The sequence below is a fragment of the Antedon bifida genome, chromosome 4 (genome assembly GCF_963402885.1).
Source record: "Antedon bifida chromosome 4, ecAntBifi1.1, whole genome shotgun sequence".
Taxonomy (NCBI): Eukaryota; Metazoa; Echinodermata; class Crinoidea; order Comatulida; family Antedonidae; genus Antedon; species Antedon bifida.
The window spans coordinates 14510638-14943584 of NC_136229.1; the positions used below are offsets into that span (position 1 = coordinate 14510638).

General features: G+C 34.0%; 29 protein-coding genes and 2 long non-coding RNA genes across 45 annotated transcripts; 11 read left to right on the plus strand and 20 right to left on the minus strand.

Moving 5' to 3' along the window:
• Positions 1-53621: 53621 nt before the first annotated feature.
• LOC144841083 (uncharacterized) lies at positions 53622-64344 on the minus strand. Its single transcript, XM_078697265.1, has 13 exons — positions 64107-64344; positions 62796-62944; positions 61782-61850; positions 61072-61186; positions 59952-60633; positions 59334-59523; positions 58701-58905; positions 58043-58254; positions 57138-57360; positions 56525-56758; positions 56072-56224; positions 55454-55657; positions 53622-54740 (listed from the first exon to the last, which is right to left on the minus strand). Exons 1-13 carry the CDS (start codon positions 64342-64344, stop codon positions 54682-54684), a joined length of 2733 nt encoding a protein of 910 aa, XP_078553391.1. The 3' UTR covers positions 53622-54681.
• A 25739-nt stretch (positions 64345-90083) lies between these two features.
• LOC144841084 (uncharacterized) lies at positions 90084-92719 on the minus strand. The gene is made up of 6 exons (XM_078697266.1): positions 92686-92719; positions 92011-92222; positions 91614-91836; positions 91010-91243; positions 90557-90709; positions 90084-90121 (listed from the first exon to the last, which is right to left on the minus strand). The coding sequence occupies exons 1-6, from the start codon at positions 92717-92719 to the stop codon at positions 90084-90086; spliced, it is 894 nt and encodes a 297-aa protein (XP_078553392.1).
• Positions 92720-115979: 23260 nt separating this feature from the next.
• Positions 115980-137135, plus strand: LOC144840158 (uncharacterized). 3 transcript variants are annotated; one of them, XM_078695867.1, is made up of 13 exons: positions 115980-116200; positions 116471-116542; positions 118776-118847; positions 122804-122875; positions 123409-123480; positions 123820-123891; positions 127659-127730; positions 127911-128038; positions 128234-128606; positions 128791-128926; positions 130789-130907; positions 134583-134691; positions 136708-137135. In XM_078695867.1, the coding sequence occupies exons 1-13, from the start codon at positions 116001-116003 to the stop codon at positions 137029-137031; spliced, it is 1821 nt and encodes a 606-aa protein (XP_078551993.1). In that variant the 5' UTR covers positions 115980-116000; the 3' UTR covers positions 137032-137135. The 3 variants fall into 3 exon arrangements, with proteins under 3 accessions (XP_078551993.1, XP_078551994.1, XP_078551995.1); XM_078695868.1 differs by lacking the exon at positions 118776-118847; XM_078695869.1 differs by lacking the exons at positions 118776-118847; positions 122804-122875; positions 123409-123480.
• Positions 137136-141864: 4729 nt separating this feature from the next.
• LOC144840533 (uncharacterized) lies at positions 141865-143106 on the plus strand. Its single transcript, XR_013611933.1, has 3 exons — positions 141865-142318; positions 142557-142663; positions 143020-143106. It is a non-coding gene; the product is annotated as an uncharacterized LOC144840533 (long non-coding RNA).
• Positions 143107-150856: 7750 nt separating this feature from the next.
• On the plus strand, positions 150857-162061 carry LOC144839441 (biogenesis of lysosome-related organelles complex 1 subunit 1-like). Its single transcript, XM_078694799.1, has 5 exons — positions 150857-151016; positions 152669-152741; positions 159166-159298; positions 160394-160478; positions 161056-162061. Exons 1-5 carry the CDS (start codon positions 150956-150958, stop codon positions 161067-161069), a joined length of 366 nt encoding a protein of 121 aa, XP_078550925.1. The 5' UTR covers positions 150857-150955; the 3' UTR covers positions 161070-162061.
• A 1271-nt stretch (positions 162062-163332) lies between these two features.
• LOC144840150 (uncharacterized) lies at positions 163333-176422 on the minus strand. Of its 2 annotated transcripts, none has more exons than XM_078695851.1 (17): positions 176306-176422; positions 174919-175224; positions 174198-174315; positions 173872-173917; positions 172688-172781; positions 172109-172249; positions 171280-171401; positions 170080-170182; positions 169750-169938; positions 168766-168889; positions 168562-168674; positions 167200-167386; positions 166908-166984; positions 166769-166799; positions 166601-166650; positions 166291-166344; positions 163333-166111 (listed from the first exon to the last, which is right to left on the minus strand). In XM_078695851.1, exons 2-17 carry the CDS (start codon positions 175009-175011, stop codon positions 164573-164575), a joined length of 3081 nt encoding a protein of 1026 aa, XP_078551977.1. In that variant the 5' UTR covers positions 175012-175224; positions 176306-176422; the 3' UTR covers positions 163333-164572. The 2 variants fall into 2 exon arrangements, with proteins under 2 accessions (XP_078551977.1, XP_078551976.1); XM_078695850.1 differs by having other exon boundaries at positions 166908-166987.
• A 255-nt stretch (positions 176423-176677) lies between these two features.
• Positions 176678-177898, plus strand: LOC144840528 (uncharacterized). The gene is made up of 4 exons (XM_078696362.1): positions 176678-176833; positions 177152-177226; positions 177325-177402; positions 177565-177898. The coding sequence occupies exons 1-4, from the start codon at positions 176788-176790 to the stop codon at positions 177612-177614; spliced, it is 249 nt and encodes an 82-aa protein (XP_078552488.1). The 5' UTR covers positions 176678-176787; the 3' UTR covers positions 177615-177898.
• A 4561-nt stretch (positions 177899-182459) lies between these two features.
• Positions 182460-208782, minus strand: LOC144840146 (meiosis regulator and mRNA stability factor 1-like). Of its 2 annotated transcripts, none has more exons than XM_078695840.1 (23): positions 207427-208782; positions 206728-206942; positions 204395-204512; positions 203952-204118; positions 203631-203800; positions 201927-202129; positions 200900-201633; positions 200461-200636; positions 199333-199413; positions 198931-199119; positions 198655-198837; positions 198319-198479; positions 197820-198034; positions 196768-196875; positions 196394-196516; positions 190664-190709; positions 190023-190225; positions 188108-188335; positions 186436-186693; positions 186069-186339; positions 185780-185842; positions 185038-185406; positions 182460-184590 (listed from the first exon to the last, which is right to left on the minus strand). In XM_078695840.1, exons 1-23 carry the CDS (start codon positions 208760-208762, stop codon positions 184472-184474), a joined length of 5736 nt encoding a protein of 1911 aa, XP_078551966.1. In that variant the 5' UTR covers positions 208763-208782; the 3' UTR covers positions 182460-184471. The 2 variants fall into 2 exon arrangements, with proteins under 2 accessions (XP_078551966.1, XP_078551965.1); XM_078695839.1 differs by having other exon boundaries at positions 198319-198488.
• A 7178-nt stretch (positions 208783-215960) lies between these two features.
• On the minus strand, positions 215961-237219 carry LOC144839438 (uncharacterized). Of its 2 annotated transcripts, none has more exons than XM_078694795.1 (16): positions 236965-237219; positions 226395-226706; positions 225790-226020; positions 225365-225475; positions 224849-224954; positions 224376-224443; positions 223786-223856; positions 223512-223591; positions 223266-223343; positions 222914-223004; positions 221359-222826; positions 220848-220919; positions 220558-220722; positions 220239-220351; positions 219946-220041; positions 215961-218005 (listed from the first exon to the last, which is right to left on the minus strand). In XM_078694795.1, the coding sequence occupies exons 2-16, from the start codon at positions 226672-226674 to the stop codon at positions 217931-217933; spliced, it is 3105 nt and encodes a 1034-aa protein (XP_078550921.1). In that variant the 5' UTR covers positions 226675-226706; positions 236965-237219; the 3' UTR covers positions 215961-217930. The 2 variants fall into 2 exon arrangements, with proteins under 2 accessions (XP_078550921.1, XP_078550919.1); XM_078694793.1 differs by having other exon boundaries at positions 215961-218008; positions 236965-237218.
• A 410-nt stretch (positions 237220-237629) lies between these two features.
• LOC144840151 (VPS35 endosomal protein-sorting factor-like) lies at positions 237630-317090 on the minus strand. 2 transcript variants are annotated; one of them, XM_078695852.1, is made up of 31 exons: positions 317085-317090; positions 255843-255913; positions 251305-251395; positions 250803-251015; positions 249048-249164; positions 248857-248887; positions 248377-248459; positions 248015-248143; positions 247699-247783; positions 245789-245963; positions 245529-245576; positions 245335-245428; positions 244993-245070; positions 244550-244672; positions 244241-244287; positions 243583-243694; positions 243034-243150; positions 242858-242911; positions 242588-242668; positions 242242-242304; positions 242007-242092; positions 241755-241835; positions 241506-241569; positions 240740-240838; positions 240410-240487; positions 240029-240143; positions 239735-239874; positions 239315-239480; positions 239084-239202; positions 238830-238979; positions 237630-238603 (listed from the first exon to the last, which is right to left on the minus strand). In XM_078695852.1, exons 2-31 carry the CDS (start codon positions 255857-255859, stop codon positions 238505-238507), a joined length of 2955 nt encoding a protein of 984 aa, XP_078551978.1. In that variant the 5' UTR covers positions 255860-255913; positions 317085-317090; the 3' UTR covers positions 237630-238504. The 2 variants fall into 2 exon arrangements, with proteins under 2 accessions (XP_078551978.1, XP_078551979.1); XM_078695853.1 differs by lacking the exons at positions 250803-251015; positions 251305-251395; positions 317085-317090 and having other exon boundaries at positions 255843-255870.
• On the plus strand, positions 256057-261198 carry LOC144840169 (NAD-dependent protein deacetylase sirtuin-7-like). Its single transcript, XM_078695882.1, has 10 exons — positions 256057-256232; positions 257071-257208; positions 257535-257639; positions 257888-257958; positions 258220-258292; positions 259117-259215; positions 259330-259566; positions 260156-260236; positions 260602-260708; positions 260835-261198. Exons 1-10 carry the CDS (start codon positions 256113-256115, stop codon positions 261058-261060), a joined length of 1257 nt encoding a protein of 418 aa, XP_078552008.1. The 5' UTR covers positions 256057-256112; the 3' UTR covers positions 261061-261198.
• Positions 263673-271895, minus strand: LOC144840176 (enoyl-CoA delta isomerase 1, mitochondrial-like). 2 transcript variants are annotated; one of them, XM_078695903.1, is made up of 8 exons: positions 271770-271895; positions 269396-269548; positions 268650-268777; positions 268003-268149; positions 267623-267721; positions 265506-265587; positions 265190-265306; positions 263673-264203 (listed from the first exon to the last, which is right to left on the minus strand). In XM_078695903.1, exons 1-8 carry the CDS (start codon positions 271792-271794, stop codon positions 264043-264045), a joined length of 912 nt encoding a protein of 303 aa, XP_078552029.1. In that variant the 5' UTR covers positions 271795-271895; the 3' UTR covers positions 263673-264042. The 2 variants fall into 2 exon arrangements, with proteins under 2 accessions (XP_078552029.1, XP_078552031.1); XM_078695905.1 differs by having other exon boundaries at positions 271708-271780.
• LOC144840180 (alpha-2,8-sialyltransferase 8F-like) lies at positions 277746-299866 on the minus strand. Its single transcript, XM_078695912.1, has 2 exons — positions 299049-299866; positions 277746-278539 (listed from the first exon to the last, which is right to left on the minus strand). The coding sequence occupies exons 1-2, from the start codon at positions 299120-299122 to the stop codon at positions 278275-278277; spliced, it is 339 nt and encodes a 112-aa protein (XP_078552038.1). The 5' UTR covers positions 299123-299866; the 3' UTR covers positions 277746-278274.
• Positions 279318-286628, minus strand: LOC144841086 (uncharacterized). Its single transcript, XM_078697268.1, has 2 exons — positions 280201-286628; positions 279318-279438 (listed from the first exon to the last, which is right to left on the minus strand). Exon 1 carries the CDS (start codon positions 286626-286628, stop codon positions 281439-281441), a length of 5190 nt encoding a protein of 1729 aa, XP_078553394.1. The 3' UTR covers positions 279318-279438; positions 280201-281438.
• LOC144840174 (CMP-N-acetylneuraminate-poly-alpha-2,8-sialyltransferase-like) lies at positions 293981-298526 on the plus strand. 3 transcript variants are annotated; one of them, XM_078695897.1, is made up of 5 exons: positions 293981-294090; positions 294657-294825; positions 295142-295210; positions 295409-295993; positions 297892-298526. In XM_078695897.1, exons 2-5 carry the CDS (start codon positions 294698-294700, stop codon positions 298154-298156), a joined length of 1047 nt encoding a protein of 348 aa, XP_078552023.1. In that variant the 5' UTR covers positions 293981-294090; positions 294657-294697; the 3' UTR covers positions 298157-298526. The 3 variants fall into 3 exon arrangements, with proteins under 3 accessions (XP_078552023.1, XP_078552024.1, XP_078552025.1); XM_078695898.1 differs by having other exon boundaries at positions 294013-294090; positions 294683-294825; XM_078695899.1 differs by lacking the exon at positions 294657-294825 and having other exon boundaries at positions 294023-294090.
• Positions 313070-316759, minus strand: LOC144840558 (CMP-N-acetylneuraminate-poly-alpha-2,8-sialyltransferase-like). Its single transcript, XM_078696406.1, has 5 exons — positions 316628-316759; positions 316104-316231; positions 315809-315883; positions 314233-314817; positions 313070-313796 (listed from the first exon to the last, which is right to left on the minus strand). Exons 2-5 carry the CDS (start codon positions 316229-316231, stop codon positions 313529-313531), a joined length of 1056 nt encoding a protein of 351 aa, XP_078552532.1. The 5' UTR covers positions 316628-316759; the 3' UTR covers positions 313070-313528.
• A 4216-nt stretch (positions 317091-321306) lies between the features above and the next one.
• Positions 321307-326839, minus strand: LOC144840634 (CMP-N-acetylneuraminate-poly-alpha-2,8-sialyltransferase-like). The gene is made up of 6 exons (XM_078696523.1): positions 326725-326839; positions 326161-326202; positions 325920-326055; positions 325101-325190; positions 324109-324696; positions 321307-323609 (listed from the first exon to the last, which is right to left on the minus strand). The coding sequence occupies exons 2-6, from the start codon at positions 326183-326185 to the stop codon at positions 323348-323350; spliced, it is 1101 nt and encodes a 366-aa protein (XP_078552649.1). The 5' UTR covers positions 326186-326202; positions 326725-326839; the 3' UTR covers positions 321307-323347.
• A 28-nt stretch (positions 326840-326867) lies between these two features.
• Positions 326868-330562, plus strand: LOC144840633 (leucine-rich repeat-containing protein 14-like). 2 transcript variants are annotated; one of them, XM_078696520.1, is made up of 5 exons: positions 326868-327021; positions 328130-328463; positions 328561-328629; positions 328972-329144; positions 329322-330562. In XM_078696520.1, the coding sequence occupies exons 2-5, from the start codon at positions 328151-328153 to the stop codon at positions 330156-330158; spliced, it is 1392 nt and encodes a 463-aa protein (XP_078552646.1). In that variant the 5' UTR covers positions 326868-327021; positions 328130-328150; the 3' UTR covers positions 330159-330562. The 2 variants fall into 2 exon arrangements, with proteins under 2 accessions (XP_078552646.1, XP_078552645.1); XM_078696519.1 differs by having other exon boundaries at positions 326871-327039.
• A 110-nt stretch (positions 330563-330672) lies between these two features.
• Positions 330673-332417, minus strand: LOC144840640 (dynein axonemal light chain 4-like). Its single transcript, XM_078696530.1, has 3 exons — positions 332173-332417; positions 331637-331720; positions 330673-331406 (listed from the first exon to the last, which is right to left on the minus strand). The coding sequence occupies exons 1-3, from the start codon at positions 332248-332250 to the stop codon at positions 331242-331244; spliced, it is 327 nt and encodes a 108-aa protein (XP_078552656.1). The 5' UTR covers positions 332251-332417; the 3' UTR covers positions 330673-331241.
• Positions 332418-335260: 2843 nt separating this feature from the next.
• Positions 335261-338514, plus strand: LOC144840638 (endonuclease V-like). 2 transcript variants are annotated; one of them, XM_078696526.1, is made up of 8 exons: positions 335261-335322; positions 335492-335663; positions 335887-336021; positions 336255-336294; positions 336516-336628; positions 336849-336917; positions 337069-337197; positions 337388-338514. In XM_078696526.1, exons 1-8 carry the CDS (start codon positions 335273-335275, stop codon positions 337556-337558), a joined length of 879 nt encoding a protein of 292 aa, XP_078552652.1. In that variant the 5' UTR covers positions 335261-335272; the 3' UTR covers positions 337559-338514. The 2 variants fall into 2 exon arrangements, with proteins under 2 accessions (XP_078552652.1, XP_078552654.1); XM_078696528.1 differs by lacking the exon at positions 335492-335663 and having other exon boundaries at positions 337388-338513.
• Positions 338515-338588: 74 nt separating this feature from the next.
• On the minus strand, positions 338589-340826 carry LOC144840639 (large ribosomal subunit protein eL18-like). The gene is made up of 6 exons (XM_078696529.1): positions 340687-340826; positions 340365-340559; positions 339742-339840; positions 339348-339471; positions 338924-338993; positions 338589-338751 (listed from the first exon to the last, which is right to left on the minus strand). Exons 1-6 carry the CDS (start codon positions 340687-340689, stop codon positions 338676-338678), a joined length of 567 nt encoding a protein of 188 aa, XP_078552655.1. The 5' UTR covers positions 340690-340826; the 3' UTR covers positions 338589-338675.
• A 125-nt stretch (positions 340827-340951) lies between these two features.
• On the plus strand, positions 340952-361255 carry LOC144840636 (ribosome biogenesis regulatory protein homolog). Its single transcript, XM_078696524.1, has 11 exons — positions 340952-341140; positions 353506-353578; positions 353821-353859; positions 354110-354148; positions 354310-354411; positions 354865-354943; positions 355062-355169; positions 355500-355615; positions 359785-359826; positions 360229-360324; positions 360873-361255. The coding sequence occupies exons 1-11, from the start codon at positions 340986-340988 to the stop codon at positions 361023-361025; spliced, it is 1002 nt and encodes a 333-aa protein (XP_078552650.1). The 5' UTR covers positions 340952-340985; the 3' UTR covers positions 361026-361255.
• Positions 343473-346339, plus strand: LOC144840632 (uncharacterized). Its single transcript, XM_078696518.1, has 3 exons — positions 343473-344513; positions 344695-346009; positions 346094-346339. Exons 1-2 carry the CDS (start codon positions 343484-343486, stop codon positions 345975-345977), a joined length of 2313 nt encoding a protein of 770 aa, XP_078552644.1. The 5' UTR covers positions 343473-343483; the 3' UTR covers positions 345978-346009; positions 346094-346339.
• A 345-nt stretch (positions 361256-361600) lies between the features above and the next one.
• On the minus strand, positions 361601-363284 carry LOC144840637 (manganese-dependent ADP-ribose/CDP-alcohol diphosphatase-like). The gene is made up of 2 exons (XM_078696525.1): positions 362213-363284; positions 361601-361905 (listed from the first exon to the last, which is right to left on the minus strand). The coding sequence occupies exons 1-2, from the start codon at positions 362904-362906 to the stop codon at positions 361601-361603; spliced, it is 999 nt and encodes a 332-aa protein (XP_078552651.1). The 5' UTR covers positions 362907-363284.
• Positions 363285-363406: 122 nt separating this feature from the next.
• LOC144839721 (E3 ubiquitin-protein ligase MGRN1-like) lies at positions 363407-373265 on the plus strand. Of its 2 annotated transcripts, XM_078695187.1 has the most exons (16): positions 363407-363567; positions 364062-364180; positions 364690-364787; positions 364995-365132; positions 365538-365658; positions 366182-366248; positions 366382-366545; positions 366895-367012; positions 367398-367445; positions 367685-367755; positions 368267-368369; positions 368628-368676; positions 369865-370039; positions 370629-370661; positions 370954-371104; positions 371478-373265. In XM_078695187.1, the coding sequence occupies exons 1-16, from the start codon at positions 363477-363479 to the stop codon at positions 371681-371683; spliced, it is 1752 nt and encodes a 583-aa protein (XP_078551313.1). In that variant the 5' UTR covers positions 363407-363476; the 3' UTR covers positions 371684-373265. The 2 variants fall into 2 exon arrangements, with proteins under 2 accessions (XP_078551313.1, XP_078551314.1); XM_078695188.1 differs by lacking the exon at positions 370629-370661.
• Positions 373266-377230: 3965 nt separating this feature from the next.
• On the minus strand, positions 377231-378166 carry LOC144839198 (growth hormone secretagogue receptor type 1-like). Its single transcript, XM_078694513.1, has one exon. It carries the CDS (start codon positions 378164-378166, stop codon positions 377231-377233), a length of 936 nt encoding a protein of 311 aa, XP_078550639.1.
• Positions 378167-380684: 2518 nt separating this feature from the next.
• Positions 380685-387616, minus strand: LOC144839199 (medium-chain acyl-CoA ligase ACSF2, mitochondrial-like). The gene is made up of 15 exons (XM_078694514.1): positions 387588-387616; positions 386981-387034; positions 386778-386886; positions 386417-386509; positions 385953-386101; positions 385716-385807; positions 385523-385596; positions 385216-385311; positions 384978-385126; positions 384664-384718; positions 384357-384443; positions 384030-384082; positions 383832-383889; positions 383387-383455; positions 380685-380890 (listed from the first exon to the last, which is right to left on the minus strand). The coding sequence occupies exons 1-15, from the start codon at positions 387614-387616 to the stop codon at positions 380819-380821; spliced, it is 1239 nt and encodes a 412-aa protein (XP_078550640.1). The 3' UTR covers positions 380685-380818.
• A 425-nt stretch (positions 387617-388041) lies between these two features.
• On the minus strand, positions 388042-402591 carry LOC144839694 (medium-chain acyl-CoA ligase ACSF2, mitochondrial-like). Its single transcript, XM_078695158.1, has 18 exons — positions 402496-402591; positions 402256-402387; positions 401847-401900; positions 396096-396208; positions 395911-395958; positions 395716-395824; positions 395356-395448; positions 394897-395045; positions 394660-394751; positions 394467-394540; positions 392578-392673; positions 392340-392488; positions 392026-392080; positions 391719-391805; positions 391387-391439; positions 391189-391246; positions 390744-390812; positions 388042-388247 (listed from the first exon to the last, which is right to left on the minus strand). Exons 1-18 carry the CDS (start codon positions 402589-402591, stop codon positions 388176-388178), a joined length of 1599 nt encoding a protein of 532 aa, XP_078551284.1. The 3' UTR covers positions 388042-388175.
• LOC144839695 (uncharacterized) lies at positions 388233-388702 on the minus strand. The gene is made up of 3 exons (XR_013611778.1): positions 388589-388702; positions 388430-388473; positions 388233-388341 (listed from the first exon to the last, which is right to left on the minus strand). It is a non-coding gene; the product is annotated as an uncharacterized LOC144839695 (long non-coding RNA).
• An 8521-nt stretch (positions 402592-411112) lies between the features above and the next one.
• LOC144841087 (medium-chain acyl-CoA ligase ACSF2, mitochondrial-like) lies at positions 411113-413183 on the minus strand. Its single transcript, XM_078697269.1, has 6 exons — positions 413013-413183; positions 412550-412681; positions 412358-412411; positions 412052-412164; positions 411377-411424; positions 411113-411248 (listed from the first exon to the last, which is right to left on the minus strand). Exons 1-6 carry the CDS (start codon positions 413181-413183, stop codon positions 411113-411115), a joined length of 654 nt encoding a protein of 217 aa, XP_078553395.1.
• A 656-nt stretch (positions 413184-413839) lies between these two features.
• LOC144839693 (medium-chain acyl-CoA ligase ACSF2, mitochondrial-like) lies at positions 413840-430053 on the minus strand. Of its 3 annotated transcripts, XM_078695157.1 has the most exons (19): positions 429859-430053; positions 429464-429595; positions 429303-429356; positions 428864-428976; positions 428688-428735; positions 428455-428563; positions 428174-428266; positions 427838-427986; positions 427519-427610; positions 416306-416379; positions 416103-416204; positions 415857-416005; positions 415679-415733; positions 415409-415495; positions 415100-415152; positions 414391-414448; positions 414205-414273; positions 414021-414104; positions 413840-413980 (listed from the first exon to the last, which is right to left on the minus strand). In XM_078695157.1, the coding sequence occupies exons 1-18, from the start codon at positions 430027-430029 to the stop codon at positions 414033-414035; spliced, it is 1680 nt and encodes a 559-aa protein (XP_078551283.1). In that variant the 5' UTR covers positions 430030-430053; the 3' UTR covers positions 413840-413980; positions 414021-414032. The 3 variants fall into 3 exon arrangements, 2 of the variants coding, with proteins under 2 accessions (XP_078551283.1, XP_078551282.1); XM_078695156.1 differs by having other exon boundaries at positions 413840-414104; XR_013611777.1 differs by lacking the exons at positions 413840-413980; positions 414021-414104; positions 414205-414273 and having other exon boundaries at positions 415651-415733.
• Between the last annotated feature and the right edge of the window lie 2894 nt (positions 430054-432947).

Consider the following 432947-nt stretch of genomic DNA (forward strand, 5'->3'; position numbering starts at 1 on the left):
GACCGCGAAATTTTTGATTGCGCACCGTGAAAACATAACCACATCCTTTCCTGGCCATAATGAATATACTGTGAAAAATTGACTTAGCTAGATGAAAGTGATATCAAGACAAAGCCATATACAAGTTAGTGTTTACCGACCGACCGACATAGTGAACTGTAGAATCGCGTTGCACGCGACTAAAAAAGAAACTTCATCTCAAAAAAAATAAAATGTACTTAGAAGGGATTAGTTGGTACCAATAGTTTCACTTATAAAGAATATATTGTGTAACATCCATAGCTATGGCAAGCCTCAGCTGTCTGAAGTATTCAAAATATTATATTATTATATCATTTTTTTATTATATTATATATTGTATTGTAATGAATTATACGTTTTGCATTATATTACTTGGTTTTAGCATTATATTATATCTATTTCTAATATATTATGTGAAAAATGTAACAAATTATTGACTTTTTGTATTATATTATTCGGTTTTGGCATTATATTATGAACATTTACTATTATATTATTAATAAAATACATTATATTATAATATAATTGTATTATATTAAACCCATTTACCTTACTTTATAACATACAACATTATTATATTATACGGATTCGTTAGTTATATTATTATTTTGTATGATGTTTATTATACGTCACGGCTCATTTCAGTTCTTCTAACTCTTTCTCTCCCTCCCCCTGTTCACTAGCAATCAGCGGCAGAATCTGAATTGTGTGACTGTTGAAGAATAACTATACTACGTACTAGGCCTAGCCTAGGCCTACTAGGGGATCTAGCCTAGACGTAGCTAGTTAGACAAGTGACTAAGGACCACCGGACAGCTACAACTAATACTACAATACAATAATACTACTAATGCAATAACTACTACTGCTAATACTTAGGCCTAGCTAGTAGAGTACTAGGTAGGTTAGCTACTACTAGGCTCTAGGGGGGTTAGGGCGTATGTATGATGTTAACTACTAGGCCTAGGCCTACTAGTACTAGCCTAGGCTAGGCCTAGACTTAAGTTGTAGTAGGCTAGGGCCGGGCCTGCTGCCTTAGGCTAGGCTATAGGCTACTACTACTACTACTACTAGGCAGTCAGCCCATGATGGTTACGAGTAAGCCAAAATTTTGAATATATGTAAACCAAAATTTGGGTACGAGCGAGTTGGCATGGGTACGGGTTGACCTGTATCCTTCTTTCTAGCTAATCGTACTAGGCCTAGGCCTCAAGTAAGTCTACGCTACCCAGTCCGGCTACAATATGGTCTATTTTGTTTTATAGCTTTATTGATAGCTGGGTTCAAATCTGGGTTGGGACGGCTTTTTCTCATTCTAAAACAGAGTTCCTTATCATAATAAAATAATATATGAATTTATTTGTAATAGTACCTAGGCCCTAATTGCCATTGCATTTATTATTATTAATTATATATTATACGGTTACCCCTTAATTATACTATAGTATAATTTCCTTGTTATATTTTACAATATTTTCTTTATAATTCTACAATTTTGTCTTTCACAGCACAAATTTATCATACTGTATTTGTCCAAGCTACTCCAGCTACATGGTATTGCCTTGAGGCTAAACTACACGGTATACTGGCACTACCATCATTCCTGGCTCGTCAACCTGGACCACATAAGCACAGTTTCAGTTTCAGTTTATTTACCATTTCAATTTCTGAACATAAGAGATGAACAACTTATATGGATGGATAACCATAAGAGCGAAGCTCGTTTACCGGTCACCCGTTAGTGCAGTGACATTACGGACAACATAAAGACAGGACAAAGGTGCAATACATAACAAGACATGTGAACACTTGTGTTTGCAACCCCTTGGATAAAATAATATATTTATATAAAGGAGAAAGATAGATATTATAATATTTCTTTTTTATCATACAATACATAGTACCTATTGGTATTATATCTAAAAATACAAAGGCGGCTAACACAGATAGTTCCATATATACAGTACTCTCTTATAAATAGATGTATCTCTCCAATCTACCTAATCTAATAATAGTACTATTAGCATACTACTATACACTTTGTAGACAAGAAGTAAGTTGTATACACCTAGAGGACTTATGGTAGTACAGTCGAACGCCCTCTCACTGGCCCGGTCAACATAATCTATACCTAGATTATTACAGTAATTAAAGTACATTATTACAGAGATTTTTTTTGTTTTTTTTGCAGAAATCAAAGTTATGTGTATAGAAAGCAGTACTCGTATTAAAAACTAAGCAGGTTGTACTCTTGAACGCAAACTGGCAGGATATTTTGAATATTTTTTATTGTTGAAATGAATGGAATCCTAACTTCTTTGCAACAACTGGAGACGAAGACATATTATGACCCTTTTATTTAAATTTATTTGAATAGACCTTCATGTAAATTCATTAAAGGCTATATGTTTGTTTTATATTTTAATATGTGATAGTAGAAAATCATTGTGTATAATGAGGACTAAGAATCTGATATTCACTTGCATTCTCATCTTTTAAACATTTTATTTATAATGCTGGTAATGAGTTTAAAATTTAATTATATTGACTAGTTTTGATAATCATTATTTCTTTTGTGTAATATAGTTCATATAATTATGTATTGAATAAATTGGTAAGGCCCTATACTGTTATTATTTAAGGAAAGTTTATATACACTTATTTTATTCCTACTTAGTATTAATTGTTTATATAAATATTTTGTCTAATTGCCTTGATTTTTTGTATAGGCCAATGGCATCAATGTTTTTCTCAACGCAAATTAGCCTAATAATGCCACATTTAAACACATGATTCATTGATTTCTGATATTCTGTACTTGAGTAGGCATTACTAAAATAACCAAGTAGTTAATATATTTCATTTGTAATGTATGTATAAACAATAAGTTTTTTTTCACATTTTTAAATTTAAAAATTATTACAATACCTACCTTTCTGATATTGTTACTATTGTATAATATATTTTGAGGCAGCAATAAAAAAAAATTAAAACAATTAATTTGACTTATACTGTACTATGTTAGTTCAGGATATGAAATGTGTGTGGGCATCTGGTGTGTTGGAGGTTGGTGGTGTGAGGTGTATATTTGTCACTTTAAGACCTAAATTAGATGTTTTCTGAAGAAAAGAAGTAAGAGGATACGCTTTCAAACAATTCCAAGAAGATTCACACAAAAATAATTACTTTCCAATAAAATAGTATAACAGTGTATATTACAGTACATTGAATAAACTCGAGCGGAAAAATAACGCACATAAAAAAACACTCATATTCTTGTCGAAAAGTGCCCTCTATAGTTTTCTATTAATTTATTAATAATTATTATTAATTAATGAGTAATATGAACATATTTTTAACATTCAATGCTGGAAACTGGTTCTACTCCTAACAAAGTTTCATACCTCCAAATTTCATCAACGTATTCAAAGCACTTCAATATTAAATATCACATTTAACATAAAAAATTCGGGTTTTGGATAGAATTTTGCTTAAAAACATATACAAAAAACATCGATAAAAAATACTTTTCGTATTCAAAAACAGATGATACTTGGTATAAATGTTCACTATAGGTTGCTCTATTCACAGAAACAAAATTGCATTCATGAACGTTTTTTGTTGGTTGTTTTTTCAAAATAGTTATTAGCTTGAAAAAAATGAGTTGGAATTGTATAGTCTTTCATAAGTGTACATTTTGTAAAAACGTAAATTTAAAAAATCAGTGATATGGCTTGATAGTTATTTTTTTTTTGCAATATGGATGGAGCAACCTATATTGAACATTTATACCAAGTAGTATCAAATGTTTTTGAATACGAAAAGTATTTTTTATCGATGTTTTTTGTATATGTTTTTAAGCAAAATTCTATCAAAACCTGGATTTGTAATGTTAAATGATATTTATTTAAGTGCTTTGAATACGTTGATGAAATTTGGAGGTATGAAACTTTGTTAGGAGTAGAACCAGTTTCCAGCATTGAATGTTAAAAATATGTTCATATTACTCATTAATTAATAATAATTATTAATAAATTAATAGAAAACTAGAGAGGGCACCTTTCGACAAGAAAATGAATGTTTTTTTATGTGCGTTATTTTTCCGCTCGAGTTTATTCAATGTACTGTAATATACACTGTTATACTATTTTATTGGAAAGTAATTATTTTTGTGTGAATCTTCTTGGAGTTGTTTGAAAGCGTATCCTTTTACTTCTTTTCTTCAGAAAACATCTAATTTAGGTCTTAAAGTGACAAATATACACCTCACACCAGATTCTGCCCACACACACTTCATCTCCTGAACTAACATAGTACAGTATAAGTCAAAATAATTGTTTGTTAAAAATTTTTTTTATTGAAAACAATCTGCCTCAAAAAATATCATACAATAGTAACAATATCAGAAAGGTAGGTATTGTAATAATGTTTAAATTTAAAAATGTGAAAAAAAAATGAATGTTTATACATACATTACAAATGAAATATATTAACTACTAGGTTATTTTAGTAATGCATACACAAGTACAGAATCTCAGAAATCAATGAATCATGTGTCTAAATGTGGCATTATTAGGCTAATTTGCTTTGAGAAAAACATTGATGCCATTGGCCTATACAAAAAATCAAGGCAATTAGACAAAATATTTATATAAACAATTATACTAATATTGGTAGGCATAAAATAAGTGTATATAAACTTTCCTTAAATAATAACAGTACAGGGCCTTACCAATTTATTTAATACATAATATATGAACTATATTACACAAAAGAAATGTAAATGAATTTATAAGGACATAATTATTATCAAAACTAGTCAATATAATTAAATTTTAAACTCATTACCAGCATTATAAATAAAATTTTAAAAAGATGAGAATGCAAGTGAATATCAGATTCTTAGTCCTCATTATACACAATAATTTTCTACTATTAGTATCACATATTAAAATATAAAACAATCATGTAGCCTTTAATGAATTTACATGGAGGTCTATTCAAATAAATTTAAATAAAAGGGTCATAATATGTCTTCGTCTCCAGTTCGTAGAAAATGAAGTTAGGATTCCATTCATTTCAACAATAAAAAATATTCAAAATATCCTGCCAGTTTGCGTTCAAGAGTACAACCTGCTTAGTTTTTAATACGAGTACTGCTTTCTATACACATAACTTTGATTTCTGCAACAAAAAAAAAATCTCTGTAATAATGTACTTTAATTACTGCAATAATCTAGGTATAGATTATGTTGACCGGGCCAGTGAGAGGGCGTTCGACTGTACTACCATAAGTCCTCTAGGTGTATACAACTTACTTCTTGTCTACAAAGTGTATTGTAGTATGCTAATAGTACTATTATTAGATTAGGTAGTTGGGAGTAGATTGGAGAGATACATCTATTTATAAGAGAGTACTGTATATATGGAATTATCTGTGTTAGTTGCCTTTGTATTTTTAGTTATACTGTAATACCAATAGGTACTGTGTATTGGGATGCAATTCAACAGTTATGAATAAAAATAGTCCTATGTACTCTGTATGTTGGAGGAAATAAGCATAAGAGCAAGTCTTGACCACAGGGTGTAAGTCAGTCACTATTTTGAATCAGTAGTATGACTTCTTAGGATTTAATTAATTTTAAAATTATCATTGTATGATCGAAAAGAAATATTATAATATCTAACTTTCTCCTTTATATAAATATATTATTTTATCCAAGGGGTTGCAAACACAAGTGTTCACATGTATTGCACCTTTGTCCTGTCTTTATGTTGTCCGTAATGTTACTGCACTAACGGGTGACCGGTAAACGAGCTTCGCTCTTACGGTTATCCATCCATATAAGTTGTTCATCTCTTATGTTCAGAAATTGAAATGGTAAATAAACTGAAACTGAAACTGTGCTTATGTGGTCCAGGTTGACGAGCCAGGAATAATGGTAGTGCCAGTATACCGTGTAGTTTAGCCTCAAGGCAATACCATGTAGCTGGAGTAGCTTGGACAAATACAGTAGAAATTTATGAGACTTGGTGTGTGATGATTCAGTATGATAAATTTGTGCTGTGAAAGACAAAATTGTAGAATTATGAAGAAAATATTGTAAAATATAACAAGGAAATTATACTATAGTATAATTAAGGGGTAACCGTATAATATATAATAAATAATAATAAATGCAATGGCAATTACTTATATTATGTATACATTACAATATTACAAATAAATTCATATATTATTTTATTATGATAAGGAAATCTGTTTTTGAATGAGAAAAAGCCATCCCAACCCAGATTTGAACCCAGCTATCAATAAAGCTATAAAACAAAATAAACCATATTGTAGCCGGACTGGGTAGCGTAGACTTACTTGAGGCCTAGGCCTAGTACAATTAGCTAGAAGGATACAGGCCAACCCGTACCCATGCCAACTCGCTCGTACCCAAATTTTGGTTTACTTATCCAAAATTTTGGCTTACTCGTACCCATCATGGGCTGACTGCCTAGTAGTAGTAGTAGTAGTAGTAGTAGCCTAGCCTAAGGCAGCAGGCCCGGCCCTAGCCTACTACAACTTAAGTCTAGGACTAGCCTAGTACTAGTAGGCCTAGGCCTACTAGTAGTTAACATCGGTTATCAGACGATCGGGACCACGGACGATCGGGCCCAAGACGATCGGGCCCAGAAAACGTGGTCCCGATCGTCTTCAGCGTTGGGCCCGATCGTCTCATGCGTTGGCCCGATCGTCTCATGTTTTAGGAACCATTTTGGTCCCGATCGTCTCATTCGCTGGGCCCGATCGTCTTAGCGCAGGGCCCGATAGTCTTGTGTTTGATATGGTAAAGTCGATCGCCTTTTATTTTGGTTCCGATAATATCGGGTATCGGTATTCGGTATGAAGCGTTGCTGATACGCTTTTGCGGTTGTAATTGGTTCTGGTCAATATTTGTTAGGTATAACTATAAGTATAAGGGATAAATGTTTATTTAGGCCTAATAATGTATATAATGTTTGTTTTCAATTTATTTTACAGGTGGTTGCAAAACGTTGGTGGTGAATGTGTGCTCTTTGAAAATCATTGTAAAAAAATATCAGAAATTAATAGTTAAAATAGTTTATAATTAGTAATACTAAGAGTATTTTTTACCAATGAGACGTTCTATGCATACAAATACAAGTAGGCCTGTTGATTGAGGAATGAATATAGTACCGTAGCGTATCATGACAAGACACTATGGATAGAAGAATATAAATAAAAAGGTGGGATTTACCCACAAAAGTGTACCAACCAACGGCATTACCATTATGTATAATAAAGACACACTTTTTTTTATTTGCTTTTTATTTTACTGCAACTATTTTATGACAGAGAACATAATTTAAAAAGTGTCATAAATTCAAACTGTTTCCACTTTGGTAGGCAACTGTTACCGCTTTGATGTTTAGTTCGTAACACGCTACGTTTTATAAGGGGAATCCCCGGATTGTGGCATGATCAACAAAATCATGTGCTGAAGAACAACAGGGGAAGGTTACTCGTCTCATCTTCTACTACCACCACATGAAATTATTCGACCATTGACATTTATTATATTGATTAATAATTACATTTAAACATCAATTAGTATAATTATAAACAATCATATTTGGAAAAGCACATCGCCTCTCCTCCTCACCTGTAATAATAAAGTAAATGAAATATATAATTAGCATAATTAAATAAAAATACTCATCGTCTAAAAATATACAGACGGTAAAATAAATAATCTACAGTAGGCATACCTATAATATAAAAACGATCACGAATATTTAGTGGGCCAAAATATACAAAGAAAATAGCGCGATGCAATAAAACCCAATCGATTAAAAAAACACGACCGATAATATGATAAAAATTGCATAGCTAGAGTGGCGCGCGCCATAAAAAATTCCAACAGTTGGTTTAATTGCGACCAAAATAAAACGTGCCCGATCGTCTTATTTGTTGGGCCCGATCGTCTGGGCCCGATCGTCTCTGGTCCCGATCGTCTTAAAACCTTGTTGGGCCCGATCGTCTCCCGCTTTGGGCCCGATCGTCTTACAATGGGCCCGATCGTCTGGGCCCGATCGTCCGTGGTCCCGATCGTCTGTTCCCCGTTAACATCATACATACGCCCTAGAGCCTAGTAGTAGCTACCTAGTACTCTACTAGCTAGGCCTAGGTAGTAGCAGTATTAGTTATTGTAGCAGTATTAGTTATTGTAGTAGTATTATTGTATTGTAGTATTAGTTGTAGCTGTCCGGTGGTCCTTGGTCACTTGTCTAACTAGCTACGTCTAGGCTAGATCCCCTAGTAGGCCTAGGCCTAGTACGTAGTAAAGATAATTAGTTATTCTTCAACAGTCACACAATTCAGATTCTGCCGCTGATTGTTAGTGAGCAGGGGGAGGGAGAGAAAGAGTTAGAAGAACTGAAATAAGTCGTGACGTATAATAAACATCATACAAAATAATAATATAACTAACGAATCCGTATAATATAATAATGTTGTATGTTATAAAGTAAGGTAAATGCGTTTAATATAATACAATTATATTATAATATAATGTATTTTATTAATAATATAATAGTAAATGTTCATAATATAATGCCAAAACCGAATAATATAATACAAAAAGTCAATAATTTGTTACATTTTTCACATAATATATTAGAAATAGATATAATATAATGCTAAAACCAAGTAATATAATGCAAAACGTATAATTCATTACAATACAATATATAATATAATAAAAAAATGATATAATAATATAATATTTTGAATACTTCAGACAGCTGAGGCTTGCCATACATAGCACTTATCAACCACCGCCATGCCTAATTATTATAGGTACGTGGATGACAATATTTCCTTTAATTTTGCTGTTGTACCTTTTTATATCTGTATTTTATACTATTTTTTTATGTATCAGTAGTTTTATATGAATTTTTTACACTACATAATGTATATTTTTATATAACTTTTAAAACTTATTCTAAGATGCTGTTTTTGCCTTGAGGAAGAATTTCAAATTATAAATGTTTTGACAATAAAGTTATCTTGTATCTTGTATGTATAAATAGCATAAATATATATATGCATATATATATATATATATACATATATATATATATATATAAATATATATATGTATAGCATAAATATCAGCCACGATACTTAAAGCATAATTTTTGTTTTTCATTAAGCTCTGCAGGCTCAAAAGTTGGTACACATTTATTTTCTAGGTCTGACTATAGTCTACACAGTGACTCATGTTGCAGGTATAAGCAACGTAGCCCGAAATGTTGTCTATAGTAAGCGACTTTATGTACAGGCATCAACAATCAGCATTAGCTATAGTTAGTAATAGTCTACACATATTACATACGGTAGTACTATTATATAACTTACATGCATTCATGGTCATACAGTAACTTACCGGGAACTGATAAAACAAGTCCTGTTGCATATGGTACACTTGTTACTAACACGGTCCTTGTACTCAAGTCATTTAACTTCGCTCGCTCTATCTTACGGTTGCTTGTATCAGTCCAGTACAGGTATCTAAGTATAAGTATAATATATGTTACTACATTAACGTTCCGTTACAAGTAGTTCACATCCCTTCCACGGATAAAAAATTTATTGAAACTTACGAAATTACTGAAGCAGATAAGTGATTTACGAATATGTGAAAAGAAATGTTAACAAATCTTTATTACTTCCTTTATTGAGTGGTATTAATGTAATATTATTACGTTTTTGCTTACAAATCAAAAAGTAAGAATAAGAATGGAATGTGAAGTTCGAAGTTCATAGTTGATATTCCTCCAACGTGAAAAGAGGTTTACTGTGACATTACACGTTAGATATATCAAACATAACTAATAAGAATTGTTCTGTACGTTCCATCCAGATGTATTACTTTAATGCGGCCAGTCTTTTACTAATTTAAATTATGTTACAAGTGGCAGGAGCGGATGTAGAATTTTGATAAAGAGGGGACCCCCGGAAAAAAAATTTTCTAGACGCCCGGAGATAGCATATGAGGCGTTTTGGCCAGTCGATTCTTGTCCTATAATTATCTGAATATAGTGGGTTTTATAGACCATATTTAATATAGGCCTTTTTTTTTGCGCCAATAGCCTAAAGCCTGTTTTCCTGTCGACGAAGCGTTACGACTAGGACTTGCATTAAATTTTCAAATTGTTAAAGTTGAAAATAAATTAACGATAACGATGATCGAGCCGGACCGCAAATTTTTACGCGATCGTTAATGGTTTCTTGGATTTTCGATGTTGCTGTACACATGGACGTGAAGTTTTGCAAAGCCAAGGCCGTTCACGCGCAGCCAGCCGGGCCCGTGTGAAAATTGAAAATGTTACGGGTTTTGATGCTTCAACCCAACCGGCGCATAAGACATGATTTCGCTGATATATTAATCTCGGCTTTACACTAAGATAAACATTAAATTCAATTATTTTAATTATATTAAAATTTAGTTTTACACTTGTTATTTTGAAATATCAGACTTTAAAAGAGTACAAAAAACATCGTCGCCTTGTAAAAAATCAAGAATTGTCAGCGCGTACGTATTTTTTCACAAACTATGATGACGTAATTTATGAACTAGGCCTATTTGATCGGTCAGTCAGATTTATAGAATTGGCCTATACTGGACAGATTATATAGAAACTACTAAAGCTGAGGTATTATGAATGAAATTCAATCCATTGAATGTTTTAAACGTAAAGGCAATCATTCTTTTTTAAACAGTCTTATTATTAAATTTTAACGAATTTAAATGTATGGTTTAGATGCATTAATAATAATATACAGTTCAACCGCGATGTGATCACACAGTTCATCTCCTTTGGATGAGTAAAAAAAATAGATAGATGTACGTTAAGAGAGACAGACCCGTTAGCTGTATCTATCTCAATTGCATGTGGATATCTTAATCCTGTGTCAAACAGAATTGTTCTGTTTGTTCCATCCAGATTGATTACTTCAATTCGGTCTTCGCCAACATCTGTCCAATAAAGTTTTTTTCCAGCTCCATCAACGGCTAAATCACGCACACCTTAAATAATGATGACAATTAAACAATTACTGCAATCCCAACCTATGAAATTGACTTTATATGCTATAGACTAAAACTGTGTTAACACATTTCAATTGATGCTCAACCCTCTACTAGGGTTATGTATTATATTATACTAAACTTTTGCACGGCGACGAAAACGTTTACTTTAACGGATGACGTCAGCATTCTACTCATTTGTATAACAGTGTAGTTCATAATTCAGCGAACAGTTGCGTTTTAACGTACTTGTTTGTAAATTTGATTTGAACGCAACGCATGTGTCGCGCACGCAACATACGCCACTCGCATTAAAATAATTGCCTTGGGCCGACAAGAGCCCTACCTAGCTAGGCATTTTAACTTGCATATTATTAGCTGATAAATAGCATATTGCGATAAACAAATATTATTGTTTGACTTAATTATAAACATAAAACAATTTTTTTTTTATTAAAATAATTAAATTTACCATTTTGTTTTCTTAATTATTCTGCAGAAAAGTAATGATCTTCCATGTTTCGATACCTTTGGTTAACGTTTTTCACGTCGCTATTTTTCAGAAATAAGGTTCTCGACGCAATTAACTATATTTTTTCTTAATGCTTGCTCACGTAGACAGAAAAAAGTATGTTATATATATATATATATATATATATATATATATATATATATATATATATATATATATATATATATATAATTTAAGGCGTATCTTGAAAAAGCAAGGCAGTATAATAATTGATCCGTACGATATTATTTTTAAATGAAAAGGTGGACATTTTAATGAGGGGAACATTATAATTAGAAGTTGTGCGTTCGGTAGGCCTAAACAAATTTCTTTTATAATTATTGTAGTTCAACATCGTCAAGGCCGGTACTATTTTAGATTATAAATTTCAAGAATCTCTTTTGCAGATTTAGGTACTAACAAGTTTTAGTGGGATTCCTTAGATATTAGTGAGTGACATTGCAAGATATAGCTTGGGTTTTACAAGAACATTGATCCTATTGCAGTAAAGTAGAAATTATATTTCGTGGCAATTTATTTACAAAATAATTAGATAATGTCTTTATTTTTACAGAGCATGATATATTGATTGTTTTCCATGTTGTTTTTAGTCGCGTGGACGCGACTCTATAGTTCACTATGTCGGTCGGTCTGTCTGTCGGTCTGTCGGTCTGTCGGTCCGGTATCACTATGCGTTTTATCGCTTTTCTGTACTTTTTGAACTGTTTTGAAGGTTAATGAAATTCAAACAAATGCTCTAAAAATACATGATGCTTATTTTTCCTAATAAAACATGTAAAAATGAATAGAATATTACTAGCAGTTGATCCCAAAGATAAAAACACTTCATGTTGGTTAGTAACAAGTGAAAACCGTTCAATGGTGTCCTTGCTGAAATCAGACCAATACAGTGTTGTGTAGAGAGCGAAAGGTTGGGTTAATCCGACATTATGAATAATTGATGCTAAAATTAAAGTTGCGTTGTCACTCGAACTAATGTTTGTCATATATATTCCAGGAGGATTCTTGTTGACAACAAACATAACATCACCTGTATTATTAAAATATAAAAAAAAACCCCTTTAGTTGAATATCAAACCTAAATAAACAATAAGAATAACAAAATTATACATTAACGCCCTAATTATTATTCTATTAAACATTAATTATTGGGATAAAATTCTTTGCTGATTCACAAATAAACGCATGAACAAATACAATACCTATGCACAAAAACAATAGAGATTTTGCAAAGTTCCAGAGGACTAAAGCTGCTTCAAGAGGCGACTTACAGGTACCGAAAATAACATTGGAATGTTTCCGTCGTTCTTGTAGTTATTTTGCGACATATTTATATTATATATTACCATCTGTATTAAGAGTCTTTCAATATTAATTCCTTTAAATTTAAGTTTTAAAAATATATTGTATCGTATTTATTTAAATGAATGTTATATTGTATAGAGTTAAGTATAATAGATGTTTATATTATTTTAAAGGCCTCCGGATACTAGTTGGCCTGATGATTCAGCTAGAAGGGTTACCCTCTCTAACTAAAGTGAAAATATATAAATAAAAAAAAAACATCAAGGCCGATCTCTAGGAAATTATTAAAAGCATTTACGCCACAGTTATATTAATAAGTCTCTTTTAAGCATTATTCAGTTCCACTATCGCAATATTAAAATAACAGTAGTTACGCCTTTAGCGTCTTTCACACCTGAAAATTACCTCTCAAGTTTTCGTCTTCACGACGCGCCTTGCGCTGCTCGTGACGTGCCAATATTTCGATATGCGTACATGTGGTAGATTGCATAATGCCTTATGAAAATATATTTAATATCATATCTAGTTACCGATATAATTATTTGATTAATTTACAGTCACCAGTGTGTGAACGAATAACAAGAACCACAAGGAAAATTATAATTTCAATGTTGTAAATAAATTGTGATTATTAAAAATGTTTAATAATGTTATAATACTTAATCCCGCGAAAACATTGTTTAAAATAATAACAGTAACGAAGTAATTCATATTCAATTCGTACAATACACAGTACCTACTTTGAAGAGCATAAACTTCAATGTTATTTAGACCAAACGTCATTGTACTAACGTTTTGAAAATTCTTTTGGAAGTGTATTATAGCAACAACAAGGGAATTATTGAAAAATGGATGTAATGCGGAATACAAAGATTTGAAAATGTTACTGATGAAGTTTATCAACTTGTGATGACATTAGGAAATAACAAAAATTTGATAATGTTTTGTTGACATGAAAGATAATGAATATGCATAAAAGTGGTGTTTACGCCACAAAAGAGAAAAAATATTAAGTTTCTTCCTAAATGTAATAGCAGTTAGTCTTAGATACTATTTATATTTACAACATTGGTAAATAATATTATTAAATAACATACCTTTACTTAATTGTAGAAGTACATAAAGAAAAAAACAGACGAATTTCCAACAGGCCATTTTTTAAAACAATCTAACTTCACAGTCTGTTAATAAACAATGTTCAATTACGTCGTCAACAACGAATATGCTGTATATCACACGGTCGCAATATTATAACTAACGCTAATGTTGTTGCGATTTGTTTATTAATAACGCTATATTATACAAATAAATTTAATACATAATTAAGACTGACAATAAGTACTTTATATGCGCATAAGCACAATAAAACAGTAATTTTAAGACCAGATATTTTTGTTATTATTATTTAATTAATATATATGCATATTAATTTTCAGGAAAATCGATATATTTTTGTCAAGCATTAATTGTATGGCGTTCCCTCGACTAGGATACATCTTAAAATTCTTTAGTCATGGCAGTTTTTGAAGAAGAATAAAATATGTACGTGCATGTATGTCTGTGTACAATAGGAAAAAACGATTCGTGACTTGATTTTAAATTTCTAGGTTAAAAACAAGGCCACATACATGGCTGCACTCGCGTGCTCAATTTAGTGTTTACCGACCAACCGACCGACCAACATAGTGAGTCTTTGCACGCGACTAATAACGCTAGTTGTCCCCTACATTTTTAATTTTGTGTTAAATATGCTATTTTAATGTCACATAATAGATATTCACTTTGACAAAAAACTTGATCGAAAAAGATTCCTGAAAAAAAATGTAATTTAAAATTAACCGTTTCTTTTGTCTTTTCATTAGTGAAATAATTATTTTTGTTGATTTTTAACTTTATTAAAACTGTAAAATGGCCTTTTTCAAAGTCTGATTTTATTAGTCTTTATTTTTCAGGCTTTTGGGGGACAATACATCTTTAACAATATCCTTTTTGGACAGATTGTCCCATAAGGCTACAAGATCATGATGTTCTCTTCAACCAGTTCTTTTTCTAACTTTAGCTTTAGCTTCATTCCGTGATCTCCAGCACGATCTCTTTCTTTATCCACTGTGCGCCTCCACGTTGTTTTGTTACTCGAGAAATGACATTTTCGACCTCCGGATCAGTGGTCATGAGATGGTATTTCAAATCCACGCGTCGTCATTGGTCACATTATTTATTTCTTTGTGTCGCGTCGTATTGGGAACCTGGCTTTGTATATAAGTTATTTTGTTTGCAGCGTCCAGAAAGGGTTTTCTAGATAGGTATATACAAAAAAAGAACATGCATATTGATAGTCAGGGAAATCGATATATCGGTGACGTCATAAAAGCTTTTTATAATATTATTCTTAGTTATATTTATCTTCTTGGGCGAAATTATTAAACAACACGCCCTCAGTGTCGTTATCTGCAATGTTCCATGTAATAGTTTTATAGTGTTTGCTTACATAAACATCTACAGCTTCATGTTTTTATAGCCATGTCAGTTTTGTTGTTAAAGAATAAAATATGCACGCGCATGTATGTGTATTATGTATGTACATAATATGAAAATACGCCTACAATGACTGTTTTTCGACAACTTTATTTAGGCGTTAAATTAAGTTTACTTGTAACTAAGATACAGTTGAAATAAACAATTTTTTTGAGTTTGAGTCCATTACAAATTTTGCAGGAAACTTTGATCTAGATCCTGACCAAAATTTCTACAAAAACTGCACAAACCTTTCTAATTATTTTCTTTGTGATCAATTTGCATGTAAATTTAAAACAGTAGATACTCAAAAAAGTTTTTCTAGTATCCACTTTAATGCAAGAAGTCTCGTAAAAAATTTGGATGCTATCATGGAATTTATTGAAACTCTACATTTTCAGTTTGATATCATTGGTATCTCGGAGACATGGTGTAATGAAAATAGTCCACCGTTAAATATACCTAACTATACATTGTTATCTAAAAATCGAAACGGTAGAGTAGGTGGTGGGGTTCCTTTGTATGTAAGTAACTTAAGATCATATACTCAACGAAATGACATTTCCTTGACAAATATTTCATGTGATTCAATTTTTATTGAAATTAATCAAAATCATGGAAAGAATATTATTGTTGGTGTTGCTTATAAGCCACCAGATGTAAACAGTAACCACTTTGTGGACGATTTTGATAAAATACTCTATAGATAAAGAAAATAAGCTAAACTATATCATGGGTGACTTTAATTTAGACCTTTTACGATATACGAGTATAAACTCAACGCAAGACTTTTTAAATATATTATATAGTAATTTCTATTTACCCTTAATAAATAGACCGACTCGAATCACTAGTAATACTGCTACATTGATTGATAATATTATAACTAATTAACATGATCTACCTGTCACAAGTGGTATATTATACTGTGACATTGGCGATCATCTACCAATTTTTCAAATCACTTCATTTATAAATAATTCATTTCAAAATGACGTCCCTATTCAGTCGTATCGCCTAATAAATCCTCTAAATATTGAACATTTTAAACAAGATCTGGCTACAAATGGTTGGGATGATGTAATGTCTTTGTCTAACCCTGAAATTGCTTATGATTTGTTCCAATCCAAATTGACAACAGTATACCAAAACAATTTTCCATTGCATACTGTTAAAAACAACAATAAGAGAAAATTAAAACCATGGATGACTAATGGGATTTTACAGTCTATTAAGCATAAAAATAAACTGTATAAAAAGTTTCTTAAATATCCAACAGGCCCAAATGAGTTAAAGTATAAAACCTTTAGAAATAAATTGAATACTCTTGTAAAAACATCTAAATTAGCTTATTATAACGAACAATTTTCCAATACTAAATCGAACATAAAGAAAACATGGGATGTAATAAATAATTTATTAAACAGAAAAGTCAAATGTAAGGAAAATACTAATTTTACTTGTGATGGTCGATCTTTGGATCAACCGCAAGATATTGCAAATGCATTTAATGACTTTTTTACACAAATTGGTCCCTCACTTGATAGAAAAATTCCCTATGGAAACACTGATTATAATGATTATTTAAAACAACCAAACAACCATTCAATGTACTTTTTTCTAACGACCGAAGAAGAAATATGTGATATAATAAATAATTTTAAAAATAATAAAGCTGCTGGGTTTGACGGTTTATGTCCTAATGTGGTTAAAGCGGTAGCAGCCTTAATTAGCAAACCGCTCTGCCATATTTTTAACGCATCATTAGTTAAGGGTATTTTTCCCAGCCAACTAAAAATAGCTAAGATTACACCCGTTTACAAATCTGGAGACAAAGGAGACATTAGTAATTATAGACCAATTTCTATTTTATCATGCTTCTCCAAAATTTTAGAACGTATTGCCTTTGTTAGAACTGTTTCTTTTCTAGATAAGTACGATATTCTTCATAATGGTCAATATGGTTTTCGTAGCAAATTTTCTTCTTCAATGGCTCTGGTGGATCTTACAGATAGAATTATAAGTGCATTTGAGAACAAATCACATGCAATAGGTATTTTTTTGGATCTATCCAAAGCATTTGATACGATAAACCATAACATTTTATTATATAAGTTAAGTTATTATGGAATTCGTGGTGTTGCTTTACATTGGTTCAAAAGTTACCTTGAAAATCGATCCCAGTGTACAAAATATGAATCTTTGCTGTCGGAACTGAAAAATATAACATGTGGAGTACCACAAGGATCGCTATTTGGACCACTATTATTTATTTTATATGTTAATGACATTTTTAAGACATCGGATCTTTTTTCATTTATACTATATGCCGATGATACAAATATATTTTACAGTAATGATGACATCTATGAATTATATCGTACTGCAAACAACCTTACTACTAACTACAAACAAACTACATTATATTTGTGAATGGTTTAAGGCTAATAGATTATCATTAAATTCAAAGAAATGTAATTATATTATTTTTAGTAATAAGAAAAAGAAGGCTGATGATGTAGATAATTTAAAAATTGTACTTAACAATGATGACATTCAAAGAGTAGAACAAACAAAATTTCTCGGTGTCTTAATAGATGAGCAGTTGACTTGGAAATACCATATCAACGAATTAATGACTAAAATATCTAAAAGTATAGGAGTAATCAACATAATTAAACGTTTAGTTCCTGTAAATATCCTCCGTACCTTATATAATTCTCTTGTTCTTCCTTATTTTTCATATTGTAATGTGGTCTGGGGTAATACTTTTCAATCAAATCTTAATAAATTAACATTGCTCCAAAAAAAAATCATACGTATAATTTCAAAATCTTCTTTTACAGCTAATACGGGTCCTCTATTTAAGGAACTTAATATAATGACACTTAAAGATATAAATACTTATCAGCAATATGTTTTTGTTCATAACTGTTTTAATCATAATTATCCTCATAGATTTTACGATATGTTTAAATTTAATGTTAATTTCTATAACTACAACACTAGGTCATCCTCTTATATTCATCTCCCAAAACACAGGACTACCATATTTCACCAAAGTATTAGATACTCCGGTGCAAAACTTTGGAATGTTTTGCTTCTTTCGCTACAAAACATACAAAATGTAAATAGTTTCAAAAAGAACAAGCGACCGCCCTCAATATGTTTCTAATAATGTGAACTACTGTAGTGACGTTACTAAAATATACGCTGTACACTTTAATAGGCCTGTAGTGTTTAATCCGCATAATTCACATAGCCCATGTGTTGTTGACGTTCCTTAATAACAGGCAAATTGCCCTATTACAGGCTTAGTTTAGCCTTCAGCCAACTCAGAAAAGACCGAGTTTGACCTGTACTCGATCAAAGATATGCTTTATATCTACTATACGTAAGACTAAAGTATTCACTCAATTCAACCATACGATGGATTGTGCAAATTCTTACCGAACATCATAAGACATAACGTGAAATAAAATTTAAGCCATTTGCATGTTTATTTGCTTTGTTTAAGCAATTATATCAGGGCCCGACTGAACACATATCGGACGACGTATGCCTATCATGATTAAGAAGAATAAATTGAACATCATTGACGTGTTTTTACAAAGCGCTCTTCGCTAATAATTGATCTCCTGACCCCTGACCAATGTACGCAATAACTAGCAATGGTTTTTGAAGGTCAAGGATACAATCTGATACAGATACATATTACAGTTTGATACGCGCATGCGCAATAAGTGACTTTAATGTAGGAATGTGTATACGTAAGATAAATAACAATAGCTGTACTGTAATTATTACAATAATAATAAATATTAAGTATGTACAAAATCTAGCTACAAATATAAATATTCTTAATTGATATAATTCTTATTATTTTTACGCAGCGCCACCAGTGGCCCAGGCACTTTGTAACAAAATTTTATATGTATGAAACGTCATGCGTGACAAAAAAATATTATTTTATCATTATTAGGCCGAATCGCCATTAATTGTACTGTACTACACTAGGTCGAAACATTCAAAATATTTAAGAACAATAAAAAATGATTTACTCATGTGAAAACAAAATTGAATTTTGAAAATAATAATTAAACATGAATTGAAAATATTTTCTATATAAATTTCAAAGTTACATTTTCGATTGAATTTAAAAACCACAATAGGACGGAAATCTATAGTTGCATAATATTTGCGAAAGTTGAATATGACTTAGAATCGGGCCGCTGAAATTTAGCAGCAGTCCTTTTTCATTTTCAAAACTCCATTATACTTCAGGCCACTGTCATCATCTGTTGAAAAGATAGAAATGTGTTAAATGAGCAGAGTGGCATAAAACATTATCATCATTATCACAAAAGTACACTCTTGCCAGTTGATTAGTTGATTTCGTATGACGTAGAACTGGTTATTTCGTTCTATTCAATGGTCAGCCCATTTTAAACATTTAAGGCCCATTTACACTAGGCGATAACGATCGACGATAAATAGGTAAACATACATTTTTCTTTAATAAAACAAAAGAAATTAGGGTTTTCGTTCTAGAACTATAGGAAAAACATTTATGCTGTATTTGATAAAAACATTTTTTTTAAAATCTAATCAAATGACGTCATGATCAATAAAAACAATAAAATCGTTGTATTGTCACGATATTATTGCTCTTACTAATCATGACGTCATTTTATTGGACGTGTGGAAATATTATTGTCATCAAAGGCAGCATAGATGATAATCCTATAGTTCTAGGATGAAGACTTTTTAAAATTCTTTTGTTTTAGGTATAAAAAATGCATTTTTATCTTTTTCGTCGATCGTTATCACCTTAGTGTAAATGGGCCTTTAAGATCGTGGCACTTAAAAAACAAACAAAAAGTGTAAGCAAAGACGGGTAGCTAAAGTTTGACCAATCACAAGCGACAGTTCAGATGAGGCGTCAAATTACTCGCATTGGACGTACATGGCAGTGAGACCTTAATGGGAGCTAAATACCAATGTTCAATTACGTCGTCGAAAACGAATATGCTGTATATCACACGGTCGCAATATTATAACTAACGCTATCTTGTTGCGATTTGTTTATTAATAACGCTATATTATTCAAATTAATTAATAATTAAGACTGACATGTTAGGTACTTTGTATGCACATGATAAGCACAATAAAAAAGTAACATACACACCGATCTTTATTAATATGACTCTCTTAAACGAAGACATAATCAATAACTTAAAAGTGGATGAGTTTATTATTATCAGTATCTTTATCTTCGTGGACGGAAATATTTTAAATAACACGTCCTCTGTCGTTTCGCCAAGCATTAATTTTTATGGCGTTCACTCAACTCGGATGCATCTTTAACTTTTCTTAGCAATAACCGTTTTTATAAAGAATATAATATGTACGTGCATATGATAATGGATAATAACAATGAGTTATTAATTTATTTTTAATTAATTTCTAGGTTAAATTAGCAAGTATTAAAAATAATTTCATACACATTGGCCTGACTAATTAAATACGTTTTATGCACAGGCACAACAAAACCTGTACTTTTATTTAATAACACACACAAGTGAACGTTATAGTATTTTATTACCTTAAAGAAAAGACATAATCAATAACTTAATAAACCTACATTATACTGGATAAGTTTAGAACTTATTGATTAAATATGTATTATCCCACTGAAAAAATATCAGACTGTGTAAGCCATTTGAAAATGACAATACCAGACTGAATTTATGGAGTCACGCGACGACGGCCAACTGCTGGTTAATTATACTTTTAGCATTTTACTTAAAATTTTAGGAGAATGAAAAAAAAAGAAATATAAGATCTACAGTAGACGTCCCAATATCTAGTACCAGCAGTATCACTAGATTTGTGTATTTGTCTCGAAACACCAGTTCCTGCCCGGAAATTACCTTACTTAAAGATATATTGTCCCCTAAAAATGTTGGCTTTTCACGCTGCTGCTTTAGCCAGGTACGTCCCAAGAGGACTACTCATTCAGACATTATTATTATTATTTAGACATCATTTTTATTTAAATTATTAATTTAATAAGCACATCATCTTTTACAGATTCAGTATTTTTTGTTTTTCAATTGTACAATTATGACTTATCAAAGTATGAATTCTTGTTGTATTTTACTTCAAATACAAAAGTTATTCACTTCTGTAACAAAAAAATAATATTTATTCATGAAAACAGAAAAGAAACGTTTAATTAAAACCCCAAAACTTTTGTTGAAATTACATTTTTTTCAGGTAAATAATTGTTTGGTTAATGTGAATAACTATTATGTGACAATAAAATGGCACATTCAAAAACAAATTTGAAATAAAAAAATATTTTTTCAGGGGGACAATATATCTTTAAAACTGTTACGTTAACAAGCGAGCAGCGTTTTTTGTAAGAAATATTTCTTGTTTATATTTTTTGTTGAATATGCCATTTTAATGTCACATAATAGTTGACCAAACTGGATCGGAAAAGATATATATATTTTTCTGAATGTTATTAAACCAGATTGCTTTGTGTCGACTCGAAAACTTACTCGAGAAATGCAATTTTCGATCCCCAGATCAATGGTCAGAGTTGGTATTTCAAATCGGCGAATCGTCATTGGTCAAATTATTTGCATTACACTTAATTATATACAAACAGAACTGCATATTGATTGCCAGGAAAATCGATATATCGGTGACGTCATAAAAGCTTATTATAGTCATAAGCTCTATCAACACTATCAAACTAGTTTGACAACAAATTGTGATGTGCCCAAATTATTATAGTAGTGATATGCTCAATCAGTGACATGAGATTATCATGTCCATATTTGGGCACATCACCTTTTTTTTGTCACATCAAGTTAGATAGTGTAATGCGGATATATTAAATAACACGCCCTCTGTCGCTCTCTCTGCATGTTGTCAAGCAATACTTTTTATAACGTTATAATAAACATCTACAGCTTCATGTTTTATAGCCATGTCAGGTTTTTGTTAAAGAACAAAATATGTACGCGCATGTATGTGTATTATAATAATATGCACATATATTATGAAAATACGACTACAATGACTGTTTTTCGACAACTTTATTTGAACGTTAAATTACGTTTACATTGTAGTTAAGATGAAATTGAAATAAAATATATAAACAATTTCAGTTACCTAGATACAGTGCGTAATCAATAATCATCTCCTTCAATTCACTGCACCAATAACAACAATTAGCAAGAATAAAATATTCTTCTTCTCTCAAATTCTTACCGAACATTATAAAACATAACGTGAGGAAATTTAAGCCATTTGCATGTTATATTGTTTAAACAATTAAATCAGTGCCAGACTGAGCACATATCGGACGTATGCCTATCATGATTAAGAAGAATAAATTGAACATCATTGACGTTGAAAAGCACTCTTCGCTAAAAATTTATCTTCTTGCACCTGACCCCTGACCAACGTACGCGATAACTATCAATGGTGTACGTCAAGTGATACAGATACATATTACAGTTTAATACGCGCATGCGCAATAAGTGACTTTAACTATGTAGGAATGTGTAGATTATCTTGGTTTCTAGAATGAAAGTGCTTTGGTCTGCTACACTGATAACCATATTTCATTCGAATGATATACAATAATAAGAAAATTATAATTTAGTAAAAACAATTATGAAATACAATTTTAAATACATTTTTAAATTTTAAAAATACGAATTATTAAATGTCATTATACTTCAGATAAATAGCTGTACTGTAATTATCACAATAATAATAAATATTAAGCGCAGCCAGTGGCCCGGCATTTTATAACAAGATTTTATATACGTATAAAACGTCATGCGTTACAAAAAATATTATTTTATTATTATCAGGCCGAATCGCCATTAATAGTACTACACTAGGTCGAAACATTCAAAATATTAAAAAACAATCAAATATGATTTACTCATGTTAAAACAAAATTTAATTTTCAATAATTTATAGCAATACTTTCTGATACGCAATGCAAATACCAAACATATTACAATAAGCATGAATTTAAAATATTTTCTATGTAAATTTCAAAGTTACATTTTCGATTGAATTTAAAAACCACAATAGGACGGAAATCTACAATTCGAAAGTTGAATATGACTTAGAATCGGGCCGCTAAAATGTCATGATTTAGCAGCAGTCTTTTTTCATTTTCAAAACTCCATTATACTTCAGGCCACTGTCGTCATCTGTTGAAAAGATAGAAATATGTTAAATGAGCACAGTAGCATAAAACCTAATCATTATTAGTAGTATATTCTTGCCAGTTGATTTCGTATGACGTAGAACTGGTTATTTATTTCGTTTTATTCAATGGTCAGCACATTTTTAACATTTAAGATTGTGGCACTCAAAAAAAAATACATTGTAGTGTAATTATTTTAGTTTTCAAACACTGAAGCAAAGACAGGTAGCTCAAGTTTGACCAATCACAAGCGACATTTCAGATGAGGCGTCAAATTACTCGCATTGGACGTACATGACAGTGATTCCTTAGTGGGAGCTAAATAATGATATAAACTCACACAGCCAGTTGTTTTCACTAGTTCCAGCCGTCTTGAAGTCCGGCAAACTTTTTGTCAAAGAGTCCCAGGCGTCTTTACTGATAAACACCCACGTTGCACCATGATCTTTACTGCGCATGTAACTACGCATGTCCATGTGAATTCCATAGATAAGTCCTGTGAGCTGGTCAGATCCAATGACATTGTGCAGGTTCATTTGTAGAGCTATTGAAGAATATTTATATTTTTATACATATTATGATAATAGTATAGGGATAGATTTTTCATTTTGAAATAAGAAAAATATTTGTAAATTCAATGTTCCGTTTATGTGGAAAATAAGAGAAAGAAATTATTGTGTGGCCGCTAGGCATTCAAAGCAGGATGTATTGACAAAATATATCTAGGCATAGGCTTAACAATTCATTGCTGTCTGAAAATCCAAAGATCTCCAGGAGAAAGTGTCAGTGTTAGGCATATTACTTATTGATTTATAAAGTTAAAGATTCCTCTTGCTGTCCATCGATGTGTATGATGACCCGTGCTAGTTAGGCTCTAAGTATGGAAGGTTTTGATATATCAGCCATCCTCAGGTCAGTGCTATTCTTGGAGCGACATTACGAAAACAATCCTCATTTTTTTACCTTTCCAGCGTCCATCTGGTGGATTATCTTGTACATAGCAGGACGGAACAACCTTGTCTGATAGACGTCTAACTGAAGGGTTACAAGCAAAAATGACGTCGTTATCCGGATTGTCCAACTTCTTAGTTATGACAAAACCCCGGTCATAATAATCTGTCAAAATAATTTTTAAAAATCGATAAATTGTATTGTGTGAAAAATATTGTAAGTGTTGATTCTTCGACAAATTGCTAAAAGTCACACGGATAAAACCATGTTAAATAGGAACGAGTTGTGCTCGGGGATTGCTGGTAAAAGTGCGTCTCACATTTACTAGTTTCTTTTTGGGTTTTAAGGGATATTCGTTTAGACTAATTTAGATTTGTTGTATGTATTGTAGATTGAGAAGTATTATATATATTTAAGCTCTTAGAGTTTTCTAATGATGCGACGGAACGTCTTGTGCAATATTAGCTATACTATAGTCAATTCTTTTTTTCCAAACTTACCTGGAACTGGGCATTTACTAGGATCACTGACACACACAGTATGTTTTCCGTTTTCACACTTATGAGCCCCAGCCACGCAACCATCGCACTGGCTAGATCCCCCATCATAGTGGCAGACGCCTGTCTGAGATTCGGTCCATTTGCTGTACCTCATCACAGCTTCTTTTGCATATCTTAGTACTGAAGTTTCTGAAGAAAAACGATGTAATAAAACAATGGACAACCTTACTTATTTTGCTGAAACCCTCTTTGTAATAGACAATTTGTGCGTTTCTTTATTACAAAATTGCAGAGGTTATTTAGTGGTTTTCCATGGCGATCAAGTCTATGATAGTATATGTAGTAATTACCGAAAAACCAAGTGCCCAATAACAACGCAACAATTTGTCCTTAGGTCAAAGTTTAAAACATTATTGCATTTATCCGATAATTATCCGATTTGAATGAGATAATTATCGCTTAATTTTTCTGGAGCGGAATTAGTTAAACCCCGTTTCCACATGGACTTTATCGGTTAATTATCGGTTAAGATTATCGGTTAATGTTTGGCTGCAGAAAACCGGTCTTGTGCAGTACGTAAGAACCATGGATTTAGCGTACCGTATTCAAAATCTAACATATGATACTCGCAGATAGCTGGTAGGATAGCGGTGCAGTCCATTATGTCCCAGTCACCAAGATCAGTACTGACATCCCTTGTATCGTAGACATCTACAAAAGCCGCAGCTCCGCAGTCTTCAGTCACACTTGTTCCGGGTCTGTTTGGTAGCCATTTTGTAAAAGACGCCGATGACCCGTTTATCCACTTGAAAGTATCAGTGCCCTAGAACATATACATTGTCATAATTGAAAAGTTATAATGAGTATAATACACGGCATTTCATGTGATTGATCATAGACTTGCCCTGTCAAAGTTACGTCCCCCTTCTCGTGTAGTTAGCATGGCCAGTTCATTACGGCGATTATGAGTGACACGGGGTCTGATAGCCATACTCACCCCAACGTCTTTCAGCCCAATCCAGTATTTGTATGGCGAGAGTGCTGGAACGAGGTCGCGAAGAAATTGCTGTTCACACATATCTTCAATCATGACTAATTGCGCATTGTCTGCTTCACAGGCCGTCTTTGCTGCATTCCAAGTTTCTAGCGTGTCGTTGAACACTTTGTAACACGTTTCTTTGTAAGGTGTGTAACCAGACCGACATAAATCTAGAAGTACAGTGTAAGAGTTATAGAGTAATTTTCTTACATGGCTTCCCAACATACAAGTTTTTAATTGGAATTTTCTTTCCAATTGATCGATACTTTCTTGGGTTTTTTTGCCTCTTTCATTTTTTATATAACTGAATCATCTTTTTTTATACATTATGATTTACTGTATTATATCTCTATAAAAAAAATATTTATATATAAAATATCAGAAATTATAATGTTTTACTCAAACTTGAATATGAAAGAAATAAATGTTTATTTGATTGATTGATTGATTGATTCATGTTTCTAAGAATCATAGACACACTCTTAATTACAACGTAATATATCAGTCACATTTAAACTTGTATCAACGAAAGTTGGTTTGGTCGAGGAAGTCATCGTTATGATACACATGTGATCCTGTATCTACAACTTCTCTATGTTACAGGACAAATTGTCGATACTTTACCGATATTGCAATCATAATAAACATAATTCAGATTTGATAAGAATGGCTTAATGTTGTGAAAGAAACATTGTCAATTTTTTAGGGGCCTTATGTTTAAAAACAGCAGTTAAAATACGGCACATGCAATCCTCACAACCTGGTGAGATGCGCCTAATATTCATTTAAACATGGTTAGAATATATGCAGATATGCAATGTATAACTCTTTCAGATTAAACTGACACACTATCGTACACTTACCACCATCACCAACATCTGGTCTGTCCGAATACATAAATTGAAAAGATTTTGTGCAAGAAAGAACTTTAGCGCTATTAACAGTCGAGAACCACAACAAATCAGCCACGCCAACAAAGCGACGAGTGCCCGGAGCAGTTTTTCCGTTTTTGTCGATTCCTAGGCGTACACGGAAAGTTGGTTTTGCGGCAATCTGAATGGTTCCAAGCTGTGAGATACATGCGAAATGTTACTACGTCTGTCTTTGATTTCATTTAGAAAACCCCTGTCGACTTATATCATAAGTCATTAAAACAGAGAAAGTTAAACACACCACCCAGCGAAATAAAGGCTGTAATAATTGTAAACCTTTAATAACAAATCTAAAGACTGAAAAAATCGCACCCAGCCAAGATGGAATTTGTTATCCTGATGCAGACATACGTTACACTTCATTAATAGGTATATTAATGTATTCTGAACTTGTTACACTGAAGGTACTACACTGGCCATCCACCCGTTTCCTAATCTTTCAAAGTGTATCAGCGCTGTAGGTAAATACCTAACATACTTAAAAGTACTCTTCCAAACCTTATTAACCAAGCTGACCGTGGGCCCTACACATTGAATCTGGTTGATTGTAGAATAACTTACATTAAATCGAACAGGAGATGGTCCAGGCATGCTTGGGTTTACCGCTGGTGACTGCAACAGCTCTGTGTATTCTGATTCAAGTTTAATATATTGCACATTTTTCGACTTCAATATTGTGAAAGTTACATCTACTGCTTTTCCCGTTGAATCGTCATCGTGCCAAATACTAATCAGTATTATTACATCATCACTGAAAATAACAACCAACAAATACTATTATCGAAATCAAATTAGAGTGGTACCACAATCACTATATCCCAATACTTATAGGATGTCAAGAGTGATTATGTGCCGTACTTTGAGAAAAGGGCTTATCTACAAAAAGCTACTTTTGAGTAATTGACCAAAACGTGTTTTCTGTTTTTCATTACAAAAGTCCATGTAATATTTTATTTTCAAATGAATATATTTCAAAAGTACATTATTGAAAAATATCTGACATAATATTCAATTATTACTTTTTTTATTTTGGGGGTCAAATTGCAGATAAAGCCTTTTTCCAAATTATTTGTAATTAATAATTGCGGGGAATACTTCGAAAACAGGGCACTTTTGCAGTTTTTTTGTTTGATTTTTGATCAATATTTACCAAAACATTTAGTAACTTTACCAAACTTACCCTTTATAAAATGAATTAGTTTCGTATGTTATCTTGAACGACATCTTAGGCTTCGGAACTTCATTAATCAGCGTATAAACTGGTACTTCTCCAACCCAGATGTGAGCTCCGTCGCCAATCTGCATTCCAAGTCCTAACCAGTGCTCTGATCCATTAACCACCGCGTCTGTATCGTCTAGGACAACTTCAATTTCTAACGCCAAGATGTTATTGGAAGCATCTGGGTCGTTCACTTCAATAAATCCGTCGAACTGTGTCACCGACCAGTCTTTAGGGATGCCGAAATCATCATCGTTAGCAATGTACTGCGTCTGAGGAGCGTAGTAGCAGAACTCTGTCGAATACGTACAGGATAAGGAGTCACTGACATATGAAACGGACACTTTGTTGATACTCCACTGCTCGCTTGTCTTGTTAGTCGTTAAGTTGTATGGTAGTGTGACTTCAATTGTCGGATCAGCGGTACCTTTTGGAAACTCAACAATAAGGTTCATATGCACCTTTTGACCAACGTTAACATAAACATTACCATCTGCAGACTGCTCAGTAATGTTCATCACGAAATGCGGTAGTTTACTAAAAACTGCGTTTGACACTCCTTCTGCGGTGACTAAGCCATTAAATATGTCAGTTAATTCAGCAGTTATAGTTACACGTAAAATAACTCCAGGTTTTACATCGGCTACAAAGAAATTGATATAACGACAATAAATATAGATTATTTTTGTATATCTAAAATAATGCAAATTAGGAAGACATTAAAACTATAATGTTCACTTCAAAGACGTATTGGTGTTATATTTCTGCCAAATACATGCCATAAACTACGAAAGCATAGTGTTTGTTATCACTTGCTGACGTAATTATGATTTTGTACAACAAAGCAATGTATACGGTTAGGAACTGTTATAATGTGATATGGTTGGTTGGGGTCTGCACATTAATTAAAAAAAAAAAAACTTTTACAAAAGAATATCAATTTGATAATAAATATGATCTGATACGCTAACGACATTAGTTTTATATGAACAAGGATGTGGTAAAACTCATTTGGGTTCAACAGCTTACAGTGTAAATTATTAAAAAAAAACAAACAAAAGAATCGGTTAAAATACCATTAACAGTGGAATTGATGGTCCCTTCAAATTGAATGTCAGATGAAAATAAACTGTTATTACTAAAAGACAAAGTAATCTCTGATGCGGAGACCAGGGTGACCGTGAAGTTGCTCTGAAAAATACAATGAATCCGTAACAACATCTCATAGCAAATATGACTTAAAAACAAAACACAGCAGATCTGTCAAATGAAGAAGAACCCCAGAAATAGGTAAATATCTTAAGCGGTAATGTGAATAGAATCTCTGAGATTAAAGTTGGCAAAGTCGAATCTTCTACTTCATTTTTTCCGCACGCCCAACCAACATTTATATTATAGAGAAAAGACCTATATCTATTGTTTGACATATCATTACAGTTGTTGTGAAAGGGTCTCACGCTTGAATACTCTGTCCAGTTTGCTCATTTGCATGTAAATCAGCTGGTTGAAATGCATGGATGACCTAACCAGAATAGGCTAGTTAGGTGACTTGATGTGTGGAAACATGCTTGATGCATAGGAGTACCCTGTACTATAAACAGTATTTACTCTAGAGGAGTACTGGTACTGGACATTGGGTCTCTGTAGTGGTTGTAGTACTGCGGGACTGAATAAGGTGAGTGTATTTGCTTGCTTTAGTAGCCTAAAATCACAGCACAGTTATATTTAATTATTTCACTGCTAAAATCACACGTCACACTATTTATTAGGACCACAACATTACCCCGTTAACCAATATTTTGAAAAAATACAAATCAAAATTATACCGTCATGGTTGAGTCGGTATTTCCGTTTCCTGTTAAAGTCCATATAAAAGGATCTGCAGACAGGTCGAACTGAAAAAGATGTTACTATAATAAATAACTCCCGATTATCGGTGCTGTATCATAGAAATAGTGGCTAATACAACATCACATGTGTTTCACATGTTTCTCCTGGTATCATAGCATAACCAAATATTCCTGATACTTGGAAACTATATCTCGAAGATACAGCACTGAGAATCGAGTAATAATTACACCCAATCGGTATTTAGTACTATATACATTATGTTCCGCGTGTGTTATTTCTTTGATAAACTAACGTATACGTATATTTATCCATGTCTACATACGTATAACGAATATGTTTGAATTCGTAGCTTGTTTCATTTGGCCAAATTCATTTACGTCCGTCAGTAGGACAGACATGTGATCCATTGTTCGCAGTAGGCTTACGTTTGATTTTAGTTCTTTGTCGTTTTATTTAAACTTTTTTTTAAGAACTCAGAACTTCAGTGATGAAATATGATATAGAAATATATTTTGAACAATTGTAATTGTTAATTTTAATTTAAAAATCTCAAAGGTATAGTTAACGTGTAAAATGCAATCCATACAAAACGCATAGAAAATCCGGATCACGCGCGGAAATACCGTCTCGCTACTACACGTACACATGTGACGTATACGCGAATTTCACCCATTATGCGACTACGGAGTTTTCCCATTCTACTTTTTCTATAATAAACTCATAATACCCTTCATATGCATTCTCAACTGAGAATCATCGACGCACATGTCAACGACTGTGCAAATTTTGAAAGACTAATAATCGTTATTTCCGATGCTGTATGCAACTATTGCATGAATACAGTACCACCAAAAAAAACAACGAAGTGGAAAACATTACGGCCAAAAGATTATATATAGACATTTGATATATAAATTAGTGGCATGGTCAGAAACACTGTATATACAATATATGTGTTCCTTTTTAGTTAATTACCTCCATATTCTCAGCTGTAAGGGTGACTTTCAAGCCTGTTCCTGACCCAGTAGTGTTTACCAAGAAGTCTGTCTTTACTTCATCTCCAATTGCGTAGTAGGTTGTCGAATCTTCTACGGTTGCGCCCGCATCCACGCTGATGATGGGAGCTGAAAGTATAAGTTGCTGATATCAATAAACAATTAGATAATAACAATAAAAATAAGAACAATTATTATACAAATATTTAATGTTTATTCGTTGAAAAACTGACTGCATTATTTAACGAGGCATAATTGACCAATAAAATGGCAAGAATACAATCAGGTGTATTATAAATTTATCTATACGATGGTCTGCTATCACATTATTTAATTATTTATCAATTACATTTATATCGTTTTTTAATAGTTAAATGCCTCATCTAAAGGATATTGATTAATTTTGTTTGCATAATTATTTCGTTGTGTCCAACCTAATAGTTTGTTGGCAACAATGTGTAGGCCTAAATACAGTTGTTTGAATCTGAATCATATTGTTTTAAACAATTATTCATTATTAATTTAAAGCTTGGTTCCCATTATAAAAATACATCCTCTCGTTGTCTTTCATTTTTTGGCACAATCCATTACTACAGAATGGGGAAGATCCGGTAAATTTTTTACACAATCGTCTCTATTTTAGGTTTATTATTGAAGCAAAACGAAACAATCTTCGCACAATGCATGTCGGTATTCAAAGCTAGCCGCTTAAATTGTTATAATCGACTTCTTTTTTTCAGATTTTTACCCGTTTAAAGACAACAAAAATAATGACAATAATAGGCCCATTTATGGTTCATTAAAAAAAAAAAACCATACACAATATGTGGGGAATGCGTTTTTTATCAAAATGTACTCGATGGAACTCTTGTTCGCCCAAAAATTAAGCAACTTTCGCCCATTAGGCCTAATATTATAATCAGGTAAACATATCTTATTTCTATCAGGTCAAAGTTTAATATGTTACTCTCCAATCCTTCACTATGCTTATGAATCACAACACGAAAATATTTCGTCGATTTAAAATTATTTCGGGAACTGAGTGAACATCGCGTCCAATTTCGTCTTACCTTGTTTTGTTCTAAAGAGTGTTTTTACTAGCACATTTGACTTAATTGTGGATGTAGGTACTTAAAAAAGGTAAATCAAAAATGAGCTTTTTGACCACAAATATACTTTACTATTATACTATGCCTATACTGAAACAAGCAACGCTAATATAACGTGTGCCATTTGCATCTTTAACTAAAATTTGAGTTAGCAATTTCATTTGAATACTAAAATAGAATATTTACTTTTTAAAATATATAAGCCTCTTGGATCATTATGTCGACTATCGCTAATTTGTGGTGATGATACTCCAGTTGTTCTATCACCTCGATATATACCACCGTTCGTGTCTGTCCAGTACAGATAGTTTCCATAGATATCAATCCACATCGGGTAATTCAACCCAGTTTTAATCGTTCTTCTGTTTGTTCCATCAAGGTTAGCTTCCTCAATTAACTTACTGACATAGTCACACCAATACATCTTTCCATCTTGAGAATAGTGAAAAATAAGAGAGAGAGACGTATATGACTGAATACTTTTTAACAAAACGATAATTTCAAGCACGTGACCTTTTAGTAGGCGCGCAAAAACGGGTTATCATGCATTTAGTTCAAATTGAAAAAAGTTCTCAAGAAAATGAATCACAATGTGCAACGTAAACAAAATATAACTCATTGAGAAAAAGGAAAGTGTACTCAACTGTAAGCATAGCTTTGATTATCGGATCTGAGCAACATACTCTGTGCCTAACGAGTAAAAATGTCATTCTGCGCATGCTCATGTGTTTTCGGAACGTGCGCAGGATTGTCTTTTTACTCGAAAGACGCGTAGCGTGTCGTGTGAACGCAAAGTCGCTAATGTCAAGAAGTAAAGTAAGACGCCGACTTTACTACATGCAGTATTGACATGATTTTGTAGTATCATGCACGAGAAATACAAATGCTGAACCAGCACATGATCCGTACACATTTGGAGCGTGCACAAGGTTAGATTCCTCAATTTCGTCAGTACAATATGCATCATACTACATCTTTCAACACAGTAAGGAAAAGAGTATGAATTCAATTGAAAACTGTTGATAATATAGTTTGATCATATGTGTGCTTATCCTTATTATATTATAAGTTTTAACAAGTCAAATTATGTTAAAATGTACTTAGAAGGGATTAGTTGGTACCAATAGCTTCACTTATAAAGAATATATGTTGTAACATCCATAGACAACAGCCACCGTCATGCCTAATAGGTAGGTTTCTTGAATTTTGCTGTTGTACAATTTTATATCTGTATTTCATAGTATTTTTTATATATTTGTAGTTTTATATGAATTTTCTACACGACGTACTGTATATTTTTATATAACTTTTTTAACTTATTCTAAGATGCTGTTTGTTGCCTTGAGGAAGAATTTCAAATTATAAATTTTTGACAATAAAGTTATCTTGTATCTTGTATGTATAGCATAAATATCAGCCACGATACTTAAAGCATAATATGTTTTGTTTTTCATTAAGCTCTGCAGGCTCAAAAGTTGGTACACATTTATTTTCTAGGTCTGACTATAGCCTACACAGTCACTTATGTTGCCAGTATAAATAAGCGGCGTAGCCCGAAATGATCATGTTTTTTTGTAGTAAGCGATTTTATGTATAGGCATCAACAATCAGCATTGGAAATAGTTACTAATAGTATACATATATCACATACGATAGTACTATTGCTTACATGCATTTAACATGGTCATAGAGTAACTTACCGGGAACTGCTAAAACAAGTCCGTTTGCGTGTGGTACGCTTGTTACTAAGACGGTCCTTGTACTCAAGTCATTTACCTTCGTTCGCTCTATCCTATCTTTTCCTACATCAGTCCAGTACAGGTATCTAAGTATAAGTATAATCTATGTTACTACATTAACGTTTAAGTGGTCCCTACCACGGATAAAAATATATTGAAACTTACGAAATTACTGATGCAGATAAGTTATTAATGATTTACGAATATGTGAAAAGAAATGTTAATAAATCGTTATTACTTTCTTTATTGAGTGGTATTAATGCATTATTATTACGTTTTTGCTTAATAATCAAAAGGAAGAATCAAACGAATGGAAATGTGAAGTTCATATTTGATCTTCCTCCAACGTGACAAGAGGTTTACTGTGTATAGAAGATGACATTACCCGTTAGATATCAAACATAACTAATAAGAATTGTTCTGTACGTTCCATCCAGATTTATTACTTTAATACGGCCAGTCTTTTACTAATTTAAAGTATGTTACAAGTGGCAGGGCGGATGTAGGATTTTGATAAAGAGGGGACCCCGGAAATTTTTTTTTCTGGACGCCTGGAGATAGCATCTGAGGCGTTTTGGCCAGTGATTCTTGTTATAGGCCTATAGGCCTAATTATCTGAATATAGTGGGTTTTATAGACCATATTTAATATAGGCCTACGGAACTGTTTTTTTTTTTGCGCCAAACTACGACTGTTTAAAAAAAGGTATAATTTTTACAAATTTTTGAACTTTTTCATCAAAAACGCACGTAAGTTATCCAATTCAACGTGCCCGTATGACGTAATTTTAAGTCAAAAATGTTTAAAAGTTGGTAAAATTACTAGAAAAGGCTGAAAAAACAGAAATCACGCGAAATAACATGTTTTCAACACTACGTGCGCACCGCGCGCGTAAAAATATGACTTTATCCAAATTCCCTCACTTGCACTGATGAAGGGCTAGTGTTGCCCGAAAGCTCTGCTAACTTTTCTGGCTGTTTACTTTATCGTTTTGATTTAGCTTTTCGCTTTTTTTTTTGTATCTCCATTGAGATCCAGCCACTGATACCCACAGCATTGTCATTTTTTCAGTAATTTGCCTTTGGATTTATATATATATATATATTTATCGTTTCAAATTAATTAATTAAATTTCAGTATATCACCGGGCGGTTTAGAATTAATGTTCTTTGCCTGATTTGTTTATATATATAAAAGTATCTCTTCGGAGATCCCGCCTCGTGAATAAAAATACTGTAAGATGAGGGCGTATCAATTTGATCTCTGGTGCGCGTGCGTACAACTGAGGACTAGTGCTGTTCCGCCGTACCACGCCGAGAATGTTAAAGAGTCGCTATCCAATCGAGTTCGAACAATACCATGAAAGCCCCAGTGGTCTAATGGTTAGGACATCTGCATATCAAGCAGGCGGTCCGAGTTCGAGTCTCGGTTGGGGCGACTTTTTCTCATTCTCACAGATTTCCTCATCTTTATCGTTTCAAATTAATTAATTAAATTTCAGTATATCACCGGGCGGTTTAGAATTAATGTTCTTTGCCTGATTTGTTTGTATATATATATTTATATATATATATATATTATATTACAAAAGGTGGGGGCATGGTAAGTATAATCTGTAATACAGTGTAATATCTGTATAACATGTGACACCTGCATAAGCCTACCCTAACTTTAACCATAGCATAGTACAGACGCCATGTGAAACATGTGGCAATGTATTTATAGAATTGGCCTATACTGGACAGATTATATAGAAACTACTAAAGCTGAGATATTATGAATGAAATTCAATCCATTGAATGTTTTAAACGTAATGGCAATCATTCTTTTTTTAAACATTCTTATTATTAACTTTTAACGAATTTAAATGTATGGTTTAGATTCATTAATAATAATATACAGTTCAACCACGATGTGATCACACAGTTCATCTCCTTTGGATGAGTAAAAAAAATAGATAGATGTACGATAAGAGAGAGTGACATACCCGTTAGATGTATCTATCTCAATTGCATATGGCCACTTTAATCCTGTGTCAAACAAATCTGTTCTGCTTGTTCCATCCAGATTGATTACTTCGATTCGGACCTTTTTAATATCTGTCCAATAAAGTTTTTTTCCAGCTCCATCAACGGCTATACCACGCACATCTTAAATAATGATGAGCAATTAAACAATTACTGCAATCCCAACCAATGAAAATTACTTTATATTTGATTTGAACGCAACGCATGTATCGCGCACGCAACATACACCTCTCACATTAAAACAATTGCCTTGGGCCGCCAAGAGAATTAAACCTGTCTAGCTAGGCACTTTAACTTCCATATTATTAGCTAAGAAATAGCATAGCGATGAACAAATCTTATTGTTTGACATAACATAACTTTAAATTTACCATTTTGTTTTCTTAATTATTCTACAGAAATGTAATGATATTCCATGTTTCGATACCCTGTGGTCAACGTTTTTCACGTCGCTATTTTTCAGAAATTAGGTTCTCGACGAAATTAACTATATTTTTTCGTAATGTTTGCTCACGTAGACAGAAAAAAAAAGTATGTTATCATATATAAATTATTGTTAATTCTGACATAGGCGAGCACAATGGAAAAACTTCGGTACAAATCTCTGCCTTGGATACCTACCTGATCTATCTCAGATGTACCATGAAATGTAAATTTGATAACATTAGTTTTCACTATTACGATATTGTTCCAGATGTCTATCTTAGGAAGATATTATAAAGAGTTTTTTAACAAAATTATTGATTTCAACGGTAGATTTTCAATTCAATTTCAATTCTACGCGGTCAAAGTAATTTCTGGGTTCACCTTGAAACAACCCGGTTTCAACTAAGTTGGCCGTTAGTGGCTATAGCCAATTATAGTTGTTTATTTTAGGAAGGTACAGTAGTTATATAAAAATTATACTGCAAATTAATAAAGATTAAATTAAATATACGCCATAAAGCATCGGAATATATTGTGGGGAATAGTATTATAAAATTACATAGGGAGATTTGATGATAAGCATTTTGTTTAAAATCGAATGAAATCCCGATAGACGAGTTTTATTGAGTAAGCTAGCAGGAATAACTGTAAGCTATCTGTGTCCCGTTAGGAACGGGATATCTGCCCATGTTGCAAGTCGTAATGTCTTCTTTCTTGGGCCAAAACAGCCAACTCTGTCGCGGAAGTGAGTTTCAAAAGATGTTAAAATTAAATAATGTATTAATTATTAGGATGGTATTTATTTGAATAAATGCATCTCCAATAAAACATCACTTTGAATAATAACACCCCCCACCTCCCAACCAAACTATCTAACACACGTCCATCCACATTTAAAATAACACAATTATATACTATTTGTAGTAGAATTCATCTTACTGTTATCTACAATTTACCAAGCATTTGTTATTCTTTTTTACCACTTTTCATATCTATTAGAGGATTTCATTGATTATAAATGTTACCATATTATTAAAACTAAAAAAATAAACATATACCTCGAAAAAGCACCTCTCTCAAATGAACTCCGCCTCCCCACCTCCGCCCTATAAGGCCTTACACCAAGTAATAAACACTATACTTTAAAATATTATTAATCATCTAAGACACTGTGAAACAGAGTAGGCTTAGTTTTACGAATGTCAAGCATTTTCAATAATGGTAACCGACAAAAAACGTACAAGGAGAACGTCCTTATAAAACCTTTTTACCCGAGTCATCATTCCGAGAACCATCGTCTACACTTCCTATAGGAATTAATAATAGTATATATAATTTAAGGCGTACTTTAAAAAAGCAAGGAAGTATAATAAATGAACCGTACGATAATTTGTTTAATGAAAAGTTGGACATTTTAATGATGGGAACATTATATAAGTTGTGCGTTCGGAAGCCTAAAAAATGTCTTATAATTATTGTAGTTCAACATCGTTAAGGCCGGCACTATTTCAGATTATAAATTTCAAGAATCTCTTTTGCAGATTTAGGTACAAACACATTTTAGTGGGATTCCTTAGATATTAGTGACTGACATTGCAAGAGATAGCTTGGGTTTTACAAGAACATTGATCCTATTGCAGTAAAGTAGTAATTAGATTTCGTGGCAATTTATTTACAAAATAATTAGATAATGTCTTTATTTTGAGAGAGCATGATATATTGATTGTATTCTATGTTGTTTTTAGTCGCGTGGACGCGACTCTATAGTTCACTATGTCGGTCGGTCTGTCTGTCGGTCTGTCTGTCGGTCCGGTATCACTATGCGTTTTATCGCTTTCTGACCTTATCTTGATATCAGTTTAATCTAGCTAAGTCAATTTTTCACAGTATATTCCTTATGGCCAGGAATCGATGTGGTTATGTTTTCACGGTGCGCAATAAAAAATTACGCGGTCTACGCACGATTTAACGAAATCACGTTTGTAATCATATCTTCACAACCATGAATCACAATTAAATAAAATTTGGTACTCCTAAATTTCAGGGCATAAATCATCATATGGCAATACAATTACGTGCGTAGCGCATGTAACGCTTGCGTACGCGCGCTTAAAATTTTCAAAATTTATTTTCGATGAAATAAGAGTACGTTTCAGGAAATTTTAAGCGTTTACAAAATTGCCATGAGTGCGCAGATTTTTGCGTTAAATGTTATTGCGCACTCTTTTTGCCCGATTTCTGTTTTCTTGACTTACTTTTCAACTCGAAATTACGTTATACGAGCACGTCAAAAGTGACAGGCTACGCACGTGTAAATTAAAAAAATAAAAATGTTTTTAAACATTTCAACATTTTTAAACATTCAGAAATTTCTGTCAGTTGGTAGGTTGGTCGGTCTGTCCGTCGGTCTGTCTGTCGGTCCGGTATCACTATGCATTGTAGCACGCGACTTAATGGCTGTTGGCCTTGTTAATAGTTACTTACTGTTTTGAATTTGTTTGTAAAATTCTGTTTATGATATTCATAATAACCGTGATCGTAATTTTATTTCTGTAGGTTTTATTATTAATTATGTTCAGTGTTTTGATTTCTAGTGTTTATTGATTCTATTATACCCTTTATTATCCAAGGTTGTTTAGTTCTTGTATGCAGAGGAAACAACAAAAGAAAGAAATAGAAGAATAAATAAAAGATTGGCCTATACAAATTATAAATATGCTGTAAAATGGTTTAACTTCTGCTACGCATTTGGACTAGGCTCTATCTTTCCTAACCTATACATCTGTTATCAAAAATTCTAAGTCCGACCCCGTTATCTACAATTTCTGAAAAATCAGACGAATTGATAAATGGTGCTTATACCTATACCATCCTAAGCAAAAAGAGAATTTTCCGAAGCATATAGGAAAATAGTTTTGTGTCACTTAGCAGACAGGTATAATTGTAATTCCTGATAGAGGGTGTTTCATTTGCCAAGTCATGCATAACATATCGCCGGAGGGGCTTTATAAGCGGCGGCGCATGTGGTTTAATCCTCTCCTTTGTTTTAATTAAGACTCTCACAGTTGAGATCGCTGGTTCAAGTAAGATGCTTTTCGCATTGTCCCGATCCATCCGGACGACTATCATCTGTTAGGCTTCAGTTGGGAGGGTCTACTTTACTTTGACAAGTGTCTAGCAGATCCTGCCAAATATTTGAGTCATTTAGTCGGGCAATAATATGGATCATGGGGAACAAATTCTCATTCCAAAGGCGGAGGCGGGAAAATTCCGTATTATACAAGACCTGTCATACCCGCGGGGTGTCTCTGTAAACTCCGGTATCCCTTCCGAAGCTTCTGCGTCGCTCCTACAACGAATATCATCATTTACGGCATTGAAGTTGATTCAATCAACATGATATGTCGCTTGCCGGAGGCAAAAGTAACGAAAATAAAATCAATTCTAGATACATTCGTAACAAGGAAAAAAGTTACTTTAAGGGAACTACAATCGTTAATAGGGCTCTTGAGTTATGCTTGTTCAGTTGTCCTACCGGGTCGAACCTTTCTGCGAAGACTCATCAACCTCCTCTCTCTTGCAAAACACCCAAACCATTTCATTAGGATTAATTTAGAAGCCAAACAAGATCTGTACATGTGGCTTACCTTTATTAAACATTTCAATGGCAAAGCCCTCATTCTTCCGGAAAAATGGATCACCTCGGATACGATCCGATTATTTACCGACGCGGCGGGTTCAATCGGATGCGGGGCTATCTTAGGAAGTGATTGGTTTGCGTTTCCTTGGCCGTGTTCATTTTTAGGCAGGTCCATAGCTGTACTTGAATTGTTTCCAATTGTGATTGCGTTGGAAACTTGGGCACCCAGGCTCGCGAATAAGAGGATCCTATTTCGGTCTGACAACCAAGCAGTTTGCGAAATACTTAACAAAAAAACCGCGAAAGACGCTACCCTCCTGCGGCTTTTGCGACGCTTGGTGCTTTGTTGCCTAAATCACAACATTTTGTTCAAAGCAAAACACATTCCAGGCAAGGAAAATGTGTTGGCTGACCTACTGTCTAGGCTCCAAATCAACAAAGCATTGTCATTGGATAAGTCTCTTAGCGCTCATCCTACAGAAGTACAGCATGAGCTGCTTCACATTTAAATGGTCTGGGATCATTATGCAGTACGAAAAGTTCAGCTTGGGCTGCTTCTAAGTACTCAGTCACGAACGATGAAGTCCAGCTTGGGCTGCTTCTAAATTACTTTGCACAAAACATGAAGTCCAGCCGGGAGCTGCTTCAATAACTTACTTACGTTAAACAAGATTAATTTGTATAGTTTATTTTACAGGCTTCTCCATAGACCCACAGCAAGGAGCAGCCAATCCCGCTCTGACACCGACAGCGGTCTCCTTAATCGAATCCTCCCTTGCACCAGCCACCAGAAAGGCTTACAGACGTAGTCTGCAACTGTTGGCATCCTGGTCAGGAAAACAAGTATCCTTACCACTGGATGTAGGTACAATTTGTAATTTCCTGTCTCATTTATTTGACAAAGGTCTGGCACCAGGAACAATTTCCTCACATATGTCTGCAATCTCGTTCGTACACAAGTTAGTAGGCCTACCGGATCCTAGCGGGTTTTTCCTCGTTCAAAAAATTATCCGCGGAATTCATTCTAGGGCGGCAAAAGTGGACTCTCGGCTTCCCATAACAAAAGGGATCTTGATTAGGTTACTCGATGCATTGCAGTTTATAGAACCATTACTCCCCCATCGTTTGTTGCTTGAAGCATTATTTCTTACAGCGTTTCAGGGTTTTTTTCGGCTCGGAGAATTGGCATCAAAAGCCAAAGATTCGAACGTAATACAGCGCAACGATTTAACTCTGAACGAAACAGGGGCCTTAATCATAATACGACACCACAAAACTGGAGTTGGAAAACCACCCGTTTCGGTATCATTTGCACCATGGGTTAGAGAAAAGTACTGCCCAGTGGCCGCACTAACAAACTACCTCGCACATTGCCGACAGTCCACAGGTCCCTTGTTTCAGCACCTTGATGGCAAGGCGGGGGTGTGTAGAAAGCGACGACCTCGAATTGGACGACCCCAACGACCCGGGCGACCTCGAATTGGACGACCTAGAATTGGACGACCCATAAACACGAAACCGACGACCCCTATAGCCTAGCCTAGGCCTAAGTGTGGTATTAACATCCCGAAGCTGAACATAGCCAAAGATCTTTAAACCATACCTTATATAATACTCGCAAGCAAGCAATTGGTTGAAAAAATACAGAAATATCGCCATTTGATACTGAATGTGTCGACGACACGAACAAACGAACATATATGGAACGCCAAGAGTGCATCATTAAAACTGCATTTGACTCGATTGGCACACGAAATATCATAAACATGGCAAACCGGGTCAAAAAACGGCCCCTTTTTCAGCGGCGGGTAAGGTTTGCTCAGTGGATTGGACATCGCTAACCCAAATAATCAAATCAAATCAAATCACCTTACCCGCCGCTGAAAAAGGGGCCGTTTTGACCTGATTTCCAATGTTTATGATATTTTGTGTGCTAATCGAGTCGAATGCAGTTTTAATAATGCACTCTTGGTGTTCCATATCTGTTCGTTTGTTCGTGTCGACACATTCAGTATCAAATGGCGATATTTCTGTATTTTTTCAATCAATTGCTTGCTTACGAGTATTATATAAGGTATGGTTTAAAGATCTTTGGCTATGTTCGGCTTCGGGATGTTATACCACACTTAGGCCTAGGCTAGGCTAGGCTATAGGAGTCGTCGGTTTCGTGTTATGGGTCGTCCAATTCTAGGTCGTCCAATTCGAGGTCGCCCGGGTCGTTGGGGTCGTCCAATTCGAGGTCGTCGCTTTCTACACACCCGGCAAGGCGGTTACACAACAATTTGTGGCGTGCCGACTGAGAGCGGCAGTGTCGTTTATTGGGTTGAATCCGAGCCATTACAAGGGCCACAGTTTTCGTATTGGGGCAGCAACACATTCTGCGTCATTAGGCATGTCAGATAGCCTCATTCAACAATTTGGGAGATGGAAATCTTCTGTTTTCAAGAAATACATTCGTATTTCATCGTTCAGTTCTTAAGGGTCAGGTCCGTGGTCTTTTGTTTGGTCTGGGTGGGAACCCATCCAAGGCTGGGTTTTTGGCGCTGACACCCAGACTCATGTCTTATCTACAGCCAATTTCATATTTTATTGTATTTTAATCAGACTCAAGTAGATTTATAGATGTATATATTTGATGCTTAAGTCAAATTTGTTAACCTAATATTAAGTACTGTTTAGTAAGTAGAGTTTAATACTTTGATTTATACCTTGTTTAAATATTCTGATTACTGATATCCGTTATGCAGTATTTGATTTATGGTTTCAGATGACATAACCTATAGGGCGTAACCCCTTTTTATATTATGTAATATAATTAAGTTTTATACTAGAAGTGATATGTCATCTATGTTTTACCAATATACACGTTTAATATTCGTCATTTTAATAAATGACATTTCCATCCAATGATGGTTTATCTGTGTTTGTTTGTTGTCCTGTCCGGTCGCTAGCGTAACACAAAGAGAATTTTCCGAAGCATATAGGAAAATAGTTTTGTGTCACTTAGCAGACAGGTATAATTGTAATTCCTGATAGAGGGTGTTTCATTTGCCAAGTCATGCATAACATATCGCCGGAGGGGCTTTATAAGCGGCGGCGCATGTGGTTTAATCCTCTCCTTTGTTTTAATTAAGACTAAACCTACGTCCTGCGTCAAAACTCAATTTCCCTCCGACCACCCCATTCTTCCCCCGTTTTGCTTTGGCTGGGCGCTGACACCCAGACTCATGTCTTATCTACAGCCAATTTCATATTTTATTGTATTTTAATCAGACTCAAGTAGATTTATAGATGTATATATTTGATGCTTAAGTCAAATTTGTTAACCTAATATTAAGTACTGTTTAGTAAGTAGAGTTTAATACTTTGATTTATACCTTGTTTAAATATTCTGATTACTGATATCCGTTATGCAGTATTTGATTTATGGTTTCAGATGACATAACCTATAGGGCGTAACCCCTTTTTATATTATGTAATATAATTGAGTTTTATACTAGAAGTGATATGTCATCTATGTTTTACCAATATACACGTTTAATATTCGTCATTTTAATAAATGACATTTCCATCCAATGATGGTTTATCTGTGTTTGTTTGTTGTCCTGTCCGGTCGCTAGCGTAACACAAAGAGGTAAAACGTAAATGTCCTAACGACATTATGTTACTTTAGTATCTTCAAATGTTTAATTATGATTATTAAACAACAACGTTTAATTCAACCTTTTTTAAATAACTCTGAAGAGTTGGTCTATTTGGACTACATGATGAAGCTAGTGAAATTATGCAATTGCTACCAAATAATTAGGCCGATATTTAACAAATAAATTAACATAACAAAAATACATTTCTTTTGCATACATTTTGAATTAAAAGTTAATGAAATTCAAACAAATGCTCTAAAAAATATCATGATGCTTATTTTTTCTAATAAATGTAAAAATGAATAGAATATTACCAGCAGTTGATCCCAAAGATACAAACACATCATGTTGGTTAGTGACAAGTGAAAATCGTTCAATTGTGTGCTTGCTGAAATCAGACCAATACAGTGTTAATCTGCTAATTTCATAATCTAAAGCGTAGGGTTGAGTTAATCCGCCATTCTGAATAACTGATGCTAAAATTAAACCTATGTTGTCACTGGAACTAATGTTTGCCATATATATTCCAGGAGGATCATCGTTGACTACAAACAGAACATCACCTGTATTATTAAAAAATAAAAAAACGTTTACTTGAATACAGCACCTAAATAAACAATAAGAATAATAATATACATTTACAGACAAATTATTATTCTATTAAACATTAATTATTGGTATAAAATTCTTTACTGATTCATAAATAAATGCATGAGCAAATCAATTGTTATAATACCTATGCACAAAAACAAAGCGATTTTGTTCCAGAGGACAAAAGCTGCATCAAGAGGTGACTTACAGGTACCTAAAGTAACATTGGAATGTTTCCGTCGTTCTTGTAGTTTTTTTGCGACACATGTATGTTATGTATTACCATCTATTTAAAAAGAGTCTTTCTATATTAATACCTTTAAATTTAAGTTTTAAAAATATATTCTATCGTATTTTTCTTATATTGAATGTTATATAAAGAGTTTAACAAAGTTAGGTATAATAGATATATAATATAATATATTTTAAAGGCCTCTGGATACTAGCTGATCTGTGTGTGTTTAGCTAGAATGGTTACCCTCTCTAAATAAAGCAGAAATAAGTAAATAATAGACAACATCAAGGACGATCTCTAGGAAATTATTAAAAGCATTCGCTCCACAGTTATATTAACATGCTTCTTACAAGCATTGTTCAGTTCCACTATCACAGTATTAAAACAACTGTAGTTACGCCTTAAGTGTCTTTCACGCCTGAAAATCACCTTTCAATATTTCGTCTTCACGACGTGCCTTGCGCGGCTCGTGACGTGCCAATATTTTTACTCGATTTTTACTACATGTGGTAGATTGTGTAAATGCTTTAGGAAAAAATATTTAATATCATATTTAGTTACCGATATATTTAATTAATTTACCGTCACCAGTGTGTACGAATAACAAGAACCACAAGGAAAATTATAATTTCAATGTTGTAAATAAATTGTGATTATTAAAAATGTTTAATATTGTTATAATTGTCAATTCCGGAAAACATTGTTTAAAATAATAACAGTAACGAAGTAATTCATATGAAATTCGTACAATACATAGTAGCCTACTTTGAAGAGCATAAACATCAAGGTTATTTAGACCAAGCGTCTTTGTATTAACTTTTTTTAAATTCTGTTGTAAGTGTATTATAGCAAAACATAAGGCAATTGATGAAAAAAGGAGGTAATAAGGAATACAAGGATTTAAAAATGTTACTGATGAAGTTTATAAAATTGTGATGACATTAAGAATTAACAAAAATGTGATAAATAATTGTGATTTTATGTGATGACATGAAAGATAATATGAATATGAATAAAAGTTGTGTTTACGCCACAAAAGAAAACAAAAACATCAAGTTACTTCCTAAATGTAGAAGCAGTTAATCTGAGTTACTATTTACATTTACAGCATTGGTAAATAATATATTAATAACATACCTTTACTTAAGTGTAGAAGTACAGAAAGAAAAAAACAGACGAATTTCCAACAGGCCATTTTTTAAAACAATCTAACTTCACAGTGTGTTAATAAACAATGTTCAATTACGTCGTCAACAACGAATATGCTGTATATCACACGGTCGCAATATTATAACTAACGCTATCTTGTTGCGATTTGTTTATTAATAACGCTATATTATTCAAATTAATTTAATACATATTTAAGACTGACAATAATATACTTTATATTCACATAAACACAATAAAATTACTTTTATGAGGCAAGATTTTTTTTTATATTATTATTATTTAATACATATAGATACATACAGACCATTACTATTGCTTTTCATGAAAATCGATATATCGGTGACGTCATAAAAAAAATTATAATAGTCTTTCTTTCATTATCTTCGTGGAAGGAAATGTTTTGCCAAGAGTTAATTTTTATGGCGTTCACTCGACTCGGATGCATCTTCAACTTTTTTAGCCATAACAGTTATTATAAATAATAAAATATGTACGTGCATGTATGTGTGCATAATAGGAAAATAACAATGAGTTTTGAATTTATTTTTATTCATTTCTAGGTTTAAATAGCAATAACGCATTAATTTCATACACATTGGCGGACTAATTAAGTACTTTATATGCACATAAACACAACAAGATTGTACATTTGATGTTCACTTGACTCGGATGAATATTTAACTTTATTTAGCCATAATAGTTTTTATAAATAATAAAATATGTACGTGCATGAAACGGTGGAATAATAGGAAAATAACAATGAGTTATGAATTTATTTTTTATTCATTTCAAGGTACAAAATAGCAATAACACTAGTATTAAAATTAATTTCATATTGGCGGACTAAATAAGTACTTTATATGCACATAAACACAACCAAATTGTACTTGTATTTGATAACACACACAAGTAAACTTTATAGTATTTTATTGTCTTCAAAAAATACAGAATCAATAACTTAATAAACTTACATTATACTGGATAAGTTTAGAGCTTATTTATTAAAGATGTATTGTCTCCCGAAAAAATAATTCTTATAAAATTGTTTGTTGAATATTCCATTTTAATGTCACAATAGTTATTCACTTTGACCAAAAATTTGAGCAAAACAAAATTATTTACTTTAAAAAAAAATGTAATTTAAAGCCAACAAAAAATGGTCAAATTGGCTGCTAGCCAATTTTTGGTTGAATTTAACCATTTATTTTGTCATTTTATTAGTGAAAACATTACTTTTTGTTTTTTTTTCTACGAAAATGATCAACTTTATTGAAACTACAACTAACCTATTCAAAGTCGATTTAATTAATCTTCAGATCATTTTTCATGTTTTTGGGGGACAACAAATCGTTAAGCAGGCCGCTTTAAACACATTTTAGAAGACCAACAAAATATCCTACTGTGTATGTAAGCAATTTGAAAATCATTAGCTACGTTAACAAAATTCAATACCAGACTGAATTGAAGGGGTCACGCGACGACGGCCAACTGCTGGTCAATTATACTTTTAGAATTTTACTCAAAATTTTAGGAGAATGAAAAAAAAACACAAATAAACATATAGATCTAGACGTACCAATATCGAGTACCATCAATATCACTGGATTTGATCATTATTGTCCCCTAAAAATGTCGGTTTTTTAAAAATATTTTTTTTTGAGTATGCCATTTTAAAGGCCAGTTGCGGGCAAAACATTTCTACTGATCATACATTCCAATAATTATCGATCTATAGTTTCCCCTATGTTTCATAATTTTTGGGATTTTACTTGTGTTACACGAGCTTGTTGAAAATAAGCACTTTCTTATCAGTGGGGGGATAGTTCAAATTACACAGTAAAATCTCTATTCTTTTATACACACATTTTGTAAATAGAGAGGCATTTTAAAAAGCTATGAAAAATAAACGGTGTGATAAACAATGTTTTCAGATGACTAAATATAGGTTATATAACTTGAATTTTATATTTCTGGTATTTTTATTCAACTTCAGATATTTATTTTCATGCTATAGCAAAAATTATCCACCGTATATCCACCATCTTTTTTTACCTTCTAGGGAGTCAACAGACATGTTATTACATTAGGTTAAACTACCTAACTACTGAAAAAAAGTCTTCCTCATTTTTATGGCAGAATTTTGCCAAATTTTGTATTTGACCATATTAAGGGAAATTCATGTTTTTTCGTCTTGATTTCTGTTACAAATATTTCATATATGTACAATTAACCAGATATTATATTTAAAATTCATGCCTGCACCTGAGCTTTAATGGCATATAATAGTTGACCCAAACTGGATCGAAAAAGACATATTTTTCTGAATTTTATTAACAATTATTCGTTTCTTTTGTCTTTTTATAAGTGAAATATGTTTTTTTAATTGATTTATAACTTTATTAAAACTGTAAATTGGCCAATCCAAAGATTTCATTAGTCTTTTTTTCATGTTTTGAAGAGACAATACATCTTTAACAATATCCTTTTTGTACAGATTGTCCCGCCCATAAGGCTACAAGATTCTCTTCAACCAGTTCTTTTTTCTAGTTTTTGCTTTAGCTTCATTCCATGATACCCAGCCTAATCTCTTTCTTTCTCCACCGTGCGTGTCCAGATTGCTAGCTTTGTGTCAACTCGGAAACTTACTCGAGAAATACAATTTTCGATCCCCAGATCTATGGCGTGAGATGGTATTTCGAATCGACGCGTCGTCATTGGTCAAATAATTTGCATTGCACTTATATACAAACAAAACATTCATATTGATATATTACAAATCGATATATCGGTGACGTTAATATCTTATTATATCCATAAGCTCTGTCAACACTATCAAACTAGTTTGACAACATCACTTTTTTTGTCACGTAAATTTTGTTAGTTTAGGCCGGAAATATTAAATAACACGCCCTCTGTCACTCTCTCTGCATTTTGCCAATCAATACTTTTTACAACATCAGCTTACATAAACATCTACAACTTCATGTTGTATAGCCATGTCAGTTTTTTTGTTAAAGAATAAAATATGTACGCACATGTATGTGTATTATATATGTACATAATATGAAAATACGCCTACAATGTTTTCCGACAACGTTATTGTTTATTTTCAATAAAGTTGTCGTTTTAGGCGTATTAAAATATTTTTTATGGTGTTCGCTCACAAAAACATCTACAGCTTCAGGTTTTTATAGCCATGTCCGTTTTGTTGTTAAAGACTAAAATATGTACGCGCATGTGTGTGTATTATGTATGTACATAATATAAAACAACTGCCCCTACAATGCTTTTTCGACAACTTTATTTAAGCGTTAAATTAAGTTTACATTGTAACTAAGATACCGTTAAATAAACAATTTAAGTTACCTTAGATACAGTGCGTAATCAATAATCATCTCTTTCAATTCACTACATCATAACCAACAATGATGTTTGTACAAGCAGGGAAGAGTTAATTAATTAGTAATTTAACTCTTCCATGGTACAAGGATGCAGATTATGTTTGAAGCGCGAATGCGCAATAGGTGACTTTAACTATGTAGGAATGTGTGGATTATATTGTTTAGAATAAAAGTGTCTTGGTCTGTTACACGGATAACCATTTCATTCAATGTTATGTAATATTATACAATATTAAAAAATATATACTTTAGTAAAAACTATATAATGCAATTGCAACTGGAAAATACATTTCAGGATTTGAAAATACGAATTATTAAATCTCAGTATTGCAATTTTGCCTAAGCCTATATGTTTTTAATCACGTGTAAGTATGTAAATAATTTATCTATAAATATTCGTTATGGATATAACTAGATCTAGGGCGTGTCCACATATGGCTGGAATACACAGTAATTTCAGCGTATAAAAACTGGCGACTTCAAATGTACGTACCACCGGAATATGATACATTGTCGTTTTCAGAAAAAAATATATAGACGCGATGATGATAATGATTTATGTAGTCAACTAAAATTAGCACCCTTGAAATTAGGCCTACTTCCGAAAGAGAAACTTGTCATAAAATGAGTCCAAATTTTTGATTTGGACTCATACAAACCAAATGTGTGTTTTGTATGTAAGGGCCGTTGAGGGATGAGGAAGAGGATGGGTACAAAGAGGCACACTTTCTAAATATATTCTTTATCCACTAAGTAGCGAAATATTGTTTCAGGTTGTATAGGCTTATAAATAATATACCACTAAATACAGTAAAACATTTGCGATTTAATACTTTGTTAAAACTGTCACTGTCATAATCGATTGAAATAGTATGTATGTAACGATACACGAAACCACTACGACTTTTATATTTTTTATAATTATCAATTAATACAAACGTTTAGAAGCAAATTTTCGATTCAAATGACGACCAAAAATGGTTAATAGGTATTTACAGTATTATTATTATTATAGTATTGTCAAAGTATTGCAAGTTTATTCTCCAAGGGCCCATAAATTTACGTATGTGTTAAACTAAGGGCTCATAAACTTACCTACTTGTGTTAAATCAAACTGGCATTTTTTTATTGGAATATTCCAATCATCGCAAATCAATACATTTGTATGAACGTATATTAAATCTATCAAAATAGTATTTTAAAAAAAAAAATCGGTCTGTCTTCAACATTATGATGCTGTACTCGAGCTGTTCAACCGGTTTTCAGCTATTAAAAACAATTATCGTAGGAGGAGATAGGAAAATGTGAAGCATCCTCGTATTATTGTGTGTAGGTATTTTTCAAGATGGATATCCATTAGACAGTGTATACCACGATCGGAAAATACCCCTATTTGAGGCAAATCGTTGAAATTCATTTTAATCGTCAATAACTAATTATTTAACTCAATTTAATTAATAAACAGGGTTACATCAGGTTGTTAAAATCAGTACCGAAAGTACGAACCAACATCATATACCATCGAGTAAAAAAGGCGCGATTTAATGAATTTTGCCTTTACGTAAATTTATATTGATATAATTCATATTATGTTTAAGTAGCGCCACCAGTGGCTCGGGCATTTTGATTTTTCAAAACAAGCTAAGTTTGTGTATGTATGAAACGTCATGCGTGACAAAAACATATTTTATTATTATTAGGCCGAATCTCAATTAATGTTATATTACGGTAAGCCAAGACATTCAAACTATTTAAGAACATTCAATAATTGTTTACTCGCGGTTTTCTTGAAAAATTATTGAATTTTGACTGGGTCCGTAATTTTAATAATTGCAAAAAAAGAATTAAAAACTTTCTAAACAATGACAGAAAAATGTTACAATTAACTTCTGGAATGTTCTGTGCGCTACTAATATATCTACCAATTTTGGTTGTAGGCCTAATTGCGCACAGTGATAATAAATCGGATTTAGATTAGCACTGTGCCCTAGTATTGGCCTACCCATTTTGGTTGTACTTGAGCACAGTGATAATAAATAGGATTTAGATTAGCACTGTGCCCTAGTATTGGCCTACCCATTTTGGTTGTATTTGAGCACAGTGATAATAAATAGGATTTAGTTTAGCACTGTGCCCTAGTATCGGCCTACCCATTTTGGTTGTATTTGAGCACAGTGATAATAAATAGGATTTAGTTTAGCACTGTACGCAACTAAACCCATTCTGGTTGTAATTGAGGACAATGACAATTGACTGATGTGCGCTACTGTACCCATTTTGGTTGTACTTGGGCACAGTGATAATAAATAGGATTTGGTTTAGCACTGTGCGCTATACCCATTTTGGCTGTATTATACTAGTGCACATTGATAATGAATATGTTACGATTACATTAAATCAGCGATATGTTAACACTGTGAGCTACTATACCCAATTTGGCTGTATTATACTAGCTGGCGCACAGTGATAATGAATAGTATGCGATTAAAACCAGTTTAGCACTGTGAGCTACTATACCTATTTAAGGTAGCTTGGTAGAGATATAAACACTTTTGGAATGGAACTAAAAAAACAGCTTAAATGGTGGTTGATATTGAAACTTAAATGTTGGTAGTCAAAAGAATAATTTTAACGATCTTATGTTTTACCGAGCATGAACATAAGCACAACGAAACTGTACTTTTATTTAATCATATAGTCTATATAATCAATAACTTAATAAACCTACCATATACTGGAAAAGTTTAGAGCTAATTTATTAAAGATTATCCCCAGAAAAAATAATTCTTAAAAAATTGTTTTCTAAATATTCCATTTTAATAGTTATTTACTTTGACCAAAAATTGGAGCGAAAAGAGATCATTTACTTGAAAACAAAATGTAATTTAAAGTCAAAAAATGGTCAAATTGGCTGATAGCCAATTTTTTGGTTGAATGTACCTATTTATTTTGTCATTCTATTAGTAAAAACATTATTTTTTGTTCTGTTTTCTACGAAAATGATCAACTTTATTGAAATTACAAAATAACCTGATTTAATTAATCTTCATTTTCATGTTTTTTTTGGGAGACAACAAATCGTTAAGCAGTCCGCTTTAAACACATTTTAGAAGACCAACACAATATCATACTGTGTAAGCAATTTGAAAATAATTAGCTACGTTAACACAATTCAATACCAGACTGAATTGAAGGAGTCACGCGACGACGGCCAACTGCTGGTTAATTATACTTTTAGCATTTTACTAAAAAAGTTAGGAGAATGAAAAAAAACCAGAAATAAACATATAGATCTAGACGTCCCAATATCTAGTACCAGCAATATCACTGGATTTGTGTATTTGTCTCGAAACGCCAGTTCCTGCACGGAAATTACCTTACTTAAAGATATAATTATTGTCCCCTAAAAATGTTTTTTTAATATTTTTTGTTGAATATGCCATTTTAATGTCACATAATAGTTGACCAAACTGGATCGAAAAAAATATATATGTATATATATATATTTTTCTGAATGTTATTAAAAATTAACATTTTGTTGTTGATTTGTAACTTTATTAAAACTGTAAAATGGCCAATCCAACGATTGTATTAATTAATTAAATAATTTTACTTTATTTTTCAGGTTTTTGGGGGGACAATATATCTTTAATAATATCCTTTTTGGACAGATTATTCCATAAGGCTATAAGATGTTCTTTTCAACCAGTTTTTTTTTCCAGCTTTTGCTTTAGCTTCATTCCATGATATCCAGCCTAATCTCTTTCTTTCTCCACCGTGCGTCTCCAGATTGCTTTGTGTCGACTCGAAAACTTACTAGAGAAATACAATTTTCGATCCCCAGATCAATGGTCTGAGTTGGTATTTCGAATCCACGAGTCGTCATTGGTCACATTATTTGCATTACACTTATATACAAACAGAACTGCATTATTGATTGCCAGGAAAATCGATATATCGGTGACGTCATAAAAGCTTATTATAGTCATAAGCTCTATCAACACTATCAAACTAGTTTGACAACAAATTGTGATGTGCCCAAATTATTATAGTAGTGATATGCTCAATCGTTATAGTGACATGAGATTATGATGTCCATATTTGGGCACATCACCTTTTTTTTGTCACATAAATTTTGATAGTGTAGGGCGGATATATTAAATAACACGCCCTCTGTCGCTCTCTCTCTTCATTTTGCCAAGCAATACTTTTTATAACGTTATAATAAACATCTACAGCTTCATGTTTTATAGCCATGTCAGTTTTTTGTTAAAGAACAAAATATGTACGCGCATGTATGTGTATTATGTATGTACATATATTATGAAAATACGACTACAATGACTGTTTTTTCGACAACTTTATTTGAACATTAAATTACGTTTACATTGTAGTTAAGATACCGTTGAAATAAACAATTTCAGTTACCTAGATACAGTGCGTAATCAATAATCATCTCCTTCGATTTACTGCACCAATAACAACAATTAGCAAGAATAAAATATTCTTCTTCTCTCAAATTCTTACCGAACATTATAAAACATAACGTGAGGAAATTTAAGCCATTTGCATGTTATATTGTTTAAACAATTATATCAGTGTCAGACTGAGCACATATCGGACGTATGCCTATCATGATTAAGAAGAATAAATTGAACATCATTGACGTTGAAAAGCGCTCTTCGCTAAAAATGTATTTTCTTGCACCTGACCCCTGACCAAAGTACGCGATAACTATCAACGTCAAGTGATACAGATACGTATTACAGTTTGATACGCGCATGCGCAATAAGTGACTTTAACTATGTAGGAATGTGTAGATTATCGGGGTTTTTAGACTAAAAGTGCTTTGGTCTGCTACACTGATAACCATATTTCATTCGAATGATATACAATATTAAGAAAATTATAATTAGTAAAAACAATTATGCAATTACAATTATAAATACATTTTTTAACCATACGAATTATTAAATGTCATTATACGTAACATAAATAACAATAGCTGTACTGTAATTATCACAATTATAATAAATATTAAGTATGTACAAAATCTAGCTACAAATATAAATATTCTTAATTCATATAATTCTTATTATTTTTACGCAGCGCCACCAGTGGCCCGGGCATTTTGTAACAAGATTTTTATATATGTATGAAACGTCATGCGTGACAAAAAATATTATTTTATTATTATCAGGCCGAATCGCCATTAATAGTACTACACTAGGTTGAAACATTCAAAATATTTAAAAACAATAAAAAATGATTTACTCATGTCAAAACAAAATTGAATTTTGAATAATTTATAGCAATACTTTCTGATACGCAATGCAAACATATTACAATTAAACAATTAAGTATGAATTGAAAATATTTCAAAGTTACATTTTCGATTGAATTTAAAAACCACAATAGGACGGAAATCTATAGTTGCATAATATTTGCGAAAGTTGAATATGACTTAGAATCGGGCCGCTGAAATGTCATGATTTAGCAGCAGTCCTTTTTCATTTTCAAAACTCCATTATACTTCAGGCCACTGTCATCATCTGTTGAAAAGATAGAAATGTGTTAAATGAGCAGAGTGGCATAAAACATAATCATCATTATCACAAAAGTACACTCTTGCCAGTTGATTAGTTGATTTCGTATGACGTAGAACTGGTTATTTCGTTCTATTCAATGGTCAGCCCATTTTTAACATTTAAGGCCCATTTACACTAGGCGATAACGATCGACGATAAATAGGTAAACATACATTTTTCTTTAATAAAACAAAATAAATTAGGGTTTTCGTTCTAGAACTATAGGAAAAACATTTATGCTGTATTTGATAAAAACATTTTTTTTTAATCTAATCAAATGACGTCATGATCAATAAAAACAATAAAATCGTTGTATTGTAACGATATTATTGCTCTTACTAATCATGACGTCATTTTATTGGACGTGTGGAAATATTATTGTCATCAAAGGCAGCATAGATGATAATCCTATAGTTCTAGGATGAAGACTTTTTAAAAATTTTTTGTTTTAAGTATAAAAAATGCGTTTTTATCTTTTTCGTCGATCGTTATCACCTTAGTGTAAATGGGCCTTTAAGATCGTGGCACTTAAAAAACAAACAAAAAGTGTAAGCAAAGACGGGTAGCTCAAGTTTGACCAATCACAAGCGACAGTTCAGATGAGGCGTCAAATTACTCGCATTGGACGTACATGGCAGTGAGACCTTAATGGGAGCTAAATAATGATATAAACTCACACAGCCAGTTGCCCTCACTAGTTCCAGCCGTCTTGAAGTCCGGCAAACTTTTTGTCAAAGAGTCCCAGGCGTCTTTACTGATAAACACCCACGTTGCACCTTGATCTTTACTACGCATGTAACTGCGCATGTCCATGTGAATGCCATAAATAAGTCCTGTAAGCTCGTCAGATCCAATGACATTGTGTAGGTTCATTGGTAGAGCTATTGAAGAATATTTATATTTTTATACATATTATAATGATAATAGTATAGGGATATATTGTTCATTTTGACATAAGAAAAATATTAATATATGCAATGTTCTGTTTATGTGCCTTTTTTATAAATCGAACATTATTGTGTGGACGCTAAGCATTCAAGGTAGGATGTATTGACAAAAGAAATGATAGTTGTCTGCAAATCCAAAAATCTCCGGGAGAAAGTGTCAGTGTTAGGCCTATTACTTATTGATGTATCAAGTTAGAGATTCCTCCTGCTGTCCATATCGATGTGTATGATGACCCGTGGCATTTAGTCTCTAAGTATGCAAGTTCTAAGTGTTTTTTATATATCAGCCAGCCTCAGGTCAGTGCTATTCTTTGAGGGACATTACGAAAACAATCCTCATTGTTTTACCTTTCCAGCGTCCATCTGGTGGATTATCTTGTACATAGCACGACGGAACAATCTTGTCTGATAGACGTCCAACTGAAGGGTTACAAGCAAAAATGACGTCTTTATCCGGATCATCCAACTTCTTAGTTATGACAAAACCCTGGTCATAATAATCTGTCGGAATAATAATAAAAATACATCGATAAATTAAAAGCTAATGCAATCCACAAGGCCTTATTCACCGATTAATTACATTGTGTGGAAAATATCTTGTTGATATCGTGTTGCTAAAAATTGATAAAGTCACATGGATAGAAACCAAACCATGTTAAGATGATAAAATAGGAATGAGGAGTGTCTCTTTTTTATATAGGTTACGCGTCAGTGTGTTTACAATGTAATTTGAGTTCATAAGCAACGGAACTTCTTGTGATATATTAGCTATACCGTCAGGACTCTTTATTCCAAACTTACCCGGAACTGGGCATTTACTAGGATCACTGACACACACAGTATGCTTCCCGTTTTCGCACTTATGAGCACCAGCCACGCAAGCATCACACTGGCTAGATCCCCCATCATAATGGCAGACGTCAGTCTGAGATTTAGTCCATTTGCTGTACCTCATCACAGCTTCTTTTGCAGGTCCTAGTACTGGTTCTGGTGTACCCTCATCTGAAGAAAATACTGGTTCTGGTGTTCCCTCATCTGAAAAAAAAAGTATATAATAATGGAAATCCTTACTTATTTTGCTGAAACTCTTTTTCTAATAGACAATATTTGTGTGCTACTTTATTACAAAATTGCAGTTGTAACTACTCTAGAGGTTTATTGTGGCGATCAAGTTTATGATAGTATGTAGTCATTATGTTGTCCTTAGGTCAAAGTTTAAAACATTATTGCATTTATCCTATAATTATCCGATTTGAATGAGATAATTATCGGTTAATTTTTCTTGAGCGGAATCTGTTAAACCCCATTTACACATGAACTTTATCGGTTAATTATCGGTTAAGGTTTATCGGTTAATGTTTGGCGGCAGAAACACGGTCTTGTGCAGTACGTAAGAACCATGGAATTAGCGTACCGTGTTCAAAATCTAACATATGATACTCGCAGATAGCTGGTAGGATAGCGGTGCAGTCCATTATGTCCCAGTCACCAAGATCAGTACTGACATCCCTGGTATCGTAGACATCTACAAAAGCCGCAGCTCCGCAGTCTTCAGTCACACTTGTCCCGGGTCTGTTTGGTAGCCATTTTGTAAAAGACGCCGATGACCCGTTTGTCCACTTGAAAGTATCAGTACCCTAGAACATATACATTGTTATAATTGAAAAGTTATGAGTATAATAAACGGCATTTCATGTTATTAGAGAGGTTTCGCAATCTTACGAATACGATAACGAAAACAGATACGTCACGCACACGTATTCGTTTTCGTAAGCCAGTAAAAATCTGTTTCGCATGGCAACGAAATATTGAGAGCGCCGTCTAAAATATGACTGCGGTAAATTTGAGCGAAGCGCGGGTACGTGTTGCTTGGTGCTTGGCTGCCTAGGCCTAGCGTAACATCAAAGCGAGTGAGGACTTTAAAAACTGCTATTTATCAAAATTGACCTAGCATTTTAGTAAATTACTTTAGTAAATTACTTTCAATAAATCTATAATTATATTATAATCATGAATCGTTCCTGATTCAAATGCAAAATGTGCAAATAGATCAAAAACTATACTCGTTTTGTAGTTACGAATATGACTGGTGATATTCGTCAACACGAATACGCTTTACGAATATGAAATGGGGATCAGCTCAAAAGTTTCACAAATGTGTGACGTATCCGTTTTCGTTATCGTATTCGTAAGGTTGCGAAACCTCCCTATTAATCATAGACTTGCCCGGTCAAAGTTACGTCCCCCTTCTCGTGTAGTTAGCATGGCCAGTTCATTACGGCGATTACGAGTGACACAGGGTCTGATAGCCATACTCACCCCAACGTCTTTCAGCCCAATCCAGTATTTGTATGGCGAGAGTGCTGGAACGAGGTCGCGAAGAAATTGTTGTTCACACGTATCTTCAATCATGACTAATTGCGCATTATCTGTTTCACAGGCCGCCTTTGCTGCATCCCAAGTTTCTAGCGTGTCGTTGAACACTTTGTAACACGTTTCTTTGTAAGGTGTGTAACCAGACCGACATAAATCTAGAAGTACAGTGTAAGAATTATAGAGTAATTATAATCAGCCGAATCATGTTTGTAAGAATCATAGACACACTCTTAATTACAATGTAATATATCGATCACATGTAAACTTATATTAACGAAAGTCGAGGAAGTCATCGTTATGATACACATGTGATACTGTATCTACAACTTCTCTATGTTACAGAACAAATTGTCGATACTTTACCGATATTACAATCATAATAAACATAATTCAGATTTGATAAGAATGGCTTAATGTTGTGAAAGAAACATTGTCAATTTTGTAGGTGCCTTATGTTTAAAAACAGCAGTTACAATACGGCACATGCAATCCTTACAACCTGGTGAGATGCGCCTAATATTCATTTAAACATGGTTAGAATATATGCAGACAATGTATAACTCTTTCAGATTAAACTGACACATGACTACCGTACACTTACCACCACCACCAACATCTGGTCTGTCCGAATACATAAATTGAAAAGATTTTGTGCAAGAAAGAACTTTAGCGCTATTAACAGTCGAGAACCACAACAAATCAGCCACGCCAACAAAGCGACGAGTGCCCGGAGCAGTTTTTCCGTTTTTGTCGATTCCTAGGCGTACACGGAAAGTTGGTTTTGCGGCAATCTGAATGGTTCCAAGCTGTGAAATACATGAAAAGAGAAATGTGACTACGCTTGTCTTTGATTTCATTTAGAAAACCCCTGTCGACTTATATTATAAGTCATTAAAACAGAGAAAGTTAAACACACCACCCAGCGAAATAAAGGCTGTAATAATTGTAAACCTTTAATAACAAATCTAAAGACTGAAAAAATCGCACACAGCCAAGATGGAATTTGTTATCCTGATGCAGACATACGTTACACTTCATTAATAGGTATATTAATGTATTCTGAACTTGTTACTGAAGGTACTACACTGGCCATCCACCCGTTTCCTAATCTTTCAAAATGTATCAGCGCTGTAGGTAAATACCTAACATACTTAAAAGTACTCTTCCAAACCTTATTAACCAAGCTGACCGTGGGCCCTACACATTGAATCTGGTTGATTGTAGAATAACTTACATTAAATCGAACAGGAGATGGTCCAGGCATGCTTGGGTTTACCGCTGGTGACTGCAACAGCTCTGTGTATTCTGATTCAAGTTTAATATATTGCACATTTTTCGACTTCAATATTGTGAAATTTACATCTACTGCTTTTCCCGTTGAATCGTCATCGTGCCAAATACTAATCAGTATTATTACATCATCACTGAAAATAACAACCAACAAATACTATTATCGAAATCAAATTAGAGTGGTACCACAATCACTATATCCCAATACTTATAGGATGTCAAGAGTGATTATGTGCCGTACTTTGAGAAAAGGGCTTATCTACAAAAAGCTACTTTTGAGTAATTGACCAAAACGTGTTTTCTGTTTTTCATTACAAAAGTCCATGTAATATTTTATTTTCAAATGAATATATTTCAAAAGTACATTATTGAAAAATATCTGACATAATATTCAATTATTACTTTTTTATTTTGGGGGTCAAATTGCAGATAAAGCCTTTTTCCAAATTATTTGTAATTAATAATTGCGGGGAATACTTCGAAAACAGGGCACTTTTGCAGTTTTTTTGTTAGATTTTTGATCAATATTTACCAAAACATTTAGTAACTTTACCAAACTTACCCTTTATAAAATGAATTAGTTTCGTATGTTATCTTGAACGACATCTTAGGCTTCGGAACTTCATTAATCAGCGTATAAACTGGTACTTCTCCAACCCAGATGTGAGCTCCGTCGCCAATCTGCATTCCAAGTCCTAACCAGTGCTCTGATCCATTAACCACCGCGTCTGTATCGTCTAGGACAACTTCAATTTCTAACGCCAAGATGTTATTGGAAGCATCTGGGTCGTTCACTTCAATAAATCCGTCGAACTGTGTCACCGACCAGTCTTTAAGGATGCCGAAATCATCATCGTTAGCAATGTACTGCGTCTGAGGAGCGTAGTAGCAGAACTCTGTCGAATACGTACAGGATAAGGAGTCACTGACATATGAAACGGACACTTTGTTGATACTCCACTGCTCGCTTGTCTTGTTAGTCGTGAAGTTGTATGGTAGTGTGACTTCAATTGTCGGATCAGCGGTACCTTTTGGAAACTCAACAATAAGGTTCATATGCACCTTTTGACCAACGTTAACATAAACATTACCATCTGCAGACTGCTCAGTAATGTTCATCACGAAATGCGGTAATTTACTAAAAACTGCGTTTGAGACTCCTTCTGCGGTGACTAAGCCATTGAATATGTCAGTTAATTCAGCAGTTATAGTTACACGTAAAATAACTCCAGGTTTTACATCGGCTACAAAGAAATTGATATAACAACAATAAATATAGATTATTATTGTATATCTAAAATAATGCAAATTAGGAAGACATTAAAACTATAATGTTCACTTCAAAGATGTATTGGTGTTATATTTCTTGTCAAATACATGCCATAAACTACGAAAGCATAGTGTTTGTTTGCACTTGCTGACGTAATTATGATTTTCTACAACAAAGCAATGTATACGGTTAGGAACTGTTATAATGTGATATGGTTGGTTGGGGTCTGCACATTAATTCATAAAAAAAAATACTTTTACAAAAGAATATCAATTTGATAATAAATATGATACGCTAACGACATTAGTTTTATATGAACAAGGATGTGGTAAAACTCATTTGGGTTCAACAGCTTTCAGTGTAAATTATTATTTTGGCAAAAAAAAACAAACAAAAGAATCGGTTAAAATACCATTAACAGTGGAATTGATAGTCCCTTCAAATTGAATGTCCGATGAAAATAAACTGTTATTACTAAAAGACAAAGTAATCTCTGATGCGGAGACCAGGGTGACCGTGAAGTTGCTCTGAAAAATACAATGAATCCGTAACAACATCTCTTAGCAAATCTGACTTAAAAACAAAACACAGCAGATCTGTCAAATGAAGAAGAACCCCAGAAATAGGTAAATATCTTAAGCGGTAATGTGAATAGAATCTCTGAGATTAAAGTCGGCAAAATCGGATCTTCTACTTCATTTTTTCCGCACGCCCAACCAACATTTATGTTATAGAGAAAAGACCTAAGATCTATTGTTTGACATATCATTACAGTTGTTGTGAAAGTGGTCTGACGCTTGAATACTCTGTCCAGTTTGCTCATTTGCATGTAAATCAGCTGGTTGAAATGCATGGATGACCTAACCAGAATAGGCTAGTTAGGTGACTTGATGTGTGGAAACATGCTTGATGCATAGGAGTACCCTGTACTATAAACAGTATTTACTCTAGAGGAGTACTGGTACTGGACATTGGGTCTCTGTAGTGGTTTTAGTACTGCGGGACTGAATAAGGTGAGTGTATTTGCTTGCTTTAGTAGGCCATTTCAGTCACACTATTTATTAAGACCACAACATTACCCCGATAACCAATATTTTGAAAAAATACAAATCAAAATCATACCGTCATGGTTGAGTAGGTATTTCCGTTTCCTGTTAAAGTCCATATAAAAGGATCTGAAGACAGGTCGAACTGAAAAAGATGTTACTATAAGTACCAACCGATTATCGGTGATGTGTCTATATTTGCCCAGTATCATAGGAATAGTTGGTAATACAACATCACATGTGTTTCACATGTTTCTCCTGATATCATATCATAACCAAATATTCCTCTACTTTATACTTGAAAACTATATCTCGAAGATACAGCATTGAGAATTGGGTAATAATTACACCCAACTGGTATTTAGTACTGTTCCGCGTGTGTTATTTCTTGGATAAACTAACGTATACGTATATTGATCGAGTGTCGACACACGTATAACGGTTATGTATTTGAATTCGTAGCTTGTTTCATTTGGCCAAATTCATTTTGTGAATCAATTGTGAGCAGTAGGCTTACGGTGGATTTTATAGTCTGGCCAACATTTTGTTTAGTTCTTTGTCGTTTTATTTAAACTTTTGTTTAAGAACTCAGAACTTCACTGATGAAATATGATATAGAAATATATTTTCAACAATTGTAATTGTTAATTTTATTTTAAATCTCAAAGGTATAGTTAACGTGTAAAATGCAATCCATACAAAACGCATAGAAAATCAGGATCACGCGCGGAAATGCCGTCTCGCTACTACACGTACACATGTGACGTATACGCGAATTTCACCCATTATGCGACTACGGAGTTTTCCCATTCTACTTATTCTATAATAAACTCATAATACCCTTCATATGCATTCTCAACTGAGAATCATCGACGCACATGCAACGACTGTGCAAATTTTGAAAGACTAATAATCGTTATTTCTGATGCTGTATGCAAGTATTGCATGAATACAGTACCACCAAAAAAAAAACAACGAAGTGGAAAACATTACGGCCAAAAGATTATAATATATAGACATTTGATATATAAATTAATGGCATGGTCAGAAACACTGTATATACAATATGTGTTCCTTTTTAGTTAATTACCTCCATATTCTCAGCTGTAAGGGTGACTTTCAAGCCTGTTCCTGACCCAGTAGTGTTTACCAAGAAGTCTGTCTTTACTTCATCTCCAATTCCGTAGTAGGTTGTCGAATCTTCTACGGTTGCGCCCGCATCCACGCCGATGATGGGAGCTGAAAGTATAAGTTGCTGATATCAATAAACAATTAGATAATAACAATAAAAATAAGAACAATTATTATACAAATATTTAATGTTTATTCGTTGAAAAACTGACTGCATTATTTAACGAGGCATAATTGACCAATAAAATGACAAGAATACAATCAGGTGTATTATAAATTTATCTATACGATGGTCTGCTATCACATTATTTAATTATTTTACATTTATATCGTTTTTTAATAGTTAAATGCCTCATCTAAAGGATATTGATTAATTTTGTTTGCATAATTATTTCGTTGTGTCCAACCTAATAGTTTGTTGGCAATAATGTGTAGGCCTAAATACAGTTGTTTGAATCTGAATCATATTACAATTATTCATTATTAATTTAAAGCTTGGTTCCCATTATAAAAATACATCCTCTCGTTGTCTTTCATTTTTTGGCACAATCCATTACTACAGAATGGGGAAGATCCGGTAAATTTATTCACAATCGTCTCTATTTTGGGTTTATTATTGAAGCAAACGAAACAATCTGCGCGCAATGCATGTCGGTATTCAAAGCTAGCCGCTTAAATTGTTATAATCGACTTCTTTTTTTAAGATTTTTACCCGTTTAAAGACAACAAAAATAATGACAATAATAGGCCCATTTATGGTTCTTTAAAAAAAAAAAAACATACACAATATGTAGGGAATGCGTTTTTTATCAAAATGTACTCGATGGAACTCTTGTTCGCCCAACAATTAGGCAACTTTCGCTCATTAGGCCTAATATAATAATCAGGTAAACATATCTTATTTCTATCAGGTCAAAGTTTAATATGTTACTCTCCAATCCTTCACTATGCTTATGAATCACAACACGAAAATATTTCGTCGATTTAAAATTATTTCGGGAACTGAGTGAACATCGCGTCCAATTACGTCTTACCTTGTTTTGTTCTAAAGAGTGTTTTTACTAGCACATTTGACTTAATTGTGGATGTAGGTACTTTAAAAAAGGTAAATTAAAAATGAGCTTGTTGAGCACAAATATAGTTTACTATTATACTAGGCCTATACTGAAATACAAATATAAAAGCAACGCTAATGGAACGTGTGCCATTTGCATCTTTAACCACAATCTCAGTTAGCAATTTCATTTGAATATTAAAATAGAATATTTACTTTTCAAAATATATAATCCTCTTGGTTTATTAAGTCGACTATCGCTACTTTGTTGTGATGATACTCCAATTGTTCTATCCACTTGATATATACCACCCGATGTGTCTATCCAGTAAAGATAGTTTCCATGAATATCTATCCCCCTTGGTTGATTCAGTGCAGTTATAATCGTTCTTCTGTTAGTTCCGTTAAGGTTAGCTTCTTCAATTAACCTACTGTTGAAATCACACCAATACATCTTTCCATCTTGAGAATAGTGAAAAACAAAAATGAGAGTATACGATTGAATATAGTCTGGGCTCCAGACGGAGTTTTGTAAAAATATAAATATTTTTGCACATATGGCGTTTCATACGTGTATTACTTGAGTTTGGATACTCCGTCTGGGGAAACACGCATAAGTCACGTGGTTTGACACCAAGAATTCTTGGTGCATAAATTATCCAGTTGACTAGTTTCAGCCGCATGCCATTGGCTACTCACTCGTACGTCGTTTTAATATTCATATTTCAGACTTTCAAAGACTCAACATCTAAGACGATGCGCATGCGCTATGTGACGTTTAGACAATGTGTACTTGGTTGGGTACATTGATGAAAGTTTCTGAAGGCTAGAAATGATTTTATATGCCTAGTAGTCTGGTAAACATTTGATGAGATTTTTCCCAAGAACATGAAAACTCGTCTTGATATGATAGGCTAGCTTCTCCGCCAAATCAAACTTTGAATGGATCATTTATTATGCGGAGAAAATTTGATTTAATTCCCACCCAGACCCTGTCCTGTTCTGTGTGGTGGTGCAGCCCTGTTGTGTGCCGGTCGGTAGTGGTATGTACCTTATTGGCGTTTTATTTGGCAGGTCATACGTACGAGTTGAGTAGCCCTACGAAGGAGGCCTAGGCCAGGACTAAACAATTAATAAACAAAACAACTTGGCAACACGATTTTATATTTCAACAGTTGTTCAGTCTCGATCGTACATTCAGCACTGTACGTACGTACTCGATCTTTTTCATTTTGAAACAAAATGATCATTGGTTGATTCGAAATCCATATTTACATACCGCCCGCCCCATATAGCCAAATACGGTATGATAACCTACGTCATTCTTATCGGATGTTTGCGGTCTGCAAATCGATTTGTATACGTATTTCACAAGTCTGTATTTTCAGACAAAAATCGCGGTCGAAATAAAAACAAATAAATAAAAAAAAAGACAATAAATACAGACTTGGGGCAAGTCTAGATTGAATACTGTACTTGAATATGCGTATTAAGTTTTAACAAAACGAGATTTTCAAGTACGTGACTTTTTAGTAGGCACACAAAAATGGGTTAGCATGCATTTAGTTCAATTAAAAAAAAGTTCACAAGAAAATGAATCACTATATACAATTTCAATATAAAATGTAATGACAAAAAGAGAGATCGACGTTTCGGTACCATCATAGAACCATTTTCAAGATCAAGTGAATACAAAACAATAATAATTATGTGCACTAAGCACCAAAGTTGGTGACAGGAAATGCTAATTGAGGGCTAATTAAGTAATTAGCTCCTCCTACTGAGTTAGATAAACAATTTAGCTTTGATGGAATCCGATTGTTTATTGAGTGTAGGTTTTATCTCTTTGATCCACAACATCTCCTTAATTAGGCAATCAAACTTATTGTTACATTTAGATAAGACTCTAAAGTATTCTGAGATATCACCAGTTATGCCATGTTGTTTTAGGTGATCGCCTATAATACCTTTGTTATGTTTATTAATGCGTTTGTAAAGGTGTCGGCAAGTGTAACCGACATAGTTTGTATCACACAAACCACATTGAAATTTGTACACAACGCATTGTGAATTAATGATTCTGGGTTTCATTTCTTTAGGTTTTAAGGTGTCACCTATCTTACGACTAGTAAATACTGGTAAAATATCATTTTCAATCTTCGCACTAAGTTGTTTAAGTTGTTTAGTAACCGTGTTAGAACAAGTTTGATCCTTGTACGGTAGTACAATCCTAATAGGCTGGGGAGATTCATCAGTTAGCATATCTTCATTAGTATTACTAGGAGTCACACAAGTATTAATGGATTGGTTGAAAGCCTTAACAATATTACTAATAAGATCTAAAGGATAATTCAACTTTTGAAAAATCTTTGTTACATTATCAACCTCTGATAGGAAAATGTCATGCGTAGATGACAATTTGTAGGCCCTATTAAGCATTGTGTGAATTAGATTACGTTTATGTTTGATATCCACATGGCTATCATAATGTAATAATAAGCCTTTGTTAGTGGATTTCTTATATACTTTGGTTTCAAGAGATATATCGTTTTTTGAGATAGTCATACCTAAAAAATTTATTGAGTTATCTCTAGCAATTTCCATTGTAAAATCAACGGCATCGTGTGAATTGTTCAATATACAATGTAAACAAAATGTTATAACTCATTGAGAAAAAGGAAAGTGTACTCAACTGTAAGCATAGCTTTGATTATGGGGTCTGAGCAACATACTTTGTGCCTAACGAGTAAAAAGATCATTCTGCACATGCTCATGTGTTTCTGAACGTGCGCAAAATGTCCTCTTTACTCAAAAGACGCTTGGCGCGTCGTGTGAAAGCAAAGTCGCTAATGTCAAGAAGTAAAGTAAGACGCCGACTCTACACATTTTATTTATTTATATTTTTTTTATTTAACAACATATTTATATAGGATTATACACAATCAAGTAGAAATAGCAACAACAAATATAAACTGGAAGTTAAATGTTATAAAAGGAAATGAGATCTGTATCTAGCTTTAAAGGACATAATCGTGGGTGAATGTTTTATATCTGCTGGTAAGTCATTCCATATTTTTCAGCCTGCAACTTTAAAAGACGAATCCATTTTGCTACGGGTATAATGAGGTATAACAATATTTAAGTTTCCTACTCCACGCCGCGTTAAATGGGTGTGTACATTCCCAATTAGTTCAATTTCATTTGTCAATCTGGTTGGCGCAAGTTAAGGCCGTGGATACATTTATACATTAGACTAGTTAGATAAAAATCTCTTCTCTCTTCAAATGTTTTCCAGGAAAGATCCTTAATTATGTTATCACCCCTCACGTCAACAAAATCAAAATGTTGGGTAACAATGCGAGCCGCTCTACTATGAAGACGCTTCAAGATATTCTTGTTTTGCTCAGAGATATTTCCCCAAACAGTTATCGCATAGTCACTACAAGGTTGTATGGTACTCAAAAACAACGTTTCTAATAATGATTTATTTAGACATCCCGCCATTTTACTCAACATTGTAATTTTATACCCAATATATTTACTGATAGACTGGGTATTCTGTTTCCACGTTAACATTTCATCTATAATAACTCCCAGGTATCTTATACTATCAACTTGTTCAATGTTGGTGGGCCCAATTTTAATATCCAGTTGTTATTAGCTACTGAACGACTGTTTCTGAGTAACATGACCTTAGTTTTGTCTGTATTGTTTGGGAGGTGGTTTCTATTATACCATTCACTAACATTATTCATGATTATTTGTAGAGAATCGTTTACAGACTTAGTTGAATTACCAGTAGTATACAACAACATCATCAGCAAAAATGCTGCAAGTTCCTTTTTTCTTGCGAAATATCATTAATAGGCCTAAATAGAAGAAAAAGGATTGGCCCTAGGACACTTCCTTACGGAACACCAATGTTAATATCTCTCAGTTTAGATTTTCTATTGTTGCAGTATACAAACTGTTTTCTGTTTTTCAGATAATTTACAAACCAATTTAAAACATTTTCACTGAAACCGTATTTATCAAGTTTATATACAAGAATTGAGTGATCGATCGTATCAAAACATTTAGATATATCCAAGAAATAAGCGCCGATCAGTTCAGAATCATTAAAACTTTCCAACCAATCATCAACCACTCTGTGTAAGCACGTTACAGTGGAATGGTTTTTTAAAAACGAAAATTGGTCAACATCAATAATATTTGCAATAGGACCGACAACAGATTTTGGTCTGTAGTTTTTCATACTCTCTTTACTACCCTTTCCCTTATAGATTGGGGTCGTCCTTGCAACTTTCCAGTCACCTGGGATACGCCCAGACATAAGGGAAAGGTTTACAATGTAACATAATGGATATGAGATGGCGCCGTCAACCTCAAAAGCTTACTATCAAACTCTAATACATCGAGGTTTTTTTTAGGTAATTTGTACAATCTCATTTTGATAGTATTTACATCAATATTTGTAAAATTAAAAGAATATATACATGGTGGATTATTCCATCTAGATACACTTGGCATGTTATCAAATGAATTTGCCATTTCAACTCCGATGTTGGTAAAATACTCATTAAAGTTATTGCAATCAATATTAGTGCTTGTATTGCATTTCTTTTTCCCAGTTACTTTATTTAACTCGTTTCACCATTTTTAGGGATTATTTTTATATTTTATATTAACAGTGGTAAAGTAATTGTACTTGGCCTTTTTTATTTTAGTATTTACCAAGTTTCTGAGTCTTCTATATTCAGATTTTAATTCTGGATTCACATTTACCTTACTTTTAATATAATCTCTTTTGTACATTAACTTAATTATTTCTGGTGTCATCCAGGGAGAACATCATTTTTTACTCTGGTATTTGTTAAAGGCGCATGTTTATTACTTATATTTAAAAAAGAGTCGCGGAACATAACCCAAGCACTTTCTACATCATTTAAATTGTGAATATTGTATAGGTTCTGACAACTTGAAATGTATTAAATTCTTTATAATCTCTATAATCGTTTTGTGTTTTTTTTTCTTTTTCTGTAAATGTAATACAACTATATATCATAAATCATTAAACTACATGCAGTACATTCAATGCCAAAGTGATAACTGCACGTACATTTGACATGATTTTGTAGTACCATGCACGAGAATTACAATGCTGAGCCACGGATGCGCAAACATTGATTACATATGGAACGTGCACAAGGTTAGCTTCTTAAATTTCGTCAGTATATGCATCATACTACATATTTCCTTGCTTGAAAATAGTATTTCAACACAGTAAGGAAAAGAGTATGAATTAAATTTAAAACTTATATATAGTTTGATCATATGCGTGCTTATCCTTAATATAATTATACTTTTTAATTATGTTAAAATGTTAAAAGGATTATATATAGCTTCACGTGTAAAGAATATATTTTGTAACATCCATAGCACCTATCAACCACCGCCATGTCTAATCGGTATACGATTTTATAACGTACATGCATTCATGGTCATAGAGTAACTTACCGGGAACTGCTAAAACAAGTCCTTTTGCCTCTGGTACGCTTGTTACTAACACGGTCCTTGTACTCAAGTCATTTAACTTCGCTCGCTCTATCACATCGTTGATTCTATCAGTCCAGTACAGGTATCTAAGTATAATATAATATATGTTACTACATTAACATTCTGTTACAAGTAGTTCACATCCCTTCTACGGAAAAAAATATATTGAAACTTACGAAATGTTTTATTACTTCCTTTATTGAGTGGTTTTAATGCATTATTATTATTATTATTATTATTATTATTATTATTATTATTATTATTATTATTATTATTATTATTATTATTATTATTATTATTATTATTATTATTATTATTATTATTACGTTTTTGCTTACTAATCAAAAAGAAGAATCAAAAGAAGTTGATCTTCCTCCAACGTGATAAGAGGTTTACTGTGTATAGAAGGTGACATTACCCGTTAGATATATCAAACGTAACTAATAAGAATCCAGATTTATTACTTTATTACGGCCAGTCTTTTACTAATTTAGATTATGATACAGTACAAGTGGTTCAATACAGTGTTATATCTGTATCACATGTGACACCTGTATAAGCCTAACCTAACTTTAACCATAATGTAGTACAGGCGCCATGTGAAACATGCGGCAATGTATTAATAGAATTGGCCTATGCTGGACAGATTGTACGTATTACGAATGAAAAGTATAGAAACTTACAAAACTGCTTAAGTTGAGATGTTATTATTAAACGTAAAGGCAATCATTCCTTTTCTAAAATTCCTATTATTAAATTTGAACGAATTTAAATGTATGGTTTAAATGCATTGATAATATACAGTTATCCAAGATGTGGTCACACAGTTCATCTCCTTTGGATGAGTGAAAACAATAGATAGATGTACGATAAGAGAGAGTGACATACCCGTTAGCTGTATCTATCTCGATTGCAAATGGATTTCCTAATTCTGTGTCAAACAGAATTGTTCTGTTTGTTCCATCCAGATTGATTACTTCAATTAGTTTTTTGCCATAATCTGTCCAATAAAGTTTTTTTCCAGCTCCATCAACGGCTAAACCACGCATACCTTAAATAATGATGACAATTAAACAATTACTGCAATCTCAACCATCTAATTTACTTGATATGCTAAAGACTATTAACTGTGTTAACACATTTCAAATGATGCTCAACCCTCTACTAGGGTTATGTATTATATTTTACGAAACTTTAGCACGAGGACGAAAACGTTTACTTTAACGGATGACGTCAACATTCTACTAATTTGCGTAACAGTGTACGGTAGTTCATGATTCAAGAGTTGTGATACCCTTTGGTTAACGTTTTTCAAGTCGCTATTTTAACTATAGTTGTTCGTAATGCTTGCTCACGTAGAAAGAAAAAGGTATGTTATATAATACAATTTAAGGCGTATCTTAAAAAGCAAGGCAGTGTAATAATTGAACCGACGATTATTTATTTTATGAAAAGTTGGACATTTTATGATGGGAACATTATTTAAGTTATGCGTTCGGAGGCCTCTGTTGTTATGAAAGTGTGTGAAAGGATTGTCCTCAATAAGTTAAAGCCGTTAATCTCCCAATATTTAGACCCACTGCAATTCGCGTACAGAAGTTCACGAAATACTAAAATGCTATATTGCTTAAACTCAAAAAGATATACTCTCATCTTGAAGGCTAATTAATAAATTGTTTTGGAACTCCCGCGCTCACTAATATTCTTTATATATAATTTTCTAGTAAATCGTAGTCAATGTGTTAAGTTAAGTACAGGAGCCATCTCGGATTTAATTTGTACAAACACAGGCGCACCCCAGGGTTCGGTGTTGGCTCCATTTCTATTTTCAGTCTATACCACTGACTTTAGATCTAATGACCAAACCCCCTGTCCTCTATTAAATTCGCTGACGACACTGCTCTCATTGGGTTAATCAGGGGGGATGATGATTCTCAGTATATTTCAGAAATTAAACGATTTGTAGAATATTGTGATTTAAATTATTTGGAATTGAACGTCTCAAAAACCAAAGAGGTGGTGATAGATTTACGGACTAAAAAGAGGGTCGAGGCTAAAGACGTGCTAATAAAGAATGCTAAAGTAGAGAGGGTATCTAGTTTTAAGTATCTGGGATGGTTTTTGATGAATATCTGTCCTGGGGGGAACACATAGATCACATTATAAAGAAACTAAATTCACGCATGTACTGCCTACGTAAACTACGCTCATTTAATGTCGATAGCCACATCCTTCGTATGTTTTATTTGTCAGTGATTAGTTCTGTTTGGGGATATTGTCTGTTGGGTTGGGGTGGGAATGTTGGTAGGAGAGATAGGGATAGAATAGACAGGTTGGTGAGGAGGGCAGGGAGGATGGTTGAATGTGAATTACCTGTGGTGGACTCGGTCTATCATGAACGGTTGCGCAATATGTTTAGAGTGATATGGAATGATGTTAGTCATCCCCTTAACTCGGACATTGCCGACTGCCTTATGGAACGTAGTGGTAGACTGAGGCCGCCACGGGGATCCACTGAACGCCATCGTCTCTCCTTCCTCCCTAGGGGCATACGAGACTACAATGAAGATATCAAAGATAGAGGAATATTTTACGATACACTATTATTGTTATTATTATTATTATTATCACACTTATGTATTAGGCCTATCATTTCTCTTTTCTTTCCGGCATTGTTATAAGACAGCAACACAATTTCCCAAGTTGAGATGAATAAAGTTTCCTTGTATCCTTGTATTCTTGTAAAAAAGATTCAATTTCTTTTTGTTATTGTAGTTCAACATCGTCAAGACCGGCACTACTTTAGATTATAATTTTCAAGAATCTCTTTTGAAGATTTAGGTACAAACAAGTTTTAGTGGGATTCCTTAGATATTAGTGAGTGACATTGCAAGAGATAGCTTGGGTTTTACAAGAACATTAATCCTATTGCAGAGAAGTAGTAATTAAATTTCGTGGCAATTTATTTATAAAATAATTAGATAATGTCTTTATTTTTACAGAGCATGATATATTGATTGTATTCCATTTTGTTTTTAACAGTTACTTTTACTGTTTGGTTGAATTTTTTGTAAAATTCTGTTTATGATATTCATAATAATCTTGTACGTTTATTTCTGTAGGTTTTATTATTAATTATGTTCGGTGTTTTGATTCCTAGTGTTTATTGATTCTATTATACCCTTTATTATCCCAGGTTGTTTAGTTCTTCTATGCAGAGGAAACGACAAAAGAAAGATTTTTGTTTGCGAAAGCGGGATATAAAAGATTGGCCTATACAAATTACAAATTATAAATATGCTGTAAAATGGTTTAACTTCTGCTACTCTTTTGGACTAGGCGCTATCTTTCCTAACCTCACATCTGTCATCAACGCTTTGAAATCTTTCGATTCAGGAATCCTAAATCCGACCTCGTTATCTACAATTTCTGAAAAAATCAGAGGAATTGATAAATGGTGCTTATACTTATAACATCACCTATGCAAAAAGATGTAAAACTTAAATTCTTAACGACATTAGGCCTATTTAATTATGATTATTAAACAACATTGTTGTTTAGTTCAACAACGCTTGATTCAACCTTGAAATAACTCTGAAGAGCTGGTCTATTTAGGCGATGTAAATCCAACGAAATTATTTGATTTAAAAGTTAGCGAAACAAATGCTACAAAATATCATGATGCTTATTTTTCCTAATAAAACATGTAAAAATGAATAGAATATTACGAGAATTTGATTCCAAAGACACAAACACTTCATGTTGGTTAGTGACAAGTGAAAACCGTTCAATGGTGTACTTGCTGCCATCAGACCAATACAGTGTTAACCTGCTAATGTCATAATCTACAGTGTAGGGTTCAGTTAATCCGACATTCTGAATAACTGATGCTAAAATCAAACTTGCGTTGTCACTGTAACTAATGTTTGTCATATATATTCCAGGAGTATCCTCCTTGTTGACTACAAACATAACATCACCTGTATTATTAAAATATATAAAACAAACGTTTACTTGATTAATAGCACCTAAATAAACAATAAAGTATAACAAAATTAAACATTGACACACTAATTATTATTCTATTAAACATTCATTATTATAAAGATAAAATTCTTTGCTGGTTCATAAATAAACGCATGAACAAATCAAATACAATACCTATGCACAAAAACAAAAGCGATTTTGCAAAGTTCCAGAGGACTAAAGCTGCTTCAAGAGGCGACTTACATGTACCTAAAGTAACATTGGAATGCTTCCGTCGTTCTCTTAGTTATTTTGCGACACATTTATATTATGTATTACCATCTGTTTAAAAAGATAATAGATGTTTATATTTTAAAGGCCTCTGGGTACTAGTTGGCCTGAGGATTCAGCTAAAAGGGTTACCCTCTCTAAATAAAGTGGAAATAAGTTAATAAAAAGACAAAATCAAGGCCGATCTCCACCAAAAAATCACCTTTCATCTTTTCGTCTTCACGACGCGCCTTGCGCGGCAGCGTGGTTTCCATTACATCGCTGCACTGTCGCTACGACAAACGCTACGTCGTAACGCTGTTCCCGACGCAATCGGGAAGACTCCCCGTTTGATCGCAGTCAAATCGGCAAAATTCAACCAGGTTCAACCTTGCCGATTTGTCGGGGACGAATCGTAACTATTATCCAATCACACGCTGAATATCAGTCGACGTCACTCGTGGCGGGAATCTGATCGCTCGTTTTCATCATGATACACGATCCACAAACATCGCAATGATGATAGCAGCGACAAACAATTTTGACGTGCCTTTTCTTAATGAAGTCAGGGAATTTCGTTGAAAAGTAATACGAAAATAAATACGAATGAAAAGCAATGCCTGGAGTGAGGTGGCGGCCAAACTCGGTTGTACTGTTGAAAAATGCATTCAACGGTACCATAGTGTGTCCGGACCAAATTTTCCAGGTAGGCCTAGAACACTTCTCTACTACTAGCTTATAGCCTAGTTAAGGCCTACGATATATTCTCCATCTAGCCGAAAGTATCCCGTAGGCATTTCCAATCGTGCGGCTGGCCCTTGAAAGTCTGTAATTGTAAATGTTCTGTACTTCGGTCAATCTTTTGCCTTGGTATGGCTTCATCATCCATTTCTTCAATTGGAAGATTTCGTCGAATACTAAAACGTAGGAAAGTTTATACCCACTCACTTCTTCTACATAGGGCACTGACACTCCAATCCCTGGAACAGAACCGCATCGTTGTCCCTTCCGTATCCCCCGATGTCAACATAGGTGAATGTGTATTTAGCATCACAGATACCCATGATTACAATACTGAGGAAGTTCTTGTAGCTAGAACACCCATTACTGGGGCATTCTATGCACACATGTTTGCCATCCGCAGCTCCTAAAACATGCGGAAAATTCCATCGGTCAAAAATTTGGTCAGAAATGGTCTGTTAGTCTTCTTTAGTTGATGACATCCGCATGTAAACAGGCATTAATACACTCCAAATAGCTGAGAATTGATTGAAATATATATTTATACTGGGTAACCTCTTCAGTCAAAGACTGGTCTCCCAGAGGGCCCAGTTTGTGATCAGTGGCTGTGATGTACTAATACACCGGGGTAACCCCCTACTCGTCTCGAAAGATGTACTAGGTTCTTTAAAGTGCACACGAGCTAGTTGTGTACACTGGACCTACGGTTTATAGTCCTTATCCGAGAAGACTCGTTCTACCACCAGAACCATGGAGTGAGTGAGCCTCGAACTCCTGCCGATGTTATGGCTACGTAATTACGGTTCCACTGTCTTAACCGCTCGGCCACTCACTCACTAGAATGTTTCTATTACCACGTTGCTTATAGTGGATCTTCTAATTTTGAAATTGAACGCCTGCGAACTCTGAGAATCACCTGTTCCCAGATAGCTAATAGCTACAGTAAGGCGTTCTTCAGCACTGATAGAACTTCTGCTGTCGCATGGTCTTTTGGTGATTGTTGGCCCCACTAAGCCGAGGAGATTTTGAAATCTTTCTGGAGTCATTCGTATGTACCTTGAGTGGAAGAAAAAATATATCTTAATTACTTTAGAGTAAATTTGTAATTGTTACAGTATTACATTGTTTTCAGATCAAGAAAAAATAGATAGACAACTAAATTTAAATGACCTGTTGATATTGCCTTTATGGCAGAAGTTAGTAGGTACATAAACATACTCACAAACGATTACGGCAGACTGATACAGAACAAGCAGACCAGACTTTACAATATACTAAAGTATAAGAATAAATCAAGTAAGTAAATATTCCCTTAATCTTATTCAGGAACCAAATTCAGTGGCAGCTGCTAAACTGGCTAGTATAGATTAGAAAATAAAGAGGATGATGAAGAAACGCATTTCTCACGAACAATTGCAGCGAGATTGAAATCGTTTGAGCCCCACAAAAAAGCAATGGCTGAGATGAAAATAATACAATTGGTATAATATGAAATTGAGTTGGGAAGCAATTAATGTTTTAACAGTACATTCACATTTTGCCGCCACTTTACTCCATTACTTTTAATCCTTATATCTTTGTATTACTTCTGACTTTTGTCATAGAGACAACTAAATTCACATATTTCATTAAGAGACACATCGATATGATAATTTAAAAAAGATATTATTACAAGTTGAATAAATTAATCAACTAGATTTAAATGTTTGATATTTCATTTACCTATTAATAGTGCATTCATGCCAGAAATGAGTATATATGTATGATACAAAAGGATACGACAGACTGATACAGAACAAGCAGACCAGATATTAGTACCTTTACAATGCTTAATGCCCTTTCTTGCATCGTGCATGCCATTTCTGCATTAACAGCATCATCTTCGACAGGATTGGATTATAAACATTAATTGATGTTCGCTTACAATGATAAAATTATCGGATTCTGCTAATGTCTGCTTATATCCATGATATGAGACACGCACCTCACAAATATTTTACTCTCCACACAATTGTTATTTACAAGGCAACATTGATTTTGAGTGATTTAATTGGAATCCACTACCTTTGTTAACAACTATTGACTCGATATTGATTATATGATTTATATTTGCCTGGTAGAAATTAACATTTTTAACCATAATGGTTTGCCCATTTTTCGAAAACAATATTTCTGTACTACAGTACAGAGATTTCAAACGTGGCACTACAATATACAGTCAGTTATCTTGATAACATAGCATACTGTAAGTTGTAATACATAAACAATATTTTATATATGACACAGTAATTTATCTTGATAACATAATACCAATCATCATGCATAAACTATTTTACATGAAACATTATACTGTTAATGTAATAACTCATGATTACATAAACATCAGTGGACTATTACATAAAATAGTTATGATCGTTTTGTTTACATAATACAATCATTATTGTGATATAACACGAGGTGTACATAATAAACGAAATGATAAAATATCTGACAAAAAAAATATACATAAATATATATACAGCAGTGAGTAATAATACAGGATAAAACATATGTACTGTATATGACTGTCGGGTAATACATTTAATATCATTATTACAAGAAGTCATCATATTCATATATCCGGTGTAATAGGCCGGCTTTACTACAATATGCTCTGCTAGGCCAAGCAACTACTAATATAGTTACATAGTATAGTAGGATCTGGTCAGGCCCAGCAGGCTAGACCAAGTGCATAGTCCCCTAACATAGGCATAGTACTTTGTAGTATATAGTAAATACTCTTCTAGCCTTTCAGTAGTTAGGCGAGCTAGGCTTTATTTAATTAATATTTTAATAATAGTTGGCTATAGTAGGCTTATTTTTAGGGCCTACTAGCTACAGTAAGACTAGAGTATAGGCTATAGGACTGATGTTCTGATATGATAGGCCTCCATTATAGACTAGAATAGTTTAGCTCTAGCTAGGCCTAGGTCTACCTAGTGAGGAAGACTAGGCATAAACCTATGTAGAAGGCCGGTTGACTTTCTTAGCTACCTGTAAAATTACTCTCGGTCTTTTTTTATCCATATATCTTTTACCGTATCACAAGAAATATTTGTCGTAGAGTGTTACTTTTGGTGTCAGATTGTTTGGAACATATATTTCTATTTAAAGTCAACAAATTACAAAGTCTTTCAGTAAGTTTCCGTAATCAAATTTGGTTAATTAGACAAAGGCAATTGGCAAATACCTATGTACACGGCACATATACAGATTGTAAAAAACAAATGTTAAGAGAGCATTAAAGCATGTCGAAGTCAAGGTATTCAGACACAACGATCAACATTCCAATGCCTGATCATTATTTTTAAGCAGATATTGATGACAAACGCATTACAGTTTACATTTTGAAGTTGTTTTTTGTTATCGCGCCGCGGCCTTAGCCAGCTATATCCTCAGAGGACTACTCATTCAGAAGCTATATCAAGCGGAAAGCTTATTATCTACGGCTGACATTTTTTGGTACTTTGTAAACTCAACTAATTGATAGGTCCAAGAGAAAAAGAGAGTATATGAGGGCTCACGGTTGAACAATTTGGTTGAATTGACGCGAATCAACACAGTGTACTGAGGACTGCATGTCCAACACACGGGAAATTATTGTATTGAAACTTTTTGAATATTAGGTTAAATAAACACTCTTTCTTATTTAATAAACATGTAATATCATATTTGATTGAATTGTACAGTGTTGTTATACCAAATATATTACTAAAAACAGTAAAGTTCATACAATTGCTTACTGAGGGCGCAATTGTTTTACTTCGTTCGTAGCTAAAAACGATTTTTTCGGCAATGTTTTGGACCCTATATTTCGAAAACTACATAATTCTTTCTTTATTTTAATATTGATAGATATTTGAAGATATGAACCGACAATGTATGCTATTAACTTTTAATGTTGCATCGTTATCCCTAGCTAGGTAGTAGGCCTATATACATGGTCATTCCTTGTTTTAAATGTACGTTATATGGTTTGTTTATGATAAAAAAAAGAATGTATTTGGCAAGCATATATTTATTTTTCATATTTTTAACTGTTTAAAGACGACCAAATTCTCGCCATAGGCCCAAATAGAATTTATTTGTACGTCATTATCATCATCTAATTTTATTGTTAAATCACTTGAAAAATACCGACACCTTGCATATAAACGGGCAATCAGTTGCAGTTCTCTACCTCCAACTTAGCTAGTGCATTAAATATTTTGAGCAAACATGCAGCAACAACCAAACAATAATCGTAGATGACGATAATGATGGGAAAGAACAGCAACAAACACAAAGATGATGAATGCTGCTGATCAATGTTAAAGCAACTTAAAGACCCTTTATTTGCATATTTTCTTAAAGGTCACAACCTACATTTAATGTACAGATAATTCCTATATATGGGCATATGGCGATAATTTTGTTTGTCTTTAAACAGTTAAAATGTCTAGTTAGAGAATGCTCTTTTAAAACAAGGTTTCAAAATGCATAATTAAAAAAAATAAATGAAATTGTAAGTAAAAGGGTCCGGAGTATAATATATGCCGTATACATCTGTTTCCAATTGGGCATTTCTATGATAAATGGATATGACCTGAACATTTAATTCGCACAGTATCATATATAGTTGATACCTTTCCTGCATTACATACAAGTTATACTTCTATGAACAAAAATAATTATCGTAATTTCTATAATTTTTCTTAAAATATGAAGAAAAAACAACATGATTTTAAAAAAAGCACCAATTTACTCATGTAACGCCAGTTACCGACGAACAAAGTTTTTCTCCCAATGATTTTTTTTTATTTTTTTGGGTTAAAATGAAAAGACTTATAGTTTTCTCTAAAGTACAGTACTGCATTTTTAGTGGATGTTTAAAAAAGATTAATTAATCTTGTGAACAAATTGTCTCTATAATTTGATTTTATTATATCCTGGACATAATGTAATGGAAGTTACCAACTGTCGGTGATACAGTGTAGCGATGATGACACGTGCCAATATTTTTAACTCGATATGCGCACATGTGGTAGATTGTATAATGAAGGAAAAATATATAATACCATACCTAGTTACCGATATATTTGGTTAATATACCGTCACCAGTGTGTGAAAGAATAACAAGAACCACAAGGAAAATTGAAATTTTAATGTGTAAATAAATTTTGATTATTAAAAAGTTTAGTATTGTTAAAAAACTTTCCGGAAAACATTTTTTTAAATAATAAGTAATTTATATTGAATTCGTAAAATACACAGTAGCCTACTTTGAAGAGCATAAACATCCAAGTTTCTTTCTCAATTCAGAAGCAGTTAGTCGGAGATACCCTTTACATTTACAACATTGGTAAATACTAAAATAATATTAATAACGTACCTTTACTTAACTGTAGAAAGGTAGAAAGAAAAAAACAGACGAATTTCCAACAGGCCATATTTGGAAACAATCTAACTTCACAGTGTGTTAATAAACAATGTTCAATTATGTCGTCAAAAACGAATATGCTGTATATCACACGGTCGCAATATTATAACTAACACTATTGTCATGACGTCACTTGTTTTTTACTTTACGCGTACGATAGGCAGGCTGAGCAAAATCTATATTTGATGGTATCGTGTGAGATATTTATGCAGTTTTTATCATCTATAGGCCTATTGTTATTTGGAACCCTTAGGGTGTGTTTGAATTATAGTCAACAATTAATATGTTGTGCCGGGAGTCTGCGTGTGCAGTCCTTTTGTTGTTGCACCTTTTGAATTATATATATTGTTTGTTTAAGCAGTTACCTCAGGTATCGCTCGTTATCATGCCATTTGATTGAGTCGGCGTACGTGGTTTACGTCTTTCTACTATTATAAAGGGGGTATGTTGAGCCGTGAAATGTACAAACAACCACATTTGTGCAAACATGGCACCCTAAATGTGCAAATCTGTAAAAATATATAATCCACTAATGTGCAAACATCACGCCGTTAAATGTAAAAACTGTTCTACTTCTATTCTACGAATGTGCAAATCATTCTTTTCAACCTAAATCGTTTATTAAAAATGATACTTAATTGTACTACACGCTGAAATAATCTGTTTTGATGTCCGGGGATGCAGGACTGACACGTCTTTGCTGCTTGCTGGAGATGGAGACTTCTATACCATTAAAATCCCTTAAAGTTATCCTCTTATTTTAAAGGAAATTCAGAAAAAATAAGGAACTGAGTTCATTAGATTTTATATTATTTTATTTAAAACGTATTTCTGTTATGCGCGATTTGAACAATTTATGTAATTTTAAATTTTGGGGATTTTCTTGTGCAAATCATTTTCTTTAACAAAATTAATTAAAAGGAAAATAGTATAGATAAAGTAGTTATATGAACATGGTATAATCCTTAACCGAAGGATTGTGCATATTATACAGGTACAGCAATTAATTAGCCGTCATCGGCAATCTGTAAAACACCTTAGAAGGCTGTACAATTTACAAGGCGACGAAGGGTCAGGCACCACAGAGCTGCTATTAGGCCTATAGATTATGCTACAAATATCTTCTTGTCCCCTTATTTTAAGCAGCTCTCTTATCTCATTATCCCTCCAGTTCGACATTATTATTGTTAATTGAATTGAATCGGCGCCAAATGTCCCTCCTAGCCACATCCACCAAAAGAAACGCGCCAGACTGTCATTTCCATACATAGATAATTTGCACATGCATAGAAATTGGTTAACTTTCCAGCTAGGTTGACCCCTCTGGGCTCCTGCTCTATAATTATTTCACTTAAAATATAGAAAGACAAAAGAAACGTTTAATTTTAACAAAAAAACTTAAAAAAGGCGCAATATCTTGGTGAGCTACGGAAGTGTTCTTAGCCACACACAAATATTTTACTCTCCACACAATTGTTATTTACAAGGCAACATTGATTTTGAGTGATTTAATTGGAATACACTACCTTTGTCAACAACTATTGACTCGATATTGATAATATGATTTATATTTGCCTGGTAGAAATTAACATTTTTAACCATAATGGTTTGCCCATTTTTCGAAAACAATATTTCTTTACTATAGTACAGAGATTTCAAACGTGGCACTACAATATACAGTCAGTTATCTTGATAACATAGCATACTGTAAGTAGTAATACATAAACACTATTTTATATATGACACAGTCATTTATCTTGATAACATAATATCAATCATCATGCATAAACTATTTTACATGAAACATTATACTGTTAATGTAATAACTTATGATTACATAAACATCAGTGGACTATTACATAAAATAGTTATGATCATTTTGTTTACATAATACAATCATTATTGTGATATAACACGAGGTGTACATAATAAACAAAATGATAAAATATCTGACAAAAAAAATATACTTAAAGACCCCTTCCCTGCAATTTTGGACGTTTTTTGGAAAATAATACATATATATTACTTTAAAAACATTAAACCATGTCATTCCTTGTCTTAAATGTACGTTTTATGGTAAATTATGATAAAAAGTGAGAAACAATGCACTACCTAAGTAGCTCGCGGCGATCGACCTCTCGTGGACGGTCTTAGGCCTAGCCTAGCTAGGCTTAGTTTTGTAGGCCTAGCTGGTAAACATCGGTAACGTACGAACATCGTACGCTAGCTATATACCTAGCCTGACGTTGTATAGTTGCTGCATTAATTGTCTTTCTATTTTTGCCAGACTCCGTTGATACAAATTGGGGAAAACCCGGTATTTTCGCTGAAAAAGTCTTCCATTTGTTTTGGCCTCGCGATCGATCGAAAAGTGGGCGAATTACAGGTGAAAAACAAAAATATCAATCCGCGCGCAATGCTTTTATAGCGGGCCGCTATAATTATTAGAATCGACTTATTTTTCACATTTTAACCGTTTAAAGACGAAAAAAGTTATCGAAATAGGACCATATAGTATTATTTTTACATTAAATATAGTTTGTGATCTTTAAATAAAATTGGCTTTAAATATATATACAGCAGTAAGTAATAATATAGGATAAAACATATGTACTGTATATGACTGTCGGGTAATAAATTTAATATCATTATTACAAGAAGTCATCATATTCATATATCCGGTGTAATAGGCCGGCTGTACTACAATATGCTCTGCTAGGCCAAGCCACTATTAATATAGTTACATAGTCTAGTAGGATCTGGTCAGCCCCAGCAGGCTAGAACAAGTGCATAGCCCCCTAACATAGGCATAGTACTTTGTAGTATATAGTAAATACTCTTCTAGCCTTATAGTAGTTAGGCTAGCAAGGCTAGCTAGGACATAGGCCTAGTAATTATTATTAAAATATTAATTAAATAAAGCCTAGCTAGCCTAACTACTATATTGTTAGGGCCTACTAGGTACAGTTGGACTAGAGTATAGGCTATAGGACTGATGTCCTGATATGATAGGCCTCCATCATAGTAGGCTAGAATAGTTTAGCTCTAGCTAGGCCTAGGCCTACCTAGTGAAGATGACTAGGCATAAACATATGCTGAAGGCCAGTAATATATACTTACTGGTTTCTGAGGTTTACAATCAAGGAACTACATGTCAATATACTATCGAAACCAGAAGAAATGTTTTCACTATGTTGAAGGCCGGTTGACTTTCTTAGCTACCTGTAAAAGTACTCTCGGTCTTTTTTTATCCATATATCTTTTACCGTATCTCAAGAAATACTTGTCGTGTCAAATTGTTTGGAATATATATTTCTATTTAGTCTTTTACAACTGTTTGCCCTAAAATGCTTGGAAATAAGTTAATTTAAAAATAAAATAATCAAAGAGATGCAGGGGCGGAGTATATGATTTTAAATCTGCCATAAAACATGTTTAGAGGCATAGTACATTATCAGATAAAGTGAATTGTTACAAAAAGAAATATAAAATCAACAAATTACAAAGTCTGTCAGTAAGCTAATCAAAGTTGGTTAATTAGACAAAAGACAATTGGCAAATACCTATGTACACGGCACATATACAGATTGTAAAAAACAAATGTTAAGAGAGCATTAAAGCATGTCTAAGTCAAGGTGTTCAGACACAACGATCAACATTCCAATGCCTGATCGTTATTTCTAAGCAGATATCACAAACGCATTACAGTTTACATTGTAAAGTTGTTTTTTGTTATCGCGCCGCGGCTTTAGCCCGCTACATCCCCAGAGGAATACTCATTCAGAAGCTATATCAAGCGGAAAGCTTATTATCTACGGCTGACTTTTTTGGTATTTTGTAAACTCGACTAATTGATAGGTCCAAGCTGCTGGACCAAAAAAACATCTGGGAAAAGAGAGTCTATGAGGGCTCACGGTTGAACGATTTTGGTTGAATTGACGCGAATCAACACAGTGAAGTGTACTGAGGACTGCATGTCCAACACACGGGAAATTAGGTTAGATAAACACTCTTAATTTTTATTTAATAAACATGTAATATCATGTTTGATTGAATTGTACAGTGTTGATATACCAAATATATTACTAAAAACCGTAAAGTTCATACAATTGCTTACTGAGGTCGCAATTTTTTTACTTCGTTCGTGGCTAAAAACGATTTTTTCGGCAATGTTTTCGAAAACTACAAGTCAGATTTTCATAATTCTTTCTTTATTTTAATATTGATAGATATTTGAAGATATGAACCGACAATGTATGCTATTAACTTTTAATGTTGCATCGTTATCCCTAGCTAGGTAGTAGGCCTATATACATGGTCATTCCTTGTTTTAAATGTACGTTATATGGTTTGTTTATGATGAAAAAAAGAATGTATTTGGCAGGCATATATTTATTTTTCATATTTTTAACTGTTTAAAGACGACCAAATTATCGCCATAGGCCCAAATAGAATTTAATTTTATTGTTAAATCACTTGAAAAATACCGACACCTTGCATATAAACGGGCAATCAGTTGCAGTTCTCCAAGTTAAAATAAATCAGTTGGCAAGTCCACCTCCAACTTAGCTAGTGCATTAAATATTTTGAGCAAACATGCAGCAACAACCAAACAATAATCGTAGATGACGATAATGATGGGAAAGAACAGCAACAAACACAAAGATGATGAATGATGAATGCTGCTGATCAATGTTAAAGCAACTTAAAGACCCTTTATTTGCATATATTTCAGTATATCTTAAAGGTCACAACCTACATTTAATGTACAGATAATTCCTATATATGGGCATAAGGCGATAATTTTGTTTGTCTTTAAACAGTTAAAATGTCTAGGTAGAGAATGCTCTTAAAACAAGGTTTCAAAATGCATAATTAAAAAAAATAAATAAAAGTCTAAGTAAAAGGGTACGGAGTATAATATATGCCGTATACATATGTTGCCAATTGGGTATTTCTATGAGATGGATATGACCTGAACATTTAATTCGCACAGTATCATATATAGTTGATACCTTTCCTGCATTACATACAAGTTATACTTCTATGAACAAAAATAATTATCGTAATTTCTATAATTTTTCTTAAAATATGAAGAAAAAACAACATGATTTTAAAAAAAGCACCAATTTACTTATGTAACGCCAGTTACCGACGAACAAAGTTTTTCTCCCAATGATTTTTTTTATTTTTTGGGTTAAAATGAAAAGACTTATAGTTTTCTCTAAAGTACAGTACTGTATTTTTAGTGGATTTTTAAGAAAGATTAATTCATCTTGTGAACAAAATTTTCTCTATAATTTGATTTTATTATATCCTGGACATAATGTAATGGAAGTTAACTACTGTCGGCGATACAGTGTAGCGATTTAATGGAAAACAGGCTTCATGACGTGCCAATATTTTACTCGATATGCGTACATGTGGTAGATTGTATAATGCTTTAGGAAAAAATATTTAATATCATGCCTAGTTACCTATATATTTGATTAATTTACCGTCACCAGTGTATGAACGAATAACAAGAACCACAAGGAAAATTTAAATTTTAATGTGTAAATAAATTTTGATTATTAAAACGTTTAGTAAGGTTTAAAAATTAATTCCGGAAAAACAGTTTTTAAATAATAACGAAGTAATTCATATTGATTTCGTAAAATACACAGTAGCCTACTTTGAAGAGCATAAACATCCAAGTTTCTTTCTCAATTCAGAAGCAGTTAGTCGGAGATACCTAATACATTTACAACATTGGTAAATACTAAAATAATATTAATAACGTACCTTCACTTAACTGTAGAAAGGTAGAAAGAAAAAAACAGACGAATTTACAACAGGCCATTTTTAGAAACAATCTAACTTCACAGTCTGTGAACAAACAATGTTCAATTACGTCGTCAAAAACGAATATGCTGTATATCACACGGTCGCAATATTATAACTAACGCTATTGTCATGACGTCACTTGTTGTTCACTTTACGCGTTGCGCGTACGATAGGCAGGCTGAGCAAAATCTATATTTGATGGTATCGTGTGAGATATTTATGCAGTTTTTATCATCTATATTGTTATTTGGAACCCTTAGGGTGAGTTTCAATTATAGTCAACAATTAATATGTTGTGCCGGGAGTCTGCGTGTGCAGTTTTTTTGTTGTTGCACCTTTTGTTTAAGCAGTTTCATATCTCAAGGCATCGCTCGTTATCATGCCGTTTGATTCGAGTCGGCGTACGTGGTCTACTTCTTTCTACTATTATAGAGGGGGTAGTTCCAATATGTTTTTATATGGAGTGCCATGACTACTGTACATTATCTGATACATAATCCCGACTATAGAGGGGGTAATCTTATTATTTTTTATCATCAGATATTATGTATGTTTGGAAGTATTTGTTAAATACTATTTAGTGTAATTTTGTCTGTTCTTCTTTTTGAGATCCACACACAGTTGCACAATTATTAGAAATACATTGCAACAACGTGTATAATCTCAGATTCCACAACAGCTATCTTGTTGCGATTTGTTAATAATAACGCTATATTATTCCATAGTTTAGATTGACAATAAGTACTTTATATGCACATAAACACATATAAAACAGTAATTTCAAGACCAGATTTGTTTTTAAATTATTTAGTTAATATATATTATGATTTTATATTTGTCGTCGTGTTTGTTTAATTTGTTGATTTGTATTATATTTTGTAAAAAAGCTGTCCTAATCATTGGATTGGATTGGATAGCGACTCTTTAACATTCTCGGCGTGGTACGGCGGAACAGAACTAGTCCCTCAATTGTACACACGCGCACCAGAGATCAAATTGATACGCCCTCGTCTTTTTTTTGGTTTTGTTTCGAAACACGGAAATTACCTTACTTAAATATATGTTGTCCCCCTACACTTTTGTTTTTTAATTTTTTGTTGAATATGCCATTTTAATTTCACATTATCATCACATAGTTATTCACTTTGACAAAAGCTGGATCGAAAAAGATTTCTGAAAAAATGTAATTTAAAATTAACAGTTTCTTTTGTCTTTCCATCAGTTAACTTTATTAAAACTGCAAAATGGCATTTTAAAAGTCCGATGGTCCCATAAGGCTACAAGATGTTATTTTCAACGAGTTATTTTTCTAACTTTAGCTTTAGCTTCATTCCATGATTTCCAGCATCATCTCTTTCTTTCTCCACTGTGCGCCTCCAAAGTGCTTTGTTACTCGAGAAATAACAGTTTCGATGGTATTTCAAATCCACGCGTCGTCATTGGTCAAATTATTTATTTCTTTGTGTCGCGTCGTATTGGGAACCTGGCTTTGTATATAAGTTATTTTGTGTGCAGCGTCCAGAAAGGGTTTTCCAGATAGGTATATACAAAAAAAGAACATGCATATTGATTGTCAGGAAAATCGGTATATCGGTGACGTCATAAAAGCTTATTATATTCTTATTCTTAGTTATATTTATCTTCATGGGCGAAAATATTAAATAACACCGCCCTCAGTGTCGTTATCTGCAATTTGCCATGTATAATTTTATGGTGTTTGCTTACATAAACATCTTCAGCTTCATGTTTTTATAGCCATGTCTGTTTTGTTGTTAAAGACTAAAATATGTACGCGCATGTAAGTGTATAATGTAGCCTATGTACATAATAGGAAAAAACACCTACAATGACTGTTTTTTCGACAACTTTATTTAAGCGTTAAATTACGTTTACATGGTAACTAAGATACAGTTGAAATAAACAATTTAAGTTACCTAGATACAGTGCGTAATCAATAATCATCTCCTTCAATTCACTACACCATTTAATTAGCAATAATAAAATACTTATTTAAACACGGTAACTTTTTATGTTTTCGTGAACTCAAATTCGATGATTTAGAAGATGACATATAGGCCGTAGAACGTTAGGTCAAGGAACAAGCGACCGCCCTCAATATGTTTCTAATAAGTGAACTACTGTAGGGACGTTACTAAAATATACGCTGTACACTTTAATAGGCCTGTGATTTAATCCGCATAATTCACATAGCCCATATAGTGTTGTTGACGTTCCTCAATAACAGGCAAGTTGCACTATTACAGGCTTAGTTTAGCCTTCGTCCAACTCAGAAAGCACCGAGTTTGACCTGTACTTGATAAAAGATATGCTTTATATCTACTATACGTAAGTCTAAAGTATTCACTCAATTCAACCATACGCTGGATTGTGCAAATTCTTACCGAAAATCACAAGACATAACGTGAAATAAAATTTAAGCCATTTGCATGTTATATATCTTGTTTAAGCTATTATATCAGCACCAGAATGAACACATATCATATCATATCATGATTAAGAAGAATAAATTGAACATCATGAACGTTGAAAATATTTGTACAAAGCGCCCTTCGCTAATAATTGATCTCCTGACCCCTGACCAACGTACGCGATAACTAGCAATGGTGTTTGTACGTCAAGGATACAGTCTGATACAGATACATATTACAGTTTGATACGCGCATGCGCAATAAGTGACTTTAACTATGTAGGAATGTGTAGATTATCTGGGTTTTTAGAATAAAAGTGCTTTGGTCTGCTACACTGATAACCATATTTCATTCGCGAATGATATATAATATTAAGCAAATTATAATTATTTTAGTAAAAACAATTATGCAATTTGCAATTGTAGGCCTAATACATTTTTAGGATTTAAAAAAACGAATTATTAAATATCATTATACGTCAGATAAATAACAATAGCTGTACTGTAATTATTACAATAATAATAAATATTAAGTATGTACAAAATCTAGCTACAAATATAAATATTATTAATTGATATAATTCTTATTATTTTACGCAGCGCCACCAGTGGCCCGGGCATTGTAACAAGATTTAATATAATGTATGAAACGTCATGCGTGACAACAAATATTATTTTATTATTATTAGGCCGAATCTCCATTAATAGTACTACACTAGGTCGAAACATTCAACATATTTAAAAACAATCTAAAATGATTTACTCATGTGAAAAAAAAATAGAATTTTGAATAATTTATAGCAATACTTTCTGATACGCAATGCAAATACCAAACATATTACAATTAAAACAATTAAGTATGAATTGAAAATATTTTCTATGTAAATTTCGTTACATTTTCGATTAAATTTAAAAACTATAATAGGACGGAAATCTATAGGTCTAATTACATAATATTTGCGAAAGTTGAATATGACTTAGAATCGGGCCGCTGAAATGTCATGATTTAGCAGCAGTCCTTTTTCATTTTCAAAACTCCATTATACTTCAGGCCACTGTCATCATCTGTTGAAAAGATAGAAATGTGTTAAATGAGCAGAGTGGCATAAAACATAATCATCATTATCACAAAAGTACACTCTTGCCAGTTGATTTCGTATGACGTAGAACTGGTTAATTCGTTCTATTCAATGATCAGCCCATTTTTAACATTTAAGGCCCATTTACACTAGGGTGATAACGATCGACGATAAATAGGTAAACATACATTTTTCTTTAATAAAACAAAAGAAATTAGGGTTTTCGTTCTAGAACTATAAGATAATCATTTATGCTGTATTTGATAAAAAAATTTTTTATTAATCTTATCAAATGACGTCATCATCAATAAAAACAATAAAATCGTTTTTTAATCGTTATTTGTCACGATATTATTGCTCTTACTAATCATGACGTCATTTGATTGGACGTGTGGAAATATTATTTTAATCAAATGCAGCATAGATGATAATCCTATAATTCTAGGATGAAAACTTTTTAAAATTCTTTTGTTTTAGGTATGAAAAATGCTTATTTATCTTTTTCGTCGATCGTATCGCCTTAGCGTAAATGGGCCTTTAAGATTGTGGCACTTAAAAAAACACACTGTAGTGTAAAGCAAAGACGGGTAGCTCAAGTTTGACCAATCACAAGCGACAGTTCAGACGAGGCGTCAAATTACTCACATTGGACGTACATGACAGTGAGACCTTAGTGGGAGCTAAATAATGATATAAACTCACACAGCCAGTTGCCCTCACTAGTTCCAGCCGTCTTGAAGTCCGGCAAACTTTTTGTCAAAGAGTCCCAGGCGTCTTTACTAATAAACACCCATGTTGCACCTTGATCTTTACTGCGCATGTAACTGCGCATGTCCATGTGAATGCCATAGATAAGTCCTGTAAGCTGGTCAGATCCAATGACATTGTGTAGGTTCATTGGTAGAGCCTATTGAAGAATATTTATATTTTTATACATAAATGATAATAGTATAGGGATATATTGTTCATTTTGACATAAGAAAAATATTCATATATGCAATGTTCTGTTTATATGTGCCTTGTTTATAAATCGAACATTATTGTGTGGGCGCTAAGCATTCAAGGAAGGATGTATTGACAAAAGAAATTTAGGCACTACGCCTAACCATTCACTGATAGTTGTCTGCAAATCCAATCACCGGGAAAAAGTGTCAGTGTCAGGCCTATTACTTATTGATTTATCAAGTTAGAGATTCCTCTTGCTGTCCATATCGATGTGTACGATGACCCGTGGCATTTAGTCTCTAAGTATGCAAGTTCTAAGTGTTTTTTATATATCAGCCAGCCTCATGTCAGTGCTATTCTTTGAGGGAAATAATGAAAACAATCCTCATTGTTTTACCTTTCCAGCGTCCATCTGGTGGATTATCTTGTACATAGCACGACGGAACAATCTTGTCTGATAGACGTCCAACTGAAGGGTTACAAGCAAAAATGACGTCTTTATCCGGATCATCCAACTTCTTAGTTATGACAAAACCCTGGTCATAATAATCTGTCGGAATAATAATAAAAACACATCGATAAATTAAAAGCAAATGCAATCCACAAGGCCTTATTCACCGATTAATTACATTGTGTGGAAATTATCTTGTTGATGTCGTGTTGATAAAAATTGATAAAGTCACATGGATAGAAACCAAACCATGTTAAGATGATAAAATAGGAATGAGGAGTGTCTCTTTTTTATATAGGTTACGCGTCAGTGTGTTGACAATGTAATTTGAGTTCATAAGCAACAGAACTTCTTGTGATATATTAGCTATACCGTCAGGACTCTTTATTCCAAACTTACCCGGAACTGGGCATTTACTAGGATCACTGACACACACAGTATGCTTCCCGTTTTCACACTTATGAGCACCAGTCACGCAAGCATCACACTGGCTAGATCCCCCATCATAATGACAGACGTCTGTCTGAGATTGAGTCCATTTGCTGTACCTCATCACAGCTTCTTTTGCAGGTCCTAGTACTGGTTCTGGTGTACCCTCATCTGAATAAAATACTGGTTCTGGTGTTCCCTCATCTGAAGAAAAAAGTATATAATAATGGAAATTCTTACTTATTTTGCTGAAACTCTTTTTCTAATAGACAATATTGTTGTGCTACTTTATTACAAAATTGCAGTTGTACTCTAGAGGTTTATTGTGGCGATATATGATAGTATGTAGTCATTATATTGTCCTTAGGTCAAAGTTTAAAACATTATTGCATTTATCCCATAATTATCCAATTTGAATGAGATAATTATCGGTTAATTTTTCTTGAGCGGAATCTGTTAAACCCCATTTACACATGAACTTTATCGGTTAATTATCGGTTAAGGTTTATCGGTTAATGTTTGGCGGCAGAAACACGGTCTTGTGCAGTACGTAAGAACCATATATTTAGCGTACCGTGTTCAAAATCTAACATATGATACTCGCAGATAGCTGGCAGGATAGCGGTGCAGTCCATTATGTCCCAGTCACCAAGATCAGTACTGACATCCCTTGTATCGTAGACATCTACAAAAGCCGCAGCTCCGCAGTCTTCAGTCACACTTGTTCCGGGTCTGTTTGGTAGCCATTTTGTAAAAGACGCCGATGACCCGTTTATCCACTTGAAAGTATCAGTACCCTAGAACATATACATTGTTATAATTGAAAAGTTATAATGAGTATAATACACGGCATTTCATGTGATTGATCATAGACTTGCCCTGTCAAAGTTACGTCCCCCTTCTCGTGTAGTTAGCATGGCCAGTTCATTACGGCGATTATGAGTGACACGGGGTCTGATAGCCATACTCACCCCAACGTCTTTCAGCCCAATCCAGTATTTGTATGGCGAGAGTGCTGGAACGAGGTCGCGAAGAAATTGTTGTTCACACGTATCTTCAATCATGACTAATTGCGCATTATCTGTTTCACAGGCCGCCTTTGCTGCATCCCAAGTTTCTAGCGTGTCGTTGAACACTTTGTAACACGTTTCTTTGTAAGGCGTGTAACCAGACCGACATAAATCTAGAAGTACAGTGTAAGAGTTATAGAGTAATTTTAATCAGCCGATTCATGTTTCTAAGAATCATAGACACACTCTTTTTTATAACGTAATAATATATCAATCACATGTAAACTTGTATCAACGAAAGTTGGTTTGGTCGAGGAAGTCATCGTTATGATACACATGTGATCCTGTATCTACAACTTCTCTATGTTACAGGACAAATTGTTGATACTTTACCGATATTACAATCATAATAAACATAATTCAGATTTGATAACAATGGCTTAATGTTGTGAAAGAAACATTGTCAATTTTTTAGGTGCGTTATGTTTAAAAACAGCAGTTACAATAGGGGCCTACGGCACATGCAATCCTCACAACCTGGTGAGATGCGCCTAATATTCATTTAAACATGGTTAGAATATATGCAGACAATGTATAACTCTTTCAGATTAAACTGACACACTATCGTACACTTACCGCCACCACCAACATCTGGTCTGTCCGAATACATAAATTGAAAAGATTTTGTACAAGAAAGAACTTTAGCGCTATTAACAGTCGAGAACCACAACAAATCAGCCACGCCAACAAAGCGACGAGTGCCCGGAGCAGTTTTTCCGTTTTTGTCGATTCCTAGGCGTACACGGAAAGTTGGTTTTGCGGCAATCTGAATGGTTCCAAGCTGTGAAATACATGAGAAATGTGACTACGCTTGTCTTTGATTTCATTTAGAAAACCCCTGTCGACTTATATCATAAGTCATTAAAACAGAGAAAGTTAAACACACCACCCAGCGAAATAAAGGCTGTAATAATTGTAAACCTTTAATAACAAATCTAAAGACTGAAAAAATCGCACCCAGCCAAGATGGAATTTGTTATCCTGATGCAGACATACGTTACACTTCATTAATAGGTATATTAATGTATTCTGAACTTGTTACTGAAGGTACTACACTGGCCATCCACCCGTTTCCTAATCTTTCAAAGTGTATCAGCGCTGTAGGTAAATACCTAACATACTTAAAAGTACTCTTCCAAACCTTATTAACCAAGCTGACCGTGGGCCCTACACATTGAATCTGGTTGATTGTAGAATAACTTACATTAAATCGAACAGGAGATGGTCCAGGCATGCTTGGGTTTACCGCTGGTGACTGCAACAGCTCTGTGTATTCTGATTCAAGTTTAATATATTGCACATTTTTCGACTTCAATATTGTGAAATTTACATCTACTGCTTTTCCCGTTGAATCGTCATCGTGCCAAATACTAATCAGTATTATTACATCATCACTGAAAATAACAACCAACAAATACTATTATCGAAATCAAATTAGAGTGGTACCACAATCACTATATCCCAATACTTATAGGATGCCAAGAGTGATTATGTGCCGTACTTTGAGAAAAGGGCTTATCTACAAAAAGCTTTTCATTACAAAAGTTCATGTAATATTTTATTTTCAAATGAATATATTTCAAAAGTACATTATTGAAAAATATCTGACATAATATTCAATTATTTTGGGGGTCAAATTGCAGATAAAGCCTTTTTCCACATTATTTGTAATTAAGAATTGCGGAAAATACTTCGAAAACAGGGCACTTTTGCAGTTTCTTTCGTTTGGTTTTTGAAATTTACCAAAACATTTAGTAACTTTACCAAACTTACCCTTTATAAAATGAATTAGTTTCGTATGTTATCTTAAACGACATCTTAGGCTTCGGAACTTCATTAATCAGCGTGTAAACTGGTACTTCTCCAACCCAGATGTGAGCTCCGTCGCCAATCTGCATTCCAAGTCCTAACCAGTGCTCTGATCCATTAACCACCGCGTCTGTATCGTCTAGGACAACTTCAATTTCTAACGCCAAGATGTTATTGGAAGCATCTGGGCCGTTCACTTCAATAAATCCGTCGAACTGTGTCACCGACCAGTCTTTAAGGATGCCGAAATCATCATCGTTAGCAATGTACTGCGTCTGAGGAGCGTAGTAGCAGAACTCTGTCGAATACGTACAGGATAAGGAGTCACTGACATATGAAACGGACACTTTGTTGATACTCCACTGCTCGCTTGTCTTGTTAGTCGTGAAGTTGTATGGTAGTGTGACTTCAATTGTAGGATCAGCGGTTCCTTTTGGAAACTCAACAATAAGGTTCATATGCACCTTTTGACCAACGTTAACATAAACATTACCATCTGCAGACTGCTCTGTGATGTTCATCACGAAATGCGGTAGTTTACTGAAAACTGCGTTTGACACTCCTTCTGCGGTGACTACTAAGCCATTGAATATGTCAGTTAATTCAGCAGTTATAGTTACACGTAAAATAACTCCAGGTTTTACATCGGCTACAAAGAAATTGATATAACAACAATAAATATAGGTTATTATTGTATATCTAAAATAATGCAAATTAGGAAGACATTAAAACTATAATGTTCACTTCAAAGATGTATTGGTGTTATATTTCTTGTCAAATACATGCCTTAAACTACGAAAGCATAGTGTTTGTTAGCACTTGCTGACGTAATTACGATTTTGTACAACAAAGCAATGTATACGGTTACCGGAGAGATTTATAGGAACTGTTATAATGTTAGTTGGGGTCTGCACATTAATTCATAAAAAAAAATACTCTTACAAAAGATTATCAATTTGATGGAACAAGGATGTGGTAACACTCATTTGGGTTCAACAGCTTACAGTGTAAAGTATTATTTTGGTTAAAAATAAAAACCAAACAAAAGAATCGGTTAAAATACCATTAACAGTGGAATTGATGGTCCCTTCAAATTGAATGTCAGATGAAAATAAACTGTTATTACTAAAAGACAAAGTAATCTCTGATGCGGAGACCAGGGTGACCGTGAAGTTGCTCTGAAAAATACAATGAATCCGTAACAACATCTCTTAGCAAATCTGACTTAAAAACAAAACACAGCAGATCTGTCAAATGAAGAAGAACCCCAGAAATAGGTAAATATCTTAAGCGGTAATGTGAATAGAATCTCTGAGATTAAAGTCGACAAATTCGGATCTTCTACTTCATTTTTTTCCGCACGCCCAACCAACATTTATGTTATAGAGAAAAGACCTATATCTATTGTTTGACATATCATTACAGTTGTTGTGAAAGGGGTCTCACGCTTGAATACTCTGTCCAGTTTGCTCATTTGCATGTAAATCAGCTGGTTGAAATGCATGGATGACCTAACCAGAATAGGCTAGTTAGGTGACTTGATGTGTGGAAACATGCTTGATGCATAGGAGTACCCTGTACTATAAACAGTATTTACTCTAGAGGGTTCTAGGACACCTACCCCCTAGACAGTTACCCCCCGGATGTTTACCACCCGGACAACTACCCCCTTAGGACAACTACCCCCCGGACAACTACTCCCCGGACAACTACCCCCTTAGGACAACTACCCCCTTAGGATAACAACCCCCCGGACAACTACCCCCCGGACAACTACCCCCCGGACAACTACCCCCCGGACAACTACCCCCTTAGGACAACTACCCCCGGGGGGTAGTTGTCCAGGGGATAGTTGTCCTAAGGGGGTTGTTGTCCTAAGGGGGTAGTTGTCCGGGGGGTAGTTGTCCTAAAGGGGTAGTTGTCCTAAGGGGGTAGTTGTCCAGGTGGTGGTTGTCCGGGGGGTAGTTTTCCGGGGGGTAAATGTCCAGGGGGTGAATATCCTGATAAGCTCTAGAGGAGTACTGGTACTGGACATTGGGTCTCTGTAGTGGTTTTAGTACTGCGGGACTGAATAAGGTGAGTGTATTTGCTTGCTTTAGTAGGCCATTTCAGTGCTAGCCTAAAATCACAACACAGTTATATTTAGTGATTTCACTGCTAAAATCACACGTCACACTATTTATTATGACCACAACATTACCCCGTTAACCAATATTTTGAAAAAATACAAAACAAAATCATACCGTCATGGTTGAGTCGGTATTTCCGTTTCCTGTCCATATAAAAGGATCTGAAGACAGGTCTAACTGAAAAAGATAAGTACTATAAGTACCAACCGATTATCGGTGATGTGTCTATATTTGCCCAGTATCATAGGAATAGTTGGTAATAAAACATCACATGTGTTTCACATGTTTCTTCTGGTATCATATCATAACCAAATATTCCTCTACTTTATACTTGGAAACTATATCTCGAAGATACAGCATTGAGAATTGGGTAATAATTGCACCCAACTGGTATTTAGTACTGTTCCGCGTGTGTTATTTCTTGGATAAACTAACGTATACCTATATTGATCGAGTGTCGACACACGTATAACGGTTATGTGTTTGAATTCGTAGCTTGTTTCATTTGGCCAAATTCATTTTGTGAATCAATTGTGAGCAGTAGGCTTACGGTGGATTTTATAGTCTGGCCAACATTTTGTTTAGTTCTTTGTCGTTTTATTTAAACTTTTGTTTAAGAACTCAGAACTTCACTGATGAAATATGATATAGAAATATATTTTCAACAATTGTAATTGTTAATTTTAATTTAAATCTCAAAGGTATAGTTAACGTGTAAAATGCAATCCATACAAAACGCATAGAAAATCCGGATCACGCGCGGATATACCGTCTCGCTACTACACGTACACATGTGACGTATACGCGAATTTCACCCATTATGCAACTACGGAGTTTTCCCATTCTACTTATTCTATAACAAACTCATAATACCCTTCATATGCATTCTCAACTGAGAATCATCGACGCACATGCCAACGACTGTGCAAATTTTGAAAGACTAATAATCGTTATTTCCGATGCTGTATGCAAGTATTGCATGAATACAGTACCACCACAAAAACAACGAAGTGGAAAACATTACGGCCAAAAGATTATAATATATAGTATATGATCTTTATATATAATATATGATCTTTATGTGTTTGTGATCTTATGTTAACTTTGTGCAAGTACTTTTTCTTTTCATGTTTTGATGTGGAACCACTTTTTAACATTTTAACTGTACTGTTGGTGTTGGATTGAGATAATTTCCCTTTTTAACATTGTATCTGTACTGCTGTTGTTGGGGTGAGATAAGTTCTCAAATTTTAACGAAAAGGGATTTAATTCTTATCTTGGAATGATACACAAGCCACTGAGCAAGCCAAAATGACTCGTTATTCCAGACATGAGCTATTTTATATTGGATCAGCCTTCATTAAACGTCATAATAAGGTGCAATACCTACCTAAGGGAACCCTCACTAAGCTGAATAATCTTGGCATCTATCGTAAAAGTAGAGGTAGAAGAGGTGGTGTAAATATACGCAGAAAAATTCCCACTATTATCACTGTTACACGTGCTTCTGATTATATAGACAACAAGCGAGGGCGTTTTCTAAGTAGTTTATTCCCTAATTCACTTCGTAAAGTCAACTATACAAAGTTACAGCCATCACTCCCATCGATTTTCCTGACTAACCCGCGTTCTTTAATCTACCGTGTGGACGAACTAGAAACCCTTCTACTTCAAAATTGTATTGATTTAGCAGTTGTCACAGAGACTTGGCAAACACCGCAAATAACAGATGATGCACTGATGATTAACAACTTCAATATTTATACCTATCATAGAACGCATAAGAAGGGTGGTGGAGTGGCCGTATATGTTAATTCTGAATTTCTGTCGCGAAGAATACCTGAAATAGTAGTACCCGAAGAGCTAGAGTGTGTTTGGGTTTTTATAAGACCGAAGAGGCTCCCCAGAGCTGTATCCTCTATTATAGTTTGTGGAATATATATTCCACCTAATTCTTCTGACCAACAACTGCTTTTGGATCATATTATTAAATCTCTTGACAGTCTTAAACTTAAACACCCAGACGCTGGCTTCATTATTATGGGGGACCTGAACAGAACTGACCTAGCCCCACTATGCCGTGCACATAACCTAAAACAAATTGTGAAAGAACCAACGCGAGGGGATGCAATACTAGATATTATAGCCACCAATCTGAAGCAGTATTATTGCAATCCCCGAATTGTGTCGCCGATGGGTGCTAGCGATCATAATTGTGTTCTGTTGTCAGCAACTACAAGGACGAATAGCAACAAAATCGAAAAGCGTGTAATCAGACCAATGAAAGCGAGAAGTGTTGAAGAATTTGGCCGTTGGATAACTACCCATGACTGGAACGAGGTTATTAACGCGAGTAATACTGAACAGAAAACGCAATCATTTTATTTGTCATTGACTTCTGCTATCAACACTTTCTTCCCGGTTAAATCCATTAAGATACATCCAACTGATAAGCCATGGATTTCGCAACAAGCAAAGGATCTTATAATGAAACGTCAACACGCTTTTACTAATCATGGTAAATCGCTGCAATGGAAATTCTATAGGAATATGGTACAAAAAGTGATCAAGAAAGACAAAATGAACTTTTACAATGAACGTTTATTAAACTTAAAAGCTACTAATCCCCATAAATGGCACCAAGGCGTGCAGATGTTAGCTAATAAAACTAAACCCCAACCACTTATTAGTGTAGAGGATATTCCGCAGGATGACTATCATGGTATAAGTAATTTTGTAAACAACCATTTTGCTATAACTTCCCAAAGCAGACCTAGTATTGATTTATGTAAGCTTCCTACGTATTTACCTGCCAATAAACCCCCTAATGTAAAAGAATGGGAAATGTACAATCAATTAAGAAAAGTTAAAGTAAATAAGTCCCCGGGCCCTGATAATGTGCCTAACAGATTAATAAGAGATTTTGCATGCGAACTAAGCATCCCTATGACTAATATCTTAAATGCCTCCCTCAGTGAGGGTCATGTCCCAACTATGTGGAAGGATGCTATTGTTACTCCTGTTCCCAAAGAAAATGGTTGTACTAGGGTTGACAAATTTCGACCAATCTCGCTTACATGTATCCTAGCTAAGGTAGCTGAGGGCTTCATTAAAAAATGGCTCTTAACAGATATCGAGAAAAATCTTGATAACAACCAATATGGTTGCCGTAAACACTTTTCTACAACCCATAATTTGGTTGATCTACTAAATGTGTTCTATGAAGGTAGTAACATTCCCAAATCTGTTGGTCAGTTAGTTTTAACTGACTTTAGTAAAGCATTCGATTGTGTTGACCACACAATAGCAGTTTCTAAATTAGTAACACTTGGCTGTAGACCTGAAATTGTACCGTGGTTAATTAGCTTTTTGTCAAACAGAACCCAACAAGTACGCTATAAATCCACATTATCAATGAGTGTTAATCTAACATGTGGCGTCCCTCAAGGCACACTCCTTGGGCCTATGATCTTTCTTGCTCTAATTAATGATGCCATGCAAGACTCGCCATGTAAAACTTGGAAATATGTAGATGATTTGTGCATAGGACAGATAGTAAAAAAGGATGAAATTTCCTCAATTCAGAATGATGTTGCTTTACTGAATGTATGGTCTAATGAAAACAAACTAAAACTTAACCCAACTAAATGTAAAACTATGTATTTTAACTTTCAAAGAAATCAATATGAACATGAACCCCTTTTGATTGGTAATGCTACAATTGAAATCGTTAATGAAACTAAGTTACTAGGTTTATGGATACAAGCCAACCTCAAATGGGACCGTAATGTTAAAGAAATTGTATCGAAAGCCAGCAGACGTCTGCATATATTGTGTAGATTAAGAAAGTTCAATCTTCCGAAATTTGATCTTGTAGATGTATTTAAGAGTTACATAAGACCAAGTGTTGAATATGCTGTCCCAGTATGGCATTCTAGTCTCACTAAGAAACAAAGTGATATGATAGAATCTGTCCAAAAAAGGGCTTGCAGAATAATATTGTGTAATGACTACATATGTTATGACCAAGCACTCAATGATCTTTCTTTAGATACTTTATCTGATAGAAGGCGTAATCTATGCTATAAGTTTGCTCTGAATTGTTCAAAAAGTATTCATTTTGGAAAATGGTTTCCAGTGAAGAATGTAAGTAACATGAAACTAAGACGTGTAAAGTATCAACAACCCAAATGCAGAGTTGAAAGATATAGAAAAAGTGCAATACCATACCTTATCTCGCTTCTAAATGAATAATCATTATATATAACCCAGTACAGCTATGCAATTCTTATTGGTCCTCTTTGGTGTTTTTTTTTTTTTTTTCCTATTTTAATATTTTAATGCTTAACTTGTTGAATGTTCCTGTATTGTATTTCTTGTGTAAATTGCCTCCTTTTTTATATATAATTATCATTGGTTTTATACTTTTATACAAATTTTAATATTGAGAAAATGTAAATATCTTTGTAATTCAGCTAAGGCTGCGATGATGATAGTGAAATAAATGAAATGAAATGAAATGAAATAGACATTTGATATATAAATTAATGGCATGGTCAGAAACACTGTATATACAATATATGTGTTCCTTTTTAGTTAATTACCTCCATATTCTCAGCTGTAAGGGTGACTTTCAAGCCTGTTCCTGACCCAGTAGTGCTTACCAAGAAATCCGTCTTTACTTCATCTCCAATTCCGTAGTAGATTGTCGAATCTTCTACGGTTGCGCCCGCATCCATGATGGGAGCTGAAAGTATACGTAAATTAGATAATAACTATAAAATTAAAAACAATTATTATACATTAATGTTTATGCGTTGAAAAATTGACTGCACTATTTAACGAGGCAAAATTGACAAATAAAATTGCAAGAATACAATCCGGTGTATTATAAATTTATCTATACGATGGTCTGCTATTTAAGATTATTTTAATTATTTGCAATCAATTATATTTTATATCGTTTTTTAATAGTTAAATGCCTCATCTAAAGGATATTGATTAATTTTGTTTGCATAATTATTTCGTTGTGTCCAACCTAATAGTTTGTTGCCAACAATGTGTAAATACAGTTGTTTGAATCTTAATCATATTGTTTTAAACAATTATTCATTATTAATTTAAAGCTTGGTTCCCATTAGAAAAATACATCCTCGCGTTGTCGTTCATTTTTTAGCAGAATCCATTACTACAGAACGGGGAAGATCCGGTAAATTTATTCACAATCGCCTCTATTTTGGGTTTATCATTGAAAAGCAAAACGAAACAATCTGCGCGCAATGCATGCCGGTATTTAATGCTAGCCGCTTAAATTATTATATTCGACTTTTTTTCAGATTTCTACCCGTTTATAAACCAAAAATGATCGCAATATAGGCCCATTTAGGGTTCATTTTTACAAAAAAAAATGTAGTCTGTGATTTTAAAATAAACCATACACAATATATAGGGAATGCGTCTTTTATCAAAATGTACTCGATGGAACTCTTGTTCGCCAAAAATTAAACAACTTTCGTCCACTAATATTATAATAAGGTTAATAGATCTTTTATTTCTATCAGCTCATAGTTAAATATGTTACTCTCCAATCCTCACCTATGCTTTTGAATCACAACACGGAAATATTTCGTCGATTTAAAATTATTTCGGGAACTGAGTGAACATCGCGTCCAATTTCGTCTTACATTGTTTTGTTCTAAAGAGTGTTTTTAATAGCACATTTGACTAAAAATGGGCTTGTAGACCACAAATATACTTTACACTATTAACTAGGCCTATACTGAAATAGAAATATAAAGCAACGCTAATGGAACGTGTGCTATTTGCATCTTTAACTACAATTTGAGTTAGCAATTTCATTTTAATATTAAAATTGAATATTTACTTGTTAAAATATATAATCTTCCTGGTTTATTAAGTCGACTATCGCTACTTTCCTTTGATGACACTCCAGTTGTCCTATCACCTCTATATATACCACCGAGCCAGTCTGTCCAGTACAGATAGCTTCCATAGATATCAATACCAAACGGGCGATTCAGCCTAGTTATAATCGTTCTTCTGTTAGTTCCGTCGAGGTTAGCTTCCTCAATTAACCCACTGTTGTAATCACTCCAATACATCTTTCCATCTTGAGAATAGTGAAAAACAAAAATGAGAGAGAGAGAGAGACGTATACGATTGAATACTGTACTTGAATACGCCCTTAAGTTTTAACAAAACGATAATTTGAAGCACGTGACCTTTTAGTAGGCGCGCAAAAATGGGTTATCATGCATATAGTTCAAATGAAAAAAAGTTCTCAGGAGACTGTATCACAATGTACAACGTAAAAAAAAATGTTATAACTCGTTGAGAAAAAGGAAAGTGTATTCAACTGTAAGCATAGCTTTGATTATAGGGTCTGACCAACATACTTTGTGCATAACGAGTCAAAATATCATGTGTTTCTGAGCGTGCGCAGAATTGTCTTTTTACTCAAATGAAAGACACGTGGCGCGTCGTCGCAAATGTCAAAAAATAAAGTAAGACGCAGACTCTACTACATGCAGTACATTGACATAATGTTGTAGTATCATGCACGAGCAATACAAATGCTGAGCAAGCACATGTCACGGATGCGCAAAAATTGAGCGTTCAACAGTGTTAGGTTCCTCAATTTCGTCAGTACATGCATTATACTACATCTTTCAACACAGTAAGGAAAAGAGTATGAATTCAATGCTTATGAATCACAACACGAAAATATTTCGTCGATTTAAAATTATTTCGGGAACTGAGTGAACATCGCGTCCAATTTCGTCTTACCTTGTTTTGTTCTAAAGAGTGTTTTTACTAGCACATTTGACCTAATTGTGGATGTAGGTACTTTAAAAAGGTAAATTAAAAATGAGCTTGTTGAGCACAAATAAAGTTTACTATTATACTAGGCCTATACTGAAATAGAAATATAAAAGCAACGCTAATGGAACGTGTGCCATTTGCATCTTTAACTACAATTTCAGTTAGCAATTTCATTTGAATATTAAAATAGAATATTTACTTTTCAAAATATATAATCCTCTTGGTTTATTAAGTCGACTATCGCTACTTTGTGATGATACTCCAGTGGTTCTATCACCTCCATATATACCACTCGATGTGTCTATCCAGTAAAGATAGTTTCCATAAATATCTATCCCCCTTGGGCGATTCAGCACAGTTGTAATCGTTATTCTGTTAGTTCCGTTAAGGTTAGCTTCCTCAATTAACCTACTGCTGTAATCACACCAATACATCTTTCCATCTTGAGAATAGTGAAAAACAAAAATGAGAGTATACGATTGAATACTGTACTTGAATATGCGTATTAAGTTTTAACAAAACTATTTATTTATTTATTTATTTATTTATTATCTTGGCATCAGTTTCATCTAGCTAAGTCAATTTTTCAGAGTATATTCTTTATGGCCAGGAATCGATGTGGTTATGTTTTCACGGTGCGCAATCATAAATTACGCGGTCTACGCGCGATTTAATGAAATCACGTTTGTAATCATATCTTCACAAGCATGAATCACTTTTAAACAAAATTTGGTACTCATAAATTTAAGGTCATATTTCATCATATGGCAATATAATTACGTGCGTAGCGCATATAACGCATGCGTACGCGCGCTTAAAAGTTTTAAAATTGTCAAAATTTATTTTCGATGAAATTAGAGTACGTTTCAGGCAATTTTAAGCGTTTAAAAAATTGCCACGAGTGCGCAGAATTTTGCACGCGCACTGCGCGTTAAACGTTAATGCGCACTATTTTTGCCCGATTTCTGTTTTACAACCTTTCTTTAATAATATCATCATATTTGATTCACTTTTCAACTCGAAATTGCGTTATACAAGCACGTCAAAAGTGACAGGCTACGCACGTATAAGTTAACAAAATAGTGAAAATATGCTAAATTTTAAAATTAATATATATCGTCAGAATGCTGGGGAACACCTATTTTTTATTTCATTTTCTTGAAGTGTATGTATCATATGTATGAGTTATTATCAAATTAAGAGAACAAAAGTTGATTAAGTCATCATTAATTGCATATTGAATTAAAAAAAATTAATTTCGACAATCAAACAAATTTTGACATTTTCTTAGGCCGAAATAACAAACTTAACATTAACTTTCTTTCTTAAGGATTTCATATATTAAAGTTAAAAGTATATAGTTTGACAGTGCATCATTTTTTTTAATTTTTAAAGATGTCATCATAGTAATAAATTATAATTCATTGCGGTATGTAATAATCTATCTGCACCAAAGTGGCTACTGAATAGTAAATACACGGAGGAATCTTTCTACATGTTTTAGTAAGTTGTGTATGGCTCGGTGGTCTGTGCTCGTGTTTATGGCATTCAAGGTACCGAGATCGAGCCTCCCCTTGGGTAACGAAACAAAATAAGATTTTTTTTTATTATTTGTATTGTTTGTTCAATTTTATTTTTTAGTGTATAGATTATACACATGATTTATAATGAAATCTAGATAAAAAGAAACTTATGTCTTTATTATTATGTAACAAATGTGGTTTATGACATTATACGCAGAGGGATCTTTGATCGGATTGCGATACCGGCTATTGTATTTGCCTTAGCAAGATCCTAGCATATATTATAAATAATTAAAGATTCTGAGAAAATCAATCAATCAATATATCTTTTACAAATCAATTATCTTTATTTTAATCAAATGCATATAACCTATAATTCGTCATAGTGACGAATTAAATCTAGTTTAGGGATTATTTTTATATTTTATATTAACAGTGGTAAAATAATTGTACTTGGCCTTTTTTATTTTAGTGTTTACCAAGTTTCTGAGACTTCTATATTCAGATTTTAATTCTGGATTTACATTTACCTTACTTTTAATATAATCTCTTTTGTACATTAACTTAATTATTTCAGGTGTCATCCAGGGAGAACATCATTTTTTACTCTGGTATTTGTTAAAGGCGCATGTTTATTACTTATATTTAAAAAAGAGTCGCGGAACATAACCCAAGCACTTTAACAATAACAAGACCGCGTTTCTGCTCAATTTGTGCTCCGAAATAACCGGTTAAATCTATGGGTGGTCGTCGAGCAAAACGTCATCATTACCCAAAATGCAATACACTCAGACGGAAGTAGTAAGTTGGCTGTTTGTTTACTCCACGTACATTTGACATGATTTTGTAGTACCAGGCACGAGAATTACAATGCTGAGCCACGGACGCGCAAACATTGACTACATATGGAACGTGCACAAGGTTAGCTTCTTAAACTTCGTCAGTATATGCATCATACTACATATTTCCTTGCTTGAAAATAGTATTTCAACACAGTAAGGAAAAGAGTATGAATTCAATTTAAAACTTATATATAGTTTTTTTGTTATATACTTTTTAATTATGTTAAAATGTTAAAAGGATTATATATAGCTTCACGTGTAAAGAATATATTTTGTAACATCCATAGCACCTATCAACCACCGCCATGCCTAATCGGTATACGATTTTATAACGTACATGCATTCATGGTCATAGAGTAACTTACCGGGAACTGCTAAAACAAGTCCTTTTGCCTCTGGTACGCTTGTTACTAACACGGTCCTTGTACTCAAGTCATTTAACTTCGCTCGCTCTATCACATCGTTGATTCTATCAGTCCAGTACAGGTATCTAAGTATAAGATAATATATGTTACTACATTAACATTCTGTTACAAGTAGTTCACATCCCTTCTACGGAAAAACAATATATTGAAACTTACGAAATTACTGAAACAGATTAGTTATTAATGATTTACGAATATGTGAAAGAAATGTTTTATTACTTCCTTTATTGAGTGGTATTAATGCATTATTATTATTATTACATTTTTGCTTACTAATCAAATGGAAGAATCCAAAGAATGGAACTGTGAAGTTCATAGTTGATCTACCTCCAACGTATTAAGAGGTTTACTGTGTATAGAAGGTGACATTACCCGTTAGATATATCAAACGTAACTAATAAGAATCCAGATTTATTACTTTATTACGGCCAGTCTTTTACTAATTTAGATTATGATACAGTACAAGTGGTTCAATACAGTGTTATATTTGTATCACATGTGACACCTGTATAAGCCTAACCTAACTTTAACCATAATGTAGTAGAGGCGCCATGTGAAACATGCGGCAATGTATTAGAATTGGCCTATGCTGGACAGATTGTACGATACGGTGCAGAGAATCGGGTGTGAATGAAAAGTATAGAAACTTACAAAACTGCTTAAGTTGAGATGTTATTATTGAAATTCAATTCATTGAATGTTTTAAACGTAAAGGCAATCATTCCTTTTTTTAAATTCCTATTATTAAATTTGAACGAATTTAAATGTATGGTTTAAATGCATTGATAATATACAGTTATCCAAGATGTGGTCACACAGTTCATCTCCTTTGGATGAGTGAAAACAATAGATAGCTAGATGTACGTTAAGAGAGAGTGACATACCCGTTAGCTGTATCTATCTCAATTGCAAATGGAATGTCTAATCCTGTGTCAAACAGAATTGTTCTGTTTGTTCCATCCAGATTGATTACTTCAATTCGGTCTTCGCCAAAATCTGTCCAATAAAGTTTTTTTCCAGCTCCATCAACGGCTAAACCACGCACATCTTAAATAATGATGACAATTAAACAATTACTGCAATCTCAACCATCTAATTTACTTGATATGCTATAGACTATAACTGTTTTAACACATTTCAAATGATGCTCAACCCTCTACTAGGGTTATGTATTATATTTTATGAAACTTTAGCACGAGGACGAAAACGTTTACTTTAACGGATGACGTCAGCATTCTACTCATTTGCATAACAGTGTACGGTAGTTAATGATTCAGGAGTTGTGATATAATGTAGGCTGGTATGTCGTTTATATGAATGTCGTGTATATTTTTTGTTAAAAGCAAACTTTGACTTTATTTCATATCTTGATAATATAAGGAATGAAAAAAAATATGTTGCCATTTTTTCTAAAGAAATTTAAAGGACCAAATTCAAGATGGCCGCCAATACTCAAATAACCCTATTTAAAACCAGAATATCACCAATAACACAAATTATGAATGTGGAACAAGTCCGTTTTGATGATATTACACATTATACAATCTTAACTATGTATAGCGATAATCTGTCGGCCATCTTGGATTTCAAAATGGCCGCCACTAAAAAATAAATTTAAATAATTTTTGTTGTTTCAACACAATGTTCTAAAATAGTCACTTCTCATAGGATTGTCTAAATATAAGGCTGTCTAAAGTTGTCAATGTTCTCTATATAATAGATATATAATACCCCTACTATGACCCTTGAATTACCTAATCGTTCAAAGTTGGAGTTGCAAAAGTATGGAACAACTTACATTGATATCAAATATTCAGCAACAATTAATTCTAAATCTAAATTATAGATCTCATTTCTTTTCATAAAAGTGAAACTTGTATTTCAATGTTTGTATCTCAGACAGGACCACAATATAAAACAAGTGTATTTATACCTTACTGGCAATTATACCCGCCACAGGGCGGCTTTCTAAATTAGTTTAAAGCCTTCTCAGACCCCAGTGTCCCTATACCCGCCAACCTCCACCCCTCTTCAATAACATCCCACACTCATTTTTAAAAACAAATTCTTCCCAGGACAAATGTCAATTCAACTTTAGGGTTAGGGGTATACATAGCTATGATAGGCCTATGTTTTAAGTACGTTGTAAACTGTGTAAATGAATAGGTGTCATATTGGCTGATATATATAATTTAGATACTGCGGCCCCCAGCCTTCTTTCTCCTATCACTATCCCAGCCACAAAAACAAACTCCTCCCATGGACAGTTCAAATGTAGTAACTTTTCCTAGTACAATTCCAATCACGTTATACTTCATTACGCCAGTATTTCCGCCCCTCTTCCTCCCTCCCAACACATCCCAGATACTGGGTGATTGTGTTTAAGACGTTTCCAGTACAAATTATGTTAGCCATCACTACCAACTCATAATCCCTCAGTGCCTGTTTTCAGATGTAGTTTAAAACATTCCCAGTACAGTTTCGGTCTTGGTGACAGGCATACATCCCCACCCCCTTTCCAGGGCTAATTAAAATACTTTATAACAATTTCCTACCACACAGTTCTGGTCAATTTGATAGCTTACTACCCCTAGCCTAAGCAAAATTAAATTCCCGGTACAATTGCGGTCATTTTGATACCCCATATGCATGGTTACGTGCTGAAACAGAACTAACATCGAAAGTGAGGAAAAGTGGGCCATTTTGACCACATTTTGGCCCCTAATGCTTGGTTCCCACTAGAGACGCAACAAAACGACGTAACGCAACGTAAGGGATTTGACCAATCACAAGCGATGGATTTATTTGACGGTCGCTTGTCATTGGTCAACTGGTTTGCGTTGCGTCTACGTCCTTGCATTGCGTCCTAGTGGGAACCAAGCTTAACTTAGATCCTAGATGGCGGATGATGTTCAAATTAGAACTTTCCCGGTACAATTCTGGTCATTTTGATACCCAATATGTAAGGTTATGTGCAGTAACAAAAATTTGTATAACGAACAAACAAACAAACGTACAAACTCTCTAACTTATAATATAGATTGTGAAATCCTGTATAAATATGGTGTTCAATAATAAATGCGTTATTGCCATGTAATTCAATGTCTGAAACTTCAAGGCCATGGTCACCAGTATGGTTGGTAAGTTTTCAACCTGTCAACTTTTGGCAGAAGCTTGAAGAAAGATACAGCTCATTCACAAGCTTCATGGGCAGCATTAACTCCCACTTCTCATCTTCTACAATCTCAACCGATTTCATTAGATGTACCTTAAAGTTGACCACCATTATACACTGGTTTGATGAGTGCACATGGTTGTGGTATAAAAACTCATGTACTAGGGAAATACAAGATAATGCCTGGTGATGACTCTTGCCCGAGATGAGTGGAGGTGGACAGAGATGACATCAAGAAGCAATTATTTCGACCTGGTGAATTATATGGCTTTTAAACATGTAGCATTGTGAAAATAGTGTTGCGGCCAGTGCTTTTGTTGTATTGTATCACCTATACAACAGTGACACAAATATCTTAAAAACTCTGCTTTCTCTCTACAACTTCTGACACTTTTCTCGAAAAAATTCAGACAAAGAAAATGATTCTAAGTGACGTATCATTTTGTTTGAAAAACGCTGATCATAAAGATATTAACTTGAATACAGAGAGATGTGGTTAAACTATCCCTATATGTCAGAGACACAAGACAACGATATCTGCACACATGGAAAGTACACATGCTTTTATAAAATATTTCTTTGCTCATGACCACCTGAACTATGGCCGGTTACTTCAGCTGTATCACTTTCAACAGATTACTGATATTGGAGTTTATGAGACGACATGTATGTGTGACAAAGGGAATTGCTGGATTTACATCAATTGATGAAGGTCATTGAGCATGGTATCATTGGAATAACACAAATTAATAATTTCATCAGAGCTGGCAAATCTAGTTGATGAGTTTGAAAGCCAACATTTAAAGAGAGATGATATCTTGATTAATGAAGAATGCTGCAAATCCCACAGAGGTGTTTGTTGGCCATGGCATGATGACATTGGACAGAAAATGTTTGAGGCATTGGTAAAAGTTTTGTAGAAGGTAAACTATATGGGATCCTAAGAAAAGGATGAATATTGGCAAAAAATATATATGACGGTGAATACAGGTGACAAACTTATCAAAGTAAAAGCTGCCGATCAAGCAGATGGTCCGAGTTCGAGTCTCGGTTGGGGCGACTTTTTCTCATTCTCACAGATTTCTTCATCTTTATCGTTTCAAATTAATTAATTAAATTTCAGTAGCCTTGGTCACGCAAACGACGTGGACATCATTTTCTGTCATTCGTCATGGTTTGGTGAATTGCGCCATCTCTCGTCTGATGTTCAGCTTTCTGCTCCCATCCAGGGTGTGATCGTAGCCACAGGATCCTACAAAGAAATACAAGAGAAACCTTGTGGAAATCCTAAACAGATTACTAGAAGAAAAGAAAATAACATATGAATGGAAAACTAAACTCTTCCCCACTGCAGAATCATCCCACGATTCTACTGCACACCTAAAATCCACAAACAGAACAATCCATTACTCCCAATCGTAGACAATATTAACATAAATATATACTACGAAGTCTCCAAATTGCTCTCAAAATTATTATCACCTTTGGTTGGAAACACAGAATTCCATGTAGAAAATTCCAAGCAATTTGCAGCCGACATAAAGACACTGAACAACATAGACATAGAAAAACACACACTTGTATCCTTTGATGTTATATTGCTATTCACAAAGACACCTATAAAACCAACAATCTACATAACACACAATGCTTTACTGAAAGAAACCAAGATCCTGGAACAAGTTCAAAGGAAATTAAACACCAATTTGAAAACGGAGGACATTATCGAGCTGTTAAGCCTAGTTCTTAACAAAACATATTTCACATTTGATGGTGATATTTACAGACAAAAAGAGGGAATAGCAATGGGCAGTCCTGTCAGCCCCATAATGAAGAAAACAGCACCATCACATATTAAACCGATTTTCTGGGGCAGATATTTAGACGACGTCATGGCAATTGTACCAATTGGATTTGAAGAAGAACTCCTCCAACATTTAAACACCATTGACCAGACAGGCCAAATAAAATTCACCATGGAGAACATGCAAAACAACACCATCCCTTTGCTCGATACTCTGATCACTATCCAAGACAATGGTAACATCAAAACATCAGTGTACAGAAAATCGACACACACAGACCAATACCTGCACTTTCAATCAAACCACCTAATCGAACACAAACTTAGCGTAATCAACACTCTAGTGGATAGATGCGAATCCATCGTATCAACAGAAGAAGGAAAAAAACAAGAAATGAGTCATAATAAAAGCAGCTTTATCAACATGCGGATATTCAGACTGGAGTTTTAAGAGTTAAAAGGAAACGTAGAAAAGCAAAAAAAGACAAAGAAATAACAACAGATAAGGAAAAATCCAGAGTCAACATTGGTTTACCGTATGTCGAGGGAATGACTCAAAGGCTAAGAAGAACATTGAAACAGCACAACATAAACACATATATCACTCCCAAAAACAAATTAAGAGAAAGCCTCGTTCATCCCAAAGATCAACAGTGTGGTACAGTTTACCAAGTAGGTTGCCACAACTGCACGAAGGTATACATAGGGGAAACGGGCAGAGCATTAAAAACAAGAATAATAGAACACAAAACAGACGTAGAAGAAAATACTGTAGGGACACGAACTAGGAGCGCTCGCCATTCACAATCTAAAATACTACACAAATCAGCTATCACGGATCACGTTTATATATATATATATATATATATAAACACAGTAGGCTTTCATGGTATTGTTCGAACTCGATTGGATAGCGACTCTTTAACATTCTCGGCGTGGTACGGCGGAACAGCACTAGTCCTCAGTTGTACACACGCGCAACAGAGATCAAATTGATACGCCCTCATCTTACAGTATTTTTATTCACGAGGCGGGATCTCCGAAGAGATACTTTTATATATATAAACACAGTAGGCAAAGAACATTAATTCTAAACCGCCCGGTGATATACTGAAATTTAATTAATTAATTTGAAACGATAAAGATGAGGAAATCTGTGAGAATGAGAAAAAGTCGCCCCAACCGAGACTCGAACTCGGACCGCCTGCTTGATATGCAGATGTCCTAACCATTAGACCACTGGGGCTTTCATGGTATTGTTCGAACTCGATTGGATAGCGACTCTTTAACATTCTCGGCGTGGTACGGCGGAACAGCACTAGTCCTCAGTTGTACACACGCGCAACAGAGATCAAATTGATACGCCCTCATCTTACAGTATTTTTATTCACGAGGCGGGATCTCCGAAGAGATATTTTTATATATATAAACACAGTAGGCAAAGAACATTAATTCTAAACCGCCCGGTGATATACTGAAATTTAATTAATTAATTTGAAACGATAAAGATGAGGAAATCTGTGAGAATGAGAAAAAGTCGCCCCAACCGAGACTCGAACTCGGACCGCCTGCTTGATATGCAGATGTCCTAACCATTAGACCACTGGGGCTTTCATGGTATTGTTCGAACTCGATTGGATAGCGACTCTTTAACATTCTCGGCGTGGTACGGCGGAACAGCACTAGTCCTCAGTTGTACACACGCGCAACCGAGATCAAATTGATACGCCCTCATCTTACAGTATTTTTATTCACGAGGCGGGATCTCCGAAGAGATACTTATATATATATATGTTTTCTACTCTTATTCAGTCTCCACCCACTATTCAACACGCTGTTTCTATTGTTATATTTCTTTTATTCCTGTCCACCCAGGCAGCACTTGCCAACTCATGCTATGACTTTATCCAAATTCCCTCACTTGCACTGATGAAGGGCTAGTGTTGCCCGAAAGCTCTGCTAACTTTTCTGGCTGTTTACTTTATCGTTTTGATTTAGCTTTTCGCTTTTTTATTTGTATCTCCATTGAGATCCAGCCACTGATACCCACAGCATTGTCATTTTTTTCAGTAATTTGCCTTTGGATTTATACTGAAAAAAATGACAATGCTGTGGGTATCAGTGGCTGGATCTCAATGGAGATACAAATAAAAAAGCGAAAAGCTAAATCAAAACGATAAAGTAAACAGCCAGAAAAGTTAGCAGAGCTTTCGGGCAACACTAGCCCTTCATCAGTGCAAGTGAGGGAATTTGGATAAAGTCATAGCATATGAGTTGGCAAGTGCTGCCTGGGTGGACAGGAATAAAAGAAATATAACAATAGAAACAGCGTGTTGAATAGTGGATGGAGACTGAATAAGAGTAGAAAACAAAGAAGGTAGCTTGGTAGAGATATAAACAATTTTGGACTGGAACTAAAAAAAAACTAAAATGGTGGTTAATATTGAAACTTAAATTTTGGTAGTCAATGGAATAATTTTACCGATCTGGGAGTATGTTCCTAATGTTAAGTCCAAAAGGTTTTGTGGTTTTAAGTAGTAATTCCCAGTGGTTTTCTTTGTCTTTGCGAGTTTTGTCGCTCCATTTGACGTCGTGGTCTATTGCAATAACTCTGAAATTTGCAATCGAGTGACCAGCTGAATTAAAATGTTCAGCTACAGGTTGATCAAGCTTTAATGTTTTGATAGCTGATCTATGTTGTGTCATTCTCATACGGAGAGTGTTTTTTGTTTCTCCGACGTACTGTTTGCCACAAATATTGCAGTATATGAGATAAAATGACGTTTTTGGTTAGACAATTAATTGATTGTCTTATCCGAAAAATGCGGCCAGTTTGTTATATATTCTATTATAACAAAAAATAAATGCTCGGGCCTACATGCAAGTTATAGTGGGGAACCTAATGTAATTCCGTGAGATTTTAATGCTCAAGTTGAGTTCTTGGCAGTTTTGAAATCCTTAGGACCAGCAGAATTCATTGCAACTGGGGGCCAATTTTTCCCGACCCTATTTTGGCCGCCATCTTGGATTTCAAAATGGCCCCCATTTTTTACTCAAAACTGATAGTAGCTCCTATTTTAAACCACGTACGAACGTAATTTGTGTGATAAATCTTACAATATTATGATAAATCAGTCCGATGGTACAATTTATAATAATAGCATATGGCAGCCATATTGAATTTCAAGATGGCCGCCATTAAAAACGTATATAGTGTATGCATTTTATAGTCAGGGTCATTGTGTATTTCGTAGGATTTTAATGCCCAAAGTGAGATTTCACTTCTTTAATATGGTGCTAGGATACCAAAAATGCTAGGCAACAAATGTTCACGATCCCGTAACCATGGTAACAGCCCCAAGAACAAAATGACGCCCAATTGGCCCTATCTCCGTATCCCTTTGGTCTATCAACAAGATATTGGTATCAAAATACTCGGAGCGTATATATTTATATTCATTGTAATGGAACATTTTGACGAAATGTAATAGGAAATGCTATTTTTCTGCACTATTGACCTTTGACCTTGACTTGCATTGTATCTAAAAAACGGCTGGTCATTGAAATTTTAAAATGGTCTCAAATTGCTGAGACCATACATATTTATATTTATTGTAATGCAACATTTTGTTAGAAAATGACCGGAAGTAAAGTTATTGACCTTTGACCTAATAAACATGAACTTGATGTATACAATAATCAGTAATTATTTGTGGTAGGTATTAAACAATTAAATGGGTTTATACATATTATTATCATTTTAATAGCTAATTTCTAATTCACATAATGAACCAGCTTGGCTTGATGTAGATGATCAAATAACAAAGAATAAAAGAATGTACAGTAATTAATTTGAATGTAAAGAAAAAAAAATCTGTATTTAAATAGTGCTCTTTTCCCGGATCAGGCTCTAGAAGAACAGAAGGAACACAGTTAAAATGGGTTGGTGGTCTTGTTGGCGGCATTACTCAAAATGAGGAACTGGATTTCCCATCGAACTCACTCTTCAACACAAAACACACAAATCCTTCCAAGATTTTATCAAAATACATTCATAACAAAATCAACACTTTTTTTAACATTGTCTTAGTAATAATTTCAAATGAAGTCAAGAAATAGATCTTAAACAGAGATGATAAAAAAGAGTTGAAGCTTTTTGAAGTTTGTGAGCAAAGTCTGGTTGTGGACTCCTTTAGAAATTAGATATTCAAATGATAATAATATGTATAAACCCTTTGTTTAATACCTACCACAAATAATTACCGATACATGCTCAAATAGATAAATGCTTATTGTATACACCAAAGTTCATGTTTATTAGGTCAAAGGTCAATAACTTTACTTCCGGTCATTTTCTAACAAAATGTTGCATTACAATAAATATAAATATGTATGGTCTCAGCAATTTGAGACCATTTTTAAATTTCAATGAGCAGCCGTTTTTTAGATACAATGCAAGTCAAGGTCAAACGTCAATAGTGCAGAAAAATAGCATTTCCTATTACATTTCGTCAAAATGTTCCATTACAATGAATATAAATATATACGCTCCGAGTATTTTGATACCAATATCTTGTTGATAGACCAAAGGGATATGGAGATAGGGCCAATTGGGCGCCATTTTGTTCTTGGGACTGTTACCATGGTTACGGGATCGTGAACATTTGTTGCCTAGCATTTTTGGTATCCTAGCACCATATTAAAGAAGTGAAATCTCACTTTGAGCATTAAAATCCTACGGAAATACACGAGGACCCGACTATAAAATGCATACATTATATACGTTTTTAATGGCGGCCATCTTGAAATTCAATATGGCTGCCATATGCTATTATTATAAATTGTACCATCGGACTGATTTATAATAATATTGTAAGATTTATCACACAAATTATGTTTGTACGTGGTTTAAAATAGGAGCTACTATCAGTTTTGAGTAAAAAATGGGGGCCATTTTGAAATCCAAGATGGCGGCCAAAATAGGGTCGGGAAAAATTGGCCCCCAGTTGCAATGAATTCTGCTAGTCCTAAGGATTCCAAAACTGCCAAGAACTCAACTTGAGCATTAAAATCTCACGGAACTGATTTTTGGAACATTAGGTTCCCCACTATTAGGACACATCAAAGCGTGAACTAATACAAAAAACACACAGATTAACCCTTCAGCCGATAGTTCTAGTGTGCGCCGAGCTTAATCGGCATTTCCCGAGAAAATTTCACGCAGGCGCGCATCGTAGAACGTCCATAACACGCGCTAAACAAGCACGCTATTTATATTCGTAAATGCTAACAAATTCTTGAAAATCGTAAATGTTGTGCTTTTGTTTTTATTTTAATAATCATGTATATATCAACATTTTTTATGGCTGTATTTTCACTTACAAATGCTTTTGTTTTAAGTACAGAATTGTCGTCTCCTGAGTTTTGTCCGATAAATTGTATTTGTGCCTTCGATTTCAATATTAGTACAATTTCTTGCCACAAACTTATGAGGATTCCGTCAAATTTAGCTGATGTTGGACCACCATTTACTACTTCTATGTAAGTTATAGGCATATGATTATTTATAATATTACACAGGCTTAGCCTAGGCCTATATAGCCTAGGCCTAGCTAGGCAGTACCGGCGTATAATATTATGTCCAGATGTTACAAGAACTTTCTATGTTAGGCCTAGCCTAGACTATGTCTATAGACCAGCCTAGGCCGTTATCTTATACGCTAGGCTAGGTGTATCTCCTACTAGGCCTACTGACAACTAATTTTAACAGTATCCTTTTAACATACTTCTTGTCTTGTTTATACTATACAGAAATATGTCTTTTAATGAGGTCTCTGCAGTTAATCGGGGTGACTTCTCAGGACTGCACCAACTAAAATCATTGTAAGTTTCAATAATAAGCCTAGGCCTAGGCTAGTCAAAGTGTATACCGTATCCAGTGTGAATTTGGCAAAGTATAAAATAGGACTAATCAGGACGAAACCTGTGACCGGATTTATCAAACTTGCTTAGCAAAAAAATTGTCTTAAGGCCTGTTTACTAGGCCTACTATGACGATAACTATAACGATACACGCTTAAGTTAAAAACAATAGAACCGTTCACACCAGGACGAAAACTATACGATTCTATCGTGTACGATAAAAGATCGTTTTAAATACCGCTTGCATGACCGATATTTTTTTGGGAAGCAAACGATAAAAATATTTCAGCCAATCAGAGACCTTATTTATGGCAAGCGCAAAAACGATGATCGAGTCAATCGCGATGGAATCATCCATAGGCCTAGATGAAACGTTAATCCTAATTGTACAGGAAAATGCTGTACAATAAATCAGACGTGAATTACAAAAATGTAATTTAAAAAAAAAAGATATATAGGCCTAGAACTAATGCAATTGGATTAGAGATTGGTTTGGCAGGTAGGCATAACATATTTTGTTTTTACCGTTCGGGATTGGCCACCAGTCCTGAGAAGTAAGGAAGCTATAATAATGTAATAATTGAAATACTACTACTAGGCCCAGCCTACTATGCCTAGATAGAGGACCTACCTCTCGGCTAGGCCTAAAACTAATAGTTAATAATAGGCCTAGACTAGGCTAAGCCTACTACTAGGCCTATAGTAGGCTAGTGAGTGGGCTACCAAGGCTAGAGGCAAGCTAGCTACTAGTCTAGGCCTAAGTACCTAGGCCTAGTAGCTAAATCCCTAATAATAGCCGTTTACCGTTCGGGATTGGCCACCAGTCCTGAGAAGTAAGGAAGCTAGCCTAGCCTAGGTCTACTTCCCCTACTTATTACTACTAGGCCTATGCTAGATACTATACGTCGCCTGAGATACAAAGGCCTAGGCTAGTCTTCTATGTTTCTAGGCCTAGGCCTAGGTGCCTATCTAATGGGCATAAGACCTATGCTAGGCTAGATCTAATTGGGGCCTATCTAGGCCTATATAATAATGTAATTATTGAAATACTACTACTAGGCCCAGCCTAGGGCCTACTAGGCCTAGCCTAGATAGAGGCCCTACCTCTAGGCTAGGCCTAAAATTAATAGTTAATAATAGGCCTAGACTAGGCTAGGCCTACTACTAGGCCTATAGTAGGCGAGTGAGTGGGCTACCAAGGCTAGAGGCAAGCTAGGTACTTAGGCCTAGACTAGTAGCTAAATCCCTAATAATAGCCTAAGCAGTCGGAGAGCCGTGTTGGGAAATATGACCGTTAGCGCGAAATTTTCGACTTCGCATGACGTCATTAAGAAGCCCTCTCTCGGCACAGAAGCATCAAGCATCAAGTATAGGTCATTTTATAGCTGTTTAATAAACATTAATATTTTATTTTTTTTTTAAATAAAAAATTATATAACTATTCAGTATTTAAGAAAATGTTTTGGTCATATAGTGACAATTATTTAAATATTTCTTTACATTTCAGCTATTCATTTTCATTTCACGTTTTTTGTTGGTATCAAGACTCAACGATATTCTGTCTCGTTCTTCAATATATGAGGTTGGATGGTGGAAGCTGTAATGTCAATATCATTGCTGATAGTTTTTCATTTTATTCGCTAATATAACATATACATTCTTTTTCATTTCATTCATTTATTTATTTATTTAATAAATGAATGAAACATATTCATTCAAGTTTTAGAAGTGTTTCAGATCAGTAAATTTTATAAATGTTAGTAAATTAAGTTGCAATTGTTTGATTGATTTACTTTATTAACCACAGATACATACAATATAAACCTATAAAATAATCATAAAATCAGTACAACAGTATGACTCAAGTTAAAATGATATCCCAAAAAGTACATATGGTGGCATATTAAAAATGTTTATATACAGTAGTAGTATTTACTATTTATCAGTATTGTTTGAAAGATTTTTGCATTAAAAACTGCTTTTTCACATTCTGTAATCAGTAATCAGTAAATAATAATTTGATATTAAATGATTATGAACTCAAAATTATTTATTTTTCAGTTACATTATATATTTTCTGACATCAGGAAAGAACTTATTTTGTACTTAAACCTAACTAAAAGATACAAAAGTATAATTTATAGGTCAATGAATCAGTGAACAAAATAATAAATTGTGTTTTATTTTTGTATAGGGATCTTTCTCACAACCACTTATCTGTTTTACTTGCGGAAAGTTTCCAAGGCTTATGGCAGCTAATTATTCTGTAAGTAAATTTTAGTCAATATTAATCGGCCTACATATAGTTCGTTCATAAAATCAAAAACACATACTGTACAATTTGTCAAATTAGAATAAGAAAAATCTTCCAAACTATTTAGTTAATTTTACATTGTAGTAATTAGATTCTTCTGAAAATTTGCAATATCCACTTGACTACTGCCGTTTCTCAAAACCAAGTGGAATACCACTTCTTGGAAAAACCTGGCCAATGTCAATCTTTTTGGATAATTGGAATAGGAGTATTCTTAACAGGAACGACTCGATACTGCCTAAATATGTGCATAACCGAAACAACTGTTGCCAGAGCAAATCGCATACCACCAACATTTCTAGGCCCATGACCAAACGGAATCCAAGCCATTGGGTGGTGTGTTTCCTTGTTCTCCTTGCCAAATGCTAGGATTGTAACGATTACTCCAACAACTTTTTCAATTAAGATCACCACTCGTTCAGGTTGAGGTACAAATACTTTCTGTCGAATTGAAGGAGCAGATGGATACATCCTCAGAGTTTCCTTAATGATCTGGTCCAAATTTTCCATTTTAAATTAAAGCCTGTTCTCCAGTCGACGTAATGTTAGGGCGAGTTCCGTTGAATTTTCAAAACGTTAAAGTTGAAACGATAACGATGATCGCTAATATTAATTTTACACATTTTTACGCGATCGTTCATCATGGTTTTCTTGGTTTTATCGACCGATGCTGGGACACGCTCACGTGAAGTGTTGCAAACCAAAGTTTGACTACAGTACACGCATTTGAAAAAAAATCGTATTCTTGGGAATTCTTGAAAGTTAAAATAAAAAAATTCACTCGTAGATACTGTAAGAAAAAAAAAGAAGAAAAAAGAAATACCCAAACAAATAAATTACTTAATGAAGTTGATGAACTAACTAGTGAATTAAATGTTCTCTAGTTCCGAAAATACAGAACGAAAATTAGGAGATAAAATAAAACAGTAGATGACATCTACCTTTTAGAAGCACATGGTGCGAAAATAAGGTATAGAATTGAATGGTTCGAAAAAGGTGAAAAGAATAATACATTCTTTTTAGGATTAGAAAAAAATAACGCCAAAAAAAGCACATTAACGCTATATTAAAAAGCAATGGTAAATATACTTCGAATAAAGAAGAGATTTTGAAAGTAGAAGTTATATTCTATAAAACCTTTATTCTAATAAAGATATAACTGCAGATAAAATTAAAGAAATACCTAAACAATACACATTTTAAAATGTTATCTGAAGAAGAGAAAATAAAATGTGAAGGTCTTCTATCTGTAGATGAATGTACAAAAACGATTTTTAAAATGAAATTAAATGAAAATTCCAGGTATTGTATTGTATGATCCAAGTATTAAATCACAATGTTCTACTGTATTAGTGGTATATTATTTATAGGCCTATACAACATGACAAAATATTTCGTTACTGATTGGATAAAGAATATATTTAAAAATCGTACCAATCCTCTTCCTCATCCCTCAACCCTAATACATAGGGTTTGTTTAAATGAGTCCAAATCAAAAATTTTGATTTTTAAAAAAAATTGTTCGTCGCAATATGTAATGCTTTTATGCGAGCGGCGTTGCGTTCCCGTTAACGCAACTGATCGCTGAACTACTATGCAAATCAGTAGAATGTTGACGTCATCCATTACAGTAAACGTTTACGTGCTCGTATGAAAGCTCCCTACTAAGATTTTGCGTAATACTTACGCATTGCAGATTAATTTGTTACAAAGTGGGTGGAACTTGCATTTTGTGAAATAGCGTTAAATTAATGTTTACGTACTCATGCGCAAAAATTATTCCTAAAAAATTCTTAATTCTTGGTTTATTTCATTTTTTTAGAAACTACTGGTGTACCGCGTAAACCTAACTTTATTATTGTATTATTCTTATACGAAATCATAGACTCAAATGCAATTTCAAAACCGGACTTCGGAATAACCTGCCCAAGTTCATTGCATTGAATTGAATTAGGAGTTGTTACTATGGTTCTTTGTTGATGTGATGTGAACAGTAGCGTACCTAGCCGTTGTCATAGCAAAACGATGGCCAATACAGCCTCTCGGGCCATGTCCAAGTTACACGTCACTGACAACAAATCTTTTAAAAAGTTACAACCAGCTAAGTTTATGAAACCACATAAAAATGTGATATTTTTGGGAAAAAAATAAAGATTGAGGGCGCTGCTCACACAAGTAAAAATACACTTTTTTGCCTGTATCTAATTAAGTTTTAGCCATAATAATTTGAGAATGGTCTTATTTGATAGATAATTACATTTTCTTTATATCAAAATATAAAACTTTATATTAAACATTTTTTGACAAACTTTTCCATTAGAACGAATATTAATGTACTCCCAAATAATTTGACACTAAAATTATTTCATTTAATCTAAGCGTTACAAAGATATGACCATTTTGTTTTCAATGGGTCAAACATTCAAATTGAGGTCAGAGGTCAAAGATGAATTTTAGAAATTTGACAACATGGGTTTTTATAACCAGCATGATTCAAATATTCATAAAACACAATGTTTACACTTTCCCCATGATCTGCACACGAAAATACATAGGGATCTGGACTAATATTAGAAAGAGTCTCATATGACAGTGAATCATGTTGTTACAAAACCTCTTCAATATGATTTACAAGATTTTCTTGAATGTCTTGGTGTACAGCCATTAGATAATTATGATACACAGCTTAAAAGTGTACTGGTTGTATTATACCCAGCTATAATAAGGAATATAACTATAACTGTGCTATTTCATCAACTGAAAGTACCGTTTTTTTCAGATGTATCTTCGTTGTTATTAGTATTATATATATATATATATTGTTCTGTGCCTGATTTGTTTATATATATATATATATATATATATATATATATATATATATGTATATATATATATATATATATATATATATATATAAACACAAGAGGCAAAGAACATTAATTCTAAACCGCCCGGTGATATACTGAAATTTAATTAATTAATTTGAAACGATAAAGATGAGGAAATCTGTGAGAATGAGAAAAAGTCGCCCCAACCGAGACTCGAACATATATATATGTACATTTTGTATTATGTCCGTTTAATTTACTGGTGCACTTAAAAAAACACGCGAACACATAGAACTCAACAGACGGCTTAATGTTGGAAACATCATGAGAAATAATAAAAAGGTTACGTCCGCCTTTTAGAAACGTTTTTATGTGTTTAATGAAGAGGCACTCTGGAGTTTCCATATTCATCTATATCTACAGCTGTAGCTACAATATTCTCACCAAACACATATCCATACAGTTCTTTAACGTTTACTTCTTTTTTTTTACTGCTACTCTTTCTGATAGTTTTTTGTATTGTTTATTTTGTGTAACATTAACTTCAGTTTATTTACGCTGAACGTTGATGTCATTTTTTTACGAACATTCTTCCATTCCTGTCCTTTCAACTGAATAATTCCTTTATTTATTGGTTTGAAATTCTCAACATATACTCTATTATCATAAATGTCAATAAAGTATTTTATGTTGTAGTGTTTTCAAATCACCGACTGTGGTTCTCGTCTATTATGTATACCAACGATCGATCCATATTTTAGCTTTGATGAAATCCGTTTCTAAAAAAGCATATTGAATCCATTTCCGATAATTTGGTAAAGGTGTTGGGATGCCTCGATGTTTTCAATAGTTTAATGTGTGTTTACAGTATTTGTAAAAAACATTGAAACAATCGTGATCAAAAATAATATAGTTAACATGATGGTTGCACTGAATGAGTGTGTCGATGGAATCGGCTAATTTGTATGGAATTATTCATTTTAACAAGTTCGATTTTATTAACAAATAGAATTGTATAGGCCTAAGTCGTAGCTAGTCGTTAGCAGTAACGAATGCTTATTGGTTTTTCTATCTTTTCAGCAACATTAGTAACAATGGAATAGAATTCTTTCAAGACAATGTTTTTGATGGCCTTGTTAATTTAAGATATTTGTAAGTATGACATATCCTTACCCTTACTTCCTAGGTCATGTATTTTTTCTATCCAGATTTAACGTCGGTTTATACAATTGTTTTCTGAATTTTCATTTCATTTTATATACATCAGGAAAGAGTGAATAATTTCACTCTTTTATGTTTAAATTTGAACTGTTTGATGTCAGTTTTATATTATTATATTGTATTTTTAATGTTGTAATTTTATTGTGAAATCGATCGTCTTTTTATACATAACTTTTAACTTTTGATGTCATTTTTAGTCGCGTGCAACGCGACTCTACAGCTCACTATGTCGGTCGGTTGGTCGGTCGGTAAACACTAACTTGAGCACGCGACTGCAGTCATGTATATGGCCTTGTTATATTTAATATTGTAATTTTATTGTAGCAATTCAGCTTTTGGCTGCAAATGTATTTTTCTTTGTCACAAATAAAGATACCATGATATAGAATCCTCTTCCTGACTTTCTGGTTTAATTATACGCTTTAATAGCAATTTGTTCTCACGATTCATTTACTTGGTTTCAGAAATCTGTCATACAACAACATAACAAGTATTTTTGGAGGTATATTTCAACAAGTGACTCAATTAACAACATTGTGAGTAACAGAGTAGAATAAAATTAAAGTAGGCATTTTTCTTAAGACAGGCATACACGATCAATCTGTGTCTAATGAGTTTGATGTGTATGATTGATTAATTTGGATGCAAAGAATTATACTCTTTTCAATGCTATGATATTTTATTCTTAGATTAGAAAGGTAGAATATAAATTAATTACAATTAAATTGTTTGTTAAGGAGAAGAGGTGTATGCCTACAACTCTCAGTGAATAAGATTAACAGATGTGATTTCATTGCGTTTAAACAAAGGTTTTTCCAGATATACCACCCAAGTTGTATTGCGGAACGTAACAATTATTAAAAAATTACTTTCAGAAATTTGTCGCACAACTTTTTAAAAGTATTGATGAATGACGCATTTCTTGGTTTAAACGAACTAAAGACATTGTAAGTATTTGATCTGAGTAAGTGAACGAACAACAACAACGCACTAGTGTTTTACAAAATAGACTAGTCCAGATTTGAGAAAAATGAAATTCTGTAGTCTAAAACAATACAAAATAATTTCAATACATACTTGAATTTATTATTGTGACGTCAAAGAGATTAAAATAATCATAGTGATGTATATTTTATTAAATCTACACCAATCAACATTCAAATAGAACGTTGAATAAACATGGCTTGAGAGGGCTAATCGCACTTAAACAATGTGTATTGTGTTCGTATCAAATACTGAAAGTAAATTAGTGTACTCCTTTATAATTATTATAGTACAGCACACTAAATAATGTTAGTACTGTAGTATAATTATAAACGAGTACACTCATTTACTTTCAGTATTTGATACGAACACAAATACACATTGTTTAAGTGTGGTTGGCCCTCTCATGCCATAGGTGTTCCTGTTTGGGGTCTAGGACAACTACCCTCCTGGACAATTACCATACGGACAATTTCCACCCGGACAACTACCCGCCGGATAATCAACCTCTAGGACAACTACCCGCCGGATAATCACCCTCTAGGACAACTACCCACGGACTACTACCCCCTGGGACAACTACACCTCTAAGACACACTCACACCATATATGTATAATACCTTCCGAAACAAAATTGACACGGTTAGCCCTTCATGACCTGTCACAACTGTTCCGTTCTTAGGGGTGTAAAACCTTTAACTGATCACTACTTTGTAAATGTGGGAATATAGCAACGCAGTCTAGAATCTTTATCATGTACACGATATACAGCGGAATCATTCCGTTCGTCGGGTTCGATCAACGTTCTCCGCCCATCCTTCCATCGGGTTGTCAGATTCCCAATCACCAAATCAATATTCTAGTCCGGCAGCTAAGGGGTTTAACCGTGCAATGTTTTCTATAGTTTTTTTTTTTATAGATTTTGATTCTCGATTCTCGAATTTTTAGTCGCGTGCACGCGACTCTATAGTTCACTATGTCGGTCGGTCGGTCGGTCTGTCGGTCTGTCTGTCGGTCCGGTATCACTATGCGTTTTATCGCTTTCTGACCTTATCTTGATATCAGTTTAATCTAGCTAAGTCAATTTTTCACAGTATATTCCTTATGGCCAGGAATCGATGTGGTTATGTTTTCACGGTGCGCAATAAAAAATTACGCGGTCTACGCACGATTTAACGAAATCACGTTTGTAATCATATCTTCACAACCATGAATCACAATTAAATAAAATGTGGTACTCATAAATTTCAGGGCATAAATCATCATATGGCAATACAATTACGTGCGTAGCACTTGTAACGCATGCGTACGCGCGCTTAACATTTTCAAAATTTATTTTCGATGAAATAAGAGTACGTTTCAGGCAATTTTAAGCGTTTACAAAATTGCCATGAGTGCGCAGATTTTTGCACGCGCACTGTTGCTGTTTATATCGGATAATAGATAAAGGATGAAAATATAGAAGGTATGATGGTAGAAAGAAAAGTAAGTCAAGAAAACAGAAATCGGGCAAAAAGAGTGCGCAATAACATTATATCTCGCCATATCTAATTAACGGCTGGTCGGAGAGAATTAAAACTAGGTGTAAATTGTTCCCAATGTATATAATATATTTGAAACGATAAAGATGAGGAAATCTGTGAACAAAAAATCTACATAAATTAATAAATTTATTTTATATTATATATAATAATATAAATCAATATAAATAAATAAATAATAAATATTTGTCGGAAGCCAATTTTGGTGTCAAATTGTTCGCAATATATATATTTATACTTTTCATAGTGCAACATCTTTTCCAAAAGTGACCGGAACATGCATTTTTTTGGTGTATTAACATTTGACCCGCTTTTCTCATCTAAATAACGACATGGCTTAGAGAGTTGAAAATAGGCGTGTTTATATTAATAGATCTTATATATATCTTTGGTACTGTATGAAGAGCCCAAATCGAAAATAATTACCTATAAAGTTTGTCCGAATAATCTCACATGCCATATGGGATCCTTATGGGATCGGATTGTTTCTGTTCTCTATGAGCCATACCGGCTCTGTAAGTTGGAAATGGGTCACACATTTGGTCCCAAATAGGCTGGCCCATACAGGAAAAAGTACACACAGGATTCTAAAATAACCCATATGGATTTGCCCGAATGAACCCTCTAAGGACCCTTTTTGGGATCTCTATGTGGTGTGCTACATAAGACCCTGTATTAGAAATTAATATGGGGTAAATAGTTCATAGATTGAACTATATGGAATAAAACTAAATGTGCGCCCTTGATTTATGGATTTGCTCAAATGAACCAAAGGGCCGATCCTTCATAGACATTTCAGGGTTCTCTATGTGGAGCTACAAGAGACCCTAAACTGGAAATACTGTATGTGGGGTGAAAATGAGAGTTCATAGAGATATGTCCATGGAAAAAATCTCCCTGTATTAGAAAAAATCTCCCTGTATTAGAAAAATATCGGGTAACTGAAACTATGGGTTCCAAGATTAAGAAATGGGAAAAGCCTGTCTGTGCACCCTCGATCCTCAAGGAACCATATGGATTTTGCCTAAAATGAAACAACAGCAGGTCATCTATTTAGACCCTTCTGCGGTTCACTACTATGTTCAGTTCTACATTTGGCCCCTGTATCGGATCAATGCATTGGGCTAAATAAAGCCCTGTATTAGAAATATATCGGGTAACTGAAACTGTGGGTTTCAAGATTAAGCCATGGTAAAAGCCTGTCTGTGCACCCTCGATCCTTAAGGAACCCATATGGATTTGCCAAAATGAACCATGGGTAACTTCTGGATTCTCTATGAGCCATGCCTTTTTTTGAAGATACATGGATACCTGGATGAAACTGTTTGTCTTATATGGATTCACCCATATGGGAAAACACTAAGGAAATCTTAAAGAACTCATATCGATTTGCCTTAAATAAACCTTTTGGGTACTCTTGGCCTATAAATGGGCCTTGTATCGGATATCGATCGAACTGTGGATCCCTTGCATTGGTCCATGTGAGAAAAGTACTCAATAAATCTTTAAGTTGGTCTGCAGCCCAAATTTTGGTTGAGACATATTAACACTGTATTATGTTGTCCAATATAACTTCTGACCATTCTGCTTCCCTTTTTCTGAAAGACATTTTACTGTATAGTAGTAGTAATTGTATTCACCTTCCACACCTCTTTGAATTTAAATCCACCCCGATAGGCTCTTATGTACAGGATTTCAAAGCAATAATCACGCTTGTATTTTTTAAATAGTATAATCCATTAGACTGAATAAAAATATTATATACCTATTATAAACAATTTGCGCTTAGAAATCTCTATGTCATGTCGTTATTTAGATGAGAAACAGGTCAAAGGTTAAAATTACAGAAAAAATGGGTGTTTCAGTCACTTTTTAAAAAATGTTGCATTATGGCAAGTATGAACATATATATTGTGAACAATTTGACACCAAAATTGGCTTCCTACGACAAATATTTATTATTAATTTATATTATAATATATGTTATTCGGGTGGTAATTGTCCAGGGGTAGTTGTCCGGATACGAACGCTAATATCGATTGGCGCATAGCCACGTTGAGCGTTGTGAAAACTAAACATTGAGGTTCGATTTTTGTTTTCCGGAGCGCGACGGACGGGAGCACCTGTAAAATACGTTTTTAATTTACTTTTTTAAGTAAAATTATTGATTGATATTTTAATAATACTAGATATATACACAATAACAAGATTCGGTATATTGAAGGAGATACAGTTGATACTCTACCCAGTTTGAAAAGAGTGTAAGTTGAAATTGGCTTTCATATCAATTAGATTCATTGGAGCATTAATGTAATTCCGATAGAATGAAGAATGCAATATGGAATTGCATTAAACTATAATTCCAAACCCTTAGCAGCATGAAGTAATAATAATGGCGTACATAACGCCAATAATGATAAATAACTGATTTACTCATATAGATCAATAGGGGCAAACAGCGGTCATTGTGACTGTTCATGGATTCGTCTGACGTCAAGATTAGAATTCTATGATATAATTGTTATTGACCAAGATTTCTACTCTGGCTGCGAAAACGTGTCTTTGTGCAGTAAGTTGTAAAAGTGACCGTTGTAGTGAGATTAATTCCTTGCAAGTACTAGAACATAGACCCATACTCTTGTGAAATGTGACCTTGTTACTATATAATATTGAAACAAGCACCTTGATAATCTGTGTATGTATGTAAATCCCAAGTTAGTAAATTGTCCATCCATGACAATAAATTCATCTTTATTCTAAAAAGGAAAGTATGTTACGTCACAACATTCCTCGTTAATAACCTCGACGCTAGCGTCTGTGACAGGCCCTGACGACACCTTAACGGAAAGCAATGACGTTATCAAGATGAATGGCGATAAAGCAGCATTTTCAATATTATCCATGGTTCCTCTAGAGGTTAAAGATGGAATACTGTTTTGCAATGGGTCGTCGACATTGTTGACTATATCAAGCAGTGTAGCCCAAGAGTACATAATCCAGTATGACCGTGCCATTCGGAATCGAATAAATGAGATTAAAGACGAGAAGACACGAGGGATCATAGGTCGTGCGTTTCATCGTCAGATGAGTGCATTTATTAAAGCATACTTTGAAATTGAACCATCTTTTCCACCAAGGTAACAAGTCTATGTCTATATTTCCCACTATCCAGCTAAACGCAAGCACACACAAAATAAGCATTGACTGTAAGGAGATGAGATACAACAACTATTTCCTAGTTATTGATTGTTTTAAACATTTTGTAAAACAATATTATGCTAATCAAAAACATCTGTTTTTATACTTTTATATTAATGCCAGACCTACAAATTACACAGATGAAAGTGTTAATGCTACCGATTCTAGACAGCACATTGTCATCGAAGAAACCACTATGATAATCGTTGCGGCGTCTATCCCAATTATTGCTTTTATCGCCATTTACTTCACATTACAGGTACCGTAAAAGTCATTTAATTGGTTTCATAGTCCAAAAAATAATAATAATGTTGATGCAACGATGACGAAAGAGCATTAAATGAACGTGATGAATAATTACGGGTATGTTAATGTTAGTTATTATTATTATATCATGATCAAAATAGTGAGGCTGAATATGATAATTACCACCGAGTCGGATTTATTATGAATAAAATTATTATACAAGATACAAGATACAAGATACAAGATAAATTTATTGTCAAATAGTTCATCAACGAAAGATTTGAAATTGGTTTTTCTCATGGCAACTTAATATAAAAATACTAGATTATGATGAAAGTAAAGTGATGATAAGTGGAAGCCAAGCAGCGCATCCCACGCACACCTCTCCTACTATATCCTGAATTACCACAATTATCGAATTTGTTTAATAAAATACAATAGTGTTATTATACATATTTTCATTTTATAAATACACTCCCCTCATCGGACCCCCTACCCCATGTAAAATATTTGAATCCACTATGATTATTTTTTTCACATGGTAATGTTAAACCAAATACAATATAGGCCTATAATCAACATTAATTAATTTACGCCCGTATTCTTAAATCGAACTTTAGTTCGAGCTAAAACTTGACTTCATTTTAATTCTTAAACCGAACTTCAACATAATCTGTAACTAAATCAAGCCAACCTCGACTAAATCGAGACGGGTTTTGATTGATTTTCTAGAGCTCCTCACTATGTCGGTCGGTTGGTCGGCAAACACTAACTTGAGCACGCGACTGTGTTGTAGCCTAATTCGATATATATTTTACACAGTGCTACGCAATTGATTTACATATACACAGTATTATTTAAAAACCCGTTGCGTATTAAAGTTGGAATTTATTCTGACTAGTTAGGCCTCCATTGATTGTGAGGGCGTTTGTTGTATGAGAGAATGTATCTGGTGGGTGAAAATCTGTGATAATACCATATCGATCGGATAGCGACTCTTTAACATTCTCGGCGTGGTACGGCGGAACAGCACTAGTCCCTCAATTGTACGCACGCGCACCAGAGATAAAATTGATACGCCCTCATCTTTCAGTATTTTATTCACGAAGCAGGATCTCCGAAGAGATACTTTTATATATACAAACACAACAGGCAAAGAACTTTATCCCCAAATCATAAATACATTGTATGTTTTAAAAAAAGATGATAAATATGTTAACAACTACATTCGTTTTGTACTTACGAATACGGCTGCCTATTTTCGTTAAAACGAATACCCATCTACGAATATGACATGGGGATCAACCTAAAAGTTTAAAAATGATGACGTTTTTGTGACGTATCCGTTTTCGTAAGGTCGCGAAACCTCTCTATTATTAAAATTTACCAAATATAAAATTTATTAGTGGATTTATATAATTTAAGTTTTCTTCTTCCTAATACAACATTAAAACGTTTGGATTGCCACATTGAACATTTTGGACTTTTGGCACACTTTGAAATTGATTCTGGCTCACTGTGTGCCGGCCCGAGGCCCGCGATTGCCGGCACAAAGCCTACTCTAGAGTAGAATCAAAATTGCGGTTATTCCCAAAGTGTTTATATTACAATTTGTATACTGTTGGCTCGGAGCCGGCCTCGGAATCGCTAATACCTAAAGTGTAAAGTAGTCTCTGTTCGCACAAAATAAAATTTCGGTTTAAGAATACGGGCGTTCGGTTTAAGAATACGGTCGTTCGGTCTAAGAATACGGCGGTTAGACATATATTTATGGATTTAAGACAAAAATATGATGACTTTATTTTTATCTATTATTTTATTTTCATATTATTATTTTTGTATTGTTTTACATTGCGTATGTACGGTATACATTAGTATGTGCATGAGGTTCGCAAGGATACAGGTTACGTTGAAATTTCACCAGGAAAGAATTCAACACAAAATCAAGAAAATTGTAATAATTCCAGTTCTACCATGACATGTTGCTGCCTAAGGTACTGTATGTAAAATCATTTTTAAATATTAGAAATAAATGGTGATTTTACCCCTTAAAATATGTATTATAAACTATAAATTAATGCCAGACCTCTTTATGTATATAGTCCATAAAGATGGATAGGGTATTTGTTTTGGAATGGAACTAAAAAAAAACAGCTTAAATGGTGGTTAATATTGAAACTTAAATTTTGGTAGTCAATGGTATAATTTTACCGATCTGGGAGTATGTTCCTAATGTTAAGTCCAAAAGGTTTGGTGGTTTAAATAGTAATTCCCAGTAGTTTTCTTTGTCTTTGCGAGTTTTGTCGCTCCATTTGACATCGTGGTCTATTGCAATAACTCTGAAATTTGCAATCGAGTGACCAGCTGAATTAAAATGTTCGGCTACAGGTTGATCAAGCTTTAATGTTAGGAACATACTCCCAGATCGGTAAAATTATTCTATTGACTACCAAAATTTAAGTTTCAATATTAACCACCATTTTAGCTGTTTTTTTAGTTCCATTCCAAAATTGTTTATATCTCTACCAAGCTACCTTCTTTGTTTTCTACTCTTATTCAGTCTCCACCCACCATTCACCACCTTGTCTCTTTTGTCATATTTCTTTTATTCCTGTCCACCCAGGCAGCACTTGCCAGTTCTTATGCTATGACTTTTTCCAAATTCTTCACTTGCACTGATGAAGGGCTAGTGTTGCCCGAAAGCTCTGCTAACTTTTCTGGCTGTTTTACTTTATCGTTTTGATTTAGCTTTTCGCTTTTTTTTTTATCTCCATTGAGATCCAGCCACTGATACCCACAGCATTGTCATTTTTCAGTAATCTGCCTTTGGATTTATATATATACTGTAAATACATTGTTTTTTGTCATTCTCCTGGCACACCGTATTTTTTTCAATCATTCCATAATTTTACATTTGACTGTCATCTGTTTAGACAATATTCTAGACGATTATAATTTAATTTTCTCCATTTCTTTCTAGCTGCAAGATTATCAATTTCGTATTTAATTTTTCTTAACATTTTTATTTCTATAGTGAATAACAACCATGCATTTGCAATTTTATTTTCTGTTCGAAAAGAACACTTGCCTTGTAAATACAAAAAGTAAAAATTTAACAATAATATTTTATTATATTATTATTGGCTACATTATATATATAAAATATATATATATAAATAATATATTCAAAACAAGAACAATCAACAAACGCCTGATTTTTGTTGTTAGAGTTTAACATGTTGTTAAAATTATCCCAAAAGGACGCATTTTTTCACAGTTAATTAGCATGTGCCTTTCATCTTCTATTTCTATGTTATATCTGTCACACATATCTGAATCATAGATCTTCCATAACTTAAGTTTCTTTTTACAACATAAAAATTCTATGCAACAATTTAAATAAAATTGTGCAATTTTACTTATGTGTTTTATACAATGTACTTTTCTATGCCATATTGTATTCCAATCTAAAGATTTTAAATTAAGATATCTTTCCCATTTCGTTTGAACATTTGGTTCAGTGGATTTATTCACTAAAAATCCCTTGTAAAATGTTTTTACTGAAGCGTTTTTGCCATATAAATCATATTTTTTCACTTCTACTATCTGAATATTATCTTTAACATTAAAAAGTGTGTTTTTCCAATGTATGGGAATTGCTTGTTTTAAACAAGAATATTAAACAATCCAGTTCTTTGATGTCTTAAGTTTATCAACAATTTCTTGTGAAGGCTTAAAATTGTTGCCGTTAACAATATCACTAATTTGTGTCATTCCACAATCAATCCAGTTTTGATTATAATATAAAGATTTATTGTTTAGCACAATAGGCGTATATTTGTTACACCACAAAATCTGTTTATTAATTTCATCTGTACAGGTACCTTGTGGTTCAGTGTAAAAATAATTATTATAATAATTGTGTACAAATTGATATAATTTCTTTATAAAAAGTTGGAATATCAGTTGAAAAATTGTTTTTATTATCTATTTGCAACATTTTCGATAAGTATTTAGGAGGATGTAAAAAATATAGCGGAATACACTTCCACTTTCCTGGATTGGCGCTAAGTAACCGTTTTATCCAGTTTAATTTTAATGATGTTACAACTTAATTAAAATCAGTTAGTTTTATACTTCCGTGTCTAATTTCTTGAAACATAATATCTCTTTTTATTTTTTCTCCTTTTCCATTCCAAATGAACTTAAAAACAATACTGTTAACCTCATTTACAATATTTGTGGGTACCTCTATTATACTAGCATTATAGACTAGTTTGGAAAGTGCCAGTGTTTTTTCACCATTACTTTACCAAAAATACTTAAATTTCATTTTCCCATGTTTTTAACACATTTTTTAAAATTTTCAATCTTTTCAACCCAGTTTTTTTTTGTGGCATTTTGTTTTATTATAACCAACAAAAACACCTACGAATTTGATAGGCTCATCAACCCATTGTAACTCATTTCATCTCTAACAAAAATTATAGTATCGTCTGCTAACTGAGCAATTTTTAATTCCATCATTATACCCTTTTGAAGGCAATACCTTTACAATGAATATTGTTTCTTATATTGATAGCAATTGGCTCTACAGCTATTGAAAAAGTAATGCCGTAAGAGGGCATCCTTGTCTAATACCATTATTCATCTTAAAACTTTCCATCCATTATTTGTAGTAACTGACTCAGTATTGAAATAAAAAGTCTTGACCCATTGTATTAGGTCCTGACCAAAACCAAAACTTTTCAGTGATTTGATTAAAAATATTCTATTTTGTAAAACGCTTTAGCAAAATCTAGAAATATTATAGCACCTTTTTTATTTAAACTACTGGTGTATTCTAGTATTATATCTTCAACGTTTTATTTTCACCAGCAAACCTTCCTTTAATATAAACTTTTGATCAGTATCTGTTATGTCACCAACTACTAATTTTAGTCTATTAGCAATAACATTTGCCATAATCTTGTAATCTATATTTAAAAGAGTTAGTGGTCTCCAATTGTTTAAGTCTTCTCTTTTATCAGTTTTGTACAGTAAGGAGACTACTCCTCTTCTTTGAACATTTGACAGTTGTCTATTATTAAAAGAAAAATTTAAAGAATCACAAACTGCTGTTCTAACTATTGTTAATTGAAAGGCTGGTTACATAACCATTACACCTAATTCGCATACACATGGTTGTAGTGAAAGTTAGCACTGAACTTTGTGATTTGTAATTTTAAAACATGATTTGATTTAATGTACAGGTTTTTTATACGAGTAGTTTTAAAAAACCTATTTCTTTTCAAATTCACCCGTTTCTTTTTGGCGTTGCTGTTCTATTGTTAGTCAACTGAAACTATTGTTAGTTGAAAGGTTGGTTACATAACCATACACCATATTTGCATACACATGCTTGTAGTGAAATTAGCCACAGCATTAAGACAACTTTTTTTTTTCCGGTGAAATCTTATGTTGGAGAATTTTACAGTAGGCGTAGGTAGGTTCTAGTTTTGTAATTTGTTAATCTATTGTACCAGCCCGTAGACCAATAATCAGATTTGACTTTATTTTTAATTAATTTTAACTATTCGTTCATTCTAATATGACAATTATAATTTATAAATCTTATCTTTCTTATATTTACTTATATATATTTTATATGTTGTATCTCTTCAATAAAGTTGTCTTAACGCTATAACTACTAAGTTGGCAGTTAGAAAGAACTATGTGGAACAGACGGAAGATGATAATGGCGGCCGTTTCAGAAAAATCCACGAAGGAGCGAAAATTGTAAGACAATTATTTAATTATAAAACTAAGGCTACTGTAGTTTGATTTATTAAAATACTAGTAAGAATCATAGAAGACAGAATAAATAGCTGAGTAAAAGAATAAAACAAAATAATTTTACACTTGAAATATGTTTCTAGCTTCAGCTTATCGTCGCATTCAATTTTCACCTATAATTATAATGGCTCTGTGTTTTTGACACAAAATGCGCCGCCAACGTTATTAAATTACAGAGACTCGTTCATCATTTAATTTATAATAATTTGCCTTTCATTTTTCATACCCTTTTCAGTATATTAACAAATATATCCACGACAAATTATTATTTTATTTAGTCATCAAGCATGCATTATGAATTTAAAATAATACATAATTGTTATTAATAAGACGTAGTTATTGGATGTTTCGTTCAAAAATCAGTCAATCGCACTTTATAATGTACTAGCGCGCAATATTCTTTGCCGCAAGTACTTGTGTACGCTGTGCACATCGATATTTGACCGTCAAACATGTAATTACATTTTTAAAAATATAAGAAAGTTGAAAGTATTTTGTTGCTCCTATAGGCCTACTTTACATGCATTTTTTGATTTGCATATCACGTGACTTTAATCCAAAGTCGTAACTCTTTATAATATATGGCTCTGATAGATCCAGACTTCAGCTTGTGGAACTGTGGCCGTATTCACCAATCCCACTTAGGCTAAGGGAAATACTTACCATTACAATTTACACTTAAAGGGCATTCACAAATGAGTTAAGGGATTCACTTACCTAAGGAAAACACTTAATTTAAGAGTAAAAATATAATCATAAATAGTTAAGGAAACTTAAAAACTTAAAACTTAAAAGTTAGAGGGAAAATAGACCAAGTTAAGGATTTCACTTTCACTTACAACCTTTGTGAATACCACTTAAGCGGAAACCTTTTAAGAAAAAATTCTTAGGATTTAAGGGAAATATTTCACTTAAGTGTGATTGGTGAATACAGCCACTGGACTTTAGTTTAGTTAATATAGATTATGTTCAGTTATATTTAGAAAATATGTATTTTGTAATTTTATCTTTCCGATTTTTAGAGAAAATACAATTCCGATCCGATATTCCGATTGTCAGTAATTAACTCCTCTTTTCTATCTTTTCAATTGTTAAAATTATTTTTCCCCTCTCTATAAACAACAATACAATTCCAATCTATAACAAAAACAGAAGAAAATGGCATATTACATTACACTAGACAGATTTTTTTTATCTAAATGACAATACTAGAGGTAAAAATCAATTTTAATAAAGATGTATTGTCCCCAAAAAACATGAACAATTATGATTATTAAAACGCCATTTCGCGGTTTTAATAAAGCTATTTATTACAAAAGCGTTTTCTATTTTTTTTCAGGGGAAAATATATATTTAAAGATATATTGTTCATCTAAAACACGTCCCCCATCCCCATTTAAAAAAAATGAATAATATGCATTATTTGATTTTTTTTTTTTAATAAAAAATAGTCAAATTCACTGCCAGCCAATGGGGTTTTGGTTGAATAATATAACCGTTTATTTGTCATTTTATAATTTTTTTTTCTGCAGAAGTGATTAACTTTATAAAAACTACAAAATGGCCTATTCAATATCGGATTCTCTGTCAATATTTTTTCTATCTTATGATGAAATACAAGTAATTTCTTAAAACACTGTAGACTTGTGACATAATTTCTACTACTACTATTAAATACAATATTGTCTTAATAATTTATTAATACATAAACTTAACAGCAAATCAATATCCTCTTGGTAGTCTACCGAAATACTTTTTTGATACTGTAATCGTCCGTCGTAGTAGGCCTATCACTTATTATCTGTCTGTCGGTCCGGTATCACTATGCATTGTAGCACGCGACTTAATGGCTGTTGGCCTTTTTGATACTGTAATCGTCCGTCGTAGTATCACTTATTATATTAGTGGGTAGAAAAAGACCAATGTTTTGCTTAACACTCATTATTTCTCTTACCACAGGAAATAGATAAAAATAAAAGAGAGACGAAACTTATTCGAAAATTGAGTATGATATCATCGTTAAGAAAACTTTCATTTGCGCAAAAACGCAAAGAAGAAGAAGACAATTCAGAGGAAATATTGTATTCGTTAGCAGGAAACGACTCGGAGCCAGAGTACTGTAAGCCTATATCTAGGAGTGGTACAGTAATGTATAGCTCAGATGAAGCATCAGAGAGGAGCTGGGATGAAACTGTAATGCTAAATACGAATGCAAACCATTCATCAGCATGTAGTGATCCAAATGATACGTTCTTTGAAGAAATTGAACTATCAGATTACTAATTCATCACGTCATATGAATTGTTTTCTTTATTAAATTATGCCTTCAATTGAATTGAATATATAATTAGTGTAATAAAATTATGTTTTAAATAATAAATAAATTATGAGGAAAAAAGTACAAACTTTCTTAATCTTCAATGTCTATAACAGGAAGGCACACTGTACAGCAGGGATAATGAAATGAGACACAGGCAAACCTTATGTTGCTAAACATAACATTACTGGCCAATGTTTATGCATAGGTCAAAAGAAATAACATGCATGATTACATATTATTATATAACACCTAAATAAATTCCTGTCATTTAACTGGACGAATGTGGGTCACATGGCGTGCAATAGTACGCACTATTTAACGATCGTTTAATAGTACTTTTTTCCGTGTACGAAAAAAAAAATCTTTTCACGTTTGGAAAATATTTTGTCTTGCTTGCTTTTGACAGAGCCATATATAGAGAGAGTTACGACTTTGCGTTCACGGATTTTAGAAAGTCACGTGGTGTGCACGCCGGCCATGTTTGTGTCCAACTATACCTATGTAGCGTATGGAGTCGAGTCATTTGCTTAAAAAATGTATAACATTCACAAGGCTTTAAATATCGAATTTAATATCAAAACAATCAATTTGTTTTTGTTAAGATAATAACGAAATCATAAAGTTACTGCGAACATGATTTTAAACAACAAAATGTAAAAACAATGCATTACTATAGAGAATCGCTGTACAAACTAAACGCGCACGCGTAGAGCGTGCATGGAGCGCACAACCAGAGCCGTTCCGAAATTGCTATTTTTGTTGTTTTAAATCATGTTCGCAGTAACTTTATAATTTTTTTATTATTTTAACAAAAACCTTTAACTAAATTGATTGTTTTGATATTAAATTCGATAATTAAAGCCTTCTGAACGTTATACATTTTCAAAACAAAAGACTCAACTCTATACGCTACATAGGAATAGTTGGACACAAACACGGCTTCTAATCCATTCAATGTCGAAACTCTCTCTATATATGGCTCTGCATAATTACATATAACAGCGACCTCCATCACACACAGAAAAAAAACAGGATTGTACAAAAATGTCTTCAAAAAGTTTGGTTTACGGTTAGTAAAACTTTTAGTAGCCTCTTGTTAAAGATGTATTGTCCCTTGAAACACAAAAAAATGAAGGTCAAAATATTCTAAATTTAAATTGGCCATATCAAAATAATATTAAAGTTATTCACTTTAAGTCGAAAAATCAAGCCAAAAGCAACAAGTTTACGTAATTAACAGGTAAATTAGTTTGATTACATTTCGTCTGGAAAATCGTCGCGAGCGAAAGTAAACAAAGATTTCAAACCACGAGTACGCATTATGCATATGCTAATTAGGATTGTTTACAACTCGTCACGGTTGAGAAGGTATTTTCACACAGATCGTGAGGAAGTTTTATGATTATGCATATCCATACAGAGTAGCCAAACAAGCGCGTTTCATTATTATGGGATATGTTTTGATTTAGTTATTTTTTTAACAAAGAAACGTCTGTATTTCAGTTAAATGATTTTATTTTCGGCAAATTTTTGGTGATAGTTAATAACTATTATGATACTTCAAAATGACCCACCTTTTTTCGAAATCTGTTTTTTATTTTTTGGGAATTTTGGGAAGGGACAATATACATCTTTAACACCAAACTCCTATACCTAGCCAACCTTTAGTATACCTATAACCTAGCTTAGCTAATATAGGCTTAGCTAGTAGAAGTAAATTGATTAGTTTAGCCAGTTGTAAAATCTCCCTGGTTTAGCTAGGCTAGCGAACCCACCAAAATTGGGAGCCAGGCTAGGCGAGTAGGATTCCTACTAGACTAGCTAGGCTATAGATAGGCCTAGCTAGGTCTAACCAACAAGACAATCTAACAATGCCTTGGTCTAGCTAGCCAGTGTAGTAGTAGGTAGTCTTAGTTATATATGGCTCTGGCTTTTGACAGAGCCATATATATAAAGAGTTACGACATTGAAAATTAGAAGCCATTTTTGTGTCAAAGAATTCGCACGCTGAGGGCGCGCGCGTCTCTTTGTTTAGCGTTTTCCTATAGTTCATGCATTATTTTTATATTTTTTTGTCTATGAAATAACGCTTATATTCCGTTTTTATTTTAGTAATTAATTTTATTAATGGTATTAATTTGGTAACATTTATATATTGTGTCTATAATAACAAAAGAATAAATGCTAGGGCCTACATGCAAGTCAGGATACATCAAAGCATGAACCAATACAAAAAACACACAAATTCACCCCTCTTTTTATACAGTATATGGCTCTCTGTGTGTTTTTGACACAAACTTTCAGAGACTCGTTCATCATTTCATTTGTAATAATTTGCCTTTATTATTTTAATATTGTTCATACCCTATTCAATATATTACCAAATATATCCACGACACTTTATTATTTTATTTAGTCATCAAAGCATGCAATATGAATTGAAAATATTACATAATTGTTATTAATAGGACGTAGTTATGGGATGTTTCGTTCCAAAATCAATCAATCGAACTTTATAATGTACTAGCGCACGCGCGCGCAATATTCTTTGCCGCAAGTACTTCTGTACGCTGTGCACATCGATATTTCACCGTTAGATGTGCAATTACATTTTTTTAAATATAAGAAAAAGTTTAAAGTATTTTCTTGCTCCTACACTTTACATGCAATAACGGAGACAAGTTTGACACAAATTGATCTGCATATCACGTGACTATAATCCAATGTCGTAACTCTTTATATATATATATGGCTCTGGCTTTTGAAATACAACAGCGCCACCTATTTTGTACTTTCGCGGCGATTTGAATTTGATGACCGGTTTTTAGCGATAGAAATACATTTCTGGAGAGATATATGTACTATAGATCAAAAAGGCATTTACATTAGCTTTAGATCGTTTGTAGGATTTTTATTAATTAATGGGAACATCAGCTCTAGGCCTACAAGACGTGGAATCGTTAGCCTAGATGAGTTCCAATTGTCTGTCGAAGTTTTACCTTTTATTTTAGCCAAGCTAGTATAGTACACTAGGCTAGGTCTAGCCTAGGCCTAGGGCCTAGAGAGGCCTGTTAGTATTAGGCCTAGCCTAGGCGTTTTAGCCTTGCTAGGCCTATGATTGTTTGGTTGTTTGTTGACATAATTAACACTAAAGTAGGTGTGTTTATAAAATCCATCTAAATATAACATTTAATATAATATTAAAAACCAAATGTTACTGTTTTAATCAATGTTAATCAAATGTAGGCATTGGCTAGGCCAGCAGCGGTCTACCTTTTATTTGATTCAAATGACAGGAATCTATTTAGATTCCGGTATTTTTTTTGCAAAATTTGTTGTTGTTTTTAGTTTCAAGATTAGTATTCTTTTTCATGTGTCTTGAGCGCTTTATAAATCTTATAACAAATAATGAATGTTTTATATTCGTGTAATGGTACAAATAATAGAGAGGTTTACGCGCACGTATTCGTTTTCGTAAGCCAGTAAAAATCTGTTTCGCATGGCAATGAAATATTGAGGGCGCCGTCCAAAATATGACTGCGGTAAATTTGAGCGAAGCGCAGGTAGGTACCCCAGGTAGCAAGCCCATATGGGGCCCATATATAAATTACCTGGGCAAGTTTATGTGGGCTATGGAATATTCAACCCATATGGGGCCCAGGTGGGAAAACACACATATAACCTGCCCACATTTTACCCACATGGGGCCCATCTGTAAAAAATATGGGCAGATACATATGGGCTTGCCCATTTTTAACCCATATGGGATTCATAAACCAAACAGCTGGGAAAATGCATATGGGTTTGCCCACACCCAATATACATGGGGCCCATATGACATAAACCTGGGTTGTTACATATGGGTATGCCCATATACAATGTACATGGGGCCCATCTGTATAATATATGGGCAGATACATATGGGTTGCCCATTTGTGACCCATATGGGATTTGTAAGTTAAAAGCATGGGCAAATACATATGGGTTTTCCCATACAAAAAATACATGGGGCCCACATGCCATAAACATGGGCTGATACATATGGGTATGCCCATATACAATGTACATGGGGCCCATATATACAATTTATGGGCTGGTACATATGGGTCGCCCATTTTTTACCCATATTGGTATCGTAAGCTAAAAGCATGGGCAAATACATATGGGTTTTCCCACACACACAATACATGGGGCCCACATGCCATAAACATGGGCTGATACATATGGGTATGCCCATATACAACGTACATGGGGCCCACCTATACAATAGATGGGCAGGTACATATGGGTTGCCCATTTGTGACCCATATGGGATTCATAAGCTAAAAGCATGGGCAAATACATGGGTTTGCCCACACAAAAAATACACGGGGCCCATATGCCATAAACTTGGGCTGATACATATGGGTATGCCCATATACAACTTACATGGGCCCATCTGTACAATATATGGGCAAATACATAATGGGTTGCCCATTTGTGATCCATATGGGATTCGTAAGCGAAAAGCATGGGCAAATACATATGGGTATTCCCATTACAAATGCATTTTGGTACACCCACAACATACATGGGGTTCATCTGTAAAATATATGGGCATGCAATTGCCACATATGGGATAAGAAACGCCCTGATAAATTATTTGTTACCCACAAAACGTAAAAACGTATAAAACGTACATGAACCTACTATATGTAAACATTTCCATAAAGACGGTGTAACAGTACTGAAAAGATTTAAGATATACATTTCAATATTACAGACAGATAAAATTACTGAAGTATGGGAATGAAAAGTATTGAAGATTGGGTGGCACAGTATTAAACAATACAATACCTATCGACCAATATGAATTAAAACAAACTAAGTACTAAAATCAATGCATTCATAATGTTTTATATAGGCATGTACTGTATAATCATTGGGAATCTTTGACAATGAAACAATCCGAGGTCAACTTTCAAAGGCAAGTACAGTATTCCCTAGCTGAGCATTAACTGTTAAGGCACATTCCAATATGATGACCATAGTAAAATGACCATTGCCATTGGCCAATGGAACATAAACTGACCTGAATGTCAAGTTCTCCCACATTTGAAATACCTCAAACCTGAAATCAGTTTAATACTGTACCTTTTTAATACAGTACACTATACCACATAGTATTCATTACAGCGTTCTGTCAAATGAAATTGACTCAACAGCATAATTATGTCTTCAAAAGTAAACTATAGTGCAACAAGATGTAAGGTAAGTTATTAAGTTGAATACTCTATTTATTATTATATAATACGGCCGGTAATGTAACAATGGGAAGCTTTTAATTACAATATTATTTTAGGCATTAAATGCATGTGTGCAGCATGTATGTTTAAGAAGCAGGCTAGGCCATGGCTAGCAGATTATAAAATGTTAGAGGTCCATGTTTTGTGTATAATTATTATATAAAAATCATCTTAAGTTATATTTCTATTTAACACATTTTCAGATCATAGGCTCGTAATTATGTAGCCGAGATAGCCAGTAAAATAACATTGTAGTACTAGCTAGCAAAAATCAATTGGACTGGAAAGATGCCTGTATAATCTAACATCGGTAAGTGCGTTTAAATCACATTATATATTAGTCTTCTTTCAATTATTAGGGAACGTATTCACGTACACTTATAATACTATAATTCAAATTTCATAATTATTTCTTCTTTCAAAAGCAAGGTGGACATTGTTTTTCTAAATTATAGAAAATAATAAAACAATATTAACATATAAACATATTAACTTGTTAATAGGAGGGTAACATAAATAAATCTTGGAATAGATTTATTTTTTAAATCATTATTAAAAATATCATAATCGATCGAAATAAATCTGTCCTCAACAGTGTTTTGTTTACAAATTTAGCAATCTAAGATACGTAAATAATTGAGTTTACATTTTTGTTTCTTTTTTCAGGAACCCAAAATCAAATATTGTGGCAACAAATGACAAAGTGACAATTTTGTAGAAGGCAAAGAAGTACTAATGGGGCGCGATGGAAGGCTTGATAAGTCCGAAATAAAACCCGTAGATAAACTTTACTACGCTTAGTTTAAACGCTACAGATTCATGTTGAACATTGTCAAATTTTTCATTGTTTATAGATCATTTAGTATTTTTGTTGTTGTAAAGAATTTAACTTTCGATAAACCAATCATCAAGTACTCACTTCAGCTATTTCCAGTAGCCTTTGTCACGCAAATTATAAATAATAAATTCATAACAGTATTTATAATTGTCCTGTATGTGTAAGTTGTATGTGCATCTGTGCATTCTTTTACATTTCGATAGCCCATTGCAATTCCCATACGTTTCTGGATATGGGGCCCATGTGGGTTTTGTATGGGATGGGCTTCCTAAGATGGGACCCACATGGGTACTGGGAGCAAAACCAGAAGAATCCAATATTGGCAACCAATTATGATACCCATTTGTTTTCAGATATGGGCCCCATATGGGTTTTGTTTGGAATGGGCTTACCAAGATGGGACCCACATGGGGCTTGGGTGCAACACTGAACTGTTAAAATCCCATATGGGCAACACATAATTTGCCCATAAAGTCTTCGGATATGGGCCCCATGTGGGTTCTGTATGGGATAGGCTACTCAATATGGGACACACATGGGTATCGGGTGCAAAACAAGATGAATCCCATATGGTACCCATATTTTTTTCTGATATGGGTCCCATGTGGTTATATATGGGCTATGTGGGCCTTCCAATGTGGGACCCATATGGTTCTTGGGTGCAAAAATAGTTGAATCCCATATGGGAAACATAATATGATACCCATATGCTTTGAAATATGGGCCCCATATGGGTTATATATGGGCTATGTGGGCCTTCCTATGTGGGACCCATATGGTTCTTGGGTGCAAAAATAGTTGAATCCCATATGGGAAACATAATATGATACCCATATGCTTTGAAATATGGGCCCCATATGGGTTATATATGGGCTATGTGGGCCTTCCCATATGGGACCCACATGGTTCTTGGGTGCAAAAATAGTGGAATCCCATATGGGAAACCCATATGGTACCCATGTATGCTCTCATATGGGTCCCATATGGTTCCCATATGGGCTTGCTACCTGGGTACGTGTTGCTTGGTGCTTGGCTGCCTCAATGCGAGTGAGGACTTTAAAAAACTGCTATTTATAAAAATTGACCTGGCATTTTAGTAAATTACTTTAGTAAATTACTTTCAATAAATCTATAATTATATTATAATCATGAATCATTCCTGATTCAAATGCAAAATGTGCAAAATAGATCAAAAACTATACTCGTTTTGTAGTTACGAATATGACTGGTGATATTCGTCAACACGAATACGCTTTACGAATGGGGATCAGCTCAAAAGTTTCACAAATGCGTGACGTATCCGTTTTCGTTATCGTATTCGTAAGGTTGCGAAACCTCCCTAAATAATGGCATTTGGTGAATGATGAAAGGTTAAATATTAACTCGGCTCAACTTTGCCTCGTTGATATACTGTATAACCTTTCATCATTCACCTCATGCCATTATTTGTACCATTACACTCATACTTATTCCTTATTTGTATAATAATATCTTGGTTCATTATACAGATATTGACTGCTTAGAGGTTAAATATAAGATTTGACATCCCCGAGGGAATGATATTATGTTCGAGGGAATATATATTTCCCGAAGCGCCAGCTGAGGGAAATATATAATTCCCGAGAACTTAATATCATTCCCTAATCTTATATTTTACCGATATAAAAGGCGATATCTGTTATATTACATAGCCAACAACAAGTAGAATATCTGCTGGGTCGGGTAGCTAGGCTAGTCCTCCTTTTTGTATTGTATGTAAACAAGCTGCCCTTACCTTGCAAAGAATAATATACAGATAATTACTAATTAATGATTCCTTGGCAATAAAATATTCACTAGAGCCTGTCGTTTAAATAATAACAGAAGAATTTCCATCAATAAGCCTACATTAATAATAATAATTATTATTATCATCAGGTAGGCCGAATAAATAATAATTCGTCTTCTTCGATCGAGCCGAATCACCGGATGTTCAGTGCGTCGCGCGCGTACCGGTTACTACTGTGAGTATTAACCAATCACACACGGTCTTTCATCACATCTAAGGAGGAGCAAGTTCCGTAGCGCAGCGCATGAAGCGTTGTCTTGTGATGGAGTGACAATTGCATCGCGAGTTCAAGACCCAGTGGATGACTTTTGTTTATCTATCGGCAAACGCGAGCGTTGTCACACGAAAATTACACAGTCAATATCATCGTACTGGAGAATTTGCTGGATTTTATATGTTTAATGACACGATAATTACGCGAAAATTACTCAGTCAATATCATCGTTCTCGAGGATATATACGATTTACGATCCTCGCAGCGGTAGTCATGTGATGCAGTTTCAACCAATCACGTTCACGTATTTACATAGGCTATGTAATATATTAAAATATTGACCTCATATATCATCAAGGCGTGGATAAACAAATATATTTGAAATAATTTAATTATTAAAATTTAAATTAGGATTAGATATATGTAATTTTAATGATGAAATGTTGTCAGATTAGGCCTATTATGCCAGATAGGTAAATCGATTAACTGCAATACCTTACTGTAATATACTTTAGGTCTAATACACGTTTTTGTATTTATGTAATAATTTAAATCCGTATCCGGACAACTACCCCCTGGACAATTACCACCCGGACAACTACCACCCGGACAATGACCCCCCTAGTAGTAGTTGTCCTAGGGGGTAGTTGTCCTAAGAGGGTAGTTGTCCTAGGAGGGTGATTGTCCGGGTGGTAGTTGTCCGGGTGGTAGGTGTCCTAGACCCATTTAAATCCAATATATAGTACATAGCCATATGTAAATACGTGAACGTGATTGGTTGAAACTGCATCACATGACTACCGCAGCGAGGATCGTAAATCGTATATATCCTCGAGAACGATGATATTGACTAATATTGAGTAATTTTCGCGTAATTATCGTGTCCCTGTCATTAATCATATAAATTCTCGAGTTCGATGATATTGACTGTGTAATTTTCGTGTGGCAAAAGTCATCTACTGGATCTTGAACTCGCGATGGAATTGTCACTCCATCACAAGACAACGCTTCATGCGCTGCGCCACGGAACTTGCTTGAAGAAATTAATCAACTAAACTATTTAAACTATGCATACTTAGCGCCCTCATTTGTTATTAGTCTCTCCCTAGATGTGATGAAAGACCTTTTCGAAGACCATACGTCGTACTTTGAGAGCTCGGATTCTTTACTGTACGTTTCTTTTTTGAAAGATTTCTTGTGATTGTTAAACCTAGTTTTAAACTGCCCACCCGTCATACCGATATATGTCTTGGTTTCGTTATTGGTTATGACGTCGGCGGAGTAGACAACTTCGGATGTGAGGCATGAACCATTTAGGGGGCATTCGGGTTTGTTGCGGAAATTGCACGCACTTTCTCGTTCTGTATGAGAATTTTACATTTTTTACACATGGCATACAACTATAGCTTACTTTCACATTGTTTTTATTAAATATTTTATGTAATACGTTTAATTGTAAAAAAGTTCGTGCGACATTTGTCTTAATGTTCGTACTGAACCATATTATGTTCCTACCTCTGTTTCTTCTTTTGCCGGATGCGAAACAAAAACTCACCTAAATGAATAAGATTCAACATCAAAGTTACCAACTGCAGTTCTACTTAGTATTCTGCTAGCTATAGTTTTCGTGTTTTCTTCAAGATCGTCTCGCATCACTACTCGACTCTCTCTATGCATTGCTATCGTCGCGTTGTTGGCTGGTTGAGAGAACCATCATCCACACGATGTATCCATACAATATGAATATTTATGAGCTAACTCAGGTCAAGGGTTAAATTAAACCGGAACACGTTTGTCTTCCAGACAAATAGCTTCCGGTTGGTTAATTTTTGCTTTAAATTACGATTTTCTCGAGTAAATAATTTTTTTTTCGATCTAATTTGAGTTCAAAGTGAATAACTTTTATGTGCAATTAAAATGGCCTATTCAACAAAAATATTTTAAAAAAAAATTTTTTCAGGGGGACAATACATCTTTAATGTTTTTAAATTTAATTTTCAATCAAGTATACTGAGATGGAGAATCACTTTTTGAACTGCGGTAACATTGCAGTTTTCCATCTAGCCTTTGGCTATATAATATCATTGGCCGCATTTTTCGGATAAGACAATCAATTAATTGTCTAACCAAAAACGTCATTTATCTCATATACTGTAATATTTGTGGCAAACAGTACGTCGGAGAAACAAAAAACACTCTCCGTATGAGAATGACACAACACAGATCAGCTATCAAAACATTAAAGCTTGATCAACCTGTAGCCGAACATTTTAATTCAGCTGGTCACTCGATTGCAAATTTCAGAGTTACTGCAATAGACCACGACGTCAAATGGAGCGACAAAACTCGCAAAGACAAAGAAAACCACTGGGAATTACTACTTAAAACCACAAAACCTTTTGGACTTAACATTAGGAACATACTCCCAGATCGGTAAAATTATTCCACTGACTACCAAAATTTAAGTTTCAATATTAACCACCATTTTAGCTTTTTTTAGTTCCAGTCCAAAATTGTTTATATCTCTACCAAGCTACCTTCTTTGTTTTCTACTCTTATTCAGTCTCCACCCACTATTCAACACGCTGTTTCTATTGTTATATTTCTTTTATTCCTTTCCACCCAGGCAGCACTTGCCAACTCATATGCTATGACTTTATCCAAATTCCCTCACTTGCACTGATGAAGGGCTAGTGTTGCCCGAAAGCTCTGCTAACTTTTCTGGCTGTTTACTTTATCGTTTTGATTTAGCTTTTCGCTTTTTTTATTTGTATCTCCATTGAGATCCAGCCACTGATACCCACAGCATTGTCATTCAGTCGGAGAGCCGCGTTGGGAAATATGACCGTTATCGCTGAATTTTCGACTTCGCATGACGTCATAAATTTTAGAAGCCCTCTCTCGGCACAGAAGCATCAACGTTTCGCGCGAAAACATTAGCATAAAGTATACGTCATTTAATAGCTGTTTAATAAACATTAGTAGGCGAAAAATTAACCATATATGGTAAGATCAGTTCCTTATATGTTTAAGATGTCGCAGGTCACCTAATTTTCTGAATAATTTGTTGGATTTGTTGTCAGCGACAATTTCTTTCCAAAGTTCGTGTGCGTCCGTCAAAACTGAAGTTTTCTAACAGGTGTTTGTTTACAAATTTTCCATTAGTGGGATTTGCATCCCATACAGTGAATTACCAAAAAACCGACGTATATGGATAGAGTAAGTATCAATAGTCTGTTTTACGTTAAAATTGGCTTGAAACCCTATTTAAGCTTCCTATAGCGAACATTTTAAAAAAGGTCCTCATGTCATATATTGTTACGTCTCGCGGCACTAGTTCCGTCGTGTGTGGTGCATGGTGTGTTGATTGTGGTTGTTGTAGGTGAGTATATGCACGACCTGGTGGATCGTTGTCGTATTATATCGGCCTAGGCCTAGTAACATGTTCTGTTAATAATTTAAATACTTTAGTTACAATTTAGTATTATTAAAGTATCGTTACAATCCTACTCTATATTGAAGATGCATTGGGAAGTTTTAAAAAGATAATTAAGCAAATCGCAGCCTGATACAGGTATAGGCCTACCTATTCTATAGTTAAATATTTATTTATAGTAAAATTATTGACAACTGAGGGGTACAATTTATTTATAATATTAATAATTATTACAATAAACAGACATAAGGAAATTTTGTATTTGCTGCTTTTTCATGGTAGGCCTATATCTGAAAATGTTTTCAGGTTGTTGAATAATTATACTGTATAACGATGCAATGTTTTGTTCATATCATAGTGACAATTATTTAAATAGTTTCATTCATTACATTTCAGCTATTCATTTTCATTTTAGGTTTTTTATTGGTATCAAGACTCGACGATTTTCTGTCTCGTTCTTCAATATGAGGTTGGACGGTGGAAGCTGTAATGGTTTTCTCGATTTCAATATCATTGCTGCAGCTGATAGTTTTTCATTTTATTCGCTAATAATAATATAACATATACATTCATACGCATTCAAGTTTTAGAAGCGTTTGAGATCAGTCAATGATAAGATATAAATTAAGTTGCAATTGATTGATTGATTTACTTTATTAACCAGAGTCACACAGATACATACAATATAAACATATAAAACAATCATAAAATCAGTACAACCGTAAGACTCACGTAAGTTAATATGATATAGGCCTAGCTAGTTTGTTATGTTTGATGAACAAGGTGCTATTTAAATAAAAGCAAGTTTTTATATACAGTAGTAGTATTTACTATTTATATCAGTATTGTTTGAAAGATATTTGTATTAAAAACTGCTTTTTCACATTCTGTATACGTAAAAAAAAAATTGGTTGCTTGTGTGAAATGCAAGTTGTATCTAATAAAGTAATATTTATATACAAGTGTGACATTTACTGCCAGATACTGAAATACTGAGTACCAACCAATCACTGTAACAATACTCAAGTAAATGATGGACTTATATTTTTATATCTTGGTTTCAGCTGGGCCCATAATTATCTTTTTTAAAAACATGACCATATAAAAATACACGTTTGAGTCTCTGAAACAAACATGCCCGATTTTATAAAACATTCCCCATATATAATTATAAATTGGAAATGGGTTATTTTTGTTTGTTTTTCCATTTATTGTTTTTTTAACAGTTTTTTATTTGTTCTGGGCCTAGTTTCTCCTTCAGGCTTCTTCTTGCTTGGTATATGAGCAGAGCTGGGATAGACCTACCACCAGCCTAGACTATAGAATACCCAGCTACTATTATTAACACTCACTAGGGTAGGCCTACCTATCTAATATTAGTATTATATCAGAATTACTCAGCCTAGCTAGGCCTAGAAAATACTATTTTTAGGCCTAGCTAGGCTAGAAATCAAGTAAGTAATTATAGTAGGTAGCCTTTCCTAGCTCAGAAACCAAATAGAACAATAATCGGGGAGCAAATTGAAATCTTAGGCCTATGACGTAATACGCCTGCATGAAAACCGTATTGAACACAGACACGATTCGGTCCGGGACGATTCGTACCAGCTTCGTAAAACGTAAACAAAGTTTCAAAATGGCGATTTTTCGATCGAAACAGAACAGAAATGTAGTAGGTTTGGTTTGATTAGTGGGAGTTGCATCCCAAGAAAGCTTAAAATTAGATTTTTATTTTAATAGATAGCTTAATAGTTTATCTTGAAAGGATTTTAAATTCGCTTTGAAACCTTATCTAGAAAATATGAAATTTAATGATTTTTTACCATCATTTAAAAAAAAATTAAAGTAAAAAAGTTTATACATAAAATAATGATATTTCTTGAAACAAAAAATCTGTGGAATTTAGATCACAGTTTTTATCATTATTTACGCTTGTAGTTCAACTATTGAAATACGTTTATTGATTTCATTTAATATCAAAATTATACCATTTTCTAAGTGTACTAAAATAGCAAAAATTCCAACATTTTTCACGAAGCGCGCCCTCACAATGAATGAAATCAGTGATGCGTTACCAACGCGGCTTTCCGACTGCATTTTTTTCAGTAATTTGCCTTTGGATTAATATCATTGGTCGATATACGATGTTTGACCTCCAGTGTCATGTCATAGCAAAGGTCGCGGCTAACGGGTCTAACTACCCACTAGTACTACTAGACTAGTACTACTAGGCCTAGCTATCTGAGCATTTAGAGCTTAACCTATTCTATCCAAAGAATAACAATTATGTTGTCTGTTATGCTAAAAGAACACCAAGTAAAACTAGCAATGCGAAAAGATGCACAAGGTAAGTAAAAAGGTAAATAAATAATTATATATAGGCCTAGGCTAGCTAGTAGGCTACTAAGTAATAGGCCTAGGCTATTATTCGGCCTAGCTAACTAGGCTAGGCCCCTATGCCTAGTAGTAGTAGGTCTAGCTAGCATACTAGCTAGGCCCTAGCCTAGCTACTAGGCTAGGCTCTAGGCATGCATAGGCCTAGCTAGGTCTACCTACTAATAGCCTAGCTAGGCCTAGGCCTAGAAACAATTTTGAGTAGGCCTAGGCCTAATTTTAAAGTGTGGGTACGAAACTGCATTAGCGCCGCCTAGGCTAGGACCTGCATATATTTTTCAATTTATCTTTCAGCATTTGAATTCAGTTTGAAAGAGTATATAATCATAAGCATTTTAAACTTTAAATCAACAAAATTGATTGAGTATTTCGAAAGTTATGAATAAAATAAGGTGTAAAATTTGGCAACATCACTATGCAGTATGCTTTGTTTACATAGGAATCCCCACCCCGCGTTTGTGACCTTGTACACAAATAGTCACTGGGTGAAAATACTACTAAAACACATATAAATACATTTTATGAACATATTTTTAATTATGGTGACAAATATATATTGCATAGTATCACATTTTGTTTGAAAATTGTGTCAAAATCATAAAAATAAGATAGAAAGTACTTATTTATGTTTACCCTCTCCCCGGACTGCGCAAATGTCCCGGAGGAATACCCCCACCTCAGCCAGGCTGTGTGATGACGTCATCAGGCACTTCGCAGCCTAGAATTGCTTACTCACCTAGCATCAGGTGATTTAAAACCTTTTGCGATCCAATATAGGTGATATTTATGTAAAACCAAAGGTGTACACTGTTAAAATATATATCTAAAATATATAAGCAAAATCCCAAAATATTAGGCATGTTTTTGATTTTTTCTGATCTTATTAACATTGTAAAAAATGTACTCTAATTTCATCGAAAATAAATTTTGAAAATTGTAAGCACGTTATATGCGCTAAGCACGTAATTGTATTGCCATATGATGAAATATGACCTGAAAAGTACCAAATTTTGTTTAATTGTGATTCATGCTTGTGAAGCTATGATTAAAACGTGAGTAGATCACATCATTTTTGATTGCGCACCGTGAAAACATAACCACATCGATTCCTGGCCATAAGGAATATGCTCTGAAAAATTGACTCAGCAAGATGAAACTGATATCAAGATAATTGATAGTGCTAAGGGAAGAATAAATAATTAAAGAAATAAATAAATAAAGATTCTGACCATCTAGAACTGTCTTCTTCAGCAACTGCCCAACCCCCTATTTTATTCTGCTTAATGCCTGATCCATTGTACTGTATTTTTTAAATTTTTCATATTTTTATGTATTTTAATTTTTTATATAATTGTGGTTTTGTTTTTAATATTTTAAGAGTCTGTATTAAAAGGTTACATGCAATCTGGCCATTGGCCACAAGTTGTAAAGTAACTATATTGTTTTTTAATGAATTTTTGTATATAATAATAAAAGTACCTATAAGAGAAGAGTTAGCTCTTATTTATAACAGTACCTCCTCATTGCGTGCAGTACTTAATAACTTTAAAAAACCATGCGGGTAAATTTTTACTAATAAAAATGTTTTGTCCAATGCTATTATAGAAATACGGCGTAAAGAAGCAGTAGCAGCAGCAATGCTTGTCTCTGAAGTGCTTACTGAAAGACTTAATAGAGGGTAAGGGCTGATTTTTATTATCATGTACTTTGCATACATTTTAAAATGGATATGAAACAATATCAAAATATCAACAAAAATACTTTTGTATGAATTATATAAAATAACAACACACAAAAAAATAGGTTTAAATACCTTGTGAAACTTGAGAAATAAATACACATACACATACGATACACATACAAGTAATAACATTGTAGTATGTCATTTGATTAGACGATTGCATGTAAACATTGTGTTCAATATTGTTACAGTATTAAAGGATCAAGGATATTTTTTTCAATTTCTTTTTATGAGAAAAAAAAAAATTCTAGCATATAAAAAAAAAGACCAACTGTGAACCATGTTGAACCTACAGTTGAATTCTGAATCTGTGAACCATGGAGGACATTTTCTATTTCCTTCATGTGTGAACAATTAACCCACAATAGGGAGGTTTCGCAACCTTACGAATACGATAACGAAAACGGATACGTCACACATTTGTGAAACTTTTGAGCTGATCCCCATTTCATATTCGTAAAGCGTATTTGTGTTGACGAATATCACCAGTCATATTCGTAACTACAAAACGAGTATAGTTTTTGATCTATTTTGCACATTTTGCATTTGAATCATGAATGATTCATGATTATAATATAATTATAGATTTATTGAAAGTAATTTACTAAAGTAATTTACTAAAATGCCAGGTCAATTTTGATAAATAGCAGTTTTTAAAGTCCTCACTCGCTTTGATGTTACGCTAGGCCTAGGCAGCCAAGCACCAAGCAACACGTACCTGCGCTTCGCTCAAATTTACCGCAGTCATATTTTGGACGTGCCTCAATATTTCGTTGCCATGCGAAACTGATTTTTTTATGGCTTACGAAAACGAATACGTGTGCGTGACGTATCCGTTTTCGTTATCGTATTCGTAAGATTGCGAAACCTCTCTATTACTGCCTGTTTTGTGACCGCTTTGGATAACAAAAACAACATTAAAAATCACAAAATCTGTGTAATTTTCTCATCTCAACTAAGAAAAACAGGAATGTTCTTCCCAGAAATGTTTTTAAAACTGCTTCGAAATAAAGCTTATAAAGCACAATAAGTGTCAAAATTGTATTTCCTTTTTTCAATAAAAATTTTTCTGGTGGCTGCTTATGGGAGGTAATTTAGTATACAAAAAATCTAATTTTTAGTTTAAAAATAAGTGGCAGCGGCTGCTTACGGGAGATGGCTGCTTACGGGAGGTGGCCGCTTACGGGAGGTACCAGCTTACGGGAGGTACCAAATACACTAATTAGATAGGAAAAACAAATGGGCTTTTGAAAGTGCGGCCATTAAGGGAGGTGGCCACTCACTTTTCTGAGATCTGAGTTTTCTAAATAGAGTTTCTTGTTATTTACCTCCGCCAAGGAGTATATGTAGTCGATCGTGTGTGTCTGTTTGTTACTTGGCAAAATTTATAGTATTTACTTTGTTTGTATGTTTGTATGTTTGTTTGTTAGCACGATGATAGCGCCTACAATTGAATTCTGAATTTGTTGGTGTAGATAGGTATATATTCAGACCATGCCTATTGAAAATCAAGACAATTGGTGTATTAATAACTTCACAAATAACAAAAATTATATTATTTTCAGACCGGCTAGTGTTAAAAGATAGGAGACAATTTTCAAAAGCCGGCGAACAGTCTTAAAGTAACAAGTGTACTGAAATTGCATTTTCTCGAAAACTACTTGTCCAAAACATCATTTTTGTACAAGAGGCAAGAGTTATATTTAATGTTAGTTAATTATATTGTGATTTGTAATTTTCAAAACATAATTTAATTTATTGTACAGGTTTTTTGATTTGAGTAGTTTTAAAAAACCTATTCTTTTCAAATTTACCCGTTTGTTTTTCGCGTTGCTGTTCTATTGTTATTCAAATTAATCTATTGTTAGTTGATAATTATTTTTTTGGTACCAGCATTTGTCCTTCCTTATTTCATATTTCATAGGTAATACTTACAGAACATGGAAAATTGATATATTGGTCATGTCACAAAAGCTTATCTTCCGTACGATATAAAAATAGAACACAATCTGTCTTTCTTTTAAGATGGACATATTCTTTGATATGGACCAAAATATTAGTTGACTGGTCGAGCGGTTAAGCTTACTCCATGGGTTACAAATTGTAAACCCCAGCAGGATTTGAACCGTGTAAAGCTAATACCTAAAGCAAAAAACATGTATCATTCAACATGCTCCCTATCAGTGGATATATTTTGCCAAGTACTTCACTCAGTGCTTTCATTTGTTTGTTAGCAGGATTACTCAAAAAGTTATCGCAAGATCTTTACCAAATTGAAAATGCAGATAGATATGTGGTCAAGGACCACTCCATTAAATTTTGGAGCCAATCCGGACCACGGTTCCAATTCTGGACCACTTTTTAGTAGTATTTTCAGACCTAAGTAAGATAGAGAATTTTCAAAAGCAAGCAGTCTTAAAGTAACAAGTAAACTGAAATTGCATTTTCCCGAGAACTGCTTGTCCAAAAAACTAAATTTTTGTACAAGAGAGTTATAATTTGCTATTTGCAATTTTAAAACATAATTTTATTTAATGTACAGGTTTTTTGATACGAGTAGTTTTAAAAAACCTATTTCTTTTCAAATTCACCGTTTGTTTTTGGCGTTCCTGTTGCAGCACAATTGCCAGTTCTTATGCTATGACTTTATCCATATTCCTTCACATGCACTGATGAAGGGCTAGTGTTGCCCGAAAGCTCTGCTAACTTTTCTCGCTGTTTAACTATATCGTTTTGATAGCTTTTCGCTTTTTTTTTTGTATCTCCATTGAGATCCAGCCACTGATACCCACAGCATTGTCATTTTTCAGTAATTTGCCTTTGGATTAAAATTTATATATATATTTTTCCAGAGAATGTATGTAGTTGAATTTTACAGTGGGTGGAGGTATGCACTCTCTAACTAACTTGTAACTATGCACGCTTTTCTGAAATTCAAAACTAACGGCCCTTTTTAACTTATTATAAAAGCTAATGAGTTGTAGATGAATTCATGTGAAATGTAGACCGTAAGTATGTTATGACATCATCATATGGCCATCTTAATAAACGTTATCAATTTTCTTCCAATTTTCAATATGTTATTACTCAAACCATTCTTTTATTTTAATTTGAAAAGGTCATCATATTCAAACAATTGAATAAACGTGAGTGGTGTAAAATAAAAACTAACCATCATCTAAACCACTTACAATGCCAATACCGTCAAATGTTTTGATCGATGCTAAGCTGTTCGTACAATCGTTGTAGTGCAGCCTACTGTAGACTATAAAACCTAATAAACAGCATGTGCATGTTACGATGCATTGCACGATAGCCACTGTGACGAGTTGAAATCTAGTTTTCTTTTGTTATTCTTCAGTTGCTGAATTAAAAAAAACTAGGTGCCATTTTTTGACCAATCCTTCAACAACCACTTTGAATTTCAAAATGGCTGACCTTCTGCACTCTCAATGTGGTCATTCATGGTATCATCGGAAAATAAATGTAACACTGATCATTTTATTTCATTACACCCATATCAATAAATGCATACTGTAGTTAACATACAGTTAATTATTTAGCAATAACACAAGTCATGTGACCATTAAGGGTCAAAATGTCATAATTTTCCAATTACCTATACCGTATGTATTCGAATAAACGTTAAACCTCCCAGAGAAGATTTTTTTAATTAAACACCCCTCGAATAAACGCATACAGGTAACAGCATTTGCCTGGTTTGCGATGTGCAAGTAAAAGATAATAAGTTTAAACAACCACCATTGCTTTGCAGCTATGCTAAATTAAGTGCGAACAATGTTATCTCAGTTCAAAAAGTGATTTTCCATGGAGAGGGAACCAACAAGATGGCGGCTGCAATCGACCAATCAGATATGCCCTACGCAGTACGCACTGCTATTACGCCTGTGAGCCTGTCTGCATGACAACAATATGCAACGCAGCGTGTTAAGCGTATGAACGCGAACGCATTCTATATGATCCTCGTATACAAAAAATGCTAGATTACCAAGAAATTATTCATTCCATTGCAAGAATATGTGTTGTAATTTATGTGGTCTTAATAATGTATTATATTAGATTATTATTTTTTATATTAAATTTTTGAACACATTTACGGCCGCCATCTTGTTGGTTCCCCATCCTGTTGGAATCATTTTTCAATCTGGAGTATGCCCTCTAGCCTTCGGCTTATTTCACCTCGCTGGGTGCGAAGCAAAATTGTTGTTTGGAGGTAAAGTCATTGACTTTCAGTACCTTCATTCGAGCAAGTTGATACATAAAGTTATTCAGAATATAATGCTTGTTTACAAACAATAATATAATTCAAAAAAAATTATTTAAATTAAATAAAAACTACTAGAGCAGAAAGACATTTGTCTTATCTGCTGGTAGTAGTTTTCTTTATAAGTAGTATCCAGTGGTGACTATTTTGTTTTTTTCAAACATGGTTTTCTGCCAATACAGACAAATTATGGCTATAGTATTCAATTAATCCAAAAATTGTGTGGATTTGTTGTAAGCCTATATTTTCAAGACAATTACTGTGATTCTGAACATGAAATCCGCCACCTATTTTTAAATCTACAACATTGAAAACTTATATTTGTTGATATAAAGTTTACGATACACCACGTATATTAGTTCTGAAAAGAACTGTTTAGTTTCTCAACGTTTCGATCAATATGCTTTGAACGTCTTGTTTTTAACGTCTAAAAGTTCCCTTTGATTTTTAAGTATGGTTTGTGATTATCGCAATATAAATCCTAACTATACGTTGTTAGTATTAAAAGTCACATAGAATAATCAATCAAACTATACTTTGTTTGTGGTAACTTAACTTTAAGAACTTATCGGAAAGAAGGGAAACAATATCCGCTTTCCAGCAATATTCAAATTTGTTTGAGAAAAAACAAAATCTTTTTAATAGCATTCTACAACTACAGACAGCTTATAAATGCTGTGTATGTAACGATTTCAGTTATTGAATTCCCTTTTATAAATTTGTATTTTAATTTTGTTACTTTTACTGCATTTCTAAGTTATATATATCAAAATGGAGTGGTTTTTTTTTAAAGAGTGAAGTGCGACCGGCTTCGACCACACACCGGTAGGGGATGGAATCGGCTTTTCAGTCATCAGTGTGTTTTGAATTATTATTATTATTTTATTGTTCCCGGGCATGATCCCATTGTATCCGTTTGTTGTTCGTATTTGTATTCTTATGAGTATAACTATTAGCATATGCCACCGATTTAATTGTATATTTAATAAATTATGTTATCATCTGAAACGGTGGAAGATTATTCGACTAATTATATATACAGTATAGATGAGCTGTTTTCTATCCTGCCTTCATGGTCACACAAATATGCAATATATATAATAAGAATGTGTACATAAATTAATTTAAATAAGCGACAATTTTTTTATCGATTTACAACATGCAATCATGCTATTGGCAGAAAACCATGTTTGAAAAAACAACATAGACACCACTCCACTGGATATAGTTATAAATAAAACAACATTAACTAGCAGATAAGACAAATCTAGATTACTTTCCAAAGTTACATTTCTGCTTTTAGTAGTTGTATGAACTTGCTTGAATAAAAGGTACTAAAATCAATGACTTTACCTCCAAGATCAAACAACAAATTAACAACTAATTTACCTGCAATGGTGGTTTGATCTTATTTTTTACTTGCAATGCGAAAACCGGGCATATCGAGGATCTTGATAGTTAAACTTAACTTACACTAAAGTATTTTCACACACTGAAATTGTTATTATAACCAGATACAGTAAATGTTATCAACATTTGAATGAACTGTAAAACCGTATTTATCTTAATACGAAGGAGACCTTTTTCATTGTACATTTAAAAACAATTTATTTACATAATTGGAAAATTATGACAATAAACAAAGGAAAATCGAATAGATATTAGTAAAACTGTATTCAGAATAAAAAAGCTATCCTACGATACCAAACAGTAAAGTATTTGAGAAATTAAAATATTGACCTTTTGACCTTTATTGGCCATGTGACTTGTTTTATTGTTAAATAACTATGTAACTATGCATTTTTTGATATGGATGTAATGTAATAAAATGATCAGTATTATGATGATACCATGGATGACAAAGTTCAGTGTGGAATGTCTTTTTTAATTCAGCAACTCAAGAATAACAAAGTTGGACAATAAAATCTATTTTGTATCCTTTCATCATTCACCTAATGCCATTATTTGTACAATTCCACAAATAAACATTCATATTTGTAGACTGTATTACATTATTATGTACTATATTTATGTTGTTGAATATTACACTCTGTATTGATAAATTTTTTTTTTTAGTGTTTCTGAGGCATATGCAAATGAAAAAAAACTTGATACTGAAGCGAAGAAATTACAAAACAGCGCATCACAATTTAGTCGACAAACAATTCAGTGGTTACAGATTATTGATAACTTCAACCAGGCATTAAAGGTAATTAGCTAAATGCAGTAATTGAAACTTTGAATAATTTTCAAACTGCAAAAGATATTTACAATTTAAAACACATAGACATGGTTAATGTGAGCATTGAGGCATTCCATCTCAAAATCATGAATTTCGAGATACTAAAAATTCCTACTAATTTGCCGTTATTTGAGATTTCAATAAAAAAAACAATGCTATACAGTAAATACTTATCTTTAACATATCAAACTCTTGTTCACATGTCATGAAAATGACGCCCATCATTTTTAACAACCAAAGGGATTCTTTTTAATCTAGACAATAGAAATTGATTTTATTGTTTTCTACCAAGAGTTTGAACGTGATTGGCTATAAAGTTAAAATACACTCTCTGATTGGCTGATGCTTAAAATAGCATGCTTCCTCCATATATGTAATCATAATGATATCTTAACTAATTTGCCCTTATTGAGGAGAAAATGGTGAGTCTAGTTCGAGAGCTTTGTACAATGTGTTAATAATAATAATAATATCCTGAACATTATTACCCCAGTCATTTTTTCCTGATCAAACACCTATGGAAATATACTCCCATAATGCAGCTAGTAATCAGCGCAAAGTTGTGTCTTGATCTAACCGGGTTCCCATTTATACACCTGGGTGGAGAGAGGCAAACATAAGTAAAGTATGTTGCCCAAGGATACAAGCAATGCGGCGAGAGTTGGATTCGAACCTCGATCTCACGATCGGTAGTCGAACGTCCAACACACTGCGTCACACACCCTTACGTTTTGGTCAGCTGGATATGCTAGGCCCAGCTAAAACGGTTTCCCTTAACTAATATATTGTTGATTTCTCAAAACAAATATTTTCGGAGCTAGAAGGTGATTCTTATGTTTTCTCTTGCCAGAATTTAAAAACTTTAATCTATTATTAAAGGACCCCTCATTTTAAAGCTTATTAAATGCAGATTACAAAAAAAAATTATTTTTTAATTCCCTGACTAATTTCAGATTACGTAGTGTCAATTATTATAAAAAAATAGTATATACCAATTACTTATTATTAATACTGAACAATCATAGGTTTAATATTAACATTGTGTATTTTGTATCATTGCAGGAGATAGGAGATGTAGAAAATTGGGCAACAAGTATTGAAACAGATATGAGAACAATAGCAAGTGCTTTAGAGTATGCCTACAAAGGTAACGCATTCACAATATAGATAGTAACTAGAGGCCTGTCAAAAATGCTTCTGATCTGGCTCTGGCATGGAAAATAAATTCTCGTCCTGATGTTTTGTCTTTCTGATGCGGCAGCCAATTTTGAACTTGAAGTGCGCGTAGCTTTGTAGTGTGTCGTGACAACAAAAAGCCGCTATAGCTGGATGCACAATCTGAATCGAACTTGAGCTGAACAGGAGTAGTGTGAAAGTCCACTTGGAAGCTTTGACTTTCTCTAGCAATCTAGGTCAATTGGTAATGCACATATTTGACCATTACACAGTGAAACTGCCACAACTGGCAACAAGAAATAAATTACTAGCTATTGTAAAATTGTTGGTGGCCATACAGTTTGATGATGCCACAACATTTGATCTGCAAAACAAAAACTTTACATTAAAATTATAGTTTCCATAAATTCTATAGATATTGCCTGCTTATTTATTTGACGGCACATGCGAGTTGCCACTTGCAGTCAATATCTCTTTCAGATTTACATGATCAAAACACGGTCAATATCAATTTTGTAAATGTATGCTTTATTTATTTGTTTTTTCAGAGGCCGGAGAGTGATGCAATAATGATAATGTTGGATCTGGTTACAGATGTTGATTGCAATTACAAAAAGAAGTAATCAATCTAGGAAGCACAAGAGGAATTGAGATGGGGATAGTAAGATTAAAATTATATTTCATATGGCTGGAAGACTGAGCACTCTTAAAGTCATCTCGGTGAATCAATTCTTAAGTACAGTTGTCTGAAAGGATGCATATCACTGATTGTACAGGGACCAACAAGTAGCAGCAGGCCTAATACTGCACCATGTTGAACACTGAATGGCACAGATGCCTATTAATGGTCAAATAAAAGAAATGAAGATGAATGATGATGAAGACTAATAAAAAAAAATATCAAAATTAAAATTATTTTTATGAATTGCATTCATTGCCATTACGCTTCATTGTCGTTAGACATAGTGCGTTCTACTATTTTGTGCCATTTATTCCCGTCATGGGCCGAGTGTGTATCAAGTTGGCCAGTGTAAATTAATACTGTTTCCAAGTCATCCTGTATCATTTTTTTATTTTTAATCTGAATATTTTAAAAATAAATTTGTATGTTTGTAGAAATACTGTACCCTACCCAAAATTGTCAAATGGAATTTATTATTTTTTTAAATGTATTAAATACCATCACACCTTCTAAATGAGATTATAACTACAAGAACTATTTACTATCTAGATATGATGAATGTTAAATATATACTGTATTTCATAAGACCGGATAAAGTGAATAGAAATTGTAGCTTTGTTTCTTTTTTTTAGTTTATGTATTAAATCATTTTTTTTTCAGTTTATGTATTAAATCATTTTTTTTTCTTTCACATTTAATGTTATATATTGGGGTGGGTCGAACTTTCTGACTTATCATGACTCTCCCCTTTTTTTCGTTGTATTCATATGCAAGTTTATCTATAGTAACTAACTATTTTATCATGTTATTGTATAATAATAATTGTAATATATAAATATGTTATATTGTGGAAATAAATTGAAATTAATGGACCATTTGGGAATAATTGGTATGTTTGAACTGTAAGTGTGTGACTCAAGTAGTAATCTTGAACCTATTTACATATTGTTATTCTGCGGAGGCTGAGGTTCCTATTTTGTGAGAAGTTAATAATACAGGTTTGTTATATTATTGGATAAAAAGATTACACATTTTTATCGATTTCAACAATAAAGCTTGAGTCAAAGGTCATAAAATTCATCTAACTGGGTTATTGTTCTATTGAACATAGTCTCTGTATGCCAAAAATGTTTTGCAGTTGGTAAATTGTAAACGTTTTTAGATCGTACATAAATAAACCAATAGGTGTCGTCTTCCATTCCATGAAATAACAAGTGTTATTGATATGATTGTTGTGATATAGTATTCTGCTAATTACATTTTTTAGAGAGGGTGTTGGAGATTTGTTAATTGTTTGTCTTTTGTTCGCATGACTTCAACATTGCATTTGATATCTGCAATTGTGTTTTTGTTATCTTAATTTCCTTTTCTGCTTTATTTCTTTCTTTCGCTGAGCTGTGTTTGCGTTGGATAGTTTTGTATCATTTTCTGCCTTAATTCCTGTTTGAGCAGTTTTGTTTCTGTCTTTAGTTTTGTATTTTCAATGAGAATAACGTTTTTTTGTTTTAGTTCATTTCGTAGATATGTAATTTCTTCCTTTAGCAACTTATTTTCAGATATGAACTGTTCTTTTTGTATTTGTGCGATGCTATTGTCTGTGTATCGACTCAAATGAGTCGACTGCGGTACTGTTACTAATTTGGTTCTGTGCAATGCTACCAAGGTAACAGACAACAATGCTTAGCCCCAACAATAGACACTAATGGCATAACAAGGGCACAATCAAAACAGTTACTGTCCGCTAGAGTATTTTAGGTATTCCATGAAGTCGTGAGGTGAATTTGAATTCTTAACGTTAAAACTTGAACGGTAAAGATTATAATGATCCATCTTGTATCGTCATTGTATAGTCTACTAACTAGTTTAATTTGAGGACTGTCCTCGTTTTGATGTTCAAAGAATTATAAAGATCCATCTATCTTTATACTTCATGTATTTGTACACCACCTCATCTTGATTATCACAGAAATTCCATAAACATATACAGTAAATGTGTACAGTATAACTGAAATAGAAGAAATTCTATAAAATATACAGTACTTATATAACAGAAACAGAATAAATTCAATGCTATAAAAGTATACAGTACTTTTATAAAAAGAAATAGAAGAAATTCAATGCTATAAAATATTCAGTACATAAGTCTAGTCATTTTGCGTTTATTTTTGAAGAATTGTCATAAAACAATGCAATATTTAAAAGTGTTCATCAATTCAAAGATTAGATTATTTATCTGTATTAATGTAAGACCAAAACTAACTGTGTTATAAACCATTACGAAATAATCTACAGAAATCATAAGCACGAAATAAAAAAATATATATTGCAATTATTTAGTCCGCAAAATAAAGAGCTCGATCCTCGTAATTATTACAAAATTGGCAAATTCGTTTGATCAACTTTCCTAATTCAATACGAAATGCACAATCTATCGACGTTTTCACAACCCTGTTAAAAACCAATATTTTTTTCAAAAAATCTGTTCAATTTTTCTATTTTTAAAGCGCTTTGGAACAATATTTATTGTTAAAAGCGCTATATAAATTTGATAACATTACAATGTTTTTTTCCAGAAACAATGATGCATTGGTTTGCGTTTATATTTACACATGTATCGACACATGAATTCAAAATGTTACCGTTCTTAATTTATCTTTCAACAAACAAAATGAAAACCTTAAACATTATACTATATTAACACTTTACAATGTCTTTGTTTATGCAAACCATCACCTGGAGTGTTGCCTAAAAAAAAATCATATCATGTTTATACACGGTCGAATTCATAGCACTATTATTTCCGCAGAATTGAACAATCTAATAATTAATCAATAAAATACTGACTTTGAACGGCTGCGTGGACACCGTAAATTCTAATTGTCAATATGTCCTTGCTTTGAGTGACATAATACTAATGGAATTATGTAAAACAATCTATCATAATTGAGGCAACAACGTGAATCAATTATTTACATAATTTGATTTCAAACTACTGTAGTGATAATAATGAAAAGTTTCAGAATGATTTTTAATACCGTTCGAAAATGTGTGCGAGTATTTGAACTCATCAAATAAAAGCAAGATTTTTTTAAAAGCTTATTATTATAAAATTAAATATTTATAATTTGGTTACATATAGGAATATAAAATAGTATATGTTCACTTGCTTACGATCAGATTCCAAGTGTCTTTATATATTTGTAAAAATAGTTTGATAAAACATTTGGTACAGGGTGCTTGAACAATGAGAACATTCGACTGCACAATCTGCAAAACTCACAAAATTGGTTGGTTCCAAATTTGTTATCCAAAACAAATTCTGCATATCTAAACCATTCACAAATACATGACTGGTGTAAATTGACCAGAAAAAGAACTCTTGATCACATTTCTATCTTCTTTTTTTGTTCAACTCCATCTTCAACCATATCTTTAACATTTTTGGCATTTGCATTGTTGTCCACTACTGCCTTCTCCAGCAAAACATCATTCTCTTTTATATCTGGTTCACCAGCATTTCCATTTTTATTCTTTTGGTCATTTGCATGTTCAAGTTGCAGATATTCTGCAGCAGCTTTTCCTTTCTTCTCAAAAATTAGAGTCGATTTCTGGTTCTGTTCAATAATTCCATCTTTCGACTTTGATTCTATCTTTTGCGTTTTTTTAACAGAATTTTTGTTTACATCATTTTCGATCTTGACATGACTTTCTAGATTTTCCACGTCTCTTTCTTGTCGTTCCTTTACATTATCTAAACCAGTATCTTTGTGTTCCTGTTGATCAAATAATTTTTCATCAGCATTAACTGCCGCACCTTGGAATTCTGCTATGTTTGCCCGAGGATCTAAGCCGGGATCCTTTTGAAATTTCAAATTTGGTTGATCACGAACCTTTTGCAAATTTGCATTTACCTCTGGAACTTTCAAATTGTGTTGATCACCAATTGCCATTTCTTTTAAATTTGGATTTAGCTGTGGAACATTCTGAAATTGTGCATCTGGTTGAGCACCAAGTCCTAGTTGAGGTGGTGGATCTCCTTCTTGAAGAACCATTTTTGGTTGATCATCAAGTTGAAATCCTTCATTACCTAGACCATCAGGTTGGATGGCACCTACCTGCTCAACTTGTCTTCCTACGCCACCAGCTTGAACACCAGCAACAGGTTGGCCGATTCCAATAGGTTGCTGTCCTTGTCCAACCCCTTGATTTAAACCGTCAGCCTGATATCCTTGGTTGAATCGTCCATCAATTCCAGCAAGCGGAACATTTTGATTCCCTAAACCTCCTGGATTACCTGCGTGAACACCTAAGCCAACAACTCCTGGTTGGACGCCCGGGTCCATTGCCCCACCTAAACCAACACCTGGTTGAAGCCCCAGGTCCATTGGCCCACCTAAACCAGCACCTCCTGGTTGAATCCCATGGCCCACTGGTCCACCTAAGCCTACTTGCATTCCTTGGCCACCTGTATCACCAACACCCACAGGCTGAAGTCCCTGATCTAGTGGTAGTAAACCTTGTGCTACTGCATTGGCACCTTGTAATTGATCTAAAGGTGCTATAGGTTGAACAGGTTGTTGAGGAAGTCCTCCAAAGGCAGGATTGTCTTGCTGAACACCTATTCCAAGCTGTTGATCTCCAACTTGAGGAAGAACAGCCTTTAATACTGCAACCTGTTCAATCACTTCTTTGGCTTTTTCAATGATGGCAGCATCTTCCTTTTCTTTCACTTCTTTTACCGCCTCTTCATGTTCTTTCTGACGTTTCTCCTCCAGTTCTTTTCTTTCTCTTTCTTCTTTTTCTAAAATCTCCTGCTTTTCTTTTTCTTTTCTTTCTAATTCCTCTTCATCATGCTGCTTTTTTAGTAGCTCTATCTCTTCAGCTTGAGCCTCAATTTTTTTTTCTTGTTCTACTTGCTTCTCCTACATTAAATACAAATAAAAAGAAATGCTTGAATACTGACTATGTTCTTCTACACTTGGAATTTTAGATTCAAGGGAAAACCAACAACACAATATGTAAATCGAAAGCTCCCTATTATCTACAAGGGGAGTCAACATAAATAATAATCACTGCACAAGAACAACCACAAATACTGTACCTTGAGTTGCTCTATAACATTTTCTGCCATGCCTTCCTCTTTCTCTTGCGAGTCCTGTGAGAAAAGAAGAATAATTGGTTGATTTTCCTTTTTTGTATTCAAAATAAGCATTTTTATTATATTATTTATAATTATTAAAGAACCAAATGTACCATCATTTTGGACGTAAAATCATCTTGTTACATTTTACTGAGCAATTCGGCCTGAATTAAAACTTACTGTAGCCTGGGGCTTTATTTAAACAAAGTTACTGACTCATAATGGTGATCTATCGGCTTGTTGGTTAATCTTATAAAAAAAAGTTGCATACCTTGATTTTGTTCTCATCTTTGTTAACAACTTGTTCCTCCTTCTTTTGATCTACAAAGTATGAACAAGAAAATGATAAATAAAGTACTACATTTTGAGCAATTTTGTAGAGTCCTTTCCATAAGGGTTGTCATAATACTGTGTACTAAACAAATATGTTCCAACTTACTATCAACTACTGGTTGATCTTTTGGATTTATCTGAAAAATAAAAATATTTAATTAGCTTTCATTAAAATTTGATGCCCTACAGATGCATTCACATGCATTTGAAAGAGTAAGGTTTAAATAAATACTAAACTTCCTTACATTTTCAATTGTTTTTTCATTTTGTTTAACAGGTACATCAATTGGTGGGTGCGGGTTAGGCGGTTCCTTATGTACATCTTCTAGTAAAAACAAATCAAATGGTCTTTAATTGGTGGACGATATTGATAATAAAACAACATTCAACTCTCCCATAAATCAGTCATCCATAGACATGCCCAGAATGGTTGCTAACCAAGACCATCCTGTCAGAATTTAAGTTAAACAGTAGGAAGTAGAGCTTTTAATTCTGAGGAAAACCAGTTTACAGAGAATTGTCATAATATGATTGTACCTTTTATCTTATCTTCCGGCAATTTCATTCCAGGATCTATAACTTCAAACTTAACTGGTTCTTTAAAGTGTTGCGGTTGCGGGTTTTCAAAATTTGGTTCAAGAATCGCTGTGTCATCATTCGGTGTTGCTTGTAAATTATGATACAAGCCTATCACAGTTAATGAAAGCCCCATTACGAGAATAAACTGCAAAAAACAATTTATTTTTATGTGTTATTTATATACAGGTAAGTAATTTAAATTCTTTGTTTTGTGATAGAACATCTTTTTATTCAGATCTGTACTACAGTATATATAGTGTACTAGGTGGAAGAAAATTCTTTAAAATCTCAATTAGTTCAGATAAATACAATGAAATTATCTATATATAAATTATGCTTACTCTGGGAAAGGTATCCGCCTTGGATTTCTACCTCATCTATCTCAGATGTATCGCGAAAAGTAGATTTGATAACAGTAGTTTTCACTATTACGATATTGTTCCATTTGTCCTTTAGAATGAACAATCCAGAATTTCCAATCGAAATTCATGGATATCACAGGGTTATATTCACATATAATATTCAAGTTTTACAACTGGCTTCCTGCAAAATGGCCGCTGGTGGCGACATTCAATATTTTTAATCCTCGATAATTCCGAAAAATATGGATACACGGCACAATGAATAACTCATTGATATTAATTCTATATGAAATAGGGAGTGGCAGGACAAGGCTGAAATAACAGGCTTTTACTTTACGTGCTAATTACAATTTGATTTTAGTGATTCAACTAATTATTTATGTTATTTATTAATTACCTAATAGGAGGCCTGGTACCAGGATGAGGTGCGACACACCTTTAATTTATATTATCAATTATTTCAAACTTTAATGTTATAAATTGTATATAAGTACACAAGTTATTTGATCATTTTGTTCCAAAATTCCTCTGAGCTGTCATTTAACATTCTATACCTCAAGACATTAATGGGATTTCACAACAGTCCCACATAGAATACCAATGTTACCTCTGTTACCTTATAACTTTGCCCTACCACATAATCAAATTTGCTATATTACCTGGGCAGAGATATTTTTTCGTAAGTTAAAGGACCCCTCATAAAACATTACAAAATAAACATGCAGAACTCATCAGTTACATGCATAGGTGAGACCTGGGCCTGAGTTTCCGAGAACCATTCGGTTACACCCACTAGATGGTGCGCGAACAAACCCTCTAGTTAGCTACAATTAAAGAAAGGGCAATTTTTTTTTATAAATCTAAGTTTCATTTAGTCACAGATTATACTAACCACACAGAATCTACATGTTCTGGTCACTTTATCATTATACTGCAGTAACTGCAGCAAAATGCTTACCTTTGCTGTTCCTTTATTAGCTACTCCATGTGTCTTGATGTATATGATAGCTGGCAGAATAAAACAGATAAAACTACCAAGAGTAGCACCAGTCAATGCAAGTACCGTTTCAACTAAAAATAAATGGTAAATAATTATGTAAACTTTTACGACGACCTACTATATCTATGTTATAAGCATTAACCAACGACTTTGAATAGTTACCATTTTTAACTAAGATCCCCAGCGTAAGAGTAAGTGCAATAATCAACATTGTTATCGTATTGAACTTGCCGGGTGGAATGTATACACTTCCTCCGCTACCACCAGGATTCTCTATACTGTGTGACTGCAGAAATATAAATAAATAAAAAATTAATAAGGTTTATTAAAAAAAATATTAGTAATCGCCCTCAGTTCTGCCCTCTCATAACAGCCACAATGCAGCGCATTCCTTGGAAGATGATCCCTACTCTTTTCAATAGTAGATCTAGTGTATCTTTATCACGCATATGTACATTGTGTATGCAAGGGACTATCTGAAAAATAAGGCAATGAACGTACAATATCTTGCTTAAAGATGTATTGTTCCTTTGACTAATTCCAAACATTTTTTTTCAAATATATTTCGAAAAAAAGTGGGTCATGTTGAAGTATCATAATAGTTATTAACTTTCACCAAAAATTAGTGGAAAAAAAAATAATTTAACCGAAATACAGACATTTTTTGGTTTAAAAAATAACTTTGACTTCCAGTCAAAGTTTTCGATCAAAACATATCTCATAATGCAACACGCTTGTTTGGCTACTCTGTATGCATAATCATAAAACTTCCTCGCAATCTGTGTGAGAACACCTTCTCAACCGTGACGAGTTGTAAACAATCCTAATTAGCATCATGCATAATGCATACTCATGGTTTGAAATCTTTGTTTACTTTCGCTCGTAACGATTTTCCAGACGAAATGTAATCAAATAATTTACCTGTTAATTACGTAAACTTGTTGTTTTTGGCTTGAATTTTCGACTTAAAGTGAATAACTTTAATATTACTTTGATATGGCCAATTTAAATTTAGAATATTTTTTTTTTCATTTTTTGTGTTTCAAGGGACAATACATCTTTAATGATACAAGCAATATGGCACGGACAGATCCTTCTCACATCCTTCGATACCCATTACACCAAACTTTATAATAGAATTCTTACCATACTTTGTGAATAAAACATTGAATATAGACTACTCCTACAAGGAAATATGACCAATGGAAAACTAAGAGCAACTGAGAAAGTGAAACCCATCTGGAAAATGTCAGACAGCAAGGACGGCTTAAAATTGAGTAACACGTCTCCCTTAATTCCTTGTTTGTAGTACGTTACATAACCACATAAACCAACCTAAAAAATAAAAACATTTTTTATTAACAAATTGAAATGTGAATGATGAACAAATCAAATAAATGTTTATAACATAGAACTGATATGAAAACCAATTTTTAAATGTTATTTCCATAAAGTTGATAAAATACACAAACTTACAACAAAGTACATTGTAGTAACTAATGTAACGGAGTTCTTCACAACTTCTTGCATTTTTTTTATTGTTCTATCTGCCATTGATTCGTAAATTGTAAAAAGCACTCTGGCGGAAAAAGAAATTTCAAAGTAAATAACATTGTTTAGCACCAATTTAAAAGTCACATTTCGCAAAGGAGTATATTCATTTCAGCTCGTTAGATCTTGTGGTCATTCCAACTAGGAGATATTATGGTCGTTCCAACTGGGAGATATTATGGTTGTTACAACTGGGAGATATTATGGTCGTTCCAACTGGGAGATATTATGGTTGTTCCAACTGGGAGATATTATGGTCGTTCCAACTGGGAGATCTTGTGGTCATTCCAACTGGGAGATATTACGGTCGTTCCAACTGGGAGATATTACGGTCGTTCCAACTGGGAGATATTATGGTCGTTCCAACTGGGAGATATTATGGTCGTTCCAACTGGGAGATATTATGGTCGTTCCAACTGGGAGATATTATGGTTGTTACAACTGGGAGATATTACGGTCATTCCAACTGGGAGATATTACGGTCGTTCCAACTGGGAGATATTATGGTCGTTCCAACTGGGAGATATTACGGTCGTTCCAACTGGGAGATATTATGGTCGTTCCAACTGGGAGATATTATGGTTGTTACAACTGGGAGATATTACGGTCGTTCCAACTGGGAGATATTACGGTCGTTCCAACTGCGAGATATTACGGTCGTTCCAACTGGGAGATATTATGGTCGTTCCAACTGGGAGATATTACGGTCGTTCCAACTGGGAGATATTACGGTCGTTCCAACTGGGAGATATTATGGTCGTTCCAACTGGGAGATATTATGGTCGTTCCAACTGGGAGATATTATGGTCGTTCCAACTGGGAGATATTACGGTCGTTCCAACTGGGAGATATTACAGTCGTTCCAACTGGGAGATATTATGGTCGTTCCAACTGGGAGATATTATGGTCGTTCCAACTGGGAGATATGGTCATTCCAACTGGGAGATATTATGGTCGTTCCAACTGGGAGTAATTGTATTACTGTAGTTTTACCTAGAGGCACAGTCAAACTAACCAAGGGTAATAAAATCAACTATTGGGGGTGATACAATGCTTTCTCAGACTCGCAAACAAGTATAATTAACCCAATCCAAATGCAGTAATACAGTAACATACAGTACTTACGTCTGACAGCTAAATGCTATTGTCGTAATAGTGATACAAATAAAACCTCCTTTTGTGTCCCACAATTTACTTTCATGCGTCCATGTTCCTATTGATAAGTCATACAAACTATTAAAAAACATCTGAAACAAAGAAAATAGTACACCGCTGAAGTTATTATAATATAGTATAAGTATTTTTAAATATTAATCATTGATAACAAATGTAGACTTATTTAACGTATACTAATATATATCCTCTACTATAAAGCATAAGCTTCTGCGTGTTAACATATTTATTTTATTCATTTAGCCCAGGAGTCGCAATAGCAGGCAACACATTGTGGAGTGGAGTTGTGGCTTGGTGGTTATGATGCTTGTCTACTACTCCAAGGGTCCTGGGTTCAAGTCCCGTCACATGTCAGGATTTTTTCCAAATTACTCCACTCCCAAAGACTTGTAATAAGACTTTGTTTATGTAGAGCATCTTGTGTATATGTTTGTCTTGTGAACCTCTGAGGGTCCCTAATGATCAGCAATAGCTGGATGGATCACCCTCATTAAATATAGTTTAAAAAAAAAAAAAAAAAAAAAAAATTGTCGTCGGAAGGTTAGGGTAACAGTAGTTGGGTGACAGTGTGTACTAGTACCCCATACTCAAAAGATGTACTAGGTTCTTTTAAATACAAATAAGCCAGATGTGTACAGTTTATAGTCCTTATCCGAGAAAACTCTCTCATATACATATTATAAAATAAATATGGTATATTTTCAGGGTATACTGTAAGTAATGATAACACTTTTTAGGTAAAATGATATATAGATAAGTAAAAGTGGAACACACTACTTACATCGGCTGTAAAGCAAATATAAAATATCATAGAGAGGCCACTAACTGCTGCAAGACTCTCTACACTACGCTTTAATCCCAGCGGAAACACAACAGTTACTGCTAAAAACATTTGTAGTGACGCCCTCAATTTTGGTGTATTCTAAAAAAATAATCAAAGCAATAATTCATATCTAGAAAATAAAAATGCTTACAAAACTACTATGCAGAAAGTCAGTAGCCATTTTGCTAAGTGCCTTTTGAAACTAGAGACTAGCAGTGAAATAGAAAGTAAATATAGGCTTATTAAACTAGCCTCATGATGATGGAAAAAATAAACCCCTAAAAACCTTGTTATGTATATAATAACAGTCAATTAGTACAATTCGATAACTCCTTTTTCTCTAAATGTTTGAAATTAAAACTCAATTCAACAATTGAATTGTCAGTAAATAATGAAAGACAATTTTTGACGAGACAGATTTAGTTTGTTTTGAAATTGTCGTAATTATCATACTATAGTCTTTTTGGACGCACCTCTGTTTCATAAAGTGCCTGTCTGTAATCAAAATAGATAATAATTAATTAATGATTAACATACATCTAATGAGAGCCATTTTGAAATGATTGCTGGTCCCAAATCACCAATTATTATGAAGAATGACACACAGGAACAAAACAACAGGCCAATGATACTGTAAAGAGATTAAACACATTATTAGTTTATATTGTATTATTGAAAAACAAATCTATTTGTTCAATAAACAAAACATAAACTTATTCTGAATATTGTGACCAAATAGAATGTGATAATAAATGCAGTATCAAAACAGTTCTACGTATACTGAAACCACATAATATTTCATACTATTAATACAATTCCACATACTGTACATACTGCATATATGTAAACCTTTAAGCATATATAATTGATCATTGACATATTACTGACATAAATGAATGAAATTTGAAAAAAATGTGTCAATACCAATGACAATATACAAGAAATTAGACAAACAACTATATAATATAAATACTAAAAAAACATTTAGTTCCTATTTCTCTATCATGGCATTTTGCTAATTTAAAAAAAATTCAATTTTTAATTTAGTTAGCATAGTTTGCTGTGTACAGTAGTAGTATACAACATGTTTGTTTTGAGTATTTCTGAAAATAGAAATTATAATAATATATAAAAAACTAGAGGGTACTCCGAGAGTACAAACCTCCGCCTACTGTAAAATTCCCCTACATAAAATGTCCCCTGAAAATATATATATATTAAAAAAATTTTTTTTTTATTAGTTCTAAATGTAAATAGGCTAACTGCACACTACAAAGTTGTGGATGAGAGTTTGGTGTAATGGTTATGTATCCAGCCTCTCACAGTTGAGATCGCTGGTTCAAGTCCCGCTGAGGTTCTTTTTTTTTTTATTTCTTTTTTTTTTGTAGACCTTGATCTTTGACCCTGACCCTTCAAAATTTAACCACAATTATATGATGAGTCATTGATCATTGTGGCTAAGATTGGTGAGAATCGGATAAAAACTGTGGTCTCTAGGCAGTAAAATAGTTTTTTGTTAGTTGTGACCTTGACCTATGACCTTTTCCCCTCAAATTCGAACTCTTCCGAGCTTTTGAGGCGTAGATCATCAAATTTGGTGAGAATCGGATAAAAGCTGTGGCCTCCAGGCTGTTCACAGACACACACACACACAAACATACAGGGGTGAAAACTCCTTGGCGGAGGTAAAAATGCAAAAATCTGCAAGTTGCAATTCTTACCATAGCTCTACAGCCATCTTGCCTGTAGCACCTAATACATGATAGGCTGAAAAAAATAAATGAAATAAATAATAAATATTTCTTTAAATCTATTTTTCAAACATATGTTTTATTCATTTATTTATTATTTTTAAACGTGGCATTGAACCTGACACACAGGAAGTACCAACAGACAACAAACAGAGAAACACAGCCATCATAATTAGTTATAAATTATTGCCAAGATAGTTTCATAAAAAAGAAATTTATCATTAATGTATACTGAATTTTGAATGGTAATTTTAATTTAAACTTTTTATGTGTTTAAGAAAGTTGACAACATTTACCCAGGTTTTCATACGATGTACGTTTGGTTGCTTTGGCTGCCCGTAGTAACAGCATACAACTTGTGTAGGTAAGAAAGGCAGAAAATAATAATAAACAACACGCTAAAATGAAACCACACTGAAAGAAAGTAAAACATTTAAATTGAATTAAATATACTGTCATTGTACAGAATAACTACACCTTTGAAAATGACATTATTAGGTTGGCTGCTATGATAGTCGATATTATAACATGTTAATGTGGAGCATTTACACGAGTTGGGTAACATAATGTATATTATCTGACATTTAAAAAAAATAGCTATTCCACTTACTAAAATAAAGAGATAGAAAATGAGTGTCATCTCATTGAACTTCCTTCATGATCAAATTGAGGAATATTTTAATTACAATATTTAAATCAAGAATTTAATTTCAAAACATATAAGAAAAAAGAAATCATAAAAATTGGCATTAGTAGGAATGTGATCTGTAAACCCACATTTAGTTAAATTTTTAAAAATTATTTACTTGAAATAAACTGTAATTTAAAGCAAAAAATAGAAAGTGTCTGTAATTAGAATTTGAGTTTTTGGTAAAAATTATTGGTTTATTTTATTTTTTTTTAATAAGTGAAATCATTATGTTTGTTCGTTTTTTTCTGAAATGAAATTTTTTTGAAGTGAATTCTTCAAAATGAGGGCTATTCAAATTTCAAGACATCTTTAAAGGATTCCAGTACCTTATTAAAGCACCATGGCATTGCGAGTACACCCACGCCAATGATGCTGTTGGCAAGATTAATGATGGGCACCAACGGGGTTGTTCCTGCCATGGTGGGGTCTTCGTCGGTTACTTTACTGACAGGAGTCACTGTCACAGTTTCCGTCTAAAACTACAAGATTGGTCCTCTCCACTATCAATCAAGACTGGTCCTCTCCACTGTCAGTCAAGACTGGTCCTCTCCACTGTCAATCAAGACTAGTCCTCTCCACGATCAATTCCCTTTTATTGGTTGTCAGCTCATTGATATACAGCTATTGACAATCTAAAGAACAATTTTTGATATTAATAAAAAATATCTTGAATCTTCCATATAGCTGCAAAACAAAATGTAACATGTTAGCCTAGCCTACCTAGTTCATAGTTGGGTGCAGGTCAAGACTACACTGAAGATTGGCCTACCAATAGGCCTACCTAGGTCTATATCAATGTCGGCAAATTATAGAGTTTACTAGTAAGCCTAGAAGGCATGGGCCTAGTATTCTTGCTGATTTTGTAATGTAGGATGAGACAACAACTAGTTGTTGTCTCAGATGTAGGGCTACTACAGGTCATAACATGCTACTTTAAGGTCATAGAAACATTAGCTTAGATCAATCGCGGCAGATTTTGAACATGGCAAAATTAATGTTTTTTAAACACAAAGGGTACTACAATTTACAAACAATTTGTATTTAATCTTGTAATTATATTTATTAATAATCTTTTATATATATTCATATAAGAATAGAATATTTCTGGGAGATCGTTTAATTTGAATTCAGAAAAGTTATATTAAATTTGTCGCATAAAGTTTTGTTCGTCGCCATAGCAGCTAGCGCTAAAAATATAAAATATGCCACCAAGATAAGAGCGCGCGAAAGCATAGCCAACAAGGTTAAAGGTTGTTAAGCATGTGCAGTAAACAATATATTAGGCACGCGACCGTTTCGTGTGTGTGTTTATTTTGTAACATTGTGGGCGGTCTGCGTTCTGTAGGTTAGAGTCATGGAACCTTTGATCTCAAACTGATCCTTCTATTCCTTATCCATGATATAAGTAGGCGTAGCAAGTCAGGAATCCAGCAAGTCTACCACACGAAACGGCAGCAGGAGCCACCTCTCTACCTAGGCTCCTAGAGCGCCGAGCCTCTCTTGTTTTAGTAATAATGCATTATAAATAAATTATATACTTATACTTTATAGCCTACCTAGGCCTACTACTAGACTATAGAGGAGGCCTAGCTAGCGGTTTAGGCCACATAAATAAATATAAGCTAGCCTAGCCTAGCCTGCCTATAGGCCTAGCGAGCTAGGGATCTGCAAATATAGGAATAATAGCAGCGCAGTATTAATGAACATACGTACTTAACAAAGCAAAAATACATTTAACCCTGTACGAAGTCCGCCTGAATATAAAATAAGCAATATTATTATTTATTTATTACATCCAAATCCAAAATGTGTGCGCTACGACAAAATATTGTTGTGTGACACATCGCCTCCACCGACGTGGCAGACATATGTCACATAGTCTTCATGCACCAGCTGTTAAAATATTTTACATAATATAGGCCTAGTATAGTTAGGCCTATAGCTACCTGACATTGTGTGATATATTTTATATCTTTACTATTTATGTTATTGTTTTTGTTCATTCAACTACTTTTTCATACATGTTTCTGTTTGTTTCTCAAGTACAGTATTTACACACAAAAAAAACAGTATGGGAGTCTAGACTAAACGTTGAAATCGTCACGGGTCGTCAATCATCATAGGTCAATAATTAAATCGTTTTGAAATAAATATTACTTGTCTTATAAAATCTCTAGACTAGGCCTAATAAAAATATGACAACACGGGTGGTTGGACCTTTTAAGCAAGCTTGGAGGAAAGGTTATAATGATATTTATGCACCTTTAATAGTGTTCTAGGCCTAGGCTACTACTATAAATAATTATAGGCCTACCCTAGGTAGCTAGAGCCTAGGCTGGAGAACGCAGCAGCCGGTCGGGCAGTCCTACCGCTAAACCTAGGCCTAGCCCTCTAGTCTTAGTGTAAGGACATTCCGACTGGAAGGCCTAATTAGCCAACACCTATCTAGGCCTATGTATGTACTAGCTAGCTAGTAACTAATACGTTTAAAATAAATTATTATTATATAATTATGAATTATTATTTTAATCATTTGGATTTGCATATTTCTTTATTTAGGTGTGATTCCTTGGTTGAAACTCTCTTGGGACCGTGAACCAGTTCTTGTAGCAGCCGTGGGATTCGGCGTTGCAGGTATTCACTAGCCTAGGCCTACATATTGCGAAAATAGAAATCTAAATAGAACACAATCAAATCTTATTTGAAATGTTTGTAATTATTTTTTATTCCAGGTTTGCCACTGTGGGTTATCTCACCATGGAAACACCAAAACGCAATAGATGTTGCGGATATGCCAACACGATATCCGGGTTAGTGTCAACTCAGTAAAATTTAGATATTTAATGGGTTACATAATCAGATTATTAATAGAAGGGTATTGTGACATCACAGTTTTTGATCACTATTCTCCCCATACCCAAGATAATGCACCTTTTGACAACCATACTAATATTTGTATTTTGTCTTTTTAGTTCCTATTAGGTATGTTGAAGGAAAAACTGGGCCTCCGACATCTCTCTGACACAATGGAAATCATCTATATATGGACTAATTGAAAAACAGTTTACATATTCATGGTTTAAATGAATTCACTAAATTCAGAGACTTTGGAAAGCAGTGTTACCTAGCAGTAGATGTGATTGCCTTACAGATAGTATATACATCCTAGGCCTACACACCATTACTAATAATGAGTGACAATGCAGTTTGGCTAATTGTAATTATCAAAGTGTAAAAATATGTTAATCAAAATCAGTTTTTCTTTTTCTTAAAAAATGTTACATTAAAAGACTATATAAGTTTACACATCTGTGTTTTTATCAAATTTTTAAATACAAATTTGTAACTAATTTTCAAAATGAATTTGATCACTTAATTACAATTAAATAGGAAATACATAATATACACAATTATACTTGACTGAGTCATGTTCTTACCATCAACTCTTTTTCACCCTCTGAACATTGTACCATGAATGCAGTGCACATTAATTGCACACATTAATTAGATATCAAAACATGTAAAAAAGAATAAATAAGATATTTGATTTTTTTTTAATATTTTGTAAATACAGTAAATAATCAAGAATGTTTGCAATCATTTACATTTTGATAAAAAAATAAACATAATAATGTTCCACAAAATACGAATACAGTACTGTATTTCAATTTATATTCTAATTTCACTGTTTAGTTAGAAAATAAAAGTATTTCAAAATGGTCAAATTATGAGAATAAATTAACTAGCCATGTTTCTTGAACAATACCAGTGCATTTCTGAAATCTGCAGGGAAACCATAACAGATAATAGCAAAATTGTTTACAAACAGTCGATTTAAATTCAAGGATGTCCACGATATGTGCATATCATTAGGCCTACATCACGTCACAACAAGACCTTTTTTCTTCTCACTTTTGTGGTACATAAAACATAAACATTGTTGTTGTGCTATTTTGGCCGTAATTGTGACTAGCACTATCTAGCATAATTTTGTGCTGCCACCTAGCATAATTTAACTTCCATCGCTGGCCACACTGCTCCATATTCATATCATTTCTAGCATCGGCCGACAAATTACAATGTTGCATTTCAAGTTTCCACAGCTTGGGCGAAATGGTAAATAAAGAACGCAGTAAAGTGACATCAATATCACTGAATTTATTATCATTAATAAAGAGCATTTCTAATGCTAGTTTAACTTCCCTATTTGAACATTATCTGATTCATAACATACTGTAACCTGATGGATTACAATTATGCATGTAAAGCCCCCACAGCGTAGGAGACATAATCAACAAAGAACCCAGAAGTACCATCAATGTTGCGGAGATTATTACCGCTGATATCAACACTATTTAATACTAATACAACTTTCCTAATAGCCAGATTTCTGATCATATTCAATGCAAAACCTAAAAAATTCCAATTAGACATGCAAAATTCATCAAGATGCTTAGAAGAAATAAAGAACTAAGTAAAGTATCATCAGTGTTGCCAAGATTGTTTCCACGGCGGATAATACTAAACAACTGGTCTATTAGGCATGCTAATTAAACTCCTCTATCTGAACACTCTCTAACCATGATTCTTAGCGTCACCCGATAAAATTACGTATGAAAAAATGCTTTTGGGGAAATAATAATGAACCAAGTAATGTACCCTCAATGTTGCTGAAATTGATATTTAGCATCCCTAAAGGCAATTTATTTCCTTTTATTGCAAACTTCTATGATCATGTTTATTACGTCACCTGTTAATCTACAATTATGCAAACCAAGTTCACTCAAACTCGGAGACATAATCAATAAAGCACCCAGTTTAGTACCATCAATGTGGCTAAGATGATTATTACTGCTGATAATATTAATCACCCTTAATCCCATTTTACCCCCTACATTTGAACACTCTCACAAATTAAGAATAATATTAAATTTAGTACTTATTCCTAAAATATGCGCAATAACTTTTCCGTTGTGAGCTGTCATTACATCACAACATCTATATAAATCAGTAGGCCTACAGTGTATTTTAAGCAATGAAGTTTTCTACTAAGATGTATGAAATGTTCATTTTCATTTAGATGTTCATCTGGATTTATATGGAGAAGAAACATTCTTATAGAGCTCGATATATCTACCATATATTTTTCTATTTCTAAATTCTTGCCTACCATGTAATCAATTATTGTGTTTTCCACAATCACATCATGTTGTTTTTTGACATAGTTTATACAATACATTTGAGAGCGATATGCCGATAGATTATTTGTAATCCTATGTTTTAAAAATTTAACAAATTTAACCAAGAAAACTAAATAAAAACTCTCTTGCCATCTCTTATAACCTCCCATTCATTCTCATCCAAGGATGCAAGTAATAATTTTGTATCTTCTGGGCATTCACCCTCCGTAGCTTCACTGCCACTCAGCTTGTACAAATAAAACCATACCAATGACTCAACTGTCAACTTATGCGGAGTTAGATTTTGAAATCGGTGCATCTTTGTAAACAAATCCGAGTTTTAGGGCCATTTCAACCATATTTAGTTTACCTTTCAGGTCTCTAATTAGTTACTAGTTACATGCTCCAATGGAGTGTCTTCAAATTCAGAAATTTTTCGATATGTTTCTTGTTGTTTGTTAAAAGGTCGGCTTTATCATGTGGAAGAGTTTGCTTTTCTTCCCACATATATATTACAGACTGAGAGAAGCAATATTGGATTTTCGCACAATGAATATGCTTCTTGGTGGTTGCGTTTCCAAACATACTGATCAATTTCCAATTAAACAAACTAGGAAAGTATATTTCAATATACTTTCCTCAAATTCTCTTCATTAAACCCGTTAACTCTCATATGTAAGTTACACTCTTTTTAAAATTCATCAATGTTTTCTAAACGTGATGTAGTAGTACTGTTTTCAAATGTATTCCTTTTGAAACATCATCACAACTCTTTTTCTGCCTTATAGATGGTTATATACTTTGCATGGGCAAGTATAATAAAAGCGCACTCATGATATAAAAGTACTTTGACAAATTATTAAAATAAAAACAAATTGTATCAAGAATAAAATTCGGAACTAATTTATTGAAGGCCATTGATTTTATTATATTTCAATAATAAAAGTGGGAGGAACCCACACAAGACAAAAAAATAATCATTACTTCAAGTGATAGATAAACTACAAATGTGGTAAAGAAAAATGCACGGATAACACTACATATAAAATACCATGGAATACATACTATAGAAAACTGTCGGTCTTGGGAAGTACCGGTAGGCTTGGCCTGCTAAAGATAATTCCAAACACATATTTAAAGATGGTATAGTATTGGTTTTACAGAGAAGTTAACTAGTGGAAATATATATCTTGCAGACGAAATACAGAAACTAAAATGGCAATAACAAAAGACATAAAGCGAAGAAATATCATTGAACTGTTTGAAGTGATATCAACAAACGGCCTGTCTCTCCAAATGTTTTGACTGATCACAATCAATCACAAGAAATCAACTCAATATCTGACGGTAAGGACATATGTACCGGTATTTGTGATAATAATTAATTCACACAGCATAAAAACCCGAATGCTTAGTATACATGTATGCCTATTACACCAATGCAAGATACCAAACTTTACACCTAGAGGTAATGAAGAATTCAAAGTCAACCTTGGTTCGTGAGCATTTGTAGTAGGGCCTAATTACGAATGTTTGCGATGGGGCTTCTTTAGAAACACACCAAGTAGCAAGGGACAAAATAACTATCACTATATAGCAGATTACAATAGTAAGTACATTCCATGTGTAATGTATCTGTGCTTTACAGCCTAGTCCATCTGCATAGTTTAAACATAAATAGCGAAAAGGTTGTACGCTCGGCTGAATAGCTCAGTGTTAAAGTTTACAACCGAAATAACATCTTTCTTAACCATAGTTGTTCACCGGTGATGGGTTCTCCGTTATGTGTCATTGTCAGTATTTGCATATCACAAAAATCGATAATATAACAATTGTCGGTATACCTTGTCCAAGAACATAATCCTATCAATAGACAGATCCAAATCAAAATCACTAATTACATCTTGTCCATAAACATTTTCAAATACAATTAATACAATGACAAGACAACTTCAATATGATTCCAATTCCATCGTTTTTATTATTCGCCTGCTGAATATATGATTGAATTAAATTGTATTTGTGTGAACTAAATCATCCAAACGACTAAAATCATCTGAATAATAATCGCGTGACTATTAGATGATATACTTATTGATACGGTATAATACAGATGTGTCTATATTATACCGTTTTACTTCTACAGGTATTATAAAGTGAAGGAATATATTAAGATGCGGAGACTGCGGATAAAACTAATAAGCTATATCTGGCACAACCATGTATATTTGTAAATACACATTCAACCGTGTAAACTGCATGTCAAAAGAAATAATGTATAGGAGGTAATAGGTTTTTAATTCGAAGCGGTGTGATCCTAGTAGATCATATAATTCGGAATAAGTCTATAATACGCAATATATTTCTTTCCTGGTAATAAGATTGTTGCCTTGTGCATTATAAAAGGAAGTACTGTTACTTATTAACGGATACTATAGTCTGAAATATATGGAATTTATAAGTATTAGAGAAATTTAAGAAATATAACTGTGTTAATGTTTTGCAATACTGTACATAGTAGGACAAGAGAAGCTCCTGTTCCTTTGATTTTTATCAAACGAACGTCTTGCAAAGTAAACCGAACACGTCTTTGCATTATACAAACCACGATAACTAATTCACGTACGATGCAATTCAAATTATTTTAAAAATTTTAACAAAAACACTTATTTCATTTGTAAATAAAAGTCATTTTTATTTTAAATAGAAAATAAAATCCACAATAATATTTTGTAACAATAATAAATGATATCACTTATTTACACACAAAGACATCTCGAAAAATATAAATACACTGAAAAATAAATATTGTATGCTACTACACATATATATTTTTTTGTTTAATATTTTTGTATCTATAATAAATTTAATGAAAACATGAAACTTTTCTTTTATTGACAAACAAAAACAATGAACATAAAAAATTCTACTTTACTTTCAATTTGCTCAAACTATTTGTTGAATATTTTGTTTATATATCTGCACATGTATAGGTCATGACCCTAAACAACACTAGTGCATTTTCAAGAGTTTTAAATATTAAAATATTGATTGTAAATTAATATTCATTAAGTATTTATATCATATATTCTTTTTTTGCATAACATGCAAAGAATAATGAATATCCATACTTTATTCATTATAACCTCTTCTCCTTATGAATATTCATACTATATTTATTTGTTACATATTTTCATGAATATTCATTTAAAACCTCTTTGCCTTATGAATATTCATACTAATTATAACCTCTTAACATCTCCTTATGATTGAATATTTTATTTATTTCAATAATCTAAGAGGGTATAAATAAAAAAAGTATGTTTGCTCATTCATTCTTCATAATCTGTAATGTTAGTTATAAAGATGGGGAGGACAACCACGCTTCCTTATTTTTGTAACTTCATGCATACATTTCATCCTTAAGAAATCATAATAAGTATAAATATAAATGTTTAAGAAGGAAAATGAATGGCTAACGTTAACAATATTTCTTTCATTTTCTTTTCTTTTTAAATACAAATTGGAATGTTTTTTAAATTATTTAACAAAATATATCAACATGATTCCTTTCATGTATCTCATCATCATCATCATACACTAAATGACGCACACACACACATGTTATTTTATCCTGAATTTTGTTTTCTGTAAATATTTGGTCCTGTTTATTACTTGAGATAAGTGATGCACAATATGTACAGCAACAAATAGATACAACCATATAAATATATTGGTTAAACCAATATCACTTATAATTAGTAAACAATACAGTACTACTATAAGTATTGTAAACACAATATTTGTACAAATGTGAATTATATTGGGTAAATAAAGTTATACTATATTGAAATGAACTCTTATAGAGTTCTATTACAGAAAAATGAATTTTACAACTATTTATAATAAGGGGTTTTACTAATAGTGAAATGAACTTCTGATCACTCCAGTATATTGTATGAATTGGAAATTACCTACGCACCAAGTTTTATAGAGTTGTACTACAGTAAATTAACTCTTTTGTAGAGTTCTAACAAAACATAGCACACTCTTGTATTAAGAGAATGATAAAAACTGTAAAAAATTGCATTGTAGGGTTGCATTGAGTTGCACTATTGTGAAATGAACAAGAGTACAAACACACCACTTTAGAGGTATGTACTACACTGAAATGAATTAGGGCACTCTCTTTTACTGAGTTGTACAATAATCAATTAGAGCAGCACAAGTCATAATAGAGTTGTACTATAGTAAAACGTTTATATAGAGTTGAGTTATAATGAAATGAATTAACTATATAACACACTCTTGGAGTTGAGTTTTAATGAAATATAACACTCTCTTTAGTGTAGTACTGGTTATAATAACAACAGCATTATTTAATTCAGTCAAAAAATGGGAATATCTAACCTGATTTTGCAAATATTTTGTGCCTATAATAAGGACAATAGAGTAGGTTTGTAAAATTCCGGCATGGAATTTTTATAATAGGGCCCAGCTTTACTATATTTATTTATAGTAATTATATTTTAACGTTAGTTTTAATCAATGACAAAAATATATTTCAATATATTTCATTTAGTCAATAGGTTAATTGAAGTGTTTATCTTAGGAACATGGCTTCTGAACAAACAAGAATCAACAAAAATATTTCTGTCTGAATAATAAAAACTCATATTCTTCTTGGTAGAGTTGTCGGCTACATGTATGCTAGAGAGAAGTTGGCTGCAATCTTGCATTTTGTCCTCAGTCTGTAAGGACTTGACGGTAATGAACGTGTCATTGTCGTCACGTTTTCATTAGTATTGCTTGATAAAACTGAAATAAGAACACAAGAAACAGGATTTATAAAATGAATATTACCATGATAGTCCAATACACTACTCAAAGATGCAAGTTTGAAAAAAAAATCAACTGGAGAGGCTGAAGCTCTGTCTACACTATCAAACTAGTTTGACAAAAAAATTGTGATGTGCACAAATATGGACATCATCATGTCTATATATGGGCAAATTGCATTTTTTACATAGTGTAGACAGAGCTTAAGATAAATGAATGTAAGAAAAACTTTAGAAATCAATCAACCTAACTTGAACCAATTTCAAGAAATGTAACATTAGTATAAATACATGTATGCACTGTCATTAAACAATTTTATTAATTCTAATCCCAATTATGGATGTTTATTTAATCAGGTTCCAATAGTCCAGGAAAAAGATGCTGAATCAGCACAACTGAATATTATAATAAACACTCTTTACATACCTCTTTTAGCTGATGGAGATGAAAGGTCAATAAGGTCAACATTATTGTTGGAACTAGACACCAAGTCATGTCTTGAGGCTCTCTCCATTGATGAGGTTAAGTCAGACAATCTGCCATAACTTGAAGTCTGCTCAAGAGTTTGACATCTCTGTTCAGATGGTTGATTTTCCAATCTGGTGATTGCATCTAAACCCTCACCAGAATGTGCTGACGATTTGTCTGATGTCTCTGGCGCAATCTTTACAGAAGTGTTGTGGATCTGATCATCACTGGCGTTACCAGCTGGATAGGATCCAGTACCGGATGATGATGCAAAACCAGACTCCTGACCAAAACTAGTGCTTGGAGTTGGCACACTCATGTCAGAATCTACATTAAAATATGTAAACTCTCCATTTGCGTGTGACATTTTTTCTGTTCTTAATGGGCACATGCATATTATGTGAGATACAGAAAGCATCAAAATAATCAATTATTTGGCAGAGTATAACTTATGCTGAAATACATAACTTTATCCTCTAATTATGACTTACCTAGTCAGAAATAACAGATACTGACCTATGGTCAACTTTCGACTAATCAAGGCCTGGAAAATGAATCTGCTAAAACCAAATATATTGTATGATTCTACAACAGGTTTTGTTGGCCAGGAATTATATAAAAAAGTATAAATAATATCAAACAATGTGAATGCTTCTGTAAAGGATAAGGTAACAATTATCATAATTATATGCATTCATACCTGGATTTGGGCTGCTTGACACTCCTGGGTCTTCCGAGCTGCTTGGTGTTATAGAACGCACAACTATAGTACAAAATTGAATACACATTGTTAAGGATGTAACCTTTTAGTGGTTTAAATATGAGTGAAAGAAGTAAAAACAAATTAAACATAATAATAAATTTCTGCTATTATTACTATTACTATTTCTTACTATTTTTTGTCTCTATCCAACCTATAATCTAATACAACAAAACACTTATAAATATTTAGTCTGCTATGTCAGGCAAATAAGTTATCTCTTGTTTACCTTTCAAATCAGCATTAAGCACTACTGCTCTGCGCTGACCCCTGCCAATTAGGGTTAACACTCTGGGTACGGCAGACACCAAGGCTGCGACTGTCTCCTTCTCATAAACATGAGGAATGAAGGGTTCCTTGAAATACATTTCGTATAGCGTAGCAAAGTCTTGCAGGGCTATACAGTTCTGGTTTTTCAATAGAATAAGCCGGGCCTTACGGGCAAACTGGTAGCCTTGGGTTAATTCTATGTAACTTTCTGGAAGCCATTTCTTATAAATCTGTGAGGTAAGATTAAGATTATCAATAGAATTACAGATGACATGGTCACTCGTAGCTGTTTTAAAAATTAAAATTAATTACAAGTTACCCCTTACCTTAATAACATGCGGTATATCTGATAGTAATAAAACAAGTTGACTATAGCCATATTCAACATGTCTAAGCTTCATGTGATATCGCTGCTGGAAGACATCAGGCACATATTTGACCTCTAAACGACCTTCTGGCTGGTCTATCAGTAACACTAAAATCCATTGAGCTAACTGGCTTAAATGTTTTCGATTCACCAACACAATGCTTCTTTCGGTTTCTCTCGTATTAATTTGGACAGAATTCACAACAAGATCAGCTACCTATAGAAAGTTAATATTTTTAGCATGGGTGCAGAACATTTGTGGGAAAAAAAATAAAGGAAAATTTGTTGAGAGTGTATTATATAGAATCTCAGAAAAAAAATCCCCATCCCAGGGTGATTTAAATTAGCAGAGGCTTACTTTAATAACTCTTCTCATAGTAGTTGATGAATCAAGTCGATAATGATGACATCATGGAGATAAAATAATGTCAGAATCCAATATGGCATCCAATTTGCCGGAAAAAAACAATAGTAGAAAAAGTGTTTTTTTGTCCATACAATGTACAATACTATCTTAAAACAATATACACGAATCCACACGAATGTATATCTACTTACAGTCATTTTCTCCTTCCCCCACCTTTCCCAACATTAGGATGGCGGATTCAAGATTTTTTAATTAGGAGTTTTGGATCTCTCTCTGGATCAGTCTATGGATAATGCAGATTCACCTATACGCATTACATTCTCAGACGGAACATTTCATGGGTGTTGTTTGTTGGTATCCACCTCAAAATAGACAGCAAATTACCGATCAGGGTGTTAAGCTTATGGAAAGGATCAGTATATTAAGAGAAATCACTTTTCTTGCACAATACCAGAGATTGACCTGAATCCTATAGTGATTTAAACGGCATTTACTCTACATTGTCGTATGTACAAGACCAAGTTGTCTTTTGTTTCTTTGATCAACTGCTCTTCGTTAAAGCAACCAAACATGATGATGTTAGGAATAGATGAGTCCCATTATCTGATAGTTGGCCCTATTATATGCCATTATGTATATTGCCTGTCAAGGAAAGATTTCTGAACACTGACTGAGACGAATCGCTGATGAATGTGAAGTGTCTTGTAGATCTTGCAAGGTTTTTAATTTTTTCCAGCAAAATTGACGCCATATTAGATTCTGGCATGAGGATTCATCAACTACTATGAGAAGAGTTATTAAAGTAAGCCTCTGCTAATTTTAATAATTATAACACTCCAAGTGACATAAACTGTGACTTGGTCTTCCCTATCCCCTAATATAGGTATTTGTGTGTGTTATAGGTACAGTATTTGTGTGTGTTATAGTAGGCCTGCTGTAAACATTTTGACCAAGACCCTGGGATGGGGATTTCTATATGAAAAACCAAAAACAAGAATTTTAAAATGTCTTCCATTATGATTGCTATAACAATCAGTATTTAAAATTAAAAGCACATCAATTTTGGTACAGTTGTTTGATAGCAAGGTTGTGATATCACAATGGACTTGGCCTGTACATAATTATTTAGACTTTTTGTAGGTCTCTTAGATATATTTTTATGTTGCAATCTGCCAAAAGGGTGTTCTTCTGAAAGTGCTTCTCCACACCCATCTAATGTATCTTTTAAATTGGCTTAAAATTAAAGAGAGAGAAATAGATCTACCTCTACAACATGTGGCATTTTCTGAAAGACTTGTTCCACTGTCTTACACTGGTAATCAATTGGTTGTAAGTGATGTCCCTGCTCTCTCCTGTACAACTGCAGTAATTGACATAACGCCATTGACTTAAAGTGGCAGTGCCGTAAAAGGTTGATGACTATGATGGCCAAGATTGACAATCGCTCCACTAGAGTAAGCGTTAATCGACGGTCATTTCCTGTAATCTCAACCTGAAATTGAGAAGATCAAGTAATGGTATTAATCTTTGTATTGTTAAATTGCTCTAATGTTGGTATGAGAAACAGAGTTTTGTGATACGTTGGGGAAACTCTGTTTCAAATCCATTTACAGTATCCAATAGAGTTAGACAGGGTGGGGTTATGTCCCCTCTCCTTTATAACATATATATTAGTACAAATTGTAGACTAAGTGGTTTGTGTCAGGGTTGCCAATGTAGAAACATTTTCTTGAATCATCTTAGTTATGCGGATGATCTTGTTCTACTTGCCCCTTTAGTTGCTGGTCTCCAGCTATTGGTACATGTTTGTGAAGAGTTTTCGCAAGAGAATGTTTTATTTAATGATAAGAAATCTTTTTGTATGCGTTTCTGTCCTCGTACTTGCAAACTTGAAGGTAATTCTATTACTAAACTTTTTGGTAAAAAACTTGCTATGTTGAGAAAGGTACCTATCTTGGTCATATTCTTATGTGTGATTGCAGTGATGAGGCCGACATTCAAAGTCAGTACAGGTCTTTGTGTATTAGAAGCAACTCACTCAATCGTAAATTTATGAAATGCTCTACCAATGTTAAATGTTGTCTCTTTAGATCTTACTGTATTAATATGTATTGTGCAGCCCTTTGGTGTAACTATTGTATGAAGAATATTAGATCTCTTAATGTATGCTACAATAATGCTCTGCGCCGTATACTTAATGTCTCTAGAAGTAGTAGTGCCAGTGCAATGTTTATTGAACATGGTGTCCTTCCTTTAATGAGTACATGCGAAAATCTACCTATGGTTTCATGCAACGTATGTTGAATAGTGGTAACATCCTTGTTGCTTGTGTTTGCAAACATATGCTCCATAACTCCAAAATGTATTGTAGATGGAGAAGCATTCTATATACTTAAGTTTAGATTTTTCTTTTTCTGTTTATAAGTTTATTAATATGGATGATATTTCCGAAATAAGAAGAAATTGAATTGAATTGAATATGGTGAAATATTAAGTTCAAAGGTCAATCAGGTCCTCCTCCCATAAAAGACCGCTTTGGGATTTTAAATGGTAGATTCAATCTAGAGTATTTTGTAAATATTAGCAACCCAGCTCGATCATTGTCATTTTATTCTCAACTTAATGATTTGAAAACTCAACGCAACTCAATAGGGACTTTACAAAACAGGACGGAAAACCACAGGACGGTGCTCATGAATAATTTATGCATGAGCTTTAACAAAGTGGGCGGAGCTTAGTGTGAAAATGTTGTCATCTTAACTTTTTGAGGGTGATAAAGTTTCCATTTTCCCGTTTACGGAGAAGGTCTAGAAATAATGTACTTAACAAATGGCTGTGTTAAAAGCAATACATTTTGTGCAGCGCTTGAAGGCGAGGCCTCTAGCTAGGAAGGTAGGCCTATGCTGTATCACGAGAGCCAAGCGATACAGAATGGCCTCGCACCGGGAAGGAGAGAGATACCGAGAGTCGTCGTCTTCGCGCAAGGTGTGCGTAACTAATAAAACGGCTATGTCAACTGTATATGATTTTACGGTCTAGCGAACACAGGCTGTCCCTCGTCCTCCCCTAACCGTCCAGTTTCGTATTAAAGCCCCTAATGTCAACTTGAAAACATGCTTTAGGCAGCAGACATAATTCATCTGGATGTTGCAAATGTATTAGCATTTGAAATGTTTTACCTGAACAATTTCTGGTATTGCTTCAAACAACTCTAACAGTTTGTTTACTCCATAATCTGCTACTTTGCATTGCCTACCAAAATGATGATGATAGTCAGGTATGAACTGTTGAAATGGCATGCTGAAATTGGGCTTGTGAGACATGAGGTCAACGACCTCACGTCCAAACCGCTGCGTTCTCACAATCTCTTCTGGAGTTTGATCTATGAAAAGATTTTTTGTAAGCAACATTTTGTGGACATCATAGGCTTATTCCACTAGTCCATTTTTAGATTTATTTATGAGCAATGTGAATAGATCTTTTGCTAATAAGCAACCAATCGAATATGTCTAATAGTAAAATGCATTAAGAACATTGTGTTCAACATATCACACAAAGTTTTATACACAGGTATAAAGATCTTCATGTTTTTTATATTTTTAAGAGTTTGCTTTTCAAAATGGATTGTAATTAATACAGAATGATTTGGAATACAGCTGGTGGCATATTGAAGATAAAAAATGATTATGTGATGAGACTATATATTATATGCCAACCATTGTTAATGTTATGATATAATATTTTTGGTCAATAAATGTTTCTTGAATTGAATTGAATAGCAATGTCAAGCAAACTAAATTGTTATTAATCAGCAACTCACCTCTGTGAGGGATGGACAATGTTATATCATCTCCTACACCATCCACCTAAACACAACAAAGTATAATAAATCACAATTTATGTGTTATGCTAAATTTGCTAAACAACTATATTATTCAACAATATAACACAAACCATGGGCTGTATGTATTACTATACAGATATTGACTGCTTAGAGGTTAAATATAAGATTTGACATCCCCGAGGGAATGATATTATGTTCGAGGGAATATATATTTCCCGAAGCGCCAGCTGAGGGAAATATATATTCCCTGAGAACATAATATCATTCCCTCGGGGATGTCAAATCTTATATTTAACCGATATAAAAGGCGATATCTGTTATATTATATAGCCAAGTCTGCTGGGTTGGGTGAAGCTAGGCTAGGCCTATAGAGGCCTCCTATAGTATTTGTATTGTATGTAAACCGGTAGAAGCGTTGTCTTGCGATGGAGTGAAAATTCCACCCAGGTTCAAGATCCAGTAGATGACTTTTGTTTATTTATTGGCAAACGCGAGTGTTGCCACACGAAAATTACACAGTCAATATCATCGAACTCGAGAATGTATATGTTTAATGACAGGGGACACGATAATTACGCGAAAATTAATCGGTCAATATTATTGTTCTCGAGGATATATACGATTTACGATCCTCGCAGCGGTAGTCATGTGACGCAGTTTCAACCAATCACGTTCACGTATTTACATAGGCTATGTAATATAATGGATTAAGGAATAGAAGGATACGCATCGACGGTGACATCAAACGCGCTCGCCTATATTAAAGCACTGCTGGCAATCAAACAAACACGCTATTTGAACTCTGTGTCTCTAACCGCGGCCTTCTATAGGATTTGGAGAACAAACCGTAGCCATGTAAAAATCATATGCGGCAAAATGGATGTTTATTTAAACTCAAAGGGAACTAAAATTTACAAACAATTTGTATTCAATCTTGTAATTATATTATATTAATTATCTCGTAATATTTCTGGGAGATCGTTTAATTCAAATTCATAAAAGTTATAATTAAATTTAGCAGCTAGAGCTAAAATAATGAAATATTAATCATGCCACCAAGAGTGTGCGAAAGCATAGCCAACAAGGTTAAAGGTTGTTGCGCATGTGCAGTAAACAATATATTAGGCATGCGACCGTTTCGTTGTTAACGACAGTTAATTAAACTGTGTTTATTTTGTAACATTGTGGGTGGTCCGCGCTCTGTCAGTTAAGGTCATGGAAGCTTTGATCTCAAACTGATGCATATCCTTCTATTCCTTGATTTTATTTGATATTCATACATAAAAGTTAAAATATACAATGTATAAAAAGAATACCTGGATAACCCATTAAGTCGACAAAAAAGTAAACTTATTTCCAATGGGGTCCAATCCGTAATGACTGAAAAGTGAGTGGTTGGGCCTAGTACAATTATCGTTAAGTATGACTCAGTAAAAATGAAAAAACAAGAAAATACATACAAGACAAGAAAACATCAAAAAAACAATATTAAAAATAGCTTAATTAAACTGAAATACCAAGCTGTTCATTATTAAAAAATTCTTTAAGTTTTATTTTGAAGGTTGCATTATTTTGTATTGATTTGAGTGAATTGGGGAGCCTGTTCCAGTCACGGATACCTAAGAAATAAAAAGTCGTATCATTAACGCCAGTAGCCTTAGGAGTGACAAAATTAAATGTTGTACCCCTGGTGAAATGGTTGTGATGATCAGAAATTAACAAAAAGTTATCCTTAAGGAAAGAAGGCGTATTAAAGTTATAACGAATTTTGTGAACATAATTTAATCTTAAAAACTTATTTCTGAGGCTGACATTAAGAAACCCAAGATCGGAAAGCTCTTTGGCACCTATGTGAGACCTCGGACCAACATTTAAAATGAAACGTGCCATCTTGTTTTGGGCAGTTTGTAATTTATGTTTAAGATTCTTATTGACACCGCCGTACCATGCCGAGGCAGAATAGTCAAATGTACATTGTATTAAAGCAGTGCTTAATAGTTTACGACATTTTTTATTCAAGCACGAACTTTGCCTATGTAAAAACTTCAACCTTGACTTAACTTTACTGATAACACTAGTTGCAATGATATCACATGATACATATTGGTCTAAATCAATACCCAAATATTTAACTTGCTTAGTACTTTTGATTCTACGGCCCATTAATTCTACAGAAAACTCTTTTACTTTGTTAAGCTTCGCTCTGCTACCAAAGATAATACTTTCGGTTTTGCCAACATGTAAAGATAATTTGTTTTCAGTTAACCAGTCCTGGCACTTAGCTAGGACAGTACTTAATTTATGAGCGATTTTGGTGGCATCGTGATGAGAATACAGAATCGTAGAATCATCAGCATAAAGCAATAATTGAACATCAGAATCAATACAAGAAGCAATATCATTTAAATAACATAGAAAAAGAATAGGGCCCAAGATGCTACCTTGCGGTACACCATGAGTAACTATAAGAGGTTCAGAGCAGGTACCATTCACACTGACAACTTGTGTGCGGTTAGCGAGATAAGATTGAAACCAGTCAGTACACTTAAAACCCATGCATTTTAGCTTGTTAATTAAAATCACATGATCGACGGTATCGAAAGCTTTTTGTAAGTCAATTAGAACCATTCCAGTAAGAAGGCCTTTGGACTTATTGTTTTTTAAACCGTCGATGAGATTTATGAGGTTGCTTTCAGTTGAATGGGCCTGCCGAAAACCGGATTGATAGGCATAAAGTATATTATTTTTGGAAAGATACCTTTCAACTTGTATAGCTACAGATTTTTCAAGAATCTTAGATACCGTAGGCAGAATACTAATCGGCCGATAATTCTCAACATTTGTTCTAGTATTTTTCTTAAATAGAGGGGTAACTTTAGCAGTTTTAAGATCATGAGGAAAACAATTAGTTTTAAACGAAAGGTTAATGATATGAGCTATCGGTTCAGCCAATTATCTAGACCGACGCTTTTGTTTACATTTAGGCTTTCGAGTTGAGTTTTAACAAATTCTATGGTAACAGGCTCTAGCTTAAACATTTTTCCTTTTAATTTCACGTAGTATTTAAGAAGATCGTTAGTGGACATGGTGAAAAAACCTATGCATTTTGGGAGTTTTTTGACGAGTGTTGACGCAACATTCGTGAAAAACTCATTAAAACGAGAGGCAACGCCTTTTGGACAGAAAGTTTGTTTACCATTGTCATCGAGAACGATTTTAGTGTTTGTTTTACATTTCTTCTCGTATCCGAGCTGTTTGAGGGTTTTCCATAATTTTTTAGGGTTGTCTTTATTTTCATCAATCTTATTGAGAAAATAATTAGATTTAGCTTTTTTGATCAGCCGCTGAGCTTTGTTCCTAGAGGCACAATAATATTTGTATATATCTAGATTAGATTTATCTTTCTTGAATTGTTTTAAAAGTGTGTCTCTTACTTTGATTTCATCGGCAATTTCGGAGGTAAACCAGGGTGCTATGTTTTGTTTAAGTCTAACTTTTTTTATTGGCGCTATTGAGTCGATCACCTTAATGATGATATCTTTAAGAGTTAACCACGCGATATTTACATCGACATTATTAGTGACAACAGACCAATCGATATCGTTAAGTGTTTCAAGATAGTTATTTACATTATAGTTTTTTAAAGATCGTAATTTTGCGGAGTTGTGTTCATTTTTATGAACATGAGACTTAGGTATTTTTCTAGTGCAATAAATAAGAAAATGGTCACTAAGGCCAATGTTAATTACTCCAGATTGCTTCACATTATTTTGTACATTAGTAACAATGTGGTCCAAACATGAGCTTTTTTCTTTTCCTATTCTAGTTATATCCTTAATAACATTACTAAAACCATTTCTTATAAGGCAATCATTATATCTTTGCGATACTGGATTAATATTTAAAGTACATATGTTAAAGTCACCAAGAATATAAATTTCACTACTCTCTTTGATTTTTGATACAGTTTCTTCAAAGTTGTTCTGAAATAAAGTTACATTCTGTTTTGGTGGGCGGTAGCATGTACCAATCACAATTTCCTTTGAACGAGGCAGATATATATTTATCCAAATTGCTTCAAAATCGTCGATATCCAGATCATTTCTACGTGTGAAGGCGCGTTCATTTTTTACGTAGATACAAACTCCACCACCAGACCGGTTTCTGTCCTTCCTGAGCGCTGTATATCCATCAATTTTGATCTCGTTATCGGTGATGGATTCGTCCAGCCACGACTCGCTGATGGATATAACAGTAGCTTTGGTCTTCGATGCGATGTGCCTTAGTTCAGACATTTTATTAACTAATGACCGCGCATTAAGGTGAATAAAATGTAGGCCTTTGTTAAACACGTTGAATTCCTCGCTTAAATGCTCGTAAATGTCTTCTGTACATGTATGTCCATCTTGTTGGGTTTCATTCACATTATTTGTGTCGGCAATAAATTCGTCATGAATATTAATGTCACTGATGCATTCATCATTCGGAAGCTGATTGAAGAGGCATTCTTGACATAACCAATTATCTTTCGAGTTCCGTTGCTTATCATATACAATTTTATTTATTCTTCCGCACTTGATATGGTAGTTACATTTACATTCAGTGCATTTCATTGCCCTGTGCGTTTTCGCAATCGGTTTTTTACAAATTGAACATGGGTTTCTGATTGGTCCTGGGTTCGGAGAAACGTCTCCAGCGATAATAATAAGTACCATCAGGAAACTTGGGTTTTTTAAGTTTAAGCGGCAAACTGGATACGGTTTAGAAGATCCGTACAATGTCCATAAGGGAGACATTATATTCAGGTTATCCGTATGTATCTTCGGTTGAATTGCCCAGCTATCATATATGCTGGAGTTTAACGTAGAAAAAATGTCCGAGTTTAACGTTGGGCGGCAGGTAAAGTTAATTCTCACTAGAAGGCATAAAATAATAAGAACATTTGTAGTAATCGCTGCCATTATTAAGAGTGATTTAATTACCTTATCAGTGGTTGAATGTCATCCAGGAGCTTAGCAAAGTCAATCAAACAGGTAAACAAGTGTTGGTCAGCTGATTAAAACTTCCCGCCAAGCGCAACGAAGCAAATCAAATGTAAACAGGATAAAAACGGAATAAAAAAACACCAAAATACATCAAAAAACTGTACATATCCATATAAAACTTCTTTAAAAAGTATTTATGATGTCGTTGATACTTAGATCGAGGTGATCAATATTGCACTTAGGCTTAAAAACAGCAAAAAGTCGAGCTAGGCTTAGGATGAAATCACCGCCCAGACCGGGCACCTCTCCTTTGATCGTTGCCTGGGTCCGACTCGCCCTCGTCGTAGTATGGTCTTACGAGGATTAAAACTGGATAAAAACGATTAAAAATTTCAGATAAAATAGTTAAAATACAGGCTGAGCGTAGATCCAGATCTTACTGTTCCATATGTTGTTCAATTATTCTGGATCGGTGTCGATTTAAGTTGAAAAACACTGGCGAAAAACCAGTTCACGAGAGAGAGTAATCGAGACACGTCTTATCTGTACGCTGCCTACCTAGCAATATCCATGATATTACAAAAATCCTCTCATGTGTCCACCATCAGACTTATTACAACACAAGTAACACAACCACCATATTGCCAACAGAATTTTTAGTAAACCAACTGTATTAGTTATTATTAACCCATCGTCATAAGATTTTCAAATGTGTTCTTACCATGATCACAGTATTTGGAATATCAACAATGATGTCCTGAACCTCACACACTCCATACTCTACAATGTTGAATGGACGTGATAAACAACGCTGGAATGCTGCTGGCAAGTCTTCCAATGTAACCTAAATACATAATAATATATAAACTGATTATGAGCATCAAGAGGACAGTGATGGGTCAGTTTGTATTTTGGTCAGGAACACAGTGGAAAAACTGGGCTAAAAATTGTGGAAAAGACATATTCTTGGTAACTGTGGTTAAAGCAGACTGTGTACCATAAACTTGCCAACCAGTGTCTTTTCTGCACACAGTACTGTACCGTACCAGCATTGTTTTATTTTTAAAATGGTTAGGAAAATCAGTTATCATTTACCTGTTTGCTAGCCTGGGATCGGAGCACTTTCGTGACATCTTGAGCGAACCTTTTAATTTGAACTTGATGCGTCAATGTAAGGATCTGTTTATCACCTGCACCCAACAGCTAAACAACAATATCAAGTAAAATCACAATTTTATAAAATTGAAACCGAAAAATAGAAAACAATAAACAGCCCAGCAGTGATAATTTTGAAAAGATTACCTTTACAATCAAATACCAAGGATGATCAGGTATCTAGCTAAAGCTAATAATGAAGTTTAGTTAGTTTGATACATAAGATTGAGGTATTCCCCATGAAACAGCATATATTGCATTAAAGACACCTTCCCTACAATTTGTGACGTTTTGTAAAAATAATACATATATATTACTTTAAAAACATTAAACTAGGTCATTCCTTGTCTTAAATGTACGTTTTATGGTAAATTATGATAAAAAGTGAGAAACAATGCACTACCTAAGTAGCTCGCGGCGACTGACCTCTCGTGGACGGTCTTTAGGCCTAGCCTAGCTAGGCTTAGTTTTGTAGGCCTAGCTGGTAAACATCGGTAACGTACGAACATCGTACGCTAGCCATAGGCCTAGCCCGACGTTGTATAGTTGCTGCATTAATTGTCTTTCTATTTTTGCCAGACTCAGTTGATACAAATTGGGGAAACCCGGTATTTTCGCTGAAAAGTTAGGAGTCTTCCATTTGTTTTGGCCTCACGATCGATCAAAAAGTGGGTGAATTACAGTTGAAAAACATATGCATATGCATTTTGGGATTTATAGCGGGCCGCTATAATTATTAGAATCGACTTATTTTTCACATTTTTAACCATTTAAAGACAAAAAAAGTTATCGCAATAGGACCATATAGTATTATTTTTACATTAAATATAGTTTGTGATCTTAAAATAGATCTAAAAAACGTAGGGAAGGTGTCTTTAACATGTTCCAAGTTAACTTTTGACTATCTCTATTCTACTCTGGATTGCATCAAGCACTTTTGCCCAGATGACATGGTTTAGCCTACTACTGTATATGTCAAGATATACAATCACCTGAATAATATGAGGAATAGTTGAGAATATATCAGATAGTTTTGTATAACCATAGTCAATAAGGTGACACTGCTTCCCAAAGTGGTGGTTGTATGCCTGCAGGAAGAGATTTAACTCCAGTCGGCAGTAAGAACTATGTTTAAGAACTTCGGTTGCTTCCTTACTAAACTGGAAAAGGAGAGTCGGTAGGATTGGGCTGCTGGACCGTCCTAGATCTGCAATGAATATAAAAAAAAATTGAATTTAGATATTAGGACAGATCATTAAAACACTAGTATACAAGATCTCATAAAGCTCTGTCTACACTATCAAACTAGTTTGACAAAAAAAAGTGTGTGCCCAAATATGGTAGTGATATGCCCAAATATGGTAGTGATACGACATCATCATGTCCATATATGGGCACAATTTTTTGCCAAACTAGTTTGCTAGTGTAGACAGAGCTTTATATATTTGTATATATTAACAAGTGTATTAAGTAGTACTAATAGTAACTTACCATCTCCTAAAATGATCTTTCCCTTCCCAGAGAAGCAAACAATCTTGACCCCATTTGTATTCAAAGCAACCCTGACACCTGGAATGCACATCAACAGATGTTCAAGTGGTACTCCACCTTCTGGATTCTCTTCCAGTTTTTCAAACTCAGCAGCATAGCACCTGGTAAAGCTAAAGATGTCCGTTTTAAATTTAATGTACAAAATGATTGTATTAATGTTACAAGTTACAATACACCTCTTTCGATTTTCAACCAAATTATGCGTTCGGTTATTTGTCAAAGATGTTGCCTATCCCTATAAAATAAAAAGGTCCTTAAAAATGCTTTATCATTTACCTTATTAAAGGAATTCTCCCATGATGCAGTTGGAGTAACGTTTCAACTTGTGCTGAAAATATTCTCAATGAGACAGCTACGTTCTGATCTATTTCTGCTGCCCTCATTTGGTAATTTTTCACCACAATTCCAATATCATCATGCTGGTTGCAGAAAGGCTCACACGGAGGAATTGCTAGCTCTCTAGAATTACAAACACAAATTTTCAAATTATCCTAATTGACCTGAGGAATACATTTACCTAAAACAGATACTCAAAACTTTCCAATTGCTTACTTTGGTGGCTCGTAAGGCACGTTCCATGGTGACTGTCTGTATCCACTGGACGATGATGTCATAAAGGAACTTGGCGTGCTACGATGATGTTGAATGGTCAAGCAAACTAACTTAGTTGAGCCATTCTCTTTCACCAATACTGTATCAGAAATGTGGTATAGGTCCTCCTCAAACAGTTGCTGATTATACCTGAAATACACAATTAAAAAACTATTTGATTTTTAAAACTTTTTTCTGACCAATTACATAACTTTTGTTTTCTCTTTCGTAGGGGTAGCACTTCTCCTTTTAGCACTTCAGGATTTTCAACAACACATCAAGAAAGAGATTGAATTTATATGGTCCAACTATTCATTATGATAATTTTGTTATATTATGTTAACCAGTCTGACGTTAACTCACCTGCTTTCAAAGACTTCTTTAAACTTGTAATATGGCAAGCATTTTCCTGGCATTTCTTGAAGCATAGGTGTCACCATCAACCTTAAAAAAATAGTTATACAGTAAATTCCTCGAAACTCAAAATTTTGTCTGGTTTGCAGAAAGACTAATTCTTAAAGTAGGTGATAATTTCGGACAACTAACAGGGGTGGACGCAGGGGGGTTGCCCCAGTTGCCTGGGTAACACCCTTAATTTCATGCTAAAATGTTTTTTTCTGTCACTAAATTAAAATTTAGATCACATTTTATCATATATAATAACCATTAACGTTATAGAAGTCCAGTTTTGGAAGAGTCTATATGTAAATTGACAGACTATCAGCGTAAAATTAAAATTTACCGCTGGTTGTCAGCTTATTTTTTTGTGTGGATATATTTCTGAACATGCTCTGAATGATTTCTTATTCAACTTCACATTTTTTGTCTAACTTGTTTAAATTATTAATTGATAATAATAATTAATTTGTATTTATTGATTATAATTGCCAGAATTTATTAGCTTACCGGAAGTACATTCGTTGGGGACTTCCTCTGACGTTAAAAATGACGCATGTGTTTTACTGGCGGAAAAAATAGGCGGGATACGATGGTATTGCTGTTTGGTAACCCGATATAGAGTGATTTCCGGCGAACTATTAGGTGCCATTTATCATGAAATTTACGTGTGAGAGTACCATTTCCGGCCATCTAGGGGTCATTTAACAAAATTCGCTTCGATACAGGCCCCACCATGGGGGGCCTGTGTCGCAAAACCAGTCCTGGACTCGTGGGCAACCCCCTTAAAATAGTCCTGGACTCGTGGGCAACCCCCTTAAACCAGTCCTGGACTCGTGGGCAACCCCCTTAAACCAGTCCGGGACTCTTGGGCAACCCCCTTAAACCAGTCCTGGACTCGTGGGCAACCCCCTTAAAACAGTTCTGGACTCGTGGGCAACCCCCTTAAAACAGTTCTGCGACCGCCCCTGACTAAAGCAGTAGGAAAATGTCTGTTTTGGGAGTCTTTCTCTCATTTATTTATTATATTTTCACGTAAAAAAAAGGAGAAAACAATGTTGTTCAAAACGCAAAATATTTTGATGATGGACCCACCTGAGATGATCTGCACCCGATTTTGATCTTGGCAGCACTGCCAACTGCACCCTTCGCATGCCAATCTTTCTACCACCTATCTTAGCAAGAGCAAGCTGACCATCACAAACACGATTCACTTCCACTATAGCTTGGATATGACCTTGAGATGGAGCTTGGAGAGACAGATTCTCCATCTAAAAAAAAAAGATTGAAACTGAAAAACAATTACCAAAACATGAAGGTGTTCCAAAAGCCATAGGCCTGTCCCACCTACATTTCAACAATTTCAATGTAAAGATGGGACATCTTTTTTACAATTTTTAGGCACCTGGCCCCTTATTTCAAAAGCCCGGATCCGCAACTGAAAGATGATTTTTCAAATTTGCACCTAAAATACTGTAATCTGAACGTCAAAATAATTCACAATAAGTTATGGAAGTTTAATTTTTTAACTTACTCTAATGCAATTATCAGTAAAAGCTGTAATAAGTTGTCTTCTAAGTTCTTTTTTGCTAAGCATGGGATCAAGATTAGTCACCAGAACCTCTGCACCAGACGTCAGATCTTCTACACCTTGACGGTCATAGCTCATTAAGGATTCCATCTTACTTGAGGGCGCAACATACGTTCCAATCATCTGATCTGTTCTTTCAGTACAAGAAGAACCAGTAACAACTGGTATGTTTGATGATGTAGGGGATACTTCCTCTCTATGAGAAATTATATCTTCAGAAACACCTGTTGCAGCAGTCTCATTTGCTGGAAGATTACTTGGAAAATGCAACTCTACTGGTTTTTGTGGTTCTCTAGGATTCAAGATGATTGGTAGAATGTTCTGGAAACCCGACTGTGTAGATGTGGCTAGATGATTTGCTGCAATATAGGTCGGTTGATAAGCTGTATTATAGGTTGGATGATGAGTGGTGGTATGTGTCGGTTGCTCCACATAAGAACTCTGGCAGTTATGAATGTAATCTTTACCAACCTCTCGATTTGATAAATCCTTGGTTGTATTTGCTGGATTGACGATGGGGCTAAACGTTGCAGATAACTGAGTATACCTCGCAGATGAAGTGGATGATCTGGAAAACTCAGGAGTGGAGATGGTTGCCATTTGTTGTGGAGGGAACCAGACACCATCAACGACTCTTTGAACTTTTGGATGTATTGCTTTGCCTCTGATTGGGTTATCTGTGATATTAATAAACATTGTTTAAAATTCAATTTATAATTTACTATAGTAGTATTTTATTAGAATTATGAAAAGAAAAGAAAGGATCAGGATTGTGTTTATCTAATCCTCCAAGTCTAATTCACTACAGAAGGACCCCACCTGAAACAAGTCTAAGGACTTAATGAGGTATGTGTATGTGTGAGTGCCCGGTGACTGAAAAAATAGGGAATTCAGATGTGAAAGGGGTTTAAGTATAAAAAAAGAAATTAGAATGCCTGGATTTATAGGAAGATGTCTGCAAAAGTATTACCTGTTTCAGTCTCGGTGTGTTCTCTTTTACCATCATTTTCTTCTTCACGATTTTGAATTTTGGGTGACGCCTTATTTGATCTAAAACTATTGTTACTTGAATTTCCTGAGGAGCGCATTGGTGAGCCTTTGTAGGGCTTGGCATTCATTGTGACGGACACTTTACTGCCAAATACATCCTCACCATCTAACCGCTTTTTACCTCTGGTTGATACAAAAAGTATAACAATAATTCGAAAGTGATTATTTAATAACTATTGTGAAATAGCTTTGCATCAGGGAGCTAAGATAACTGGTTGTGCTACTCCAATGTAAATTGTACTTTAAAGGTGACCTGAAGTGAAAAATGTTATAGTTACATACTGTAACTAGATCTGAACTCGTCAATTTGACAGTTAGTTATCTGCAGGACAAACCATGTGCACATCATACGTTAGAATATTTCGCACAATAAAAAAGATTATGCCATTATGACCTGAAGAAAATAAAATGTTAGATGAGCTATGACGAAAGAAAAATCCTATATTTTTATATTCGGGTGGCCATATGACGTCATAACATCCGAAAGTTTGTGTGCGTAGGAATTTTTTACAAGCACAAAATGTCATGATTTGCGTAGAAAGCTGATTAGAAATTAATTTTGCGCATTTTAAAATTTTAAATGCATGTGCGCGTGTAACTTTGTGTGAAACATGCCATTTTTAATACACAGAAAGTTGACCCGTTATATGAATTAAATTTTCACCAAGTTTCAATACAAAATGAATTTTGGTTTTTAATCAATGATCAATCATTGAAATTCATAAAATCGTGCGCAATTCATGTTGCGCAACTCTGACGTTTTTCAAAAATAGGAGGTGCACAACTTCACGTAAATGTTTTAGTGAGATCCAACTTACCCACTATACTGTGTTGTGAGAGCATGCATTGGGTCCAAATATCATTAGTAGCTTCTTATACTTGGCTCCGTAATTATATACACATAATATATTCCGATACTATAGTTTCTTCTGTACATGTACAGGATACGCAAAGTTTCTTGAGTTAACAAACAACGGTAGTAAGTAAAACAAATACGTCCTGCTTGTTCGACGGTCGGTAGTTGAGAGAGAGAGCAGGACGTATTTGTTTTACTTACTACCGTTGTTTGTTAACTCAAGAAACTTTGCGTATCCTGTACATGTACAGAAGAAACTATAGTATCGGAATATATTATGTGTATATAATTACGGAGCCAAGTATAAGAAGCTACTAATGATATTTGGACCCAATGCATGCTCTCACAACACAGTATAGTGGGTAAGTTGGATCTCACTAAAGTGACAAAGTTACAAAATGCTATGTTTACACGTTTTAGAGAAACGCAACAGACAAAAACGGGAAAAGAAAGAAAAATAATACCGAAAAAAAAGTTGATGATGATCTCATACAATCACAAGGAGCTATCCGCCAAGGTGTGGATAACTAATGAATGAGATTTTTTTAAAAAAACCTAAATATTAGACTCAATTACACAGTAAACCGCCTAGTTACTAAGTTAGTGATGATGAAGAATCCTCGGTACATGAAATTTGTGATTCAGTTTAAGTTATCTTATAATTATAAACCTAAATATGTTCTAGGCCCTATGAAGAAGTCTTACAAACATCATGTTCCCACCATACCTTCTAACAGCAACATACAAACTGTTGAAATAAATACTAACCTTGCAGCATTTTCAGCATTCTGGAATTTTAAAATAGCCAGGTTGTCATTTATAAAGACAACTTTTCCTCCACAGTTGTCTGAGAGTTGCTTAAGTCTGTTGCGCACTTTGCTGATGTCAGATAATGGTGGAAGATTTCGAACCACTAACTGGTGATATTCAGAACACTCCTAGAATAGATGAAATAGACATCAAATTAAAAATGCCAATACAGTACTACATTGAAATAAAAACCATATTTCATCATAAGAATGAATGATTACAAATAGGTAGCAACCCACACACACAGATTTACACAATTTAATCCAAAATTCTACATACCTTAAGAGGAGATCTAAATGGAAGATCCACCAACAAGTCGTTAAATAATATTGTCTCATTAGCACATGTGGTCAAAGCATCACTGGAATCAGGTCTATGAATGAGAATGATCTTAAGACCATGCCGATGTCTAAGGTCAGACAGATCATTAGCAAAGTTAACATCACCTGCAACAGAATAGAAAGAGAGACAACTGTTATTATATAACAAAGACTCAAATGGAACACCTTTTTGATGATGTTTAAGGTTGACAGTTGCATTTTTATATTGAAAAACTTATTATGGTATTTATAGTTTTTGAGTGGTTCCATATGCAAACAGTCTGACAGAAAAGATGTAGAATAACATTTTTCTCTTCATATTAAAATTTACTTACTATACTTAGTTTGGTTTTCGTAAATAATAGAAGTACTAAAAGTGTGCAGTCTGATTTTAAGACTTACCTGAGATAAGGACAACAGTTGCCGGTTGTGTGTGTGTATCTGCAAATCTTCGCAAACTTTGCTTCAATTTGTCGTCAGCAGCATTTTTAGCAGTGGCATTTATGTGAGCAACAGTAACCTACAGAAAACAATACAATAGTTTATTTAATACTGCAATGACCTTGCAATCTACTCTGACAACCCTTTTTTTTGTGTGTTCAATTCTGTAGCCAGACACTACAGGATTATACCAAGTCAAATAAATGTCTGATTAGCGGCAACTCGAATCACAGCGTAGTTCAACTTCTCCCGATTTATATACAGCGCACAAAGAAGTTTAAACCTGTCAAAAAGGTTGTGAAGGTCTGGAGCAAGGAAGCGATTGAAAGTTTACAAGATTGCTATGAATGTACAAACTGGTCGGAACTTTTTTGTTGATGATGATGTTGAAGTTTCGGCTAATGTTATTAATGATTATATTATTTTCTGTCAAGACATGTTAGTAAGTAGTAAAACCATTAAGATATTTAATAATGAAAAACCTTGGATAACTAGAAAACTGAAGGGTTTGTTGAAAGACACACCAAAGGATTTTAATGATAATGATTGATGTCCAACTACGTAATATTAAAAGGTTAATTAAAACTGAGATAACTAACGCTAAATGTAATTATAAAAATAAGTTGGAAGACTCATTTAAAACAAATAATCCTAGAGATGCTTGGAAATGTACAAAAGGTCAATGGTGGTACTTTTCTTCAATCTCTTGATACTCCTGGAAAAGTATCTAATGATTTAAATAAAGTTTATGTCAGGTTTGAAGATGCAAATGTTAATGTCCCACCCAATGACTCATCTATTGCTCGTCATATAAACAAATATTTAGGTATTGGACAGGTCATTATTGATAAGCAGGATGTGCTTAAACAATTCAAGAGAGTTAACAAAAGGAAAGCTTGGGCGTATTATTATTCATGAATGTGCCAATCAACTTGCTATTCCATTTAGTAATTTATTTCAATTGTCTATGGACATGCATATGATTCCTACTGTAGGTGTTGAAAGTAATCCGTTATTGTACCCGTGGCTAAGAAGGCTAGGCCTTCTGAGCTAAATGACTTTCGCCCGGTTGCACTTACTGTACCTCTATTGTAATGAAGTGTTTAGAACGTATCGTCTGTAAATATTTATTATGTTCATTATCTCCAATTGTTGATCCATTGCAGTTTGCGTATCAGCCACTTAAATCTGCTGATGATGCCGTTTTAAGTTTAGTCAACTGATAAATTAAATTGTTATGCCCGTGCTACTTTTGTAGACTTTAAATCAGCGTTTAATACTATGCAACCGTCTATCTTAATTGAGAAACTGTATAAACTTGAGGTTAATCCATATTTAATTTCCTGGATTAGTATGTTTTTATATTTAAGGGAACAGCGTTTTAAGATATCTAACTGTTTATCTGATGTTATTACCACAATTGTTGGTTCTCCTCAAGGTTGTTGTTTATCACCTCTGTTGTATGTATACTATATACTAACGATTGTAAATCACATTGCCTGAATACCTATTTGCTTAAATAAGCAGATGACACAGTAATTGAAGGACTGGTGATAACGAAACTCACTATCGAGAATCCGTCGATAATTTTGTCAAGTGGTGTGATACCAATAAACTTGTTGTAAATGTAGGATCTGTTAAGATCCATGATGATGTAATTGTATCTAGTATCTTGGTTTTACTATTGATAACAAGCTTAATTGGGAAGAACACTGTAAAGGGCTTGTTGCTAAATGTCTTACACGACTGTATTTCCTTAGAAGGCTCAATCATTTTCATGTTGACCAAACAATCATGAAGCTTTTTATTCTTCCGTTGCTGAAAGTGCGATTCTTTTTTGTTCTATTGTATGGTTTAGTAGTTTAAGGAAATCGGATGTTGAAAACTTCAAGCAATTATTAATAAGGCCTGTCATATTATTAAGGAAAGTATGAAATTGATGTAACATGTACCGCAAAAATCCTAGAATAGACAAAGGGCATTATACTAAATGATAAACACCCATTACACCAAGATTGGTCAGTAAAGCGAACTACATAGCACACTATGTAGAACTAACAGATATCTAAATTAATTCGTCCCTTTTCCCATCCGTGCTTTCAATGACAAATACGGTTGAATCACCTTGTAGTTTATTTTGTATAGTGTATCATTATTACAGCTCTTCACTTGTTTTATACTTATTTTACTTATATATTTTGTATGTTATTGTAATATTATGTGAGCGATTGTGCCTGTCGTGACTTTCCGCAAGGACCAACTAAATCTGAAATATTGTAAGGTAACACACCAACCTGAGCATCATTCAGTTCTTGGATAACAGAATTATTCTCTTTATTGATGTCACAGACACACATGAATTCTGCTTCTCTGTGCCCTCCAAAGAACTGGTCACGAATCCTCTGAACCAACACTAGAGCAGATCGACCTCTTGGTACCGAACAATTCTCAATGTCCCAAAAGACACCAATTGGAGGTTTGTCAATTGTGGGTGTAGATTCATTTATACCTGTAATTTTAATCAAGGAATCATTGGCAAATTTGCACACAATGTGTGGGACAGTTATTGCACAATATGTCTTCCTCTCAGTTAATACAATGATTCATTTCACACCATGTGAAAGATTGCTAAAGTTTAGGGACAAAATGAAAACTAGGGATTCTGTGGGAAAGCTGTGTTAAAATGAGGCTAGAAAGCTCTGCCTAAACTATCAAACTAGTTAGACAAAAAAGTGTGATGTGCCCAAATATAGACGTCATCGTGTATATATGGGCACATCACATGTTGTTGTCACATAAGGTTTGATAGAGTAGACAGAGCTTTAGGATACAGAGTTGAAAGAAACCTCAATTGCATCCACAACTAAAAAATATATATGTTTGTAAACCATTAATTCAATCCCGCCACCACCAATGTTACACTCCTCCAGGTATTAGGTATTAGTACAGTATAATTATCCATGTTCTTGTTACAAGCCATAAAACTATCTTACCGTTTTCATCGGTGGTAGTGTTTTGCAGTGGATTGCACTTTCCCTCCAGGCCCAAAGGAACCACAGATGGCGGTTGAACTTGCCCAGAATGTCCGCAACGTGGTGATGATGAAGCCCCTCCACTACATTTCAGACAGTGGCAGTATGTACTAGGAGAGGTATGATGAACTGAATGTTGTGTCCGACATGTCGTTACGGAAGCTCCGACATCTGGTGTCGAAGTGTGTTGAAAGCTTTGGTCAAAGAGAGCAGTAATCTCGCTGGTGATGTTATGCCCTAAGGAATGGTTAGTACTGCTTCTCATAAAAGGTGGTGAAGAGGCTCCTTGTGGCAAGTTATCGCACATTCGTAAAGGGGTTTGAGGTGGAAATGTTTGAGGGTTACTACAAGAGGGTCTGTGAGGTAGTGGATGGAAACCTGAAGTGGCAAGGATACTTGGGTCTTGATATTGGGGTACTGAATACTTGTTGTGTACTGAATTTCCACTGTGGTTAGTGGCACAATCACTGCAATGAGTTTGACTCTGTTGGTGATACCTGTGTGTACAACACTGTTGGTGATCACTGACGCAGGAATGCTGTTGCTGCATACAGCAGGTTGTGTGGGAATCTTGAAGCGCTGCCATCATCAACTGGTGTGAAGAAGTGTGGGCAGCCTCATGGCTACTCTCTGGTTGCAGAAGTGCTTTTAGTTGAGTAGTTAAGTTAAAGACATGTTTTGGAGAACTATGATGGCATCCAGAACATGGCATGTGTCTGCCATGAGTTCCAGAATATTCAGGTGGTTGTGGTCTACTGGTGGATGTATCAAAATAGCCACATGTCTCGTTACCTCTATTACACTGTTGGAAGGCTGAAGCTTCACTGCAACAAGAACAGATTCCACATGTACTAGAGCTAGGCCTATGACTTGGTGCAGAGTATGCTACAGACAACTGGCTGGCAGTCCTCTCAAGGTCATGATTTGGTGAAACAAAGTTATCAGTTCGTTTAAAAGTGTTGTGTCGACCACTCTTTTTTTGGGTATAAAGATGGCTTCTCCTGTCTGGTTGGAAGTACATCTGTCGATCATCTTCAGAACTGGTGTCGCAACTTGCAAAACCCTGATAGTCATCTTCTGCATGGTCTACAGTGTCCATGTCACATGATACACATCTGTCATGATGTCTCAAGCAACTCCTTCTCTGAGATGAATGCCTCATTCTCTCCCTTCTGGGTAGACTACCACTTCTTGGTGCCAAAGAATGATGGTGACATTCCTCTGTACTGGGGTTACACCTTAGTGATGAATTATGTAAATGATTTCCATAGTAGTTACTCATGTCGTTTATTGACATCTATTTACTTCTAATTTTTATATCTGAAATAAAACCAAGATATACTTCATTATCATGAAATCAAATTTCTACAAACACTAAGCCATCTCTGGACCCATGCGATTTAAGATAAATTTAAAGTTTGCAACTGCTTGACATGTCATTAAGAAAATAAAATTGCTACAAAATTGCAGTGTCACGCACATGCATTTTAAAAAAAGTGAAAATAATAGGCCTAGGCCTCCTGGTCTTGTGCACAATAACTAGCACATGATTTTTGTGCTATGGAAGCCATCTTGCAAAGATGAAGGAACCAGCCGAGCGTAACCAACAAAAAATAACATAGCGGTTTCAGGGGACCATATTAATTTAAAAATTGTTAAGTTTTATTAACATGGTGTCCTGATGTGGATAAATTAAAGGAAATTAACAAAGAAAAAGGACAATTATTATTCATTTCATAGTATTCATAAATAATAGTAAACAAACAGCAACATACAGATAGAAAATCCAACCTTGAAACTCAGTCAGTCTATTTACCGAAAACAACCATAAACAACCAAAAAGCAACTGAAAAACAAACCGAAAAAAAAATTTAAAAAAGTAGTAGTAGTGATAACACTGTACATCTACTTACAGAATCTGTAAACATATTTTGATTTTAGTCTTTTGATCCAGAATCCAATGCATGTACTCATCACACATTAATTGTGAATACATTTACCATGATCAATTTAATTATAGATTTTCAAAAGATAATAATACAAAAATGATATTTTTAAGATTATTGATAATTAGGGACTATAAAGTATACTTAAAACAAGCTCACGATAAAATCTATTCAGTAAAATTACCGTAGTCAAGTTATAAAATATAATTTTATCCTAATCAGTTCAAAACGCGCACATAAGCAATGTTATAGGTAAAATCATGCTTTGTTTTTGAAAAGACTAAAAACGAAATGTGTTTATAGATTTTGTAAGTAAATGTAGTCTACGGTGTAAATCATTGAATTTTTACGATTTTGAGTACACTACCATTTCGCAAGGCTTTTGAGCGTGCGGTCTCTCTCTCCATGTTAGTCTTAGCTTTAGAAACCCCATCAATAGAGGGCAACATTTAAACAAATAATATTATACAAATTTGTTTTCGGTATTTAGATTTTTTTTATTTTGTTTTCGGTAATTAGACTTGCCCTTGAAACCAACAGAAACCACACCTCGCATGCAAGCAAGGTATAGGCCTAGTAGGAGGCTATCCTATATCATTATTGTTATTATAACTTACTTAGTTATTATTAGCTACCTCCCTGTCTAACTTTACTTGCATTGGTGGAGAATTTATGGATAGCCTAGTTTTAGAGGGTCTAGGCCTCCAAAGTATACAGGTTAGGCCTAGCTAGTATGTAGGTTAGTTATTAGAATAGTAGTAGTAGTAGTAGTAGTACCTACCCCACCACCTAGCGTCCCACCTAAGCTAGGCCTAGGCATAGTTAGTGGGTCCTAGCTAGCTAGAGACGAGTAGGTTACTCAGTAGCGCCCCGTAGCGTAGGCCTAGGTAAGCTACACCGCTACATTTACGAGCATAATAAATTTCAGATATTGCGAACACAAAACATTTGAGCAAAGAAGACTAAAATATTGGTGAAATTATAACATAAAACAAAATAAAACCCACATGTCGCACACATCACGCAGCTCGTTAACGAACTACTGTTGCATGCTGTCTGTACAAAAAAAAATAAATGACACAAAAAGTCAAAATTAAAAATAAGTCGACCTCCCTCTGTTGGTGGTGTGGTGGTGTGTTGGGTGGTGGCGTGTTGGTGGGGTGTGTTGCAGAGCCATATATAGAGAGAGTTACGACTTCGAATGGATTAGAAGCCATGTTTGTGTCCAACTATTCCTATGTAGCGTATGGAGTTGAGTCTTTTGTTTTGAAAATGTATAACTTTCAAAAGGCTTTAATTATCGAATTTAATATCAAAACAATCAATTTGATTAAAGGTTTTTGTTAAAATAATAAAAAAATTATAAAGTTACTGCGAACATGATTAAAAACAACAAAAATAGCAATTTCGGAACGGCTCTGGTTGTGCGCTCCATGCACGCTCTACGCGTGCGCGTTTAGTTTGTACAGCGATTCTCTATAGTAATGCATTGTTTTTACATTTTGTTGTTTAAAAATCATGTTCGCAGTAACTTTATGATTTCGTTATTATCTTAACAAAAACCTTTAAACAAATTGATTGTTTTGATATTAAATTCGATATTTAAAGCCTTGTGAATGTTATACATTTTTTAAGCAAAACTCGACTCCATACGCTACATAGGCATAGTTGGACACAAACATGGCCGGTGTGCACACCACGTGACTTTCTAAAATCCGTGAACGCAATGCCGTAACTCTCTCTATATATGGCTCTGGTGTGTTGGTGGTGGTGGTGTGTTGGTGGTGGGGTGGCGGAATCAACCAGTAATATACGATCACAAGTTAAGGGCTGATTCAAAATACCAGGATTGGACCAATTGGATCTGGAAGAACAAAAAAATCTTGCAATTTCGTACATATAGACCGGGCGCCACAAAAAAGCCACAAAAGGTCGGATGGGCTGATTATGTAGATATGGCTAAGATTCAATAATCAATATTGCTGCCGGGTCATATCCTGTAAATTTTCCCTGGGGACGCCAAATAAGAGGGGTAAAAATGGATTTAATCATGTGAAAAGCCACACGGATAAAAGTTGTTGGAAATTGTCCGCATATGTGTATAGAATGTTAAAACAGCAATGACAGCAACTTTATCCTGTAAGTTGCCCGAAACAGTAGCCCTAAGTGACCACTAAAAATTGGTGTTATTCAAGTCAGGAGCCACACGGCTAATTCCTTTTGCATTGTAATGTTACACATTGGGATGCACAAAAATACCATTGACAGCAATTATCCTGTACACTAAGTTGCCCCAGACGAGCCCAAAATGCCCGTTGGGCCATACAAGATTTAATCATGCGAAGAGCCACACGGATAATTTCTTTTGCATTATAACTGTTACACATTAGGATGCACAAAATACCATTTACAGCAACTTTACCCTGTAAGTTTCCCCAGACAGTAATCCAAAAATGCCCGTTGGCAATCATGCCAAGAGTCACACGGAAAATTCCTTTTACATTGTGACTTTTATCTTTTGGGATATACGAATACCGTTGACAGCAACTTTATCCTGTAAGTTGCCCCAGACAGTAGCCCAGAAATGCCCGTTGGCCATACAAGATTTAATCATGCAAAGAGCCACACGACTAATTTCTTTTGCATTGTAACTGTTACACATTGGGATGTACAAAAATACCATTGACAGAAACTTTATCCTGTAAGTTCCCCCATTATTATAGTAGGCCAACAATTTCCCATTCCGACCCCTAAGATTTAATAACTCGAAGAGCCACACGGCATATTGTTTAACTTTCCATTGCAGGGGATATACGAAAATACCATTGACGGCAACTTTATTCTGCATGTTGCCCAAGATAGTAACCTATAAATTCCCCAGCCACTACAATATTTAACCATACGGCTATTTTTTTTTGCATTGTAATTATTACCCTTGGGATATACGAAAATACCATTGAGATATAAACAATATTTTAACCCGCAAGGGTAATACTGTAGTTACAATGCAAAAGGACTAGCCATGTGACTCTTCGAGTTATTAAATCTTGTAGGGGCGAATCGGAAATTGTTGGCATAGTGTCTGGGGCAACTTACATGAAAAAGTTGCTGTCAATGGTATTTCCGTATATCCCAAAGGGTAATAGTTAACAATGTAAAAGGGATTTTATCGTGTGGCTTTTCGCATGATTAAATCTTGTAGGGGCCAACGGGCATTTTTGGGCTACTGTCTGGGGAAACTTACAGGATAAAGTTGCTGTCAATGGTATTTTTGTGCATCCAAATGTGTAACAATTATAATGCAAAAGGAATTAGCCGTGTGGCTCTTCACATGTTAACACCATTTTTGAGTGGTCACTTAGGGCTACTGTTTCGGGCAACTTACAGGATAAAGTTGCTGTCATTGCTGTTTTAACATTCTATACACATATGCGGACAATGTTCAACAACTTTTATCCGTGTGGCTTTTCACATGATTAAATCCTATTTGGCGTCCCCAGGGAAAATTTACAGGATATGACCCGGCAGCAATATTGATTATTGAATCTTAGCCATATATCTACATAATCAGCCCATCAAACCTTTTGTGGCTTTTCACATGAATAAATTCTCTGGGCGCCCGGTCTAACATGCACAGCTAACATTTACTGGACCGCTTAGGCCTAATATGCTGTTTACTATTCAACCGGGAACTAATTCAGTTATTCGATAATTATCGGTACTCCTCTCCTAATGTTTCGATTAATTATGTATTTGATTATTTTGCAGAGCACTATGAGTAAGCACCTTAACCCACTGGTCTGTTATTGGTTGGACGTGCAAATAAAAAGAGTTGTGTGGCAAAACAGTTTTGATAGACATTGTTCCGAACGATCCCTTAAGTTTTCTTCCATCCGGAGAACTTAAAAAACATGCCAAAAAAGAAATGAAACAGCTTGAGTTAATCGATGGTATTAAACCACAAATTAAAGAAGTAACGGAAGAATTTCGAAGTGTCTTTAATGAGTGGTCAAAATATCGCTTAGAAGTTATTGAGGAATTGACCAAGTTTATTGGTGAAGTCATAATCGTAAAGACTGGAAAAATGTAGTAAAAGACGGTACTACGATTACCAGTCATAATTGTTATTGGGGCACTTTTGCTTTGCCCCGTGACCGGAGGACTTTTGCTAAACGCTTTCGGACTTAACTTACTGGACAAATGTTTGTCAGTATCTGTGAATCATATGGTATTAAGCATGATATATTATTTAATCCCCAAAAGTCTTTATGTATGGTTTTTTCACCCAAAAAGATTACAGACAGAATACATAAATATTACTCTCTGTATATGTAGTAATGAGCTTAATGTTGTTGCTGAAACTAAGTAGGCCTACCTTGGTCATATGTTATCCTATGATCTAAATGATGCTCTTGATACCAGACGTCAGTACAGATCCACTTGCATACGTTATTTGGTATGCCGCAAATGAGGTTAAGTGTAATCTGTTTAAATCGTGTTGTAGCATGTATTGTAGTAGTCTATGGTCTAAATTCACTCTTTACTCAGGTTAATATTAGAGAGTTGCAGGTGTGTTATAATAATCCCTTCAGAAAATATATGGGTCTTCCTAGACACTGTAGTGCTAGTCAAATGTTTGTAACAAGTAATACTTCATCTTTCTATGAATATTATAGAAAAACTTGTTATGGATTTATGAATAGAGTTACGAATAGTAACAATTCTCTCGTAAAGGTTGTTGTACAATTTAGTATGTTTAGATCAGTTTATGCCACATGGATGAAGTACTTGAGCACTTGAGCACCTAATGTTTTAGTTTGTTTTCGTACTGCCCATTATTATATGATATTTATATATATATAGTTTGAATGTTTTGTTTACTTTTTATATGTACTGTATATGGAGAAATCTGAAATAAAGTTTAATATAAGTAGAATTAACGTAACCCTGGCACCCAGTGCAGTTCTTATAGAAGCAGAGATTACTTACATACGGTGCTTTCCAGAGCAAACGAGTATCAAGGTTGCTAGAAGAAGACCGTAAACTGACGGAACAAATGGAAACTGCTGTTGAATCCAAGATGACAACCAGTAAACTCTTCAATGGCCTGGAATAGATTACTTTGTGGAGGGATCTAATTAAATCTATAGGAGTACTCTTGTGCTGAATCAGTTATTGTTGATGTAGGAGAATCTCTTAAAGCAAAACCATTTGAAACGTCTTCAAAATTGACCCGTGGTATCTCTGGATTTCTAAACGGGATTTATGTAATTATGGATTCTAAAGATTTGATGAAAACTCTAAATGATTGTTAAAATGGATCTAAATCTGACCTACAAGAACATATTACGGCATTGGCAGCAGTACTGATAAAATGAGCATGACAATATATGACCGTTTCTAATAAAAGCAGCCTGATCTTGATACTGCGCGCACGTACGTACGCATAACAATGCAGTGTATAATATGGTTTATGAACATTACATTATGTTTGTTTATTTCCGCTCATAATGAAAAAAAACCCACAATAGATGCAACATTCTTTGGAAAAACAAACAAAAAATCCAAGAGAAAAACTCAAACAAAACAAGGCCAACAGCCATTAAGTCGCGTGCTACAATGCATAGTGATACCGGACCGACAGACAGACCGACCGACATAGTGAACTATAGAGTCGCTTCCACGCGACTAAAAACCCAAGAGTATGTCAACAAAAGGATTATCAAAGAAAAAATTATGACCTAGTTCTATTATAATATGGATGGGAACAAATGTCTCAATAGATTAATTTTGACTTTCTTCCCAAGCCCCACCACCGATGCCATTGGGAGACAGAAAAAACCACTATTTACACAAAACATGTTTGGTGTTCCTTTTGTAGTTGACGTAAGCTGATTTTGTTGCTGCGTCCAGACACACAAAAAGAAGGGTATATAAAGAACATGTGTGACTCGTCACATCTGCGTTGGATCGAGTGAGAAGGATAAGAAATGAAACGAATTTTAACTCTTGGAGTGATTTCTTAGCGCAACGAAAACAAAAAAAAATACTTTCAGAGATGTTACTCTTCGCCAATGAGATTGAAGTCAATCGCGATACAAGTGATCCGCGCAAACGGAATAGACGTCAACAAACTACCAATCTCTCTTCAGAAGTATGTTTACGAAGACGACGACGGCGGCGACGACGGAGAAGGGTTGCCAGATCAGAAGAGAACCTGGACTGCGATTTCAAGTGTCAATAGCTCGAGGCATCTCTGGATTTCTTATCGAGACTACACAAAATGAATCTAAATGTAACTTATATAAAAAACACTTTACGGAATTGAAAGTACCTGTAGTACCGATTAGTTAACACGTTTTCTTCACCTTTTTTTCGACCATGGTTTCTCAAGTTTAAAATAGATTTTATTAAATAATAAAACCTTGGCTAAATAACACATGATCGTAATTTTACATTGTCATCATAAATTAAAACATACAGTAGTTTGTGTCGCACGTCATCACACGGGTGTCAAAACTATTTGAAATTAACCGACGCCAGGCCTAATGATTTTAATCTCATTATTTATTTTACATATAGCAGATCTCAATTTCTTACCTCATCGACAATACTGTACATAATAGGTTTATGCACCATTATTTTAGTGATCACAAAATATTTACCTCAGTACACACGTTACCTAAACATGTCTAACAATACCTGGTGATTATTTTATGTTTTTAAACAAAGAGAAAAAAATAAAACAATTCGTGGATTCTTTAAAACCAGGGAAAATTAAAAACAGTTATGTATAACAGTCATGTCTACACTATACTGATGATTAAAACAATAAAAACAATACGTAGATTAAAACATTTTATAAAATAAAATGCAGCTGAAAATACTACACAGTTTAGCTGAACGTCTGGCACAATTTAGCTGAACGTCTGGCACAATTTAAAAACATAAGAATAAGAATATAATTTCAATTCATTTGATTAAAACAATAAAACTTATGTGAAAAGCGAGGAGCTGTAGTTATTATGCACGCTGTAAACATTGTTTAAAACAAATCTTTCCAAATTATGTTGTTGCCAATTAAAACAGCATATAAGAAATGTAAAACATTATACAATTATGTAAGACTTTACAAAAATTACTCAATAATTTGGCTGCTAAAATACAAGATCACGTTAAACAATGTATCAATACACTTAAAGCGATGACTAAATAAAAATGTTTACAACAAAATATTCAAAATAAAGTACAGATTGCTAAGATGTTTTAAATTAACCAAAATATAAATATTGGTTATCCACTGCAGTAATTCAATATTTCTGCAGCAACCTACTGCCATGTTATTGAAAACAACCCTGATACTTGTAACTTACAGAGTATTGTCTGCCTATTTATTATATGTGGTAACGGATCACAATATAACACTACATGATTGAACCATAGTTTTATCTTGGCGAGACAGTATATAAAAGCAATTTTATTGCTTTTGTAAATTGTACAATTTAACAATATACAGTACTTATTTCTTAATCAACAGGTTTTAGTAGGGCAACACAGCAAGTATCCGGTTTTTAGACAATAAAATAAATGAACATTAATTTTACAAAAAATTTAATTTAAGAAATTAAAAAACAAATGTTGTCTGAAAATGAAATCTATTCACTGCTTATAGTTCAATACAACATACACACCAACGCCATAAAGGTATAACATTTCCACTAATGACATTGACAGCCAAATAACAAATCCCCCAAAATCAAGTGAAACTTTTTTATAATTCAATATTTTTAGTGCATTCACATAAAATACTACTTACCTTTTAAGGACATTTTTCATATATAATTTGTTTAAAATATGAACACTTTGTTTTTAAATGTCAAACTAATATTCTGACTACCAATAAATATTTTATATTCAAAATATATACAATAATTTCTTCAGCTGAGCGACAAAGTAAATATCAAAATTTCCACATAATTATTTTCTTCTCTATTAAAACAATTGGTTTATGACAATTAAACCACTATTAGTTATCTATAAACTAAGAGGATAGATATAAAAAGAAAGGTAGTTGTAAATATTTACAATTTAGAAAATTACAAAGATTTTTTTATCATGCTCAGACAATACAGTATTATGATTATGTGGGATACTGTAACAGGCAGTGTGTTATTCATATTTGCCATCCATTGGAAATTTTCCACAGAATAACACCAGAATAGTTACAAATTTGTTCTGATAGTGATTGGAATTAATATGGACTGCAGCAATGGATGTCCATATATATACAAGTGAATTTTAACCCCATATTGGTACATTGCAATGCAATTGCAACTCACAATATTCATATATTGTTAACGTGCCATGTTTTGTTGCCATACCAACCATGATGCTGTTTGTATGGGTGGAATCTATTGTAACCGCTTTCATATATTGTTAACGTCGCCATGTTTTGTTGCCATACCAACCATGATGCTGTTTGTATGGGTGGAATCTATTGTAACCGGTTTCATATATTGTTAACGTCGCCATGTTTTGTTGCCATACCAACCATGATGTTGTTTGTATGGGTGGAATCTATTGTAACCTTGTTTCTGCTGTAAAGAAAAAAAAATAATAATAACTCTGACGTGGTTCACATGACACATGTTCAGCCGGTGGTACAGTCTTTTGTATCCAAGATACAATGCTTTTTTCAGTAAAAAATTTGAAATTTATTATTTAACATATTGTAATAATTAAAAATATATGTTAAAATATAAATTTTATATGTAACTCTCATATATAAAATTGATTTGAATTTATGCAAGTAGAGTATGACAAGGATGTGTTATGGTCATCGCATGCATGACTGATTCTGAAGCATGAAGACATAATTTATAAAATAATTAAAATACTGTAATAAGGTTTTCCACTGAGAGTAAAGTAAAAAGATTTACTTTATGTTGAAAAAAAAATTATAAAAACTGTTACATATTAAACATATGTATCAAAACAGTATATTTTTATTTTATGTTTATATTTGTATTAATATGATTGCCTATTGCAGAATATACTTTAAACAGACCCAGTAAGCCTACAATAACACCATGGTATTATTCTGCTTCAATCTTCATAAATAAACATTAAAACAACCAATTTTTTGCTGTTTACTGTCATTTTATGGCAGGTTTTCACTCAAAATAGTGGACTGATAATATGGATTAGTCAAATGATGTTTCTCACCAGAGCAAATTGAATACAGTACATTCTTACTAAAGAATTTATTCTCCCAAACTGTAAAGGGTATGCTTCCATTTAAACATTATAAACCAATTTACACAGACAAGCGGAAACGGTACGGGCAGCTTGTTCCATTCACACAGCGCACAGAATTTGTGAGCAGTGTTGTAGAAAGTAGGAGCTTGTAGGCCTCGAGGCTAATGCATGTTACAGCACTGCTGGCCTGGACTAGAATATATGACTGATCCCCTACTCTTCTGGTGTCTTTACTATGTGGATTTTGGCGAAACATTGATGTAAGATTTATGATTTATAAAATGTAATACATTTTTCGATAGTGATAACTTGTTTTTATAGGCTTATCGGTGCCGTGTAAGTAACTTTTTTGTTGTTTGTTGATCTCACCGGGCGATATTTTCATATTGTGATGTCTTGCACAAAATCGCGAATATCTTGAATTTCTTGCGCGAAACTACAAAAAACTTAAAAAGTGGGTTACTTTTATTTAACTATTACGATTTACATATTGCGATTTAAAAATCGTTCTTGGTATCATTGTAAAGCTAAAATCTTTATGATTATTTTAGTCTAAATTACACATAAATCAGATCACATACATAGTTTCAATCAGATTTAATAAAAACATCGAATTGGGTGGCAGTTTCTAACTGGAAAAACCTCTAGCAGTCAAAGTGTTAACCTGCACTATGTACACGTGATCAACGGCTTTACATCCCATCCGAAGGACAAGGCAATGAGAGTAAAGCATCTTGCCTAAGGATAGTTAATATGGTACAGATAGGCTTGAACCCATGCCTATCACATGCTAGTCCGATATTATCATTACACCATCACTCTCTGGTATATACAGCACCCGCCGCGATTCCAGACGGTCTCCCATCCAGAATGCAACCGAGCCAGCATTGCTGAACTTTGGTGATCTGACGAGAACCGGTGTTTCAATTCTGTATGGCCGTATACTAGGCAAAACTAGGCTAGGCCTACTAGGGCACTCATATTTATTGTCATCTTGGATTGGACGTACTCGCGCAAAAAAGTTGTTGCTAGATGCCGTCACATCAATCATGTCATTGATTGGCCAGAATCCACAATTACCACGCTGTGTTTTCACAAAATCGAATCTGTTTCTATCCTGAGCAGATTTCCGCTCAACTGCCCCACATTCTGTGTAAATGGTCATAATAAATTACATTCTATTCTATTTTTTGTTTGTTTTCTGTTTAACGTTACCGTTACCTGTGTAACGTGTAAATTGGCCTTACACCTGAATAAAGTAGTCAAATGTACTGACCTGAGGTGATGTGTTGCGATAATTTTGATAACGTTGAAAAGCGTTAGTTCCATGATGATGCCTCTCTCTGTAGTCATTTGATTTTACTTTCTTAACCTAAAAAAAATGCCACTATTTAAAATATGCACAGTACATTGCACAAAAATAAACTGACCAGACATCAAAAGGATAACATTCCATTTCCCGCTTATAATTGAGGATAACATGAAAAATAAACTTTCAAACATTACATACTCGATGCAATAACAGAATTTTTTGACATTTTTTTACAAATTAAAATTCATTCTTTATACCTTTCCTTGGTCCAGTTCTTCCTCATAGCTGTCACGCTTGGATTGTTTTTCCTGTCGCCATGAACGCTTTGCCTCTTTATCCAATTCAGAAGGTTCATCTTCCCAAGATTTTACTAAAAAAAAAAGGGAAAAAAAAGTTTACCAAATACATGTATAAAGAAATTAAATTACAACAATTTGACTGCTGTGACTGAAAAAATAAATTATGGATAAAACTTTTTTCTTTTTAAAACATTGATAATATTAACATTGCTTTTTGAAAAGAAATTTTGAATTAAATGTTAAAAATAGTATCTGGAGGTATGCAGTAACAGTGTACCTGACGATCCATAACTTCGCATAGATGTACTAGTAAGAATCTTGTTAACATCTTTTTGATTGCCACTATTATCTCTGCCATCCCAACTTGATTTGTTTGATGTGTACTTATGTGCTTTCCTGTGGTAGCCATCTTTAACATGGTGATCCCACGACTGAGTAGGTGCTAAAAAACAAACAAATCAAAATATAAGCTATTAAGATTAAAGAAAGAAAAGCAATAGAATCCAAAGTAATGAATTATACAGCCAATTTATTTTTAACAATTTAATTTTTGAAAATGAAACTCACCAGCAGAAGAAAAGGTTTTTGTTTTTTCTTCATCCGCAATGTTATCTTTTTCACTGTTTAGCGAACCGTTTTCTGTGGACATTTGACAAGGTAAAGAATAATATATACGTACCAGTGAATCTTCTCAAATCATTTCTTAAAATAATTTATGTCATCATCACCCTACAGTGACCATACGTCACCATAGCGTTGAAAGACATGAAATATAATATATACAGACAAAAATCAACAAAAATAACAAAAAGCCTTTTGAGGGGAACACAATCAACTTTAAACAGTGAGTGATACAACTTTGGTAGATGATAACAAAATCATTGTTAGTAATATTATTATATATTTTAGTATATTAATATAAAGCAGGATTACATAATTGATATTGTGGAACAGAAATAGGAAAGTATACTTCAAAATTACCATGAAAAATTGAGTTCATACATGAACAGTTGTTAAAAGTGGGGCTTTCCCCATTGCATGTCATGGGAAGTTCTTACGTAAATAATATTCCTCTCACCTGACTTGACTACATCTTGTTTTCTTGAACTACTTTCAATCTTAGATTTTTTATGTACAGACGTATCATCCAGATCATTCTTAATTTGACTATTGTTTGAAAAATCACGTTTCAGACTGTTACTCGTAGATGTATTACTTTTCTGGTTTTCATGTGTAGCACCATTAGATGATGTATGTCCATTTTGATATCCATTGCTGTATTTATCAGTGTTTTTAAAACTCTCGTGTTTAGGAATCTTCCATTTATTAGACGATGCATTAAATTTATTTGTTTGCACAGGTGATGGTGGCGGAGAGAGTATTTTACCTCCATTTGTAGCTGACAGTTCTTCTTTGAAACAGTATTTTGTCCCATCAGCCAATTTACTTGAGATTTCTGTAGAATTTGAGGTAGATGTTTTTGAATTGGAACTAGGTTTAGCACTGACAGTCCACCCAAGAAATTCAGCCTCACAGCTGCTCTCTTTTGGAAGTGGTGTCAGCATCTTTTTCTCTTGCACATTCCATTCAGAAGTAGAAGAAGCTGAAGTGTTACTAGCATCAGAAGCGACAGAGGGCGACTGTTGATCTGTATCGGAACTAACCTTCCACAATCCCGTAGACATCATCTTTGATACATTACAGTTTGTTGTTATAGCGAGTCTGAGAGGAGACTCTGTACTCCTCACAGCCATAAGATTTCTATGATTCGACAATGGTGATGTCTTTTCTTTATCTGGTGAGGTCTTTACTTTATCTGGCGATGCTGGAGTAGTTTTGGATTTTGCCTTCTCGAACGACTTTTCTGAAATCTTTTCTGCGATTGTATCATAATCTTCTGAGTCACTGGAATCACTACCATACGGTACGAGAGGTAGCACTTTTACCAAAGTACTTGGTTTAGAACGGCTCTCGGTATGATTCTTGGGTCTCACAAACGATTCAGCTGTACTTCGTGACAATGTGTTACCTGTATTTGATGTTTTATTTGCAACATTTGGTTTTTGACTGATATTATTTCCTTGAACACCCTTCCGATTGATGCTAAAGGAAAGCTTTGGTCGATCAGGAGGTAGAGAACTTGGCGTTGGAGATGGTGTTGACACTATTTTTGAGATGTTTGGTTTATTCTCTTCTCGTTGTTTTATACTGGTAACCTTCTGGGGTAAAGGTGAAAATTTTGTTTTTCCATTTGCGTAACTATGATTAAATTTTGGGCTTGCAGGTTCTACACGACCATTTAACTTTTGGCTTGGTGCTTGAATGCGACCATTTTCAGTCAAGTGATCAGTATCAACCGTGCGAACGTAGAAAAGAAGATAGGCCTCAGCATTCATAACGTGGTGCCGTCCTGCTCTGTCGGAGGCATGGTCGTTCATTTTGTACCAAAGATTGTTAGGTGCTCGCACGAACGTAAAATAGTGTCCATAACCACTGCCATTTCCTTCATGAGGTAGAACGCCATACAGTTTATATTTTACAGGTTTCTATAAAGAAAAACAAATTATTCATTTTAACAAGCTTTCTATTGGATTTAAGTATAACTTTAAAAAAAAAAGTTACAAAATACATACTTTTGCACCAGCCATAAAAGGTCGAAGGTCAAAGTATTCAGGATATTCAACAAACCTCCTGTTTTTTATGTTACGTCCAGAGGCATCATACCTAAATAAACAATATATAGTGTTTTGAAAACAAAGGGTTCATAATAGTTAAATTATTAATGATTAAACAGTAAATTTGAGTCTTGAGAATAAAATATGGTAGCAAAGTTCAACTATTATTTATGTTGCAGCAACCACTGCTTAATTGGGTTCGAATCTCAATAGTCACCAAGCAAAAGCAATCAAGGTTTGAATGTCTGTGGGGCACAAAGTAGTTGTGAACTGTGCATTATAATATAATGTGAAACCTTAATGTTCATACCTTTTTAAGACCACTGTTAAAACATTTGGTGGCTTCACTATACGAAACGTTTTACGTGCATCAACAAGTTTCCTGCATCTAAATACAAAAATAAACGTGTTAAAAATATGATACACATTTATAGCTAACAAGCCCTGCTGTGGTGCCAACTGGCAGAATGAGTTATCCCAAGGCCTGCTAAGCTTATGAGCATTTCGAGTTGTATTTCAGATTTGAACCAAACAGCTATTTCAAAAATAAACTAACCCTGAACATTTGTACTTGTTGTCTCCAAATAACATTTCTGGCTTGATCATAATACGCAAACACTGCTCTATACTCTTGCTCTGATAAAACAAAATGTAAGTAAACATTCATGGCAAATTTACTACAAAATTGAGATACAATAACAACAATGCTCTGGGTAACAGTGACTGGGTCATATTCATTCAGAAAGAAAATTGTGCATAATGTTTTCCTACTCATTGAAAGCCTTTAGTATAGATAACTGAGCTTTATAGTAGGATTAATGTTAGCTTACCTTGAGGTCAAGTGGAAGGTCAAGGAAGGTTTCAAACGTGTCTGATCTATACTTGCAGTTTGTGCAGCATACTGCAATACAAAGAAAGTATCAACATTCATTTCTCAATTTCATTAAACAATTATAGACTTCTCCATTGATGCTGCACAAAACTATGCTACTATCAATTCTAAGGCTCTGTCTACACTATCAAACTAGTTTTAAAAAGTGTATGTAACCAAATATGGTAGTGATATGACATCACTATGTCCATATATGGGCACATCACATTTTTTTGTCACATATAGTTTGATAGTGTAGATAGAGCTTAAAAAGACGTTTTGACTCAAATAATTTAAACAGTGTTTACATTTTAATGTCACATAATAGTTATTCACTTTGACAAAAAATTGAATAAAAAAAAAATTATTTACCTGGAAAAACAAGTGAAATTGGAAGTCAATGTGTTTTTGGTTGAATTTAACCGGTTTTTTTCCATGGAAGTGATTAACTGTCAAAACTATAAATGGCCTATTGAAAGTCTGATTTTATTAATCTTTAATTTTCATGTTTTTCGGCGACAATATATCTTTAAGGGAACACAGACTTACTTCTGTTCCTAATTTTACCGCCAAACACTTGATACACAGCAGACGTTTCTTCAGTTAAACGATCCAAACTGTAAATAATGAGAACACATCGACAATTGAACTACTGTATTTCATTTAAAACTATTAAATTGCACAAACTTTAAGACAACATAAGAAGGCTTAAACTATAGTTTGCTAATAAAGTTTATTGCAATAGCTTGATTTCACGAGGAACGTCATAGCACAATGCATGATGGGAAGGGTTTGGGAGCAAACTTCACGACGTGTGTGTATGAACAACAAATCACATACATATGCATCGGGTGCTCCCAAACCCTTACCATCATGTGTCAAGCACGTTATTTGCGATAAATCTAATGAAGCTGTCCTTCATTTGACACTGCAACTGTCCTCAGGATGTGTTGTAAAGACATATAGAAATAAATAAATACAAATTTGTTTCAACATTTATGGATGCACAGCATGATACTTACTCTTTACCAAATCCATACAAACAGCTCTTGTGCATTTCCTCCAAGAGAACTCTAAGAAATTCATGTACATCATGTTGCCTGCCAGTTTCCATTTGTTTCTGAATGCCTAAAAACAAGATAAATTAATGTGTTTTACAATGTTTAGACATGCACAATATTGCATTTTTATTAGTACCTAATGATGTTTTAGTTTCTGGGCAGCCCATCTCTGCATTCTGGGTTTTCGGTTTTCGTCTTCTTACAGCAATTGCAATGCTCGTATTAATTATTAATATTCTGTTTTTATCAAACTTAGACAAAAGTAAATGTTACTTTGAAAATCAATTGGAAAAAAGTGCACCTAATCTTTTTTACTTTTCATAAATATTTACACATTATTTCTTCTTTATTACTGGAGAGTAAAAAATTCGTCTTTTCTGTTCAACTTTATATATTTTAAGATACACTTGTAGATTATATACAACATTTTTGCACTTTTTCTCATCTTTATCATTTCTGGATTAATATAATACTTACTTCTAAACTTAGAAGTGAGTACGACGGGAGTGATGACGTGTATTGGTTGTTTCATGACCATGTGGATGTGATTGTCAATTGTGCACATGACACATAACCCAGGTCGCTTGCCTATGAAAGAAAGAAAAAACAGAAAAGTGTAAATTTATACAAGAACCATTCCAAGGATGCATATACTACAAGCTTTCTTGAAATTTTTTTTTTCGGTGATGATAAAATTCTAAGCTCTGTCTACACAATCAAACTAGTTTGACAAAAAAAGTGTGATGTACCGAAATATGGTAGTGATATAACATCATCATGTCCATATTTGGGCACATCACATTCAATAAAGTTTGACGGAGCTTAAGGATTTCAGTTAAAAGCACATGTATACTCTCCAACCAAAAAGGGTTGGATGTGTTGAGCTTCAATGTAATACTTACATGTTTGTTTATGATGTCCAGTTTGATAGTAGTTGTACAATGGTGGTGTGTAGGTTAGACACTGTAACACTGAATTCATAAAACAAGTATTGCCCTGATTAGCCAACGTGCATCCAATGCTTCGATTCACTTGCCAGTTTAATTTGATTTTGCTTGCTGGGTAGATAACGTGAGCCGGCTTAGGAATGTCTATTGTTGATTCCGAATCATCAGATTCACAATGACTGGGCACTACAAAGGGGGACAAAATCATTATTTTCAATAGTTACAATATCATCAATAAAATAATAAGCAAGTCCAATGGATTAATAATACTAATCAAATGTTAAGTTAAAAAATATAAGAAAATAATAAAAAAAGAGGATAAAATGAAGATGTATTAATTTTATTGCAATTGAATAAAGTTGCTGGTTTAACAAAAAGAAAAATGTTGTGTTGAGTGTACAGTACAATAATACAAACAAATTAAAAAAATATGAAAAATTGGGTATAAAAATGTATTACTACAAACCTGAATACAAAGTGGCTAAAAAAATAATTTTAATATAACAATAAGGCATGCTAATTAAGTATACTAAAGTAGCTAAGTATACTTGTGTACTTACATCTCTCGCGTTTCTTTATGCCATCTTTATCGTAGGCAGGTTTCTGATGTATCGCATCATTCTGCTGTGGATTCAACAACACATACTTATCCCGCAACAGTTGCATGTGATACTTCATTTGCGTCTTAGCGGGTTTGAACTCAATTTGCTTCATTAGGACTTGCTTAGATGAGCAGACTATCTGAAAATCAAGTTCTTTGTCTTTACGTTCACCATATTTTGCACCATTGTGAGACAGGTCTCGTCTTATGCTCTCTTCAATTGTCATTTCAAACGGCATTCAATGTATCACTTACTAGTGAGCTTAATGTGCTGTAATTTAAAATTATAAATATTAAGTTAGCCTAAAGCACTGTTAATAATGCAAATTAAAATCAATCTTTGAATTGAAAAATTGTCCATTAATTATACAGTTTACAGTATGTTTCTTTCAATTCAAATGTCCTTTCTTTCAGTACAGAACAGTATTAGAAAAAAACTGCTTACTGTAGCTAGGCTATCCGGCTATAAGTAGGGCTAAACATGCCAACCTAAAATATACTGTATATAGGTAGGCCTAGTTAAAATATCGATTCCTGTGTGGTCTAGCTGGACCACATTTTAGTATTATTTTCAGACCTGCTAGTGTTAAATTAAAAGATAGGACAGAATTTTCAAAAACTTCATTTTCGTACAAGAGGCACGAGTTATAATTTTAAAACATATTTGATTTAATGTACAGGTTTCTTGAAACGAGTAGTTTTTAAAAAACCTATTTCTTTTCAAATTCACCCGTTTGTTTTTGTCGTTCTTGTTCTATTGTTCGTCAACTGAAACTACAGTCGGAGAGCCGCGTTGGGAAATATGACCGTTATCGTGAAATTTTCGACTTTGCATGACGTCATCAATTTTAGACGCCCTCTCTCGTCACAGAACCGTCAATGGTTCGCGCGAAAACATTTGCATATAGTGTACGTCATTTAATTGCTGTTAAATAAACATTAGAGGGCAAGAGACATACCATATATGGTGATATCGATTCCTTATATATCTAAGATGTACCAGGTAACCACCTTTTCATGAATAATGCATTAGATTAGTTGTCAGGGAAAGTTTATTGAAATCTTCATGTGCGTCCACCGAAGCCAACATTTTTTGGATGGGTGTTTGTTTACAAAGTTTCCATTAGTGGGATTTGCATCCCAGACAGTAATTTTGTTTAAAAACGGTATATATGGATAGAGTAAGTATTAATGGTCTGTTTTATGTTGAAATTGGCTTGAAACCTTATTCAAGCTTCCTTTACCGAACATTTGAAAAAAGGTCCTCATGTCACATGTTGTATGCATCTGCAGCGGCGTTGACAGTGTACCGCACGCATGTGTCAACGACTGTTGAGTGTTAAACTTAGTGTTAGTGGGACCGGTGCATGATATATCAATCAAAATTACATACAATATCGAAACATTTACTTAATTGTTATAATATGATATAATAATTATACTTACATTTTAACCTACTAGGCCTAATTGTAATACTATTGGCAACAAGCTCACCCAGCCAGGGCCTCTAGATAGAATAACATAACAGGCCTGCTGGCAAGGCCTAGTTATGCAGTAGTCACAATATTAATCATGATGCCTATATTTTTAGTTCAGATGTCTTATATTTAATGTAGCCTAATGTATAGCCTTGTAGGACTAAATATTCTGCTCTGGAATTCTCTCTCAACTGTTCTATATAAATAAAACAGGATCAAAGATGTCTTTTTTTTAGTCATAAAATGTAGTTCATTTTGCCTATAGTTTTATATTTTTTGGGCAATTTGATAGAAATTTATTTATTTTGGTTTCTGTTGTTAATTACAGGCATACATTCATAGCTTTCATCTACTACTACTGTTACTGCAAGTGGTTATTTGTTCCTCAGTTTTAGGTAGGTATGCAGTAATTGGGAATCAGAATAGCATGGCTCCACCTAAGCAATGTCAAATTATACATCCATTCAAAGAAAGTGGACCATGTAAGTTGTGTGGTAAATCTGATAGTAAGGAAAAATATTGGCATATTAAGGCAAAGCAACCACAACATGAGGTTGCAGTTAAACATATAACAATGTATTGTAAAGATATTAGTGAGCTTGACTGTATATGTTGGAACTGTGTTCGAAAATGGAACTCAGATGAGCCACCTCCATTAAAAAAGCCTAAGCTTAATGCTTGTTTGAAACAGTGTATTTTACCTAATTGTAATTCCAAAGATACAAGTATACATAGTACACAAAAAGGGGACGAATCTTCTGTTAGGAATTGTTTTGGAATAGATTTTGAAGAGGGAACAATAGTTACAATGTCTGATGGTAATTTTAATTTTTGCAAAATCCATTACAATGAATATCATAGATTTTTAAATCCGCTTGTTAATTGTGATGCATGCAGTCGAATTTGTGACCACAGATATCGTAGTAATATTAAGGATACCTCTGCCCTAGAAGAATTTTTTCAGTACAAATCTCTTTTAACAGCAGCATTTGACTTTCAGAAAACAATTCTCTGTTTGAAATGCTATCTTGCATTTGAAAAGTTCTGTAAAGCAGATGAATTTTCCAACAGAGAGTATGGAAAGAAAGAATACTTAAAGAGGTTACTATCTGGTGTTATAGAGGAGGCAGACAGTAGAGATTGTATTAACAACTCTTTACAAAAAACTGTCGTCTTTTTAGGGGATGAACTTCTTTCCGATAAAGCTATTCTATTTGACACTGTTTATCGTTATTATTTACAGGTTTACAGTCAATTTGATGTAACTAATTGTGTTAACCATAATAATGATCATTTGATTTCAGAGAAAAATATCAAGGCCTTACTCAAAAGGCGGATAAATGCATTAATTGGCCAATGTATTATCACTTTTACTGGAAGTGATACTGGTAGAGAGCGCCTAGGAATGATTTATAGACGAAAGAACTCAAACATTGAACTTTGTCTTTTGGTTTCTTTGTTTGAATGTAGGAAAAGTATTAAGTCTCTAGAGGAACAATTAGAAAAGAGCAATAACAAATGTGAAGCTTTAGAAGAAAAGCTCAGAAAGAAGTCCTTAGATGCAATTGGTAACTTAAATGATTCTACTGTTGATAACTTGCGTGACAAATTATGGTTGATGGGAAAGTCTTTTACTAGTTGTTCAATAACCATTGACAAATTTAAGCCATTAGCATTAATTGAGATGTTTGATCCATTTATTTGGAATTTCCTTACTAGAATGACCCTAACTGATGTTGAAAAGACAGTGGTTTGTAAAGCAGGTATTAACTTCAACTGGGCAACACATTGTATGAAAACACATGAAAATGCTCAGATGAACCACACTAGACTGTTGAAAAGGATGAATATCATGTGTTGCCTTATGTTTTTAATGAATAATGAGGCTTACAAGCCATATCATCTTCTGATTTCTGATATCATTGACAGGTTCTCTCATTCTTCCACAGAATGTTTAACCGAATTGTCCCAATTTGGGATATGTACATCAAAGTCTACTACGCTCAGGTATCAAGTTGCTATTGCTGAAGCAGAGATAAGGTCTAAGGAGAAAATTGTTACAGAATCATTTCCAATTATTTCAATAGATAATGTAAATAAGCAAGCCAAGTATGCTGCTGTACGTGCTAATGATAAAGCCAGAGGTTTTAATGGAACATCTGTACAGGCTGTTGAGCCTCTTCCTTTCACAGCAAAGTTAACCAATGAAACAGTTTTGATTTCAGAATCTGAGAATGAAATACCCACAACCAGTACAGCTAAAGCGTCAAAAACCTACAGTAGGCATAGGAAACTTGAACCTGCATTAGTAGCAGACTATCATAGTTCAAATTACCAGCCAGGTGAGGTTCTCCCACAGCTTCCTAATAAATTGCCTCTTAACTTAGATGATTTTAAACCATCTATTACAGAAACTCAGGCACTTGAAAGGACAGGGGATTTCCTGTTTAGGTATGTTTTATCAAAGGTTATCAACAATAAATCACAGCCTGATATTTCTTTGCCAGGTATTAAGGGGACATCATATGCATCAAGTTCATCTAAATTAACAGAAATCTCAAAGTTTCACTTTGTCTCTGTCTCTGCTTTACCTGCAGACAATAAGGATACCATTTTTAATATTCTGTGGCAATTGTATGATAGGTTTGGTGTTGGTGACTCGTGTAAGTACCTTGTTGTTGCTGGCGATTTCAAGACTTGGGACATTGTATGGAACCTAAAGTTAATATATGGTGATGAACTGGCTTGGGTTCTCCCATACATTGGTGATTGGCATCTCCTCAAAAACTATCAGGCACCTCTGATGAAAGTTTACTTAGATGCTGGACTAAAAACTTTGTTAGAAAGGTGTGGCTATCAGGGAGCAAAGTTTGCATCGGTAGCTAATGCTACTGGTTTTGATGCAACCCACCAATTTCTGTTGCAAGTGTGGGAATGTTTTTATAGGTTTGAAGTTGCTCAATATCTGTTGACTTGTTCTGAAACCACCAGGCATACAATCGAAAGTTTTGTAACTAGTGTTACTTTTGATAATTTGCAGGACAATGCTACTGATTGTATATCTAACCATGATATTCATTTACTTAATTCCCATACAGCTATAGCAGAATTTCAGGAACAGTTTAAAAAATACACTGACAGACATTGTGCCAATAATGCTACTTATAGATTTTGGCACAATTTTATCCACAGGGACATGTTCCATTACATTTCTTTATATCTGTCACTACGTGGTCGTGATTTTGACTTAAGAAATGCTTCAGTTTTGCAAATGGCTCCAATGTTCCATGCACTAGACCGGCAGAATTATTTGCGAATAATACCTTTTCACATTGCAGATTTAAAGAGATTTCCAGCAGAGGTAGTAGACTTTTTTGGTAAAGGTGCTTTTGTTGCCAGTATAACAGGTACCAATTGGTCATGTGTTGGAGTTGACGAAGCACATGAGATGATCATTAACAAAAATATCAAGATGGCCATGACAAACTCTGATGAGGATTATTTATCAAAGCTTTTACACTATTTGCCTCATAGAACAAAAGCTATTGCTAATCTCAATTCTATTACAAACAGAAAGTCAACTTCTTCTAATGAACCGTTTTTATCATCATCAGTGATAAAATACCAAGAACAGAATGTCCAACTAATGCTATCTGAAATTAACAAAACATCTTCTCTAGTTTCAGGTAACAAAACAAACATTCAGCATTTATTTACAAACGAGTCAGCATCCTTGAAGGCAAACACAGATTTAACTTCCTTTTATGAGGTAGGAAAAGAAAGTTTTATTTCTTTTGTTAAATTTGTTGTTCTGTCACTGCCATCTTCAAAACGACCTGTCAGGAGAAGACATAACATCTGTACTTTTACTCCTCCAAAACAAACAGTGTCGAGGCAAAAAACAAAGCTAAAAGACACAGAACTTCAACTGAAAATAATGAAACTAAGGTTTGCCAATCTCTGTGCTTCAAATAATGAAGACAATGTACATAATCAGTGTGTTCCTCTCCCAAAGGCACTTTGCACAGAGGATGGTCTGCCGTTTAAATCTAACAAAGCCATGTCTTCTGCTGTATATCAGACTAAATATCCAGACTCATTTACTGATGTTTATCCTCAGAAAGATGACCAAACTGCATACATCGCAGAAGGAATGATTATCATCCATGAACACCGACCATTGCCAAATCATGATAAATTTATTGATTTCTACAACCATCTTTACAGACAATGGGTGCTCAAACCATTTAGAGATTATGGAGCTGCTGAAGTTCATATCATCTTTGATCATCCAGGAAGGCATGGGCTAAGCCCAAAAGATCTAGAAAGATCAAGAAGGGATGAAAAACACTGTAATAACAAATCAGTTTCAATTTCAGTTGATGTGAATTCCAAGATTCCAAAGCAGTGGGCATTATTTTTAGGTGATAGGACCAATAAACGCAAGTTAGTTAACACATTATCTTCATTTTTCCTTTCTAAAGCAAAGCAGGATTTGAAGATTGGACAATTACTTATCACAGCAGGTGGGTTTGATGATGATGCTACCGACAAAGCATTTATATCGCGTTTAGGTTCCACAGAAGAGGCTCCAAATTACAGATCAAATCATGAGGAAGGAGATTCCCGTGTTTGGTTCCATTGTCGTCAAACTTCTTGTGCTAATGTAATCATTTTTAGTCCTGACAGAGACATTATTCACATTGGGTTGCCTGTTATGAAACATATGCATGGGAAGAACGTCAGCATCCAACTACGGGCTAAAAGAGGTGACAATTTGTTTATGAATATTAATTCATTTTTATCACACCTACAGGTTGATGCTCAGTTGGATAAACTGAACAATTACAAAGACGAAATCCCTAATCTTTTACAGATGCTGTTTGTGTGCAGTGGTTGTGACTTTGTTTCCTTTTTCAGGTCTCATTCCAAAAAGACATTCATGAACGCCTTTTTTGAAAATTGTAAATTTATTACAGGTAGCTCTCTTACAGGTAAACTTAACCAGATAGCAACATGTGACAGGGATGAAGGTTATTTAGCTTTCTTAAGGCTGGTTGCTTGTGTGTATCACAAGAAACATCACAATGCATTTTATGGATGTACAGTAGAGCAGGTTTTTAATGAAGTCAAAGTTGAAGGATTAAAATCAGGTCTTTCTGATGTTAAAATTCATTCAGTGTTCATGAAGAGGTTACGTGATGCTATAGATTGTAGGGTCGGTCTGGAAGAGCTTATGATTCCTTCAGATGATGCTTTAAAATTTCACTGGTACCGTTCATGTTATGTGGTTCAGATGTGGTCTCAAGCAAGTAATGGTTTTGTTGAGCTTCTCAACATGAATGATTATGGATGGAGTACAGTTGATAATAAAGTAAACATTGTTTGGGATAGTGAGGATAATTTGAGAAAAGTCAGAGAAGAAGCAAAATTTCTGAAAAAGGGTTGTTCTTGTAAGTCAGGATGTAAAAGGAAACAATGTTCATGTTTGAAAGCAGGTAGAAATTGTGGTGTAAGTTGCAAATGTGTAGGCTGTCTAAATGTTCATGGTGCTAGTATCCAGGTAGATGAATGCTCTAAAGAGGTAGCAGATGTAGTAATTCAAAATAAGGATGAAAACAGTGATGTCGATTATGACATAGATGATGAATCTGATATAGAAATAGAGGAACTGGAAGAAATGTTCAGGATTGTAACAGAACGTTTTAGTCATGGTGACAATGATTGAAAATTGTTGTTCTTTTTCGTTTTCTTTGTATGTGATGGTTAGTTGTTTCTTGCACAGAAATTTTCTAGTCTTTCTTACATTTCCACAGATTGGAGCTTGTCTTTCTGGAGAGGAATACACATTTTTCTCGCAATTAATATATGTTGTAAATAATTGCTATTTATATCGGTTTACGGTGGTCTTTCAGTTTATGCAATAAAACAGTTATTGTAATTTGTATCTGCCGTTTCATTACTGCACTTCCTTTACACAAAACCCCTATATAATACAGGTATTCAGATTGAATCATTTCTTGAAGAGATAGGTTTTGTCACAGTGACAATGATTTAAAATATTTAAATTACTAGTATTCGCTCAATTTTCATTATTTAGTTTTGCTCCTTCGTTGTCACCCAAAACCATCCTGCCCATGACCGACCACAATGGTATCTTGCTAACATTCCTTCCCTAATATCATTGCTGTCAATTTTCCAAACCTTACTTTTTACATTCCACTTAAATTTCCATATTATGTCAAAATACTGTAAACATTTATATTTCTCAGCATACTATTTTATTTTAGGCAATAATACTGTAATTACAAAAATGTACAGTATATGTCTACAATATTGAATTTGATATTGTTTTGTCATGAAGTGCATATGATCTGTAAATCTAGGTTAAAGGAAAGAGTATTATTTGCTCATTGTAATTAATACATACATACACAGTATTTTGTGTTATAAGGTGTTTGTGTTTAATATTGATGCAGGTATTTTAATTGTTTTCTGAGGAGATATGTTTTGTTTTTGTTGACAATGATTTCAACTCTTTACTTAGTTCTTTACATCTCAGTTATTCGGTTTACAGTAACAATTAAATATCAAATTCTTATTTTTCAAGGTATATATTTATAATTATATCAAAGGAAATCATCTTGATGAAGGTTAAATAGATTGTATTATGATTTTTGCACTACACAGTACTTTGTGCAACATTTTTATATAGAAAATCATATTATGCAACTGGCATTTTTTATATAAGTAGTTGGTTAATTGTTTTTTTTTATGTTGGTTAATTCAGGTACATTTTGCTATTAAAAACAAATTATATAGTTATTTATGGAATTTTCTAGAGATATTATTTAATACTAAATAGTATTAATATTTATATTGACTCAGTGTTTTCACCTAACAAAGTACAAAAACAACTATTAATCCAGATGCATGGTGCTATAACAAAAACAAGTTTAACATAAAGTATTTAATATTGATATTGGTTGAATGCAATGTATACAGTACTTGTATATTAAAAATAATTATTATTTCCGATGCCTGCTATAAGAACCAAGTTACAGTATTTTATATGTGTATTCGTCACTGAACTCAAAGGTATAAAAGGTGCTATATCAAAAAGAGTAATTTTAGTGTAGGATAGTATTGGTTGAATGTACTCATTTAATACTTAGTAAAAATTGTTTTCCATTAACCATTTATAATTAATTTGTAAACATATTTACTTGCATTAAATGGTGGCATTTTTTATTAAGTAGTTTTTTTATGAAGTTGGTTAATTCAAGTACAAGAAGGTGTTATTAAAAACAAATTATTGTAGTTATAGTAGTTGTTTAATAGTTATTTATGGAATTTTCTAGAGATACTATTATTAGTAGGCCTAGTTGTTATAGTGTGTTAAAATAATATTTATATGGAAATGCAACTGGCTTTTTCACATTCAATGAAAAGTGCAAAATGTGCTATAAAAAACTGGTAAGTTATGCTAGAGTAACAGTATTATTTATTATGTGTGTGTATTTGTTATTGTAATTTAACTGAAAGGTATATAAGGTGCAGTAAGCCTGGCATATCATTCATAAGGTGCATTATAAAAAAAAAGAGACTAATAAGTTTGTTAAATGTGCTAATCTAATTATACTTAATTAAAATGTTTTCAAGTAATCATTTATAGTGATGATTAAGGTTACTGTAGTTATTTCAGATGGCCAAGGTGCTACAAAAAGAAATTTTGTATGTTACAGAATTTAAAATTGTTTGAATTTGAACTTTAATGATTGAGTGCAATGATTATTAAGTGCAAAAATATCAATAAAAATCAGAAAATGGCTCAGTATTTGTGTGTCTATTGTTGTGAATTGCAAATTGTATCTGATTCATTTGGCTACCCTACTAATACTCAGAGACAAAATATATAAATATAATAATAAACCAACTTTTTTTATATAGGCCTAGGCCTACGTTTTCATCGACAACCGGATTGAACCGATTTAACAGGGAGACGGTTCGGTTCGGGACGATTCGTACCAGGTTCGTAAAAACGTAAACAAAGATTCAAAATGGCGATTTTTCGATCGAAACAGAACAGAAATGTAGTAGGTTTGGTTTGATTAGTGGGAGTTGCATCCCAAGAAAGCTTAAAATTAGATATTTATTTTAATTGATAGTTTATTAGTTTATCTTGGAAAGATTTTAAATTCGCTTTGAAACCTTATCTAGAAAATATGAAATTTAATGATTTTTTACCATCATTTTAAAAAAAATATAAGTAAAAAAGTTTATACATAAAATAATGATATTTCTCGAAACAAAAAAAATGTGGAATTTAAATGACAGTTTTTATCATTATTTACGCTTGTAGTTCAACTATTGAAATACGTTTATTGATTTCATCTAATATCAAAATTATACCTTTTTTGAAGTGTACTAAAATGGCAAAAATTCCAACATTTTCCACGAAGCGCGCCCTCACAATGAATGAAATCAGTGATGCGTTACCAACGCGGCTTTCCGACTGCTATTGTTAGTTGAAAGGCTGGTTACATAACCTTTACACCAAGCTCGCCTTTTTTTAAAGACACAAAAATAAAAAAAATTAAATATATATATATTTTTTCTTATGTAGGAGAATTTTACAGTAGGCGGAGGTATGCACTCTCGGAGTGGCTTTCTAGTTCATTAATTAATGTAATTTATTATTTATTCACAACTTATTTATTTTTTATGTTAGTAGTACTTTTAATTAATATATTCTTTCAAAGTTGCAATCGTTTATTTTATAATTCCCTAAGCTATTTCATCGCTAGCCATCAAAACAATGTATGACATTCTAATACTAAATACAACAGCTGTATTAAATGCATTGTTGTCCATGCTAGGCCTAGGCTCCTCGGCTCGCTTTATACTTTCTCACGTGTGGTGGTGGTATCAGCAACAGACCAAACACATGTAAAATGCACGTCGTGTTGTTCCTCTTACCTATGTCAATCAAGCAAGGCTTATCATCTACATGATAACCTAACAAAAATAACAATAAATAGTAGTACTCACCGTTTTAACTATTTTCGAAATGATGGTAATAGTTTACAGTTATTACATGTTCTGTTTATTAGATAATATATCGAGACATTTGATTGCTTCCTTGAAAAATGGCAGTATTAAATGGGAAATTTTTCCGACAACACAAGAAAATAATTCACACAGAGCAAATGAATATAACGGAAGGTCATGTCGTCCTTGTCAAAAGGTCATTTTCTAAAATTAAATATAAACTATAATAAAATAAAGTATGATAGTTACACAAATTATAGAAAATAATTATTAAAATAAATTTTAGCGACAATTAATAAATTAAAAAAATTATAATTCAAAATTGTTGACGAAATAAAACACTTCACAAATATTCAAATTATACTAGGCTGCGTCGTCTGCTAACCGGTGACTCACGTTTCCTCTTTGACTAATCAAAAGCACATTTGTTTTTTTTCTAATATATCAGCGGCAAAACGTTTTGGCGTTGAATTGAGAATGCTTAGGCTTTTTATTTTATAAAGGAATTGCAAGTTTCCTAAAACTTTAATATAGCCTTTTTCGGCGAGAGAATGTCTAATTTTGAAGTAAACAAAATATTTACATGGTAGGCCTACTGGTATAATACAGTAAATCATTCAAAATAAAAAACATAGCATAAATAAAAACGCAGAATACACTGAGTATTCATTAATTTTGACAATATTTGTTTTTATTTTTTATTCATATGAACAATGTAGAAAATAAAAAGTGAATTAATTCATTGATTATTCTATAAACATGATGACAACACATTAGAACTGAATATAGGTATATTTGCAGTGTTATACAAATTTAACATGATTTGCACAGAATTAGTATTTTCTGTGATAGCACTTCCAATATCAACAAAATTAATTAATTATTATATCAATTATAAAATGTATATATTTATTTATTTTACATGTAGACTTTACACTTGGAACACAGAAATGGGTTATGAATTAAAAAAATGTTTGTTAGTACAGTTTTGCTTATTAAATAGTATTTGTTGTTGAATCATTCAAACCTAATATCATATGGAAGACAAGCACATATCTAATTAATAACTTTGTTTCTACCATTATAATTAATTTGTTACAATATTGTGTCTCAATCGAGTAAATACCGGTACCATATATAAATTCTTCTTTTCTTTGCTTTTGCATGTACAGTTCATATAGCATAATACAGTAAACTCTTCAAATACCGAACACCCTTAAGTTCTTGGTGGGCTGGTCTAATATGTCTGGGCATTCTGCTATTCTGGATGTGTCTTTAATGGTTAAAGAAAATTTGGACCTTTTGGACCTCAAGAAAAGTCTTGTTTTTGAAAGATTCTCATTTTCAGAAAGTTCAGTATTGTCTTTGATTTAATTACAGTATTTCAGATTACATATTTTAAAATAAACTTACTATTTGTGACAAATTAATTATTGTTTATACTTTTTATAATTTCTTTTATGATAATCATATATTTGTAATATTATAAATGTTGATTTCGTTCAGCCTCAGGCTAACTGTCTGCCACTGTACTACTGTATTATGTTCTTGTTTGCAGTGAAAGCTTGGACACTATTTCTTTGTATGCTTTTCCATTTGACTCTGCTCCTTTACGCTTTAAATAGTCCAATAAACGTACCTACAATAACAATAAATAGATAAAGATCAATTGCTTCAAGATTTAATGGATACCATGTTTCTATAGTGTAAGTAGAAATATATACTAATTAAATTATAGTTGATAGGTACCAGGCTGACAATACCTACTGTATACACAATGTAATAGCCATCTATTATGCTTTCAAAACTTTTTAATTGTATCAATGGAATATCCTAATAAAAAAAATTATGACAAAAACATTTACCATTAATTTGGTATCTCCATGTCCATGCTTCTTGGCAAGATTCCAGAGATTTGTTGCCAAGGTAGCTACCGGTTGCTTAGTGATATCGCCAAACACAACAATGTGATGAAAGAGATCGAGGGCAGCGGCAGCTTGTCGTTTCAACCCAGTCTGCAAATTAAAAAAAAATGTTAACATTTGTGTTTGTACTGTACTTGGTTATCCAGTCCATTTGGAATCACATGTTTATTAAATAACTAAAACGTAAACAGTACCTCTGATTGGTTTAGAGTTTTCAGATAATCCAATGTTTCACCAAGAATAGTGTTACAAATTCCATTAACCTCGGCCAAGAACTTTTTATCACTGCCATATAACGAGTCATTTGAATCAACTGTAGAGAAAAAAAACCCCATTTTTTTTGTGTATATACTGACAAACACTATCTTAAGAGTGGTCCTTAATTGGAGGCAGATCTGTGATTAAGGATTTATGAGTATACCTACCATTGGGTATATGATATGCATACATCTCTTGCGACTGTGCTGTCAGTAGACATAGTACACTCATGTATACTTGTATTTTAGCTGGTGAGCCTTGCTCCCATGTGTAGTCCTGAAGGATATTAAGTAAACCACGAACCAGATACAAACAAACTTGATCAGGATGGTCCTATAACAACAATAGTACAGAATAATAATTTGAGCTTAAGTTGAGAATGAATCAACTTGGTTTGGCAAGGCTTTTAATGTAGAAAACTATTCAACTTAAAATAACATATGAAAGCCCCAGTGCTATTAATGGTATTTGGTATGAGTAAGTTGACAAGAAACACAAAAGGGAACCGAATTGCTATTGCTAAGAACCTGTGTTTATTATTATAAGTATTTAGATTTTGCTTATTTACTGGAATAAAGGAAACTTACTGGAACAATGAGAAGAGTAGATAGGAACTGTTGAATGTAAGAGATGAGCAGGCCTTCAGTGGAACGTGTCTTCCTGTCTATAGTGATAACTCTTGGAACCTCAGGAATTATGCTAATAGCAGCTTTTAGAAAAGCATCACCTTGAAAAACAGATAAAAATCAGAACTAATAAAATATTTGTATGGCTGACTTCAGTTACAGATTACATAAAGTTACAGTTATAATGTAAATGCTATATAATACTGATAAATAAAATATATAAACTGTTTTAATCTGGTTTTTTTTGTGGCATACCTTGGGTAAGAGCTTGATTTAAAAATGCAACTTGTCCAGACACTAAGTACAAGTTTAAACGATGAAAAACGTTCAGAATTGATGGTATTGTGATGAAACAATACGCAGCGCATGCCTGAAAAAAACAACCCAGACAGACATTTAGCAGTTGCTGCAATACAAGGGAAAATAAACATAATATATGGTTGTCACACGAATGCTATGGATTCCTATGTATGTTACTACAACATTTTGTACTTTTAATTGTACATGCTCTAAAAATGATATCAACAGTCATGTCATGTATGTCTGACCTGCCTCTGATTAAAAATACAAATAGGGCAATGAAACTAAATATAAAAACAGGTAAACTAAAGTTTAAACAAAATTAGAGTATCATACCCTAACAAATGCAGCAGTTTTTCTAGAATGTTTGCCTTGCACTACAGCTCTGGTCTCCATAGCAAGTTGATTTACACACTGAAAAAAAAATGTAATCTATTTATTTATGAAAAAGATGATAAAAACCGGAAACTTCCAATTCAGTCAAATCTAGCAAGGGCTACATTGAAACTACATAAAACAGGCACAAATGTCAACTGTGCCAACCCTTCCTATTTCCATATATTATAATATTTTATAAACTGTAGCAATGTAACAAGGATTGTTAACACTGGTTTGTATTGTGGTTCCTCATAGAGAGAGGAACCTAAACAGGTAAACTCTTCTTACCTGAACCAGAGTGACAAGCATGTCATCCAAGTTGCTAAAGTAAGCACGTGTTTCAACATAGAAGCTTAATTGTTGCTCAAAGTCTCTTCCAAAAGACACCTTGAAATTGTAGTCATTAGTTTTAAAAGTGTGATTAAGGGGATATTGACATTGTGGACGTTGGGCTTGGCAGATAAATAAACATATTATATAACACCTAAATAAATTCCTGTCATTTGATTGGACGATTGTGGGTCACATGGCGTGCAATAGTATGCACTATTAAACGATCATACTTTTAAATCTTTAAAACTTTAAATCTGTTCACGTTTGGAAAATATTTATTCTATTGCTTTTGAAATACAACAGCGCCACCTATTTTGTACTTTCGCCTTGGCTAGGCCTATCTTTTATTTGATTCAAATGACAGAAATCTATTTAGATGTTATATAAAACAAATAATAAATGTTTTATATTCGTGTAATACTACAAATAATGGCATTTGGTGAATGATGAAAGGTTATATATCAACTCGGTTGTCGCCTCGTTCATATATAATCATCATAATATATAATTCATCATTCATCTCATGTCATTACTTGTACCATTACACTCATAAACATTTCTTATTTGTATACTTTATAATAGCCATCATAATAATAACAACTACTGTATATTGAAAAATCGAACCTTGGGGAAGACAGATAATTAAAATATACTTTTTATATGCCTAAAAATTACAATACAATAACAATTTTTGTAAAAGGAAACAAATCATAAAACTTACCTTTCTGATAAAACATGATATTAAGTGACTTATTTCTGAACGTTCATCTTCTAAAGTAAGAGCTCTAAATTAAAAAAAAGTTTTAATGCTTGTTAGCTCTGCATCTTTTTGGCACTTTTGAGTACTTTTTTCTTTCTTTGGTGGCTAATCTTAATAATGTGAATTAACTAATATTTATATTGTAGTTTCAGGTAATTTGTAAGTTACTTAATTCATGTATGAAACGCCACTCCCATTGTGTTTACTTACGTGACTGAATCATGCATGGTTCTACAAATGAACATGAGAGCATTTAGAATTACAGGATCGTTAGTTGGTTCCTTTTGGTGTCTGAGGAAACAAACAACATAAAGATAAGATAAGAAACGATAAATCTTTATTATCATGAACACAAAATGATGCTTAAAAATAGAAAATATAAACACAGAATAAAACAAAAATTTCAGTTGTAAATTAGTGAGGTCAATAACACTTGAATTTTTTACAGAATTAGCAACTTACTTTGCAAATGCTTCCATGATATTTTTACAAACTTCCACTTTGACAGATTCCTTCTGGAACATGTCTAGGAATGGCAAGAATTTATCCTAAAGTAAAACAAGGAAGATGTATGCATAAATTATTACATAGAATTTATCCTAAAGGAAAACAAGGAAGATTTATGCATAAATTATTACATAGAAGGTATGGGTTTAAGTCTTCTGTAATTGAAAATTGGATTGTTGAATACACTTACCATAGCAAATAAGATGGAGAAATCATGCATGTGAGCAAGGACTTTTGACATGACAGATTGAAGCTAGAAAATAAAAAAACAAAATTATTATCAATTATTCACTATCATTACGCTATCATTCTCAAAATTTAGATATCATCATACTGCATCATTCTTCTCATTGTTTTCATCTTTATCAAAGTTATTCTTAACAATCATTTCTCTTTTTATTTCTTCATCAATTCTTGTCATCATCCCTTTTATAATTTCATCTAAAAATTATATTGATTTCCCTCCCCATCTCTGCCATCTTTATAGCATTATTATGTTATGTTATGCCTATCATATGCCTTTCATTCTGCCTTACCTGTTGATAGCTATCTTCAAAGGCACGGTTTGGTGTCATGTGTTTAATGATGTCACCTAATATAGTGTTCACCTCTCTTTTCTACAAAAAATTGATATTTAAGGTTAAATAACACTAATTGTAGATATTTGGAGGGTTTTAAAGTTTATACATTTAGTATTGTATGAAATAATTAAAAACAAAGTAGTTCTTATTGGAGCAGTTTTTATGAAGTGGTTTTGGGAGAGATGACTATATTTATACAAAAGATACTGATGTGTGTTTACTCACAGTAAAATGCTTACAAGGATACTCCACCCACACCTCAGCACAGTTGATATACTCCTACAAATATAAAGCTACTGCCAATTAGGAAGTTCAATCATTTATGATACAAATAAAATTCAACATATATACATATATATATATATTACTTTAATAGTAAAATCCATGAATTTCTTTCTAACCTTTGGTACTTTTTGTTTCATAACCACTTTCCACACTTCATTGAGCACAGTAAGTCTTTGGTCTTCTGGTGGGTCAGCCAAAACAAGATTGGTTCCAAGTGAGGAATATAGATGATGCTGGGAAGATTTAAACAAATATTGTAATACACACTCTCAAGGAATGATACACAACGGGATTAAGACCATTTCGTTGAAAATCATTCATCATCATCAGGATATTTTATCATCACACTTTTTTTGTCAAACTAGTTTGATAGTGTAGATAGAGCTTTAGAAACATTTTTTGCTTTTGCTGTTGACCATTACTTATGCAGAAAATGTTCAATTCTTTGGGTTACAAGTGAATAAGTAAGGCAGCAATTGAACCTCATGAATGATCGGTACGAAGGACACAAATTCAAATAAACATTTAAGAGAAAGGTATCCACGTGTATAAACTGTAATTTCAATTCATTGTGAAGTTTGAAAGCCTTTAGTGCATAAACCCTAAAAAATTGTGCATTATATTATGATAGAGACACAAACTTTGAATACCACAATGGCAGTTACCTTTGGAAAGCCAGCTTCTTCACATTCTTTAATAAGCTCTGTGAATCCTAACGCCCTCTTGGAGATGAATTCAGGTTTGAATGCTGACATTATAGAGTTCAACAGCAATGCACTAAAAGTATGTAAAATAAAGTAAACTGATTTTAACACATTTTACAATTAACATTCAAATGTAAAATAAATTGTATCTTGTAGTAAATGTAATAATAACAGCTATGTGGCTATCTGGTCACTCCGGGAGACTTGTCTCCAAACTGTCATAAATAAAATAAATGTTGCTGATTAAAATTTTGCTTTTTAGTTTATTTCAGACAAGCTGTTTTTGTTGAATGGCTCTTTAATAAATGCTAATTTCCATTGAAAAAACCAAAACCTAATAGTTGGGGAGCCAGATGGGTTCACCTGCACCCTCTAGCAAACTATGTTAACAACATTTTTTTGCTTCCTTATATCAATACAAATCAATTTTTTTTTACCTTTTGGCCCCTGTACTGACCAAGCATCCCAATTTATTTCTGGCCAACAGCAAAAAATTGATTTGTATTGATATAAGGAAGAAACAAATGTTGTTAACATTATTTTCTAGAGGGTGCAGGTAAACCCTTTCTTACTCCCCGACTATACACAAAAAGATAATTGTATAAAGATGATAGTTTACCTATTGCACTGTTTCTTGCATTTGGCCAAAATTTCTGTCAGGGTTTCCTGCAGTAAAAAAAAATCGAAAATGTTACTATATATTTTTTTTAACATTACAGTACAATGGGACCATTTGAATTTTCTGCAAAAGAAGTAACACAATTCCAGAGACAATTCTGAGCAGTCTCTCTAGCTGCTGACCTTCAACATATTTCAATTCAATAATTAGTGCCTTAATCCAAGTATTTAAAGATTGGGTTCTTTTTTTTGGTCATAATTGTTCACTGTGAAACACAAACCCATTCCTCCTACAGCTGAGTATATTTACCTCAGATGCCTTGTGAGCAATACACTGTAGGATCCAATCCAATGCTGGTGAGTATAGTGATAAGTAGTTGACCATTTCCAGTCTTTGTATCGCCAGTATGTTCTGCACAGAGTCTTTTTGAAGCTGTGAATCATACAACAGAACCATGTGACAAATAGGGATTCTCATATCAAAAGCATGGTTGTAGAATTCTTTATTTTGTCAGTTAATTGTTTTTTAGTAATATACCACCCGGTTCACAGTATCTAGATTTCTTCGATATGACAAATATTTGGTAATACAACATCATGTATCTCCTAGTATCATATACCATAATGATGATGATACAGGCACAACATGTAATACAAATGAGATACTGTATTACCAAATATTTCTATGATACTGGGCAAATATTAAAGTATGTAGAGATACAGCACTGAGAATATACAGTAGTTTATACTCACTTGTGTATAAGTAGAGAGAAAATCAAAGAAGTTGTTGATAAGATGATCTTTTACATCAGGTGCTACTGCAACTCCAACCTAAATTGTTTAAATATAACTTTTATTATATTTATTAGTGTATTAATAGCAATTTATTTTATCATCTATGACAGGTTGAACAGATATATATATATAAATCCAAAGGCAAAATACTGAACAAAATGACAATGCTGTGGTATCAGTGGCTGGATCTCAATAGTGATACAAAAAAAAGTGAAAAGCTAAATCAAAACGATATATATATTAAATCTTTATATCTTTGAATTTCAAACAATAATTTGTTTTGAATAATTAAACACCTACCCGACATAGATAACCTCTTGCATATATGGCTACGAGTGGGTCACCGATACCTCGCATCTGATTGGTCAATCTTAAAAGAGCTTGAGAGTATTCTCTATAATGAAAAGTTGATGTGAATTTGTTAACAGTCTTGAATGATTATTTTTGCAGCAAAACTACACAATTCACAATTTTTCATTTAAATATATTCTTACCCAGTTGTTAAAAAGCCATAGCATTTCATAATTGCCACTTCAACATATCTTGAGGGAGAGTTGAGGAAACATTTACAGAAACTTTGGTAAAGCATATTTATTTATTTAACGTCTTACACAATATAAGGACTACATTATAATTATTGAAATTACATTCTTCCCCTTAGAGTAATCTTACAGTATATCACGTTTAGCAGTTCCAAAGATTACTATTGTTTTAAGAATAAAATTAATATAAAATAAGAACTATTGAAGGATACAATCTGGGTATGAGCTCTCTAATTGAGGCAATTTTAAAGAACCAATTACGACAAGTTTCTTTAGCTGAATCTGGCACTTGATCTGGTGTAAACTTCTCTGGCAACATCTGAGGAATACTGCTACCAGATGGCTGATAGGTAGACTTGCGGCGGATCCTATCGTATACAAGCTTGCCTTTTAAAAGTAAATTAAAATCTTTTAAATATGTGGTTAAGAAGATGCTTGTCAACTGAATTTAGGTTGTGAGTTCAAATCTGAAATAAACATTTTTTTTTTCACCAACATTCTAAAAAACTTTCGTATTGTTTATGTAGAGTAGAATATTTATCAGTGAATGGATTCAATTCAAAGAACGACCATATCAAACAGATCGATTTAGTAAATAGACAAAAGGTGATTTTTAATTTTCTTGGAGAATGAGTAGCGGGTGGCAGCACAAGGAATTGAGGGGGTAAATTGTTAAACATGAGTGGTCCAGAATATCTAATGCTGTGTTGAAAATAGTTTGTGTTGTGGTTGGGATATATATGTTATTTCTGGTTCTAGTGTCATATTTATGAACGGTATTATTGGGAGCGAATAGGTCATTAAGATGGCAAGGGAGAATGGAGTGAGTAGCCGAAAAAACAAAGACACCTTGCTGGGATAGGTTAATGTCCGAGAGTTTAAGAAGATTGAGTTTGGAAAATAAATGGGAGGAATGCAACAGTGCATGAGTGCCAGATATAGTCCTGATAGCTTTTTTTTGTAGAATAAAGAGTTTATTGATGTTTGTTGGGTAAGTGTTGGCCCAGACAATATTACCATAGCTTAAATAAGGAAGAATGAGAGTGCAATAAAGGGTTCTGAGAATATTAGTTGGGAGGAAGGAAGATAGCCTAGAAATGACGTTGTTGTTGTTGTTAGACACCTTGATCTCAGTTTCCTGGATATGGGGTTTCCATGAGAGGCAGTTGTCAATGGTAACGCCAAGAAATTTAATAGACTTAATAGAGGGGATTTCATGATTATCAATAAAGATTTTAAGTGGGGACACATCAATACCTCGTAGTCAACTGTGGGGTTCCAAAGAGGATGTAGCTACATTTTTTTATGATTGAGGGAGTCAAGTTTGTTAGCTGCAAAGTACTGGGACAAGGGGATAACGTTGGTATTAAAAGTGTCAAAAGAGAGAATATTTTTGTTGACATGAAAAACAGTAGTGTCATCAGCATATAGAAAAGGTTTAAGGTACGGTGGATATCATTAATGTAAAGGGTGATTTGGGGCAAGATTTGCAAATAGGGGTCCGCGCGCCAGCTTCAACCTACTTGGAAAAACACCTTTGCAGAGGACAAGATTAAAAATGTGACACAAGGGAAGGAAGATAAGTTGATAACATGTTTAATGGCTACAGTATGGAAATCATCAGTACCAGGAGCTTTATTGTTATCGAAGGAGATAATTTTTATGATCTCATCTTCTAGGACAGGGGTTAAGAAAATTGATTTCGGATTTGGTTGAGGAAGAAAGTCTTTGAAAGAAACATTGCTGGGGGGATTTTGTTAGCAAGGGAGGGTCCAATTTCTACAAAAAAATCATGAAATGCTTTAGAAATAATGATGAGGTTTTTAGTTGGTACTCCGTTACAGTTGATTGGAGTATTGCTTTTGTGTTGGCTTTGTTTTTTTTGGTTTAATAAAGATTTAATTGATTTCCAGGTTGCCTTAATATAATTTTTTTGCTTGGTGAAAATATCATGGAAGTGGATTCCTTTGGCATTTTTTTTTCATTTAAGTTTATTACGATATTATTTATACTTAATTTCATTGGCAGGAGAAGGGCGGTGAAGAAATTTAGCATAGAGTTTATGTCTATATTGTCACCTGTTAGAGGGCAGTATACTCTATTGGCAATAGTGGCTACCTACCAAAAGTATCTAAAATATCTGTAATCAGAACAAATTTGCTGGGATAAAATTGAATCACAGATGTGTCCGCTAGAAGCTTAGAGCACTGAAACACAAACAAACATTATATTACTGTTGTTAAAAAACTTTGAAATGAAATATTTTAATAGTTTTCTATTCACACTGATGATAACAGATTTTGTTGTTGTTTAATTGCCTGAGAAAATGCGCAGGCCAAATGAAAAGTTGAATGAAGGGCATTTTAAAACCATTATTAAATATAAGTACAGTATGTGAAGATTTTAAAATGTTAAAAGTTGTGATAAAAGAATATCACCTGAATAGCAATTTTGAGTGCCTTCACTTTCTGGTCTTGTTCCCACGATGTGATGAGGGCGTCATTAAGTTCATTAATACGGTTTACATAGTCTTGTTGACTCAGGTTCAACATCTCCTTAACTGACCCCTATAAAAAAAAAACTACTAAGATTAAATTGAGCCAACAAAGTGACCTTAACACACAAGAGAAGTGGAAACATTTTGGAAAATGCTGGCACCAGAAAGAATAGAATTCAAATCTTAATTAGACCGTTATACATTTTTGTCTATGACTGAATATTACATAAACTATTAACAAGGCAATTTGATATGGTTTAATTGATGAGGAATCAAACAAGCAAGGTTTGAACAGAAATGTACCTCTTCAAAATCATCAAGCTGCTCCAAGCGATTCTTCACTTTATCTGTAACTGTACCTTGTGCAATCTGTGACTTCATCACAACTAAAACATTTAAACAAAAAATAAGTTGCTTCTTTGTAACATTAATTTAAATACTGTACAGTAATTCAAATAATATATTTCTTTTTTTATAAATATCAGTTAGTCAGTATACTGAAAGGCATTTCCTTTGCTTTGCTTGTCCTTTTAAAATACCACTTGTAATAATGTATCTTCTGTTGCATCTGTCTATACGACACTAGGAATTTCAGTTTCTGTATTGTGTTATTCATATTTGTTATTTCAAAAGATTGAAACAAATATCTATTTCTATGTTTAATGGAACTTTTTAGCAAAGATCAGCTTGACAATGGTAGTTACTATTAGCTACAGTAAATGTACATACAGCTATGTAAAGAACAAATGTATTAAAGTTTACTTTTAACTTCTTTAGACTTACCCTTCTCTCTGTCTGACTGTGACAAGAAACTCTATAAAAATATTATAATATTTTAAATTGTTTTACAGTAAATGTAAAATGAAAAAATAAGTATAAATATGTGTAATTATATTTTATAATTACTGTATTGACATAGGTATGACATTTTAAAAATTATTAAATATTATTTTTTTTAAATGACTGTAACTCACTGTAGTGATTGAGAGCTTTTCAGATGTTGTATACTTGGTAAGAATATTGACTTTCTTGCTATTCCAAGACTCAAACGTATCACCTAAACTATCAGATCTTGATTTCACTGAATCTGTCTATAAACAAATATCAAACACTTTTTAATATCAAATCTGTCTGAATTTAAATGTTACTTTAATAAAATAACAAAAACATTTATTTCCACAATAATAGAGCAAAATACAGGGTAACATAATAAATATACAACTGATAATGAATATAAATAAAAGAAAAGAAATATATAAGTGGAAAAGGGACGCCACAGTAAGCAAGCTTTAAATTGGGCGCCCCTCTCAATGGCGAAACAACTAGAACTTCAACATTTTAAAATAATTATTAAATAAGTTATTAATAAAAACAACAATTGATAATTGAATTACAATTTTATGGCAATTGATTTTTCTTTTTCATAAAAAGTGAAACACATTTTTTATATAGGTCATAAACGGTACATATGATTCTTAAAGCCGTTTTTAGGAGTACTGAACATGGATACATTTCATGTTTTTGGCATCAGTAGTACCCCAAACTGCTATACAATATGATATATTTGGTAAGATCAATGAGTTGCTTAATAAGACTTTATAGGGAAGGATTTTTTTTAGAGGGAACCAATCATAATAGAAATGTTGGTGGCTATGTCATTTACATGATACGAGAACAACAGGAACTGGTCAATTTCAATACCAAGAAATCGTATGCTTTCTACACGTTCTATACACCATTGTTATTTTAAGTTTATTTAGGTAAATATCAATTGGTTTAGTTTTGCCTCTAAACAATATGTATTTTGTTTTCAATATCATCATGTTCTAAGAAAACAATTGTGTCATCTGCGAACATTATTGTTTCTGTTTGTGTACATATACCAGGCATATAATATCGAGCCCTGAGGCACTCCATGTGTTATCTCTGTGGAATCCGATTTACATCCTTTGATTTTTACATATCAGTGTTTCCTATTACTTTAATAGCTTACAAACCATTCTAGAGAAATGCTTCTTATACCATAATGCCTAATAGTTTATCAAGAAGTATTTCATGATTCATAGAGTCTAGGCACCCCTATTCCGAACTTTTTATTTATTTATTACTTTATTTATCAATTGCTTTGGTCAATGTGTCTATCGGTTGAGTGTCCCTCCCTAAACCCATATTGCGACTTGCTAAATACATTATATTTAAGTAAAAATGACATTGTCTGATCGTACACTACCCTCTCATAGATCTTACAATAAGATATCGGTCTGTAATTGCTAACCTCATCTTTATTGCCCTTTTTATACACAGGCACAGTTTTTGCTATTTTTAATTGATCTGGAAATATACCACTCTCAAGTGAGTTGTTGAGCAATTGGTTTTGTTTGTAAGTAATTGCTCATTCTGAAGTTATGTTATGTTGTCTAGTATGGTAGCTGATTGGTCTAAGTGATACATGTTGGTTTGTTTATTGAATGAATGAGTTGGATACAGTAGTAGGCTGTCGACATGTATTCTGACATTGATATTTGTTTCATATGAGTTTTCATCAAAGATTAGGTCCCTCATTAGGTAAGTTCCTTTCCCTTCATTTGTAAGTTTATGTGCAATCTCAACGATTTGTCTGTTACACAGTTGTACAGTAGTTTCTACATTGTCTAATCTATAAATGACCCCACATATAAAAATTTGCTAAAACAAAATTAAAAAAAAAAAAGAAAAATAGTAAAACTTACTGAATCTTTCCTTCCAGGTTTTACAATAGTCCCACTAGCAGCAGCTCTGGAAAGAGGATCAATGACAGAAGAAGCTGCCAGTTGAGAGAGGGGATCTGTGCCATCCAGGGCGCTAGAAAGAGGGTCTGCGGATATTGATGGTTTCTTCGCTAGAGGAGTAGACTTAGATTTGATGCTAGATTTAGTTGACTTCTTTACTTTTACTTCAGATACCTATACAAAGAAACTAATTTGTATTCTATAACTTTCTTTTATCACTGGATACAAAGAAGATCAAGGCTATTATTCTGTTTGTTACACACATTCTGCAAAACACATTAAAATTGGTAAAGAATATCAACACCTAACTTCTCTTTATTTTTCTCTTCATCTACGATGCTCTCCTTATTTGGAAAGGATATACATCTCAGGAGCTTTTGGTCTCTTGGAAAAGCGCTATAACTATAACGATAATAATAATCCACCCTGGAATTTCAATAATATCAAAAGAAGTTGTACTGACCGTTATCAATTTAAGAGGATGTTCAAATGTTGGTTCTGAGGCTAGTGCTGTTTGTTTTCGTTCCCTTTCATAGTTACGTGGTCTTGATGACCTGCAAATTATTGTGTACAAATTTTATACATAAAAATATAAAGAAATGCTGTATATATACTCAATTTTGAAATGGTTGCACAATAAAGTGAATAGAAATTTGAAACAATGTGTGTCGAGTAAAAACAGTAAAATAAATTTATACTAATTTTATTGTTTGTTTTTTTTCCTAAAACTAAAGTCTATAATATATTAGATGATTTATTATAAACTAGATGGTACACTCGCTTACCATCTACTGTAGGTTGTGCCCACAGATGGTTCTCGAATACATAATTTCAGCATAAAAAAGCTGGCAATTTTCAAATGTACGCAATGCATAGTTGGGTACCGCATGACTATATACCAGTTGTTCACAGGAACGAATAGACACAATGATTTAGTGTTGCACCCTGGGAATTACTTCCGAATAGTCAGGCAGCATTTGTATTTTACTTCATATATTTAGCCAAGTTTGATTTTTCACTTTTAAGTGATCAAGGACATCACAACGAACAACTTCCAACTTGTTGTCCAAATTCTAAACGCGTTTTTCATTCGCTGGGGGCGCTTTTTCAAAATGGCCGCTTATGCTATCAAGTACTTATATCTCGGCAACCACTAATCGTAGAGACTTGGTTTTAATCTTAAAATGTTCGTAAGGTACATATTTCTATTTACTCTAATGGAACATTTTGACATTTCTCACCATTTGACCTTTGACCTTCTATCATCATATCTCGGTAACTAATGGTCACACAGACTTGAAATTTGTTTCAAATTGTTCGCAGTATGCCTTTTTATATTTACTGTAATTAAATGTTTTGTTTTAAAGCAAACAGAAATGCCATATCTGACCTCTTGCCCTAATGCATGTAATATCCACAACTGAGAGACTATAGATTTGTCTAGTATTGTTTATAACTTGTACCGGTACTTGTGGTTTTGTTGATGATATCGCTTGTTCCAAAATCAATATTTCAAATCACCAATGGAACTGTTATAATAAATAAATACATACCATAAATATTGATGATAGTCAGATTACCCTCTCCAGTCAATAAAGTTCAGCTCTACATTCGTGTCCTTTGTATTCTCACATCCATCACCACACTCACATGCATCAGTACAGAGCAAGTTGTTTTTTTTACAACTACAGCGATTTGTTGAGCATGAACCATTGCAGGTACATCGACGAATTTCTAGAAGAGCTTCTGGTGCTGGTGGATTGTTGTAAAATACCGGCTTCAAGTGACCATCTTCTCGTTGCCAGGAGTAGTCAGTTGCTGGTGGAATAGATAGAGTTGGCTTGCATGATGAATTCCATACAATAGACATGTAGTATGTTCCCATGGTTGGAGGTAATTGTTGTCCTTCCTTGCCTTTCTGTGGAAATAACATCCATCTCAAGTCTGTGACATAATCTGCCTTGATCTTAGAAGTACTGATAATATGCAAAATATCTTTCCATTTGCCTGAAAATCCAATTTGGTATTTCAGAGGTCAGTCCATATACAGCAAATGCATCTAGTATTTCATCATCACATTTCATAAGTGCTTTGAAATGGGCGGACACTCCTTTTCCAGCAAATGTACCTGTGTTATCTGTACCTTTAAATGCGTACTATCCAATCAGTGCTGCTGATATTTGTTTTCCAAGTCGGTAATAGCATTCCCATATAGGTATTTTTCCCCTCTTTTCCTACAAAATGTGGTCATTGGAGGAAGTAGAGGATAGCTTCCTGTTAAAAGGATAAAGACATCAGTATCTACAGAAAATATGTCAACATTGGCACTTGGGTCTTTGTTCATACAATCAAAGGCATTCAATAAGACCAGTTGGTCCACTTCTTCCAATGTGTGTTGTCCGTGTCATCTCTGGCATCATGATAATTTCTGAGAGATTGCAGTTTGCCATCATGGACGTGTGATGTGTTACTAGGACCTTCTTTGTGTTGTTCTTGAAGTGATTAAGTATCTTCTCTGACAGGTATTTTGTAAGTTCAGCTTTGGTCTCTATGTGCGATAAAAATGTCTTAATGTTCTTAATCTCAGTGTTGTCATTGACATGGTAGTGAATGGTAGTTGTTTTCTGTGTTCTCTTATCTCGTGTAGATTCTTTTAAAGATCCTGATAGATATTGATCAAATAAAAGACGAACTTCATCATATGGTTTGCTCATACCAACAATCAGGTTCACAAATTCAGATGCAAAGTCAGAAGCATTGCACAAGACACCTTCTTTACCATATTGACGACACACATTCCATCAATAATTAGGATTGATGCTGCTTTTGTATCATCTTTCTGTACAGGCCTGCTGACATTATCTGGTAGAGGGAGTTCTGTTATTGACTGCAATACCTTGGATTTTCCAGAAAGCATTATCATTCTTCCATCTGGATGGAAATTTGATGGTGGAGTGCTATTGAACTCATAGTTGCCTATGACATCCTTTAGAGCGAACTCTGGCCTGCTCTTCGCCACAACTAACAATCTAGACAGCAGCTTTCTCTCTTGCTTAATTGAAATTAGTTGACCTTTAATTTTGGTTTTCACCACTGCTCCTACATCCTTGAAATAAGAGAAGTTGTTTTTCTTTTGAGGGTCCCAAAATTTTACGGTTTTTCAACCATTCATGAAGTCACAAATTTATCCAATGCTTCTTTTCCTAATTGGTCTCGCTTTTCATTCATTTGACTGAAATCATCGGAGGTTACCACAAAACACTTACCATTTAAACTCATGAAATCTAATCTGCTTGAACTTTCAGCCAATCACAGGCTAGGATTATGTATGGAGATAATGAGTGGCTTTTATTTATTTAAAAACTTTAATTTCCAAGCTTAAGTGAATGTTTTAAAGCATCAATAATTGAAAAATCAATAATGTGTTACAAATATGGATGTTCTGAGCAATCTGTCGAAAAATGTTATCTATAACCAACATGTTGTGGATATCACACAGGTTATGGTCAAAGGTCAGATATGGTTTTTCTGGCCATCTTGAAACAAACCTTTGCATTAAAGCAAATAGAAACATGTATTTTCTGAACAATTTGGGATAAAAATATCAACTCTTTCTGACCAATAGTTATTGAGATATGATAAGATCAGGTCAAAGGTCAAATGGTCAGAAATAGTATTTCCGGTCATTTTAGGGCAAAATGTTCCATTATAGTGAATAGAATTATGTACCTTACGAACATTTTAAGACTAAAACCAAGTCTCTACGATTAGTGGTTGCCGAGATATAAGTACTTGATAGCATAGGCGGCCATTTTGAAAAAGCGCCCCCAGCGAATGAAAAACGCGTTTAGAATTTGGACAACAAGTTGGAAGTTGTTTCTTGTGATGTCCTTGATCACTTAAAAGTGAAAAATCAAACTTGGCTAAATATATGAAGTAAAGTTAATATAGTGACAAATGCTGCCTGACTAGAAAGAGAAACTTGTCAGAAAATGAGTTTGAGTCATATTTAAAGAAACTCAATTTGTGTTTTATGTAACATTATGGTTGAATGAGGAGGATTTAAATATATTTCTTATTCATTCAGTAATAAAATTAAATTTGTTTTCATGTTTTATTAAATTTGCGATTTAATACTTTGTTGAAACTGTCAATGTCATAGTCGATTGAAATAGTAAAATAGCTTACAAGTATGTATTATTTATTTTGTCAACATTTGTTATACACTACTTATAACTATTGCAATACTGTTTATATCTACTACATTATTTAAGTAAATGTTGACCTAAAGGTTTTAAGTCTATCCCCCAAGGGCCATAAATTTACCTGCTTGTGTCATACAAAATAATTATGGTGACTGTGTGTGAGACGGGAATTGTTCCATTCATCGCCAAGCAATAGGTTTGTATAAACATATTTTAAATCGGTTAAATGATGTTTTACTCGAGCTGTTTAACCGGTTTAAAAACAATTATTGTAGTTCCGAAGGAGATAGGTAAATGCGTCCTCGTATTATTGTGTGTGGGTATTTTTCAGCATCGACATCCATCATTAGATTAGACAGGGTACCACGATCGGAAAACACATCTATTTGGGGTAAATCGTTGAATATCGAATATCGAATACCATACTCGAATTTGGAGCCGAAATGACCATTTGGCATTTGTAAAAGTACTTTACAGAACAGAGGTTCATTCAGCAGATACGGTCTGGGAGTCCTAGGCCTACAAGCCTAGAGGCATAGCCTTAGCTATAGGCCTAGCCTAATTCGTCTAGGCTACTAATACTAATAGACTAGGCTGGGCCAGGGCCTATAGTAGTACAGTAGTAATAGTAATACTAATAGGCCTTTTTAAGTCTAATAAATAAGGCCTAACTAGGCTAGGCTAGGCCCTAACTAATCGAGTTTTAATAAGGTTGGGAATGCCCCTATTTGTTTAACCTTTTAGCACGTTGAGAATTTTTTTTAAATTTATCATAAATGTTAATTTTTATTCTTACCATTCATAATTTGCCATCTTTTCTAAATTTTTATTGCGAGCAGAAAAAAAAACTGGTAGCCTGGGCCTTTTCTAAGCTTAAGCCTTAAAAATAATTCTCCCCGCTCCAGACGTTGTCACGTTGTGTGTACGATGACGTACGTATGTTAATTACTAAAACCTGGCAAGACGACAGAGGGAAGGAGGCTAATTTTGTGACTGATTTTTTTCCGATGTTTACAAATTAATTCCAAATTCTCGAGAAGACAGAAGAAACGGAGATCAGTTTTAAATGTCGAAAAACGAACAAACGTCTTCTTCTACTACTCGCCCACCCAGACGAAAATCGGCAGAAAATGCTGCTAAATCATGGGTTAAACTAAAGAGTGAATCTAAATTAAAAGAAAAACAGGTACAACTTTATTAATTATAAGCCTAGCTAGTCCAGTAGTAGGCCTAGCTAGTAGTAGACTATAGCCTACTAGCCTCTCGTCGTGCCGTGGCCGTTTCAGTGACACGCACCATGACATAGCTATAGGGCCCTACTAGGCCTAGGCCGTCTTTTTGTGTAGCTAGCAAGACCCGACCATATGGGCCTGGATTGGATTCGATGAAATGCTTTAATAAGATTAATGAAGGGCTAGTGTTGCCCGAAAGCTCTGCTAACTTCTCTGGCTGTTTACTTTATCGTTTTGATTTAGCTTTTCGCTTTTTTATTTGTATCTCCATTGAGATCCAGCCACTGATACCCACAGCATTGTCATTTTTTTCAGTAATTTGCCTTTGGATTTATATATATATATATATAAACAAATCAGGCAAAGAACATTAATTCTAAACCGCCCGGTAATATACTGAAATTTAATTAATTAATTTGAAACGATAAAGATGAGGAAATCTGTGAGAATGAGAAAAAGTCGCCCCAACCGAGACTCGAACTCGGACCGCCTGCTTGATATGCAGATGTCCTAACCATTAGACCACTGGGGCTTTCATGGTATTGTTCGAACTCGATTGGATATATATATATTCAATACCCATCTTACTAGTTTTTAGAAAAAGATGTCTCTAGACTAGGTAGGACTCGAGAGAGTGTTGTATAGAATTATATAGGCATAGGCTTAGCCTAGTAGGCTAGCTAGTAAGTATTATTAAATTATTTCTGTATTATCTTTTTGTTCCTGAATTGTGATTTAATTCATACATTGCGATTATTTTATAAGAAGTCTTTTTCTCATTGTATATTGTAGGTGATGCAAATAATGAAGAAAAAAGAATCTCAAAGAACAAAAACTGAAGAAAAGTTCCTCAAAGAGAATGATTTAATAGTCAATGAATTAGAAAAACGTGCTGTCCGTAGAAGTCTTGCCAAGCTTAAGAAAGAAGAGGTTTAAATTATTTGTCTTTTATATTATTAAGTCAATGATTTATTACCATTTGTTGACTTTGAATGGGGACAGGAAGCATCCACCATTTAACAACAATGAATCAGTAGGTAGAAGTAAGACTACGTACTACTGGTACCCAGTGTAAACATACAGTATGTATGCACTACTAGTGAGTGAGTCATTATTACCTTAAAAATATATCAAATTTCTCTAGAGACATTTTATTGTGAGAATTTTTGCAAACAACTAATTCAATATTTTTTTTAAATGCCCTTTCTTTCATCTTTAAATAAGTATCAACATTTTACTTATGATTTACTTTAAAGAAAGAAGATTCACCAGAAGAAATAATTACAAAAGCAGAGGAACTTGCAGATGCTATCAAATCATCCAAGAACTGTGTTGTGTACAGTGGTGCTGGAATAAGCACAGTGAGTTGTTTAGTACTGTACCATGTTTTTGCTGACCTACCATAAGGCAATAAATAAAGAATGTTATATGTTATACCAACACAAATTTGAATACACAATTACAAAAACAAAAGTTGACCCCCAAATTTTGGATCAGTTGTGGACTAATTGGGCAGCATAAATGTTTTGTTATGGTCTAATCTGTATTTCTTACAGGAAGTAGACTTGCATTTGTGAAAACTAAACATACTCTAGTTTCTTTATTTTAGGCAGCATCTATACCAGATTATAGAGGTCCAAATGGGGTGTGGACTTTACTTCAAAAAGGACAAATTGTGACGTAAGTTTTGGTTTTGAAAAGATTGATGGAGTTCATAACATGTTGTCAGTTATAAGATATTTAATACAAAATCCAATTTAATAGTGGTCGCATTAACTTTATAATGTTGATAGATAAAGACAATGGTCTTAGTGTTAATATTTCTCCTGCATTTATTATAACATTTCTTCCTCAATAAACCTTATCTTACACCAATAGTACAATATGTAGATTATTGATACAGTCAGTATGAATACTTTGTGTGAAAATAAATCCTTACAGGTCTAGTTCTTTGACTGATGCTGATCCAACATTCACACATATGAGCCTAGCTAGATTGTGTCAACAGGATATTGTAAGTTACCTTCTAACATTGTTTTAATAATAACCAAAAAGACAATCCGAGAGTGCATACCTCTGCCTACTGTAAAATTCTCCTACATAAGATTTCTCCGGAAAAATATAAATATTTTTTGGTGTGTGTCTTATTAAATGCTGTGTGTGATTTAGGCTAATTCACTACAAGCATGTGTATGCGAGTTTGGTGTAATAGTTATGTAACCAGCCTTTCAACTAACAATAGTTTCAGTTGACGAACAATAGAACAGGAATGTCAAAAACAAACGGGTGAATATGAAAAGAAATAGGTTTTTTAACTCATATCAAAAAACCTGTACATTAATTCAAATTATGTTTTAAATTTACAAATCACAAATTATAACTCTTGTCTCTTAAACAAACATTTTTTTGGGCAAGTACTTCTCGACAAAATGCAATTTCAGTTTACTTTTACTTTAAGACTGCTCGCCGGCTTTTAAAAATTCTCTCCTATCTTTTAACACTAGCAGGTTTGAAAATATTACTAATTGCCTCTAAAATTGAATGGAGTGGTCCTTGACCACATATCTATTTTTATTTTGGTAAAGATCTTGCAATAACTTTTTGAGTAATCCTGCTAACAAACCGACAAACAAACACACGCGATCCTTGGCAGAGGTAAATAATAATAACATTTATATAGTGGCATCAATTCCAAAATGATGATCAAAGTCGCATTGTATCCTAAAATTTTATAAAAATAATAAACCTACTACATTTGTTTATGTTCTTGATCTGGTTTTACAGTATATTGTAATCCTCTATTTAAGTACCTCTATTTAAGTATTGTTGTTTTTCTAGGTAAAACATGTTGTCTCCCAGAACTGTGATGGTTTACATCGTAGGAGTGGTGTTCCAAAACATCAGCTTTCAGAATTGCATGGGAATATGTATATTGAGGTATCAAATTTCATCCAAAAAAATTATATTTTCTTACCATTATAGTAAACAAAATGAAACTGTCTTTTCTAATTTTTTTTCTCCAATTTGTAAAACTTTTTTAATCCCCTGTAGGTTTGTTCAGAATGCGACGACGAACAAGAATACATCCGACTTTTTGACGTAACCGAAAAGACGTCTTTTAGAAGACACAAGACAGGGAGGTTATGTACAAAATGTTTATCACCTTTGCTGGATACCATTGTGCATTTTGGTGAGAAGGGAACGTTAGAATGGCCTCTGAATTGGCATGGGGCAATAGAAGCCGCCAACAAAGCTGACATGATACTTTGTATGGGCTCTAGTTTAAAGGTATTCATTTATTACAGCTTGGATGCAAATAATCAGGCAACTTTGTAGCTGGCAATTTGGTTTAATATTCGTTTTAAAGAAAAATATTTTTACTCAGAACATGTCATGACAATACTACAGTATAAAATAACTATCAAATTATTTGATAGTTATTTTATACTGTAGTATTAAATAACAATAAAATCAAAACACCCACTGGTAGCGTTACTTAAATTACAGCAATTAATTAGAGAGTTGTGGCAATTTCCACATTATTCTAAAAGTTTTAGAAGTTGTTTGAATGTATTTATGAAATTTGACTATAACAACTGTAAAGGCCAATTTACACAGATGAGAGGTAATGGTAATAAAAATGTAAAATCTATATTCTTTATGACCATTTACACAAAGCGCGAAGTGGACGGGCAGTTTCTGCCGAGGGTGGATACAGATTTTAATTTTCTGCTTACCGTTACCGCTTGTCTGTGTAAATTGGCCTTAAGGGATTAAACCGACAATGGGGGTTTTTAGTTCTAAAATTTGCAAACCAGCTACTTGCTACAAGTAACCTCTGAATAATATTATTGGCTTTCAATACATTTCTTTGCAGGTTTTAAAGAAATATCCATGTTTGTGGAGCACAAACCAAAACACAAAGAAGCGATCAAAACTTTACATAGTAAACCTGCAGGTAAGAAGTAATATGCTAAATTGGTTGATCTTTTATCTTATTTCTGTTACCACCATAGCCACTAATTATAACATATATAATCCCATACACGACCAAGATAATCCCATACACGACCAAGATAATCCCATACACGACTGAGATTCCCATTCCGTTATTGATGTAATACCCTGTAAATTTGGCCAAATTTCATACCCATGCCCTCTGCAGCTATTCTTGGTCATTTCACAGTAATATAAACAATTTTATTCGATCATAAAATATTTTTATTACAATATAGTACCTAGTTTTAACTATATGTCCATTATTTAAAGCACCAAAGAGTTTAATTGTGCATTGTATATAAATTATAATTATTATTTTTTTAGTGGACTCCTAAAGATCTGAAAGCGGATTTAAAAATCAATGCCAAGTGTGATGACATAATGAAGATTGTGATGAATCGACTTGATCTTGAAGTGAATGAATACAAAAGGTACATATAATAAATGTTATAAATGTATTTTCAGGGATTTAAAAAACTGGGAAAGTAATAATTACTGTATAAATTAAAATTAATGTTATTATTACCGACTAAACGTTTTTATAAATAACTTTACAGAGAAGAAGACCCACTGTTCAACATTGCTACTCCTTTACAATCAAAAGAAATGAAAACTTTCACCACAAAAATATTACAACTAAAGAAAGAGGAAGGAGCATTAGGAGATGACACCGAAAACAAGAAGACACCAGCAAATCCAGGATGGTTTGGAAAAGGATGCAGTCAACGCAAGTACCAAACCAGAAGACCAAGAAGAACAAGAACAGAGAAAACAGAACATTAAAACAGAACAAAGCCATGATGGTTTGGAAAAGGATGCAGTCAATGCAAGTACCAAACCAGAAGGTCAAGAAGAACAAGAACAGAGAAAACAGAACATTAAAACAGAACAAAGCCATGATGGTTTGGCAAAGGATGCAGTCAACACAAGTACCAAACCAGAAGGTCAAGAAGAACAAGAACAGAGAAAACAGAACATTAAAACAGAACAAAGCCATGATGGTTTGGCAAAGGATGCAGTCAATGCAAGTACCAAACCAGAAGGTCAAGAAGAACAAGAACAGAGAAAACAGAACATTAAAACAGAACAAAGCCATGATGGTTTGGAAAAGGATGCAGTCAACACAAGTACCAAACCAGAAGGCCAAGAAGAACAAGAACAGTGAAAACAGAACATTAAAACAGAACAAAGCCAGGATGGTTTGGCAAAGGATGCAGTCAACACAAGTACCAAACCAGAAGGCCAAGAAGAACAAGAACAGAGAAAACAGAACATTAAAACACCGGCAAAGCCAGGATGTTTTGGAAAAGGATGCAGTCAACACAAGTACCAAACCAGAAGGCCAAGAAGAACAAGAACAACAAGAACAGAGAAAACGGAACATTAAAACACTGGCAAAGCCATGATGTTTTGGAAAAGGATGCAGTCAACACAAGTACCAAACCAGAAGGCCAAGAAGAACAACAAGAACAGAGAAAACGGAACATTAAAACACTGGCAAAGCCATGATGTTTTGGAAAAGGATGCAGTCAACACAAGTACCAAACCAGAAGGCCAAGAAGAACAAGAACATTAAAACACTGGCAAAGCCATGATGTTTTGGAAAAGGATGCAGTCAACACAAGTACCAAACCAGAAGGCCAAGAAGAACAAGAACAGAGAAAACAGAACAAAGCCAAGATGGTTTGGCAAAGGATGCAGAAGGTCAAGAAGAACAGACAAAACAGAACATTAAAACACCGGCAAAGCCATGATGTTTGGCAAAGGATGCAGTCAACACAAGTATTAAACAGAACAAAAGGACAGTCAAAATAGAACATTAAAACAATTGGTTTTGAAATATATTTTTTTATAGGAAGCTGGTATAAAATAAAATTATCAAACATCTAGCTATGCAAAAAAAAAACAAAAGAATTTGTTATATTCTAAACAACAGTATTTATGTTTCAATTCTTACATTACATTACAGAAAAGTGAACAAATGGTGTGTTAGTGTTGATTCTGTATTTGCATGAAGAATAGGAGGTTGTCTTGTAATAAATGCCAATCCCAGTGACTGATTTATGACATTTGTTCATTTATTATTTTTATATCTAAGTAAGGTTCAGGTACACTAGTTTTTTAAAAGTTATTATATTAGTTATAATATCATACTTTATATGTATTTTTGTTAAAAAATATAAACAAAAACCAACAAGATCATTCAGTTGTGAGTATGTTAAACGTTTTCCTTTAAGGACAGTGCAGACTGTAGTAACGAAATTTATTCAAGATTAAAAATAGACAAACATTGACACGTGTATTTACCATTTATCGGTTATCCGCACTTGGCGGATAACCCCTTGATATTGTCAGGATCTTTTTTTTTTCGATCTCTTTCTTTCTTTCCCAGAATTTTGTTGTTCTCTAATTAATTTTTCAATGAAACTTTACTTGAACTTCATAATATTGAGGAATTTTGAACATAATAAAAATAGCATGCTACGCAAAAAAATTACGCGTATTTAAAATTTCAAAATTTCTAATCAATTTCATGTAAATTTCATGTTAGGTCATTTTGAGCATTTCAAACGATGCACGTGCATGTAAAACTTTAATAATCGTGTACTAAAAAATTGGTAATTCAATGGAAATTTGTGCAAAAATATACCTGTTTTTAATTGATTATAGGTGAACCCCATTTTTTAAACTTATTAATTATGGAAGTTGTAGATATAAATTCATGTCAAATTTGTACCTACCGGATGTTCTGACGTCACCACTCGAATATAGGATTTTTTTCTCTTTTGTACTTGTTAATCACATTTAATAGAGCACATCACGCTAATGCGTATCCCATTCTATCCTAGATTTTAATATGCTCTCTCTCAATTCTCTTTCACATGAGTTACAAACATTTTGATTTTTATTACGTCATCATAAAAAATGTTGAATAACGCAAGGTACTTAATTCGACTTAATTTCAATCTGTTATAGCTCCTCAGGAATGAAAAGTGACTAAATGAATAAAGTGATTAAATCTTATTATGGAAGCTGTTGAATTGTAGATATAAATTCATATAAAAATGTTGTCTATAGGATGTTGTGACGTCATACGGTCAGTTGAATTCAAAAAGTCAGATTTTCATCTCTTTCGTAAATGTTTGTCGCATTTAAAAGAGTGCGCATCTCACTTTTACGTGCCCAAAATTCTTCAAATTTTTATGAATGCAAATATTTAGATTCTAAAATCTTCTGAAATTGTTATCTTCATTATTTATATATTTTGATGACGTCATGTTAAAAATTGGAACAAAAGATGGGTCTTGTAATTTCTTCTATGATACACTGTATATAATGTATACAGTGTATTCTGTAAAAATACTGTATAATGTATGACAAAAAAATAGACACAATTCATTACTGTAAACATTTTTACTGTCATACATTTTCGGAGTTCATATTTTAACGTACTCACATGTTGAGTTTGCAAAGTGACGAGTTCAAATCTAGTCTTCAGTTAGTATTGCAGAAATAACAAAACTATCAAACAAGTTCATAAATATATTTTAGCAGACCATCAGTGTTTTCAAGGAGAAATAAAAAACATGAAATATGCTCACTACATTATTTATTGTGTATCATTGCCACTGTAGTAGGTCCTATAATTGGCTATAAGACTCTTCATGTTCCTGTATTACACATTGATTTGCAATAATTGTAAGCTGATGTAGATTGCTTGAAGTATACCTACTAATTGCAAAAATCTAGGATACAAAAATGTCTTTACTTTTTCTTCAAACTTTCAAGATATTTCCCTAGTGATAATTGGATTGAATCTTTCTGGATAAATTTCGTAAAGTATGCAATATCTTCCTCTTGTCTGCTTCGTAATTTATCAATTGTTTTCTTCCTCATCATCTGTTTGCTAATTTCTCTAGCATAGTCTGAAAGGGAAAAAAACATGTTTTTTATTCAGAGAAGTATGTTACATGATTACTCTAAATCTTGCAATGAAATATTTATACTGTTTTGCTACAGTTCTTAACTGTTTTTTTTTTCACTTTCTGACGGCAAACAGGAGCTTTTTTTGTGCTACTAGTGATTCTTTGCAATTTCTCCTCTCCCCCAACATTCAACATGGATATGCTTTAGGTGCAATTAATTGGCAAATAGTCAAAATTCATGTACTATTCAAAAGCCAAAAAACTAAACTAACTAAATTTAGTAAGCATATTAACGCATTCTAGACATTATTAATGATTATATTGACATTATACACACATTTTTTGGCAATGTTTTAATTGTTTTATGCACTAGTTATACAATTGTCATTTGTAATGAACATACAGTAGGTCCTATTATTACATAAACATAAAAAGGAAGTCACAGCAATTTACAGCCAGATCGCGCATCGATATCGTAAATCTCGCAAATAATGATTAAATTAATTATTTAATTATTAATACATGTTCAAAGTTGAAAGTAAAGCAGAATGAACTGTCCAGCAATTTTACTAAAATTGTGTCTCTACACAAACTTAATTTTAGCTTCAAAATGTTATCATTGTGCATTTCCTAAAGTATAAGATATTTGAAACATAGATTTATTTGTAACTGTAGTGCTGTAGAACCATTGTTTCATATGCCCCTATTCAACTAACCTGGTATTGTGAGCCATTGTTTCATATGCCCCTTAGCCACATCCAGCACCTCATACTCTTCAATGTATCTACAAGACCTATTCAACTAACCTGGTATTGTGAGCCATTGTTTCATATGCACCTTAGCCACATTCAGCACCTCATTCTCTTCAATGTATCTACAAGACCTATTCAACTAACCTGGTATTGTGAGCCATTGTTTCATATGCACCTTAGCCACATCCAGCACCTCATTCTCTTCAATGTATCTACAAGACCTATTCAACTAACCTGGTATTTTGAGCCATTGTTTCATATGCACCTTAGCCACATCCAGCACCTCATTCTCTTCAGCTAACATATCTACAAGACCTATTTTCAAGGCTTCATCTGACGAGTATAACTTGCCTAGAGTAAAAAATATTTAGTTTTTAGAACATTGTCATAAAAGAAAAAATAATTTGTTTGTTGACATTCCATATTATATAGATGGAGCACTTTCTTTATACACCAGAAAGTGCTTAAAAAACAATCCAGTCCTTCAACAACTAATGTTCTTAAGACAAGTGGAAATTACTATGCCATTGTTTGTAAATGTAATACTAACCTAACTGTAAAGAAATTTCTGTTTTTCTGTGTCCAATCGTGTTGGTCATTACATCCATAAACCAGAATGGTGCAACAATACCCTGCAAGATAAATGTTTATTATTTATAATGTACAGATAATGATTGCTTATAACAAATTTAAACACTGTCCAAGAAAGTGATGCAAGACATTAAAGATATCCACAAGATGTTCTGTTAACAGACAAAACTACAAAACTTTACAAATATTTAAAATGAAACTTTAGTTATAATTGTATTGTGTATCGCAAGAAACATATGGCACGATTATAATCAGCATAATCGTGCATATTCAATGCAATAGAATAGTTAAATGGAAAATAAATGGTTTTATAAACTCTACGCTCGCGCTAACCGCTCACCAATTCGCCAATGGCGACTGGAGTCTCCATTTGGCGAAAATAAATATTGCCTCGTTCGCAAATTGGCGAAAATACATTTCCAAGCCTAGGTCCTAGCCTGGTCGGCGTGACTTCTTATGGGAGCGAGAATTTGAGTCAGTGACCGTGACGGTCACTGACTCGGGTACACTTTTTACCACCACAGCATTTTATGTGACGACGTCATGATCGCCGCAATCATTTTTTTTAGTTCTGTTTACACATGCGCAGAGCGTGCGATGACGTTTTAATGACACAGTTAATGTGATTGGTTCGTGGCCGGCCGTCGACGTGATGATGAAGTCCCTATTCTTTCGACGTAGAAAATGAACTTCGAGAAGAAAATATAAACAGAAACATGTGGACGAATACTTCCGTAAACGTATAATCGGTTATGTTTTGTTGTTGGTGTATTTGAATCATTAGAAAAAGAGAAAGTAGGCCTAGTACATATATTTCAGGACCGAATAAACAACGAAAAGAGATGAGTTAATTGTTTTTATATATCAAGAAATATTAATTTGTGTCCTTGATTGTTCAGGTACAGTACAGAAAGAAAGTACTGAAACTTTACCTACGAAGTAGCTTCGTAGATAGAACGTAGGCTACGTTGTTGGCTTCGTAGGTTCCATTGTTTGGCTTTGTAACCTCAATAAACAACTTTCAATGAGCTACGTTCTGAACTTCGTAGGGAGTTCGTAACCTAAATAAACAACCCTACGATGTTCTTAGTGAAGTAAGGTGTGAAATTAATGTGTTAAATTTAACTGGCGGAGGACCAAGTTGTAAATTACTAAAAAATAAATACTATTTTTTAATCGTAATCTTTTCCTTCATGCGTGTTTACCTACTCAACGGCGAATATAAATATAAATTTTGCACGATGTAAACGTAGAGACACGATCCGACACAAGTGAACCTCAACGAACAGGCCAACTAATAAACATAATATAGCGAACGTCCAGTCCATCCAGAAACGATGCAGAGAAAAAAAGATCGTGGCAATTCATTCTAAATATAGTATCATCAGAACGTTCAACCGGTCGCTCAAAAAGACTGCCGACAGAAGACCGTAATTACAGACTTTTTTTAGTCACATGGCATGAAACGCGATACTCTCTGCTTTACCGCTATCTTTCACATGTACAAGAGGGTGGCTGCCGGTCTGACGACGATTAATAAGATCGTGTACCTGGATTTTGTGTCACATGACATGAAACATAATACTCTCTCTCTCTAAAACTCCTCACATTTTTTTTCCCCTCCAAATTATGGTCGGGCCTTTTTCTTTACACATGTCTTAATCATTTTAATATTTAATTAAAAATGTATATCTTAATATGGAATATATATTTATTTTGCATATATTTTGTTGGTGTCCTAGCCTAGGCCTAGGTGTCGTTGTTTTTATAATTCGTAGGTATTAAAGAATTTATAGTGTAGGCCGCCAAAAAAGGCTAGCCTCGACTCTCTCTACGTGAGCTGAGGTCCACCGGCCCGATGTCGTTTCGTCGGCGGATTTCCGTCCAAATTATATGAATGTAAAAGAAGTAAAATAACAAACAAATATATGCATTATTTATTTAATAAACATTTTTGCGAATATTTATGGTTTTTTAAAGTTGGCTAAAGGATTTTCAATTTGGCTAATGTTTCTCAAAACCTTTCGACATTTTGGCGAATGAAAATTTGACCTTAGCGCGAGCGTAGAAACTTACCAATAATGTTTCGTTAAGACCGATTGTGTAAGGCCCACTTGCCATAATTCTATAGTCACATGACATTGCCATAAGTGCTCCGCCGGCTGGACTATGACCCTAAAAAGAAAAGGTTGAAATGACTGTAGCTGTTAAAGGAATTGGAGTACAAAACAAAGCTGGTAAATTAAATCTATTAGATACAGGTAAAATTCATTTTAAAGTCAACATATTTTTTATTTTGTCAACCTTGGTCCTATGAATATTCTGTCATCAGTCATCCTCTGAATCACCTACAAATGTGTGTTACGTAATCAAGTCAGGTCTTAATGTCCCTGCATGCACAAAATGAATTAACAATAACAAATCGGACAATTTCTATATCTCAACCTCATACTTACATTTATAGCTGCAATAGTTATGAGACGTGACCCATATAATCGCAACCACATATTTTGAAGGCTACGCCAGAATGCATTTGTGTAATCAGGTGACTTTTGATACATCTCAAAAATATCGAGGCCAGCTGAAAATATCTTAGGAAAAGCCTAAAAATAAAAATTAGTTACTGTATGAGAAATATGGGACAACTGCTAAATATTGTTTACATGGGTGTTAATTCATACAATTATTTAAACAATGTATAAATTGTGTGTAGGATGAATGTTTAATAGAAAATGGATTTGCAAAAATGGGTAAATATTGTCAATTTAATTTTTTCATTACAGGATTCACTACTCAATACTAAATTAATACAGTATATCATTTTGTGTAGGGTTAATGTTTAGATGAAAATTAGCAAATAATTCCAACAGGGGTGATATTGGGCAAAAAAAATAGACAAGTGGACTGCATTTGAACACATTAAAGATGTGGCTCTAGAGAGCCATCATGTTTGTTTGTGTATACATCCTGCATGCAGTGAATTTGTTGTTATTTGATTTGGAGAAAGCTTACTTTATTTTCACAGAACCTTATTTTTTTTAACAGACTTTGTGAATGGCTACAACATTGAGTTTTACTAGAAAATGAAGAAATTCAAACTAACAGATGTCAATATTACACCACGGCATGTTGGATTGTTTTCTAGTTTCTCTAGCGCCATATCCAACTCAATCAAGAAATCCTTACTCAATCCATTTACTGGTTTGTTGTCAAACTTCAATAATGATACCCCTAAAAAAAAAAATACAATCCAAAATATTATCAATCTTTATTCTTAAAAGATCAAATGTCAGCAATTTCTGTAGAAAAATTATAATTTCATGACATGAAAATAAATTCCCATTAAATTAAAAAAAAAACCAGACAGATGGCGGTGATGGCACCAATGGGTTGCGGGTCATGGAACCAACAGGTGGCGGGTCATGGCATTAATGAGTGGCAGGTAATGGCACCAACGGGTGGCGGGCCATGGAACCAACAGGTGGCGGGTCATGGAATTAATGGGTGGCAGGTCATGGCACCAACGGGTGGCGGGTCATGGCACCATAAGGTGGATCTCAGTAAATATGATAACAAAATATAGAACATTATAGCTAAGAACTTCAGAACTTTAAAAAATCTTTCTTGGCATAAAATAGATAAAAAAATAAATTACAATAAAGCTTGTTCCCACTAGGACGTAATACAAGGACGTAGATCCAATACAAGATAGTTGACCAATGACAAGTGTGGAAGATTCAAATAATCCATCACTTGTGATTGGTCAAATCACACACTTGCATTACACTTAGGTCCCTGTGATGCATCCTAGTGGGAACCAATCATTATGCACCTACAGTACACACTGACCTTTCAACTGCTCATCATTCTCAACATGAATATAGTTTGCTCGCTCTGTGTATGACCTCTTAATTTGTGTAAATGATGTTGTGGTTGCTTGCCAGTTTCTGAATGGATTGCACATATGCCGACCACGACTCAACAACCTCCAGGCATACATACCTGAACAAAAAATATAGAAAATATACTGAACTGTGCGGTCATGCTGATCTTTGCCCGGTAGGGCCGATATCGCTTGGTAGGGTTTTATGATATAAAATGTCAAGTACAGTACATGTATTAAGATGCTTTAGTCATAAATTTAACTTAAGATATATTTTTAAAACTGGATTTGAAATTGTCACTATATACGAGTTAGGTTATCCTAATACCATATTAATAATAATAATAATATTATTTTATTAATAATATTAATACCATACATTAGAATATTGCGCACAGAAAAACGATTATGCCATTGTGTTGTGACCTGAAGAAAATAAAATGTTAGTGTGCCCTCTATTTTGTGTCTAAGTATATATACAGTATACACTATATACTGTATAAATTTTAAACATGATGACGTCATCAAAATGAAACACATACATAGCAATTTTGGAAGGGAATTATCTGAGCAAAAACATATTAACATGTTGGATAATAAATTTGGAGAATATGGATGCGCGCTCTTTTAATTGTCATGAACTATGACGCAAAATATGAAAATACAACTTTTATACAACATCCGATGCGCAAAATTTGTACATGAATTTGCATCTACAATTCAACAACTTCCAGGAAACGTTTTAATCATGAGTATCACTTTCATTGAAGAACTATAGCATATTGAAATTTACTTAAATGATGAAAATAAGTGACCATTTAATTCCCGCTTTTAAACATGGTGACAACATTTAAAAAATGGTAAATCATGCGAAAGGTAACTGGTTGACCTAGACAATACCAAAATCTGGGGGTAGAGATGCGGTCTATTAAATGTGATGAGCTATGACGAAAGAGACAGATATCTTATATTTCATATTCGAGTGGCCATACGATGATGTAACAATGTCCGGTTAGCCATATTGATGCATGATCCGATATCTACAACTCATCACCTTTCAGAATATGTAATAAAAATAAATAAATAAATTTCACCGTTTAGTTTAGAAACTATGAATGTTTAAAAAAAGACATAATTTTGACACATTTTGTAACTTTTTCATAAAAAACGTGCGCAAATTGTCTAATTTGATGTGCGCGTATGAAGTGATTTTAAGTTGAAATGGTTTAAAATTTGGCAAAATTACTAGATAGGGCTGGAAAATTGTTAACATGCGGAAATGTAACATGCACATACGTAAAAATATGAATGCCGACAATTATTATGCCATCCTATGACATGAATTAAATATGTTGTATGTAAAAATTATATACAGTGTAGCATAAAAGAAATGATGAGACCCATCTTTTATTCCAATTTTTAACACGATGACATCATCAAATGAAACATGAAGTTAATAATTTCAGAAGATAATTATGTAAATTGTATTGTATCCATCGGCATAGGAATTTTACAATTGAGAGTAATTGCAAATTTGTGCAAGCAACTAGCCTAGGCCTAGCTAGGTTCGAATGATCCATTCGAATTGTGCAAGAAAATGCTCACAAATAAATATCGCATCAAAAACGTCTAGGCCCCTTGTACCTCAACACAATAAAATTAGTATATATCCCTATGTACTTCAATTCGTTTTATATTTATAGAAAAATGTACATACAATTAGTATCACTTAGTAGGCCTCATTCAATTCATTTCTTTTATTTGTAAAAACTATACATTTGAATTTCAATCGTATTGTATTTTTTGTACCCTGAAATATCGGTATCTACGTAATTCTTCGTTTCTTATCTCATCATACCACCTAGCTACAAAATACATGTTCGTATTTTATTTTCATTATTAATTAATTAATTGCCAAGTTTGTCTGTGTCCGTGTTTTCCTGTGTAAAAACAAAAAACAAAAGTAAAACAAAATGAAATCGATAATCCTGTATTACATTGTCGTGTCTCATTGTTCCCCTATCAATGGCACTATGGGCGTTCCATAGATATGGTAGTATTATTGTCTGTGGCCGAAGTTGGCCTAATCCGCTAGGCCCTACCTAGGCCTAGTCTAGATAGGCCTAGCTAGAGGTAGGCTAGCAACTATTTGGCTCCTGCTTTTGGTGGGTCCGTTTTGTCGGTTACGTTAGGTAGGGCTAGGGCCTAGCCTAGCTAAACTAATCAATTTAGTTCTACTAGCTAAGCCTATATTAGCTAGGCTAGGTTATAGGTATACCAAAGGTTGGCTAGGTATAAGGGTTCGGTGTTAACAAGAGGCTACTAAACAGTTTTACTAACTGTAAACCAAACTTTTTGAAGACATTTTTGTACAATCCTGTTTTTTTTCTGTGTGTGATGGAGGGCGCTGTTATATATAATTATGGAACGCCGAAGTTTTTCTTCAGTAACAATTTATAGGTACTGTACAGCAGTATTATTCAGAACGTCATTCTGACGATGGAGCATTCTCTACGGACGCCATTTATTTATTTTTCATTTTCCCAAATAGAAATAGTACTACGGTAACTGGTCCAGTGGATGGAATTTGGCACCAGTGGATTTTAATATCTTTTCGTATGTTAATACACTTTGCTCAAGTGGACCCAATTTGGGAACCAGTGGAGCACAGTGATATAAAATAGAAATAAGTCACTGGATTTTAATATCTTTTTGTATGTTAATACACTGTGCTCAAGTGGACCCAATTTGGCACCAGTGGAGCACAGTGATATAAAACAAGGCCAACAGCCATAAGTCGCGTCAGAAAAAAATGAACTTTCAACAAGTAATGTACTTTAAAACTTTTCTGTACATCAAAACAGTTCAAAAAGTACAGAAAAGCGAAAAAACGCATAGTGATACCGGACCGACAGACAGACCGACAGACCGACCGACATAGTTAACTATAGAGTCGCGTCCACGCGACTAATAAATAAGTCACTGAATTTTAATATATCGTATGTTAATACACTGTGCTACTCAAGTGGACCCAATTTGGAACCAGTGGAAGAAAGTGATATAAAATAGAAAAAAGTCACTGCATTTTAATATCTTTTCGTATGTCGCAGCGTTTACTGAATGTTGAAACATCAAATTTCGAGGAAAATGTCAAGAAATGTGCGTGCTGGAAGGAGATGACCAGCTACTGGCACGAATAAGTGGCATTGATTTTACAGCAAACGAAGTCAAAATATTATGCAGTCTGCCGATCAAATTATCAATCAGAAGCAACCAGGGTACATCAGTTCTGGTTCAAATACATTCAGATGATTCTTACCATGAGTACAGTCGGAGTGTAGATACATATAGGCCTATTGCTACCCTACCCAAGATTGCAAACTATTGTTTTGCCTTGAACCATCCCAACTATGCTCGCTGGACAGTAAAATACCACGATAATGAGGTATGGTTCGCTATAAAGAGAACAACAAGTCATTTTCAGGAAATCCTATAGATCTCACGCTGGAACAAACTACAACACTGGGACAGCTAAATATGCATCAGAAAACACAGTTCTGAGAACGGTTTCTCTTAAATATTACACAACTTGGAGAGGAAAAGAAAAAGACATTTTATTAAGTGCGTTCAATATCCCAGTCGATTTGAAAGGAGAATAGATTGAGTAAAAATACACTCGTTTGCAACCGAGGCGGGGAAAAGAAAATTTCGGAGAACAGATGGTAAAGTGGTAGCTGCATGTATGGTTCGTGACCTGTTTGGAAACATATTATAGTAAAGCTCTCAGAAATTTTAAACGGTCATTGGTTGAATTCCTTATTAATACCTGGGAAGATGACAACTTAGCACACACATTTCAGCAAAAAAACTCTATTTGCGAACTCTGGAGATGTTTGCTATTGTTATCGAGAGTTGAGGGAAAAGAAAATGAACTATGTAGTAATCATAAAGAAGCTGACAGTAGAATGTTACCATCTTGCAAACGTGTCAGCTCCAAACAATGTTTTTATCCATACATCCGATACCGACTGTCTTGTTATCGGTCTAGGTTGCTATAAATACTTTGATCAATCAATTCATTGAAGATATGGATTGAAACTGGATTACAAAGCAACAACACACAGAGGTATATTAGCATAAACCATTTACATGGAGCACTTGGTGAGCATTTCAAGTCCCTTCCAGCATATCATGCCTTTACTAGTTGTGATTTTACTTTATCGTTCAACGGAATGGGCAACGTAAAGCCACTTAAGCTATTAATGAAGGACCATATTATAGTTTCCTATTAGTATCATAATACGAATACAATTATAATTGTATAATAATTTATATAGTTATACCTTTTATTAAATATTTTGTTCTAGAAGATGAGATAGATGATTTAGAAAATGAAGAAGAAGAAAGTGACGGATAGTGAAAGCAGCGATGATGATATTTAGTCAGTATTACTGGAACTAGAAGCAATATAGTTATTCATCTCTGTTCAATTTCCTAAGTTAAATATTATTAGTATATTATTCATATCATAATCTTGCATAACATTGTTTATACTGCAGACAGTTAATTTGTTAGTTGCTAATAATAGCCTACAAAACTATCTTCTCTCTACACCACCAAACTTCAGGTACATGTATAGTTCAACAAATCATTATCATATCTCTGTATCATAATAATTGTTTGGTTTCCACTAATCCATTTATGTATAAACGTGTCAGCTCCAAACAATGTTTTTATCCATACATCCGATACCGACTGTCTTGTTATCGGTCTAGGTTGCTATAAATACTTTGATCAATCAATTCATTGAAGATATGGATAGAAACTGGATTACAAAGCAACAACACACAGAGGTATATTAGCATAAACCATTTACATGGAGCACTTGGTGAGCATTTCAAGTCCCTTCCAGCATATCATGCCTTTACTAGTTGTGATTTTACTTTATCGTTCAACGGAATGGGCAAAGTAAAGCCACTTAAGCTATTAATGAAAGACCATATTATAGTTTCCTATTAGTATCATAATACGAATACAATTATAATTGTATAATAATTTATATAGTTATACCTTTTATTAAATATTTTGTTCTAGAAGATGAGATAGATGATTTAGAAAATGAAGAAGAAGAAAGTGACGGATAGTGAAAGCAGCGATGATGATATTTAGTCAGTATTACTGGAACTAGAAGCAATATAGTTATTCATCTCTGTTCAATTTCCTAAGTTAAATATTATGAGTATATTATTCATATCATAATCTTGCATAACATTGTTTATACTGCAGACAGTTAATTTGTTAGTTGCTAATAATAGCCTACAAAACTATCTTCTCTCTACACCACCAAACTTCAGGTACATGTATAGTTCAACAAATCATTATCATATCTCTGTATCATAATAATTGTTTGGTTTCCACTAATCCATTTATGTATTGCAAACTTAAAATAATAAGATTGAAGTTAGTATACTATAAAAAAGTAACATCAATAACATTGAGAGTAAGAAACCTTATCAATAACCGATAATAGTTATTTTATAGTGGAGACAATTTGCATAATGAGTATTGAACAAGAGCATACACAGAAGTAGTAATTACACAATGTTAATACCATCGGGTTTATTGAAAATCAATAACAGTTTCTCGAAAATAAAAGTTTAACATAACATGACCTTTCTGACCAATTAGTGAGTGAGATGGAAGTGTGTCTGGAAAGGGGTAGCTTTATGAGGGTCTGGTTGACCATTCCGACCTGATATTTTGTCAAATTCCATTATTTTCTTCTTTTACATAATGCTATCCATGTGTAATTTTGTAACAATGGAGTAATAAGTCTGGGAGCCCGTAACATATGATTTCAACTGATATCACCCAGAAGGTTTTCCTCTTAATGTTGTTAATACAGTACCACCGAAAACGTTCCAAAAACGTTTGTCAGCCTGACCCCGGGGGTCTCCTGACCCCCTTGAAAAAAAAACCCAAAACGGGTAATTTCACCCCATCTTACCCATGGACCAAAATTGAGTTAGTGTTTACTGACCGACCGACCAACCGAAATTGCTGAAAATGTTCAAACAAGACCAAAATATTCAGCTTTCGCTATTCGAGTTTTGGCCTTTAACGTAAACTGCATCAATTATTAACACAATTGATTGTAAAGTTAAATTAAATAAGTTTAATTATAATAGTATGCGTTATTAATCTTAAACGTATTTCAAAATAAAATACTAATCATGTTCTAGCAACAGTTTTACTTTTAGATTACCGGTGGGTCATTTGGTCTACTTTCAAATAATTTGGCCCTGTTAGAGCATGCAAGACTTTAAATTGTATTTATTAGTACACTATAGCCGTAAATAAACTACGCGGATAACTTAGTCATTCTTATTCTTATTCTTATTTTTTTATTGCCAATTATAAAATACATGAAAAACACGACATACAAAAAAAAACAAACAATAGAACCAACTGAGTGAGCTGGCATGGGACACAAAAGCGAACCTAATCACTATGACTTAAAGCCTGTGTTCCCCACTTACCCAGTTTCACAAGCAATGATTATACCATCTTAAAATATAATTTATCAAAATTCCAAAGCTAAGTTTAGATCATAAAATAAAATATATATATTAAAAGCATTTTAAATTATAAACATAGGCCTAATTATTATCGGAGAACAAATTTATTTTAAGTTTAGCAAGGAATGTAGGGAAATAATCCAATAGCAGGAGGGAATCATCATGGATGTCTTCCCACAGTCGCGGGAAGACATGGATAACTGAGCGATGCAAACAGTTAGTCCGTGTGCATACAAATTCTTGAAACTTAAGGTTTCTTGACGTCGAGTATTGACGCATACATTTTCGCGGATACTTTTACAATCAATAGAACCTATTAGTGTTTTACATACAAATGATGTTAAAAGATAGCTTCTTCGGCTCGATAGACGGGGCCAATTGAGTTGTTTTAATCTAACATCATACTCCATATCTCCTCTTCTCCGTTTCAATGCTAGCCGTGTGGCTCTACGTTGAACAGATTCGATCTTATCAATCAATTTTACTGTCTGGGGAAACCATGCGGGAATCGCATATTCGAGTATGGGAATGATAAGAGCTCGGTATAATGCAAATACAGCTGCTGACGAGGTGTCCCCAGCAATACTCGCAATAACCAATCATCCTATTTGCCCTTGCAGTAACATTTTGTACATGGTTATCCCAAGTCAAAGTATGATTAAAGGTGAGAATGAGTAAGGACCGATTGTATTGGGGAATCATTAAGGTAGTAAATTGGACGGTATGCCTTTTTGGATCTGGTGATGTGTAGAATACAGGTTTTATTTGAATTTAATTGCATTTCATTTAAGTTTCACCACGTGAAAGCGTATTTAGATCACGTTGAACTAAAAGTTCATCATCAACACTGTGTATATCCCTATAAATGATCGTATCGTCGGCGAATAGGGCACAAGATGGTAAGGAAGATGCAAGGTCATTGATAAATAAGTTAAATACCATGGGTCCCAACACACTACTTTGGGGTATTCCAGATGTCACAGAGCGTGAGCTACTGAGAGATCCCTGGAATATAACCTTCTGAATTCGATTAGATAGAAAAGATTGGATCCATTTCCATATTTGGCCTCTAATGTTAAACTGAGTAGCGAGTTTATTTAGGACAATTTGGTGGGGTAATTTATCAAAGGCTTTAGAGTAATATAAAAATAAAACATCAATTCTAGGTGGGCGTGGTTTGTCCAGCGACGATGCCCAATTATGGAGAAGGTTAGTTAGCTGCGTAACACACGAGCGGGATGGGAAAAACCCATGTTGGACGTCAGTGATAAGGCAATTTGAAGTAACATGTTCAAATATAGCAGACTGAATATATTTCTCAAGTATTTTACAACATATTGGTGTAAGTGATACTGGTCGATAATTTAAGATAGATGCTTTGTTTCCAGTTTTGAAAACTGGATTTACATGGGAAATACCCCAGGAAGATGGTATTTTACCTTTCTTCAAAGTTAATTTAAATATATTATGAAGTGGCGGAGCATCATCCTGGGCAAAATACATCAAGCTTCGAATTATGAAAGATTTACCGGTATTGATTTTCTAACCCGGATGGATAAGATCACCAAATGAAAGGATGCTTTATTACGGGATCAATTAACTAATACCAATCTTATAAGAAATTTAAATATCTAGATTATAGATAGTTAAGTTTCTTACACGCAACGGTGTGTCAAGGTCAATCATTATAGACAACAAAAAGACAACAGAAACGAAATATCACAACACAACAAGCTAAAATGAAGGAAAATGATTTAACAAAACAATTCGTTTTCAAGCGAAATGGAATCTTTCGATCAATCATGAGAAGCCAAATGATTCCGGCTAAAGAATCAATTTACAGAAAATATGTGAAAATTATAGGCCTAGCAGGGACCATATTTTGGTGTAGGCCTACACGTATCATACAATAAGAAAGCTAACCATACATTTTAATAAATCAAATGTATTATATATTGAACAAGTTCAGAGTCTCGGTGAAGAGGCACTCAGTGTGTGCATGGCACGAGGCATTTTTCTGGATGGCAATCCTATGTGTTTTGTTGTCTAATGGTATAGGTTCGACCCACTTTTATTTCTTCGTCTGTTCAAATGTTTATTTACAATAAATTGCACATAATGATAATAATAATGTAGAACATTGTAACGCCATACAGTACATTATATTTCAACATCATTTTTGGTGAACTAATTTCCTTACTATAATTGTTTTGTTGGAAATATCAATATCAATATCAATTGGGGTCCTTGATAAACAATTCGTTATTTCAATTACAATGCGTCACCAACCGTAATACTCCTGACGCGTTGAGTTGAGTAAGTAACTCATATTCCTTCGGCATATTATGTACCCTATGATTTCCAAGAACATCGGTCTTGTCGTAATAATGGTAAAGTAGAGGTTTTCCATTAGTATCATTGTAGAACGGGTAAAATCCGTAAAGAGTAACATTATCACACAACGACGCAGCAACGGTGAACGTGTTAAAACCAGTTGTTAGATGTGGAACATCAATACCCGTACTCCAGAACCTGTTTATGACGAAATAAGTAATTATAATTAATAATATGCAAATATTTAACTTGTACATTCAACGATCTTTACATTCATGTGATAAAATCACATGAAAATCATAGGTGGGAAAATATTGAGAAGCCCGTTTTCACTAGGCGAATTTAATCGCGCGAATCGAATATTTTCACAAAGAAATTAAAGATAGGCCTATTACTTTTTGGGAGAGGGGGGTCTACATAACACGTGATTTGAACGAAAGTGTCATTTCCGGCCTGATGAGTAATAAATCCTATACAAACATTAAATACTATGCTTCTTTTAAAATCATTTTACTCACCATTTTGTAAGTGGGTCGACGCTTCTCCAACTGTAACCAAATTGAATGGGAAGATTGTATTTATTTTTCAGCATTTTACTGAGGAATTGTAACTGTCTTTTTTTAAAATATACTCGAGTGTCTTTACTGTACCATAAAATAGAATCATTCAAATACTGAATTCGCTCGAGGAATCGTTTACCCAGCGCACCTTTCTGATCCACTGTATTTATAACTTGATCTATTATTTGTCCGTTTAAAACCGTCATATTTGTTTTAATACCAACGTCATCTTCGTAATTCACAATCGGAGCCAGATTTGAACGTAACACAAAATTATGATTGTTGATGTTTTTTCCACATTTGCTGCCAATAAGAATACCTCCATTTCCGACAATGGCACAATCTCTTTGAAAGTTAATGGAGTTAAAATGGCTCTTGTTAACCATAGAGTTTGTTCCGGTGTTTGATGTGGTGAAACTAGACATGTATTCAAACAAATTGAAGCCTTGTTTAAATCTTGACTTTTCCGTCCCTACATCTGTATCTTTGTAAACCAAAAAAGCAGAATCTAGTGGAAAACATGTCTTCATCAATTTTCTGAAATCAAATAATCATTATCCATATAACTGTCCAAACCTGAACTATGACGTAAGCGATCAAACTATTGCTTAGGCCTACTTTGCTATATTCAACTAACACAAGTTCCCGTTTTTAATATTAATAGAAATAAATTATTAATAGAAAGTATGCCTACTTTAGTTGATGGATACGCAAAATGACAATTTAGAATCAATATTTTGTGCAATTCAATAATTCAATCAATCTTATTTAGGCCTATTGTGGTAAATAATCATATGTTTTTAGTGTATTGCAGTACAGTTCAATCAGTACAATCATTTTATACAAAATAAAAACTTAACATAAATGAACAATGTATAAAAATATTGATAGACATTCATAACTGAAAATTGATTGTGTAGATATATTATTATTATTATAAATCAAAGAGCTGTATAGGCAGGACATAGAAAAAATATGTTAGGTGAAGAGAATTGTAACAAAGGATAACATATAAGTCACAAAATTACATAATAAAACAAATCAGCCAATAAAAGATGTTTAACAAACAAAAGGCATCCGACGCGCATGTTGTAAAACTTTCTTGGAATTGGCCACTTGTTATAAAACAAACAGGTACACAAAAAAAAAAACGGATATTGAATATGTGATGAAATGAAAGGAATTGGTTTTTTATCGGGCGTTTAGGTTCAAAGTCTAAATTGACTACCTCAATTGATATCAATAAAAACAATTATAATAGAAACTCATTTACCATGTTGAGACAGAAATTTCTCTTACCGTAATTGTCTTGATTGGTCTTCAGTAATATCGTTGTAGTTGATCTCGCATCAACTGTTTAGGGGATCGATGAGGGCGCCACAATTACCCGACGCAGACAGTAGATAATACCACGACAAACCATATACTGTTATGGTAACTTTATTCAAAGACTGGCTCTCTCTGTAAGTCTGGTGACTAAACATAAGAAAGGTCTAATTAACATCAGATAACTAGTGTCGTACATCATAAAACACAATAATCATAAAACGTAAGGTATAAGAACAAGCATTATGCCGTCAGTACAGGAATGTAGTCAAAGCGCATACATTATCTCTATGGTCAACTTGAATCATTATAAACAGTTATAGATTAACATTTCAAACAAGCAAATAAACAAATGACTGCGATGCCAGTCCGAGCTACTGTATAAACTTACGAAAACTATGGCGCAACTATCCAATTCTACAACTGATCAGTAATCATCAATCAGCTTTCACGACGCAGTACATCTCAAATGTACCAACACTGTAAACAAATGTACAATCTTACCAATAAAATCTTATAACAAACATAAGAATACATATCATCATCATAGCATAATTATTATTACTAAACAACTTAATCAGCCTCAAGTAGGCATAACGTTAGGCTTACAAACATCGCCATTAACAATCAGATAGTCAAAGGAACATAATAAACGCACTTGAAATATAAAATAATTTGATAGGATAGTTAACATATAAGTACTACAGCAAATCATGTAACCTTAATATGATAGAACACTAACGGTAGGCTCCACAACCCACGTAGCAAACTCTCTATCGTACGCTTATGGGCGCAGCCATATTTGTTTACATTCTCAATTTGACCTATTGACCTGTGACCTCAACGTCGGTCATAAACACACGGCATAAAGTGAACCACGCACGATCCACAGCGCGCTGAATACATAGGCTTAATTTAAACGTAATAAGGGAAGCGTTTCCCTGCGTTAAACTCAATAACGATTACAGTGTTAGGTACTGCAATTAATATACGATAATATTATAATGTATAAAGAAGTCAAACATACCAAATATACATCAATCAAGTATAAAATGAGTGGTCGAAAATGCACGTCAAATCCTGTTCACATTCAGGATACCACTGACGCGCGCTAAACACACCATGTGACAACACACGAACAATGTCGCCCTCTATAAAGATTTGCAAAACTCTTACACACCCCCCTGTAAAATTCAAAGAAATTTTACACTCTAACCAGTAGCAATCGAGGATCTGTATACAATGCAAAGTTTGACAACTGGTCGTTTTAGAATATTGTTGTTAACCTTAACATCAACGCTTCTAACGTGCCCATCTTTACTTCTATACACGCGAAGTACCTTGCCCATAGGCCATCTTCCTCTGGGTGTAGTCTCGTCAACTAAAAGTACGACGTCGTCCACCATTACATTCCCTTTCGGTGTAGTCCATTTATTTCTCTTCTGTAATAATGGAAGATACTCCTTCCTCCAACGGGTCCAGAATAACGAAGCCAGGTATTGCACCTGCAGCCATCTCCTTTTGCCGTACGTCGCTGACTTGTCGGTAGAATTGTCGACTGGCGCATCTGGACCTTTCCTGAGAAGTAGTAGATGATTCGGTGTAAGTGGCTCCTCATCTCTTGTATCTTGAGAAATATCGGTGAGTGGCCTTGAGTTGAGGATTGATTCTACTTCAGTTAGAACAGTCGTTAGCACATCCTCATGAACGGTCTGCTGTCTTAATACACCATGCAATATCCTGCGTACAGATTTTATCAACCGTTCCCAGGCACCTCCAAAATGGCTTGCGCTAGGTGGATTAAAGTGCCATTCAAACATCTTAGTATGGCAGAATCGTTCTAATTTATCGTTGTTAAAAGACTTCATAGCTTCCTTTAACTCTCTTTCGCCACCATGAAAGTTAGTACCATTGTCGCTAAACATCTTTTCGGGCTGACCTCTTCTAGCGACAAATCGTCTCAAAGCGTTAATGAAAGAATCGGTGTCAAGACCCTTTGCCAATTCCAAGTGCACAGCTCGGATTACCAGACAAGTAAATATACATCCGTAACGTTTTACTATACTTCTACCCTGCTTTACATCAATTGGACCGAAATAATCCACACCCACAAACGTAAAGGGTGGCTTGCTGTCTGTTACTCTTTCTGCCGGTAACTCTGCCATCATTTGTTGAGCTGGTCTAGCTTGATATTTCTTACATACAACACAATTTCTCAACGCACCCTTTACTGCAGAGCGACCCTTTATCACCCAGAAACGTTCACGTAAAGAATTTAATGTAGAAGCCCAACCGCTATGACCTACTCTCTGATGATGATGTCGTATAATAAGTTTGGTAACATCTGTATCTGCTGGTAACAGAATGGGATGTTTTGTACATTCATCCACACTTGCTCGCCCAATTCGTCCTCCTACTCTTAAGAGGTCTCCTATCAAGACAGGATTTAGTTTGGCAAAACGCTTGTCAGTCTTCCAATGGCTAAGTTCGGTTTTCTGCAACCAAGTGAGTATTTGTGTTTCACTATCCTTGATCTCGTCTACAGATAAATTGTTCCCTTGCCTCGGTCTAGCCTTGATCACGTTCTTGAAACGTAATATCCAAGCATACACACGAACTAACTTTGTCCATGATGAATATCTCAGTACTAGCTCTTGCAGCGCAGTGTTTTTACCTACATTGGTAGTGGTGTGGGTGAAGGCAGCTAACTTAACTTCAGGATCTACGGAATTATTTGTATCTGCAATATAGATATTTGGCCAATTATCTTCACTGTCCGTCAAGTATTCAGGACCTGTAAGCCATTTAGTTATCTGAAGAGTTCCTCTAGAGCCTTCATCTGACGGGTTATCTTCGCTCCTGACGTGTCGCCATTGGTGTGGTTGAGATGTTTCTCTGATTCTTGCGACTCGGTTTGCTACAAAGGTTTTAAAGCGCTTATTCTCGTTCTTGATGTACCCTAGTACGATCATAGAGTCGGACCAAAATGTTGTTTTGGCTAGATGAAACCGAGTTTCAATTTCTCTTCTTACAATTCCATCTAATTTTACTGCAAGTACAGCACCCAGCAATTCCAGTCGTGGAATTGATATGTTTTTCAACGGGCTCACCTTCGCCTTGCCTATAGCGAAGCTTACGTCAACATCATTGTTTCTTGAAGTCGTTCTGAAATATGCTACCGCTGCATAACCTTTCTCCGAAGCATCACAAAACACGTGCAGTTGGGTGTTCACAGCTACTTCTAACTTCATCCAACGAGGGACTTTAACATACTGTAGGTTGGAGATACTTGAGGTCCACTGGTTCCAGATTTCCACTTCACCTTTCTCTAGTTGTTCGTCCCATTCAGAACCTCGCCTACATACTGTCTGGAGTAGTGACTTCGCAAACAATACGAACGGAGCTGCGAATCCTAACGGGTCGTAGATAGAACTTGTTACTGACAATATCCCTCTTCTCGTCCTCGGCTGGCTCTTCAGCTCAACTTCAAACTTGAAGATGTCGTTTTCGGCGTCCCAGCAAACTCCCAACGTCCTTTCTGTAGGTAGCTGGTCTAGACTGAGAGGTACTGATGGAGCCCTCTCAGACTCTGGGATGGAATTTAGCACCTGTCGATCACTGCTCAACCATTTAGTCAAACGGAAACCGCCTTCATGTAGAACATTTCGCAGCCGTTGAGCCAACTCTATAGCTTCGTCACATTCGCTGATTGAAGTCAAACAATCATCGACATAGAAGCCGCTACGAATGACGTCAGTTGCTCTTATGCCGATTGCATCTACTGGCTTGTTGTTTTCCGCAGTCTGTCTTAAAGCATATCCGGCACAGCAGGGAGAAGATGTTGCTCCGAAAAGATGTACCGTCATTCTGTATTCATTAACCGTTTTAGTTGTATCACCATCCTTCCACCATAAAAAACGAAGAACATCTCGATCGGTTGGGTTTACGTGGACTTGGTGGAACATACCTTCTATGTCAGCAACTAGAGCTATACGTTCCTGCCTAAACCTTGAAAGAACTCCAACAAGGTTGCTGGTAATCTCTGGACCCTTTAACAAATTATCATTTAACGATATGCCCTTCCACTTAGCAGCGCAGTCGAATACAACTCGTACCTTCCCTGGCTTGCGTGGATGTATCACAGGATGATGTGGTAGATACCAGACATTACCCTCGTCACCTTTCTTGTGTTTGACTGGCTCGGCGTGTCCCTTGGAGATGTATGTTTCTACCGTCTCAACATATTTAGCCCTTAGACCTTCATCTTTGTCCAGCTTTCGCTTTAGGCTCGCCAATCTGATCTCGGCTATTGGTTTGTTGCAAGGAAGTGGATGGTCATCATATTTCCATAAAAGACCTATTTGGTAGTGTTTGGATTCTTGGTGTAATGTAGTACTGACTAAAATATCTCTAGCCCTTCTATCTTCCACAGAATCTTCTTCAACTTCTAGACCTTTGTTGTCTAGTTCCCAAGTTTGTTGCAGCTGCTGCATAAGTTGTTCGTTCGACACCGAAACGCTGATTCTATTACTATTGGACGTCAATTTTCCTTTTGTTTCCTTACCGGGACCCATCACGCACCATCCAAGCTGAGTTCTAACAGCATAGGGTTCCTTGGCTTTACCACGCCTCTCTTCTTGGACCCAGAAGGCTTCCGGTGTATCAGCACCAATTAGCAGTTGTACGTCTAGACCATTATCTAATTCTATAGGCAAACTCTTGAGGTGGTCCCAAGCACTCAATTCTTTTAGAGTTGGGATGGACTCTTTACCTGCAGGGACACTCTCTACAGTCAGCACCTTCAACGATAATTCCTTTTTCTCCCATATACCGCTGACGTTAACATCAAATGAGAAGCCTACCTTGTCGGCATCGCCATTGACTGTTGTTGCCGTATATTTCACTCTTTGACCAGCAACACCGAGTTTCCTCCTTAGGGCTTCGGAGCAGAGACTTGAATCTGAGCCGTTATCAAGTAAAGCCAACGTCTTTACCTTGTTCCCATTACTTGCAACAACTTCTACGGGAACAGTCATCAAGTAAATATTTCGGCCGCTTATAGCTGCTAATGATGTTACGCCTTCTGGAGGATGCAGCAGATCATGATGTCTAGTGGACTTGCATGTCTTGCATTCTGTTTTTCTATGACACTTCGAAGATATGTGGCCAGGTATCAGACATCTATAACATAGCCTCTTAGCTTTCACAGTTTTTACCTTATCATCATAAGACATGTCTATAAATTGTTCACAATTATAAATTCTATGATCTTTTTCGCATGCAAAACAAGATAAGCCCTTGGACGTCTTGACAACATTTGTTCGTACCTTTGGTTTTTCGGTGTCTTTGGATCCATTTAATTTACTCCCCGACTTACCCACGCTTCGGCCGAACATATTACAAGAAACCTCTGCTTGCCTTTCTACAAACTTCAACATATCTTGAAATGTTGGTTCACCACTCTCTAAAATGTTATGTGCGACATTTGCCCATTTGTTTTGTAACACAGTGGGCAACAAAGATTGGACCTTTAACAAGTTACTGGTGCTATTGAGATCACTAGTATACCCCATTTGTGTTAACGTTACATCACACTTCTTCATTGCACTTACTAGTGACCAAAGTGCGTCACCATCGCCTATGGTTATTTGCTTTCGGGTTTGCATGTCAGTCATTAAAGCACTTAAAATCATGTGAGGCTGGCCAAATTGTTTACGTAAAATTTCAAGAGCCTTGTCATAGCCTCCAGATTCCATTAAAGGACAGCTATCTATGCAACAGCGTGCTTTACCTTTGCACAACTGAAGGAGATATTGAAGTTTAGTATTATCATTAGACAATTTTGATGCAACATTAGTTTTAAAGTTATTTACAAAGGTCCAGTAGTCAACTGGATCACCATTAAATTCTAAAACCTCAGCCTTAGGCAACTCAAGTGCCAACTTTAACTCGTTAAGGCCGCTAAAGGTACCACTACTAGAAGTGGGTCCACCATCTGAAGTGGATACATTAGATACATGACTAACACTACTAGAAGTGGGTCCACTATCGGAAGTGGCTACATTAGATACATGACTAACCTCCTTTACTACAGGTTTGTGCTTAGCAAGGAATTTTTTCGCTAAATTCTTGGCCTTCCAAAAGGCCTCTTGAGAAGTCTCCATCCACTGTTCTTCAGTTTCGAATGCTTCATCGTCGAGTAGCTCACCTAATCTCTGGTGTGCACATTCTAGTTTCTCAAACGCTACTTCAGACTTGGCTAACAGTTCTGTCACAACCGATAAGTCTGCTTCCTCTTCTTTGAGTTGCGCGTTTAGCATGTTCAGGTTACGGGTCATCGACGCTTTCTGGCTACGCCGATGATTTCTCAGCTCCTTCGTCTTAGCTTCCAGATCTTCCATGTTGACTTAGATGCTGAGTTTTCTCACTGTAGTTGATCTCGCATCAACTGTTTAGGGGATCGATGAGGGCGCCACAATTACCCGACGCAGACAGTAGATAATACCACGACAAACCATATACTGTTATGGTAACTTTATTCAAAGACTGGCTCTCTCTGTAAGTCTGGTGACTAAACATAAGAAAGGTCTAATTAACATCAGATAACTAGTGTCGTACATCATAAAACACAATAATCATAAAACGTAAGGTATAAGAACAAGCATTATGCCGTCAGTACAGGAATGTAGTCAAAGCGCATACATTATCTCTATGGTCAACTTGAATCATTATAAACAGTTATAGATTAACATTTCAAACAAGCAAATAAACAAATGACTGCGATGCCAGTCCGAGCTACTGTATAAACTTACGAAAACTATGGCGCAACTATCCAATTCTACAACTGATCAGTAATCATCAATCAGCTTTCACGACGCAGTACATCTCAAATGTACCAACACTGTAAACAAATGTACAATCTTACCAATAAAATCTTATAACAAACATAAGAATACATATCATCATCATAGCATAATTATTATTACTAAACAACTTAATCAGCCTCAAGTAGGCATAACGTTAGGCTTACAAACATCGCCATTAACAATCAGATAGTCAAAGGAACATAATAAACGCACTTGAAATATAAAATAATTTGATAGGATAGTTAACATATAAGTACTACAGCAAATCATGTAACCTTAATATGATAGAACACTAACGGTAGGCTCCACAACCCACGTAGCAAACTCTCTATCGTACGCTTATGGGCGCAGCCATATTTGTTTACATTCTCAATTTGACCTATTGACCTGTGACCTCAACGTCGGTCATAAACACACGGCATAAAGTGAACCACGCACGATCCACAGCGCGCTGAATACATAGGCCTAGGCTTAATTTAAACGTAATAAGGGAAGCGTTTCCCTGCGTTAAACTCAATAACGATTACAGTGTTAGGTACTGCAATTAATATACGATAATATTATAATGTATAAAGAAGTCAAACATACCAAATATACATCAATCAAGTATAAAATGAGTGGTCGAAAATGCACGTCAAATCCTGTTCACATTCAGGATACCACTGACGCGCGCTAAACACACCATGTGACAACACACGAACAATGTCGCCCTCTATAAAGATTTGCAAAACTCTTACAATCGTAATTTTTAAAAAATGATGATGGTAGTCTATTAATAATAAGAACGGAATGTTACAATGTAAGTGAAAACAGTTACCGCTACATTAATTGATCGAATTATACAAAAGTGGGATGAAGTGCATTAAGCTTGGTTACCACTAGACGCAACGCAAGTATGTTAACCGCGTCGTCGTCAACTCACTTCGCTCGGCGTTGTGCCTACGCCGTTGTGTTCCGTCAAAGTGGGAACCAAGCTTTAGCATAGTCGGTCCCTACAAAACATTGATGATATTTTCTCTAAAATGATATAACATTTAAATGAAATATAAATAAAATCAAGTATTGAAATATAATCCTTTATTATAGTACTAACCTATAATTATTCTTAATAGTTGCATGTATACTCTGTTAAAATTATTTATTATTAAAACTACGAAATGGATCCCGAAATGATTATTGTTAGGAGAAGGGAGATAGAAGGATACTCTTAAAATAAAAAAAAAATTGCTAAGACTTCTTTAGTTGTATAACATTTAATACAAAATATTGGTAAAATTTGATTTAATTTGGATAAAACTTGTTCAGTACTGTATACAATTTCTGTTTACTTCAATGCCTAATCCACCACTAAACCATGGGTTTTCGTTAAATTCCGCTCAGTGTTCTAAAATTCAATCTACAACTTAGAATGTGTACCTACCTTCGGCATTGTTTAGGCATAGGATACGACGAGTCAACGATGTAGCTAACGAAAACATACGTCAAACAAACGATTATGCTTACAAATAAAAACGAGATTTTCTTGCGCTTGACCTGAAATAAAAAACACGTGTAACTATACAGCAGTTACGTGTAATAATCAAAATACTATACAAATATGTCATGCACTACCGGTAAGAAACTGAGCGAAATACTTACTTACTTAAACAAATATCTGTTATTTCTGCCAATATTAAAGATAAATATAAGTCTAACTAGATCGTCACTATGACGAACTATAGGTTATGCATGCATTGATTTAAATAAAGATAATTGATTTTTAAAATATATATTGTTTGATTGATTTTGTCAGAATCTTTAATTATTTATAATATATGAAGATAGGATATTGCTAACGAAAATACAATAGCCGGTATCACAATCCGATCAAAGATCCTTCCGCTTGTCATGTCATAAACCATCATTTGTTACATACTAATAAAGTTACTTTTACCTTTTCATTATAAATCATGCGTATATCAATCTATACTCTAAAAAAAAATAAAATTGAACAAAAATACTGATAATAAAAAAAATCCTATTTCGTCTCATTTTCCAAAGTGAGACTCGATCTCGGTACCTTGAATGCAATAGACGCGAGCATCACATAACTGACTAAAAGTTGAAGAAAGATTCCTCAATGCATTTAGCCTACTATGCAGTGACTACTCTGATGCAGATAGATTATTACATACCGCAATGAATCATTTTTACTATGATGATTGACATCTTTAAAAATTAAAAAAATGATGCACTGTCAAAGTATATATTTTTAACTTTAATATAGGAACATTTAAAAAAAGAAGGTTAATATTAAGTTTGTTATTTCAGTCCAAGAAAAAGTCATAGTTTGTTTGATTGTCGAAATTTGCTTAAATTTAATATGCAATTAATGATGACGTAATCAACTTAATTTTGTTTCTCTTAATTTCATAATAAATCATTCATAAATTATGATACATACACTTTAAGAAAATGAACTGAAAAATAGGTTTCCCGAGAATTCTGACGATTAATTTTAAAATGTAGCATATTTTCACCATTTTGTTAACATACACATGCGTAGCCTGTCACTTTAACGTGCTCGTATAACGCATGGTTTCAGGTTTTGTAAGCGCGCGTACGCATGCGTTATATGCGTTACATACGTATTTGTATAATTGTCATATGATGGAATGACCTGAAATGTATGAAATTTAGTTTAATTATAGTACATGCTATATGATATGATTACAAACGTGGTTTCGTTAAATCGTGCGAAGATCGCGTACTTTTTTATTGCGCACCATGAAAAGATAACCACATCGATTCATGGCCATAAGGAATATACTCTGAAAAATCGACGTAGCTAAATGAAATTTATCTCAAGATAATATAATGCTAAGGAAAGAATACATAGGCAACCAGAAAGGTTTAGCCAATTAGAATGGACGGGCCTGTTTTTGTCTTCTGGTTTGTTTGGTCACAATAATTCAATAATAATAACAACAACTTATACCTTTACATTGTAAACTAATGCGGGGTTTAACAGTGCTTAATCATTAAATGCTTAACTAAGGCCAGTATTGACAATAGGGGTAATGTTAAAATAGGTAGATAATCACTATAAGGAATATCTTATTTAGGCCTATTATATTGTAGTTTTAAGGTGATGGCAAAAGATTTCTCTAGGAAGAAGTACTTTGTTTAGACTAGTCACAGTTTATTTTTTATATTATATTTAGAAGTACATTGAATGTATACAGGGTATGAAAGTATGTATTGTGTTCCAGACTTATTTACTTTAATTTTAATTAAATTTAAGAGAATCAATCTGAAACTGAATACATTGTAGCAGACTATAACAAACTTAAGGACGTGAAGCTCAAGTAAGTTGACCGATCACAAGGGCCTATGGCCTACAGAATCTTCATTGAAAACGGTTGAAATTAAAATAAGTTAGTAAAATGAGTATACTATTAGAGTCCATATTAATCAATCAATAATAACGTTTATCTAATAACGGTTGTAACCACTAAATAAAGTCAATAAAAACAGAAAAGTAACTAAATAAATATTGGGTGGATACAGGATCGATAGAGGGGAGGATGCAGGATCGATAGAGGGGAGGACGCCGGTGCTAAAACAAAATCGATGTGATTTAGTCGAGGCCTAAGCCTAATCCAGAAATCATTCAACAAATTGATTATAATTTTTTTTTTAAAGGAGGATACAAGTCCACTTTTGTGTTACAATGTACATAACTGCCGGCCATGTAGGTGTTTCTTCCATATAGCCCATGAACACTACCAGAGGGCATGGTCATAATGAAACAGTATTGATGCCTCTATTCGAAATTCATCATATCTAAAAAGGTTTATGTAACTTATCAATACGGATCAAACTATGTATATGAATTATATACTGATCCGCTTTTTTGGTCAACCTTTCATAATTATATTAAGTAAATATTTCACATACATCTTTGATGGAAAGAAGCATAAAATATGGAAGCTAATATGAATTATTATTAAGTAATATGAATTACAATGTTTTATTTAAATAATCATCTGATAATCGATTGTAAATGTTCAATCAATTGCTCTTCTTTGCGTTGTTTTGGAGAAACTCTTAACCGCGGCCCCGGCAATCAATTAATTAAACATCATTAAAGCTAAAATTCTACACTTAAAAATAAATAAAAATACCTTTTTTCCTCTAAATTTGTTTTTATTATTTTACTTCTCAGTACAACCACCCTGTGCTTATGGGATCACAGTATAACAAGCGTGACTTAAATTGCGTTTTCACCTGTTATACATGGTATTTGATCACTGAAAATTATTTAAATGTGTTTATTGGGTATGAAAACAACAATTTTGTCCCAGTTTACCATATTTGTGAGCTAGATTCAGTAGCCTAACTTAATCAGAAGAGTGAATAAATAACAATTCTTTAAAAACATTTATTATTAGTAATACTCAGTAATCTGTACTTACGTTAGCCATGAATGACACACTTGATCGAATCAAATTGACCGAATGTACTGGAGGGACAGCAACATAATAAAGACCAGTCTAAACGCTAGATGGCGTAATTTCATATTATGAATTGACGCAATTTTCTCAGCGTGACTACAGTATTCTGACAGAACCTAACAAGATGTATGCCATTTGATAGTATAGGCCTAAATGTCAGTTAATGCATGTTTAAGCAGTGGCGGATCGAGAGGGGCAAAATTATCGTAGAAAAGGGGAAAAAATGGGGAAAAAACGTAAGAGTAAAGTTCTTCACTTTTGATTAAAACACATTGGGCCGTGTTAGTTTACTCTTTATTAGAGGTCGATGACGACATTATTGTTATGGGTGAGCTAAGGTTGTCACGAAAGCTAAGATCACGAAAACTAAGACCCCTAAGACCTAAGATCACGAAAGCTAAGACCCCAAGACCTAAGATTACCAATAGTTCTCTTTCGCACCTCTGCCTTGTATTTTAACTCTAAATTTGTTAATCAACTTTATCCTGAATACCACACCTTAGAATTAGATGAAGAAGAATCAATAAATTGTATAAATAAATTGATGATTTTACAGACGTTTTCTCATGCGAATTCAGGGGCGCATCTAGGATTTTGATAAAGAGGGTGTCGATATGGAAAAGTAATCGTCTAGGGGGTCCGGCATGCTCCCCCGGAAACTTTTTTTTCTAGACGCCTGTAGATAGCATCTGAGGCGTTTTGGCCAGTCGATTTTTGTCATATCATTGGCTGAATATAGTGAGTGAGTGGCCGAGTGGTTAAGACAGTGGAACCGTAATTACGTAGCCATAACATCGGCAGGGGTTCGAGGCTCACTCACTCCATGGTTCTGGTGGTAGAACGAGTCTTCTCGGATAAGGACTATAATCACTGTGCTCCACTGGCGCCAAATTGGGTCCACTTTAGCGCAGTGTGTTAAAATACGAAAAGATATTAAAATGCAGTGACTTTTTTCTATTTTATATCACTGTGCTCACTGGCGCCAAATTGGTTCCACGTGAGCACAGTGTATTAACATAAATAAATGTTGAGCTATAATAAGCATTGAATTTGCCTTTCACCGAAAGTGCGCTTTTTTCGGGGCTTTCCCTAGACGTACGTTCGCATTGAACTTGAACGCAACGCAATCAAAACAAAATACTTAGTGAATGATATCATCGGCAACAAAATGTTATCGTCCTTTAATTACGTGTGTGTTTACCGGAGGGAAAAAGTATGATCATTTTGCTCATTGGCAGCATATGCTACATATGAGAGAACGATCAGTGCTTTTTCCTGCAAGTTAGAGATGCCATTTCATGAATTTTATGTGCGAGAGTACCATTTCCGGTCATCTGGGGCGTCATTTCACAAAGTTCGCTTCGCCACAGGTCCTGTCGACGGCCCTGGACAAGCACTCTTTCCGCCATGTGCAAACGCTGACTTGCGTGAAGCGCCCTGTTCTGTCGCTTTTACTCAAATCAGGCCTATGGGGGAAAATGTCACTTTTAATAGGCTATTACGTTAGTTTTCATAGTGCCATTTCCGACCATCTAGAGGTGTCATATTTTCAAAATCGCCAAAACTCTGAGTTGGTCCTGGATCCGCCCCTGTTTAAGATTAGAACAATATTAAGGGCTATTAAAAGACTGCTGCGTATACGGGATCTTTTTTATGTTAGCACCGAATCTTGTAGCCTACTCGAGCGCCAATAGCCTCTCTGTTTACAGTAATCTGTACACATAGTTCCAAATAAAATCGAAAATATTATTTATATCCTGAATATCAGAATAATATTAATGAAAAAGCAATTTAAAGGCTTGCCCTGATAGGCCTATGAATCATTCATTCATCATTTCTCCGCTAAATGTCAGATATGAATTTATTTCTTTAACTTAAACTTTCCAGATTGACAAAAGCATTAAGATTAAAATTAACAATATAGTATTATAGAACATTATATAAAAATATTGATCAAGTCGCTTGCGTTGCGTCACGTATTAAATATTACCGTAGGCCTACTAAATAATCGAATACAATATTGTTAAAACTGGTTTAATAAAAGAAAATTCCATGACAATCAAGTTTATCGAACAATGAAAAAAAATAGATATAAAACTAAAAATAAAACAATTCTCATTCTCACAGATTTCCTCATCTTTATCTTTATTAATTAATACATTATCAAATTAAATAATACATTTTCAGTATAGGCCTATCACCGGGCGGTTAAGAATTTGTTTAGTGCCTGTGGTGTGTATAATATTAATTTGATAATATCAAGAGATCATAAAGGGTTTTATGTGGCTGCTGCGACACGATCAGTTACACGCCCTTTCAGACGCCGCAGGACTGTTATGAGTTCCTACCTTTGTAAGGCGAGCTCAGCGTCCTGGTTTGTAATATGAATGCAACCTGATATTGACACGCTTGACTTGGCTTTACTTTCGGTGACAACGTTGTGTTCTTAGAATCTAAGAGGCAGAAACATTCCACTGAATTCACAATTTATGACATAATAGGTAATACAATAATTAATCAATACTTTTATTTTGTTTTGGTTGCTTGTAATTTGTCACCGCAACACGGAGCGACTCGCGAGTCCTACGACTACGTAACAGTGTAGGCCTACCAAGTACAGCACGTCCACCGGGAGGCAGTGGTGGTGGTAGTCAATTATAATAAGTCTGTTGTGTGGTGGTGGTAGGCGTTTGCCCAGGCCTAGAGCATCTGAAGTAAAAATAAACCATTTGTAACCTGCAATTCAGCTATAAATAATGCTATTTATTATCTACACTTCATCTATCATCTATATCTATCCACACAAGTATCATGTTATTGCAATGTTTTATGACTTGCTACAGTCTGTTTACTAATAATATTGTTTATATTTACGTAGCGCCACCAGCGGGCGTTTTGGTTTGTTTGATCTCAAATAGGCCTATATGTATGACACGCCATGTGTACAAAAATCAAATACCGGCTTTAATAATAATAAAAATAATAATTGAACGCGGCAGGTTTAGAAGTCTTTTTTTTCATTGTATTCTTTCACATAGTAGGCCTAACTCAACCACATCTTTAATAGCTCAGCTTACCTACGTGTTGTTCTAGTTTGATATCGATGATATGATGAAGGCGAAGACGTTGTTGACCCGTCCCCGCTGTTTTTGTTTGCTTATGTTTGGAAGCTGGCTCATATTGGCCATCATTACAGAGGAACCGTTTGGGTTACCTGTACCTGTCGAATGCAAACGGTATACTATATGTGCATTTTTTTTTACACGTTTCAATCTTTTAATAAAGTTATAACCAGTGATAAATGAAATATATTAATAACAAAAAAGATCACGACCGGTAAAACTCAGGTGTCAGCTTATAATACCACTTTCACGTCGCATAGCATGCATAAAATCTGAAGATCTATGTGTGATGTGAAAGGATCAACACTGTTTCTTTTTCTTTGAACCCTAATCTATTAAGTGAATCTAGCAGGCGACCACCATACCCATTGCCCCACAATCATTTGAGAGGTTATCTCAGTCCAGTATAAATACTTACTCTTTAATATAGACTTGATGGAACTTTTTTTGCTCATCCAGATGAAGATCCTGATGTGAATAAGAAAGTTGAAATGTTAAGGTTGGTGTAATTTTCAAATGATCAAAATGTTCCATGGATAGTCTAGTTTCTTACCACCTCAGGCGTAAATGAATGTAATGTTTGTCAAAATGTTTTTGTTTTTAACATTGACTATAAAAGAGGATAAGTAAGGTCAGTGAGTTTAGAATACATCTAGGAATACTGAAGTTTTTATGATTCATCCTTTTTTTTTTATAGGAAGCATATATTAAAATGTTTCCCAATTGATTGGACGGTAATGCTGTACAAAGAAGGCATCCCATCTTCTGAAATGGACTTTAAGCAAGGCGTTGGATTCATCGAATATATAATTGAAAGTATCAATCAAAACAACGCAACGCGAACTTTCATAAAAAGCAAGTTAGATGCTCTGAAAATGTATGATAAATGTGCGATTATTGGGAACGGTGGCATTTTAGAAAACAGTGGTTGCGGTCCGGAGATCGACACTCGATACGATTACGTCATGAGGGCAAATATCGCACCAATCCGAAACTTCAAAGATGACGTTGGTACGAAGACGAATTTTACTGTTCTGAACTATGATATCATACGCACGCTGTATTCAGTACTTTCTAGTGAAGGCCGGACTTTGGAAAAAGCAGATTTTATTGAACGTCTGAAGTGGTTAAATGATTCTGTGATATGGTATCACAAAGGAGCGCGAACGCGTTTCTGGGCTAAAAACAAGTTGCGGTATTTAGCCAAGGAACTAAAAGTATCATATAATCTACCAATACGTATAGCTTATACGTATACAGCAATAGAGCATCTTACAAAATGGTATGTATGAAAAGTCAAGCCTACTATTACCGTACGTTTTGTGCATTCGTGAATGCAAATAGTTTGACCTATCGCAAGCAATGAAATGAAAGATCCCACCGCTTGTCGACCTTGTTGTATCAATTGCATTTGTACCGATAGGCTATGAAGTTATTTATACGATAAATCATGTTATTTATTTATTCAGATAAAAACATTCAAATTCCAGCAGCAAAAAGAGCTCACACGGTTGGATTACAATTTAAACAAAAAACAAAGCATACACGTTAAAAAAGTATAAGATTCGTGCTAGGTAGGCCTAGAGTGATTGTTAATTTCATATACCTTCAGTACGGCATCTGCATAAATGCATTATTGTTCCTTAACGATCTCATTCCTATCAGAATTATATTGAGGTAACATATCCCTAAATATTGTAGACTTTAAAAAGATCTTGCCAAACTTTCTCTACGGATCTTTTTAAAGAAGGCAAATCTACATATTCTAAGGGCCTGTTTCTGCTAATCGATTATTAACCGATTATTTTTTAATCGATTATTTTTGGGCAGCAGAAACGGCGCAAGATGAAATAACCGATTAAAAATAACCGATTAAAAACACTCAATCCATTGCGTGTTTTAACCGATTATTTCTTGTTTTAACCGATTATTGCGAAGTACACCGTTACATCCCTCCTAGTCCAGGCTAACGATGTTGTGCATGTCCTTTTTTAGGACTGTTTTCGGTAGAAATTATAGCCCAGCTACTGGGCTAGGCTAGGCAGAGTAGAACCAACGACGAAACAAACTTTTTCGCCGACGTGCCCTTATTAATACATAATTATTCTGTTGTATGCGGTACGGTAGTAGGCCTAGATGTTTATTTGGCAAATAATATAGCTTTACGTAAGAGTTCAATTTTTAATCCTACAGTTTTAGGCAGCGATAGGATGTAAACAAACCAACTCTCATCGAACATTTTCAGTTGCAACGCGGTCAATTCTGTGGTTTGTGGTACTTAGGAAAAATCGATTATTTTTATTTTTCGGCAGAGTAATTCGTAGCTAACGTAACTCGAGCCTAGAATTATTCTTACAGCTGCTCGTTTCTGTATTCTTTTTATTGGATTGGATATTATGATTTAACAAGGCCATATAGATGGTCATCTTGAACTTTTACACCAAGTAGCTTTAACTCCTTAACTATCGGAAGGTCAAAATTATTGATTTTATAGGCTACATTAATCCGCCGTTGCTTTAAAAAAAATTAAATACGTTGGCATTTGACTGGTTCTAGTAGAAAATCATTTGACGTACACCACTCACCGACGATACTATTGAAAATATGCTGGAAATCAGAGGGACATCACATTTGGTTACTTCCCCTAGAGTCCACATCCACAAATGTCCACCAAAGCCTGCAACTTTCAGTGGCTGCATCATTAACTAAAACTAAGAGTAAAATCGGTCCCAATTTGGTTCAATTTATGGTTACATTCATTTTTAAATGAATGTAACAATAAATTACAATAAATCGCTTATCAATGCGTTCAATTTAGATCACTCGCGAGTGGTCACATTAGGGCCCGGGGCTTTTAATTTGCAACGACCAGGACATCTACTAAGCATAATAGTGTACCGTTGGTTGCGGTTGGATCTCCACCAACATTGTGTCGATCATTTAAGTAAGGAGGCACGTGCCCGTTTCCCCACAAATGATTAACATAAAAAGTAGGTTACTTCATAGCGCGTCGCAAATATAAAGCTCCCCCCATCAAGCGTTGAGTGATGTGTGTTTATTGTTTTACCACACACAATAAATACTTTAAAACATTTTAATTTAATAAACTTATAGGCCTAAACTTAAGTGACTTAAGAAATAAAAATAATAATATAAAATCATTTGTTTCGGTTTTTTTAGGTTTTGGTCAATTGACGTTCCATACACAACAACTGGACTGAATATGTACACAGTTGCCATTGCGTTTTGTAAAGAGATAACCTTATACGGATTTTATCCGTTTGTTGTTGACGCTAAAGGTCGATCAATTCGACATCACTATTATGAAGATGTTGTAATGGAATATACTTACAATCGAATTCACAACATTCCGACAGAATTTAAATTACTACAGAGATTAAACGACATGGGCATTTTACATTTAAAAACATCACCGTGTATTTGAATATGGAGGCTGTTGATAATGCGGATATACAATCATACTATTTTATAATATTTCCAAAGAGTAAGTTGTTATTGAAGTTTTGAAATTGTTTCCGTTTTATTTCAATTACAATGCGTCACCAACCGTAATACACCTGACGCGTTAAATTGAGTAAGTAACTCATATTCCTTCGGCATATTATGTACCCTAAGATTTCGGTCTTGTCATAATAATGGTAAAGTAGAGGTTTTCCATTGGTATCATGGTTAAACGGGTAGAATCCGTAAAGAGTAATGTTATCACACAGCGACAGAGCAACGGTGAACCCAGTAGTCAGATGTGGAACACGAATACCTGTACCCCAGAACCTGTTGATGGTTAAATAAATACAGTAATGTTATTATGTCTTACGATCTTGTATGTGATGCATACCCATGAACCGCAATACCTATTCCGTGCGAGAAATTGACAATCTTTCTCATTGTCGGGAATGTTTTCAACTAGGCGCGTAAATCGAATATTTGCGTATAGTTAAAACCCTTCCTTTCATCATTTTCCAAAGTAGGCCCACAATGCAACAAAGAAGGGGAAAAAAGGAAAGAACCAAGGTCATCGCCCGTATTTAAAAAAAAATGATATTCATTAAAAAAAACTGAAATCTGTTACTAAATCAAGCTTATAAAAAAGGCCTTTTACTAGAACAAAAAGAGATTAGTCCAATCAAATGACGTTATGAGCAATAAGAACAATTTAATCGTAATTGTATCGTTTACTCATTTGAGTTTCATTTAAAATTTTCTCATTCCAGAATATTTTCATACGTTTAATTCTATTTGTTTCAACATATAGGCTAATTCGATTAAATCGTGCCCGGGCAACCAATTCTGTACAAATAGGGCTAAGGCTTACATACCATCTTGTTAGTGGATCGAAGGTTCTCCAACTGTAGCCGAATCGAATTGGAAGATTATATTTGTTTTTCAGCATTTCACTGAGGAATTGTAACTGATGTTTCTTAAATTGTACTTCAGTAGCTTTACTGTACCATAAAATAGAATCATTTAAATACTGAATTCGCTCCAGAAACGTTTTACCCAGCGCACCTTGATACTGTATCTATAACTTCGTCCATTATTTGTCCGTTTAAAACTGTCATATTTGTTTTAGTACCAACGTCATCTATATATAAATTTACGTAAGGGCAAAATTCGGTAAATCGCGGTTTATTTCTAGAATTTTTACTCGATGGTATATAAAGTTGGTTCGTACTTTCGGTACTGATTTTAACCATCTGATGTAAACATGTTTACTAATTAAATTGAGTTAGATAATTAGTTATTGACAATTAAAACGAATTTAGGTTCAACGATTTGCCCCAAATAGGGGTGTTTCGTGGTCGTGGTATACACTGACTAATGGATGTCCAACTTGAAAAATACCCGCAGAAAATAATGCGAGGATGCTTCGCATTTTCCTATCTCCTCCTACGATAATTGTTTTTAATAGCTGAAAACCGGTTGAACAGCTCGAGTACAGCATCATAATGTTGAAGACAGGCCGATTTTCTTTAAAAAATACTATTTTGATAGATTTTATATACGTTTATACAAATGTTTTGATCTGCGATAAATGGAACATTCCAATCTCTGTTCCACAAGTGTCTATTCCCTCAGGCGTCGTAAAGACAAGTACAGTCATAACAGAAATTCGATCCATTTTTTTCCAATCTGTGGAATCTTTTTTTTTTAACGCATAATGAGCTAGCCTTTCCAGTCGCCGTCTATTATGTACAATCAACATTATTATTGCAGTTAAACCACCGCCAACACCACCACCCCCCCCCCCCCCCCCTCACTGGCATAAGTAGCGTTGTAAAGTCAGTAGAGGACAGGCCTACAGTATGAAGGATCACATGTCCTAAACGCAGAACAACTTTGGTGGTTAAGAAACAACTTAAGTATGAATTGGCTCTAAGAAACAATTGACCATTAGACCTACTAATTAAGTTGAGTTAGATAATTATTTATTGACGATTAAAGCGAATTTACGATTTGCCCCGAATAGAGGTGTTTACTTTGTTACTGACAGTTCCTTCTGAACGTTTGTATTAATTAATAATGTAACTACAACAAATTATAAACGTCGTATTAGTGATGTATCGTTACATGTACTGTACTATTTCAATCGACTATGACGGTGACAGTGTCAACAAAGTATTAAATCGCAATGTTTTACTGTGTTTAGTTGTATATTATTTGTAAAACATGAAAACAATTAATATTTCGTTACTAAATGGATAAAGAATATATTTAAGAATTGTTCGTCTTTGCACCCATCCTCTTCCCCATCACTCAACCCTAATGTTACGTACAAAACACAAATTCAGTTTGTTTCAAAACAATTGGTCTTATTTTGTGACAAGTTTCTCTTCAAAAAATAACTTTGACTTCCAGTCAAAAGTTTTCGATCAAAACATATCTCATAATGCAACGCGCTTGTTTGGCTACTCATAATCATAAAACTTCCTCGCGATCTGTTTGAAAACACCTTCTTAACCGTGACGAGTTATAAACAATCCTAATTGCATCATGCATACTCGTGGTTTGAAATCTTTGTTTACTTTCGCTCATGACGATTTTCCAGACGAAATGTAATCAAATTAATTTACCTGTTAATTACGTAAACTTGTTTTTGGCTCGAATTTTCGACTTAAAGTAAATAACTTTAATATTACTTTGATATGGCATATTTAAATTTAAAATATTTTGACCTTCAATTTTTGTGTTTCAAGGGACAATACATCTTTAAATTCTATCATTCAACGTTAGAGTATTTGAACGAACTTTAAATGCAGCACCTTCAAAATTAGTTTTCAATTAAGTAATGTAATGTCTAGATTTGTTGGTTTACGATGATATCGGTCGCGTTTGCAATCGGTCGCGTCTAATTTTGTATGGGGCGAGACATACATTTTCGTCGTTTCAATATATTTTGCTAGATTGGATATTTTTTATTTGGTTACTGAATATTTATTATTAATTTTTTTTTGTATTATTATTTTATAGGTCTCTTTTGAAATGGCAATTTCTAAACATCTAATTTTGGTCGCGATAAAATCAACTTCCGGCATTCTGCATGGAGCGCCGCTAGGCATAGAGCTAATAATTGTGATGATATCGGTCGCGTTTGAAATCTGTCGCGTTTAATTGCGGTCGCGCAACTTTGTATGGGGCGAGATATACATTTTCGTCGTTTAAATATATTTTTTAGGAGCTAGATTGGATATTTTTTATTTGGTTAATGAATATTTATTAATAATTATCAATAATTAAATTGATTTTTTTTGTATTAGGCATATTATTATTTTATAGGTCTCTTTTAAAATGGCCATTTCTAAACATCGTTTAATTTAATTATATAATTATTAATATTATTAGGCATATACGATTTGTATTTTATATTGGGAATATTTTTTATAGAGATTATTTAATAAAAGACAATAATTTTTACAATGTATTACAATAAAAATTCGGAAAAAAAAGTTTTTGGTAAAATGATCATTATGCGGTTGATTAAAAAGCGTGTTACAGAAACCATCGGAGCTGCGCCTTCTATGAGAGCAGATGTTTCCCCCGTTATTTGCTGATGATAAATATTATTCTCACATATAGTATCATGTTACATATAATAGGCCTAGGCCCGGTAGATTGATTTATAACGGCATATCATAATCTACATAATTGTTGTTATCTTAAAATTATGCAAAATCATGCATCATCTTCCTTTTTGCATAAACCTCATTTGAGCTGGTTTCCTCTTGCAGGCATAAAGAGTTTCGTAATTAATTGTGGTTAAAAAATACGTAATATACGCGTCTACTGGTGTAACTGAATAATAAATTATTATTTCAACATTTTCAAAACTTCAAAACAGTGGCAATCTTTTCAAAAACTTGCACAATAAAAAGAAAGAGAAGAAGAAACCTTTTTAAAACGATTTTCAAAAAGCACACGCATACAATTCATTGAAACCTGTAAGATAAACTGAAGGACAAATTCATTAATAAACTGTTTCATAGCGGTAGCTTTAGTATCAGTAAAGCCGACAGTTTTGCGAAAATGGAAACTCGATTATATAGGTCCCAGCTGCTGGACCTAAAAAACGTCTGGGAAAAAAGTCTATGAGGGCTCACGGTTGAACGATTTTGGATTCTTGCCCTCTGATTGGTTGACGCGAATCAACGTTGTCTCTGGGTAGTTGTTCTACAGTTCAGGTTGAGGTCACAGACAAACAGGCTACAGCGATTTACCGAATTTTGCCCTTACGTATATTTATATATAGATGAATGAATGAATCCGCTGCTTGCCAGCATTTATTGTCAAATATATAAAATATTTAAAGTTTGAAGTTTGTACACAGACAAAGCTTTTAAAATTATTATAAAAACATCAAAAAACACGATAATTAAAAAACACATCAATCAAAAGATACAAAGAGCATAGGCTACAGAGAAATTCCAATAACAAATTATCATGATGCTTACAATATGGTAAGACACACAGACACTGTTATATATAGTTATGGAGTTCGGAGTAAATGACTTTCTATATCTGCCAGTTCGAGTGTAAAGAGATCTAATACGGACTAATGATGGGAGAATTCTAAAAATAAGGGATGAGACGGTTGTGCGAGTATACGCTCTACCATTTTAAGGGTCGCAACTACATATTTAGACTTAAAGTCGCATACGTTTAACTTAGCTATTTTATTAGATTTTTTACGAATTCTCTATAGTACATTAATAAACATAAACATTAGTTTGTAACCATCAATAGTCTTACATATTCAATAGAAGTATAACGAAGAGCTTTATGAATCTCGTTATTGCAGAGCAACCCATCTCTCCATATAGCCTAAGCGTCACAAGGTGTATTTCGATGTGATTTTAAGATATAACACGCCATTTGGAGATGGAGACGCATTTTTTATCTATCCTGTACTGAACAACAGGTTAGTTGATATATGGGAGAACTATCGATCTCCGTAGAGTATCCCCATAATATACTCTGTTAAAGTTATCAAAGCTACTGATAATTAATTTACTGTACACTATTAATCTTTGACCTCAATTTTTATATGGTTATTTAATTACGAGATATTACACCAAGATATTTATATGATTCAGTTTCAGATATTATAACCGTTACCTAATGTCTATTGATTTACTTTATCAACACGTTTACCAGTTTAATATCGGTATATTTTTCAAGATTAAACCTTAAAGTCTATACCTTATTTCCTTCAAGATCTAACTTTTTTTTTCATTTTTTGTTTATTGTTGGCTAATAATACAATATCATCAGTCTTAAACCTATACAATATTCGTTGATTGGTGAAGTTTCTCTCTTATAGTCCAAACCATACATGGTACCTGACATATATAAAGTTTAAACTCGTCTCTATACATTTATTAAAATTCTGATTTAGGTCCTACACTGCTGTAAAATTTAAACATATAGAACAAATATTGGCAAAATGGTTTAAACTTATACTACACAGATTATTTTAAATACATTCCACTCGGCTTTAATTATTATTATTATTATTATTTTGTATTAAAGAATTGCTACGAACATTTTACATTGTTTAGGCTTCGGATACGATAAGTCAATATTTCTGTATGTGTATGTAAAACCATAGAGGAAACAAGCGACAATGCTTACAAACAGAATGAATTGTTTTCGCTTGACCTAAAAAAAAACCAATATAATATTATTTACTACGTTATCACATAATTATGATCATATCATTGGATATGAGCAACATTTTGTCATTACAATTATAGTTGTTTGAAGGTTTGCATGGCGAAATCAAAAGTTTGCGGTACACCACGTGTATTAGTTCTGAAAAGAACTGTTGAGATCCTCAACGTTTGGATCAATATGCTTTGATCGTCCTCAGGAGTGAATGAACATCCTCACTCATGAGGACGATCAAAGCATATTGATCGAAACGTCGAGAAACTCAACAGTTTCAGAACTAATACACGTGGTGTACCGCAAACTTTATATCAACATACAATTATAGTGTTATTAGTCCGGTCAATGTAGCAAAATAATGGGTATACCTAGACAAAATTAGAACAGAATTTATTTTTGTGGTAAATATCTCTAAAGACCTATCAGAACAACTTATCAAAAATGGAGAAAAAATGTAGTTGAAGAAATGAAATGAGTGGAGATGAAATTCCACAAATCACACCTTGAGAACATATGCAAATTAGCTGAAATATGCAAATTAAGGGTTAAAATATAGGGTATAGGCCCTGCCCATAGAACGCCAACCGCTAGTTGTAGACAGTTAATTTTTTTTTTTTAATTGTTCTTATGGAACATTTTGTCCAACAAATGTCCATAAGTCCCGTATTTGATCTCTGACCTTATTTTCAAAGGATTAAGGTAACTTTCACCATAGTCAATAATTCCATTGACTATGCTTTCACAAGGATTTACGTATCACCATAACCACTACTCTAGGTAGAGACATCATTTTAGTCTCTATATACTTTCCCATATGATGAAGAGGTGGAATTCCACAAATCACACTTTGGAAACATACTGTATGCAACCTCCGAAGTAAAAAAAGAAAAAGGATAACAAATTGTGATAAAGATCTGTCTTTTTTAACGTACGGCTTAAAATTAGTAAAAATAATAAAAGTGGTCCAGAATTGGGATCCTGGTCCAGATTGTTTTATTTTCAGACTAATGTTTTTGTTTCTCCAAATAATGTTTAGCTTTGCGACAGCAATGGCTGGTTATGGTGCTCTTGCAATTACTTCTGTTTTTTTAGCCCTCTTGTTTGATGGTCGAACCAAGATATATGAACTTAAAAATAGACTTTCTGAATGAATTGTCTTGCTTTTTTGGCAGAATCCGTTAATACTAATTGGGGAAGACCAGGAATTTTTGCTGAGAACGGTTCTTTTATTTGTTTACCCTTTAATGCGATCGGTTGAAGTGGGTGCATTACGATACAATACGAATATATTATCAATCCGCGCGCGATGCATGTTGGGGATTTTTCACATTTCACCGTTTAAAGACGAAAAATATCGCAATTTATAGGGCATGGTATTTATTTTTACATAAAATGTAGAGTGTAAATTCGGTAAAAACAACGTAGGTCTAATGTCTTTAATTACTTCTTAAATATGATCCAAACCGATTTTCCTGATAAAACCGTAACAGTCTGGAAGTAAATCCATTGTCTGAATGTGTTTTAAAATGTTTACAGTTTAACAGTAATGTCACTGAAATTCATATAAATAGATTAAATTACATAATAATTAAATTATAAAATTGTACAATTGTACAAATTCAGAAATGTGAAAAAGGCATAAAAATCTATAGGCCTAATAATTCTATAGGCCTAAACTTTTCAAATTCTATAAAACAAATCTATCAAAACTCAAAAGGCTCTAAACCTCTATTAGTAATAATAATAATAATTAAAATTCAATATGAAATTTGCTTTCTATTTATTAATCAATTTCCAGTAGCCTAAGCATATATCAGGCGGTTTACAATTAAAAGACCCATTCCCTTGTTGACCTTTTGTAAAAATAATGCATATATATTACTTTAAAACATTAAACCAGGTCATTTCTTGTCTAAAAATACTTCACATCTTAATTCGATAACTTACCAATTTTGCACCACGAAAAACACCCAAAATAATATAGTTTGGCATTTTATATTTTCGTTATGTTTGCGCGCACTTCTAATTCACACAGCAACAATTTTCTTTAGCGTCTTTTATTTTCGTAAAGTCTAAACAGTCAAAAGTTCCATATCCACTATCGCTTTAATTTTTTAGCCCACATATATTTTAAAGTGAAGGGATAGTGTATAACAAATCAATGGCCGTAAATACAGTAGTTCCGATTTTGATTCGTGATACAATTTGATTTTATTTTATTTTTAGTACTTTTATCAGAGTGCGCTTTTATTATTGCCCATGCAAAGTATATTAATGTTAAAAAAAGCATGTGTTTATAACATGTATGTACTATAATATGGTTAAAAGAGATATCTTTTTAAAACATAACATAAGTGGATATCTTTTTAAAACATAACTTAATTGGTTATATTGGCACATACCCTCTTATAACATTTGGCCAACGTATTGAAGCGTTGTTTTTTCTTTATATTTCTTTCTTTCTTTTTCATCTTTCTGTTTTTTAGGTAAAATACGATAAGTGTATTAAAAAAGTTACTTCAGTATTCTTTTTAATTTTTCTCAATATAGAAGAAAGAAAAAGAAAGAAAGAGAAAAGAAAAAACATTTTTTTTTCGATTTTTTGAAATGTGATTCATTAATTTTTCTTTTACTTTAGCCCATTTAATGTGAGCTTTATTTACATTACAAGCAAAACATATATAAATAATTTCTGAGTTCTACTCGGAACAAGCGCCAAATCATTGTTGATCTTTTTGTATACTTTTCTGAAGATTTGATATAATTATTTAGATTTGTAAATACAAAAGGTTAACAATGAAATTAATTCATTTACATTTTTACTTTTTGTTCCAGTAACTAGTTCTATCCAGTTACTAACTGTTTCGTTAAGTTTCGTAACAGATGGATGTATTGATAATGTATGACTCTAGGCCTATATCAACAAATGATGTGTTGTGATGTCTCATTTAATATGTAATGGGCCCGGATGTACTTATACTATGTGTCTATGCAATACATGAAAAAACCATGGTTATGGTTTGCATACAACTCATATATATAAATAAACAGTAAGGCAGAAAACGAGTTAGTAGTAACATTTGATATAAATTAGGTGAATAGACACAATAAGGCCTATTTTGTAACTGAGGGAATATAAACGAACCCACAACACAGGAAAACCTGTACAAAATCTGTACGGCACTTACGTTAGCCATTAATTGCAGCTTCTGGTTGATAACATGCATCGAAATAAGAGCGGTACTGGAGTGTCGATAGGCTGTTTCTATTATAAATTGAGTAAATTCCGCATTGATCACTATCTATCTATCTATCGAAGATATATAATAGAAACTCTGTCAAAAATGAAATGAACCACTATCCGCTCGTCACTTCGTTATGGCTTACGAATAAACGTAATTTCTTTTGTACAGCGGTGTGACGACAACTGCACTTGGACCGCAGCTATGATGCGCCTAATGAGTCAAATATTATTTTCAGTTATGATTGTAAATATTATATGCTTTAAACGAGTTCTATCACGCGTTTGACGTGCAGTCTCATAGTATCAATTAATGCAAGTTGTAGTAACAAATATTTCTTTCTCTTTAAGGATTACACACAATACAACAGTTGGCATTTCAAAATAAATTGTGAGATCACAGCCAATGGATGGAAGATAAATATTAGAATCTTGTTTTAAGGGTATATTTTACTTATACATTATCGATCAAGCACTCTCACAATTGCGTTCATTTCGTTTTTGTCGCTAGAGTGCGACGTGCACGCATTTAAATTGCGCGTTATATGATTACTGCATTGAATAAACTGTAAAACTAACTTACGGTACTTTATGGCAGTGTATTTTACTCAGAAAGTTGCCGTTGCGTGCGATTTTTTTTTTGCGTATTTAAGTTAATTTTAAAGAGTTTAATAAATTAAGATATTCGTACTGGAATGTAAATCAACTTCGAGTTCTTTCAATACCTAAAATAAATCTAAAATATTTGTACCCATATTGTTTTAAATCTTTACTTTTTAGTTTTTTAGTTCTACCAGTAATTTCGTTCGCCAGATTTGTACATGGCTCTCATTTTAAATCTTGATTTTTCATAAAAATAAAAATGTAAATACTATTTGTTAAAATGTATTATTCTTGGTCCTCAAGCTTAACTGGAAACTAAGGAAATTTGGATTAGGCCCTCCACGGACCCACGGCATCCAGCAGTGCAGCGCCTATCAATTCAGCACACACCAGGAGACATCGAATAGTGTACCAAGTTATTTAACACTATAATGTACACAGGACCAACATCCCATCCCAAGGACGAGTCAATGTGCGCAAAGCACCGTTTTTCAAGATTTATTTTAGCCATTGGAAACGCGGCGCACCCAGCTGTCAGATCAGAATTAGGCCGACTATCCTTACAAATTGATTGCTTTATTTATATTATTTTGGCTACGTATCATTGAAATGGATAAAAATAGATTTCTTTTTAAATGTTACACGTTTCAACTAAGAAAAACTAATAGAAATGTGTTGGGTCAAACAATTGAAAGATCTGCTTTGTTCCACTGGCTATGGCTACGTCTGGTACGACCAGAAAGTTGAAAACAAATATAAATGTATTAATGATTTTAAACTTAGACTCAGGGATTTAGACAAAAAAAACTATGTTGAGCAATTTAAAATTCATTAAAATTGAAGTATTTTAAATTATTTAAATCAGAGATTGAGTTTATTAAAATGATTTGTAAAAAGGACAATAAAAATGCTAAACGTTCAAATAATCCTAATAAATGGACCTCCTACAAATCGTTTAGAAATAAGATAATCTTTGAGATCAGGAAATCTTTTTAGTCGCGTGGACGCGACTCAATAGTTCACTATGTCGGTCGGTCCGTCGGTCTGTCGGTCTGTCTGTCGGTCTGTCTGTCGGTCCGGTATCACTATGCGTTTTATCGCTTTTCTGTACTTTTTGAACTGTTTTGATGTACAGAAAAGTTTTAAAGTACATTACTTTTTGAAAGTTCATTTTTTTCTGAGAGCACGCGACTTATGGCTGTTGGCCTTGTTATAATTATATCTCAGAAATAGCTAAGAGAACTACTGACAATGGTAAAGCCTTCTGGTCGTTTGTTCAACCTGCTTCCACTTTATTTAATGTTTTAATTGACGGTACTACTAAGATTGAAAACAGTTTCAATGATTATTTTTCATCTAATTTTACTGCAGATAGGCCTACTCAGCTGCCTTACAATGATTTCACATATATTGCAGCAATCACGTTGGCTTTCTTCCTCTCAAGGAAGTCCGCACTTAGGAGGTATTGCTACTCATAAACTTGGTAAATCACCAGGTCAAGACAGTATAACTTCTACAATGCTCAAGGCAACTGCAACATTTATTGCTGAGCCGCTTTCAAAATTGTTTAACTTATCTTTCTCAACTGATACCATTCCGAACGACTGGAAGAAGGCCAATGTGATTCATATCCATAATCCGGTGCTATTGATGACAAATTACCGTCCAATCTCTCTATGTTCCATTGTTGGTAAGTTGCTTGAAAAGGTTGTAAATAAGCATTTCCTATTGCACCTTGATAGTTATTCATTACTCCTTACCAGCATGGATTTATGAACGGTAGATCGTGTGTCACCATTTTAGCCACTATTACGCATCATTGGTCAAAACTTCTGTTGATGTTGTAATATCTAGATTGGCTTTATGCCTACATGGCGCTCCATATAATATAGTACCACCATAATAAATAAATGTTGTTGTTCTATGCGAACATGGCGGAAATGCAATCACATTTAATACGTGCAGGGATATGGCATTGGTTCCATAGTTATGTCTCCGAAAGCGTTCACGCTTTTTAAACAGTGATCGGGCTATATTTGTCGAACCGTTTAAAGATATAGCTTGCCAAGATTCTGCAAAATTAACAACTTTAACGCAAGAATCTTCCATAAGGATCAAATTTGAGCTAAGATGTTATGAATGTGTTCTCCATGCACATAAAATAAACTCCTGCCCAAAAAGACTAGCTTTAGTAACATGTCACTCGTGTAATGAAACCGGTAACAAATAAAGCAGCTATTGTCATACCTTTTGTAATGTTTGAATTTACGCGGATGCCATTTGGCCTACGTAAAGTAGGCGTGTTGGTGTGTACTGCATGATAAATGTGAACTGAAGGCAGAGGAGGCGTTCCATAGTATACTGCATGATAAATGTGAACTGAAGGCAGAGGAGGCGTTCCATATACTTGCACTATATGCTGTGTATTTCTTTATTTGAGGATCAAGTGTTTTTATCGGCGACTCTACTGCATTGTTTCACTTGCAATAAAAACTGTACAGTTTAATTCTACATTCTTAGTTTGTTGTCTGTTCAAATCATCGAGTTGAACAACAACTAAACAATAACACAGTTGTTGTATAAGAATATCAATATTACAAAATAAATTTAAACAAAATATATAGGCCTACAAAATTAAATTATTTAAATTAAATTGAAAGCAACAAAACAAAACAAAAATACTTCTCCGCATTTAGTATCGTTAAATGTAAGAATCCTTCGAAATTATGATAAAGGAAGGAAAGTCTTTAAATGGCTTGAAGAACAAAATGTTGGCATTTGTGTTTCTGCAAGAAACACATTTTGACAATAATATAATAAGGCAGGACACACTGTTGAAAGGTCAAACCCATCACAGCTTTGGAACAACAAATAGTGAAGGAGTGTCTATCTTGTTTCCCGTCTTGTTTAAATCTAGTTTAGATGTTAAAGATATTAAACACACATTTACAGACGAAGAAGCTAGAATACTAATTTTAAGCTTCAGTTATAATGAAAATGTAATAAATCTTATAAACGTGTACGCTTCTAATTACTATAAAGAAAGAGAAATGTTCTTTAAGAAACTGTATAGGAAAATTTCTCTCTCCGCAGTGATAATGATGAATAAATTATAATGGGAGGAGATATGAATTGTATTTTAGAGCATAAAATAGACCAAAGAAATAGTAAACCTATCCAAAAATATGTTAACTCATCGGTTATTAAAAAAATGTATGATAAATCACAACTTAACTGATATTTGGAGGCAGTTTACCTGGAGGCGAAAATAGACCTGGACCTGGAGGCGTAGATTAGACTATTGGTGCATCTCTAGTGCTAATGATGGTGATATTCTTTCAACGGAGATTATGCCCTCCATATTTTCATACCATCAAGCAATCTCACTTAAACTCGTAAATATCAACAAAGTGAAAGGACCAGGAATTTGGAAAATAAATAATAGCATCTTAAATGATAATACATATAATAGAAACCATTCAAAATAATGAAAACAATTTAAGTCCAATGGGAATTCATGAAAGTTAAAATAAAATAATTCACTCGTAAATACTGTACTAAGAAAGAAATACCCCCCAAAATAAATTACTTAATGAAGTTGATGAACTAACTAGTCAATTAAACAAAAATATTAGGAGATAAAATAAAACAGTTAGATGACATCTACACAAGGTCTAGAATTGAATGGTTCGAAAAAGGTGAAAAGAATAAAGTTTTTTTAGGATTAGAAAAAATTACGCAAAAAGAAAGCACATTAAAGCTGTATTAAAAAGCAATGGTAAATATACTTCGAATAAAGAAGAACTTTTGAAAGAAGAATTTATATTCGATAAAAACCTTTATTCTAATAAAGATATACCTGCAGATAAATTGAAGAAATACCTAAATACACATTTTAAAATGTTATCTGAAGAAAAAAAAAGTAAAATGTGAAGGTCTTCTATCTGTAAATGAATGTACACAAACGATTTTAACACAGGATTCACGAACGTTGGTATCGTTCATATCTGATTATACTTTTTTTTTCTTAAAAAAAAAAGCATAAATGGTTATCTTAAAGATATGGGAAGAAAACGTTTTCATTTGCTTTTCTTTTTATTTTTATGTAGGAAAAATGGCGAATTTATCTACTTATCGTCGATAGTTATCGTCCTACTGTAGTATACATGGCCTATTTAATCTTGAGTGTCTCGAGAACAACAACTCAAACTTTGTAGTAAATTAATGAATGAATACATTTCATAAGCCTTATTTCATTTTAAGTAATGATAATTTAATGAAAAAAGTTCAAATTCAAAGTAGAAAAAATACACTATTTTACGTGTACTAAAAATAACTACCACCGAGAATGAAACACAAATATTAGAGGAAAATGAACTATTTAAAATAACAAAATCGATATAATATTATTAAATGTATAAAACTATTCAGAATAAATATATAAGACCAAAATAATAAGCATGATATATAAACCAATACATTGGGAATATTGTACCTGTAGTATTGTTTATATATTTTAAACTCATGAGTACATACAGGGTAAACATTTTTAGTGTGGTTTCTAAAATCAAAATATAACTTACCTAAATATAAATTATATACCATATTTAAATAAACTAGTAACTATAAAAATATACTAAATATCTTTTTAAAAAAATGAAAAAGTACATCCGACGGAAATTGTAACATACAGTAATATTTGCCTTGATATTAGACACAATGATGATTGTACAAAGATGGTGTTATCTTTGCTTGTATTAATTTCATAACATTATTAGCTCAACATCATTCCTGGTACTTATCCCATCTGAAAATAAAACCCTAGAAGACGGTTGCGACGGCATGAAACTTCCTGAAGAAAAAACAAGACCAACAGCCATTAAGTCGCGTGCTACAATGCATAGTGATACCGGACCGACAGACAGACCGACATAGTGAACTATAGAGTCGCGTCCACGCGACTAAAAAACACCCTTTAGGCAAAAGCTCCAACAATTACGTCCATTATCAACTTCCTTATCATCATATTATTATGAAATTTACTGCAGTAACTACTGTACTTGGTGTAATTTACTGCAGTTACTGTGACATATAAGGTAGTTACTGCAAGATCATTAAATTATTTTGTTCCCACATTTTCATTTACAGTAACTGCATACTTACAAAATTAGAATAAAACACCGGGAAACTTTCTTTAAAAAAAAACACCCATAGGAAAAAATCCACACAATCAAGAACCATAATTTACTGCAGTAACTTCTATGTGCATCAGTTACTGTGACATATAATTAATAGTTACTGCAAGATCGTTAATTTAAAAACCAGCCAGTCTCTATTTTCATTTACAGTAACTACAGACTTAAATTAATAAAATTAATATGGACCTTATTGAATTCGGAGATCGATAATAATCTTCTAACAATGGAGGCGTATTCAGATTTGGACTACGACTACCAAATCATTCCTGGCTGTAATTTTACTTACCAGATGTCTAAATAGCGTTTTAGTATGTGTGAATAGAAATCAAATGTAACAGATAGAGTATCAAAAAGTAGTATTTAAAAATATGTGGCCTTATTCAACAATCACAATTAGGGAAACATGCAACTAATTGAGTACTAATTAATAGTTATTGACTTAAGTGAAATAAGTATCTCACTTAAGTGTGATTCTGAATGGAAACTGATAAGGACTGTGGTAGTCAAACATATAAAAGCCATCGAAACTGTGTAATGGCAAAAAAAGGTCCCTTGTGATTCTACCACTAGTAGACATAGCATTATAGCACATCTACTTATTATTACACTTTCCAGTAACCAGCTTCAACGCACCAATCTCCTCCAACTTCCGCAAATGATCAAACTCTGCAGGAAAATCATGCACATTATTTTCATACTTATATGGAATATCCTCATAGTAATGGTACTGTATATCACGTCCATGGCTATCTTCATGGAATGGGTAGAAGCCATACAGTGTTATTTCATCACAAAATGTAGTCGCTATTGTATAAAGATTAAGCCCTGTTGTCGTGTAGTACTCGGTTAATGACCAAAACCTGCAAGAGAAAAAAACAAAATGGTAGTTTATTTTAGAAAAAAGACTAATGAACAGATATTAAAATGGTTGACATCTGCTCTGCTTCGATAGGAGGTACCAGAGTCCTGAGAAGGCCAGAACTCAACTGATGCTAGCCATACTTCATTCATTTGAACCCTCAGGGTGTATAGGTTTGGGTGCAGGCATGAACATCCACTTTCGCCCTTTTTTTTATCTTTTTTTCACAGCACAACAGGACTATTCCTTTTTTGCTTTACACATTTATATTATATGCAAATGGGTAACGTTGAATGCAATTTATTTCAATTCTTTGTTTCTATCTTGCACGATCATGATACTTTTCTAATTTTCTTTTAAATACAGTATTACAGACGTGAAGACATAATTTCATTAATCATTTGTCAGATAAAGTGTTGAAACGTACAACAACCTACCATTTAATAATTGCTGCTAAAGTTCTCCAACTGTATCCAACACGGATGGCAAGCTTATATTCATCTTTCAGCTTCCTAGCAACTGTTTGCAGACGCATTCGTGCATAGAATCTGAAGCGAACTCCTTTTGGATACCAAATAATTGAATCATTTAAAAAGCGAATTTTTTCTATTATTGCTGTTGTTTCAGGATCAGATTTCTCTCGTGCAAGTAAATTATAAATTTTTCTTACAGTTTCTAAATTGATAATAGTAAAATTAGTTTTTATGCCAACGTCTGAGGCAAAATTTTTTATAGGTGCTATATTAGATCGCATCACAAAATCATATTTTGTGTCTATTTCTTTACCGCAACCGCTACCTAATAATATACCGCCATTTCCTATGACTGCACATCTTTTTTGCGGCTTCACGGATTCAAAGTTAGCTTCCATCTCGGCCGGCATTCCTGATTTTCCATCAAACAAAAAGTTGAGATATTCTATGACATTAAAGCCCTGTTTGAAATCAAGATTTTCAGGCGTGTTGTTTGCAGAATAGATCATCAAGGTATGATCTGGCGGCAGACAAGTCTTGGCAAGTTTTCTACAATTAATAGATAATACTGAAATTAAGATTGTTGCTATAATAGTATAATATTTCCACAATATGCCACGTGCTCAAGGAGATTTGAATAATAACGCTTTTAACACAATGACTTATTTTCATGAAAGTCTCTGACTAAGAGTGAGAGGTTATTAGCTTTACCAGAACAGTGTAATTAATTCTGCAGTTGCCAACTTTCCCAAAAACCAATTTTCCATAATATCTGGTTTTTAAACTGCATTTTACATGGTATGAAATAAATTGGGACTTTAGGACTAGAGAAATACTGGTAGAATTGAACATATGTAGTCACATGGTTAACCAATGTGACTGTATATTATTATTCTTCTCCTTTCAGGCAAATTACTAAAGATAACCACAAGTGACTTCATTCACTGTTCTTCTCAAAGGTGGCAATCCTGTTCACAAGACAAACATAATTCTACAGCATGCCTACAGCCTACAATAAGTTTTTATTAAGTGTAGCTAATAAATAATGATGTTGGTAAAGATAAAGGTAGTATGCAAGAGTAAATGTTGCTTTCAACTAAAGCTTTGTCTACACTATCAAACTTTATGTGACAACAAATGTGATGTTCCCATATATGGACATGATGTCATACCACTACCATATTTGGGTATATCACACTTTTGTTGTGTTAAACTAGTTTGACAGTGTAGCCAGAGCTTTAGACTTAAACCCAGTGTCCATATTTACCAATCATATAGTCATATGTTCCTAAATGCTAAATATATTTCATTTAGGTCAATACATTCTTTTTTAATTGATTTCGAAATAACTGTAAATTATATTCATTTCCTTTCCATTTCCTATTTCCTTTTCCTTTCTATTCTCTTGAAGTTCTAAATTTAATTGAATGGTTAATATGGCCATTGGACTACCTTTGTTTGATATGCATTAACCATACGAATACAGGATGTTTTGTTTTTATTGTATGTCCATTTAGATACCAGGCATCTAGATACTTACTTTATTTTTCTTGCTGCGTCCCAGGTTCCTTTTTTGCCACGCTTGGCTAATTCAACTGCTTTCTCTAAAGGGAAACTGAGATAAAATATAAAATAATGATCTAGGTTAATTTTAAATGTAATCGGTAGAAGAAAAGATGAAAGCTTTGTGTTAGGCTGACTATTTGATGCCGAATTAATTGTAAATTCTGATGGGCAAAAGACTTCCTGCCGTTAATGAAAGAATCATTTGCACAACTATAGAGATATTATAGTACTATACTATAATATCTTTATGGCACAACTAAGGTACGTACGGTTCACATTGTTGTGGCATAGGATATGCAATGGGTACATCTACTGCGATGTAGAATAAAACAGATGAAGACACTAGAAGGAAAAATAAGGCTGGCTTGAATTTGACCTTTGGCATTCGCAGCCTCATCTGTAAAACAAAAAAGAAATGACGTTAAATATGTATATAAAAATTAGTATCAAATAACAATTTTAAGCTTGAGTTTTGGTGGTAGTAGCCTAGACGTGGATAGGCTAGTAACTAGTAGTAGTAACTAGAGTCTAGAACTTAACTAGGCGAGGCCCCTTGCTAGCAGGCGCCCAGCTAGCCTACTGTCTAGGCCCAGCTAGCCTACGGAGCTAGGCTAAGTAATAGTAGGCTAGCTAGTTGTAGTACTACTACTATACTTATATAGGCCTAAGACTAGAGGCCACTGACTGGCCTAGCCTAGGGAGGCTAGGCGTATGTCTACTACAAAACAACATATCACTTATGTGTTCGGGCTATAATTTGTATTGGCTAGTATATTATACATTTGTTACTTACGGTTAATACAGATTCTTTTTAAAGACTTGGAATTACCATTGATTAACTACCACAAAATAACATTCAATATTGTGGTGGTATTTTTATGGGTCGCAGATTATAAATTCGTTTCACAACTAAAACTGAAACAGCTATTAAAAACAAACGCATGCGCAAATCAGTAACTCTGCTGTACAGCACGACGCGTACGTCGTGTGTTGTGTGTGTGACGTGGGGAGTCGATCACAAGCTGATGATGCATCATAAAAGTATACTTTTATTTTGCACATTTAATTTAAATTATTATAAATTTTGAAACAAGTTGTGATCATGACGAGCAATAGAGACATCATTATATATATATTTTTAAAACAATATAATGGGAGGTCTAACAAAAAAAACGGGGGAAAAATCCTCCCCATTATTTGATTTAAGAAAAAACCTATTATTTGGAAAGTAAGGGCAGGACTAAAAGTACGAAAGCCTATTCATGTCAATATTGAGTATAGATTATTATCGAATTTTATTTCTATATAGGCCTACAGAAATATTAACAATTAATGTTGCCAAGGGTACAAAAACGAGTCCATTTGTGCGAGGGACTACTTGTATCCAGTGCATCCGAACGAGTGCCCTTCATTCTTTTGTGCGTAATTAGGGTTTTGGATTATTTCATTATTACTTTTAAATCATTTTAAGGATTTACATTCAAATATAAAAATATTAGAATTATTTTTGAAAATAATTAAAATAAATATTCATTCAAGAAGTAGGCCTCACGGCTGGATAAACGTACTGTGTCATCTTATGACATGACTCAGAATGAGAACGATAGGCCTACTATCGTTTGAAGACTTGGATTTATTGTGTTGATTGATAAATGTAAACATTCATGTAGTATACTGTATAGGACAGGTAACTAGAAGAACTGTTTTCAAGGATAAAATAATTCGTCATCTACTTTCGGTTGGTCGGACGTTCAGACACAAATAGTTTCCCCTATCTGTATTATTTCATCTAGTTTAAATTATTTTTATCATACATTTAGTTATAAAGCTTGGTTCCGCTCTAGTCGGAGGAGACGCAACGCAAGAAGTAGTTTAAACAACACAACACAAGCGAGTTTACCAATCACAAGAGACATGATCCATAGCTTGTGATTGGTTACAAATTACTTCGGATTTCAGATTCAGAGTCGATTTATACTTATTATAGTACAATGATAATTGTTTTCTTGGCAGAAAAACAGAAACAAAAATAATACACACATAATATTTACATTCATGATCAACATGGAACTTAACAACTGATCAAGCAATATAAAATACAAAAGACCTAATGACCTATCTTTGGAACTCATTGTTGAGTAGTCTAATAGCGCTAAGTAAGAATGAAAATGTATGTCTATTTGTTTTAACTGGAATTGTTGTTAATCTTCCAGATATGGTAACTCTAACTTATTATTGAGAATATGAGATTCATCAGCTAAAATACTATTTAATTTAGATATCATTTCATCATTACACATTAATTTGTGTGATATCTTTAATCTCGACACCAGTAAATGAAATATTACTTGACGTGCTACGTACCTAAGCATTGAGAGTAAAGTTCGCGAGAAATTTACAAATATGTTTATTCAATTCAATTTCTTTTATTTCGGAAATATTTCATCCGACCATCAACATCAATACGCTTAATCGTTAGACGACGACATGCGCGATCTATTGTGATGTTGTACCATCGTTTTATTTTCCGTCTCGTGGGCTGGATTGTGTGTCAAGTGGGCCAGTGCGTACTGTTTGTCATCCTGTATCATTTTTGTCCTTATTTTCTTCCATATCAAGAACTTTAACAACTAAAAAAAAATTCTACCACATTTCTACTAATAAACAAGTCAAAAAGTTTTTTTTTTTTTGGCGCCGCAACACCACAATGGGGTATAGCATGCTATACTGACCTGACCATGGAGAACTTTGTTTAGTTATCCATGCTAAAAACACTTTTCAGTTAGAACATACATATACCGCAGAGAAAGTATTAACGACAACATAGCAGAATCAACCATATTTATTTATACAGGCAGACTATTAAAATATAAAAAAACAGTGTCATATTTGGAGGTATATACTTACTATCACAAAGTATCTATAACTGCGATTGAACTTGTATTTATCATTATTATCATTGTACATCGCTACAGTTATATACAGTACTGTGTTTTTCTATCCCTTAAAATTATATATTAAATGATAAAATACACAAGTATTATGAATATTCATGAAATTATGCTGGTCATATTTAAATAAGTCATGTAGGACTAATCCCCATTATTGCAAACGTCATTTGTCAATAGATAACCCGACGCGATGGTGGTGGATACGCTCGTCAGGCGTAAACAAAATTTAAAATTGAATATAAACTTGACGGCACTGTCTCTAACTCACCTGGGAATTACTTAAGAAAAACTTGTCACAAAATGAGTCCAAATTTTGTATTTGGCCTCATTTAAACAAACCCAATTTGTGTTATGTAACATTAGGGTTGAGGGATGGGGAAGAGGATGGGTACAAAGAGGAACAATTTTTAAATATATCTTTATCCATTCACAGTAACTAAATATTTGTTCATGTTTTATAGGCCTATGAATAATATACCACTAATTATACAATGAAACATTTGCGATTTAATACTTTGTAATAGTAAAGTACATGTAACGATACACCACTATACGACGTTTATATTTTTTGTAATTATTAATTAATACAAACGTTGAGAAGCAACTAGTCAGTAATACAGTTTAGTTGTATCCTATTATGTGTTTATATATCTAACAGTAGAGCCTATCCACACTCAGCAATAAAGTGTATTTGTGTATGTGTTTATATATCTAACAGTACCCACACTGAAAGTAAGAAATTTGCTATTCAAATGGCGACCAAAAATGGTTAAATACGTATTTCCAGTATTGCCAAGGGCCCGTACCTACTTGTGTTACCAAATAATTATACTGGGAGACTGAGAGATTGGAATGTTCCATTCATCGCAAATCAATATATTTGTATAACGTATATTAAATCTATCAAAATAGTATTTTTTTAAGAAAAGCGGCCTGTCTTCAACATTATGATGCTGTACTCGAGTTGTTCAACCGGTTTTCAGCTACAAAAAACAATTATCGTAGAAGAAGATAGGTAAATGCGAAGCATATCCTCGTATTATTGTGTGCGGGTATTTTTCAAGATGTAGGCCTACATCCATTAGACAGTGTATACCATGATGATCGGAAAACACCCCTATTTGGGGCAAATCGTTGAACCAACCTAAATTCGTTTTAATTGTCAATAACTAATTATCTAACGCAGTTTAATTAGTAAACAGGGTTACATCAGGTGGTTAAAATCAGTACCGAAAGTACGAACCAACTTTATAATATATAGGCCTACCATCGAGTAAAATTCAAGAAATAACGCGCGATTTACCGACTTTTTTGCCCTTACGTAAATATATAAAAATAATTGGGGCTTCTACGAACACCCATAGAAATAATCTGACACCAAATTCGAACCTCCCCGTAAATCTAACCCATTTATTATACAGTTTTTCGTATACAAGAAATGCAGGGAGTTAAAATTAGAATTAGCTAATTCCAGTTCCTTTATTTTAAATAACTTAAAAAGCCAAACTTCATTCCAACTCAATTTGTTCATAAATACCTTTCCCATTTTTCTAATGTTATGACAGGCCTATACATCATTATGTTTTCATGATCAGCTCAATTAATGTTGGATATCAATAAAATAAATTTGGTTATATCAGAATATCGAGAAATTGGAGCGGGGTTCGTTTTCAAGGCTCATATTAAAATTCAAAATTTTCAAAATGAACCCCCCTCCAATGTCTCGATATTCTGATATTTAACCAAGTTATTATTATTATTATTGATGTCTAATATAGGCCTAGAGTTGAAAACTGACGGATTGTGAAAATATTGATGAATATCGATTTAGAACTTACCAAAAACAGAGGGGGACATTCTAAAAAATGGGGGTTGAAATTTTAGATAGCCGTACAATTTTTACTGTGTTTTATCACTTTTTGATATTAATTGCGATGTACTTTTTTAAATTTAGGGGTTATTTTATTATACATGTTACCATATTACACCCAAAATATACATAATATAAAAATAAAATATATATATACCCCTCTTCCTGAACAATAAAAGCACCGGGGCCTTTATGCGAAAAATAGGTAAAAATATAATTAAATGTTTGTTTATATTTTCTGAAATGCAAATTGTAAAATTCTTTTCCTTACAATATATCATTAGTTATGTGTTTGAAAACCAGTAGGCCTACATGTTGTACCATTAGCCAGCCTACAGTATTATTATTTTTGTTAGTATCATTATCATTATTGTTATTTGCTGCTGTTGTTATTGTTTATTTTGTTATTGTTATTATCATTAGCAGAATTGTCACTATCATTATCATTTCTGAACAATTATATCGCGCGCGCTTGGTGATTTAATGATGGCGAAGAAGAGAAAAGTCAAATAAACCATAGAGATATTATAGTGAAAATATCTCTATGAATAGACTAACAAATATAAAGAATTTAATTCAATCAATGCTTGAAAGCAAAAGTTCACAAACCATGCCTTAGATTATGAATAAAAAAATACCTGACAGCACATTGATAATGTTTAAATCCCATAACATTTATTAAATTATGTTTTAATTAGTAGATGTAAAACCCTCATTGCAGTAAAATTATTGATATAAAAATATTGTATACAATAACAGAAATTTAATATTCTCATTTACATTATCAATATTACGCTTATTACAATAAACTTTTAATAAAAAATCTCTTAAATACTAATCATTTTTTGAAAAGAAATATGTTCATTCATACAAAATATATTATATCATTCTATATTAAATAAGACATTTTTTAAAAATTATAAATTAATTGAAAACATATATAAGTTATTTTAGGAATTACACAGAATGAAATAGAATACCTGTCATACAATCTAACCAATCGCAATCAAAAGAAATTCTTAATAAAAGTTAGAGCACTCATAAGACACAATAAGGTGAACAACAGGGTACTATTAAACAAATTCTATACATATGGATCATAAGTATGTACATTATAATATTAAAATGCTTACTAATCAAAGCTTATTGTAAGATTACATAGTATAGTTTGACTAATAATTTAATATTTAAACTAATATAAATAATGCCACACATACACACTTAATGTAACAACTAATACAGAATGCTCAAAGGTCAAGAATCATTATCAGATCAATTAGATTTTTTTTTATTATTGATGATTTACAGAGTAGGCTACTTACAGTGCAATTCAGCCATCAGACACCCAATTCATGGTGCAGCCGAACATAGGGCTAACATTTTATACCTTTTGTATATTGTGGCTCACTGTATATATAAATTTTAATTTTTTTCAAATACCATAGTTGAAACCTATTTGTGGCACACAATATTGAATTGAATTTCTGAAATTTACATGGAATATTATGACATATATGGCGCACCATACACAAATTGTGACGATTGATCACATTGGAAGCACATTCATTGCTACAACAACTACAACTTTTCTTTTTAATAATCTTATTTATTTATAAATAATTTTATTTTGATAAATCAGTATAATTTGATATATTATTATTAAATCATATCAAATATAAATAGAAAAACTAATTTTACATTTAAACTTAAATAATGCTTTTTTTTATAAATTAAAATAATCACACATCATATTAATTTGCATTCACAGATGAAATTATATTAAATAAATAAAAACTATAACAAAATAACAACATCATATTAAACAAAATTTAAGGAAGAACCTCTAGCACTTAACAGCAGGATCAAGGATGGATGGTGCAAAGGCTACCTGTATTTAATACATTTTAGAAGCCATTTGTTAATAGGCGTTTCATGTCAAACTTCCCTCCCTCCTAAGGACTGGTGAAACAACGGTGGATAGTAGGATCAAAATATTTATATAGGTTTGATGGATTAACATTCTTGGCTAAAGCAGAATTATCACTAAATAATCATTAAACTAAATTACTTTTGGAATGTGCAAAGTACCATACTTGTGTGAATGAGCATATAAATATAATATTTCATTGTAATGTTATATTTGTGAAGAACCAGCATGTGCATGCTATACAGTGGACGTGTAAATGTACAGCAGGCCTGAACATTCACACAAGTATGGTACTAAAATGTTACAATACGATTTTTGTAACAAAAGACAAAATATGTATCACGTTTTTCTTTGCTCTACATCATGTGACGCACGTTGATAACAGAACTAATGTGTAATGAAGTTGTGCTAGCATGTTGAAAATAATCTTTCTGATAATATTATAATACTTCTTTGGTTGACAGCTACTAGTACTTCTATAAACACAATTTAATTATCTTATTATTGGCAACGGTCAGTTACAAGTCGCAACGCACCTATACCATGTAAGATTGTGAGGCGGTCAAACTCTTCATGAAATGAATGCACTTTATTGGCAACGGTCAGTTACAAGTCGCAACGCACCTATACCATGTAAGATTGTGAGGCGGTCAAAATCTTCATGAAATGAATGCACTTTATTGGCAACGGTCAGTTACAAGTCGCAACGCACCAATACCATGTAAGATTGTGAGGCGGTCAAACTCTTCATGAAATGAATGCACTTTATTGGCAACGGTCAGTTACAAGTCGCAACGCACCTATACCATGTAAGATTGTGAGGCGGTCAAACTCTTCGTGAAATGAATGCACTTTGTTTACATAATTGTAGGGAATATCTTCATAGTAATGGTGCGGAATTCTTCGGTTGTGCTTGTCAACATGGAAGGGGTAAAAACCATAAAGGGTGATCTGATCGCAGAATGTTGTTGCAACAGTGTACATGTTTAGCCCTGTTGTAGTGTAGTATTCTTCCATACCCCAGAACCTAAAAATGAAATCAAATCGACAGTTTATTACTACTACTACTTATGTTACTAACCAAACTGATTTGAACAATCTCCCATTTTAATTTATTTGTTTAGTTACACACAGAGTCAGTGTCCTTGAAAAAACAGTCTTGAAATAAGACTTTGGGAGTGGCACTGAACATCTTGTCACCATGAAATCTGAACCCAGGTATCTGTAGCTGAGCATCTACCCCTTCAAACACTCCATTTTTCATTTCATTTGTTCTTAATTTTGTAATCATTGTACATATAAAAATAACATAATCAAAAAAATCTTAACAATCATCCATGGACCGCAGACTGGCAAATATATTTATTACAACTCTAGGAGTAGAAAACGCCAGGACATAGAATTAACAATACGTTATTGATAGGAGCAAAATTGATTAGATTGGGTCCTACTATATAAGTTTGTACTAAGTTAATCTGTTCTGTGAGACCAGTGGAAACCATGCTTTAGTTTATTAATAAACTTACCATTTTATTAATGCTTCCAGGTTTCTCCAACTGTACCCTATCCTGAGTGGTATATGATACTTAGTTTTCAACTGTCTCGCAATAAACTGTAATTTTGCTCTCACATAAAAGCGGAATCTCGCTCCTTTTGGATACCACACTACAGAGTCATTTAAAAACTTTAACCGACGTAACATAGTTTTTGCTAAAGGGTCTTTGAAATTTCCTGTTGATAAAATACTTGATATTTGCCAGATTTTTTCAATGTTGATTACGGTAAGGTTCGTTTTCACGCCGACATCTCCCGAATACTGCTCAATCGGTGCAAAATTTGAACGCATAACAAAATCATGATTATTGTCAATTTCTTTTCCGCAGCTACTGTTTAAAAGAATACCACTATTGCCAATAATAGCGCAATGTTTTTGACGATTTATACGGTCAAAGTTTGCAGACATGTCTGTAGGTGTACCACTTTTTCCATCATATAAAAAAGATATATATTCTACAGGGTTAAAGCCTTGTTTAAAATCGATATCGTTTACAGAATTATTTGCAGCATATATTAATAATGTACTATGAGGTGGCAGGCAGCTTGATGTCATTTTACTGTGGAAATATAATACAAAATAATAATAATAATATCTGATTTACAAAACTTGCCAAATAACAACATAGATTTGTCAATATACTCCAGCAAATATGTTTCTTTTTGTACAGAATCCCATAAAAATAAATACAGTACTGTATATACAGAAGTCCACATGCTTGAGACAAAACTCAAATATATATCAAAAATATATATTGTACTATTAAAACATATACCAGCTACATTATTCAATTATTCAAATTCAAGTACTGCACTACCCAGTTTATTTATTCATGGATATTGATTCACCTAATACAGATAATTTAGTTTAGTAAGTAAACTCATTTTAAACTTAAGACTCCTGGTTCAACTGATGATTAAATAGAGGATGGCTTTAACAATAACTTGAGCATTACTGTCTTACCCTATTTGTCTTGCAGCGAAATAATTAGGTATCCATGTTTTTGCTGTACTGTTCAAATTATTCTTAGCAGGTGGTAGTTTCAAAGTAAATCTATGAAACAAATGGTCAAAATTAATTCTATGAAAGTTACTGCAGTAACTATATCTTTGACTGTGCCAATAACATATTTGTTATAATGCAGTCTAACTTGAAATCACTGAAATAGTCACATGTTTAAAACTTGCTAAATAAATTAATAAACCGGTCTAGAAGTAATTGTAACTGTAGTAATTTGACATAGTTCCTTAAAGATGTATTGTCTCCCTGAAAAAATAATTCTTAAAAAAGATTTTGTTGAATATTTCATTTTAATGTAACATAATAGTTATCCACTTTGACCAAAAATTGGATCGAAAAAAAATGTATTTACCTGAAAAAAATGTAATTTAAAGCAAAAAATGGTCAAATTGGCTGCCAGCCAATGGATTTTTGGTTGAATTTAACCATTTATTTTGTCATTTTATAAGTGAAAACATTTTTAACTTTATAATAATAATATTTTTTAACATGATTAACTTTATCAAAACTACAAAATAACACATTCAAAGTCTGATTTAATTAATCTTCATTTTTCATGTTTTTGGGGGACAATACATCTTTAAATCATCACCTTCATCATTTCAATTATTTAAATAATTGTCTTTGTAATCTTCTAATCATCATTCAACTTTTCATCTCCATTACTCTTCATCTCACTCATCTTTGTTAAATATCTCCTCATTGTTACCCTTATTGTCAAATTCTGACAACATCATTATCTCAAAGAGCAAGACTACTTACGGCTGGCAGCCATGCGGTATTGGATATGAGATGGGTATATCTATGATGAGGTACATCATTACTGACGCAGAAATGAGACAAATGAACAATGCTGGCTTGAATTTTATCTTCGGCTTGCGTAACTTCATCTTAAAAACTGCATGGAAAACAAAACTTTTTAGTTGATAAATAGAAAAAAATATGATGTTGCAAATTTGAGGATATTGAAATTTTAAAAATAAAATTCTCATTTGAAAACTACCTTCCATTCTTGTGCTACCATCCATAGGTCTGACCAATTAGTCTGAAAGAAAACCAACTTAATTAATTATAATATTAATTATTATTATTAATTAATATCAATAATGTTTTGAACAAAAATATAACAACCCATTACATCATTAACACATTGACTCTAGTCTAGGCTACCTCTCTCCAGGGATTGTGAAGAGGTCTAAAGAAAGAGGCACTAGCTAGCTAGATAGATCAGATGCCAGAAAGGCCCTAGCTAGCTGGCCTTATTAGGCTGCTATTATTATTTTAAAAAAGGCCCAGGCCTAGGCCGACTACCTAGCTAGCAAGATTTTGTATTATATTTAGTAGGCCTAGTAGGCTAGCCTCTAGGCCCTAGAGGCTAGCCTCTACTAGGGCTAGCCTACCTAGAGGCCTAGCTAGGACTCCGGAGGTCTTTTACTTAAACTAGAGGAGGCCTATAGGCCTAGCTAGGCCTAAGGCTAGGTTAGGCCTACCTAGCCTGAACTAAACGGTTAAACCTCTCACCATTTGGTAAGGAAGATCAGTAATACTGAAAATAACAAATGTTTACCTTTTAAAAGAATATTTTTATAGATAGGCCGAGGGCCTAGGCCTAAAAAGTATACGACGCGTGGACCTCGGTCCACGGAACGGAACGCGGAGGAGAGGCGATGTCGGGAACTTTTTGTTTTCATCTATGAAACGCAACGTGTGCCTTACACTCGACACATGCAAAACGACACGAAACACCTGACACAGATAAACTAGATTTTGACTAAATAAAAGCTGATTTATTGTCCAGTAACAACACAGTGTTACTAAATACCTGCTATGCGTGCAGATATAAGGATTTAGTAATGAATTAAATGTGTGTTTGATTTCGAAGGTGAAAATTGGATTAGGCCTACTAGTACTAGGCTAGGCTAGTACTACTATTATAGGCCTATACTATAAATAAAATTGTTAGGCTAGGCTAGTCACTACCCTACAGTAGGCTAGTCAGAATTTATATTATCATTTCGGTCGCCGATTATGTGATATTGGCCGCGGGTTAATTTTTATTTGGGTGGCAGCATTGGAAACGGTGAAACAAGGCCATATAGATGGCTGCAGTCTAGTGCTCAAGTTAGTGTTTACCGACCGACCAACCGATCGACCAACTGACCGAAATTGCTGAACATGTTGAAAATGTTTAAAAACATTTATATTTTTTTAATTTGCACGTGCGTAGCCTGTCACTTTTGACGTGCTCGTATAATGTAATTTCGAGTTGAAAAGTAAGTCAAGAAAACAGAAATCGGGCAAGAGTGCGTATTAACATTTTAACGCGCAGTACGCGTGCAAAAATCTGAGCACTCATGGCAATTTTTTAAACGCTTAAAATTGCCTGAAACTAAAAAATAAATTTTGACAATTTGGAAAATTTTAAGCGCGCGTACTCATGCGTTACATGCGCTACGCATGTAATTGTATTGCCATATGATGATTTATGCCCTGAAATTTATTAGTACCAAATTTTATTTAAATGTGATTCATGCTTGTGAAGATATGATTACAAACGTGATTTTGTTGAATTTTTTTGCGCACCGTGAAAACATACTACCACATCGATTCCTGGCCATAAGGAATATACTGTGAAAAATTGACTTGGCTAGATTAAACTGATATCAAGATAAGGTCATATACAAGTTAGTGTTGACCGACCGACCGTCCAACCAACCGACCGACATAGTGAGCTGTAGAGTCGCGTTGCACGCAATTAAAAACTGACGCGCCTCAATTGACAAAGAGACATAGTATATTCAATCAAGAGATGTTTTCTTTAAAAAAATGTTGGATCATGCATCCATCATAATAAACCAATCACATTATAATAATAGGTGGATCCAGATCAATTTAATTTTAATACATTTAAAATCCTTTGTCCCCAATGTATTTTAGAGCAGTTAATTAAAATGAGATATTTCTATTTACAGAATTTCAGCAAAATATGAGCAATGGTTTGTTCATTGTTAAATAGTTGTGCTTCAAAAATTATATCCGATTACCAGATGACCAAAGAAGCAGTGGTCAGCATTCCTCAAGAGTTAATTCAAATTCTGTTTGCTGTGGCCATTCGTGATGGTCACACTCCTGCCACAAAAGTGCTAATTTCCAGCTGGCCATATCAAGTGCTCAATTTGCGTAATGTTGTAAAAATCATGAATTTTTCATTGCGTAACATAAAGCATGACATTATGATCACTATTTTAAATGCAGTGGTTGGTGTAGAAGGCTGCAAACTTGTTGACCTACAAGGATTTGAACTTAGTAAGTTTAATTGTGGATTATTTGTCTACCTCTCAAAAGTCAATTCATATTTGTATGCTGTGTTCAACAATGTTTTACTTTTATTTCTTTTTGAAAGATTGTTTGCAAATGCAGAACTGTTTACAGGCAATGATTAATGGATTCAAACCAAGAACAGACAGTCAATGTGAGTATTGTACGATAGTAAATATATTCCATCCTCCTAAGTATATTATCTGTGACCCATCAACCTGACACAAATTATGTTTTAAAGTCTTCAATAAGCTTCATTTTCCATACTTTACTGTAGTAATGTCTGTTGCTTACTGTATTTATGATTTGTTCCAACATATATTTGTCTCAAGCTCTGTCTACACTATCAAACTAGTTTGACAAAAAATGTGTAATGTGCCCAAATATGCTAGTAATATGCCCATATATGGGCACATCACATTTTGTTTGTCACATAAAGTTTTATAGTGACAGTAGATAGTAGCTTTATAGTACTTTACATGATTGGTCATCGTAGGTAAAAGAGTGATATTTGATTGGTCAGTTGATGCAGACAATTATTCAATTGTTTCTAAGGCGATGAAGAAGTTTTCTGAAGGATCGCAAGTAGAATTGTTATGTGGAAAGTTGAGTGCAGAAGGCTTATCGGAAAATAAACTCATCAAGTTAATAAAATATCTTAAAAATGATGTAAGTTGTTATAAAACATGTTATAAATTAATGAATGTCAACATTGTTGGTGCAATTGAAAATGTTCAGTATGTCAGTTCTATGAGTTGTCTACAAATAATATTACATTTTTATTAGCAAAATTATCCTAGCCCCTTTGAGATAACAAATAACATTAATGTTTTCTTTATTATATAGGTAGCACAAGGATTGAATTTAAGTTTAAACCATTTGAAAAATGAAGGTGTAATTAAAATTCTGCCTCACCTAGACAGACTGAGCAACCTTAGGTGTCTGGACTTGTCATATAATGTGTTTAATCTAACGCTGAGCAACGGTGCCAGTTTATGCAAGTGCTTTAAGGAAGTTTTCACCAGCTTACCTAAACTGCAAGATATAAGTCTAAACTATAACAGAATTACTGGAAGAATTTTAGACATCATCAGCCCTTTAAAAACTCCAGTTAGACTTCTTAAACTGGACAGTTGCTACTTAAATGCTGGTGACTTAAGTTTTCTGGGAAATACAATGGACATTAGTAACCTAGAAGTGTTAGATTTAAGTGGAAATGCCCTTTCATCTTACATTCAGAGTCTCGAGAATCTTCTACTGAGATCCGGTAACTCTCTAATAGAACTGACATTAGCTGGCACTTCTCTTGGAGACCATGAACATTCTTTGACAATGCTGACAAGAGTTGCAAAAGGTTTCAAGAAACTTACATTTTTTTCTGTACAGTTTAATAATTTTGGTAAAGAAGAACAAGTTCCATTGGTGTATGCTTTTGCTTCAATCAAGACCATGAACGAAATGAAGATAACAGAAATAAGAGATGAAATGGGCTTTGATGAAAGTGATGAAGCATACAACTTAGCTCTTAGGATTGGTGGTGTTCCACGTGATCTCTCCAAATACAAAGATGCATTAGACAGAGCTGGTTGTTGCGACACGTTTGACTTAGAAATCAAAGATGAAGAACATGGAGATTTGTTTGTAGATCCCTCCGATTATGGAATAAATTATGCAAATCTTTGATTTAGAAAAAACAAATTATCTCAACTTTATAGTTTCTCTGTTACTTGTCAAATGTATATCAGAATTTCAGTATAAATATTTATACTGTATAATATTATTTTTTTTAAAGTATATAGACTATTACTTTTATATTTATTATACTGTATATTTATAGCAAGGAGTGAATCAAAAATAATTTATTTATAATAATTATTCTAAAAAGCAGATATTCTGAGTTAGGAAGGGTGTCCAGACTTTCCTCAAGTCTCTAGTTAACTGTATTTTATTTTGCCCAAGTATAGGTATGACACGCAATGTGTGCCAAATTGTTTATCTTTTTACCAATATTAAGCCCAATTGCTCTCTAGAACATAGACTAAAGGGTGTGTCCAGTACAATACATTAAAAACAAAGATTGACTAATGATTTCAAACTTTCAAAACTAGATTTATTCAAAATGTACAATAAGTTTATAACTAAATTCTATAAAGTGTTAAAAGCACTCCGAGCAGCTATCTGATAACTTTGGCTATAATTTCAAGGTGACTTTCATCAATACATAACTAGGAAAATTAAATAAATATCAATATTATTTGGTACTCTTAAGGCTTGTTCTCTGCTGATTAAAATTATTTGAACTAAAGCTGGCTGGCTAACCTGGTCTGTTGTGACCATAGTGTACCTGCCTAATTAGACTGAGAGTAGACCAAATGGAATGGTGTTTTATTTTTATCTAAATGCTATACAGTACATACCAACATGTTATAAAATAAATACATTTTATACACAATTTAAGTTAATGACCGATTATTCTTCCATTCTTCAACAATATTTTCATTCAATTTATCCGAATCAATATTGATGTAATATTTATTTTTGGTTTCTTACAAAATTATAAAATGATTAATAATTGGAATTAAAATTTAAAAGAAATGTTTATTTTTGTAATTTTATTGAAGAATTTTAATTTTAAGCAACCATATTTCCAAATACAACCCTAAATAAAATCTCTTTTAAGACACTTGGTGACCATGCATTGTGTAACTACTGTTGTCATTCACGTAGCAGATGCCTTCAGATTACAGTTTTGTGATGTTTTAATGTCTATGAACATTTCCAAACAGTAATAGCCATGTTTCCGCCAAAGAACATGTATAAAAGATTTTTTGTTTCATGTGTGATTTCAAACCCGAATCCTTCCCCGACAATTGCATGCCACGAAGACCCAAATTTCTTGTCCATAGATTCTTTTATAAGTTTTGCAGCACTCTGAAAAACAAAATAATATATTTTTTAAATAGTGAATAGTTAATATCTGAAAAATGTGTAAAGTCTATACTATTAGTATAGGCCTACTATTGTATCTAAGAAAGGTAGTTTTTAGATTAAGAAGTATCATGTCAAGTTCTGAATAATTGTGTTCCACAACCCAAATTGACAGATCTTGCTGAAAATAATGTACACAACAAAATGTAAATGATTAAATAGTGCAGCAGTACCTCATTATTATTAGCAAATTTTTCACATGCTGTTACACACAGTTCCATAGTTTCCGTCCTCATTTCTTCATTCATATCAGAATGCTGAAATAAAATACTCTGATAAAACTAAAACTGGCATTTTTATGAGTAAGTAGTGGACATTTTGTAAATGAAACGAGAGATCATACTGCACATCGCAAAAAAGTGTAAATATTGAAGATAACAATCTGCAGTTTTTAACATTGTGAAATAAAAAAAAACCCTCCCTTCAATATTAATTATATATTAACTTAATTTAATATATTATAAATATATTTTTGTAATTTTAATACTTAATATTGATTAATATTTATAGGCTAAAATAGGCTTAAGGCCTAGTATGGGATAGATTAAGCTTAATTATGAATAATCCGGGCCTAGGCCTTGTTTGGAGAAAGTATTTTTTTCTAGGCCTAAAGAACGTTTGCAATGAAGGCAACAGTACCCCAATTGAACAGTTTCGTTCAATCAAGCGTATAATCGATACCAGCTTGGCCGCCGGCTGGCTAACCTACCCGAATCAATGGATAACTTTGCAACCTCCTGTAGTCTGTTTCTTTTTCGTCCTTTTTTCCTTCTTGTTGCTCTTCCATTGCAATGAATTTTCTTAAATTAACACTTTCTCCTTTCAATAGTTACCCTTTTTTGGATAAAATGTCAATAAATTGACAATTTTAATGGGGATATAATTTACGGAACCGAAATTTGCGAAACCGAGAACTGCGTTTGTTGTAGTAACTGAAGTTTAGTGCTCTTGCGCATGCTCAGAGTATTTACACGTCACTAATACTCTAATCAAAATAAACAAGATTGTTCAAGCATGAAATTTCACATGTGATGATGCAATTCAAGAAGCTGACATTCTCTTTAGTTTACCATTGGTTTCCTGTCTTTTTTTGTTATAAATTACTATATTTTCTTTTATATTCACAGTTATAATTATCCTGGCGCTAATGCAGTTTCGTACCCACCCCTTAAAATTACTCAAAATTGTTTCAATACTTCATCTAACCTACTCACGAGTTGTCTACAGCATTCTGCAAGCATAAAATTGTAAAATATCGATAACTTTTTATTTATAAATATTTTTAATCAATTGATAATTGAGCACCCTTCAGAAATCCATCGCAAGCTTAGCTTCGCGAAAATCATCGCTAGGCCTGCCGATAAAAGTACGGAGGCCTCATAGGGCATCGATCAATAGAGGACGCTGTTATGGTCATATTATAATGTCTTTAAAAAATATTCCTCGTGAAACGAACTTTTAAGTTTTTTCATAAAGAAATATTTTGTGTTTAATTATGTTGTTAATTTTTAGAAATTCTTTTTAATTTGAGTGTTATTGTCTTGTCAAATTATATTTTTGTGAGGGTCTTTAATGATCAGCTTCGGCTGGATGGACCACCCTCGTAAAATATTGTTGAAATAAATAAAGGAACAGTTGCTTCAATATTAAATGTTATATTTTTATTTTATTTTAATAAACACAACAGGAAAGAAGATAAAAAGGAAGAAATGAAAGACATGAAATGATGTTTTCAGTGTCAGCAGAAGTAAAATAAATTCTAGTAATTGATGGAAAACATTTTTATTATAATTATCATTTTATTACTGTACATTACATTTCAATAAATTATATCTTTCTGTTTTTGTTGCATTTCTTATTTCCATGTATTTGAAGAGGTCTTTCATGGGTGAATAACAAATGTTAATTTATATACTTCTATAAAAATCTTAAAACAAGGAAACCATTAGTGTTTCTAATATAGTGATAACATTACTAAAACAATTAATTTGTCATAAGCTCCTTGTTTATTGTGTTATAACAATGTAGCTCAGGACTGAACGAAGTACTGTAATTCTTTTTATTTCATTTTATTTATTTATTTGACCTACAAATCATAATGTAAAATAAACTAAAACAGAGGAAAATTGGTCTGTAGTACTTAAATCTTCAAGTCAGCAGTCCCATACAATTTATCTTCTTTCCTGTGTGAAATTCTACTATTAAAAATGAAAAACAAATTAAAAACATAACATATGATGATACCCACAATGATGAATACAATAATTGTATATTATTTCTTTATTAAAAATACGAAATTCATGTCGGAAATAATGCAAATTATTATTTAGTGCGTGCTTTAAACATTAGTAAATTACGCCCTCTATAGAACGCAACTGTTTACTCTATCAAGAGTTAATGTCCTGTGAGGCCTCCGTACTTTTATCGGCAGGCCTAGCGACGATTTTCGCGAAGCTAAGCTGGCGATGTATTTCTGAAGGGTGCTCAGTATTAATTGATTAAAAATAGTTATAAATAAAAAAAATATCGAATTTTTACAATTTTATGATTGCAGGATGTTGTAGACAACTCGTGAGTAGGTTGGATGAAGAATTTGAGTAATTTTAAGGGGTGGGTACGAAACTGCATTAGCGCCATTACTCGGCCCTAAACCGTCTCGGCCAAAGTCAAGTCGGCCAAAGTCAAGTCGGCCACTAGTCAAGTCGGCCCCAAGTCAAGTCGGCCCACGTCAACTCGGCCAAAAACTAATCGGTCAACTCGGCCCATTGAAGTATGGAACGCAAAAAGTGCAAACGAAGCGAATTGATAAAAAAGAATAAAATAATTTTAAATATACAGTATTATAAATATTGTATATTTTTTATAAACATTTTTATTTACTGTATTAGTCTAATATAATATCTATCTAAAGCTCTATCTACACTATCAAACTAGTTTGACAAAACAAGTGTGATGTACCCATATATGGTAGTGATATGCCCAAATATGGTAATGATGTGACATCATGTCCATATATGGGTACATCACATTATCTTGTCACATAAAGTTTTATAGTGTAGACAGAGCTTAATATATCTAAGAATATTTCGATTCAGTCTGGGAACATTCTTGTATTAACATAAGACCTAACAAACACATTACTGAGACTAACATCACAACTAATAATATTACCGTAATAATATATATAAATAAATACTATCAATGAAACAAAAAAACCACCGGGTGTGTTATAATTTTTATTGAATTTTCCGTTTATCTTGTCGAGGCCTAGGCCTATTTTGTAGGCTTAACGTAATCCTGCAATTATAATATAACTATTAGCAGTTTTTGCATTCCATACTTTAATGGGGCCGAGTTGACGTAAAGGTCGAGTTGGCTTGAGGCCGAGATGATGTGAGGCCGAGTTGACTTGAGGCTGAGTTGACGTGGAGGTGGGCCGACTTGACTTTGGCCGAGACGGTTTAGGGCAAAGTTGACCTGCATCCGAACAGGAATAAACCATGAATAAACCATGCATGGAGTAAAGAATAATAAACTAATTAGTTATCTAGACAGTATTGCTGTACTGCCAAATTAGTTCCTAAACTGGTTGACTCGACTGTACTGATATTAATATTCCTGATATCATAACACTGATAGATTATTGAAATCGATGTCTGTACGACAAAGTATTTTAAAATCAGGATTCCACTAGAATTTTAAAAAAACATCTTCCCAGCAAACAAAAATGATCAAAAAAGCATATCAATTTTTATCTTCCATGTTTATTTTTCATTGATAATGGTCTTTTTCCACAGAAGGTGTGATAAATGGATCCAACAACAGATATTAATGATAGTGTTAAAGCAGAATGGGAATTGTAAGTGGCCAACAGGTTGCACAGCTGGTTAAAACGGGGTGAATGAATACTACTTTTTGATACGTTTACAGACTATTAATATTATGGTAGCGCTAATCATATTTTAACTAGTTTAGTAAAGAAAAATATTAGATACATTTTTTGGGATAAAACTTGTTTTGTCATTTAGAAAACAGGAACAACTAAAGAGCAAGTTAGTTTGTGAAGATGTTGAAATATGGCAGAATGAGAAAGAATTGAACAGTTTATGTTACATCGGTGGTGTTGATTTGTCTTTTGTGAAGGGAGATGATTTCAACGCATGTGCATGTTTAGTAGTGTGCAGTTACCCTGACCTACAGGTGAAGATAGGACCTCCCTACTTACACAAATAAAGTTAAAGCATTACACACTAAGAATCAACCATTTTGCATACTCAAATGCACCCTGAAAATAACCCTTAATAAAGGTGTTTCCTATCTCAAAAGTTCTGCTGTAGTTCACTATCAAAACATTGTTGCTTCAACAATATAATGGTTACGTATCATTATGGTGTTTCTGTATTCTTAATCTCTTTTGTTTCAGGTTGTCTACAGTGACTGCAGTCATATCCAGTTGACAGCTCCATATATCTCTGGATTCTTGGCATTTAGGGAAGTTAGTTTTCTTGTTGACTGCATTGAAAAGCTCAAACATGACAAACCAGAATATATGCCACAGGTTTGCTGTTATATCTGTTTGCCTTCCACCCCCTAAATTCTTTGAATTAAACAATTTTTAGAAAAGTAGACAGTACTGCAACTTATGTAAACATAAATTAAAATAATTGTGATTGATAATACAATAGACCTATAAAATCATAGAGAACTACTGTAATGTTGTAACTCCATGATGTTCTGATATTTTAGTTGCTAGGCCTATTTATTAATATTGATAAGTAAAATGTCTTTCAGGTAATGTTTGTTGATGGCAATGGAATGCTCCATCCAAGAGGTATGATATCATAACATCAGCTCATTTACGTACACAGAGTATATAATTTAAATGTATGTGTAATTGTGAGATTGAAAATTTTGATTGAGTGACATCATGAACTTTGAACCCATGTCGTGTCATGTCATGATATAATGCAGTCCTAGTGGTTCAGGTGGCTGCTTTTTTGTCCAACTTTTATTTTAAGTCTATAATTTTATGGAAAAATGTTTTATCTTTAGGATTTGGTGTTGCTTGCCATCTGGGTGTAATTACTGACATGGTAACGATTGGTGTTGCTAAAAAGCTGCTCCATGTTGATGGAATTGAAAAAGATGCTTCACATGCAGAAAAGGTGAATTATTACTAAACAAAGTTTAACTTTAAAAAAAGTTACCCCATATGTAAATCTAAGGGGGATCCCCAAAACTCCCTAAATAAAATGCAACAGAAAGAACATTTTAATGTGGCTATATTCCCAAATACTAAGTATTACATCATATTTATTTGTAGGCTAAACTGCCATAGTTTTAATATGCAATCAAAGCTTATCCAATCAAATTACATTCTTTCAGATCAAACAGCTAACAAAAGGTGGCGATAGTTTTCCTTTGTCTGGAAGTTCTGGTAAAATTCATGGCAAGGTATGACCGACTATTACCGTTTTATTTTTTCTTCAAACCAAAATAAATGCTTTTTCTGGAATTGTCTCGCATCTTCCATACTACAATTATATTAATACTGTATAATGTAATTGTAAAAAATAGCATCTAAAATTTTCTTTTAATTTATTAGGTATTAAGAGTTTGTGATGAGTCTAGCAATCCAGTGTATGTATCTGTAGGGCACAAAATAAGTCTAGAGACAGCTGTGGACCTGGTGCATCGCTGCAGCAAGCATAGAATACCAGAACCTATACGTCAAGTAACTACACAACAATTCCTTAGACTTATTAACTTCACAGGAGTGCCCCGTGAATAGGGGTTGGCCATGTATTACAGTCCCCTCATTCATTCCAGAGAGAAATATCCCTCTTAATTGGGGGTGTCCCAAATACCAATGTTCCGATTTTGTAGTGGCAGTATTTTATTGAAATATTGTACTTGTTTTTCAGGCTGATATCCGTTCAAGGGAATTTCTACGCGAAAAATATGAACCTAAACTCCGGAAGCAGCCACGTGTTAAACTAAAGAAAACCAAAGATACATCGGGTACACCAAGTTTAGATGCAAGGAATTGCATTGATGATGATGAGTTAGATTGTGTAATATCACTTTTTGAATGAAGTTGTTCACCTCTAACAAAGGACATTGTCTGTAGCCAGTTATGTACCTACAAAAACTGTACTGTATAAAAAAAACTTGTCAATGTTTTATGTCAAACAACACAAAAATTGTAAATAATTATTTTTATATATACAGTAGAAATAATTTTAGAATATATAAACTACTGAAATAGATATTATGTTTTATGCGATTCTTCATAAAATACTGTAAATAATAAAATTTATATAGTAAAACTAAAAATAGTTTTTAATAAATTTTATAAATTATTATTTTATAAAATATTATAATTGGGCAAGCATGATAATTGTTACAAATAACGTTCCCTCATTTTATGAATATTGGAGGAACTCCATTCATGACAGTGAGTTGCAATTGGTCTAAAACCCATAGTTAATGTATTTCTGAACGTCACAGATCGGTTTGGAATAGTGGGAGGACGTATAAAAATTTAATAATGTGCGAGCGAAGCTGGACTCTTTGAGTAATTTATAGGTCGTTTCAATCAATTTCTGAGCACATAAACTTTCCGCCCAGAATACAATTATTTTAAGTTACGCACTTTTTAGGCACTGGTCCTGATGTGCCACTGGTTATATTCATGCAAAATCTATTCTTCTCAGATACTGTATTTTCTGAAATTACATATATGTCGATAGAAGTCTTACTTTCTATTTCATTTAATGATTTTGCTGTTGAAAAGTGAAGGGAACAATCCCCACTAAAAAATATGTGGGGGACATGTCCCCCATCCCCCCAGGATCTGCACCGGTGGTATTTCCACAATCCAACCTACATATCAGTGTTGGTGCAAAATAATATTTTAGGATATCCGATATTGCAGGTTGTTTTTGTGGAAGATGCTATTAATTTCCTGGTGACATTTTTGTATGTTTTGTTTATGTATTATCCGAAATAAAGGGAATGAATGAATATACTGGGTAATAATGTAATAAAAACAGCCAGCATCTCATAAAATCCATCTTTTAGTTATCTCTATGGAAATCAATAACAAATTAAACAAACAACATATTCCTTGTCACTGCTTTATTTTTTAATGGGCTATATTATTATTACAATACAGGATAAATGTGAATTTGACTCCCTGTAAACAAGAATTTAGTTCTTGTAGCCACGGCTGGCACGGCGACCACGAGCACGCTCAAACTTCCTCCCCTTTGATCGAACATATGGCCTGAAAAAAGAATTGAGAATATGATCATAAAACTCCATTTTGTTCGGACAGTAAAGAAGTTAATTTGTTTTTCCTTAATATCTCAGCTATGGCATTCTGTATTGTGCAGTAGCTGCTGAATGCGTAGTTCTAATTAAGCCTAGTATCGTTAGTACATGGTAGTTTCACTTACTTAGTGTTGGCGTGGGGTGTTCCTGGTGCTTTTCCAAAATGTCTGTAAACCTTCCTTGATTTGCGACGTGCTAAAATGTAATCAATCAGTACAAAGAATTACTAACAAGAAGTTATGGTAACTAATTTGTTATTCTAACCAGGATGTATCATCAATTTCTGGGTTCTCAATAAACCTCAGTTTAAATCCTAACAAATAACCTAATTCTCCACCTAAAGTGGATTCTAATCTTGTGGGTGTTACTCCTAATACAGACTCCTAATTGGTCAGAAGTTTATCCAGCTTTCCATAAAGCAAGAACAAACAAACTCTTTAATTTAGAGTAAATAAACACACTGTCACAAACTTCTAGAGATTCCAAAAACTTACCAGAATGGAACAAATGTGAAAGACCTTTAGATAAAAAGGGTTTGAAAAAATATACCTTGAAGAAGCACAGTGTTCTGTCCCTTGGGAGCCTGCAGAGCCAACTGGTCAAAGGTCATAATCTCACCACCAGCCTTCAAAATTCTTGTTCTAGCTCCAGCAGTTACATGCAATGCACATACCTGAAAGAATTACATGGCTAGCATTAATCAAATTGTTACTTTAAGAATAAGTAAATGAATTACATATTTCACCATTTTGCACAAATAAGATTTAGAGTAGAATCCCTCTCTTAGAACACCCTTTTCCATGAAACAAATGAGGACCATTAACACCAACCTCCTACAGACACTCTGGTGGGTCCTTAAGTTTTCCTCTTAATAGAGGTTCTACTGTATATTATTATTAAACAGAGTTAATACTCATTTTCAGAAAAATATTGTTATTACAACCTTGATCTTTGGGAGTGAAAATATTCTGAGATCATCTGTCACAGTGCCGACGACGACAGCAGTTTTATCTCCACGGTTGGCCAACTTCATTTTGCGAGCCTATAAAAAATTGAAAATTGTACAATACAGTACATGCTGTCAGAAGATTAATAAATATGGTTTACAAACAATAATTGTTGTATTCGAGTGGGACTTTTAACGTTTACCGAGTACAGTTTTTCCGTTGAGTACTTATTTAAAGGAGTATTTTGAACGTTAAGATTGTTATTATTAACGAAAAAGCTTGCGTTGTCAACATTTACTATTTCAATGACGTTCTGTTGAGCACAAATTTACAATTCGAACACAAAAAGTACTCAATGAATCTTTACGTTGACGACGACAACATATTCTAATACGACAAATGTTAATTTTTAGCAATAATTTAATATTAATGGTACTGTACACTACTAAAACCAACAGGCCCTAGGCCTACCTAAAGACCTAAATAATGCCAGTACTGTAGTAGTACTACAGTACAAAAAAATAGCATGTATGTAAGAAGGCCTAAAAATTATTATAATACTGAAATGGGATTGGTTGGGAGTATAGCAGGCCTAATATAAAATGTTTTAATATCTTACCAATCGAGCCACTGACATAGGTTGTCTATTAGCTCTGCTCATAAAGAGACGTTTCAGTACGATTTTATTGAATTTGCCATTGGTACGACGAGCTAGGAACCGATACAATTTGACAAGGAGCCGAAGGTAGATATCTTGACTCTTGGGCTCGGTTCTATGAACCTTTCGCTCCTTCTTGTGGTCAATGTCAATACCCTTAAAATAGAAATAAAATAATATAAATACTATTATTGTATCAATATGTATTGTTAATTTAACATAATATGCGATATAACGAATGATTATACCAGATTTAAATTCTCAATTCGTATCAAGCACCTACCATCTTTGTAGATATGGCAGAAGAGACCAGTCTGCTGCCCCCAACCTTTATACGTTAACAGTTTAGACGTTATACCTTTTTTATCAGACGCTGTTTCTCTCACTAAATTATTTTTTTGTTATTCTCTTATTCAAAAGTAAAATTTAAAATCATGGCCATATTTTAGTAATGAACTTGAATAAATAAATTCCGTCTAAATTGATTTTAGACACAATAGCTTTATATATAAGAACAATAATCAACGAAAACGTACGTGTACTTCGAAACGTCTGGCTAATGTAGTCCATTGCACATTCAAAATGGCTACCAACACAGTAGAAAACGTGTTGAAAAGTATCGACGAGGAAGCAAAGAAATTAAAAAGTCTAGTTGTAAATAAAGATATAGACCCTACTCTTGATTTAGGGAACCTTCTTGTTTGTGATCCAAATCCAATAACAGGATTTGAACAAAGGTAGGAATTGAATAAATTTCAGACGAGCCGTCGTAGTAGTCAGCGCCGACCGAGCGAGCGGCTGCTCCCACGACCTCTCAATCCAACACGTCCACGCTCTACCTACCGCGCACGCCGCTCTCTTGTATTTCTTTGGACGATTCGTCCCGTTATATAGAATAAAGAAATGATACCACATCCCTTGAATTTTGAAAATAAAATCATTATATGTTGTAATATTTCTACTTGCCTAGGCCTAGCTTTAATGATAAATTAAATATATTAATAATAATATATATTGTATTCACCCTGTAAAAGTGCACCAGATACTCACCTATCTGGTAGGCACCTGCAAGTTACGAGGCCACGCCCACTTTTTATGTCGGCGAAAAAGTGTGACTAAATTGCGGACCGGTCCGCGACCGCCAGCTGTAATTAATTCATAAAAATACGACGGGATTGGTCATGGCCTAAGATTTTGACCTCAAAATGTCACGCGGAAGTTATTGTACAGCTGAGTTATTTTCAAAAATTTTTGTGACCACGTTTATCGAGTGTTGCAGATTGTTAAACATTACCGTTCACAAAATACGCCTAATATTCATCAAAGGTAAGTGTTAAGAATATTTTGATATTGGTAATAGTATTAAGCATTTCATAATCTTTCATTATACTATAAGTTTGAGAAATTTTGTGTATGTAAAGCTGCACTTTGGGCACCCCCCGTAATCGCCTATTTGTCCTAGTTTTGCATTCGGTCTAGGCTAGTGCTAGAGAATAGGATTTTGGCTGTGCGAGGCTCGTCGCCGCCGTGGGCTATGAACTCGTCGCCGTGGGCTATGAACTCGTCGATTGTAAAAATTTAAATACAGTATATCTAAGTATTTTATTGCAAATATATTATAAATAATAGGAATAATATATAATAATTTAATATTGATATTTTATTGATCATTGCTTATTTTCACTCACTTTTTATTTATTATAATGGGATAAGGCCTATTTTTGTAGTGGGAATAGAAACAAATTCAGGAACCTTGACAACTTTGGGTGGTCGTTTTGTAGTCAGAGGCCAATCACAGCGTGTGATAGTTACTATTACTAGGCTGGTGATGGTAGATTAGTTTAAACATTTGCATATTTGCATTATTATTAATACTTTTATTATATTTAATTGTATTGTAGGTTATTCTTTGCCTCAAATCAAGATTACAAAATATATCTTCAGTTATTTAAGTTATTTTTGGTAAGTAGTTTTTTTCTTTTAAATAATTCTATATAATCATGCATATTAAAATATTATTTAGTATTAAGTAATATTATTTGATGAACATAACAGCTGAGAAAACAACATGGCATAACTGGTGATATCTCAGAATACTTTAGAATCTTATCTAAATGTAACAAAAGTTTGATTGTCTTGCTTTGGATCAAAGAGTGAAACCTACACTCAATAAACAATCTGATTCCATCAAAGCAAAATTGTTTATTTAACTCAGTGGGAGGAACTAATTACTTAATTAGCCCTCAGTAGCATTTCCTGTCGCCAACTTTGGTGCTTACTCTTCCCTGCTTAGTGCAAATAATTATTATTGTTTTGTATTTACTCGATCTTGAAAATGGTTCTATGATGACCAAAATGTCGATCTCCCTTTTTGTCATTAAATTTTATATTGAAATTACATAGTAAACGTCTTTTAATTCGTAATATTATTTATACAAATTTTACTATGATATTTAACAGGTAGTTGAGTGTTGATACACAGGATGGATAATCCTCCCTTAACGACTCCACAGAAGTTCATTAAGGACAACTACTTTCAAGTACCAAGTGATGTAGGTTTGCTGCAAAATGGCCATGTCATATTCACCTACATTACCCTTCCAAAAAAGATGTTTTCCAGTGTACAGCATATATTTAAAAAAAGTCATAGCATTATTATTTCTAATTGTTCTGTGAGGGATTTGGTAAAGAAGTTTAAGAGTTTTCATTCCATAAACACATCCGGCAGATTTGCTAATTTTGACATTTTCTGTGCTGGAACCTTTTCCAAATACAAGACTGTAGATGCTGCTTCAACCATGCAAGCTTCCTCATCCAACATCCCATCGCTAGAAGCTGCCACACAATCATCATCTGAAAATGTAGAGCCAATTAGGCCAGAAGAGGAAGAGCTAATTAGACCAGACGAGATAAAGCTAATTGGGCCAGAAGAGGTAGAGCCAATTAGACCAGACGAGATAAAGCCAATTGGGCCAGAAGAGGTAGAGCCAATTAGACCAAAGCTATTGAACCCTCCAAAACGATCATGGGGTGAAAAGTCTTTAAAAAGAAGAGCTAAGTTTACACCAATGAAGAGACAAATGCTGAGTAGAATAGAATTTAATGAAAAGCATATTGCAGAACTCAAAACAAAGCTTAAAGAAGCTAGAGCGAAGAAGGTTAAAGGTAAATACCGCTACTGGAGGCAGACGGTGGCCAGAAAAGAAATTCAATTGCAGCATAAAAAAGATAAGCTGGCAGACATAAAGGAAACAGATGATGTTCAGATATACAGAAAAAAATACAATGGAGCGCAAAGAATGATTGAAAGATTAAAGAAGAAAGGAAATGTGTACATGAAGGAAAAGGAAGAAGGCGCCAAAAAACTAAATGAAAAAAATGAAGAAATCTTTTACTTACAAGACCAGGTATTAGAACTACAGGAAAGAGTTCAAGAATTAGAAGAACTGGTTCAGGGCACTGCAGAGCAAAGTTCAGTTGATGGTGGTAAGGGAAAGCCTTACAATGCTAACACCAGGAAAATTGTCTACCAGATGCTGGATTGTAATGTGCCTACCGAGCAGATTCCTGTTCTTATGAAGAAAATGGCGGAAAGCTATGGAGTAACATTATCAAACGTTCCACATCCTTCTACTGTGCAAGTAATGGCAAGAGAAATGGGCGTCATTTCTGATTACATGACTGCCGAGTTTGTTGTTCAAAATGAAAATTTGACACTAGGATTTGACGCAACGACCCAAGAAGGAGTTCATGTGAACTCAATTCATATTACATCAAAAGAAGACTGTAAAGTTGTGGCTTTAGACGAGTTACCAGGGGGTACTGCTGCAGACTACGCCAAACATATAGAGGACTCTCTAACAAGTATTGCCACAACATACAGCAAGTTAAAAGCAGAGGATATGGCAGATACACGTTTAAACCTAATTAAAAACATCGCCAACACTATGACTGACCGAGCAATCGTCAACCACTCGACCATCTCAACCCTAAACGAGTCCTGGAACAAGCAATTAAATGAGCTTAACTGTCACCTGCATCCGCTAGATTCTATTGCCACAGAATGCAAAAAGGCGTTGAAGCAGGTTGAAGAAAAGATTAATGTCACAGGTACGTAATAAGATTTTCAAATCCTATGTTTATAATTTTATTATTAATTTAAGATCATTTATCCTATTTAATGCACTGTATAGGGTTTATTTGTACATAGAATACAGTTTGTGACCTTAAAATAAACCAACAAAGTTGCAGTTTAAAGAGGTTTTTAATTTGTTTTTTTTTTTAATTATAGGTAAGCAAATATATGGTCCAGAGTGTAGTGCTGCTCAATTGGTGCTTGCTGTAGCCAAATTAAGATACAAGGACGGAGCTGGGGATCCGAAGACTTTTAAAATCGAACTAGTGAATGCAGGTCTTCCGAAGGGCTTCATACCGAGGTACAGAGGAAACCGTCTCCATATTCTATTCTTAATATGTGGAAAACTTGTACATCAAAGTCCTTTCTTCACTGATCTTTTCTTAAAGTCTAGTCTGCAGAGTGACAAACTTCGAAGAGCGGTTTCATTTGATTTCAGTATGAGCCATTCCAGAGTAGAATTGCAAGTGTTGGGTTTGATTGGCAAACTTTTAACCGGCCCTTGGATGACCAAATTTTATGTGGACAGTTTAACTGAAGAGGACCATATGGGAGCGTTTGCAGTGATCAAGAAAGCTATAGATAAGCTTCAGTATTTCATTTTAAATCCACAGGAAACGTTGAAGACACCAAGCAACATCTTTGATGATAAAATACAATCTGATGATGAAACATTCAAATGTTTGCAAGTACCAGTAAATAACATGAGCCTATTTAGTGAAATGATGACATCATGTCTTTCTGGGTGTAGAAATGTCCTGCTCCGACAATACTCAAGGTATTTTGACCGCGATGTCACAAATCAATTGTTAGCCGAAACCAAGTCTGCTCGGCTACATAACATCGATGCTGAGCAGATCATGGGAATGTTTTCTGCTCTTCAAAGAGCAAAAACCAATGCAAGTATAGATTACATATCCTGTGGTATACGAGCCAGAAAAAATCATGTACTGGCATATCTAGAGAGTTTGTCAAAAGAGACCAGAGAAGCATTGATAAATGCTGCAAGACCACTTGCGAGACAACAGAGAAACATGAAACGAAAAGCAAAGAAAGATGTGGAGAGTGAGATTCAAAGGAGAATTGCAACGAAAAGACAGAAAAGGGATCAGTCAACAAGAAGAAAGTTAGAGAAAGACCTAATGGCCAAGAGTGTCACACCGAAAGACTTTCCAGAATATGAAGAAGATCTACTTCGTATTATAGAAGGAAGGCTTGTTGGTGAGGAAATCAGACATGTATGGTACGAGGACGAAAAGAATGTGATGTACTATGGTTTCGTAGAAAAGTATCTGCCTCTTACTAAAAGTCGAAAAGCCAAATACGTCATTGCCTACTGGCAGAAAGACCAATCATATAATGAGGATGCAGAGGATTTCAAAATATCACCTTATGAATTGGCTGTGGATCTTGTTAATGAAGATTTAGTAATTCTGTAGTTCACCTTCCTTAATTGATGTCAACACCAAAGGTAAAAATATGAATTCTATAAAAATATCAATACACGCTTTACATTTCAAACATTACGTTTCATTAATACTTTGCTTATTTACAGATGTTTCCACCGAGATGGAACAAGCTTGATCGCCTCACTACCAACGCCTTCTTCAAGACGATTACCAAATGACTGGACGTCAACACCACTGCACTGAATCATCGTCGTCTACCACAGTTTACAACTCATATTGTTTTATATAATTTTTTTTTTATTTTGCAAATATTTTTTATTTGCTCAAAGGGGCACATGCAAATGTGCAACCTCCCCTCGCTGTGATCATCAACCTTGTCGTGGTAGCGAGGCTTGCGTGCTTCCTTGTATTGTTAGCCAGACCAATGATGTTCAATAAAAAAGTAAAATATATACAAACACACTTAGTGAAGAAAGTATTTGCCAAACAACAAATTGAAAAAAATAGGGAAACTATTTCATAATTTTCGATAATTATTGTTTTAAGTATTATTTGTTATTGTATATAAACAATCAATATAATATGACTATGAGTGCAATTGGCACAGGCAACTTATTTATATTTACAATGCTAATGTTTTAAATATCTATTTTTTATCACCGAAAAAGTAATCAGAAATCACATTTTACAATAAAACTGTATTTTATTCAGAAATAGCTGAGTACTAGATTGTTTTAATTGAATAAATGTACAATATTTATAGTATGATTGAATAAAAGTGGGAAGACCCCACTAAAGAGAAAAAAAAGAGTTAGTAATACTGTAATGTTGTTCAGTAAAAAAATGCTCTAACAATATGCTAGTTATCGGGGTTTCAGAAACATAATAAAACCACAACTCTTCCCCCTTCACCACCTCCACCCATGCCCACCTCCCCCACCCATGCCCACCTCCCCCACCCATGCCCACCTCCCCCACCCATGCCCACCTCCCCCGCCCTTCTATAAATGCTTGCGATTCGTCATATAACCTAAAAAAATTTTTTAAAAAAATACAAAATTAATACTGTATAGTTATATTGTAAATAAATTGATTACCGATTACAAATGTCTCCCCCTCCAAAACCCCCCTCCGAACCCACCCACCATTTCTCCACCCTGCCTCATAGGGTCTGCGGAGATGTCCAAGATGTTGAGCATTATGAAAAATAAGTATTTATTTAATTTTGGAGGTTAGCACACATAAGCATGCAATTTGCCACAAATATTTGGTATATAACACTAAAATGCCTATACCAAATTTTTGATACAAAAAAAATCATAAAAAATAGAATTTTTTTTTTTTTTTTTTTTTTTTTTTTACAAATGCATTACATATATTTTTCTGAATTTTTTGATGTATGGGTCAATGAATTTGGTTGCGTTTGAATTTTCTTGTCAGGTGCCTATATCTGGGAACTTCTTCCCGCTTGGGGCAAATCCAATACGATATATATAATATAATAATTAATATTCGCCTTGGTACTCAATATGATACTAATAATAGCCGTATATCCCTCCTAACCACGGCAAACTCTGTGGCTAACTGCCCTGATTTCTGGTCTACTCCAACCGTCCGCACATGACGCCCAGACGTCCATACGTCACAAGCACTAGAACCAGGTGCCCGCAGACGGTTGGTAGGTTCGGGCCATTCATTCAGTGACCACCCCCTTACGGTCGATACTACACTCGGTTTTGAAAAAGAGGTAGTCCCCGGGGTCACCTGGCCAGCGTTGCTGCCCAGTCCCTGAGACTGGGTTCAATGAATCGCTAACTGGTGATCCGAAACGTAGCACCCGGCCGTGGGCCTGGTGCAAATTACAACTAAACAAGCTTCTGTTAACTGAACTAAAAATAACCGTACTCTTCTTTAATTTTATTAATAAAACAACAAAAACACTTCTGGGCCCCTTGGCGGAGCAAGACTATTCCGGGATCAGATCCCGGCCATTCTTCCAGGAGGTGAGGTCCAGGACCTCACTGGCCTCCATCCCTGTAACCTTCCCAAGGGCTTCGGCGGCGAAGCCGATGAAGTAGGGAGAGCCTACCCGGTGGCCCGCCGGACGAAAGTGAGGGGCGTCCGTCTCCAGTAGGACCCAGCGCTCCGACTGGTACATGAGGTATCTGCATGCCTCCTGCACAGCTGGGCACGCTCGCCCGACCCCCAAATTGAACCTAAAATAGGTCATTGGGAAGAATCTCAGGAATTCCTCCACAATAAATACTGATGACGAGAAACTGTGCAAAATCAGTTTTTGCCCACGGGGTACCCCCACCAGCCGAAGAAGGTCCAGCCCCTGGAGGTAGCATTTCTTCCCCGTTGGGTCCGTCGCCGCAGGTGCAGGGTCAGCACGTGATGACGCTGGGGGCAGAAACATTCCCGCAAGATCCGCTCCAGGAGCCGATCTTGTCGGGGCCAGTCAGTGATGGACCAGTTGTGGTCCAGACCCACCTCTCCCAGCGCCCGAACACTCAGGTTCTGGGCCAACCCCCGAAAAGTAGCAAATTCCCACTCCGACACCATGCGCGTGGGATGCAGCCCAATTGAAACATGGTTGTACGGACTGTATCAGATTTATCTCCCTAAGGGATGGGTAAGTGGGCGGATCGCAGAAAACCGCGATTGCCTCTATAACGGTGACCCTTGGGTCTCCTAGCTTTACAGGGTCTGCATCCCTCGCACGGCGTAGCTGATAGATTGGGGGCAGCCCCAGGGCCGAAAATAAACGGTCCGGATGAAAATGTGCGTCAAAAGCGCACGGCGGAGGCGGGGTTTCCGGCACAAGGCCAGGACCCCGAGAGCCCTTCGTCGGCGCACGCCGCTACCTCCCCTTCTGTCAGCCGGCGTCTGGGAAGGCACTGGGACCTTCTCCTCCGCCCGTTCAGCAATAGCCATAAATGTAACCACCCCCACGAGTTTGGCCATGACGGCCAGTGCTCGGTAGTGTATTAGAAAAGCGGGGTGATTATTAACCCGTGTACACAGGTCCTCCTCCCTCCCCTTAAGAACCCCGTTCAATTTGAGCATTGCCCCCTGGGTTTTAGGGTCCAAGGCTTCCCAGGACACATCCATGGGAAGAAGTTTCATCTCTTGCAGGCTACTCAGCAAATCTTGTGGTCCTGCATGTCCACCAGGACGGACAATAAGTTGCGCCAGCTCGTTCAGGGCTTGAACTTGCGCACGGCGCCCCATACTTCGGGATTGTGGCCGGAAACAAGGTGGAAAATGCCGGGCCTGCATATGTGCTCTTAGATGACGAAGATCCGTAGCATCGCATCCAGGAAAGCTGCACGGCACCCCCTCAGCCGATGGTGCTGGTTCTTCGTCCATGACCACCACTCGGCTAGGAGCACCTCGGTCCTCCATTGGCGCCTCCCTCGTGCCTGGGTCACTGGACGGCGAAGCATCATCGGCTTGGCCTGTCTTCCCCTCTGATTTTGGGTCACTCATATTTCTGAAACGATAGAAGAATTAAAATTGAATTAATTATTAGATAGTAGGCACCGCCGAGACTATAACTGGTTCTCGGCAAGCGGCACATTTGTAACGGTCAATATTGAGCGCATCTAGCTGCGAAATATTGACACACACCCTGTGGTACCAGATGTCACAATAGTCACATTATTGGATCATAAAAGCCCCACCCCAGGGCCGTCGGCAAAAACAATACAACTCGCCGCCCGTGGTGGTGTCTGCCCGGTCCCCACTCGCTGACGCAGTGGGCAACTGGAAGGTCTGAAGCCACTTGGGTAGCAACTTGTCCCTGCAAGGCTTCAGTTTATTGTGATTTAGCACCATAACTTTGTTCCGGAACTGAACCCGAAAAAGTGAGGGAGTCAGGACCCCCACGATAACCGCCGGTCCTTTCCATGGAGGACACAACTTTTTACTTTTGCCCTTGGGCGTGCTGTCATCCAAGGCATACACCGGTCCCCCAACCCATAGGAACGTTTCAGTAACTCGAAGGTCATAGTCCTTCTTCATACGCCGCTGGGCTTGCCGGAGAGTGGTGCGGGTTACTTCATGTGCATCTCGGATGGTGTTGACCAGCTCTGAGACATAAACCCCCACCCCCGGATCCTGCCCATCTCCCTGCAACCTCCCCCCCCCCCCCCAAACATGAGATCAGCTGGAAGGTTCACTTCCTGCCCAGCATCAACCTGGTTGACCGATTACCGGTCGCCCGCAATGCCCCCGCTATTTGAGGTAAGTGGACGTCCCGTTGCCTCTTGCCCACGAAGCAACGAACCGCATCCATCAGTGTGCGGTTATAACGCTCGACCTGTCCGTTGGCGGATGGACGATAACTGGTCGTCTGGGTTTTGTGAATTTGGAGAACTTTAGAGAGAGAACCAAAAAGTTCGCTCTCGAAATTACGGCCTTGGTCCGAATGAAGCTCGAACGGAAACCCAAACCGACTAAAAAAGTTAGCTACTAAGGCCCTGGCGGTGCGGTCTGTGAAGGTAACGGGCTAATTTCAACCCATTTTGAAAATTGATTCACCATCATCAGGATCTGGACGTTACCCACCTCCGACTTAGGTAATGGTCCCAAGAAATCAATGTGGACCCGCTCCATTGGTGCCCCTGTGTGAAACTCCGTTAACGGAGACCTGCCCTTACGTGCAGTCTTTTTGTTTTGATTGCAGATTTCGCAGGCTCGGATGTAGCGTTCCACATCTCTCCCCATCCCATACCAAAGAAACTTAGCTCGGAGTTTGGTGCGGGACATTCCCTGGTGCCCGGACGATGGGCCTCAGAGCCTCGGCATAGAGTTCTCGTGGCAAAATTAGCCACTCGCCCCCCCCCCCCCCCATGTCATCCCTGAGAATGTAAAGGAGCCCATCCTCCCCGATATGTAACCACTCCTGATTCAGCCATAGGTGTTACATCTAACCGGCACAGTATATATCCCGCCGAAAACGGAGGAAGCACCCTGCGCTTGCCAACCGTCACCCGGGCAACCCTAGGGTTATCCTCCCCCGCCTCTTTGCGAAGCGAAAGTGTACTTGTTCCCACAGATAGTAATAATTTCCCACAATCGATAAGAGCTTGATTGGGTATCAAAAAGTCCCCTCCCAGCAACATATCGTCATTAATTGGCGCCACGTACATATACTCAGTGTACACCTCGGAACCTAATGCGAAAGCGACTGGGCCTACCCGGTACCCCGGCATAGAAGTCCCCCCTCCCTGCTAATTTAAAGGAAAGCTCTGCAATTATTGGTGGGGCAGGGTCCAGCTTGGCAAATATCCGGTCTGAGTGAGAGTAATCAGTAGCGGTATCTACTACAGCCACCGTGCGAAGCCCATTTACAAACACCGTGGCATGCAATGCATTCGCTGACTCTACCCTATTCACCACTATGCATGGTTCCCTTTCCTTTAAACTAACTATGTCCACGGACACCCCCAGAGGATCCCCACCCGGGTACCCCTGTACCTCTTCCTTTTTAGCGCACGAGCCTTCAGAACGCTGGCAGTCGGTGGTCAGGCCCCGACCCCCGACCCCTATTCGTTTAAAGGATCTTCTTGTTCCCCTACCTGCCTGGCTTGCCGCGCTTATTTTCGGACATTCCCTTTTGAAATGACCCACCTCATTACATTCAAAACAGCAGTCCCAGGTAGTAGTAGTTGATTGGGGAGGAGGTGGCGGCCCTGAACCCCCACCTGTTCGGTCCCCACCCTCTACTATCTCCAAAACCCATTTTAACAACCCTTTAACCTGGGCCAAATCCTCCTCTATTGCCATAACTCTCTTACCTAACCCACCTGGTCGGGCTGCCTCGGACCCACCTCTAGGTGGTGGTCTGTAAAATCCCCTATTTCCATCCCTGGCCTACGCTCGACTAATCGGACCATGGGCTCCCCCTCCCCTTCACTATCGTTGTCCTCCTCCGGTTGGACGGGAGTGGAGGAAAGCGGGCGTGATTGAGCCTCCTCCCCACTAGAGTAACCCCCTTCCTGGTTCTCTGGAGAAAGCGAGAATTCCCTAAAGGACATAAACTGAAGCTTTTGATCTGTTTTTCGGGAACGAGTATCGTCATTCCCAGGACCCACCGCCTTCTTTAGGGCACTTTTAATTGTATCGGCGCCCTTACTAACCCCTGCAGATCCAGACGATGCCGACTCCTGCCGTCGGACCATCGGAGACATATCACCTAATCTATGTTGAGCCCTCTCAAAATCTACTTCCCTTTTCCCCAGAGCCTCCCCTATCAGCTCCACCCTCAGATTCTAAATGTTGGGCTGGGGAATGAACACTAAAATCATTCCGATCATCTACCAACGAAGACACAGAACCCAACATTCAACGAAAATCCTCTGGTGACAACCTAGGGTTAGGTGAAAAATCGAATCTGCTTAAGAATTCTGGCTTCTTACTCAGACCCTTAATAGAACTTAATCTATTACAGATGAAATATTACCCAATCTGGTCCTAAGGGACAAAATTTCGTCCGCCCGAATCACCCCTATTCCAGGAATATCGCATAATTGCTTGAGTGTACAAAAATTCACTTGAATGCGATTCCCATCTATCGTCATGGTAATATAACAGACGAAAACCCTGGACTCTAACTATAATACCTAAACTGGGAATTTTGAACTGGAGATCGATTCGTGATTTCCAAAAGCGGAATAAATATTAATTAATAATCAATTAATTAATAACAATCCTAAAGGACACACAAATATATGTATCCAATTAATTAATACTAACAGTAACACACCGTACCGCAATAACGCGGCAAATTCTTTTCCTACTGACCTTGGAAACTAATTTGAATAATATTCGGAACAAGTGTGTCTTCTATCGCTCACACAAATTCCTTAGGAAAGCAAGCAAAAATACAGAAATAATTATCTTTTTTGCTCGCAGCGCCAATATTGTATTCACCCTGTTTATAAAAGTGCACCAGATACTCACCTATCTGGGAACTTCTTCCCGCTTGGAGCAAATCCAATACGATATATATAATCTTCTCCTTGGTACTCAATATGATACTAATAGCCGTATATCCCTCTTAACCACGGCAAACTCCGTGGCTAACTGCCCCGATTTCTGGTCTGCTCCAACCGTCCGTGCATGACGTCCATACGTCACAAGCACTAGAACCAGGCGCCCGCAGACGGTTGGTAGATTCGGGCCATTCATTCAGTGACCACCCCCTTACGGTCGATACTACATATATATATATGTATTGTATAAAATGTGTAATAATCTAATATCAAATTGTGGATTTCTTTTATTTAGGATTTATTAAATAAATATTTAATATGTATAAATTAAATATTTCGATGCCCATACCATGTGCATGTATGTAAAGTATTTATAAACTGGCAACTGTGTGTTTTCTAATTTTCTATCATACATCATGATGGTTGACGGTACATCACTAACATTCCTCGTTGTTTCCTAAAGGCTATTGATTATTATTGTTCCATAACCGTGTGTCTAATAATGTTTTCTATCGGCAAGGTCAACATTTCTTAACTTTTGCTTTACATTTATATAGTAAAAACAAAAATGAGTATTTAAAAGAATTATCAAGAGAGAACACACAACTACTGTTCAATGAAATATGGAAGGTGAGTATTTACAGGTTTGAAACATACATCATTAATTCTGCTATCCCCTGTCAATTTATCATGATTTACCACACAATTTTTCTAAACTACAGTAAATATTTTAAACTTAAACTTTTTTTTAAATCCCTGTCATTTTTTGTAGTAATTGTCCATGGTTTCATTTAATTGTGATTTAAGAATATTTGAATTAATTAACAAATTAAATATTGCTTATTATGAATTTAATTTTTTTTTCTTCGCAGCTTCCAGCTCAAAGGACAGAAGATGTAATCACAGTCAAAGTAAGTTCACCAACTAATGCTTGGTTCTAAATATACTTTTTGTTCAACTAATTGTTTTTCTGTATTAACTAATAGCATTGTGGGTAAATACCATATTGCTTGGGCACATTTACATGTGTACAAAGTCATTATTATTAGTTGATATTTAGCTTCAAACAATTTCTGAAATTCCAATGTTTATCAGATAATAATAATTCTATCAGTCAAATAATTATCATATTTCTTTATTTTTATTTACAAAATTTGTCAGCTTCCAGAACCAACCACCAGACTTCCAAGGGAAAAATCGGTAAGTATAAACTTGTTTTTCAGGTTTATAGTGACTCATTATTAAGCCCACCCTCAGATGTAATCCCATGTTTGCACACAATCCACTTGCCAAAATCTTAAACACAAGCCGCAATACAAAGTGTTTTAGACTGGCAATTTAACTAAATGATTGTTTCTTAGATACCGAAACCTAAAGCTACAACACGATGGGAGAAGTTTGCTCAAATGAAAGGAATTCAAAATAAGAAAAAGACTCGTAAAGTGTGGGATGAAGAATTACAGGTTAGTAAATAAGAATCAGTTTGATTATTTGTAATCCTGCCTTCAACTGTTTATTATAAAATAGGTCATGAAGTGTTTGTAACATTTGTTAGAAACCATGAAAGTCTGAGTCAATATTAAAAATCATTACCAGATTTAAAATAGAAAATTTGCATTTATCCAGAAGAGACACAATTTGCTGCTTAAATGCCAATTTACACAGGAGAGTGGTAGTGGTAAGCGGAAAACTGCGTAGCTTGTCCCACATAGAATCTGTATCTGTCCTGAGTGGAAACTGACTGTCCGCTCCTCATTGTGTATAAATGGTCATAAGAAATGACATAGATTCTATATTTTTATTACTGTTACTGCTTGTCTCTGTAAATTGGCCTTAATACACATGAATTTTTTTTGTAAACGATTATAAAATAAAGTTAGAAACTTTAATATTTTAAATATTGATTTTATTTGTAGAAATGGGTACCACGATGGGGTTATCAAAGTAAAGGTGATCTGAAAAGAGATTGGGTTTTAGAGGTTCCACAAAATGCAGGTACTGTATATGATTGTTTTATATTATATGATTTTTCTACTCTCAAATATTTTTACATAATGAATGTATTGTGAATTAAGAAGTTTTTATTTACATATGTGAAATTAAAATTTTCCAGATCCGTTTGAAGATCAGTTTGGGAAAAAGAAAAAAGAAAAGAAAGAACGAGTAGCAAAAAATGAGCTGCAAAGACTTCGAAATATTGCAAGGACCAGCAAAAAGAAAGGTAAGATTATTCAATGTAAGGTATTCGTCACATGACTTGTTTTATTGCTAAAGAACTGTGTAACTATAACTTTTGTATGTGGGTATAATGGAATAAAATGATCAGTATCAAATTCTCTTTCCAATGACACCATGGATGCCTATGTTTTAGTGTCCAATGTTTCATTTTGGATTTCAAAATGGTAGCCAAGTTTCAGAATGTTATCACAATTTGAAGGATTGGTGTTCACAGCCCTACTAAGGTTTCAACAGGTTTCAAAGGTTTACATGTATTTTGCACTCATCCCTACGTCCTTTCGATGTGACATACTTTATATTTATTCTTGTATAGTTCCTGGCGTTGGAAACACACCAACTGTAGACAAACCAAACAAATCACAACTAACAAAGTCTCTACAGATGGCACAACAGTCAACAGCTTCAATGGGAAAATTTGACAAAAAACTAGTAAGTATTGTAAAAACAATTGAGGTACAAAATATATATTGGTCTCCTGAAGGTATCTTAATAAGGGTCTAACATTTTTTTTTTGTCTTGTGTGAGTTCACCTCACGTTTATTTAAATTCTCATTGGTGAATATATTATATACATATAAGTACATTTGTGACAATTAAATGTAAGTGTTTAAAGTAGTTAAAATACAGGTATATTTACATAATAAGATGCTTCAATTCAGTATTAACCATATTTGTTTTCATTAAAATTTTAGATACGATGTTAATTAAAATGTAAAAATGAAAAATGGCGGTAAAATACATGATTAAAATTTTCTTGTTAAACTATCTTATTTGTGCTCTTATTTGTGTTCGAGTAGAGAGGCTAAAAACTCAGGGGAGGAAAATGTAGTATCCTCCCTTTTCACCAAGATAAAAAGGATGAAATGAAAAAAGAGGAATGCAAAAGTTTGAAAGTTAGATATTTAGAATGATAGCATGCAATGATATATTTAATGAAAACCGTAAGGTTAGAGTCCATACACTGTGCAAGTCCAAGATGCGATTTTGGCTCTGTGCGTATGTGAGACGCTTCATACCCCATGTCACCTTGGTACAACTACTACTTACAATTTGTATTTACGATATAAAATATTGCAAATATAGAAAAATATATATATTGGACAAATACAAATACATGCAGATAACATTGACATATATACAATATGAATATTGCAAATATAGAAAAATATATATATATTAAAAAATAAATACCAATAATTACAGATTTCATATAAGTTATTAAAATTGTCTAAAAACATAATCAAGGGTTACATTTAAAATCACTTGAAATAAAAAAAGTGCTACACATTTATATTAAAACTTATACAGCATATGTCACACTGTAATATAAAATACAATTGTAAAACGTAGGGATAGAGATCTCCAGCACATATATATTTTAATTATTCAATAGGTCAAATATCCTGTCTTTACTATTTTTCCATTTCTGATCAGCAGTATAAAAGTTATACGAATACTCATTATTTATGAGGTTTATAATTTCATTTTTAAATAGCCTCCAAATATTTGCAGATTCTTTTTTTTCTGTCGTTTCTAGTTCTTTATATTTTATGGAGGATTTATATATACAAAAAGTAAAAACTGAAATTAATTCGTTTACAAGTTTGTTTGTTGTTCCCAAAATTACATTAACCCACTTTGGGAAGTCTTGCTGTACTGTAACCTCATTTGGAAGACACTGAACCAGCATATCTTTAAACTTTTTCCAGACTGGTTGAATAGTTTTACATGCAATTAATAAGTGTTTTTCATTTTCTATATGATTCTTACACTTATTACATTTGTCTGTTGTGGATAATTTCCGTCTTTTTTTACATATAAGGATTCGATGTAACAACTTAAAATTAAATTGAGCTACTTTTACCATGTGTTTTATTCTACATACTTTTCTATTCCATATTTCATTCCAGTCAATAATTTCATCTCTAAATTCTATTTCCCATTTCATTTGAGGATTTGGAATAATACATATATCATTTATAAACTGCTTATAATAGTAAGACGATCTTATCCTATTATGAAATATATTATGTTCTCTAAATTGTATATCTATGCGTGCATTTTCCAACCTTATTTGTTCTTTCCATATATCAGGTATTGCATTTATTGTTGCAAAATATTCAATTAATCCATTCTGTTTATTCGAAAGAGTTGGAATAATTTCTGCTGCAGTCAATAACCTGTTATTAACGACTATATCATTTATTCTTTCGTATCCAGAGTTTAACCAGGTGTTGAAATATAGAGATTTTCCCTCAATTGATGTTATAAATTTGTTTTCCCATAAGTGTTGTGACTTAATTTCTTGTAAATTTTGCGGCTCTAAACAATATACAATATTGTTTAATTTAACAGCTGCTTTCAACATATTCATATAAAATACTGGCATATTTTTTAATTTAGTATGCGCTTCAGTATTTAATTTACTACAATTCGCAGTATAATCAACTGGATGCATATAGTAGTTTGGAATACATTTCCAAATACCTGGGTTAGGATTTAACAGTCTCTTAACCCAACTCAACTTCAGAGAGTCCACTAAGATATTAAAATTCACCATATTTATACCACCTTTATCTACTGTGTTTATAAGAGTTTTTCTTTTAATTTTTTCCCTTTTTCCTCCCCACAAAAATCTATATAACAATGTATCAACTTTTGGAGATATAAGATGGTACATCTATTATACAAGCATTGTATATTAATTTCGAAATGGCAAGAGATTTTATTACTGTTACCTTGCCAATTTCCCATAGTTTTAGTGTATTCTCTAATTTTAAAACTGTATCATCCCAATTTCGTTTAACACAAGTATGTTTATCATACCCTACGTAGATTCCAAGGAATTTCACTGGTTCTTTGGTCCATTTGATATTAAATGGCGATGTTTGTTTTTATTTGCTCCAATCCAAATTCCTTTCGATTTACTTTTATTTAACCTTAAACCTGATATTGAACAGAACATTTCAATTTCACACAGAAAATGGTTTAAACTAATTTCATCCTTTGTAAATATTACAGTATCGTCAGCTATTTGAGCTATTTTAACAATATGATCTTCATTTTCTACTTTAGGTAATTCTATTCCTTTACATAGTGGGTTTTTTCTTATATTAGTTGCCATTATCTCAGCAATTAATAAAAAAAAGTAAAGCAGACAAAGGACAACCCTGTCTTACACCACATCTCATATTGAATCTTTCAGATATCCAACCATTGTGGGTTACAAGGCATTGCGTATCTGTATATATAGTTTTTATCCAGTTAATAAATGACTGTCCAAAACCATATTTTTTTAGACATATAAACATTAAATTTCTATCTATAGAATCAAACGCCTTGGCAAAGTCTAGAAAAACTATTGCACCTGGCTGATTGTTATTTTCTGTATATGACAATACATCTTCTACTAACCTAATATTCTCTCCTTCAAATCCCCCTTTGATATAACCTTTCTGATCATATCCAATTATAGATCCAATTACAATTTGCATTCTATTGGAGAGAACATGAGCAATTACTTTATAATCTACATTCAGTAGTGTTATAGGCCTCCAGTTTTCTAGTTTTTCTCTTTGTCCGCCTTTAAACAATAGATTTATAATACCTAGTCTTTGTGAGCCGCCTAATCTTTTGCTAATATAGCAGTGATTCAAAGCGTCACATAACATATCTTTAATATCAACCCAAAAATTTCTATAAAATTCAACACTCAAACCATCCGAACCTGGACTTTTGTTGAGTTTCATTTTTTCTATAGCATTTGTAAGTTCTTCTACTGATATTAATCCTTCACATTTCACAGAGTTGTCATAGGAAAGTGTATTTATTTTAGTGTTTCTTACATACTTATTTATCCTACCCTGTGGAATTGTTTTACATGCATACAACTTTTCATAAAAGCTTACTTGTTCTTTTAATATTTCATCTTCATTTGATGTGTATTTTCCATTATTTTTTAATAGTTTTGTAATACGTTTCCTTTTTGCGTTATTTTTTTCTAATCCTAGGAAAAATTTATTATTTTTTTCTCCTTTCTCAAACCATTCAATCCTGGATCGAATTTTGGCGCCTTGGGCTTCTATTAGATATATATTTTCCAAGTCATTTGATTTGCTTTTTAATGTGCTTTCTATCTTTATGCCATATGTATTGTCTAATTTAAATGTAAGTTCTTTGATTTCTTGAATTAATTTCTCTTTTTTTTTAATTTCTTTCTTTTTTCTTTATAACAGAACATTTAATAGTATATTCTTTTATTTTTACTTTCAAAAATTCCCATACTTGGATAGGGTTGAGGTTATATTCATTTTTTTTTTCTTTTTCAATAATTTTTTTAATGGTCGAGGAATATACTTCATCAGAAAATATACTATTATTTATTTTCCATATTCCAGGCCCTTTTTTGTGTTGATTATCAAACAGCTTAAGTGATATCGCTTGATGGTCTGAAAGAATTGAGGGTCTTGAACTTAAGCCCCAGTGCCTGCAAAATCAAACCATAATACATATTTCATTGTCATATATTTAAATGTATAAGTAGGAATAAATGTGCATTTTATTATTTATATTAAAAACAGTTATATTCTTACTTTTAGCCCAAAGAACCAACACAGAGAAATTCAGGAAAGAAGAGAAAAGTAAGTTATATATTTGTTTACAAATGAAATTTTACACACATTTTTGTCAGATTTCAATGAATATTTGCAATTTTACTTTCAAGTAAGGGACTGTTTTATTTCTGTATACACGGGAGGCTACATTTCAGTTATAAAGCTGTCTGTCTACACTATCAAAAAATGTGATGTGCCCATATATGGACATGATCATGTCATATCACTACCATATTTGAGCATATCACTACCATATTTGAGCACATCACACTTTTTTTTGTCAAACTATTGTGATAGTGTAGACAGAGCTTAAGGAAGGCTACATTTTATTGTGGGTCTGAAAGCTTACTGTCTTGACCACCTGTCAGTAACCTTTATTTTTATCAATTATGAAATTGATAACAATAATCTTGCTTTATTGTTGTTTAGTTCGAACCCGTGATTGGTGCACTAAGCTCTGAGAAGGAGAGGGAACGTCACATTCTAGACACACTCAACAAAAAAGGAAAAATGAATATTACACAGGTTTGTACACTTTAATTCACCCTGGGTACTTTTGTTTTGTCTCTTAAGAAAGTGTACCCTTAATAGGGGTGTCACAAAGGAGGGGTTCTACTGTATTATATAAAGTATGCAAAAATACAACCACCATACATCCTAGCTCCCAATTCATTGTTTAAAATACATTGAGGGCCACTGCTAGGAGTGACATATATACTGCTATATAAACCCACAGAGCTGCTCTTTGTATATTGATTATACTTTGGAAATTTGCCTAAATATATAAAAAAACAATTAAAAATATATATACTGTATATATATTTCTTTACATCGCATCTTGGGTACCAAATCAATTTTCCTATTTTTCTCCCTAAACAGAGAATTGTTTCTCACTATGCAGACACTTCGTATGTTCCTGAACCTATACCTTTTGTCTATGCTTCTCTCTAAGCAGAGGATAGAGGTATATATGCTATAGGAGCATGCTGTGATTGAAGCACAGTGTGCTATTTAATTTCCAGGAGTTCCATGTATAATATCTAGAGTATATATCATTTTTTGTCCATTTTCAGGCTGTAAATCGGGAGATTACGGAAGAACAGCAAGCTGGCCAAAATGAAAGGAAAGAGAAGAAATCAAAGAAAAAGGGCAAAGGCCAAAATAGAGCTTTACCCAAATCTATTAGGTCAAATAAAAAGTCAAAAAGTAAAGGTAGACATCGATAACACAGAGGGCAGTCTAAGGTTAGAATTAAAGACGCAGTACAGAAATAAAATTATGTGATGCTGATTTTAATTTATTACACACACTGTATTAAAAAATATACATACAATTAATCCATATTAAATTAGTGTAGTGAGTGGACACAATTAAAATGAAATAGAGACACATAAAATGTTATTGCTAAAAGCAATACTGTATTATACTATAAAAACAGTCAATACTGCATCAAAAAGTGTACATGAATATTCATAATGTCCTGAGTTCTTTTGTACTACAGTATTTAAAGTGAACATGAATATTCATAATGTCCTGAGTTCTTTTGCGCTACAGTATTTAAAGTGAACATGAATATTCATAATGTTCTGAGTTCTTTTGTACTACAGTATTTAAAAGTGAACATGAATATTCATAATGTCCTGAGTTCTTTTGTACTACAGTATTTAAAGTGAACATGAATATTCATAATGTTCTTTTGTGCTACAGTATTTAAAATAAACATGAATAAAACATGAATAATACATGAGATCCCAATCAGACGGAATATTAATTAAAATTTGTTAATTAAAATCTTTATTTATCACTGTGTACTCTGATAATATCTAAACTCTCCTGACTTCACTGACCCATGGCCATTAATCACAATGCGGTCGTCATAAACAGCAACCGTACCAAATGCGTCGGATCCAGGAGGCGCCTCAACAACGGCTGGTACTACAATATGATGAATGTGCTTCGCATCTTGCGTATAACTTCCAGTGTGTGAATGTCCAGCGAACGTCGCCACTACGCACTTAAATTGATGTAGGATTTCAAGAACCTGGTCATAGTCCCACAGCAGACAGATGTTATCACTAGTCTTGTTAGGGTGGAAAGGTATATGACCTGAAACCAATTCACAAAATTAATACTAAAAGTTGTGCAAAAGTTCTTTGTAAATAAATAACCACTATTCTATTACAGTAACATTTGCCCTTAAAGCTTGGTTCCCACTAAAATGCAACGTAAGGATGTAGGAGCAAACTCAAGTGAGTTGACCATACGACAAGCACCAGTTCAAATAATCCATCACTTGCGATTGGTCAAAGCACTTAGCAGATTACTCGATATAAAATAAACAACAATTTTTCAAGCATTTTTGTTGAGCAGTGTAAATTATTTGTTACCTTACTTTTTATAAAACCTCACTTACCAAATATAAACACTTTTTCTTCATCATTTTCAGCAGTTTGCAATACATGTCTCAACCAATTCCTTTGGCGATCTCCGACCGCTCCATTGAACTTTACAAACCGAGTTTCCAATCCTTCTAAACCGAGGGGAGAGTTTAATTCTTGATTGGAATTTACAGACTTTACAATCTGTGTTGCTTGTTGTGTGATGGCGCTGTCGGCACCCCATCCTAACATAGATACGTCATAAGAGTCAAGTATGACAAATCTGTAGCCTGCTTCTGGGCTGAAATGATAGTAAAACTTTTTCCTTTCGTCTTCAGGGTCTTCAATCGTGTGATCTTGTCCGGATTGAAATTCATCAGCCGAAAATAATTTACTTTCGTAAACCTCTTTTCGTGAAAAATTATATAGTTCGTGATTGCCAATTAGATGATGCAATTTCCCGGAAAATCGATCAAACTCGTCCATAATTTCTGTCAATGCACGCCAAGACTCGCGTTTTCCTTTTCGAGTATTGAATCCATCGATGACATCTCCTAATTGAGTAACGAATGAAATGTCTTGTTCGTTAATCCAGTGATCAACTGCATTACGTAAAAGAGGCTTTGCGTTGCGATAGTAACGTAAACGTGTGTTGTTAAAGTTGTAACAGGTATCAATGTCTGCGTATTGAACATCTGCAATAATCCCAAATGAAAATAATGCTGCCATAATACAATTGTATCAATTTTCTCACTGGTTTTTGCTAGTGGAAACTTGATTGTCTAACAAATCCTCAATCGACTACCTGTACCGTTTCGTGGATTAATTTATCCGACAGAGAGGTGCTAAAAAGGTAGTAAAAAGTGTGGTACATATGTTGTACCACACAGAAGTGGTAGTTGTTGTATTTGAGGCAATTAACACGTTTGGGACGTTCAGCACTTACAGAAAGGCTTCCTTAGTATTTACAGTACGAAAACAAATACTTTGGATATAACCAAATTTAATCAGTAAGCATTTAGAGAATGATATGCTTTGGAATTTGTGTAGACAGTTAAATAAAATGATTATGCAATAACCGGTATCCTGTGTGTGGTTTGTTTATATTTTTGTCGATGATAAAAGCAACCTATTGATGGCGTGCTTCAATTCCGCTGCTCTCTGCTGTGTCAATTACCTCTGTCTCTAGAGGGCGTCCTTTAATTATTTTTTTTTTAGATAAGAATCTGGAAAAACAAAAACGACATCTTTGATTTTTAAGTACAACGTTTGTTGTACATTTTATCTAATTTTGTTAATATGGGCTCTATAATATCATCATATAATCAAAACAACGTTGAGCAGCTTGATATTTCTGCTAATTCAGCGTACAGATATCCACCGAAATCAGGTAATATGTTGATAAAAACGTACGGAAAGTTAACAGTGGTTGTGCTGTTTTATGCTGATGCAAACAACCCGGAATAGTTTTTTATTAGGTCAACAAAACGGAGGCTTGCTCGTGCTTTTAGCAGTAGGCCTAGCTAGCTAGGCTAAAATCTGACAGGAGAAGACAGATTTAACACGGGGGAAAAACAATTTAATCGCGGCTCGGTCTAGAGACTAGGCCTTGTAAGTAGTAGAGTAGATGGCCTACTAGTAGAAAGTAGGATATCATAATTTAGGCTAATTAATATAGAATAGGCCTAATAATACTACTACTGAGTACTGTAGGCTAGGCCTAGAGTAGAGTAGCAAAAAATAAATGACATTTAAAAAAAAGAAATTAATTAATTAGGCCTAATTAGAATTATGTAGACTATAATTATATATTATTATTGATGATTTTTCTACTACTAGGCCCTAAGTAACTGCTTTATTTGTATACCTTTCTTTACATTACAGGATGTTATTTTGGAGGCTATTTCACAATGGGAGGTCAACGTTTTGAAACGCCACAACCTGAAGCTTACCTCTTTGGCGAAAATAGTGACCTTAATTACCTAGGTTCAAGACCTGCTCCAGTAAGACATTTTATTTACCTAGTTTCGGTGGTGGAACAAGTCTTTCCTGATAAGGACTAGGCTATAAACCGTAGGTCCAGTGTACACAGTTATAACCCGTGTGCACTTTAAAAAACCCAGTTCATGCAAGACGAGTAGGCGTTGCTGTGGTGAACTGGTTCGCAAAATAGCCCCTGTGTTAGGGTATTACCACCTATTTGATAGTACAGTGATTAATTTACTAACTAGTAATCCTTGGCCACATGTGCCTAAAGACATTTAAAATAAAAATGAAATACAAAATCATATTATATCTTGCTATTTGATCGTTTTTATAAAGTACTGGATACTTTTATATCTTTCACTTATTGTTTTCGATATTAAATTAACATTCATTATTTATGATACTGTACTAATGACATTGAATCTCGGTACAACTGTATGTATATATTTATTTGAGTAGAAATTACTGATAATATGTGCAAGTTCAAATCTAAGATAATATTACATAATCACTTGTTTGTTTTTAGTTTCCATATCCACCACCACAACCCAACGAGCCAACAAAGACGTTAAAGAGTCTTGTCAATATTCGTAAAGATTCAGTCAAATTTGTAAAAGATGAAAGGTAGAGTGCATTCATTTATATCTTCTGTCAGATTTGTCTCTGTGATGTATTTTATTGTTGTGATACTACAAATAAAATGATTATCTTGTTGGGAAATTTAATGATAAATACAGACCAAAACATATTATACAATAGTAGAATTTGATCTAGAATTTAATGTATGTTTAAGTAAAATTGTATTTCTTTTATTTTTAATACCTTTAATAGAAACCTGGACACAGATTCAGAGGAAAACACAGAAAGTGTTAAATACAACTTAGAGTTTATATTTGACACAGAAGCAAGAGTTGCAATCACGGTGTACATGTTTGCATCAGAAGAGATTGTCAACGGACAGTATGCTGTGTAAGTTTGGTCACATGCAGATATTCTTATTTTAAAAGATGTTTTGTTCCCTCAAAACATGACAAATAAAGATGAATAAAATCAAACCTTGAATAGGCCATTTTGTTATTCATTTTTGCCAAACAAAATAAACAAAAATTATGATCTTAAAGACAAACAGGTAAATTTAATAGGCAGTTTTTTTAGATAATTAGTAGTAGGTAGATAATTTCTCTAAATCCAATTTTGTCAAAGTGAATAACTATAGAATTAAAAGAGTCTATTAATTAATTTTTTCAGGTGGACAATACTGTATATATTTCTTATTTATTTATACTAAAATTGATATTTTATGCTGCAATAGTAAGTTAGTTTGCCCTCCACTTGTATTATTTTAATTCTATAAACTTTGTTTTTAATAATTAGATACCAACCTAAGGAAGGTGTAGGTCTGCGTTCAGAGACGTTTCACTATCAGAAAGGAGCCAATCAGCTGTTTAAGCAGCCTGCCTTTGTCATCAATCCTGCTAACTATTCTGAAACTGATGTAAGTTTATCAATAAAAAGATTTTGTTGGTAGACAGTTAAGTCTGTTTTTTTAAATCTACATTCTGCAAATGTACAGTCAATTTACCCAATACTGGACACCTTTGCCTAAAGCCTGGTTTTCATAAAATCGCTACACGACAGAGATGGAAACGCTAGAATTTATCCGGGATCTAGTACGCAAGCGCTAAATATTCTTTGGTACGCATATACGATTCATCGCCAACAAAATCGGCAAAGTTGCTCATGGTTGAACTTTGCCGATTTGACTGCGATTTTAATGGAAATGCTGTAGCGACGGTGTAGCGATTTTATGGAAACCAGGCTTAATATGTCTTGTTTTCTGGAAATTGTAGTTTTCTGAATATGTTTTTAATGGTAAATTTAAAAAAGAATTTACTTTTGGACCTCAAATTCTGGTTTGTGGAGAATTTCAAGTTTTCAGAGAATTTGGTATTGTGAGAGTTGACTCTATTATTGAAAAAGAAAATTCACTTGAATCAATAAATCATCTACTTTTTCAGTTCAACTTTGACCCCTTGAAGGATCTAATTCCTCTAGTCGTTCAATGCTGTGTAGATGAAGGAGATGGTAAGTTGATTTTTTTCACAGACAGAAGCTTGTAGTTTTTATATAACTTGAACTTTGAACTTTGATCAGCCTTCACTTGATTCAGTAAGTAGAGGTTTTATTTAATTTAAAATGAAACTTTTTATTGTTACAGAGCATGCCGGACATAGCCATGCTCTCCTGGCCACGCTAGAGAAGGTGTCTGAGGAACAGTATGCAATTAAACCTTTAAAACAGAAACAGATGGTAGAAGGGGTGTATTACCTACTACAAGAGATATATGGCATTGAGAACAAGAAAGTTACAAATATACAACAGGTATGTATTTGTATGAGTATTGGTGTATTGGTATTCTTGTGAAGCAACATAAACATATGTAATACATACTGATACTGCAATCATTAAAAAAAATAGAACATTACAACACAGCTCATGAATGTTATTGTGATGAGCAGATGCGGACAGAACAATTACCTTACCACTCGGTCTAAAGCTCATGTTAATCCCTTCCAACCACCCACACAGCACTCGCCTACAAAACCTCTGGATATCTGAAAATATTCTTATTCTTTTCCTAACCAGCCTCTATCCATTTTGACATACACCCCCTAGACTATAGCTACATCCCAGAGGTATGAAAGGTATCTCCTTTGTTTATGAATTGTAGGAAGAAGTGGACATGGATTTGATGGACGACAATGGTTCCGACTGCGTCATCTGCATGTCTGATGCAAGAGATACTTTGATTCTTCCATGTAGACATCTGTGTCTTTGTAATGGATGTGGTGAGTAGTATTGTAACTACTGTTACTAATTTTAAGAATTATATGTGACACTAAACTGAGTGTCATCTATTACGCTGCCATCATCAAATCCTGAGTACCACATGACCCAGCTTTCTATATTCAGCTGAGGATAAAAGTGCTGGATTAATTGACTACAAACTTGACTGTCCTGTCAATGACCTGAAAATATTCTCCTCCTTCAAATCATAAACATTTATTATTTGTATACCGTAACTTCCAAACATCACAATTCATCACAAACTATATTAAGTAAGAAAGACGGTCTTTGTAGAATGAAATAAACAACTCATTGTTGTCATTTTGATGATTAATATCATAATTTGTAAATTTATTTTATTAACTGTATATTGTGTTTTACTTTTAGCTGACAATCTTCGTTATCAGTCAAGTTGCTGTCCTATATGTAGAGCACGTAAGTTTATAGTTTGAAAAAGTATTAAATATCCCAAAACCAGATACTATACTGAAAATGTGTAGTTTTCATAATGCAGTTTAAAAATAGGAAAGAATAGAGACTTTCAGTGGAAGTTTTTTTCCAGTTTTTGGACATTGAGGTGTTGGAATTAGAGGGTGAATTTATTGCTGAACAGGACAAACAGACCAGTAAAATGTCAAAATTCTTAATAAATAGTTTATTTTAATTCCCAACAGCTTTCCGTGCTCTTCTTCAAATACGAGCCCTACGGAAGGTAACAGGCACTCTCCATAGAGAAGAGACTGCTGTAAGTACTTTACATTTAATTTTAAAATCTACTCAACTCAAATAAACTTGGTGACTGCATGCAACTAGTTCTACCTACTCACAGTACAATTTCTGAAAGTTTTTGATCTATTTTGCACATTTTGCATTTGAATCAGGAATGATTCATGATTATTATATAATTATAGATTTATTGAAAGTAATTTACTAAAAATGTCAGGCCAATTTTGATAATTAGCAGTTTTTAAAGTGCCCCCTCGCTTTGGCATTATGCTAGGCCTAGGCAGCCAAGCAACACGTACCTGCAGTTTGTTTAATTTTACTGCAGTCATATTTTGGACGGCGGCCTCAATATTCGTTGCCAAGCCAAACAGATTTTTACTGGCTTACGAAAACAAATACGCGTTTTCGTTATCGTATTCGTAGCGTTGCGAAACCTCTCTAATATCACAGTGAATACTATTTTAGAATAGTGTTTTTAAAATGTACTTGGAATAGATATTAGTATAAATAATATGTTGTGCTTTATTTAGGTAAGTCAGGAGAATGTACCACAAGGATATGAAGCCGTTCCACTAGGTGAAGCACTGAATGGACCAAATACATCAGGCAACCCATCCCTTCCAAGGCCTGAGAGTAAGTGAAAGATTGTCTGATTGGCCTATAGTTATTTTGTATTTAATAAACTAACATTAAAGAAAAGTAAACAAAAGGAACACAAAATTTAAGAAAGAAATTGGAAGGCTCAGTTACATAAATGTTACCAAACCCATGTGTGAGTTATACATCCAAATGAGGTTTTGCACAGTAAATGTAGATTATAGGATGTATTTGTTAAGTTGTTTAGATAATATTTTGTTATTATCACTATTATCACTTGTGTTTATTTCATAGCTGGAGACAGTACAGGAAGTGGCAGACACAAGAATAGAAAAAACAGAAGGTAATACTATACAGATATTGCCTGCTTAGAGGTGAAATATAAGATTTGACATCCCCGAGGGAATGATATTATGTTCGAGGGAATATATATATCCCGAAGCGGCAGCTGAGGGATATATAATTCCCCGAGAACATAATATCATCCCGAGGGGATGTTAAATCTTATATTTTACCGATATAAAAGGCGATATCTGTTATATTATATAGCCAAGAACAAGTCTGCTGGGTTGGGTGAAGCTAGGCTAGGCCTCCTATTCTATAGTATTTGTATTGTATGTAAACAAGCCTCCTGCCTAGGCTAGACACCTTACCTTGCGAAGAATAATATACAGATAATTACTAATTAATGATTCCTTGGCAATAAAATATTCACTTAGGCCTAGGTCGTTTAAATTAACAGAAGAATTTCCATCAATAAGCCTATTAATAATAATATTATAATCAGGTAGGCCGAATAAACAATTCATCGTCTTCTCTTCGAGGAGCCGAATCACCGGATGTTCAGCGCGTACTAGTTACTAGGTTACTACCGTGAGTATTGACCAATCACAAACGGTGTTTCATCACATTTAGGGAGGACTAATAACAAATGAGGGCGCTATGTATGCATAGTTTAAATAGTTTAGATGAATAATTTCTTGAAGCAACTTCCGTGGCGCAGCGGTGGAAGCGTTGTCTTGCGATGAAGTGACAATTCCACCCGAGTTCAAATCCAGTAGATGACTTTTGTTTATTTATCGGCGAACGCGAGTGTTGCCACACGAAAATTACACAGTCAATATCATCGAACTCGAGAATGTATATGATTAATGACAGGGGACACGATAATTACGCGAAAATTACTCGGTCAATATCATCGTTCTCGAGGATATATACGATTTACGATCCTCGCAGCGATAGTCATGTGACGCAGTTTCAACCAATCACGTTCACGTATTTACATAGGCTATGTAATATAACCATATACGTACTAATAGTATACCATCATTTTCAATTTTATTTTTCAATCACGTTCATATACAAGCTACAAAAACTATGAAAGGGATTTGCTTCCTTCCACAATGTGTAGATTTATAACTAAATTAGGTAATAATTGACATTGTCATTGTTCTTTACTTCTCAAGTAATTTTTCCAGGTTGTTTTTTATTCGTTAATTAATCAATTAAATTCAATTTGTTGCAAATTTAGGAAGCGTCCAACATCAGGTAGTTCTTCAGGGAGGTGTAGGGCAGCTCCTGAGCCAGCTGTGCCAGCACACCTTGCAACCGTACAGTATGCAGAGGAAAATGAACTCAACAAATCATTGGAACGTCCATGTGATAAAAAGGAAATGCTGCCACCTGTTGATTCACCAGACACTCAGGTTAGTTGGAATCAAAATGAAATATGTAAAATGTAATATTATTACTCAATTGCAAAAAATAACAACCCAACACAAATTGATTTGGCTGTGCTTGGCAACATTTTTGTTGTTTTCAAGCTTTTTCAGTTTCCAATTGTATTTCATCCGACCCAATCATATTCACATTTGCTAATTCACCTAGAATTATAGAATTTAATAGTTACTCACCACGTCTTTCATTAAATATGTATTGTTCCCCCAAAAAATAAAGATTATTAAAATCAGACTTTGAATAGGCAGTTGTAATAAAGTTATTCACTTATTATTTTAAAAAAATCAACCAAAATAATTATTTCACTTATAAAAAGACCAAAGAAACGGTTAATTTTAACCAAAAATCATTGTCTGACAAACAATTTTGGTATTTTTTGCTTTCAATTACAATTTTTTAGGAAAATAATTTTTTTTTTATTCCATTTTTTGGTCAAAGTGAATAACTATAATATGACATTAAAATGGATTATTCAACATTTTTTGTAGGGGGACAATATATCTTTAATGAGTTCAAGTTGGTTTTGATGTTAATAATACTGGTAATTTTATTCCACAGTTGCAGAAATCTGCTGAACCTACTGTTGATGAGGTACAGTAGGAATATAATGTTTTAAGCTCTGTCTACACTATCAAACTAGTATGTGCCGAAATATGGTGGTGATATGTCCAGATATGATAGTAATATGACATGTCCATATATGGGCACAATTTTTTGTCACATAAAGTTTGATATTGTAGACAGAGCTTTAGTCATGGACATCAGTGCAATCTTATTTATCAAATAAAAGTTTTTATAATACCTATAATGGAACTGTTATTATCATCGCTATATTCATGACTGGAAGCTTTGTAACAGAAAAGTATATGATTTTGTTTTTTAGGCTGGAATTATTGAAGGTGAAAAGATAGTAGAAGAAATAGTTCCAGGAGTAGAAGCGATCGCTGAGGAGACTGATTCCACAACTCTTAGTCCATCAGAGCCTAGCTCACCTAAGATTAGTACAATTGCTAAAATCATTCAACAGGATAGTGGTTAGTACATGTTTATTTTAGTCATTAAAAAAAGTGTACCCTATTTGAGAAAATGTTGAGAATATCTTGATTGTTATGCTACAACCCTCTTATGGAGTATAATAAAGCAAGGCAAGTTGGGCCCTGGACCTCCAGTTTTAAGTCCTTATCTGAGATGACTTATTCTACTCACTTTATGGTTCTAATGGTAAAGGAGAGCCTTGAGCCGGTGCAGATTTTATGGTTATAGGCTACTGCAGCAGTGCCATGCTTTGACCGCTTGGCCAGTAGACTTAAATTTACTTGTGTTTTTCAGGCCATTGTTCAAACTCATAGCCCCTTTTTAATTTTGAGACTGACTATCACAATTTTTTTTTTGACTTTTTAAACCCAGTTTCCAGTTCAACCGATTCCGTTTTCCAAGAAATCGAACCTGGCCAACCAGCTGCAATGGCTAGCGTAGAGCTACCAGGCATGGCTGTTGACAGTGCAAGACCAGAGAGCCTAGCTAGTTCTGGAAGTGTGTCAAGCACTCGACGTCTCATATCAACACCATCAAATGTGAAGCTAGATCAAACCTATGAACATACAATGGTGTAGGCCCTTCACATTCAACACAGTCGGCCACATATCCTTTTATGATTTTTATTAGGCATTGTATTATTTCACATTTGAAATAGCTAGATCTCTATTTATATATTTCATTATAAGACATACAGTCAATTATTCACCCAATACCCATTAAAAACACATTCAGAATACCAGAATTTCTTGAAAACCAGATATAGGCCAGCCAGTATTGGGAGAGTTGTTATTTATCATTGTAATAGCCATCATTTATGAAATGCATTATAATACCGCTTTCTCACCCAAAGAAAACTCTGGAGTTGAGAGAATAATAAGTAGTATAAATAAAACATTATATGACTTCTGAGACTTTTGACTAAAATTATTAAATTAAAAATATTATCAAAAGATTGATTCTAATTATCATTGCTATGTAAACAAACAAAATAGAGGGTGGTATTTTTTATTTTATTTTAAAAACCCCAGTTACTAGGTCGATGTGAATTGGGTATCTCCCAAGTTTCTCAACGTTTTGAATGGTCACAAACCCCAGGGTGTCTTCGGAGATCACTGCAGAGTTTGGTGTGAAAGGGGTATAATTCTCATTGATCGTCCAGCAATAAGGCATCATATTGAACATTTTGCAAAATAGTTTGTATATAAAAGAGTATATAGTTTTATGCATCACTAGTAGATATAGCTGGAGGTGTAATTCTTTATTTAGTAAAACAATATATACAAGAAAACAATCACTGATTTAGAATTTTATGTAAAATTAAATTATAAGCTAAAGTTTATATCTTTTGCATGTTAAGGAAATTGGCAGAAAGTTCCAATATTTTGGAAATATTATAATACTTACTAATTTGTTTCAATTGTTTCGATGTAACACCTTTGGTACACTGTATATATTCTGAATATTATTTTGTTTAATTTAATATAAATATCGTATTAAATTAATATGTAGGAATGAGTTTTATTAATATTGTTCATACTTGATTTTAAACTCATAAAGAAGTCAATCCTTTGTTATGGGCATACTTTATAAATACCTCCTTCTTACCATAATTCTCTCTCAGTATATCTAGTAATTAAAAAAAAAAATTATCGATTGATTGATATCTAATAATATTGATTGAATGATTATTTTGTGCTTGCGACTGCTTTTTACGCCCTAACATATTTGGTGTATTGATTACGCTCGCATTATTTGATCAAATTGTTTGTTGTTGTACACCGCCGATGTTCGTTATAATCATGTTAATTTGTTTGAAAATGTTTGATTTTTATTTTGAAACTATGTATTATATTATTCTCAAGTAACAGGCCCATCTAATTAATTAATAATTAACGATTTAAAACCAACCAATTCCGATTAGGCTCATTATGCTGCAACACATAAACAACCGAAGTAAGTTGACCAATTACAGGCGACGGATCGTCTGATCTGAAATTTGTGATTGGTCAAATTACTTACATTGCGCATCACGTTACAGACCAGTGGAACCAAGGTTTAGGTTAGAGACTAAAATAATGAGATTTTGATTTGTTAGGACTGCATTATTTATCCAAGTCAACCGCATTGTTTATTAAAATATTATATACAAGTATTGTATTTTATTAGATTAATTTTCTTCATTTAAATATATTTGTAAATGACACATTCTGATATAAACCATGATGCATTTTAATATTATGTTTTTGTATTGCTATTTACTTTATTTGGAAAATCGTTAAAGCATTCAAAAAGTCATAACATTCCTTAAAGATTGGATATTTATTATAGATATTGTTCTATATTATATAGGCATATTGTTTGTTTTAAATTGTCAAACAACTAATGTATTTCCAATTTCGCTGGTATTGCTATAATAATTTTTAATTTAACCCAAAGTCAATATATCCAAAGCATCAAGTTGCAATACAGGAAAAAATGACCTGTCAGCTAAAAGTTTCTAGAATATTATGTTCATAACTTTCTTAAATGAGTCTTCAAACCTTAATGACTTTTAAGTTTGTGTCAGTTGTTATGGGTACAGTATCAATGTACTCATCTGGAGAGATTTTGTAAACGTCCAACTCGATGCGAAACTGCTTTAAGGAAAGTGTGTAAATAACCGGATTCACAATATAATTTAATATTGAAAAGTCTGCACTTATCATTCCGATGTATTTGCCGAGACATACAGTAATGTAAATACAAGTATTGGTACAAAACATAGTATATAAGCAGTGCTTATGGCTAAAAACACGTTTTAACATGGATTGAGGTCGAACCACTCGCCGTTTAAAACGAAGTTCATGGATACCATACACAACTCCATTATTATTAGAGTTGATAGAAACAATAATATGAAGATGGATCCACATAATACGATGAAAGATTACCAGATATGTTATGCCACATATTACCTCATGTTCCAACTGAATTGGGACAAACAACACAGCCTGTGTGTTCATCAGAAAACCAATAATCCATGCAGATACTATCATTATCAATGTACTTTTTGGTGTGTAATTAATAATGGCTTCATGGTAGCAAGTACCTCTCTATTGTAACAAAAATTAAATTAACAGTAGAAGCTGCTGATATACTCCAGTTGAAGGCAAATACTTTGCAGTAAACCTTCAAGCCAAGTGGATCGATTAAGGCATTATTCAGGAAAAAACTAAACATCCAATTGCGTCGATAAGTGATTGGTTGAAAATAAACCAGCGAGTACTCCAACGCATTGATGTAACTCTGTTGATGACTACAAGAGCTAGAATGTTCAGAATGAAGCCAGTTATAGAAATGCCACATCCAACTTTGACAGCCACCCAGCTTTCTTCTGTGAAATTTAAATACATCGAAATACGAAAGAAGAATTACTATTACAAATAAATGTTTATGAACTTTAAATATAATAGTTCGGAGAATAGCCATAGCTGTGTGTGTGATTTTAATATTTCCTATGTCTGACTGGTTCAGTTTTCCGTTGATCACTTTCCGTACAGGTACTAAAGAAATATAATGATATCTTTGGTGTGACAGACATATTTATTATCTGAAGTCAAAGTGATCAAGGTACTACACAACCGAGAAAAATACACATGAAACCTGCTGATGCAGAAGTGAAACTCAACCTGCCAGGTCTAAGTTTCTGGAAAGTTTTGTTTCGCTGTTGAATATTATAGTAAACAATAATTAGCATCAGCTGGTATTAATGATTTTTTACTTAAGCTAATTGTCGGTAGAGCCTCATAGTCGAAGCACCAATTATCAAGAGAAAATGATCTTATATGTAGGCCTATACTGAAATAATCTCAATTAGGTCAAGTTTAAGTTATTCTTCGTCTTACTACCGGTATCCCTTTTCAGAGCCAACTGTCTCTGTCACAAAGTATATCTTCTCGTTATTACACAAAATAAATCAAACAGCATTTAACAATCAAGATTGATCGTCAGTGTACAATGTCTCCTTTCTCAACAGATACAAGTATGTCGGCATCTTTCTGTAAAAACAAAATGAAAAGTGAAGACGTTTTTGCTTTATATGATGTAGGCATATTACTACACAGAATGTATTATACCAATTTATCAACAATCTTAAATTATATCTACGTAGAGATTGTTATTAGTACAATCATGGACCTATATTAGCAATAAGTGCTTGTGATGTCACTGCTGGATTTCAGATCTCAATACAATGACGATCAAGGTCAATATGACAAAGATTAATTAATTTGCCACCTTCAACAAATAATTAGGATAATGGATCAAAATTAGTAAAATCAACAAAAATACTAAGTGACGATCACGTACAATACTAAGGGTGATGAACTTGAAAGATAATGACAATAGCGAACGTCCTAATTGAAACAAAAACAGTTTTTATGACGTAATTAAACATAACAGACTAACTCCATTTGGCTTTCAAATTAGTTCACATGCCAAATGGAAATTGAAAGCTGTGTATCAATTAATAAAGCTAACTGTTGTGAGGTACAACAGTTTGTACGAGTCAGTATTTTTTTCTAAACACCACTTCACTCCAAAGTCTGAAGATTTAGCTAATGGTATTTTGAACCGTTCTTAAGCAATTATGTTTATAAGTTATATATAATTTGTTTCAGATCTTTTTTTACCATGTCATAAACGTAACCTTACTTAATCCAATAATGCAACTTAGAAACAACACATTAAATGCGTCTTCAATGTTGTTCCTTGCTTCTCAATGTGTGTCCATTCTGTGATGAGTTTTTAATAATAATCTATAATGTTATAATATATATTTTCACTTTAAAATAGCTGTTTTTATTATTTTTTCTTTATTTACATTCTCAAAAAACATACATAAATAAGCATAAAGTACTGTATAACACAAAGAGAAATAAAGAAACATGTCTTCATTGTTTATATTTTTTTGTGATGTGATACATTATATACTGTAACGCATATTATACGGTAAAAATGTTTAAAAACGTTTCCTCTCTTAATATAGATATAAATATTCTTATTCGTTATAAGCCCTTATCGTGGTCTAATGGTTAGGACATCTGCATATCAAGCAGAAGGTCCGTTTGCAGCTGTCCTGACCATTCGACCACTGGGGCTTCCATGGTATTGTTCAAACTCAATTTGATAACGACTCTTTAACATTCTCGGCGTGGTACGGCGAAACAGCACTAATCCCTTAATTGTACGCACGCGCACCAGAGATCAAATTGATACGCTCTGATCTTTCAGCATTTTATTCAAGCGGGATCTCCGAAGAGATACTTTTTATATATATAAACACAATAGGCATAGACATTAATTCCTAAACCGCCCCGTGATATACTGAAATTTAATTAATTTTGAAACGATAAGATGAGGAAATCTGTGAGAATGAGAAAAAGTCGCCCAACCGAGATTCGAACCCGGAGATCCCGCTTCGTGAATAAAAATACTGATAGATGAGGGCGTATCAATTTGATCTCTGGTGCGCGTGCGTACAATACAGCAACTAATGCTGTTCCGCCGTACACCACGCCAATAGTGTTAAAGAGTCGCTATCGAATGGGGTTTGAACTATACCATGAAAGCCCCAGTGGTCTAATGGTTAGGACATCTGCATATCAAGCAGAAGGTCCGGGTTCGAATCTCGGTTGGGCGACTTTTTATATGTAAATCATACTATCAAATTATTGAAACAGAACATACGTTGAGTCTTTAATAACATTTTTTATCAAAATTGCAATTTAATTGCTTCTTTCAATGATTTAATTTTAATAGGGTATTTATTAATTGTGTAATTCTACTTCTTCCCTCTCCATCCACGACAAAGTGATGATCGATTATTTAATTTCTTTTTCGTCCTTTCATTATCTTGACAATTGTCTAATAAAGGACGTTTCGCTGGTATAGGCCTATATAGTATTTTTTTTATTTAAGCCAATATAGCCGAAGCATCAAGTAACACAACAGAGAATAGACAGTGAACTTATCGTGTCAGGCATACGCTTCTATAGTATGGTATTTTTATTTTTCAGGTTAGTGCAGTAGTAGTACAGTATATTGTCATGGCAAAGATCAAGAGCATTATGTCAAATGAGTCTTCAAACATCAATGACCTTTAAGTTTGTGTCAGCTGTTATGGTATTAATAGATTCATCTGGAGAAATTCTGAAAACACTGAACGACAAACATTTTAGTATTTCAGTGCGAAACTGCTTTAAGGAAAGTGTGTAAATAACTGGATTCACAATATAATTCAAAATTGAGAAGTCTGCACCTATCAATCCAATGTATGTGCCGAGATCTATTTCAGAGGCAAACAGTAACGTAAATACAAGTACTGGTAAAAAACAAAGAATGTAAGCGGTGCTTACGGCTAAAAACACTTTGAGAGTTTTAACATGAATTGATGGTGGTGAAGGTGCTGCTGTACTTATAGGTAAAACAACCTGCCGTTTGAGACGGAGTTCACGGATAATACTACCATACACGAAAGCCATTGTTAGTAGAGTTGATATAAACATCAATAGGAAGATGGATCCAGATATAGGATAAAAGATTATCAGATCTGTTATGCCACATACTACTTCATATTCCATCTGAATTGGGACAAACAAAACAGCCTGTGGATTAATAAGGAAACCAATAATCCATGCAGATATTATCATTATCAATGTTCGTTTTGGTGTGTAATTAATCTCAAACCAAAATGGCTTCATAATAGCAAAGTACCTCTCTATTGTAATAAAAATTAAATTAACAGTAGAAACTGCTGATATACTCCAGTTGAAGGCAAATACTTTGCAATAAACTTTCAGGCCAAGTGGATCGATTAAGACAATATGCAGAAAATAAATAAAACATCCAATTGCATCGATAAGCGATTGGCTGAAAATAAACCAGCGAGTACTCCAACGCATTGATGTAACTCTGTTGATGACTACAAGAGCTAGAATGTTCAGAATGAAGCCAGTTATAGAAATGCCACATCCAACTTTGACAGCCACCCAGCTTTCTTCTGTGAAATTTAAATCCATCTTCAATGCGTGCAAATGAATAGTGAAGAAATGTGATTATTGTTTCTAAAATATTGTAATAGTTAAGAGAATAGTCACAAATGTAGAACCGTAATTTCACCAACTGGTTCAGTCTTTAGAGTTTCCATTGATCACATTTTTCTGTATTTGCTCTATTAATTATCAACCGGCATCAAAGTTTACTCAATCTTCACTTTCTAAAAGTTACTGCATTATTACTTATTATTAGCCAAAGCCAGTCGATGAATGGACTCCTTTCGCCTCAAATTTGCAGTCACCTTCTACGATTCCCTTATTTCTTTATTGTAATGATCTAAAAATATTTGTTTCACTGTTGAATAATCAATATTTCCAGATTTCCAAATTTTTTCAAAACTCCTTAACTCAAAATTATATTTTCCAGTTATTATCAAACACAAATAAATCATACAGCAATCAAGATTGATCGTCAGTGTACAATGTCTCCTTTCTCAACTTCTTATATACAAGTTGAGAACTGTGTCAGCAAAACCAAAATGAAAAGAAGCGAAGATTTTTAGCTTTAAATGATAATGCCCATGCACTACACAGAATGCTTATTATACCAATTCTGCAACAATTTAAATCCTATCTACTTTTAGAGATTGCTAATCATAGTAAGTGCTGGCACTGACAATCTGAATCAAGATTTGACAAAGATTAATTAATTTGTCACTTTCAACAAAATAATTAGGATAATGGCTCAAAATGAGTAAAAGCAACAACAAGTGACGATTGCGTAATATACTACTGGTGATGAACTTGAAAGATGATGACAAAAACAAACTGTTTCATGACGTGATTTTCAAGGCTACTAAACTACTTGATTAAACACAAAACTAGCTCCATTAGCCTTTCAAATTATAGAAAATGTTCATATGCTGATAAATTGCTCTCAGTGCAAAATGGAAAGCTGTTGTGCATCCATTAATAAAACATAAGTTAGGGTTCGCATTTTGGTAAACAGTTTTGTACGAGCCAGTGTTTTTATTTTTCTTTAAACCATTTCACTCCATAGGCCTAATTTGATTTGTTAATGGTACTTTGTACAAACCTTTGTTAGGCAACTTAATATTACAATCATGTTTACAAATTATGTATGAATTGTATGTATTAAATTTGTTTCAGATCTTGTTTTATTGTAGATAATATTTACTTTAATCCAATAATGCAACCTTAGATTTTAACATATTAATGCGTCTTCAGTTTAGTTTCTTACTTGTTCGTGTTCTTAGATTACATTCCGTGGTGAGTTTGTCCGTCCGAATCTATAGCTCACTATGTCGGTCGGTCGGTAAACTCTACCTTATATTCATATTTTTTCTTTATTTTGACATTGGATATTAATACTTGGAGGCAAATATAAATGTTTTTTTTAAATTTAACATTTTTAAACATTTTCAGCAATTTCGGTTGGTCGGTCGGTAGGTAAACACTAATATGAGGGACTAGTGCTGTTCCGCCGTACCACGCCGAGAATGTTAAAGAGTCGCTATCCAATTGGGTTTGAACTATACCATGAAAGCCCCAGTGGTGTTTTAGGACATCTGCATATCAAGCAGAAGGTTCCGGGTTCGAGTCTCGGTTGGGGCGATCTCATTCTTATTTCCTCATCTTTATCGTCGTTTCAAATGAATTAATTAAATTTCAGCAGTATATTACCGGGCGGTTTAGAATTAATGTTCTATGCCTAATGTGTTCGAAAACACTTCTCTACCATTCGTTCTTGAATGCGATCTCTCCAGCAGGTATGCTACAACAATGGGTTAAGAATGCTGTTGCAAAGGCTTCGACATTGTAGTGCCAGTCTCATGTTTACAGAATGTAGAATTCATTCTCTATGAATTTTTAAGAAAATCGATATATGGCTTGATGTGTAGACTCAAATCAAGTGAAAATACAATAGTATTTTATATATGTATTTTTAGTCGCATGGACGCGACTCTATAGTTCACTATGTCGGTCGGTCGGTCGGTCTGTCTGTCGGTCCGGTATCACTATGCGTTTTAGCACGCGACTTATGGCTGTTGGCCTTGTTTTACTACTTGTTACTTGTTTGCATAACTATCCCCATTATTGGGGACATTTCGCCGTCATTGACATTTTGTTGACATAGCACAACAATGGAACACTAATTCATTTAAAAAAACTAAAAACCTGAGACCTGTAACCCTAGGTAGGGACCCTGACGGGTACTCTCCCTCCGGGTCAAAGGGATCCCGAAACTCATCGGTGGGCTCGGTACACCAGCATAAATGTGAACGGTTGCCATTGGTTAATTATGTTACGAAAAGCACACACATCCGTATGTCACTTAGGAAAAATGAATGGTATTAAAATGACGACATATGAGTATACAATGTAATTAAATTATAAAATTGGTGGCTTACATTATAACAAGCTTTATTTTGAAAATCATTTGAATGAATACCAATTATTAAAACATAATCATCAACATTCAATTAGTTCCTTATTCTTGTTCACGTTAATTTGGAATTCAGTTTCTTTCTCACTAACAATATTACTAAAGATTACAAAAGTCACACTTAAATATTCAAAAATTATATAAATGCGTGTCCCGTATTAGCATAGAAACATGTTTATTTAATGTGGTGTGACTCTTCACTTAACACGTTATTCGGCATAAGGAGTTTCTGGTAATTTAATTCTACCAATAGCCATCTCTTGCAGCTTCTTACGATCCACCTGTAAATGATAATTACGAAGTTATTGAATACATGATATAAATCATCGACTGTAGTTAAGCTGTAGTAGTCGTTTCCGATGATCCATAACAATTCTGAAAAGAGGAAAACAACGTCAAACGGAGCGTGAGTAAGTGTTTTTGTCGTTCGTACAATCGTTCCTGATAGAAACTCAATACGTACCAACAAAGGAATGCCACGCTTTTGGTTAAACTCGAAAATAACATCTAAAAAATCAATCGTATGTTATGTAAATTAGAAACATAAAAGACGAATTTAAACCTAAACTTCGATATTGTAGCCTACTACTAGATTGCGTGCCTACCGATCTTTCAAAAATACCTTTGGAACAGCTAGTTATGTAACCACTTTTATGAAAAAATGTAATAGACGGTCCCTGGCGCTTTTATAGATCTGGTTGTGCACCAATAGCCATTGAAATTGGGCGTTATAATAATACACCAGTTAATGAGAGGAAATGTAGTCTGTGTAACTTGAATTGTATTGAAGATGAAATACACTGTTTTATGGAATGTTCAACTTATGATGATATCAGATCTCATTTATTCAACTTTATTAGCCGGCTCAACCCATCTTTTTCAGATGTAACAAATTTAGAAAAATTCAAATTGTTAATGTGTGATGGCAACCACTGTTGCTAAATTTGCCTATCAATTGCTCTCATTACGCCAGTCCATTTATTGTTTTTAACAAGTAATTTTTAACATACTTATTTACATTTTTTAAATATTTTTTTTCTCTGTTTTCTCTTCTACTCGGTAAAAGAGAGAGAAAAGAAAAAGAAGGAAAAAGAAAAAGTGTAGGTGTAGTAAGTCTGTTGTAAAGTAGTTATTTTTGATGTTTTTTATAAGTGTCTATTTTTAATCCGTGTATTTATAATTGTTATTTTATATATTCACTCATATGTCAGACTTGGCTGGTCTTAATGGTATTTTACAGGAGTGTGATTAAATAAATAAATACAAAATACAATATGAAATGAAGAATGAACCGTATGTTTATGAATAAAAATGAAGAATTTATACAATAAATGACTAAATATACGGGTAGTAAGCTACCAAAATAGAATGAATAGGCCTATTTAAATATGTTAATTAATTAATTACTTATGTTAAATATGGGATTACTTAACAAACCGTATCAAAGTGTTTCAAAACAGTTCTCTAGGCTACCATTCGTTCTTGAATGCCATCTCTCCAGCAGGTATGCTACAACAATGGGTTAATAATGCTGCTGAAAAGGCCTCGACATTGTAGTACCAGCCTCATGTTTACGGAATGTAGAATTCCTTCTCTATGAATTTTTAAGAAAATCGATATATGGCTTGATGTGTAGACTCAATTCAAGTGAAAATGTTTTAGTCTCAACGATTATAGGCAATGTCTTATATAAGTCAAAGATGCTCTACATGTGGAATGCCATCCTGAGATGAGCAGTAGTAATTAGTGCAGTCTTGTTTATTTTTTATTAATTTATATGTAATTTTACTTTCTATGGACCAGAGATTCTGAAATAAAAAATTGAATGAATCATAAATAAATACAAGTTTGTCTTCTTTCTGTTCACATTTTAACATTTATTTTTACTTAAAAATTACTTATAAATATTAAATAACTTCCTTAAGCGTAACCTAAACGTAACGGCCGGACCCACGGCAGCCAACAATGCAGCGCTTACTAGATTAGTAACCGAACCCTTAACCTAACCTTACATGATGCAGGCACCACATGTGATATGAATGAGATGCTGTATTACCAAATTATTCCTTTCATACTTCGGAAATATATAGTATGTGGAGATATAGCACTGGGAATCGGGTGGCTTACTTAGATCGTGAGGCGAATCTCCCATTATATTCGAATACGGTAATGTACCACGTTCTCTACGTCACATCCGAAAAAAAAACATTATCAAATTATTGTATATTTCGTGAAATATATATAAATCTACAGAAACTTAAATGAATTAATTTATAAACGATGAAGATGAATGACATTGATGAGAATGAGAAAAAAAACAGCAACCGAACATCGAACACAGAATGTACTTGATATGCAGAAAATGTTAATGAGATGCGACTCATTTTTCATAAGGCGTGTCCGGTAATTGAATTCGACCAATAGCCATCTCTTGCAGCTTCTTACGATCCACCTGTAAAAAACATGATTTTGTGATTTTAAATTACATTAGTAATGTTCTATGATCAAAGCTGACGTCATGGTCTAATTGTAGTCCTACTACATTCATTGACAAAGAGAAAGCGAATCAAATTAACACTCTACACCAGATCTTTTATTAATTACGGGAAATACGTTTTAAATATCTTTATCAAGTTTATTGTTTCACACAATAGTGGCATGGTAAATAATAAATATAGTGATTGATCTATTATCGATTTTTCAGATATATCTTTAAGTTTAAAGTACTTTACTAGTACTGTACTAGTACTGTATTAGCTAAGCCTTTAAGAAATCACCTTTCCTGAAGCGCCAGCTGGGAAAGAGTCAAAGATTAGAAAGTAAGACGGCTGGATTAAATCCGACATCTGAAAAAAATATTCGTCAAATTTAATAAGTTAAAATTGTGTATACAAAATTTAACTTTCGATAACCCAATTATCAAGTACTGTACTCACTTGAGCATCGAAAGGGTTGGGGGCGGCAGAAAGCTGAACATCGGGCGAGTGATGGCGACTGAGCCATGACGAATGACAGAAGGTCATCACGGAGTCATTTGCGTGATTAAGGCTAGTGAAAATAGCGGAAACGTAGCAAGCGAGTACTTGATAATTGGTTTATCAAAAGTTAAATTTTGTATACAATAAATAATAAAATAAATTTAAAAAATAACAAAATAAAAATATTTGAATTTCAATGAATCTTGATTTCTTGTGTTTATTTATTATTACTTGAGGTTAATACCTTTCCTTCGAAGATAGTTTTTAGTTCTTCTTCGGTGACATTGCAACCTTCATTTAATCTGAAATAATAAAGTAAATGTTTTTCTTTTTTAAAAGAATTCATAATCATACGAAACTGTTGAAAATAATGTCAAATAATTATATCCATTCAATTATATAAACGAATTCAAGTTTTGGTAGAAATTCAAACAATACGTACGTAACACATGCACATACATCTTCGCCGATCCTGTAATCTGGAATTGGTATAACCTGTGTTAGAAAAACAACATTTTACAATGTATTTCAGCATAGAGTATTTTATAATATTGTAAACATTGGGTTTGTTCTCCAAAGCCCGGAAGAACAACATATTGATATACTGTATGTGCAGAAACATGAATAACGTTATCATCACTTATAGCTTGGTTCCCACTAGGACGTAATGCAAGGACGTAAACGCAACGCAAACGTCTTGACCAATGACAATGACAGTTCGAATAATTCATCGCTTGTGATTGGTCACTAATGGGAACCAAGCATTTACCTGAGCAATGTTTACGGCTGGATGAGTTATTACTAAACTCTCCACTTCTGATGGATGGATATTGAAACCGCTTCTGATAATTATGTCCTGACAATAAAAATATTACTGTTAGCCTGTGAGAAATACAGTACTGACTACATATCATGTACCATAGCCCGTGGTTGTCGCGCGTGTAAAATGTGTGTAATTTCCGAGTGTCTGTATTTGCCGTCAGTGGACCACCACGACGTGATTACTCTGCAACTTCTTTCTGGTAACATAAGGAACTATTGAAACGATAATACTGTACATGTATATGTATATGTACCTTAATTCTACCAAGTATTGTCAGGTAGCCATCTGCACTTAGCTTACCAATATCTCTGAAATTAATAATAATTTACATGCACAATTCTTTTTAATTATTTTATATGCCTACTGCACATTCTGTCTAAGGTGTGCTTCACATAATTAACTTAAGTGGGTTTTGATAATTTACAATACAGAACATTTTACTTTCATATATTTCCAAATGTCTATGATAAGTGGATTATCTTATTCTGTAAAAACAGTCTACTGGTCCCGCCTAAGGGCCCAAAGAGCTGAAAATCATAATAAATAATAGTAAAGTTGTGATAGTACCCCATTTTAATCCATCCGTTTTCAGTGATCGTCTGTTTTGTTTTCTCAATATCACCATAGTAACCTCTGAACGCAACTGGACTTCGTACCCATACCTCTCCCTTTTCTCCGACTTCTACGGGACATCCTTCTTCATCAACTATTTGAAGCTGAAAATGTTGGATTTTAAACAATGTTAGTGTACAATTAAAAACATAATGATATGACACAAGTTGTGACAAAGATAAGTTGGCCTTACTTCAATATTGGGTAACGTGCGGCCTGTTGTATGCCAAACCAAGTCATCGACTGTCATGGAGCTGACGCTGGTGGTTTCTGTTGATCCATAAGAATTCTGGCAAGAAAATATAACAACTTTCATTCGTCAAAAACAAATAACGTCAAATGAACAAGTTCATCTCTGTTGCTGCTCCTCACGCCGTGTATAAATCGCCTAGCAAAACATCGGAGTTTACCCACATCGGAGTTTACCACACCGGAGTTTAGCTGCGCGATGTAAAGGTATATATATAATTAGATTATTATTATTATTATTTGATACGCACCAACAAACGAAATCCATACTTTTTGTGCAACTCAAAAATAACATCTTGCGGAATGTGCGAACCACCGGTCATACCTTTAACAACAAAAAAACACCACAAAATATTTATTTTTTCCCCTCGATTTTCTAAGATAGATAATGTTAAATATGTCCCTAACTATACTTGTATGAATAGAAGTTATACTGTTTATTACCCGATTGCAATGAAGATAGGTCGTACTTGTCACAAATAGGATTATACGCAAGATTAACCACACCATCTATCATCAGCAAGAATGAGTTGCATCTAATAAAGAAGATCAGTAGTCCTACAGTAATACCATTGAAAACCGTGCAAAGATCGAGACGCATATTTAATATCGACGCAAGCCTTAAACATTGATAATCGTACGTTTTTTACTCATTTTTAATTAAACGCATATTTACTTTACCTTTCAGCTTCGACGGCCTGAACAAACTTTTCAAATGTGTAGGTTGGTGAAGGAAACACTGAAGTTGTACCGAACAGAAGTGGCGCTACTTGACCCAGTTGCGTTGCTCCAACATGGGCCATGTTACCAACGCATGCAAATATATTGACCTTAGTTTAGAAAAGTAATCGTTATTATTATTAGACGTTATCAACATCATCAACGTCATCAGCAACATCAACGCCATCCTCCTCCTTCTCCCCATCACCATCGTCAGATAATCTTCATTCAGTGTCTTGTTATCGCTTGACGTCATCATACCATCTTCGTATTTTAATTTTCTAGCTTCAATTCAATTCAATTATTTTTTTTTTTTTTTACATTTATACGTTTTCTTGGTAATGTTCGTCATCTCACAAATTCCAGCGCTCCTAATTATGTTAGCATGGAACAACACTAGAAGGATAATAGCCCTATAGACATACTTGTTCCTCGTCAAATTGATCCGGTACAAATATGTTGTCGTTGAGTGTTTTGAAATGCGTAAACGGCACTAATTTCGGTGATCCAGTTGTGCCCTGTGGTAATACAATAGTTCAATTGTTTTAAAATCTTGAAAAAATAAATACAAATACATTAGTATAGTTTCATTTGGGATCACAGTAGGAATGATACGAATATCACACGATTAATTAATGAAGTTTACTCTTCCCTAATCAAATCTTTTTTTTTCAAACGTGAATGTCACGGATTTATCTATTGAATCAGTTAAAAATCAGTCATTTTGATTATTTTAAAGCATTTTTGAGCTTCAATTGATAATACAAGTTTAATCATATTTCTTACCGATGTCATACTAAAATGGCTGACGTCATCAATTGTGACTTTCTTAGCCGCTTTTGCTACTTCTTCCTCACATCCAGAAATTGATATATCATCGAAATTCAACGTTCCACTGAAAAAATGAAGAAAAAAGTTAACCTTGCAAACAACTAATTAAACTTTAATATGCATTATCGTTTTATTGATAGTAGGCCTACTTACTGTACCTTTTAAAATTTGAACCAGCGGCTATGACCTTCTTCAAGTCGGGGAACCTAAAACTATCCAATTGGGTTTGAACTATACCATGAAAGCCCCAGTGGTGTTTTAGGACATCTGCATATCAAGCAGAAGGTTCCGGGTTCGAGTCTCGGTTGGGGCGATCTCATTCTTATTTCCTCATCTTTATCGTTGTTTCAAATGAATTAATTAAATTTCAGCAGTATATTACCGGGCGGTTTAGAATTAATGTTCTATGCCTAATGTGTTCGAAAACACTTCTCTACCATTCGTTCTTGAATGCGATCTCTCCAGCAGGTATGCTACAACAATGGGTTAAGAATGCTGTTGCAAAGGCTTCGACATTGTAGTGCCAGTCTCATGTTTACAGAATGTAGAATTCATTCTCTATGAATTTTTAAGAAAATCGATATATGGCTTGATGTGTAGACTCAAATCAAGTGAAAATACAATAGTATTTTATATATGTATTTTTAGTCGCATGGACGCGACTCTATAGTTCACTATGTTGGTCGGTCGGTCGGTCTGTCTGTCGGTCCGGTATCACTATGCGTTTTAGCACGCGACTTATGGCTGTTGGCCTTGTTTTACTACTTGTTACTTGTTTGCATAACTATCCCCATTATTGGGGACATTTCGCCGTCATTGACATTTTGTTGACATAGCACAACAATGGAACACTAATTAATTTAAAAAAACTAAAACCTGAGACCTGTAACCCTAGGTAGGGACCCTGACGGGTACTCTCCCTCCGGGTCAAAGGGATCCCGAAACTCATCGGTGGGCTCGGTACACCAGCATAAATGTGAACGGTTGCCATTGGTTAATTATGTTACGAAAAGCACACACATCCGTATGTCACTTAGGAAAAATGAATGGTATTAAAATGACGACATATGAGTATACAATGTAATTAAATTATAAAATTGGTGGCTTACATTATAACAAGCTTTATTTTGAAAATCATTTGAATGAATACCAATTATTAAAACATAATCATCAACATTCAATTAGTTCCTTATTCTTGTTCACGTTAATTTGGAATTCAGTTTCTTTCTCACTAACAATATTACTAAAGATTACAAAAGTCACACTTAAATATTCAAAAATTATATAAATGCGTGTCCCGTATTAGCATAGAAACATGTTTATTTAATGTGGTGTGACTCTTCACTTAACACGTTATTCGGCATAAGGAGTTTCTGGTAATTTAATTCTACCAATAGCCATCTCTTGCAGCTTCTTACGATCCACCTGTAAATGATAATTACGAAGTTATTGAATACATGATATAAATCATCGACTGTAGTTAAGCTGTAGTAGTCGTTTCCGATGATCCATAACAATTCTGAAAAGAGGAAAACAACGTCAAACGGAGCGTGAGTAAGTGTTTTTGTCGTTCGTACAATCGTTCCTGATAGAAACTCAATACGTACCAACAAAGGAATGCCACGCTTTTGGTTAAACTCGAAAATAACATCTAAAAAATCAATCGTATGTTATGTAAATTAGAAACATAAAAGACGAATTTAAACCTAAACTTCGATATTGTAGCCTACTACTAGATTGCGTGCCTACCGATCTTTCAAAAATACCTTTGGAACAGCTAGTTATGTAACCACTTTTATGAAAAAATGTAATAGACGGTCCCTGGCGCTTTTTTAGATCTGGTTGTGCACCAATAGCCATTGAAATTGGGCGTTATAATAATACACCAGTTAATGAGAGGAAATGTAGTCTGTGTAACTTGAATTGTATTGAAGATGAAATACACTGTTTTATGGAATGTTCAACTTATGATGATATCAGATCTCATTTATTCAACTTTATTAGCCGGCTCAACCCATCTTTTTCAGATCTAACAAATTTAGAAAAATTCAAATTGTTAATGTGTGATGGCAACCACTGTTGCTAAATTTGCCTATCAATTGCTCTCATTACGCCAGTCCATTTATTGTTTTTAACAAGTAATTTTTAACATACTTATTTACATTTTTTAAATATTTTTTTTCTCTGTTTTCTCTTCTACTCGGTAAAAGAGAGAGAAGAGAAAAAGAAGGAAAAAGAAAAAGTGTAGGTGTAGTAAGTCTGTTGTAAAGTAGTTATTTTTGATGTTTTTTATAAGTGTCTATTTTTAATCCGTGTATTTATAATTGTTATTTTATATATTCACTCATATGTCAGACTTGGCTGGTCTTAATGGTATTTTACAGGAGTGTGATTAAATAAATAAATACAAAATACAATATGAAATGAAGAATGAACCGTATGTTTATGAATAAAAATGAAGAATTTATACAATAAATGACTAAATATACGGGTAGTAAGCTACCAAAATAGAATGAATAGGCCTATTTAAATATGTTAATTAATTAATTACTTATGTTAAATATGGGATTACTTAACAAACCGTATCAAAGTGTTTCAAAACAGTTCTCTAGGCTACCATTCGTTCTTGAATGCCATCTCTCCAGCAGGTATGCTACAACAATGGGTTAATAATGCTGCTGAAAAGGCCTCGACATTGTAGTACCAGCCTCATGTTTACGGAATGTAGAATTCCTTCTCTATGAATTTTTAAGAAAATCGATATATGGCTTGATGTGTAGACTCAATTCAAGTGAAAATGTTTTAGTCTCAACGATTATAGGCAATGTCTTATATAAGTCAAAGATGCTCTACATGTGGAATGCCATCCTGAGATGAGCAGTAGTAATTAGTGCAGTCTTGTTTATTTTTTATTAATTTATATGTAATTTTACTTTCTATGGACCAGAGATTCTGAAATAAAAAATTGAATGAATCATAAATAAATACAAGTTTGTCTTCTTTCTGTTCACATTTTAACATTTATTTTTACTTAAAAATTACTTATAAATATTAAATAACTTCCTTAAGCGTAACCTAAACGTAACGGCCGGACCCACGGCAGCCAACAATGCAGCGCTTACTAGATTAGTAACCGAACCCTTAACCTAACCTTACATGATGCAGGCACCACATGTGATATGAATGAGATGCTGTATTACCAAATTATTCCTTTCATACTTCGGAAATATATAGTATGTGGAGATATAGCACTGGGAATCGGGTGGCTTACTTAGATCGTGAGGCGAATCTCCCATTATATTCGAATACGGTAATGTACCACGTTCTCTACGTCACATCCGAAAAAAAAACATTATCAAATTATTGTATATTTCGTGAAATATATATAAATCTACAGAAACTTAAATGAATTAATTTATAAACGATGAAGATGAATGACATTGATGAGAATGAGAAAAAAAACAGCAACCGAACATCGAACACAGAATGTACTTGATATGCAGAAAATGTTAATGAGATGCGACTCATTTTTCATAAGGCGTGTCCGGTAATTGAATTCGACCAATAGCCATCTCTTGCAGCTTCTTACGATCCACCTGTAAAAAACATGATTTTGTGATTTTAAATTACATTAGTAATGTTCTATGATCAAAGCTGACGTCATGGTCTAATTGTAGTCCTACTACATTCATTGACAAAGAGAAAGCGAATCAAATTAACACTCTACACCAGATCTTTTATTAATTACGGGAAATACGTTTTAAATATCTTTATCAAGTTTATTGTTTCACACAATAGTGGCATGGTAAATAATAAATAAAGTGATTGATCTATTATCGATTTTTCAGATATATCTTTAAGTTTAAAGTACTTTACTAGTACTGTACTAGTACTGTATTAGCTAAGCCTTTAAGAAATCACCTTTCCTGAAGCGCCAGCTGGGAAAGAGTCAAAGATTAGAAAGTAAGACGGCTGGATTAAATCCGACATCTGAAAAAAATATTCGTCAAATTTAATAAGTTAAAATTGTGTATACAAAATTTAACTTTCGATAACCCAATTATCAAGTACTGTACTCACTTGAGCATCGAAAGGGTTGGGGGCGGCAGAAAGCTGAACATCGGGCGAGTGATGGCGACTGAGCCATGACGAATGACAGAAGGTCATCACGGAGTCATTTGCGTGATTAAGGCTAGTGAAAATAGCGGAAACGTAGCAAGCGAGTACTTGATAATTGGTTTATCAAAAGTTAAATTTTGTATACAATAAATAATAAAATAAATTTAAAAAATAACAAAATAAAAATATTTGAATTTCAATGAATCTTGATTTCTTGTGTTTATTTATTATTACTTGAGGTTAATACCTTTCCTTCGAAGATAGTTTTTAGTTCTTCTTCGGTGACATTGCAACCTTCATTTAATCTGAAATAATAAAGTAAATGTTTTTCTTTTTTAAAAGAATTCATAATCATACGAAACTGTTGAAAATAATGTCAAATAATTATATCCATTCAATTATATAAACGAATTCAAGTTTTGGTAGAAATTCAAACAATACGTACGTAACACATGCACATACATCTTCGCCGATCCTGTAATCTGGAATTGGTATAACCTGTGTTAGAAAAACAACATTTTACAATGTATTTCAGCATAGAGTATTTTATAATATTGTAAACATTGGGTTTGTTCTCCAAAGCCCGGAAGAACAACATATTGATATACTGTATGTGCAGAAACATGAATATTATAACGTTATCATCACTTATAGCTTGGTTCCCACTAGGACGTAATGCAAGGACGTAAACGCAACGCAAACGTCTTGACCAATGACAATGACAGTTCGAATAATTCATCGCTTGTGATTGGTCACTAATGGGAACCAAGCATTTACCTGAGCAATGTTTACGGCTGGATGAGTTATTACTAAACTCTCCACTTCTGATGGATGGATATTGAAACCGCTTCTGATAATTATGTCCTGACAATAAAAATATTACTGTTAGCCTGTGAGAAATACAGTACGGACTACATATCATGTACCATAGCCCGTGGTTGTCGCGCGTGTAAAATGTGTGTAATTTCCGAGTGTCTGTATTTGCCGTCAGTGGACCACCACGACGTGATTACTCTGCAACTTCTTTCTGGTAACATAAGGAACTATTGAAACGATAATACTGTACATGTATATGTATATGTACCTTAATTCTACCAAGTATTGTCAGGTAGCCATCTGCACTTAGCTTACCAATATCTCTGAAATTAATAATAATTTACATGCACAATTCTTTTTAATTATTTTATATGCCTACTGCACATTCTGTCTAAGGTGTGCTTCACATAATTAACTTAAGTGGGTTTTGATAATTTACAATACAGAACATTTTACTTTCATATATTTCCAAATGTCTATGATAAGTAGATTATCTTATTCTGTAAAAACAGTCTACTGGTCCCGCCTAAGGGCCCAAAGAGCTGAAAATCATAATAAATAATAGTAAAGTTGTGATAGTACCCCATTTTAATCCATCCGTTTTCAGTGATCGTCTGTTTTGTTTTCTCAATATCACCATAGTAACCTCTGAACGCAACTGGACTTCGTACCCATACCTCTCCCTTTTCTCCGACTTCTACGGGACATCCTTCTTCATCAACTATTTGAAGCTGAAAATGTTGGATTTTAAACAATGTTAGTGTACAATTAAAAACATAATGATATGACACAAGTTGTGACAAAGATAAGTTGGCCTTACTTCAATATTGGGTAACGTGCGGCCTGTTGTATGCCAAACCAAGTCATCGACTGTCATGGAGCTGACGCTGGTGGTTTCTGTTGATCCATAAGAATTCTGGCAAGAAAATATAACAACTTTCATTCGTCAAAAACAAATAACGTCAAATGAACAAGTTCATCTCTGTTGCTGCTCCTCACGCCGTGTATAAATCGCCTAGCAAAACATCGGAGTTTACCCACATCGGAGTTTAACCACACCGGAGTTTAGCTGCGCGATGTAAAGGTATATATATAATTAGGTGATCATTTAGAATAAAATGATCACCTATTGTTATTGTTCAAAATCTTTATTGTTGTTTTTGTTATTATTCTTCTTTCTGTACACTTTTGTGTAACAATTATCTCAATAAGTTGAATAGCAATGATCACAAATTTTTCACAATGTCTTTTAAATACTTTAACTTAACCATAATAAGCTTTTCAGCGTGATCACTCAACCGTGACGTCATTAATACGCGATTTTGTGAAATCACACTATCAATCATATCTCCATAACTCTTTATCACATATCAATAAAATTCACTAGACGTAAACTTCAGGTGAAGGGTAAATATATTAACAAATAAAAACTTACGTGTTTCAAGGTCATGCACGTGAAATTGCACGTTAAAAATTTAAATAGCTCCAAATTAAGTTTTGATCATTTTAGAGCATGAATTAGGCCATTTGCGTGTTTAAAAAAATTACTGCGCAAAAACACGTTTTTGCGCACGCAAATTTCAAAAAGCGTAAAAAATTAAATTTGATGTATAAATCACATTCTAATCACAATCCTTAGTACATTCACCGATTTTGAGTCCATTCGGACTTAAAATAACGCTATACGAGCATGTTAAAAATGACAAAATGCGCACATTAATTTCACAAAAGTTCTGATAATGGTGAAAAATAGGTCTTTTTTAAAATGAAAATAACTCTTCAGAATGCAAGATGACCCCAATTTTTTTATCTTATTCGGGAAGCCATTGAGTTGTAGATATGAATTCATGTACACATTTGACGTACAAAATGTTGTGACGTCATCAAATGGCCACTTGAATTTAAAATTAAGTTTTTTTCTCTTTCGTCATATAATTATCACATTCAATAGAACGCATCTCTGTTATTTTGTGCCTGATTTTCGCTCAAATTTTAGTATGTGATTTCTCAATTAATTGGCTTTCTCATGACTTGCCACTATTTTCATTTTAATGACGTCATCCTGCGTAAAACCTTGAATAACGTAGGTCGTGTAATTTCAACTTCGCCGTGAATTTAAATATCTTGCAGCTCTTCAGAATTGAAGGTTCCCTTGGTTATTATAATTTCTTATGAAAGCTGATGAAATGTAGATATGAATTCATATAAAAATCAAGCCTATCGGATGTTGTGACGTTAACATATGGCCAGATGAAGTTAAAAAGTAGTTTTTTCATCTTTTTCGTCAAAGTTATACAAATTTCAAAGAGCGCGCACAGCGCTTCTACGTGCCAGATTCTCTTCCAATTCTTATATTTATTTGCTCAATTCATAATCTTTCGAAATTGCCATCTTTAAATTTATTTTGATAATTCCATCATACCAAAAAATTAGAACATGATATGTGTCCCGTGATTTCAACTATGCTACACTGTATATAGATATACAGTATATACTGTACATATTGTATATGGCATATAATAGGCACAACTCAGCACTATAAGCGTATAATAGGATGGTATACATCAACATTTTCTGATCGTATGTTAACGTACGTGCATGTTTAAAAAAAATTAATTTCAGTAAAATGATAAAAATGATCACCTATAATTCGTCAAAGTGACGAATTAAATTCTAGTTAGATTATTATTATTATTATTTGATACGCACCAACAAACGAAATCCATACTTTTTGTGCAACTCAAAAATAACATCTGGCGGAATGTGCGAACCACCGGTCATACCTTTAACAACAAAAAAACACCACAAAATATTTATTTTTTCCCCTCGATTTTCTAAGATAGATAATGTTAAATATGTCCCTAACTATACTTATATGAATAGAAGTTATACTGTTTATTACCCGATTGCAATGAAGATAGGTCGTACTTGTCACAAATAGGATTATACGCAAGATTAACCACACCATCTATCATCAGCAAGAATGAGTTGCATCTAATAAAGAAGATCAGTAGGCCTACAGTAATACCATTGAAAACCGTGCAAAGTTCGAGACGCATATTTAATATCGACGCAAGCCTTAAACATTGATAATCGTACGTTTTTTACTCATTTTTAATTAAACGCATATTTACTTTACCTTTCAGCTTCGACGGCCTGAACAAACTTTTCAAATGTGTAGGTTGGTGAAGGAAACACTGAAGTTGTACCGAACAGAAGTGGCGCTACTTGACCCAGTTGCGTTGCTCCAACATGGGCCATGTTACCGACGCATGCAAATATATTGACCTTAGTTTAGAAAGGAATCGTTATTATTATTAGACGTTATCAACATCATCAACGTCATCAGCAACATCAACGCCATCCTCCTCCTTCTCCCCATCACCATCGTCAGATAATCTTCATTCAGTATCTTGTTATCGCTTGACGTCATCATACCATCTTCGTATTTTAATTTTCTAGCTTCAATTCAATTCAATTATTTTTTTTTTTACATTTATACGTTTTCTTGGTAATGTTCGTCATCTCACAAATTGCAGCGCTCCTAATTATGTTAGCATGGAACAACACTAGAAGGATAATAGACCTATAGACATACTTGTTCCTCGTCAAATTGATCCGGTACAAATATGTTGTCGTTGAGTGTTTTGAAATGCGTAAACGGCACTAATTTCGGTGATCCAGTTGTGCCCTGTGGTAATACAATAGTTCAATTGTTTTAATATCTTGAAAAAATAAATACAAATACATTAGTATAGTTTCATTTGGGATCACAGTAGGAATGATACGAATATCACACGATTAATTAATGAAGTTTACTCTTCCCTGATTAAATCTTTTTTTTTAAACGTGAATGTCGCGGATTTATCTATTGAATCAGTTAAAAATCAGTCATTTTAATTATTTTAAAGCATTTTTTAGCTTCAATTGATAATACAAGTTTAATCATATTTCTTACCGATGTCATACTAAAATGGCTGACGTCATCAATTGTGACTTTCTTAGCCGCTTTTACTACTTCTTCCTCACATCCAGAAATTGATATATCATCGAAATTCAACGTTCCACTGAAAAAATGAAGAAAAAAGTTAACCTTGCAAACAACTAATTAAACTTTAATATGCATTATCGTATAGTAGGCCTACTACTGTACCTTTTAAAATTTGAACCAGCGGCTATGACCTTCTTCAAGTCGGGGAACCTAAAACACAAATGAAAAGCTAATAATGTTAGGTATTAGCATGGACAAAATAACTAGTTATTTTGTCCATAATATCAGTGATATTGTATTGTATTATCCATGTGAACTTAATAATAACTTAATAATAATATACTCACTGTTTTGAATTTAGGTCACCTGGAATACTTCTACTTAACTCTGGAATCATTTCACAAGCCATTTGGTAAAGTGTGTCGGGGCTACGAGTTATGAACAACGCTTTGCATGACACCTGGCATTATGTAAAATATAAATTATGGTTAATTCTGACATAGGCGAGCACAATGCAAAAACTTCGGTACAAATCTCCGCCTTGGATACCTACCTTATCTATCTCAGATGTACCGCGAAACGTAGATTTGATAACATTAATGTGCAGTTCGACGCTATTTTTCCATATTTCTATCTTAGCAAGATATTATAAAGAGTTTTTTAACAACATTTATGATTTCAACAGTAGATTTTCTACTCAATTTCAATTCTTGGCGGTCAAGTTATTTCCGGGTTTATGATAAGTTCACCTTGCAGCAACATGGTTTCAACTATTTTCTCTCTTTTATACACAAGGGAGCAGTTAAAATAATAGATTTGACCCTAAAGGTGACTGGAAACAGGCACTTTCCATCAATCAATACAGTGTCCCTTTGGAAGACGGAAGAAGAAAACAGATACTATAGTAGGACTGGAGCTTAAGTTGGCCATAGCCATTTTAGTTGTTTGTTTATTTTAGGAACGGACCGCGCGTGTGAAAGGTACAGTAGTTAAAAAATAAAAATTATACTGCAAATTAATAAAGATCAAATTAAATATACGCCATAAAGAATCGGAATATATTGTGGGGAATAGTATTATAAAATTACATAGGGAGATTTGATGATAAGACATTAATCGAGTGAAATCCCGATAGCTGAGTTTTATTAAGTAAGCTGGCAGGAATAACTGTAGGCTATCTGTGTCCTGTTAGGACCGGGATGTCTGCCCATGTTGCAAGCCGTAATGTCTTCTTTCTTGGGCCGAAATGGCCCACTCTGTCACGGCAGTTAGTTTCAAAAGATGTTTAAATTAAATAATGTATTAATACTTATTAGGATGATATTTATTTGAATAAACGCCTCTCCAATAAAACATCACTTTGAATAATAATCACCACCCTCCCCCCCCCCCCCCCCCCGCCACCGCCAACCCAACTATCTAATAAACGTCCATCCCATCCACATTTATAATAACACAATTATACTATTTGTAGTAGAATTCATCGCACTGTTATCTACAATTTACTGTAATGTAATGATATAGGCCTACTTTTATAATTAAGAAATCAACCTTTGTATCAGAATTCAATAAGTTCACAAACTTGACCCAGAAAGTCCAGAGGAGAGTTTGTCCAGATGTTTTAAATGTCCATTTAGTTTATAATAAGAATCCCTAAAGAAAACACTTAGTTTAACATTTGACTTATCCCATCGTTAAACCAGGAGAGATTGACACTATTTAAGTACAGATTTGACAGTGTTATTCATCATTGAAATACCTTATTATACCGTTAATCACTCCCACTTAAACACCCCTGGATCAACTTAGAACCAATCGTTACCCTCACAGATTACGTAGTGACATATGTAAATGAACCGAAGCCAATATACTCCCAAGTTTCAGAAGAGCCCAGACACACTTCACAGCCACTTCTTCAGAAGAACACCTTACACACACTTCACAGCCACTTCTTCAGAAGAACACCTTACAGCCACTTTACAGAGCGCACACCTTACAGCCAGCATCACTAATCCTCTGTTCCTTAGTCAGTTAGTTATTCAATTATTGTATCAAGTATATTCTGAATAAATAATATATGTTACGACAGCAAAGCGAGTAAAGAGTCTTCCTTACAAAGTACCTCATAACAACATTATATTACATGGTGGAAGACCCAAATTTTACAAGGGACAGAGCGAGGAAACCAGAATTTACAAGAAAATTAACATAAAGACAAGAAGCAGAAAATAAAAGCAAGAGATAATTTCTTGAAACAGATAGAGAGAGACGAAGACGAAGAAAACCAGCCACCAGTCAGATAATTGTTTGATAGGAGAAAACCGAAAATTACACGAAGACAAGCTAAAATTTATATTTTAATCAGACAAGCAGAGTTTTTTTTTTTCAATTAAGCAGTTAACTGGATCAAGAGAAGCAGAATTTTTTTTTCAAGACAGCATTTTAACTGGATCAAGAGAAGCAGAATTTTTTCATTTCGTATAACCGTTTGATGAAGATAAAGAAGATAATCAAGGAAGACACAAGAAGACTCAAGACGGAAAACAGAAGCAAGCGGACAAGAACGTTTCGTTTGGACACTTTCAAGTTTTTTTTAGAACGTTTTTTTAACATTTACTTTTTTTTAATTTTGAACTTCGAGCATTTGAACATTGATGAACACCTTTCACATTTTTTTTGAGTTCGTTGTTTGAAAATTTGAACATTGATGAGCACTTTTAACATTTCTTTAATTCGTTGTTTGAACATTTGAACATTGTTGAACACTTTTTTGCATTTCCTTTAATTCGTTTTAATTGGATCCGAAGCATTGGGGTAAGTCAAAACCATTTTGAATTGTAACCCTGTGTGAAAGTTCATGGTATACACTTAAAATTTTTTTTAAATTGTTAAAATAATCATAATAATAAAATGAAACCACCGATAACAACGAACACATTCAGAATACCGTTAACGTAGTAAATGACGAAAACAACGTTTAATTTGTCGACGAACATGATAGGACACCCACCCAATTGCAATCAGATACCTTTACACACCCAACTAAAGTAGAACCCCTTAACTTGCAACCTTACATTGACTGTGTAGAGAATAACATGGGATTAGCAGCCCCATTCCAAATGAAAGAAGAACAAATTAAGGAACAAACTAATTTAATTATGACAGCACCTAATGATTCAAATATGACATTAAACCGAGGTAGATTTAAAGCAGGACATTTCCAAGTTTTAGTTTCGTATTCTAAACCGACTTCAGCCAAATGTAACACCGATAAAACAAAACACGACTCCAATGTTCGAAAATTTTGGTGGAATATCGACAGATATAACGATACAGATAAATTGATTAAAGAGATTATTAATGATAAACAGATACCGATAAGTGGATCGCCAAAACGATTCATAAAACGTTTGTATAATGCAACAAGTTACTGATTTCATTTTTGCAAGAATTTTTTTTAAATTACGACATTTGCTAAATTATTGATAGCATAGTCTACGTATTTGATTTGATTTGTTTAGTAACGATGTGATTTCAGTTAAAAGAGAATTGAAATTATGATTAAGTATTGATTTTGTAACGAGTTTGATAATGATTAATTTTGAATTTTGATGATCGATATATTGAGATATTGAAAAGAACGACAATCATTTTGTAACAAATATTTTGTTTAACCTTTGAGTCGTTAATCTCAAGCATTAATTAATTAATTGATACAAGAACAGGAGATTTTCTTAGTACTTTTAATTGTATTTTTACATTAAGTACAAAAGTCGAATTTGTCGACCGATTGAGATCGTAATTACCTGTAAATATAAATGCTTAAATCGATAAAGTTGTGATGATAACGATATATTGTGGATAAGTTTGTGTCAGCGGGACACACACGTTTGTTTCTTTTAAAGTTTTAAGTGATTAAGTTTGCTATTTTGAGTTAATTATTGATTTTAGGCTAATCAGCCACAGTTTCTTAAGTTTTATGTTTTAATTTGATTGATTTATGTTCGAAGGCCATTAGAATGCGATAAGTTGTCGCACGATTTGATGTATGTTCAATGTAACATACTATTTTTAAGTTTTGTATTTTTATTTTGACCGATTTTGTTTGATTTACGCGAATACCGTTATTATAGATTAGAGTGCATAATTAACAAGAGTTGCCTTCTTGACCGATGTTCTTTAGGGAAACCCAACCGTTGTGATGTCTTTATTTCGGTAATCCGAGTGTAGCATGCCTCCAAAGCAACGGACCCACAATTATGTCGATCTTGAAGAACACTTTTGTCCTTTATACATTTTTTTTCCAAATTTTTTTTATAAATTCCGGAAATTCTTATACCAAATTTCATTTTTTTTAAGAGAGAGAAGAGAGAGAGAGTGAAAGTGATAAGGTTACACTTCAGAGTCAATGGTTTTGACTAACTCAATTTTTGCTTATATGTATAATCATGTTTTTTTTCTTTTATATAACTTTAATTTTGCATGCCACTATTATAACCATTTTTATATTTTAAATAGATTAGAAAAAAAAAAAAGGGAAACAGAGGGATGTAATGTAATGATATAGGCCTACTTTTATAATTAAGAAATCAACCTTTGTATCAGAATTCAATAAGTTCACAAACTTGACCCAGAAAGTCCAGAGGAGAGTTTGTCCAGATGTTTTAAATGTCCATTTAGTTTATAATAAGAATCCCTAAAGAAAACACTTAGTTTAACATTTGACTTATCCCATCGTTAAACCAGGAGAGATTGACACTATTTAAGTACAGATTTGACAGTGTTATTCATCATTGAAATACCTTATTATACCGTTAATCACTCCCACTTAAACACCCCTGGATCAACTTAGAACCAATCGTTACCCTCACAGATTACGTAGTGACATATGTAAATGAACCGAAGCCAATATACTCCCAAGTTTCAGAAGAGCCCAGACACACTTCACAGCCACTTCTTCAGAAGAACACCTTACACACACTTCACAGCCACTTCTTCAGAAGAACACCTTACAGCCACTTTACAGAGCGCACACCTTACAGCCAGCATCACTAATCCTCTGTTCCTTAGTCAGTTAGTTATTCAATTATTGTATCAAGTATATTCTGAATAAATAATATATGTTACGACAGCAAAGCGAGTAAAGAGTCTTCCTTACAAAGTACCTCATAACAACATTATATTACATTACCAAGCATTTGTTATTCTTTTTTACCACTTTTCATATCTATTAGATAGAGGATTTCATTTGATTATAAATGTTACCATATCATTAAAACTAAAAAATTTAACATATATCCCTCGAATAAGCCCCTCCCTCGAGTCAAATGAACTCCGCCTCCCCACCTCCGCCCTATAAGGGCCCTACCAAATAATAAAGACTATACTTTAAAATGTTATTAATCATCTAAGACACTGTGAAACAGAATAGTTTAGTTTTACGAATGTCAAGCATTTTCAATAATGGTAACCGACAGAAAACGTAAAAGAAGAACATTATCATTCCGAGAACCATCGTCTACACTTCCTAGAGGGGGAGCGAGCGAAGCGAGCTCACCCTCTAGTTATGTAAATTTCTAAATAGTTATAATACTGCAGGATGAAATGTTAGAAGCTCACGACTGCGATAAGGCATTATTACGCTCTAGTTGTGGATTCTTTAATATTGGCATGATCTGAGGAAATCTTATTATTTTTTTAAAAAGATATTAAAACAAATATGAAATTACTGTAGTATAAACCACACATAAATTACAATTATAATGCCTTTTAAAAATGACTTCACTGCTACTAAAAACAAAATCTAAATGTCAATATGTTAATGTATAATTAAGAAAGAGGTCTCGTTGTAAATTTACATATTATTACGGTATTAATAATTTTCTATAAAAATTATCATACATTACTATACATGTATTTTAATTTTAATATGAATTCGTACAAAACAAAAGAGTAGGCCTCACAATTAAAATATTTTGTCGGAAAAAAAGCTGGTTCCAGAACCAGAAAAAATATGGAATATGTTTCTGGTTAAGAAATGTTTTCAATAAGGCATCTAATAACGACGGGAAAGTTGAACAAGAACATAGATGACTTACTTGTAATATTATTTTCTGAAAACTCTGAGGAGTATGACCAATTAGCAGATTAGCCTGAAGAAAAATAAAAACGGAGTTGCTGACTTTATTTTAAAGGCTAAAGCGTCACGGTTCCCACTAGCGACGCAGCGTAACGCAACGCAGTAACGTATTGACGCAAAATGTTCTATTGCGTAATCACCGACGACGCGGTGCTGCAAACATCGCAGGTTTGATTTCACGCAAGCGGAGGCAAACACAATTATTGGAAGGGCATTTGCTTACGCTGCGTAGGTTGCGTCGGTAGTGGGGACCACGCCTTACTCTTTAACATGTTAAAGTTAGGCCTACAATATTTTTTTACCGAGATATCAGTCGATATACAACGACTAAATAATGTATTATATAACTAAACCTACTGAGTACCTACCACACCGACGCCTATTGCTCTCGCTGCACTTGTAATAAGTGGCCATTCTATGTGGTTAGCGCCTATAACAGCTATACGATCACCACGACGAAGACCAAGTTTGAGTAAGAACCCGGCTGCTAAGTCTATCACCTGAAAAAGATAATTAGTTCAGATTCAATGATGTAAAAATAAAGTATCAGGCCTAATATCAGTAGTAGATATTACATATTAATAATGAACATTCAAACAATATCTCACCATTTTCTTAAATTCAGCAAAAGTAACTCGTTCATTATCGGCAACAAAAACAAGCATTTCTCTGTCTGGATTTTTCTTCACTCTCTTTTCCAACATTTCGTGCATCGTCAGCCCAATAAAGGGACTGCGACTGGGGGTATGAACGTAACTCTTACTTCGCGAAAAAGCCATTCTACTATAACTTACGCACGATCGATTCTACTACTCAATTTTACAGTGGAGTATAGGAAACAATAATACAATGCATACAAGCATTGTTAATGACCTTATAGTTAAAAGGAGCAGTCAATATCACCATTCAACGAATACAAAGCATTTGGAAGGTCAGATACAAAGGTCAACAAATGTTTGAAATTGTTAATAGATTGTGAAGGATAAACGAAAGCATAAGCTCTGTATACACCATCACATTTTATGTGACAAAAAATGTGATGTGCCCATATATGGACATGATGATGTCATATCACTACTATATTTAAGAATATCACTACCATATTTGGGCACATCACATTTTTTTGTCAAACTAGTTTGATAGTGTAGACAGAGCTTTACAGGTAACAAGTAAACCATGCACATATTTACTAGCTACGATGCTATTCACTGGGTGATAATTTAATATAGGATTATATGGAGAATTAAAAGACGTTTACTATATAATTTCAATATAAAATTTAATGACAAAAATAGAGATCGACGTTTCGGTACCATCATAGAACCATTTTCAAGATCAAGTGAATACAAAACAATAATAATTATGTGCACTAAGCACCAAAGTTGGTGACAGGAAATGCTAATTGAGGGCTAATTAAGTAATTAGCTCCTCCTACTGAGTTAGATAAACAATTTAGCTTTGATGGAATCCGATTGTTTATTGAGTGTAGGTTTTATCTCTTTGATCCACAACATCTCCTTAATTAGGCAATCAAACTTATTGTTACATTTAGATAAGACTCTAAAGTATTCTACGCATGACATTTTCCTATCAGAGGTTGATAATGTAACAAAGATTTTTCAAAAGTTGAATTATCCTTTAGATCTTATTAGTAATATTGTTAAGGCTTTCAACCAATCCATTAATACTTGTGTGACTCCTAGTAATACTAATGAAGATATGCTAACTGATGAATCTCCCCAGCCTATTAGGATTGTACTACCGTACAAGGATCAAACTTGTTGTAACACGGTTACTAAACAACTTAAACAACTTAGTGCGAAGATTGAAAACGATATTTTACCAGTATTTACTAGTCGTAAGATAGGTGACACCTTAAAACCTAAAGAAATGAAACCCAGAATCATTAATTCACAATGCGTGGTGTACAAATTTCAATGTGGTTTGTGTGATACAAACTATGTCGGTTACACTTGCCGACACCTTTACAAACGCATTAATGAACATAACAAAAGTATTATAGGCGATCACCTAAAACAACATGGCATAACTGGTGATATCTCAGAATACTTTAGAGTCTTATCTAAATGTAACAATAAGTTTGATTGCCTAATTAAGGAGATGTTGTGGATCAAAGAGATAAAACCTACACTCAATAAACAATCGGATTCCATCAAAGCTAAATTGTTTATCTAACTCAGTAGGAGGAGCTAATTACTTAATTAGCCCTCAATTAGCATTTCCTGTCACCAACTTTGGTGCTTAGTGCACATAATTATTATTGTTTTGTATTCACTTGATCTTGAAAATGGTTCTATGATGGTACCGAAACGTCGATCTCTATTTTTGTCATTAAATTTTATATTGAGATTATATGGAGGGCGATATAAATGTATGCTGGTGGTGTTTCTGCGATGATTAATTATCTGAATAGGACAAGCAAAGTTAATTTTGAGAGTATTTTCTTTGACTATCAGTGAATAATAAGATATTCGTGAGGTTGAATTGATAATGTAAACTTTATTTTGGAACGATTTGGTTGTGCAACCTCATCATCAACATGAAATCAGCTACAAGCTGTATCAAATTGGATAGGCCTACTTTTATTACCATCGTCACCATTACCATTGTGGGCTATTTTCATTTAATTACGTAACAGCAGCTGATGAGGGTCAGTCAGAAATTCAACAGGTCGCTTTATAAGAAGTTATATTTTATTTAACCATGTATCTACATAACACCTTATTCTTCATAAGGCGTGTCTGGTAATTTAATTCGACCAATAGCCATCTCTTGTAGCTTCTTACGATCCACCTGTAAATAATAGTTACCGTACCGTAAACAGATAGTAAAATTGAATCATTCTATCCTATCATATCTTGCTTGCATCATCTTTTATAACAGAAAGAGAGTAGATATTAAGAGCTAATTCCCGTGGTATAATGAGTACGGCATAACATATCGCAAAAATAAATTCGTAGTATCGGTTTTATAGGCCTATTGACATAGTGGTGACGTAATAAACATATCGATATTCATAATAATAGTTTTAGAATGCCCAGGCCAATATTAATAAAACATTCAAGGATCAGGTCGCACCAAACAATACAGTACCTTTCCTGTAGCTCCAAATGGAAAAGAGTCAAAAATTAGGAAGTAAGACGGCTGGATTAAATCCGACATCTGCAATAGAAACGATTGTCGAAAAAATAATAATGTTGCTGCTCTATTTAACGAGGCGGAGCTGAGTTAAATAGAGCAGTCAATGTTGAATTATTATCATCATTCATCGAAGACAAAGCATTTACTAGTAAAAAGCTTAACATTTAATAGTAAGGTTAATCGTTAATTAGTAAAAAATAATGAACGGCACATGATGCGCAGTTAACCTATGAAATGACAAGGATACACTCGGGTGTATTTTCACAAAATAATCGACGTTTATTTATAAGTTGAAGTTTGTTACCTTCCCCTCAAAGAAAGTTTTCAGTTCTTCTTCGGTGACAGTGTACCCTTCATTTAAACTGAAATAACATATCACTTTAATATAATATACCATTCCTTTATTGTAAATCAGGACTCAAAACAATAAAATTATCAATACATTTATTTTGTTATTAACATTTTATGTAATTTTCTGGACATAGTTATTTTATTTCATTTTGCTGTAAATATCATCATTATTATTGTTATTATTCACAAATATTCCTTGTGTTGTTTTTGAGAGAAAGAAAATACTGTTTTATACGTTATTTTTAGTTTTGGGAGAAATGAAACAAACTTACGTAACACATGCAGAAACATCTTCACCGATCCTGTAATCTGGTATTGCTAGAGCCTGTCGGAATTATGAAAAACGCATTTTTAATTACAGTATTCTTATTCAAATGCTTGATATTTTCTTTCAACGTTAGGAAAATGCAATGAATTTAAATGATATTTCGTTGGTAAAATAGAGCTTGTTCGTGTTCTCCAAAGAGCGGTATTAAAAATCTCGTAGTTAAAGCGTGGTTCCCACTAGAGACGCAACACAAGCGAATTGACCAATGCCAAGCCACTTTTCGAATAATCCATCGCTTGCGATTGGTCAAATCACTTACGTTACGTCCTTGCGTTGCGTCGCTAGTGGGAACCAAGCTTAATGAAGACAGATTGGCAGAAACACAATGATGTTATGCACTTACCTGAGCATTTTTTATGGCAGGATGAGATATTAATACATTTTCCACTTCTGATGGATGGATATTGGAACCACATCTAAAAATTGTGTCCTGCAATACAGTAAGTTTAATATGTTAATCGCGATCGAGTGAAACATGCTTAAACAATCGTATATACATAAATATTTATCTGTATTTCAGTGTCAGGGTTGAAGATGTCTAAAAAATCTTACTTTTGAGGTCGGGACCTTTACTGGTTTTCTGAAATTGTATTTGACAAACAGAGGCAGATCCAGAATAAATAAATAAATGGAAGGGTCTCTGATCCGCCTATACTGAAAACTGTAGGCTCTATTAGTGCTTCATATAAAGTTGATAACAATACCTGAATTCGACCAACCATTGTCAAGTATCCATCTGCATTTAGCTTACCAACATCTCTGAAAAAAGCACGATTTACATTTAACTTCACTACTTTTTCATTTATTTATTAGACCCAAATTATATTATATCAACTTTATTTGACTTTGTATATACAGTCTTATACTAATTTAGTAAATATAAAGTTATGATAGTACCCCGTTTTAATCCATCCGTTTTCGGTGATTTTCTCTTTTGTTTTCTCAATATCACCATAGTAACCTCTGAACGCAACCGGGCTTCGTAACCATATCTCTCCTTTGTCTCCCACTTCTACGGGACGTCCTTCTTCATCAACTATTTGAATCTAAACATGTAGGATTTAAAATAGCTTCAGTGTATATTACAGTGAATTGAAACATAATATAGGGGATGAAATAATCTGAAAAAAAGTAGGGCCTTTACTTCAGTATTGGGTACGGTACGTCCTGTTGTATTCCAAACATCCTGACTGTCAGTGTATGTCAATGAACTGATGGTCGTGGTTTCTGTTGATCCATAACAATTATGGCGAGAAACGAAAAAGCGTTTGTATTGTCACAAAATTTCAAATGGTTTATAAGCATTTGAATACGTCATACATACCAACAAGCGAATTCCAAACTTTTCGTTCATTTTGAAAATAACAGCTGGTGGAATCGGCGATCCACCGGCAAAACCTTTTATAAAAAAAAGATTTTTTTTTTTTAAATGCGGCTTATTCTCCAAACATATTCTAAATAAATATTTTAAAAAATAGTCATAAGATTTACCTTCTATGGTAACTGAACGTACCTGATTTCAATGAAGACAGGTCGTACTTATCACAAATAGGATTATACACAAGATTGATAACACCATCAATACTCAACGATAAAAAGGTGCATCTAAAAAGAACAAAATGTGCATCTGCTGAAAATAGCATTAATTGAAATACAGTACATGATTCAGAATACATACGCAAGGAACGCCCACAATTTTGAAAAATAAGCAACGTCTTCTGCACATGCGCCGTTAAGCCGACTATCGCCCGTCCCGTTCCGTTAGTTTAGACTACCTTACCTTTCTGCTTCGACAGCTTGAATAAACTTTTCAAAGTTGTAGGTTGGTGAACAAAATACGGAAGTTGTACCGAACAGAAGTGGCCCTACTTGACTCAGTTGAGTTGTCAAAATGTAAGCCATGTTACCGACCAATGCTATCTTGTTGATCTTTAGTAGAACAAATATTTGATAGGCCTACTAATAAAAGTATTATAATAATTGTAATTATCTATATATTAATGCTACTAAATTTTTCGCGTAATTTTAGGTATCACTGAAAGGTAGGCCTACGTGCTAACATTTGGCGCACTTATGTTTATTGAGGGGCCGCACACGATAGGCTATGTCACTTTCCTGAATTTTAAGGATAAACACTAAAAAAAGGCAAAAAATAGCAGTAATTTGACGTCTCAGCGACCATGTTACGTCACTGTATAAACTACGCATCCTCCTCTGTTGTGTACCGCCATGGCCGGATCTACAAATACCATGCCGGGCCGCTAAATAAACAAATGATCGCGCCGTTGAAGTTTTAATTAATTACACCTATCCTTGGAACAGAATGTTTTTGTAAATCACGGTTTGGCTCAGTGAGCAAATCGCCGTGACCATTGATATCAATGCTTAGTAAAGTTCGAGTTCAATCCGCGACATGTTATGTGTAATAATTAAGTATCACCGTTTAAAGCTAAAAATCAAAACTAAACCACAATGTAATTACAAAACTAGCAAATAAGATACGAAAAAATACACACACAAAAAATGAAAAAAAAAACACATGAAAAAAAATGTAAATGAAGAAACAAAAAAAAACACACACACACAAATAAAACGAATCCAAATAGCCTAGGTGTCGTGTTTCCACAAAATAAAAAAATAAATAACGTTTTGGGTCATTGTTTCATTTTTGAGCTCATTTTATGGGTGAGGGGAATAAACAAACATGAAATATACAAAAATGTAAATTAAAAAAACACACAAATAAAACGAATCCAAATGACTGTCGTGTTTCCGCTAAATATCAAATATCAACGAAAAATACACCCAAAATGTTTGTGTCCGAGCGCATCATCTAATTTCGACTACTTTTTGTGTTGAGTCCGTAATCATTGTTATTATTCCAATACTTCACATCTTAATTCGATAACTTACCAATTCATATTTTATCATTTAATAATGTTTTAATCTCTGCCGACTGATTGACAGAAGTCTGTCCCGCTCATGCACGTTGTCACTTTCTGAGGCGCACCCCAAACCCAGTATTGCTTTCATTTGTAGCTTACAGATATTTCAAAGTAAAGGAATAGGCCTACTCCGTGTATAACAAAATCAATGGCCGTAAGTAGTAAGTAGGGGCCGGGAAGCGATTTTTTATTTCGCAGAAGTTGGGGAAGATAGTTAAGTTCCTAAATATAACTAAACCTAACCCTCTAAATAATCTCTCTCTCACTATAAAGTAAAAAGAACTTGCTCATCGGATTCGAACCCCATACATCGACATGTAAAGTCCATAGCCTAATCCACTCGACCACACAGACAGAAAACCTTTGTATTAGTGAATTATTAGCTCATTTCTAACATAGCTTATGGACATGATTAATGAATATTCATGTTTATTTTGTGACGTCTCCGGAGGGGTCCCCAACTTATGTACGAAAAGAAATATCGTGGCCGGGAAAAGTACGCTTTTATTATACTTAATAATCATGCCATGCGAATTATTATTAAGGTAGACAAACTGAGCGGAGCACGGGTTTCTGGTAGACCACACTTTAATTACAAAAGTAGCAAGTACGTCAAATCTCCCATACACCACGAAAAACACTTTTTATACTTTCGTTATGTGTTTGCGCGCATCATCTAATTTACACAATTTTTTCTTTAGCGTCTTTTATCTTCCAGTCAAAAGTCAAAGTTCTATATCCACTGTACTATTACTTTAATTTTTAAGCCTACATATATTGAAGTGAAGGAATAGTGTGTAACGTAAATACAGTAGTTCCGAATTTTATTCGTGATACAATTTGTTTTTATTTTAATAATTTGTCAAAGTACTTTTATCAAAGTGCGCTGTTATTATACTTGCTAATGCAAAGTATTTAACAACATATTAAGGCAGAAAAAGACCGTGCGGAGCACGGGTTACTGTTAGTTATAATGATTATCGTAGTGTGGTTTGTGTTTAATTGAGTATCTTATTATTTCTGCATGAAATATGTGACATCCTTTGTACATTGTAAATGTTTTTAATGAATGAAAAGAATGAAGATATAAATATATAATTATAATCGTTTTTAATCTTTTTCTCTACTATCTCCACCCCCTCTCTCTCTAGATAGCTAAATAAATAAAATGTTTTAACCTACTTGCTTTTCATCAAATTGATCTCGTAGAAAGAAATTGCCATTGAGTGTCAGGAAATGAGTGTACGGTACCAATTTCGGTGATCCAGTTGTGCCATATTGTAGAAAAACATTGTAGAAAATCACTAGACTTAATAGAAGGGAAGGTATACTATTCTATTATATTACATTACATTACATTTTGTTAAGGTGGCCAAATACTGTACGAGCTTTGCTCTTTTTTGGTCATCCTTCCATTTTTGCATATATTCATTACACTTGTTTATATTGGAAAATAAACACTGAAACTGAAACTGAAACGTAGCCTATGTAAATACGTGAACGTGATTGGTTGAAACTGCATCACATGACTGCGAGGATCGTAAATCGTATATATCCTCGAGTACGATGATATTGACCGAGTAATTTTCGCGTAATTATCGTGCCCTGTCATTAAACATATAAAATTCAGTAAATTCTCGAGTACGATGATATTAACTGTGTACTTTTCGTGTAAAAACACTCGCATTTAGCGATAAATAAACAAAAGTCATCTACTGAGACTTAAACTCGAGAAGATTAGTCCACATAACCACGATACAACGTTTTACCCGCTGTGCCACGCAACTTGCTCGAAGAAATTAATCAATTAAACTATGCATACATCGCGCCCTCATTTGTTTTTAGCCCTCTATAGACGCGATGAAAGACCGTTTGTGATTTATCAATACTCCTGGTGGTAGTAACCTGGTACGCGCGGCGCGCTGAACATCCGGTGATTCGGCTCCTCGAAGAAGACGAATTATTATTTATTCGGTCTAGCCTACCTGATAATAATATTATTAATGTAGGCTTATTGATTGAAATTCTTCTGTTAATTTAAACGACCTAGGCCTAAGTGAATATTTTATTGCCAAGGAATCATTAATTAGTAATTATCTGTATATTATTCTTCGCAAGGTAAGGTGAATGCAACGCCTAACTAGGCAGGCTTATTAATTACATAAAGGAGGCCTAGGCCTAGGCCTAGGCCTAGCTACCCGACCCAGTTGTTGTTGTTGACTATATAATATAACAGCGCCTTTTATATTGGTAAAATATAAGATTTGACATCCCTCGGAGGAGAATGATATTGTGTTGCTACGCGCTTCGGAAAATATATTTCCTTGAACAAAATATCATTCCCTCGGGGATGTCAAATCTTATATTTTACCTCTAATCAGGCAATATCTGTATAATATCACACATTAACCAAGATGTGCAATATATGTATCCTTAAAATTATGTAATCAGGCCTATATTTTGTACCGTTGTCATGGTAAAATGGCTGACGTCATTAATTGTAACTTTCTTAGCCGCTTTTGCTACTTCTTCCTCACATCCAGAAATAGATATATCATCAAAATTCAACATTCCGCTGAAAAAAAAACAGAAGAGAAAAGTTACTTTAATTAATTTAAAATTAATTAACATTAAAGAAGAACATTAGGCCTAAACAACCAAAGGTTCACTTACTTTTTGTTACAATATGCCTGAAGAACTTACCTTTTATAATTTGAACCTGCACCTATTACTTTTTTCAAGTAAGGGAACCTAGAGAAATCATATGAAACAGTGTATAAACAATAATGTGAAACTAGTCTAAATATAGTAATAACTAGAGGGTACTCCGAGAATACAAACCTCCGCCTACTGTAAAATTCCCCTGCATAAAATGTCCCCGGGAAATATATATATATTTTTTAATTGTTTTTTTTATTAGTTCTAAGTGTAAATAGGCTAACTGCACACTACAAAGTTGTGGATGAGAGTTTGGTGTATCCAGCCTCTTACAGTTGAGATCGCTGGTTCAAGTCCCGTTGAGGTTGTTTTTTTTTATTTCTTTTTTTTGTGGACCTTGATCTTTGACCCTGACCCTTCAAAATTTAACCACAATTATATGATGAGTCATTGATCATTGTGGTGAGAATCGGTGGTCTCTAGGCAGTAAAATAGGTTTTTGTTAGTTGTGACCTTGACCTATGACCTTTTCCCGAACTCGTCCGAGCTTTTGGGGCATAGATCATTGTGGCCAAATTTGGCCAGATTCGGATAAAAATTGTGGCCTCCAGGCTGTTCACAGACACACACACACGGACATACCCACAAACATACAGAGGTGAATAATTAATGGTTCGAAATACAGTGTGTATACAAATATATTCCAATTGTATTACTCACTGTTTTGAATTCAGGTCACCTGGAATACTTTCACTAAACTCTGGAATCATTTCACAAACCATCGTGTAAAGTGTGTCCGGACTGCGAGTTATGAACAACGCTTTGCACGATACCTGTAAATAATATGATCATTAACATTATTTCAGAAAATAATTTCCATATAAAAATCCACTGAAAACAAAACGGAAAACGAAATAGAGGCACCTTACAAGTGAATATGTTAGTAAAATGGTTTATGGATGTGTATTACGGGTATGGTGAACATACATCAATTGGTAAATGAATGGAACATTATAAAAGTTATACCTGTGACATTACTTTCGTTAAAGTTTGAAGAGTATGACCAATTAGTAGGAAAGCCTGAAAAAGGGGTAAAAAAATACTGTATTATACAGAAATATATAAGGTTGTCACGGAATTTTGAAAACAGATACTAAATTAATATCAGTATCAACATTAAGAATTTGATTCATTAAAATATATGAAGGGTATACCTACCACACCGACGCCTATAGCTTTCGCTGCACCTGCTATAAGTGGCCATTCTATGTGGTTAGCGCCTATAACAGCTATACGATCACCACGACGAAGACCAAGTTTGAGTAGGAACCCGGCTGCTAAGTCTATTACCTGAAAGAAGTATTCATATTTTCAGGTAATAATTTAAACGACTCTTTCTCACCAAAATTAGATATGAATTAATCCGTTAGATTGAAGAGCCAGCACATTCAACACGTTGTCTTTAATTGAAGGAAAACGTGTGCCTTTGGCGGCCAAAATTTAAACAATTTCAATAATGATAATACTATTGTCATTAATGTACATTATACAGCTTGGTAAGGGCGTTTAGCGCGACGCAAGTAATTTAGAACTGTCGCTTGTAATTGACCAGTTTACTTCTATTGTGCCTACGTTGTTGTGTTGCGTTTAAGGTAACCAAGTTTTAGAAACATTTTCTCACCCTTTTCTTGTATTCAGCAAACGTAACTCGTTCATTATCGCTGACAAAAACAAACATTTCTCTGTCCGGATTTTTCTTCACTCTCTCTTCCAACATTTCGTGCATTGTCAGCCCAATAAAGGGCTTCAGACTGGGGGTATGGACGTAGCTCTTATTTTGCGACAGGGCCATTGTAGAGTCTAGGCAACTTAGGAACGTTTAATTTCACTAAACTAAACTAATAGAACTAGACAAAATTTTACAATACGATATACGGTAATTGAAAACCAGCATATATTGTATTAATAAATAATAATAATCGATTTTTGGTCAAATTTTCTTCCCAATAAACATTTAGTATTATAGGCATTCGTCCAAAATAGCATAATAAATCGTTTATATAATTTTTGTTTTTGAATTGAGATGCAATTACATCTTCTGTAGATATTGTTTTGTCTTTCGAGATTATGTGGAACTAGGCTTTGAAAAGGTTTGATGACGTCAACACACAAATAAGTTTACTGCATGAATTGATAAAATCAAATGACTTTAGTAATATATTGTAATATAGAAAAAAAAATGCACAGAAACTAATTATCCAGTCATACAAATGTATTAAAACTTTACAGCTTCGTTTAAGATGCTTGTTTAACAACGAAGCGATCATTGTTGAGGGTGATATCAAATAGTGAAAAATAATGCGAATTTGTCTGCATATATGACGTAATAATTTATTGATATAATCAATATTTTTTTCAATCATTTGTTTCTGTTACCCATAATCATTACCAATCGTTCCATTGTATGCGAGATGTGAATTGATAAGGAAACATTGTCTATTATCTTTCGAAGCTTGGTTGTGCCAAGGCAATCTAAATTAAAATACCAGCATACACTTTGACTGTAATTAACGTATGCTTCGATACTACAAAAGACTTAATCTACACTACTAAATAAAGTATTTAAAGTTAATTGTATGTTTCATAATGCTATAATAAATAATTACTATGGTTGATTTGATCATGCAACTTTACATTTACTTTATTCAGCATAAGGAGTTTCTGGTAATTTAATTCGACCGATAGCCATCTCTTGTAGCTTCTTACGATCCACCTGTAAATAATAAGTATAGATTTAAAATTACATTTTCCCTTCTACAGTATACTGTAGTAATGATAAACAATGGGCTGATTGTGGTCTAATTATAACATACCTTTCCAGTAGCGCCAGATGGGAAGGAGTCGAAAATTAGAAAGTAAGACGGCTGGATTAAATCCGACATCTAAAAAAAACAAACAAAAAAACAATATATATGGATTTTCAAAAAGGATGATGGGATGTTCCAAGAATGTGTGCCATCATGTATTGTGCTTGTTATGTGATAACATAGGATAGTTACCTTTCCCTCAAAGAAAGTTTTCAATTCTTCTTCTCTCACATTGCAACCTTCATTTAAACTGAAATAATACATCGTAGTTTAGTTATTAGAAAGTTTAATAAAATACAAACGGTAAATGAAATTATGTTATCACATATAATATACCAATTTAATCTTGTCTTTTATTCAGAAGACTTTTGAATATTCTGAGAAAAATAAAAAATGAAGATTTGTATAAACGAACAGGAGAGATTGAGTGGGGTAAGGATGTAAAGAAATGAAGGCTGACATGGTTTGGTCATATTGCTCCGATTAAATGAAAACTCAACAGCTAAGATCGCTCAGCGAAAGACCAAAAGCGAAAACAACATGGATGGCAAACATGAATAAGATCATTACTTTTAACATGTTGACCTATACACTAGTCTGGGCTCCAGACGGGAGTTTTGTCTTAATATTAGTAAAAATAAAAACATTTTTGCACATATGGCGTTTCATACGTGTATTACTTGATCAGACAAAAATCAAAACGACGACGTGTGGAATGACATAAAAAAGACAATAAATACAGACTTGGAGCATGTCTAACCTATTATACACATGCTTGCTAAAAAACGTATAGTGGCGATTGGCGTTTAAGATAATGATTTATTGAAAACGCTTATTGAGATTCTTTAGGCCTATTGTATAAAATAATTTTAATTTTGGTAGAAATAAAAATAATACTTACGTAACACATACACATACATCTTCACCGACTCTGTAATCTGGAATTGATAAAACCTGAAAGATTTAAATTTATTATTTTAATACTGTAATAATAATAAGGCATTTGTCTTCAATGTATTTGAGCGTGGAGGTTTTTTTCTGAATTCGGTTAAGGTAATACAATTATTCAGTGCTTTTTGCGAAATTTAATCAAACTTGTTTTTTTCGCCAAATTGCGGGAAAATTACCTCGCCTACTGGAGGTGTACAGGTACGTATGTGCAAAAGGCATAGTACAGTACAAGTAGAAAAGTTTATGAAATAAACTGTACCTGCGCCCTGTTTACAGCTGGATGAGTTATTACTAAACTTTCCACTTCTGATGGATGGATATTAAAACCTTTTCTGATAATTATGTCCTGAAAATAAAGTGTATTGAGTGATTTACTTTATTTGATCAAAAAGTAAAACAACGTTTAAACACTTTTTCCAATGGGTTCTACAAGGTACTGTCCGAGATCAATTGCAAAATTCGCTTAAACTGAGAGTGATAATCCATTTCCAGTATTAGTACCTTGTTTGCAGCTATTTAATTCGATTACCTTTATTCTACCAACTATTGTCAGATAGCCATCTTCACTTAGCTTACCAACATCTCTGAAAAATATAATTTAGAAAAATGTGCTACCTAAGTATTCACATATTAGACTACATTCTGTCAAATTTTAATTGATTTATAATTTATTCAATATTAAGTAAATTTACAAGTTGTGATAGTACCCCATTTTAATCCATGCGTTTTCAGTGATCGTTTGCTTTGTTTTCTCAATATCACCATAGTAACCTCCGAACGCAACCGGACTTCGTACCCAAACCTCTCCTGTTTCCCCCACTTCTACGGGACATCCTTCTTCATCAACTATTTGAAGCTACAAAATATAGATTTTATTCAATATTGTTGGAGTACATTACAGTAATGGGATGAACCACTGTTCGGAAAAAGATAAGATCTACACTTGGCCTTACTTCGGTGTTTGGTACAGGACGGCCTGTTGTATTCCAAACATCTGGACCATCCTCGACTGTCGTTGAGCTGACAGTGGTTGCTTCTGTAGCCCCATAAGCATTCTGGTGTCAAAAGAAAAACAGACTTTCGTTATGCTATGTTGCTTTTCAACGCTTGCTTTCAAGTCATCAGTGAAGTTCATAGCAGCGTATACAGTACGTACCAACAGACGAATTCCACGCTTTCTGTTCAACTCCAAAACAACACCTGGTGGAATGGGCGAACCACCTGTTATACCTTTAGTTTAAAAAATAATAAGATATTTGTTCAGCTGTAAGAACCTGAGTGTGTGCCTGTGAAGTGTTTGAGCCGCCACCCGTGCAGAATGCGTTTGGTGTGTGACACCACCAATCGGACGCTTTTTTATTCATTATTATTTTTTTTTTTGCCTTGTGTGGGTTCGTCCCACGTTTATTATCATACTCTGTTATAAATATTATATTTTTTAAACATATTTTTTCCTCTCGTTTATATCTTACAATGTTAAAAGTAATTGTAATAAAAACATTGCATTCGTTATTTTACATTTAAATATATAAAATAATTAACAAAATGCCTAATAAAAGACGATAAAAATTGATTAAAAACGTACTTTTGACAGTTGTAATTATTCTATAATGTTCGTGTTCGGGTAGAGAGGCTATAAACTCAGGGGAGGAATATAAAATACCCTTCTTTTTTCACCAAGACAAAAATGAATGAGATGAGTAAGAAGAATGCAAAAGTTTGAAGAATAAGGTATTTAGAATGGATAGCATGGAATGATCTATTTAATGAAAAGGTTAGAGTCCATACACTGTGCAAATCCAAAATAGTATTTTGGCTCTGTGTGTATGTGAGACGCTTCATACCCGGATGTAAAACTGTTATATATATATATATATATATAAATTAATTTGAAACGATAAAGATGAGGAAATCTGTGAGAATGAGAAAAAGTCGCCCCAACCGAGACTCGAACTCGGACCGCCTGCTTGATATGCAGTTGCCCTAACCATTAGACCACTGGGGCTTTCATGGTATTGTTCAAACTCGATTGGATAGCGACTCTTTAACACTCTCGGCGTGGTACGGCGGAACAGCACTAGTCCTCAGTTGTACGCACGCGCAACAGAGATCAAATTGATACAACCTCATCTTTCATTCAGTATTTTTATTCACGAGGCGGGATCTCCGAAGAGATACTTTTATATATATAAACACATTAGGCAAAGAACATTAATTCTAAACCGCCCGGTAATATACTGAAATTTAATTAATTAATTTGAAACGATAAAGATGAGGAAATCTGTGAGAATGAGAAAAAGTCGCCCCAACCGAGACTCGAACTCGGACCGCCTGCTTGATATGCAGTTGCCCTAACCATTAGACCACTGGGGCTTTCATGGTATTGCTCAAACTCGATTGGATAGCGACTCTTTAACACTCTCGGCGTGGTACGGCGGAACAGCACTAGTCCTCAGTTGTACGCACGCGCAACAGAGATCAAATTGATACAACCTCATCTTTCATTCAGTATTTTTATTCACGAGGCGGGATCTCCGAAGAGATACTTTTATATATATAAACACATTAGGCAAAGAACATTAATTCTAAACCGCCCGGTAATATACTGAAATTTAATTAATTAATTTGAAACGATAAAGATGAGGAAATCTGTGAGAATGAGAAAAAGTCTGTATCAAATGTATCAATTTGATCTCTGTTGCGCGTGCGTACAACTGAGGACTAGTGCTGTTCCGCCGTACCACGCCGAGAGTGTTAAAGAGTCGCTATCCAATCGAGTTTGAACAATACCATGAAAGCCCCAGTGGTCTAATGGTTAGGGCAACTGCATATCAAGCAGGCGGTCCGAGTTCGAGTCTCGGTTGGGGCGACTTTTTCTCATTCTCACAGATTTCCTCATCTTTATCGTTTCAAATTAATTAATTAAATTTCAGTATATTACCGGGCGGTTTAGAATTAATGTTCTTTGCCTAATGTGTTTATATATATAAAAGTATCTCTTCGGAGATCCCGCCTCGTGAATAAAAATACTGAATGAAAGATGAGGTTGTATCAATTTGATCTCTGTTGCGCGTGCGTACAACTGAGGACTAGTGCTGTTCCGCCGTACCACGCCGAGAGTGTTAAAGAGTCGCTATCCAATCGAGTTTGAACAATACCATGAAAGCCCCAGTGGTCTAATGGTTAGGGCAACTGCATATCAAGCAGGCGGCCCGAGTTCGAGTCTCGGTTGGGGCGACTTTTTCTCATTCTCACAGATTTCCTCATCTTTATCGTTTCAAATTAATTAATTAAATTTCAGTATATTACCGGGCGGTTTAGAATTAATGTTCTTTGCCTAATGTGTTTATATATATAAAAGTATCTCTTCGGAGATCCCGCCTCGTGAATAAAAATACTGAATGAAAGATGAGGTTGTATCAATTTGATCTCTGTTGCGCGTGCGTACAACTGAGGACTAGTGCTGTTCCGCCGTACCACGCCGAGAGTGTTAAAGAGTCGCTATCCAATCGAGTTTGAACAATACCATGAAAGCCCCAGTGGTCTAATGGTTAGGGCAACTGCATATCAAGCAGGCGGTCCGAGTTCGAGTCTCGGTTGGGGCGACTTTTTCTCATTCTCACAGATTTCCTCATCTTTATCGTTTCAAATTAATTAATTAAATTTCAGTATATTACCGGGCGGTTTAGAATTAATGTTCTTTGCCTAATGTGTTTATATATATAAAAGTATCTCTTCGGAGATCCCGCCTCGTGAATAAAAATACTGAATGAAAGATGAGGTTGTATCAATTTGATCTCTGTTGCGCGTGCGTACAACTGAGGACTAGTGCTGTTCCGCCGTACCACGCCGAGAGTGTTAAAGAGTCGCTATCCAATCGAGTTTGAACAATACCATGAAAGCCCCAGTGGTCTAATGGTTAGGGCAACTGCATATCAAGCAGGCGGTCCGAGTTCGAGTCTCGGTTGGGGCGACTTTTTCTCATTCTCACAGATTTCCTCATCTTTATCGTTTCAAATTAATTAATTAAATTTCAGTATATTACCGGGCGGTTTAGAATTAATGTTCTTTGCCTAATGTGTTTATATATATAAAAGTATCTCTTCGGAGATCCCGCCTCGTGAATAAAAATACTGAATGAAAGATGAGGTTGTATCAATTTGATCTCTGTTGCGCGTGCGTACAACTGAGGACTAGTGCTGTTCCGCCGTACCACGCCGAGAGTGTTAAAGAGTCGCTATCCAATCGAGTTTGAACAATACCATGAAAGCCCCAGTGGTCTAATGGTTAGGGCAACTGCATATCAAGCAGGCGGTCCGAGTTCGAGTCTCGGTTGGGGCGACTTTTTCTCATTCTCACAGATTTCCTCATCTTTATCGTTTCAAATTAATTAATTAAATTTCAGTATATTACCGGGCGGTTTAGAATTAATGTTCTTTGCCTAATGTGTTTATATATATAAAAGTATCTCTTCGGAGATCCCGCCTCGTGAATAAAAATACTGAATGAAAGATGAGGTTGTATCAATTTGATCTCTGTTGCGCGTGCGTACAACTGAGGACTAGTGCTGTTCCGCCGTACCACGCCGAGAGTGTTAAAGAGTCGCTATCCAATCGAGTTTGAACAATACCATGAAAGCCCCAGTGGTCTAATGGTTAGGGCAACTGCATATCAAGCAGGCGGTCCGAGTTCGAGTCTCGGTTGGGGCGACTTTTTCTCATTCTCACAGATTTCCTCATCTTTATCGTTTCAAATTAATTAATTAAATTTCAGTATATTACCGGGCGGTTTAGAATTAATGTTCTTTGCCTAATGTGTTTATATATATAAAAGTATCTCTTCGGAGATCCCGCCTCGTGAATAAAAATACTGAATGAAAGATGAGGTTGTATCAATTTGATCTCTGTTGCGCGTGCGTACAACTGAGGACTAGTGCTGTTCCGCCGTACCACGCCGAGAGTGTTAAAGAGTCGCTATCCAATCGAGTTTGAACAATACCATGAAAGCCCCAGTGGTCTAATGGTTAGGGCAACTGCATATCAAGCAGGCGGTCCGAGTTCGAGTCTCGGTTGGGGCGACTTTTTCTCATTCTCACAGATTTCCTCATCTTTATCGTTTCAAATTAATTAATTAAATTTCAGTATATTACCGGGCGGTTTAGAATTAATGTTCTTTGCCTAATGTGTTTATATATATAAAAGTATCTCTTCGGAGATCCCGCCTCGTGAATAAAAATACTGAATGAAAGATGAGGTTGTATCAATTTGATCTCTGTTGCGCGTGCGTACAACTGAGGACTAGTGCTGTTCCGCCGTACCACGCCGAGAGTGTTAAAGAGTCGCTATCCAATCGAGTTTGAACAATACCATGAAAGCCCCAGTGGTCTAATGGTTAGGGCAACTGCATATCAAGCAGGCGGTCCGAGTTCGAGTCTCGGTTGGGGCGACTTTTTCTCATTCTCACAGATTTCCTCATCTTTATCGTTTCAAATTAATTAATTAAATTTCAGTATATTACCGGGCGGTTTAGAATTAATGTTCTTTGCCTAATGTGTTTATATATATAAAAGTATCTCTTCGGAGATCCCGCCTCGTGAATAAAAATACTGAATGAAAGATGAGGTTGTATCAATTTGATCTCTGTTGCGCGTGCGTACAACTGAGGACTAGTGCTGTTCCGCCGTACCACGCCGAGAGTGTTAAAGAGTCGCTATCCAATCGAGTTTGAACAATACCATGAAAGCCCCAGTGGTCTAATGGTTAGGGCAACTGCATATCAAGCAGGCGGTCCGAGTTCGAGTCTCGGTTGGGGCGACTTTTTCTCATTCTCACAGATTTCCTCATCTTTATCGTTTCAAATTAATTAATTAAATTTCAGTATATTACCGGGCGGTTTAGAATTAATGTTCTTTGCCTAATGTGTTTATATATATAAAAGTATCTCTTCGGAGATCCCGCCTCGTGAATAAAAATACTGAATGAAAGATGAGGTTGTATCAATTTGATCTCTGTTGCGCGTGCGTACAACTGAGGACTAGTGCTGTTCCGCCGTACCACGCCGAGAGTGTTAAAGAGTCGCTATCCAATCGAGTTTAAACAATACCATGAAAGCCCCAGTGGTCTAATGGTTAGGGCAACTGCATATCAAGCAGGCGGTCCGAGTTCGAGTCTCGGTTGGGGCGACTTTTTCTCATTCTCACAGATTTCCTCATCTTTATCGTTTCAAATTAATTAATTAAATTTCAGTATATTACCGGGCGGTTTAGAATTAATGTTCTTTGCCTAATGTGTGTATATATATATATATATATATACCAATGAAAAGACTTAAAATAACTTTATACATCAATATTAAAATATTTGTATACCAATTCAATTAAATATATATACATATTATACATATACTCATCACAGGTACAGAAAAATTCAAAACGATAAAGATGAAAAAGTCGCTAAAATCGAAATTCGAAACCGGAACAGTTTGCTTGATATACAGATTTTTCTTAACCTTTATAGTAGAGCAGTTAACGCCATAAAAATAGCCAAGTTGTGCACTTTATTACCAAAGCATGAAACTTGCCACAAAGTTTCTTTGATGTATATAGATTCAAAATATCGGGGGGTGCCAAGTTTCCAACGTCCGGTATGGCGGCCATCTTGATTTCAAAATGGCCACCATAAAAACAAAAAGTGTTCATATCTTGGCAACTATAAACAGTAGAGACTTGATTCTGGTGTTAAATTGTTCACAAACCACATATTTCTATTTGCTCTAATGAAAAGTTTCGTAAAAAAATGACCGGAAATGACGTTTCTTCCAGTTTGACCTTTGACCTCTTATCTGTATATCTCAGTAACTACTGATCATTTTCAATCGATTTTGGTGTCATTTTGTTCACAATAGAGACATTTATATTTGTAGTAATGAAACATTTTCACATAAAATGACTGGAAATACAATTTATAACCTTTGACATATATAATTATGTGAACATACTGTATGTAGTTTACATTGGTATAAATGCACCTAATTTTTTTAAACTAAATAAATGACACTTAATGCAAAAATGACCAGGAATTATTATTCTGAATTTTTGACTTTTGATGTGATAGGATAGGCGTAAAGTATGACAGATCACTGAGAAACAGCAATCACTGAGCTCATCTATGCCGACTTGTTTGCTAAACTGTGATGTGTCAATCGTTCATCTTTTCTTTTTTTTTTAAATGTATTATACCATATGGACAATTGTCTGAAATAAAAGTTGAATTGAATTGTTAGATGCCATTTGGAAATATTTTTGATGTAAAGTAGCATTCTTTCGTTGGCCTCTTTGATGCTGCATATGAGACAAGTTCGGAAAGTTCTCATTTTCAAAGTACTTACTACAAACTTATCCTGCATTTGTGCAGTAGACCTACTTTCATTAGTCAGAAACTCAGATAATTCTTGTTCATTTTCGTTGCATCTAAAAAAATTTACTCAATTTTTATGGAAATGGGCCTTTGCTGTAAACCATCTGAATCCTTTTCCTCGATTTTCTCTAGTCATTGATTTTTTAGCAAAATCCGAACCAAATCAATTCGTAAAAGACATCTCAATATAATTATTCAAGTAATCCTCAAATTAGTGACATGGACCTACAGTACAATATACTGTTCTGTACAAGACCTTTTTAGGCATCCACCTGTGGACTTTCACTTTGAAGGTCTTGGTCTCATAATCATACAAGAAACAATGTCTGATTTAATCAATCAAAGTAGTGGGTCCAGACAAAGAAGGGGGTGTAAGACCATCCACAGACAAAGAAGGGGGTATAAGACCATCCACAGACAAAGAAGGGGTATAAGACCAACCACAGACAAAGAAGGGGTATAAGACCATCCACAGACAAAAAAGGGGGTATAAGACCATCCACAGACAAAGAAGAGGGTATAAGACCATCCACAGACAAAGAAGGGTGTAGGACCATCCACAGACAAAGAAGCGGGTGTAGGACCGTCCACAGACAAAGAAATGGGTGTAAGGCCATCCACAGACAAAGAAGGGGGTATAAGACCATCCACAGACAAAGAAGGGGTGTAAGACCATCCACTCAAATAAAGGGGTGTAAGACCATCCACAACACAAAAAAAGGGGTGTAATTCCATCAACAGACAAAGAAAGGGGTGTAATACCATCAACAGACAATGAAGGGGGTCTAAGACCATCCACAGGCACAGAAGAAGGTATAATACCGTCCACAGACAAAGAAAGGGGTGTAAGACCATCCACAGACAAAGAAGGGGGTGTAGGACCGTCCACAGGCAAAGAAGGGGGTGTAAGACCATCCACTGACAAATAAAGGGTATAGGACCACTTACAGACAAAGAAGGGGGTATAAGACCATCCACAGACAAAGAAGGGGATGTAGGACCATCCACAGACAAAGAAGGGGATGTAAGACCACCCACAGAAAAAGAAGGGGGTGTAAGACCATCCACACACAAAGAAGGGATTATAAGACCATCTACAGACAAAGAAGGGGGTATAAGACCATCCACAGAGAAAGAAGGGGCTATAAGACCATCCACAGAGAAAGAAGGGGGTGTAAGACCATCCACAGACAAAGAAGGGGTGTAAAACCATCCACACACAAAGAAAGGGGTGCAATACCATCAACAGACAAAGAAAGGGGTGTAATACCATCAACAGACAAAAAAGGGGTATAAGACCATCCACAGACACAAAAGGGGTATAAGACCGTCCACAGACAAAGAAAGGGGTTCAAGACCATCCACAGACAAAGAAGGGGGTGTAGGACCATCCACAGACAAAGAAGGGAGTGTAGGACCATCCACAGACAAAGAAGGGGTGTAAGACTATCCACAGACAAAGAAATGGGTGTAAGACCATCTACAGACAAAGAAATGGGTGTAAGACCATCTACAAACAAAGAAGGGGGTGTAATACCATCAACAGACACAGAAGGGGGTATAAACCATCCACAGACAAAGAAGGGGGTATAAGACCATCCACAGACAAAGAATGGGGTATAAGACCATCTACAGACAAAGAAGGAGGGGTAGGACCATATTAACCAAGGAAGCATACAAAAAGAAGATGCAATCAAAATAGGCCTACCACTTGGAAAACAATAAATTGTAGAATAACTGAGGCTTGATTGTTGAAATATAAAGGGTTCTTTGCAAGGTCATTAATAATATATTGATATAAACACGATCATCATACTATTCATTTGACATTCAAATACAGTCAATCTCGAAAAGAAGCTCATACTATCACCTTTTCGAGGTTTTATGGTATTCCATAACATGTATGTTATTTTCTCTGTCAAACTATTAAAACTTTTAGCGAATCAGAAGGTGCCAACATCATTGAACTAATGGTACCACCAAGCACAATGTTTACCAATTTTATGTACTATATACAATTTAAGTCCATTAATCATTTAATATAATTACGCCTATCAGGTCAAAGTTCAAAATTAGGTGCATTTAAGACCAACAAAAACCACATACAGAATATTCACATAATTAAAAATCAATAAATAAATGTCAAAGGTCATAAATTGTATTTCCGGTCATTTTATGTGAAAATGTTTCATTACTACAAATATAAATGTATTTATTCTGAACAAAATGACACCAAAATCGATTGAAAATGACCAGTAGTTACAGAGATATACAAATACAAGGTCAAAGGTCAAACTAAAAGAAAGACATTTCCGGTCATTTCTGGACGAAAATTTTTATTAGAGCAAATAGAAATATATAGTTTGTGAACAATTTGAGACCAGAATTAAGTCTCTAATGTGTATAGTTGCCAAGATATGAACATTTTTTGTTTTTATGGTGGCCATTTTGAAATTAAGATGGCCGCCATACCGGACGTTGGACACTTGGCACCCCCCGATATTTTGAATCTATATACATTAAAGAAACTTTGTGCCAAGTTTCATGCTTTGGTAATAAAATGCACAGCTCATGTCACTAACTGCTCTACTATTAGACCTCTGGGGTTTTTATGGTATTTTTCATCTTCGATTGGATAGCGAATCTTTTTCATCCTCGTCGTATTACGGAGATATATAGATATATATTTATAACTATCAAAACGTACTAAAAAAGTCTAACAGTTTTTCTTTTACGTCAGCCCATTTTTGCTCAGCTTTGATAAAGTTACATGCGTGTTCATATTCTAGTAAATTGGAAAGTTCCGTTTTATGTACGTTCCATATTGTTTGTGAAACATTTTATTCCTTTAATAAATTATTATAGGTAAAACATGACTTATAAATACAAAAATAGAAAATAGAAATAAGTTCATTTATGAGTTTTCTGTTAGTATTCCCTGTAACAATGTTTACCCAACTGGAAAATTGATGGCGTGTTTCGTTTGCAGGGAAACACGTTACAATCATTAAATTAAACTTTCTCCAGACTGGTTGAATTGTTTTACAAAGAAATATCATATGTTTTTCATTTTCTATTTCAGTTTTACATTTTTTCCATAGGTCAGTTTCCACTAACTTCCATAATTTCAGCTTTGCACTACATGCTAAAATTCTGTGCAACAGCTTGAAATTAAATTGGCAAACTTTAACTATATGTTTAGAGCTAACAACTTTATTAAACCATATTTTTATGCCAATTTAACTCTCAACACCTAATTCAAATTCCCACTTTGCTTGAGATATTGGAATGAATGCTTTGTTATTAACAATGTGTCTATATAAAATATTGAAGATTTGTTTTTCTTATAAAATAAACCTATATCTAGCATTTACATTTTCAACAATTGGTGATGTTACTATTTGTTTCCATTTATTCTATGAAACCATTTTCTTTATGAATCAACTTGGGAAGCAACTCTTGGTATGTTAGTATTATGTTAGTTCATTATTAATAATGATATCATTTATTGTTCGGAATCCCGAATTTAACCAATTGCTAATGTACATTGAATTACCTTGCAGAGTTATATATTTATTTTCCCACAGCTGTTGAGATTTGATTTCATTTGCAGTTAGTGGTTCTGAACTTAATAGCTTAATAGCCTCTTGATCCAAATCAGTTTTAAAGACTTAACTAAAACATTAAAATCTACCATGTTGAGACCCCGTCTTCAATTTTATTGATAAGCATTTTTCTTTAAATTGTTTCCTTTTTCCTCCCAATAGGAAATGAAAAATTTCTTTTTCAACTAGATGAAAAATATGTGTAGGTACATCTATAATACTGGCGTTGTATATAAGAATAGCCAGTGTTTTAATAATTGTTATTTTCCCAAGAAAGGATAAATATCTTTTTTCCCATAGTTTTAATGTATTTTTCAAGTTAATAATTTTGTCATCCCAATTTTTTTGTTCACAAGAATTGGTATTATAGCCAACATATATTCCAAGAAATTTTATTTGTTCCTTCGTCCATGAAATATTGAACGGAGTGGAGTTACTAAATCTACTTGAACCAATCCAAATGCCTTCTGTTTTTTTTTTATTCAATTTTAGACCTGATATGTTACAAAACGTTTGTATTTCATTAAAAAAAAATTTCTAAACTGCGTCCTTCACTTGTGAAAATTACAGTATCGTATGCCAATTGTGCAATTTTTACTACATTATCATTGTTTTCTGTACTTGGTAGTTTAATACCTTTGCAGTGTCGATTTTCTCGTATGTTAATTGCCATGATGATTGCAACTAAAGTAAATAACAATGCGGACAATGGACAGCCCTGTCTTACTCCACAGTTCATTTTAAAAGTTTTGGATTTCCAACCATTATTAGTTATTTTACACATTGTATCTGTGTAAATTATTTGTATCCATTTTATGAATGATTTACCAAATCTAAATTTTTCCAGAACTTTGAACATTAGGTTTCTGTCTATTGAATCAAAGGCTTTGGCGAAGTCAAGGAATATCATCGCACCTGGTATATTTTTATCTATTGTATAAGTTAATAAATCTTCCACTAATCTTATATTTTCTCCTCCAAATCTTCCTTTTATATAACCCTTTTGATCGAAATTTATTATTGATCCAATAATTTCATGCATTCGGTTAGTTAGGGCATGTGCCATAATTTTATAGTCTACATTAAGTAAAGTAATTGGTCTCCAATTTTCTAAATTTTCTCGATCTCCACATTTAAATAATAAATTAATTATTCCTAAACGTTGTGTGTTAGATAATTTATTTTGGTCATAACAATAACTTAGTGAATTGCATAACATCATGTATTTAACATCATCCCAAAATGCTCTGTAAAATTCCACACTTAATCCGTTTTTGAACCACTCTATTCTAGATCTGATATTTATTATTATTTTACAGATGTACTAACTGTATATTATTTAGGCCTACCTGATTTTAATGAAGACAGGTCGTACTTGTCACAAATAGGATTATAGGCAAGATTGACCGCACCATCTATCATCAACAAGAAGGAGTTGCATCTAATAAAGAATATCACATCATACATTTATTTAAAAAAAAAAGAGAATTCGTAGGCTAAGCAGGACACCCATGGGCACGGGCACGGGGCAACTTCAGATTAATAATTGTCTGTGTGGCCTTTTTTCACTTGTGCGTCAGCCTCGTGACGTCTACTGACGAATAGGAAACAAAATATTTACCGTCTGAACTGCGCGCGTATGGATTTACATTAGGGACTAAAATTTACCTTTCTGCTTCGACAGCCTGAAGAAACTTTTCAAATGTGTAGGTTGGTGAAGGAAACACTGAAGTTGTACCGAACAGAAGTGGTGCTACTTGACTAAATTGCGTTGCTCCAACGTATGCCATGTTGCTGATGCATGCAAATTTATTTATCTAGTATAAAAATGATCCTAATAATCATCATTAATGCTTTAGTTGTAATAATCAATATTTTAGTTTTCATCATCATCATCCTCTTTTTTCACAGCAACATCTAAAACCTTATACCTTTTCTTCGTACTGTTAGTCACGTGACAATTCACAGTAGAGGACAGAGATAGAGATATCAATGTTAACTTACTTGTTTCTCGTCAAATTGATCTGGTACAAATATATTGTCATTCAGTGTCAGGAAATGCGTAAAGGTTGCTAACTTCGGTGATCCAGTTGTGCCCTGTGGTTTAAAAAAACATAGATCATAAAATCACGATTTCTGAAATCAGGCCTCCAACGATTATCGGTTAAAACTTTGTTCAACCTCAACTTGAGATTATCTAACTAATTATTTTTGTCTTTGGACTTTGTAAATCTTGAGAAATGTCGAAGCGTTTTGGTTAAATCCATAATAATATATGACTGTACCGATGTCATATTGAAATGGCTGACGTCATCAATTGTGACTTTCTTAGCCGCTTTTGCTACTTCTTCCTCACATCCAGAAATAGAAATATCATCGAAATTCAACGTTCCACTGAAAAAAAATATAATGAGGCTCTATAGGTGTATTTTATTGACAATATATACAGTATAATTATATATATTTTATTTACTCGGTGTCAGGAATGTAATCTTGTACGTAAATAAATATTGTTTACCTTTTAAAATTTGAACCAGCGGCTATGATCTTCTTTAAATCGGAGAACCTATATAGAGACCAGTATACAAGTTTAACATAGTAGATGTAATAATATGTATAGGCATATGAAAATTAGTGGTTCGTAATGTAGAAGCTATTTACATAATATTTACATTATTTTGTTATTATACTCACTGTATTGAATTCAGGTCACCTGGAATACTTTCACTTAACTCTGGAATCATTTCACAAACCATCGGGTAAAGTGTGTCCGGGCTACGAGTTATGAACAGCGCTTTGCAAGATACCTGTTAATACATGTTGGTGGATATTTATAGCCATGCATAATAGATGAAAGGAATTATATTAGAACTTATTTAGCCATCAAGTTGTACTATACATTACAGTTATCTACCTTGTTTGTGCCAAAAAGCTTTTAGCACCCACTGCAATATAGTTTTAATGAAGATGTATGCACCCTCCTATTCTAAAACATATAATACGGTTGTTTGTATTCTAAATTGGGCGTTCCATACCTATTCCATAACCTGTTAGCAAAGTGTAAATTTGATTCATTATTATATTGTTTTAATAATTGAAAACGTAATGAGATACGATGATACTTATGACATACCTGTGTCATTATATTCTTAAAAATTTGAGGAGTATGACCAATCAGCAGATTAACCTGAAGAAAAAATAGATATTTTATTTTAAGGATAAATATTTCACGGTTTAAAATTAGGCCCACAGTAAATTTATCGTTAGTCGAGATACCATAGCTATGGTACCTACCACACATACGCCTATAGCTCTCGCTGCACCCGTTATAAGTGGCCATTCTACGTGGTTAGCACCTATAACAGATATACGATCACCACGACGAAGACCAAGTTTGAGTAGGAACCCGGCTGCTAAGTCTACTACCTGAAATAAGAATGAAAGAAATGGAAATATTTCAGATTTAGTCGACCTACACTTCACTAAACGCAAATGACGAGTCACGCTCTACGCGCTCCATTGGAACGCTGCAGTGCTTATTCATTGGCCACCACTTGTTAATTTAATTTATTAAGGGACATCTATCATGATATTGCAGTGTTCTAAAACAAAAAGGAGAAATTGTTGTTTGTTAACATCTACTATCCGTAGATCTTAGTAGCCTAATGTACATTTAAACAGTTGCTCACCCTTTTCTTAAATTCAGCAAAAGTAACTCGTTCATTATCGCCGACAAAAACAAGCATTTCTCTGTCCGGATTTTTCTTCACTCTCTCTTCCAACATTTCGTGTATCGTCAGCCCAATAAATGGCTTTAGACTGGGGATGTGGATGTAACTCTTTTTTCGCGACAAAGCCATTCTAGACAACTGCGGAGTATTGATTCTAAAATTGACAGTGTAATACGCAATCCTCCTGTACTATAGATCTCGTGTGTTTCGAACTACCGACTATACATTGTCATGGTTGAAAGAGTTTAGTTATTGTCGTGACGGCCATTTCAATTAAATATTATTTACCTCGGGGTAAATATAAAGGTAAATCATTGATTAAAACGTCGAGGTGATCAAAGGGTTTTGACACGATACATTTTATAGATGGTTTGACGCGACAAATACAAGCCATCGTATATTGCAGGAGTACCGTACTCTGTGAATGGCGTAAGACAGAAAACGGAGTTGAACCGGTTGTAAAGACCTCAATCATTACCAACATAAAATCAGCCCTAAGTTTGTTATTAATTCATCATCTGCTTCTTCAATACAAATGAATAATTATTGTAAATTGTATAAAGATCTCACAATCAGTGGACTGACTAATTAGGCCTCCACTGATTGTGTGGGCGTTTGTTGTATGAGAGAATGTATCTGGTGGGTGAAAATCTGTGATAATACCATATATGGCTCTGTGGTCTAGTGGTACGATACTCGCCCTGTAAGCGAGAGGTCACAGGTTCGAATCCCGCCAGAGACATTTTTTCACACATCTAAAAAATACGATATATATATATAAATCCAAAGGCAAATTACTGAAAAAAATGATAATGCTGTGGGTATCAATGGCTGGATCTCAATGGAGATACAAAAAGAAAAGCGAAAAGCTAAATCAAAACGATAAAGTAAAACAGCCAGAAAAATTAGCAGAGCTTTCGGGCAACACTAGCCCTTCATCAGTGCATATATATATATATATATCATGCACTGATGAAGGGCTAGTGTTGTCTGTCGCTATTTTACGAAGAGGAGTCCTTAAGACAGCTAAACAATCCTCTTCATTTTCGATTCTAAGATTGGACCTAATTTGGCACAGGTTAATTAGGTTCCAGGCAGATTTTGCTTCTTACATAAAATCCACAAAGCAGGCAATCCTGGTAGACCCGTTATTTCGGGCAATGGCACTGCTACAGAGAAAATGTCTGAATATGTGGATGATTTACTTAGACCATGTGACTGATCTCCCTTCATATATTCAGAAGTCCACGGACTTTATCCGCAAAATTAACCAAATTCAAGATTTACCTAATAATTCTGTTCTGGCTACATTAGATGTTTCATCGTTGTAATATCCCTCACGAAGAAGGAGCCGACGCATGCATTTTAAATTACATACAAATTCCAGGCAAAACACCTACTAAAGCTCATTTACGAGAACTGGTCATGTTGATTTTAACCAACAACAATTTTTTTTTTTTGGCAATGACCATTACCTGAGTCCAAATTCATGGCACGACAGCGATGGGCACAAAATGGCGCCATCTTTTGCAAATTTATTTATGGGACAATTTGAAGCCAATTTTCTGTCCCTCCAACCTAATAAACCACTTATTTAGTTTAGATACATTGACGACATCTTCATGATCTGGACCCATGGTGAAGATAATCTGGTTTCATTTCTTCTGAATATTAATTCAGCCCACCCAACTATCAAATTTACAGCTACTAAATCCACTAGTAGCGTTGACTTTTTGGAGAAAATGGTACACTCAAAACTATATGTACCTGCTACCTAGCAGTTGTCATCCCCGACACTGTACCAAAAACATACCGTACATTCAAGCATAATTACGTTTTAGACGTACCTGTTCTTCAGATTTAGATTTTCAGAATCGTACACTAAGAACTAAACGGACATCTCGGAATAGAAATTACAAGAAGGAATACATTGGAACTGGTATAAAGAAAGCAAAAGATATTCCTTGATGTCAGACACTGACGTACAAACCACGTCAGCCAAATTCGACCAGAGTGCCATTGGTCACAACCTATCACCCTAGGTTGCCTCCATTACGGGCTATTATTGAGAAACATATGCCCATTCTACAGTCCACAGAACGTCTCAGGGCTGTTTTTCCGGAACCACCCATTATTGCATTTCGTAGTTCAATTCAAGGTTTTATTCAATAAAACGAAAATTTACATTACTAAATTGTGTAAAATTTTACAAAATATTGCACATATAAAAAAGTTATCACATAAAAAGAACATCTTATATTAAAATGGAATTGGATAAAGTACATAATATGAAAATGAGAAAAACCTTCGTGATATATTAGTAAGATCCAAATGAGTGAAATTAACTCTCATGACAGCCAAAATTTGGCCAGTCACCTTTGCGGCAAATCTTGTAAAACTTGTTCATTGGTTGACTCTACTGAAAATTTAAGAGTAACCAAACTGCTCGCATTTTTCGGATAAGACGTCAGTTATCTCATATATACTGTAATATTTGTGGTAAACAGTATGTCGGGGAAACAAAAAACACGTTCCGTATGAGAATGACACAACACAGATCAGCTATCAAAACATTAAAGCTTGATCAACCTGTAGGTGAACAATTTAATTCAGCTCGTAACTCGATTGCAAATTTCCCAGTAATTACAATTGAGACCACGATGTCAAATGGAGCGACAAAATTCGCAAAGACAAAGAAAACCACTGGGAATTACTACTTAAAACCACAAAAACTTATTGACTTAATTATATTATTATATATTGTTATAGTTATATACAGTATACATTTATATTTTTTTATTTTTCCTTTCCTAACTTAAATATAAATTAATCGCAATAACATTTGTTACACATCAACATTTTAAACTTATAAAATATAGTAAGAATTATAGGCCTAGGTATTTGAGTTTTTCTTTCAAAAAAATAATTAACTGCTATATTTGTTAATTGGATAGTGGAACAACGTTGTAATTTGTTGCTTTCAAGGATTAATAAAATATAAAGCTTGGCATTTAACAGAGAATTTTAATAGGGTATTAATTAATTGT

What these genes read in the sequence shown, in the direction of transcription:
- LOC144841083 (XM_078697265.1), bottom strand. Translation starts at nt 64,344, where the DNA reads ATGTATTGGTGTGATTTCAACAGTAGGTTAATTGAAGAAGCTAACCTT. An exon ending in ACTAATTCATTTTATAAAGG is followed by an intron (nt 59,524 to 59,951) that starts GTAAGTTTGGTA and finishes TGTTATTTTCAG; the next exon opens with TGATGATGTAATAATACTGA. An exon ending in TAGTAAATGCCCAGTTCCGG is followed by an intron (nt 56,225 to 56,524) that starts GTAAGTTTGGAA and finishes TTATTCCGACAG; the next exon opens with ATTATTATGACCAGGGTTTT.
- LOC144841084 (XM_078697266.1), bottom strand. Translation starts at nt 92,719, where the DNA reads ATGTATTCGGACAGACCAGATGTTGGTGGTGGCG. An exon ending in ACCAGATGTTGGTGGTGGCG is followed by an intron (nt 92,223 to 92,685) that starts GTAAGTGTACGA and finishes CTGTACTTCTAG; the next exon opens with ATTTATGTCGGTCTGGTTAC. An exon ending in ACCAGATGGACGCTGGAAAG is followed by an intron (nt 90,122 to 90,556) that starts GTAAAACAATGA and finishes ATTCTTCAATAG; the next exon opens with GCTCTACCAATGAACCTACA.
- LOC144840158 (XM_078695867.1), top strand. Translation starts at nt 116,001, where the DNA reads ATGTATATATCAACATTTTTTATGGCTGTATTTTCACTTACAAATGCT. An exon ending in CTGCACCAACTAAAATCATT is followed by an intron (nt 116,543 to 118,775) that starts GTAAGTTTCAAT and finishes ATTTTTGTATAG; the next exon opens with GGATCTTTCTCACAACCACT. An exon ending in ATGACATGTTGCTGCCTAAG is followed by an intron (nt 130,908 to 134,582) that starts GTACTGTATGTA and finishes TCTTCAATAAAG; the next exon opens with TTGTCTTAACGCTATAACTA.
- LOC144839441 (XM_078694799.1), top strand. Translation starts at nt 150,956, where the DNA reads ATGTTGTCTGTTATGCTAAAAGAACACCAAGTAAAACTAGCAATGCGA. An exon ending in AATGCGAAAAGATGCACAAG is followed by an intron (nt 151,017 to 152,668) that starts GTAAGTAAAAAG and finishes ATGCTATTATAG; the next exon opens with AAATACGGCGTAAAGAAGCA. An exon ending in ACTGAAAGACTTAATAGAGG is followed by an intron (nt 152,742 to 159,165) that starts GTAAGGGCTGAT and finishes TTTTTTTTTTAG; the next exon opens with TGTTTCTGAGGCATATGCAA.
- LOC144840150 (XM_078695850.1), bottom strand. Translation starts at nt 175,011, where the DNA reads ATGGCAGGAACAACCCCGTTGGTGCCCATCATTAATCTTGCCAACAGC. An exon ending in TGCCATGGTGCTTTAATAAG is followed by an intron (nt 174,316 to 174,918) that starts GTACTGGAATCC and finishes ACTTTCTTTCAG; the next exon opens with TGTGGTTTCATTTTAGCGTG. An exon ending in TACATCGTATGAAAACCTGG is followed by an intron (nt 173,918 to 174,197) that starts GTAAATGTTGTC and finishes TATTTTTTTCAG; the next exon opens with CCTATCATGTATTAGGTGCT.
- LOC144840528 (XM_078696362.1), top strand. Translation starts at nt 176,788, where the DNA reads ATGACAACACGGGTGGTTGGACCTTTTAAGCAAGCTTGGAGGAAAG. An exon ending in CGTGGGATTCGGCGTTGCAG is followed by an intron (nt 177,227 to 177,324) that starts GTATTCACTAGC and finishes TTTTTATTCCAG; the next exon opens with GTTTGCCACTGTGGGTTATC. An exon ending in TATGCCAACACGATATCCGG is followed by an intron (nt 177,403 to 177,564) that starts GTTAGTGTCAAC and finishes TTGTCTTTTTAG; the next exon opens with TTCCTATTAGGTATGTTGAA.
- LOC144840146 (XM_078695839.1), bottom strand. Translation starts at nt 208,762, where the DNA reads ATGTCAATAAACGACATGAGTAACTACTATGGAAATCATTTACATAAT. An exon ending in AAGAACTGAATGATGCTCAG is followed by an intron (nt 204,513 to 206,727) that starts GTTGGTGTGTTA and finishes TGTTTTCTGTAG; the next exon opens with GTTACTGTTGCTCACATAAA. An exon ending in AAAGAAGTCTTTGAAAGCAG is followed by an intron (nt 199,120 to 199,332) that starts GTGAGTTAACGT and finishes TGTGTATTTCAG; the next exon opens with GTATAATCAGCAACTGTTTG.
- LOC144839438 (XM_078694793.1), bottom strand. Translation starts at nt 226,674, where the DNA reads ATGCCGTTTGAAATGACAATTGAAGAGAGCATAAGACGAGACCTGTCT. An exon ending in CATAAAGAAACGCGAGAGAT is followed by an intron (nt 226,021 to 226,394) that starts GTAAGTACACAA and finishes CCCCCTTTGTAG; the next exon opens with TGCCCAGTCATTGTGAATCT. An exon ending in AAAAACCTTTTCTTCTGCTG is followed by an intron (nt 220,723 to 220,847) that starts GTGAGTTTCATT and finishes TTTGTTTTTTAG; the next exon opens with CACCTACTCAGTCGTGGGAT.
- LOC144840151 (XM_078695852.1), bottom strand. An exon ending in ACAGTCAGACAGAGAGAAGG is followed by an intron (nt 248,460 to 248,856) that starts GTAAGTCTAAAG and finishes TAAATGTTTTAG; the next exon opens with TTGTGATGAAGTCACAGATT. An exon ending in TGCATATCATATACCCAATG is followed by an intron (nt 239,203 to 239,314) that starts GTAGGTATACTC and finishes TTTTCTCTACAG; the next exon opens with TTGATTCAAATGACTCGTTA.
- LOC144840169 (XM_078695882.1), top strand. Translation starts at nt 256,113, where the DNA reads ATGTCGAAAAACGAACAAACGTCTTCTTCTACTACTCGCCCACCCAGA. An exon ending in CAAAAAGGACAAATTGTGAC is followed by an intron (nt 257,959 to 258,219) that starts GTAAGTTTTGGT and finishes AAATCCTTACAG; the next exon opens with GTCTAGTTCTTTGACTGATG. An exon ending in GATTGTGTCAACAGGATATT is followed by an intron (nt 258,293 to 259,116) that starts GTAAGTTACCTT and finishes TTGTTTTTCTAG; the next exon opens with GTAAAACATGTTGTCTCCCA.
- LOC144840176 (XM_078695903.1), bottom strand. Translation starts at nt 271,794, where the DNA reads ATGTCTTCAAAAAGTTTGGTTTACA. An exon ending in TTCAAAAAGTTTGGTTTACA is followed by an intron (nt 269,549 to 271,769) that starts GTTAGTAAAACT and finishes TTTTTTGTTCAG; the next exon opens with GTATGTATGCCTGGAGGTTG. An exon ending in TAACTATTGCAGCTATAAAT is followed by an intron (nt 267,722 to 268,002) that starts GTAAGTATGAGG and finishes TTTTCTTTTTAG; the next exon opens with GGTCATAGTCCAGCCGGCGG.
- LOC144841086 (XM_078697268.1), bottom strand. Translation starts at nt 286,628, where the DNA reads ATGGAAGATCTGGAAGCTAAGACGAAGGAGCTGAGAAATCATCGGCGT.
- LOC144840174 (XM_078695897.1), top strand. Translation starts at nt 294,698, where the DNA reads ATGATGAAGGCGAAGACGTTGTTGACCCGTCCCCGCTGTTTTTGTTTG. An exon ending in AAGAAAGTTGAAATGTTAAG is followed by an intron (nt 295,211 to 295,408) that starts GTTGGTGTAATT and finishes TTTTTTTTATAG; the next exon opens with GAAGCATATATTAAAATGTT. An exon ending in ATAGAGCATCTTACAAAATG is followed by an intron (nt 295,994 to 297,891) that starts GTATGTATGAAA and finishes CGGTTTTTTTAG; the next exon opens with GTTTTGGTCAATTGACGTTC.
- LOC144840180 (XM_078695912.1), bottom strand. Translation starts at nt 299,122, where the DNA reads ATGCTGAAAAACAAATATAATCTTCCAATTCGATTCGGCTACAGTTGG. An exon ending in TTCGATCCACTAACAAGATG is followed by an intron (nt 278,540 to 299,048) that starts GTATGTAAGCCT and finishes CGTCATAAACAG; the next exon opens with GTTCTGGAGTACGGGTATTG.
- LOC144840558 (XM_078696406.1), bottom strand. Translation starts at nt 316,231, where the DNA reads ATGAGGCTGCGAATGCCAAAGGTCAAATTCAAGCCAGCCTTATTTTTC. An exon ending in ATGCCACAACAATGTGAACC is followed by an intron (nt 315,884 to 316,103) that starts GTACGTACCTTA and finishes ATTTTATCTCAG; the next exon opens with TTTCCCTTTAGAGAAAGCAG. An exon ending in GACGCAGCAAGAAAAATAAA is followed by an intron (nt 314,818 to 315,808) that starts GTAAGTATCTAG and finishes TATTAATTGTAG; the next exon opens with AAAACTTGCCAAGACTTGTC.
- LOC144840634 (XM_078696523.1), bottom strand. Translation starts at nt 326,185, where the DNA reads ATGGATGGTAGCACAAGAATGGAAG. An exon ending in TGGTAGCACAAGAATGGAAG is followed by an intron (nt 326,056 to 326,160) that starts GTAGTTTTCAAA and finishes TTTTCCATGCAG; the next exon opens with TTTTTAAGATGAAGTTACGC. An exon ending in ATACCGCATGGCTGCCAGCC is followed by an intron (nt 325,191 to 325,919) that starts GTAAGTAGTCTT and finishes TTTGTTTCATAG; the next exon opens with ATTTACTTTGAAACTACCAC.
- LOC144840633 (XM_078696520.1), top strand. Translation starts at nt 328,151, where the DNA reads ATGGTTTGTTCATTGTTAAATAGTTGTGCTTCAAAAATTATATCCGAT. An exon ending in ACCAAGAACAGACAGTCAAT is followed by an intron (nt 328,630 to 328,971) that starts GTGAGTATTGTA and finishes TGGTCATCGTAG; the next exon opens with GTAAAAGAGTGATATTTGAT. An exon ending in TAAAATATCTTAAAAATGAT is followed by an intron (nt 329,145 to 329,321) that starts GTAAGTTGTTAT and finishes TTTATTATATAG; the next exon opens with GTAGCACAAGGATTGAATTT.
- LOC144840640 (XM_078696530.1), bottom strand. Translation starts at nt 332,250, where the DNA reads ATGGAAGAGCAACAAGAAGGAAAAAAGGACGAAAAAGAAACAGACTAC. An exon ending in AAAGTTATCCATTGATTCGG is followed by an intron (nt 331,721 to 332,172) that starts GTAGGTTAGCCA and finishes ATTTTATTTCAG; the next exon opens with CATTCTGATATGAATGAAGA. An exon ending in AATTTGCTAATAATAATGAG is followed by an intron (nt 331,407 to 331,636) that starts GTACTGCTGCAC and finishes TTTGTTTTTCAG; the next exon opens with AGTGCTGCAAAACTTATAAA.
- LOC144840638 (XM_078696526.1), top strand. Translation starts at nt 335,273, where the DNA reads ATGGATCCAACAACAGATATTAATGATAGTGTTAAAGCAGAATGGGAA. An exon ending in GTTAAAGCAGAATGGGAATT is followed by an intron (nt 335,323 to 335,491) that starts GTAAGTGGCCAA and finishes TTTGTCATTTAG; the next exon opens with AAAACAGGAACAACTAAAGA. An exon ending in GCAGTTACCCTGACCTACAG is followed by an intron (nt 335,664 to 335,886) that starts GTGAAGATAGGA and finishes CTTTTGTTTCAG; the next exon opens with GTTGTCTACAGTGACTGCAG.
- LOC144840639 (XM_078696529.1), bottom strand. An exon ending in CTATGTCAGTGGCTCGATTG is followed by an intron (nt 339,841 to 340,364) that starts GTAAGATATTAA and finishes AATTTTTTATAG; the next exon opens with GCTCGCAAAATGAAGTTGGC. An exon ending in GAACACTGTGCTTCTTCAAG is followed by an intron (nt 338,994 to 339,347) that starts GTATATTTTTTC and finishes ATTACATTTTAG; the next exon opens with CACGTCGCAAATCAAGGAAG.
- LOC144840636 (XM_078696524.1), top strand. Translation starts at nt 340,986, where the DNA reads ATGGCTACCAACACAGTAGAAAACGTGTTGAAAAGTATCGACGAGGAA. An exon ending in TGTTCAATGAAATATGGAAG is followed by an intron (nt 353,579 to 353,820) that starts GTGAGTATTTAC and finishes TTTTCTTCGCAG; the next exon opens with CTTCCAGCTCAAAGGACAGA. An exon ending in TGTGGGATGAAGAATTACAG is followed by an intron (nt 354,412 to 354,864) that starts GTTAGTAAATAA and finishes TTTTATTTGTAG; the next exon opens with AAATGGGTACCACGATGGGG.
- LOC144840632 (XM_078696518.1), top strand. Translation starts at nt 343,484, where the DNA reads ATGCTGAGTAGAATAGAATTTAATGAAAAGCATATTGCAGAACTCAAA. An exon ending in AGAAAAGATTAATGTCACAG is followed by an intron (nt 344,514 to 344,694) that starts GTACGTAATAAG and finishes TTTTAATTATAG; the next exon opens with GTAAGCAAATATATGGTCCA.
- LOC144840637 (XM_078696525.1), bottom strand. Translation starts at nt 362,906, where the DNA reads ATGGCAGCATTATTTTCATTTGGGATTATTGCAGATGTTCAATACGCA. An exon ending in AGAAAAAGTGTTTATATTTG is followed by an intron (nt 361,906 to 362,212) that starts GTAAGTGAGGTT and finishes AATTGGTTTCAG; the next exon opens with GTCATATACCTTTCCACCCT.
- LOC144839721 (XM_078695187.1), top strand. Translation starts at nt 363,477, where the DNA reads ATGGGCTCTATAATATCATCATATAATCAAAACAACGTTGAGCAGCTT. An exon ending in GTGTCTTTGTAATGGATGTG is followed by an intron (nt 367,013 to 367,397) that starts GTGAGTAGTATT and finishes TTTTACTTTTAG; the next exon opens with CTGACAATCTTCGTTATCAG. An exon ending in ATCCCTTCCAAGGCCTGAGA is followed by an intron (nt 368,370 to 368,627) that starts GTAAGTGAAAGA and finishes TTTATTTCATAG; the next exon opens with CTGGAGACAGTACAGGAAGT.
- LOC144839198 (XM_078694513.1), bottom strand. Translation starts at nt 378,166, where the DNA reads ATGGATTTAAATTTCACAGAAGAAAGCTGGGTGGCTGTCAAAGTTGGA.
- LOC144839199 (XM_078694514.1), bottom strand. Translation starts at nt 387,616, where the DNA reads ATGGGGATAGTTATGCAAACAAGTAACAA. An exon ending in CCTATCTTCATTGCAATCGG is followed by an intron (nt 385,597 to 385,715) that starts GTAATAAACAGT and finishes TTGTTGTTAAAG; the next exon opens with GTATGACCGGTGGTTCGCAC. An exon ending in AACGGATGGATTAAAATGGG is followed by an intron (nt 384,719 to 384,977) that starts GTACTATCACAA and finishes TATTAATTTCAG; the next exon opens with AGATATTGGTAAGCTAAGTG.
- LOC144839694 (XM_078695158.1), bottom strand. Translation starts at nt 402,591, where the DNA reads ATGTTGGAAAAGAGAGTGAAGAAAAATCCAGACAGAGAAATGCTTGTT. An exon ending in GCCATTTTAGTATGACATCG is followed by an intron (nt 395,449 to 395,715) that starts GTAAGAAATATG and finishes GTATTACCACAG; the next exon opens with GGCACAACTGGATCACCGAA. An exon ending in CAGGCCGTCGAAGCTGAAAG is followed by an intron (nt 394,752 to 394,896) that starts GTAAAGTAAATA and finishes CTTCTTTATTAG; the next exon opens with ATGCAACTCATTCTTGCTGA.
- LOC144841087 (XM_078697269.1), bottom strand. Translation starts at nt 413,183, where the DNA reads ATGGCCCTGTCGCAAAATAAGAGCTACGTCCATACCCCCAGTCTGAAG. An exon ending in TTGCTGAATACAAGAAAAGG is followed by an intron (nt 412,682 to 413,012) that starts GTGAGAAAATGT and finishes TACTTCTTTCAG; the next exon opens with GTAATAGACTTAGCAGCCGG. An exon ending in TAACGAAAGTAATGTCACAG is followed by an intron (nt 412,165 to 412,357) that starts GTATAACTTTTA and finishes TATTATTTACAG; the next exon opens with GTATCGTGCAAAGCGTTGTT.
- LOC144839693 (XM_078695157.1), bottom strand. Translation starts at nt 430,029, where the DNA reads ATGGCTTTGTCGCGAAAAAAGAGTTACATCCACATCCCCAGTCTAAAG. An exon ending in ATCAATTTGACGAGAAACAA is followed by an intron (nt 427,987 to 428,173) that starts GTAAGTTAACAT and finishes TTTTTATACTAG; the next exon opens with ATAAATAAATTTGCATGCAT. An exon ending in AACGCATGGATTAAAATGGG is followed by an intron (nt 415,734 to 415,856) that starts GTACTATCACAA and finishes TATATTTTTCAG; the next exon opens with AGATGTTGGTAAGCTAAGTG.